The following is a 564290-nucleotide window of genomic DNA, read 5'->3' on the forward strand; positions in this document are numbered from 1 at the left end:
ATGTCTAGTCTCCTTTATGGCTCTAATCTGATAGTGGTAGTGGGGTGGTAGATGTCTAGTCTCCCTTATGGCTCTAATCTGATAGTGGGGTGGTATATGTCTAGTCTCCTTTATGGCTCTAATCTGATAGTGGGGTGGTAGATGTCTAGTCTCCTTTATGGCTCTAATCTGATAGTGGGGTGGAGGATGTCTAGTCTCCTTTATGACTCTAATATGATAGTGGTAGTGGGGTGGTAGATGTCTAGTCTCCCTTATGGCTCTAATCTGATAGTGGTATTGTGGTGGTAGATGTCTAGTCTCCCTTATGGCTCTAATTTGATAGTGGTAGTGGGGTGGTAGATGTCTAGTCTCCCTTGTGGCTCTAATCTGGTAGTGGTAGTGGGGTGGGTGATGTCTATTCTCCCTTATGGCTCTAATCTGATAGTGGTAGTGGGGTGGTAGATGTCTAGTCTCCCTTATGGCTCTAATCTGATAGTGGGGTGGTAGATGTCTAGTCTCCTTTATGGCTCTAATCTGATAGTGGGGTGGAGGATGTCTAGTCTCCTTTATGACTCTAATATGATAGTGGTAGTGGGGTGGTAGATGTCTAGTCTCCTTTATGACTCTAATCTGATAGTGGTAGTGGGGTGGAGGATGTCTAGTCTCCTTTATGGCTCTAATCTGATAGTGGTAGTGGGGTGGTAGATGTCTAGTCTCCCTTATGGCTCTAATCTGATAGTAGTAGTGGGGTGGTAGATGTCTAGTCTCCCTTATGGTTCTAATCTGATAGTGGTGGTGGGGTTGTAGATGTCTAGTCTGATTTATGGATCTAATCTGATAGTGGTAGTGGGGTGGTAGATGTCTAGTCTCCCTTATGGCTCTAATCTGATAGTGGTAGTGGGGTGGTAGATGTCTAGTCTCCCTTATGGCTCTAATTTGATAGTGGTAGTGGGGTGGTAGATGTCTAGTCTCCCTTATGGCTCTAATCTGATAGTGGTAGTGGTAGATGTCTAGTCTCCCTTATGGCTCTAATCTGATAGTGGTAGTGGGGTGGAAGATGTCTAGTCTCCCTTATGGCTCTAATCTGGTAGTTGTAGATGTCTAGTCTCCCTTATGGCTCTTATTTTTATAGTGGTAGTAGGGTGGTAGATGTCTAGTCTCCCTTATGGCTCTAATCTGATAGTGGTAGTGGGGTGGAAGATGTCTAGTCTCCCTTATGGCTCTAATCTGGTAGTTGTAGATGTCTAGGCTCCTTATGGCTCTAATCTGATAGTGGTAGTGTGGTGGTAGATGTCTAGTCTCCCTTATGGCTCTAATCTGATAGTGGTAGTGTGGTGGTAGATGTCTAGTCTCATTTATGGCTCTAATCTGATAGTGGTAGTGGAGTGGTAGATGTCTATTCTCCCTTATGGCACTAATCTGATAGTGGTAGTGGGGTGGTAGATGTCTAGTCTCCCTTATGGCTCTAATCTGATAGTGGTAGTGGGGTGGTAGATGTCTAGTCTCCCTTATGGCTCTAATCTGATAGTGGTAGTGGGGTGGTAGATATCTAGGCTCCCTTATGGTTCTAATCTGATAGTGGTAGTGGGGTTGTAGATGTCTAGTCTGATTTATGGCTCTAATCTGATAGTGGTAGTGGGGTGGTAGATGTCTAGTCTCCCTTATGGCTTTAATCTGGTAGTGGTAGTGCGGTGGTAGATGTCTAGTCTCCCCTTTGGCTCTAATTTGATAGTGGTAGTGGGGTGGTAGATGTCTAGTCTCCCTTATGGCTCTAATTTGATAGTGGTAGTGGGGTGGTAGATGTCTAATCTCCCTTATGGCTCTAATCTGATAGTGGTAGTTGTAGATGTCTAGTCTCCCTTATGGCTCTAATCTGATAGTGGTAGTGGGGTGGTAGATGTCTAGTCTCCCTTATGGCTCTTATTTTTATAGTGGTAGTGGGGTGGTAGATGTCTAGTCTCCCTTATGGCTCTAATCTGATAGTGGTAGTGGGGTGGAAGATGTCTAGTCTCCCTTATGGCTCTAATCTCATAGTGGTAGTGGGGTGGTAGATGTCTAGTCTCCCTTATGGCTCTAATCTGATAGTGGTAGTGTGGTGGTAGATGTCTAGTCTCCCTTATGGCTCTAATCTGATAGAGGTAGTGGGGTGGTAGATGTCTAGTCTCCCTTATGGCTCTAATCTGGTAGTGGTAGTGGGGTGGTAGATGTCTAGTCTCCCTTATGGCTCTAATCTGATAGTGGTAGTGGTAGATGTCTAGTCTCCCTTATGGCTCTAATCTGATAGTGGTAGTGGGGTGGTAGATGTCTAGTCCCCCTTATGGCTCTAATCTGGTAGTGGTAGATGTCTAGGCTCCCTTATGGCTCTAATCTGACAGTGGTAGTGGGGTGGTAGATGTCTAGTCTCCCTTATGGCTCTAATCTGATAGTGGTAGTGGGGTGGTAGATGTCTAGTCTCCCTTATGGCTCTAATTTGATAGTGGTAGTGGGGTGGTAGATGTCTAGTCTCTCTTATGGCTCTAATCTGATAGTGGTAGTGGGGTAGTAGATGTCTAGTCTCCCTTGTGGCTCTAATCTGATAGTGGTAGTGGGGTGGTAGATGTCTAGTCTCCCTTATGGCTCTAATCTGGTATTGGTAGATGTCTAGGCTCCTTATGGCTCTCATCTGATAGTGGTAGTGGGGTGGTAGATGTCTAGTCTCCCTTATGGCTCTAATCTGGTAGTGGTAGATGTCTAGGCTCCTTATGGCTCTCATCTGATAGTGGTAGTGGGGTGGTAGATGTCTAGTCTCCCTTATGGCTCTAATCTGATAGGGGTAGTGGGGTAGTAGATGTCTAGGCTCCCTTGTGGCTCTAATCTGATAGTGGTAGTGGGGTGGTAGATGTCTAGTCTCCCTTATGGCTCTAATCTGGTAGTGGTAGATGTCTAGTCTCCTTATGGCTCTCATCTGATAGTGGTAGTGGGGTGGTAGATGTCTAGTCTCCCTTATGGCTCTAATCTGATAGTGGTAGTGTGGTGGTAGATGTCTAGTCTCCCTTGTGGCTCTAATCTGATAGTGGTAGTGGGGTAGTAGATTTCTAGTCTCCCTTGTGCCTCTAATCTGATAGTGGTAGTGGGGTGGTAGATGTCTAGTCTCCCTTATGGCTCTAATCTGATAGTGGTAGTGGGGTGGTAGATGTCTAGTCTCCCTTATGGCTCTAATCGGGTAGTGGTAGATGTCTAGGCTCCTTATGGCTCTCATCTGATAGTGGTAGTGGGGTGGTAGATGTCTAGTCTCCCTTATGGCTCTAATCTGATAGTGGTAGTGGGGTGGTAGATGTCTAGTCTCCCTTGTGGCTCTAATCTGATAGTGGGGTGGTAGATGTCTAGTCTCCTTTATGACTCTAATCTGATAGTGGTAGTGGGGTGGAGGATGTCTAGTCTCCTTTATGGCTCTAATCTGATAGTGGTAGTGGGGTGGTAGATGTCTAGTCTCCCTTATGGCTCTAATCTGATAGTGGGGTGGTATATGTCTAGTCTCCTTTATGGCTCTAATCTGATAGTGGGGTGGTAGATGTCTAGTCTCCTTTATGGCTCTAATCTGATAGTGGGGTGGAGGATGTCTAGTCTCCTTTATGACTCTAATATGATAGTGGTAGTGGGGTGGTAGATGTCTAGTCTCCCTTATGGCTCTAATCTGATAGTGGTATTGTGGTGGTAGATGTCTAGTCTCCCTTATGGCTCTAATTTGATAGTGGTAGTGGGGTGGTAGATGTCTAGTCTCCCTTGTGGCTCTAATCTGGTAGTGGTAGTGGGGTGGGTGATGTCTATTCTCCCTTATGGCTCTAATCTGATAGTGGTAGTGGGGTGGTAGATGTCTAGTCTCCCTTATGGCTCTAATCTGATAGTGGGGTGGTAGATGTCTAGTCTCCTTTATGGCTCTAATCTGATAGTGGGGTGGAGGATGTCTAGTCTCCTTTATGACTCTAATATGATAGTGGTAGTGGGGTGGTAGATGTCTAGTCTCCTTTATGACTCTAATCTGATAGTGGTAGTGGGGTGGAGGATGTCTAGTCTCCTTTATGGCTCTAATCTGATAGTGGTAGTGGGGTGGTAGATGTCTAGTCTCCCTTATGGCTCTAATTTGATAGTGGTAGTGGGGTGGTAGATGTCTAGTCTCACTTATGGCTCTAATCTGATAGTGGGGTGGTAGATGTCTAGTCTCCCTTATGGCTCTAATCTGGTAGTTGTAGATGTCTAGGCTCCTTATGGCTCTAATATGATAGTGGTAGTGGGGTGGTAGATGTCTAGTCTCCCTTATGGCTCTAATCTGATAGTGGTAGTGTGGTGGTAGATGTCTAGTCTCATTTATGGCTCTAATCTGATAGTGGTAGTGGAGTGGTAGATGTCTAGTCTCCCTTATGGCTCTAATCTGATAGTGGTAGTGGTAGATGTCTAGTCTCCCTTATGGCTCTAATCTGATAGTGGTAGTGGGGTGGAAGATGTCTAGTCTCCCTTATGGCTCTAATCTGGTAGTTGTAGATGTCTAGTCTCCCTTATGGCTCTTATTTTTATAGTGGTAGTAGGGTGGTAGATGTCTAGTCTCCCTTATGGCTCTAATCTGATAGTGGTAGTGGGGTGGAAGATGTCTAGTCTCCCTTATGGCTCTAATCTGGTAGTTGTAGATGTCTAGGCTCCTTATGGCTCTAATCTGATAGTGGTAGTGTGGTGGTAGATGTCTAGTCTCCCTTATGGCTCTAATCTGATAGTGGTAGTGTGGTGGTAGATGTCTAGTCTCATTTATGGCTCTAATCTGATAGTGGTAGTGGAGTGGTAGATGTCTAGTCTCCCTTATGGCACTAATCTGATAGTGGTAGTGGGGTGGTAGATGTCTAGTCTCCCTTATGGCTCTAATCTGATAGTGGTAGTGGGGTGGTAGATGTCTAGTCTCCCTTATGGCTCTAATCTGATAGTGGTAGTGGGGTGGTAGATATCTAGGCTCCCTTATGGTTCTAATCTGATAGTGGTAGTGGGGTTGTAGATGTCTAGTCTGATTTATGGCTCTAATCTGATAGTGGTAGTGGGGTGGTAGATGTCTAGTCTCCCTTATGGCTTTAATCTGGTAGTGGTAGTGCGGTGGTAGATGTCTAGTCTCCCCTTTGGCTCTAATTTGATAGTGGTAGTGGGGTGGTAGATGTCTAGTCTCCCTTATGGCTCTAATTTGATAGTGGTAGTGGGGTGGTAGATGTCTAGTCTCCCTTATGGCTCTAATCTGATAGTGGTAGTTGTAGATGTCTAGTCTCCCTTATGGCTCTAATCTGATAGTGGTAGTGGGGTGGTAGATGTCTAGTCTCCCTTATGGCTCTTATTTTTATAGTGGTAGTGGGGTGGTAGATGTCTAGTCTCCCTTATGGCTCTAATCTGATAGTGGTAGTGGGGTGGAAGATGTCTAGTCTCCCTTATGGCTCTAATCTCATAGTGGTAGTGGGGTGGTAGATGTCTAGTCTCCCTTATGGCTCTAATCTGATAGTGGTAGTGTGGTGGTAGATGTCTAGTCTCCCTTATGGCTCTAATCTGATAGAGGTAGTGGGGTGGTAGATGTCTAGTCTCCCTTATGGCTCTAATCTGGTAATGGTAGTGGGGTGGTAGATGTCTAGACTCCCTTATGGCTCTAATCTGATAGTGGTAGTGGTAGATGTCTAGTACCCTTATGGCTCTAATCTGATAGTGGTAGTGGGGTGGTAGATGTCTAGTCCCCCTTATGGCTCTAATCTGGTAGTGGTAGATGTCTAGGCTCCCTTATGGCTCTAATCTGACAGTGGTAGTGGGGTGGTAGATGTCTAGTCTCCCTTATGGCTCTAATCTGATAGTGGTAGTGGGGTGGTAGATGTCTAGTCTCCCTTATGGCTCTAATTTGATAGTGGTAGTGGGGTGGTAGATGTCTAGTCTCTCTTATGGCTCTAATCTGATAGTGGTAGTGGGGTAGTAGATGTCTAGTCTCCCTTGTGGCTCTAATCTGATAGTGGTAGTGGGGTGGTAGATGTCTAGTCTCCCTTATGGCTCTAATCTGGTATTGGTAGATGTCTAGGCTCCTTATGGCTCTCATCTGATAGTGGTAGTGGGGTGGTAGATGTCTAGTCTCCCTTATGGCTCTAATCTGGTAGTGGTAGATGTCTAGGCTCCTTATGGCTCTCATCTGATAGTGGTAGTGGGGTGGTAGATGTCTAGTCTCCCTTATGGCTCTAATCTGATAGGGGTAGTGGGGTAGTAGATGTCTAGGCTCCCTTGTGGCTCTAATCTGATAGTGGTAGTGGGGTGGTAGATGTCTAGTCTCCCTTATGGCTCTAATCTGGTAGTGGTAGATGTCTAGGCTCCTTATGGCTCTCATCTGATAGTGGTAGTGGGGTGGTAGATGTCTAGTCTCCCTTATGGCTCTAATCTGATAGTGGTAGTGTGGTGGTAGATGTCTAGTCTCCCTTGTGGCTCTAATCTGATAGTGGTAGTGGGGTAGTAGATTTCTAGTCTCCCTTGTGCCTCTAATCTGATAGTGGTAGTGGGGTGGTAGATGTCTAGTCTCCCTTATGGCTCTAATCTGATAGTGGTAGTGGGGTGGTAGATGTCTAGTCTCCCTTATGGCTCTAATCGGGTAGTGGTAGATGTCTAGGCTCCTTATGGCTCTCATCTGATAGTGGTAGTGGGGTGGTAGATGTCTAGTCTCCCTTATGGCTCTAATCTGATAGTGGTAGTGGGGTGGTAGATGTCTAGTCTCCCTTGTGGCTCTAATCTGAAAGTGGGGTGGTAGATGTCTAGTCTCCTTTATGACTCTAATCTGATAGTGGTAGTGGGGTGGAGGATGTCTAGTCTCCTTTATGGCTCTAATCTGATAGTGGTAGTGGGGTGGTAGATGTCTAGTCTCCCTTATGGCTCTAATCTGATAGTGGGGTGGTATATGTCTAGTCTCCTTTATGGCTCTAATCTGATAGTGGGGTGGTAGATGTCTAGTCTCCTTTATGGCTCTAATCTGATAGTGGGGTGGAGGATGTCTAGTCTCCTTTATGACTCTAATATGATAGTGGTAGTGGGGTGGTAGATGTCTAGTCTCCCTTATGGCTCTAATCTGGTAATGGTAGTGGGGTGGTAGATGTCTAGTCTCCCTTATGGCTCTAATCTGATAGTGGTAGTGGTAGATGTCTAGTACCCTTATGGCTCTAATCTGATAGTGGTAGTGGGGTGGTAGATGTCTAGTCCCCCTTATGGCTCTAATCTGGTAGTGGTAGATGTCTAGGCTCCCTTATGGCTCTAATCTGACAGTGGTAGTGGGGTGGTAGATGTCTAGTCTCCCTTATGGCTCTAATCTGATAGTGGTAGTGGGGTGGTAGATGTCTAGTCTCCCTTATGGCTCTAATTTGATAGTGGTAGTGGGGTGGTAGATGTCTAGTCTCTCTTATGGCTCTAATCTGATAGTGGTAGTGGGGTAGTAGATGTCTAGTCTCCCTTGTGGCTCTAATCTGATAGTGGTAGTGGGGTGGTAGATGTCTAGTCTCCCTTATGGCTCTAATCTGGTATTGGTAGATGTCTAGGCTCCTTATGGCTCTCATCTGATAGTGGTAGTGGGGTGGTAGATGTCTAGTCTCCCTTATGGCTCTAATCTGGTAGTGGTAGATGTCTAGGCTCCTTATGGCTCTCATCTGATAGTGGTAGTGGGGTGGTAGATGTCTAGTCTCCCTTATGGCTCTAATCTGATAGGGGTAGTGGGGTAGTAGATGTCTAGGCTCCCTTGTGGCTCTAATCTGATAGTGGTAGTGGGGTGGTAGATGTCTAGTCTCCCTTATGGCTCTAATCTGGTAGTGGTAGATGTCTAGGCTCCTTATGGCTCTCATCTGATAGTGGTAGTGGGGTGGTAGATGTCTAGTCTCCCTTATGGCTCTAATCTGATAGTGGTAGTGTGGTGGTAGATGTCTAGTCTCCCTTGTGGCTCTAATCTGATAGTGGTAGTGGGGTAGTAGATTTCTAGTCTCCCTTGTGCCTCTAATCTGATAGTGGTAGTGGGGTGGTAGATGTCTAGTCTCCCTTATGGCTCTAATCTGATAGTGGTAGTGGGGTGGTAGATGTCTAGTCTCCCTTATGGCTCTAATCGGGTAGTGGTAGATGTCTAGGCTCCTTATGGCTCTCATCTGATAGTGGTAGTGGGGTGGTAGATGTCTAGTCTCCCTTATGGCTCTAATCTGATAGTGGTAGTGGGGTGGTAGATGTCTAGTCTCCCTTGTGGCTCTAATCTGATAGTGGGGTGGTAGATGTCTAGTCTCCTTTATGACTCTAATCTGATAGTGGTAGTGGGGTGGAGGATGTCTAGTCTCCTTTATGGCTCTAATCTGATAGTGGTAGTGGGGTGGTAGATGTCTAGTCTCCCTTATGGCTCTAATCTGATAGTGGGGTGGTATATGTCTAGTCTCCTTTATGGCTCTAATCTGATAGTGGGGTGGTAGATGTCTAGTCTCCTTTATGGCTCTAATCTGATAGTGGGGTGGAGGATGTCTAGTCTCCTTTATGACTCTAATATGATAGTGGTAGTGGGGTGGTAGATGTCTAGTCTCCCTTATGGCTCTAATCTGATAGTGGTATTGTGGTGGTAGATGTCTAGTCTCCCTTATGGCTCTAATTTGATAGTGGTAGTGGGGTGGTAGATGTCTAGTCTCCCTTGTGGCTCTAATCTGGTAGTGGTAGTGGGGTGGGTGATGTCTATTCTCCCTTATGGCTCTAATCTGATAGTGGTAGTGGGGTGGTAGTTGTCTAGTCTCCCTTATGGCTCGAATCTGATAGTGGGGTGGTAGATGTCTAGTCTCCTTTATGGCTCTAATCTGATAGTGGGGTGGAGGATGTCTAGTCTCCTTTATGACTCTAATATGATAGTGGTAGTGGGGTGGTAGATGTCTAGTCTCCTTTATGACTCTAATCTGATAGTGGTAGTGGGGTGGAGGATGTCTAGTCTCCTTTATGGCTCTAATCTGATAGTGGTAGTGGGGTGGTAGATGTCTAGTCTCCCTTATGGCTCTAATTTGATAGTGGTAGTGGGGTGGTAGATGTCTAGTCTCACTTATGGCTCTAATCTGATAGTGGGGTGGTAGATGTCTAGTCTCCCTTATGGCTCTAATCTGGTAGTTGTAGATGTCTAGGCTCCTTATGGCTCTAATATGATAGTGGTAGTGGGGTGGTAGATGTCTAGTCTCCCTTATGGCTCTAATCTGATAGTGGTAGTGTGGTGGTAGATGTCTAGTCTCATTTATGGCTCTAATCTGATAGTGGTAGTGGAGTGGTAGATGTCTAGTCTCCCTTATGGCTCTAATATGATAGTGGTAGTGGGGTGGTAGATGTCTAGTCTCCCTTATGGCTCTAATCTGATAGTGGTAGTGGGGTGGTAGATGTCTAGTCTCCCTTATGGCTCTAATCTGATAGTAGTAGTGGGGTGGTAGATGTCTAGTCTCCCTTATGGTTCTAATCTGATAGTGGTGGTGGGGTTGTAGATGTCTAGTCTGATTTATGGCTCTAATCTGATAGTGGTAGTGGGGTGGTAGATGTCTAGTCTCCCTTATGGCTCTAATCTGATAGTGGTAGTGGGGTGGTAGATGTCTAGTCTCCCTTATGGCTTTAATCTGGTAGTGGTAGTGTGGTGGTAGATGTCTAGTCTCCCCTTTGGCTCTAATTTGATAGTGGTAGTGGGGTGGTAGATGTCTAGTCTCCCTTATGGCTCTAATTTGATAGTGGTAGTGGGGTGGTAGATGTCTAGTCTCCCTTATGGCTCTAATCTGATAGTGGTAGTGGTAGATGTCTAGTCTCCCTTATGGCTCTAATCTGATAGTGGTAGTGGGGTGGAAGATGTCTAGTCTCCCTTATGGCTCTAATCTGGTAGTTGTAGATGTCTAGTCTCCCTTATGGCTCTTATTTTTATAGTGGTAGTAGGGTGGTAGATGTCTAGTCTCCCTTATGGCTCTAATCTGATAGTGGTAGTGGGGTGGAAGATGTCTAGTCTCCCTTATGGCTCTAATCTGGTAGTTGTAGATGTCTAGGCTCCTTATGGCTCTAATCTGATAGTGGTAGTGTGGTGGTAGATGTCTAGTCTCCCTTATGGCTCTAATCTGATAGTGGTAGTGTGGTGGTAGATGTCTAGTCTCATTTATGGCTCTAATCTGATAGTGGTAGTGGAGTGGTAGATGTCTAGTCTCCCTTATGGCACTAATCTGATAGTGGTAGTGGGGTGGTAGATGTCTAGTCTCCCTTATGGCTCTAATCTGATAGTGGTAGTGGGGTGGTAGATGTCTAGTCTCCCTTATGGCTCTAATCTGATAGTGGTAGTGGGGTGGTAGATATCTAGTCTCCTTTATGACTCTAATATGATAGTGGTAGTGGGGTGGTAGATGTCTAGTCTCCTTTATGACTCTAATCTGATAGTGGTAGTGGGGTGGAGGATGTCTAGTCTCCTTTATGGCTCTAATCTGATAGTGGTAGTGGGGTGGTAGATGTCTAGTCTCCCTTATGGCTCTAATTTGATAGTGGTAGTGGGGTGGTAGATGTCTAGTCTCACTTATGGCTCTAATCTGATAGTGGGGTGGTAGATGTCTAGTCTCCCTTATGGCTCTAATCTGGTAGTTGTAGATGTCTAGGCTCCTTATGGCTCTAATATGATAGTGGTAGTGGGGTGGTAGATGTCTAGTCTCCCTTATGGCTCTAATCTGATAGTGGTAGTGTGGTGGTAGATGTCTAGTCTCATTTATGGCTCTAATCTGATAGTGGTAGTGGAGTGGTAGATGTCTAGTCTCCCTTATAGCTCTAATATGATAGTGGTAGTGGGGTGGTAGATGTCTAGTCTCCCTTATGGCTCTAATCTGATAGTGGTAGTGGGGTGGTAGATGTCTAGTCTCCCTTATGGCTCTAATCTGATAGTAGTAGTGGGGTGGTAGATGTCTAGTCTCCCTTATGGTTCTAATCTGATAGTGGTGGTGGGGTTGTAGATGTCTAGTCTGATTTATGGCTCTAATCTGATAGTGGTAGTGGGGTGGTAGATGTCTAGTCTCCCTTATGGCTCTAATCTGATAGTGGTAGTGGGGTGGTAGATGTCTAGTCTCCCTTATGGCTTTAATCTGGTAGTGGTAGTGTGGTGGTAGATGTCTAGTCTCCCCTTTGGCTCTAATTTGATAGTGGTAGTGGGGTGGTAGATGTCTAGTCTCCCTTATGGCTCTAATTTGATAGTGGTAGTGGGGTGGTAGATGTCTAGTCTCCCTTATGGCTCTAATCTGATAGTGGTAGTGGTAGATGTCTAGTCTCCCTTATGGCTCTAATCTGATAGTGGTAGTGGGGTGGAAGATGTCTAGTCTCCCTTATGGCTCTAATCTGGTAGTTGTAGATGTCTAGTCTCCCTTATGGCTCTTATTTTTATAGTGGTAGTAGGGTGGTAGATGTCTAGTCTCCCTTATGGCTCTAATCTGATAGTGGTAGTGGGGTGGAAGATGTCTAGTCTCCCTTATGGCTCTAATCTGGTAGTTGTAGATGTCTAGGCTCCTTATGGCTCTAATCTGATAGTGGTAGTGTGGTGGTAGATGTCTAGTCTCCCTTATGGCTCTAATCTGATAGTGGTAGTGTGGTGGTAGATGTCTAGTCTCATTTATGGCTCTAATCTGATAGTGGTAGTGGAGTGGTAGATGTCTAGTCTCCCTTATGGCACTAATCTGATAGTGGTAGTGGGGTGGTAGATGTCTAGTCTCCCTTATGGCTCTAATCTGATAGTGGTAGTGGGGTGGTAGATGTCTAGTCTCCCTTATGGCTCTAATCTGATAGTGGTAGTGGGGTGGTAGATATCTAGGCTCCCTTATGGTTCTAATCTGATAGTGGTAGTGGGGTTGTAGATGTCTAGTCTGATTTATGGCTCTAATCTGATAGTGGTAGTGGGGTGGTAGATGTCTAGTCTCCCTTATGGCTCTAATCTGATAGTGGTAGTGGGGTGGTAGATGTCTAGTCTCCCTTATGGCTTTAATCTGGTAGTGGTAGTGCGGTGGTAGATGTCTAGTCTCCCCTTTGGCTCTAATTTGATAGTGGTAGTGGGGTGGTAGATGTCTAGTCTCCCTTATGGCTCTAATTTGATAGTGGTAGTGGGGTGGTAGATGTCTAGTCTCCCTTATGGCTCTAATCTGATAGTGGTAGTTGTAGATGTCTAGTCTCCCTTATGGCTCTAATCTGATAGTGGTAGTGGGGTGGTAGATGTCTAGTCTCCCTTATGGCTCTTATTTTTATAGTGGTAGTGGGGTGGTAGATGTCTAGTCTCCCTTATGGCTCTAATCTGATAGTGGTAGTGGGGTGGAAGATGTCTAGTCTCCCTTATGGCTCTAATCTCATAGTGGTAGTGGGGTGGTAGATGTCTAGTCTCCCTTATGGCTCTAATCTGATAGTGGTAGTGTGGTGGTAGATGTCTAGTCTCCCTTATGGCTCTAATCTGATAGAGGTAGTGGGGTGGTAGATGTCTAGTCTCCCTTATGGCTCTAATCTGGTAGTGGTAGTGGGGTGGTAGATGTCTAGTCTCCCTTATGGCTCTAATCTGATAGTGGTAGTGGTAGATGTCTAGTCTCCCTTATGGCTCTAAGCTGATAGTGGTAGTGGGGTGGTAGATGTCTAGTCCCCCTTATGGCTCTAATCTGGTAGTGGTAGATGTCTAGGCTCCCTTATGGCTCTAATCTGACAGTGGTAGTGGGGTGGTAGATGTCTAGTCTCCCTTATGGCTCTAATCTGATAGTGGTAGCGGGGTGGTAGATGTCTAGTCTCCCTTATGGCTCTAATCTGATAGTGGTAGACGTCTAGGCTCCTTATGGCTCTCATCTGATAGTGGTAGTGGGGTGGTAGATGTCTAGTCTCCCTTATGGCTCTAATCTGGTAGTGGTAGATGTCTAGGCTCCTTATGGCTCTCATCTGATAGTGGTAGTGGGGTGGTAGATGTCTAGTCTCCCTTATGGCTCTAATCTGATAGGGGTAGTGGGGTAGTAGATGTCTAGGCTCCCTTGTGGCTCTAATCTGATAGTGGTAGTGGGGTGGTAGATGTCTAGTCTCCCTTATGGCTCTAATCTGGTAGTGGTAGATGTCTAGGCTCCTTATGGCTCTCATCTGATAGTGGTAGTGGGGTGGTAGATGTCTAGTCTCCCTTATGGCTCTAATCTGATAGTGGTAGTGTGGTGGTAGATGTCTAGTCTCCCTTATGGCTCTAATCTGATAGTGGTAGTGGGGTAATAGATTTCTAGTCTCCCTTGTGCCTCTAATCTGATAGTGGTAGTGGGGTGGTAGATGTCTAGTCTCCCTTATGGCTCTAATCTGATAGTGGTAGTGGGGTGGTAGATGTCTAGTCTCCCTTATGGCTCTAATCGGGTAGTGGTAGATGTCTAGGCTCCTTATGGCTCTCATCTGATAGTGGTAGTGGGGTGGTAGATGTCTAGTCTCCCTTATGGCTCTAATCTGATAGTGGTAGTGTGGTGGTAGATGTCTAGTCTCCCTTATGGCTCTAATCTGATAGTGGTAGTGGAGTGGTAGATGTCTAGTCTCCCTTATGGCTCTAATCTCATAGTGGTAGTGGGGTAGTAGATGTCTAGTCTCCCTTGTGGCTCTAATCTGATAGTGGTAGTGGGGTGGTAGATGTCTAGTCTCCCTTATGGCTCTAATTTGATAGTGGTAGTGGGGTGGTAGATGTCTAGGCTCCCTTATGGCTCTTATCTGGTAGTGGTAGTGGGGTGGGTGATGTCTATTCTCCCTTATGGCTCTAATCTGATAGTGGTAGTGGGGTGGTAGATGTCTAGTCTCCCTTATGGCTCTAATCTGATAGTGGTAGTGGGGTGGTAGATGTCTAGTCTCCCTTATGGCTCTAATTTGATAGTGGTAGTGGGGTGGTAGATGTCTAGTCTCACTAATGGCTCTAATCTGATAGTGGGGTGGTAGATGTCTAGTTTCCCTTATGGCTCTAATCTGGTAGTGGTAGATGTCTAGGCTCCTTATGGCTCTAATCTGATAGTGGTAGTGTGGTGGTAGATGTCTAGTTTCCCTGATGGCTCTAATCTGATAGTGGTAGTGTGGTGGTAGATGTCTAGTCTCCCCTATGGCTCTAATCTGATAGTGGTAGTGGGTTGGTAGATGTCTAGTCTCCCTTATGGCTCTAATCTGATAGTGGTAGTGGGGTGGGAGATGTCTAGTCTCCCTTATGGCTCTAATCTGATAGTGGTAGTGGGGTGGTAGATGTCTAGTCTGATTTATGGCTCTAATCTGATAGTGGTAGTGGGGTGGTAGATGTCTAGTCTCCCTTATTGCTCTAATTTGATAGTGGTAGTGGGGTGGTAGATGTCTAGGCTCCCTTATGGCTCTTATCTGGTAGTGGTAGTGGGGTGGTAGATGTCTAGTCTCCCTTATGGCTCTAATCTGATAGTGGTAGATGTCTAGGCTCCTTATGGCTCTAATCTGATAGTGGTAGTGTGGTGGTAGATGTCTAGTCTCCCCTATGGCTCTAATCTGATAGTGGTAGTGGGTTGGTAGATGTCTAGTCTCCCTTATGGCTCTAATCTGATAGTAGTAGTGGGGTGGGAGATGTCTAGTCTCCCTTATGGCTCTAATCTGATAGTGGTAGTGGGGTGGTAGATGTCTAGTCTGATTTATGGCTCTAATCTGATAGTGGTAGTGGGGTGGTAGATGTCTAGTCTCCCTTATGGCTCTAATCTGATAGTGGTAGTGGGGTGGTAGATGTCTAGTCTCCCTTATGGCTCTAATCTGGTAGTGGTAGTGCGGTGGTAGATGTCTAGTCTCCCTTTTGGCTCTAATTTGATAGTGGTAGTGGGGTGGTAGATGTCTAGTCTCCCTTATGGCTCTAATTTGATAGTGGTAGTGGGGTGGTAGATGTCTAGTCTCCCTTATGGCTCTAATCTGATAGTGGTAGTGGTAGATGTCTAGTGTCCCTTATGGCTCTAATCTGATAGTGGTAGTGGGGTGGTAGATGTCTAATCTCCCTTATGGCTCTTATTTTTAAAGTGGTAGTGGGGTGGTAGATGTCTAGTCTCCCTTATGGCTCTAATCTGATAGTGGTAGTGGGGTGGTAGATGTCTAGTCTCCCTTATGGCTCTAATCTCGTAGTGGTAGTGGGGTGGTAGATGTCTAGTCTCCCTTATGGCTCTAATCTGATAGTGGTAGTGTGGTGGTATATGTCTAGCCTCCCTTATGGCTCTAATCTGATAGAGGTAGTGGGGTGGTAGATGTCTAGTCTCCCTTATGGCTCTAATCTGGTAGTGGTAGTGGGGTGGTAGATGTCTAGTCTCCCTTATGGCTCTAATCTGATAGTGCTAGTGGTAGATGTCTAGTCTCCCTTATGGCTCTAATCTGATAGTGGTAGTGGGGTGGTAGATGTCTAGACTCCCTTTTGGCTCTTTTTTCTATAGTGGTAGTGGGGTGGTAGATGTCTAGTCTCCCTTATGGCTCTAATCTGATAGTGGTAGTGGGGTGGTAGATGTCTAGACTCCCTTATGGCTCAAATCTCGTAGTGGTAGTGGGGTGGTAGATGTCTAGTCTCCCTTATGGCTCTAATCTGATAGTGGTAGTGGGGTGGTTGATGTCTAGTCTCCCTTATGGCTCTAATCTGATAGTGGTAGTGGTAGATGTCTAGTGTCCCTTATGGCTCTAATCTGATAGTGGTAGTGGGGTGGTAGATGTCTAGTCTCCCTTATGGCTCTTATTTTTAAAGTGGTAGTGGGGTGGTAGATGTCTAGTCTCCCTTGTGGCTCTAATCTGATAGTGGTAGTGGGGTGGTAGATGTCTAGTCTCCCTTATGGCACTAATCTCGTAGTGGTAGTGGGGTGGTAGATGTCTAGTCTCCCTTATGGCTCTAATGTGATAGTGGTAGTGTGGTGGTATATGTCTAGCCTCCCTTTTGGCTCTAATCTGATAGAGGTAGTGGGGTGGTAGATGTCTAGTCTCCCTTATGGCTCTAATCTGGTAGTGGTAGTGGGGTGGTAGATGTCTAGTCTCCCTTATGGCTCTAATCTGATAGTGCTAGTGGTAGATGTCTAGTCTCCCTTATGGCTCTAATCTGATAGTGGTAGTGGGGTGGTAGATGTCTAGACTCCCTTTTGGCTCTTTTTTCTATAGTGGTAGTGGGGTGGTAGATGTCTAGTCTCCCTTATGGCTCTAATCTGATAGTGGTAGTGGGGTGGTAGATGTCTAGTCTCCCTTATGGCTCTAATCTGATAGTGGTAGTGGGGTGGTAGATGTCTAGACTCCCTTATGGCTCAAATCTCGTAGTGGTAGTGGGGTGGTAGATGTCTAGTCTCCCTTATGGCTCTAATCTGATAGTGGTAGTGGGGTGGTTGATGTCTAGTCTCCCTTATGGCTCTAATCTGATAGTGGTAGTGGTAGATGTCTAGTGTCCCTTATGGCTCTAATCTGATAGTGGTAGTGGGGTGGTAGATGTCTAGTCTCCCTTATGGCTCTTATTTTTAAAGTGGTAGTGGGGTGGTAGATGTCTAGTCTCCCTTGTGGCTCTAATCTGATAGTGGTAGTGGGGTGGTAGATGTCTAGTCTCCCTTATGGCACTAATCTCGTAGTGGTAGTGGGGTGGTAGATGTCTAGTCTCCCTTATGGCTCTAATGTGATAGTGGTAGTGTGGTGGTATATGTCTAGCCTCCCTTTTGGCTCTAATCTGATAGAGGTAGTGGGGTGGTAGATGTCTAGTCTCCCTTATGGCTCTAATCTGGTAGTGGTAGTGGGGTGGTAGATGTCTAGTCTCCCTTATGGCTCTAATCTGATAGTGCTAGTGGTAGATGTCTAGTCTCCCTTATGGCTCTAATCTGATAGTGGTAGTGGGGTGGTAGATGTCTAGACTCCCTTTTGGCTCTTTTTTCTATAGTGGTAGTGGGGTGGTAGATGTCTAGTCTCCCTTATGGCTCTAATCTGATAGTGGTAGTGGGGTGGTAGATGTCTAGACTCCCTTATGGCTCAAATCTCGTAGTGGTAGTGGGGTGGTAGATGTCTAGTCTCCCTTATGGCTCTAATCTGATAGTGGTAGTGGGGTGGTTGATGTCTAGTCTCCCTTATGGCTCTAATCTGATAGTGGTAGTGGTAGATGTCTATTGTCCCTTATGGCTCTAATCTGATAGTGGTAGTGGGGTGGTAGATGTCTAGTCTCCCTTATGGCTCTTATTTTTAAAGTGGTAGTGGGGTGGTAGATGTCTAGTCTCCCTTATGGCTCTAATCTGATAGTGGTAGTGGGGTGGTAGATGTCTAGTCTCCCTTATGGCACTAATCTCGTAGTGGTAGTGGGGTGGTAGATGTCTAGTCTCCCTTATGGCTCTAATGTGATAGTGGTAGTGTGGTGGTATATGTCTAGCCTCCCTTATGGCTCTAATCTGATAGAGGTAGTGGGGTGGTAGATGTCTAGTCTCCCTTATGGCTCTAATCTGGTAGTGGTAGTGGGGTGGTAGATGTCTAGTCTCCCTTATGGCTCTAATCTGATAGTGGTAGTGGTAGATGTCTAGTCTCCCTTATGGCTCTAATCTGATAGTGGTAGTGGGGTGGTAGATGTCTAGACTCCCTTTTGGCTCTTTTTTTCTATAGTGGTAGTGGGGTGGTAGATGTCTAGTCTCCCTTATGGCTCTAATCTGATAGTGGTAGTGGGGTGGTAGATGTCTAGTCTCCCTTATGGCTAAAATCTCGTAGTGGTAGTGGGGTGGTAGATGTCTAGTCTCCCTTATGGCTCTAATCTGATAGTGGAAGTGGGGTGGTAGATGTCTAGTATCCCTTATGGCTCTAATCTGATAGTGGTAGTGGGTTGGTAGATGTCTAGTCTCCCTTATGGCTCTAATCTGATAGTGGTAGTGGGGTGGTAGATGTCTAGTCTGATTTATGGCTCTAATCTGATAGTGGTAGTGGGGTGATAGATGTCTATTCTCCCTTATGGCTCTAATCTGATAGTGGTAGTGGGGTGGTAGATGTCTAGTCTCCCTTATGGCTTTAATCTGGTAGTAGTAGTGCGGTGGTAGATGTCTAGTCTCCCTTTTGGCTCTAATTTGATAGTGGTAGTGGGGTGGTAGATGTCTAGTCTCCCTTTTGGCTCTAATTTGATAGTGGTAGTGGGGTGGTAGATGTCTAGTCTCCCTTATGGCTCTAATCTCATAGTGGTAGTGGGGTGGTAGATGTCTAGTCTCCCTTATGGTTCTAATCTGATGGTGGTAGTGGGGTGGTAGATGTCTAGTCTCCCTTATGGCTCTATTTTGATAGTGGTAGTGGAGTGGTTGATGTCTAGTCTCACTTATGGCTCTAATCTGATAGTGGGGTGGTAGATGTCTAGTCTCACTTATGACTCTAATCCGATAGTGGTAGTGGGGTGGTAGATGTCTAGTCTCCCTTATGGCTCTAATCTGATAGAGGTAGTGGGGTGGTAGATGTCTAGTCTCCCTTATGGCTCTAATCTGGTAGTGGTAGTGGGGTGGTAGATGTCTAGTCTCCCTTATGGCTCTAATCTGATAGTGGTAGTGGTAGATGTCTAGTCTCCCTTATGGCTCTAATCTGATAGTGGTAGTGGGGTGGTAGATGTCTAGTCCCCCTTATGGCTCTAATCTGGTAGTGGTAGATGTCTAGGCTCCCTTATGGCTCTAATCTGACAGTGGTAGTGGGGTGGTAGATGTCTAGTCTCCCTTATGGCTCTAATCTGATAGTGGTAGCGGGGTGGTAGATGTCTAGTCTCCCTTATGGCTCTAATCTGATAGTGGTAGATGTCTAGGCTCCTTATGGCTCTCATCTGATAGTGGTAGTGGGGTGGTAGATGTCTAGTCTCCCTTATGGCTCTAATCTGGTAGTGGTAGATGTCTAGGCTTCTTATGGCTCTCATCTGATAGTGGTAGTGGGGTGGTAGATGTCTAGTCTCCCTTATGGCTCTAATCTGATAGGGGTAGTGGGGTAGTAGATGTCTAGGCTCCCTTGTGGCTCTAATCTGATAGTGGTAGTGGGGTGGTAGATGTCTAGTCTCCCTTATGGCTCTAATCTGGTAGTGGTAGATGTCTAGGCTCCTTATGGCTCTCATCTGATAGTGGTAGTGGGGTGGTAGATGTCTAGTCTCCCTTATGGCTCTAATCTGATAGTGGTAGTGTGGTGGTAGATGTCTAGTCTCCCTTATGGCTCTAATCTGATAGTGGTAGTGGGGTAGTAGATTTCTAGTCTCCCTTGTGCCTCTAATCTGATAGTGGTAGTGGGGTGGTAGATGTCTAGTCTCCCTTATGGCTCTAATCTGATAGTGGTAGTGGGGTGGTAGATGTCTAGTCTCCCTTATGGCTCTAATCGGGTAGTGGTAGATGTCTAGGCTCCTTATGGCTCTCATCTGATAGTGGTAGTGGGGTGGTAGATGTCTAGTCTCCCTTATGGCTCTAATCTGATAGTGGTAGTGTGGTGGTAGATGTCTAGTCTCCCTTATGGCTCTAATCTGATAGTGGTAGTGGAGTGGTAGATGTCTAGTCTCCCTTATGGCTCTAATCTCATAGTGGTAGTGGGGTAGTAGATGTCTAGTCTCCCTTGTGGCTCTAATCTGATAGTGGTAGTGGGGTGGTAGATGTCTAGTCTCCCTTATGGCTCTAATTTGATAGTGGTAGTGGGGTGGTAGATGTCTAGGCTCCCTTATGGCTCTTATCTGGTAGTGGTAGTGGGGTGGGTGATGTCTATTCTCCCTTATGGCTCTAATCTGATAGTGGTAGTGGGGTGGTAGATGTCTAGTCTCCCTTATGGCTCTAATCTGATAGTGGTAGTGGGGTGGTAGATGTCTAGTCTCCCTTATGGCTCTAATTTGATAGTGGTAGTGGGGTGGTAGATGTCTAGTCTCACTTATGGCTCTAATCTGATAGTGGGGTGGTAGATGTCTAGTTTCCCTTATGGCTCTAATCTGGTAGTGGTAGATGTCTAGGCTCCTTATGGCTCTAATCTGATAGTGGTAGTGTGGTGGTAGATGTCTAGTTTCCCTGATGGCTCTAATCTGATAGTGGTAGTGTGGTGGTAGATATCTAGTCTCCCCTATGGCTCTAATCTGATAGTGGTAGTGGGTTGGTAGATGTCTAGTCTCCCTTATGGCTCTAATCTGATAGTGGTAGTGGGGTGGGAGATGTCTAGTCTCCCTTATGGCTCTAATCTGATAGTGGTAGTGGGGTGGTAGATGTCTAGTCTGATTTATGGCTCTAATCTGATAGTGGTAGTGGGGTGGTAGATGTCTAGTCTCCCTTATTGCTCTAATTTGATAGTGGTAGTGGGGTGGTAGATGTCTAGGCTCCCTTATGGCTCTTATCTGGTAGTGGTAGTGGGGTGGTAGATGTCTAGTCTCCCTTATGGCTCTAATCTGATAGTGGTAGATGTCTAGGCTCCTTATGGCTCTAATCTGATAGTGGTAGTGTGGTGGTAGATGTCTAGTCTCCCCTATGGCTCTAATCTGATAGTGGTAGTGGGTTGGTAGATGTCTAGTCTCCCTTATGGCTCTAATCTGATAGTAGTAGTGGGGTGGGAGATGTCTAGTCTCCCTTATGGCTCTAATCTGATAGTGGTAGTGGGGTGGTAGATGTCTAGTCTGATTTATGGCGGTAATCTGATAGTGGTAGTGGGGTGGTAGATGTCTAGTCTCCCTTATGGCTCTAATCTGATAGTGGTAGTGGGGTGGTAGATGTCTAGTCTCCCTTATGGCTCTAATCTGGTAGTGGTAGTGCGGTGGTAGATGTCTAGTCTCCCTTTTGGCTCTAATTTGATAGTGGTAGTGGGGTGGTAGATGTCTAGTCTCCCTTATGGCTCTAATTTGATAGTGGTAGTGGGGTGGTAGATGTCTAGTCTCCCTTATGGCACTAATCTGATAGTGGTAGTGGGGTGGTAGATGTCTAGTCTCCCTTATGGCTCTAATCTGATAGTGGTAGTGGGGTGGTAGATGTCTAGTCTCCCTTATGGCTCTAATCTGATAGTGGTAGTGGGGTGGTAGATATCTAGGCTCCCTTATGGTTCTAATCTGATAGTGGTAGTGGGGTTGTAGATGTCTAGTCTGATTTATGGCTCTAATCTGATAGTGGTAGTGGGGTGGTAGATGTCTAGTCTCCCTTATGGCTCTAATCTGATATTGGTAGTGGGGTGGTAGATGTCTAGTCTCCCTTATGGCTTTAATCTGGTAGTGGTAGTGCGGTGGTAGATGTCTAGTCTCCCCTTTGGCTCTAATTTGATAGTGGTAGTGGGGTGGTAGATGTCTAGTCTCCCTTATGGCTCTAATTTGATAGTGGTAGTGGGGTGGTAGATGTCTAGTCTCCCTTATGGCTCTAATCTGATAGTGGTAGTTGTAGATGTCCAGTCTCCCTTATGGCTCTAATCTGATAGTGGTAGTGGGGTGGTAGATGTCTAGTCTCCCTTATGGCTCTTATTTTTATAGTGGTAGTGGGGTGGTAGATGTCTAGTCTCCCTTATGGCTCTAATCTGATAGTGGTAGTGGGGTGGAAGATGTCTAGTCTCCCTTATGGCTCTAATCTCATAGTGGTAGTGGGGTGGTAGATGTCTAGTCTCCCTTATGGCTCTAATCTGATAGTGGTAGTGTGGTGGTAGATGTCTAGTCTCCCTTATGGCTCTAATCTGATAGAGGTAGTGGGGTGGTAGATGTCTAGTCTCCCTTATGGCTCTAATCTGGTAGTGGTAGTGGGGTGGTAGATGTCTAGTCTCCCTTATGGCTCTAATCTGATAGTGGTAGTGGTAGATGTCTAGTCTCCCTTATGGCTCTAAGCTGATAGTGGTAGTGGGGTGGTAGATGTCTAGTCCCCCTTATGGCTCTAATCTGGTAGTGGTAGATGTCTAGGCTCCCTTATGGCTCTAATCTGACAGTGGTAGTGGGGTGGTAGATGTCTAGTCTCCCTTATGGCTCTAATCTGATAGTGGTAGCGGGGTGATAGATGTCTAGTCTCCCTTATGGCTCTAATCTGTAAGTGGTAGATGTCTAGGCTCCTTATGGCTCTCATCTGATAGTGGTAGTGGGGTGGTAGATGTCTAGTCTCCCTTATGGCTCTAATCTGGTAGTGGTAGATGTCTAGGCTCCTTATGGCTCTCATCTGATAGTGGTAGTGGGGTGGTAGATGTCTAGTCTCCCTTATGGCTCTAATCTGATAGGGGTAGTGGGGTAGTAGATGTCTAGGCTCCCTTGTGGCTCTAATCTGATAGTGGTAGTGGGGTGGTAGATGTCTAGTCTCCCTTATGGCTCTAATCTGGTAGTGGTAGATGTCTAGGCTCCTTATGGCTCTCATCTGATAGTGGTAGTGGGGTGGTAGATGTCTAGTCTCCCTTATGGCTCTAATCTGATAGTGGTAGTGTGGTGGTAGATGTCTAGTCTCCCTTATGGCTCTAATCTGATAGTGGTAGTGGGGTAATAGATTTCTAGTCTCCCTTGTGCCTCTAATCTGATAGTGGTAGTGGGGTGGTAGATGTCTAGTCTCCCTTATGGCTCTAATCTGATAGTGGTAGTGGGGTGGTAGATGTCTAGTCTCCCTTATGGCTCTAATCGGGTAGTGGTAGATGTCTAGGCTCCTTATGGCTCTCATCTGATAGTGGTAGTGGGGTGGTAGATGTCTAGTCTCCCTTATGGCTCTAATCTGATAGTGGTAGTGTGGTGGTAGATGTCTAGTCTCCCTTATGGCTCTAATCTGATAGTGGTAGTGGAGTGGTAGATGTCTAGTCTCCCTTATGGCTCTAATCTCATAGTGGTAGTGGGGTAGTAGATGTCTAGTCTCCCTTGTGGCTCTAATCTGATAGTGGTAGTGGGGTGGTAGATGTCTAGTCTCCCTTATGGCTCTAATTTGATAGTGGTAGTGGGGTGGTAGATGTCTAGGCTCCCTTATGGCTCTTATCTGGTAGTGGTAGTGGGGTGGGTGATGTCTATTCTCCCTTATGGCTCTAATCTGATAGTGGTAGTGGGGTGGTAGATGTCTAGTCTCCCTTATGGCTCTAATCTGATAGTGGTAGTGGGGTGGTAGATGTCTAGTCTCCCTTATGGCTCTAATTTGATAGTGGTAGTGGGGTGGTAGATGTCTAGTCTCACTAATGGCTCTAATCTGATAGTGGGGTGGTAGATGTCTAGTTTCCCTTATGGCTCTAATCTGGTAGTGGTAGATGTCTAGGCTCCTTATGGCTCTAATCTGATAGTGGTAGTGTGGTGGTAGATGTCTAGTTTCCCTGATGGCTCTAATCTGATAGTGGTAGTGTGGTGGTAGATGTCTAGTCTCCCCTATGGCTCTAATCTGATAGTGGTAGTGGGTTGGTAGATGTCTAGTCTCCCTTATGGCTCTAATCTGATAGTGGTAGTGGGGTGGGAGATGTCTAGTCTCCCTTATGGCTCTAATCTGATAGTGGTAGTGGGGTGGTAGATGTCTAGTCTGATTTATGGCTCTAATCTGATAGTGGTAGTGGGGTGGTAGATGTCTAGTCTCCCTTATTGCTCTAATTTGATAGTGGTAGTGGGGTGGTAGATGTCTAGGCTCCCTTATGGCTCTTATCTGGTAGTGGTAGTGGGGTGGTAGATGTCTAGTCTCCCTTATGGCTCTAATCTGATAGTGGTAGATGTCTAGGCTCCTTATGGCTCTAATCTGATAGTGGTAGTGTGGTGGTAGATGTCTAGTCTCCCCTATGGCTCTAATCTGATAGTGGTAGTGGGTTGGTAGATGTCTAGTCTCCCTTATGGCTCTAATCTGATAGTAGTAGTGGGGTGGGAGATGTCTAGTCTCCCTTATGGCTCTAATCTGATAGTGGTAGTGGTAGATGTCTAGTGTCCCTTATGGCTCTAATCTGATAGTGGTAGTGGGGTGGTAGATGTCTAATCTCCCTTATGGCTCTTATTTTTAAAGTGGTAGTGGGGTGGTAGATGTCTAGTCTCCCTTATGGCTCTAATCTGATAGTGGTAGTGGGGTGGTAGATGTCTAGTCTCCCTTATGGCTCTAATCTCGTAGTGGTAGTGGGGTGGTAGATGTATAGTCTCCCTTATGGCTCTAATCTGATAGTGGTAGTGTGGTGGTATATGTCTAGCCTCCCTTATGGCTCTAATCTGATAGAGGTAGTGGGGTGGTAGATGTCTAGTCTCCCTTATGGCTCTAATCTGGTAGTGGTAGTGGGGTGGTAGATGTCTAGTCTCCCTTATGGCTCTAATCTGATAGTGCTAGTGGTAGATGTCTAGTCTCCCTTATGGCTCTAATCTGATAGTGGTAGTGGGGTGGTAGATGTCTAGACTCCCTTTTGGCTCTTTTTTCTATAGTGGTAGTGGGGTGGTAGATGTCTAGTCTCCCTTATGGCTCTAATCTGATAGTGGTAGTGGGGTGGTAGATGTCTAGACTCCCTTATGGCTCAAATCTCGTAGTGGTAGTGGGGTGGTAGATGTCTAGTCTCCCTTATGGCTCTAATCTGATAGTGGTAGTGGGGTGGTTGATGTCTAGTCTCCCTTATGGCTCTAATCTGATAGTGGTAGTGGTAGATGTCTAGTGTCCCTTATGGCTCTAATCTGATAGTGGTAGTGGGGTGGTAGATGTCTAGTCTCCCTTATGGCTCTTATTTTTAAAGTGGTAGTGGGGTGGTAGATGTCTAGTCTCCCTTATGGCTCTAATCTGATAGTGGTAGTGGGGTGGTAGATGTCTAGTCTCCCTTATGGCACTAATCTCGTAGTGGTAGTGGGGTGGTAGATGTCTAGTCTCCCTTATGGCTCTAATGTGATAGTGGTAGTGTGGTGGTATATGTCTAGCCTCCCTTATGGCTCTAATCTGATAGAGGTAGTGGGGTGGTAGATGTCTAGTCTCCCTTATGGCTCTAATCTGGTAGTGGTAGTGGGGTGGTAGATGTCTAGTCTCCCTTATGGCTCTAATCTGATAGTGGTAGTGGTAGATGTCTAGTCTCCCTTATGGCTCTAATCTGATAGTGGTAGTGGGGTGGTAGATGTCTAGACTCCCTTTTGGCTCTTTTTTTCTATAGTGGTAGTGGGGTGGTAGATATCTAGTCTCCCTTAAGACTAAAATCTCGTAGTGGTAGTGGGGTGGTAGATGTCTAGTCTCCCTTATGGCTCTAATCTGATAGTGGTAGTGGGGTGGTAGATGTCTAGTATCCCTTATGGCTCTAATCTGATAGTGGTAGTGGGTTGGTAGATGTCTAGTCTCCCTTATGGCTCTAATCTGATAGTGGTAGTGGGGTGGTAGATGTCTAGTCTGATTTATGGCTCTAATCTGATAGTGGTAGTGGGGTGATAGATGTCTATTCTCCCTTATGGCTCTAATCTGATAGTGGTAGTGGGGTGGTAGATGTCTAGTCTCCCTTATGGCTTTAATCTGGTAGTAGTAGTGCGGTGGTAGATGTCTAGTCTCCCTTTTGGCTCTAATTTGATAGTGGTAGTGGGGTGGTAGATGTCTAGTCTCCCTTTTGGCTCTAATTTGATAGTGGTAGTGGGGTGGTAGATGTCTAGTCTCCCTTATGGCTCTAATCTCATAGTGGTAGTGGGGTGGTAGATGTCTAGTCTCCCTTATGGTTCTAATCTGATGGTGGTAGTGGGGTGGTAGATGTCTAGTCTCCTTTATGGCTCTATTTTGATAGTGGTAGTGGAGTGGTTGATGTCTAGTCTCACTTATGGCTCTAATCTGATAGTGGGGTGGTAGATGTCTAGTCTCACTTATGACTCTAATCCGATAGTGGTAGTGGGGTGGTAGATGTCTAGTCTCCCTTATGGCTCTAATCTGATAGAGGTAGTGGGGTGGTAGATGTCTAGTCTCCCTTATGGCTCTAATCTGGTAGTGGTAGTGGGGTGGTAGATGTCTAGTCTCCCTTATGGCTCTAATCTGATAGTGGTAGTGGTAGATGTCTAGTCTCCCTTATGGCTCTAATCTGATAGTGGTAGTGGGGTGGTAGATGTCTAGTCCCCCTTATGGCTCTAATCTGGTAGTGGTAGATGTCTAGGCTCCCTTATGGCTCTAATCTGACAGTGGTAGTGGGGTGGTAGATGTCTAGTCTCCCTTATGGCTCTAATCTGATAGTGGTAGCGGGGTGGTAGATGTCTAGTCTCCCTTATGGCTCTAATCTGATAGTGGTAGATGTCTAGGCTCCTTATGGCTCTCATCTGATAGTGGTAGTGGGGTGGTAGATGTCTAGTCTCCCTTATGGCTCTAATCTGGTAGTGGTAGATGTCTAGGCTCCTTATGGCTCTCATCTGATAGTGGTAGTGGGGTGGTAGATGTCTAGTCTCCCTTATGGCTCTAATCTGATAGGGGTAGTGGGGTAGTAGAGATCTAGGCTCCCTTGTGGCTCTAATCTGATAGTGGTAGTGGGGTGGTAGATGTCTAGTCTCCCTTATGGCTCTAATCTGGTAGTGGTAGATGTCTAGGCTCCTTATGGCTCTCATCTGATAGTGGTAGTGGGGTGGTAGATGTCTAGTCTCCCTTATGGCTCTAATCTGATAGTGGTAGTGTGGTGGTAGATGTCTAGTCTCCCTTATGGCTCTAATCTGATAGTGGTAGTGGGGTAGTAGATTTCTAGTCTCCCTTGTGCCTCTAATCTGATAGTGGTAGTGGGGTGGTAGATGTCTAGTCTCCCTTATGGCTCTAATCTGATAGTGGTAGTGGGGTGGTAGATGTCTAGTCTCCCTTATGGCTCTAATCGGGTAGTGGTAGATGTCTAGGCTCCTTATGGCTCTCATCTGATAGTGGTAGTGGGGTGGTAGATGTCTAGTCTCCCTTGTGGCTATAATCTGATAGTGGTAGTGTTGTGGTAGATGTCTAGTCTCCCTTATGGCTCTAATCTGATAGTGGTAGTGGAGTGGTAGATGTCTAGTCTCCCTTATGGCTCTAATCTCATAGTGGTAGTGGGGTAGTAGATGTCTAGTCTCCCTTGTGGCTCTAATCTGATAGTGGTAGTGGGGTGGTAGATGTCTAGTCTCCCTTATGGCTCTAATTTAATAGTGGTAGTGGGGTGGTAGATGTCTAGGCTCCCTTATGGCTCTTATCTGGTAGTGGTAGTGGGGTGGGTGATGTCTATTCTCCCTTATGGCTCTAATCTGATAGTGGTAGTGGGGTGGTAGATGTCTAGTCTCCCTTATGGCTCCAATCTGATAGTGGTAGTGGGGTGGTAGATGTCTAGTCTCCCTTATGGCTCTAATTTGATAGTGGTAGTGGGGTGGTAGATGTCTAGTCTCACTTATGGCTCTAATCTGATAGTGGGGTGGTAGATGTCTAGTTTCCCTTATGGCTCTAATCTGGTAGTGGTAGATGTCTAGGCTCCTTATGGCTCTAATCTGATAGTGGTAGTGTGGTGGTAGATGTCTAGTTTCCCTGATGGCTCTAATCTGATAGTGGTAGTGTGGTGGTAGATGTCTAGTCTCCCCTATGGCTCTAATCTGATAGTGGTAGTGGGTTGGTAGATGTCTAGTCTCCCTTATGGCTCTAATCTGATAGTGGTAGTGGGGTGGGAGATGTCTAGTCTCCCTTATGGCTCTAATCTGATAGTGGTAGTGGGGTGGTAGATGTCTAGTCTGATTTATGGCTCTAATCTGATAGTGGTAGTGGGGTGGTAGATGTCTAGTCTCCCTTATTGCTCTAATTTGATAGTGGTAGTGGGGTGGTAGATGTCTAGGCTCCCTTATGGCTCTTATCTGGTAGTGGTAGTGGGGTGGTAGATGTCTAGTCTCCCTTATGGCTCTAATCTGATAGTGGTAGATGTCTAGGCTCCTGATGGCTCTAATCTGATAGTGGTAGTGTGGTGGTAGATGTCTAGTCTCCCCTATGGCTCTAATCTGATAGTGGTAGTGGGTTGGTAGATGTCTAGTCTCCCTTATGGCTCTAATCTGATAGTAGTAGTGGGGTGGGAGATGTCTAGTCTCCCTTATGGCTCTAATCTGATAGTGGTAGTGGGGTGGTAGATGTCTAGTCTGATTTATGGCTGTAATCTGATAGTGGTAGTGGGGTGGTAGATGTCTAGTCTCCCTTATGGCTCTAATCTGATAGTGGTAGTGGGGTGGTAGATGTCTAGTCTCCCTTATGGCTCTAATCTCGTAGTGGTAGTGGGGTGGTAGATGTATAGTCTCCCTTATGGCTCTAATCTGATAGTGGTAGTGTGGTGGTATATGTCTAGCCTCCCTTATGGCTCTAATCTGATAGAGGTAGTGGGGTGGTAGATGTCTAGTCTCCCTTATGGCTCTAATCTGGTAGTGGTAGTGGGGTGGTAGATGTCTAGTCTCCCTTATGGCTCTAATCTGATAGTGCTAGTGGTAGATGTCTAGTCTCCCTTATTGCTCTAATCTGATAGTGGTAGTGGGGTGGTAGATGTCTAGACTCCCTTTTGGCTCTTTTTTCTATAGTGGTAGTGGGGTGGTAGATGTCTAGTCTCCCTTATGGCTCTAATCTGATAGTGGTAGTGGGGTGGTAGATGTCTAGACTCCCTTATGGCTCAAATCTCGTAGTGGTAGTGGGGTGGTAGATGTCTAGTCTCCCTTATGGCTCTAATCTGATAGTGGTAGTGGGGTGGTTGATGTCTAGTCTCCCTTATGGCTCTAATCTGATAGTGGTAGTGGTAGATGTCTAGTGTCCCTTATGGCTCTAATCTGATAGTGGTAGTGGGGTGGTAGATGTCTAGTCTCCCTTATGGCTCTTATTTTTAAAGTGGTAGTGGGGTGGTAGATGTCTAGTCTCCCTTATGGCTCTAATCTGATAGTGGTAGTGGGGTGGTAGATGTCTAGTCTCCCTTATGGCACTAATCTCGTAGTGGTAGTGGGGTGGTAGATGTCTAGTCTCCCTTATGGCTCTAATGTGATAGTGGTAGTGTGGTGGTATATGTCTAGCCTCCCTTTTGGCTCTAATTTGATAGTGGTAGTGGGGTGGTAGATGTCTAGTCTCCCTTATGGCTCTAATTTGATAGTGGTAGTGGGGTGGTAGATGTCTAGTCTCCCTTATGGCTCTAATCTGATAGTGGTAGTGGTAGATGTCTAGTGTCCCTTATGGCTCTAATCTGATAGTGGTAGTGGGGTGGTAGATGTCTAATCTCCCTTATGGCTCTTATTTTTAAAGTGGTAGTGCGGTGGTAGATGTCTAGTCTCCCTTATGGCTCTAATCTGATAGTGGTAGTGGGGTGGTAGATGTCTAGTCTCCCTTATGGCTCTAATCTCGTAGTGGTAGTGGGGTGGTAGATGTATAGTCTCCCTTATGGCTCTAATCTGATAGTGGTAGTGTGGTGGTATATGTCTAGCCTCCCTTATGGCTCTAATCTGATAGAGGTAGTGGGGTGGTAGATGTCTAGTCTCCCTTATGGCTCTAATCTGGTAGTGGTAGTGGGGTGGTAGATGTCTAGTCTCCCTTATGGCTCTAATCTGATAGTGCTAGTGGTAGATGTCTAGTCTCCCTTATGGCTCTAATCTGATAGTGGTAGTGGGGTGGTAGATGTCTAGACTCCCTTTTGGCTCTTTTTTCTATAGTGGTAGTGGGGTGGTAGATGTCTAGTCTCCCTTATGGCTCTAATCTGATAGTGGTAGTGGGGTGGTAGATGTCTAGACTCCCTTATGGCTCAAATCTCGTAGTGGTAGTGGGGTGGTAGATGTCTAGTCTCCCTTATGGCTCTAATCTGATAGTGGTAGTGGGGTGGTTGATGTCTAGTCTCCCTTATGGCTCTAATCTGATAGTGGTAGTGGTAGATGTCTAGTGTCCCTTATGGCTCTAATCTGATAGTGGTAGTGGGGTGGTAGATGTCTAGTCTCCCTTATGGCTCTTATTTTTAAAGTGGTAGTGGGGTGGTAGATGTCTAGTCTCCCTTATGGCTCTAATCTGATAGTGGTAGTGGGGTGGTAGATGTCTAGTCTCACTTATGGCTCTAATGTGATAGTGGTAGTGTGGTGGTATATGTCTAGCCTCCCTTATGGCTCTAATCTGATAGAGGTAGTGGGGTGGTAGATGTCTAGTCTCCCTTATGGCTCTAATCTGGTAGTGGTAGTGGGGTGGTAGATGTCTAGTCTCCCTTATGGCTCTAATCTGATAGTGGTAGTGGTAGATGTCTAGTCTCCCTTATGGCTCTAATCTGATAGTGGTAGTGGGGTGGTAGATGTCTAGACTCCCTTTTGGCTCTTTTTTTCTATAGTGGTAGTGGGGTGGTAGATGTCTAGTCTCCCTTATGGCTCTAATCTGATAGTGGTAGTGGGGTGGTAGATGTCTAGTCTCCCTTATGGCTAAAATCTCGTAGTGGTAGTGGGGTGGTAGATGTCTAGTCTCCCTTATGGCTCTAATCTGATAGTGGTAGTGGGGTGGTAGATGTCTAGTATCCCTTATGGCTCTAATCTGATAGTGGTAGTGGGTTGGTAGATGTCTAGTCTCCCTTATGGCTCTAATCTGATAGTGGTAGTGGGGTGGTAGATGTCTAGTCTGATTTATGGCTCTAATCTGATAGTGGTAGTGGGGTGATAGATGTCTATTCTCCCTTATGGCTCTAATCTGATAGTGGTAGTGGGGTGGTAGATGTCTAGTCTCCCTTATGGCTTTAATCTGGTAGTAGTAGTGCGGTGGTAGATGTATAGTCTCCCTTTTGGCTCTAATTTGATAGTGGTAGTGGGGTGGTAGATGTCTAGTCTCCCTTTTGGCTCTAATTTGATAGTGGTAGTGGGGTGGTAGATGTCTAGTCTCCCTTATGGCTCTAATCTCATAGTGGTAGTGGGGTGGTAGATGTCTAGTCTCCCTTATGGTTCTAATCTGATGGTGGTAGTGGGGTGGTAGATGTCTAGTCTCCCTTATGGCTCTATTTTGATAGTGGTAGTGGAGTGGTTGATGTCTAGTCTCACTTATGGCTCTAATCTGATAGTGGGGTGGTAGATGTCTAGTCTCACTTATGACTCTAATCCGATAGTGGTAGTGGGGTGGTAGATGTCTAGTCTCCCTTATGGCTATAATCTGATAGAGGTAGTGGGGTGGTAGATGTCTAGTCTCCCTTATGGCTCTAACCCGGTAGTGGTAGTGGGGTGGTAGATGTCTAGTCTCCCTTATGGCTCTAATCTGATAGTGGTAGTGGGGTGGTAGATGTCTAGTCTCCCTTATGGTTCTAATCTGATAGTGGTAGTGGGGTGGTAGATGTCTAGTCTCCCTTATGGCTCTAATTTGATAGTGGTATTGGAGTGGTTGATGTCTAGTCTCACTTATGGCTCTAATCTGATAGTTGGGTGGTAGATGTCTAGTCTCACTTATGGCTCTAATCTAATAGTGGTAGTGGGGTGGTAGATGTCTAGTCTCCTCTATGGCTCTAATCTGATTGTGGTAGTGGGGTGGTAGATGTCTAGTCTCCCTTATGGCTCTACTCTGGTAGTGGTAGTGGGGTGGTAGATGTCTAGTCTCCCTTATGGCTCTAATCTGATAGTGGTAGTGGGGTGGTAGATGTCTAGTCTCCCTTATGGCTCTACTCAGATAGTGGTAGTGGAGTGGTAGATGTCAAGTCTCCGTTATGGCTCTAATCTGATAGTGGTAGTGGGGTGGTAGATGTCTAGTCTCTCTTATGGCTCTAATCTGATAGTGGTAGTAGGGTGGTAGATGTCTAGTCTCCCTTATGGCTCTAATTTAATAGTGGTAGTGCGGTGGTAGATGTCTAGTCTCACTTATGGCTCTAATCTGATAGTGGGGTGGTAGATGTCTAGGCTCCCTTATGGCTCTAATCTGATAGTGGTAGTGGGGTGGTAGATGTCTAGTCTCACTTATGGCTCTAATCTGATAGTGGGGTGGTAGATGTCTAGTCTCCCTTATGGCTCTAATCTGACAGTAGTAGTGGGGTGGTAGATGTCTAATCTCCCTTATGGCTCTAATCTGGTAGTGGTAGATGTCTATGCTCCCTTATGGCTCTAATCTGATAGTAGTAGTGGGGTGGTAGGTGTCTAGTCTCCCTTATGGCTCTAATCTGATAGTGGTAGTGTAGTGGTAGATGTCTAGTCTCCCTTATGGCTCTAATCTGATAGTGGTAGTGGGGTGGTAGATGTCTAGTTTCCCTTATGGCTCTAATTTGATAGTGGTAGTGGGGTGGTAGATGTCTAGTCTCCCTTATGGCTCTAATCTGATAGTGGTGGTGGGGTGGTAGATGTCTAGTCTCCCTTATGGCTTTTATTTTTATAGTGGTAGTGGGGTGGTAGATGTCTAGTCTCCCTTAAGCTCTAATCTGATAGTGGTAGTGGGGTGGTAGATGTCTATTCTCCCTTATGGCTCAAATCTCGTAGTGGTAGTGGGGTGGTAGATGTCTAGTCTCCCTTATGGCTCTAATCTGATAGAGGTAGTGGGGTGGTAGATGTCTAGTCTCCCTTATGGCTCTAATCTGGTAGTGGTAGTGGGGTGGTAGATGTCTAGTCTCCATTATGGCTCTAATCTGATAGTGGTAGATGTCTAGTCTCCCTTATGGCTCTAATTTGATAGTGGTAGTGGGGTGGTAGATGTCTAGTCTGATTTATGGCTCTAATCTGATAGTGGTAGAGGGGTGGTAGATGTCTAGTTCCCCTTATGACTCTAATCTGGTAGTGGTAGATGTCTAGGCTCCCTTATGGCTCTAATCTGATAGAGGTAGTGGGGTGGTAGATGTCTAGTCTCCCGTATGGCTCTAATCTGATAGTGGTAGCGGGGTGGTAGATGTCTAGTCTCCCTTATGGCTCTAATCTGATAGTGGTAGTGGGGTGGTAGATGTCTAGTCTCCCTTATGGCTCTAATTTGATAGTGGTAGATGGGTGGTAGATGTCTAGTCTGCTTTATGGCTCTAATCTGATAGTGGTAGTGGGGTGGTAGATGTCTAGTCTCCCTTATGGCTCTAATCTGATAGTGGTAGTGGGGTGGTAGATGTCTAGTCTCCCTTATGGCTCTACTCAGATAGTGGTAGTGGAGTGGTAGATGTCAAGTCTCCGTTATGGCTCTAATCTGATAGTGGTAGTGGGGTGGTAGATGTCTAGTCTCCCTTTTGGCTGTAATCTGATAGTGGTAGTGGGGTGGTAGATGTTTAGTCTCCCTTATGGCTCTAATTTGATAGTGGTAGTGGGGTGGTAGATGTCTAGTCTCACTTATGGCTCTAATCTGATAGTGGGGTGGTAGATGTCTAGTCTCCCATATGGCTCTAATCTGATAGTGGTAGTGGGGTGGTAGATGTCTAGTCTCCCTTATGGCTCTAATTTGATAGTGGTAGTGGGGTGGTAAGTGTCTAGTCTCACTTATGGCTCTAATCTGATAGTGGGGTGGTAGATGTCTATTCTCCCTTATGGCTCTATTCTGATAGTGGTAGTGGGGTGGTAGATGTCTAGTCTCCCTTATGGCTCTAATCTGGTAGTGGTAGATGTCTAGGCTCCATTATGGCTCCAATCTGATAGTGGTAGTGGGGTGGTAGATGTCTGGTCTCCCTTATGGCTCTAATCTGATAGTGGTAGTGTAGTGGTAGATGTCTAGTCTCCCTTATGGCTCTAATCTGATAGTGGTAGTGGGGTGGTAGATGTCTAGTCTCCCTTATGGCTCTAATCTGATAGTGGTAGTGGGTTGGTAGATGTCTAGTCTCCCTTATGGCTCTAATTTGATAGTGGTAGTGGGGTGGTAGATGTCTAGTCTCACTTATGGCTCTAATCTGATAGTGGGGTGGTAGATGTCTAGTCTCCCTTATGGCTCTATTCTGATAGTGGTAGTGGGGTGGTAGATGTCTAGTCTCCCTTATGGCTCTAATCTGGTAGTGGTAGATGTCTAGGCTCCATTATGGCTCTAATCTGATAGTGGTAGTGGGGTGGTAGATGTCTAGTCTCCCTTATGGCTCTAATCTGATAGTGGTAGTGTAGTGGTAGATGTCTAGTCTCCCTTATGGCTCTAAGCTGATAGTGGTAGTGGGGTGGTAGATGTCTAGTCTCCCTTATGGCTCTAATCTGATAGTGGTATTGGGTTGGTAGATGTCTAGTCTCCCTTATGGCTCTAATTTGATAGTGGTAGTGGGGTGGTAGATGTCTAGTCTCCCGTATGGCTCTAATCTGATAGTGGTAGTGGGGTGGTAGATGTCTAGTCTCCCTTATGGCTCTTATTTTTATAGTGGTAGTGGGGTGGTAGATGTCTAGTCTCCCTTATGGCTCTAATCTGATAGTGGTAGTGGGGTGGTAGATGTCTATTCTCCTTTATGGCTCTAAACTCGTAGTGGTAGTGGGGTGGTAGATGTCTAGTCTCCCTTATGGCTCTAATCTGATAGTGGTAGTGGGGTGGTAGATGTCTAGTCTCCCTTATGGCTCTACTCAGATAGTGGTAGTGGAGTGGTAGATGTCAAGTCTCCGTTATGGCTCTAATCTGATAGTGGTAGTGGGGTGGTAGATGTCTAGTCTCCCTTTTGGCTCTAATCTGATAGTGGTAGTGGGGTGGTAGATGTCTAGTCTCCCTTATGGCTCTAATTTGATAGTGGTAGTGGGGTGGTAGATGTCTAGTCTCACTTATGGCTCTAATCTGATAGTGGGGTGGTAGATGTCTAGTCTCCCATATGGCTCTAATCTGATAGTGGTAGTGGGGTGGTAGATGTCTAGTCTCCCTTATGGCTCTAATTTGATAGTGGTAGTGGGGTGGTAGATGTCTAGTCTCATTTATGGCTCTAATCTGATAGTGGGGTGGTAGATGTCTATTCTCCCTTATGGCTCTATTCTGATAGTGGTAGTGGGGTGGTAGATGTCTAGTCTCCCTTATGGCTCTAATCTGGTAGTGGTGTTGGGGTGGTAGATGTCTAGTCTCCCTTATGCCTCTAATCTGATAGTGGTGGTGGGGTGGTAGATGTCTAGTCTCCCTTATGGCTTTTATTTTTATAGTGGTAGTGGGGTGGTAGATGTCTAGTCTCCCTTATGGCTCTAATCTGATAGTGGTAGTGGGGTGGTAGATGTCTATTCTCCCTTATGGCTCTAATCTCGTAGTGGTAGTGGGGTGGTAGATGTCTAGTCTCCCTTATGGCTCTAATCTGATAGTGGTAGTGGGGTGGTAGATGTCTAGTCTGATTTATGGCTCTAATCTGATAGTGGTAGTGGGGTGGTAGATGTCTAGTCCCCCTTATGGCTCTAATCTGGTAGTGGTAGATGTCTAGGCTCCCTTATGGCTCTAATCTGATAGAGGTAGTGGGGTGGTAGATGTCTAGTCTCCCGTATGGCTCTAATCTGATAGTGGTAGCGGGGTGGTAGATGTCTAGTCTCCCTTATGGCTCTAATCTGATAGTGGTAGTGGGGTGGTAGATGTCTAGTCTCCCTTATGGCTCTAATTTGATAGTGGTAGTTGGGTGGTAGATGTCTAGTCTGCCTTATGGCTCTAATCTGATAGTGGTAGTGGGGTGGTAGATGTCTAGTCTCCCTTATGGCTCTAATCTGATAGTGGTAGTGGGGTGGTAGATGTCTAGTCTCCCTTATGGCTCTACTCAGATAGTGGTAGTGGAGTGGTAGATGTCAAGTCTCCGTTATGGCTCTAATCTGATAGTGGTAGTGGGGTGGTAGATGTCTAGTCTCCCTTTTGGCTCTAATCTGATAGTGGTAGTGGGGTGGTAGATGTCTAGTCTCCCATATGGCTCTAATCTGATAGTGGTAGTGGGGTGGTAGATGTCTAGTCTCCCTTATGGCTCTAATTTGATAGTGGTAGTGGGGTGGTAGATGTCTACTCTCACTTATGGCTCTAATCTGATAGTGGGGTGGTAGATGTCTATTCTCCCTTATGGCTCTATTCTGATAGTGGTAGTGGGGTGGTAGATGTCTAGTCTCCCTTATGGCTCTAATCTGGTAGTGGTAGATGTCTAGGCTCCATTATGGCTCTAATCTGATAGTGGTAGTGGGGTGGTAGATGTCTAGTCTCCCTTATGGCTCTAATCTGATAGTGGTAGTGTAGTGGTAGATGTCTAGTCTCCCTTATGGCTCTAATCTGATAGTGGTAGTGGGGTGGTAGATGTCTAGTCTCCCTTATGGCTCTAATCTGATAGTGGTAGTGGGTTGGTAGATGTCTAGTCTCCCTTATGGCTCTAATTTGATAGTGGTAGTGGGGTGGTAGATGTCTAGTCTCACTTATGGCTCTAATCTGGTAGTGGTAGATGTCTAGGCTCCATTATGGCTCTAATCTGATAGTGGTAGTGGGGTGGTAGATGTCTAGTCTCCCTTATGGCTCTAATCTGATAGTGGTAGTGTAGTGGTAGATGTCTAGTCTCCCTTATGGCTCTAATCTGATAGTGGTAGTGGGGTGGTAGATGTCTAGTCTCCCTTATGGCTCTAATCTGATGGTGGTAGTGGGTTGGTAGATGGCTAGTCTCCCTTATGGCTCTAATTTGATAGTGGTAGTGGGGTGGTAGATGTCTAGTCTCCCGTATGGCTCTAATCTGATAGTGGTAGTGGGGTGGTAGATGTCTAGTCTCCCTTATGGCTCTTATTTTTATAGTGGTAGTGGGGTGGTAGATGTCTAGTCTCCCTTATGGCTCTAATCTGATAGTGGTAGTGGGGTGGTAGATGTCTATTCTCCCTTATGGCTCTTAACTCGTAGTGGTAGTGGGGTGCTAGATGTCTAGTCTCCCTTATGGCTCTAATCTGATAGTGGTAGTGGGGTGGTAGATGTCTAGTCTCCCTTTTGGCTCTAATCTGATAGTGGTAGTGGGGTGGTAGATGTCTAGTCTCCCTTATGGCTCTAATTTGATAGTGGTAGTGGGGTGGTAGATGTCTAGTCTCACTTATGGCTCTAATCTGATAGTGGGGTGGTAGATGTCTAGTCTCCCATATGGCTCTAATCTGATAGTGGTAGTGGGGTGGTAGATGTCTAGTCTCCCTTATGGCTCTAATTTGATAGTGGTAGTGGGGTGGTAGATGTCTAGTCTCATTTATGGCTCTAATCTGATAGTGGGGTGGTAGATGTCTATTCTCCCTTATGGCTCTATTCTGATAGTGGTAGTGGGGTGGTAGATGTCTAGTCTCCCTTATGGCTCTAATCTGGTAGTGGTAGATGTCTAGGCTCCATTATGGCTCTAATCTGATAGTGGTAGTGGGGTGGTATATGTCTAGTCTCCCTTATGGCTCTAATCTGATAGTGGTAGTGTAGTGGTAGATGTCTAGCCTCCCTTATGGCTCTAATCTGATAGTGGTAGTGGGGTGGTAGATGTCTAGTCTCCCTTATGGCTCTAATCTGATAGTGGTAGTGGGTTGGTAGATGTCTAGTCTCCCTTATGGCTCTAATTTGATAGTGGTAGTAGGGTGGTAGATGTCTAGTCTCCCGTATGGCTCTAATCTGATAGTGGTAGTGGGGTGGTAGATGTCTAGTCTCCCTTATGGCTCTTATTTTTATAGTGGTAGTGGGGTGGTAGATGTCTAGTCTCCCTTATGGCTCTAATCTGATAGTGGTAGCGGGGTGGTAGATGTCTAGTCTCCCTTATGGCTCTAATCTGATAGTGGTAGATGTCTAGTCTCCCTTATGGCTCTAATTTGACAGTGGTAGTGGGGTGGTAGATGTCTAGTCTGCCTTATGGCTCTAATCTGATAGTGGTAGTGGGGTGGTAGATGTCTAAGTCCCCCTTATGGCTCTAATCTGGTAGTGGTAGATGTCTAGGCTCCCTTATGGCTCTAATCTGATAGACGTAGTGGGGTGGTAGATGTCTAGTCTCCCTTATGGCTCTAATCTGATAGTGGTAGCGGGGTGGTAGATGTCTAGTCTCCCTTATGGCTCTAATCTGATAGTGGTAGTGGGGTGGTAGATGTCTAGTCTCCCTTATGGCTCTAATCTGATAGTGGTAGTAGGGTGGTAGATGTCTAGTCTCCCTTATGGCTCTAATCTGATAGTGGTAGTGGGTTGGTAGATGTCTAGTCTCCCTTATGGCTCTAATTTGATAGTGGTAGTGGGGTGGTAGATGTCTAGTCTCCCGTATGGCTCTAATCTGATAGTGGTAGTGGGGTGGTAGATGTCTAGTCTCCCTTATGGCTCTTATTTTTATAGTGGTAGTGGGGTGGTAGATGTCTAGTCTCCCTTATGGCTCTAATCTGATAGTGGTAGTGGGGTGGTAGATGTCTATTCTCCCTTATGTCTCTAATCTGATAGAGGTAGTGGGGTGGTAGATGTCTAGTCTCCCTTATGGCTCTAATCTGATAGTGGTAGCGGGGTGGTAGATGTCTAGTCTCCCTTATGGCTCTAATCTGATAGTGGTAGATGTCTAGGCTCCCTTATGGCTCTAATCTGATAGAGGTAGTGGGGTGGTAGATGTCTAGTCTCCCTTATGGCTCTAATCTGATAGTGGTAGCGGGGTGGTAGATGTCTAGTCTCCCTTATGGCTCTAATCTGATAGTGGTAGTGGGGTGGTAGATGTCTAGTCTCCCTTATGGCTCTAATTTGATAGTGGTAGTTGGGTGGTAGATGTCTAGTCTGCCTTATGGCTCTAATTTGATAGTGGTAGTGGGGTGGTAGATGTCTAGTCCCCCTTATGGCTCTAATCTGGTAGTGGTAGATGTCTAGGCTCCCTTATGGCTCTAATCTGATAGTGGTAGTGGGGTGGTAGATGTCTAGTCTCCCTTATGGCTCTAATCTGATAGTGGTAGTGTGGTGGTAGATGTCTAGTCTCCCTTGTGGCTCTAATCTGATAGTGGTAGTGGGGTGGTAGATGTCTAGTCTCCCTTATGGCTCTAATCTGACAGTGGTAGTGGGGTGGTAGATGTCTAGGTTCCCTTATGGCTCTAATCTGGTAGTGATAGTGGGGTGGGTGATGTCTAGTCTCCCTTATGGCTCTATTTTGATAGTGGTAGTGGGGTGGTAGATGTCTAGTCTCACTTATGGCTCTAATCTGATAGTGGGGTGGTAGATGTCTAGGTTCCCTTATGGCTCTAATCTGATAGTGGTAGTGGGGTGGTAGATGTCTAGTCTCCCTTACGGCTCTAATCTCATAGTGGTAGTGGGGTGGTAGATGTCTAGTCTCCCTTATGGTTCTAATCTGATAGTGGTAGTGGGGTGGTAGATGTCTAGTCTCCCTTATGGCTCTATTTTGATAGTGGTAGTGGAGTGGTTGATGTCTAGTCTCACTTATGGCTCTAATCTGATAGTGGGGTGGTAGATGTCTAGTCTCACTTATGGCTCTAATCCGATAGTGGTAGTGGGGTGGTAGATGTCTAGTCTCCCTTATGGCTATAATCTGATAGAGGTAGTGGGGTGGTAGATGTCTAGTCTCCCTTATGGCTCTAATCTGGTAGTGGTAGTGGGGTGGTAGATGTCTAGTCTCCCTTATGGCTCTAATCTGATAGTGGTAGTGGGGTGGTAGATGTCTAGTCTCCCTTATGGCTCTAATCTGATAGTGGCAGTGTAGTGGTAGATGTCTAGTCTCCCTTATGGCTCTAATCTGATAGTGGTAGTGGGGTGGTAGATGTCTAGTCTCATTTATGGCTCTAATCTGATAGTGGTAGTGGGGTGGTAGATGTCTAGTTTCGTTTATGGCTCTAATTTGATAGTGGTAGTGGGGTGGTAGATGTCTAGTCTCCCTTATGGATCTAATCTGATAGTGGTGGTGGGGTGGTAGATGTCTAGTCTCCCTTATGGCTCTTATTTTTATAGTGGTAGTGGGGTGGTAGATGTCTAGTCTCCCTTATGGCTCTAATCTGATAGTAGTAGTGGGGTGGTAGATGTCTATTCTCCCTTATGGCTCTAATCTCGTAGTGGTAGTGGGGTGGTAGATGTCTAGTCTCCCTTATGGCTCTAATCTGATAGTGGGGTGGTAGATGTCTAGTCTCCCTTATGGTTCTAATCTGATAGTGGTGGTGGGGTGGTAGATGTCTAGTCTCCCTTATGGCTCTTATTTTTATAGTGGTAGTGGGGTGGTAGATGTCTAGTCTCCATTATGGCTCTAATCTGATAGTGGTAGTGGGGTGGTAGATGTCTAGTCTCCCTTATGGCTCTAATTTGATAGTGGTAGTGGGGTGGTAGATGTCTAGTCTCATTTATGGCTCTAATCTGATAGTGGGGTGGTAGATGTCTAGTCTCCCTTATGGCTCTAATCTGGTAGTGGTAGATGTCTAGGCTCCTTATGGCTCTAATCTGATAGTGGTAGTGGGGTGGTAGATGTCTAGTCTCCTTTATGGCTCTAATCTGATAGTGGTAGTGTGGTGGTAGATGTCTAGTCTCCCTTATGGCTCTAATCTTATAGTGGTAGTGGGGTGGTAGATGTCTAGTCTCCCTTATGGCTCTAATTTGATAGTGGTAGTGGGGTGGTAGATGTCTAGTCTCCCTTATGGCTCTAATTTGATAGTGGTAGTGGGGTGGTAGATGTCTAGTCTCCCTTATGGCTCTAATCTGATAGTGGTAGTGGTAGATGTCTAGTCTCCCTTATGGCTCTAATCTGATAGTGGTAGTGGTAGATGTCTAGTCTCCCTTATGGCTCTAATCTGATAGTGGTAGTGGGGTGGTAGATGTCTAGTCTGCTTTATGGCTCTAATCTTATAGTGGTAGTGGGGTGGTAGATGTCTAGTCCCCCTTATGGCTCTGATATGGTAGTGGTAGATGTCTAGGCTCCCTTATGGCTCTAATCTGATAGTGGTAGTGGGGTGGTAGATGTCTAGGCTCCCTTATGGCTCTAATCTGGTAGTGGTAGTGGGGTGGGTGATGTCTAGTCTCCCTTATGGCTCTAATCTGATAGTGGTAGTGGGGTGGTAGATGTCTAGTCCCCCTTATGGCTCTAATCTGGTAGTGGTAGATGTCTAGGCTCCCTTATGGCTCTTATCTGATAGAGGTAGCGGGGTGGTAGATGTCTAGTCTCCCTTATGGCTCTAATCTGGTAGTGGTAGTGGGGTGGTAGATGTCTAGTCTCCCTTATGGCTCTAATCTGATAGTGGTAGCGGGGTGGTAGATGTCTAGTCTCCCTTATGGCTCTAATATGATAGTGGTAGCGGGGTGGTAGATGTCTAGTCTCCCTTATGGCTCTAATCTGATAGTGGTAGATGTCTAGTCTCCCTTATGCCTCTAATCTGATAGTGGTGGTGGGGTGGTAGATGTCTAGTCTCCCTTATGGCTTTTATTTTTATAGTGGTAGTGGGGTGGTAGATGTCTAGTCTCCCTTATGGCTCTAATCTGATAGTGGTAGTGGGGTGGTAGATGTCTATTCTCCCTTATGGCTCTAATCTCGTAGTGGTAGTGGGGTGGTAGATGTCTAGTCTCCCTTATGGCTCTAATCTGATAGTGGTAGTGGGGTGGTAGATGTCTAGTCTGATTTATGGCTCTAATCTGATAGTGGTAGTGGGGTGGTAGATGTCTAGTCCCCCTTATGGCTCTAATCTGGTAGTGGTAGATGTCTAGGCTCCCTTATGGCTCTAATCTGATAGTGGTAGTGGGGTGGTAGATGTCTAGTCTCCCTTATGGCTCTAATTTGATAGTGGTAGTTGGGTGGTAGATGTCTAGTCTGCCTTATGGCTCTAATCTGATAGTGGTAGTGGGGTGGTAGATGTCTAGTCTCCCTTATGGCTCTAATCTGATAGTGGTAGTGGGGTGGTAGATGTCTAGTCTCCCTTATGGCTCTACTCAGATAGTGGTAGTGGAGTGGTAGATGTCAAGTCTCCGTTATGGCTCTAATCTGATAGTGGTAGTGGGGTGGTAGATGTCTAGTCTCCCTTTTGGCTCTAATCTGATAGTGGTAGTGGGGTGGTAGATGTCTAGTCTCCCATATGGCTCTAATCTGATAGTGGTAGTGGGGTGGTAGATGTCTAGTCTCCCTTATGGCTCTAATTTGATAGTGGTAGTGGGGTGGTAGATGTCTACTCTCACTTATGGCTCTAATCTGATAGTGGGGTGGTAGATGTCTATTCTCCCTTATGGCTCTATTCTGATAGTGGTAGTGGGGTGGTAGATGTCTAGTCTCCCTTATGGCTCTAATCTGGTAGTGGTAGATGTCTAGGCTCCATTATGGCTCTAATCTGATAGTGGTAGTGGGGTGGTAGATGTCTAGTCTCCCTTATGGCTCTAATCTGATAGTGGTAGTGTAGTGGTAGATGTCTAGTCTCCCTTATGGCTCTAATCTGATAGTGGTAGTGGGGTGGTAGATGTCTAGTCTCCCTTATGGCTCTAATCTGATAGTGGTAGTGGGTTGGTAGATGTCTAGTCTCCCTTATGGCTCTAATTTGATAGTGGTAGTGGGGTGGTAGATGTCTAGTCTCACTTATGGCTCTAATCTGGTAGTGGTAGATGTCTAGGCTCCATTATGGCTCTAATCTGATAGTGGTAGTGGGGTGGTAGATGTCTAGTCTCCCTTATGGCTCTAATCTGATAGTGGTAGTGTAGTGGTAGATGTCTAGTCTCCCTTATGGCTCTAATCTGATAGTGGTAGTGGGGTGGTAGATGTCTAGTCTCCCTTATGGCTCTAATCTGATGGTGGTAGTGGGTTGGTAGATGGCTAGTCTCCCTTATGGCTCTAATTTGATAGTGGTAGTGGGGTGGTAGATGTCTAGTCTCCCGTATGGCTCTAATCTGATAGTGGTAGTGGGGTGGTAGATGTCTAGTCTCCCTTATGGCTCTTATTTTTATAGTGGTAGTGGGGTGGTAGATGTCTAGTCTCCCTTATGGCTCTAATCTGATAGTGGTAGTGGGGTGGTAGATGTCTATTCTCCCTTATGGCTCTTAACTCGTAGTGGTAGTGGGGTGGTAGATGTCTAGTCTCCCTTATGGCTCTAATCTGATAGTGGTAGTGGGGTGGTAGATGTCTAGTCTCCCTTATGGCTCTACTCAGATAGTGGTAGTGGAGTGGTAGATGTCAAGTCTCCGTTATGGCTCTAATCTGATAGTGGTAGTGGGGTGGTAGATGTCTAGTCTCCCTTTTGGCTCTAATCTGATAGTGGTAGTGGGGTGGTAGATGTCTAGTCTCCCTTATGGCTCTAATTTGATAGTGGTAGTGGGGTGGTAGATGTCTAGTCTCACTTATGGCTCTAATCTGATAGTGGGGTGGTAGATGTCTAGTCTCCCATATGGCTCTAATCTGATAGTGGTAGTGGGGTGGTAGATGTCTAGTCTCCCTTATGGCTCTAATTTGATAGTGGTAGTGGGGTGGTAGATGTCTAGTCTCATTTATGGCTCTAATCTGATAGTGGGGTGGTAGATGTCTATTCTCCCTTATGGCTCTATTCTGATAGTGGTAGTGGGGTGGTAGTTGTCTAGTCTCCCTTATGGCTCTAATCTGGTAGTGGTAGATGTCTAGGCTCCATTATGGCTCTAATCTGATAGTGGTAGTGGGGTGGTAGATGTCTAGTCTCCATTATGGCTCTAATCTGATAGTGGTAGTGTAGTGGTAGATGTCTAGCCTCCCTTATGGCTCTAATCTGATAGTGGTAGTGGGGTGGTAGATGTCTAGTCTCCCTTATGGCTCTAATCTGATAGTGGTAGTGGGTTGGTAGATGTCTAGTCTCCCTTATGGCTCTAATTTGATAGTGGTAGTAGGGTGGTAGATGTCTAGTCTCCCGTATGGCTCTAATCTGATAGTGGTAGTGGGGTGGTAGATGTCTAGTCTCCCTTATGGCTCTTATTTTTATAGTGGTAGTGGGGTGGTAGATGTCTAGTCTCCCTTATGGCTCTAATCTGATAGTGGTAGCGGGGTGGTAGATGTCTAGTCTCCCTTATGGCTCTAATCTGATAGTGGTAGATGTCTAGTCTCCCTTATGGCTCTAATTTGACAGTGGTAGTGGGGTGGTAGATGTCTAGTCTGCCTTATGGCTCTAATCTGATAGTGGTAGTGGGGTGGTAGATGTCTAAGTCCCCCTTATGGCTCTAATCTGGTAGTGGTAGATGTCTAGGCTCCCTTATGGCTCTAATCTGATAGACGTAGTGGGGTGGTAGATGTCTAGTCTCCCTTATGGCTCTAATCTGATAGTGGTAGCGGGGTGGTAGATGTCTAGTCTCCCTTATGGCTCTAATCTGATAGTGGTAGTGGGGTGGTAGATGTCTAGTCTCCCTTATGGCTCTAATCTGATAGTGGTAGTAGGGTGGTAGATGTCTAGTCTCCCTTATGGCTCTAATCTGATAGTGGTAGTGGGTTGGTAGATGTCTAGTCTCCCTTATGGCTCTAATTTGATAGTGGTAGTGGGGTGGTAGATGTCTAGTCTCCCGTATGGCTCTAATCTGATAGTGGTAGTGGGGTGGTAGATGTCTAGTCTCCCTTATGGCTCTTATTTTTATAGTGGTAGTGGGGTGGTAGATGTCTAGTCTCCCTTATGGCTCTAATCTGATAGTGGTAGTGGGGTGGTAGATGTCTATTCTCCCTTATGTCTCTAATCTGATAGAGGTAGTGGGGTGGTAGATGTCTAGTCTCCCTTATGGCTCTAATCTGATAGTGGTAGCGGGGTGGTAGATGTCTAGTCTCCCTTATGGCTCTAATCTGATAGTGGTAGATGTCTAGGCTCCCTTATGGCTCTAATCTGATAGAGGTAGTGGGGTGGTAGATGTCTAGTCTCCCTTATGGCTCTAATCTGATAGTGGTAGCGGGGTGGTAGATGTCTAGTCTCCCTTATGGCTCTAATCTGATAGTGGTAGTGGGGTGGTAGATGTCTAGTCTCCCTTATGGCTCTAATTTGATAGTGGTAGTTGGGTGGTAGATGTCTAGTCTGCCTTATGGCTCTAATTTGATAGTGGTAGTGGGGTGGTAGATGTCTAGTCCCCCTTATGGCTCTAATCTGGTAGTGGTAGATGTCTAGGCTCCCTTATGGCTCTAATCTGATAGTGGTAGTGGGGTGGTAGATGTCTAGTCTCCCTTATGGCTCTAATCTGATAGTGGTAGTGTGGTGGTAGATGTCTAGTCTCCCTTGTGGCTCTAATCTGATAGAGGTAGTGGGGTGGTAGATGTCTAGTCTCCCTTATGGCTCTAATCTGACAGTGGTAGTGGGGTGGTAGATGTCTAGGTTCCCTTATGGCTCTAATCTGGTAGTGATAGTGGGGTGGGTGATGTCTAGTCTCCCTTATGGCTCTATTTTGATAGTGGTAGTGGGGTGGTAGATGTCTAGTCTCACTTATGGCTCTAATCTGATAGTGGGGTGGTAGATGTCTAGGTTCCCTTATGGCTCTAATCTGATAGTGGTAGTGGGGTGGTAGATGTCTAGTCTCCCTTACGGCTCTAATCTCATAGTGGTAGTGGGGTGGTAGGTGTCTAGTCTCCCTTATGGTTCTAATCTGATAGTGGTAGTGGGGTGGTAGATGTCTAGTCTCCCTTATGGCTCTATTTTGATAGTGGTAGTGGAGTGGTTGATGTCTAGTCTCACTTATGGCTCTAATCTGATAGTGGGGTGGTAGATGTCTAGTCTCACTTATGGCTCTAATCCGATAGTGGTAGTGGGGTGGTAGATGTCTAGTCTCCCTTATGGCTATAATCTGATAGAGGTAGTGGGGTGGTAGATGTCTAGTCTCCCTTATGGCTCTAATCTGGTAGTGGTAGTGGGGTGGTAGATGTCTAGTCTCCCTTATGGCTCTAATCTGATAGTGGTAGTGGGGTGGTAGATGTCTAGTCTCCCTTATGGCTCTAATCTGATAGTGGCAGTGTAGTGGTAGATGTCTAGTCTCCCTTATGGCTCTAATCTGATAGTGGTAGTGGGGTGGTAGATGTCTAGTCTCATTTATGGCTCTAATCTGATAGTGGTAGTGGGGTGGTAGATGTCTAGTTTCGTTTATGGCTCTAATCTGATAGTGGTAGTGTAGTGGTAGATGTCTAGCCTCCCTTATGGCTCTAATCTGATAGTGGTAGTGGGGTGGTAGATGTCTAGTCTCCCTTATGGCTCTAATCTGATAGTGGTAGTGGGTTGGTAGATGTCTAGTCTCCCTTATGGCTCTAATTTGATAGTGGTAGTAGGGTGGTAGATGTCTAGTCTCCCGTATGGCTCTAATCTGATAGTGGTAGTGGGGTGGTAGATGTCTAGTCTCCCTTATGGCTCTTATTTTTATAGTGGTAGTGGGGTGGTAGATGTCTAGTCTCCCTTATGGCTCTAATCTGATAGTGGTAGCGGGGTGGTAGATGTCTAGTCTCCCTTATGGCTCTAATCTGATAGTGGTAGATGTCTAGTCTCCCTTATGGCTCTAATTTGACAGTGGTAGTGGGGTGGTAGATGTCTAGTCTGCCTTATGGCTCTAATCTGATAGTGGTAGTGGGGTGGTAGATGTCTAAGTCCCCCTTATGGCTCTAATCTGGTAGTGGTAGATGTCTAGGCTCCCTTATGGCTCTAATCTGATAGACGTAGTGGGGTGGTAGATGTCTAGTCTCCCTTATGGCTCTAATCTGATAGTGGTAGCGGGGTGGTAGATGTCTAGTCTCCCTTATGGCTCTAATCTGATAGTGGTAGTGGGGTGGTAGATGTCTAGTCTCCCTTATGGCTCTAATCTGATAGTGGTAGTAGGGTGGTAGATGTCTAGTCTCCCTTATGGCTCTAATCTGATAGTGGTAGTGGGTTGGTAGATGTCTAGTCTCCCTTATGGCTCTAATTTGATAGTGGTAGTGGGGTGGTAGATGTCTAGTCTCCCGTATGGCTCTAATCTGATAGTGGTAGTGGGGTGGTAGATGTCTAGTCTCCCTTATGGCTCTTATTTTTATAGTGGTAGTGGGGTGGTAGATGTCTAGTCTCCCTTATGGCTCTAATCTGATAGTGGTAGTGGGGTGGTAGATGTCTATTCTCCCTTATGTCTCTAATCTGATAGAGGTAGTGGGGTGGTAGATGTCTAGTCTCCCTTATGGCTCTAATCTGATAGTGGTAGCGGGGTGGTAGATGTCTAGTCTCCCTTATGGCTCTAATCTGATAGTGGTAGATGTCTAGGCTCCCTTATGGCTCTAATCTGATAGAGGTAGTGGGGTGGTAGATGTCTAGTCTCCCTTATGGCTCTAATCTGATAGTGGTAGCGGGGTGGTAGATGTCTAGTCTCCCTTATGGCTCTAATCTGATAGTGGTAGTGGGGTGGTAGATGTCTAGTCTCCCTTATGGCTCTAATTTGATAGTGGTAGTTGGGTGGTAGATGTCTAGTCTGCCTTATGGCTCTAATTTGATAGTGGTAGTGGGGTGGTAGATGTCTAGTCCCCCTTATGGCTCTAATCTGGTAGTGGTAGATGTCTAGGCTCCCTTATGGCTCTAATCTGATAGTGGTAGTGGGGTGGTAGATGTCTAGTCTCCCTTATGGCTCTAATCTGATAGTGGTAGTGTGGTGGTAGATGTCTAGTCTCCCTTGTGGCTCTAATCTGATAGTGGTAGTGGGGTGGTAGATGTCTAGTCTCCCTTATGGCTCTAATCTGACAGTGGTAGTGGGGTGGTAGATGTCTAGGTTCCCTTATGGCTCTAATCTGGTAGTGATAGTGGGGTGGGTGATGTCTAGTCTCCCTTATGGCTCTATTTTGATAGTGGTAGTGGGGTGGTAGATGTCTAGTCTCACTTATGGCTCTAATCTGATAGTGGGGTGGTAGATGTCTAGGTTCCCTTATGGCTCTAATCTGATAGTGGTAGTGGGGTGGTAGATGTCTAGTCTCCCTTACGGCTCTAATCTCATAGTGGTAGTGGGGTGGTAGATGTCTAGTCTCCCTTATGGTTCTAATCTGATAGTGGTAGTGGGGTGGTAGATGTCTAGTCTCCCTTATGGCTCTATTTTGATAGTGGTAGTGGAGTGGTTGATGTCTAGTCTCACTTATGGCTCTAATCTGATAGTGGGGTGGTAGATGTCTAGTCTCACTTATGGCTCTAATCCGATAGTGGTAGTGGGGTGGTAGATGTCTAGTCTCCCTTATGGCTATAATCTGATAGAGGTAGTGGGGTGGTAGATGTCTAGTCTCCCTTATGGCTCTAATCTGGTAGTGGTAGTGGGGTGGTAGATGTCTAGTCTCCCTTATGGCTCTAATCTGATAGTGGTAGTGGGGTGGTAGATGTCTAGTCTCCCTTATGGCTCTAATCTGATAGTGGCAGTGTAGTGGTAGATGTCTAGTCTCCCTTATGGCTCTAATCTGATAGTGGTAGTGGGGTGGTAGATGTCTAGTCTCATTTATGGCTCTAATCTGATAGTGGTAGTGGGGTGGTAGATGTCTAGTTTCGTTTATGGCTCTAATTTGATAGTGGTAGTGGGGTGGTAGATGTCTAGTCTCCCTTATGGATCTAATCTGATAGTGGTGGTGGGGTGGTAGATGTCTAGTCTCCCTTATGGCTCTTATTTTTATAGTGGTAGTGGGGTGGTAGATGTCTAGTCTCCCTTATGGCTCTAATCTGATAGTAGTAGTGGGGTGGTAGATGTCTATTCTCCCTTATGGCTCTAATCTCGTAGTGGTAGTGGGGTGGTAGATGTCTAGTCTCCCTTATGGCTCTAATCTGATAGTGGGGTGGTAGATGTCTAGTCTCCCTTATGGATCTAATCTGATAGTGGTGGTGGGGTGGTAGATGTCTAGTCTCCCTTATGGCTCTTATTTTTATAGTGGTAGTGGGGTGGTAGATGTCTAGTCTCCATTATGGCTCTAATCTGATAGTGGTAGTGGGGTGGTAGATGTCTAGTCTCCCTTATGGCTCTAATTTGATAGTGGTAGTGGGGTGGTAGATGTCTAGTCTCATTTATGGCTCTAATCTGATAGTGGGGTGGTAGATGTCTAGGCTCCCTTATGGCTCTAATCTGATAGTGGTAGTGGGGTGGTATATGTCTAGTCTCCCTTATGGCTCTAATCTGGTAGTGGTAGATGTCTAGGCTCCTTATGGCTCTAATCTGATAGTGGTAGTGGGGTGGTAGATGTCTAGTCTCCCTTATGGCTCTAATCTGGTAGTGGTAGATGTCTAGGCTCCTTATGGCTCTAATCTGATAGTGGTAGTGGGGTGGTAGATGTCTAGTCTCCTTTATGGCTCTAATCTGATAGTGGTAGTGTGGTGGTAGATGTCTAGTCTCCCTTATGGCTCTAATCTTATAGTGGTAGTGGGGTGGTAGATGTCTAGTCTCCCTTATGGCTCTAATTTGATAGTGGTAGTGGGGTGGTAGATGTCTAGTCTCCCTTATGGCTCTAATTTGATAGTGGTAGTGGGGTGGTAGATGTCTAGTCTCCCTTATGGCTCTAATCTGATAGTGGTAGTGGTAGATGTCTAGTCTCCCTTATGGCTCTAATCTGATAGTGGTAGTGGTAGATGTCTAGTCTCCCTTATGGCTCTAATCTGATAGTGGTAGTGGGGTGGTAGATGTCTAGTCTGCTTTATGGCTCTAATCTTATAGTGGTAGTGGGGTGGTAGATGTCTAGTCCCCCTTATGGCTCTGATATGGTAGTGGTAGATGTCTAGGCTCCCTTATGGCTCTAATCTGATAGTGGTAGTGGGGTGGTAGATGTCTAGGCTCCCTTATGGCTCTAATCTGGTAGTGGTAGTGGGGTGGGTGATGTCTAGTCTCCCTTATGGCTCTAATCTGATAGTGGTAGTGGGGTGGTAGATGTCTAGTCCCCCTTATGGCTCTAATCTGGTAGTGGTAGATGTCTAGGCTCCCTTATGGCTCTTATCTGATAGAGGTAGCGGGGTGGTAGATGTCTAGTCTCCCTTATGGCTCTAATCTGATAGTGGTAGTGGGGTGGTAGATGTCTAGTCTCCCTTATGGCTCTAATTTGATAGTGGTAGTGGGGTGGTAGATGTCTAGTCTGCTTTATGGCTCTAATATGATAGTGGTAGTGGGGTGGTAGATGTCTAGTCTCCCTTATGGCTCTAATCTGATAGTGGTAGTGGGGTGGTAGATGTCTAGTCTCCCTTATGGCTCTACTCAGATAGTTGTAGTGGAGTGGTAGATGTCAAGTCTCCGTTATGGCTCTAATCTGATAGTGGTAGTGGGGTGGTAGATGTCTAGTCTCCCTTTTGGCTCTAATCTGATAGTGGTAGTGGGGTGGTAGATATCTAGTCTCCCTTATGGCTCTAATCTTATTGTGGTAGTGGGGTGGTAGATGTCTAGTCTCCCTTATGGCTCTACTCTGGTAGTGGTAGTGGGGTGGTAGATGTCTAGTCTCCCTTATGGCTCTAATCTGATAGTGGTGGTGGGGTGGTAGATGTCTAGTCTCCCTTATGGCTCTACTCAGATAGTGGTAGTGGAGTGGTAGATGTCAAGTCTCCGTTATGGCTCTAATCTGATAGTGGTAGTGGGGTGGTAGATGTCTAGTCTCCCTTATGGCTCTAATCTGATAGTGGTATTGGGGTGGTAGATGTCTAGGCTCCCTTATGGCTCTAATTTGACAGTGGTAGTGGGGTGGTAGATGTCTAGTCTCACTTATGGCTCTAATCTGATAGTGGTATTGGGGTGGTAGATGTCTAGGCTCCCTTATGGCTCTAATTTGATAGTGGTAGTGGGGTGGTAGATGTCTAGTCTCACTTATGGCTCTAATCTGATAGTGGAGTGGTAGATGTCTAGTCTCTCTTATGGCTCTAATCTGATAGTGGTAGTGGGGTGGTAGATGTCTAGTCTCCCTTATGGCTCTAATTTGACGGTGGTAGTGGGGTGGTAGATGTCTAGTCTCAGTTATGGCTCTAATCTGATAGTGGGGTGGTAGATGTCTAGTCTCCCTTATGGCTCTAATCTGATAGTGGTAGAGGGGTGGTAGATGTCTAATCTCCCTTATGGCTCTAATCTGGTAGTGGTAGATGTCTAGGCTCCCTTATGGCTCTAATCTGATAGTGGTAGTGGGGTGGTAGATGTCTAGTCTCCCTTATGGCTCTAATCTGATAGTGGCAGTGTAGTGGTAGATGTCTAGTCTCCCTTATGGCTCTAATCTGATAGTGGTAGTGGGGTGGTAGATGTCTAGTCTCATTTATGGCTCTAATCTGATAGTGGTAGTGGGGTGGTAGATGTCTAGTTTCCATTATGGCTCTAATTTGATAGTGGTAGTGGGGTGGTAGATGTCTAGTCTCCCTTATGGATCTAATCTGATAGTGGTGGTGGGGTGGTAGATGTCTAGTCTCCCTTATGGCTCTTATTTTTATAGTGGTAGTGGGGTGGTAGATGTCTAGTCTCCCTTATGGCTCTAATCTGATAGTGGTAGTGGGGTGGTAGATGTCTATTCTCCCTTATGGCTCTAATCTCGTAGTGGTAGTGGGGTGGTAGATGTCTAGTCTCCCTTATGGCTCTAATCTGATAGTGGGGTGGTAGATGTCTAGTCTCCCTTATGGATCTAATCTGATAGTGGTGGTGGGGTGGTAGATGTCTAGTCTCCCTTATGGCTCTTATTTTTATAGTGGTAGTGGGGTGGTAGATGTCTAGTCTCCCTTATGGCTCTAATCTGATAGTGGTAGTGGGGTGGTAGATGTCTAGTCTCCCTTATGGCTCTAATTTGATAGTGGTAGTGGGGTGGTAGATGTCTAGTCTCATTTATGGCTCTAATCTGATAGTGGGGTGGTAGATGTCTAGTCTCCCTTATGGCTCTAATCTGATAGTGGTAGTGGGGTGGTAGATGTCTAGTCTCCCTTATGGCTCTAATCTGGTAGTGGTAGATGTCTAGGCTCCTTATGGCTCTAATTTGACGGTGGTAGTGGGGTGGTAGATGTCTAGTCTCAGTTATGGCTCTAATCTGATAGTGGGGTGGTAGATGTCTAGTCTCCCTTATGGCTCTAATCTGATAGTGGTAGAGGGGTGGTAGATGTCTAATCTCCCTTATGGCTCTAATCTGGTAGTGGTAGATGTCTAGGCTCCCTTATGGCTCTAATCTGATAGTGGTAGTGGGGTGGTAGATGTCTAGTCTCCCTTATGGCTCTAATCTGATAGTGGCAGTGTAGTGGTAGATGTCTAGTCTCCCTTATGGCTCTAATCTGATAGTGGTAGTGGGGTGGTAGATGTCTAGTCTCATTTATGGCTCTAATCTGATAGTGGTAGTGGGGTGGTAGATGTCTAGTTTCCCTTATGGCTCTAATTTGATAGTGGTAGTGGGGTGGTAGATGTCTAGTCTCCCTTATGGATCTAATCTGATAGTGGTGGTGGGGTGGTAGATGTCTAGTCTCCCTTATGGCTCTTATTTTTATAGTGGTAGTGGGGTGGTAGATGTCTAGTCTCCCTTATGGCTCTAATCTGATAGTGGTAGTGGGGTGGTAGATGTCTATTCTCCCTTATGGCTCTAATCTCGTAGTGGTAGTGGGGTGGTAGATGTCTAGTCTCCCTTATGGCTCTAATCTGATAGTGGGGTGGTAGATGTCTAGTCTCCCTTATGGATCTAATCTGATAGTGGTGGTGGGGTGGTAGATGTCTAGTCTCCCTTATGGCTCTTATTTTTATAGTGGTAGTGGGGTGGTAGATGTCTAGTCTCCCTTATGGCTCTAATCTGATAGTGGTAGTGGGGTGGTAGATGTCTAGTCTCCCTTATGGCTCTAATTTGATAGTGGTAGTGGGGTGGTAGATGTCTAGTCTCATTTATGGCTCTAATCTGATAGTGGGGTGGTAGATGTCTAGTCTCCCTTATGGCTCTAATCTGATAGTGGTAGTGGGGTGGTAGATGTCTAGTCTCCCTTATGGCTCTAATCTGGTAGTGGTAGATGTCTAGGCTCCTTATGGCTCTAATCTGATAGTGGTAGTGGGGTGGTAGATGTCTATTCTCCCTTATGGCTCTAATCTGGTAGTGGTAGATGTCTAGGCTCCTTATGGCTCTAATCTGATAGTGGTAGTGGGGTGGTAGATGTCTAGTCTCCTTTATGGCTCTAATCTGATAGTGGTAGTGTGGTGGTAGATGTCTAGTCTCCCTTATGGCTCTAATCTGATAGTGGTAGTGGGGTGGTAGATGTCTAGTCTCCCTTATGGCTCTAATTTGATAGTGGTAGTGGGGTGGTAGATGTCTAGTCTCCCTTATGGCTCTAATTTGATAGTGGTAGTGGGGTGGTAGATGTCTAGTCTCCCTTATGGCTCTAATCTGATAGTGGTAGTCGTAGATGTCTAGTCTCCCTTATGGCTCTAATCTGATAGTGGTAGTGGTAGATGTCTAGTCTCCCTTATGGCTCTAATTTGATAGTGGTAGTGGGGTGGTAGATGTCTAGTCTGCTTTATGGCTCTAAACTTATAGTGGTAGTGGGGTTGTAGATGTCTAGTCCCCCTTATGGCTCTAATATGGTAGTGGTAGATGTCTAGGCTCCCTTATGGCTCTAATCTGATAGTGGTAGTGGGGTGGTAGATGTCTAGGCTCCCTTATGGCTCTAATCTGGTAGTGGTAGTGGGGTGGGTGATGTCTAGTCTCCCTTATGGCTCTAATCTGATAGTGGTAGTGGGGTGGTAGATGTCTAGTCCCCCTTATGGCTCTAATCTGGTAGTGGTAGATGTCTAGGCTCCCTTATGGCTCTTATCTGATAGAGGTAGCGGGGTGGTAGATGTCTAGTCTCCCTTATGGCTCTAATCTGATAGTGGTAGTGGGGTGGTAGATGTCTAGCCTCCCTTATGGCTCTAATTTGATAGTGGTAGTTGGGTGGTAGATGTCTAGTCTGCTTTATGGCTCTAATCTGATAGTGGTAGTGGGGTGGTAGATGTCTAGTCTCCCTTATGGCTCTAATCTGATAGTGGTAGTGGGGTGGTAGATGTCTAGTCTCCCTTATGGCTCTACTCAGATAGTGGTAGTGGAGTGGTAGATGTCAAGTCTCCGTTATGGCTCTAATCTGATAGTGGTAGTGGGGTGGTAGATGTCTAGTCTCCCTTTTGGCTCTAATCTGATAGTGGTAGTGGGGTGGTAGATGTCTAGTCTCCCTTGTGGCTCTAATTTGATAGTGGTAGTGGGGTGGTAGATGTCTAGTCTCCCTTATGGCTCTAATCTGATAGTGGTAGTGTAGTGGTAGATGTCTAGTCTCCCTTATGGCTCTAATCTGATAGTGGTAGTGGAGTGGTAGATGTCTAGTCTCCCTTATGGCTCTAATCTGATATTGGTAGTGGGGTGGTAGATGTCTAGTCTCCCTTATGGCTCTAATCTGATAGTGGTAGTGGGTTGGTAGATGTCTAGTCTCCCTTATGGCTCTAATTTGATAGTGGTAGTGGGGTGGTAGATGTCTAGTCTCCCGTATGGCTCTAATCTGATAGTGGTAGTGGGGTGGTAGATGTCTAGTCTCCCTTATGGATCTTATTTTTATAGTGGTAGTGGGGTGGTAGATGTCTAGTCTCCCTTATGGCTCTAATCTGATAGTGGTAGTGGGGTGGTAGATGTCTATTCTCCCTTATGGCTCTAATCTCGTAGTGGTAGTGGGGTGGTAGATGTCTAGTCTCCCTTATGGCTCTAATCTGGTAGTGGTAGTGGGGTGGTAGATGTCTAGTCTCCCTTATGGCTCTAATCTGATAGTGGTAGCGGGGTGGTAGATGTCTAGTCTCCCTTTATGGCTCTAATCTGATAGTGGTAGATGTCTAGTCTCCCTTATGGCTCTAATCTGATAGTGGTAGCGGGGTGGTAGATGTCTAGTCTCCCTTATGGCCCTAATCTGATAGTGGTAGTGGGGTGGTAGATGTCTAGTCTCCCTTATGGCTCTAATTTGATAGTGGTAGTTGGGTGGTAGATGTCTAGTCTGCTTTATGGCTCTAATCTGATAGTGGTAGTGGGGTGGTAGATGTCTAGTCCCCTTTATGGCTCTAATCTGGTAGTGGTAGATGTCTAGGCTCCCTTATGGCTCTAATCTGATAGTGGTAGTGGGGTGGTAGATGTCTAGTCTCCCTTATGGCTCTAATCTGATAGTGGTAGTGTGGTGGTAGATGTCTAGTCTCCCTTGTGGCTCTAATCTGATTGTGGTAGTGGGGTGGTAGATGTCTAGTTTCCCTTATGGCTCTAATCTGATAGTGGTAGTGGGGTGGTAGATGTCAAAGTTCCCTTATGGCTCTAATCTGGTAGTGATAGTGGGGTGGGTGATGTCTAGTCTCCCTTATGGCTCTAATCTGATAGTGGTAGTGGGGTGGTAGATGTCTAGTCTCCCTTATGGCTCTAATCTGATAGTGGTAGTGGGGTGGTAGATGTCTAGTCTCCCTTATGGCTCTAATCTGATAGTGGTAGTGGGGTGGTAGATGTCTAGTCCCCTTTATGGCTCTAATCTGGTAGTGGTAGATGTCTAGGCTCCCTTATGGCTCTAATCTGATAGTGGTAGTGGGGTGGTAGATGTCTAGTCCCCTTTATGGCTCTAATCTGGTAGTGGTAGATGTCTAGGCTCCCTTATGGCTCTAATCTGATAGTGGTAGTGGGGTGGTAGATGTCTAGTCTCCCTTATGGCTCTAATCTGATAGTGGTAGTGTGGTGGTAGATGTCTAGTCTCCCTTGTGGCTCTAATCTGATTGTGGTAGTGGGGTGGTAGATGTCTAGTCTCCCTTATGGCTCTAATCTGATAGTGGTCGTGGGGTGGTAGATGTCAAAGTTCCCTTATGGCTCTAATCTGGTAGTGATAGTGGGGTGGGTGATGTCTAGTCTCCCTTATGGCTCTAATCTGATAGTGGTAGTGGGGTGGTAGATGTCTAGTCTCCCTTATGGCTCTAATCTGGTAGTGGTAGATGTCTAGGCTCCTTATGGCTCTAATCTGATAGTGGTAGTGGGGTGGTAGATGTCTAGTCTCCCTTATGGCTCTAATCTGGTAGTGGTAGATGTCTAGGCTCCTTATAGCTCTATTCTGATAGTGTTAGTGGGGTGGTAGATGTCTAGTATCCTTTATGGCTCTAATCTGATAGTGGTAGTGTGGTGGTAGATGTCTAGTCTCCCTTATGGCTCTAATCTGATAGTGGTAGTGGTAGATGTCTAGTCTCCCTTATGGCTCTAATTTGATAGTGGTAGTGGGGTGGTAGATGTCTAGTCTGCTTTATGGCTCTAATCTTATAGTGGTAGTGGGGTTGTAGATGTCTAGTCCCCCTTATGGCTCTAATATGGTAGTGGTAGATGTCTAGGCTCCCTTATGGCTCTAATCTGATAGTGGTAGTGGGGTGGTAGATGTCTAGGCTCCCTTATGGCTCTAATCTGGTAGTGGTAGTGGGGTGGGTGATGTCTAGTCTCCCTTATGGCTCTAATCTGATAGTGGTAGTGGGGTGGTAGATGTCTAGTCCCCCTTATGGCTCTAATCTGGTAGTGGTAGATGTCTAGGCTCCGTTATGGCTCTTATCTGATAGAGGTAGCGGGGTGGTAGATGTCTAGTCCCCTTTATGGCTCTAATCTGGTAGTGGTAGATGTCTAGGCTCCCTTATGGCTCTAATCTGATAGTGGTAGTGGGGTGGTAGATGTCTAGTCTCCCTTATGGCTCTAATCTGATAGTGGTAGTGTGGTGGTAGATGTCTAGTCTCCCTTGTGGCTCTAATCTGATTGTGGTAGTGGGGTGGTAGATGTCTAGTCTCCCTTATGGCTCTAATCTGATAGTGGTAGTGGGGTGGTAGATGTCTAGTCCCCTTTATGGCTCTAATCTGGTAGTGGTAGATGTCTAGGCTCCCTTATGGCTCTAATCTGATAGTGGTAGTGGGGTGGTAGATGTCTAGTCTCCCTTATGGCTCTAATCTGATAGTGGTAGTGTGGTGGTAGATGTCTAGTCTCCCTTGTGGCTCTAATCTGATTGTGGTAGTGGGGTGGTAGATGTCTAGTCTCCCTTATGGCTCTAATCTGATAGTGGTAGTGGGGTGGTAGATGTCAAAGTTCCCTTATGGCTCTAATCTGGTAGTGATAGTGTGGTGGGTGATGTCTAGTCTCCCTTATGGCTCTAATCTGATAGTGGTAGTGGGGTGGTAGATGTCTAGTCTCCCTTATGGCTCTAATCTGATAGTGGTAGTGGGGTGGTAGATGTCTAGTCTCCCTTATGGCTCTAATCTGATAGTGGTAGTGGGGTGGTAGATGTCTAGTCCCCTTTATGGCTCTAATCTGGTAGTGGTAGATGTCTAGGCTCCCTTATGGCTCTAATCTGATAGTGGTAGTGGGGTGGTAGATGTCTAGTCTCCCTTATGGCTCTAATCTGATAGTGGTAGTGTGGTGGTAGATGTCTAGTCTCCCTTGTGGCTCTAATCTGATTGTGGTAGTGGGGTGGTAGATGTCTAGTCTCCCTTATGGCTCTAATCTGATAGTGGTAGTGGGGTGGTAGATGTCAAAGTTCCCTTATGGCTCTAATCTGGTAGTGATAGTGGGGTGGGTGATGTCTAGTCTCCCTTATGGCTCTAATCTGATAGTGGTAGTGGGGTGGTAGATGTCTAGTCTCCCTTATGGCTCTAATCTGGTAGTGGTAGATGTCTAGGCTCCTTATGGCTCTAATCTGATAGTGGTAGTGGGGTGGTAGATGTCTAGTCTCCCTTATGGCTCTAATCTGGTAGTGGTAGATGTCTAGGCTCCTTATAGCTCTATTCTGATAGTGTTAGTGGGGTGGTAGATGTCTAGTATCCTTTATGGCTCTAATCTGATAGTGGTAGTGTGGTGGTAGATGTCTAGTCTCCCTTATGGCTCTAATCTGATAGTGGTAGTGGTAGATGTCTAGTCTCCCTTATGGCTCTAATTTGATAGTGGTAGTGGGGTGGTAGATGTCTAGTCTGCTTTATGGCTCTAATCTTATAGTGGTAGTGGGGTTGTAGATGTCTAGTCCCCCTTATGGCTCTAATATGGTAGTGGTAGATGTCTAGGCTCCCTTATGGCTCTAATCTGATAGTGGTAGTGGGGTGGTAGATGTCTAGGCTCCCTTATGGCTCTAATCTGGTAGTGGTAGTGGGGTGGGTGATGTCTAGTCTCCCTTATGGCTCTAATCTGATAGTGGTAGTGGGGTGGTAGATGTCTAGTCCCCCTTATGGCTCTAATCTGGTAGTGGTAGATGTCTAGGCTCCGTTATGGCTCTTATCTGATAGAGGTAGCGGGGTGGTAGATGTCTAGTCTCCCTTATGGCTCTAATCTGATAGTGGTAGTGGGGTGGTAGATGTCTAGTCTCCCTTATGGCTCTAATTTGATAGTGGTAGTTGGGTGGTAGATGTCTAGTCTGCTTTATGGCTCTAATCTGATAGTGGTAGTGGGGTGGTAGATGTCTAGTATCCCTTATGGCTCTAATCTGATAGTGGTAGTGTAGTGGTAGACGTCTAGTCTCCCTTATGGCTCTAATCTGATAGTGGTAGTGGAGTGGTAGATGTCTAGTCTCCCTTATGGCTCTAATCTGATATTGGTAGTGGGGTGGTAGATGTCTAGTCTCCCTTATGGCTCTAATCTGATAGTGGTAGTGGGTTGGGAGATGTCTAGTCTCCCTTATGGCTCTAATTTGATAGTGGTAGTGGGGTGGTAGATGTCTAGTCTCCCGTATGGCTCTAATCTGATAGTGGTAGTGGGGTGGTAGATGTCTAGTCTCCCTTATGGCTCTTATTTTTATAGTGGTAGTGGGGTGGTAGATGTCTAGTCTCCCTTATGGCTCTAATCTGATAGTGGTAGTGGGGTGGTAGATGTCTATTCTCCCTTATGGCTCTAATCTCGTAGTGGTAGTGGGGTGGTAGATGTCTAGTCTCCCTTATGGCTCTAATCTGCTAGTGGTAGTGGGGTGGTAGATGTCTAGTCTCCCTTATGGCTCTAATCTGATAGAGGTAGTGGGGTGGTAGATGTCTAGTCTCCCTTATGGCTCTAATCTGGTAGTGGTAGTGGGGTGGTAGATGTCTAGGCTCCCTTATGGCTCTAATCTGATAGTGGTAGCGGGGTGGTAGATGTCTAGTCTCCCTTATGGCTCTAATCTGATAGTGGTAGCGGGGTGGTAGATGTCTAGTCTCCCTTATGGCTCTAATCTGATAGTGGTAGATGTCTAGTCTCCCTTATGGCTCTAATTTGATAGTGGTAGTGGGGTGGTAGATGTCTAGTCTGCCTTATGGCTCTAATCTGATAGTGGTAGTGGGGTGGTAGATGTCTAGTCCCCCTTATGGCTCTAATCTGGTAGTGGTAGATGTCTAGGCTCCCTTATGGCTCTAATCTGATAGAGGTAGTGGGGTGGTAGATGTCTAGTCTCCCTTATGGCTCTAATCTGATAGTGGTAGCGGGGTGGTAGATGTCTAGTCTCCCTTATGGCCCTAATCTGATAGTGGTAGTGGGGTGGTAGATGTCTAGTCTCCCTTATGGCTCTAATTTGATAGTGGTAGTTGGGCGGTAGATGTCTAGTCTGCTTTATGGCTCTAATCTGATAGTGGTAGTGGGGTGGTAGATGTCTAGTTCCCTTTATGGCTCTAATCTGGTAGTGGTAGATGTCTAGGCTCCCTTATGGCTCTAATCTGATAGTGGTAGTGGGGTGGTAGATGTCTAGTCTCCCTTATGGCTCTAATCTGATAGTGGTAGTGTGGTGGTAGATGTCTAGTCTCCCTTGTGGCTCTAATCTGATAGTGGTAGTGGGGTGGTAGATGTCTAGTCTCCCTTATGGCTCTAATCTGATAGTGGTAGTGGGGTGGTAGATGTCAAAGTTCCCTTATGGCTCTAACCTGGTAGTGATAGTGGGGTGGGTGATGTCTAGTCTCCCTTATGGCTCTAATCTGATAGTGGTAGTGGGGTGGTAGATGTCTAGTCTCCCTTATGGCTCTAATCTGATAGTGGTAGTGGGGTGGTAGATGTCTAGTCTCCCTTATGGCTCTAATTTGATAGTGGTAGTGGGGTGGTAGATGTCTAGTCTCATTTATGGCTCTAATCTGATAATGGGGTGGTAGATGTCTAGTCTCCCTTATGGCTCTAATCTGATAGTGGTAGTGGGGTGGTAGATGTCTAGTCTCCATTATGGCTCTAATTTGATAGTGGTAGTGGGGTGGTAGATGTCTAGTCTCATTTATGGCTCTAATCTGATAGTGGGGTGGTAGATGTCTAGTCTCCCTTATGGCTCTAATCTGATAGTGGTAGTGGGGTGGTAGATGTCTAGTCTCCCTTATGGCTCTAATCTGGTAGTGGTAGATGTCTAGGCTCCTTATGGCTATAATCTGATAGTGGTAGTGGGGTGGTAGATGTCTAGTCTCCCTTAATCTTTCTAATCTGGTAGTGGTAGATGTCTAGGCTCCTTATAGCTCTAATCTGATAGTGTTAGTGGGGTGGTAGATGTCTAGTCTCCTTTATGGCTCTAATCTGATAGTGGTAGTGTGGTGGTAGATGTCTAGTCTCCCTTATGGCTCTAATCTGATAGTGGTAGTGGGGTGGTAGATGTCTAGTCTCCCTTATGGCTCTAATTTGATAGTGGTAGTGGGGTGGTAGATGTCTAGTCTCCCTTATGGCTCTAATTTGATAGTGGTAGTGGGGTGGTAGATGTCTAGTCTCCCTTATGGCTCTAATCTGATAGTGGTAGTGGTAGATGTCTAGTCTCCCTTATGGATCTAATCTGATAGTGGTAGTGGTAGATGTCTAGTCTCCCTTATGGCTCTAATTTGATAGTGGTAGTGGGGTGGTAGATGTCTAGTCTGCTTTATGGCTCTAATCTTATAGTGGTAGTGGGGTGGTAGATGTCTAGGCCCCTTATGGCTCTAATATGGTAGTGGTAGATGTCTAGTCTCCCTTATGGCTCTAATCTGATAGTGGTAGTGGGGTGGTAGATGTCTAGGCTCCCTTATGGCTCTAATCTGGTAGTGGTAGTGGGGTGGGTGATGTCTAGTCTCCCTTATGGCTCTAATCTGATAGTGGTAGTGGGGTGGTAGATGTCTAGTCCCCCTTATGGCTCTAATCTGGTAGTGGTAGATGTCTAGGCTCCCTTATGGCTCTAATCTGATAGTGGTAGCGGGGTGGTAGATGTCTAGACTCCCTTATGGCTCTAATCTGATAGTGGTAGTGTGGTGGTAGATGTCTAGTCTCCCTTATGGCTCTAATTTGATAGTGGTAGTTGGGTGGTAGATGTCTAGTCTGCTTTATGGCTCTAATCTGATAGTGGTAGTGGGGTGGTAGATGTCTAGTCTCCCTTATGGCTCTACTCAGATAGTGGTAGTGGAGTGGTAGATGTCAAGTCTCCGTTATGGCTCTAATCTGATAGTGGTAGTGGGGTGGTAGATGTCTAGTCTCCCTTTTGGCTCTAATCTGATAGTGGTTGTGGGGTGGTAGATGTCTAGTCTCCCTTATGGCTCTAATTTGATAGTGGTAATGGGGTGGTAGATGTCTAGTCTCACTTATGGCTCTAATCTGATAGTGGGGTGGTAGATGTCTAGTCTCCCTTATGGCTCTAATCTGATAGTGGTAGTGGGGTGGTAGATGTCTAGTCTCCCTTATGGCTCTAATTTGATAGTGGTAGTGGGGTGGTAGATGTCTAGTCTCACTTATGGCTCTAATCTGATAGTGGGGTGGTAGATGTCTAGTCTCCCTTATGGCTCTAATCTGATAGTGGTAGTGGGGTGGTAGATGTCTAGTCTCCCTTATGGCTCTAATCTGGTAGTGGTAGATGTCTAGGCTCCATTAGGGCTCTAATCTGATAGTGGTAGTGGGGTGGTAGATGTCTAGTCTCCCTTATGGCTCTAATCTGATAGTGGTAGTGTAGTGGTAGATGTCTAGTCTCCCTTATGGCTCTAATCTGATAGTGGTAGTGGAGTGGTAGATGTCTAGTCTCCCTTATGGCTCTAATCTGATATTGGTAGTGGGGTGGTAGATGTCTAGTCTCCCTTATGGCTCTAATCTGATAGTGGTAGTGGGTTGGTAGATGTCTTGTCTCCCTTATGGCTCTAATTTGATAGTGGTAGTGGGGTGGTAGATGTCTAGTCTCCCGTATGGCTCTAATCTGATAGTGGTAGTGGGGTGGTAGATGTCTAGTCTCCCTTATGGCTCTTATTTTTATAGTGGTAGTGGGGTGGTAGATGTCTAGTCTCCCTTATGGCTCTAATCTGATAGTGGTAGTGGGGTGGTTGATGTCTATTCTCCCTTATGGCTCTAATCTCGTAGTGGTAGTGGGGTGGTAGATGTCTAGTCTCCCTTATGGCTCTAATCTGCTAGTGGTAGTGGGGTGGTAGATGTCTAGTCTCCCTTATGGCTCTAATCTGATAGAGGTAGTGGGGTGGTAGATGTCTAGTCTCCCTTATGGCTCTAATCTGGTAGTGGTAGTGGGGTGGTAGATGTCTAGTCTCCCTTATGAATCTAATCTGATAGTGGTAGCGGGGTGGTAGATGTCTAGTCTCCCTTATGGCTCTAATCTGATAGTGGTAGATGTCTAGTCTCCCTTATGGCTCTAATTTGATAGTGGTAGTGGGGTGGTAGATGTCTAGTCTGCCTTATGGCTCTAATCTGATAGTGGTAGTGGGGTGGTAGATGTCTAGTCCCCCTTATGGCTCTAATCTGGTAGTGGTAGATGTCTAGGCTCCCTTAAGGCTCCAATCTGATAGAGGTAGTGGGGTGGTAGATGTCTAGTCTCCCTTATGGCTCTAATCTGATAGTTGTAGCGGGGTGGTAGATGTCTAGTCTCCCTTATGGCTCTAATCTGATAGTGGTAGTGGGGTGGTAGATGTCTAGTCTCCCTTATGGCTCTAATTTGATAGTGGTAGTTGGGTGGTAGATGTCTAGTCTGCCTTATGGCTCTAATCTGATAGTGGTAGTGGGGTGGTAGATGTCTAGTCCCCCTTATGGCTCTAATCTGGTAGTGGTAGATGTCTAGGCTCCCTTATGGCTCTAATCTGATAGTGGTAGTGGGGTGGTAGATGTCTAGTCTGCCTTATGGCTCTAATCTGATAGTGGTAGTGGGGTGGTAGATTTCTAGTCTCCCTTATGGCTCTAATTTGATAGTGGTAGTTGGGTGGTAGATGTCTAGTCTGCTTTATGGCTCTAATCTGATAGTGGTAGTGGGGTGGTAGATGTCTAGTCTCCCTTATGGCTCTAATCTGATAGTGGTAGTGGGGTGGTAGATGTCTAGTCTCCCTTATGGCTCTACTCAGATAGTGGTAGTGGAGTGGTAGATGTCAAGTCTCCGTTATGGCTCTAATCTGATAGTGGTAGTGGGGTGGTAGATGTCTAGTCTCCCTTTTGGCTCTAATCTGATAGTGGTAGTGGGGTGGTAGATGTCTAGTCTCCCTTATGGCTCTAATTTGATAGTGGTAGTGGGGTGGTAGATGTCTAGTCTCACTTATGGCTCTAATCTGATAGTGGGGTGGTAGATGTCTAGTCTCCCTTATGGCTCTAATCTGATAGTGGTAGTGGGGTGGTAGATGTCTAGTCTCCCTTATGGCTCTAATTTGATAGTGGTAGTGGGGTGGTAGATGTCTAGTCTCACTTATGGCTCTAATCTGATAGTGGGGTGGTAGATGTCTAGTCTCCCTTATGGCTCTAATCTGATAGTGGTAGTGGGGTGGTAGATGTCTAGTCTCCCTTATGGCTCTAATCTGGTAGTGGTAGATGTCTAGGCTCCATTACGGCTCTAATCTGATAGTGGTAGTGGGGTGGTAGATGTCTAGTCTCCCTTATGGCTCTAATCTGATAGTGGTAGTGTGGTGGTAGATGTCTAGTCTCCCTTATGGCTCTAATCTGATAGTGGTAGTGGAGTGGTAGATGTCTAGTGTCCCTTATGGCTCTAATCTGATATTGGTAGTGGGGTGGTAGATGTCTAGTCTCCCTTATGGCTCTAATCTGATAGTGGTAGTGGGTTGGTAGATGTCTAGTCTCCCTTATGGCTCTAATTTGATAGTGGTAGTGGGGTGGTAGATGTCTAGTCTCCCGTATGGCTCTAATCTGATAGTGGTAGTGGGGTGGTAGATGTCTAGTCTCCCTTATGGCTCTTATTTTTATAGTGGTAGTGGGGTGGTAGATGTCTAGTCTCCCTTATGGCTCTAATCTGATAGTGGTAGTGGGGTGGTAGATGTCTATTCTCCCTTATGGCTCTAATCTCGTAGTGGTAGTGGGGTGGTAGATGTCTAGTCTCCCTTATGGCTCTAATCTGCTAGTGGTAGTGGGGTGGTAGATGTCTAGTCTCCCTTATGGCTCTAATCTGATAGAGGTAGTGGGGTGGTAGATGTCTAGTCTCCCTTATGGCTCTAATCTGGTAGTGGTAGTGGGGTGGTAGATGTCTAGTCTCCATTATGAATCTAATCTGATAGTGGTAGCGGGGTGGTAGATGTCTAGTCTCCCTTATGGCTCTAATCTGATAGTGGTAGATGTCTAGTCTCCCCTATGGCTCTAATTTGATAGTGGTAGTGGGGTGGTAGATGTCTAGTCTGCCTTATGGCTCTAATCTGATAGTGGTAGTGGGGTGATAGATGTCTAGTCCCCCTTATGGCTCTAATCTGGTAGTGGTAGATGTCTAGGCTCCCTTAAGGCTCCAATCTGATAGAGGTAGTGGGGTGGTAGATGTCTAGTCTCCCTTATGGCTCTAATCTGATAGTGGTAGCGGGGTGGTAGATGTCTAGTCTCCCTTATGGCTCTAATCTGATAGTGGTAGTGGGGTGGTAGATGTCTAGTCTCCCTTATGGCTCTAATTTGATAGTGGTAGTTGGGTGGTAGATGTCTAGTCTGCCTTATGGCTCGAATCTGATAGTGGTAGTGGGGTGGTAGATGTCTAGTCCCCCTTATGGCTCTAATCTGGTAGTGGTAGATGTCTAGGCTCCCTTATGGCTCTAATCTGATAGTGGTAGTGGGGTGGTAGATGTCTAGTCTCCCTAATGGCTCTAATCTGATAGTGGTAGTGTGGTGGTAGATGTCTAGTCTCCCTCGTGGCTCTAATCTGATAGTGGTAGTGGGGTGGTAGATGTCTAGTCTCCCTTATGGCTCTAATCTGATAGTGGTAGTGGGGTGGTAGATGTCTAGGTTCCCTTATGGCTCTAATCTGATAGTGGTAGTGGGGTGGTAGATGTCTAGTCTCCCTTATGGCTCTAATTTGATAGTGGTAGTGGGGTGGTAGATGTCTAGTCTCATTTATGGCTCGAATCTGATAGTGGGGTGGTAGATGTCTAGTCTCCCTTATGGCTCTAATCTGATAGTGGTAGTGGGTTGGTAGATGTCTAGTCTCCCTTATGGCTCTAATTTGATAGTGGTAGTTGGGTTGTAGATGTCTAGTCTCCCGTATGGCTCTAATCTGATAGTGGTAGTGGGGTGGTAGATGTCTAGTCTCCCTTATGGCTCTTATTTTTATAGTGGTAGTGGGGTGGTAGATGTCTAGTCTCCCTTATGGCTCTAATCTGATAGTGGTAGTGGGGTGGTAGATGTCTATTCTCCCTTATGGCTCTAATCTCGTAGTGGTAGTGGGGTGGTAGATGTCTAGTCTCCCTTATGGCTCTAATCTGCTAGTGGTAGTGGGGTGGGAGATGTCTAGTCTCCCTTATGGCTCTAATCTGATAGAGGTAGTGGGGTGGTAGATGTCTAGTCTCCCTTATGGCTCTAATCTGATAGTGGTAGCGGGGTGGTAGATGTCTAGTCTCCCTTATGGCTCTAATCTGATAGTGGTAGATGTCTAGTCTCCCTTATGGCTCTAATTTGATAGTGGTAGTGGGGTGGTAGATGTCTAGTCTGCCTTATGGCTCTAATCTGATAGTGGTAGTGGGGTGGTAGATGTCTAGTCCCCCTTATGGCTCTAATCTGGTAGTGGTAGATGTCTAGGCTCCCTTATGGCTCTAATCTGATAGAGGTAGTGGGGTGGTAGATGTCTAGTCTCCCTTATGGCTCTAATCTGATAGTGGTAGCGGGGTGGTAGATGTCTAGTCTCCCTTATGGCCCTAATCTGATAGTGGTAGTGGGGTGGTAGATGTCTAGTCTCCCTTATGGCTCTAATTTGATAGTGGTAGTTGGGTGGTAGATGTCTAGTCTGCTTTATGGCTCTAATCTGATAGTGGTAGTGGGGTGGTAGATGTCTAGTCCCCTTTATGGCTCTAATCTGGTAGTATTAGATGTCTAGGCTCCCTTATGGCTCTAATCTGATAGTGGTAGTGGGGTGGTAGATGTCTAGTCTCCCTTATGGCTCTAATCTGATAGTGGTAGTGTGGTGGTAGATGTCTAGTCTCCCTTGTGGCTCTAATCTAATAGTGGTAGTGGGGTGGTAGATGTCTTGTCTCCCTTATGGCTCTAATCTGATAGTGGTAGTGGGGTGGTAGATGTCAAAGTTCCCTTATGGCTCTAATCTGGTAGTGATAGTGGGGTGGGTGATGTCTAGTCTCCCTTATGGCTCTAATCTGATAGTGGTAGTGGGGTGGTAGATGTCTAGTCTCCCTTATGGCTCTAATCTGATAGTGGTAGTGGGGTGGTAGATGTCTAGTCTCCCTTATGGCTCTAATTTGATAGTGGTAGTGGGGTGGTAGATGTCTAGTCTCATTTATGGCTCTAATCTGATAGTGGGGTGGTAGATGTCTAGTCTCCCTTATGGCTCTAATCTGATAGTGGTAGTGGGGTGGTAGATGTCTAGTCTCCCTTATGGCTCTAATCTGGTAGTGGTAGATGTCTAGGCTCCTTATGGCTCTAATCTGATAGTGGTAGTGGGGTGGTAGATGTCTAGTCTCCCTTATGGCTCTAATCTGGTAGTGGTAGATGTCTAGGCTCCTTATAGCTCTAATCTGATAGTGTTAGTGGGGTGGTAGATGTCTAGTCTCCTTTATGGCTCTAATCTGATAGTGGTAATGTGGTGGTAGATGTCTAGTCTCCCTTATGGCTCTAATCTGATAGTGGTAGTGGGGTGGTAGATGTCTAGTCTCCCTTATGGCTCTAATTTGATAGTGGTAGTGGGGTGGTAGATGTCTAGTCTCCCTTATGGCTCTAATCTGATAGTGGTAGTGGTAGATGTCTAGTCTCCCTTATGGCTCTAATCTGATAGTGGTAGTGGTAGATGTCTAGTCTCCCTTATGGTTCTAATTTGATAGTGGTAGTGGGGTGGTAGATGTCTAGTCTGCTTTATGGCTCTAATCTTATAGTGGTAGTGGGGTGGTAGATGTCTAGTCCCCCTTATGGCTCTAATATGGTAGTGGTAGATGTCTAGTCTCCCTTATGGCTCTAATCTGATAGTGGTAGTGGGGTGGTAGATGTCTAGGCTCCCTTATGGCTCTAATCTGGTAGTGGTAGTGGGGTGGATGATGTCTAGTCTCCCTTATGGCTCTAATCTGATAGTGGTAGTGGGGTGGTAGATGTCTAGTCCCCCTTATGGCTCTAATCTGGTAGTGGTAGATGTCTAGGCTCCCTTATGGCTCTAATCTGATAGAGGTAGTGGGGTGGTAGATGTCTAGTCTCCCTTATGGCTCTAATCTGATAGTGGTAGCGGGGTGGTAGATGTCTAGTCTCCCTTATGGCTCTAATCTGATAGTGGTAGTGGGGTGGTAGATGTCTAGTCTCCCTTATGGCTCTAATTTGATAGTGGTAGTTGGGTGGTAGATGTCTCGTCTGCTTTATGGCTCTAATCTGATAGTGGTAGTGGGGTGGTAGATGTCTAGTCTCCCTTATGGCTCTAATCTGATAGTGGTAGTGGGGTGGTAGATGTCTAGTCTCCCTTATGGCTCTACTCAGATAGTGGTAGTGGAGTGGTAGATGTCAAGTCTCCGTTATGGCTCTAATCTGATAGTGGTAGTGGGGTGGTAGATGTCTAGTCTCCCTTTTGGCTCTAATCTGATAGTGGTAGTGGGGTGGTAGATGTCTAGTCTCCCTTATGGCTCTAATTTGATAGTGGTAGTGGGGTGGTAGATGTCTAGACTCACTTATGGCTCTAATCTGATAGTGGGGTGGTAGATGTCTAGTCTCCCTTATGGCTCTAATCTGATAGTGGTAGTGGGGTGGTAGATGTCTAGTCTCCCTTATGGCTCTAATTTGATAGTGGTAGTGGGGTGGTAGATGTCTAGTCTCACTTATGGCTCTAATCTGATAGTGGGGTGGTAGATGTCTAGTCTCCCTTATGGCTCTAATCTGATAGTGGTAGTGGGGTGGTAGATGTCTAGTCTCCCTTATGGCTCTAATCTGGTAGTGGTAGATGTCTAGGCTCCATTATGGCTCTAATCTGATAGTGGTAGTGGGGTGGTAGATGTCTAGTCTCCCTTATGGCTCTAATCTGATAGTGGTAGTGTAGTGGTAGATGTCTAGTCTCCCTTATGGCTCTAATCTGATAGTGGTAGTGGAGTGGTAGATGTCTAGTCTCCCTTATGGCTCTAATCTGGTAGTGGTAGATGTCTAGTCTCCCTTATGGCTCTAATCTGGTAGTGGGGTGGTAGATGTCTAGTCTCCCTTATGGCTCTAATCTGATAGTGGTAGTGGAGTGGTAGATGTCTAGTCTCCCTTATGGCTCTAATCTGGTAGTGGTAGGGGGATGGTAGATGTCTAGTCTCCCTTATGAATCTAATCTGATAGTGGTAGCGGGGTGGTAGATGTCTAGTCTCCCTTATGGCTCTAATCTGATAGTGGTAGATGTCTAGTCTCCCTTATGGCTCTAATTTGATAGTGGTAGTGGGGTGGTAGATGTCTAGTCTGCCTTATGGCTCTAATCTGATAGTGGTAGTGGGGTGATAGATGTCTAGTCCCCCTTATGGCTCTAATCTGGTAGTGGTAGATGTCTAGGCTCCCTTAAGGCTCCAATCTGATAGAGGTAGTGGGGTGGTAGATGTCTAGTCTCCCTTATGGCTCTAATCTGATAGTGGTAGCGGGGTGGTAGATGTCTAGTCTCCCTTATGGCTCTAATCTGATAGTGGTAGTGGGGTGGTAGATGTCTAGTCTCCCTTATGGCTCTAATTTGATAGTGGTAGTTGGGTGGTAGATGTCTAGTCTGCCTTATGGCTCTAATCTGATAGTGGTAGTGGGGTGGTAGATGTCTAGTCCCCCTTATGGCTCTAATCTGGTAGTTGGGTGGTAGATGTCTAGGCTCCCTTATGGCTCTAATCTGATAGTGGTAGTGGGGTGGTAGAAGTCTAGTCTCCCTTATGGCTCTAATCTGATAGTGGTAGTGTGGTGGTAGATGTCTAGTCTCCCTTGTGGCTCTAATCTGATAGTGGTAGTGGGGTGGTAGATGTCTAGTCTCCCTTATGGCTCTAATCTGATAGTGGTAGTGGGGTGGTAGATGTCTAGGTTCCCTTATGGCTCTAATCTGATAGTTGTAGTGGGGTGGTAGATGTCTAGTCTCCCTTATGGCTCTAATTTGATAGTGGTAGTGGGGTGGTAGATGTCTAGTCTCATTTATGGCTCTAATCTGATAGTGGGGTGGTAGATGTCTAGTCTCCCTTATGGCTCTAATCTGATAGTGGTAGTGGGTTGGTAGATATCTAGTCTCCCTTATGGCTCTAATTTGATAGTGGTAGTGGGGTGGTAGATGTCTAGTCTCCCGTATGGCTCTAATCTGATAGTGGTAGTGGGGTGGTAGATGTCTAGTCTCCCTTATGGCTCTTATTTTTATAGTGGTAGTGGGGTGGTAGATGTCTAGTCTCCCTTATGGCTCTAATCTGATAGTGGTAGTGGGGTGGTAGATGTCTATTCTCCCTTATGGCTCTAATCTCGTAGTGGTAGTGGGGTGGTAGATGTCTAGGCTCCCTTATGGCTCTAATCTGCTAGTGGTAGTGGGGTGGTAGATGTCTAGTCTCCCTTATGGCTCTAATCTGATAGAGGTAGTGGGGTGGTAGATGTCTAGTCTCCCTTATGGCTCTAATCTGGTAGTAGTAGTGGGGTGGTAGATGTCTAGTCTCCCTTATGGCTCTAATCTGATAGTGGTAGCGGGGTGGTAGATGTCTAGTCTCCCTTATGGCTCTAATCTGATAGTGGTAGTGGGGTGGTAGATGTCAAGTCCCCCTTATGGCTCTAATCTGGTAGTGGTAGATGTCTAGGCTCCCTTATGGCTCTAATCTGATAGAGGTAGTGGGGTGGTAGATGTCTAGTCTCCCTTATGGCTCTAATCTGATAGTGGTAGCGGGGTGGTAGATGTCTAGTCTCCCTTATGGCCCTAATCTGATAGTGGTAGTGGGGTGGTAGATGTCTAGTCTCCCTTATGGCTCTAATCTGATAGTGGTAGCGGGGTGGTAGATGTCTAGTCTCCCTTATGGCTCTAATCTGATAGTGGTAGTGGGGTGGTAGAAGTCTAGTCCCCCTTATGGCTCTAATCTGGTAGTGGTAGATGTCTAGGCTCCCTTATGGCTCTAATCTGATAGAGGTAGTGGGGTGGTAGATGTCTAGTCTCCCTTATGGCTCTAATCTGATAGTGGTAGCGGGGTGGTAGATGTCTAGTCTCCCTTATGGCCCTAATCTGGTAGTGGTAGATGTCTAGGCTCCCTTATGGCTCTAATCTGATAGTGGTAGTGGGGTGGTAGATGTCTAGTCTCCCTTATGGCTCTAATCTGATAGTGGTAGTGGGGTGGTAGATGTCTAGTCTCCCTTATGGCTCTAATTTGATAGTGGTAGTTGGGTGGTAGATGTCTAGTCTGCTTTATGGCTCTAATCTGATAGTGATAGTGGGGTGGTAGATGTCTAGTCCCCTTTATGGCTCTAATCTGGTAGTGGTAGATGTCTAGGCTCCCTTATGGCTCTAATCTGATAGTGGTAGTGGGGTGGTAGATGTCTAGTCTCCCTTATGGCTCTAATCTGATAGTGGTAGTGTGGTGGTAGATGTCTAGTCTCCCTTGTGGCTCTAATCTGATAGTGGTAGTGGGGTGGTAGATGTCTAGTCTCCCTTATGGCTCTAATCTGATAGTGGTAGTGGGGTGGTAGATGTCAAAGTTCCCTTATGGCTCTAATCTGGTAGTGATAGTGGGGTGGGTGATGTCTAGTCTCCCTTATGGCTCTAATCTGATAGTGGTAGTGGGGTGGTAGATGTCTAGTCTCCCTTATGGCTCTAATCTGATAGTGGTAGTGGGGTGGTAGATGTCTAGTCTCCCTTATGGCTCTAATTTGATAGTGGTAGTGGGGTGGTAGATGTCTAGTCTCATTTATGGCTCTAATCTGATAGTGGGGTGGTAGATGTCTAGTCTCCCTTATGGCTCTAATCTGATAGTGGTAGTGGGGTGGTAGATGTCTAGTCTCCCTTACGGCTCTAATATGGAAGTGGTAGATGTCTAGGCTCCTTATGGCTCTAATCTGATAGTGGTAGTGGGGTGGTATATGTCTAGTCTCCCTTATGGCTCTAATCTGGTAGTGGTAGATGTCTAGGCTCCTTATAGCTCTAATCTGATAGTGTTAGTGGGGTGGTAGATGTCTAGTCTCCTTTATGGCTCTAATCTGATAGTGGTAGTGTGGTGGTAGATGTCTAGTCTCCCTTATGGCTCTAATCTGATAGTGGTAGTGGGGTGGTAGATGTCTAGTCTCCCTTATGGCTCTAATTTGATAGTGGTAGTGGGGTGGTAGATGTCTAGTCTCCCTTATGGCTCTAATTTGATAGTGGTAGTGGGGTGGTAGATGTCTAGTCTCCCTTATGGCTCTAATCTTATAGTGGTAGTGGTAGATGTCTAGTCTCCCTTATGGCTCTAATCTGATAGTGGTAGTGGTAGATGTCTAGTCTCCCTTATGGCTCTAATTTGATAGTGGTAGTGGGGTGGTAGATGTCTAGTCCCCCTTATGGCTCTAATCTGGTAGTGGTAGATGTCTAGGCTCCCTTATGGCTCTAATCTGATAGAGGTAGTGGGGTGGTAGATGTCTAGTCTCCCTTATGGCTCTAATCTGATAGTGGTAGCGGGGTGGTAGATGTCTAGTCTCCCTTATGGCTCTAATCTGATAGTGGTAGTGGGGTGGTAGATGTCTAGTCTCCCTTATGGCTCTAATTTGATAGTGGTAGTTGGGTGGTAGATGTCTAGTCTGCTTTATGGCTCTAATCTGATAGTGGTAGTGGGGTGGTAGATGTCTAGTCTCCCTTATGGCTCTAATCTGATAGTGGTAGTGGGGTGGTAGATGTCTAGTCTCCCTTATGGCTCTACTCAGATAGTGGTAGTGGAGTGGTAGATGTCAAGTCTCCGTTATGGCTCTAATCTGATAGTGGTAGTGGGGTGGTAGATGTCTAGTCTCCCTTTTGGCTCTAATCTGATAGTGGTAGTGGGGTGGTAGATGTCTAGTCTCCCTTATGGCTCTAATTTGATAGTGGTAGTGGGGTGGTAGATGTCTAGTCTCACTTATGGCTCTAATCTGATAGTGGGGTGGTAGATGTCTAGTCTCCCTTATGGCTCTATTCTTATAGTGGTAGTGGGGTGGTAGATGTCTAGTCTCCCTTATGGCTCTAATTTGATAGTGGTAGTGGGGTGGTAGATGTCTAGTCTCACTTATGGCTCTAATCTGATAGTGGGGTGGTAGATGTCTAGTCTCCCTTATGGCTCTAATCTGATAGTGGTAGTGGGGGTGGTAGATGTCTAGTCTCCCTTATGGCTCTAATCTGGTAGTGGTAGATGTCTAGGCTCCATTATGGCTCTAATCTGATAGTGGTAGTGGGGTGGTAGATGTCTAGTCTCCCTTATGGCTCTAATCTGATAGTGGTAGTGTAGTGGTAGATGTCTAGTCTCCCTTATGGCTCTAATCTGATAGTGGTAGTGGAGTGGTAGATGTCTAGTCTCCCTTATGGCTCTAATCTGGTAGTGGTAGATGTCTAGTCTCCCTTATGGCTCTAATCTGGTAGTGGGGTGGTAGATGTCTAGTCTCCCTTATGGCTCTAATCTGATAGTGGTAGTGGAGTGGTAGATGTCTAGTCTCCCTTATGGCTCTAATCTGGTAGTGGTAGTGGGGTGGTAGATGTCTAGTCTCCCTTATGAATCTAATCTGATAGTGGTAGCGGGGTGGTAGATGTCTAGTCTCCCTTATGGCTCTAATCTGATAGTGGTAGATGTCTAGTCTCCCTTATGGCTCTAATTTGATAGTGGTAGTGGGGTGGTAGATGTCTAGTCTGCTTTATGGCTCTAATCCGATAGTGGTAGTGGGGTGATAGATGTCTAGTCCCCCTTATGGCTCTAATCTGGTAGTGGTAGATGTCTAGGCTCCCTTAAGGCTCCAATCTGATAGTGGTAGCGGGGTGGTAGATGTCTAGTCTCCCTTATGGCTCTAATCTGATAGTGGTAGTGGGGTGGTAGATGTCTAGTCTCCCTTATGGCTCTAATTTGATAGTGGTAGTTGGGTGGTAGATGTCTAGTCTGCCTTATGGCTCTAATCTGATAGTGGTAGTGGGGTGGTAGATGTCTAGTCCCCCTTATGGCTCTAATCTGGTAGTGGTAGATGTCTAGGCTCCCTTATGGCTCTAATCTAATAGTGGTAGTGGGGTGGTAGAAGTCTAGTCTCCCTTATGGCTCTAATCTGATAGTGGTAGATGTCTAGGCTCCCTTATGGCTCTAATCTGATAGTGGTAGTGGGGTGGTAGAAGTCTAGTCTCCCTTATGGCTCTAATCTGATAGTGGGGTGGTAGATGTCTAGTCTCCCTTATGGCTCTAATCTGATAGTGGTAGTGGGTTGGTAGATGTCTATTCTCCCTTATGGCTCTAATTTGATAGTGGTAGTGGGGTGGTAGATATCTAGTCTCCAGTATGGCTCTAATCTGATAGTGATAGTGGGGTGGTAGATGTCTAGTCTCCCTTATGGCTCTTATTTTTATAGTGGTAGTGGGGTGGTAGATGTCTAGTCTCCCTTATGGCTCTAATCTGATAGTGGTAGTGGGGTGGTAGATGTCTATTCTCCCTTATGGCTCTAATCTCGTAGTGGTAGTGGGGTGGTAGATGTCTAGTCTCCCTTATGGCTCTAATCTGCTAGTGGTAGTGGGGTGGTAGATGTCTAGTCTCCCTTATGGCTCTAATCTGATAGAGGTAGTGGGGTGGTAGATGTCTAGTCTCCCTTATGGCTCTAATCTGGTAGTGGTAGTGGGGTGGTAGATGTCTAGTCTCCCTTATGGCTCTAATCTGATAGTGGTAGCGGGGTGGTAGATGTCTAGTCTCCCTTATGGCTCTAATCTGATAGTGGTAGTGGGGTGGTAGATGTCAAGTCCCCCTTATGGCTCTAATCTGGTAGTGGTAGATGTCTAGGCTCCCTTATGGCTCTAATCTGATAGAGGTAGTGGGGTGGTAGATGTCTAGTCTCCCTTATGGCTCTAATCTGATAGTGGTAGTGGGGTGGTAGATGTCTAGTCTCCCTTATGGCTCTAATTTGATAGTGGTATTGGGGTGCTAGATGTCTAGTCTCATTTAGTCATCTAGTCTCCCGGGTGGTGCAGTGGTCTAGGGCACTGCATCGCAGTGCTAGCTGCGCCACCAGAGTCTCTGGGTTCGCGCCCAGGCTCTGTCGCAGCCGGCCGCAACCGTGAGGTCCGTGGGGCGACGCACAATTGGCATAGCGTCGTCCGGGTTAGGGAGGGTTTGGCCGGTAGGGATATCCTTGTCTCAGTATGTAAAATGTAATAAAAATGTATGCACTTTACTGTAAGTCGCTCTCGATAAGAGCGTCTGCTAAATGACTAAAATGTAAAATGTAAAAAATGTTATGGCTCTAATCTGATAGTGGTAGCGGGGTGGTAGATGTCTAGTCTCCCTTATGGCCCTAATCTGATAGTGGTAGTGGGGTGGTAGATGTCTAGTCTCCCTTATGGCTCTAATCTGATAGTGGTAGCGGGGTGGTAGATGTCTAGTCTCCCTTATGGCTCTAATCTGATAGTGGTAGTGGGGTGGTAGATGTCTAGTCCCCCTTATGGCTCTAATCTGGTAGTGGTAGATGTCTAGGCTCCCTTATGGCTCTAATCTGATAGAGGTAGTGGGGTGGTAGATGTCTAGTCTCCCTTATGGCTCTAATCTGATAGTGGTAGCGGGGTGGTAGATGTCTAGTCTCCCTTATGGCCCTAATCTGATAGTGGTAGTGGGGTGGTAGATGTCTAGTCTCCCTTATGGCTCTAATTTGATAGTGGTAGTTGGGTGGTAGATGTCTAGTCTGCTTTATGGCTCTAATCTGATAGTGGTAGTGGGGTGGTAGATGTCTAGTCCCCTTTATGGCTCTAATCTGGTAGTGGTAGATGTCTAGGCTCCCTTATGGCTCTAATCTGATAGTGGTAGTGGGGTGGTAGATGTCTAGTCTCCCTTATGGCTCTAATCTGATAGTGGTAGTGTGGTGGTAGATGTCTAGTCTCCCTTGTGGCTCTAATCTGATAGTGGTAGTGGGGTGGTAGATGTCTAGTCTCCCTTATGGCTCTAATCTGATAGTGGTAGTGGGGTGGTAGATGTCAAAGTTCCCTTATGGCTCTAATCTTGTAGTGATAGTGGGGTGGGTGATGTCTGGTCTCCCTTATGGCTCTAATCTGATAGTGGTAGTGGGGTGGTAGATGTCTAGTCTCCCTTATGGCTCTAATCTGATAGTGGTAGTGGGGTGGTAGATGTCTAGTCTCCCTTATGGCTCTAATTTGATAGTGGTAGTGGGGTGGTAGATGTCTAGTCTCATTTATGGCTCTAATCTGATAGTGGGGTGGTAGATGTCTAGTCTCCATTATGGCTCTAATCTGATAGTGGTAGTGGGGTGGTAGATGTCTAGTCTCCCTTATGGCTCTAATATGGTAGTGGTAGATGTCTAGGCTCCTTATGGCTCTAATCTGATAGTGGTAGTGGGGTGGTAGATGTCTAGTCTCCCTTATGGCTCTAATCTGGTAGTGGTAGATGTCTAGGCTCCTTATAGCTCTAATCTGATAGTGTTAGTGGGGTGGTAGATGTCTAGTCTCCTTTATGGCTCTAATCTGATAGTGGTAGTGTGGTGGTAGATTTCTAGTCTCCCTTATGGCTCTAATCTGATAGTGGTAGTGGGGTGGTAGATGTCTAGTCTCCCTTATGGCTCTAATTTGATAGTGGTAGTGGGGTGGTAGATGTCTAGTCTCCCTTATGGCTCTAATTTGATAGTGGTAGTGGGGTGGTAGATGTCTAGTCTCCCTTATGGCTCTAATCTTATAGTGGTAGTGGTAGATGTCTAGTCTCCCTTATGGCTCTAATCTGATAGTGGTAGTGGTAGATGTCTAGTCTCCCTTATGGCTCTAATTTGATAGTGGTAGTGGGGTGGTAGATGTCTAGTCTGCTTTATGGCTCTAATCTTATAGTGGTAGTGGGGTGGTAGATGTCTAGTCCCCCTTATGGCTCTAATATGGTAGTGGTAGATGTCTAGGCTCCCTTATGGCTCTAATTTGATAGTGGTAGTGGGGTGGTGATGTCTAGTCTCCCTTATGGCTCTAATCTGATAGTGGTAGTGGGGTGGTAGATGTCTAGACCCCCTTATGGCTCTAATCTGGTAGTGGTAGATGTCTAGGCTCCCTTATGGCTCTAATCTGATAGAGGTAGTGGGGTGGTAGATGTCTAGTCTCCCTTATGGCTCTAATCTGATAGTGGTAGCGGGGTGGTAGATGTCTAGTCTCCCTTATGGCTCTAATCTGATAGTGGTAGTGGGGTGGTAGATGTCTAGTCTCCCTTATGGCTCTAATCTGATAGTGGTAGCGGGGTGGTAGATGTCTAGTCTCCCTTATGGCCCTAATCTGATAGTGGTAGTGGGGTGGTAGATGTCTAGTCTCCCTTATGGCTCTAATTTGATAGTGGTAGTTGGGTGGTAGATGTCTAGTCTGCTTTATGGCTCTAATCTGATATTGGTAGTGGGGTGGTAGATGTCTAGTCCCCTTTATGGCTCTAATCTGGTAGTGGTAGATGTCTAGGCTCCCTTATGGCTCTAATCTGAGAGTGGTAGTGGGGTGGTAGATGTCTAGTCTCCCTTATGGCTCTAATCTGATAGTGGTAGTGTGGTGGTAGATGTCTAGTCTCCCTTGTGGCTCTAATCTGATAGTGGTAGTGGGGTGGTAGATGTCTAGTCTCCCTTATGGCTCTAATCTGATAGTGGTAGTGGGGTGGTAGATGTCAAAGTTCCCTTATGGCTCTAATCTTGTAGTGATAGTGGGGTGGGTGATGTCTGGTCTCCCTTATGGCTCCAATCTGATAGTGGTAGTGGGGTGGTAGATGTCTAGTCTCCCTTATGGCTCTAATCTGATAGTGGTAGTGGGGTGGTAGATGTCTAGTCTCCCTTATGGCTCTAATTTGATAGTGGTAGTGGGGTGGTAGATGTCTAGTCTCATTTATGGCTCTAATCTGATAGTGGGGTGGTAGATGTCTAGTCTCCATTATGGCTCTAATCTGATAGTGGTAGTGGGGTGGTAGATGTCTAGTCTCCCTTATGGCTCTAATATGGTAGTGGTAGATGTCTAGGCTCCTTATGGCTCTAATCTGATAGTGGTAGTGGGGTGGTAGATGTCTAGTCTCCCTTATGGCTCTAATCTGGTAGTGGTAGATGTCTAGGCTCCTTATAGCTCTAATCTGATAGTGTTAGTGGGGTGGTAGATGTCTAGTCTCCTTTATGGCTCTAATCTGATAGTGGTAGTGTGGTGGTAGATTTCTAGTCTCCCTTATGGCTCTAATCTGATAGTGGTAGTGGGGTGGTAGATGTCTAGTCTCCCTTATGGCTCTAATTTGATAGTGGTAGTGGGGTGGTAGATGTCTAGTCTCCCTTATGGCTCTAATTTGATAGTGGTAGTGGGGTGGTAGATGTCTAGTCTCCCTTATGGCTCTAATCTTGTAGTGGTAGTGGTAGATGTCTAGTCTCCCTTATGGCTCTAATCTGATAGTGGTAGTGGTAGATGTCTAGTCTCCCTTATGGCTCTAATTTGATAGTGGTAGTGGGGTGGTAGATGTCTAGTCTGCTTTATGGCTCTAATCTTATAGTGGTAGTGGGGTGGTAGATGTCTAGTCCCCCTTATGGCTCTAATATGGTAGTGGTAGATGTCTAGGCTCCCTTATGGCTCTAATTTGATAGTGGTAGTGGGGTGGTGATGTCTAGTCTCCCTTATGGCTCTAATCTGATAGTGGTAGTGGGGTGGTAGATGTCTAGACCCCCTTATGGCTCTAATCTGGTAGTGGTAGATGTCTAGGCTCCCTTATGGCTCTAATCTGATAGAGGTAGTGGGGTGGTAGATGTCTAGTCTCCCTTATGGCTCTAATCTGATAGTGGTAGCGGGGTGGTAGATGTCTAGTCTCCCTTATGGCTCTAATCTGATAGTGGTAGTGGGGTGGTAGATGTCTAGTCTCCCTTATGGCTCTAAATTGATAGTGGTAGTTGGGTGGTAGATGTCTAGTCTGCTTTATGGCTCTAATCTGATAGTGGTAGTGGGGTGGTAGATGTCTAGTCTCCCTTATGGCACTAATCTGATAGTGGTAGTGGGGTGGTAGATGTCTAGTCTCCCTTATGGCTCTACTCAGATAGTGGTAGTGGAGTGGTAGATGTCAAGTCTCCGTTATGGCTCTAATCTGATAGTGGTAGTGGGGTGGTAGATGTCTAGTCTCCCTTTTGGCTCTAATCTGATAGTGGTAGTGGGGTGGTAGATGTCTAGTCTCCCTTATGGCTCTAATTTGATAGTGGTAGTGGGGTGGTAGATGTCTAGTCTCACTTATGGCTCTAATCTGATAGTGGGGTGGTAGATGTCTAGTCTCCCTTATGGCTCTAATCTGATAGTGGCAGTGGGGTGGTAGATGTCTAGTCTCCCTTATGGCTCTAATCTGATAGTGGTAGTGTAGTGGTAGATGTCTAGTATCCCTTATGGCTCTAATCTGATAGTGGTAGTGGAGTGGTAGATGTCTAGTCTCCCTTATGGCTCTAATCTGATAGTGGTAGTGTAGTGGTAGATGTCTAGTCTCCGTTATGGCTCTAAATTGATAGTGGTAGTTGGGTGGTAGATGTCTAGTCTGCTTTATGGCTCTAATCTGATAGTGGTAGTGGGTTGGTAGATGTCTAGTCTCCCTTATGGCTCTAATTTGATAGTGGTAGTGGGGTGGTAGATGTCTAGTCTCCCGTATGGCTCTAATCTGATAGTGGTAGTGGGGTGGTAGATGTCTAGTCTCCCTTATGGCTCTTATTTTTATAGTGGTAGTGGGGTGGTAGATGTCTATTCTCCCTTATGGCTCTAATCTGATAGTGGTAGTGGGGTGGTAGATGTCTATTCTCCCTTATGGCTCTAATCTCGTAGTGGTAGTGGGGTGGTAGATGTCTAGTCTCCCTTATGGTTCTAATCTGCTAGTGGTAGTGGGGTGGTAGATGTCTAGTCTCCCTTATGGCTCTAATCTGATAGAGGTAGTGGGGTGGTAGATGTCTAGTCTCCCTTATGGCTCTAATCTGGTAGTGGTAGTGGGGTGGTAGATATCTAGTCTCCCTTATGAATCTAATCTGATAGTGGTAGCGGGGTGGTAGATGTCTAGTCTCCCTTATGGCTCTAATCTGATAGTGGTAGATGTCTAGTCTCCCTTATGGCTCTAATTTGATAGTGGTAGTGGGGTGGCAGATGTCTAGTCTGCCTTATGGCTCTAATCTGATAGTGGTAGTGGGGTGGTAGATGTCTAGTCCCCCTTATGGCTCTAATCTGGTAGTGGTAGATGTCTAGGCTCCTTATGGCTCTAATCTGATAGTGGTAGTGGGGTGGTAGATGTCTAGTCTCCCTTATGGCTCTAATCTGGTAGTGGTAGATGTCTAGGCTCCTTATAGCTCTAATCTGATAGTGTTAGTGGGGTGGTAGATGTCTAGTCTCCTTTATGGCTCTAATCTGATAGTGGTAGTGTGGTGGTAGATGTCTAGTCTCCCTTATGGCTCTAATCTGATAGTGGTAGTGGGGTGGTAGATGTCTAGTCTCCCTTATGGCTCTAATTTGATAGTGGTAGTGGGGTGGTAGATGTCTAGTCTCCCTTATGGCACTAATTTGATAGTGGTAGTGGGGTGGTAGATGTCTAGTCTCCCTTATGGCTCTAATCTTATAGTGGTAGTGGTAGATGTCTAGTCTCCCTTATGGCTCTAATCTGATAGTGGTAGTGGTAGATGTCTAGTCTCCCTTATGGCTCTAATTTGATAGTGGTAGTGGGGTGGTAGATGTCTAGTCCCCCTTTATGGCTCTAATCTTATAGTGGCAGTGGGGTGGTAGATGTCTAGTCCCCCTTATGGCTCTAATATGGTAGTGGTAGATGTCTAGGCTCCCTTATGGCTCTAATTTGATAGTGGTAGTGGGGTGGTGATGTCTAGTCTCCCTTATGGCTCTAATCTGATAGTGGTAGTGGGGTGGTAGATGTCTAGACCCCCTTATGGCTCTAATCTGGTAGTGGTAGATGTCTAGGCTCCCTTATGGCTCTAATCTGATAGAGGTAGTGGGGTGGTAGATGTCTAGTCTCCCTTATGGCTCTAATCTGATAGTGGTAGCGGGGTGGTAGATGTCTAGTCTCCCTTATGGCTCTAATCTGATAGTGGTAGTGGGGTGGTAGATGTCTAGTCTCCCTTATGGCTCTAAATTGATAGTGGTAGTTGGGTGGTAGATGTCTAGTCTGCTTTATGGCTCTAATCTGATAGTGGTAGTGGGGTGGTAGATGTCTAGTCTCCCTTATGGCTCTAATCTGATAGTGGTAGTGGGGTGGTAGATGTTTAGTCTCCCTTATGGCTCTACTCAGATAGTGGTAGTGGAGTGTTAGATGTCATGTCTCCGTTATGGCTCTAATCTGATAGTGGTAGTGGGGTGGTAGATGTCTAGTCTCCCTTTTGGCTCTAATCTGATAGTGGTAGTGGGGTGGTAGATGTCTAGTCTCCCTTATGGCTCTAATTTGATAGTGGTAGTGGGGTGGTAGATGTCTAGTCTCACTTATGGCTCTAATCTGATAGTGGGGTGGTAGATGTCTAGTCTCCCTTATGGCTCTAATCAGATAGTGGTAGTGGGGTGGTAGATGTCTAGTCTCCCTTATGGCTCTAATCTGATAGTGGTAGTGTAGTGGTAGATGTCTAGTCTCCCTTATGGCTCTAATCTGATAGTGGTAGTGGAGTGGTAGATGTCTAGTCTCCCTTATGGCTCTAATCTGATAGTGGTAGTGTAGTGGTAGATGTCTAGTCTCCCTTATGGCTCTAAATTGATAGTGGTAGTTGGGTGGTAGATGTCTAGTCTGCTTTATGGCTCTAATCTGATAGTGGTAGTGGGTTGGTAGATGTCTAGTCTCCCTTATGGCTCTAATTTGATAGTGGTAGTGGGGTGGTAGATGTCTAGTCTCCCGTATGGCTCTAATCTGATAGTGGTAGTGGGGTGGTAGATGTCTAGTCTCCCTTATGGCTCTTATTTTTATAGTGGTAGTGGGGTGGTAGATGTCTAGTCTCCCTTATGGCTCTAATCTGATAGTGGTAGTGGGGTGGTAGATGTCTATTCTCCCTTATGGCTCTAATCTCGTAGTGGTAGTGGGGTGGTAGATGTCTAGACTCCCTTATGGCTCTAATCTGCTAGTGGTAGTGGGGTGGTAGATGTCTAGTCTCCCTTATGGCTCTAATCTGATAGAGGTAGTGGGGTGGTAGATGTCTAGTCTCCCTTATGGCTCTAATCTGGTAGTGGTAGTGGGGTGGTAGATGTCTAGTCTCCCTTATGAATCTAATCTGATAGTGGTAGCGGGGTGGTAGATGTCTAGTCTCCCTTATGGCTCTAATCTGATAGTGGTAGATGTCTAGTCTCCCTTATGGCTCTAATCTGATAGTGGTAGTGGGGTGGTAGATGTCTAGTCCCCCTTATGGCTCTAATCTGGTAGTGGTAGATGTCTAGGCTCCCTTAAGGCTCCAATCTGATAGAGGTAGTGGGGTGGTAGATGTCTAGTCTCCCTTATGGCTCTAATCTGATAGTGGTAGCGGGGTGGTAGATGTCTAGTCTCCCTTATGGCTCTAATCTGATAGTGGTAGTGGGGTGGTAGATGTCTAGTCTCCCTTATGGCTCTAATTTGATAGTGGTAGTTGGGTGGTAGATGTCTAGTCTGCCTTATGGCTCTAATCTGATAGTGGTAGTGGGGTGGTAGATGTCTAGTCCCCCTTATGGCTCTAATCAGGTAGTGGTAGATGTCTAGGCTCCCTTATGGCTCTAATCTGATAGTGGTAGTGGGGTGGTAGATGTCTAGTCTCCCTTATGGCTCTAATCTGATAGTGGTAGTGGGGTGGTAGATGTCTAGTCTCCCTTATGGCTCTAATATGGTAGTGGTAGATGTCTAGGCTCCTTATGGCTCTAATCTGATAGTGGTAGTGGGGTGGTAGATGTCTAGTCTCCCTTATGGCTCTAATCTGATAGTGGTAGATGTCTAGGCTCCTTATAGCTCTAATCTGATAGTGTTAGTGGGGTGGTAGATGTCTAGTCTCCTTTATGGCTCTAATCTGATAGTGGTAGTGTGGTGGTAGATGTCTAGTCTCCCTTATGGCTCTAATCTGATAGTGGTAGTGGGGTGGTAGATGTCTAGTCTCCCTTATGGCTCTAATTTGATAGTGGTAGTGGGGTGGTAGATGTCTAGTCTCCCTTATGGCTCTAATTTGATAGTGGTATTGGGGTGGTAGATGTCTAGTCTCCCTTATGGCTCTAATCTTATAGTGGTAGTGGTAGATGTCTAGTCTCCCTTATGGCTCTAATCTGATAGTGGTAGTGGTAGATGTCTAGTCTCCCTCATGGCTCTAATTTGATAGTGGTAGTGGGGTGGTAGATGTCTAGTCTGCTTTATGGCTCTAATCTTATAGTGGTAGTGGGGTGGTAGATGTCTAGTCCCCCTTATGGCTCTAATATGGTAGTGGTACATGTCTAGGCTCCCTTATGGCTCTAATCTGATAGAGGTAGTGGGGTGGGTGATGTCTAGTCTCCCTTATGGCTCTAATCTGATAGTGGTAGTGGGGTGGTAGATGTCTAGTCCCCCTTATGGCTCTAATCTGGTAGTGGTAGATGTCTAGGCTCCCTTATGGCTCTAATCTGATAGAGGTAGTGGGGTGGTAGATGTCTAGTCTCCCTTATGGCTCTAATCTGATAGTGGTAGCGGGGTGGTAGATGTCTAGTCTCCCTTATGGCTCTAATCTGATAGTGGTAGTGGGGTGGTAGATGTCTAGTCTCCCTTATGGCTCTAAATTGATAGTGGTAGTTGGGTGGTAGATGTCTAGTCTGCTTTATGGCTCTAATCTGATAGTGGTAGTGGGGTGGTAGATGTCTAGTCTCCCTTATGGCTCTAATCTGATAGTGGTAGTGGGGTGGTAGATGTCTAGTCTCCCTTATGGCTCTACTCAGATAGTGGTAGTGGAGTGGTAGATGTCAAGTCTCCGTTATGGCTCTAATCTGATAGTGGTAGTGGGGTGGTAGATGTCTAGTCTCCCTTTTGGCTCTAATCTGATAGTGGTAGTGGGGTGGTAGATGTCTAGTCTCCCTTATGGCTCTAATTTGATAGTGGTAGTGGGGTGGTAGATGTCTAGTCTCACTTATGGCTCTAATCTGATAGTGGGGTGGTAGATGTCTAGTATCCCTTATGGCTCTAATCTGATAGTGGTAGTGGGGTGGTAGATGTCTAGTCTCCCTTATGGCTCTAATCTGATAGTGGTAGTGTAGTGGTAGATGTCTAGTCTCCCTTATGGCTCTAATCTGATAGTGGTAGTGTAGTGGTAGATGTCTAGTATCCCTTATGGCTCTAATCTGATATTGGTAGTTGGGTGGTAGATGTCTAGTCTGCTTTATGGCTCTAATCTGATAGTGGTAGTGGGTTGGTAGATGTCTAGTCTCCCTTATGGCTCTAATTTGATAGTGGTAGTGGGGTGGTAGATGTCTAGTCTCCCGTATGGCTCTAATCTGATAGTGGTAGTGGGGTGGTAGATGTCTAGTCTCCCTTATGGCTCTTATTTTTATAGTGGTAGTGGGGTGGTAGATGTCTAGTCTCCCTTATGGCTCTAATCTGATAGTGGTAGTGGGGTGGTAGATGTCTATTCTCCCTTATGGCTCTAATCTCGTAGTGGTAGTGGGGTGGTAGATGTCTAGTCTCCCTTATGGCTCTAATCTGCTAGTGGTAGTGGGGTGGTAGATGTCTAGTCTCCCTTATGGCTCTAATCTGATAGAGGTAGTGGGGTGGTAGATGTCTAGTCTCCCTTATGGCTCTAATCTGGTAGTGGTAGTGGGGTGGTAGATGTCTAGTCTCCCTTATGAATTTAATCTGATAGTGGTAGCGGGGTGGTAGATGTCTAGGCTCCCTTATGGCTCTAATCTGATAGTGGTAGATGTCTAGTCTCCCTTATGGCTCTAATTTGATAGTGGTAGTGGGGTGGTAGATGTCTAGTCTGCCTTATGGCTCTAATCTGATAGTGGTAGTGGGGTGGTAGATGTCTAGTCCCCCTTATGGCTCTAATCTGGTAGTGGTAGATGTCTAGGCTCCCTTAAGGCTCCAATCTGATAGAGGTAGTGGGGTGGTAGATGTCTAGTCTCCCTTATGGCTCTAATCTGATAGTGGTAGCGGGGTGGTAGATGTCTAGTCTCCCTTATGGCTCTAATCTGATAGTGGTAGTGGGGTGGTAGATGTCTAGCCTCCCTTATGGCTCTAATTTGATAGTGGTAGTTGGGTGGTAGATGTCTAGTCTGCCTTATGGCTCTAATCTGATAGTGGTAGTGGGGTGGTAGATGTCTAGTCCCCCTTATGGCTCTAATCAGGTAGTGGAAGATGTCTAGGCTCCCTTATGGCTCTAATCTGATAGTGGTAGTGGGGTGGTAGATGTCTAGTCTCCCTTATGGCTCTAATCTGATAGTGGTAGTGTGGTGGTAGATGTCTAGTCTCCCTTATGGCTCTAATCTGATAGTGGTAGTGGGGTGGTAGATGTCTAGGTTCCCTTATGGCTCTAATCTGATAGTGGTAGTGGGGTGGTAGATGTCTAGTCTCCCTTATGGCTCTAATTTGATAGTGGTAGTGGGGTGGTAGATGTCTAGTCTCCCTTATGGCTCTAATCTGGTAGTGGTAGATGTCTAGGCTCCTTATGGCTCTAATCTGATAGTGGTAGTGGGGTGGTAGATGTCTAGTCTCCCTTATGGCTCTAATCTGATAGTGGTAGTGGGGTGGTAGATGTCTAGTCTCCCTTATGGCTCTAATCTGGTAGTGGTAGATGTCTAGGCTCCTTATGGCTCTAATCTGATAGTGGTAGTGGGGTGGTAGATGTCTAGTCTCCCTTATGGCTCTAATCTGGTAGTGGTAGATGTCTAGGCTCCTTATGGCTCTAATCTGATAGTGGTAGTGGGGTGGAAGATGTCTGGTCTCCTTTATGGCTCTAATCTGATAGTGGTAGTGTGGTGGTAGATGTCTCGTCTCCCTTATGGCTCTAATCTGATAGTGGTAGTGGGGTGGTAGATGTCTAGTCTCCCTTATGGCTCTAATTTGATAGTGGTAGTGGGGTGGTAGATGTCTAGTCTCCCTTATGGCTCTAATTTGATAGTGGTAGTGGGGTGGTAGATGTCTAGTCTCCCTTATGGCTCTAATCTGATAGTGGTAGTGGTAGATGTCTAGGCTCCCTTATGGCTCTAATCTGACAGTGGTAGTGGTAGATGTCTAGTCTCCCTTATGGCTCTAATTTGATTGTGCTAGTGGGGTGGTAGATGTCTAGTCTGCTTTATGGCTCTAATCTGATAGTGGTACTGGGGTGGTAGATGTCTAGACCCCCTTATGGCTCTAATATTGTAGTGGTAGATGTCTAGGCTCCCTTATGACTCTAATCTGATAGTGGTAGTGGGGTGGTAGATGTCTAGGCTCCCTTATGGCTCTAATCTGGTAGTGGTAGTGGGGTGGGTGATGTCTAGTCTCCCTTATGGCTCTAATCTGATAGTGGTAGTGGGGTGGTAGATGTCTAGTCTCCCTTATGGCTCTAATCTGATAGTGGTAGTGGGGTGGTAGATGTCTAGTCTCCCTCATGGCTCTAATCTGATAGTTGCAGTGGGGTGGAAGATGTCTAGTCTTACTTATGGCTCTAATCTGATAGTGGGGTGGTAGATGTCTAGTCTCCCTTATGGCTCTAATCTGATAGTGGTAGTGGGGTGGTAGATGTCTAGTCTCCCTTATGGCTCTAATCTTGTAGTGGTAGATGTTTAGTCTCCCTTATGGCTCTAATCTGATAGTGGTAGTGGGTTGGTAGATGTCTAATCTGCTTTATGGCTCTAATCTGATAGTGGTAGTGGGGTGGTAGATGTCTAGTCTCCCTTATGGCTCTAATTTGATAGTGGTAGTGGGGTGGTAGATGTCTAATCTGCTTTATGGCTCTAATCTGATAGTGGTAGTGGGGTGGTAGATGTCTAGTCTCCCTTTTGGCTCTAATCTGATAGTGGTAGTGGGGTGGTAGATGTCTAGTCTCCCTTATGGCTTTAATCTGGTAGTGGTAGTGGGGTGGTAGATGTCTAGTCTCCCTTATGGCTCTAATTTGATAGTGGTAGTGGGGTGGTAGATGTCTAGTCTCCCTTATGGCTCTAATCTGATAGTGGTAGTGGAGTGGTAGATGTCTAGTCTCCCTTATGGCTCTAATCTGATAGTGGTAGTGGGGTGGTAGATGTCTAGCCTCCCTTATGGCTCTAATCTGATAGTGGTAGTGGGGTGGTAGATGTCTAGTCTCGCTTATGGCTCTAATTTGATAGTGGTAGTGGGGTGGTAGATGTCTAGTCTCCCTTATTGCTCTAATTTGATAGTGGTAGTGGGGTGGTAGATGTCTAGTCTCCCTTATGGCTCTAATCTGATAGTGGTAGTGGTAGATGTCTAGTCTCCTTAATGGCTCTAATCTGATAGTGGTAGTGGTAGATGTCTAGTCTCCCTTATGGCTCTAATTTGATAGTGGTAGTGGGGTGGTAGATGTCTAGTCTGCTTTATGGCTCTAATCTGATAGTGGTAGTGGGGTGGTAGATGTCTAGTCCCCCTTATGGCTCTAATATGGTAGTGGTAGATGTCTAGGCTCCCTTATGGCTCTAATCTGATAGTGGTAGTGGGGTGGTAGATGTCTAGGCCCCCTTATGGCTCTAATCTGGTAGTGGTAGTGGGGTGGGTGGTGTCTAGTCTCCCTTATGGCTCTAATCTGATAGTGGTAGTGGGGTGGTAGATGTCTAGTCTCCCTTATGGCTCTAATCTGATAGTGGTAGTGGGGTGGTAGATGTCTAGTCTCCCTTATGGCTCTAATCTGATAGTGGTAGTGGGGTGGAAGATGTCTAGTCTCACTTATGGCTCTAATCTGATAGTGGGGTGGTAGATGTCTAGTCTCCCTTATGGCTCTAATCTGATAGTGGTAGTGGGGTGGTAGATGTCTAGTCTCCCTTATGGCTCTAATCTGGTAGTGGTAGATGTCTAGTCTCCCTTATGGCTCTAATCTGATAGTGGTAGTGGGGTGGTAGATGTTTAGTCTCCCTTGTGGCTCTAATCTGATAGTGGTAGTGGGGTGGTAGATGTCTAGGCTCCCTTATGGCTCTAATCTGATAGTGGTAGTGGAGTGGTAGATGTCTAGTCTCCCTTATGGCTCTAATCTGATAGTGGTAGTGGGGTGGTAGATGTCTAATCTGCCTTATGGCTCTAATCTGATAGTGGTAGTGGGGTGGTAGATGTCTAGTCTCCCTTATGGCTCTAATCTGATAGTGGTAGTGGGGTGGTAGATGTCTAGTCTCCCTTATGGCTTTAATCTGGTAGTGGTAGTGGGGTGGTAGATGTCTAGTCTCCCTTATGGCTCTAATTTGATAGTGGTAGTGGGGTGGTAGATGTCTAGTCTCCCTTATGGCTCTAATCTGATAGTGGTAGTGGTGGTAGATGTCTAGTCTCCCTTATGGCTCTAATCTGATAGTGGTAGTGGGGTGGTAGATGTCTAGTCTCCCTTATGGCTCTAATCTGATAGTGGTAGTGGGGTGGTAGATGTCTAGTCTCCCTTATGGCTCTAATTTGATAGTGGTAGTGGGGTGGTAGATGTCTAATCTGCTTTATGGCTCTAATCTGATAGTGGTAGTGGGGTGGTAGATGTCTAGTCTCCCTTATGGCTCTAATCTGATAGTGGTAGTGGGTTGGTAGATGTTTAGTATGCTTTATGGCTCTAATCTGATAGTGGTAGTGGGGTGGTAGATGTCTAGTCCCCCTTATGGCTCTAACATGTTAGTGGTAGATGTCTAGGCTCCCTTATGGCTCTAATCTGATAGTGGTAGTGGGGTGGTAGATGTCTAGGCTCCCTTATGGCTCTAATCTGGTAGTGGTAGTGGGGTGGGTGATGTCTAGTCTCCCTTATGGCTCTAATATGATAGTGGTAGTGGGGTGGTAGATGTCTAGTCTCCCTTATGGCTCTAATCTGATAGTGGTAGTGGGGTGGTAGATGTCTAGTCTCCCTTATGGCTCTAATCTGATAGTGGTAGTGGGGTGGAAGATGTCTAGTCTCACTTATGGCACTAATCTGATAGTGGGGTGGTAGATGTCTAGTCTCCCTTATGGCTCTAATCTGATAGTGGTAGTGGGGTGGTAGATGTCTAGTCTCCCTTATGGCTCTAATCTGGTAGTGGTAGATGTCTAGTCACCCTTATGGCTCTAATCTGATAGTGGTAGTGGGGTGGTAGATGTTTAGTCTCCCTTGTGGCTCTAATCTGATAGTGGTAGTGGGGTGGTAGATGTCTAGTCCCCTTTATGGCTCTAATCTGATAGTGGTAGTGGAGTGGTAGATGTCTAGTCTCCCTTATGGCTCTAATCTGATAGTGGTAGTGGGGTGGTAGATGTCTAATCTGCCTTATGGCTCTAATCTGATAGTGGTAGTGGGGTGGTAGATGTCTAGTCTCCCTTATGGCTCTAATCTGATAGTGGTAGTGGGGTGGTAGATGTCTAGTCTCCCTTATGGCTTTAATCTGGTAGTGGTAGTGGGGTGGTAGATGTCTAGTCTCCCTTATGGCTCTAATTTGATAGTGGTAGTGGGGTTTTAGATGTCTAGTCTCCCTTATGGCTCTAATCTGATAGTGGTAGTGGTGGTAGATGTCTAGTCTCCCTTATGGCTCTAATCTGATAGTGGTAGTGGGGTGGTAGATGTCTAGTTTCCCCTATGGCTCTAATCTGATAGTGGTAGTGGGGTGGTAGATTTCTAGTCTCCCTTATGGCTCTAATTTGATAGTGGTAGTGGGGTGGTAGATGTCTAATCTGCTTTATGGCTCTAACCTGATAGTGGTAGTGGGGTGGTAGATGTCTAGTCTCCCTTATGGCTCTAATCTGATAGTGGTAGTGGGGTGGTAGATGTGTAGTCTCCCTTATGGCTTTAATCTGGTAGTGGTAGTGGGGTGGTAGATGTCTAGTCTCCGTTATGGCTCTAATTTGATAGTGGTAGTGGGGTGGTAGATGTCTAGTCTCCCTTATGGCTCTAATCTGATAGTGGTAGTGGGGTGGTAGATGTCTAGGCCCCCTTATGGCTCTAATCTGGTAGTGGTAGTGGGGTGGGTGATGTCTAGTCTCCCTTATGGCTCTAATCTGATAGTGGTAGTGGGGTGGTAGATGTCTAGTCTCCCTTATGGCTCAAATCTGATAGTGGTAGTGGGGTGGTAGATGTCTTGTCTCCCTTATGGCTCTAATTTGATAGTGGTAGTGGGGTGGTAGATGTCTAGTCTCCCTTATGGCTCTAATCTGATAGTGGTAGTGGTAGATGTCTAGTCTCCCTTATGGCTCTAATCTGACAGTGGTAGTGGTAGATGTCTAGTCTCCCTTATGGCTCTAATTTGATAGTGGTAGTGGGGTGGTAGATGTCTAGTCTGCCTTATGGCTCTAATCTGATAGTGGTAGTGGGGTGGTAGATGTCTAGTCTCCCTTATGGCTTTAATCTGGTAGTGGTAGTGGGGTGGTAGATGTCTAGTCTCCCTTATCAATCAATCAATCAATTTTATTTTATATAGCCCTTCGTACATCAGATAATATCTCGAAGTGCTGTACAGAAACCCAGCCTAAAACCCCAAACAGCTAGAATGCAGGTGTAGAAGCACGGTGGCTAGGAAAAACTCCCTAGAAAGGCCAAAACCTAGGAAGAAACCTAGAGAGGAACCAGGCTATGAGGGGTGGCCAGTCCTGTTCTGGCTGTGCCGGGTGGAGATTATAACAGAACTATGCCAAGATGTTCAAAAATGTTCATAAGTGACAAGCATGGTCAAATAATAATCATGAATAATTTTCAGTTGGCTTTTCATAGCTGATCATTAAGAGTTGAAAAACAACAGGTCTGGGACAGGTGGCGGTTCCATAACCGCAGGCAGAACAGCTGAAACTGGAATAGCAGCAAGGCCAGGCGGACTGGGGACAGCAAGGAGTCACCACGGGCGGCAGTCCCGACGCATGGTCCTAGGGCCCAGGTCCTCCGAGAGAAAGAAAGAGAGAAGGAGAAAATTAGAGAGAGCCAAGATTTTCAAAATGTTCATAAATGACAAGCATGGTCAAATAATAATCAGGAATAAATCTCAGTTGGCTTTTCATAGCCGATCATTAAGAGTTGAAAACAGCAGGTCTGGGACAGGTAGGGGTTCCATAACCGCAGGCAGAAGAGTTGAAACTGGAATAGCAGCAAGGCCAGGCGGACTGAGGGCAGCAAGGAGTCACCACGGCCGGTAGTCCCGACGTATGGTCCTAGGGCTCAGGTCCTCCGAGAGAAAGAAAGAGAGAAGGAGAAAATTAGAGAGAGCCAAGATTTTCAAAATGTTCATAAATGACAAGCATGGTCAAATAATAATCAGGAATAAATCTCAGTTGGCTTTTCATAGCCGATCATTAAGAGTTGAAAACAGCAGGTCTGGGACAGGTAGGGGTTTCGTAACCGCAGGCAGAAACAGTTGAAACTGGAATAGCAGCAAGGCCGGGCGGACTGGGGACAGCAAGGTGTCAGCATGCCCGGTAGTCCTGACGTATGGTCCTAGGGCTCAGGTTCTCAGAGAGAAAGAGAGAACGAGAGAATTAGAGAGAGCATACTTAAATTCACACAGGACACTGGATAAGACAGGAGAAGTACTCCAGGTATAACCAACTGACCCTAGCCCCCCGACACATAAACTACTGCAGCATAAATACTGGAGGCTGAGACAGGAGCGGTCAGGAGACACTGTGGCCCCATCCGAAGAAACCCCCGGACAGGGCCAAACAGGAAGAATATAACCCCACCCACTCTGCCAAAGCACAGCCCCCACACCACTAGAGGGATATCCTCAACCACCAACTTACAATCCTGAGACAAGGCCGAGTATAGCCCACAAAGGTCTCCACCACAGCACAACCAAGGGGGGGCGCCAACCCAGACAGGAAGTTCACGTCAGTAACTCAGCCAACTCAAGTGACGCACCCCTCCTAGGGACGGCATGAAAGAGCACCAGCAAGCCAGTGACTCAGCCCCAGTAACAGGGTTAGAGGCAGAGAATCCCAGTGGAGGGATTCCACTGGGAATTAGAGCCATCCCTTATGGCTCTAATTTGATAGTGGTAGTGGGGTGGTAGATGTCTAGTCTCCCTTATGGCTCTAATCTGATAGTGGTAGTGGTGGTAGATGTCAATTCTCCCTTATGGCTCTAATCTGATAGTGGTAGTGGGGTGGTAGATGTCTAGTTTCCCTTATGGCTCTAATCTGATAGTGGTAGTGGGGTGGTAGATTTCTAGTCTCCCTTATGGCTCTAATTTGATAGTGGTAGTGGGGTGGTAGATGTCTAATCTGCTTTATGGCTCTAATCTGATAGTGGTAGTGGGGTGGTAGGTGTCTAGTCTCCCTTATGGCTCTAATCTGATAGTGGTAGTGGGGTGGTAGATGTCTAGTCTCCCTTATGGCTTTAATCTGGTAGTGGTAGTGGGGTGGTAGATGTCTAGTCTCCCTTATGGCTCTAATTTGATAGTGGTAGTGGGGTGGTAGATGTCTAGGCTCCCTTATGGCTCTAATCTGATAGTGGTAGTGGGGTGGTAGATGTCTAGTCTCCCTTATGGCTCTAATCTGATAGTGGTAGTGGGGTGGTAGATGTCTAGTCTCCCTAATGGCTCTAATCTGATAGTGGTAGTGGGGTGGTAGATGTCTAGTCTCCCTTATGGCTCTAATTTGATAGTGGTAGTGGGGTGGTAGATGTCTTGTCTCCCTTATGGCTCTAATTTGATAGTGGTAGTGGGGTGGTAGATGTCTAGTCTCCCTTATGGCTCTAATCTGATAGTGGTAGTGGTAGATGTCTACTCTCCCTTATGGCTCTAATCTGACAGTGGTAGTGGTAGATGTCTAGTCTCCCTTATGGCTCTAATTTGATAGTGGTAGTGGGGTGGTAGATGTCTAGTCTGCCTTATGGCTCTAATATGGTAGTGGTAGATGTCTAGGCTCCCTTATGGCTCTAATCTGATAGTGGTAGTGGGGTGGTAGATGTCTAGGCACCCTTATGGCTCTAATCTGGTAGTGGTAGTGGGGTGGGTGATGTCTAGTCTCCCTTATGGCTCTAATCTGATAGTGGTAGTGGGGTGGTAGATGTCTAGTCTCCCTTATGGCTCAAATCTGATAGTGGTAGTGGGGTGGTAGATGTCTAGTCTCCCTTATGGCTCTAATTTGATAGTGGTAGTGGGGTGGTAGATGTCTAGTCTCACTTATGGCTCTAATCTGATAGTGGGGTGGTAGATGTCTAGTCTCCTTTATGGCTCTAATCTGATAGTGGTAGTGGGGTGGTAGATGTCTAGTCTCCCTTATGGCTCTCATCTAGTAGTGGTAGATGTCTAGGCTCCCTTATGGCTCTAATCTGATAGTGGTAGTGGGGTGGTAGATGTCTAGTCTCCCTTATGGCTCTAATCTGATAGTGGTAGTGGAGTGGTAGATGTCTAGTCTCCCTTATGGCTCTAATCTGATATCGGTAGTGGGGTGGTAGATGTCTAGTCTCCCTTATGGCTCTAATCTGATAGTGGTAGTGGGGTGGAAGATGTCTAGTCTCATTTATGGCTCTAATCTGATAGTGGGGTGGTAGATGTCTAGTCTCCCTTATGGCTCTAATCTGATAGTGGTAGTGGGGTGGTAGATGTCTAGTCTCCCTTATGGCTCTAATCTGGTAGTGGTAGATGTCTAGGCTCCTTATGGCTCTAATCTGATAGTGGTAGTGGGGTGGTAGATGTCTAGTCTCCCTTATGGCTTTAATCTGGTAGTGGTAGTGGGGTGGTAGATGTCTAGTCTCCCTTATCAATCAATCAATCAATTTTATTTTATATAGCCCTTCGTACATCAGATAATATCTCGAAGTGCTGTACAGAAACCCAGCCTAAAACCCCAAACAGCTAGAATGCAGGTGTAGAAGCACGGTGGCTAGGAAAAACTCCCTAGAAAGGCCAAAACCTAGGAAGAAACCTAGAGAGGAACCAGGCTATGAGGGGTGGCCAGTCCTCTTCTGGCTGTGCCGGGTGGAGATTATAACAGAACTATGCCAAGATGTTCAAAAATGTTCAGAAGTGACAAGCATGGTCAAATAATAATCATGAATAATTTTCAGTTGGCTTTTCATAGCTGATCATTAAGAGTTGAAAAACAACAGGTCTGGGACAGGTGGCGGTTCCATAACCGCAGGCAGAACAGCTGAAACTGGAATAGCAGCAAGGCCAGGCGGACTGGGGACAGCAAGGAGTCACCACGGGCGGCAGTCCCGACGCATGGTCCTAGGGCCCAGGTCCTCCGAGAGAAAGAAAGAGAGAAGGAGAAAATTAGAGAGAGCCAAGATTTTCAAAATGTTCATAAATGACAAGCATGGTCAAATAATAATCAGGAATAAATCTCAGTTGGCTTTTCATAGCCGATCATTAAGAGTTGAAAACAGCAGGTCTGGGACAGGTAGGGGTTCCATAACCGCAGGCAGAAGAGTTGAAACTGGAATAGCAGCAAGGCCAGGCGGACTGGGGACAGCAAGGAGTCACCACGGGCGGCAGTCCCGACGCATGGTCCTAGGGCCCAGGTCCTCCGAGAGAAAGAAAGAGAGAAGGAGAAAATTAGAGAGAGCCAAGATTTTCAAAATGTTCATAAATGACAAGCATGGTCAAATAATAATCAGGAATAAATCTCAGTTGGCTTTTCATAGCCGATCATTAAGAGTTGAAAACAGCAGGTCTGGGACAGGTAGGGGTTCCATAACCGCAGGCAGAAGAGTTGAAACTGGAATAGCAGCAAGGCCAGGCGGACTGAGGGCAGCAAGGAGTCACCACGGCCGGTAGTCCCGACGTATGGTCCTAGGGCTCAGGTCCTCCGAGAGAAAGAAAGAGAGAAGGAGAAAATTAGAGAGAGCCAAGATTTTCAAAATGTTCATAAATGACAAGCATGGTCAAATAATAATCAGGAATAAATCTCAGTTGGCTTTTCATAGCCGATCATTAAGAGTTGAAAACAGCAGGTCTGGGACAGGTAGGGGTTCCATAACCGCAGGCAGAAGAGTTGAAACTGGAATAGCAGCAAGGCCAGGCGGACTGAGGGCAGCAAGGAGTCACCACGGCCGGTAGTCCCGACGTATGGTCCTAGGGCTCAGGTCCTCCGAGAGAAAGAAAGAGAGAAGGAGAAAATTAGAGAGAGCCAAGATTTTCAAAATGTTCATAAATGACAAGCATGGTCAAATAATAATCAGGAATAAATCTCAGTTGGCTTTTCATAGCCGATCATTAAGAGTTGAAAACAGCAGGTCTGGGACAGGTAGGGGTTTCGTAACCGCAGGCAGAAACAGTTGAAACTGGAATAGCAGCAAGGCCGGGCGGACTGGGGACAGCAAGGTGTCAGCATGCCCGGTAGTCCTGACGTATGGTCCTAGGGCTCAGGTTCTCAGAGAGAAAGAGAGAACGAGAGAATTAGAGAGAGCATACTTAAATTCACACAGGACACTGGATAAGACAGGAGAAGTACTCCAGGTATAACCAACTGACCCTAGCCCCCCGACACATAAACTACTGCAGCATAAATACTGGAGGCTGAGACAGGAGCGGTCAGGAGACACTGTGGCCCCATCCGAAGAAACCCCCGGACAGGGCCAAACAGGAAGAATATAACCCCACCCACTCTGCCAAAGCACAGCCCCCACACCACTAGAGGGATATCCTCAACCACCAACTTACAATCCTGAGACAAGGCCGAGTATAGCCCACAAAGGTCTCCACCACAGCACAACCAAGGGGGGGCGCCAACCCAGACAGGAAGTTCACGTCAGTAACTCAACCCACTCAAGTGACGCACCCCTCCTAGGGACGGCATGAAAGAGCACCAGCAAGCCAGTGACTCAGCCCCAGTAACAGGGTTAGAGGCAGAGAATCCCAGTGGAGGGATTCCACTGGGAATTAGAGCCATCCCTTATGGCTCTAATTTGATAGTGGTAGTGGGGTGGTAGATGTCTAGTCTCCCTTATGGCTCTAATCTGATAGTGGTAGTGGTGGTAGATGTCAATTCTCCCTTATGGCTCTAATCTGATAGTGGTAGTGGGGTGGTAGATGTCTAGTTTCCCTTATGGCTCTAATCTGATAGTGGTAGTGGGGTGGTAGATTTCTAGTCTCCCTTATGGCTCTAATTTGATAGTGGTAGTGGGGTGGTAGATGTCTAATCTGCTTTATGGCTCTAATCTGATAGTGGTAGTGGGGTGGTAGGTGTCTAGTCTCCCTTATGGCTCTAATCTGAAAGTGGTAGTGGGGTGGTAGATGTCTAGTCTCCCTTATGGCTTTAATCTGGTAGTGGTAGTGGGGTGGTAGATGTCTAGTCTCCCTTATGGCTCTAATTTGATAGTGGTAGTGGGGTGGTAGATGTCTAGGCTCCCTTATGGCTCTAATCTGATAGTGGTAGTGGGGTGGTAGATGTCTAGTCTCCCTTATGGCTCTAATCTGATAGTGGTAGTGGGGTGGTAGATGTCTAGTCTCCCTAATGGCTCTAATCTGATAGTGGTAGTGGGGTGGTAGATGTCTAGTCTCCCTTATGGCTCTAATTTGATAGTGGTAGTGGGGTGGTAGATGTCTTGTCTCCCTTATGGCTCTAATTTGATAGTGGTAGTGGGGTGGTAGATGTCTAGTCTCCCTTATGGCTCTAATCTGATAGTGGTAGTGGTAGATGTCTACTCTCCCTTATGGCTCTAATCTGACAGTGGTAGTGGTAGATGTCTAGTCTCCCTTATGGCTCTAATTTGATAGTGGTAGTGGGGTGGTAGATGTCTAGTCTGCCTTATGGCTCTAATATGGTAGTGGTAGATGTCTAGGCTCCCTTATGGCTCTAATCTGATAGTGGTAGTGGGGTGGTAGATGTCTAGGCACCCTTATGGCTCTAATCTGGTAGTGGTAGTGGGGTGGGTGATGTCTAGTCTCCCTTATGGCTCTAATCTGATAGTGGTAGTGGGGTGGTAGATGTCTAGTCTCCCTTATGGCTCAAATCTGATAGTGGTAGTGGGGTGGTAGATGTCTAGTCTCCCTTATGGCTCTAATTTGATGGTGGTAGTGGGGTGGTAGATGTCTAGTCTCACTTATGGCTCTAATCTGATAGTGGGGTGGTAGATGTCTAGTCTAATTTATGGCTCTAATCTGATAGTGGTAGTGGGGTGGTAGATGTCTAGTCTCCCTTATGGCTCTCATCTAGTAGTTGTAGATGTCTAGGCTCCCTTATGGCTCTAATCTGATAGTGGTAGTGGGGTGGTAGATGTCTAGTCTCCCTTATGGCTCTAATCTGATAGTGGTAGTGGAGTGGTAGATGTCTAGTCTCCCTTATGGCTCTAATCTGATATCGGTAGTGGGGTGGTAGATGTCTAGTCTCCCTTATGGCTCTAATCTGATAGTGGTAGTGGGGTGGAAGATGTCTAGTCTCATTTATGGCTCTAATCTGATAGTGGGGTGGTAGATGTCTAGTCTCCCTTATGGCTCTAATCTGATAGTGGTAGTGGGGTGGTAGATGTCTAGTCTCCCTTATGGCTCTAATCTGGTAGTGGTAGATGTCTAGGCTCCTTATGGCTCTAATCTGATAGTGGTAGTGGGGTGGTAGATGTCTAGTCTCCCTTATGGCTTTAATCTGGTAGTGGTAGTGGGGTGGTAGATGTCTAGTCTCCCTTATCAATCAATCAATCAATTTTATTTTATATAGCCCTTCGTACATCAGATAATATCTCGAAGTGCTGTACAGAAACCCAGCCTAAAACCCCAAACAGCTAGAATGCAGGTGTAGAAGCACGGTGGCTAGGAAAAACTCCCTAGAAAGGCCAAAACCTAGGAAGAAACCTAGAGAGGAACCAGGCTATGAGGGGTGGCCAGTCCTCTTCTGGCTGTGCCGGGTGGAGATTATAACAGAACTATGCCAAGATGTTCAAAAATGTTCATAAGTGACAAGCATGGTCAAATAATAATCATGAATAATTTTCAGTTGGCTTTTCATAGCTGATCATTAAGAGTTGAAAAACAACAGGTCTGGGACAGGTGGCGGTTCCATAACCGCAGGCAGAACAGCTGAAACTGGAATAGCAGCAAGGCCAGGCGGACTGGGGACAGCAAGGAGTCACCACGGGCGGCAGTCCCGACGCATGGTCCTAGGGCCCAGGTCCTCCGAGAGAAAGAAAGAGAGAAGGAGAAAATTAGAGAGAGCCAAGATTTTCAAAATGTTCATAAATGACAAGCATGGTCAAATAATAATCAGGAATAAATCTCAGTTGGCTTTTCATAGCCGATCATTAAGAGTTGAAAACAGCAGGTCTGGGACAGGTAGGGGTTCCATAACCGCAGGCAGAAGAGTTGAAACTGGAATAGCAGCAAGGCCAGGCGGACTGAGGGCAGCAAGGAGTCACCACGGCCGGTAGTCCCGACGTATGGTCCTAGGGCTCAGGTCCTCCGAGAGAAAGAAAGAGAGAAGGAGAAAATTAGAGAGAGCCAAGATTTTCAAAATGTTCATAAATGACAAGCATGGTCAAATAATAATCAGGAATAAATCTCAGTTGGCTTTTCATAGCCGATCATTAAGAGTTGAAAACAGCAGGTCTGGGACAGGTAGGGGTTTCGTAACCGCAGGCAGAAACAGTTGAAACTGGAATAGCAGCAAGGCCGGGCGGACTGGGGACAGCAAGGTGTCAGCATGCCCGGTAGTCCTGACGTATGGTCCTAGGGCTCAGGTTCTCAGAGAGAAAGAGAGAACGAGAGAATTAGAGAGAGCATACTTAAATTCACACAGGACACTGGATAAGACAGGAGAAGTACTCCAGGTATAACCAACTGACCCTAGCCCCCCGACACATAAACTACTGCAGCATAAATACTGGAGGCTGAGACAGGAGCGGTCAGGAGACACTGTGGCCCCATCCGAAGAAACCCCCGGACAGGGCCAAACAGGAAGAATATAACCCCACCCACTCTGCCAAAGCACAGCCCCCACACCACTAGAGGGATATCCTCAACCACCAACTTACAATCCTGAGACAAGGCCGAGTATAGCCCACAAAGGTCTCCACCACAGCACAACCAAGGGGGGGCGCCAACCCAGACAGGAAGTTCACGTCAGTAACTCAGCCCACTCAAGTGACGCACCCCTCCTAGGGACGGCATGAAAGAGCACCAGCAAGCCAGTGACTCAGCCCCAGTAACAGGGTTAGAGGCAGAGAATCCCAGTGGAGGGATTCCACTGGGAATTAGAGCCATCCCTTATGGCTCTAATTTGATAGTGGTAGTGGGGTGGTAGATGTCTAGTCTCCCTTATGGCTCTAATCTGATAGTGGTAGTGGTGGTAGATGTCAATTCTCCCTTATGGCTCTAATCTGATAGTGGTAGTGGGGTGGTAGATGTCTAGTTTCCCTTATGGCTCTAATCTGATAGTGGTAGTGGGGTGGTAGATTTCTAGTCTCCCTTATGGCTCTAATTTGATAGTGGTAGTGGGGTGGTAGATGTCTAATCTGCTTTATGGCTCTAATCTGATAGTGGTAGTGGGGTGGTAGGTGTCTAGTCTCCCTTATGGCTCTAATCTGATAGTGGTAGTGGGGTGGTAGATGTCTAGTCTCCCTTATGGCTTTAATCTGGTAGTGGTAGTGGGGTGGTAGATGTCTAGTCTCCCTTATGGCTCTAATTTGATAGTGGTAGTGGGGTGGTAGATGTCTAGGCTCCCTTATGGCTCTAATCTGATAGTGGTAGTGGGGTGGTAGATGTCTAGTCTCCCTTATGGCTCTAATCTGATAGTGGTAGTGGGGTGGTAGATGTCTAGTCTCCCTAATGGCTCTAATCTGATAGTGGTAGTGGGGTGGTAGATGTCTAGTCTCCCTTATGGCTCTAATTTGATAGTGGTAGTGGGGTGGTAGATGTCTTGTCTCCCATATGGCTCTAATTTGATAGTGGTAGTGGGGTGGTAGATGTCTAGTCTCCCTTATGGCTCTAATCTGATAGTGGTAGTGGTAGATGTCTACTCTCCCTTATGGCTCTAATCTGACAGTGGTAGTGGTAGATGTCTAGTCTCCCTTATGGCTCTAATTTGATAGTGGTAGTGGGGTGGTAGATGTCTAGTCTGCCTTATGGCTCTAATATGGTAGTGGTAGATGTCTAGGCTCCCTTATGGCTCTAATCTGATAGTGGTAGTGGGGTGGTAGATGTCTAGGCACCCTTATGGCTCTAATCTGGTAGTGGTAGTGGGGTGGGTGATGTCTAGTCTCCCTTATGGCTCTAATCTGATAGTGGTAGTGGGGTGGTAGATGTCTAGTCTCCCTTATGGCTCAAATCTGATAGTGGTAGTGGGGTGGTAGATGTCTAGTCTCCCTTATGGCTCTAATTTGATAGTGGTAGTGGGGTGGTAGATGTCTAGTCTCACTTATGGCTCTAATCTGATAGTGGGGTGGTAGATGTCTAGTCTCCTTTATGGCTCTAATCTGATGGTGGTAGTGGGGTGGTAGATGTCTAGTCTCCCTTATGGCTCTAATCTGATAGTGGTAGTGGAGTGGTAGATGTCTAGTCTCCCTTATGGCTCTAATCTGATAGTGGTAGTGGTAGATGTCTACTCTCCCTTATGGCTCTAATCTGACAGTGGTAGTGGTAGATGTCTAGTCTCCCTTATGGCTCTAATTTGATAGTGGTAGTGGGGTGGTAGATGTCTAGTCTGCTTTATGGCTCTAATCTGATAGTGGTAGTGGGATGGTAGATGTCTAGTCCCCCTTATGGCTCTAATATGGTAGTGGTAGATGTCTAGGCTCCCTTATGGCTCTAATCTGATAGTGGTAGTGGGGTGGTAGATGTCTAGGCCCCCTTATGGCTCTAATCTGGTAGTGGTAGTGGGGTGGGTGATGTCTAGTCTCCCTTATGGCTCTAATCTGATAGTGGTAGTGGGGTGGTAGATGTCTAGTCTCCCTTATGGCTCAAATCTGATAGTGGTAGTGGGGTGGTAGATGTCTAGTCTACCTTATGGCTCTAATTTGATAGTGGTAGTGGGGTGGTAGATGTCTAGTCTCACTTATGGCTCTAATCTGACAGTGGGGTGGTAGATGTCTAGTCTCCTTTATGGCTCTAATCTGATAGTGGTAGTGGGGTGGTAGATGTCTAGTCTCCCTTATGGCTCTCATCTAGTAGTGGTAGATGTCTAGGCTCCCTTATGGCTCTAATCTGATAGTGGTAGTGGGGTGGTAGATGTCTAGTCTCCCTTATGGCTCTAATCTGATAGTGGTAGTGGAGTGGTAGATGTCTAGTCTCCCTTATGGCTCTAATCTGATATCGGTAGTGGGGTGGTAGAGGTCTAGTCTCCCTTATGGCTCTAATCTGATAGTGGTAGTGGGGTGGAAGATGTCTAGTCTCATTTATGGCTCTAATCTGATAGTGGGGTGGTAGATGTCTAGTCTCCCTTATGGCTCTAATCTGGTAGTGGTAGATGTCTAGGCTCCTTATGGCTCTAATCTGATAGTGGTAGTGGGGTGGTAGATGTCTAGTCTCCTTTATGGCTCTAATCTGATAGTGGTAGTGTGGTGGTAGATGTCTAGTCTCCCTTATGGCTCTAATCTGATAGTGGTAGTGGAGTGGTAGATGTCTAGTCTCCCTTATGGCTCTAATCTGATAGTGGTAGTGGGGTGGTAGATGTCTAGTCTCCCTTGTGGCTTTAATCTGGTAGTGGTAGTGGGGTGGTAGATGTCTAGTCTCCCTTATGGCTCTAATTTGATAGTGGTAGTGGGGTGGTAGATGTCTAGGCTCCCTTATGGCTCTAATCTGATAGTGGTAGTGGGGTGGTAGATGTCTAGTCTCCCTTATGGCTCTAATCTGATAGTGGTAGTGGGGTGGTAGATGTCTAGTCTCCCTTATGGCTCTAATTTGATAGTGGTAGTGGGGTGGTAGATGTCTTGTCTCCCTTATGGCTCTAATTTGATAGTGGTAGTGGGGTGGTAGATGTCTAGTCTCCCTTATGGCTCTAATCTGATAGTGGTAGTGGTAGATGTCTACTCTCCCTTATGGCTCTAATCTGAAAGTGGTAGTGGTAGATGTCTAGTCTCCCTTATGGCTCTAATTTGATAGTGGTAGTGGGGTGGTAGATGTCTAGTCTGCCTTATGGCTCTAATCTGATAGTGGTAGTGGGGTGGTAGATGTCTAGTCCCCCTTATGGCTCTAATATGGTAGTGGTAGATGTCTAGGCTCCCTTATGGCTCTAATCTGATAGTGGTAGTGGGGTGGTAGATGTCTAGGCACCCTTATGGCTCTAATCTGGTAGTGGTAGTGGGGTGGGTGATGTCTAGTCTCCCTTATGGCTCTAATCTGATAGTGGTAGTGGGGTGGTAGATGTCTAGTCTCCCTTATGGCTCAAATCTGATAGTGGTAGTGGGGTGGTAGATGTCTAGTCTCCCTTATGGCTCTAATTTGATAGTGGTAGTGGGGTGGTAGATGTCTAGTCTCACTTATGGCTCTAATCTGATAGTGGGGTGGTAGATGTCTAGTCTCCTTTATGGCTCTAATCTGATAGTGGTAGTGGGGTGGTAGATGTCTAGTCTCCCTTATGGCTCTCATCTAGTAGTGGTAGATGTCTAGGCTCCCTTATGGCTCTAATCTGATAGTGGTAGTGGGGTGGTAGATGTCTAGTCTCCCTTATGGCTCTAATCTGATAGTGGTAGTGGAGTGGTAGATGTCTAGTCTCCCTTATGGCTCTAATCTGATATCGGTAGTGGGGTGGTAGATGTCTAGTCTCCCTTATGGCTCTAATCTGATAGTGGTAGTGGGGTGGAAGATGTCTAGTCTCATTTATGGCTCTAATCTGATAGTGGGGTGGTAGATGTCTAGTCTCCCTTATGGCTCTAATCTGATAGTGGTAGTGGGGTGGTAGATGTCTAGTCTCCCTTATGGCTCTAATCTGGTAGTGGTAGATGTCTAGGCTCCTTATGGCTCTAATCTGATAGTGGTAGTGGGGTGGTAGATGTCTAGTCTCCTTTATGGCTCTAATCTGATAGTGGTAGTGTGGTGGTAGATGTCTAGTCTCCCTTATGGCTCTAATCTGATAGTGGTAGGGGAGTGGTAGATGTCTAGTCTCCCTTATGGCTCTAATCTGATAGTGGTAGTGGGGTGGTATATGTCTAGTCTCCTTTATGGCTCTAATCTGATAGTGGTAGTGGGGTGGTAGATGTCTAGTCTCCCTTATGGCTCTAATCTGGTAGTGGTAGTGGGGTGGGTGATGTCTAGTCTCCCTTATGGCTCTAATCTGATAGTGGTAGTGGGGTGGTAGATGTCTAGTCTCCCTTATGGCTCAAATCTGATAGTGGTAGTGGGGTGGTAGATGTCTAGTCTCCCTTATGGCTCTAATTTGATAGTGGTAGTGGGGTGGTAGATGTCTAGTCTCACTTATGGCTCTAATCTGATAGTGGGGTGGTAGATGTCTAGTCTCCTTTATGGCTCTAATCTGATAGTGGTAGTGGGGTGGTAGATGTCTAGTCTCCCTTATGGCTCTCATCTAGTAGTGGTAGATGTCTAGGCTCCCTTATGGCTCTAATCTGATAGTGGTAGTGGGGTGGTAGATGTCTAGTCTCCCTTATGGCTCTAATCTGATAGTGGTAGTGGAGTGGTAGATGTCTAGTCTCCCTTATGGCTCTAATCTGATATCGGTAGTGGGGTGGTAGATGTCTAGTCTCCCTTATGGCTCTAATCTGATAGTGGTAGTGGGGTGGAAGATGTCTAGTCTCATTTATGGCTCTAATCTGATAGTGGGGTGGTAGATGTCTAGTCTCCCTTATGGCTCTAATCTGATAGTGGTAGTGGGGTGGTAGATGTCTAGTCTCCCTTATGGCTCTAATCTGGTAGTGGTAGATGTCTAGGCTCCTTATGGCTCTAATCTGATAGTGGTAGTGGGGTGGTAGATGTCTAGTCTCCTTTATGGCTCTAATCTGATAGTGGTAGTGTGGTGGTAGATGTCTAGTCTCCCTTATGGCTCTAATCTGATAGTGGTAGGGGAGTGGTAGATGTCTAGTCTCCCTTATGGCTCTAATCTGATAGTGGTAGTGGGGTGGTATATGTCTAGTCTCCTTTATGGCTCTAATCTGATAGTGGTAGTGGGGTGGTAGATGTCTAGTCTCCCTTATGGCTCTAATTTGATAGTGGTAGTGGTAGTGGGGTGGTAGATGTCTAGTCTCCCTTATGGCTCTAATCTGGTAGTGGTAGATGTCTAGGCTCCTTATGGCTCTAATCTGATAGTGGTAGTGGGGTGGTAGATGTCTAGTCTCCTTTATGGCTCTAATCTGATAGTGGTAGTGTGGTGGTAGATGTCTAGTCTCCCTTATGGCTCTAATCTGATAGTGGTAGGGGAGTGGTAGATGTCTAGTCTCCCTTATGGCTCTAATCTGATAGTGGTAGTGGGGTGGTATATGTCTAGTCTCCTTTATGGCTCTAATCTGATAGTGGTAGTGGGGTGGTAGATGTCTAGTCTCCCTTATGGCTCTAATTTGATAGTGGTAGTGGTAGTGGGGTGGTAGATGTCTAATATCCCTTATGGCTCTAATTTGATAGTGTTAGTGGGGTGGTAGATGTCTAGTCTCCCTTATGGCTCTAATTTGATAGTGGTAGTGGGGTGGTAGATGTTTAGTCTCCCTTATGGCTCTAATCTGATAGTGGTAGTGGTAGATGTCTAGTCTCCCTTATGGCTCTAATCTGATAGGGGTAGTGGTAGATGTCTACTCTCCCTTATGGCTCTAATTTGATAGTGGTAGTGGGGTGGTAGATGTCTAGTCTGCTTTATGGCTCTAATCTGATAGTGGTAGTGGGGTGGTAGATGTCTAGTCCCCCTTATGGCTCTAATATGGTAGTGGTAGATGTCTAGGCTCCCTTATGGCTCTAATCTGGTAGTGGTAGTGGGGTGGGTGAAGTCTAGTCTCCCTTATGGCTCTAATCTGATAGTGGTAGTGGGGTGGTAGATGTCTAGTCTCCCTTATGGCTCTAATCTGATAGTGGTAGTGGGGTGGTAGATGTCTAGTCTCCCTCATGGCTCTAATCTGATAGTGGTAGTGGGGTGGAAGATGTCTAGTCTCACTTATGGCTCTAATCTGATAGTGGGGTGGTAGATGTCTAGTCTCCCTTATGGCTCTAATCTGATAGTGGTAGTGGGGTGGTAGATGTCTAGTCTCCCTTATGGCTCTAATCTGGTATTGGTAGATGTTTAGTCTCCCTTATGGCTCTAATCTGATAGTGGTAGTGGGGTGGTAGATGTCTAATCTGCTTTATGGCTCTAATCTGATAGTGGTAGTGGGGTGGTAGATGTCTAGTCTCACTTATGGCTCTAATCTGATAGTGGGGTGGTAGATGTCTAGTCTCCCTTATGGCTCTAATCTGATAGTGGTAGTGGGGTGGTAGATGTCTAGGCTCCCTTATGGCTCTAATCTGGTAGTGGTAGATGTCTAGGCTCCTTATGGCTCTAATCTGATAGTGGTAGTGGAGTGGTAGATGTCTAGTCTCCTTTATGGCTCTAATCTGATAGTGGTAGTGTGGTGGTAGATGTCTAGTCTCCCTTATGGCTCTAATCTGATAGTGGTAGTGGGGTGGTAGATGTCTAGTCTCCCTTATGGCTCTAATTTGATAGTGGTAGTGGGGTGGTAGATGTCTAATCTCCCTTATGGCTCCAATTTGATAGTGGTAGTGGGGTGGTAGATGTCTAGTCTCCCTTATGGCTCTAATTTGATAGTGGTAGTGGGGTGGTAGATGTTTAGTCTCCCTTATGGCTCTAATCTGATAGTGGTAGTGGTAGATGTCTAGTCTCCCTTATGGCTCTAATCTGATAGGGGTTGTGGTAGATGTCTAGTCTCCCTTATGGCTCTAATTTGATAGTGGTAGTGGGGTGGTAGATGTCTAGTCTCCCTTATGGCTCTCATCTAGTAGTGGTAGATGTCTAGGCTCCCTTATGGCTCTAATCTGATAGTGGTAGTGGGGTGGTAGATGTCTAGTCTCACTTATGGCTCTAATCTGATAGTGGGGTGGTAGATGTCTAGTCTCCTTTATGGCTCTAATCTGATAGTGGTAGTGGGGTGGTAGATGTCTAGTCTCCCTTATGGCTCTCATCTAGTAGTGGTAGATGTCTAGGCTCCCTTATGGCTCTAATCTGATAGTGGTAGTGGGGTGGTAGATGTCTAGTCTCCCTTATGGCTCTAATCTGATAGTGGTAGTGGAGTGGTAGATGTCTAGTCTCCCTTATGGCTCTAATCTGATATCGGTAGTGGGGTGGTAGATGTCTAGTCTCCCTTGTGGCTCTAATCTGATAGTGGTAGTGGGGTGGAAGATGTCTAGTCTCATTTATGGCTCTAATCTGATAGTGGGGTGGTAGATGTCTAGTCTCCCTTATGGCTCTAATCTGATAGTGGTAGTGGGGTGGTAGATGTCTAGTCTCCCTTATGGCTCTAATCTGGTAGTGGTAGATGTCTAGGCTCCTTATGGCTCTAATCTGATAGTGGTAGTGGGGTGGTAGATGTCTAGTCTCCTTTATGGCTCTAATCTGATAGTGGTAGTGTGGTGGTAGATGTCTAGTCTCCCTTATGGCTCTAATCTGATAGTGGTAGTGGAGTGGTAGATGTCTAGTCTCCCTTATGGCTCTAATTTGATAGTGGTAGTGGGGTGGTAGATGTCTAATCTCCCTTATGGCTCTAATTTGATAGTGGTAGTGGGGTGGTAGATGTCTAGTCTCCCTTATGGCTCTAATTTGATAGTGGTAGTGGGGTGGTAGATGTTTAGTCTCCCTTATGGCTCTAATCTGATAGTGGTAGTGGTAGATGTCTAGTCTCCCTTATGGCTCTAATCTGATAGGGGTAGTGGTAGATGTCTACTCTCTCTTATGGCTCTAATTTGATAGTGGTAGTGGGGTGGTAGATGTCTAGTCTGCTTTATGGCTCTAATCTGATAGTGGTAGTGGGGTGGTAGATGTCTAGTCCCCCTTATGGCTCTAATATGGTAGTGGTAGATGTCTAGGCTCCCTTATGGCTCTAATCTGGTAGTGGTAGTGGGGTGGGTGATGTCTAGTCTCCCTTATGGCTCTAATCTGATAGTGGTAGTGGGGTGGTAGATGTCTAGTCTCCCTTATGGCTCTAATCTGATAGTGGTAGTGGGGTGGTAGATGTATAGTCTCCCTCATGGCTCTAATCTGATAGTGGTAGTGGGGTGGAAGATGTCTAGTCTCACTTATGGCTCTAATCTGATAGTGGGGTGGTAGATGTCTAGTCTCCCTTATGGCTCTAATCTGATAGTGGTAGTGGGGTGGTAGATGTCTAGTCTCCCTTATGGCTCTAATCTGGTATTGGTAGATGTTTAGTCTCCCTTATGGCTCTAATCTGATAGTGGTAGTGGGGTGGTAGATGTATAATCTGCTTTATGGCTCTAATCTGATAGTGGTAGTGGGGTGGTAGATGTCTAGTCTCACTTATGGCTCTAATCTGATAGTGGGGTGGTAGATGTCTAGTCTCCCTTATGGCTCTAATCTGATAGTGGTAGTGGGGTGGTAGATGTCTAGGCTCCCTTATGGCTCTAATCTGGTAGTGGTAGATGTCTAGGCTCCTTATGGCTCTAATCTGATAGTGGTAGTGGAGTGGTAGATGTCTAGTCTCCTTTATGGCTCTAATCTGATAGTGGTAGTATGGTGGTAGATGTCTAGTCTCCCTTATGGCTCTAATCTGATAGTGGTAGTGGGGTGGTAGATGTCTAGTCTCCCTTATGGCTCTAATTTGATAGTGGTAGTGGGGTGGTAGATGTCTAATCTCCCTTATGGCTCTAATTTGATAGTGGTAGTGGGGTGGTAGATGTCTAGTCTCCCTTATGGCTCTAATCTGATAGTGGTAGTGGGGTGGTAGATGTCTAGGCTCCCTTATGGCTCTAATCTGGTAGTGGTAGATGTCTAGGCTCCTTATGGCTCTAATCTGATAGTGGTAGTGGAGTGGTAGATGTCTAGTCTCCTTTATGGCTCTAATCTGATAGTGGTAGTATGGTGGTAGATGTCTAGTCTCCCTTATGGCTCTAATCTGATAGTGGTAGTGGGGTGGTAGATGTCTAGTCTCCCTTATGGCTCTAATTTGATAGTGGTAGTGGGGTGGTAGATGTCTAATCTCCCTTATGGCTCTAATTTGATAGTGGTAGTGGGGTGGTAGATGTTTAGTCTCCCTTATGGCTCTAATCTGATAGTGGTAGTGGTAGATGTCTAGTCTCCCTTATGGCTCTAATCTGATAGGGGTTGTGGTAGATGTCTAGTCTCCCTTATGGCTCTAATTTGATAGTGGTAGTGGGGTGGTAGATGTCTAGTCTGCTTTATGGCTCTAATCTGATAGTGGTAGTGGGGTGGTAGATGTCTAGTCTCACTTATGGCTCTAATCTGATAGTGGGGTGGTAGATGTCTAGTCTCCTTTATGGCTCTAATCTGATAGTGGTAGTGGGGTGGTAGATGTCTAGTCTCCCTTATGGCTCTCATCTAGTAGTGGTAGATGTCTAGGCTCCCTTATGGCTCTAATCTGATAGTGGTAGTGGGGTGGTAGATGTCTAGTCTCCCTTATGGCTCTAATCTGATAGTGGTAGTGGAGTGGTAGATGTCTAGTCTCCCTTATGGCTCTAATCTGATATCGGTAGTGGGGTGGTAGATGTCTAGTCTCCCTTATGGCTCTAATCTGATAGTGGTAGTGGGGTGGAAGATGTCTAGTCTCATTTATGGCTCTAATCTGATAGTGGGGTGGTAGATGTCTAGTCTCCCTTATGGCTCTAATCTGATAGTGGTAGTGGGGTGGTAGATGTCTAGTCTCCCTTATGGCTCTAATCTGGTAGTGGTAGATGTCTAGGCTCCTTATGGCTCTAATCTGATAGTGGTAGTGGGGTGGTAGATGTCTAGTCTCCTTTATGGCTCTAATCTGATAGTGGTAGTGTGGTGGTAGATGTCTAGTCTCCCTTATGGCTCTAATCTGATAGTGGTAGTGGAGTGGTAGATGTCTAGTCTCCCTTATGGCTCTAATCTGATAGTGGTAGTGGGGTGGTATATGTCTAGTCTCCTTTATGGCTCTAATCTGATAGTGGTAGTGGGGTGGTAGATGTTTAGTCTCCCTTATGGCTCTAATTTGATAGTGGTAGTGGGGTGGTAGATGTCTAATCTCCCTTATGGCTCTAATTTGATAGTGGTAGTGGGTTGGTAGATGTCTAGTCTCCCTTATGGCTCTAATCTGATAGTGGTAGTGGGGTGGTAGATGTTTAGTCTCCCTTATGGCTCTAATCTGATAGGTGTAGTGGTAGATGTCTAGTCTCCCTTATGGCTCTAATCTGATAGGGGTAGTGGTAGATGTCTACTCTCCCTTATGGCTCTAATTTGATAGTGGTAGTGGGGTGGTAGATGTCTAGTCTGCTTTATGGCTCTAATCTGATAGTGGTAGTGGGGTGGTAGATGTCTAGTCCCCCTTATGGCTCTAATATGGTAGTGGTAGATGTCTAGGCTCCCTTATGGCTCTAATCTGGTAGTGGTAGTGGGGTGGGTGATGTCTAGTCTCCTTTATGGCTCTAATCTGATAGTGGTAGTGGGGTGGTAGATGTCTAGTCTCCCTTATGGCTCTAATTTGATAGTGGTAGTGGGGTGGTAGATGTCTAGTCTCCCTCATGGCTCTAATCTGATAGTGGTAGTGGGGTGGAAGATGTCTAGTCTCACTTATGGCTCTAATCTGATAGTGGGGTGGTAGATGTCTAGTCTCCCTTATGGCTCTAATCTGATAGTGGTAGTGGGGTGGTAGATGTCTAGACTCCCTTATGGCTCTAATCTGGTATTGGTAGATGTTTAGTCTCCCTTATGGCTCTAATCTGATAGTGGTAGTGGGGTGGTAGATGTCTAATCTGCTTTATGGCTCTAATCTGATAGTGGTAGTGGGGTGGTAGATGTCTAGTCTCATTTATGGCTCTAATCTGATAGTGGGGTGGTAGATGTCTAGTCTCCCTTATGGCTCTAATCTGATAGTGGTAGTGGGGTGGTAGATGTCTAGGCTCCCCTATGGCTCTAATCTGGTAGTGGTAGATGTCTAGGCACCTTATGGCTCTAATTTGATAGTGGTAGTGGAGTGGTAGATGTCTAGTCTCCTTTATGGCTCTAATCTGATAGTGGTTGTGTGGTGGTAGATTTCTAGTCTCCCTTATGGCTCTAATCTGATAGTGGTAGTGGGGTGGTAGATGTCTAGTCTCCCTTATGGCTCTAATTTGATAGTGGTAGTGGGGTGGTAGATGTCTAGTCTCCCTTATGGCTCTAATTTGATAGTGGTAGTGGGGTGGTAGATGTCTAGTCTCCCTTATGGCTCTAATTTGATAGTGGTAGTGGGGTGGTAGATGTTTAGTCTCCCTTATGGCTCTAATCTGATAGTGGTAGTGGTAGATGTCTAGTCTCCCTTATGGCTCTAATCTGATAGGGGTAGTGGTAGATGTCTAGTCTCCCTTATGGCTCTAATTTGATAGTGGTAGTGGGGTGGTAGATGTCTAGTCTGCTTTATGGCTCTAATCTGATAGTGGTAGTGGGGTGGTAGATGTCTAGTCCCCCTTATGGCTCTAATCTGGTAGTGGTAGTGGGGTGGTAGATGTCTAGTCTCCCTCATGGCTCTAATCTGATAGTGGTAGTGGGGTGGAAGATGTCTAGTCTCACTTATGGCTCTAATCTGATAGTGGGGTGGTAGATGTCTAGTCTCCCTCATGGCTCTAATCTGATAGTGGTAGTGGGGTGGAAGATGTCTAGTCTCACTTATGGCTCTAATCTGATAGTGGGGTGGTAGATGTCTAGTCTCCCTTATGGCTCTAATCTGATAGTGGTAGTGGGGTGGTAGATGTCTAGTCTCCCTTATGGCTCTAATCTGGTATTGGTAGATGTTTAGTCTCCCTTATGGCTCTAATCTGATAGTGGTAGTGGGGTGGTAGATGTCTAATCTGCTTTATGGCTCTAATCTGATAGTGGTAGTGGGGTGGTAGATGTCTAGTCTCACTTATGGCTCTAATCTAATAGTGGGGTGGTAGATGTCTAGTCTCCCTTATGGCTCTAATCTGATAGTGGTAGTGGGGTGGTAGAAGTCTAGGCTCCCTTATGGCTCTAATCTGGTAGTGGTAGATGTCTAGGCTCCTTATGGCTCTAATCTGATAGTGGTAGTGGAGTGGTAGATGTCTAGTCTCCTTTATGGCTCTAATCTGATAGTGGTAGTGTGGTGGTAGATGTCTAGTCTCCCTTATGGCTCTAATCTGATAGTGGTAGTGGAGTGGTAGATGTCTAGTCTCCCTTATTGCTCTAATTTGATAGTGGTAGTGGGGTGGTAGATGTTTAGTCTCCCTTATGGCTCTAATCTGATAGTGGTAGTGGTAGATGTCTAGTCTCCCTTATGGCTCTAATCTGATAGGGGTTGTGGTAGATGTCTAGTCTCCCTTATGGCTCTAATTTGATAGTGGTAGTGGGGTGGTAGATGTCTAGTCTGCTTTATGGCTCTAATCTGATAGTGGTAGTGGGGTGGTAGATGTCTAGTCTCACTTATGGCTCTAATCTGATAGTGGGGTGGTAGATGTCTAGTCTCCTTTATGGCTCTAATCTGATAGTGGTAGTGGGGTGGTAGATGTCTAGTCTCCCTTATGGCTCTCATCTAGTAGTGGTAGATGTCTAGGCTCCCTTATGGCTCTAATCTGATAGTGGTAGTGGTAGATGTCTAGTCTCCCTTATGGCTCTAATCTGATAGGGGTAGTGGTAGATGTCTACTCTCCCTTATGGCTCTAATTTGATAGTGGTAGTGGGGTGGTAGATGTCTAGTCTGCTTTATGGCTCTAATCTGATAGTGGTAGTGGGGTGGTAGATGTCTAGTCCCCCTTATGGCTCTAATATGGTAGTGGTAGATGTCTAGGCTCCCTTATGGCTCTAATCTGGTAGTGGTAGTGGGGTGGGTGATGTCTAGTCTCCCTTATGGCTCTAATCTGATAGTGGTAGTGGGGTGGTAGATGTCTAGTCTCCCTTATGGCTCTAATCTGATAGTGGTAGTGGGGTGGTAGATGTATAGTCTCCCTCATGGCTCTAATCTGATAGTGGTAGTGGGGTGGAAGATGTCTAGTCTCACTTATGGCTCTAATCTGATAGTGGGGTGGTAGATGTCTAGTCTCCCTTATGGCTCTAATCTGATAGTGGTAGTGGGGTGGTAGATGTCTAGTCTCCCTTATGGCTCTAATCTGGTATTGGTAGATGTTTAGTCTCCCTTATGGCTCTAATCTGATAGTGGTAGTGGGGTGGTAGATGTATAATCTGCTTTATGGCTCTAATCTGATAGTGGTAGTGGGGTGGTAGATGTCTAGTCTCACTTATGGCTCTAATCTGATAGTGGGGTGGTAGATGTCTAGTCTCCCTTATGGCTCTAATCTGATAGTGGTAGTGGGGTGGTAGATGTCTAGGCTCCCTTATGGCTCTAATCTGGTAGTGGTAGATGTCTAGGCTCCTTATGGCTCTAATCTGATAGTGGTAGTGGAGTGGTAGATGTCTAGTCTCCTTTATGGCTCTAATCTGATAGTGGTAGTATGGTGGTAGATGTCTAGTCTCCCTTATGGCTCTAATCTGATAGTGGTAGTGGGGTGGTAGATGTCTAGTCTCCCTTATGGCTCTAATTTGATAGTGGTAGTGGGGTGGTAGATGTCTAATCTCCCTTATGGCTCTAATTTGATAGTGGTAGTGGGGTGGTAGATGTCTAGTCTCCCTTATGGCTCTAATCTGATAGTGGTAGTGGGGTGGTAGATGTCTAGGCTCCCTTATGGCTCTAATCTGGTAGTGGTAGATGTCTAGGCTCCTTATGGCTCTAATCTGATAGTGGTAGTGGAGTGGTAGATGTCTAGTCTCCTTTATGGCTCTAATCTGATAGTGGTAGTATGGTGGTAGATGTCTAGTCTCCCTTATGGCTCTAATCTGATAGTGGTAGTGGGGTGGTAGATGTCTAGTCTCCCTTATGGCTCTAATTTGATAGTGGTAGTGGGGTGGTAGATGTCTAATCTCCCTTATGGCTCTAATTTGATAGTGGTAGTGGGGTGGTAGATGTTTAGTCTCCCTTATGGCTCTAATCTGATAGTGGTAGTGGTAGATGTCTAGTCTCCCTTATGGCTCTAATCTGATAGGGGTTGTGGTAGATGTCTAGTCTCCCTTATGGCTCTAATTTGATAGTGGTAGTGGGGTGGTAGATGTCTAGTCTGCTTTATGGCTCTAATCTGATAGTGGTAGTGGGGTGGTAGATGTCTAGTCTCACTTATGGCTCTAATCTGATAGTGGGGTGGTAGATGTCTAGTCTCCTTTATGGCTCTAATCTGATAGTGGTAGTGGGGTGGTAGATGTCTAGTCTCCCTTATGGCTCTCATCTAGTAGTGGTAGATGTCTAGGCTCCCTTATGGCTCTAATCTGATAGTGGTAGTGGGGTGGTAGATGTCTAGTCTCCCTTATGGCTCTAATCTGATAGTGGTAGTGGAGTGGTAGATGTCTAGTCTCCCTTATGGCTCTAATCTGATATCGGTAGTGGGGTGGTAGATGTCTAGTCTCCCTTATGGCTCTAATCTGATAGTGGTAGTGGGGTGGAAGATGTCTAGTCTCATTTATGGCTCTAATCTGATAGTGGGGTGGTAGATGTCTAGTCTCCCTTATGGCTCTAATCTGATAGTGGTAGTGGGGTGGTAGATGTCTAGTCTCCCTTATGGCTCTAATCTGGTAGTGGTAGATGTCTAGGCTCCTTATGGCTCTAATCTGATAGTGGTAGTGGGGTGGTAGATGTCTAGTCTCCTTTATGGCTCTAATCTGATAGTGGTAGTGTGGTGGTAGATGTCTAGTCTCCCTTATGGCTCTAATCTGATAGTGGTAGTGGAGTGGTAGATGTCTAGTCTCCCTTATGGCTCTAATCTGATAGTGGTAGTGGGGTGGTATATGTCTAGTCTCCTTTATGGCTCTAATCTGATAGTGGTAGTGGGGTGGTAGATGTTTAGTCTCCCTTATGGCTCTAATTTGATAGTGGTAGTGGGGTGGTAGATGTCTAATCTCCCTTATGGCTCTAATTTGATAGTGGTAGTGGGGTGGTAGATGTCTAGTCTCCCTTATGGCTCTAATCTGATAGTGGTAGTGGGGTGGTAGATGTTTAGTCTCCCTTATGGCTCTAATCTGATAGGTGTAGTGGTAGATGTCTAGTCTCCCTTATGGCTCTAATCTGATAGGGGTAGTGGTAGATGTCTACTCTCCCTTATGGCTCTAATTTGATAGTGGTAGTGGGGTGGTAGATGTCTAGTCTGCTTTATGGCTCTAATCTGATAGTGGTAGTGGGGTGGTAGATGTCTAGTCCCCCTTATGGCTCTAATATGGTAGTGGTAGATGTCTAGGCTCCCTTATGGCTCTAATCTGGTAGTGGTAGTGGGGTGGGTGATGTCTAGTCTCCTTTATGGCTCTAATCTGATAGTGGTAGTGGGGTGGTAGATGTCTAGTCTCCCTTATGGCTCTAATCTGATAGTGGTAGTGGGGTGGTAGATGTCTAGTCTCCCTCATGGCTCTAATCTGATAGTGGTAGTGGGGTGGAAGATGTCTAGTCTCACTTATGGCTCTAATCTGATAGTGGGGTGGTAGATGTCTAGTCTCCCTTATGGCTCTAATCTGATAGTGGTAGTGGGGTGGTAGATGTCTAGTCTCCCTTATGGCTCTAATCTGGTATTGGTAGATGTTTAGTCTCCCTTATGGCTCTAATCTGATAGTGGTAGTGGGGTGGTAGATGTCTAATCTGCTTTATGGCTCTAATCTGATAGTGGTAGTGGGGTGGTAGATGTCTAGTCTCATTTATGGCTCTAATCTGATAGTGGGGTGGTAGATGTCTAGTCTCCCTTATGGCTCTAATCTGATAGTGGTAGTGGGGTGGTAGATGTCTAGGCTCCCCTATGGCTCTAATCTGGTAGTGGTAGATGTCTAGGCACCTTATGGCTCTACTTTGATAGTGGTAGTGGAGTGGTAGATGTCTAGTCTCCTTTATGGCTCTAATCTGATAGTGGTTGTGTGGTGGTAGATTTCTAGTCTCCCTTATGGCTCTAATCTGATAGTGGTAGTGGGGTGGTAGATGTCTAGTCTCCCTTATGGCTCTAATTTGATAGTGGTAGTGGGGTGGTAGATGTTTAGTCTCCCTTATGGCTCTAATCTGATAGTGGTAGTGGTAGATGTCTAGTCTCCCTTATGGCTCTAATCTGATAGGGGTTGTGGTAGATGTCTAGTCTCCCTTATGGCTCTAATTTGATAGTGGTAGTGGGGTGGTAGATGTCTAGTCTGCTTTATGGCTCTAATCTGATAGTGGTAGTGGGGTGGTAGATGTCTAGTCTCACTTATGGCTCTAATCTGATAGTGGGGTGGTAGATGTCTAGTCTCCTTTATGGCTCTAATCTGATAGTGGTAGTGGGGTGGTAGATGTCTAGTCTCCCTTATGGCTCTCATCTAGTAGTGGTAGATGTCTAGGCTCCCTTATGGCTCTAATCTGATAGTGGTAGTGGGGTGGTAGATGTTTAGTCTCCCTTATGGCTCTAATCTGATAGTGGTAGTGGAGTGGTAGATGTCTAGTCTCCCTTATGGCTCTAATCTGATATCGGTAGTGGGGTGGTAGATGTCTAGTCTCCCTTATGGCTCTAATCTGATAGTGGTAGTGGGGTGGAAGATGTCTAGTCTCATTTATGGCTCTAATCTGATAGTGGGGTGGTAGATGTCTAGTCTCCCTTATGGCTCTAATCTGATAGTGGTAGTGGGGTGGTAGATGTCTAGTCTCCCTTATGGCTCTAATCTGGTAGTGGTAGATGTCTAGGCTCCTTATGGCTCTAATCTGATAGTGGTAGTGGGGTGGTAGATGTCTAGTCTCCTTTATGGCTCTAATCTGATAGTGGTAGTGTGGTGGTAGATGTCTAGTCTCCCTTATGGCTCTAATCTGATAGTGGTAGTGGAGTGGTAGATGTCTAGTCTCCCTTATGGCTCTAATCTGATAGTGGTAGTGGGGTGGTATATGTCTAGTCTCCTTTATGGCTCTAATCTGATAGTGGTAGTGGGGTGGTAGATGTTTAGTCTCCCTTATGGCTCTAATTTGATAGTGGTAGTGGGGTGGTAGATGTCTAATCTCCCTTATGGCTCTAATTTGATAGTGGTAGTGGGGTGGTAGATGTCTAGTCTCCCTTATGGCTCTAATCTGATAGTGGTAGTGGGGTGGTAGATGTTTAGTCTCCCTTATGGCTCTAATCTGATAGGTGTAGTGGTAGATGTCTAGTCTCCCTTATGGCTCTAATCTGATAGGGGTAGTGGTAGATGTCTACTCTCCCTTATGGCTCTAATTTGATAGTGGTAGTGGGGTGGTAGATGTCTAGTCTGCTTTATGGCTCTAATCTGATAGTGGTAGTGGGGTGGTAGATGTCTAGTCCCCCTTATGGCTCTAATATGGTAGTGGTAGATGTCTAGGCTCCCTTATGGCTCTAATCTGGTAGTGGTAGTGGGGTGGGTGATGTCTAGTCTCCTTTATGGCTCTAATCTGATAGTGGTAGTGGGGTGGTAGATGTCTAGTCTCCCTTATGGCTCTAATCTGATAGTGGTAGTGGGGTGGTAGATGTCTAGTCTCCCTCATGGCTCTAATCTGATAGTGGTAGTGGGGTGGAAGATGTCTAGTCTCACTTATGGCTCTAATCTGATAGTGGGGTGTTAGATGTCTAGTCTCCCTTATGGCTCTAATCTGATAGTGGTAGTGGGGTGGTAGATGTCTAGACTCCCTTATGGCTCTAATCTGGTATTGGTAGATGTTTAGTCTCCCTTATGGCTCTAATCTGATAGTGGTAGTGGGGTGGTAGATGTCTAATCTGCTTTATGGCTCTAATCTGATAGTGGTAGTGGGGTGGTAGATGTCTAGGCTCCCCTATGGCTCTAATCTGGTAGTGGTAGATGTCTAGGCACCTTATGGCTCTAATTTGATAGTGGTAGTGGAGTGGTAGATGTCTAGTCTCCTTTATGGCTCTAATCTGATAGTGGTTGTGTGGTGGTAGATTTCTAGTCTCCCTTATGGCTCTAATCTGATAGTGGTAGTGGGGTGGTAGATGTCTAGTCTCCCTTATGGCTCTAATTTGATAGTGGTAGTGGGGTGGTAGATGTCTAGTCTCCCTTATGGCTCTAATTTGATAGTGGTAGTGGGGTGGTAGATGTCTAGTCTCCCTTATGGCTCTAATTTGATAGTGGTAGTGGGGTGGTAGATGTTTAGTCTCCCTTATGGCTCTAATCTGATAGTGGTAGTGGTAGATGTCTAGTCTCCCTTATGGCTCTAATCTGATAGGGGTAGTGGTAGATGTCTAGTCTCCCTTATGGCTCTAATTTGATAGTGGTAGTGGGGTGGTAGATGTCTAGTCTGCTTTATGGCTCTAATCTGATAGTGGTAGTGGGGTGGTAGATGTCTAGTCCCCCTTATGGCTCTAATCTGGTAGTGGTAGTGGGGTGGTAGATGTCTAGTCTCCCTCATGGCTCTAATCTGATAGTGGTAGTGGGGTGGAAGATGTCTAGTCTCACTTATGGCTCTAATCTGATAGTGGGGTGGTAGATGTCTAGTCTCCCTCATGGCTCTAATCTGATAGTGGTAGTGTGGTGGTAGATGTCTAGTCTCCCTTATGGCTCTAATCTGATAGTGGTAGTGGAGTGGTAGATGTCTAGTCTCCCTTATTGCTCTAATTTGATAGTGGTAGTGGGGTGGTAGATGTTTAGTCTCCCTTATGGCTCTAATCTGATAGTGGTAGTGGTAGATGTCTAGTCTCCCTTATGGCTCTAATCTGATAGGGGTTGTGGTAGATGTCTAGTCTCCCTTATGGCTCTAATTTGATAGTGGTAGTGGGGTGGTAGATGTCTAGTCTGCTTTATGGCTCTAATCTGATAGTGGTAGTGGGGTGGTAGATGTCTAGTCTCACTTATGGCTCTAATCTGATAGTGGGGTGGTAGATGTCTAGTCTCCTTTATGGCTCTAATCTGATAGTGGTAGTGGGGTGGTAGATGTCTAGTCTCCCTTATGGCTCTCATCTAGTAGTGGTAGATGTCTAGGCTCCCTTATGGCTCTAATCTGATAGTGGTAGTGGGGTGGTAGATGTCTAGTCTCCCTTATGGCTCTAATCTGATAGTGGTAGTGGAGTGGTAGATGTCTAGTCTCCCTTATGGCTCTAATCTGATATCGGTAGTGGGGTGGTAGATGTCTAGTCTCCCTTATGGCTCTAATCTGATTGTGGTAGTGGGGTGGAAGATGTCTAGTCTCATTTATGGCTCTAATCTGATAGTGGGGTGGTAGATGTCTAGTCTCCCTTATGGCTCTAATCTGATAGTGGTAGTGGGGTGGTAGATGTCTAGTCTCCCTTATGGCTCTAATCTGGTAGTGGTAGATGTCTAGGCTCCTTATGGCTCTAATCTGATAGTGGTAGTGGGGTGGTAGATGTCTAGTCTCCTTTATGGCTCTAATCTGATAGTGGTAGTGTGGTGGTAGATGTCTAGTCTCCCTTATGGCTCTAATCTGATAGTGGTAGTGGAGTGGTAGATGTCTAGTCTCCCTTATGGCTCTAATCTGATAGTGGTAGTGGGGTGGTATATGTCTAGTCTCCTTTATGGCTCTAATCTGATAGTGGTAGTGGGGTGGTAGATGTTTAGTCTCCCTTATGGCTCTAATTTGATAGTGGTAGTGGGGTGGTAGATGTCTAATCTCCCTTATGGCTCTAATTTGATAGTGGTAGTGGGGTGGTAGATGTCTAGTCTCCCTTATGGCTCTAATTTGATAGTGGTAGTGGGGTGGTAGATGTTTAGTCTCCCTTATGGCTCTAATCTGATAGGTGTAGTGGTAGATGTCTAGTCTCCCTTATGGCTCTAATCTGATAGGGATAGTGGTAGATGTCTACTCTCCCTTATGGCTCTAATTCGATAGTGGTAGTGGGGTGGTAGATGTCTAGTCTGCTTTATGGCTCTAATCTGATAGTGGTAGTGGGGTGGTAGATGTCTAGTCCCCCTTATGGCTCTAATATGGTAGTGGTAGATGTCTAGGCTCCCTTATGGCTCTAATCTGGTAGTGGTAGTGGGGTGGGTGATGTCTAGTCTCCCTTATGGCTCTAATCTGATAGTGGTAGTGGGGTGGTAGATGTCTAGTCTCCCTTATGGCTCTAATCTGATAGTGGTAGTGGGGTGGTAGATGTCTAGTCTCCCTCATGGCTCTAATCTGATAGTGGTAGTGGGGTGGAAGATGTCTAGTCTCACTTATGGCTCTAATCTGATAGTGGGGTGGTAGATGTCTAGTCTCCCTTATGGCTCTAATCTGATAGTGGTAGTGGGGTGGTAGATGTCTAGTCTCCCTTATGGCTCTAATCTGGTATTGGTAGATGTTTAGTCTCCCTTATGGCTCTAATCTGATAGTGGTAGTGGGGTGGTAGATGTCTAATCTGCTTTATGGCTCTAATCTGATAGTGGTAGTGGGGTGGTAGATGTCTAGTCTCACTTATGGCTCTAATCTGATAGTGGGGTGGTAGATGTCTAGTCTCCCTTATGGCTCTAATCTGATAGTGGTAGTGGGGTGGTAGATGTCTAGGCTCCCTTATGGCTCTAATCTGGTAGTGGTAGATGTCTAGGCTCCTTATGGCTCTAATTTGATAGTGGTAGTGGAGTGGTAGATGTCTATTCTCCTTTATGGCTCTAATCTGATAGTGGTAGTGTGGTGGTAGATTTCTAGTCTCCCTTATGGCTCTAATCTGATAGTGGTAGTGGGGTGGTAGATGTCTAGTCTCCCTTATGGCTCTAATTTGATAGTGGTAGTGGGGTGGTAGATGTCTAGTCTCCCTTATGGCTCTAATTTGATAGTGGTAGTGGGGTGGTAGATGTCTAGTCTCCCTTATGGCTCTAATTTGATAGTGGTAGTGGGGTGGTAGATGTTTAGTCTCCCTTATGGCTCTAATCTGATAGTGGTAGTGGTAGATGTCTAGTCTCCCTTATGGCTCTAATCTGATAGGGGTAGTGGTAGATGTCTAGTCTCCCTTATGGCTCTAATTTGATAGTGGTAGTGGGGTGGTAGATGTCTAGTCTGCTTTATGGCTCTAATCTGATAGTGGTAGTGGGGTGGTAGATGTCTAGTCCCCCTTATGGCTCTAATCTGGTAGTGGTAGTGGGGTGGTAGATGTCTAGTATCCCTCATGGCTCTAATCTGATAGTGGTAGTGGGGTGGAAGATGTCTAGTCTCACTTATGGCTCTAATCTGATAGTGGGGTGGTAGATGTCTAGTCTCCCTCATGGCTCTAATCTGATAGTGGTAGTGGGGTGGAAGATGTCTAGTCTCACTTATGGCTCTAATCTGATAGTGGGGTGGTAGATGTCTAGTCTCCCTTATGGCTCTAATCTGATAGTGGTAGTGGGGTGGTAGATGTCTAGTCTCCCTTATGGCTCTAATCTGGTATTGGTAGATGTTTAGTCTCCCTTATGGCTCTAATCTGATAGTGGTAGTGGGGTGGTAGATGTCTAATCTGCTTTATGGCTCTAATCTGATAGTGGTAGTGGGGTGGTAGATGTCTAGTCTCACTTATGGCTCTAATCTGATAGTGGGGTGGTAGATGTCTAGTCTCCCTTATGGCTCTAATCTGATAGTGGTAGTGGGGTGGTAGATGTCTAGGCTCCCTTATGGCTCTAATCTGGTAGTGGTAGATGTCTAGGCTCCTTATGGCTCTAATCTGATAGTGGTAGTGTGGTGGTAGATGTCTAGTCTCCCTTATGGCTCTAATCTGATAGTGGTAGTGGAGTGGTAGATGTCTAGTCTCCCTTATGGCTCTAATTTGATAGTGGTAGTGGGGTGGTAGATGTTTAGTCTCCCTTATGGCTCTAATCTGATAGTGGTAGTGGTAGATGTCTAGTCTCCCTTATGGCTCTAATCTGATAGGGGTTGTGGTAGATGTCTAGTCTCCCTTATGGCTCTAATTTGATAGTGGTAGTGGGGTGGTAGATGTCTAGTCTGCTTTATGGCTCTAATCTGATAGTGGTAGTGGGGTGGTAGATGTCTAGTCTCACTTATGGCTCTAATCTGATAGTGGGGTGGTAGATGTCTAGTCTCCTTTATGGCTCTAATCTGATAGTGGTAGTGGGGTGGTAGATGTCTAGTCTCCCTTATGGCTCTCATCTAGTAGTGGTAGATGTCTAGGCTCCCTTATGGCTCTAATCTGATAGTGGTAGTGGGGTGGTAGATGTCTAGTCTCCCTTATGGCTCTAATCTGATAGTGGTAGTGGAGTGGTAGATGTCTAGTCTCCCTTATGGCTCTAATCTGATATCGGTAGTGGGGTGGTAGATGTCTAGTCTCCCTTATGGCTCTAATCTGATAGTGGTAGTGGGGTGGAAGATGTCTAGTCTCCTTTATGGCTCTAATCTGATAGTGGTAGTGGGGTGGTAGATGTTTAGTCTCCCTTATGGCTCTAATTTGATAGTGGTAGTGGGGTGGTAGATGTCTAATCTCCCTTATGGCTCTAATTTGATAGTGGTAGTGGGGTGGTAGATGTCTAGTATCCCTTATGGCTCTAATTTGATAGTGGTAGTGGGGTGGTAGATGTTTAGTCTCCCTTATGGCTCTAATCTGATAGTGGTAGTGGTAGATGTCTAGTCTCCCTTATGGCTCTAATCTGATAGGGGTAGTGGTAGATGTCTACTCTCCCTTATGGCTCTAATTTGATAGTGGTAGTGGGGTGGTAGATGTCTAGTCTGCTTTATGGCTCTAATCTGATAGTGGTAGTGGGGTGGTAGAAGTCTAGTCCCCCTTATGGCTATAATATGGTAGTGGTAGATGTCTAGGCTCCCTTATGGCTCTAATCTGGTAGTGGTAGTGGGGTGGGTGATGTCTAGTCTCCCTTATGGCTCTAATCTGATAGTGGTAGTGGGGTGGTAGATGTCTAGTCTCCCTTATGGCTCTAATCTGATAGTGGTAGTGGGGTGGTAGATGTCTAGTCTCCCTCATGGCTCTAATCTGATAGTGGTAGTGGGGTGGAAGATGTCTAGTCTCACTTATGGCTCTAATCTGATAGTGGGGTGGTAGATGTCTAGTCTCCCTTATGGCTCTAATCTGATAGTGGTAGTGGGGTGGTAGATGTCTAGTCTCCCTTATGGCTCTAATCTGGTATTGGTAGATGTTTAGTCTCCCTTATGGCTCTAATCTGATAGTGGTAGTGGGGTGGTAGATGTCTAATCTGCTTTATGGCTCTAATCTGATAGTGGTAGTGGGGTGGTAGATGTCTAGTCTCACTTATGGCTCTAATCTGATAGTGGGGTGGTAGATGTCTAGTCTCCCTTATGGCTCTAATCTGATAGTGGTAGTGGGGTGGTAGATGTCTAGGCTCCCTTATGGCTCTAATCTGGTAGTGGTAGATGTCTAGGCTCCTTATGGCTCTAATTTGATAGTGGTAGTGGAGTGGTAGATGTCTAGTCTCCTTTATGGCTCTAATCTGATAGTGGTAGTGTGGTGGTAGATTTCTAGTCTCCCTTATGGCTCTAATCTGATAGTGGTAGTGGGGTGGTAGATGTCTAGTCTCCCTTATGGCTCTAATTTGATAGTGGTAGTGGGGTGGTAGATGTCTAATCTCCCTTATGGCTCTAATTTGATAGTGGTAGTGGGGTGGTAGATGTCTAGTCTCCCTTATGGCTCTAATTTGATAGTGGTAGTGGGGTGGTAGATGTTTAGTCTCCCTTATGGCTCTAATCTGATAGTGGTAGTGGTAGATGTCTAGTCTCCCTTATGGCTCTAATCTGATAGGGGTAGTGGTAGATGTCTAGTGTCCCTTATGGCTCTAATTTTATAGTGGTAGTGGGGTGGTAGATGTCTAGTCTGCTTTATGGCTCTAATCTGATAGTGGTAGTGGGGTGGTAGATGTCTAGTCTCCCTCATGGCTCTAATCTGATAGTGGTAGTGGGGTGGAAGATGTCTAGGCTCCCTTATGGCTCTAATCTGGTAGTGGTAGATGTCTAGGCTCCTTATGGCTCTAATTTGATAGTGGTAGTGGAGTGGTAGATGTCTAGTCTCCTTTATGGCTCTAATCTGATAGTGGTAGTGTGGTGGTAGATTTCTAGTCTCCCTTATGGCTCTAATCTGATAGTGGTAGTGGTAGATGTCTAGTCTCCCTTATGGCTCTAATCTGATAGGGGTAGTGGTAGATGTCTACTCTCCCTTATGGCTCTAATTTGATAGTGGTAGTGGGGTGGTAGATGTCTAGTCTGCTTTATGGCTCTAATCTGATAGTGGTAGTGGGGTGGTAGATGTCTAGTCCCCCTTATGGCTCTAATATGGTAGTGGTAGATGTCTAGGCTCCCTTATGGCTCTAATCTGGTAGTGGTAGTGGGGTGGGTGATGTCTAGTCTCCCTTATGGCTCTAATCTGATAGTGGTAGTGGGGTGGTAGATGTCTAGTCTCCCTTATGGCTCTAATCTGATAGTGGTAGTGGGGTGGTAGATGTCTAGTCTCCCTCATGGCTCTAATCTGATAGTGGTAGTGGGGTGGAAGATGTCTAGTCTCACTTATGGCTCTAATCTGATAGTGGGGTGGTAGATGTCTAGTCTCCCTTATGGCTCTAATCTGATAGTGGTAGTGGGGTGGTAGATGTCTAGTCTCCCTTATGGCTCTAATCTGGTATTGGTAGATGTTTAGTCTCCCTTATGGCTCTAATCTGATAGTGGTAGTGGGGTGGTAGATGTCTAGTCTCACTTATGGCTCTAATCTGATAGTGGGGTGGTAGATGTCTAGTCTCCCTTATGGCTCTAATCTGATAGTGGTAGTGGGGTGGTAGATGTCTAGGCTCCCTTATGGCTCTAATCTGGTAGTGGTAGATGTCTAGGCTCCTTATGGCTCTAATTTGATAGTGGTAGTGGAGTGGTAGATGTCTAGTCTCCTTTATGGCTCTAATCTGATAGTGGTAGTGTGGTGGTAGATTTCTAGTCTCCCTTATGGCTCTAATCTGATAGTGGTAGTGGGGTGGTAGATGTCTAGTCTCCCTTATGGCTCTAATTTGATAGTGGTAGTGGGGTGGTAGATGTCTAATCTCCCTTATGGCTCTAATTTGATAGTGGTAGTGGTGTGGTAGATGTCTAGTCTCCCTTATGGCTCTAATTTGATAGTGGTAGTGGGGTGGTAGATGTTTAGTCTCCCTTATGGCTCTAATCTGATAGGGGTAGTGGTAGATGTCTAGTGTCCCTTATGGCTCTAATTTTATAGTGGTAGTGGGGTGGTAGATGTCTAGTCTGCTTTATGGCTCTAATCTGATAGTGGTAGTGGGGTGGTAGATGTCTAGTCCCCCTTATGGCTCTAATCTGGTAGTGGTAGTGGGGTGGTAGATGTCTAGTCTCCCTCATGGCTCTAATCTGATAGTGGTAGTGGGGTGGAAGATGTCTAGGTTCCCTTATGGCTCTAATCTGGTAGTGGTAGATGTCTAGGCTCCTTATGGCTCTAATTTGATAGTGGTAGTGGAGTGGTAGATGTCTAGTCTCCCTTATGGCTCTAATCTGATAGTGGTAGTGGGGTGGTAGATGTCTAGTCTCCCTTATGGCTCTAATTTGATAGTGGTAGTGGGGTGGTAGATGTCTAATCTCCCTTATGGCTCTAATTTGATAGTGGTAGTGGGGTGGTAGATGTCTAGTCTCCCTTATGGCTCTAATTTGATAGTGGTAGTGGGGTGGTAGATGTTTAGTCTCCCTTATGGCTCTAATCTGATAGTGGTAGTGGTAGATGTCTAGTCTCCCTTATGGCTCTAATCTGATAGGGGTAGTGGTAGATGTCTAGTCTCCCTTATGGCTCTAATTTGATAGTGGTAGTGGGGTGGTAGATGTCTAGTCTGCTTTATGGCTCTAATCTGATAGTGGTAGTGGGGTGGTAGATGTCTAGTCCCCCTTATGGCTCTAATCTGGTAGTGGTAGTGGGGTGGTAGATGTCTAGTCTCCCTCATGGCTCTAATCTGATAGTGGTAGTGGGGTGGAAGATGTCTAGTCTCACTTATGGCTCTAATCTGATAGTGGGGTGGTAGATGTCTAGTCTCCCTCATGGCTCTAATCTGATAGTGGCAGTGGGGTGGAAGATGTCTAGTCTCACTTATGGCTCTAATCTGATAGTGGGGTGTTAGATGTCTAGTCTCCCTTATGGCTCTAATCTGGTAGTGGTAGATGTCTAGGCTCCTTATGGCTCTAATCTGATAGTGGTAGTGGAGTGGTAGATGTCTAGTCTCCTTTATGGCTCTAATCTGATAGTGGTAGTGTGGTGGTAGATATCTAGTCTCCCTTATGGCTCTAATCTGATAGTGGTAGTGGTAGATGTCTAGTCTCCCTTATGGCTCTAATTTGATAGTGGTAGTGGGGTGGTAGATGTCTAATCTGCTTTATGGCTCTAATCTGATAGTGGTAGTGGGGTGGTAGATGTCTAGTCTCCCTTATGGCTCTACTCTGATAGTGGTAGTGGGGTGGTAGATGTTTAGTCTCCCTTATGGCTTTAATCTGGTAGTGGTAGTGGGGTGGTAGATGTCTAGTCTCCCTTATGGCTCTAATTTGATAGTGGTAGTGGGGTGGTAGATGTCTATTCTCCCTTATGGCTCTAATCTGATAGTGGTAGTGGAGTGGTAGCTGTCTAGTGTCCCTTATGGCTCTAATCTGATAGTGGTAGTGGGGTGGTAGATGTCTAGTCCCCCTTATGGCTCTGATATGGTAGTGGTAGATGCCTAGGCTCCCTTATGGCTCTAATCTGATAGTGGTAGTGAGGTGGTAGATGTCTAGGCTCCCTTATGGCTCTAATCTGGTAGTGGTAGTGGGGTGGGTGATGTCTAGTCTCCCTTATGGCTCTAATCTGATAGTGGTTGTGGGGTGGTAGATGTCTAGTCTCCCTTATGGCTCTAATCTGATAGTGGTAGTGGGGTGGTAGATGTCTAGTCTCCCTCATGGCTCTAATCTGATAGTGGTGGTGGGGTGGAAGATTTCTAGTCTCACTTATGGCTCTAATCTGATAGTGGGGTGGTAGATGTCTAGTCTCCCTTATGGCTTTAATCTGATAGTGATACTGGGGTGGTAGATGTCTAGTCTCCCTTATGGCTCTAATCTGGTAGTGGTAGATGTTTAGTCTCCCTTATGGCTCTAATCTGATAGTGGTAGTGGGGTGGTAGATGTCTAATCTGCTTTATGGCTCTAATCTGATAGTGGTAGTGGGGTGGTAGATGTCTAGTCTCCTTTATGGCTCTTATCTGGTAGGGGTAGTGGGGTGGTAGATGTCTAGTCTCCCTTATGGCTCTAATTTGATAGTGGTAGTGGGGTGGTAGATGTCTAATCTGCTTTATGGCTCTAATCTGATAGTGGTAGTGGGGTGGTAGATGTCTAGTCTCCCTTATGGCTCTACTCTGATAGTGGTAGTGGGGTGGTAGATGCCTAGGCTCCCTTATGGCTCTAATCTGGTAGTGGTAGTGGGGTGGGTGATGTCTAGTCTCCCTTATGGCTCTAATCTGATAGTGGTTGTGGGGTGGTAGATGTCTAGTCTCCCTTATGGCTCTAATCTGATAGTGGTAGTGGGGTGGTAGATGTCTAGTCTCCCTCATGGCTCTAATCTGATAGTGGTGGTGGGGTGGAAGATTTCTAGTCTCCCTTATGGCTCTAATCTGATAGTGGTAGTGGGGTGGTAGATGTCTAGTCTCCCTTATGGCTCTAATCTGATAGTGGTAGTGGAGTGGTAGATGTCTAGTCTCCCTTATGGCTCTAATCTGATAGTGGTAGTGGGGTGGTAGATGTCTAGTCCCCCTTATGGCTCTGATATGGTAGTGGTAGATGCCTAGGCTCCCTTATGGCTCTAATCTGATAGTGGTAGTGAGGTGGTAGATGTCTAGGCTCCCTTATGGCTCTAATCTGGTAGTGGTAGTGGGGTGGGTGATGTCTAGTCTCCCTTATGGCTCTAATCTGGGAGGGGTAGTGGGGTGGTAGATGTCTAGTCTCCCTTATGGCTCTAATTTGATAGTGGTAGTGGGGTGGTAGATGTCTAATCTGCTTTATGGCTCTAATCTGATAGTGGTAGTGGGGTGGTAGATGTCTAGTCTCCCTTATGGCTCTACTCTGATAGTGGTAGTGGGGTGGTAGATGTCTAGTCTCCCTTATGGCTTTAATCTTGTAGTGGTAGTGGGATGGTAGATGTCTAGTCTCCCTTATGGCTCTAATTTGATAGTGGTAGTGGGGTGGTAGATGTCTAGTCTCCCTTATGGCTCTAATCTGATAGTGGTAGTGGAGTGGTAGATGTCTAGTCTCCCTTATGGCTCTAATCTGATAGTGGTAGTGGGTGGTAGATGTCTAGTCTCCCTTATGGCTCTAATTTGATAGTGGTAGTGGGGTGGTAGATGTCTAGTCTCCCCTATGGCTCTAATTTGATAGTGGTAGTGGGGTGGTAGATGTCTAGTCTCCCTTATGGCTCTAATCTGATAGTGGTAGTGGTAGATGTCTAGTCTCCCTTATGGCTCTAATCTGATAGTGGTAGTGGGGTGGTAGATGTCTAGTCTCCCTTATGGCTCTAATCTGGTATTGGTAGATGTTTAGTCTCCCTTATGGCTCTAATCTGATAGTGGTAGTGGGGTGGTAGATGTCTAATCTGCTTTATGGCTCTAATCTGATAGTGGTAGTGGGGTGGTAGATGTCTAGCCTCACTTATGGCTCTAATCTGATAGTGGGGTGGTAGATGTCTAGTCTCCCTTATGGCTCTAATCTGATAGTGGTAGTGGGGTGGTAGATGTCTAGGCTCCCTTATGGCTCTAATCTGGTAGTGGTAGATGTCTAGGCTCCTTATGGCTCTAATCTGATAGTGGTGGTGGGGTGGAAGATTTCTAGTCTCCCTTATGGCTCTAATCTGATAGTGGTAGTGGGGTGGTAGATGTCTAGTCTCCCTTATGGCTCTAATCTGATAGTGGTAGTGGAGTGGTAGATGTCTAGTCTCCCTTATGGCTCTAATCCGATAGTGGTAGTGGGGTGGTAGATGTCTAGTCCCCCTTATGGCTCTGATATGGTAGTGGTAGATGCCTAGGCTCCCTTATGGCTCTAATCTGATAGTGGTAGTGAGGTGGTAGATGTCTAGGCTCCCTTATGGCTCTAATCTGGTAGTGGTAGTGGGGTGGGTGATGTCTAGTCTCCCTTATGGCTCTAATCTGATAGTGGTTGTGGGGTGGTAGATGTCTAGTCTCCCTTATGGCTCTAATCTGATAGTGGTAGTGGGGTGGTAGATGTCTAGTCTCCCTCATGGCTCTAATCTGATAGTGGTGGTGGGGTGGAAGATTTCTAGTCTCACTTATGGCTCTAATCTGATAGTGGGGTGGTAGATGTCTAGTCTCCCTTATGGCTTTAATCTGATAGTGGTAGTGGGGTGGTAGATGTCTAGTCTCCCTTATGGCTGTAATCTGGTAGTGGTATATGTTTAGTCTCCTTTATGGCTCTAATCTGATAGTGGTAGTGGGGTGGTAGATGTCTAATCTGCTTTATGGCTCTAATCTGATAGTGGTAGTGGGGTGGTAGATGTCTAGTCTCCTTTATGGCTCTTATCTGGTAGGGGTAGTGGGGTGGTAGATGTCTAGTCTCCCTTATGGCTCTAATTTGATAGTGGTAGTGGGGTGGTAGATGTCTAATCTGCTTTATGGCTCTAATCTGATAGTGGTAGTGGGGTGGTAGATGTCTAGTCTCCCTTATGGCTCTACTCTGATAGTGGTAGTGGGGTGGTAGATGTCTAGTCTCCCTTATGGCTTTAATCTTGTAGTGGTAGTGGGGTGGTAGATGTCTAGTCTCCCTTATGGCTCTAATTTGATAGTGGTAGTGGGGTGGTAGATGTCTAGTCTCCCTTATGGCTCTAATCTGATAGTTGTAGTGGAGTGGTAGATGTCTAGTCTCCCTTATGGCTCTAATCTGATAGTGGTAGTGGGTGGTAGATGTCTAGTCTCCCTTATGGCTCTAATTTGATAGTGGTAGTGGGGTGGTAGATGTCTAGTCTCCCCTATGGCTCTAATTTGATAGTGGTAGTGGGGTGGTAGATGTCTAGTCTCCCTTATGGCTCTAATCTGATAGTGGTAGTGGTAGATGTCTAGTCTCCCTTATGGCTCTAATCTGATAGTGGTAGTGGGGTGGTAGATGTCTAGTCTCCCTTATGGCTCTAATCTGGTATTGGTAGATGTTTAGTCTCCCTTATGGCTCTAATCTGATAGTGGTAGTGGGGTGGTAGATGTCTAATCTGCTTTATGGCTCTAATCTGATAGTGGTAGTGGGGTGGTAGATGTCTAGTCTCCCTTATGGCTCTAATCTGATAGTGGTAGTGGAGTGGTAGATGTCTAGTCTCCCTTATGGCTCTAATCTGATAGTGGTAGTGGGTGGTAGATGTCTAGTCTCCCTTATGGCTCTAATTTGATAGTGGTAGTGGGGTGGTAGATGTCTAGTCTCCCCTATGGCTCTAATTTGATAGTGGTAGTGGGGTGGTAGATGTCTAGTCTCCCTTATGGCTCTAATCTGATAGTGGTAGTGGTAGATGTCTAGTCTCCCTTATGGCTCTAATCTGATAGTGGTAGTGGGGTGGTAGATGTCTAGTCTCCCTTATGGCTCTAATCTGGTATTGGTAGATGTTTAGTCTCCCTTATGGCTCTAATCTGATAGTGGTAGTGGGGTGGTAGATGTCTAATCTGCTTTATGGCTCTAATCTGATAGTGGTAGTGGGGTGGTAGATGTCTAGTCTCACTTATGGCTCTAATCTGATAGTGGGGTGGTAGATGTCTAGTCTCCCTTATGGCTCTAATCTGATAGTGGTAGTGGGGTGGTAGATGTCTAGGCTCCCTTATGGCTCTAATCTGGTAGTGGTAGATGTCTAGGCTCCTTATGGCTCTAATCTGATAGTGGTGGTGGGGTGGAAGATTTCTAGTCTCCCTTATGGCTCTAATCTGATAGTGGTAGTGGGGTGGTAGATGTCTAGTCTCCCTTATGGCTCTAATCTGATAGTGGTAGTGGAGTGGTAGATGTCTAGTCTCCCTTATGGCTCTAATCTGATAGTGGTAGTGGGGTGGTAGATGTCTAGTCCCCCTTATGGCTCTGATATGGTAGTGGTAGATGCCTAGGCTCCCTTATGGCTCTAATCTGATAGTGGTAGTGAGGTGGTAGATGTCTAGGCTCCCTTATGGCTCTAATCTGGTAGTGGTAGTGGGGTGGGTGATGTCTAGTCTCCCTTATGGCTCTAATCTGATAGTGGTTGTGGGGTGGTAGATGTCTAGTCTCCCTTATGGCTCTAATCTGATAGTGGTAGTGGGGTGGTAGATGTCTAGTCTCCCTCATGGCTCTAATCTGATAGTGGTGGTGGGGTGGAAGATTTCTAGTCTCACTTATGGCTCTAATCTGATAGTGGGGTGGTAGATGTCTAGTCTCCCTTATGGCTTTAATCTGATAGTGGTAGTGGGGTGGTAGAGGTCTAGTCTCCCTTATGGCTCTAATCTGGTAGTGGTATATGTTTAGTCTCCTTTATGGCTCTAATCTGATAGTGGTAGTGGGGTGGTAGATGTCTAATCTGCTTTATGGCTCTAATCTGATAGTGGTAGTGGGGTGGTAGATGTCTAGTCTCCCTTATGGCTCTAATCTGATAGTGGTAGTGGAGTGGTAGATGTCTAGTCTCCCTTATGGCTCTAATCTGATAGTGGTAGTGGGTGGTAGATGTCTAGTCTCCCTTATGGCTCTAATTTGATAGTGGTAGTGGGGTGGTAGATGTCTAGTCTCCCCTATGGCTCTAATTTGATAGTGGTAGTGGGGTGGTAGATGTCTAGTCTCCCTTATGGCTCTAATCTGATAGTGGTAGTGGTAGATGTCTAGTCTCCCTTATGGCTCTAATCTGATAGTGGTAGTGGGGTGGTAGATGTCTAGTCTCCCTTATGGCTCTAATCTGGTATTGGTAGATGTTTAGTCTCCCTTATGGCTCTAATCTGATAGTGGTAGTGGGGTGGTAGATGTCTAATCTGCTTTATGGCTCTAATCTGATAGTGGTAGTGGGGTGGTAGATGTCTAGTCTCACTTATGGCTCTAATCTGATAGTGGGGTGGTAGATGTCTAGTCTCCCTTATGGCGCTAATCTGATAGTGGTAGTGGGGTGGTAGATGTCTAGGCTCCCTTATGGCTCTAATCTGGTAGTGGTAGATGTCTAGGATCCTTATTGCTCTAATCTGATAGTGGTGGTGGGGTGGAAGATTTCTAGTCTCCCTTATGGCTCTAATCTGATAGTGGTAGTGGGGTGGTAGATGTCTAGTCTCCCTTATGGCTCTAATCTGATAGTGGTAGTGGAGTGGTAGATGTCTAGTCTCCCTTATGGCTCTAATCTGATAGTGGTAGTGGGGTGGTAGATGTCTAGTCCCCCTTATGGCTCTGATATGGTAGTGGTAGATGCCTAGGCTCCCTTATGGCTCTAATCTGATAGTGGTAGTGAGGTGGTAGATGTCTAGGCTCCCTTATGGCTCTAATCTGGTAGTGGTAGTGGGGTGGGTGATGTCTAGTCTCCCTTATGGCTCTAATCTGATAGTGGTTGTGGGGTGGTAGATGTCTAGTCTCCCTTATGGCTCTAATCTGATAGTGGTAGTGGGGTGGTAGATGTCTAGTCTCCCTCATGGCTCTAATCTGATAGTGGTGGTGGGGTGGAAGATTTCTAGTCTCCCTTATGGCTCTAATCTGATAGTGGTAGTGGAGTGGTAGATGTCTAGTCTCCCTTATGGCTCTAATCTGATAGTGGTAGTGGGTGGTAGATGTCTAGTCTCCCTTATGGCTCTAATTTGATAGTGGTAGTGGGGTGGTAGATGTCTAGTCTCCCCTATGGCTCTAATTTGATAGTGGTAGTGGGGTGGTAGATGTCTAGTCTCCCTTATGGCTCTAATCTGATAGTGGTAGTGGTAGATGTCTAGTCTCCCTTATGGCTCTAATCTGATAGTGGTAGTGGGGTGGTAGATGTCTAGTCTCCCTTATGGCTCTAATCTGGTATTGGTAGATGTTTAGTCTCCCTTATGGCTCTAATCTGATAGTGGTAGTGGGGTGGTAGATGTCTAATCTGCTTTATGGCTCTAATCTGATAGTGGTAGTGGGGTGGTAGATGTCTAGTCTCACTTATGGCTCTAATCTGATAGTGGGGTGGTAGATGTCTAGTCTCCCTTATGGCTCTAATCTGATAGTGGTAGTGGGGTGGTAGATGTCTAGGCTCCCTTATGGCTCTAATCTGGTAGTGGTAGATGTCTAGGCTCCTTATGGCTCTAATCTGATAGTGGTGGTGGGGTGGAAGATTTCTAGTCTCCCTTATGGCTCTAATCTGATAGTGGTAGTGGGGTGGTAGATGTCTAGTCTCCCTTATGGCTCTAATCTGATAGTGGTAGTGGAGTGGTAGATGTCTAGTCTCCCTTATGGCTCTAATCTGATAGTGGTAGTGGGGTGGTAGATGTCTAGTCCCCCTTATGGCTCTGATATGGTAGTGGTAGATGCCTAGGCTACCTTATGGCTCTAATCTGATAGTGGTAGTGAGGTGGTAGATGTCTAGGCTCCCTTATGGCTCTAATCTGGTAGTGGTAGTGGGGTGGGTGATGTCTAGTCTCCCTTATGGCTCTAATCTGATAGTGGTTGTGGGGTGGTAGATGTCTAGTCTCCCTTATGGCTCTAATCTGATAGTGGTAGTGGGGTGGTAGATGTCTAGTCTCCCTCATGGCTCTAATCTGATAGTGGTGGTGGGGTGGAAGATTTCTAGTCTCACTTATGGCTCTAATCTGATAGTGGGGTGGTAGATGTCTAGTCTCCCTTATGGCTTTAATCTGATAGTGGTAGTGGGGTGGTAGATGTCTAGTCTCCCTTATGGCTCTAATCTGGTAGTGGTATATGTTTAGTCTCCTTTATGGCTCTAATCTGATAGTGGTAGTGGGGTGGTAGATGTCTAATCTGCTTTATGGCTCTAATCTGATAGTGGTAGTGGGGTGGTAGATGTCTAGTCTCCTTTATGGCTCTAATCTTGTAGTGGTAGTGGGGTGGTAGATGTCTAGTCTCCCTTATGGCTCTAATTTGATAGTGGTAGTGGGGTGGTAGATGTCTAGTCTCCCTTATGGCTCTAATCTGATAGTTGTAGTGGAGTGGTAGATGTCTAGTCTCCCTTATGGCTCTAATCTGATAGTGGTAGTGGGTGGTAGATGTCTAGTCTCCCTTATGGCTCTAATTTGATAGTGGTAGTGGGGTGGTAGATGTCTAGTCTCCCCTATGGCTCTAATTTGATAGTGGTAGTGGGGTGGTAGATGTCTAGTCTCCCTTATGGCTCTAATCTGATAGTGGTAGTGGTAGATGTCTAGTCTCCCTTATGGCTCTATTCTGATAGTGGTAGTGGGGTGGTAGATGTCTAGTCTCCCTTATGGCTCTAATCTGGTATTGGTAGATGTTTAGTCTCCCTTATGGCTCTAATCTGATAGTGGTAGTGGGGTGGTAGATGTCTAATCTGCTTTATGGCTCTAATCTGATAGTGGTAGTGGGGTGGTAGATGTCTAGTCTCACTTATGGCTCTAATCTGATAGTGGGGTGGTAGATGTCTAGTCTCCCTTATGGCTCTAATCTGATAGTGGTAGTGGGGTGGTAGATGTCTAGGCTCCCTTATGGCTCTAATCTGGTAGTGGTAGATGTCTAGGCTCCTTATGGCTCTAATCTGATAGTGGTAGTGGAGTGGTAGATGTCTAGTCTCCTTTATGGCTCTAATCTGATAGTGGTAGTGTGGTGGTAGATGTCTAGTCTCCCTTATGGCTCTAATCTGATAGTGGTAGTGGAGTGGTAGATGTCTAGTCTCCCTTATGGCTCTAATTTGATAGTGGTAGTGGGGTGGTAGATGTCTAATCTGCTTTATGGCTCTAATCTGATAGTGGTAGTGGGGTGGTAGATGTCTAGTCTCCCTTATGGCTCTACTCTGATAGTGGTAGTGGGGTGGTAGATGTCTAGTCTCCCTTATGGCTTTAATCTGGTAGTGGTAGTGGGGTGGTAGATGTCTAGTCTCCCTTATGGCTCTAATTTGATAGTGGTAGTGGGGTGGTAGATGTCTAGTCTCCCTTATGGCTCTAATCTGATAGTGGTAGTGGAGTGGTAGATGTCTAGTCTCCCTTATGGCTCTAATCTGATAGTGGTAGTGGGGTGGTAGATGTCTAGTCCCCCTTATGGCTCTGATATGGTAGTGGTAGATGCCTAGGCTCCCTTATGGCTCTAATCTGATAGTGGTAGTGGGGTGGTAGATGTCTAGGCTCCCTTATGGCTCTAATCTGGTAGTGGTAGTGGGGTGGGTGATGTCTAGTCTCCCTTATGGCTCTAATCTGATAGTGGTTGTGGGGTGGTAGATGTCTAGTCTCCCTTATGGCTCTAATCTGATAGTGGTAGTGGGGTGGTAGATGTCTAGTCTCCCTCATGGCTCTAATCTGATAGTGGTGGTGGGGTGGAAGATTTCTAGTCTCACTTATGGCTCTAATCTGATAGTGGGGTGGTAGATGTCTAGTCTCCCTTATGGCTCTAATCTGATAGTGGTTGTGGGGTGGTAGATGTCTAGTCTCCCTTATGGCTCTAATCTGATAATGGTAGTGGGGTGGTAGATGTCTAGTCTCCCTCATGGCTCTAATCTGATAGTGGTGGTGGGGTGGAAGATGTCTAGTCTCACTTATGGCTCTAATCTGATAGTGGGGTGGTAGATGTCTAGTCTCCCTTATGGCTCTAATCTGATAGTGGTAGTGGGGTGGTAGATGTCTAATCTGCTTTATGGCTCTAATCTGATAGTGGTAGTGGGGTGGTAGATGTCTAGTCTCCTTTATGGCTCTTATCTGATAGTGGTAGTGGGGTGGTAGATGTCTAGTCTCCCTTATGGCTCTAATTTGATAGTGGTAGTGGGGTGGTAGATGTCTAATCTGCTTTATGGCTCTAATCTGATAGTGGTAGTGGGGTGGTAGATGTCTAGTCTCCCTTATGGCTCTAATCTGATAGTGGTAGTGGGGTGGTAGATGTCTAGTCTCCCTTATGGCTTTAATCTGGTAGTGGTAGTGGGGTGGTAGATGTCTAGTCTCCCTTATGGCTCTATTTTGATAGTGGTAGTGGGGTGGTAGATGTCTAGTCTCCCTTATGGCTCTAATCTGATAGTGGTAGTGGAGTGGTAGATGTCTAGTCTCCCTTATGGCTCTAATCTGATAGTGGTAGTGGGGTGGTAGATGTCTAGTCTCCCTTATGGCTCTAATCTGATAGTGGTAGTGGGGTGGTAGATGTCTAGTCTCGCTTATGGCTCTAATTTGATAGTGGTAGTGGGGTGGTAGATGTCTAGTCTCCCTTATGGCTCTAATTTGATAGTGGTAGTGGGGTGGTAGATGTCTAGTCTCCCTTATGGCTCTAATCTGATAGTGGTAGTGGTAGATGTCTAGTCTCCCTTATGGCTCTAATCTGATAGTGGTAGTGGTAGATGTCTAGTCTCCCTTATGGCTCTAATTTGATAGTGGTAGTGGGGTGGTAGATGTTTAGTCTGCTTTATGGCTCTAATCTGATAGTGGTAGTGGGGTGGTAGATGTCTAGTCCCGCTTATGGCTCTAATATGGTAGTGGTAGATGTCTAGGCTCCCTTATGGCTCCAATCTGATAGTGGTAGTGGGGTGGTAGATGTCTAGTCTCCCTTATGGCTCCAATCTGATAGTGGTAGTGGGGTGGTAGATGTCTAGTCTCCCTTATGGCTCTAATCTGATAGTGGTAGTGGGGTGGAAGATGTCTAGTCTCACTTATGGCTCTAATCTGATAGTGGGGTGGTAGATGTCTAGTCTCCCTTATGGCTCTAATCTGATAGTGGTAGTGGGGTGGTAGATGTCTAGTCTCCCTTATGGCTCTAATCTGGTAGTGGTAGATGTCTAGTCTCCCTTATGGCTCTAATCTGATAGTGGTAGTGGGGTGGTAGATGTTTAGTCTCCCTTGTGGCTCTAATCTGATAGTGGTAGTGGGGTGGTAGATGTCTAGTCTCCCTTATGGCTCTAATCTGATAGTGGTAGTGGAGTGGTAGATGTCTAGTCTCCCTTATGGCTCTAATCTGATAGTGGTAGTGGGGTGGTAGATGTCTAGTCCCCCTTATGGCTCTGATATGGTAGTGGTAGATGCCTAGGCTCCCTTATGGCTCTAATCTGATAGTGGTAGTGGGGTGGTAGATGTCTAGGCTCCCTTATGGCTCTAATCTGGTAGTGGTAGTGGGGTGGGTGATGTCTAGTCTCCCTTATGGCTCTAATCTGATAGTGGTTGTGGGGTGGTAGATGTCTAGTCTCCCTTATGGCTCTAATCTGATAGTGGTAGTGGGGTGGTAGATGTCTAGTCTCCCTCATGGCTCTAATCTGATAGTGGTGGTGGGGTGGAAGATTTCTAGTCTCACTTATGGCTCTAATCTGATAGTGGGGTGGTAGATGTCTAGTCTCCCTTATGGCTCTAATCTGATAGTGGTAGTGGGGTGGTAGATGTCTAGTCTCCCTTATGGCTCTAATCTGGTAGTGGTGGATGTTTAGTCTCCCTTATGGCTCTAATCTGATAGTGGTAGTGTGGTGGTAGATGTCTAATCTGCTTTATGGCTCTAATCTGATAGTGGTAGTGGGGTGGTAGATGTCTAGTCTCCTTTATGGCTCTTATCTGGTAGGGGTAGTGGGGTGGTAGATGTCTAGTCTCCCTTATGGCTCTAATTTGATAGTGGCAGTGGGGTTGTAGATGTCTAATCTGCTTTATGGCTCTAATCTGATAGTGGTAGTGGGGTGGTAGATGTCTAGTCTCCCTTATGGCTCTACTCTGATAGTGGTAATGGGGTGGTAGATGTCTAGTCTCCCTTATGGCTTTAATCTGGTAGTGGTAGTGGGGTGGTAGATGTCTAGTGGTCCCTTATGGCTCTAATTTGATAGTGGTAGTGGGGTGGTAGATGTCTAGTCTCCCTTATGGCTCTAATCTGATAGTTGTAGTGGAGTGGTAGATGTCTAGTCTCCCTTATGGCTCTAATCTGATAGTGGTAGTGGGGTGGTAGATGTCTAGTCTCCCTTATGGCTCTAATTTGATAGTGGTAGTGGGGTGGTAGATGTCTAGTCTCCCTTATGGCTCTAATTTGATAGTGGTAGTGGGGTGGTAGATGTCTAGTCTCCCTTATGGCTCTAATCTGATAGTGGTAGTGGTAGATGTCTAGTCTCCCTTATGGCTCTATTCTGATAGTGGTAGTGGGGTGGTAGATGTCTAGTCTCCCTTATGGCTCTAATCTGGTATTGGTAGATGTTTAGTCTCCCTTATGGCTCTAATCTGATAGTGGTAGTGGGGTGGTAGATGTCTAATCTGCTTTATGGCTCTAATCTGATAGTGGTAGTGGGGTGGTAGATGTCTAGTCTCACTTATGGCTCTAATCTGATAGTGGGGTGGTAGATGTCTAGTCTCCCTTATGGCTCTAATCTGATAGTGGTAGTGGGGTGGTAGATGTCTAGTCTCCCTTATGGCTCTAATCTGGTATTGGTAGATGTTTAGTCTCCCTTATGGCTCTAATCTGATAGTGGTAGTGGGGTGGTAGATGTCTAATCTGCTTTATGGCTCTAATCTGATAGTGGTAGTGGGGTGGTAGATGTCTAGTCTCACTTATGGCTCTAATCTGATAGTGGGGTGGTAGATGTCTAGTCTCCCTTATGGCTCTAATCTGATAGTGGTAGTGGGGTGGTAGATGTCTAGGCTCCCTTATGGCTCTAATCTGGTAGTGGTAGATGTCTAGGCTCCTTATGGCTCTAATCTGATAGTGGTGGTGGGGTGGAAGATTTCTAGTCTCCCTTATGGCTCTAATCTGATAGTGGTAGTGGGGTGGTAGATGTCTAGTCTCCCTTATGGCTCTAATCTGATAGTGGTAGTGGAGTGGTAGATGTCTAGTCTCCCTTATGGCTCTAATCTGATAGTGGTAGTGGGGTGGTAGATGTCTAGTCCCCCTTATGGCTCTGATATGGTAGTGGTAGATGCCTAGGCTACCTTATGGCTCTAATCTGATAGTGGTAGTGAGGTGGTAGATGTCTAGGCTCCCTTATGGCTCTAATCTGGTAGTGGTAGTGGGGTGGGTGATGTCTAGTCTCCCTTATGGCTCTAATCTGATAGTGGTTGTGGGGTGGTAGATGTCTAGTCTCCCTTATGGCTCTAATCTGATAGTGGTAGTGGGGTGGTAGATGTCTAGTCTCCCTCATGGCTCTAATCTGATAGTGGTGGTGGGGTGGAAGATTTCTAGTCTCACTTATGGCTCTAATCTGATAGTGGGGTGGTAGATGTCTAGTCTCCCTTATGGCTTTAATCTGATAGTGGTAGTGGGGTGGTAGATGTCTAGTCTCCCTTATGGCTCTAATCTGGTAGTGGTATATGTTTAGTCTCCTTTATGGCTCTAATCTGATAGTGGTAGTGGGGTGGTAGATGTCTAATCTGCTTTATGGCTCTAATCTGATAGTGGTAGTGGGGTGGTAGATGTCTAGTCTCCTTTATGGCTCTAATCTTGTAGTGGTAGTGGGGTGGTAGATGTCTAGTCTCCCTTATGGCTCTAATTTGATAGTGGTAGTGGGGTGGTAGATGTCTAGTCTCCCTTATGGCTCTAATCTGATAGTTGTAGTGGAGTGGTAGATGTCTAGTCTCCCTTATGGCTCTAATCTGATAGTGGTAGTGGGTGGTAGATGTCTAGTCTCCCTTATGGCTCTAATTTGATAGTGGTAGTGGGGTGGTAGATGTCTAGTCTCCCCTATGGCTCTAATTTGATAGTGGTAGTGGGGTGGTAGATGTCTAGTCTCCCTTATGGCTCTAATCTGATAGTGGTAGTGGTAGATGTCTAGTCTCCCTTATGGCTCTATTCTGATAGTGGTAGTGGGGTGGTAGATGTCTAGTCTCCCTTATGGCTCTAATCTGGTATTGGTAGATGTTTAGTCTCCCTTATGGCTCTAATCTGATAGTGGTAGTGGGGTGGTAGATGTCTAATCTGCTTTATGGCTCTAATCTGATAGTGGTAGTGGGGTGGTAGATGTCTAGTCTCACTTATGGCTCTAATCTGATAGTGGGGTGGTAGATGTCTAGTCTCCCTTATGGCTCTAATCTGATAGTGGTAGTGGGGTGGTAGATGTCTAGGCTCCCTTATGGCTCTAATCTGGTAGTGGTAGATGTCTAGGCTCCTTATGGCTCTAATCTGATAGTGGTAGTGGAGTGGTAGATGTCTAGTCTCCTTTATGGCTCTAATCTGATAGTGGTAGTGTGGTGGTAGATGTCTAGTCTCCCTTATGGCTCTAATCTGATAGTGGTAGTGGAGTGGTAGATGTCTAGTCTCCCTTATGGCTCTAATTTGATAGTGGTAGTGGGGTGGTAGATGTCTAATCTGCTTTATGGCTCTAATCTGATAGTGGTAGTGGGGTGGTAGATGTCTAGTCTCCCTTATGGCTCTACTCTGATAGTGGTAGTGGGGTGGTAGATGTCTAGTCTCCCTTATGGCTTTAATCTGGTAGTGGTAGTGGGGTGGTAGATGTCTAGTCTCCCTTATGGCTCTAATTTGATAGTGGTAGTGGGGTGGTAGATGTCTAGTCTCCCTTATGGCTCTAATCTGATAGTGGTAGTGGAGTGGTAGATGTCTAGTCTCCCTTATGGCTCTAATCTGATAGTGGTAGTGGGGTGGTAGATGTCTAGTCCCCCTTATGGCTCTGATATGGTAGTGGTAGATGCCTAGGCTCCCTTATGGCTCTAATCTGATAGTGGTAGTGGGGTGGTAGATGTCTAGGCTCCCTTATGGCTCTAATCTGGTAGTGGTAGTGGGGTGGGTGATGTCTAGTCTCCCTTATGGCTCTAATCTGATAGTGGTTGTGGGGTGGTAGATGTCTAGTCTCCCTTATGGCTCTAATCTGATAGTGGTAGTGGGGTGGTAGATGTCTAGTCTCCCTCATGGCTCTAATCTGATAGTGGTGGTGGGGTGGAAGATTTCTAGTCTCACTTATGGCTCTAATCTGATAGTGGGGTGGTAGATGTCTAGTCTCCCTTATGGCTCTAATCTGATAGTGGTTGTGGGGTGGTAGATGTCTAGTCTCCCTTATGGCTCTAATCTGATAATGGTAGTGGGGTGGTAGATGTCTAGTCTCCCTCATGGCTCTAATCTGATAGTGGTGGTGGGGTGGAAGATGTCTAGTCTCACTTATGGCTCTAATCTGATAGTGGGGTGGTAGATGTCTAGTCTCCCTTATGGCTCTAATCTGATAGTGGTAGTGGGGTGGTAGATGTCTAATCTGCTTTATGGCTCTAATCTGATAGTGGTAGTGGGGTGGTAGATGTCTAGTCTCCTTTATGGCTCTTATCTGATAGTGGTAGTGGGGTGGTAGATGTCTAGTCTCCCTTATGGCTCTAATTTGATAGTGGTAGTGGGGTGGTAGATGTCTAATCTGCTTTATGGCTCTAATCTGATAGTGGTAGTGGGGTGGTAGATGTCTAGTCTCCCTTATGGCTCTAATCTGATAGTGGTAGTGGGGTGGTAGATGTCTAGTCTCCCTTATGGCTTTAATCTGGTAGTGGTAGTGGGGTGGTAGATGTCTAGTCTCCCTTATGGCTCTATTTTGATAGTGGTAGTGGGGTGGTAGATGTCTAGTCTCCCTTATGGCTCTAATCTGATAGTGGTAGTGGAGTGGTAGATGTCTAGTCTCCCTTATGGCTCTAATCTGATAGTGGTAGTGGGGTGGTAGATGTCTAGTCTCCCTTATGGCTCTAATCTGATAGTGGTAGTGGGGTGGTAGATGTCTAGTCTCGCTTATGGCTCTAATTTGATAGTGGTAGTGGGGTGGTAGATGTCTAGTCTCCCTTATGGCTCTAATTTGATAGTGGTAGTGGGGTGGTAGATGTCTAGTCTCCCTTATGGCTCTAATCTGATAGTGGTAGTGGTAGATGTCTAGTCTCCCTTATGGCTCTAATCTGATAGTGGTAGTGGTAGATGTCTAGTCTCCCTTATGGCTCTAATTTGATAGTGGTAGTGGGGTGGTAGATGTTTAGTCTGCTTTATGGCTCTAATCTGATAGTGGTAGTGGGGTGGTAGATGTCTAGTCCCGCTTATGGCTCTAATATGGTAGTGGTAGATGTCTAGGCTCCCTTATGGCTCCAATCTGATAGTGGTAGTGGGGTGGTAGATGTCTAGTCTCCCTTATGGCTCCAATCTGATAGTGGTAGTGGGGTGGTAGATGTCTAGTCTCCCTTATGGCTCTAATCTGATAGTGGTAGTGGGGTGGAAGATGTCTAGTCTCACTTATGGCTCTAATCTGATAGTGGGGTGGTAGATGTCTAGTCTCCCTTATGGCTCTAATCTGATAGTGGTAGTGGGGTGGTAGATGTCTAGTCTCCCTTATGGCTCTAATCTGGTAGTGGTAGATGTCTAGTCTCCCTTATGGCTCTAATCTGATAGTGGTAGTGGGGTGGTAGATGTTTAGTCTCCCTTGTGGCTCTAATCTGATAGTGGTAGTGGGGTGGTAGATGTCTAGTCTCCCTTATGGCTCTAATCTGATAGTGGTAGTGGAGTGGTAGATGTCTAGTCTCCCTTATGGCTCTAATCTGATAGTGGTAGTGGGGTGGTAGATGTCTAGTCCCCCTTATGGCTCTGATATGGTAGTGGTAGATGCCTAGGCTCCCTTATGGCTCTAATCTGATAGTGGTAGTGGGGTGGTAGATGTCTAGGCTCCCTTATGGCTCTAATCTGGTAGTGGTAGTGGGGTGGGTGATGTCTAGTCTCCCTTATGGCTCTAATCTGATAGTGGTTGTGGGGTGGTAGATGTCTAGTCTCCCTTATGGCTCTAATCTGATAGTGGTAGTGGGGTGGTAGATGTCTAGTCTCCCTCATGGCTCTAATCTGATAGTGGTGGTGGGGTGGAAGATTTCTAGTCTCACTTATGGCTCTAATCTGATAGTGGGGTGGTAGATGTCTAGTCTCCCTTATGGCTCTAATCTGATAGTGGTAGTGGGGTGGTAGATGTCTAGTCTCCCTTATGGCTCTAATCTGGTAGTGGTGGATGTTTAGTCTCCCTTATGGCTCTAATCTGATAGTGGTAGTGTGGTGGTAGATGTCTAATCTGCTTTATGGCTCTAATCTGATAGTGGTAGTGGGGTGGTAGATGTCTAGTCTCCTTTATGGCTCTTATCTGGTAGGGGTAGTGGGGTGGTAGATGTCTAGTCTCCCTTATGGCTCTAATTTGATAGTGGCAGTGGGGTTGTAGATGTCTAATCTGCTTTATGGCTCTAATCTGATAGTGGTAGTGGGGTGGTAGATGTCTAGTCTCCCTTATGGCTCTACTCTGATAGTGGTAATGGGGTGGTAGATGTCTAGTCTCCCTTATGGCTTTAATCTGGTAGTGGTAGTGGGGTGGTAGATGTCTAGTGGTCCCTTATGGCTCTAATTTGATAGTGGTAGTGGGGTGGTAGATGTCTAGTCTCCCTTATGGCTCTAATCTGATAGTTGTAGTGGAGTGGTAGATGTCTAGTCTCCCTTATGGCTCTAATCTGATAGTGGTAGTGGGGTGGTAGATGTCTAGTCTCCCTTATGGCTCTAATTTGATAGTGGTAGTGGGGTGGTAGATGTCTAGTCTCCCTTATGGCTCTAATTTGATAGTGGTAGTGGGGTGGTAGATGTCTAGTCTCCCTTATGGCTCTAATCTGATAGTGGTAGTGGTAGATGTCTAGTCTCCCTTATGGCTCTAATCTGATAGTGGTAGTGGTAGATGTCTAGTCTCCCTTATGGCTCTAATTTGATAGTGGTAGTGGGGTGGTAGATGTCTAGTCTGCTTTATGGCTCTAATCTGATAGTGGTAGTGGGGTGGTAGATGTCTAGTCCCCCTTATGGCTCTGATATGGTAGTGGTAGATGCCTTGGCTCCCTTATGGCTCTAATCTGATAGTGGTAGTGGGGTGGTAGATGTCTAGGCTCCCTTATGGCTCTAATCTGGTAGTGGTAGTGGGGTGGGTGATGTCTAGTCTCCCTTATGACTCTAATCTGATAGTGGTGGTGGGGTGGAAGATGTCTAGTCTCACTTATGGCTCTAATCTGATAGTGGGGTGGTAGATGTCTAGTCTCCCTTATGGCTCTAATCTGATAGTGGTAGTGGGGTGGTAGATGTCTAATCTGCTTTATGGCTCTAATCTGATAGTGGTAGTGGGGTGGTAGATGTCTAGTCTCCTTTATGGCTCTTATCTGATAGTGGTAGTGGGGTGGTAGATGTCTAGTCTCCCTTATGGCTCTAATTTGATAGTGGTAGTGGGGTGGTAGATGTCTAATCTGCTTTATGGCTCTAATCTGATAGTGGTAGTGGGGTGTTAGATGTCTAGTCTCCCTTATGGCTCTAATCTGATAGTGGTAGTGGGGTGGTAGATGTCTAGTCTCCCTTATGGCTTTAATCTGGTAGTGGTAGTGGGGTGGTAGATGTCTAGTCTCCCTTATGGCTCTATTTTGATAGTGGTAGTGGGGTGGTAGATGTCTAGTCTCCCTTATGGCTCTAATCTGATAGTGGTAGTGGAATGGTAGATGTCTAGTCTCCCTTATGGCTCTAATCTGATAGTGGTAGTGGGGTGGTAGATGTCTAGTCTCCCTTATGGCTCTAATCTGATAGTGGTAGTAGGGTGGTAGATGTCTAGTCTCGCTTATGGCTCTAATTTGATAGTGGTAGTGGGGTGGTAGATGTCTAGTCTCCCTTATGGCTCTAATTTGATAGTGGTAGTTGGGTGGTAGATGTCTAGTCTCCCTTATGGCTCTAATCTGATAGTGGTAGTGGTAGATGTCTAGTCTCCCTTATGGCTCTAATCTGATAGTGGTAGTGGTAGATGTCTAGTCTCCCTTATGGCTCTAATTTGATAGTGGTAGTGGGGTGGTAGATGTTTAGTCTGCTTTATGGCTCTAATCTGATAGTGGTAGTGGGGTGGTAGATGTCTAGTCCCGCTTATGGCTCTAATATGGTAGTGGTAGTGGGGTGGTAGATGTCTAGTCTCCCTTATGGCTCTAATCTGATAGTGGTAGTGGGGTGGAAGATGTCTAGTCTCACTTATGGCTCTAATCTGATAGTGGGGTGGTAGATGTCTAGTCTCCCTTATGGCTCTAATCTGATAGTGGTAGTGGGGTGGTAGATGTCTAGTCTCCCTTATGGCTCTAATCTGGTAGTGGTAGATGTCTAGTCTCCCTTATGGCTCTAATCTGATAGTGGTAGTGGGGTGGTAGATGTTTAGTCTCCCTTGTGGCTCTAATCTGATAGTGGTAGTGGGGTGGTAGATGTCTAGTCTCCCTTATGGCTCTAATCTGATAGTGGTAGTGGAGTGGTAGATGTCTAGTCTCCCTTATGGCTCAAATCTGATAGTGGTAGTGGGGTGGTAGATGTCTAATCTGCCTTATGGCTCTAATCTGATAGTGGTAGTGGGGTGGAAGATGTCTAGTCTCGCTTATGGCTCTAATTTGATAGTGGTAGTGGGGTGGTAGATGTCTAGTCTAACTTATGGCTCCAATTTGATAGTGGTAGTGGGGTGGTAGATGTCTAGTCTCCCTTATGGCTTTAATCTGGTAGTGGTAGTGGGGTGGTAGATGTCTAGTCTCCCTTATGGCTCTAATTTGATAGTGGTAGTGGGGTGGTAGATGTCTAGTCTCCCTTATGGCTCTAATCTGATAGTGGTAGTGGTGGTAGATGTCTAGTCTCCCTTATGGCTCTAATCTGATAGTGGTAGTGCGATGGTAGATGTCTAGTCTCCCTTATGGCTCTAATCTGATAGTGGTAGTGGGGTGGTAGATGTTTAGTCTCCCTTATGGCTCTAATTTGATAGTGGTAGTGGGGTGGTAGATGTCTAATCTGCTTTATGGCTCTAATCTGATAGTGTTAGTGGGGTGGTAGATGTCTAGTCTCCCTTATGGCTCTAATCTGATAGTGGTAGTGGAGTGGTAGATGTCTAGTCTCCCTTATGGCTCTAATCTGATAGTGGTAGTGGGGTGGTAGATGTCTAGTCCCCCTTATGGCTCTGATATGGTAGTGGTAGATGCCTAGGCTCCCTTATGGCTCTAATCTGATAGTGGTAGTGGGGTGGTAGATGTCTAGGCTCCCTTATGGCTCTAATCTGGTAGTGGTAGTGGGGTGGGTGATGTCTAGTCTCCCTTATGGCTCTAATCTGATAGTGGTTGTGGGGTGGTAGATGTCTAGTCTCCCTTATGGCTCTAATCTGATAGTGGTAGTGGGGTGGTAGATGTCTAGTCTCCCTCATGGCTCTAATCTGATAGTGGTGGTGGGGTGGAAGATTTCTAGTCTCACTTATGGCTCTAATCTGATAGTGGGGTGGTAGATGTCTAGTCTCCCTTATGGCTCTAATCTGATAGTGGTAGTGGGGTGGTAGATGTCTAGTCTCCCTTATGGCTCTAATCTGGTAGTGGTAGATGTTTAGTCTCCCTTATGGCTCTAATCTGATAGTGGTAGTGTGGTGGTAGATGTCTAATCTGCTTTATGGCTCTAATCTGATAGTGGTAGTGGGGTGGTAGATGTCTAGTCTCCTTTATGGCTCTTATCTGGTAGGGGTAGTGGGGTGGTAGATGTCTAGTCTCCCTTATGGCTCTAATTTGATAGTGGCAGTGGGGTGGTAGATGTCTAGTCTGCTTTATGGCTCTAATCTGATAGTGGTAGTGGGGTGGTAGATGTCTAGTCTCCCTTATGGCTCTACTCTGATAGTGGTAATGGGGTGGTAGATGTCTAGTCTCCCTTATGGCTTTAATCTGGTAGTGGTAGTGGGGTGGTAGATGTCTAGTGGTCCCTTATGGCTCTAATTTGATAGTGGTAGTGGGGTGGTAGATGTCTAGTCTCCCTTATGGCTCTAATCTGATAGTTGTAGTGGAGTGGTAGATGTCTAGTCTCCCTTATGGCTCTAATCTGATAGTGGTAGTGGGGTGGTAGATGTCTAGTCTAACTTATGGCTCCAATTTGATAGTGGTAGTGGGGTGGTAGATGTCTAGTCTCCCTTATGGCTCTAATTTGATAGTGGTAGTGGGGTGGTAGATGTCTAGTCTCCCTTATGGCTCTAATCTGATAGTGGTAGTGGTAGATGTCTAGTCTCCCTTATGCCTCTAATCTGATAGTGGTAGTGGTAGATGTCTAGTCTCCCTTATGGCTCTAATTTGATAGTGGTAGTGGGGTGGTAGATGTCTAGTCTGCTTTATGGCTCTAATCTGATAGTGGTAGTGGGGTGGTAGATGTCTAGTCTCCTTTATGGCTCTTATCTGATAGTGGTAGTGGGGTGGTAGATGTCTAGTCTCCCTTATGGCTCTAATTTGATAGTGGTAGTGGGGTGGTAGATGTCTAATCTGCTTTATGGCTCTAATCTGATAGTGGTAGTGGGGTGTTAGATGTCTAGTCTCCCTTATGGCTCTAATCTGATAGTGGTAGTGGGGTGGTAGATGTCTAGTCTCCCTTATGGCTTTAATCTGGTAGTGGTAGTGGGGTGGTAGATGTCTAGTCTCCCTTATGGCTCTATTTTGATAGTGGTAGTGGGGTGGTAGATGTCTAGTCTCCCTTATGGCTCTAATCTGATAGTGGTAGTGGAATGGTAGATGTCTAGTCTCCCTTATGGCTCTAATCTGATAGTGGTAGTGGGGTGGTAGATGTCTAGTCTCCCTTATGGCTCTAATCTGATAGTGGTAGTGGGGTGGTAGATGTCTAGTCTCGCTTATGGCTCTAATTTGATAGTGGTAGTGGGGTGGTAGATGTCTAGTCTCCCTTATGGCTCTAATTTGATAGTGGTAGTGGGGTGGTAGATGTCTAGTCTCCCTTATGGCTCTAATCTGATAGTGGTAGTGGTAGATGTCTAGTCTCCCTTATGGCTCTAATCTGATAGTGGTAGTGGTAGATGTCTAGTCTCCCTTATGGCTCTAATTTGATAGTGGTAGTGGGGTGGTAGATGTTTAGTCTGCTTTATGGCTCTAATCTGATAGTGGTAGTGGGGTGGTAGATGTCTAGTCCCGCTTATGGCTCTAATATGGTAGTGGTAGTGGGGTGGTAGATGTCTAGTCTCCCTTATGGCTCTAATCTGATAGTGGTAGTGGGGTGGAAGATGTCTAGTCTCACTTATGGCTCTAATCTGATAGTGGGGTGGTAGATGTCTAGTCTCCCTTATGGCTCTAATCTGATAGTGGTAGTGGGGTGGTAGATGTCTAGTCTCCCTTATGGCTCTAATCTGGTAGTGGTAGATGTCTAGTCTCCCTTATGGCTCTAATCTGATAGTGGTAGTGGGGTGGTAGATGTTTAGTCTCCCTTGTGGCTCTAATCTGATAGTGGTAGTGGGGTGGTAGATGTCTAGTCTCCCTTATGGCTCTAATCTGATAGTGGTAGTGGAGTGGTAGATGTCTAGTCTCCCTTATGGCTCAAATCTGATAGTGGTAGTGGGGTGGTAGATGTCTAATCTGCCTTATGGCTCTAATCTGATAGTGGTAGTGGGGTGGAAGATGTCTAGTCTCCCTTATGGCTCTAATCTGATAGTGGTAGTGGGGTGGTAGATGTCTAGTCTCCCTTATGGCTTTAATCTGGTAGTGGTAGTGGGGTGGTAGATGTCTAGTCTCCCTTATGGCTCTAATTTGATAGTGGTAGTGGGGTGGTAGATGTCTAGTCTCCCTTATGGCTCTAATCTGATAGTGGTAGTGGTGGTAGATGTCTAGTCTCCCTTATGGCTCTAATCTGATAGTGGTAGTGCGATGGTAGATGTCTAGTCTCCCTTATGGCTCTAATCTGATAGTGGTAGTGGGGTGGTAGATGTTTAGTCTCCCTTATGGCTCTAATTTGATAGTGGTAGTGGGGTGGTAGATGTCTAATCTGCTTTATGGCTCTAATCTGATAGTGTTAGTGGGGTGGTAGATGTCTAGTCTCCCTTATGGCTCTAATCTGATAGTGGTAGTGGAGTGGTAGATGTCTAGTCTCCCTTATGGCTCTAATCTGATAGTGGTAGTGGGGTGGTAGATGTCTAGTCCCCCTTATGGCTCTGATATGGTAGTGGTAGATGCCTAGGCTCCCTTATGGCTCTAATCTGATAGTGGTAGTGGGGTGGTAGATGTCTAGGCTCCCTTATGGCTCTAATCTGGTAGTGGTAGTGGGGTGGGTGATGTCTAGTCTCCCTTATGGCTCTAATCTGATAGTGGTTGTGGGGTGGTAGATGTCTAGTCTCCCTTATGGCTCTAATCTGATAGTGGTAGTGGGGTGGTAGATGTCTAGTCTCCCTCATGGCTCTAATCTGATAGTGGTGGTGGGGTGGAAGATTTCTAGTCTCACTTATGGCTCTAATCTGATAGTGGGGTGGTAGATGTCTAGTCTCCCTTATGGCTCTAATCTGATAGTGGTAGTGGGGTGGTAGATGTCTAGTCTCCCTTATGGCTCTAATCTGGTAGTGGTAGATGTTTAGTCTCCCTTATGGCTCTAATCTGATAGTGGTAGTGTGGTGGTAGATGTCTAATCTGCTTTATGGCTCTAATCTGATAGTGGTAGTGGGGTGGTAGATGTCTAGTCTCCTTTATGGCTCTTATCTGGTAGGGGTAGTGGGGTGGTAGATGTCTGGTCTCCCTTATGGCTCTAATTTGATAGTGGCAGTGGGGTGGTAGATGTCTAGTCTGCTTTATGGCTCTAATCTGATAGTGGTAGTGGGGTGGTAGATGTCTAGTCTCCCTTATGGCTCTACTCTGATAGTGGTAATGGGGTGGTAGATGTCTAGTCTCCCTTATGGCTTTAATCTGGTAGTGGTAGTGGGGTGGTAGATGTCTAGTGGTCCCTTATGGCTCTAATTTGATAGTGGTAGTGGGGTGGTAGATGTCTAGTCTCCCTTATGGCTCTAATCTGATAGTTGTAGTGGAGTGGTAGATGTCTAGTCTCCCTTATGGCTCTAATCTGATAGTGGTAGTGGGGTGGTAGATGTCTAGTCTAACTTATGGCTCCAATTTGATAGTGGTAGTGGGGTGGTAGATGTCTAGTCTCCCTTATGGCTCTAATTTGATAGTGGTAGTGGGGTGGTAGATGTCTAGTCTCCCTTATGGCTCTAATCTGATAGTGGTAGTGGTAGATGTCTAGTCTCCCTTATGCCTCTAATCTGATAGTGGTAGTGGTAGATGTCTAGTCTCCCTTATGGCTCTAATTTGATAGTGGTAGTGGGGTGGTAGATGTCTAGTCTGCTTTATGGCTCTAATCTGATAGTGGTAGTGGGGTGGTAGATGTCTAGTCCCCCTTATGGCTCTGATATGGTAGTGGTAGATGCCTAGGCTCCCTTATGGCTCTAATTTGATAGTGGTAGTGGGGTGGTAGATGTCTAGGCTCCCTTATGGCTCTAATCTGGTAGTGGTAGTGGGGTGGGTGATGTCTAGTCTCCCTTATGACTCTAATCTGATAGTGGTTGTGGGGTGGTAGATGTCTAGTCTCCCTTATGGCTCTAATCTGATAATGGTAGTGGGGTGGTAGATGTCTAGTCTCCCTCATGGCTCTAATCTGATAGTGGTGGTGGGGTGGAAGATGTCTAGTCTCACTTATGGCTCTAATCTGATAGTGGGGTGGTAGATGTCTAGTCTCCCTTATGGCTCTAATCTGATAGTGGTAGTGGGGTGGTAGATGTCTAATCTGCTTTATGGCTCTAATCTGATAGTGGTAGTGGGGTGGTAGATGTCTAGTCTCCTTTATGGCTCTTATCTGATAGTGGTAGTGGGGTGGTAGATGTATAGTCTCCCTTATGGCTCTAATTTGATAGTGGTAGTGGGGTGGTAGATGTCTAATCTGCTTTATGGCTCTAATCTGATAGTGGTAGTGGGGTGGTAGATGTCTAGTCTCCCTTATGGCTCTAATCTGATAGTGGTAGTGGGGTGGTAGATGTCTAGTCTCCCTTATGGCTTTAATCTGGTAGTGGTAGTGGGGTGGTAGATGTCTAGTCTCCCTTATGGCTCTATTTTGATAGTGGTAGTGGGGTGGTAGATGTCTAGTCTCCCTTATGGCTCTAATCTGATAGTGGTAGTGGAATGGTAGATGTCTAGTCTCCCTTATGGCTCTAATCTGATAGTGGTAGTGGGGTGGTAGATGTCTAGTCTCCCTTATGGCTCTAATCTGATAGTGGTAGTGGGGTGGTAGATGTCTAGTCTCGCTTATGGCTCTAATTTGATAGTGGTAGTGGGGTGGTAGATGTCTAGTCTCCCTTATGGCTCTAATTTGATAGTGGTAGTGGGGTGGTAGATGTCTAGTCTCCCTTATGGCTCTAATCTGATAGTGGTAGTGGTAGATGTCTAGTCTCCCTTATGGCTCTAATCTGATAGTGGTAGTGGTAGATGTCTAGTCTCCCTTATGGCTCTAATTTGATAGTGGTAGTGGGGTGGTAGATGTCTAGTCCCGCTTATGGCTCTAATATGGTAGTGGTAGATGTCTAGGCTCCCTTATGGCTCTAATCTGATAGTGGTAGTGGGGTGGTAGATGTCTAGGCTCCCTTATGGCTCTAATCTGGTAGCTGTAGTGGGGTGGGTGATGTCTAGTCTCCCTTATGGCTCTAATCTGATAGTGGTAGTGGGGTGGTAGATGTCTAGTCTCCCTTATGGCTCCAATCTGATAGTGGTAGTGGGGTGGTAGATGTCTAGTCTCCCTTATGGCTCTAATCTGATAGTGGTAGTGGGGTGGAAGATGTCTAGTCTCACTTATGGCTCTAATCTGATAGTGGGGTGGTAGATGTCTAGTCTCCCTTATGGCTCTAATCTGATAGTGGTAGTGGGGTGGTAGATGTCTAGTCTCCCTTATGGCTCTAATCTGGTAGTGGTAGATGTCTAGTCTCCCTTATGGCTCTAATCTGATAGTGGTAGTGGGGTGGTAGATGTTTAGTCTCCCTTGTGGCTCTAATCTGATAGTGGTAGTGGGGTGGTAGATGTCTAGTCTCCCTTATGGCTCTAATCTGATAGTGGTAGTGGAGTGGTAGATGTCTAGTCTCCCTTATGGCTCTAATCTGATAGTGGTAGTGGGGTGGTAGATGTCTAGTCCCCCTTATGGCTCTGATATGGTAGTGGTAGATGCCTAGGCTCCCTTATGGCTCTAATCTGATAGTGGTAGTGGGGTGGTAGATGTCTAGGCTCCCTTATGGCTCTAATCTGGTAGTGGTAGTGGGGTGGGTGATGTCTAGTCTCCCTTATGGCTCTAATCTGATAGTGGTTGTGGGGTGGTAGATGTCTAGTCTCCCCTATGGCTCTAATCTGATAGTGGTAGTGGGGTGGTAGATGTCTAGTCTCCCTCATGGCTCTAATCTGATAGTGGTGGTGGGGTGGAAGATTTCTAGTCTCACTTATGGCTCTAATCTGATAGTGGGGTGGTAGATGTCTAGTCTCCCTTATGGCTCTAATCTGATAGTGGTAGTGGGGTGGTAGATGTCTAGTCTCCCTTATGGCTCTAATCTGGTAGTGGTAGATGTTTAGTCTCCCTTATGGCTCTAATCTGATAGTGGTAGTGTGGTGGTAGATGTCTAATCTGCTTTATGGCTCTAATCTGATAGTGGTAGTGGGGTGGTAGATGTCTAGTCTCCCTTATGGCTCTTATCTGGTAGGGGTAGTAGGGTGGTAGATGTATAGTCTCCCTTATGGCTCTAATTTGATAGTGGTAGTGGGGTGGTAGATGTCTAATCTGCTTTATGGCTCTAATCTGATAGTGGTAGTGGGGTGGTAGATGTCTAGTCTCCCTTATGGCTCTAATCTGATAGTGGTAGTGGGGTGGTAGATGTCTAGTCTCCCTTATGGCTTTAATCTGGTAGTGGTAGTGGGGTGGTAGATGTCTAGTCTCCCTTATGGCTCTATTTTGATAGTGGTAGTGGGGTGGTAGATGTCTAGTCTCCCTTATGGCTCTAATCTGATAGTGGTAGTGGAATGGTAGATGTCTAGTCTCCCTTATGGCTCTAATCTGATAGTGGTAGTGGGGTGGTAGATGTCTAGTCTCCCTTATGGCTCTAATCTGATAGTGGTAGTGGGGTGGTAGATGTCTAGTCTCGCTTATGGCTCTAATTTGATAGTGGTAGTGGGGTGGTAGATGTCTAGTCTCCCTTATAGCTCTAATTTGATAGTGGTAGTGGGGTGGTAGATGTCTAGTCTCCCTTATGGCTCTAATCTGATAGTGGTAGTGGTAGATGTCTAGTCTCCCTTATGGCTCTAATCTGATAGTGGTAGTGGTAGATGTCTAGTCTCCCTTATGGCTCTAATTTGATAGTGGTAGTGGGGTGGTAGATGTCTAGTCCCGCTTATGGCTCTAATATGGTAGTGGTAGATGTCTAGGCTCCCTTATGGCTCTAATCTGATAGTGGTAGTGGGGTGGTAGATGTCTAGGCTCCCTTATGGCTCTAATCTGGTAGCTGTAGTGGGGTGGGTGATGTCTAGTCTCCCTTATGGCTCTAATCTGATAGTGGTAGTGGGGTGGTAGATGTCTAGTCTCCCTTATGGCTCCAATCTGATAGTGGTAGTGGGGTGGTAGATGTCTAGTCTCCCTTATGGCTCTAATCTGATAGTGGTAGTGGGGTGGAAGATGTCTAGTCTCACTTATGGCTCTAATCTGATAGTGGGGTGGTAGATGTCTAGTCTCCCTTATGGCTCTAATCTGATAGTGGTAGTGGGGTGGTAGATGTCTAGTCTCCCTTATGGCTCTAATCTGGTAGTGGTAGATGTCTAGTCTCCCTTATGGCTCTAATCTGATAGTGGTAGTGGGGTGGTAGATGTTTAGTCTCCCTTGTGGCTCTAATCTGATAGTGGTAGTGGGGTGGTAGATGTCTAGTCTCCCTTATGGCTCTAATCTGATAGTGGTAGTGGAGTGGTAGATGTCTAGTCTCCCTTATGGCTCTAATCTGATAGTGGTAGTGGGGTGGTAGATGTCTAGTCCCCCTTATGGCTCTGATATGGTAGTGGTAGATGCCTAGGCTCCCTTATGGCTCTAATCTGATAGTGGTAGTGGGGTGGTAGATGTCTAGGCTCCCTTATGGCTCTAATCTGGTAGTGGTAGTGGGGTGGGTGATGTCTAGTCTCCCTCATGGCTCTAATCTGATAGTGGTTGTGGGGTGGTAGATGTCTAGTCTCCCTTATGGATCTAATCTGATAGTGGTAGTGGGGTGGCAGATGTCTAGTCTCCCTCATGGCTCTAATCTGATAGTGGTGGTGGGGTGGAAGATTTCTAGTCTCACTTATGGCTCTAATCTGATAGTGGGGTGGTAGATGTCTAGTCTCCCTTATGGCTCTAATCTGATAGTGGTAGTGGGGTGGTAGATGTCTAGTCTCCCTTATGGCTCTAATCTGGTAGTGGTAGATGTTTAGTCTCCCTTATGGCTCTAATCTGATAGTGGTAGTGTGGTGGTAGATGTCTAATCTGCTTTATGGCTCTAATCTGATAGTGGTAGTGGGGTGGTAGATGTCTAGTCTCCTTTATGGCTCTTATCTGGTAGGGGTAGTGGGGTGGTAGATGTCTAGTCTCCCTTATGGCTCTAATTTGATAGTGGCAGTGGGGTGGTAGATGTCTAATCTGCTTTATGGCTCTAATCTGATAGTGGTAGTGGGGTGGTAGATGTCTAGTCTCCCTTATGGCTCTACTCTGATAGTGGTAATGGGGTGGTAGATGTCTAGTCTCCCTTATGGCTCCAATCTGATAGTGGTAGTGGGGTGGTAGATGTCTAGTCTCCCTTATGGCTCTAATCTGATAGTGGTAGTGGGGTGGAAGATGTCTAGTCTCACTTATGGCTCTAATCTGATAGTGGGGTGGTAGATGTCTAGTCTCCCTTATGGCTCTAATCTGATAGTGGTAGTGGGGTGGTAGATGTCTAGTCTCCCTTATGGCTCTAATCTGGTAGTGGTAGATGTCTAGTCTCCCTTATGGCTCTAATCTGATAGTGGTAGTGGGGTGGTAGATGTTTAGTCTCCCTTGTGGCTCTAATCTGATAGTGGTAGTGGGGTGGTAGATGTCTAGTCTCCCTTATGGCTCTAATCTGATAGTGGTAGTGGAGTGGTAGATGTCTAGTCTCCCTTATGGCTCTAATCTGATAGTGGTAGTGGGGTGGTAGATGTCTAGTCCCCCTTACGGCTCTGATATGGTAGTGGTAGATGCCTAGGCTCCCTTATGGCTCTAATCTGATAGTGGTAGTGGGGTGGTAGATGTCTAGGCTCCCTTATGGCTCTAATCTGGTAGTGGTAGTGGGGTGGGTGATGTCTAGTCTCCGTTATGGCTCTAATCTGATAGTGGTTGTGGGGTGGTAGATGTCTAGTCTCCCTTATGGCTCTAATCTGATAGTGGTAGTGGGGTGGTAGATGTCTAGTCTCCCTCATGGCTCTAATCTGATAGTGGTGGTGGGGTGGAAGATTTCTAGTCTCCCTTATGGCTCTAATTTGATAGTGGCAGTGGGGTGGTAGATGTCTAATCTGCTTTATGGCTCTAATCTGATAGTGGTAGTGGGGTGGTAGATGTCTAGTCTCCCTTATGGCTCTACTCTGATAGTGGTAATGGGGTGGTAGATGTCTAGTCTCCCTTATGGCTTTAATCTGGTAGTGGTAGTGGGGTGGTAGATGTCTAGTGGTCCCTTATGGCTCTAATTTGATAGTGGTAGTGGGGTGGTAGATGTCTAGTCTCCCTTATGGCTCTAATCTGATAGTTGTAGTGGAGTGGTAGATGTCTAGTCTCCCTTATGGCTCTAATCTGATAGTGGTAGTGGGGTGGTAGATGTCTAGTCTCCCTTATGGCTCTAATTTGATAGTGGTAGTGGGGTGGTAGATGTCTAGTCTCCCTTATGGCTCTAATTTGATAGTGGTAGTGGGGTGGTAGATGTCTAGTCTCCCTTATGGCTCTAATCTGATAGTGGTAGTGGTAGATGTCTAGTCTCCCTTATGGCTCTAATCTGATAGTGGTAGTGGTAGATGTCTAGTCTCCCTTATGGCTCTAATTTGATAGTGGTAGTGGGGTGGTAGATGTCTAGTCTGCTTTATGGCTCTAATCTGATAGTGGTAGTGGGGTGGTAGATGTCTAGTCCCCCTTATGGCTCTGATATGGTAGTGGTAGATGCCTAGGCTCCCTTATGGCTCTAATCTGATAGTGGTAGTGGGGTGGTAGATGTCTAGGCTCCCTTATGGCTCTAATCTGGTAGTGGTAGTGGGGTGGGTGATGTCTAGTCTCCCTTATGACTCTAATCTGATAGTGGTTGTGGGGTGGTAGATGTCTAGTCTCCCTTATGGCTCTAATCTGATAATGGTAGTGGGGTGGTAGATGTCTAGTCTCCCTCATGGCTCTAATCTGATAGTGGTGGTGGGGTGGAAGATGTCTAGTCTCACTTATGGCTCTAATCTGATAGTGGGGTGGTAGATGTCTAGTCTCCCTTATGGCTCTAATCTGATAGTGGTAGTGGGGTGGTAGATGTCTAATCTGCTTTATGGCTCTAATCTGATAGTGGTAGTGGGGTGGTAGATGTCTAGTCTCCTTTATGGCTCTTATCTGATAGTGGTAGTGGGGTGGTAGATGTCTAGTCTCCCTTATGGCTCTAATTTGATAGTGGTAGTGGGGTGGTAGATGTCTAATCTGCTTTATGGCTCTAATCTGATAGTGGTAGTGGGGTGGTAGATGTCTAGTCTCCCTTATGGCTCTAATCTGATAGTGGTAGTGGGGTGGTAGATGTCTAGTCTCCCTTATGGCTTTAATCTGGTAGTGGTAGTGGGGTGGTAGATGTCTAGTCTCCCTTATGGCTCTATTTTGATAGTGGTAGTGGGGTGGTAGATGTCTAGTCTCCCTTATGGCTCTAATCTGATAGTGGTAGTGGGGTGGTAGATGTCTAGTCTCGCTTATGGCTCTAATTTGATAGTGGTAGTGGGGTGGTAGATGTCTAGTCTCCCTTATGGCTCTAAATTGATAGTGGTAGTGGGGTGGTAGATGTCTAGTCTCCCTTATGGCTCTAATCTGATAGTGGTAGTGGTAGATGTCTAGTCTCCCTTATGGCTCTAATCTGATAGTGGTAGTGGTAGATGTCTAGTCTCCCTTATGGCTCTAATTTGATAGTGGTAGTGGGGTGGTAGATGTTTAGTCTGCTTTATGGCTCTAATCTGATAGTGGTAGTGGGGTGGTAGATGTCTAGTCCCGCTTATGGCTCTAATATGGTAGTGGTAGATGTCTAGGCTCCCTTATGGCTCTAATCTGATAGTGGTAGTGGGGTGGTAGATGTCTAGGCTCCCTTATGGCTCTAATCTGGTAGCTGTAGTGGGGTGGGTGATGTCTAGTCTCCCTTATGGCTCTAATCTGATAGTGGTAGTGGGGTGGTAGATGTCTAGTCTCCCTTATGGCTCCAATCTGATAGTGGTAGTGGGGTGGTAGATGTCTAGTCTCCCTTATGGCTCTAATCTGATAGTGGTAGTGGGGTGGAAGATGTCTAGTCTCACTTATGGCTCTAATCTGATAGTGGGGTGGTAGATGTCTAGTCTCCCTTATGGCTCTAATCTGATAGTGGTAGTGGGGTGGTAGATGTCTAGTCTCCCTTATGGCTCTAATCTGGTAGTGGTAGATGTCTAGTCTCCCTTATGGCTCTAATCTGATAGTGGTAGTGGGGTGGTAGATGTTTAGTCTCCCTTGTGGCTCTAATCTGATAGTGGTAGTGGGGTGGTAGATGTCTAGTCTCCCTTATGGCTCTAATCTGATAGTGGTAGTGGAGTGGTAGATGTCTAGTCTCCCTTATGGCTCAAATCTGATAGTGGTAGTGGGGTGGTAGATGTCTAATCTGCCTTATGGCTCTAATCTGATAGTGGTAGTGGGGTGGAAGATGTCTAGTCTCCCTTATGGCTCTAATCTGATAGTGGTAGTGGGGTGGTAGATGTCTAGTCTCCCTTATGGCTTTAATCTGGTAGTGGTAGTGGGGTGGTAGATGTCTAGTCTCCCTTATGGCTCTAATTTGATAGTGGTAGTGGGGTGGTAGATGTCTAGTCTCCCTTATGGCTCTAATCTGATAGTGGTAGTGGTGGTAGATGTCTAGTCTCCCTTATGGCTCTAATCTGATAGTGGTAGTGCGATGGTAGATGTCTAGTCTCCCTTATGGCTCTAATCTGATAGTGGTAGTGGGGTGGTAGATGTTTAGTCTCCCTTATGGCTCTAATTTGATAGTGGTAGTGGGGTGGTAGATGTCTAATCTGCTTTATGGCTCTAATCTGATAGTGTTAGTGGGGTGGTAGATGTCTAGTCTCCCTTATGGCTCTAATCTGATAGTGGTAGTGGGGTGGTAGATGTCTAGTCTCCCTTATGGCTCTAATCTGATAGTGGTAGTGGGGTGGTAGATGTCTAGTCTCCCTTATGGCTCTAATCTGATAGTGGTAGTGGGGTGGTAGATGTCTAGTCTCCCTTATGGCTTTAATTTGATAGTGGTAGTGGGGTGGTAGATGTCTAGTCTCACTTATGGCTCTAATCTGATAGTGGGGTGGTAGATGTCTAGTCTCCCTAATGGCTCTAATCTGATAGTGGTAGTGGAGTGGTAGATGTCTAGTCTCCCTTATGGCTCTAATCTGATAGTGGTAGTGGGGTGGTAGATGTTTAGTCTCCCTTATGGCTCTAATTTGATAGTGGTAGTGGGGTGGTAGATGTCTAATCTGCTTTATGGCTCTAATCTGATAGTGTTAGTGGGGTGGGAGATGTCTAGTCTCCCTTATGGTTCTAATCTGATAGTGGTAGTGGGGTGGTAGATGTCTAGTCTCCCTTATGGCTTTAATCTGGTAGTGGTAGTGGGGTGGTAGATGTCTAGTCTCCCTTATGGCTCTAATTTGATAGTGGTAGTGGGGTGGTAGATGTCTAGTCTCCCTTATGGCTCTAATCTGATAGTGGTAGTGGAGTGGTAGATGTCTACTCTCAAAAATGGCTCTAATCTGATAGTGGTAGTGGGGTGGTAGATGTCTAGTCTCCCTTATGGCTCTAATCTGATAGTGGTAGTGGGGTGGTAGATGTCTAGTCTCCCTTATGGCTCTAATTTGATAGTGGTAGTGGGGTGGTAGATGTCTAGTCTCCCTTATGGCTCTAATTTGATAGTGGTAGTGGGGTGGTAGATGTCTAGTCTCCCTTATGGCTCTAATCTGATAGTGGTAGTGGTAGATGTCTAGTCTCCCTTATGGCTCTAATCTGATAGTGGTAGTGGTAGATGTCTAGTCTCCCTTATGGCTCTAATTTGATAGTGGTAGTGGGGTGGTAGATGTCTAGTCTGCCTTATGGCTCTAATCTGATAGTGGTAGTGGGGTGGTAGATGTCTAGGCTCCCTTATGGCTCTAATCTGGTAGTGGTAGTGGGGTGGGTGATGTCTAGTCTCCCTTATGGCTCTAATCTGATAGTGGTAGTGGGGTGGTAGATGTCTAGTCTCCCTTATGGCTCAAATCTGATATTGGTAGTGGGGTGGTAGATGTCTAGTCTCCCTTATGGCTCTAATTTGATAGTGGTAGTGGGGTGGTAGATGTCTAGTCTCCCTTATGGCTCTAATCTGATAGTGGTAGTGGTAGATGTCTAGTCTCCCTTATGGCTCTAATCTGATAGTGGTAGTGGTAGATGTCTAGTCTCCCTTATGGCTCTAATTTGATAGTGGTAGTGGGGTGGTAGATGTCTAGTCTGCTTTATGGCTCTAATCTGATAGTGGTAGTGGGGTGGTAGATGTCTAGTCCCCCTTATGGCTCTGATATGGTAGTGGTAGATGCCTAGGCTCCCTTATGGCTCTAATCTGATAGTGGTAGTGGGGTGGTAGATGTCTAGGCTCCCTTATGGCTCTAATCTGGTAGTGGTAGTGGGGTGGGTGATGTCTAGTCTCCCTTATGACTCTAATCTGATAGTGGTTGTGGGGTGGTAGATGTCTAGTCTCCCTTATGGCTCTAATCTGATAATGGTAGTGGGGTGGTAGATGTCTAGTCTCCCTCATGGCTCTAATCTGATAGTGGTGGTGGGGTGGAAGATGTCTAGTCTCACTTATGGCTCTAATCTGATAGTGGGGTGGTAGATGTCTAGTCTCCCTTATGGCTCTAATCTGATAGTGGTAGTGGGGTGGTAGATGTCTAATCTGCTTTATGGCTCTAATCTGATAGTGGTAGTGGGGTGGTAGATGTCTAGTCTCCTTTATGGCTCTTATCTGATAGTGGTAGTGGGGTGGTAGATGTCTAGTCTCCCTTATGGCTCTAATTTGATAGTGGTAGTGGGGTGGTAGATGTCTAATCTGCTTTATGGCTCTAATCTGATAGTGGTAGTGGGGTGGTAGATGTCTAGTCTCCCTTATGGCTCTAATCTGATAGTGGTAGTGGGGTGGTAGATGTCTAGTCTCCCTTATGGCTTTAATCTGGTAGTGGTAGTGGGGTGGTAGATGTCTAGTCTCCCTTATGGCTCTATTTTGATAGTGGTAGTGGGGTGGTAGATGTCTAGTCTCCCTTATGGCTCTAATCTGATAGTGGTAGTGGAATGGTAGATGTCTAGTCTCCCTTATGGCTCTAATCTGATAGTGGTAGTGGGGTGGTAGATGTCTAGTCTCCCTTATGGCTCTAATCTGATAGTGGTAGTGGGGTGGTAGATGTCTAGTCTCGCTTATGGCTCTAATTTGATAGTGGTAGTGGGGTGGTAGATGTCTAGTCTCCCTTATGGCTCTAAATTGATAGTGGTAGTGGGGTGGTAGATGTCTAGTCTCCCTTATGGCTCTAATCTGATAGTGGTAGTGGTAGATGTCTAGTCTCCCTTATGGCTCTAATCTGATAGTGGTAGTGGTAGATGTCTAGTCTCCCTTATGGCTCTAATTTGATAGTGGTAGTGGGGTGGTAGATGTTTAGTCTGCTTTATGGCTCTAATCTGATAGTGGTAGTGGGGTGGTAGATGTCTAGTCCCGCTTATGGCTCTAATATGGTAGTGGTAGATGTCTAGGCTCCCTTATGGCTCTAATCTGATAGTGGTAGTGGGGTGGTAGATGTCTAGGCTCCCTTATGGCTCTAATCTGGTAGCTGTAGTGGGGTGGGTGATGTCTAGTCTCCCTTATGGCTCTAATCTGATAGTGGTAGTGGGGTGGTAGATGTCTAGTCTCCCTTATGGCTCCAATCTGATAGTGGTAGTGGGGTGGTAGATGTCTAGTCTCCCTTATGGCTCTAATCTGATAGTGGTAGTGGGGTGGAAGATGTCTAGTCTCACTTATGGCTCTAATCTGATAGTGGGGTGGTAGATGTCTAGTCTCCCTTATGGCTCTAATCTGATAGTGGTAGTGGGGTGGTAGATGTCTAGTCTCCCTTATGGCTCTAATCTGGTAGTGGTAGATGTCTAGTCTCCCTTATGGCTCTAATCTGATAGTGGTAGTGGGGTGGTAGATGTTTAGTCTCCCTTGTGGCTCTAATCTGATAGTGGTAGTGGGGTGGTAGATGTCTAGTCTCCCTTATGGCTCTAATCTGATAGTGGTAGTGGAGTGGTAGATGTCTAGTCTCCCTTATGGCTCAAATCTGATAGTGGTAGTGGGGTGGTAGATGTCTAATCTGCCTTATGGCTCTAATCTGATAGTGGTAGTGGGGTGGAAGATGTCTAGTCTCCCTTATGGCTCTAATCTGATAGTGGTAGTGGGGTGGTAGATGTCTAGTCTCCCTTATGGCTTTAATCTGGTAGTGGTAGTGGAGTGGTAGATGTCTAGTCTCCCTTATGGCTCTAATTTGATAGTGGTAGTGGGGTGGTAGATGTCTAGTCTCCCTTATGGCTCTAATCTGATAGTGGTAGTGGTGGTAGATGTCTAGTCTCCCTTATGGCTCTAATCTGATAGTGGTAGTGCGATGGTAGATGTCTAGTCTCCCTTATGGCTCTAATCTGATAGTGGTAGTGGGGTGGTAGATGTTTAGTCTCCCTTATGGCTCTAATTTGATAGTGGTAGTGGGGTGGTAGATGTCTAATCTGCTTTATGGCTCTAATCTGATAGTGTTAGTGGGGTGGTAGATGTCTAGTCTCCGTTATGGTTCTAATCTGATAGTGGTAGTGGGGTGGTAGATGTCTAGTCTCCCTTATGGCTTTAATCTGGTAGTGGTAGTGGGGTGGTAGATGTCTAGTCTCCCTTATGGCTCTAATTTGATAGTGGTAGTGGGGTGGTAGATGTCTAGTCTCCCTTATGGCTCTAATCTGATAGTGGTAGTGGGTTGGTAGATGTCTACTCTCAAAAATGGCTCTAATCTGATAGTGGTAGTGGGGTGGTAGATGTCTAGTCTCCCTTATGGCTCTAATCTGATAGTGGTAGTGGGGTGGTAGATGTCTAGTCTCCCTTATGGCTCTAATTTGATAGTGGTAGTGGGGTTGTAGATGTCTAGTCTCCCTTATGGCTCTAATTTGATAGTGGTAGTGGGGTGGTAGATGTCTAGTCTCCCTTATGGCTCTAATCTGATAGTGGTAGTGGTAGATGTCTAGTCTCCCTTATGGCTCTAATCTGATAGTGGTAGTGGTAGATGTCTAGTCTCCCTTATGGCTCTAATTTGATAGTGGTAGTGGGGTGGTAGATGTCTAGTCTGCTTTATGGCTCTAATCTGATAGTGGTAGTGGGGTGGTAGATGTCTAGTCCCCCTTATGGCTCTAATATGGTAGTGGTAGATGTCTAGGCTCCCTTATGGCTCTAATCTGATAGTGGTAGTGGGGTGGTAGATGTCTAGGCTCCCTTATGGCTCTAATCTGGTAGTGGTAGTGGGGTGGGTGATGTCTAGTCTCCCTTATGGCTCTAATCTGATAGTGGTAGTGGGGTGGGTGATGTCTAGTCTCCCTTATGGCTCAAATCTGATATTGGTAGTGGGGTGGTAGATGTCTAGTCTCCCTTATGGCTCTAATTTGATAGTGGTAGTGGGGTGGTAGATGTCTAGTCTCACTTATGGCTCTAATCTAGTAGTGGTAGATGTATAGGCTCCCTTATGGCTCTAATCTGATAGTGGTAGTGGGGTGGTAGATGTCTAGTCTCCCTTATGGCTCTAATCTGATAGTGGTAGTGGAGTGGTAGATGTCTAGTCTCCCTTATGGCTCTAATCTGATAGTGGTAGTGGGGTGGTAGATGTCTAGTCTCCCTTATGGCTCTAATCTGATAGTGGTAGTGGGGTGGTAGATGTCTAGTCTCCCTTATGGCTTTAATTTGATAGTGGTAGTGGGGTGGTAGATGTCTAGTCTCACTTATGGCTCTAATCTGATAGTGGGGTGGTAGATGTCTAGTCTCCCTAATGGCTCTAATCTGATAGTGGTAGTGGAGTGGTAGATGTCTAGTCTCCCTTATGGCTCTAATCTGATAGTGGTAGTGGGGTGGTAGATGTTTAGTCTCCCTTATGGCTCTAATTTGATAGTGGTAGTGGGGTGGTAGATGTCTAATCTGCTTTATGGCTCTAATCTGATAGTGTTAGTGGGGTGGTAGATGTCTAGTCTCCCTTATGGTTCTAATCTGATAGTGGTAGTGGGGTGGTAGATGTCTAGTCTCCCTTATGGCTTTAATCTGGTAGTGGTAGTGGGGTGGTAGATGTCTAGTCTCCCTTATGGCTCTAATTTGATAGTGGTAGTGGGGTGGTAGATGTCTAGTCTCCCTTATGGCTCTAATCTGATAGTGGTAGTGGAGTGGTAGATGTCTACTCTCAAAAATGGCTCTAATCTGATAGTGGTAGTGGGGTGGTAGATGTCTAGTCTCCCTTATGGCTCTAATCTGATAGTGGTAGTGGGGTGGTAGATGTCTAGTCTCCCTTATGGCTCTAATTTGATAGTGGTAGTGGGGTGGTAGATGTCTAGTCTCCCTTATGGCTCTAATTTTATAGTGGTAGTGGGGTGGTAGATGTCTAGTCTCCCTTATGGCTCTAATCTGATAGTGGTAGTGGTAGATGTCTAGTCTCCCTTATGGCTCTAATCTGATAGTGGTAGTGGTAGATGTCTAGTCTCCCTTATGGCTCTAATTTGATAGTGGTAGTGGGGTGGTAGATGTCTAGTCTGCCTTATGGCTCTAATCTGATAGTGGTAGTGGGGTGGTAGATGTCTAGGCTCCCTTATGGCTCTAATCTGGTAGTGGTAGTGGGGTGGGTGATGTCTAGTCTCCCTTATGGCTCTAATCTGATAGTGGTAGTGGGGTGGTAGATGTCTAGTCTCCCTTATGGCTCAAATCTGATATTGGTAGTGGGGTGGTAGATGTCTAGTCTCCCTTATGGCTCTAATTTGATAGTGGTAGTGGGGTGGTAGATGTCTAGTCTCACTTATGGCTCTAATCTAGTAGTGGTAGATGTATAGGCTCCCTTATGGCTCTAATCTGATAGTGGTAGTGGGGTGGTAGATGTCTAGTCTCCCTTATGGCTCTAATCTGATAGTGGTAGTGGAGTGGTAGATGTCTAGTCTCCCTTATGGCTCTAATCTGATAGTGGTAGTGGGGTGGTAGATGTCTAGTCTCCCTTATGGCTCTAATCTGATAGTGGTAGTGGGGTGGTAGATGTCTAGTCTCCCTTATGGCTTTAATTTGATAGTGGTAGTGGGGTGGTAGATGTCTAGTCTCACTTATGGCTCTAATCTGATAGTGGGGTGGTAGATGTCTAGTCTCCCTAATGGCTCTAATCTGATAGTGGTAGTGGGGTGGTAGATGTCTAGTCTCCCTTATGGCTCTAATCTGATAGTGGTAGTGGGGTGGTAGATGTCTAGTCTCCCTTATGGCTCTTATTTTTATAGTGGTAGTGGGGTGGTAGATGTCTAGTCTCCCTTATGGCTCTAATCTGATAGTGGTAGTGGGGTGGTAGATGTCTAGTCTCCCTTATGGCTCTAATCTCGTAGTGGTAGTGGGGTGGTAGATGTCTAGTCTCCCTTATGGCTCTAATCTGATAGTGGTAGTGTGGTGGTAGATGTCTAGTCTCCCTTATGGCTCTAATCTGATAGTGGGGTGGTAGATGTCTAGTCTCCCTTATGGCTCTAATCTGGTAGTGGTAGTGGTTAGGTAGATGTCTAGTCTCCCTTATGGCTCTAATCTGATAGTGGTAGTGGTAGATGTCTAGTCTCCCTTATGGCTCTAATCTGATAGTGGTAGTGGGGTGGTAGATGTCTAGTCCCCCTTATGGCTCTAATCTGGTAGTGGTAGATGTCTAGGCTCCCTTATGGCTCTAATCTAATAGTGGTAGTGGGGTGGTAGATGTCTAGTCTCCCTTATGGCTCTAATCTGATAGTGGTAGTGGGGTGGTAGATGTCTAATCTGCCTTATGGCTCTAATCTGATAGTGGTAGTGGGGTGGTAGATGTCTAGTCTCCCTTATGGCTCTAATCTGATAGTGGTAGTGGGGTGTTAGATGTCTAGTCTCCCTTATGGCTTTAATCTGGTAGTGGTAGTGGGGTGGTAGATGTCTAGTCTCCCTTATGGCTCTAATTTGATAGTGGTAGTGGGGTGGTAGATGTCTAGTCTCCCTTATGGCTCTAATCTGATAGTGGTAGTGGAGTGGTAGATGTCTAGTCTCCCTTATGGCTCTATCTGATAGTGGTAGTGGGGTGGTAGATGTCTAGTCTCCCTTATGGCTCTAATCTGATAGTGGTAGTGGGGTGGTAGATGTCTTGTCTCCCTTATGGCTCTAATCTGATAGTGGTAGTGGAGTGGTAGATGTCTAGTCTCCCTTATGGCTCTAATCTGATAGTGGTAGTGGGGTGGTAGATGTCTAGTCTCCTTTATGGCTCTAATCTGATAGTGGTAGTGTGGTGGTATATGTCTAGTCTCCCTTATGGCTCTAATCTGGTAGTGGGGTGGTAGATGTCTAGTCTCCCTTATGGCTCTAATCTGGTAGTGGTAGTGGGGTGGTAGATGTCTAGTCTCCCTTATGGCTCTAATCTGAGAGTGGTAGTGGTAGATGTCTAGTCTCCCTTATGGCTCTAATCTGATAGTGGTAGTGGGGTGGTAGATGTCTAGTCCCCCTTATGGCTCTAATCTGGTAGTGGTAGATGTCTAGGCTCCCTTATGGCTATAATCTGATAGTGGTAGTGGGGTGGTAGATGTCTAGTCTCCCTTATGGCTCTAATCTGATAGTGGTAGTGGGGTGGTAGATGTCTAATCTGCTTTATGGCTCTAATCTGATAGTGGTAGTGGGGTGGTAGATGTCTAGTCTCCCTTATGGCTCTAATCTGATAGTGGTAGTGGGGTGGTAGATGTCTTGTCTCCCTTATGGCTCTAATCTGATAGTGGTAGTGGGGTGGTAGATGTCTAGTCTCCCTTATGGCTCTAATCTGATAGTGGTAGTGGGGTGGTAGATGTCTTGTCTCCCTTATGGCTCTATTCTGATAGTGGTAGTGGAGTGTTAGATGTCTAGTCTCCCTTATGGCTCTAATCTGATAGTGGTAGTGGGGTGGTAGATGTCTAGTCTCCTTTATGGCTCTAATCTGATAGTGGTAGTGGGGTGGTAGATTTCTAGTCTCCCTTATGGCTCTAATCTGATAGTGGTAGTGGGGTGGTAGATGTCTAATCTGCCTTATGGCTCTAATCTGATAGTGGTAGTGGGGTGGTAGATGTCTAGTCTCCCTTATGGCTCTAATCTGATAGTGGTAGTGGGGTGGTAGATGTCTAGTCTCCCTTATGGCTCTAAATTGATGGTGGTGGTGGGGTGGTAGATGTCTAGTCTCCCTTATGGCTCTAATTTGATAGTGGTAGTGGGGTGGTAGATGTCTAGTCTCCCTTATGGCTCTAATCTGATAGTGGTAGTGGTAGATGTCTAGTCTCCCGTATGGGTCTAATCTGATAGTGGTAGTGGTAGATGTCTAGTCTCCCTTATGGCTCTAATTTGATAGTGGTAGTGGGGTGGTAGATGTCTAGTCTGCTTTATGGCTCTAATCTGATAGTGGTAGTGGGGTGGTAGATGTCTAGTCCCCCTTATGGCTCTAATCTGGTAGTGGTAGATGTCTAGGCTCCCGTATGGCTCTAATCTGATAGTGGTAGTGGGGTGGTAGATGTCTAGGCTCCCTTATGGCTCTAATCTGGTAGTGGAAGTGGGGTGGGTGATGTCTAGTCTCCCTTATGGTTCTAATCTGATAGTGGTAGTGGGGTGGTAGATGTCTAGTCTCCCTTATGGCTTTAATCTGATAGTGGTAGTGGAGTGGTAGATGTCTACTCTCAAAAATGGCTCTAATCTGATAGTGGTAGTGGGGTGGTAGATGTCTAGTCTCCCTTATGGCTCTAATCTGATAGTGGTAGTGGGGTGGTAGATGTCTAGTCTCCCTTATGGCTCTAATTTGATAGTGGTAGTGGGGTGGTAGATGTCTAGTCTCCCTTATGGCTCTAATTTGATAGTGGTAGTGGGGTGGTAGATGTCTAGTCTCCCTTATGGCTCTAATCTGATAGTGGTAGTGGTAGATGTCTAGTCTCCCTTATGGCTCTAATCTGATAGTGGTAGTGGTAGATGTCTAGTCTCCCTTATGGCTCTAATTTGATAGTGGTAGTGGGGTGGTAGATGTCTAGTCTGCCTTATGGCTCTAATCTGATAGTGGTAGTGGGGTGGTAGATGTCTAGGCTCCCTTATGGCTCTAATCTGGTAGTGGTAGTGGGGTGGGTGATGTCTAGTCTCCCTTATGGCTCTAATCTGATAGTGGTAGTGGGGTGGTAGATGTCTAGTCTCCCTTATGGCTCAAATCTGATATTGGTAGTGGGGTGGTAGTTGTCTAGTCTCCCTTATGGCTCTAATTTGATAGTGGTAGTGGGGTGGTAGATGTCTAGTCTCACTTATGGCTCTAATCTAGTAGTGGTAGATGTATAGGCTCCCTTATGGCTCTAATCTGATAGTGGTAGTGGGGTGGTAGATGTCTAGTCTCCCTTATGGCTCTAATCTGATAGTGGTAGTGGAGTGGTAGATGTCTAGTCTCCCTTATGGCTCTAATCTGATAGTGGTAGTGGGGTGGTAGATGTCTAGTCTCCCTTATGGCTCTAATCTGATAGTGGTAGTGGGGTGGTAGATGTCTAGTCTCCCTTATGGCTTTAATTTGATAGTGGTAGTGGGGTGGTAGATGTCTAGTCTCACTTATGGCTCTAATCTGATAGTGGGGTGGTAGATGTCTAGTCTCCCTTATGGCTCTAATCTGATAGTGGTAGTGGGGTGGTAGATGTCTAGTCTCCCTTATGGCTCTTATTTTTATAGTGGTAGTGGGGTGGTAGATGTCTAGTCTCCCTTATGGCTCTAATCTGATAGTGGTAGTGGGGTGGTAGATGTCTAGTCTCCCTTATGGCTCTAATCTCGTAGTGGTAGTGGGGTGGTAGATGTCTAGTCTCCCTTATGGCTCTAATCTGATAGTGGTAGTGTGGTGGTAGATGTCTAGTCTCCCTTATGGCTCTAATCTGATAGTGGGGTGGTAGATGTCTAGTCTCCCTTATGGCTCTAATCTGGTAGTGGTAGTGGTTAGGTAGATGTCTAGTCTCCCTTATGGCTCTAATCTGATAGTGGTAGTGGTAGATGTCTAGTCTCCCTTATGGCTCTAATCTGATAGTGGTAGTGGGGTGGTAGATGTCTAGTCCCCCTTATGGCTCTAATCTGGTAGTGGTAGATGTCTAGGCTCCCTTATGGCTCTAATCTAATAGTGGTAGTGGGGTGGTAGATGTCTAGTCTCCCTTATGGCTCTAATCTGATAGTGGTAGTGGGGTGGTAGATGTCTAATCTGCCTTATGGCTCTAATCTGATAGTGGTAGTGGGGTGGTAGATGTCTAGTCTCCCTTATGGCTCTAATCTGATAGTGGTAGTGGGGTGTTAGATGTCTAGTCTCCCTTATGGCTTTAATCTGGTAGTGGTAGTGGGGTGGTAGATGTCTAGTCTCCCTTATGGCTCTAATTTGATAGTGGTAGTGGGGTGGTAGATGTCTAGTCTCCCTTATGGCTCTAATCTGATAGTGGTAGTGGAGTGGTAGATGTCTAGTCTCCCTTATGGCTCTATCTGATAGTGGTAGTGGGGTGGTAGATGTCTAGTCTCCCTTATGGCTCTAATCTGATAGTGGTAGTGGGGTGGTAGATGTCTTGTCTCCCTTATGGCTCTAATCTGATAGTGGTAGTGGAGTGGTAGATGTCTAGTCTCCCTTATGGCTCTAATCTGATAGTGGTAGTGGGGTGGTAGATGTCTAGTCTCCCTTATGGCTCTAATCTGATAGTGGTAGTGTGGTGGTATATGTCTAGTCTCCCTTATGGCTCTAATCTGGTAGTGGGGTGGTAGATGTCTAGTCTCCCTTATGGCTCTAATCTGGTAGTGGTAGTGGGGTGGTAGATGTCTAGTCTCCCTTATGGCTCTAATCTGAGAGTGGTAGTGGTAGATGTCTAGTCTCCCTTATGGCTCTAATCTGATAGTGGTAGTGGGGTGGTAGATGTCTAGTCCCCCTTATGGCTCTAATCTGGTAGTGGTAGATGTCTACGCTCCCTTATGGCTATAATCTGATAGTGGTAGTGGGGTGGTAGATGTCTAGTCTCCCTTATGGCTCTAATCTGATAGTGGTAGTGGGGTGGTAGATGTCTAATCTGCTTTATGGCTCTAATCTGATAGTGGTAGTGGGGTGGTAGATGTCTAGTCTCCCTTATGGCTCTAATCTGATAGTGGTAGTGGGGTGGTAGATGTCTAGTCTCCCTTATGGCTCTAATCTGATAGTGGTAGTGGGGTGGTAGATGTCTAGTCTCCCTTATGGCTCTAATCTGATAGTGGTAGTGGGGTGGTAGATGTCTTGTCTCCCTTATGGCTCTATTCTGATAGTGGTAGTGGAGTGTTAGATGTCTAGTCTCCCTTATGGCTCTAATCTGATAGTGGTAGTGGGGTGGTAGATGTCTAGTCTCCTTTATGGCTCTAATCTGATAGTGGTAGTGGGGTGGTAGATTTCTAGTCTCCCTTATGGCTCTAATCTGATAGTGGTAGTGGGGTGGTAGATGTCTAATCTGCCTTATGGCTCTAATCTGATAGTGGTAGTGGGGTGGTAGATGTCTAGTCTCCCTTATGGCTCTAATCTGATAGTGGTAGTGGGGTGGTAGATGTCTAGTCTCCCTTATGGCTCTAAATTGATGGTGGTGGTGGGGTGGTAGATGTCTAGTCTCCCTTATGGCTCTAATTTGATAGTGGTAGTGGGGTGGTAGATGTCTAGTCTCCCTTATGGCTCTAATCTGATAGTGGTAGTGGTAGATGTCTAGTCTCCCGTATGGGTCTAATCTGATAGTGGTAGTGGTAGATGTCTAGTCTCCCTTATGGCTCTAATTTGATAGTGGTAGTGGGGTGGTAGATGTCTAGTCTGCTTTATGGCTCTAATCTGATAGTGGTAGTGGGGTGGTAGATGTCTAGTCCCCCTTATGGCTCTAATCTGGTAGTGGTAGATGTCTAGGCTCCCGTATGGCTCTAATCTGATAGTGGTAGTGGGGTGGTAGATGTCTAGGCTCCCTTATGGCTCTAATCTGGTAGTGGAAGTGGGGTGGGTGATGTCTAGTTTCCCTTATGGCTCTAATGTGATAGTGGTAGTGGGGTGGTAGATGTCTAGTCTCCCTTATGGCTCTAATTTGATAGTGGTAGTGGGGTGGTAGATGTCTAGTCTCACTTATGGCTCTAATCTGATAGTGGGGTGGTAGATGTCTAGTCTCCTTTATGGCTCTAATCTGATAGTGGTAGTGGGGTGGTAGATGTCTAGTCTCCCTTATGGCTCTCATCTTGTAGTGGGAGATGTCTAGGCTCCCTTATGGCTCTAATCTGATAGTGGTAGTGGGGTGGTAGATGTCTAGTCTCCCTTATGGCTCTAATCTGATAGTGGTAGTGGAGTGGTAGATGTCTAGTCTCCCTTATGGCTCTAATCTGATAGTGGTTGTGGGGTGGTAGATGTCTAGTCTCCCTTATGGCTCTAATCTGATAGTGGTAGTGGGGTGGTAGATGTCTAGTCTCCCTTATGGCTCTAATTTGATAGTGGTAGTGGGGTGGTAGATGTCTAGTCTCACTTATGGCTCTAATCTGATAGTGGGGTGGTAGATGTCTAGTCCCCCTTATGGCTCTAATGTGATAGTGGTAGTGGGGTGGTAGATGTCTAGGCTCCCTTATGGCTCCAATTTGATAGTGGTAGTGGGGTGGTAGATGTCTAGTCGTTGGATGTCATTAGGTGAATGCACCAATTTGTAAGTCGCTCTGGATAAGAGCGTCTGCTAAATGACTTAAATGTAATGTAAATGTAGTCTAATTTATGGCTCTAATCTGATAGTGGGGTGGTAGATGTCTAGTCTCCCTTATGGCTCTAATCTGATAGTGGTAGTGGGGTGGTAGATGTCTAGTCTCCCTTATGGCTCTTATTTTTATAGTGGTAGTGGGGTGGTAGATGCCTAGTCTCCCTTATGGCTCTAATCTGATAGTGGTAGTGGGGTGGTAGATGTCTAGTCTCCCTTATGGCTCTAATCTCGTAGTGGTAGTGGGGTGGTAGATGTCTAGTCTCCCTTGTGGCTCTAATCTGATAGTGGTAGTGTGGTGGTAGATGTCTAGCCTCCCTTATGGCTCTAATCTGATAGTGGTAGTGGGGTGGTAGATGTCTAGTCTCCCTTAAGGCTCTAATTTGATATTGGTAGTGGGGTGGTAGATGTCTAGTCTCACTTATGGCTCTAATCTGATAGTGGGGTGGTAGATGTCTAGTCTCCCTTATGGCTCTAATGTGATAGTGGTAGTGGGGTGGTAGATGTCTAGTCTCCCTTATGGCTCTAATTTGATAGTGGTAGTGGGGTGGTAGATGTCTAGTCTCCCTTATGGCTCTAATCTGATAGTGGTAGTGGGGTGGTAGATGTCTAGTCTCCCTTATGGCTCTTATTTTTATAGTGGTAGTGGGGTGGTAGATGTCTAGTCTCCCTTATGGCTCTGATCTGATAGTGGTAGTGGGGTGGTAGATGTCTAGTCTCCCTTATGGCTCTAATCTCGTAGTGGTAGTGGGGTGGTAGATGTCTAGTCTCCCTTGTGGCTCTAATCTGATAGTGGTAGTGTGGTGGTAGATGTCTAGTCTCCCTTATGGCTCTAATCTGATGGAGGTAGTGGGGTGGTAGATGTCTAGTCTCCCTTATGGCTCTAATCTGGTAGTGGTAGTGGGGTGGTAGATGTCTAGTCTCCCTTATGGCTCTAATCAGATAGTGGTAGTGTGGTGGAAGATGTCTAGTCTCCCTTATGGCTCTAATCTGATAGTGGTAGTGGGGTGGTAGATGTCTAGTCCCCTTTATGGCTCTAATCTGATAGTGGTTGATATCTAGGCTCCCTTATGGCTCTAATCTGATAGTGGTAGTGGGGTGGTAGATGTCTAGTCTCCCTTATGGCTCTAATCTGATAGTGGTAGTGTGGTGGTAGATGTCTAGTCTCCCTTTTGGCGCTAATCTGATAGTGGTAGTGGGATGGTAGATGTCTAGGCTCCCTTATGGCTCTAATCTGATAGTGGTAGTGGGGTGGTAGATGTCTAGGCTCCCTTATGGCTCTAATCTGGTAGTGGTAGTGGGGTGGGTGACGTCTAGTCTCGATAATTGCTCTAATCTGATAGTGGTAGTGGGGTGGTAGACGTCTAGTCTCCCTTATGGCTCTAATTTGATAGTGGTAGTGGGGTGGTAGATGTCTAGTCTCACTTATGGCTCTAATCTGATAGTGGGGTGGTAGATGTCTAGACTCCCTTATGGCTCTAATCTGATAGTGGTAGTGGGGTGGTAGATGTCTAGTCTCCCTTATGGCTCTAATCTGGTAGTGGTAGATGTCTAGGCTCCTTATGGCTCTAATCTGATAGTGGTAGTGGGTTGGTAGATGTCTAGTCTCCCTTAAGGCTCTAATCTGGTAGTGGTAGATGTCTAGGCTCCTTATGGCTCTAATCTGATAGTGGTAGTGTGGTGGTAGATGTCTAGTCTCCCTTATGGCTCTAATCTGATAGTGGTAGTGGGTTGGTAGATGTCTAGTCTCCCTTATGGCTCTAATCTGGTAGTGGTAGATGTCTAGACTCCCCTATGGCTCTAATCTGATAGTGGTAGTGGGGTGGTAGATGTCTAGTCTCCCTTATGGCTCTAATCTGGTAGTGGTAGATGTCTAGGCTCCTTATGGCTCTAATCTGATAGTGGTAGTGTGGTGGTAGATGTCTAGTCTCCCTAATGGCTCTAATCTGATAGTGGTAGTGGAGTGGTAGATGTCTAGTCTCCCTTATGGCTCTAATCTGATAGTGGTAGTGGGGTGGTAGATGTCTAGTCTCCCTTGTGGCTCTAATCTGATAGTGGTAGTGGGGTGGTAGATGTCTAGGCTCCCTTATGGCTCTAATCTGGTAGTGGTAGTGGGGTGGTAGATGTCTAGTCTCCCTTATGGCTCTCATCTTATAGTGGTAGTGGAGTGGTAGTTGTCTAGTCTCCCTTATGGCTCTAATCTGGTAGTGGTTGATGTCTAGGCTCCCTTATGGCTCTAATCTGATAGTGGTAGTGGGGTGGTAGATGTCTAGTCTCCCTTATGGCTCTAATCTGATAGTGGTAGTGGGGTGGTAGATGTCTAGTCTCCCTTGTGGCGCTAATCTGATAGTGGTAGTGGGATGGTAGATGTCTAGACTCCCTTATGGCTCTAATCTGATAGTGGTAGTGGGGTGGTAGATGTCTAGGCTCCCTTATGGCTCTAATCTGGTAGTGGTAGTGGGGTGGGATATGTCTAGTCTCCCTAATGGCTCTAATCGGATAGTGGTAGTGGGGTGGTAGATGTCTAGTCTCCCTTATGGCTCTAATTTGATAGTGGTAGTGGGGTGGTAGATGTCTAGTCTCACTTATGGCTCTAATCTGATAGTGGGGTGGTAGATGTCTAGTCTCCTTTATGGCTATAATCTGATAGTGGTAGTGGGGTGGTAGATGTCTAGTCTCCCTTATGGCTCTAATCTGGTAGTGGTAGATGTCTAGGCTCCTTATGGCTCTAATCTGATAGTGGTAGTGGGTTAGTAGATGTCTAGTCTCCCTTATGGCTCTAATCTGATAGTGGTAGTGTGGTGGTAGATGTCTAGTCTCCCTTATGGCTCTCATCTGATAGTGGTAGTGGAGTGGTAGTTGTCTAGTCTCCCTTATGGCTCTAATCTGATAGTGGTAGTGGGGTGGTAGATGTCTAGTCTCCCTTATGTCTCTAATCTGATAGTGGTAGTGGGGTGCGTGATGTCTAGTCTCCCTTATGGCTCTAATTTGATAGTGGTAGTGGGTGGTAGATGTCTAGGCTCCCTTATGGCTCTAATCTGGTAGTGGTAGTGGGGTGGGTGATGTCTAGTCTCCCTTATGGCTCTAATCTGATAGTGGTAGTGGGGTGGTAGATGTCTAGTCTCCCTTATGTCTCTAATCTGATAGTGGTAGTGGGGTGGTAGATGTCTAGTCTCCCTTATGGCTCTAATCTGACAGTGGTAGTGGGGTGGGTGATGTCTAGTCTCCCTTATGGCTCTAATCTGATAGTGGTAGTGGGGTGGTAGATGTCTAGTCTCCCTTATGTCTCTAATCTGATAGTGGTAGTGGGGTGGTAGATGTCTAGTCTCCCTTATGGCTCTAATCTGACAGTGGTAGTGGGGTGGTAGATGTCTAGTCTCCCATATGGCTCTAATCCGGTAGTGGTAGATGTCTAGGCTCCTTATGGCTCTAATTTGATAGTGGTAGTGGGGTGGTAGATGTCTAATCTGCCGTAATGCTCTAATCTGATAGTGGTAGTGGAGTGGTAGATGTCTAGTCTCCCTTATGGCTCTAATCTGATAGTGGTAGTGGGGTGGTAGATGTCTAGTCTCCCTTATGGCTTTAATCTGGTAGTGGTAGTGGGGTGGTAGATGTCTAGTCTCCCTTATGGCTCTAATTTGATAGTGGTAGTGGGGTGGTAGATGTCTAGTCTCCCTTATGGCTCTAATCTGATAGTGGTAGTGGGGTGGTAGATGTCTAGTCTCCCTTATGGCTCTAATTTGATAGTGGTAGTGGGGTGGTAGATGTCTAGTCTACCTTATGGCTCTAATTTGATAGTGATAGTGGGGTGGTAGATGTCTAGTCTCCCTTATGGCTCTAATTTGATAGTGGTAGTGGGCTGGTAGATGTCTAGTCTCCCTTATGGCTCTAATTTGATAGTGGTAGTGGGGTGGTAGATGTCTAGTCTCCCTTATGGCTCTAATCTCGTAGTGGTAGTGGGGTGGTAGATGTCTAGTCTCCCTTATGGCTCTAATCTGATGGAGGTAGTGGGGTGGTAGATGTCTAGTCTCCCTTATGGCTCTAATCTGGTAGTGGTAGTGGGGTGGTAGATGTCTAGTCTCCCTTATGGCTCTAATCAGATAGTGGTAGTGTGGTGGTAGATGTCTAGTCTCCCTTATGGCTCTAATCTGATAGTGGTAGTGGAGTGGTAGATGTCTAGTCTCCCTTATGGCTCTAATCTGATAGTGGTAGTGGGGTGGTAGATGTCTAGTCTCCCTTGTGGCTCTAATATGATAGTGGTAGTGTGGTGGTAGATGTCTAGTCTCCCTTATGGCTCTAATCTGATAGTGGTAGTGGGGTGGTAGATGTCTAGTCTCCCTTATGAATCTAATTTGATAGTGGTAGTGGGGTGGTAGATGTCTAGTCTGCTTTATGGCTCTAATCTGATAGTGGTAGTGGGGTGGTAGATGTCTAGTCCCCTTTATGGCTCTAATCTGATAGTGGTTGATATCTAGGCTCCCTTATGGCTCTAATCTGATAGTGGTAGTGGGGTGGTAGATGTCTAGTCTCCCTTATGGCTCTAATCTGATAGTGTTAGTGTGGTGGTAGATGTCTAGTCTCCCTTTTGGCGCTAATCTGATAGTGGTAGTGGGATGGTAGATGTCTAGGCTCCCTTATGGCTCTAATCTGATAGTGGTAGTGGGGTGGTAGATGTCTAGGCTCCCTTATGGCTCTAATCTGGTAGTGGTAGTGGGGTGGGTGACGTCTAATATTGATAATTGCTCTAATCTGATAGTGGTAGTGGGGTGGTAGATGTCTAGTCTCCCTTATGGCTCTAATTTGATAGTGGTAGTGGGGTGGTAGATGTCTAGTCTCACTTATGGCTCTAATCTGATAGTGGGGTTGTAGATGTCTAGACTCCCTTATGGCTCTAATCTGATAGTGGTAGTGGGGTGGTAGATGTCTAGTCTCCCTTATGGCTCTAATCTGGTAGTGGTAGATGTCTAGGCTCCTTATGGCTCTAATCTGATAGTGGTAGTGGGTTGGTAGATGTCTAGTCTCCCTTATGGCTCTAATCTGATAGTGGTAGTGTGGTGGTAGATGTCTAGTCTCCCTTATGGCTCTAATCTGATAGTGGTAGTGGAGTGGTAGATGTCTAGTCTCCCTTATGGCTCTAATCTGAGAGTGGTAGTGGGGTGGTAGATGTCTAGTCTCCCTTATGGCTCTAATCTGATAGTGGTAGTGGGGTGGTAGATGTCTAGGCTCCCTTATGGCTCTAATCTGGTAGTGGTAGTGGGGTGGTAGATGTCTAGTCTCCCTTATGGCTCTCATCTTATAGTGGTAGTGGAGTGGTAGTTGTCTAGTCTCCCTTATGGCTCTAATCTGGTAGTGGTTGATGTCTAGGCTCCCTTATGGCTCTAATCTGATAGTGGTAGTGGGGTGGTAGATGTCTAGTCTCCCTTATGGCTCTAATCTGATAGTGGTAGTGTGGTGGTAGATGTCTAGTCTCCCTTGTGGCGCTAATCTGATAGTGGTAGTGGGATGGTAGATCTCTAGTCTCCCTTATGGCTCTAATCTGATAGTGGTAGTGGGGTGGTAGATGTCTAGGCTCCCTTATGGCTCTAATCTGGTAGTGGTAGTGGGGTGGGATATGTCTAGTCTCCCTAATGGCTCTAATCGGATAGTGGTAGTGGGGTGGTAGATGTCTAGTCTCCCTTATGGCTCTAATTTGATAGTGGTAGTGGGGTGGTAGATGTCTAGTCTCACTTATGGCTCTAATCTGATAGTGGGGTGGTAGATGTCTAGTCTCCTTTATGGCTATAATCTGATAGTGGTAGTGGGGTGGTAGATGTCTAGTCTCCCTTATGGCTCTAATCTGGTAGTGGTAGATGTCTAGGCTCCTTATGGCTCTAATCTGATAGTGGTAGTGGGTTGGTAGATGTCTAGTCTCCCTTATGGCTCTAATCTGATAGTGGTAGTGTGGTGGTAGATGTCTAGTCTCCCTTATGGCTCTCATCTGATAGTGGTAGTGGAGTGGTAGTTGTCTAGTCTCCCTTATGGCTCTAATCTGATAGTGGTAGTGGGGTGGTAGATGTCTAGTCTCCCTTATGGCTCTAATCTGAGAGTGGTAGTGGGGTGGTAGATGTCTAGTCTCCCTTGTGGCTCTAATCTGATAGTGGTAGTGGGGTGGTAGATGTCTAGGCTCCCTTATGGCTCTAATCTGGTAGTGGTAGTGGGGTGGTAGATGTCTAGTCTCCCTTATGGCTCTCATTTTATAGTGGTAGTGGAGTGGTAGTTGTCTAGTCTCCCTTATGGCTCTAATCTGGTAGTGGTTGATGTCTAGGCTCCCTTATGACTCTAATCTGATAGTGGTAGTGGGGTGGTAGATGTCTAGTCTCCCTTATGGCTCTAATCTGATAGTGGTAGTGTGGTGGTAGATGTCTAGTCTCCCTTGTGGCGCTAATCTGATAGTGGTAGTGGGATGGTAGATGTCTAGTATCCCTTATGGCTCTAATCTGATAGTGGTAGTGGGGTGGTAGATGTCTAGGCTCCCTTATGGCTCTAATCTGGTAGTGGTAGTGGGGTGGTAGATGTCTAGTCTCCCTAATGGCTCTAATCGGATAGTGGTAGTGGGGTGGTAGATGTCTAGTCTCCCTTATGGCTCTAATTTGATAGTGGTAGTGGGGTGGTAGATGTCTTGTCTCACTTATGGCTCTAATCTGATAGTGGGGTGGTAGATATCTTGTCTCCTTTATGGCTATAATCTGATAGTGGTAGTGGGGTGGTAGATGTCTAGTCTCCCTTATGGCTCTAATCTGGTAGTGGTAGATGTCTAGGCTCCTTATGGCTCTAATCTGATAGTGGTAGTGGGTTGGTAGATGTCTAGTCTCCCTTATGGCTCTAATCTGATAGTGGTAGTGTGGTGGTAGATGTCTAGTCTCCCTTATGGCTCTCATCTGATAGTGGTAGTGGAGTGGTAGTTGTCTAGTCTCCCTTATGGCTCTAATCTGATAGTGGTGGTGGGGTGGTAGATGTCTAGTCTCCCTTATGTCTCTAATCTGATAGTGGTAGTGGGGTGCGTGATGTCTAGTCTCCCTTATGGCTCTAATTTGATAGTGGTAGTGGTTGGTAGATGTCTAGGCTCCCTTATGGCTCTAATCTGGTAGTGGTAGTGGGGTGGGTGATGTCTAGTCTCCCTTATGGCTCTAATCTGATAGTGGTAGTGGGGTGGTAGATGTCTAGTCTCCCTTATGTCTCTAATCTGATAGTGGTAGTGGGGTGGTAGATGTCTAGTCTCCCTTATGGCTCTAATCTGACAGTGGTGTTGGGGTGGAAGATGTCTAGTCTCACTTATGGCTCTAATCTGATAGCCGGGTGGTAGATGTCTAGTCTCCCTTATGGCTCTAATCTGATAGTGGTAGTGGGGTGGTAGATGTCTAGTCTCCCATATGGCTCTAATCTGGTAGTGGTAGATGTCTAGGCTCCTTATGGCTCTAATTTGATAGTGGTAGTGGGGTGGTAGATGTCTAATCTGCCGTATGGCTCTAATCTGATAGTGGTAGTGGAGTGGTAGATGTCTAGTCTCCCTTATGGCTCTAATCTGATAGTGGTAGTGGGGTGGTAGATGTCTAGTCTCCCTTATGGCTTTAATCTGGTAGTGGTAGTGGGGTGGTAGATGTCTAGTCTCCCTTATGGCTCTAAGTTGATAGTGGTAGTGGGGTGGTAGATGTCTAGTCTCCCTTATGGCTCTAATCTGATAGTGGTAGTGGAGTGGTAGATGTCTTGTCTCCCTTATGGCTCTAATCTGATAGTGGTAGTGTGGTGGTAGATGTCTAGTCTCCCTTATGGCTCTAATCTGATAGTGGTAGTGGAGTGGTAGATGTCTAGTCTCCCTTATGGCTCTAATCTGAGAGTGGTAGTGGGGTGGTAGATGTCTAGTCTCCCTTATGGCTCTAATCTGATAGTGGTAGTGGGGTGGTAGATGTCTAGGCTCCCTTATGGCTCTAATCTGGTAGTGGTAGTGGGGTGGTAGATGTCTAGTCTCCCTTATGGCTCTCATCTTATAGTGGTAGTGGAGTGGTAGTTGTCTAGTCTCCCTTATGGCTCTAATCTGGTAGTGGTTGATGTCTAGGCTCCCTTATGGCTCTAATCTGATAGTGGTAGTGGGGTGGTAGATGTCTAGTCTCCCTTATGGCTCTAATCTGATAGTGGTAGTGTGGTGGTAGATGTCTAGTCTCCCTTGTGGCGCTAATCTGATAGTGGTAGTGGGATGGTAGATCTCTAGTCTCCCTTATGGCTCTAATCTGATAGTGGTAGTGGGGTGGTAGATGTCTAGGCTCCCTTATGGCTCTAATCTGGTAGTGGTAGTGGGGTGGGATATGTCTAGTCTCCCTAATGGCTCTAATCGGATAGTGGTAGTGGGGTGGTAGATGTCTAGTCTCCCTTATGGCTCTAATTTGATAGTGGTAGTGGGGTGGTAGATGTCTAGTCTCACTTATGGCTCTAATCTGATAGTGGGGTGGTAGATGTCTAGTCTCCTTTATGGCTATAATCTGATAGTGGTAGTGGGGTGGTAGATGTCTAGTCTCCCTTATGGCTCTAATCTGGTAGTGGTAGATGTCTAGGCTCCTTATGGCTCTAATCTGATAGTGGTAGTGGGTTGGTAGATGTCTAGTCTCCCTTATGGCTCTAATCTGATAGTGGTAGTGTGGTGGTAGATGTCTAGTCTCCCTTATGGCTCTCATCTGATAGTGGTAGTGGAGTGGTAGTTGTCTAGTCTCCCTTATGGCTCTAATCTGATAGTGGTAGTGGGGTGGTAGATGTCTAGTCTCCCTTATGGCTCTAATCTGAGAGTGGTAGTGGGGTGGTAGATGTCTAGTCTCCCTTGTGGCTCTAATCTGATAGTGGTAGTGGGGTGGTAGATGTCTAGGCTCCCTTATGGCTCTAATCTGGTAGTGGTAGTGGGGTGGTAGATGTCTAGTCTCCCTTATGGCTCTCATTTTATAGTGGTAGTGGAGTGGTAGTTGTCTAGTCTCCCTTATGGCTCTAATCTGGTAGTGGTTGATGTCTAGGCTCCCTTATGACTCTAATCTGATAGTGGTAGTGGGGTGGTAGATGTCTAGTCTCCCTTATGGCTCTAATCTGATAGTGGTAGTGTGGTGGTAGATGTCTAGTCTCCCTTGTGGCGCTAATCTGATAGTGGTAGTGGGATGGTAGATGTCTAGTCTCCCTTATGGCTCTAATCTGATAGTGGTAGTGGGGTGGTAGATGTCTAGGCTCCCTTATGGCTCTAATCTGGTAGTGGTAGTGGGGTGGTAGATGTCTAGTCTCCCTAATGGCTCTAATCGGATAGTGGTAGTGGGGTGGTAGATGTCTAGTCTCCCTTATGGCTCTAATTTGATAGTGGTAGTGGGGTGGTAGATGTCTAGTCTCACTTATGGCTCTAATCTGATAGTGGGGTGGTAGATATCTTGTCTCCTTTATGGCTATAATCTGATAGTGGTAGTGGGGTGGTAGATGTCTAGTCTCCCTTATGGCTCTAATCTGGTAGTGGTAGATGTCTAGGCTCCTTATGGCTCTAATCTGATAGTGGTAGTGGGTTGGTAGATGTCTAGTCTCCCTTATGGCTCTAATCTGATAGTGGTAGTGTGGTGGTAGATGTCTAGTCTCCCTTATGGCTCTCATCTGATAGTGGTAGTGGAGTGGTAGTTGTCTAGTCTCCCTTATGGCTCTAATCTGATAGTGGTGGTGGGGTGGTAGATGTCTAGTCTCCCTTATGTCTCTAATCTGATAGTGGTAGTGGGGTGCGTGATGTCTAGTCTCCCTTATGGCTCTAATTTGATGGTGGTAGTGGGTGGTAGATGTCTAGGCTCCCTTATGGCTCTAATCTGGTAGTGGTAGTGGGGTGGGTGATGTCTAGTCTCCCTTATGGCTCTAATCTGATAGTGGTAGTGGGGTGGTAGATGTCTAGTCTCCCTTATGTCTCTAATCTGATAGTGGTAGTGGGGTGGTAGATGTCTAGTCTCCCTTATGGCTCTAATCTGACAGTGGTGGTGGGGTGGAAGATGTCTAGTCTCACTTATGGCTCTAATCTGATAGCCGGGTGGTAGATGTCTAGTCTCCCTTATGGCTCTAATCTGATAGTGGTAGTGGGGTGGTAGATGTCTAGTCTCCCATATGGCTCTAATCTGGTAGTGGTAGATGTCTAGGCTCCTTATGGCTCTAATTTGATAGTGGTAGTGGGGTGGTAGATGTCTAATCTGCCGTATGGCTCTAATCTGATAGTGGTAGTGGAGTGGTAGATGTCTAGTCTCCCTTATGGCTCTAATCTGATAGTGGTAGTGGGGTGGTAGATGTCTAGTCTCCCTTATGGCTCTAATCTGGTAGTGGTAGATGTCTAGGCTCCTTATGGCTCTAATCTGATAGTGGTAGTGGGTTGGTAGATGTCTAGTCTCCCTTATGGCTCTAATCTGATAGTGGTAGTGTGGTGGTAGATGTCTAGTCTCCCTTATGGCTCTAATCTGATAGTGGTAGTGGAGTGGTAGATGTCTTGTCTCCCTTATGGCTCTAATCTGATAGTGGTAGTGGGGTGGTAGATGTCTAGTCTCCCTTATGGCTCTAATTTGATAGTGGTAGTGGGGTGATAGATGTCTAGTCTCACTTATGGCTATAATCTGATAGTGGTAGTGGGGTGATAGATGTCTAGTTTCCCTTATGGCTCTAATCTGATAGTGGTAGTGGGGTGGTAGATTCTAGTCTCCCTTATGGCTCTAATTTTATAGTGGTAGTGGGGTGGTAGATGTCTAGTCTCCCTTATGGCTCTAATCTGATAGTGGTAGTGGGGTGGTAGATGTCTAGTCTCCCTTATGGCTCTAATTTGATAGTGGTAGTGGGCTGGTAGATGTCTAGTCTCCCTTATGGCTCTAATTTGATAGTGGTAGTGGGGTGGTAGATGTCTAGTCTCCCTTATGGCTCTAATTTGATAGTGGTAGTGGGGTGGTAGATGTCTAGTCTCCCTTATGGCTCTAATCTGATAGTGGTAGTGGTAGATGTCTAGTCTCCCTTATGGCTCCAATCTGATAGTGGAAGTGGTAGATGTCTTGTCTCCCTTATGGCTCTAATTTGATAGTGGTAGTGGGGTGGTAGATGTCTAGTCTCACTTATGGCTCTAATCTGATAGTGGGGTGGTAGATGTCTAGTCTCCCTTATGGCTCTAATCTGATAGTGGTAGTGGGGTGGTAGATGTCTAGTCTCCCTTATGGCTCTAATCTGGTAGTGGTAGATGTCTAGGCTCCTTATGGCTCTAATCTGATAGTGGTAGTGGGTTGGTAGATGTCTAGTCTCCCTTATGGCTCTAATATGATAGTGGTAGTGTGTTGGTAGATGTCTAGTCTCCCTTATGGCTCTAATCTGATAGTGGTAGTGGGGTGGTAGATGTCTAGTCTCCCTTGTGGCTCTAATCTGATAGTGGTAGTGGGGTGGGTGATGTCTAGTCTCCCTTATGGCTCTAATTTGATAGTGGTAGTGGGTGGTAGATGTCTAGGCTCCCTTATGGCTCTAATCTGGTAGTGGTAGTGGGGTGGTAGATGTCTAGTCTCCCTTATGGCTCTAATCTGGTAGTGGTAGATGTCTAGGCTCCTTATGGCTCTAATCTGATAGTGGTAGTGGGTTGGTAGATGTCTAGTCTCCCTTATGGCTCTAATATGATAGTGGTAGTGTGTTGGTAGATGTCTAGTCTCCCTTATGGCTCTAATCTGATAGTGGTAGTGGGGTGGTAGATGTCTAGTCTCCCTTGTGGCTCTAATCTGATAGTGGTAGTGGGGTGGGTGATGTCTAGTCTCCCTTATGGCTCTAATTTGATAGTGGTAGTGGGTGGTAGATGTCTAGGCTCCCTTATGGCTCTAATCTGGTAGTGGTAGTGGGGTGGGTGATGTCTAGTCTCCCTTATGGCTCTAATCTGATAGTGGTAGTGGGGTGGTAGATGTCTAGTCTCCCTTATGTCTCTAATCTGATATTGGTAGTGGGGTGGTAGATGTCTAGTCTCCCTTATGGCTCTAATCTGACAGTGGTAGTGGGGTGGAAGATGTCTAGTCTCACTTATGGCTCTAATCTGATAGTGGGGTGGTAGATGTCTAGTCTCCCTTATGGCTCTAATCTGATAGTGGTAGTGGGGTGGTAGATGTCTAGTCTCCCTTATGGCTCTAATCTGGTAGTGGTAGATGTCTAGGCTCCTTATGGCTCTAATCTGATAGTGGTAGTGTGTTGGTAGATGTCTAGTCTCCCTTATGGCTCTCATCTGATAGTGGTAGTGGAGTGGTAGTTGTCTAGTCTCCCTTATGGCTCTAATCTGATAGTGGTAGTGGGGTGGTAGATGTCTAGTCTCCCTTGTGGCTCTAATCTGATAGTGGTAGTGGGGTGGGTGATGTCTAGTCTCCCTTATGGCTCTAATTTGATAGTGGTAGTGGGTGGTAGATGTCTAGGCTCCCTTATGGCTCTAATCTGGTAGTGGTAGTGGGGTGGGTGATGTCTAGTCTCCCTTATGGCTCTAATCTGATAGTGGTAGTGGGGTGGTAGATGTCTAGTCTCCCTTATGTCTCTAATCTGATATTGGTAGTGGGGTGGTAGATGTCTAGTCTCCCTTATGGCTCTAATCTGACAGTGGTAGTGGGGTGGAAGATGTCTAGTCTCACTTATGGCTCTAATCTGATAGTGGGGTGGTAGATGTCTAGTCTCCCTTATGGCTCTAATCTGATAGTGGTAGTGGGGTGGTAGATGTCTAGTCTCCCTTATGGCTCTAATCTGGTAGTGGTAGATGTCTAGGCTCCTTATGGCTCTAATCTGATAGTGGTAGTGTGGTGGTAGATGTCTAGTCTCCCTTATGGCTCTAATCTGATAGTGGTAGTGGAGTGGTAGATGTCTAGTCTCCCTTATGGCTCTAATCTGATAGTGGTAGTGTGGTGGTAGATGTCTAGTCTCCTTTATGGCTCTAATCTGATAGTGGTAGTGGGGTGGTAGATGTCTAGTCTCCCTTATGGCTCTAATTTGATAGTGGTAGTGGGGTGGTAGATGTCTAATCTGCCGTATGGCTCTAATCTGATAGTGGTAGTGGAGTGGTAGATGTCTAGTCTCCCTTATGGCTCTAATCTGATAGTGGTAGTGGGGTGGTAGATGTCTAGTCTCCCTTGTGGCTCTAATCTGATAGTGGTAGTGGGGTGGTAGATGTCTAGGCTCCCTTATGGCTCTAATCTGGTAGTGGTAGTGGGGTGGTAGATGTCTAGTCTCCCTTATGGCTCTCATTTTATAGTGGTAGTGGAGTGGTAGTTGTCTAGTCTCCCTTATGGCTCTAATCTGGTAGTGGTTGATGTCTAGGCTCCCTTATGGCTCTAATCTGATAGTGGTAGTGGGGTGGTAGATGTCTAGTCTCCCTTATGGCTCTAATTTGATAGTGGTAGTGGGGTGGTAGATGTCTAGTCTACCTTATGGCTCTAATTTGATAGTGATAGTGGGGTGGTAGATGTCTAGTCTCCCTTATGGCTCTAATTTGATAGTGGTAGTGGGCTGGTAGATGTCTAGTCTCCCTTATGGCTCTAATTTGATAGTGGTAGTGGGGTGGTAGATGTCTAGTCTCCCTTATGGCTCTAATTTGATAGTGGTAGTGGGGTGGTAGATGTCTAGTCTCCCTTATGGCTCTAATCTGATAGTGGTAGTGGTAGATGTCTAGTCTCCCTTATGGCTCCAATCTGATAGTGGAAGTGGTAGATGTCTTGTCTCCCTTATGGCTCTAATTTGATAGTGGTAGTGGGGTGGTAGATGTCTAGTCTCACTTATGGCTCTAATCTGATAGTGGGGTGGTAGATGTCTAGTCTCCTTTATGGCTCTAATCTGATAGTGGTAGTGGGGTGGTAGATGTCTAGTCTCCCTTATGGCTCTAATCTGGTAGTGGTAGATGTCTAGGCTCCTTATGGCTCTAATCTGATAGTGGTAGTGGGTTGGTAGATGTCTAGTCTCCCTTATGGCTCTAATATGATAGTGGTAGTGTGTTGGTAGATGTCTAGTCTCCCTTGTGGCTCTAATCTGATAGTGGTAGTGGGTTGGTAGATGTCTAGTCTCCCTTATGGCTCTAATATGATAGTGGTAGTGTGTTGGTAGATGTCTAGTCTCACTTATGGCTCTAATCTGATAGTGGGGTGGTAGATGTCTAGTCTCCCTTATGGCTCTAATCTGATAGTGGTAGTGGGGTGGTAGATGTCTAGTCTCCCTTATGGCTCTAATCTGGTAGTGGTAGATGTCTAGGCTCCCTTATGGCTCTAATCTGATAGTGGTAGTGTGTTGGTAGATGTCTAGTCTCCCTTATGGCTCTCATCTGATAGTGGTAGTGGAGTGGTAGTTGTCTAGTCTCCCTTATGGCTCTAATCTGATAGTGGTAGTGGGGTGGTAGATGTCTAGTCTCCCTTGTGGCTCTAATCTGATAGTGGTAGTGGGGTGGGTGATGTCTAGTCTCCCTTATGGCTCTAATTTGATAGTGGTAGTGGGTGGTAGATGTCTAGGCTCCCTTATGGCTCTAATCTGGTAGTGGTAGTGGGGTGGGTGATGTCTAGTCTCCCTTATGGCTCTAATCTGATAGTGGTAGTGGGGTGGTAGATGTCTAGTCTCCCTTATGTCTCTAATCTGATATTGGTAGTGGGGTGGTAGATGTCTAGTCTCCCTTATGGCTCTAATCTGACAGTGGTAGTGGGGTGGAAGATGTCTAGTCTCACTTATGGCTCTAATCTGATAGTGGGGTGGTAGATGTCTAGTCTCCCTTATGGCTCTAATCTGATAGTGGTAGTGGGGTGGTAGATGTCTAGTCTCCCTTATGGCTCTAATCTGGTAGTGGTAGATGTCTAGGCTCCTTATGGCTCTAATCTGATAGTGGTAGTGTGGTGGTAGATGTCTAGTCTCCCTTATGGCTCTAATCTGATAGTGGTAGTGGAGTGGTAGATGTCTAGTCTCCCTTATGGCTCTAATCTGATAGTGGTAGTGTGGTGGTAGATGTCTAGTCTCCTTTATGGCTCTAATCTGATAGTGGTAGTGGGGTGGTAGATGTCTAGTCTCCCTTATGGCTCTAATTTGATAGTGGTAGTGGGGTGGTAGATGTCTAATCTGCCGTATGGCTCTAATCTGATAGTGGTAGTGGAGTGGTAGATGTCTAGTCTCCCTTATGGCTCTAATCTGATAGTGGTAGTGGGGTGGTAGATGTCTAGTCTCCCTTGTGGCTCTAATCTGATAGTGGTAGTGGGGTGGTAGATGTCTAGGCTCCCTTATGGCTCTAATCTGGTAGTGGTAGTGGGGTGGTAGATGTCTAGTCTCCCTTATGGCTCTCATTTTATAGTGGTAGTGGAGTGGTAGTTGTCTAGTCTCCCTTATGGCTCTAATCTGGTAGTGGTTGATGTCTAGGCTCCCTTATGGCTCTAATCTGATAGTGGTAGTGGGGTGGTAGATGTCTAGTCTCCCTTATGGCTCTAATTTGATAGTGGTAGTGGGGTGGTAGATGTCTAGTCTACCTTATGGCTCTAATTTGATAGTGATAGTGGGGTGGTAGATGTCTAGTCTCCCTTATGGCTCTAATTTGATAGTGGTAGTGGGCTGGTAGATGTCTAGTCTCCCTTATGGCTCTAATTTGATAGTGGTAGTGGGGTGGTAGATGTCTAGTCTCCCTTATGGCTCTAATTTGATAGTGGTAGTGGGGTGGTAGATGTCTAGTCTCCCTTATGGCTCTAATCTGATAGTGGTAGTGGTAGATGTCTAGTCTCCCTTATGGCTCCAATCTGATAGTGGAAGTGGTAGATGTCTTGTCTCCCTTATGGCTCTAATTTGATAGTGGTAGTGGGGTGGTAGATGTCTAGTCTCACTTATGGCTCTAATCTGATAGTGGGGTGGTAGATGTCTAGTCTCCTTTATGGCTCTAATCTGATAGTGGTAGTGGGGTGGTAGATGTCTAGTCTCCCTTATGGCTCTAATCTGGTAGTGGTAGATGTCTAGGCTCCTTATGGCTCTAATCTGATAGTGGTAGTGGGTTGGTAGATGTCTAGTCTCCCTTATGGCTCTAATATGATAGTGGTAGTGTGTTGGTAGATGTCTAGTCTCCCTTATGGCTCTCATCTGATAGTGGTAGTGGAGTGGTAGTTGTCTAGTCTCCCTTATGGCTCTAATCTGATAGTGGTAGTGGGGTGGTAGATGTCTAGTCTCCCTTGTGGCTCTAATCTGATAGTGGTAGTGGGGTGGGTGATGTCTAGTCTCCCTTATGGCTCTAATTTGATAGTGGTAGTGGGTGGTAGATGTCTAGGCTCCCTTATGGCTCTAATCTGGTAGTGGTAGTGGGGTGGGTGATGTCTAGTCTACCTTATGGCTCTAATCTGATAGTGGTAGTGGGGTGGTAGATGTCTAGTCTCCCTTATGGCTCTAATCTGACAGTGGTAGTGGGGTGGAAGATGTCTAGTCTCACTTATGGCTCTAATCTGATAGTGGGGTGGTAGATGTCTAGTCTCCCTTATGGCTCTAATCTGATAGTGGTAGTGGGGTGGTAGATGTCTAGTCTCCCTTATGGCTCTAATCTGGTAGTGGTAGATGTCTAGGCTCCTTATGGCTCTAATCTGATAGTGGTAGTGTGGTGGTAGATGTCTAGTCTCCCTTATGGCTCTAATCTGATAGTGGTAGTGGAGTGGTAGATGTCTAGTCTCCCTTATGGCTCTAATCTGATAGTGGTAGTCTGGTGGTAGATGTCTAGTCTCCTTTATGGCTCTAATCTGATAGTGGTAGTGGGGTGGTAGATGTCTAGTCTCCCTTATGGCTCTAATTTGATAGTGGTAGTGGGGTGGTAGATGTCTAATCTGCCGTATGGCTCTAATCTGATATTGGTAGTGGAGTGGTAGATGTCTAGTCTCCCTTATGGCTCTAATCTGATAGTGGTAGTGGGGTGGTAGATGTCTAGTCTCCCTTGTGGCTCTAATCTGATAGTGGTAGTGGGGTGGTAGATGTCTAGGCTCCCTTATGGCTCTAATCTGGTAGTGGTAGTGGGGTGGTAGATGTCTAGTCTCCCTTATGGCTCTCATTTTATAGTGGTAGTGGAGTGGTAGTTGTCTAGTCTCCCTTATGGCTCTAATCTGGTAGTGGTTGATGTCTAGGCTCCCTTATGGCTCTAATCTGATAGTGGTAGTGGGATGGTAGATGTCTAGTCTCCCTTATGGCTCTAATCTGATAGTGGTAGTGTGGTGGTAGATGTCTAGTCTCCCTTGTGGCGCTAATCTGATAGTGGTAGTGGGATGGTAGATGTCTAGTCTCCCTTATGGCTCTAATCTGATAGTGGTAGTGGGGTGGTAGATGTCTAGGCTCCCTTATGGCTCTAATCTGGTAGTGGTAGTGGGGTGGGATATGTCTAGTCTCCCTAATGGCTCTAATCGGATAGTGGTAGTGGGGTGGTAGATGTCTAGTCTCCCTTATGGCTCTAATTTGATAGTGGTAGTGGGGTGGTAGATGTCTAGTATCACTTATGGCTCTAATCTGATAGTGGGGTGGTAGATGTCTAGTCTCCTTTATGGCTATAATCTGATAGTGGTAGTGGGGTGGTAGATGTCTAGTCTCCCTTATGGCTCTAATCTGGTAGTGGTAGATGTCTAGGCTCCTTATGGCTCTAATCTGATAGTGGTAGTGGGTTGGTAGATGTCTAGGCTCCCTTATGGCTCTAATCTGATAGTGGTAGTGTGGTGGTAGATGTCTAGTCTCCCTTATGTCTCTAATCTGATAGTGGTAGTGGGGGTGCGTGATGTCTAGTCTCCCTTATGGCTCTAATTTGATAGTGGTAGTGGGTGGTAGATGTCTAGGCTCCCTTATGGCTCTAATCTGGTAGTGGTAGTGGGGTGGGTGATGTCTAGTCTCCCTTATGGCTCTAATCTGATAGTGGAAGTGGGGTGGTAGATGTCTAGTCTCCCTTATGGCTCTAATCTGACAGTGGTAGTGGGGTGGTAGATGTCTAGTCTCACTTATGGCTCTAATCTGATAGCCGGGTGGTAGATGTCTAGTCTCCCTTATGGCTCTAATCTGATAGTGGTAGTGGGGTGGTAGATGTCTAGTCTCCCATATGGCTCTAATCTGGTAGTGGTAGATGTCTAGGCTCCTTATGGCTCTAATTTGATAGTGGTATTGGGGTGGTAGATGTCTAATCTGCCGTATGGCTCTAATCTGATAATGGTAGTGGAGTGGTAGATGTCTAGTCTCCCTTATGGCTCTAATCTGATAGTGGTAGTGGGGTGGTAGATGTCTAGTCTCCCTTATTGCCTTAATCTGGTAGTGGTAGTGGGGTGGTAGATGTCTAGTCTCCCTTATGGCTCTAATTTGATAGTGGTAGTGGGGTGGTAGATGTCTAGTCTCCCTTATGGCTCTAATCTGATAGTGGTAGTGGAGTGGTAGATGTCTTGTCTCCCTTATGGCTCTAATCTGATAGTGGTAGTGGGGTGGTAGATGTCTAGTCTCCCTTATGGCTCTAATTTGATAGTGGTAGTGGGGTGATAGATGTCTAGTCTCACTTATGGCTATACTCTGATAGTGGTAGTGGGGTGATAGATGTCTAGTCTCCCTTATGGCTCTAATTTGATAGTGGTAGTGGGGTGATAGATGTCTAGTCTCCCTTATGGCTCTAATCTGATAGTGGTAGTGGAGTGGTAGATGTCTAGTCTCCCTTATGGCTCTAATTTGATAGTGGTAGTGGGGTGGTAGATGTCTAGTCTACCTTATGGCTCTAATTTGATAGTGATAGTGGGGTGGTAGATGTCTAGTCTCCCTTATGGCTCTAATTTGATAGTGGTAGTGGGCTGGTAGATGTCTAGTCTCCCTTATGGCTCTAATTTGATAGTGGTAGTGGGGTGGTAGATGTCTAGTCTCCCTTATGGCTCTAATTTGATAGTGGTAGTGGGGTGGTAGATGTCTAGTCTCCCTTATGGCTCTAATCTGATAGTGGTAGTGGTAGATGTCTAGTCTCCCTTATGGCTCCAATCTGATAGTGGTAGTGGTAGATGTCTTGTCTCCCTTATGGCTCTAATTTGATAGTGGTAGTGGGGTGGTAGATGTCTAGTCTCACTTATGGCTCTAATCTGATAGTGGGGTGGTAGATGTCTAGTCTACTTTATGGCTCTAATCTGATAGTGGTAGTGGGGTGGTAGATGTCTAGTCTCCCTTATGGCTCTAATCTGGTAGTGGTAGATGTCTAGGCTCCTTATGGCTCTAATCTGATAGTGGTTGTGGGTTGGTAGATGTCTAGTCTCCCTTATGGCTCTAATATGATAGTGGTAGTGTGTTGGTAGATGTCTAGTCTCCCTTATGGCTCTCATCTGATAGTGGAGTGGTAGTTGTCTAGTCTCCCTTATGGCTCTAATCTGATAGTGGTAGTGGGGTGGTAGATGTCTAGTCTCCCTTGTGGCTCTAATCTGATAGTGGTAGTGGGGTGGGTGATGTCTAGTCTCCCTTATGGCTCTAATTTGATATTGGTAGTGGGTGGTAGATGTCTAGGCTCCCTTATGGCTCTAATCTGGTAGTGGTAGTGGGGTGGGTGATGTCTAGTCTCCATTATGGCTCTAATCTGATAGTGGTAGTGGGGTGGAAGATGTCTAGTCTCACTTATGGCTCTAATCTGATAGTGGGGTGGTAGATGTCTAGTCTCCCTTATGGCTCTAATCTGATAGTGGTAGTGGGGTGGTAGATGTCTAGTCTCCCTTATGGCTCTAATCTGGTAGTGGTAGATGTCTAGGCTCCTTATGGCTCTAATCTGATAGTGGTAGTGTGGTGGTAGATGTCTAGTCTCCCTTATGGCTCTAATCTGATAGTGGTAGTGGAGTGGTAGATGTCTAGTCTCCCTTATGGCTCTAATCTAATAGTGGTAGTGTGGTGGTAGATGTCTAGTCTCCTTTATGGCTCTAATCTGATAGTGGTAGTGGGGTGGTAGATGTCTAGTCTCCCTTATGGCTCTAATTTGATAGTGGTAGTGGGGTGGTAGATGTCTAATCTGCCGTATGGCTCTAATCTGATAGTGGTAGTGGAGTGGTAGATGTCTAGTCTCCCTTATGGCTCTAATCTGATAGTGGTAGTGGGGTGGTAGATGTCTAGTCTCCCTTATGGCTTTAATCTGGTAGTGGTAGTGGGGTGGTAGATGTCTAGTCTCCCTTATTGCTCTAATTTGATAGTGGTAGTGGGGTGGTAGATGTCTAGTCTCCCTTATGGCTCTAATCTGATAGTGGTAGTGGAGTGGTAGATGTCTAGTCTCCCTTATGGCTCTAATCTGATAGTGGTAGTGGGGTGGTAGATGTCTAGTCTCCCTTATGGCTCTAATTTGATAGTGGTAGTGGGGTGGTAGATTCTAGTCTCCCTTATGGCTCTAATTTGATAGTGGTAGTGGGGTGGTAGATGTCTAGTCTCCCTTATGGCTCTAATCTGATAGTGGTAGTGGTAGATGTCTAGTCTCCCTTATGGCTCCAATCTGATAGTGGTAGTGGTAGATGTCTTGTCTCCCTTATGGCTCTAATTTGATAGTGGTAGTGGGGTGGTAGATGTCTAGTCTCACTTATGGCTCTAATCTGATAGTGGGGTGGTAGATGTCTAGTCTCCTTTATGGCTCTAATCTGATAGTGGTAGTGGGGTGGTAGATGTCTAGTCTCCCTTATGGCTCTCATTTTATAGTGGTAGTGGAGTGGTAGTTGTCTAGTCTCCCTTATGGCTCTAATCTGGTAGTGGTTGATGTCTAGGCTCCCTTATGGCTCTAATCTGATAGTGTTAGTGGGGTGGTAGATGTCTAGTCTCCCTTATGGCTCTAATCTGATAGTGGTAGTGGGGTGGTAGATGTCTAGTCTCCCTTGTGGCTCTAATCTGATAGTGGTAGTGGGGTGGGTGATGTCTAGTCTCCCTTATGGCTCTAATTTGATAGTGGTAGTGGGTGGTAGATGTCTAGGCTCCCTTATGGCTCTAATCTGGTAGTGGTAGTGGGGTGGGTGATGTCTAGTCTCGCTTATGGCTCTAATCTGATAATGGTAGTGGGGTGGTAGATGTCTAGTCTCCCTTATGTCTCTAATCTGATAGTGGTAGTGGGGTGGTAGATGTCTAGTCTCCCTTATGGCTCTAATCTGACAGTGGTAGTGGGGTGGAAGATGTCTAGTCTCACTTATGGCTCTAATCTGGTAGTGGGGTGGGTGATGTCTAGTCTCCCTTATGGCTCTAATTTGATAGTGGTAGTGGGTGGTAGATGTCTAGGTTCCCTTATGGCTCTAATCTGGTAGTGGTAGTGGGGTGGGTGATGTCTAGTCTCCCTTATGGCTCTAATCTGATAGTGGTAGTGGGGTGGAAGATGTCTAGTCTCACTTATGGCTCTAATCTGATAGTGGGGTGGTAGATGTCTAGTCTCCCTTATGGCTCTAATCTGATAGTGGTAGTGGGGTGGTAGATGTCTAGTCTCCCTTATGGCTCTAATCTGGTAGTGGTAGATGTCTAGGCTCCTTATGGCTCTAATCTGATAGTGGTAGTGTGGTGGTAGATGTCTAGTCTCCCTTATGGCTCTAATCTGATAGTGGTAGTGGAGTGGTAGATGTCTAGTCTCCCTTATGGCTCTAATCTAATAGTGGTAGTGTGGTGGTAGATGTCTAGTCTCCTTTATGGCTCTAATCTGATAGTGGTAGTGGGGTGGTAGATGTCTAGTCTCCCTTATGGCTCTAATTTGATAGTGGTAGTGGGGTGGTAGATGTCTAATCTGCCGTATGGCTCTAATCTGATAGTGGTAGTGGAGTGGTAGATGTCTAGTCTCCCTTATGGCTCTAATCTGATAGTGGTAGTGGGGTGGTAGATGTCTAGTCTCCCTTATGGCTTTAATCTGGTAGTGGTAGTGGGGTGGTAGATGTCTAGTCTCCCTTATGGCTCTAATTTGATAGTGGTAGTGGGGTGGTAGATGTCTAGTCTCCCTTATGGCTCTAATCTGATAGTGGTAGTGGAGTGGTAGATGTCTAGTCTCCCTTATGGCTCTAATCTGATAGTGGTAGTGGGGTGGTAGATGTCTAGTCTCCCTTATGGCTCTAATTTGATAGTGGTAGTGGGGTGGTAGATTCTAGTCTCCCTTATGGCTCTAATTTGATAGTGGTAGTGGGGTGGTAGATGTCTAGTCTCCCTTATGGCTCTAATCTGATAGTGGTAGTGGTAGATGTCTAGTCTCCCTTATGGCTCCAATCTGATAGTGGTAGTGGTAGATGTCTTGTCTCCCTTATGGCTCTAATTTGATAGTGGTAGTGGGGTGGTAGATGTCTAGTCTCACTTATGGCTCTAATCTGATAGTGGGGTGGTAGATGTCTAGTCTCCTTTATGGCTCTAATCTGATAGTGGTAGTGGGGTGGTAGATGTCTAGTCTCCCTTATGGCTCTCATTTTATAGTGGTAGTGGAGTGGTAGTTGTCTAGTCTCCCTTATGGCTCTAATCTGGTAGTGGTTGATGTCTAGGCTCCCTTATGGCTCTAATCTGATAGTGTTAGTGGGGTGGTAGATGTCTAGTCTCCCTTATGGCTCTAATCTGATAGTGGTAGTGGGGTGGTAGATGTCTAGTCTCCCTTGTGGCTCTAATCTGATAGTGGTAGTGGGGTGGGTGATGTCTAGTCTCCCTTATGGCTCTAATTTGATAGTGGTAGTGGGGTGGAAGATGTCTAGTCTCACTTATGGCTCTAATCTGATAGTGGTAGTGGGGTGGTAGATGTCTAGTCTCCCTTATGTCTCTAATCTGATAGTGGTAGTGGGGTGGTAGATGTCTAGTCTCCCTTATGGCTCTAATCTGACAGTGGTAGTGGGGTGGAAGATGTCTAGTCTCACTTATGGCTCTAATCTGATAGTGGGGTGGTAGATGTCTAGTCTCCCTTATGGCTCTAATCTGATAGTGGTAGTGGGGTGGTAGATGTCTAGTCTCCCTTATGGCTCTAATCTGGTAGTGGTAGATGTCTAGGCTCCTTATGGCTCTAAATTGATAGTGGTAGTGTGGTGGTAGATGTCTAGTCTCCCTTATGGCTCTAATCTGATAGTGGTAGTGGAGTGGTAGATGTCTAGTCTCCCTTATGGCTCTAATCTGATAGTGGTAGTGTGGTGGTAGATGTCTAGTCTCCTTTATGGCTCTAATCTGATAGTGGTAGTGGGGTGGTAGATGTCTAGTCTCCCTTATGGCTCTAATTTGATAGTGGTAGTGGGGTGGTAGATGTCTAATCTGCCGTATGGCTCTAATCTGATAGTGGTAGTGGAGTGGTAGATGTCTAGTCTCCCTTATGGCTCTAATCTGATAGTGGTAGTGGGGTGGTAGATGTCTAGTCTCCCTTATGGCTTTAATCTGGTAGTGGTAGTGGGGTGGTAGATGTCTAGTCTCCCTTATGGCTCTAATTTGATAGTGGTAGTGGGGTGGTAGATGTCTAGTCTCCCTTATGGCTCTAATCTGATAGTGGTAGTGCAGTGGTAGATGTCTAGTCTCCCTTATGGCTCTAATCTGATAGTGGTAGTGGGGTGGTAGATGTCTAGTCTCCTTTATGGCTCTAATTTGATAGTGGTAGTGGGGTGGTAGATGTCTAGTCTCACTTATGGCTCTAATCTGATAGTGGTAGTGGGGTGGTAGATGTCTAGTCTCCCTTATGGCTCTAATTTGATAGTGGTAGTAGGGTGGTAGATGTCTAGTCTCCCTTATGGGTCTAATTTGATAGTGGTAGTGGGGTGGTAGATGTCTAGTCTCCCTTATGGCTCTAATTTGATAGTGGTAGATGGGTGGTAGATGTCTAGTCTCCCTTATGTCTCTAATCTGATAGTGGTAGTGGGGTGGTAGATGTCTAGTCTCCCTTATGGCTCTAATCTGACAGTGGTAATGTGTTGGTAGATGTCTAGTCTCCCTTATGGCTCTAATTTGATAGTGGTAGTGGGGTGGTAGATGTCTAATCTGCCGTATGGCTCTAATCTGATAGTGGTAGTGGAGTGGTAGATGTCTAGTCTCCCTTATGGCTCTAATCTGATAGTGGTAGTGGGGTGGTAGATGTCTAGTCTCCCTTATGGCTTTAATCTGGTAGTGGTAGTGGGGTGGTAGATGTCTAGTCTCCCTTATGGCTCTAATTTGATAGTGGTAGTGGGGTGGTATATGTCTAGTCTCACTTATGGCTCTAATCTGATAGTGGTAGTGGGGTGGTAGATGTCTAGTCTCCCTTATGGCTCTAATCTGATAGTGGTAGTGGGGTGGTAGATGTCTAGTCTACCTTATGGCTCTAATTTGATAGTGATAGTGGGGTGGTAGATGTCTAGACTCCCTTATGGCTCTAATTTGATAGTGGTAGTGGGCTGGTAGATGTCTAGTCTCCCTTATGGCTCTAATTTGATAGTGGTAGTGGGGTGGTAGATGTCTAGTCTCCCTTATGGCTCTAATTTGATAGTGGTAGTGGGGTGGTAGATGTCTAGTCTCCCTTATGGCTCTAATCTGATAGTGGTAGTGGTAGATGTCTAGTCTCACTTATGGCTCTAATCTGATAGTGGGGTGGTAGATGTCTAGTCTCCTTTATGGCTCTAATCTGATAGTGGTAGTGGGGTGGTAGATGTCTAGTCTCCCTTATGGCTCTCATCTTATAGTGGTAGTGGAGTGGTAGTTGTCTAGTCTCCCTTATGGCTCTAATCTGGTAGTGGTTGATGTCTAGGCTCCCTTATGGCTCTAATCTGATAGTGGTAGTGGGGTGGTAGATGTCTAGTCTCCCTTATGGCTCTAATCTGATAGTGGTAGTGTGGTGGTAGATGTCTAGTCTCCCTTGTGGCGCTAATCTGATAGTGGTAGTGGGATGGTAGATGTCTAGTCTCCCTTATGGCTCTAATCTGATAGTGGTAGTGGGGTGGTAGATGTCTAGGCTCCCTTATGGCTCTAATCTGGTAGTGGTAGTGGGGTGGGATATGTCTAGTCTCCCTAATGGCTCTAATCGGATAGTGGTAGTGGGGTGGTAGATGTCTAGTCTCCCTTATGGCTCTAATTTGATAGTGGTAGTGGGGTGGTAGATGTCTAGTCTCACTTATGGCTCTAATCTGATAGTGGGGTGGTAGATGTCTAGTCTCCTTTATGGCTCTAATCTGATAGTGGTAGTGGGGTGGTAGATGTCTAGTCTCCCTTATGGCTCTAATCTGGTAGTGGTAGATGTCTAGGCTCCTTATGGCTCTAATCTGATAGTGGTATTGGGTTGGTAGATGTCTAGTCTCCCTTATGGCTCTAATCTGATAGTGGTAGTGTGGTGGTAGATGTCTAGTCTCCCTTATGGCTCTCATCTGATAGTGGTAGTGGAGTGGTAGTTGTCTAGTCTCCCTTATGGCTCTAATCTGATAGTGGTAGTGGGGTGGTAGATGTCTAGTCTCCCTTATGTCTCTAATCTGATAGTGGTAGTGGGGTGCGTGATGTCTAGTCTCCCTTATGGCTCTAATTTGATAGTGGTAGTGGGTGGTAGATGTCTAGGCTCCCTTATGGCTCTAATCTGGTAGTGGTAGTGGGTTGGGTGATGTCTAGTCTCCCTTATGGCTCTAATCTGATAGTGGTAGTGGGGTGGTAGATGTCTAGTCTCCCTTATGTCTCTAATCTGATAGTGGTAGTGGGGTGGTAGATGTCTAGTCTCCCTTATGGCTCTAATCTGACAGTGGTAGTGGGGTGGAAGATGTCTAGTCTCACTTATGGCTCTAATCTGATAGCCGGGTGGTAGATGTCTAGTCTCCCTTATGGCTCTAATCTGATATAGGTAGTGGGGTGGTAGATGTCTAGTCTCCCATATGGCTCTAATCTGGTAGTGGTAGATGTCTAGGCTCCTTATGGCTCTAATTTGATAGTGGTAGTGGGATGGTAGATGTCTAATCTGCTGTATGGCTCTAATCTGATAGTGGTAGTGGAGTGGTAGATGTCTAGTCTCCCTTATGGCTCTAATCTGATAGTGGTAGTGGGGTGGTAGATGTCTAGTCTCCCTTATGGCTCTAATCTGATAGTGGTAGTGGGGTGGTAGATGTCTAGTCTCCCTTGTGGCTCTAATCTGATAGTGGTAGTGGGGTGGGTGATGTCTAGTCTCCCTTATGGCTCTATTTTGATAGTGGTAGTGGGTGGTAGATGTCTAGGCTCCCTTATGGCTCTAATCTGGTAGTGGTAGTGGGGTGGGTGATGTCTAGTCTCCCTTATGGCTCTAATCTGATAGTGGTAGTGGGGTGGTAGATGTCTAGTCTCCCTTATGTCTCTAATCTGATAGTGGTAGTGGGGTGGTAGATGTCTAGTCTCCCTTATGGCTCTAATCTGACAGTGGTAGTGGGGTGGAAGATGTCTAGTCTCACTTATGGCTCTAATCTGATAGTGGGGTGGTAGATGTCTAGTCTCCCTTATGGCTCTAATCTGATAGTGGTAGTGGGGTGGTAGATGTCTAGTCTCCCTTATGGCTCTAATCTGGTAGTGGTAGATGTCTAGGCTCCTTATGGCTCTAATCTGATAGTGGTAGTGTGGTGGTAGATGTCTAGTCTCCCTTATGGCTCTAATCTGATAGTGGTAGTGGAGTGGTAGATGTCTAGTCTCCCTTATGGCTCTAATCTGATAGTGGTAGTGTGGTGGTAGATGTCTAGTCTCCTTTATGGCTCTAATCTGATAGTGGTAGTGGGGTGGTAGATGTCTAGTCTCCCTTATGGCTCTAATTTGATAGTGGTAGTGGGGTGGTAGATGTCTAATCTGCCGTATGGCTCTAATCTGATAGTGGTAGTGGAGTGGTAGATGTCTAGTCTCCCTTATGGCTCTAATCTGATAGTGGTAGTGGGGTGGTAGATGTCTAGTCTCCCTTATGGCTTTAATCTGGTAGTGGTAGTGGGGTGGTAGATGTCTAGTCTCCCTTATGGCTCTAATTTGATAGTGGTAGTGGGGTGGTAGATGTCTAGTCTCCCTTATGGCTCTAATCTGATAGTGGTAGTGGTAGATGTCTAGTCTCCCTTATGGCTCTACTCTGATAGTGGTAGTGGTAGATGTCTTGTCTCCCTTATGGCTCTAATTTGATAGTGGTAGTGGGGTGGTAGATGTCTAGTCTCACTTATGGCTCTAATCTGATAGTGGGGTGGTAGATGTCTAGTCTCCTTTATGGCTCTAATCTGATAGTGGTAGTGGGGTGGTAGATGTCTAGTCTCCCTTATGGCTCTCATCTTATAGTGGTAGTGGAGTGGTAGTTGTCTAGTCTCCCTTATGGCTCTAATCTGGTAGTGGTTGATGTCTAGGCTCCCTTATGGCTTTAATCTGATAGTGGTAGTGGGGTGGTAGATGTCTAGTCTCCCTTATGGCTCTAATCTGATAGTGGTAGTGTGGTGGTAGATGTCTAGTCTCCCTTGTGGCGCTAATCTGATAGTGGTAGTGGGATGGTAGATGTCTAGTCTCCCTTATGGCTCTAATCTGATAGTGGTAGTGGGGTGGTAGATGTCTAGGCTCCCTTATGGCTCTAATCTGGTAGTGGTAGTGGGGTGGGATATGTCTAGTCTCCCTAATGGCTCTAATCGGATAGTGGTAGTGGGGTGGTAGATGTCTAGTCTCCCTTATGGCTCTAATTTGATAGTGGTAGTGGGGTGGTAGATGTCTAGTCTCACTTATGGCTCTAATCTGATAGTGGGGTGGTAGATGTCTAGTCTCCTTTATGGCTCTAATCTGATAGTGGTAGTGGGGTGGTAGATGTCTAGTCTCCCTTATGGCTCTAATCTGGTAGTGGTAGATGTCTAGGCTCCTTATGGCTCTAATCTGATAGTGGTATTGGGTTGGTAGATGTCTAGTCTCCCTTATGGCTCTAATCTGATAGTGGTAGTGTGGTGGTAGATGTCTAGTCTCCCTTATGGCTCTCATCTGATAGTGGTAGTGGAGTGGTAGTTGTCTAGTCTCCCTTATGGCTCTAATCTGATAGTGGTAGTGGGGTGGTAGATGTCTAGTCTCCCTTATGTCTCTAATCTGATAGTGGTAGTGGGGTGCGTGATGTCTAGTCTCCCTTATGGCTCTAATTTGATAGTGGTAGTGGGTGGTAGATGTCTAGGCTCCCTTATGGCTCTAATCTGGTAGTGGTAGTGGGTTGGGTGATGTCTAGTCTCCCTTATGGCTCTAATCTGATAGTGGTAGTGGGGTGGTAGATGTCTAGTCTCCCTTATGTCTCTAATCTGATAGTGGTAGTGGGGTGGTAGATGTCTAGTCTCCCTTATGGCTCTAATCTGACAGTGGTAGTGGGGTGGAAGATGTCTAGTCTCACTTATGGCTCTAATCTGATAGCCGGGTGGTAGATGTCTAGTCTCCCTTATGGCTCTAATCTGATAGTGGTAGTGGGGTGGTAGATGTCTAGTCTCCCATATGGCTCTAATCTGGTAGTGGTAGATGTCTAGGCTCCTTATGGCTCTAATTTGATAGTGGTAGTGGGATGGTAGATGTCTAATCTGCTGTATGGCTCTAATCTGATAGTGGTAGTGGAGTGGTAGATGTCTAGTCTCCCTTATGGCTCTAATCTGATAGTGGTAGTGGGGTGGTAGATGTCTAGTCTCCCTTATGGCTTTAATCTGGTAGTGGTAGTGGGGTGGTAGATGTCTAGTCTCCCTTATGGCTCTAATTTGATAGTGGTAGTGGGGTGGTAGATGTCTAGTCTACCTTATGGCTCTAATTTGATAGTGGTAGTGGGGTGGTAGATGTCCAGTCTCCCTTATGGCTCTAATTTGATAGTGGTAGTGGGCTGGTAGATGTCTAGTCTCCCTTATGGCTCTAATTTGATAGTGGTAGTGGGGTGGTAGATGTCTAGTCTCCCTTATGGCTCTAATTTGATAGTGGTAATGGGGTGGTAGATGTCTAGTCTCCCTTATGGCTCTAATCTGATAGTGGTAGTGGTAGATGTCTAGTCTCCCTTATGGCTCCAATCTGATAGTGGTAGTGGTAGATGTCTTGTCTCCCTTATGGCTCTAATTTGATAGTGGTAGTGGGGTGGTAGATGTCTAGTCTCACTTATGGCTCTAATCTGATAGTGGGGTGGTAGATGTCTAGTCTCCTTTATGGCTCTAATCTGATAGTGGTAGTGGGGTGGTAGATGTCTAGTCTCCCTTATGGCTCTAATCTGGTAGTGGTAGATGTCTAGGCTCCTTATGGCTCTAATCTGATAGTGGTAGTGGGTTGGTAGATGTCTAGTCTCCCTTATGGCTCTAATCTGATAGTGGTAGTGTGGTGGTAGATGTCTAGTCTCCCTTATGGCTCTCATCTGATAGTGGTAGTGGAGTGGTAGTTGTCTAGTCTCCCTTATGGCTCTAATTTGATAGTGGTAGTGGGGTGGTAGATGTCTAGTCTCCCTTATGGCTCTAATCTGATAGTGGTAGTGGGGTGGTAGATGTCTAGTCTCCCTTATGGCTCTAATTTGATAGTGGTAGTGGGGTGGTAGATGTCTAGTCTACCTTATAGCTCTAATTTGATAGTGATAGTGGGGTGGTAGATGTCTAGACTCCCTTATGGCTCTAATTTGATAGTGGTAGTGGGCTGGTAGATGTCTAGTCTCCCTTATGGCTCTAATTTGATAGTGGTAGTGGGGTGGTAGATGTCTAGTCTCCCTTGTGGCTCTAATTTGATAGTGGTAGTGGGGTGGTAGATGTCTAGTCTCCCTTATGGCTCTAATCTGATAGTGGTAGTGGTAGATGTCTAGTCTTCCTTATGGCTCTACTCTGATAGTGGTAGTGGTAGATGTCTCGTCTCCCTTATGGCTCTAATTTGATAGTGGTAGTGGGGTGGTAGATGTCTAGTCTCACTTATGGCTCTAATCTGATAGTGGGGTGGTAGATGTCTAGTCTCCTTTATGGCTCTAATCTGATAGTGGTAGTGGGGTGGTAGATGTCTAGTCTCCCTTATGGCTCTCATCTTATAGTGGTAGTGGAGTGGTAGTTGTCTAGTCTCCCTTATGGCTCTAATCTGGTAGTGGTTGATGTCTAGGCTCCCTTATGGCTCTAATCTGATAGTGGTAGTGGGGTGGTAGATGTCTAGTCTCCCTTATGGCTCTAATCTGATAGTGGTAGTGTGGTGGTAGATGTCTAGTCTCCCTTGTGGCGCTAATCTGATAGTGGTAGTGGGATGGTAGATGTCTAGTCTCCCTTATGGCTCTAATCTGATAGTGGTAGTGGGGTGGTAGATGTCTAGGCTCCCTTATGGCTCTAATCTGGTAGTGGTAGTGGGGTGGGATATGTCTAGTCTCCCTAATGGCTCTAATCGGATAGTGGTAGTGGGGTGGTAGATGTCTAGTCTCCCTTATGGCTCTAATTTGATAGTGGTAGTGGGGTGGTAGATGTCTAGTCTCACTTATGGCTCTAATCTGATAGTGGGGTGGTAGATGTCTAGTCTCCTTTATGGCTCTAATCTGATAGTGGTAGTGGGGTGGTAGATGTCTAGTCTCCCTTATGGCTTTACTCTGGTAGTGGTAGATGTCTAGGCTCCTTATGGCTCTAATCTGATAGTGGTATTGGGTTGGTAGATGTCTAGTCTCCCTTATGGCTCTAATCTGATAGTGGTAGTGTGGTGGTAGATGTCTAGTCTCCCTTATGGCTCTCATCTGATAGTGGTAGTGGAGTGGTAGTTGTCTAGTCTCCCTTATGGCTCTAATCTGATAGTGGTAGTGGGGTGGTAGATGTCTAGTCTCCCTTATGTCTCTAATCTGATAGTGGTAGTGGGGTGCGTGATGTCTAGTCTCCCTTATGGCTCTAATTTGATAGTGGTAGTGGGTGGTAGATGTCTAGGCTCCCTTATGGCTCTAATCTGGTAGTGGTAGTGGGTTGGGTGATGTCTAGTCTCCCTTATGGCTCTAATCTGATAGTGGTAGTGGGGTGGTAGATGTCTAGTCTCCCTTATGTCTCTAATCTGATAGTGGTAGTGGGGTGGTAGATGTCTAGTCTCCCTTATGGCTCTAATCTGACAGTGGTAGTGGGGTGGAAGATGTCTAGTCTCACTTATGGCTCTAATCTGATAGCCGGGTGGTAGATGTCTAGTCTCCCTTATGGCTCTAATCTGATAGTGGTAGTGGGGTGGTAGATGTCTAGTCTCCCATATGGCTCTAATCTGGTAGTGGTAGATGTCTAGGCTCCTTATGGCTCTAATTTGATAGTGGTAGTGGGATGGTAGATGTCTAATCTGCTGTATGGCTCTAATCTGATAGTGGTAGTGGAGTGGTAGATGTCTAGTCTCCCTTATGGCTCTAATCTGATAGTGGTAGTGGGGTGGTAGATGTCTAGTCTCCCTTATGGCTTTAATCTGGTAGTGGTAGTGGGGTGGTAGATGTCTAGTCTCCCTTATGGCTCTAATTTGATAGTGGTAGTGGGGTGGTAGATGTCTAGTCTACCTTATGGCTCTAATTTGATAGTGGTAGTGGGGTGGTAGATGTCCAGTCTCCCTTATGGCTCTAATTTGATAGTGGTAGTGGGCTGGTAGATGTCTAGTCTCCCTTATGGCTCTAATTTGATAGTGGTAGTGGGGTGGTAGATGTCTAGTCTCCCTTATGGCTCTAATTTGATAGTGGTAATGGGGTGGTAGATGTCTAGTCTCCCTTATGGCTCTAATCTGATAGTGGTAGTGGTAGATGTCTAGTCTCCCTTATGGCTCCAATCTGATAGTGGTAGTGGTAGATGTCTTGTCTCCCTTATGGCTCTAATTTGATAGTGGTAGTGGGGTGGTAGATGTCTAGTCTCACTTATGGCTCTAATCTGATAGTGGGGTGGTAGATGTCTAGTCTCCTTTATGGCTCTAATCTGATAGTGGTAATGGGGTGGTAGATGTCTAGTCTCCCTTATGGCTCTAATCTGGTAGTGGTAGATGTCTAGGCTCCTTATGGCTCTAATCTGATAGTGGTAGTGGGTTGGTAGATGTCTAGTCTCCCTTATGGCTCTAATCTGATAGTGGTAGTGTGGTGGTAGATGTCTAGTCTCCCTTATGGCTCTCATCTGATAGTGGTAGTGGAGTGGTAGTTGTCTAGTCTCCCTTATGGCTCTAATTTGATAGTGGTAGTGGGGTGGTAGATGTCTAGTCTCCCTTATGGCTCTAATCTGATAGTGGTAGTGGGGTGGTAGATGTCTAGTCTCCCTTATGGCTCTAATTTGATAGTGGTAGTGGGGTGGTAGATGTCTAGTCTACCTTATAGCTCTAATTTGATAGTGATAGTGGGGTGGTAGATGTCTAGACTCCCTTATGGCTCTAATTTGATAGTGGTAGTGGGCTGGTAGATGTCTAGTCTCCCTTATGGCTCTAATTTGATAGTGGTAGTGGGGTGGTAGATGTCTAGTCTCCCTTATGGCTCTAATTTGATAGTGGTAGTGGGGTGGTAGATGTCTAGTCTCCCTTATGGCTCTAATCTGATAGTGGTAGTGGTAGATGTCTAGTCTTCCTTATGGCTCTACTCTGATAGTGGTAGTGGTAGATGTCTTGTCTCCCTTATGGCTCTAATTTGATAGTGGTAGTGGGGTGGTAGATGTCTAGTCTCACTTATGGCTCTAATCTGATAGTGGGGTGGTAGATGTCTAGTCTCCTTTATGGCTCTAATCTGATAGTGGTAGTGGGGTGGTAGATGTCTAGTCTCCCTTATGGCTCTCATCTTATAGTGGTAGTGGAGTGGTAGTTGTCTAGTCTCCCTTATGGCTCTAATCTGGTAGTGGTTGATGTCTAGGCTCCCTTATGGCTCTAATCTGATAGTGGTAGTGGGGTGGTAGATGTCTAGTCTCCCTTATGGCTCTAATCTGATAGTGGTAGTGTGGTGGTAGATGTCTAGTCTCCCTTGTGGCGCTAATCTGATAGTGGTAGTGGGATGGTAGATGTCTAGTCTCCCTTATGGCTCTAATCTGATAGTGGTAGTGGGGTGGTAGATGTCTAGGCTCCCTTATGGCTCTAATCTGGTAGTGGTAGTGGGGTGGGATATGTCTAGTCTCCCTAATGGCTCTAATCGGATAGTGGTAGTGGGGTGGTAGATGTCTAGTCTCCCTTATGGCTCTAATTTGATAGTGGTAGTGGGGTGGTAGATGTCTAGTCTCACTTATGGCTCTAATCTGATAGTGGGGTGGTAGATGTCTAGTCTCCTTTATGGCTCTAATCTGATAGTGGTAGTGGGGTGGTAGATGTCTAGTCTCCCTTATGGCTCTAATCTGGTAGTGGTAGATGTCTAGGCTCCTTATGGCTCTAATCTGATAGTGGTATTGGGTTGGTAGATGTCTAGTCTCCCTTATTGCTCTAATCTGATAGTGGTAGTGTGGTGGTAGATGTCTAGTCTCCCTTATGGCTCTCATCTGATAGTGGTAGTGGAGTGGTAGTTGTCTAGTCTCCCTTATGGCTCTAATCTGATAGTGGTAGTGGGGTGGTAGATGTCTAGTCTCCCTTATGTCTCTAATCTGATAGTGGTAGTGGGGTGCGTGATGTCTAGTCTCCCTTATGGCTCTAATTTGATAGTGGTAGTGGGTGGTAGATGTCTAGGCTCCCTTATGGCTCTAATCTGGTAGTGGTAGTGGGTTGGGTGATGTCTAGTCTCCCTTATGGCTCTAATCTGATAGTGGTAGTGGGGTGGTAGATGTCTAGTCTCCCTTATGTCTCTAATCTGATAGTGGTAGTGGGGTGGTAGATGTCTAGTCTCCCTTATGGCTCTAATCTGACAGTGGTAGTGGGGTGGAAGATGTCTAGTCTCACTTATGGCTCTAATCTGATAGCCGGGTGGTAGATGTCTAGTCTCCCTTATGGCTCTAATCTGATAGTGGTAGTGGGGTGGTAGATGTCTAGTCTCCCATATGGCTCTAATCTGGTAGTGGTAGATGTCTAGGCTCCTTATGGCTCTAATTTGATAGTGGTAGTGGGATGGTAGATGTCTAATCTGCTGTATGGCTCTAATCTGATAGTGGTAGTGGAGTGGTAGATGTCTAGTCTCCCTTATGGCTCTAATCTGATAGTGGTAGTGGGGTGGTAGATGTCTAGTCTCCCTTATGGCTTTAATCTGGTAGTGGTAGTGGGGTGGTAGATGTCTAGTCTCCCTTATGGCTCTAATTTGATAGTGGTAGTGGGGTGGTAGATGTCTAGTCTACCTTATGGCTCTAATTTGATAGTGGTAGTGGGGTGGTAGATGTCCAGTCTCCCTTATGGCTCTAATTTGATAGTGGTAGTGGGCTGGTAGATGTCTAGTCTCCCTTATGGCTCTAATTTGATAGTGGTAGTGGGGTGGTAGATGTCTAGTCTCCCTTATGGCTCTAATTTGATAGTGGTAATGGGGTGGTAGATGTCTAGTCTCCCTTATGGCTCTAATCTGATAGTGGTAGATGTCTAGTCTCCCTTATGGCTCCAATCTGATAGTGGTAGTGGTAGATGTCTTGTCTCCCTTATGGCTCTAATTTGATAGTGGTAGTGGGGTGGTAGATGTCTAGTCTCACTTATGGCTCTAATCTGATAGTGGGGTGGTAGATGTCTAGTCTCCTTTATGGCTCTAATCTGATAGTGGTAGTGGGGTGGTAGATGTCTAGTCTCCCTTATGGCTCTAATCTGGTAGTGGTAGATGTCTAGGCTCCTTATGGCTCTAATCTGATAGTGGTAGTGGGTTGGTAGATGTCTAGTCTCCCTTATGGCTCTAATCTGATAGTGGTAGTGTGGTGGTAGATGTCTAGTCTCCCTTATGGCTCTCATCTGATAGTGGTAGTGGAGTGGTAGTTGTCTAGTCTCCCTTATGGCTCTAATCTGATAGTGGTAGTGGGGTGGGTGATGTCTTATCTCCCTTATGGCTCTAATTTGATAGTGGTAGTGGGGTGGTAGATGTCTAGTCTCACTTATGGCTCTAATCTGATAGTGGGGTGGTAGATGTCTAGTCTCCCTTATGGCTCTAATCTGATAGTGGTAGTGGGGTGGTAGATGTCTAGTCTCCCTTATGGCTCTAATCTGATAGTGGTAGTGGGGTGGTAGATGTCTAGTCTCCCTTATGGCTCTAATCTGGTAGTGGTAGATGTCTAGGATCCTTATGGCTCTAATCTGATAGTGGTAGTGTGGTGGTAGATGTCTAGTCTCCCTTATGGCTCTAATTTGATAGTGGTAGTGGAGTGGTAGATGTCTAGTCTCCCTTATGGCTCTAATCTGATAGTGGTAGTGGGGTGGTAGATGTCTAGTCTCCCTTATGGCTCTAATTTGATAGTGGTAGTGGGTTGGTAGATGTCTAGTCTCACTTATGGCTCTAATCTGATAGTGGTAGTGGGGTGGTAGATGTCTAGTCTCCCTTATGGCTCTAATCTGATAGTGGTAGTGGGGTGGTAGATTCTAGTCTCCCTTATGGCTCTAATTTGATAGTGGTAGTGGGGTGGTAGATGTCTAGTCTCCCTTATGGCTCAAATTTGATAGTGTTAGTGGGGTGGTAGATGTCTAGTCTCCCTTATGGCTCTAATCTGATAGTGGTAGTGGGGTGGTAGATGTCTAGTCTCCCTTATGGCTCTAATCTGACAGTGGTAGTGGGGTGGAAGATGTCTAGTCTCCCTTATGGCTCTAATTTGATAGTGGTAGTGGGGTGATAGATATCTAGTCTCACTTATGGCTCTAATCTGATAGTGGTAGTGGGGTGGTAGATGTCTAGTCTCACTTATGGCTCTAATTTGATAGTGGTAGTGGGGTGGTAGATGTCTAGTCTCCCTTATGGCTCTAATTTGATAGTGGTAGTGGGGTGGTAGATGTCTAGTCTACCTTATGGCTCTAATTTGATAGTGATAGTGGGGTGGTAGATGTCTAGTCTCCCTTATGGCTCTAATTTGATAGTGGTAGTGGGCTGGTAGATGTCTAGTCTCCCTTATGGCTCTAATTTGATAGTGGTAGTGGGGTGGTAGATGTCTAGTCTCCCTTATGGCTCTAATTTGATAGTGGTAGTGGGGTGGTAGATGTCTAGTCTCCCTTATGGCTCTAATCTGATAGTGGTAGTGGTAGATGTCTAGTCTCCCTTATGGCTCCAATCTGATAGTGGTAGTGGTAGATGTCTTGTCTCCCTTATGGCTCTAATTTGATAGTGGTAGTGGGGTGGTAGATGTCTAGTCTCACTTATGGCTCTAATCTGATAGTGGGGTGGTAGATGTCTAGTCTCCTTTATGGCTCTAATCTGATAGTGGTAGTGGGGTGGTAGATGTCTAGTCTCCCTTATGGCTCTAATCTGGTAGTGGTAGATGTCTAGGCTCCTTATGGCTCTAATCTGATAGTGGTAGTGGGTTGGTAGATGTCTAGTCTCCCTTATGGCTCTAATCTGATAGTGGTAGTGTGGTGGTAGATGTCTAGTCTCCCTTATGGCTCTCATCTGATAGTGGTAGTGGAGTGGTAGTTGTCTAGTCTCCCTTTTGGCTCTAATCTGATAGTGGTAGTGGGGTGGTAGATGTCTACTCTCCCTTGTGGCTCTAATCTGATAGTGGTAGTGTGGTGGTAGATGTCTAGTCTACCTTATGGCTCTAATTTGATAGTGGTAGTGGGGTGGTAGATGTCCAGTCTCCCTTATGGCTCTAATTTGATAGTGGTAGTGGGCTGGTAGATGTCTAGTCTCCCTTATGGCTCTAATTTGATAGTGGTAGTGGGGTGGTAGATGTCTAGTCTCCCTTATGGCTCTAATTTGATAGTGGTAATGGGGTGGTAGATGTCTAGTCTCCCTTATGGCTCTAATCTGATAGTGGTAGTGGTAGATGTCTAGTCTCCCTTATGGCTCCAATCTGATAGTGGTAGTGGTAGATGTCTTGTCTCCCTTATGGCTCTAATTTGATAGTGGTAGTGGGGTGGTAGATGTCTAGTCTCACTTATGGCTCTAATCTGATAGTGGGGTGGCAGATGTCTAGTCTCCTTTATGGCTCTAATCTGATAGTGGTAGTGGGGTGGTAGATGTCTAGTCTCCCTTATGGCTCTAATCTGGTAGTGGTAGATGTCTAGGCTCCTTATGGCTCTAATCTGATAGTGGTAGTGGGTTGGTAGATGTCTAGTCTCCCTTATGGCTCTAATCTGATAGTGGTAGTGTGGTGGTAGATGTCTAGTCTCCCTTATGGCTCTCATCTGATAGTGGTAGTGGAGTGGTAGTTGTCTAGTCTCCCTTATGGCTCTAATTTGATAGTGGTAGTGGGGTGGTAGATGTCTAGTCTCCCTTATGGCTCTAATCTGATAGTGGTAGTGGGGTGGTAGATGTCTAGTCTCCCTTATGGCTCTAATTTGATAGTGGTAGTGGGGTGGTAGATGTCTAGTCTACCTTATAGCTCTAATTTGATAGTGATAGTGGGGTGGTAGATGTCTAGACTCCCTTATGGCTCTAATTTGATAGTGGTAGTGGGCTGGTAGATGTCTAGTCTCCCTTATGGCTCTAATTTGATAGTGGTAGTGGGGTGGTAGATGTCTAGTCTCCCTTATGGCTCTAATTTGATAGTGGTAGTGGGGTGGTAGATGTCTAGTCTCCCTTATGGCTCTAATCTGATAGTGGTAGTGGTAGATGTCTAGTCTTCCTTATGGCTCTACTCTGATAGTGGTAGTGGTAGATGTCTTGTCTCCCTTATGGCTCTAATTTGATAGTGGTAGTGGGGTGGTAGATGTCTAGTCTCACTTATGGCTCTAATCTGATAGTGGGGTGGTAGATGTCTAGTCTCCTTTATGGCTCTAATCTGATAGTGGTAGTGGGGTGGTAGATGTCTAGTCTCCCTTATGGCTCTCATCTTATAGTGGTAGTGGAGTGGTAGTTGTCTAGTCTCCCTTATGGCTCTAATCTGGTAGTGGTTGATGTCTAGGCTCCCTTATGGCTCTAATCTGATAGTGGTAGTGGGGTGGTAGATGTCTAGTCTCCCTTATGGCTCTAATCTGATAGTGGTAGTGTGGTGGTAGATGTCTAGTCTCCCTTGTGGCGCTAATCTGATAGTGGTAGTGGGATGGTAGATGTCTAGTCTCCCTTATGGCTCTAATCTGATAGTGGTAGTGGGGTGGTAGATGTCTAGGCTCCCTTATGGCTCTAATCTGGTAGTGGTAGTGGGGTGGGATATGTCTAGTCTCCCTAATGGCTCTAATCGGATAGTGGTAGTGGGGTGGTAGATGTCTAGACTCCCTTATGGCTCTAATTTGATAGTGGTAGTGGGGTGGTAGATGTCTAGTCTCACTTATGGCTCTAATCTGATAGTGGGGTGGTAGATGTCTAGTCTCCTTTATGGCTCTAATCTGATAGTGGTAGTGGGGTGGTAGATGTCTAGTCTCCCTTATGGCTCTAATCTGGTAGTGATAGATGTCTAGGCTCCTTATGGCTCTAATCTGATAGTGGTATTGGGTTGGTAGATGTCTAGTCTCCCTTATGGCTCTAATCTGATAGTGGTAGTGTGGTGGTAGATGTCTAGTCTCCCTTATGGCTCTCATCTGATAGTGGTAGTGGAGTGGTAGTTGTCTAGTCTCCCTTATGGCTCTAATCTGATAGTGGTAGTGGGGTGGTAGATGTCTAGTCTCCCTTATGTCTCTAATCTGATAGTGGTAGTGGGGTGCGTGATGTCTAGACTCCCTTATGGCTCTAATTTGATAGTGGTAGTGGGTGGTAGATGTCTAGGCTCCCTTATGGCTCTAATCTGGTAGTGGTAGTGGGTTGGGTGATGTCTAGTCTCCCTTATGGCTCTAATCTGATAGTGGTAGTGGGGTGGTAGATGTCTAGTCTCCCTTATGTCTCTAATCTGATAGTGGTAGTGGGGTGGTAGATGTCTAGTCTCCCTTATGGCTCTAATCTGACAGTGGTAGTGGGGTGGAAGATGTCTAGTCTCACTTATGGCTCTAATCTGATAGCCGGGTGGTAGATGTCTAGTCTCCCTTATGGCTCTAATCTGATAGTGGTAGTGGGGTGGTAGATGTCTAGTCTCCCATATGGCTCTAATCTGGTAGTGGTAGATGTCTAGGCTCCTTATGGCTCTAATTTGATAGTGGTAGTGGGATGGTAGATGTCTAATCTGCTGTATGGCTCTAATCTGATAGTGGTAGTGGAGTGGTAGATATCTAGTCTCCCTTATGGCTCTAATCTGATAGTGGTAGTGGGGTGGTAGATGTCTAGTCTCCCTTATGGCTTTAATCTGGTAGTGGTAGTGGGGTGGTAGATGTCTAGTCTCCCTTATGGCTCTAATTTGATAGTGGTAGTGGGGTGGTAGATGTCTAGTCTACCTTATGGCTCTAATTTGATAGTGGTAGTGGGGTGGTAGATGTCCAGTCTCCCTTATGGCTCTAATTTGATAGTGGTAGTGGGCTGGTAGATGTCTAGTCTCCCTTATGGCTCTAATTTGATAGTGGTAGTGGGGTGGTAGATGTCTAGTCTCCCTTATGGCTCTAATTTGATAGTGGTAATGGGGTGGTAGATGTCTAGTCTCCCTTATGGCTCTAATCTGATAGTGGTAGTGGTAGATGTCTAGTCTCCCTTATGGCTCCAATCTGATAGTGGTAGTGGTAGATGTCTTGTCTCCCTTATGGCTCTAATTTGATAGTGGTAGTGGGGTGGTAGATGTCTAGTCTCACTTATGGCTCTAATCTGATAGTGGGGTGGTAGATGTCTAGTCTCCTTTATGGCTCTAATCTGATAGTGGTAGTGGGGTGGTAGATGTCTAATCTCCCTTATGGCTCTAATCTGGTAGTGGTAGATGTCTAGGATCCTTATGGCTCTAATCTGATAGTGGTAGTGTGGTGGTAGATGTCTAGTCTCCCTTATGGCTCTAATCTGATAGTGGTAGTGGAGTGGTAGATGTCTAGTCTCCCTTATGGCTCTAATCTGATAGTGGTAGTGGGGTGGTAGATGTCTAGTCTCCCTTATGGCTCTAATTTGATAGTGGTAGTGGGTTGGTAGATGTCTAGTCTCACTTATGGCTCTAATCTGATAGTGGTAGTGGGGTGGTAGATGTCTAGTCTCCCTTATGGCTCTAATCTGATAGTGGTAGTGGGGTGGTAGATTCTAGTCTCCCTTATGGCTCTAATTTGATAGTGGTAGTGGGGTGGTAGATGTCTAGTCTCCCTTATGGCTCAAATTTGATAGTGTTAGTGGGGTGGTAGATGTCTAGTCTCCCTTATGGCTCTAATCTGATAGTGGTAGTGGGGTGGTAGATGTCTAGTCTCCCTTATGGCTCTAATCTGACAGTGGTAGTGGGGTGGAAGATGTCTAGTCTCCCTTATGGCTCTAATTTGATAGTGGTAGTGGGGTGATAGATGTCTAGTCTCACTTATGGCTCTAATCTGATAGTGGTAGTGGGGTGGTAGATGTCTAGTCTCACTTATGGCTCTAATTTGATAGTGGTAGTGGGGTGGTAGATGTCTAGTCTCCCTTATGGCTCTAATTTGATAGTGGTAGTGGGGTGGTAGATGTCTAGTCTACCTTATGGCTCTAATTTGATAGTGATAGTGGGGTGGTAGATGTCTAGTCTCCCTTATGGCTCTAATTTGATAGTGGTAGTGGGCTGGTAGATGTCTAGTCTCCCTTATGGCTCTAATTTGATAGTGGTAGTGGGGTGGTAGATGTCTAGTCTCCCTTATGGCTCTAATTTGATAGTGGTAGTGGGGTGGTAGATGTCTAGTCTCCCTTATGGCGCTAATCTGATAGTGGTAGTGGGATGGTAGATGTCTAGGCTCCCTTATGGCTCTAATCTGATAGTGGTAGTGGGGTGGTAGATGTCTAGGCTCCCTTATGGCTCTAATCTGGTAGTGGTAGTGGGGTGGGTGACGTCTAATATTGATAATTGCTCTAATCTGATAGTGGTAGTGGGGTGGTAGATGTCTAGTCTCCCTTATGGCTCTAATTTGATAGTGGTAGTGGGGTGGTAGATGTCTAGTCTCACTTATGGCTCTAATCTGATAGTGGGGTTGTAGATGTCTAGACTCCCTTATGGCTCTAATCTGATAGTGGTAGTGGGGTGGTAGATGTCTAGTCTCCCTTATGGCTCTAATCTGGTAGTGGTAGATGTCTAGGCTCCTTATGGCTCTAATCTGATAGTGGTAGTGGGTTGGTAGATGTCTAGTCTCCCTTATGGCTCTAATCTGATAGTGGTAGTGTGGTGGTAGATGTCTAGTCTCCCTTATGGCTCTAATCTGATAGTGGTAGTGGAGTGGTAGATGTCTAGTCTACCTTATGGCTCTAATTTGATAGTGGTAGTGGGGTGGTAGATGTCTAGTCTCACTTATGGCTCTAATCTGATAGTGGGGTTGTAGATGTCTAGACTCCCTTATGGCTCTAATCTGATAGTGGTAGTGGGGTGGTAGATGTCTAGTCTCCCTTATGGCTCTAATCTGGTAGTGGTAGATGTCTAGGCTCCTTATGGCTCTAATCTGATAGTGGTAGTGGGTTGGTAGATGTCTAGTCTCCCTTATGGCTCTAATCTGATAGTGGTAGTGTGGTGGTAGATGTCTAGTCTCCCTTATGGCTCTAATCTGATAGTGGTAGTGGAGTGGTAGATGTCTAGTCTCCCTTATGGCTCTAATCTGATAGTGGTAGTGTGGTGGTAGATGTCTAGTCTCCCTTATGGCTCTCATCTGATAGTGGTAGTGGAGTGGTAGTTGTCTAGTCTCCCTTATGGCTCTAATCTGATAGTGGTGGTGGGGTGGTAGATGTCTAGTCTCCCTTATGTCTCTAATCTGATAGTGGTAGTGGGGTGCGTGATGTCTAGTCTCCCTTATGGCTCTAATTTGATAGTGGTAGTGGTTGGTAGATGTCTAGGCTCCCTTATGGCTCTAATCTGGTAGTGGTAGTGGGGTGGGTGATGTCTAGTCTCCCTTATGGCTCTAATCTGATAGTGGTAGTGGGGTGGTAGATTCTAGTCTCCCTTATGGCTCTAATCTGATAGTGGTAGTGGGGTGGTAGATGTCTAGGCTCCCTTATGGCTCTAATCTGGTAGTGGTAGTGGGGTGGTAGATGTCTAGTCTCCCTTATGGCTCTCATCTTATAGTGGTAGTGGAGTGGTAGTTGTCTAGTCTCCCTTATGGCTCTAATCTGGTAGTGGTTGATGTCTAGGCTCCCTTATGGCTCTAATCTGATAGTGGTAGTGGGGTGGTAGATGTCTAGTCTCCCTTATGGCTCTAATCTGATAGTGGTAGTGTGGTGGTAGATGTCTAGTCTCCCTTGTGGCGCTAATCTGATAGTGGTAGTGGGATGGTAGATCTCTAGTCTCCCTTATGGCTCTAATCTGATAGTGGTAGTGGGGTGGTAGATGTCTAGGCTCCCTTATGGCTCTAATCTGGTAGTGGTAGTGGGGTGGGATATGTCTAGTCTCCCTAATGGCTCTAATCGGATAGTGGTAGTGGGGTGGTAGATGTCTAGTCTCCCTTATGGCTCTAATTTGATAGTGGTAGTGGGGTGGTAGATGTCTAGTCTCACTTATGGCTCTAATCTGATAGTGGGGTGGTAGATGTCTAGTCTCCTTTATGGCTATAATCTGATAGTGGTAGTGGGGTGGTAGATGTCTAGTCTCCCTTATGGCTCTAATCTGGTAGTGGTAGATGTCTAGGCTCCTTATGGCTCTAATCTGATAGTGGTAGTGGGTTGGTAGATGTCTAGTCTCCCTTATGGCTCTAATCTGATAGTGGTAGTGTGGTGGTAGATGTCTAGTCTCCCTTATGGCTCTCATCTGATAGTGGTAGTGGAGTGGTAGTTGTCTAGTCTCCCTTATGGCTCTAATCTGATAGTGGTAGTGGGGTGGTAGATGTCTAGTCTCCCTTATGGCTCTAATCTGAGAGTGGTAGTGGGGTGGTAGATGTCTAGTCTCCCTTGTGGCTCTAATCTGGTAGTGGTAGTGGGGTGGTAGATGTCTAGTCTCCCTTATGGCTCTCATTTTATAGTGGTAGTGGAGTGGTAGTTGTCTAGTCTCCCTTATGGCTCTAATCTGGTAGTGGTTGATGTCTAGGCTCCCTTATGACTCTAATCTGATAGTGGTAGTGGGGTGGTAGATGTCTAGTCTCCCTTATGGCTCTAATCTGATAGTGGTAGTGTGGTGGTAGATGTCTAGTCTCCCTTGTGGCGCTAATCTGATAGTGGTAGTGGGATGGTAGATGTCTAGTCTCCCTTATGGCTCTAATCTGATAGTGGTAGTGGGGTGGTAGATGTCTAGGCTCCCTTATGGCTCTAATCTGGTAGTGGTAGTGGGGTGGTAGATGTCTAGTCTCCCTAATGGCTCTAATCGGATAGTGGTAGTGGGGTGGTAGATGTCTAGTCTCCCTTATGGCTCTAATTTGATAGTGGTAGTGGGGTGGTAGATGTCTTGTCTCACTTATGGCTCTAATCTGATAGTGGGGTGGTAGATATCTTGTCTCCTTTATGGCTATAATCTGATAGTGGTAGTGGGGTGGTAGATGTCTAGTCTCCCTTATGGCTCTAATCTGGTAGTGGTAGATGTCTAGGCTCCTTATGGCTCTAATCTGATAGTGGTAGTGGGTTGGTAGATGTCTAGTCTCCCTTATGGCTCTAATCTGATAGTGGTAGTGTGGTGGTAGATGTCTAGTCTCCCTTATGGCTCTCATCTGATAGTGGTAGTGGAGTGGTAGTTGTCTAGTCTCCCTTATGGCTCTAATCTGATAGTGGTGGTGGGGTGGTAGATGTCTAGTCTCCCTTATGTCTCTAATCTGATAGTGGTAGTGGGGTGCGTGATGTCTAGTCTCCCTTATGGCTCTAATTTGATAGTGGTAGTGGTTGGTAGATGTCTAGGCTCCCTTATGGCTCTAATCTGGTAGGTGTAGTGGGGTGGGTGATGTCTAGTCTCCCTTATGGCTCTAATCTGATAGTGGTAGTGGGGTGGTAGATTCTAGTCTCCCTTATGGCTCTAATTTGATAGTGGTAGTGGGGTGGTAGATGTCTAGTCTCCCTTATGGCTCAAATTTGATAGTGTTAGTGGGGTGGTAGATGTCTAGTCTCCCTTATGGCTCTAATCTGATAGTGGTAGTGGGGTGGTAGATGTCTAGTCTCCCTTATGGCTCTAATCTGACAGTGGTAGTGGGGTGGAAGATGTCTAGTCTCCCTTATGGCTCTAATTTGATAGTGGTAGTGGGGTGATAGATGTCTAGTCTCACTTATGGCTCTAATCTGATAGTGGTAGTGGGGTGGTAGATGTCTAGTCTCACTTATGGCTCTAATTTGATAGTGGTAGTGGGGTGGTAGATGTCTAGTCTCCCTTATGGCTCTAATTTGATAGTGGTAGTGGGGTGGTAGATGTCTAGTCTACCTTATGGCTCTAATTTGATAGTGATAGTGGGGTGGTAGATGTCTAGTCTCCCTTATGGCTCTAATTTGATAGTGGTAGTGGGCTGGTAGATGTCTAGTCTCCCTTGTGGCTCTAATCTGGTAGTGGTAGTGGGGTGGTAGATGTCTAGTCTCCCTTATGGCTCTCATTTTATAGTGGTAGTGGAGTGGTAGTTGTCTAGTCTCCCTTATGGCTCTAATCTGGTAGTGGTTGATGTCTAGGCTCCCTTATGACTCTAATCTGATAGTGGTAGTGGGGTGGTAGATGTCTAGTCTCCCTTATGGCTCTAATCTGATAGTGGTAGTGTGGTGGTAGATGTCTAGTCTCCCTTGTGGCGCTAATCTGATAGTGGTAGTGGGATGGTAGATGTCTAGTCTCCCTTATGGCTCTAATCTGATAGTGGTAGTGGGGTGGTAGATGTCTAGGCTCCCTTATGGCTCTAATCTGGTAGTGGTAGTGGGGTGGTAGATGTCTAGTCTCCCTAATGGCTCTAATCGGATAGTGGTAGTGGGGTGGTAGATGTCTAGTCTCCCTTATGGCTCTAATTTGATAGTGGTAGTGGGGTGGTAGATGTCTTGTCTCACTTATGGCTCTAATCTGATAGTGGGGTGGTAGATATCTTGTCTCCTTTATGGCTATAATCTGATAGTGGTAGTGGGGTGGTAGATGTCTAGTCTCCCTTATGGCTCTAATCTGGTAGTGGTAGATGTCTAGGCTCCTTATGGCTCTAATCTGATAGTGGTAGTGGGTTGGTAGATGTCTAGTCTCCCTTATGGCTCTAATCTGATAGTGGTAGTGTGGTGGTAGATGTCTAGTCTCCCTTATGGCTCTCATCTGATAGTGGTAGTGGAGTGGTAGTTGTCTAGTCTCCCTTATGGCTCTAATCTGATAGTGGTGGTGGGGTGGTAGATGTCTAGTCTCCCTTATGTCTCTAATCTGATAGTGGTAGTGGGGTGCGTGATGTCTAGTCTCCCTTATGGCTCTAATTTGATAGTGGTAGTGGTTGGTAGATGTCTAGGCTCCCTTATGGCTCTAATCTGGTAGTGGTAGTGGGGTGGGTGATGTCTAGTCTCCCTTATGGCTCTAATCTGATAGTGGTAGTGGGGTGGTAGATGTCTAGTCTCCCTTATGTCTCTAATCTGATAGTGGTAGTGGGGTGGTAGATGTCTAGTCTCCCTTATGGCTCTAATCTGACAGTGGTGTTGGGGTGGAAGATGTCTAGTCTCACTTATGGCTCTAATCTGATAGCCGGGTGGTAGATGTCTAGTCTCCCTTATGGCTCTAATCTGATAGTGGTAGTGGGGTGGTAGATGTCTAGTCTCCCATATGGCTCTAATCTGGTAGTGGTAGATGTCTAGGCTCCTTATGGCTCTAATTTGATAGTGGTAGTGGGGTGGTAGATGTCTAATCTGCCGTATGGCTCTAATCTGATAGTGGTAGTGGAGTGGTAGATGTCTAGTCTCCCTTATGGCTCTAATCTGATAGTGGTAGTGGGGTGGTAGATGTCTAGTCTCCCTTATGGCTTTAATCTGGTAGTGGTAGTGGGGTGGTAGATGTCTAGTCTCCCTTATGGCTCTAAGTTGATAGTGGTAGTGGGGTGGTAGATGTCTAGTCTCCCTTATGGCTCTAATCTGATAGTGGTAGTGGAGTGGTAGATGTCTTGTCTCCCTTATGGCTCTAATCTGATAGTGGTAGTGTGGTGGTAGATGTCTAGTCTCCCTTATGGCTCTAATCTGATAGTGGTAGTGGAGTGGTAGATGTCTAGTCTCCCTTATGGCTCTAATCTGAGAGTGGTAGTGGGGTGGTAGATGTCTAGTCTCCCTTATGGCTCTAATCTGATAGTGGTAGTGGGGTGGTAGATGTCTAGGCTCCCTTATGGCTCTAATCTGGTAGTGGTAGTGGGGTGGTAGATGTCTAGTCTCCCTTATGGCTCTCATCTTATAGTGGTAGTGGAGTGGTAGTTGTCTAGTCTCCCTTATGGCTCTAATCTGGTAGTGGTTGATGTCTAGGCTCCCTTATGGCTCTAATCTGATAGTGGTAGTGGGGTGGTAGATGTCTAGTCTCCCTTATGGCTCTAATCTGATAGTGGTAGTGTGGTGGTAGATGTCTAGTCTCCCTTGTGGCGCTAATCTGATAGTGGTAGTGGGATGGTAGATCTCTAGTCTCCCTTATGGCTCTAATCTGATAGTGGTAGTGGGGTGGTAGATGTCTAGGCTCCCTTATGGCTCTAATCTGGTAGTGGTAGTGGGGTGGGATATGTCTAGTCTCCCTAATGGCTCTAATCGGATAGTGGTAGTGGGGTGGTAGATGTCTAGTCTCCCTTATGGCTCTAATTTGATAGTGGTAGTGGGGTGGTAGATGTCTAGTCTCACTTATGGCTCTAATCTGATAGTGGGGTGGTAGATGTCTAGTCTCCTTTATGGCTATAATCTGATAGTGGTAGTGGGGTGGTAGATGTCTAGTCTCCCTTATGGCTCTAATCTGGTAGTGGTAGATGTCTAGGCTCCTTATGGCTCTAATCTGATAGTGGTAGTGGGTTGGTAGATGTCTAGTCTCCCTTATGGCTCTAATCTGATAGTGGTAGTGTGGTGGTAGATGTCTAGTCTCCCTTATGGCTCTCATCTGATAGTGGTAGTGGAGTGGTAGTTGTCTAGTCTCCCTTATGGCTCTAATCTGATAGTGGTAGTGGGGTGGTAGATGTCTAGTCTCCCTTATGGCTCTAATCTGAGAGTGGTAGTGGGGTGGTAGATGTCTAGTCTCCCTTGTGGCTCTAATCTGATAGTGGTAGTGGGGTGGTAGATGTCTAGGCTCCCTTATGGCTCTAATCTGGTAGTGGTAGTGGGGTGGTAGATGTCTAGTCTCCCTTATGGCTCTCATTTTATAGTGGTAGTGGAGTGGTAGTTGTCTAGTCTCCCTTATGGCTCTAATCTGGTAGTGGTTGATGTCTAGGCTCCCTTATGACTCTAATCTGATAGTGGTAGTGGGGTGGTAGATGTCTAGTCTCCCTTATGGCTCTAATCTGATAGTGGTAGTGTGGTGGTAGATGTCTAGTCTCCCTTGTGGCGCTAATCTGATAGTGGTAGTGGGATGGTAGATGTCTAGTCTCCCTTATGGCTCTAATCTGGTAGTGGTAGTGGGGTGGTAGATGTCTAGTCTCCCTAATGGCTCTAATCGGATAGTGGTAGTGGGGTGGTAGATGTCTAGTCTCCCTTATGGCTCTAATTTGATAGTGGTAGTGGGGTGGTAGATGTCTAGTCTCACTTATGGCTCTAATCTGATAGTGGGGTGGTAGATATCTTGTCTCCTTTATGGCTATAATCTGATAGTGGTAGTGGGGTGGTAGATGTCTAGTCTCCCTTATGGCTCTAATCTGGTAGTGGTAGATGTCTAGGCTCCTTATGGCTCTAATCTGATAGTGGTAGTGGGTTGGTAGATGTCTAGTCTCCCTTATGGCTCTAATCTGATAGTGGTAGTGTGGTGGTAGATGTCTAGTCTCCCTTATGGCTCTCATCTGATAGTGGTAGTGGAGTGGTAGTTGTCTAGTCTCCCTTATGGCTCTAATCTGATAGTGGTGGTGGGGTGGTAGATGTCTAGTCTCCCTTATGTCTCTAATCTGATAGTGGTAGTGGGGTGCGTGATGTCTAGTCTCCCTTATGGCTCTAATTTGATAGTGGTAGTGGGTGGTAGATGTCTAGGCTCCCTTATGGCTCTAATCTGGTAGTGGTAGTGGGGTGGGTGATGTCTAGTCTCCCTTATGGCTCTAATCTGATAGTGGTAGTGGGGTGGTAGATGTCTAGTCTCCCTTATGTCTCTAATCTGATAGTGGTAGTGGGGTGGTAGATGTCTAGTCTCCCTTATGGCTCTAATCTGACAGTGGTGGTGGGGTGGAAGATGTCTAGTCTCACTTATGGCTCTAATCTGATAGCCGGGTGGTAGATGTCTAGTCTCCCTTATGGCTCTAATCTGATAGTGGTAGTGGGGTGGTAGATGTCTAGTCTCCCATATGGCTCTAATCTGGTAGTGGTAGATGTCTAGGCTCCTTATGGCTCTAATTTGATAGTGGTAGTGGGGTGGTAGATGTCTAATCTGCCGTATGGCTCTAATCTGATAGTGGTAGTGGAGTGGTAGATGTCTAGTCTCCCTTATGGCTCTAATCTGATAGTGGTAGTGGGGTGGTAGATGTCTAGTCTCCCTTATGGCTCTAATCTGGTAGTGGTAGATGTCTAGGCTCCTTATGGCTCTAATCTGATAGTGGTAGTGGGTTGGTAGATGTCTAGTCTCCCTTATGGCTCTAATCTGATAGTGGTAGTGTGGTGGTAGATGTCTAGTCTCCCTTATGGCTCTAATCTGATAGTGGTAGTGGAGTGGTAGATGTCTTGTCTCCCTTATGGCTCTAATCTGATAGTGGTAGTGGGGTGGTAGATGTCTAGTCTCCCTTATGGCTCTAATTTGATAGTGGTAGTGGGGTGATAGATGTCTAGTCTCACTTATGGCTATAATCTGATAGTGGTAGTGGGGTGATAGATGTCTAGTTTCCCTTATGGCTCTAATCTGATAGTGGTAGTGGGGTGGTAGATTCTAGTCTCCCTTATGGCTCTAATTTTATAGTGGTAGTGGGGTGGTAGATGTCTAGTCTCCCTTATGGCTCTAATCTGATAGTGGTAGTGGGGTGGTAGATGTCTAGTCTCCCTTATGGCTCTAATTTGATAGTGGTAGTGGGCTGGTAGATGTCTAGTCTCCCTTATGGCTCTAATTTGATAGTGGTAGTGGGGTGGTAGATGTCTAGTCTCCCTTATGGCTCTAATTTGATAGTGGTAGTGGGGTGGTAGATGTCTAGTCTCCCTTATGGCTCTAATCTGATAGTGGTAGTGGTAGATGTCTAGTCTCCCTTATGGCTCCAATCTGATAGTGGAAGTGGTAGATGTCTTGTCTCCCTTATGGCTCTAATTTGATAGTGGTAGTGGGGTGGTAGATGTCTAGTCTCACTTATGGCTCTAATCTGATAGTGGGGTGGTAGATGTCTAGTCTCCTTTATGGCTCTAATCTGATAGTGGTAGTGGGGTGGTAGATGTCTAGTCTCCCTTATGGCTCTAATCTGGTAGTGGTAGATGTCTAGGCTCCTTATGGCTCTAATCTGATAGTGGTAGTGGGTTGGTAGATGTCTAGTCTCCCTTATGGCTCTAATATGATAGTGGTAGTGTGTTGGTAGATGTCTAGTCTCCCTTATGGCTCTAATCTGATAGTGGTAGTGGGGTGGTAGATGTCTAGTCTCCCTTGTGGCTCTAATCTGATAGTGGTAGTGGGGTGGGTGATGTCTAGTCTCCCTTATGGCTCTAATTTGATAGTGGTAGTGGGTGGTAGATGTCTAGGCTCCCTTATGGCTCTAATCTGGTAGTGGTAGTGGGGTGGGTGATGTCTAGTCTCCCTTATGGCTCTAATCTGATAGTGGTAGTGGGGTGGTAGATGTCTAGTCTCCCTTATGTCTCTAATCTGATATTGGTAGTGGGGTGGTAGATGTCTAGTCTCCCTTATGGCTCTAATCTGACAGTGGTAGTGGGGTGGAAGATGTCTAGTCTCACTTATGGCTCTAATCTGATAGTGGGGTGGTAGATGTCTAGTCTCCCTTATGGCTCTAATCTGATAGTGGTAGTGGGGTGGTAGATGTCTAGTCTCCCTTATGGCTCTAATCTGGTAGTGGTAGATGTCTAGGCTCCTTATGGCTCTAATCTGATAGTGGTAGTGTGTTGGTAGATGTCTAGTCTCCCTTATGGCTCTCATCTGATAGTGGTAGTGGAGTGGTAGTTGTCTAGTCTCCCTTATGGCTCTAATCTGATAGTGGTAGTGGGGTGGTAGATGTCTAGTCTCCCTTGTGGCTCTAATCTGATAGTGGTAGTGGGGTGGGTGATGTCTAGTCTCCCTTATGGCTCTAATTTGATAGTGGTAGTGGGTGGTAGATGTCTAGGCTCCCTTATGGCTCTAATCTGGTAGTGGTAGTGGGGTGGGTGATGTCTAGTCTCCCTTATGGCTCTAATCTGATAGTGGTAGTGGGGTGGTAGATGTCTAGTCTCCCTTATGTCTCTAATCTGATATTGGTAGTGGGGTGGTAGATGTCTAGTCTCCCTTATGGCTCTAATCTGACAGTGGTAGTGGGGTGGAAGATGTCTAGTCTCACTTATGGCTCTAATCTGATAGTGGGGTGGTAGATGTCTAGTCTCCCTTATGGCTCTAATCTGATAGTGGTAGTGGGGTGGTAGATGTCTAGTCTCCCTTATGGCTCTAATCTGGTAGTGGTAGATGTCTAGGCTCCTTATGGCTCTAATCTGATAGTGGTAGTGTGGTGGTAGATGTCTAGTCTCCCTTATGGCTCTAATCTGATAGTGGTAGTGGAGTGGTAGATGTCTAGTCTCCCTTATGGCTCTAATCTGATAGTGGTAGTGTGGTGGTAGATGTCTAGTCTCCTTTATGGCTCTAATCTGATAGTGGTAGTGGGGTGGTAGATGTCTAGTCTCCCTTATGGCTCTAATTTGATAGTGGTAGTGGGGTGGTAGATGTCTAATCTGCCGTATGGCTCTAATCTGATAGTGGTAGTGGGGTGGTAGATGTCTAGTCTCCCTTATGGCTCTCATTTTATAGTGGTAGTGGAGTGGTAGTTGTCTAGTCTCCCTTATGGCTCTAATCTGGTAGTGGTTGATGTCTAGGCTCCCTTATGGCTCTAATCTGATAGTGGTAGTGGGGTGGTAGATGTCTAGTCTCCCTTATGGCTCTAATTTGATAGTGGTAGTGGGGTGGTAGATGTCTAGTCTACCTTATGGCTCTAATTTGATAGTGATAGTGGGGTGGTAGATGTCTAGTCTCCCTTATGGCTCTAATTTGATAGTGGTAGTGGGCTGGTAGATGTCTAGTCTCCCTTATGGCTCTAATTTGATAGTGGTAGTGGGGTGGTAGATGTCTAGTCTCCCTTATGGCTCTAATTTGATAGTGGTAGTGGGGTGGTAGATGTCTAGTCTCCCTTATGGCTCTAATCTGATAGTGGTAGTGGTAGATGTCTAGTCTCCCTTATGGCTCCAATCTGATAGTGGAAGTGGTAGATGTCTTGTCTCCCTTATGGCTCTAATTTGATAGTGGTAGTGGGGTGGTAGATGTCTAGTCTCACTTATGGCTCTAATCTGATAGTGGGGTGGTAGATGTCTAGTCTCCTTTATGGCTCTAATCTGATAGTGGTAGTGGGGTGGTAGATGTCTAGTCTCCCTTATGGCTCTAATCTGGTAGTGGTAGATGTCTAGGCTCCTTATGGCTCTAATCTGATAGTGGTAGTGGGTTGGTAGATGTCTAGTCTCCCTTGTGGCTCTAATCTGATAGTGGTAGTGGGTTGGTAGTTGTCTAGTCTCCCTTATGGCTCTAATATGATAGTGGTAGTGTGTTGGTAGATGTCTAGTCTCACTTATGGCTCTAATCTGATAGTGGGGTGGTAGATGTCTAGTCTCCCTTATGGCTCTAATCTGATAGTGGTAGTGGGGTGGTAGATGTCTAGTCTCCCTTATGGCTCTAATCTGGTAGTGGTAGATGTCTAGGCTCCCTTATGGCTCTAATCTGATAGTGGTAGTGTGTTGGTAGATGTCTAGTCTCCCTTATGGCTCTCATCTGATAGTGGTAGTGGAGTGGTAGTTGTCTAGTCTCCCTTATGGCTCTAATCTGATAGTGGTAGTGGGGTGGTAGATGTCTAGTCTCCCTTGTGGCTCTAATCTGATAGTGGTAGTGGGGTGGGTGATGTCTAGTCTCCCTTATGGCTCTAATTTGATAGTGGTAGTGGGTGGTAGATGTCTAGGCTCCCTTATGGCTCTAATCTGGTAGTGGTAGTGGGGTGGGTGATGTCTAGTCTCCCTTATGGCTCTAATCTGATAGTGGTAGTGGGGTGGTAGATGTCTAGTCTCCCTTATGTCTCTAATCTGATATTGGTAGTGGGGTGGTAGATGTCTAGTCTCCCTTATGGCTCTAATCTGACAGTGGTAGTGGGGTGGAAGATGTCTAGTCTCACTTATGGCTCTAATCTGATAGTGGGGTGGTAGATGTCTAGTCTCCCTTATGGCTCTAATCTGATAGTGGTAGTGGGGTGGTAGATGTCTAGTCTCCCTTATGGCTCTAATCTGGTAGTGGTAGATGTCTAGGCTCCTTATGGCTCTAATCTGATAGTGGTAGTGTGGTGGTAGATGTCTAGTCTCCCTTATGGCTCTAATCTGATAGTGGTAGTGGAGTGGTAGATGTCTAGTCTCCCTTATGGCTCTAATCTGATAGTGGTAGTGTGGTGGTAGATGTCTAGTCTCCTTTATGGCTCTAATCTGATAGTGGTAGTGGGGTGGTAGATGTCTAGTCTCCCTTATGGCTCTAATTTGATAGTGGTAGTGGGGTGGTAGATGTCTAATCTGCCGTATGGCTCTAATCTGATAGTGGTAGTGGAGTGGTAGATGTCTAGTCTCCCTTATGGCTCTAATCTGATAGTGGTAGTGGGGTGGTAGATGTCTAGTCTCCCTTGTGGCTCTAATCTGATAGTGGTAGTGGGGTGGTAGATGTCTAGGCTCCCTTATGGCTCTAATCTGGTAGTGGTAGTGGGGTGGTAGATGTCTAGTCTCCCTTATGGCTCTCATTTTATAGTGGTAGTGGAGTGGTAGTTGTCTAGTCTCCCTTATGGCTCTAATCTGGTAGTGGTTGATGTCTAGGCTCCCTTATGGCTCTAATCTGATAGTGGTAGTGGGGTGGTAGATGTCTAGTCTCCCTTATGGCTCTAATTTGATAGTGGTAGTGGGGTGGTAGATGTCTAGTCTACCTTATGGCTCTAATTTGATAGTGATAGTGGGGTGGTAGATGTCTAGTCTCCCTTATGGCTCTAATTTGATAGTGGTAGTGGGCTGGTAGATGTCTAGTCTCCCTTATGGCTCTAATTTGATAGTGGTAGTGGGGTGGTAGATGTCTAGTCTCCCTTATGGCTCTAATTTGATAGTGGTAGTGGGGTGGTAGATGTCTAGTCTCCCTTATGGCTCTAATCTGATAGTGGTAGTGGTAGATGTCTAGTCTCCCTTATGGCTCCAATCTGATAGTGGAAGTGGTAGATGTCTTGTCTCCCTTATGGCTCTAATTTGATAGTGGTAGTGGGGTGGTAGATGTCTAGTCTCACTTATGGCTCTAATCTGATAGTGGGGTGGTAGATGTCTAGTCTCCTTTATGGCTCTAATCTGATAGTGGTAGTGGGGTGGTAGATGTCTAGTCTCCCTTATGGCTCTAATCTGGTAGTGGTAGATGTCTAGGCTCCTTATGGCTCTAATCTGATAGTGGTAGTGGGTTGGTAGATGTCTAGTCTCCCTTATGGCTCTAATATGATAGTGGTAGTGTGTTGGTAGATGTCTAGTCTCCCTTATGGCTCTCATCTGATAGTGGTAGTGGAGTGGTAGTTGTCTAGTCTCCCTTATGGCTCTAATCTGATAGTGGTAGTGGGGTGGTAGATGTCTAGTCTCCCTTGTGGCTCTAATCTGATAGTGGTAGTGGGGTGGGTGATGTCTAGTCTCCCTTATGGCTCTAATTTGATAGTGGTAGTGGGTGGTAGATGTCTAGGCTCCCTTATGGCTCTAATCTGGTAGTGGTAGTGGGGTGGGTGATGTCTAGTCTACCTTATGGCTCTAATCTGATAGTGGTAGTGGGGTGGTAGATGTCTAGTCTCCCTTATGGCTCTAATCTGACAGTGGTAGTGGGGTGGAAGATGTCTAGTCTCACTTATGGCTCTAATCTGATAGTGGGGTGGTAGATGTCTAGTCTCCCTTATGGCTCTAATCTGATAGTGGTAGTGGGGTGGTAGATGTCTAGTCTCCCTTATGGCTCTAATCTGGTAGTGGTAGATGTCTAGGCTCCTTATGGCTCTAATCTGATAGTGGTAGTGTGGTGGTAGATGTCTAGTCTCCCTTATGGCTCTAATCTGATAGTGGTAGTGGAGTGGTAGATGTCTAGTCTCCCTTATGGCTCTAATCTGATAGTGGTAGTCTGGTGGTAGATGTCTAGTCTCCTTTATGGCTCTAATCTGATAGTGGTAGTGGGGTGGTAGATGTCTAGTCTCCCTTATGGCTCTAATTTGATAGTGGTAGTGGGGTGGTAGATGTCTAATCTGCCGTATGGCTCTAATCTGATATTGGTAGTGGAGTGGTAGATGTCTAGTCTCCCTTATGGCTCTAATCTGATAGTGGTAGTGGGGTGGTAGATGTCTAGTCTCCCTTGTGGCTCTAATCTGATAGTGGTAGTGGGGTGGTAGATGTCTAGGCTCCCTTATGGCTCTAATCTGGTAGTGGTAGTGGGGTGGTAGATGTCTAGTCTCCCTTATGGCTCTCATTTTATAGTGGTAGTGGAGTGGTAGTTGTCTAGTCTCCCTTATGGCTCTAATCTGGTAGTGGTTGATGTCTAGGCTCCCTTATGGCTCTAATCTGATAGTGGTAGTGGGATGGTAGATGTCTAGTCTCCCTTATGGCTCTAATCTGATAGTGGTAGTGTGGTGGTAGATGTCTAGTCTCCCTTGTGGCGCTAATCTGATAGTGGTAGTGGGATGGTAGATGTCTAGTCTCCCTTATGGCTCTAATCTGATAGTGGTAGTGGGGTGGTAGATGTCTAGGCTCCCTTATGGCTCTAATCTGGTAGTGGTAGTGGGGTGGGATATGTCTAGTCTCCCTAATGGCTCTAATCGGATAGTGGTAGTGGGGTGGTAGATGTCTAGTCTCCCTTATGGCTCTAATTTGATAGTGGTAGTGGGGTGGTAGATGTCTAGTATCACTTATGGCTCTAATCTGATAGTGGGGTGGTAGATGTCTAGTCTCCTTTATGGCTATAATCTGATAGTGGTAGTGGGGTGGTAGATGTCTAGTCTCCCTTATGGCTCTAATCTGGTAGTGGTAGATGTCTAGGCTCCTTATGGCTCTAATCTGATAGTGGTAGTGGGTTGGTAGATGTCTAGGCTCCCTTATGGCTCTAATCTGATAGTGGTAGTGTGGTGGTAGATGTCTAGTCTCCCTTATGTCTCTAATCTGATAGTGGTAGTGGGGGTGCGTGATGTCTAGTCTCCCTTATGGCTCTAATTTGATAGTGGTAGTGGGTGGTAGATGTCTAGGCTCCCTTATGGCTCTAATCTGGTAGTGGTAGTGGGGTGGGTGATGTCTAGTCTCCCTTATGGCTCTAATCTGATAGTGGAAGTGGGGTGGTAGATGTCTAGTCTCCCTTATGGCTCTAATCTGACAGTGGTAGTGGGGTGGTAGATGTCTAGTCTCACTTATGGCTCTAATCTGATAGCCGGGTGGTAGATGTCTAGTCTCCCTTATGGCTCTAATCTGATAGTGGTAGTGGGGTGGTAGATGTCTAGTCTCCCATATGGCTCTAATCTGGTAGTGGTAGATGTCTAGGCTCCTTATGGCTCTAATTTGATAGTGGTATTGGGGTGGTAGATGTCTAATCTGCCGTATGGCTCTAATCTGATAATGGTAGTGGAGTGGTAGATGTCTAGTCTCCCTTATGGCTCTAATCTGATAGTGGTAGTGGGGTGGTAGATGTCTAGTCTCCCTTATTGCCTTAATCTGGTAGTGGTAGTGGGGTGGTAGATGTCTAGTCTCCCTTATGGCTCTAATTTGATAGTGGTAGTGGGGTGGTAGATGTCTAGTCTCCCTTATGGCTCTAATCTGATAGTGGTAGTGGAGTGGTAGATGTCTTGTCTCCCTTATGGCTCTAATCTGATAGTGGTAGTGGGGTGGTAGATGTCTAGTCTCCCTTATGGCTCTAATTTGATAGTGGTAGTGGGGTGATAGATGTCTAGTCTCACTTATGGCTATACTCTGATAGTGGTAGTGGGGTGATAGATGTCTAGTCTCCCTTATGGCTCTAATTTGATAGTGGTAGTGGGGTGATAGATGTCTAGTCTCCCTTATGGCTCTAATCTGATAGTGGTAGTGGAGTGGTAGATGTCTAGTCTCCCTTATGGCTCTAATTTGATAGTGGTAGTGGGGTGGTAGATGTCTAGTCTACCTTATGGCTCTAATTTGATAGTGATAGTGGGGTGGTAGATGTCTAGTCTCCCTTATGGCTCTAATTTGATAGTGGTAGTGGGCTGGTAGATGTCTAGTCTCCCTTATGGCTCTAATTTGATAGTGGTAGTGGGGTGGTAGATGTCTAGTCTCCCTTATGGCTCTAATTTGATAGTGGTAGTGGGGTGGTAGATGTCTAGTCTCCCTTATGGCTCTAATCTGATAGTGGTAGTGGTAGATGTCTAGTCTCCCTTATGGCTCCAATCTGATAGTGGTAGTGGTAGATGTCTTGTCTCCCTTATGGCTCTAATTTGATAGTGGTAGTGGGGTGGTAGATGTCTAGTCTCACTTATGGCTCTAATCTGATAGTGGGGTGGTAGATGTCTAGTCTACTTTATGGCTCTAATCTGATAGTGGTAGTGGGGTGGTAGATGTCTAGTCTCCCTTATGGCTCTAATCTGGTAGTGGTAGATGTCTAGGCTCCTTATGGCTCTAATCTGATAGTGGTTGTGGGTTGGTAGATGTCTAGTCTCCCTTATGGCTCTAATATGATAGTGGTAGTGTGTTGGTAGATGTCTAGTCTCCCTTATGGCTCTCATCTGATAGTGGAGTGGTAGTTGTCTAGTCTCCCTTATGGCTCTAATCTGATAGTGGTAGTGGGGTGGTAGATGTCTAGTCTCCCTTGTGGCTCTAATCTGATAGTGGTAGTGGGGTGGGTGATGTCTAGTCTCCCTTATGGCTCTAATTTGATATTGGTAGTGGGTGGTAGATGTCTAGGCTCCCTTATGGCTCTAATCTGGTAGTGGTAGTGGGGTGGGTGATGTCTAGTCTCCATTATGGCTCTAATCTGATAGTGGTAGTGGGGTGGAAGATGTCTAGTCTCACTTATGGCTCTAATCTGATAGTGGGGTGGTAGATGTCTAGTCTCCCTTATGGCTCTAATCTGATAGTGGTAGTGGGGTGGTAGATGTCTAGTCTCCCTTATGGCTCTAATCTGGTAGTGGTAGATGTCTAGGCTCCTTATGGCTCTAATCTGATAGTGGTAGTGTGGTGGTAGATGTCTAGTCTCCCTTATGGCTCTAATCTGATAGTGGTAGTGGAGTGGTAGATGTCTAGTCTCCCTTATGGCTCTAATCTAATAGTGGTAGTGTGGTGGTAGATGTCTAGTCTCCTTTATGGCTCTAATCTGATAGTGGTAGTGGGGTGGTAGATGTCTAGTCTCCCTTATGGCTCTAATTTGATAGTGGTAGTGGGGTGGTAGATGTCTAATCTGCCGTATGGCTCTAATCTGATAGTGGTAGTGGAGTGGTAGATGTCTAGTCTCCCTTATGGCTCTAATCTGATAGTGGTAGTGGGGTGGTAGATGTCTAGTCTCCCTTATGGCTTTAATCTGGTAGTGGTAGTGGGGTGGTAGATGTCTAGTCTCCCTTATTGCTCTAATTTGATAGTGGTAGTGGGGTGGTAGATGTCTAGTCTCCCTTATGGCTCTAATCTGATAGTGGTAGTGGAGTGGTAGATGTCTAGTCTCCCTTATGGCTCTAATCTGATAGTGGTAGTGGGGTGGTAGATGTCTAGTCTCCCTTATGGCTCTAATTTGATAGTGGTAGTGGGGTGGTAGATTCTAGTCTCCCTTATGGCTCTAATTTGATAGTGGTAGTGGGGTGGTAGATGTCTAGTCTCCCTTATGGCTCTAATCTGATAGTGGTAGTGGTAGATGTCTAGTCTCCCTTATGGCTCCAATCTGATAGTGGTAGTGGTAGATGTCTTGTCTCCCTTATGGCTCTAATTTGATAGTGGTAGTGGGGTGGTAGATGTCTAGTCTCACTTATGGCTCTAATCTGATAGTGGGGTGGTAGATGTCTAGTCTCCTTTATGGCTCTAATCTGATAGTGGTAGTGGGGTGGTAGATGTCTAGTCTCCCTTATGGCTCTCATTTTATAGTGGTAGTGGAGTGGTAGTTGTCTAGTCTCCCTTATGGCTCTAATCTGGTAGTGGTTGATGTCTAGGCTCCCTTATGGCTCTAATCTGATAGTGTTAGTGGGGTGGTAGATGTCTAGTCTCCCTTATGGCTCTAATCTGATAGTGGTAGTGGGGTGGTAGATGTCTAGTCTCCCTTGTGGCTCTAATCTGATAGTGGTAGTGGGGTGGGTGATGTCTAGTCTCCCTTATGGCTCTAATTTGATAGTGGTAGTGGGTGGTAGATGTCTAGGCTCCCTTATGGCTCTAATCTGGTAGTGGTAGTGGGGTGGGTGATGTCTAGTCTCGCTTATGGCTCTAATCTGATAATGGTAGTGGGGTGGTAGATGTCTAGTCTCCCTTATGTCTCTAATCTGATAGTGGTAGTGGGGTGGTAGATGTCTAGTCTCCCTTATGGCTCTAATCTGACAGTGGTAGTGGGGTGGAAGATGTCTAGTCTCACTTATGGCTCTAATCTGGTAGTGGGGTGGGTGATGTCTAGTCTCCCTTATGGCTCTAATTTGATAGTGGTAGTGGGTGGTAGATGTCTAGGTTCCCTTATGGCTCTAATCTGGTAGTGGTAGTGGGGTGGGTGATGTCTAGTCTCCCTTATGGCTCTAATCTGATAGTGGTAGTGGGGTGGAAGATGTCTAGTCTCACTTATGGCTCTAATCTGATAGTGGGGTGGTAGATGTCTAGTCTCCCTTATGGCTCTAATCTGATAGTGGTAGTGGGGTGGTAGATGTCTAGTCTCCCTTATGGCTCTAATCTGGTAGTGGTAGATGTCTAGGCTCCTTATGGCTCTAATCTGATAGTGGTAGTGTGGTGGTAGATGTCTAGTCTCCCTTATGGCTCTAATCTGATAGTGGTAGTGGAGTGGTAGATGTCTAGTCTCCCTTATGGCTCTAATCTAATAGTGGTAGTGTGGTGGTAGATGTCTAGTCTCCTTTATGGCTCTAATCTGATAGTGGTAGTGGGGTGGTAGATGTCTAGTCTCCCTTATGGCTCTAATTTGATAGTGGTAGTGGGGTGGTAGATGTCTAATCTGCCGTATGGCTCTAATCTGATAGTGGTAGTGGAGTGGTAGATGTCTAGTCTCCCTTATGGCTCTAATCTGATAGTGGTAGTGGGGTGGTAGATGTCTAGTCTCCCTTATGGCTTTAATCTGGTAGTGGTAGTGGGGTGGTAGATGTCTAGTCTCCCTTATGGCTCTAATTTGATAGTGGTAGTGGGGTGGTAGATGTCTAGTCTCCCTTATGGCTCTAATCTGATAGTGGTAGTGGAGTGGTAGATGTCTAGTCTCCCTTATGGCTCTAATCTGATAGTGGTAGTGGGGTGGTAGATGTCTAGTCTCCCTTATGGCTCTAATTTGATAGTGGTAGTGGGGTGGTAGATTCTAGTCTCCCTTATGGCTCTAATTTGATAGTGGTAGTGGGGTGGTAGATGTCTAGTCTCCCTTATGGCTCTAATCTGATAGTGGTAGTGGTAGATGTCTAGTCTCCCTTATGGCTCCAATCTGATAGTGGTAGTGGTAGATGTCTTGTCTCCCTTATGGCTCTAATTTGATAGTGGTAGTGGGGTGGTAGATGTCTAGTCTCACTTATGGCTCTAATCTGATAGTGGGGTGGTAGATGTCTAGTCTCCTTTATGGCTCTAATCTGATAGTGGTAGTGGGGTGGTAGATGTCTAGTCTCCCTTATGGCTCTCATTTTATAGTGGTAGTGGAGTGGTAGTTGTCTAGTCTCCCTTATGGCTCTAATCTGGTAGTGGTTGATGTCTAGGCTCCCTTATGGCTCTAATCTGATAGTGTTAGTGGGGTGGTAGATGTCTAGTCTCCCTTATGGCTCTAATCTGATAGTGGTAGTGGGGTGGTAGATGTCTAGTCTCCCTTGTGGCTCTAATCTGATAGTGGTAGTGGGGTGGGTGATGTCTAGTCTCCCTTATGGCTCTAATTTGATAGTGGTAGTGGGGTGGAAGATGTCTAGTCTCACTTATGGCTCTAATCTGATAGTGGTAGTGGGGTGGTAGATGTCTAGTCTCCCTTATGTCTCTAATCTGATAGTGGTAGTGGGGTGGTAGATGTCTAGTCTCCCTTATGGCTCTAATCTGACAGTGGTAGTGGGGTGGAAGATGTCTAGTCTCACTTATGGCTCTAATCTGATAGTGGGGTGGTAGATGTCTAGTCTCCCTTATGGCTCTAATCTGATAGTGGTAGTGGGGTGGTAGATGTCTAGTCTCCCTTATGGCTCTAATCTGGTAGTGGTAGATGTCTAGGCTCCTTATGGCTCTAAATTGATAGTGGTAGTGTGGTGGTAGATGTCTAGTCTCCCTTATGGCTCTAATCTGATAGTGGTAGTGGAGTGGTAGATGTCTAGTCTCCCTTATGGCTCTAATCTGATAGTGGTAGTGTGGTGGTAGATGTCTAGTCTCCTTTATGGCTCTAATCTGATAGTGGTAGTGGGGTGGTAGATGTCTAGTCTCCCTTATGGCTCTAATTTGATAGTGGTAGTGGGGTGGTAGATGTCTAATCTGCCGTATGGCTCTAATCTGATAGTGGTAGTGGAGTGGTAGATGTCTAGTCTCCCTTATGGCTCTAATCTGATAGTGGTAGTGGGGTGGTAGATGTCTAGTCTCCCTTATGGCTTTAATCTGGTAGTGGTAGTGGGGTGGTAGATGTCTAGTCTCCCTTATGGCTCTAATTTGATAGTGGTAGTGGGGTGGTAGATGTCTAGTCTCCCTTATGGCTCTAATCTGATAGTGGTAGTGCAGTGGTAGATGTCTAGTCTCCCTTATGGCTCTAATCTGATAGTGGTAGTGGGGTGGTAGATGTCTAGTCTCCTTTATGGCTCTAATTTGATAGTGGTAGTGGGGTGGTAGATGTCTAGTCTCACTTATGGCTCTAATCTGATAGTGGTAGTGGGGTGGTAGATGTCTAGTCTCCCTTATGGCTCTAATTTGATAGTGGTAGTGGGGTGGTAGATGTCTAGTCTCCCTTATGGGTCTAATTTGATAGTGGTAGTGGGGTGGTAGATGTCTAGTCTCCCTTATGGCTCTAATTTGATAGTGGTAGATGGGTGGTAGATGTCTAGTCTCCCTTATGTCTCTAATCTGATAGTGGTAGTGGGGTGGTAGATGTCTAGTCTCCCTTATGGCTCTAATCTGACAGTGGTAATGTGTTGGTAGATGTCTAGTCTCCCTTATGGCTCTAATTTGATAGTGGTAGTGGGGTGGTAGATGTCTAATCTGCCGTATGGCTCTAATCTGATAGTGGTAGTGGAGTGGTAGATGTCTAGTCTCCCTTATGGCTCTAATCTGATAGTGGTAGTGGGGTGGTAGATGTCTAGTCTCCCTTATGGCTTTAATCTGGTAGTGGTAGTGGGGTGGTAGATGTCTAGTCTCCCTTATGGCTCTAATTTGATAGTGGTAGTGGGGTGGTATATGTCTAGTCTCACTTATGGCTCTAATCTGATAGTGGTAGTGGGGTGGTAGATGTCTAGTCTCCCTTATGGCTCTAATCTGATAGTGGTAGTGGGGTGGTAGATGTCTAGTCTCCCTTATGGCTCTAATCTGATAGTGGTAGTGGGGTGGTAGATGTCTAGTCTCCCTTATGGCTCTAATTTGATAGTGGTAGTGGGCTGGTAGATGTCTAGTCTCCCTTATGGCTCTAATTTGATAGTGGTAGTGGGGTGGTAGATGTCTAGTCTCCCTTATGGCTCTAATTTGATAGTGGTAGTGGGGTGGTAGATGTCTAGTCTCCCTTATGGCTCTAATCTGATAGTGGTAGTGGGGTGGTAGATGTCTAGTCTCCCTTATGGCTCTAATCTGATAGTGGTAGTGGGGTGGTAGATGTCTAGTCTCCCTTATGGCTCTAATCTGATAGTGGTAGTGGGGTGGTAGATGTCTAGTCTCCCTTATGGCTCTCATCTTGATAGTGGTAGTGGGGTGGTAGTTGTCTAGTCTCCCTTATGGCTCTAATTTGCTAGTGTAGTGGGGTGGTAGATGTCTAGGCTCCCTTATGGCTCTAATCTGATAGTGGTAGTGGGCTGGTAGATGTCTAGTCTCCCTTATGGCTCTAATCTGATAGTGGTAGTGGGGTGGTAGATGTCTAGTCTCCCTTATGGCTCTAATTTGATAGTGGTAGTGGGGTGGTAGATGTCTAGTCTCCCTTATGGCTCTAATCTGATAGTGGTAGTGGGGTGGTAGATGTCTAGTCTCCCTTATGGCTCTACTCTGATAGTGGTAGTGGTAGATGTCTTGTCTCCCTTATGGCTCTAATTTGATAGTGGTAGTGGGGTGGTAGATGTCTAGTCTCACTTATGGCTCTAATCTGATAGTGGGGTGGTAGATGTCTAGTCTCCTTTATGGCTCTAATCTGATAGTGGTAGTGGGGTGGTAGATGTCTAGTCTCCCTTATGGCTCTCATCTTATAGTGGTAGTGGAGTGGTAGTTGTCTAGTCTCCCTTATGGCTCTAATCTGGTAGTGGTTGATGTCTAGGCTCCCTTATGGCTCTAATCTGATAGTGGTAGTGGGGTGGTAGATGTCTAGTCTCCCTTATGGCTCTAATCTGATAGTGGTAGTGTGGTGGTAGATGTCTAGTCTCCCTTGTGGCGCTAATCTGATAGTGGTAGTGGGATGGTAGATGTCTAGTCTCCCTTATGGCTCTAATCTGATAGTGGTAGTGGGGTGGTAGATGTCTAGGCTCCCTTATGGCTCTAATCTGGTAGTGGTAGTGGGGTGGGATATGTCTAGTCTCCCTAATGGCTCTAATCGGATAGTGGTAGTGGGGTGGTAGATGTCTAGTCTCCCTTATGGCTCTAATTTGATAGTGGTAGTGGGGTGGTAGATGTCTAGTCTCACTTATGGCTCTAATCTGATAGTGGGGTGGTAGATGTCTAGTCTCCTTTATGGCTCTAATCTGATAGTGGTAGTGGGGTGGTAGATGTCTAGTCTCCCTTATGGCTCTAATCTGGTAGTGGTAGATGTCTAGGCTCCTTATGGCTCTAATCTGATAGTGGTATTGGGTTGGTAGATGTCTAGTCTCCCTTATGGCTCTAATCTGATAGTGGTAGTGTGGTGGTAGATGTCTAGTCTCCCTTATGGCTCTCATCTGATAGTGGTAGTGGAGTGGTAGTTGTCTAGTCTCCCTTATGGCTCTAATCTGATAGTGGTAGTGGGGTGGTAGATGTCTAGTCTCCCTTATGTCTCTAATCTGATAGTGGTAGTGGGGTGCGTGATGTCTAGTCTCCCTTATGGCTCTAATTTGATAGTGGTAGTGGGTGGTAGATGTCTAGTCTCCCTTATGGCTCTAATCTGATAGTGGTAGTGTGGTGGTAGATGTCTAGTCTCCCTTGTGGCGCTAATCTGATAGTGGTAGTGGGATGGTAGATGTCTAGTCTCCCTTATGGCTCTAATCTGATAGTGGTAGTGGGGTGGTAGATGTCTAGGCTCCCTTATGGCTCTAATCTGGTAGTGGTAGTGGGGTGGGATATGTCTAGTCTCCCTAATGGCTCTAATCGGATAGTGGTAGTGGGGTGGTAGATGTCTAGTCTCCCTTATGGCTCTAATTTGATAGTGGTAGTGGGGTGGTAGATGTCTAGTCTCACTTATGGCTCTAATCTGATAGTGGGGTGGTAGATGTCTAGTCTCCTTTATGGCTCTAATCTGATAGTGGTAGTGGGGTGGTAGATGTCTAGTCTCCCTTATGGCTCTAATCTGGTAGTGGTAGATGTCTAGGCTCCTTATGGCTCTAATCTGATAGTGGTATTGGGTTGGTAGATGTCTAGTCTCCCTTATGGCTCTAATCTGATAGTGGTAGTGTGGTGGTAGATGTCTAGTCTCCCTTATGGCTCTCATCTGATAGTGGTAGTGGAGTGGTAGTTGTCTAGTCTCCCTTATGGCTCTAATCTGATAGTGGTAGTGGGGTGGTAGATGTCTAGTCTCCCTTATGTCTCTAATCTGATAGTGGTAGTGGGGTGCGTGATGTCTAGTCTCCCTTATGGCTCTAATTTGATAGTGGTAGTGGGTGGTAGATGTCTAGGCTCCCTTATGGCTCTAATCTGGTAGTGGTAGTGGGTTGGGTGATGTCTAGTCTCCCTTATGGCTCTAATCTGATAGTGGTAGTGGGGTGGTAGATGTCTAGTCTCCCTTATGTCTCTAATCTGATAGTGGTAGTGGGGTGGTAGATGTCTAGTCTCCCTTATGGCTCTAATCTGACAGTGGTAGTGGGGTGGAAGATGTCTAGTCTCACTTATGGCTCTAATCTGATAGCCGGGTGGTAGATGTCTAGTCTCCCTTATGGCTCTAATCTGATATAGGTAGTGGGGTGGTAGATGTCTAGTCTCCCATATGGCTCTAATCTGGTAGTGGTAGATGTCTAGGCTCCTTATGGCTCTAATTTGATAGTGGTAGTGGGATGGTAGATGTCTAATCTGCTGTATGGCTCTAATCTGATAGTGGTAGTGGAGTGGTAGATGTCTAGTCTCCCTTATGGCTCTAATCTGATAGTGGTAGTGGGGTGGTAGATGTCTAGTCTCCCTTATGGCTCTAATCTGATAGTGGTAGTGGGGTGGTAGATGTCTAGTCTCCCTTGTGGCTCTAATCTGATAGTGGTAGTGGGGTGGGTGATGTCTAGTCTCCCTTATGGCTCTAATTTGATAGTGGTAGTGGGTGGTAGATGTCTAGGCTCCCTTATGGCTCTAATCTGGTAGTGGTAGTGGGGTGGGTGATGTCTAGTCTCCCTTATGGCTCTAATCTGATAGTGGTAGTGGGGTGGTAGATGTCTAGTCTCCCTTATGTCTCTAATCTGATAGTGGTAGTGGGGTGGTAGATGTCTAGTCTCCCTTATGGCTCTAATCTGACAGTGGTAGTGGGGTGGAAGATGTCTAGTCTCACTTATGGCTCTAATCTGATAGTGGGGTGGTAGATGTCTAGTCTCCCTTATGGCTCTAATCTGATAGTGGTAGTGGGGTGGTAGATGTCTAGTCTCCCTTATGGCTCTAATCTGGTAGTGGTAGATGTCTAGGCTCCTTATGGCTCTAATCTGATAGTGGTAGTGTGGTGGTAGATGTCTAGTCTCCCTTATGGCTCTAATCTGATAGTGGTAGTGGAGTGGTAGATGTCTAGTCTCCTTTATGGCTCTAATCTGATAGTGGTAGTGGGGTGGTAGATGTCTAGTCTCCCTTATGGCTCTAATTTGATAGTGGTAGTGGGGTGGTAGATGTCTAATCTGCCGTATGGCTCTAATCTGGTAGTGGTAGTGGGGTGGTAGATGTCTAGTCTCCCTTATGGCTCTAATTTGATAGTGGTAGTGGGGTGGTAGATGTCTAGTCTCCCTTATGGCTCTAATCTGATAGTGGTAGTGCAGTGGTAGATGTCTAGTCTCCCTTATGGCTCTAATCTGATAGTGGTAGTGGGGTGGTAGATGTCTAGTCTCCTTTATGGCTCTAATTTGATAGTGGTAGTGGGGTGGTAGATGTCTAGTCTCACTTATGGCTCTAATCTGATAGTGGTAGTGGGGTGGTAGATGTCTAGTCTCCCTTATGGCTCTAATTTGATAGTGGTAGTGGGGTGGTAGATGTCTAGTCTCCCTTATGGCTCTAATCTGATAGTGGTAGTGGGGTGGTAGATGTCTAGTCTCCCTTATGGCTCTAATTTGATAGTGGTAGATGGGTGGTAGATGTCTAGTCTCCCTTATGTCTCTAATCTGATAGTGGTAGTGGGGTGGTAGATGTCTAGTCTCCCTTATGGCTCTAATCTGACAGTGGTAATGTGTTGGTAGATGTCTAGTCTCCCTTATGGCTCTAATTTGATAGTGGTAGTGGGGTGGTAGATGTCTAATCTGCCGTATGGCTCTAATCTGATAGTGGTAGTGGAGTGGTAGATGTCTAGTCTCCCTTATGGCTCTAATCTGATAGTGGTAGTGGGGTGGTAGATGTCTAGTCTCCCTAATGGCTTTAATCTGGTAGTGGTAGTGGGGTGGTAGATGTCTAGTCTCCCTTATGGCTCTAATTTGATAGTGGTAGTGGGGTGGTATATGTCTAGTCTCACTTATGGCTCTAATCTGATAGTGGTAGTGGGGTGGTAGATGTCTAGTCTCCCTTATGGCTCTAATCTGATAGTGGTAGTGGGGTGGTAGATTCTAGTCTCCCTTATGGCTCTAATTTGATAGTGGTAGTGGGGTGGTAGATGTCTAGTCTCCCTTATGGCTCTAATTTGATAGTGGTAGTGGGGTGGTAGATGTCTAGTCTCCCTTATGTCTCTAATCTGATAGTGGTAGTGGGGTGGTAGATGTCTAGTCTCCCTTATGGCTCTAATTTGATAGTGGTAGTGGGGTGGTAGATGTCTAGTCTCCCTTATGTCTCTAATCTGATAGTGGTAGTGGGGTGGTAGATGTCTAGTCTCCCTTATGGCTCTAATTTGATAGTGGTAGTGGGGTGGTAGATGTCTAGTCTCCCTTATGGCTCTAATTTGATAGTGGTAGTGGGGTGGTAGATGTCTAGTCTCACTTATGGCTCTAATCTGATAGTGGTAGTGGGGTGGTAGATGTCTAGTCTCCCTTATGGCTCTAATTTGATAGTGGTAGTGGGGTGGTAGATGTCTAGTCTACCTTATAGCTCTAATTTGATAGTGATAGTGGGGTGGTAGATGTCTAGACTCCCTTATGGCTCTAATTTGATAGTGGTAGTGGGCTGGTAGATGTCTAGTCTCCCTTATGGCTCTAATTTGATAGTGGTAGTGGGGTGGTAGATGTCTAGTCTCCCTTATGGCTCTAATTTGATAGTGGTAGTGGGGTGGTAGATGTCTAGTCTCCCTTATGGCTCTAATCTGATAGTGGTAGTGGTAGATGTCTAGTCTCCCTTATGGCTCTACTCTGATAGTGGTAGTGGTAGATGTCTTGTCTCCCTTATGGCTCTAATTTGATAGTGGTAGTGGGGTGGTAGATGTCTAGTCTCACTTATGGCTCTAATCTGATAGTGGGGTGGTAGATGTCTAGTCTCCTTTATGGCTCTAATCTGATAGTGGTAGTGGGGTGGTAGATGTCTAGTCTCCCTTATGGCTCTCATCTTATAGTGGTAGTGGAGTGGTAGTTGTCTAGTCTCCCTTATGGCTCTAATCTGGTAGTGGTTGATGTCTAGGCTCCCTTATGGCTTTAATCTGATAGTGGTAGTGGGGTGGTAGATGTCTAGTCTCCCTTATGGCTCTAATCTGATAGTGGTAGTGTGGTGGTAGATGTCTAGTCTCCCTTGTGGCGCTAATCTGATAGTGGTAGTGGGATGGTAGATGTCTAGTCTCCCTTATGGCTCTAATCTGATAGTGGTAGTGGGGTGGTAGATGTCTAGGCTCCCTTATGGCTCTAATCTGGTAGTGGTAGTGGGGTGGGATATGTCTAGTCTCCCTAATGGCTCTAATCGGATAGTGGTAGTGGGGTGGTAGATGTCTAGTCTCCCTTATGGCTCTAATTTGATAGTGGTAGTGGGGTGGTAGATGTCTAGTCTCACTTATGGCTCTAATCTGATAGTGGGGTGGTAGATGTCTAGTCTCCTTTATGGCTCTAATCTGATAGTGGTAGTGGGGTGGTAGATGTCTAGTCTCCCTTATGGCTCTAATCTGGTAGTGGTAGATGTCTAGGCTCCTTATGGCTCTAATCTGATAGTGGTATTGGGTTGGTAGATGTCTAGTCTCCCTTATGGCTCTAATCTGATAGTGGTAGTGTGGTGGTAGATGTCTAGTCTCCCTTATGGCTCTCATCTGATAGTGGTAGTGGAGTGGTAGTTGTCTAGTCTCCCTTATGGCTCTAATCTGATAGTGGTAGTGGGGTGGTAGATGTCTAGTCTCCCTTATGTCTCTAATCTGATAGTGGTAGTGGGGTGCGTGATGTCTAGTCTCCCTTATGGCTCTAATTTGATAGTGGTAGTGGGTGGTAGATGTCTAGGCTCCCTTATGGCTCTAATCTGGTAGTGGTAGTGGGTTGGGTGATGTCTAGTCTCCCTTATGGCTCTAATCTGATAGTGGTAGTGGGGTGGTAGATGTCTAGTCTCCCTTATGTCTCTAATCTGATAGTGGTAGTGGGGTGCTAGATGTCTAGTCTCCCTTATGGCTCTAATCTGACAGTGGTAGTGGGGTGGAAGATGTCTAGTCTCACTTATGGCTCTAATCTGATAGCCGGGTGGTAGATGTCTAGTCTCCCTTATGGCTCTAATCTGATAGTGGTAGTGGGGTGGTAGATGTCTAGTCTCCCATATGGCTCTAATCTGGTAGTGGTAGATGTCTAGGCTCCTTATGGCTCAAATTTGATAGTGGTAGTGGGATGGTAGATGTCTAATCTGCTGTATGGCTCTAATCTGATAGTGGTAGTGGAGTGGTAGATGTCTAGTCTCCCTTATGGCTCTAATCTGATAGTGGTAGTGGGGTGGTAGATGTCTAGTCTCCCTTATGGCTTTAATCTGGTAGTGGTAGTGGGGTGGTAGATGTCTAGTCTCCCTTATGGCTCTAATTTGATAGTGGTAGTGGGGTGGTAGATGTCTAGTCTACCTTATGGCTCTAATTTGATAGTGGTAGTGGGGTGGTAGATGTCCAGTCTCCCTTATGGCTCTAATTTGATAGTGGTAGTGGGCTGGTAGATGTCTAGTCTCCCTTATGGCTCTAATTTGATAGTGGTAGTGGGGTGGTAGATGTCTAGTCTCCCTTATGGCTCTAATTTGATAGTGGTAATGGGGTGGTAGATGTCTAGTCTCCCTTATGGCTCTAATCTGATAGTGGTAGTGGTAGATGTCTAGTCTCCCTTATGGCTCCAATCTGATAGTGGTAGTGGTAGATGTCTTGTCTCCCTTATGGCTCTAATTTGATAGTGGTAGTGGGGTGGTAGATGTCTAGTCTCACTTATGGCTCTAATCTGATAGTGGGGTGGTAGATGTCTAGTCTCCTTTATGGCTCTAATCTGATAGTGGTAGTGGGGTGGTAGATGTCTAGTCTCCCTTATGGCTCTAATCTGGTAGTGGTAGATGTCTAGGCTCCTTATGGCTCTAATCTGATAGTGGTAGTGGGTTGGTAGATGTCTAGTCTCCCTTATGGCTCTAATCTGATAGTGGTAGTGTGGTGGTAGATGTCTAGTCTCCCTTATGGCTCTCATCTGATAGTGGTAGTGGAGTGGTAGTTGTCTAGTCTCCCTTATGGCTCTAATTTGATAGTGGTAGTGGGGTGGTAGATGTCTAGTCTCCCTTATGGCTCTAATCTGATAGTGGTAGTGGGGTGGTAGATGTCTAGTCTCCCTTATGGCTCTAATTTGATAGTGGTAGTGGGGTGGTAGATGTCTAGTCTACCTTATAGCTCTAATTTGATAGTGATAGTGGGGTGGTAGATGTCTAGACTCCCTTATGGCTCTAATTTGATAGTGGTAGTGGGCTGGTAGATGTCTAGTCTCCCTTATGGCTCTAATTTGATAGTGGTAGTGGGGTGGTAGATGTCTAGTCTCCCTTATGGCTCTAATTTGATAGTGGTAGTGGGGTGGTAGATGTCTAGTCTCCCTTATGGCTCTAATCTGATAGTGGTAGTGGTAGATGTCTAGTCTTCCTTATGGCTCTACTCTGATAGTGGTAGTGGTAGATGTCTCGTCTCCCTTATGGCTCTAATTTGATAGTGGTAGTGGGGTGGTAGATGTCTAGTCTCACTTATGGCTCTAATCTGATAGTGGGGTGGTAGATGTCTAGTCTCCTTTATGGCTCTAATCTGATAGTGGTAGTGGGGTGGTAGATGTCTAGTCTCCCTTATGGCTCTCATCTTATAGTGGTAGTGGAGTGGTAGTTGTCTAGTCTCCCTTATGGCTCTAATCTGGTAGTGGTTGATGTCTAGGCTCCCTTATGGCTCTAATCTGATAGTGGTAGTGGGGTGGTAGATGTCTAGTCTCCCTTATGGCTCTAATCTGATAGTGGTAGTGTGGTGGTAGATGTCTAGTCTCCCTTGTGGCGCTAATCTGATAGTGGTAGTGGGATGGTAGATGTCTAGTCTCCCTTATGGCTCTAATCTGATAGTGGTAGTGGGGTGGTAGATGTCTAGGCTCCCTTATGGCTCTAATCTGGTAGTGGTAGTGGGGTGGGATATGTCTAGTCTCCCTAATGGCTCTAATCGGATAGTGGTAGTGGGGTGGTAGATGTCTAGTCTCCCTTATGGCTCTAATTTGATAGTGGTAGTGGGGTGGTAGATGTCTAGTCTCACTTATGGCTCTAATCTGATAGTGGGGTGGTAGATGTCTAGTCTCCTTTATGGCTCTAATCTGATAGTGGTAGTGGGGTGGTAGATGTCTAGTCTCCCTTATGGCTTTACTCTGGTAGTGGTAGATGTCTAGGCTCCTTATGGCTCTAATCTGATAGTGGTATTGGGTTGGTAGATGTCTAGTCTCCCTTATGGCTCTAATCTGATAGTGGTAGTGTGGTGGTAGATGTCTAGTCTCCCTTATGGCTCTCATCTGATAGTGGTAGTGGAGTGGTAGTTGTCTAGTCTCCCTTATGGCTCTAATCTGATAGTGGTAGTGGGGTGGTAGATGTCTAGTCTCCCTTATGTCTCTAATCTGATAGTGGTAGTGGGGTGCGTGATGTCTAGTCTCCCTTATGGCTCTAATTTGATAGTGGTAGTGGGTGGTAGATGTCTAGGCTCCCTTATGGCTCTAATCTGGTAGTGGTAGTGGGTTGGGTGATGTCTAGTCTCCCTTATGGCTCTAATCTGATAGTGGTAGTGGGGTGGTAGATGTCTAGTCTCCCTTATGTCTCTAATCTGATAGTGGTAGTGGGGTGGTAGATGTCTAGTCTCCCTTATGGCTCTAATCTGACAGTGGTAGTGGGGTGGAAGATGTCTAGTCTCACTTATGGCTCTAATCTGATAGCCGGGTGGTAGATGTCTAGTCTCCCTTATGGCTCTAATCTGATAGTGGTAGTGGGGTGGTAGATGTCTAGTCTCCCATATGGCTCTAATCTGGTAGTGGTAGATGTCTAGGCTCCTTATGGCTCTAATTTGATAGTGGTAGTGGGATGGTAGATGTCTAATCTGCTGTATGGCTCTAATCTGATAGTGGTAGTGGAGTGGTAGATGTCTAGTCTCCCTTATGGCTCTAATCTGATAGTGGTAGTGGGGTGGTAGATGTCTAGTCTCCCTTATGGCTTTAATCTGGTAGTGGTAGTGGGGTGGTAGATGTCTAGTCTCCCTTATGGCTCTAATTTGATAGTGGTAGTGGGGTGGTAGATGTCTAGTCTACCTTATGGCTCTAATTTGATAGTGGTAGTGGGGTGGTAGATGTCCAGTCTCCCTTATGGCTCTAATTTGATAGTGGTAGTGGGCTGGTAGATGTCTAGTCTCCCTTATGGCTCTAATTTGATAGTGGTAGTGGGGTGGTAGATGTCTAGTCTCCCTTATGGCTCTAATTTGATAGTTGTAATGGGGTGGTAGATGTCTAGTCTCCCTTATGGCTCTAATCTGATAGTGGTAGTGGTAGATGTCTAGTCTCCCTTATGGCTCCAATCTGATAGTGGTAGTGGTAGATGTCTTGTCTCCCTTATGGCTCTAATTTGATAGTGGTAGTGGGGTGGTAGATGTCTAGTCTCACTTATGGCTCTAATCTGATAGTGGGGTGGTAGATGTCTAGTCTCCTTTATGGCTCTAATCTGATAGTGGTAGTGGGGTGGTAGATGTCTAGTCTCCCTTATGGCTCTAATCTGGTAGTGGTAGATGTCTAGGCTCCTTATGGCTCTAATCTGATAGTGGTAGTGGGTTGGTAGATGTCTAGTCTCCCTTATGGCTCTAATCTGATAGTGGTAGTGTGGTGGTAGATGTCTAGTCTCCCTTATGGCTCTCATCTGATAGTGGTAGTGGAGTGGTAGTTGTCTAGTCTCCCTTATGGCTCTAATTTGATAGTGGTAGTGGGGTGGTAGATGTCTAGTCTCCCTTATGGCTCTAATCTGATAGTGGTAGTGGGGTGGTAGATGTCTAGTCTCCCTTATGGCTCTAATTTGATAGTGGTAGTGGGGTGGTAGATGTCTAGTCTACCTTATAGCTCTAATTTGATAGTGATAGTGGGGTGGTAGATGTCTAGACTCCCTTATGGCTCTAATTTGATAGTGGTAGTGGGCTGGTAGATGTCTAGTCTCCCTTATGGCTCTAATTTGATAGTGGTAGTGGGGTGGTAGATGTCTAGTCTCCCTTATGGCTCTAATTTGATAGTGGTAGTGGGGTGGTAGATGTCTAGTCTCCCTTATGGCTCTAATCTGATAGTGGTAGTGGTAGATGTCTAGTCTTCCTTATGGCTCTACTCTGATAGTGGTAGTGGTAGATGTCTTGTCTCCCTTATGGCTCTAATTTGATAGTGGTAGTGGGGTGGTAGATGTCTAGTCTCACTTATGGCTCTAATCTGATAGTGGGGTGGTAGATGTCTAGTCTCCTTTATGGCTCTAATCTGATAGTGGTAGTGGGGTGGTAGATGTCTAGTCTCCCTTATGGCTCTCATCTTATAGTGGTAGTGGAGTGGTAGTTGTCTAGTCTCCCTTATGGCTCTAATCTGGTAGTGGTTGATGTCTAGGCTCCCTTATGGCTCTAATCTGATAGTGGTAGTGGGGTGGTAGATGTCTAGTCTCCCTTATGGCTCTAATCTGATAGTGGTAGTGTGGTGGTAGATGTCTAGTCTCCCTTGTGGCGCTAATCTGATAGTGGTAGTGGGATGGTAGATGTCTAGTCTCCCTTATGGCTCTAATCTGATAGTGGTAGTGGGGTGGTAGATGTCTAGGCTCCCTTATGGCTCTAATCTGGTAGTGGTAGTGGGGTGGGATATGTCTAGTCTCCCTAATGGCTCTAATCGGATAGTGGTAGTGGGGTGGTAGATGTCTAGTCTCCCTTATGGCTCTAATTTGATAGTGGTAGTGGGGTGGTAGATGTCTAGTCTCACTTATGGCTCTAATCTGATAGTGGGGTGGTAGATGTCTAGTCTCCTTTATGGCTCTAATCTGATAGTGGTAGTGGGGTGGTAGATGTCTAGTCTCCCTTATGGCTCTAATCTGGTAGTGGTAGATGTCTAGGCTCCTTATGGCTCTAATCTGATAGTGGTATTGGGTTGGTAGATGTCTAGTCTCCCTTATGGCTCTAATCTGATAGTGGTAGTGTGGTGGTAGATGTCTAGTCTCCCTTATGGCTCTCATCTGATAGTGGTAGTGGAGTGGTAGTTGTCTAGTCTCCCTTATGGCTCTAATCTGATAGTGGTAGTGGGGTGGTAGATGTCTAGTCTCCCTTATGTCTCTAATCTGATAGTGGTAGTGGGGTGCGTGATGTCTAGTCTCCCTTATGGCTCTAATTTGATAGTGGTAGTGGGGTGGTAGATGTCTAGGCTCCCTTATGGCTCTAATCTGGTAGTGGTAGTGGGTTGGGTGATGTCTAGTCTCCCTTATGGCTCTAATCTGATAGTGGTAGTGGGGTGGTAGATGTCTAGTCTCCCTTATGTCTCTAATCTGATAGTGGTAGTGGGGTGGTAGATGTCTAGTCTCCCTTATGGCTCTAATCTGACAGTGGTAGTGGGGTGGAAGATGTCTAGTCTCACTTATGGCTCTAATCTGATAGCCGGGTGGTAGATGTCTAGTCTCCCTTATGGCTCTAATCTGATAGTGGTAGTGGGGTGGTAGATGTCTAGTCTCCCATATGGCTCTAATCTGGTAGTGGTAGATGTCTAGGCTCCTTATGGCTCTAATTTGATAGTGGTAGTGGGATGGTAGATGTCTAATCTGCTGTATGGCTCTAATCTGATAGTGGTAGTGGAGTGGTAGATGTCTAGTCTCCCTTGTGGCGCTAATCTGATAGTGGTAGTGGGATGGTAGATGTCTAGTCTCCCTTATGGCTCTAATCTGATAGTGGTAGTGGGGTGGTAGATGTCTAGGCTCCCTTATGGCTCTAATCTGGTAGTGGTAGTGGGGTGGGATATGTCTAGTCTCCCTAATGGCTCTAATCGGATAGTGGTAGTGGGGTGGTAGATGTCTAGTCTCCCTTATGGCTCTAATTTGATAGTGGTAGTGGGGTGGTAGATGTCTAGTCTCACTTATGGCTCTAATCTGATAGTGGGGTGGTAGATGTCTAGTCTCCTTTATGGCTCTAATCTGATAGTGGTAGTGGGGTGGTAGATGTCTAGTCTCCCTTATGGCTTTACTCTGGTAGTGGTAGATGTCTAGGCTCCTTATGGCTCTAATCTGATAGTGGTATTGGGTTGGTAGATGTCTAGTCTCCCTTATGGCTCTAATCTGATAGTGGTAGTGTGGTGGTAGATGTCTAGTCTCCCTTATGGCTCTCATCTGATAGTGGTAGTGGAGTGGTAGTTGTCTAGTCTCCCTTATGGCTCTAATCTGATAGTGGTAGTGGGGTGGTAGATGTCTAGTCTCCCTTATGTCTCTAATCTGATAGTGGTAGTGGGGTGCGTGATGTCTAGTCTCCCTTATGGCTCTAATTTGATAGTGGTAGTGGGTGGTAGATGTCTAGGCTCCCTTATGGCTCTAATCTGGTAGTGGTAGTGGGTTGGGTGATGTCTAGTCTCCCTTATGGCTCTAATCTGATAGTGGTAGTGGGGTGGTAGATGTCTAGTCTCCCTTATGTCTCTAATCTGATAGTGGTAGTGGGGTGGTAGATGTCTAGTCTCCCTTATGGCTCTAATCTGACAGTGGTAGTGGGGTGGAAGATGTCTAGTCTCACTTATGGCTCTAATCTGATAGCCGGGTGGTAGATGTCTAGTCTCCCTTATGGCTCTAATCTGATAGTGGTAGTGGGGTGGTAGATGTCTAGTCTCCCATATGGCTCTAATCTGGTAGTGGTAGATGTCTAGGCTCCTTATGGCTCTAATTTGATAGTGGTAGTGGGATGGTAGATGTCTAATCTGCTGTATGGCTCTAATCTGATAGTGGTAGTGGAGTGGTAGATGTCTAGTCTCCCTTATGGCTCTAATCTGATAGTGGTAGTGGGGTGGTAGATGTCTAGTCTCCCTTATGGCTTTAATCTGGTAGTGGTAGTGGGGTGGTAGATGTCTAGTCTCCCTTATGGCTCTAATTTGATAGTGGTAGTGGGGTGGTAGATGTCTAGTCTACCTTATGGCTCTAATTTGATAGTGGTAGTGGGGTGGTAGATGTCCAGTCTCCCTTATGGCTCTAATTTGATAGTGGTAGTGGGCTGGTAGATGTCTAGTCTCCCTTATGGCTCTAATTTGATAGTGGTAGTGGGGTGGTAGATGTCTAGTCTCCCTTATGGCTCTAATTTGATAGTTGTAATGGGGTGGTAGATGTCTAGTCTCCCTTATGGCTCTAATCTGATAGTGGTAGTGGTAGATGTCTAGTCTCCCTTATGGCTCCAATCTGATAGTGGTAGTGGTAGATGTCTTGTCTCCCTTATGGCTCTAATTTGATAGTGGTAGTGGGGTGGTAGATGTCTAGTCTCACTTATGGCTCTAATCTGATAGTGGGGTGGTAGATGTCTAGTCTCCTTTATGGCTCTAATCTGATAGTGGTAGTGGGGTGGTAGATGTCTAGTCTCCCTTATGGCTCTAATCTGGTAGTGGTAGATGTCTAGGCTCCTTATGGCTCTAATCTGATAGTGGTAGTGGGTTGGTAGATGTCTAGTCTCCCTTATGGCTCTAATCTGATAGTGGTAGTGTGGTGGTAGATGTCTAGTCTCCCTTATGGCTCTCATCTGATAGTGGTAGTGGAGTGGTAGTTGTCTAGTCTCCCTTATGGCTCTAATTTGATAGTGGTAGTGGGGTGGTAGATGTCTAGTCTCCCTTATGGCTCTAATCTGATAGTGGTAGTGGGGTGGTAGATGTCTAGTCTCCCTTATGGCTCTAATTTGATAGTGGTAGTGGGGTGGTAGATGTCTAGTCTACCTTATAGCTCTAATTTGATAGTGATAGTGGGGTGGTAGATGTCTAGACTCCCTTATGGCTCTAATTTGATAGTGGTAGTGGGCTGGTAGATGTCTAGTCTCCCTTATGGCTCTAATTTGATAGTGGTAGTGGGGTGGTAGATGTCTAGTCTCCCTTATGGCTCTAATTTGATAGTGGTAGTGGGGTGGTAGATGTCTAGTCTCCCTTATGGCTCTAATCTGATAGTGGTAGTGGTAGATGTCTAGTCTTCCTTATGGCTCTACTCTGATAGTGGTAGTGGTAGATGTCTTGTCTCCCTTATGGCTCTAATTTGATAGTGGTAGTGGGGTGGTAGATGTCTAGTCTCACTTATGGCTCTAATCTGATAGTGGGGTGGTAGATGTCTAGTCTCCTTTATGGCTCTAATCTGATAGTGGTAGTGGGGTGGTAGATGTCTAGTCTCCCTTATGGCTCTCATCTTATAGTGGTAGTGGAGTGGTAGTTGTCTAGTCTCCCTTATGGCTCTAATCTGGTAGTGGTTGATGTCTAGGCTCCCTTATGGCTCTAATCTGATAGTGGTAGTGGGGTGGTAGATGTCTAGTCTCCCTTATGGCTCTAATCTGATAGTGGTAGTGTGGTGGTAGATGTCTAGTCTCCCTTGTGGCGCTAATCTGATAGTGGTAGTGGGATGGTAGATGTCTAGTCTCCCTTATGGCTCTAATCTGATAGTGGTAGTGGGGTGGTAGATGTCTAGGCTCCCTTATGGCTCTAATCTGGTAGTGGTAGTGGGGTGGGATATGTCTAGTCTCCCTAATGGCTCTAATCGGATAGTGGTAGTGGGGTGGTAGATGTCTAGTCTCCCTTATGGCTCTAATTTGATAGTGGTAGTGGGGTGGTAGATGTCTAGTCTCACTTATGGCTCTAATCTGATAGTGGGGTGGTAGATGTCTAGTCTCCTTTATGGCTCTAATCTGATAGTGGTAGTGGGGTGGTAGATGTCTAGTCTCCCTTATGGCTCTAATCTGGTAGTGGTAGATGTCTAGGCTCCTTATGGCTCTAATCTGATAGTGGTATTGGGTTGGTAGATGTCTAGTCTCCCTTATGGCTCTAATCTGATAGTGGTAGTGTGGTGGTAGATGTCTAGTCTCCCTTATGGCTCTCATCTGATAGTGGTAGTGGAGTGGTAGTTGTCTAGTCTCCCTTATGGCTCTAATCTGATAGTGGTAGTGGGGTGGTAGATGTCTAGTCTCCCTTATGTCTCTAATCTGATAGTGGTAGTGGGGTGCGTGATGTCTAGTCTCCCTTATGGCTCTAATTTGATAGTGGTAGTGGGGTGGTAGATGTCTAGGCTCCCTTATGGCTCTAATCTGGTAGTGGTAGTGGGTTGGGTGATGTCTAGTCTCCCTTATGGCTCTAATCTGATAGTGGTAGTGGGGTGGTAGATGTCTAGTCTCCCTTATGTCTCTAATCTGATAGTGGTAGTGGGGTGGTAGATGTCTAGTCTCCCTTATGGCTCTAATCTGACAGTGGTAGTGGGGTGGAAGATGTCTAGTCTCACTTATGGCTCTAATCTGATAGCCGGGTGGTAGATGTCTAGTCTCCCTTATGGCTCTAATCTGATAGTGGTAGTGGGGTGGTAGATGTCTAGTCTCCCATATGGCTCTAATCTGGTAGTGGTAGATGTCTAGGCTCCTTATGGCTCTAATTTGATAGTGGTAGTGGGATGGTAGATGTCTAATCTGCTGTATGGCTCTAATCTGATAGTGGTAGTGGAGTGGTAGATGTCTAGTCTCCCTTATGGCTCTAATCTGATAGTGGTAGTGGGGTGGTAGATGTCTAGTCTCCCTTATGGCTTTAATCTGGTAGTGGTAGTGGGGTGGTAGATGTCTAGTCTCCCTTATGGCTCTAATTTGATAGTGGTAGTGGGGTGGTAGATGTCTAGTCTACCTTATGGCTCTAATTTGATAGTGGTAGTGGGGTGGTAGATGTCCAGTCTCCCTTATGGCTCTAATTTGATAGTGGTAGTGGGCTGGTAGATGTCTAGTCTCCCTTATGGCTCTAATTTGATAGTGGTAGTGGGGTGGTAGATGTCTAGTCTCCCTTATGGCTCTAATTTGATAGTGGTAATGGGGTGGTAGATGTCTAGTCTCCCTTATGGCTCTAATCTGATAGTGGTAGATGTCTAGTCTCCCTTATGGCTCCAATCTGATAGTGGTAGTGGTAGATGTCTTGTCTCCCTTATGGCTCTAATTTGATAGTGGTAGTGGGGTGGTAGATGTCTAGTCTCACTTATGGCTCTAATCTGATAGTGGGGTGGTAGATGTCTAGTCTCCTTTATGGCTCTAATCTGATAGTGGTAGTGGGGTGGTAGATGTCTAGTCTCCCTTATGGCTCTAATCTGGTAGTGGTAGATGTCTAGGCTCCTTATGGCTCTAATCTGATAGTGGTAGTGGGTTGGTAGATGTCTAGTCTCCCTTATGGCTCTAATCTGATAGTGGTAGTGTGGTGGTAGATGTCTAGTCTCCCTTATGGCTCTCATCTGATAGTGGTAGTGGAGTGGTAGTTGTCTAGTCTCCCTTATGGCTCTAATCTGATAGTGGTAGTGGGGTGGGTGATGTCTTATCTCCCTTATGGCTCTAATTTGATAGTGGTAGTGGGGTGGTAGATGTCTAGTCTCACTTATGGCTCTAATCTGATAGTGGGGTGGTAGATGTCTAGTCTCCCTTATGGCTCTAATCTGATAGTGGTAGTGGGGTGGTAGATGTCTAGTCTCCCTTATGGCTCTAATCTGATAGTGGTAGTGGGGTGGTAGATGTCTAGTCTCCCTTATGGCTCTAATCTGGTAGTGGTAGATGTCTAGGATCCTTATGGCTCTAATCTGATAGTGGTAGTGTGGTGGTAGATGTCTAGTCTCCCTTATGGCTCTAATCTGATAGTGGTAGTGGAGTGGTAGATGTCTAGTCTCCCTTATGGCTCTAATCTGATAGTGGTAGTGGGGTGGTAGATGTCTAGTCTCCCTTATGGCTCTAATTTGATAGTGGTAGTGGGTTGGTAGATGTCTAGTCTCACTTATGGCTCTAATCTGATAGTGGTAGTGGGGTGGTAGATGTCTAGTCTCCCTTATGGCTCTAATCTGATAGTGGTAGTGGGGTGGTAGATTCTAGTCTCCCTTATGGCTCTAATTTGATAGTGGTAGTGGGGTGGTAGATGTCTAGTCTCCCTTATGGCTCAAATTTGATAGTGTTAGTGGGGTGGTAGATGTCTAGTCTCCCTTATGGCTCTAATCTGATAGTGGTAGTGGGGTGGTAGATGTCTAGTCTCCCTTATGGCTCTAATCTGACAGTGGTAGTGGGGTGGAAGATGTCTAGTCTCCCTTATGGCTCTAATTTGATAGTGGTAGTGGGGTGATAGATGTCTAGTCTCACTTATGGCTCTAATCTGATAGTGGTAGTGGGGTGGTAGATGTCTAGTCTCACTTATGGCTCTAATTTGATAGTGGTAGTGGGGTGGTAGATGTCTAGTCTCCCTTATGGCTCTAATTTGATAGTGGTAGTGGGGTGGTAGATGTCTAGTCTACCTTATGGCTCTAATTTGATAGTGATAGTGGGGTGGTAGATGTCTAGTCTCCCTTATGGCTCTAATTTGATAGTGGTAGTGGGCTGGTAGATGTCTAGTCTCCCTTATGGCTCTAATTTGATAGTGGTAGTGGGGTGGTAGATGTCTAGTCTCCCTTATGGCTCTAATTTGATAGTGGTAGTGGGGTGGTAGATGTCTAGTCTCCCTTATGGCTCTAATCTGATAGTGGTAGATGTCTAGTCTCCCTTATGGCTCCAATCTGATAGTGGTAGTGGTAGATGTCTTGTCTCCCTTATGGCTCTAATTTGATAGTGGTAGTGGGGTGGTAGATGTCTAGTCTCACTTATGGCTCTAATCTGATAGTGGGGTGGTAGATGTCTAGTCTCCTTTATGGCTCTAATCTGATAGTGGTAGTGGGGTGGTAGATGTCTAGTCTCCCTTATGGCTCTAATCTGGTAGTGGTAGATGTCTAGGCTCCTTATGGCTCTAATCTGATAGTGGTAGTGGGTTGGTAGATGTCTAGTCTCCCTTATGGCTCTAATCTGATAGTGGTAGTGTGGTGGTAGATGTCTAGTCTCCCTTATGGCTCTCATCTGATAGTGGTAGTGGAGTGGTAGTTGTCTAGTCTCCCTTTTGGCTCTAATCTGATAGTGGTAGTGGGGTGGTAGATGTCTACTCTCCCTTGTGGCTCTAATCTGATAGTGGTAGTGTGGTGGTAGATGTCTAGTCTCCCTTATGGCTCTCATCTGATAGTGGTAGTGGGGTGGTAGATGTCTAGTCTCCCTTATGGCTCTAATTTGATAGTGGTAGTGGGGTGGTAGATGTCTAGTCTACCTTATGGCTCTAATTTGATAGTGGTAGTGGGGTGGTAGATGTCCAGTCTCCCTTATGGCTCTAATTTGATAGTGGTAGTGGGCTGGTAGATGTCTAGTCTCCCTTATGGCTCTAATTTGATAGTGGTAGTGGGGTGGTAGATGTCTAGTCTCCCTTATGGCTCTAATTTGATAGTGGTAATGGGGTGGTAGATGTCTAGTCTCCCTTATGGCTCTAATCTGATAGTGGTAGTGGTAGATGTCTAGTCTCCCTTATGGCTCCAATCTGATAGTGGTAGTGGTAGATGTCTTGTCTCCCTTATGGCTCTAATTTGATAGTGGTAGTGGGGTGGTAGATGTCTAGTCTCACTTATGGCTCTAATCTGATAGTGGGGTGGCAGATGTCTAGTCTCCTTTATGGCTCTAATCTGATAGTGGTAGTGGGGTGGTAGATGTCTAGTCTCCCTTATGGCTCTAATCTGGTAGTGGTAGATGTCTAGGCTCCTTATGGCTCTAATCTGATAGTGGTAGTGGGTTGGTAGATGTCTAGTCTCCCTTATGGCTCTAATCTGATAGTGGTAGTGTGGTGGTAGATGTCTAGTCTCCCTTATGGCTCTCATCTGATAGTGGTAGTGGAGTGGTAGTTGTCTAGTCTCCCTTATGGCTCTAATTTGATAGTGGTAGTGGGGTGGTAGATGTCTAGTCTCCCTTATGGCTCTAATCTGATAGTGGTAGTGGGGTGGTAGATGTCTAGTCTCCCTTATGGCTCTAATTTGATAGTGGTAGTGGGGTGGTAGATGTCTAGTCTACCTTATAGCTCTAATTTGATAGTGATAGTGGGGTGGTAGATGTCTAGACTCCCTTATGGCTCTAATTTGATAGTGGTAGTGGGCTGGTAGATGTCTAGTCTCCCTTATGGCTCTAATTTGATAGTGGTAGTGGGGTGGTAGATGTCTAGTCTCCCTTATGGCTCTAATTTGATAGTGGTAGTGGGGTGGTAGATGTCTAGTCTCCCTTATGGCTCTAATCTGATAGTGGTAGTGGTAGATGTCTAGTCTTCCTTATGGCTCTACTCTGATAGTGGTAGTGGTAGATGTCTTGTCTCCCTTATGGCTCTAATTTGATAGTGGTAGTGGGGTGGTAGATGTCTAGTCTCACTTATGGCTCTAATCTGATAGTGGGGTGGTAGATGTCTAGTCTCCTTTATGGCTCTAATCTGATAGTGGTAGTGGGGTGGTAGATGTCTAGTCTCCCTTATGGCTCTCATCTTATAGTGGTAGTGGAGTGGTAGTTGTCTAGTCTCCCTTATGGCTCTAATCTGGTAGTGGTTGATGTCTAGGCTCCCTTATGGCTCTAATCTGATAGTGGTAGTGGGGTGGTAGATGTCTAGTCTCCCTTATGGCTCTAATCTGATAGTGGTAGTGTGGTGGTAGATGTCTAGTCTCCCTTGTGGCGCTAATCTGATAGTGGTAGTGGGATGGTAGATGTCTAGTCTCCCTTATGGCTCTAATCTGATAGTGGTAGTGGGGTGGTAGATGTCTAGGCTCCCTTATGGCTCTAATCTGGTAGTGGTAGTGGGGTGGGATATGTCTAGTCTCCCTAATGGCTCTAATCGGATAGTGGTAGTGGGGTGGTAGATGTCTAGACTCCCTTATGGCTCTAATTTGATAGTGGTAGTGGGGTGGTAGATGTCTAGTCTCACTTATGGCTCTAATCTGATAGTGGGGTGGTAGATGTCTAGTCTCCTTTATGGCTCTAATCTGATAGTGGTAGTGGGGTGGTAGATGTCTAGTCTCCCTTATGGCTCTAATCTGGTAGTGATAGATGTCTAGGCTCCTTATGGCTCTAATCTGATAGTGGTATTGGGTTGGTAGATGTCTAGTCTCCCTTATGGCTCTAATCTGATAGTGGTAGTGTGGTGGTAGATGTCTAGTCTCCCTTATGGCTCTCATCTGATAGTGGTAGTGGAGTGGTAGTTGTCTAGTCTCCCTTATGGCTCTAATCTGATAGTGGTAGTGGGGTGGTAGATGTCTAGTCTCCCTTATGTCTCTAATCTGATAGTGGTAGTGGGGTGCGTGATGTCTAGACTCCCTTATGGCTCTAATTTGATAGTGGTAGTGGGTGGTAGATGTCTAGGCTCCCTTATGGCTCTAATCTGGTAGTGGTAGTGGGTTGGGTGATGTCTAGTCTCCCTTATGGCTCTAATCTGATAGTGGTAGTGGGGTGGTAGATGTCTAGTCTCCCTTATGTCTCTAATCTGATAGTGGTAGTGGGGTGGTAGATGTCTAGTCTCCCTTATGGCTCTAATCTGACAGTGGTAGTGGGTTGGAAGATGTCTAGTCTCACTTATGGCTCTAATCTGATAGCCGGGTGGTAGATGTCTAGTCTCCCTTATGGCTCTAATCTGATAGTGGTAGTGGGGTGGTAGATGTCTAGTCTCCCATATGGCTCTAATCTGGTAGTGGTAGATGTCTAGGCTCCTTATGGCTCTAATTTGATAGTGGTAGTGGGATGGTAGATGTCTAATCTGCTGTATGGCTCTAATCTGATAGTGGTAGTGGAGTGGTAGATGTCTAGTCTCCCTTATGGCTCTAATCTGATAGTGGTAGTGGGGTGGTAGATGTCTAGTCTCCCTTATGGCTTTAATCTGGTAGTGGTAGTGGGGTGGTAGATGTCTAGTCTCCCTTATGGCTCTAATTTGATAGTGGTAGTGGGGTGGTAGATGTCTAGTCTCCCTTATGGCTCTAATCTGATAGTGGTAGTGGTAGATGTCTAGTCTCCCTTATGGCTCCAATCTGATAGTGGTAGTGGTAGATGTCTTGTCTCCCTTATGGCTCTAATTTGATAGTGGTAGTGGGGTGGTAGATGTCTAGTCTCACTTATGGCTCTAATCTGATAGTGGGGTGGCAGATGTCTAGTCTCCTTTATGGCTCTAATCTGATAGTGGTAGTGGGGTGGTAGATGTCTAGTCTCCCTTATGGCTCTAATCTGGTAGTGGTAGATGTCTAGGCTCCTTATGGCTCTAATCTGATAGTGGTAGTGGGTTGGTAGATGTCTAGTCTCCCTTATGGCTCTAATCTGATAGTGGTAGTGTGGTGGTAGATGTCTAGTCTCCCTTATGGCTCTCATCTGATAGTGGTAGTGGAGTGGTAGTTGTCTAGTCTCCCTTATGGCTCTAATTTGATAGTGGTAGTGGGGTGGTAGATGTCTAGTCTCCCTTATGGCTCTAATCTGATAGTGGTAGTGGGGTGGTAGATGTCTAGTCTCCCTTATGGCTCTAATTTGATAGTGGTAGTGGGGTGGTAGATGTCTAGTCTACCTTATAGCTCTAATTTGATAGTGATAGTGGGGTGGTAGATGTCTAGACTCCCTTATGGCTCTAATTTGATAGTGGTAGTGGGCTGGTAGATGTCTAGTCTCCCTTATGGCTCTAATTTGATAGTGGTAGTGGGGTGGTAGATGTCTAGTCTCCCTTATGGCTCTAATTTGATAGTGGTAGTGGGGTGGTAGATGTCTAGTCTCCCTTATGGCTCTAATCTGATAGTGGTAGTGGTAGATGTCTAGTCTTCCTTATGGCTCTACTCTGATAGTGGTAGTGGTAGATGTCTTGTCTCCCTTATGGCTCTAATTTGATAGTGGTAGTGGGGTGGTAGATGTCTAGTCTCACTTATGGCTCTAATCTGATAGTGGGGTGGTAGATGTCTAGTCTCCTTTATGGCTCTAATCTGATAGTGGTAGTGGGGTGGTAGATGTCTAGTCTCCCTTATGGCTCTCATCTTATAGTGGTAGTGGAGTGGTAGTTGTCTAGTCTCCCTTATGGCTCTAATCTGGTAGTGGTTGATGTCTAGGCTCCCTTATGGCTCTAATCTGATAGTGGTAGTGGGGTGGTAGATGTCTAGTCTCCCTTATGGCTCTAATCTGATAGTGGTAGTGTGGTGGTAGATGTCTAGTCTCCCTTGTGGCGCTAATCTGATAGTGGTAGTGGGATGGTAGATGTCTAGTCTCCCTTATGGCTCTAATCTGATAGTGGTAGTGGGGTGGTAGATGTCTAGGCTCCCTTATGGCTCTAATCTGGTAGTGGTAGTGGGGTGGGATATGTCTAGTCTCCCTAATGGCTCTAATCGGATAGTGGTAGTGGGGTGGTAGATGTCTAGACTCCCTTATGGCTCTAATTTGATAGTGGTAGTGGGGTGGTAGATGTCTAGTCTCACTTATGGCTCTAATCTGATAGTGGGGTGGTAGATGTCTAGTCTCCTTTATGGCTCTAATCTGATAGTGGTAGTGGGGTGGTAGATGTCTAGTCTCCCTTATGGCTCTAATCTGGTAGTGATAGATGTCTAGGCTCCTTATGGCTCTAATCTGATAGTGGTATTGGGTTGGTAGATGTCTAGTCTCCCTTATGGCTCTAATCTGATAGTGGTAGTGTGGTGGTAGATGTCTAGTCTCCCTTATGGCTCTCATCTGATAGTGGTAGTGGAGTGGTAGTTGTCTAGTCTCCCTTATGGCTCTAATCTGATAGTGGTAGTGGGGTGGTAGATGTCTAGTCTCCCTTATGTCTCTAATCTGATAGTGGTAGTGGGGTGCGTGATGTCTAGACTCCCTTATGGCTCTAATTTGATAGTGGTAGTGGGTGGTAGATGTCTAGGCTCCCTTATGGCTCTAATCTGGTAGTGGTAGTGGGTTGGGTGATGTCTAGTCTCCCTTATGGCTCTAATCTGATAGTGGTAGTGGGGTGGTAGATGTCTAGTCTCCCTTATGTCTCTAATCTGATAGTGGTAGTGGGGTGGTAGATGTCTAGTCTCCCTTATGGCTCTAATCTGACAGTGGTAGTGGGTTGGAAGATGTCTAGTCTCACTTATGGCTCTAATCTGATAGCCGGGTGGTAGATGTCTAGTCTCCCTTATGGCTCTAATCTGATAGTGGTAGTGGGGTGGTAGATGTCTAGTCTCCCATATGGCTCTAATCTGGTAGTGGTAGATGTCTAGGCTCCTTATGGCTCTAATTTGATAGTGGTAGTGGGATGGTAGATGTCTAATCTGCTGTATGGCTCTAATCTGATAGTGGTAGTGGAGTGGTAGATGTCTAGTCTCCCTTATGGCTCTAATCTGATAGTGGTAGTGGGGTGGTAGATGTCTAGTCTCCCTTATGGCTTTAATCTGGTAGTGGTAGTGGGGTGGTAGATGTCTAGTCTCCCTTATGGCTCTAATTTGATAGTGGTAGTGGGGTGGTAGATGTCTAGTCTACCTTATGGCTCTAATTTGATAGTGGTAGTGGGGTGGTAGATGTCCAGTCTCCCTTATGGCTCTAATTTGATAGTGGTAGTGGGCTGGTAGATGTCTAGTCTCCCTTATGGCTCTAATTTGATAGTGGTAGTGGGGTGGTAGATGTCTAGTCTCCCTTATGGCTCTAATTTGATAGTGGTAATGGGGTGGTAGATGTCTAGTCTCCCTTATGGCTCTAATCTGATAGTGGTAGTGGTAGATGTCTAGTCTCCCTTATGGCTCCAATCTGATAGTGGTAGTGGTAGATGTCTTGTCTCCCTTATGGCTCTAATTTGATAGTGGTAGTGGGGTGGTAGATGTCTAGTCTCACTTATGGCTCTAATCTGATAGTGGGGTGGTAGATGTCTAGTCTCCTTTATGGCTCTAATCTGATAGTGGTAGTGGGGTGGTAGATGTCTAGTCTCCCTTATGGCTCTAATCTGGTAGTGGTAGATGTCTAGGCTCCTTATGGCTCTAATCTGATAGTGGTAGTGGGTTGGTAGATGTCTAGTCTCCCTTATGGCTCTAATCTGATAGTGGTAGTGTGGTGGTAGATGTCTAGTCTCCCTTATGGCTCTCATCTGATAGTGGTAGTGGAGTGGTAGTTGTCTAGTCTCCCTTATGGCTCTAATCTGATAGTGGTAGTGGGGTGGGTGATGTCTTATCTCCCTTATGGCTCTAATTTGATAGTGGTAGTGGGGTGGTAGATGTCTAGTCTCACTTATGGCTCTAATCTGATAGTGGGGTGGTAGATGTCTAGTCTCCCTTATGGCTCTAATCTGATAGTGGTAGTGGGGTGGTAGATGTCTAATCTCCCTTATGGCTCTAATCTGGTAGTGGTAGATGTCTAGGATCCTTATGGCTCTAATCTGATAGTGGTAGTGTGGTGGTAGATGTCTAGTCTCCCTTATGGCTCTAATCTGATAGTGGTAGTGGAGTGGTAGATGTCTAGTCTCCCTTATGGCTCTAATCTGATAGTGGTAGTGGGGTGGTAGATGTCTAGTCTCCCTTATGGCTCTAATTTGATAGTGGTAGTGGGTTGGTAGATGTCTAGTCTCACTTATGGCTCTAATCTGATAGTGGTAGTGGGGTGGTAGATGTCTAGTCTCCCTTATGGCTCTAATCTGATAGTGGTAGTGGGGTGGTAGATTCTAGTCTCCCTTATGGCTCTAATTTGATAGTGGTAGTGGGGTGGTAGATGTCTAGTCTCCCTTATGGCTCAAATTTGATAGTGTTAGTGGGGTGGTAGATGTCTAGTCTCCCTTATGGCTCTAATCTGATAGTGGTAGTGGGGTGGTAGATGTCTAGTCTCCCTTATGGCTCTAATCTGACAGTGGTAGTGGGGTGGAAGATGTCTAGTCTCCCTTATGGCTCTAATTTGATAGTGGTAGTGGGGTGATAGATGTCTAGTCTCACTTATGGCTCTAATCTGATAGTGGTAGTGGGGTGGTAGATGTCTAGTCTCACTTATGGCTCTAATTTGATAGTGGTAGTGGGGTGGTAGATGTCTAGTCTCCCTTATGGCTCTAATTTGATAGTGGTAGTGGGGTGGTAGATGTCTAGTCTACCTTATGGCTCTAATTTGATAGTGATAGTGGGGTGGTAGATGTCTAGTCTCCCTTATGGCTCTAATTTGATAGTGGTAGTGGGCTGGTAGATGTCTAGTCTCCCTTATGGCTCTAATTTGATAGTGGTAGTGGGGTGGTAGATGTCTAGTCTCCCTTATGGCTCTAATTTGATAGTGGTAGTGGGGTGGTAGATGTCTAGTCTCCCTTATGGCTCTAATCTGATAGTGGTAGTGGTAGATGTCTAGTCTCCCTTATGGCTCCAATCTGATAGTGGTAGTGGTAGATGTCTTGTCTCCCTTATGGCTCTAATTTGATAGTGGTAGTGGGGTGGTAGATGTCTAGTCTCACTTATGGCTCTAATCTGATAGTGGGGTGGTAGATGTCTAGTCTCCTTTATGGCTCTAATCTGATAGTGGTAGTGGGGTGGTAGATGTCTAGTCTCCCTTATGGCTCTAATCTGGTAGTGGTAGATGTCTAGGCTCCTTATGGCTCTAATCTGATAGTGGTAGTGGGTTGGTAGATGTCTAGTCTCCCTTATGGCTCTAATCTGATAGTGGTAGTGTGGTGGTAGATGCCTAGGCTCCCTTATGGCTCTCATCTGATAGTGGTAGTGGAGTGGTAGTTGTCTAGTCTCCCTTTTGGCTCTAATCTGATAGTGGTAGTGGGGTGGTAGATGTCTACTCTCCCTTGTGGCTCTAATCTGATAGTTGTAGTGGGGTGGGTGATGTCTAGTCTCCCTTATGGCTCTAATTTGATAGTGGTAGTGGGTGGTAGATGTCTAGGCTCCCTTATGGCTCTAATCTGGTAGTGGTAGTGGGGTGGGTGATGTCTAGTCTCCCTTATGGCTCTAATCTGATAGTGGTAGTGGGGTGGTAGATGTCTAGTCTCCCTTATGTCTCTAATCTGATAGTGGTAGTGGGGTGGTAGATGTCTAGTCTCCCTTATGGCTCTAATCTGACAGTGGTAGTGGGGTGGAAGATGTCTAGTCTCACTTATGGCTCTAATCTGATAGTGGGGTGGTAGATGCCTAGTCTCCCTTATGGCTCTAATCTGATAGTGGTAGTGGGGTGGTAGATGTCTAGTCTCCCTTATGGCTCTAATCTGGTAGTGGTAGATGTCTAGGCTCCTTATGGCTCTAATCTGATAGTGGTAGTGTGGTGGTAGATGTCTAGTCTCCCTTATGGCTCTAATCTGATAGTGGAATTGGAGTGGTAGATGTCTAGTCTCCCTTATGGCTCTAATCTGATAGTGGTAGTGTGGTGGTAGATGTCTAGTCTCCTTTATGGCTCTAATCTGATAGTGGTAGTGGGGTGGTAGATGTCTAGTCTCCCTTATGGCTCTAATTTGATAGTGGTAGTGGGGTGGTAGATGTCTAATCTGCCGTATGGCTCTAATCTGATAGTGGTAGTGGAGTGGTAGATGTCTAGTCTCCCTTATGGCTCTAATCTGATAGTGGTAGTGGGGTGGTAGATGTCTAGTCTCCCTTATGGCTTTAATCTGGTAGTGGTAGTGGGGTGGTAGATGTCTAGTCTCCCTTATGGCTCTAATTTGATAGTGGTAGTGGGGTGGTAGATGTCTAGTCTCCCTTATGGCTCTAATCTGATAGTGGTAGTGGAGTGGTAGATGTCTAGTCTCCCTTATGGCTCTAATTTGATAGTGGTAGTGGGGTGGTAGATGTCTAGTCTCCCTTATGGCTCTAATCTGATAGTGATAGTGGGGTGGTAGATGTCTAGTCTCCCTTATGGCTCTAATCTGATAGTGGTAGTGGGGTGGTAGATGTCTAGTCTCCCTTATGCCTCTAATCTGATAGTGGTAGATGTCTAGGCTCCTTATGGCTCTAATTTGATAGTGGTAGTGGGGTGGTAGATGTCTAATCTGCCGTATGGCTCTAATCTGATAGTGGAATTGGAGTGGTAGATGTCTAGTCTCCCTTATGGCTCTAATCTGATAGTGGTAGTGTGGTGGTAGATGTCTAGTCTCCTTTATGGCTCTAATCTGATAGTGGTAGTGGGGTGGTAGATGTCTAGTCTCCCTTATGGCTCTAATTTGATAGTGGTAGTGGGGTGGTAGATGTCTAATCTGCCGTATGGCTCTAATCTGATAGTGGTAGTGGAGTGGTAGATGTCTAGTCTCCCTTATGGCTCTAATCTGATAGTGGTAGTGGGGTGGTAGATGTCTAGTCTCCCTTATGGCTTTACTCTGGTAGTGGTAGTGGGGTGGTAGATGTCTAGTCTCCCTTATGGCTCTAATTTGATAGTGGTAGTGGGGTGGTAGATGTCTAGTCTCCCTTATGGCTCTAATCTGATAGTGGTAGTGGAGTGGTAGATGTCTAGTCTCCCTTATGGCTCTAATCTGACAGTGGTAGTGGGGTGGAAGATGTCTAGTCTCACGTATGGCTCTAATCTGATAGCCGGGTGGTAGATGTCTAGTCTCCCTTATGGCTCTAATCTGATAGTGGTAGTGGGGTGGTAGATGTCTAGTCTCCCTTATGGCTCTAATCTGGTAGTGGTAGATGTCTAGGCTCCTTATGGCTCTAATTTGATAGTGGTAGTGGGGTGGTAGATGTCTAATCTGCCGTATGGCTCTAATCTGATAGTGGTAGTGGAGTGGTAGATGTCTAGTCTCCCTTATGGCTCAAATTTGATAGTGTTAGTGGGGTGGTAGATGTCTAGTCTCCCTTATGGCTCTAATCTGGTAGTGGTAGTGGGGTGGTAGATGTCTAGTCTCCCTTATGGCTCTAATTTGATAGTGGTAGTGGGGTGGTAGATGTCTAGTCTCCCTTATGGCTCTAATCTGATAGTGGTAGTGGAGTGGTAGATGTCTAGTCTCCCTTATGGCTCTAATCTGATAGTGGTAGTGGGGTGGTAGATGTCTAGTCTCCCTTATGGCTCTAATTTGATAGTGGTAGTGGGGTGGTAGATGTCTAGTCTCACTTATGGCTCTAATCTGATAGTGGTAGTGGGGTGGTAGATGTCTAGTTTCCCTTATGGCTCTAATCTGACAGTGGTAGTGGGGTGGAAGATGTCTAGTCTCACTTATGGCTCTAATCTGATAGTGGTAGTGGGTTGGTAGATGTCTAGTCTCCCTTATGGCTCTAATCTGATAGTGGTAGTGTGGTGGTAGATGCCTAGGCTCCCTTATGGCTCTCATCTGATAGTGGTAGTGGAGTGGTAGTTGTCTAGTCTCCCTTTTGGCTCTAATCTGATAGTGGTAGTGGGGTGGTAGATGTCTACTCTCCCTTGTGGCTCTAATCTGATAGTTGTAGTGGGGTGGGTGATGTCTAGTCTCCCTTATGGCTCTAATTTGATAGTGGTAGTGGGTGGTAGATGTCTAGGCTCCCTTATGGCTCTAATCTGGTAGTGGTAGTGGGGTGGGTGATGTCTAGTCTCCCTTATGGCTCTAATCTGATAGTGGTAGTGGGGTGGTAGATGTCTAGTCTCCCTTATGTCTCTAATCTGATAGTGGTAGTGGGGTGGTAGATGTCTAGTCTCCCTTATGGCTCTAATCTGACAGTGGTAGTGGGGTGGAAGATGTCTAGTCTCACTTATGGCTCTAATCTGATAGTGGGGTGGTAGATGCCTAGTCTCCCTTATGGCTCTAATCTGATAGTGGTAGTGGGGTGGTAGATGTCTAGTCTCCCTTATGGCTCTAATCTGGTAGTGGTAGATGTCTAGGCTCCTTATGGCTCTAATCTGATAGTGGTAGTGTGGTGGTAGATGTCTAGTCTCCCTTATGGCTCTAATCTGATAGTGGAATTGGAGTGGTAGATGTCTAGTCTCCCTTATGGCTCTAATCTGATAGTGGTAGTGTGGTGGTAGATGTCTAGTCTCCTTTATGGCTCTAATCTGATAGTGGTAGTGGGGTGGTAGATGTCTAGTCTCCCTTATGGCTCTAATTTGATAGTGGTAGTGGGGTGGTAGATGTCTAATCTGCCGTATGGCTCTAATCTGATAGTGGTAGTGGAGTGGTAGATGTCTAGTCTCCCTTATGGCTCTAATCTGATAGTGGTAGTGGGGTGGTAGATGTCTAGTCTCCCTTATGGCTTTAATCTGGTAGTGGTAGTGGGGTGGTAGATGTCTAGTCTCCCTTATGGCTCTAATTTGATAGTGGTAGTGGGGTGGTAGATGTCTAGTCTCCCTTATGGCTCTAATCTGATAGTGGTAGTGGAGTGGTAGATGTCTAGTCTCCCTTATGGCTCTAATTTGATAGTGGTAGTGGGGTGGTAGATGTCTAGTCTCCCTTATGGCTCTAATCTGATAGTGATAGTGGGGTGGTAGATGTCTAGTCTCCCTTATGGCTCTAATCTGATAGTGGTAGTGGGGTGGTAGATGTCTAGTCTCCCTTATGCCTCTAATCTGATAGTGGTAGATGTCTAGGCTCCTTATGGCTCTAATTTGATAGTGGTAGTGGGGTGGTAGATGTCTAATCTGCCGTATGGCTCTAATCTGATAGTGGAATTGGAGTGGTAGATGTCTAGTCTCCCTTATGGCTCTAATCTGATAGTGGTAGTGTGGTGGTAGATGTCTAGTCTCCTTTATGGCTCTAATCTGATAGTGGTAGTGGGGTGGTAGATGTCTAGTCTCCCTTATGGCTCTAATTTGATAGTGGTAGTGGGGTGGTAGATGTCTAATCTGCCGTATGGCTCTAATCTGATAGTGGTAGTGGAGTGGTAGATGTCTAGTCTCCCTTATGGCTCTAATCTGATAGTGGTAGTGGGGTGGTAGATGTCTAGTCTCCCTTATGGCTTTAATCTGGTAGTGGTAGTGGGGTGGTAGATGTCTAGTCTCCCTTATGGCTCTAATTTGATAGTGGTAGTGGGGTGGTAGATGTCTAGTCTCCCTTATGGCTCTAATCTGATAGTGGTAGTGGAGTGGTAGATGTCTAGTCTCCCTTATGGCTCTAATCTGACAGTGGTAGTGGGGTGGAAGATGTCTAGTCTCACGTATGGCTCTAATCTGATAGCCGGGTGGTAGATGTCTAGTCTCCCTTATGGCTCTAATCTGATAGTGGTAGTGGGGTGGTAGATGTCTAGTCTCCCTTATGGCTCTAATCTGGTAGTGGTAGATGTCTAGGCTCCTTATGGCTCTAATTTGATAGTGGTAGTGGGGTGGTAGATGTCTAATCTGCCGTATGGCTCTAATCTGATAGTGGTAGTGGAGTGGTAGATGTCTAGTCTCCCTTATGGCTCTAATCTGATAGTGGTAGTGGGGTGGTAGATGTTTAGTCTCCCTTATGGCTTTAATCTGGTAGTGGTAGTGGGGTGGTAGATGTCTAGTCTCCCTTATGGCTCTAATTTGATAGTGGTAGTGGGGTGGTAGATGTCTAGTCTCCCTTATGGCTCTAATCTGATAGTGGTAGTGGAGTGGTAGATGTCTAGTCTCCCTTATGGCTCTAATCTGATAGTGGTAGTGGGGTGGTAGATGTCTAGTCTCCCTTATGGCTCTAATTTGATAGTGGTAGTGGGGTGGTAGATGTCTAGTCTCACTTATGGCTCTAATCTGATAGTGGTAGTGGGGTGGTAGATGTCTAGTTTCCCTTATGGCTCTAATCTGACAGTGGTAGTGGGGTGGAAGATGTCTAGTCTCCCTTATGGCTCTAATCTGATAGTGGTAGTGGGGTGGTAGATGTCTAGTCTCCCTTATGGCTCTAATCTGGTAGTGGTAGATGTCTAGGCTCCTTATGGCTCTAATCTGATAGTGGTAGTGTGGTGGTAGATGTCTAGTCTCCCTTATGGCTCTAATCTGATAGTGGAATTGGAGTGGTAGATGTCTAGTCTCCCTTATGGCTCTAATCTGATAGTGGTAGTGTGGTGGTAGATGTCTAGTCTCCTTTATGGCTCTAATCTGATAGTGGTAGTGGGGTGGTAGATGTCTAGTCTCCCTTATGGCTCTAATTTGATAGTGGTAGTGGGGTGGTAGATGTCTAATCTGCCGTATGGCTCTAATCTGATAGTGGTAGTGGAGTGGTAGATGTCTAGTCTCCCTTATGGCTCTAATCTGATAGTGGTAGTGGGGTGGTAGATGTCTAGTCTCCCTTATGGCTTTAATCTGGTAGTGGTAGTGGGGTGGTAGATGTCTAGTCTCCCTTATGGCTCTAATTTGATAGTGGTAGTGGGGTGGTAGATGTTGTCACAAGAAGAAAATAACACTGAGCACTATTCCTCACCACTGAATCAGGAACCACTTTATCAAACAGATCAGCCAAAGTAGTATCGGCTTTTTGCTCAGCCATCAATGAATCTCTAGAACTAGTCAACTGTTCTGTCTGGAGTTTGACTGGCAACTCAAGACTTTCTGGCTTACTCTCAATCTCCTTACCAGAGGCTGCGCGGGTAACCGCACAAACTGGAAATACCTCAGGAGACACACAGTTCTGATCCGGAGATTCCCTTGCAGGGGTCACTGAAGGTTGCTTCTTACAGATGTTTAATTTGCCATCTGCCCACACCTTACTACCTGCCAAGTCATTCCCCAAAATCATGTGCACTCCCTCTACTGGCAACTGAGGTCTAACCCCAACATCTACATCACCCTCTACCAGACCACATTTTAGGGTAACTTCATGTAAAGGACAAGAGAATGGAACTAAACCCATACCACATACCATTACACAACGGCCAGTATCAGACTCTTTAGAGAACGGCAAAACAGATTCCAGAATAAAAGAATCTAAAGCTCCAGTGTCTCTTAGGATCTTGATTTTAACATTCTGGTTGCCATCTACCAGGGACACTACACCATCTGAAATAAAGGCTGAAAAATCACAGCGGGAAAACTGAGAATCAAACTCAACTAGTGGCTGAAACAGCTCACCCTGGTGGTCAGAGGCTGTAACAGGACTTGCCATCACAGCAGGTTTAACTTGAACTGACTGTTTTGATTTAAGCAGAGGACAATTTTTCTTCCAATGTCCTTCAACTAAGCAGTAGCGACAGGTATTAGCATTAACCGGTCCTTTAAGTCCTCCAGACTTAAACTTCTGCCGAGGCCTTTGGAAAGAAGCCCCCAAAAAAGGTGACCTACTATTCCTAGGAGTAAAGTTATTTTCATGGTACATGTCACTGTTTAACTCAAAATGTCTTTTATGTGTTAGCCTGTACTCATCTGCAAGGATGGCTGCATCACTTGGAGACTTAACTTTACTTTCATTCAGGTATGTAGCAACCTGGTAAGAAACAGAATTTTTGAACTTTTCTAACACAATCAAATTAGACAGACCCTCAAAAGTACTAACTTCAGAAGCTGTACACCAACGATTAAATGCAGAAGTCAAATCACAAACAAACTCAGAATAGGTTTGTGAATCTAACTTTTTCCTGTAACGAAAACGTTGACGATATGCCTCTGGCACAAGCTCGTAGACCTTCAGAACTGCTGATTTAACTTTAGCATAAACTTTACTGTCAGCTACACTCAGTGCTGCAAAAGCCTCACGTGCTTTATCTGTAAGTACACATTGCAACAACGTAGTCATGTCCAAATCTGACCAAGCTCTAGCTTCCGCAATACGCTCAAATAAAGTAAAGTATGTGTCTGGATCTGACTCATCAAATTTAGGCAACAAATTAAGATTCTGTGAAACATCAAACTGTGGTAGTCTTTCCGGTCTATTAGCATTTCTCAATCGCTCTATCTCTAATTGCATTTGCATTTGCTCTAATTGCATTTGCCTTTGCATTTGCAACAGTTCCCTCTGCTGCTCAAAAGTTAATGAAGGGCTAGCCTGAAAACTTGCACCCTCACTACTAGCAGACTGACCGCCAAAAACACCCATTTCCCTAAGACCCTGCTTTAAGCTAGTTTTAACAGTCTCTTTAATTTTTTTATCAACAATCTCAATCTGATAATGTTCAGCAATTTCAATTAACTGCTCCTTAGTACACAACTCTAAGGCTACCTCTGAAGGAGCTTGAACAAAACTACTCAAAATGGAAGACATTTTCCTTAACCAATACAACTATTACAAATGCTCAAAAAAACACAACTCACCTGCTGTCAATCTGGGTTCAAGGACAGGAGCCACACCCCACTATCCTCCAAAAACTACTAACTAACTGGCCCTGGTCTTCGTGCAGTCACATGTGGTGGGGTTTTATGCACACAAAACCAGTGGAGTGGAAAAGACAACCAGAAACTGGCGGCCCTCCCATAACCACGGAGGTGCTCCCGAGCCGATGTAGGGGAAAAGGGAAAGGGATGCTCTACCCACGTTCACTGCCACCTAAAACAAAAACACCACAAGCCTCCTATGGACACTTGCTGATATGCCTGAACAGGAGAGGACTCCCACCTGAACAAAACCCAGAAAAACACAGAGTGAATTGCTTAGCTACCAAGCTAACTGAACCAAAAGAACACATGGCTCTCAACTCTCTCTTAAACAAAAATTGGCCCAACCAAAACATCCACTCAAACAAAAAAAATTGTCAAACTAAACTAACCCAAGTTAACTACTATCCCGGACGAGTCCCCACTTGTCACAAGCCGGCTCATAGCCTGTGACAAATGAGAGGACACGAACAACAGGTATAGGCCAATTCAAAAGTGTTCTTTATTATTAAACAAACTATTAACTTAAACTAAGAAACAGGAATGAGGTGTGGATGTATCAGAATGTAAGGTGTATGTAAAGTGCATGGGTGCATGAATATGTGTGTGTGAACATGACTGAGTGAAAACTATGCAAAACTAAAAAGGAACAAACAAATCATGAGCATACCTGGAGGAGCAGAGAGAGAGAGCAAGAGAGGGAGAGGTGATTAGTAAGCAGTTTTATACCCTGAGCCCAGGTGGCTCCAATCACTTAACGACCCTCCTCTGCCTGCAGGAGGAACCGCCCCCTGCACTGCAGAGGAGGAGCCGTGACAATGTCTAGTCTCCCTTATGGCTCTAATCTGATAGTGGTAGTGGAGTGGTAGATGTCTAGTCTCCCTTATGGCTCTAATCTGATAGTGGTAGTGGGGTGGTAGATGTCTAGTCTCCCTTATGGCTCTAATTTGATAGTGGTAGTGGGGTGGTAGATGTCTAGTCTCACTTATGGCTCTAATCTGATAGTGGTAGTGGGGTGGTAGATGTCTAGTCTCCCTTATGGCTCTAATCTGATAGTGGTAGTGGGGTGGTAGATTCTAGTCTCCCTTATGGCTCTAATTTGATAGTGGTAGTGGGGTGGTAGATGTCTAGTCTCCCTTATGGCTCTAATCTGATAGTGATAGTGGGGTGGTAGATGTCTAGTCTCCCTTATGGCTCTAATTTGATAGTGGTAGTGGGGTGGTAGATGTCTAGTCTCCCTTATGCCTCTAATCTGATAGTGGTAGTGGGGTGGTAGATGTCTAGTCTCCCTTATGGCTCTAATCTGACAGTGGTAGTGGGGTGGTAGATGTCTAGTCTCCCTTATGGCTCTAATCTGACAGTGGTAGTGGGGTGGAAGATGTCTAGTCTCACGTATGGCTCTAATCTGATAGCCGGGTGGTAGATGTCTAGTCTCCCTTATGGCTCTAATCTGATAGTGGTAGTGGGGTGGTAGATGTCTTGTCTCCCTTATGGCTCTAATCTGGTAGTGGTAGATGTCTAGGCTCCTTATGGCTCTAATTTGATAGTGGTAGTGGGGTGGTAGATGTCTAATCTGCCGTATGGCTCTAATCTGATAGTGGTAGTGGAGTGGTAGATGTCTAGTCTCCCTTATGGCTCTAATCTGATAGTGGTAGTGGGGTGGTAGATGTTTAGTCTCCCTTATGGCTTTAATCTGGTAGTGGTAGTGGGGTGGTAGATGTCTAGTCTCCCTTATGGCTCTAATTTGATAGTGGTAGTGGGGTGGTAGATGTCTAGTCTCCCTTATGGCTCTAATCTGATAGTGGTAGTGGAGTGGTAGATGTCTAGTCTCCCTTATGGCTCTAATCTGATAGTGGTAGTGGGGTGGTAGATGTCTAGTCTCCCTTATGGCTCTAATTTGATAGTGGCAGTGGGGTGGTAGATGTCTAGTCTCACTTATGGCTCTAATCTGATAGTGGTAGTGGGGTGGTAGATGTCTAGTTTCCCTTATGGCTCTAATCTGATAGTGGTAGTGGGGTGGTAGATTCTAGTCTCCCTTATGGCTCTAATTTGATAGTGGTAGTGGGGTGATAGATGTCTAGTCTCCCTTATGGCTCTAATTTGATAGTGGTAGTGGGGTGGTAGATGTCTAGTCTCCCTTATGGCTCTAATCTGATAGTGGTAGTGGTAGATGTCTAGTCTCCCTTATGGCTCCAATCTGATAGTGGTAGTGGTAGATGTCTTTTCTCCCTTATGGCTCTAATTTGATAGTGGTAGTGGGGTGGTAGATGTCTAGTCTCACTTATGGCTCTAATCTGATAGTGGGGTGGTAGATGTCTAGTCTCCTTTATGGCTCTAATCTGATAGTGGTAGTGGGGTGGTAGATGTCTAGTCTCCCTTATGGCTCTAATCTGGTAGTGGTAGATGTCTAGGCTCCTTATGGCTCTAATCTGATAGTGGTAGTGGGTTGGTAGATGTCTAGTCTCCCTTATGGCTCTAATCTGATAGTGGTAGTGTGGTGGTAGATGTCTAGTCTCCCTTATGGCTCTCATCTGATAGTGGTAGTGGAGTGGTAGTTGTCTAGTCTCCCTTATGGCTCTAATCTGACAGTGGTAGTGGGGTGGTAGATGTCTAGTCTCCCTTGTGGCTCTAATCTGATAGTGGTAGTGGGGTGGGTGATGTCTAGTTTTCCTTTATGGCTCTAATTTGATAGTGGTAGTGGGTGGTAGATGTCTAGGCTCCCTTATGGCTCTAATCTGGTAGTGGTAGTGGGGTGGGTGATGTCTAGTCTCCCTTATGGCTCTAATTTGATAGTGGTAGTGGGGTGGTAGATGTCTAGTCTCCTTTATGTCTCTAATCTGATAGTGGTAGTGGGGTGGTAGATGTCTAGTCTCCCTTATGGCTCTAATCTGACAGTGGTAGTGGGGTGGAAGATGTCTAGTCTCACTTATGGCTCTAATCTGATAGTGGGGTGGTAGATGTCTAGTCTCCCTTATGGCTCTAATCTGATAGTGGTAGTGGGGTGGTAGATGTCTAGTCTCCCTTATGGCTCTAATCTGGTAGTGGAAGATGTCTAGGCTCCTTATGGCTCTAATCTGATAGTGGTAGTGTGGTGGTAGATGTCTAGTCTCCCTTATGGCTCTAATCTGATAGTGGTAGTGGAGTGGTATATGTCTAGTCTCCCTTATGGCTCTAATTTGATAGTGGTAGTGGGGTAGTAGATGTCTAGTCTCACTTATGGCTCTAATCTGATAGTGGTAGTGGGGTGGTAGATTCTAGTCTCCCTTATGGCTCTAATTTGATAGTGGTAGTGGGGTGGTAGATGTCTAGTCTACCTTATGGCTCTAATCTGATAGTGATAGTGGGGTGGTAGATGTCTAGTGTCCCTTATGGCTCTAATTTGATAGTGGTAGTGGGCTGGTAGATGTCTAGTCTCCCTTATGGCTCTAATTTGATTGTGGTAGTGGGGTGGTAGATGTCTAGTCTCCCTTATGGCTCTAATTTGATAGTGGTAGTGGGGTGGTAGATGTCTAGTCTCCCTTATGGCTCTAATCTGATAGTGGTAGTGGTAGATGTCTAGTCTCCCTTATGGCTCCAATCTGATCGTGGTAGTGGTAGATGTCTTGTCTCCCTTATGGCTCTAATTTGATAGTGGTAGTGGGGTGGTAGATGTCTAGTCCCCCTTAGGGCTCTAATCTGGTAGTGGTAGATGTCTAGGCTCCCTTATGGCTCTAATCTGATAGTGGTAGTGGGGTGGTAGATGTCTAGGCTCCCTTATGGCTCTAATCTGGTAGTGGTAGTGGGGTGGGTGATGTCTAGTCTCCCTTATGGCTCTAATCTGATAGTGGTAGTGGGGTGGTAGATGTCTAGTCTCCCTTATGGCTCAAATATGATAGTGGTAGTGGGGTGGTAGATGTCTAGTCTCCCTTATGGCTCTAATTTGATAGTGGTAGTGGGGTGGTAGATGTCTAGTCTCACTTATGGCTCTAATCTGATAGTGGGGTGGTAGATGTCTAGTCTCCTTTATGGCTCTAATCTGAAAGTGGTAGTGGGGTGGTAGATGTCTAGTCTCCCTTATGGCTCTAATCTAGTAGTGGTAGATCTCTAGGCTCCCTTATGGCTCTAATCTGATAGTGGTAGTGGGGTGGTAGATGTCTAGTCTCCCTTATGGCTCTAATCTGATAGTGGTATTGTGGTGGTAGATGTCTAGGCTCCCTTATGGCTCTAATCTGATAGTGGTAGTTGAGTGGTAGATGTCTAGTCTCCCTTATGGCTCTAATCTGATAGTGGTAGTGGGGTGGTAGATGTCTAGTCTCCCTTATGGCTCTAATCTGATAGTGGTAGTGGGGTGGTAGATGTCTAGTCTCCCTTTTGGCTCTAATCTGATAGTGGTAGTGGGGTGGTAGATGTCTAGTCTCCCTTATGGCTCTAATCTGATAGTGGTAGTGGGGTGGTAGATGTCTACTCTCCCTTATGGCTCTAATTTGATAGTGGTAGTGGGGTGGTAGATGTCTAGTCTCCTTTATGGCTCTAATCTGATAGTGGTAGTGGGGTGGTAGATGTCTAGTCTCCCTTATGGCTCTAATCTGAGATTGGTAGTGTGGTGGTAGATGTCTAGTCTCCCTTATGGCTCTCATCTGATAGTGGTAGTCTAGTGGTAGTTGTCTAGTCTCCCTTATGGCTCTAATCTGATAGTGGTAGTGGGGTGGTAGATGTCTAGTCTCCCTTGTGGCTCTAATCTGATAGTGGTAGTGGGGTGGGTGATGTCTAGTCTCCCTTATGGTTCTAATTTGATAGTGGTAGTGGGGTGGTAGATGTCTAGGATCCCTTATGGCTCTAATCTGGTAGTGGTAGTGGGGTGGGTGATGTCTAGTCTCCCTTATGGCTCTAATCTGATAGTGGTAGTGGGGTGGTAGATATCTAGTCTCCTTTATGGCTCTAATCTGATAGAGGTAGTGGGGTGGTAGATGTCTAGCCTCCCTTATGGCTCTAATCTGACAGTGGTAGTGGGGTGGAAGATGTCTAGTCTCACTTATGGCTCTAATCTGATAGTGGGGTGGTAGATGTCTAGTCTCCCTTATGGCTCTAATCTGATAGTGGTAGTGGGGTGGTAGATGTCTAGTCTCCGTTATGGCTCTAATCTGGTAGTGGTAGATGTCTAGTCTCCCTTATGGCTCTAATCTGATAGTGGTAGTGGGGTGGTAGATGTCTAGTCTCCCTTATGGCTCTAATTTGATAGTGGTAGTGGGGTGGTAGATGTCTAGTCTCACTTATGGCTCTAATCTGATAGTGGTAGTGGGGTGGTAGATGTCTAGTTTCCCTTATGGCTCTAATCTGATAGTGGTAGTGGGGTGGTAGATTCTAGTCTCCCTTATGGCTCTAATTTGATAGTGGTAGTGGGGTGATAGATGTCTAGTCTCCCTTATGGCTCTAATTTGATAGTGGTAGTGGGGTGGTAGATGTCTAGTCTCCCTTATGGCTCTAATCTGATAGTGGTAGTGGTAGATGTCTAGTCTCCCTTATGGCTCCAATCTGATAGTGGTAGTGGTAGATGTCTTTTCTCCCTTATGGCTCTAATTTGATAGTGGTAGTGGGGTGGTAGATGTCTAGTCTCACTTATGGCTCTAATCTGATAGTGGGGTGGTAGATGTCTAGTCTCCTTTATGGCTCTAATCTGATAGTGGTAGTGGGGTGGTAGATGTCTAGTCTCCCTTATGGCTCTAATCTGGTAGTGGTAGATGTCTAGGCTCCTTATGGCTCTAATCTGATAGTGGTAGTGGGTTGGTAGATGTCTAGTCTCCCTTATGGCTCTAATCTGATAGTGGTAGTGTGGTGGTAGATGTCTAGTCTCCCTTATGGCTCTCATCTGATAGTGGTAGTGGAGTGGTAGTTGTCTAGTCTCCCTTATGGCTCTAATCTGACAGTGGTAGTGGGGTGGTAGATGTCTAGTCTCCCTTGTGGCTCTAATCTGATAGTGGTAGTGGGGTGGGTGATGTCTAGTTTTCCTTTATGGCTCTAATTTGATAGTGGTAGTGGGTGGTAGATGTCTAGGCTCCCTTATGGCTCTAATCTGGTAGTGGTAGTGGGGTGGGTGATGTCTAGTCTCCCTTATGGCTCTAATCTGATAGTGGTAGTGGGGTGGTAGATGTCTAGTCTCCTTTATGTCTCTAATCTGATAGTGGTAGTGGGGTGGTAGATGTCTAGGATCCCTTATGGCTCTAATCTGGTAGTGGTAGTGGGGTGGGTGATGTCTAGTCTCCCTTATGGCTCTAATCTGATAGTGGTAGTGGGGTGGTAGATGTCTAGTCTCCTTTATGTCTCTAATTTGATAGTGGTAGTGGGGTGGTAGATGTCTAGGATCCCTTATGGCTCTAATCTGGTAGTGGTAGTGGGGTGGGTGATGTCTAGTCTCCCTTATGGCTCTAATCTGATAGTGGTAGTGGGGTGGTAGATATCTAGTCTCCTTTATGGCTCTAATCTGATAGAGGTAGTGGGGTGGTAGATGTCTAGCCTCCCTTATGGCTCTAATCTGACAGTGGTAGTGGGGTGGAATATGTCTAGTCTCACTTATGGCTCTAATCTGATAGTGGGGTGGTAGATGTCTAGTCTCCCTTATGGCTCTAATCTGATAGTGGTAGTGGGGTGGTAGATGTCTAGTGTCCGTTATGGCTCTAATCTGGTAGTGGTAGATGTCTAGTCTCCCTTATGGCTCTAATCTGATAGTGGTAGTGGGGTGGTAGATGTCTAGTCTCCCTTATGGCTCTAATTTGATAGTGGTAGTGGGGTGGTAGATGTCTAGTCTCACTTATGGCTCTAATCTGATAGTGGTAGTGGGGTGGTAGATGTCTAGTTTCCCTTATGGCTCTAATCTGATAGTGGTAGTGGGGTGGTAGATTCTAGTCTCCCTTATGGCTCTAATTTGATAGTGGTAGTGGGGTGATAGATGTCTAGTCTCCCTTATGGCTCTAATTTGATAGTGGTAGTGGGGTGGTAGATGTCTAGTCTCCCTTATGGCTCTAATCTGATAGTGGTAGTGGTAGATGTCTAGTCTCCCTTATGGCTCCAATCTGATAGTGGTAGTGGTAGATGTCTTTTCTCCCTTATGGCTCTAATTTGATAGTGGTAGTGGGGTGGTAGATGTCTAGTCTCACTTATGGCTCTAATCTGATAGTGGGGTGGTAGATGTCTAGTCTCCTTTATGGCTCTAATCTGATAGTGGTAGTGGGGTGGTAGATGTCTAGTCTCCCTTATGGCTCTAATCTGGTAGTGGTAGATGTCTAGGCTCCTTATGGCTCTAATCTGATAGTGGTAGTGGGTTGGTAGATGTCTAGTCTCCCTTATGGCTCTAATCTGATAGTGGTAGTGTGGTGGTAGATGTCTAGTCTCCCTTATGGCTCTCATCTGATAGTGGTAGTGGAGTGGTAGTTGTCTAGTCTCCCTTATGGCTCTAATCTGACAGTGGTAGTGGGGTGGTAGATGTCTAGTCTCCCTTGTGGCTCTAATCTGATAGTGGTAGTGGGGTGGGTGATGTCTAGTTTTCCTTTATGGCTCTAATTTGATAGTGGTAGTGGGTGGTAGATGTCTAGGCTCCCTTATGGCTCTAATCTGGTAGTGGTAGTGGGGTGGGTGATGTCTAGTCTCCCTTATGGCTCTAATCTGATAGTGGTAGTGGGGTGGTAGATGTCTAGTCTCCTTTATGTCTCTAATCTGATAGTGGTAGTGGGGTGGTAGATGTCTAGTCTCCCTTATGGCTCTAATCTGACAGTGGTAGTGGGGTGGAAGATGTCTAGTCTCACTTATGGCTCTAATCTGATAGTGGGGTGGTAGATGTCTAGTCTCCCTTATGGCTCTAATCTGATAGTGGTAGTGGGGTGGTAGATGTCTAGTCTCCCTTATGGCTCTAATCTGGTAGTGGAAGATGTCTAGGCTCCTTATGGCTCTAATCTGATAGTGGTAGTGTGGTGGTAGATGTCTAGTCTCCCTTATGGCTCTAATCTGATAGTGGTAGTGGAGTGGTATATGTCTAGTCTCCCTTATGGCTCTAATTTGATAGTGGTAGTGGGGTAGTAGATGTCTAGTCTCACTTATGGCTCTAATCTGATAGTGGTAGTGGGGTGGTAGATGTCTAGTTTCCCTTATGGCTCTAATCTGATAGTGGTAGTGGGGTGGTAGATTCTAGTCTCCCTTATGGCTCTAATTTGATAGTGGTAGTGGGGTGGTAGATGTCTAGTCTACCTTATGGCTCTAATCTGATAGTGATAGTGGGGTGGTAGATGTCTAGTGTCCCTTATGGCTCTAATTTGATAGTGGTAGTGGGCTGGTAGATGTCTAGTCTCCCTTATGGCTCTAATTTGATTGTGGTAGTGGGGTGGTAGATGTCTAGTCTCCCTTATGGCTCTAATTTGATAGTGGTAGTGGGGTGGTAGATGTCTAGTCTCCCTTATGGCTCTAATCTGATAGTGGTAGTGGTAGATGTCTAGTCTCCCTTATGGCTCCAATCTGATCGTGGTAGTGGTAGATGTCTTGTCTCCCTTATGGCTCTAATTTGATAGTGGTAGTGGGGTGGTAGATGTCTAGTCCCCCTTAGGGCTCTAATCTGGTAGTGGTAGATGTCTAGGCTCCCTTATGGCTCTAATCTGATAGTGGTAGTGGGGTGGTAGATGTCTAGGCTCCCTTATGGCTCTAATCTGGTAGTGGTAGTGGGGTGGGTGATGTCTAGTCTCCCTTATGGCTCTAATCTGATAGTGGTAGTGGGGTGGTAGATGTCTAGTCTCCCTTATGGCTCAAATATGATAGTGGTAGTGGGGTGGTAGATGTCTAGTCTCCCTTATGGCTCTAATTTGATAGTGGTAGTGGGGTGGTAGATGTCTAGTCTCACTTATGGCTCTAATCTGATAGTGGGGTGGTAGATGTCTAGTCTCCTTTATGGCTCTAATCTGAAAGTGGTAGTGGGGTGGTAGATGTCTAGTCTCCCTTATGGCTCTAATCTAGTAGTGGTAGATCTCTAGGCTCCCTTATGGCTCTAATCTGATAGTGGTAGTGGGGTGGTAGATGTCTAGTCTCCCTTATGGCTCTAATCTGATAGTGGTATTGTGGTGGTAGATGTCTAGGCTCCCTTATGGCTCTAATCTGATAGTGGTAGTTGAGTGGTAGATGTCTAGTCTCCCTTATGGCTCTAATCTGATAGTGGTAGTGGGGTGGTAGATGTCTAGTCTCCCTTATGGCTCTAATCTGATAGTGGTAGTGGGGTGGTAGATGTCTAGTCTCCCTTTTGGCTCTAATCTGATAGTGGTAGTGGGGTGGTAGATGTCTAGTCTCCCTTATGGCTCTAATCTGATAGTGGTAGTGGGGTGGTAGATGTCTACTCTCCCTTATGGCTCTAATTTGATAGTGGTAGTGGGGTGGTAGATGTCTAGTCTCCTTTATGGCTCTAATCTGATAGTGGTAGTGGGGTGGTAGATGTTTAGTCTCCCTTATGGCTCTAATCTGAGATTGGTAGTGTGGTGGTAGATGTCTAGTCTCCCTTATGGCTCTCATCTGATAGTGGTAGTCTAGTGGTAGTTGTCTAGTCTCCCTTATGGCTCTAATCTGATAGTGGTAGTGGGGTGGTAGATGTCTAGTCTCCCTTGTGGCTCTAATCTGATAGTGGTAGTGGGGTGGGTGATGTCTAGTCTCCCTTATGGTTCTAATTTGATAGTGGTAGTGGGGTGGTAGATGTCTAGGATCCCTTATGGCTCTAATCTGGTAGTGGTAGTGGGGTGGGTGATGTCTAGTCTCCCTTATGGCTCTAATCTGATAGTGGTAGTGGGGTGGTAGATATCTAGTCTCCTTTATGGCTCTAATCTGATAGAGGTAGTGGGGTGGTAGATGTCTAGTCTCCCTTATGGCTCTAATCTGACAGTGGTAGTGGGGTGGAAGATGTCTAGTCTCACTTATGGCTCTAATCTGATAGTGGGGTGGTAGATGTCTAGTCTCCCTTATGGCTCTAATCTGATAGTGGTAGTGGGGTGGTAGATGTCTAGTCTCCGTTATGGCTCTAATCTGGTAGTGGTAGATGTCTAGGCTCCTTATGGCTCTAATCTGATAGTGGTAGTGTGGTGGTAGATGTCTAGTCTCCCTAATGGCTCTAATCTGATAGTGGTAGTGGAGTGGTAGATGTCTAGTCTAATTTATGGCTCTAATCTGATAGTGGTAGTGGGGTGGTAGATGTCTAGTCTCCTTTATGGCTCAAATATGATAGTGGTAGTGGGGTGGTAGATGTCTAGTCTCCCTTATGGCTCTAATTTGATAGTGGTAGTGGGGTGGTATAAATCTAATCTGCCGTATGGCTCTAATCTTATAGTGGTAATGGGGTGGTAGATGTCTAGTCTCCCTTATGGTTCTAATCTGATAGTGGTAGTGGGGTGGTAGATGTCTAGTCTCCCTTATGGCTTTAATCTGGTAGTGGTAGTGGGGTGGTAGATGTCTAGTCTCCCTTATGGCTCTAATTTGATAGTGGTAGTGGGGTGGTAGATGTCTAGTCTCCCTTATGGCTCTAATCTGATAGTGGTAGTGGAGTGGTAGATGTCTAGTCTCCCTTATGGCACTAATTTGATAGTGGTAGTGGGGTAGTGGGGTGGTAGATAGTGGTAGTGGGGTGGTAGATGTCTAGTCTCCCTTATGGCTCTAATTTGATAGTGGTAGTGGGGTGGTAGATGTCTAGTCTCACTTATGGCTCTAATCTGATAGTGGTAGTGGGGTTGTAGATGTCTAGTCTCCCTTATGGCTCTAATTTGATAGTGGTAGTGGGGTGGTAGATGTCCAGTCTCCCTTATGGCTCTAATTTGATAGTGGTAGTGGGGTGGTAGATGTCTAGTCTCCCTTATGGCTCTAATTTGATAGTGATAGTGGGGTGGTAGATGTCTAGTCTCACTTATGGCTCTAATCTGATAGTGGGGTGGTAGATGTCTAGTCTCCTTTATGGCTCTAATCTGACAGTGGTAGTGGGGTGGTAGATGGCTAGTCTCCCTTATGGCTCTAATCTGGTAGTGGTAGATGTCTAGGCTCCTTATGGCTCTAATCTGATAGTGGTAGTGTGGTGGTAGATGTCTAGTCTCCCTTATGGCTCTAATCTGATAGTGGTAGTGGAGTGGTAGATGTCTAGTCTCCCTTATGGCTCTAATCTGATAGTGGTAGTGTGGTGGTAGATGTCTAGTCTCCTTTATGGCTCTAATCTGATAGTGGTAGTGGGGTGGTAGATGTCTAGTCTCCCTTATGGCTCTAATTTGATAGTGGTAGTGGGGTGGTAGATGTCTAATCTGCCGTATGGCTCTAATCTGATAGTGGTAGTGGAGTGGTAGATGTCTAGTCTCCCTTATGGCTCTAATCTGATAGTGGTAGTGGGGTGGTAGATGTCTAGTCTCCCTTATGGCTTTAATCTGGGAGTGGTAGTGGGGTGGTAGATGTCTAGTCTCCCTTATGGCTCTATTCTGATAGTGGTAGTGGGGTAGTAGATGTCTAGTCTCCCTTATGGCTCTAATTTGATAGTGGTAGTGGGGTGGTAGATGTCTAGTCTCCCTTATGGCTCTAATTTGATAGTGGTAGTGGGGTGGTAGATGTCTAGTCTCCCTTATGGCTCTAATCTGATAGTGGTAGTGGTAGATGTCTAGTCTCCCTTATGGCTCCAATCTGATAGTGGTAGTGGTAGATGTCTTGTCTCCCTTATGGCTCTAATTTGATAGTGGTAGATGTCTAGTCTGCTTTATGGCTCTAATCTGATAGTGGTAGTGGGGTGGTAGATGTCTAGTCTGCTTTATGGCTCTAATCTGATAGTGGTAGTGGGGTGGTAGATGTCTAGTCCCCCTTATGGCTCTAATCTGGTAGTGGTAGATGTCTAGTCTCACTTATGGCTCTAATCTGATAGTGGGGTGGTAGATGTCTAGTCTCCCTTATGGCTCTAATCTGATGGTGGTAGTGGGGTGGTAGATGTCTAGTCTCCCTTATGGCTCTAATCTGGTAGTGGTAGATGTCTAGGCTCCTTAATGCTCTAATCTGATAGTGGTAGTGTGGTGGTAGATGTCTAGTCTCCCTTATGGCTCTAATCTGATAGTGGTAGTGGAGTGGTATATGTCTAGTCTCCCTTATGGCTCTAATCGGATAGTGGTAGTGTGGTGGTAGATGTCTAGTCTCCTTTATGGCTCAAATATGATAGTGGTAGTGGGGTGGTAGATGTCTAGTCTCCCTTATGGCTCTAATTTGATAGTGGTAGTGGGGTGGTATAAATCTAATCTGCCGTATGGCTCTAATCTTATAGTGGTAATGGGGTGGTAGATGTCTAGTCTCCCTTATGGTTCTAATCTGATAGTGGTAGTCGGGTGGTAGATGTCTAGTCTCCCTTATGGCTTTAATCTGGTAGTGGTAGTGGGGTGGTAGATGTCTAGTCTCCCTTATGGCTCTAATTTGATAGTGGTAGTGGGGTGGTAGATGTCTAGTCTCCCTTATGGCTCTAATCTGATAGTGGTAGTGGAGTGGTAGATGTCTAGTCTCCCTTATGGCACTAATTTGATAGTGGTAGTGGGGTAGTGGGGTGGTAGATAGTGGTAGTGGGGTGGTAGATGTCTAGTCTCCCTTATGGCTCTAATTTGATAGTGGTAGTGGGGTGGTAGATGTCTAGTCTCACTTATGGCTCTAATCTGATAGTGGTAGTGGGGTTGTAGATGTCTAGTCTCCCTTATGGCTCTAATTTGATAGTGGTAGTGGGGTGGTAGATGTCCAGTCTCCCTTATGGCTCTAATTTGATAGTGGTAGTGGGGTGGTAGATGTCTAGTCTCCCTTATGGCTCTAATTTGATAGTGATAGTGGGGTGGTAGATGTCTAGTCTCACTTATGGCTCTAATCTGATAGTGGGGTGGTAGATGTCTAGTCTCCTTTATGGCTCTAATCTGACAGTGGTAGTGGGGTGGTAGATGGCTAGTCTCCCTTATGGCTCTAATCTGGTAGTGGTAGATGTCTAGGCTCCTTATGGCTCTAATCTGATAGTGGTAGTGTGGTGGTAGATGTCTAGTCTCCCTTATGGCTCTAATCTGATAGTGGTAGTGGAGTGGTAGATGTCTAGTCTCCCTTATGGCTCTAATCTGATAGTGGTAGTGTGGTGGTAGATGTCTAGTCTCCTTTATGGCTCTAATCTGATAGTGGTAGTGGGGTGGTAGATGTCTAGTCTCCCTTATGGCTCTAATTTGATAGTGGTAGTGGGGTGGTAGATGTCTAATCTGCCGTATGGCTCTAATCTGATAGTGGTAGTGGAGTGGTAGATGTCTAGTCTCCCTTATGGCTCTAATCTGATAGTGGTAGTGGGGTGGTAGATGTCTAGTCTCCCTTATGGCTTTAATCTGGTAGTGGTAGTGGGGTGGTAGATGTCTAGTCTCCCTTATGGCTCTATTCTGATAGTGGTAGTGGGGTAGTAGATGTCTAGTCTCCCTTATGGCTCTAATTTGATAGTGGTAGTGGGGTGGTAGATGTCTAGTCTCCCTTATGGCTCTAATTTGATAGTGGTAGTGGGGTGGTAGATGTCTAGTCTCCCTTATGGCTCTAATCTGATAGTGGTAGTGGTAGATGTCTAGTCTCCCTTATGGCTCCAATCTGATAGTGGTAGTGGTAGATGTCTTGTCTCCCTTATGGCTCTAATTTGATAGTGGTAGATGTCTAGTCTGCTTTATGGCTCTAATCTGATAGTGGTAGTGGGGTGGTAGATGTCTAGTCTGCTTTATGGCTCTAATCTGATAGTGGTAGTGGGGTGGTAGATGTCTAGTCCCCCTTATGGCTCTAATCTGGTAGTGGTAGATGTCTAGTCTCACTTATGGCTCTAATCTGATAGTGGGGTGGTAGATGTCTAGTCTCCCTTATGGCTCTAATCTGATAGTGGTAGTGGGGTGGTAGATGTCTAGTCTCCCTTATGGCTCTAATCTGGTAGTGGTAGATGTCTAGGCTCCTTATGGCTCTAATCTGATAGTGGTAGTGTGGTGGTAGATGTCTAGTCTCCCTTATGGCTCTAATCTGATAGTGGTAGTGGAGTGGTATATGTCTAGTCTCCCTTATGGCTCTAATCGGATAGTGGTAGTGTGGTGGTAGATGTCTAGTCTCCTTTATGGCTCTAATCTGATAGTGGTAGTGGGGTGGTAGATGTCTAGTCTCCCTTATGGCTCTAATTTGATAGTGGTAGTGGGGTGGTAGATGTCTAATCTGCCGTATGGCTCTAATCTGATAGTGGTAGTGGAGTGGTAGATGTCTAGTCTCCCTTATGGCTCTAATCTGTTAGTGGTAGTGGGGTGGTAGATGTCTAGTCTCCCTTATGGCTTTAATCTGGTAGTGGTAGTGGGGTGGTAGATGTCTAGTCTCCCTTATGGTTCTAATTTGATAGTGGTAGTTGGGTGGGTGATGTCTAGTCTCCCTTATGGCTCTAATCTGATAGTGGTAGTGGGGTGGTAGATGTCTAGTCTCCTTTATGTCTCTAATCTGATAGTGGTAGTGGGGTGGTAGATGTCTAGTCTCCCTTATGGCTCTAATCTGACAGTGGTAGTGGGGTGGAAGATGTCTAGTCTCACTTATGGCTCTAATCTGATAGTGGGGTGGTAGATGTCTAGTCTCCCTTATGGCTCTAATCTGATAGTGGTAGTGGGGTGGTAGATGTCTAGTCTCCCTTATGGCTCTAATCTGGTAGTGGTAGATGTCTACGCTCCTTATGGCTCTAATCTGATAGTGGTAGTGTGGTGGTAGATGTCTAGTCTCCCTTATGGCTCTAATCTGATAGTGGTAGTGGAGTGGTATATGTCTAGTCTCCCTTATGGCTCTAATTTGATAGTGGTAGTGGGGTGGTAGATGTCTAGTCTCCCTTATGGCTCTAATCTGATAGTGGTAGTGGAGTGGTAGATGTCTAGTCTCCCTTATGGCACTAATTTGATAGTGGTAGTGGGGTAGTGGGGTGGTAGATAGTGGTAGTGGGGTGGTAGATGTCTAGTCTCCCTTATGGCTCTAATTTGATAGTGGTAGTGGGGTGGTAGATGTCCAGTCTCCCTTATGGCTCTAATTTGATAGTGGTAGTGGGGTGGTAGATGTCTAGTCTCCCTTATGGCTCTAATTTGATAGTGATAGTGGGGTGGTAGATGTCTAGTCTCACTTATGGCTCTAATCTGATAGTGGGGTGGTAGATGTCTAGTCTCCTTTATGGCTCTAATCTGACAGTGGTAGTGGGGTGGTAGATGGCTAGTCTCCCTTATGGCTCTAATCTGGTAGTGGTAGATGTCTAGGCTCCTTATGGCTCTAATCTGATAGTGGTAGTGTGGTGGTAGATGTCTAGTCTCCCTTATGGCTCTAATCTGATAGTGGTAGTGGAGTGGTAGATGTCTAGTCTCCCTTATGGCTCTAATCTGATAGTGGTAGTGTGGTGGTAGATGTCTAGTCTCCTTTATGGCTCTAATCTGATAGTGGTAGTGGGGTGGTAGATGTCTAGTCTCCCTTATGGCTCTAATTTGATAGTGGTAGTGGGGTGGTAGATGTCTAATCTGCCGTATGGCTCTAATCTGATAGTGGTAGTGGAGTGGTAGATGTCTAGTCTCCCTTATGGCTCTAATCTGATAGTGGTAGTGGGGTGGTAGATGTCTAGTCTCCCTTATGGCTTTAATCTGGTAGTGGTAGTGGGGTGGTAGATGTCTAGTCTCCCTTATGGCTCTATTCTGATAGTGGTAGTGGGGTAGTAGATGTCTAGTCTCCCTTATGGCTCTAATTTGATAGTGGTAGTGGGGTGGTAGATGTCTAGTCTCCCTTATGGCTCTAATTTGATAGTGGTAGTGGGGTGGTAGATGTCTAGTCTCCCTTATGGCTCTAATCTGATAGTGGTAGTGGTAGATGTCTAGTCTCCCTTATGGCTCCAATCTGATAGTGGTAGTGGTAGATGTCTTGTCTCCCTTATGGCTCTAATTTGATAGTGGTAGATGTCTAGTCTCCCTTATGGCTCTAATCTGATAGTGGTAGTGGGGTGGTAGATGTCTAGTCTGCTTTATGGCTCTAATCTGATAGTGGTAGTGGGGTGGTAGATGTCTAGTCCCCCTTATGGCTCTAATCTGGTAGTGGTAGATGTCTAGTCTCACTTATGGCTCTAATCTGATAGTGGGGTGGTAGATGTCTAGTCTCCCTTATGGCTCTAATCTGATAGTGGTAGTGGGGTGGTAGATGTCTAGTCTCCCTTATGGCTCTAATCTGGTAGTGGTAGATGTCTAGGCTCCTTATGGCTCTAATCTGATAGTGGTAGTGTGGTGGTAGATGTCTAGTCTCCCTTATGGCTCTAATCTGATAGTGGTAGTGGAGTGGTATATGTCTAGTCTCCCTTATGGCTCTAATCGGATAGTGGTAGTGTGGTGGTAGATGTCTAGTCTCCTTTATGGCTCTAATCTGATAGTGGTAGTGGGGTGGTAGATGTCTAGTCTCCCTTATGGCTCTAATTTGATAGTGGTAGTGGGGTGGTAGATGTCTAATCTGCCGTATGGCTCTAATCTGATAGTGGTAGTGGAGTGGTAGATGTCTAGTCTCCCTTATGGCTCTAATCTGTTAGTGGTAGTGGGGTGGTAGATGTCTAGTCTCCCTTATGGCTTTAATCTGGTAGTGGTAGTGGGATGGTAGATGTCTAGTCTCCCTTATGGTTCTAATTTGATAGTGGTAGTGGGGTGGGTGATGTCTAGTCTCCCTTATGGCTCTAATCTGATAGTGGTAGTGGGGTGGTAGATGTCTAGTCTCCTTTATGTCTCTAATCTGATAGTGGTAGTGGGGTGGTAGATGTCTAGTCTCCCTTATGGCTCTAATCTGACAGTGGTAGTGGGGTGGAAGATGTCTAGTCTCACTTATGGCTCTAATCTGATAGTGGGGTGGTAGATGTCTAGTCTCCCTTATGGCTCTAATCTGATAGTGGTAGTGGGGTGGTAGATGTCTAGTCTCCCTTATGGCTCTAATCTGGTAGTGGTAGATGTCTAGGCTCCTTATGGCTCTAATCTGATAGTGGTAGTGTGGTGGTAGATGTCTAGTCTCCCTTATGGCTCTAATCTGATAGTGGTAGTGGAGTGGTATATGTCTAGTCTCCCTTATGGCTCTAATCTGATAGTGGTAGTGTGGTGGTAGATGTCTAGTCTCCTTTATGGCTCTAATCTGATAGTGGTAGTGGGGTGGTAGATGTCTAGTCTCCCTTATGGGTCTAATTTGATAGTGGTAGTGGGGTGGTAGATGTCTAATCTGCCGTATGGCTCTAATCTGATAGTGGTAGTGGAGTGGTAGATGTCTAGTCTCCCTTATGGCTCTAATCTGTTAGTGGTAGTGGGGTGGTAGATGTCTAGACTCCCTTATGGCTTTAATCTGGTAGTGGTAGTGGGGTGGTAGATGTCTAGTCTCCCTTATGGCTCTAATTTGATAGTGGTAGTGGGGTGGGTGATGTCTAGTCTCCCTTATGGCTCTAATCTGATAGTGGTAGTGGGGTGGTAGATGTCTAGTCTCCTTTATGTCTCTAATCTGATAGTGGTAGTGGGGTGGTAGATGTCTAGTCTCCCTTATGGCTCTAATCTGACAGTGGTAGTGGGGTGGAAGATGTCTAGTCTCACTTATGGCTCTAATCTGATAGTGGGGTGGTAGATGTCTAGTCTCCCTTATGGCTCTAATCTGATAGTGGTAGTGGGGTGGTAGATGTCTAGTCTCCCTTATGGCTCTAATCTGGTAGTGGTAGATGTCTAGGCTCCTTATGGCTCTAATCTGATAGTGGTAGTGTGGTGGTAGATGTCTAGTCTCCCTTATGGCTCTAATCTGATAGTGGTAGTGGAGTGGTAGATGACTAGTCTCCCTTATGGCTCTAATCTGATAGTGGTAGTGTGGTGGTAGATGTCTAGTCTCCTTTATGGCTCTAATCTGATAGTGGTAGTGGGGTGGTAGATGTCTAGTCTCCCTTATGGCTCTAATTTGATAGTGGTAGTGGGGTGGTAGATGTCTAATCTGCCGTATGGCTCTAATCTGATAGTGGTAGTGGAGTGGTAGATGTCTAGTCTCCCTTATGGCTCTAATCTGATAGTGGTAGTGGGGTGGTAGATGTCTAGTCTCCCTTATGGCTTTAATCTGGTAGTGGTAGTGGGGTGGTAGATGTCTAGTCTCCCTTATGGCTCTATTCTGATAGTGGTAGTGGGGTAGTAGATGTCTAGTCTCCCTTATGGCTCTAATTTGATAGTGGTAGTGGGGTGGTAGATGTCTAGTCTCCCTTATGGCTCTAATTTGATAGTGGTAGTGGGGTGGTAGATGTCTAGTCTCCCTTATGGCTCTAATCTGATAGTGGTAGTGGTAGATGTCTAGTCTCCCTTATGGCTCCAATCTGATAGTGGTAGTGGTAGATGTCTTGTCTCCCTTATGGCTCTAATTTGATAGTGGTAGATGTCTAGTCTCCCTTATGGCTCTAATCTGATAGTGGTAGTGGGGTGGTAGATGTCTAGTCTGCTTTATGGCTCTAATCTGATAGTGGTAGTGGGGTGGTAGATGTCTAGTCCCCCTTATGGCTCTAATCTGGTAGTGGTAGATGTCTAGTCTCACTTATGGCTCTAATCTGATAGTGGGGTGGTAGATGTCTAGTCTCCCTTATGGCTCTAATCTGATAGTGGTAGTGGGGTGGTAGATGTCTAGTCTCCCTTATGGCTCTAATCTGGTAGTGGTAGATGTCTAGGCTCCTTATGGCTCTAATCTGATAGTGGTAGTGTGGTGGTAGATGTCTAGTCTCCCTTATGGCTCTAATCTGATAGTGGTAGTGGAGTGGTATATGTCTAGTCTCCCTTATGGCTCTAATCGGATAGTGGTAGTGTGGTGGTAGATGTCTAGTCTCCTTTATGGCTCTAATCTGATAGTGGTAGTGGGGTGGTAGATGTCTAGTCTCCCTTATGGCTCTAATTTGATAGTGGTAGTGGGGTGGTAGATGTCTAATCTGCCGTATGGCTCTAATCTGATAGTGGTAGTGGAGTGGTAGATGTCTAGTCTCCCTTATGGCTCTAATCTGTTAGTGGTAGTGGGGTGGTAGATGTCTAGTCTCCCTTATGGCTTTAATCTGGTAGTGGTAGTGGGATGGTAGATGTCTAGTCTCCCTTATGGTTCTAATTTGATAGTGGTAGTGGGGTGGGTGATGTCTAGTCTCCCTTATGGCTCTAATCTGATAGTGGTAGTGGGGTGGTAGATGTCTAGTCTCCTTTATGTCTCTAATCTGATAGTGGTAGTGGGGTGGTAGATGTCTAGTCTCCCTTATGGCTCTAATCTGACAGTGGTAGTGGGGTGGAAGATGTCTAGTCTCACTTATGGCTCTAATCTGATAGTGGGGTGGTAGATGTCTAGTCTCCCTTATGGCTCTAATCTGATAGTGGTAGTGGGGTGGTAGATGTCTAGTCTCCCTTATGGCTCTAATCTGGTAGTGGTAGATGTCTAGGCTCCTTATGGCTCTAATCTGATAGTGGTAGTGTGGTGGTAGATGTCTAGTCTCCCTTATGGCTCTAATCTGATAGTGGTAGTGGAGTGGTATATGTCTAGTCTCCCTTATGGCTCTAATCTGATAGTGGTAGTGTGGTGGTAGATGTCTAGTCTCCTTTATGGCTCTAATCTGATAGTGGTAGTGGGGTGGTAGATGTCTAGTCTCCCTTATGGGTCTAATTTGATAGTGGTAGTGGGGTGGTAGATGTCTAATCTGCCGTATGGCTCTAATCTGATAGTGGTAGTGGAGTGGTAGATGTCTAGTCTCCCTTATGGCTCTAATCTGTTAGTGGTAGTGGGGTGGTAGATGTCTAGTCTCCCTTATGGCTTTAATCTGGTAGTGGTAGTGGGGTGGTAGATGTCTAGTCTCCCTTATGGCTCTAATTTGATAGTGGTAGTGGGGTGGGTGATGTCTAGTCTCCCTTATGGCTCTAATCTGATAGTGGTAGTGGGGTGGTAGATGTCTAGTCTCCTTTATGTCTCTAATCTGATAGTGGTAGTGGGGTGGTAGATGTCTAGTCTCCCTTATGGCTCTAATCTGACAGTGGTAGTGGGGTGGAAGATGTCTAGTCTCACTTATGGCTCTAATCTGATAGTGGGGTGGTAGATGTCTAGTCTCCCTTATGGCTCTAATCTGATAGTGGTAGTGGGGTGGTAGATGTCTAGTCTCCCTTATGGCTCTAATCTGGTAGTGGTAGATGTCTAGGCTCCTTATGGCTCTAATCTGATAGTGGTAGTGTGGTGGTAGATGTCTAGTCTCCCTTATGGCTCTAATCTGATAGTGGTAGTGGAGTGGTATATGTCTAGTCTCCCTTATGGCTCTAATTTGATAGTGGTAGTGGGGTAGTAGATGTCTAGTCTCACTTATGGCTCTAATCTGATAGTGGTAGTGGGGTGGTAGATGTCTAGTTTCCCTTATGGCTCTAATCTGATAGTGGTAGTGGGGTGGTAGATTCTAGTCTCCCTTATGGCTCTAATTTGATAGTGGTAGTGGGGTGGTAGATGTCTAGTCTACCTTATGGCTCTAATTTGATAGTGGTAGTGGGGTGGTAGATGTCTAGTCTCCCTTATGGCTCTAATTTGATAGTGGTAGTGGGGTGGTAGATGTCTAGTCTCCCTTATGGCTCCAATCTGATAGTGGTAGTGGTAGATGTCTTGTCTCCCTTATGGCTCTAATTTGATAGTGGTAGATGTCTAGTCTGCTTTATGGCTCTAATCTGATAGTGGTAGTGGGGTGGTAGATGTCTAGTCTGCTTTATGGCTCTAATCTGATAGTGGTAGTGGGGTGGTAGATGTCTAGTCCCCCTTATGGCTCTAATCTGGTAGTGGTAGATGTCTAGTCTCACTTATGGCTCTAATCTGATAGTGGGGTGGTAGATGTCTAGTCTCCCTTATGGCTCTAATCTGATAGTGGTAGTGGGGTGGTAGATGTCTAGTCTCCCTTATGGCTCTAATCTGGTAGTGGTAGATGTCTAGGCTCCTTATGGCTCTAATCTGATAGTGGTAGTGTGGTGGTAGATGTCTAGTCTCCCTTATGGCTCTAATCTGATAGTGGTAGTGGAGTGGTATATGTCTAGTCTCCCTTATGGCTCTAATCGGATAGTGGTAGTGTGGTGGTAGATGTCTAGTCTCCTTTATGGCTCTAATCTGATAGTGGTAGTGGGGTGGTAGATGTCTAGTCTCCCTTATGGCTCTAATTTGATAGTGGTAGTGGGGTGGTAGATGTCTAATCTGCCGTATGGCTCTAATCTGATAGTGGTAGTGGAGTGGTAGATGTCTAGTCTCCCTTATGGCTCTAATCTGTTAGTGGTAGTGGGGTGGTAGATGTCAAGTCTCCCTTATGGCTTTAATCTGGTAGTGGTAGTGGGATGGTAGATGTCTAGTCTCCCTTATGGTTCTAATTTGATAGTGGTAGTGGGGTGGGTGATGTCTAGTCTCCCTTATGGCTCTAATCTGATAGTGGTAGTGGGGTGGTAGATGTCTAGTCTCCTTTATGTCTCTAATCTGATAGTGGTAGTGGGGTGGTAGATGTCTAGTCTCCCTTATGGCTCTAATCTGACAGTGGTAGTGGGGTGGAAGATGTCTAGTCTCACTTATGGCTCTAATCTGATAGTGGGGTGGTAGATGTCTAGTCTCCCTTATGGCTCTAATCTGATAGTGGTAGTGGGGTGGTAGATGTCTAGTCTCCCTTATGGCTCTAATCTGGTAGTGGTAGATGTCTAGGCTCCTTATGGCTCTAATCTGATAGTGGTAGTGTGGTGGTAGATGTCTAGTCTCCCTTATGGCTCTAATCTGATAGTGGTAGTGGAGTGGTATATGTCTAGTCTCCCTTATGGCTCTAATCTGATAGTGGTAGTGTGGTGGTAGATGTCTAGTCTCCTTTATGGCTCTAATCTGATAGTGGTAGTGGGGTGGTAGATGTCTAGTCTCCCTTATGGGTCTAATTTGATAGTGGTAGTGGGGTGGTAGATGTCTAATCTGCCGTATGGCTCTAATCTGATAGTGGTAGTGGAGTGGTAGATGTCTAGTCTCCCTTATGGCTCTAATCTGTTAGTGGTAGTGGGGTGGTAGATGTCTAGTCTCCCTTATGGCTTTAATCTGGTAGTGGTAGTGGGGTGGTAGATGTCTAGTCTCCCTTATGGCTCTAATTTGATAGTGGTAGTGGGGTGGGTGATGTCTAGTCTCCCTTATGGCTCTAATCTGATAGTGGTAGTGGGGTGGTAGATGTCTAGTCTCCTTTATGTCTCTAATCTGATAGTGGTAGTGGGGTGGTAGATGTCTAGTCTCCCTTATGGCTCTAATCTGACAGTGGTAGTGGGGTGGAAGATGTCTAGTCTCACTTATGGCTCTAATCTGATAGTGGGGTGGTAGATGTCTAGTCTCCCTTATGGCTCTAATCTGATAGTGGTAGTGGGGTGGTAGATGTCTAGTCTCCCTTATGGCTCTAATCTGGTAGTGGTAGATGTCTAGGCTCCTTATGGCTCTAATCTGATAGTGGTAGTGTGGTGGTAGATGTCTAGTCTCCCTTATGGCTCTAATCTGATAGTGGTAGTGGAGTGGTATATGTCTAGTCTCCCTTATGGCTCTAATTTGATAGTGGTAGTGGGGTAGTAGATGTCTAGTCTCACTTATGGCTCTAATCTGATAGTGGTAGTGGGGTGGTAGATGTCTAGTTTCCCTTATGGCTCTAATCTGATAGTGGTAGTGGGGTGGTAGATTCTAGTCTCCCTTATGGCTCTAATTTGATAGTGGTAGTGGGGTGGTAGATGTCTAGTCTACCTTATGGCTCTAATTTGATAGTGGTAGTGGGGTGGTAGATGTCTAGTCTCCCTTATGGCTCTAATTTGATAGTGGTAGTGGGGTGGTAGATGTCTAGTCTCCCTTATGGCTCTAATCTGATAGTGGTAGTGGTAGATGTCTAGTCTCCCTTATGGCTCCAATCTGATAGTGGTAGTGGTAGATGTCTTGTCTCCCTTATGGCTCTAATTTGATAGTGGTAGATGTCTAGTCTGCTTTATGGCTCTAATCTGATAGTGGTAGTGGGGTGGTAGATGTCTAGTCTGCTTTATGGCTCTAATCTGATAGTGGTAGTGGGGTGGTAGATGTCTAGTCCCCCTTATGGCTCTAATCTGGTAGTGGTAGATGTCTAGTCTCACTTATGGCTCTAATCTGATAGTGGGGTGGTAGATGTCTAGTCTCCCTTATGGCTCTAATCTGATAGTGGTAGTGGGGTGGTAGATGTCTAGCCTCCCTTATGGCTCTAATCTGGTAGTGGTAGATGTCTAGGCTCCTTATGGCTCTAATCTGATAGTGGTAGTGTGGTGGTAGATGTCTAGTCTCCCTTATGGCTCTAATCTGATAGTGGTAGTGGAGTGGTATATGTCTAGTCTCCCTTATGGCTCTAATCTGATAGTGGTAGTGTGGTGGTAGATGTCTAGTCTCCTTTATGGCTCTAATCTGATAGTGGTAGTGGGGTGGTAGATGTCTAGTCTCCCTTATGGCTCTAATTTGATAGTGGTAGTGGGGTGGTAGATGTCTAATCTGCCGTATGGCTCTAATCTGATAGTGGTAGTGGAGTGGTAGATGTCTAGTCTCCCTTATGGCTCTAATCTGTTAGTGGTAGTGGGGTGGTGGATGTCTAGTCTCCCTTATGGCTTTAATCTGGTAGTGGTAGTGGGGTGGTAGATGTCTAGTCTCCCTTATGGCTCTAATTTGATAGTGGTAGTGGGGTGGGTGATGTCTAGTCTCCCTTATGGCTCTAATCTGATAGTGGTAGTGGGGTGGTAGATGTCTAGTCTCCTTTATGTCTCTAATCTGATAGTGGTAGTGGGGTGGTAGATGTCTAGTCTCCCTTATGGCTCTAATCTGACAGTGGTAGTGGGGTGGAAGATGTCTAGTCTCACTTATGGCTCTAATCTGATAGTGGGGTGGTAGATGTCTAGTCTCCCTTATGGCTCTAATCTGATAGTGGTAGTGGGGTGGTAGATGTCTAGTCTCCCTTATGGCTCTAATCTGGTAGTGGTAGATGTCTAGGCTCCTTATGGCTCTAATCTGATAGTGGTAGTGTGGTGGTAGATGTCTAGTCTCCCTTATGGCTCTAATCTGATAGTGGTAGTGGAGTGGTATATGTCTAGTCTCCCTTATGGCTCTAATCTGATAGTGGTAGTGTGGTGGTAGATGTCTAGTCTCCTTTATGGCTCTAATCTGATAGTGGTAGTGGGGTGGTAGATGTCTAGTCTCCCTTATGGCTCTAATTTGATAGTGGTAGTGGGGTGGTAGATGTCTAATCTGCCGTATGGCTCTAATCTGATAGTGGTAGTGGAGTGGTAGATGTCTAGTCTCCCTTATGGCTCTAATCTGTTAGTGGTAGTGGGGTGGTAGATGTCTAGTCTCCCTTATGGCTTTAATCTGGTAGTGGTAGTGGGGTGGTAGATGTCTAGTCTCCCTTATGGCTCTAATTTGATAGTGGTAGTGGGGTGGGTGATGTCTAGTCTCCCTTATGGCTCTAATCTGATAGTGGTAGTGGGGTGGTAGATGTCTAGTCTCCTTTATGTCTCTAATCTGATAGTGGTAGTGGGGTGGTAGATGTCTAGTCTCCCTTATGGCTCTAATCTGACAGTGGTAGTGGGGTGGAAGATGTCTAGTCTCACTTATGGCTCTGATCTGATAGTGGGGTGGTAGATGTCTAGTCTCCCTTATGGCTCTAATTTGATAGTGGTAGTGGGGTGGTAGATGTCTAATCTGCCGTATGGCTCTAATCTGATAGTGGTAGTGGAGTGGTAGATGTCTAGTCTCCCTTATGGCTCTAATCTGTTAGTGGTAGTGGGGTGGTAGATGTCTAGTCTCCCTTATGGCTTTAATCTGGTAGTGGTAGTGGGGTGGTAGATGTCTAGTCTCCCTTATGGCTCTAATGGATAGTGGTAGTGGGGTGGGTGATGTCTAGTCTCCCTTATGGCTCTAATCTGATAGTGGTAGTGGGGTGGTAGATGTCTAGTCTCCTTTATGTCTCTAATCTGATAGTGGTAGTGGGGTGGTAGATGTCTAGTCTCCCTTATGGCTCTAATCTGACAGTGGTAGTGGGGTGGAAGATGTCTAGTCTCACTTATGGCTCTAATCTGATAGTGGGGTGGTAGATGTCTAGTCTCCCTTATGGCTCTAATCTGATAGTGGTAGTGGGGTGGTAGATGTCTAGTCTCCCTTATGGCTCTAATCTGGTAGTGGTAGATGTCTAGGCTCCTTATGGCTCTAATCTGATAGTGGTAGTGTGGTGGTAGATGTCTAGTCTCCCTTATGGCTCTAATCTGATAGTGGTAGTGGAGTGGTATATGTCTAGTCTCCCTTATGGCTCTAATCTGATAGTGGTAGTGTGGTGGTAGATGTCTAGTCTCCTTTATGGCTCTAATCTGATAGTGGTAGTGGGGTGGTAGATGTCTAGTCTCCCTTATGGCTCTAATTTGATAGTGGTAGTGGGGTGGTAGATGTCTAATCTGCCGTATGGCTCTAATCTGATAGTGGTAGTGGAGTGGTAGATGTCTAGTCTCCCTTATGGCTCTAATCTGTTAGTGGTAGTGGGGTGGTAGATGTCTAGTCTCCCTTATGGCTTTAATCTGGTAGTGGTAGTGGGGTGGTAGATGTCTAGTCTCCCTTATGGCTCTAATTTGATAGTGGTAGTGGGGTGGGTGATGTCTAGTCTCCCTTATGGCTCTAATCTGATAGTGGTAGTGGGGTGGTAGATGTCTAGTCTCCTTTATGTCTCTAATCTGATAGTGGTAGTGGGGTGGTAGATGTCTAGTCTCCCTTATGGCTCTAATCTGACAGTGGTAGTGGGGTGGAAGATGTCTAGTCTCACTTATGGCTCTAATCTGATAGTGGGGTGGTAGATGTCTAGTCTCCCTTATGGCTCTAATTTGATAGTGGTAGTGGGGTGGTAGATGTCTAATCTGCCGTATGGCTCTAATCTGATAGTGGTAGTGGAGTGGTAGATGTCTAGTCTCCCTTATGGCTCTAATCTGTTAGGGGTAGTGGGGTGGTAGATGTCTAGTCTCCCTTATGGCTCTAATCTGATAGTGGTAGTGGAGTGGTATATGTCTAGTCTCCCTTATGGCTCTAATCTGATAGTGGTAGTGTGGTGGTAGATGTCTAGTCTCCTTTATGGCTCTAATCTGATAGTGGTAGTGGGGTGGTAGATGTCTAGTCTCCCTTATGGCTCTAATTTGATAGTGGTAGTGGGGTGGTAGATGTCTAATCTGCCGTATGGCTCTAATCTGATAGTGGTAGTGGAGTGGTAGATGTCTAGTCTCCCTTATGGCTCTAATCTGTTAGTGGTAGTGGGGTGGTAGATGTCTAGTCTCCCTTATGGCTTTAATCTGGTAGTGGTAGTGGGGTGGTAGATGTCTAGTCTCCCTTATGGCTCTAATTTGATAGTGGTAGTGGGGTGGGTGATGTCTAGTCTCCCTTATGGCTCTAATCTGATAGTGGTAGTGGGGTGGTAGATGTCTAGTCTCCTTTATGTCTCTAATCTGATAGTGGTAGTGGGGTGGTAGATGTCTAGTCTCCCTTATGGCTCTAATCTGACAGTGGTAGTGGGGTGGAAGATGTCTAGTCTCACTTATGGCTCTAATCTGATAGTGGGGTGGTAGATGTCTAGTCTCCCTTATGGCTCTAATTTGATAGTGGTAGTGGGGTGGTAGATGTCTAATCTGCCGTATGGCTCTAATCTGATAGTGGTAGTGGAGTGGTAGATGTCTAGTCTCCCTTATGGCTCTAATCTGTTAGTGGTAGTGGGGTGGTAGATGTCTAGTCTCCCTTATGGCTTTAATCTGGTAGTGGTAGTGGGGTGGTAGATGTCTAGTCTCCCTTATGGCTCTAATTTGATAGTGGTAGTGGGGTGGGTGATGTCTAGTCTCCCTTATGGCTCTAATCTGATAGTGGTAGTGGGGTGGTAGATGTCTAGTCTCCTTTATGTCTCTAATCTGATAGTGGTAGTGGGGTGGTAGATGTCTAGTCTCCCTTATGGCTCTAATCTGACAGTGGTAGTGGGGTGGAAGATGTCTAGTCTCACTTATGGCTCTAATCTGATAGTGGGGTGGTAGATGTCTAGTCTCCCTTATGGCTCTAATCTGATAGTGGTAGTGGGGTGGTAGATGTCTAGTCTCCCTTATGGCTCTAATCTGGTAGTGGTAGATGTCTAGGCTCCTTATGGCTCTAATCTGATAGTGGTAGTGTGGTGGTAGATGTCTAGTCTCCCTTATGGCTCTAATCTAATAGTGGTAGTGGAGTGGTATATGTCTAGTCTCCCTTATGGCTCTAATTTGATAGTGGTAGTGGGGTAGTAGATGTCTAGTCTCACTTATGGCTCTAATCTGATAGTGGTAGTGGGGTGGTAGATGTCTAGTTTCCCTTATGGCTCTAATCTGATAGTGGTAGTGGGGTGGTAGATTCTAGTCTCCCTTATGGCTCTAATCTGATAGTGGTAGTGGGGTGGTAGATGTCTAGTCCCCCTTATGGCTCTAATCTGGTAGTGGTAGATGTCTAGTCTCACTTATGGCTCTAATCTGATAGTGGGGTGGTAGATGTCTAGTCTCCCTTATGGCTCTAATCTGATAGTGGTAGTGGGGTGGTAGATGTCTAGTCTCCCTTATGGCTCTAATCTGGTAGTGGTAGATGTCTAGGCTCCTTATGGCTCTAATCTGATAGTGGTAGTGTGGTGGTAGATGTCTAGTCTCCCTTATGGCTCTAATCTGATAGTGGTAGTGGAGTGGTATATGTCTAGTCTCCCTTATGGCTCTAATCTGATAGTGGTAGTGTGGTGGTAGATGTCTAGTCTCCTTTATGGCTCTAATCTGATAGTGGTAGTGGGGTGGTAGATGTCTAGTCTCCCTTATGGCTCTAATTTGATAGTGGTAGTGGGGTGGTAGATGTCTAATCTGCCGTATGGCTCTAATCTGATAGTGGTAGTGGAGTGGTAGATGTCTAGTCTCCCTTATGGCTCTAATCTGTTAGTGGTAGTGGGGTGGTAGATGTCTAGTCTCCCTTATGGCTTTAATCTGGTAGTGGTAGTGGGGTGGTAGATGTCTAGTCTCCCTTATGGCTCTAATTTGATAGTGGTAGTGGGGTGGGTGATGTCTAGTCTCCCTTATGGCTCTAATCTGATAGTGGTAGTGGGGTGGTAGATGTCTAGTCTCCTTTATGTCTCTAATCTGATAGTGGTAGTGGGGTGGTAGATGTCTAGTCTCCCTTATGGCTCTAATCTGACAGTGGTAGTGGGGTGGAAGATGTCTAGTCTCACTTATGGCTCTAATCTGATAGTGGGGTGGTAGATGTCTAGTCTCCCTTATGGCTCTAATCTGATAGTGGTAGTGGGGTGGTAGATGTCTAGTCTCCCTTATGGCTCTAATCTGGTAGTGGTAGATGTCTAGGCTCCTTATGGCTCTAATCTGATAGTGGTAGTGTGGTGGTAGATGTCTAGTCTCCCTTATGGCTCTAATCTGTTAGTGGTAGTGGAGTGGTATATGTCTAGTCTCCCTTATGGCTCTAATTTGATAGTGGTAGTGGGGTAGTAGATGTCTTGTCTCACTTATGGCTCTAATCTGATAGTGGTAGTGGGGTGGTAGATGTCTAGTTTCCCTTATGGCTCTAATCTGATAGTGGTAGTGGGGTGATAGATTCTAGTCTCCCTTATGGCTCTAATTTGATAGTGGTAGTGGGGTGGTAGATGTCTAGTCTACCTTATGGCTCTAATCTGATAGTGATAGTGGGGTGGTAGATGTCTAGTGTCCCTTATGGCTCTAATTTGATAGTGGTAGTGGGCTGGTAGATGTCTAGTCTCCCTTATGGCTCTAATTTGATAGTGGTAGTGGGGTGGTAGATGTCTAGTCTCCCTTATGGCTCTAATCTGATAGTGGTAGTGGTAGATGTCTAGTCTCCCTTATCGCTCCAATCTGATCGTGGTAGTGGTAGATGTCTTGTCTCCCTTATGGCTCTAATTTGATAGTGGTAGTGGGGTGGTAGATGTCTAGTCCCCCTTAGGGCTCTAATCTGGTAGTGGTAGATGTCCAGGCTCCCTTATGGCTCTAATCTGATAGTGGTAGTGGGGTGGTAGATGTCTAGGCTCCCTTATGGCTCTAATCTGGTAGTGGTAGTGGGGTGGGTGATGTCTAGTCTCCCTTATGGCTCTAATCTGATAGTGGTAGTGGGGTGGTAGATGTCTAGTCTCCCTTATGGCTCAAATATGATAGTGGTAGTGGGGTGGTAGATGTCTAGTCTCCCTTATGGCTCTAATTTGATAGTGGTAGTGGGGTGGTAGATGTCTAGTCTCACTTATGGCTCTAATCTGATAGTGGGGTGGTAGATGTCTAGTCTCCTTTATGGCTCTAATCTGAAAGTGGTAGTGGGGTGGTAGATGTCTAGTCTCCCTTATGGCTCTAATCTAGTAGTGGTAGATCTCTAGGCTCCCTTATGGCTCTAATCTGATAGTGGTAGTGGGGTGGTAGATGTCTAGTCTCCCTTATGGCTCTAATCTGATAGTGGTATTGTGGTGGTAGATGTCTAGTCTCCCTTATGGCTCTAATCTGATAGTGGTAGTTGAGTGGTAGATGTCTAGTCTCCCTTATGGCTCTAATCTGATAGTGGTAGTGGGGTTGTAGATGTCTAGTCTCCCTTATGGCTCTAATTTGATAGTGGTAGTGGGGTGGTAGATGTCCAGTCTCCCTTATGGCTCTAATTTGATAGTGGTAGTGGGGTGGTAGATGTCTAGTCTCCCTTATGGCTCTAATTTGATAGTGGTAGTGGGGTGGTAGATGTCTAGTCTCCCTTATGGCTCTAATTTGATAGTGGTAGTGGGGTGGTAGATGTCTAGTCTCCCTTATGGCTCTAATCTGATAGTGGTAGTGGTAGATGTCTAGTCTCCCTTATGGCTCCAATCTGATAGTGGTAGTGGTAGATGTCTTGTCTCCCTTATGGCTCTAATTTGATAGTGGTAGATGTCTAGTCTGCTTTATGGCTCTAATCTGATAGTGGTAGTGGGGTGGTAGATGTCTAGTCTGCTTTATGGCTCTAATCTGATAGTGGTAGTGGGGTGGTAGATGTCTAGTCTCCTTTATGTCTCTAATCTGATAGTGGTAGTGGGGTGGTAGATGTCTAGTCTCCCTTATGGCTCTAATCTGACAGTGGTAGTGGGGTGGAAGATGTCTAGTCTCACTTATGGCTCTAATCTGATAGTGGGGTGGTAGATGTCTAGTCTCCCTTATGGCTCTAATCTGATAGTGGTAGTGGGGTGGTAGATGTCTAGTCTCCCTTATGGCTCTAATCTGGTAGTGGTAGATGTCTAGGCTCCTTATGGCTCTAATCTGATAGTGGTAGTGTGGTGGTAGATGTCTAGTCTCCCTTATGGCTCTAATCTGATAGTGGTAGTGGAGTGGTATATGTCTAGTCTCCCTTATGGCTCTAATCTGATAGTGGTAGTGTGGTGGTAGATGTCTAGTCTCCTTTATGGCTCTAATCTGATAGTGGTAGTGGGGTGGTAGATGTCTAGTCTCCCTTATGGCTCTAATTTGATAGTGGTAGTGGGGTGGTAGATGTCTAATCTGCCGTATGGCTCTAATCTGATAGTGGTAGTGGAGTGGTAGATGTCTAGTCTCCCTTATGGCTCTAATCTGTTAGTGGTAGTGGGGTGGTAGATGTCTAGTCTCCCTTATGGCTTTAATCTGGTAGTGGTAGTGGGGTGGTAGATGTCTAGTCTCCCTTATGGCTCTAATTTGATAGTGGTAGTGGGGTGGGTGATGTCTAGTCTCCCTTATGGCTCTAATCTGATAGTGGTAGTGGGGTGGTAGATGTCTAGTCTCCTTTATGTCTCTAATCTGATAGTGGTAGTGGGGTGGTAGATGTCTAGTCTCCCTTATGGCTCTAATCTGACAGTGGTAGTGGGGTGGAAGATGTCTAGTCTCACTTATGGCTCTAATCTGATAGTGGGGTGGTAGATGTCTAGTCTCCCTTATGGCTCTAATTTGATAGTGGTAGTGGGGTGGTAGATGTCTAATCTGCCGTATGGCTCTAATCTGATAGTGGTAGTGGAGTGGTAGATGTCTAGTCTCCCTTATGGCTCTAATCTGTTAGTGGTAGTGGGGTGGTAGATGTCTAGTCTCCCTTATGGCTCTAATCTGATAGTGGTAGTGGAGTGGTATATGTCTAGTCTCCCTTATGGCTCTAATCTGATAGTGGTAGTGTGGTGGTAGATGTCTAGTCTCCTTTATGGCTCTAATCTGATAGTGGTAGTGGGGTGGTAGATGTCTAGTCTCCCTTATGGCTCTAATTTGATAGTGGTAGTGGGGTGGTAGATGTCTAATCTGCCGTATGGCTCTAATCTGATAGTGGTAGTGGAGTGGTAGATGTCTAGTCTCCCTTATGGCTCTAATCTGTTAGTGGTAGTGGGGTGGTAGATGTCTAGTCTACCTTATGGCTCTAATCTGATAGTGATAGTGGGGTGGTAGATGTCTAGTCTCCCTTATGGCTCTAATCTGGTAGTGGTAGATGTCTAGGCTCCTTATGGCTCTAATCTGATAGTGGTAGTGTGGTGGTAGATGTCTAGTCTCCCTTATGGCTCTAATCTGATAGTGGTAGTGGAGTGGTATATGTCTAGTCTCCCTTATGGCTCTAATTTGATAGTGGTAGTGGGGTAGTAGATGTCTTGTCTCACTTATGGCTCTAATCTGATAGTGGTAGTGGGGTGGTAGATGTCTAGTTTCCCTTATGGCTCTAATCTGATAGTGGTAGTGGGGTGATAGATTCTAGTCTCCCTTATGGCTCTAATTTGATAGTGGTAGTGGGGTGGTAGATGTCTAGTCTACCTTATGGCTCTAATCTGATAGTGATAGTGGGGTGGTAGATGTCTAGTGTCCCTTATGGCTCTAATTTGATAGTGGTAGTGGGCTGGTAGATGTCTAGTCTCCCTTATGGCTCTAATTTGATAGTGGTAGTGGGGTGGTAGATGTCTAGTCTCCCTTATGGCTCTAATCTGATAGTGGTAGTGGTAGATGTCTAGTCTCCCTTATCGCTCCAATCTGATCGTGGTAGTGGTAGATGTCTTGTCTCCCTTATGGCTCTAATTTGATAGTGGTAGTGGGGTGGTAGATGTCTAGTCCCCCTTAGGGCTCTAATCTGGTAGTGGTAGATGTCCAGGCTCCCTTATGGCTCTAATCTGATAGTGGTAGTGGGGTGGTAGATGTCTAGGCTCCCTTATGGCTCTAATCTGGTAGTGGTAGTGGGGTGGGTGATGTCTAGTCTCCCTTATGGCTCTAATCTGATAGTGGTAGTGGGGTGGTAGATGTCTAGTCTCCCTTATGGCTCAAATATGATAGTGGTAGTGGGGTGGTAGATGTCTAGTCTCCCTTATGGCTCTAATTTGATAGTGGTAGTGGGGTGGTAGATGTCTAGTCTCACTTATGGCTCTAATCTGATAGTGGGGTGGTAGATGTCTAGTCTCCTTTATGGCTCTAATCTGAAAGTGGTAGTGGGGTGGTAGATGTCTAGTCTCCCTTATGGCTCTAATCTAGTAGTGGTAGATCTCTAGGCTCCCTTATGGCTCTAATCTGATAGTGGTAGTGGGGTGGTAGATGTCTAGTCTCCCTTATGGCTCTAATCTGATAGTGGTATTGTGGTGGTAGATGTCTAGTCTCCCTTATGGCTCTAATCTGATAGTGGTAGTTGAGTGGTAGATGTCTAGTCTCCCTTATGGCTCTAATCTGATAGTGGTAGTGGGGTTGTAGATGTCTAGTCTCCCTTATGGCTCTAATTTGATAGTGGTAGTGGGGTGGTAGATGTCCAGTCTCCCTTATGGCTCTAATTTGATAGTGGTAGTGGGGTGGTAGATGTCTAGTCTCCCTTATGGCTCTAATTTGATAGTGGTAGTGGGGTGGTAGATGTCTAGTCTCCCTTATGGCTCTAATTTGATAGTGGTAGTGGGGTGGTAGATGTCTAGTCTCCCTTATGGCTCTAATCTGATAGTGGTAGTGTGGTGGTAGATGTCTAGTCTCCTTTATGGCTCTAATCTGATAGTGGTAGTGGGGTGGTAGATGTCTAGTCTCCCTTATGGCTCTAATTTGATAGTGGTAGTGGGGTGGTAGATGTCTAATCTGCCGTATGGCTCTAATCTGATAGTGGTAGTGGAGTGGTAGATGTCTAGTCTCCCTTATGGCTCTAATCTGTTAGTGGTAGTGGGGTGGTAGATGTCTAGTCTACCTTATGGCTCTAATCTGATAGTGATAGTGGGGTGGTAGATGTCTAGTCTCCCTTATGGCTCTAATCTGGTAGTGGTAGATGTCTAGGCTCCTTATGGCTCTAATCTGATAGTGGTAGTGTGGTGGTAGATGTCTAGTCTCCCTTATGGCTCTAATCTGATAGTGGTAGTGGAGTGGTATATGTCTAGTCTCCCTTATGGCTCTAATTTGATAGTGGTAGTGGGGTAGTAGATGTCTTGTCTCACTTATGGCTCTAATCTGATAGTGGTAGTGGGGTGGTAGATGTCTAGTTTCCCTTATGGCTCTAATCTGATAGTGGTAGTGGGGTGATAGATTCTAGTCTCCCTTATGGCTCTAATTTGATAGTGGTAGTGGGGTGGTAGATGTCTAGTCTACCTTATGGCTCTAATCTGATAGTGATAGTGGGGTGGTAGATATCTAGTGTCCCTTATGGCTCTAATTTGATAGTGGTAGTGGGCTGGTAGATGTCTAGTCTCCCTTATGGCTCTAATTTGATAGTGGTAGTGGGGTGGTAGATGTCTAGTCTCCCTTATGGCTCTAATCTGATAGTGGTAGTGGTAGATGTCTAGTCTCCCTTATCGCTCCAATCTGATCGTGGTAGTGGTAGATGTCTTGTCTCCCTTATGGCTCTAATTTGATAGTGGTAGTGGGGTGGTAGATGTCTAGTCCCCCTTAGGGCTCTAATCTGGTAGTGGTAGATGTCCAGGCTCCCTTATGGCTCTAATCTGATAGTGGTAGTGGGGTGGTAGATGTCTAGGCTCCCTTATGGCTCTAATCTGGTAGTGGTAGTGGGGTGGGTGATGTCTAGTCTCCCTTATGGCTCTAATCTGATAGTGGTAGTGGGGTGGTAGATGTCTAGTCTCCCTTATGGCTCAAATATGATAGTGGTAGTGGGGTGGTAGATGTCTAGTCTCCCTTATGGCTCTAATTTGATAGTGGTAGTGGGGTGGTAGATGTCTAGTCTCACTTATGGCTCTAATCTGATAGTGGGGTGGTAGATGTCTAGTCTCCTTTATGGCTCTAATCTGAAAGTGGTAGTGGGGTGGTAGATGTCTAGTCTCCCTTATGGCTCTAATCTAGTAGTGGTAGATCTCTAGGCTCCCTTATGGCTCTAATCTGATAGTGGTAGTGGGGTGGTAGATGTCTAGTCTCCCTTATGGCTCTAATCTGATAGTGGTATTGTGGTGGTAGATGTCTAGTCTCCCTTATGGCTCTAATCTGATAGTGGTAGTTGAGTGGTAGATGTCTAGTCTCCCTTATGGCTCTAATCTGATAGTGGTAGTGGGGTTGTAGATGTCTAGTCTCCCTTATGGCTCTAATTTGATAGTGGTAGTGGGGTGGTAGATGTCCAGTCTCCCTTATGGCTCTAATTTGATAGTGGTAGTGGGGTGGTAGATGTCTAGTCTCCCTTATGGCTCTAATTTGATAGTGGTAGTGGGGTGGTAGATGTCTAGTCTCCCTTATGGCTCTAATTTGATAGTGGTAGTGGGGTGGTAGATGTCTAGTCTCCCTTATGGCTCTAATCTGATAGTGGTAGTGGTAGATGTCTAGTCTCCCTTATGGCTCCAATCTGATAGTGGTAGTGGTAGATGTCTTGTCTCCCTTATGGCTCTAATTTGATAGTGGTAGATGTCTAGTCTGCTTTATGGCTCTAATCTGATAGTGGTAGTGGGGTGGTAGATGTCTAGTCTGCTTTATGGCTCTAATCTGATAGTGGTAGTGGGGTGGTAGATGTCTAGTCTCCTTTATGTCTCTAATCTGATAGTGGTAGTGGGGTGGTAGATGTCTAGTCTCCCTTATGGCTCTAATCTGACAGTGGTAGTGGGGTGGAAGATGTGTAGTCTCACTTATGGCTCTAATCTGATAGTGGGGTGGTAGATGTCTAGTCTCCCTTATGGCTCTAATCTGATAGTGGTAGTGGGGTGGTAGATGTCTAGTCTCCCTTATGGCTCTAATCTGGTAGTGGTAGATGTCTAGGCTCCTTATGGCTCTAATCTGATAGTGGTAGTGTGGTGGTAGATGTCTAGTCTCCCTTATGGCTCTAATCTGATAGTGGTAGTGGAGTGGTATATGTCTAGTCTCCCTTATGGCTCTAATCTGATAGTGGTAGTGTGGTGGTAGATGTCTAGTCTCCTTTATGGCTCTAATCTGATAGTGGTAGTGGGGTGGTAGATGTCTAGTCTCCCTTATGGCTCTAATTTGATAGTGGTAGTGGGGTGGTAGATGTCTAATCTGCCGTATGGCTCTAATCTGATAGTGGTAGTGGAGTGGTAGATGTCTAGTCTCCCTTATGGCTCTAATCTGTTAGTGGTAGTGGGGTGGTAGATGTCTAGTCTCCCTTATGGCTTTAATCTGGTAGTGGTAGTGGGGTGGTAGATGTCTAGTCTCCCTTATGGCTCTAATTTGATAGTGGTAGTGGGGTGGGTGATGTCTAGTCTCCCTTATGGCTCTAATCTGATAGTGGTAGTGGGGTGGTAGATGTCTAGTCTCCTTTATGTCTCTAATCTGATAGTGGTAGTGGGGTGGTAGATGTCTAGTCTCCCTTATGGCTCTAATCTGACAGTGGTAGTGGGGTGGAAGATGTCTAGTCTCACTTATGGCTCTAATCTGATAGTGGGGTGGTAGATGTCTAGTCTCCCTTATGGCTCTAATTTGATAGTGGTAGTGGGGTGGTAGATGTCTAATCTGCCGTATGGCTCTAATCTGATAGTGGTAGTGGAGTGGTAGATGTCTAGTCTCCCTTATGGCTCTAATCTGTTAGTGGTAGTGGGGTGGTAGATGTCTAGTCTCCCTTATGGCTCTAATCTGATAGTGGTAGTGGAGTGGTATATGTCTAGTCTCCCTTATGGCTCTAATCTGATAGTGGTAGTGTGGTGGTAGATGTCTAGTCTCCTTTATGGCTCTAATCTGATAGTGGTAGTGGGGTGGTAGATGTCTAGTCTCCCTTATGGCTCTAATTTGATAGTGGTAGTGGGGTGGTAGATGTCTAATCTGCCGTATGGCTCTAATCTGATAGTGGTAGTGGAGTGGTAGATGTCTAGTCTCCCTTATGGCTCTAATCTGTTAGTGGTAGTGGGGTGGTAGATGTCTAGTCTCCCTTATGGCTTTAATCTGGTAGTGGTAGTGGGGTGGTAGATGTCTAGTCTCCCTTATGGCTCTAATTTGATAGTGGTAGTGGGGTGGGTGATGTCTAGTCTCCCTTATGGCTCTAATCTGATAGTGGTAGTGGGGTGGTAGATGTCTAGTCTCCTTTATGTCTCTAATCTGATAGTGGTAGTGGGGTGGTAGATGTCTAGTCTCCCTTATGGCTCTAATCTGACAGTGGTAGTGGGGTGGAAGATGTCTAGTCTCACTTATGGCTCTAATCTGATAGTGGGGTGGTAGATGTCTAGTCTCCCTTATGGCTCTAATCTGATAGTGGTAGTGGGGTGGTAGATGTCTAGTCTCCCTTATGGCTCTAATCTGGTAGTGGTAGATGTCTAGGCTCCTTATGGCTCTAATCTGATAGTGGTAGTGTGGTGGTAGATGTCTAGTCTCCCTTATGGCTCTAATCTAATAGTGGTAGTGGAGTGGTATATGTCTAGTCTCCCTTATGGCTCTAATTTGATAGTGGTAGTGGGGTAGTAGATGTCTAGTCTCACTTATGGCTCTAATCTGATAGTGGTAGTGGGGTGGTAGATGTCTAGTTTCCCTTATGGCTCTAATCTGATAGTGGTAGTGGGGTGGTAGATTCTAGTCTCCCTTATGGCTCTAATCTGATAGTGGTAGTGGGGTGGTAGATGTCTAGTCCCCCTTATGGCTCTAATCTGGTAGTGGTAGATGTCTAGTCTCACTTATGGCTCTAATCTGATAGTGGGGTGGTAGATGTCTAGTCTCCCTTATGGCTCTAATCTGATAGTGGTAGTGGGGTGGTAGATGTCTAGTCTCCCTTATGGCTCTAATCTGGTAGTGGTAGATGTCTAGGCTCCTTATGGCTCTAATCTGATAGTGGTAGTGTGGTGGTAGATGTCTAGTCTCCCTTATGGCTCTAATCTGATAGTGGTAGTGGAGTGGTATATGTCTAGTCTCCCTTATGGCTCTAATCTGATAGTGGTAGTGGGGTGGTAGATGTCTAGTCTCCCTTATGGCTCTAATTTGATAGTGGTAGTGGGGTGGTAGATGTCTAATCTGCCGTATGGCTCTAATCTGATAGTGGTAGTGGAGTGGTAGATGTCTAGTCTCCCTTATGGCTCTAATCTGTTAGTGGTAGTGGGGTGGTAGATGTCTAGTCTCCCTTATGGCTTTAATCTGGTAGTGGTAGTGGGGTGGTAGATGTCTAGTCTCCCTTATGGCTCTAATTTGATAGTGGTAGTGGGGTGGGTGATGTCTAGTCTCCCTTATGGCTCTAATCTGATAGTGGTAGTGGGGTGGTAGATGTCTAGTCTCCTTTATGTCTCTAATCTGATAGTGGTAGTGGGGTGGTAGATGTCTAGTCTCCCTTATGGCTCTAATCTGACAGTGGTAGTGGGGTGGAAGATGTCTAGTCTCACTTATGGCTCTAATCTGATAGTGGGGTGGTAGATGTCTAGTCTCCCTTATGGCTCTAATCTGATAGTGGTAGTGGGGTGGTAGATGTCTAGTCTCCCTTATGGCTCTAATCTGGTAGTGGTAGATGTCTAGGCTCCTTATGGCTCTAATCTGATAGTGGTAGTGTGGTGGTAGATGTCTAGTCTCCCTTATGGCTCTAATCTGATAGTGGTAGTGGAGTGGTATATGTCTAGTCTCCCTTATGGCTCTAATTTGATAGTGGTAGTGGGGTAGTAGATGTCTTGTCTCACTTATGGCTCTAATCTGATAGTGGTAGTGGGGTGGTAGATGTCTAGTTTCCCTTATGGCTCTAATCTGATAGTGGTAGTGGGGTGATAGATTCTAGTCTCCCTTATGGCTCTAATTTGATAGTGGTAGTGGGGTGGTAGATGTCTAGTCTACCTTATGGCTCTAATCTGATAGTGATAGTGGGGTGGTAGATGTCTAGTGTCCCTTATGGCTCTAATTTGATAGTGGTAGTGGGCTGGTAGATGTCTAGTCTCCCTTATGGCTCTAATTTGATAGTGGTAGTGGGGTGGTAGATGTCTAGTCTCCCTTATGGCTCTAATCTGATAGTGGTAGTGGTAGATGTCTAGTCTCCCTTATCGCTCCAATCTGATCGTGGTAGTGGTAGATGTCTTGTCTCCCTTATGGCTCTAATTTGATAGTGGTAGTGGGGTGGTAGATGTCTAGTCCCCCTTAGGGCTCTAATCTGGTAGTGGTAGATGTCCAGGCTCCCTTATGGCTCTAATCTGATAGTGGTAGTGGGGTGGTAGATGTCTAGGCTCCCTTATGGCTCTAATCTGGTAGTGGTAGTGGGGTGGGTGATGTCTAGTCTCCCTTATGGCTCTAATCTGATAGTGGTAGTGGGGTGGTAGATGTCTAGTCTCCCTTATGGCTCAAATATGATAGTGGTAGTGGGGTGGTAGATGTCTAGTCTCCCTTATGGCTCTAATTTGATAGTGGTAGTGGGGTGGTAGATGTCTAGTCTCACTTATGGCTCTAATCTGATAGTGGGGTGGTAGATGTCTAGTCTCCTTTATGGCTCTAATCTGAAAGTGGTAGTGGGGTGGTAGATGTCTAGTCTCCCTTATGGCTCTAATCTAGTAGTGGTAGATCTCTAGGCTCCCTTATGGCTCTAATCTGATAGTGGTAGTGGGGTGGTAGATGTCTAGTCTCCCTTATGGCTCTAATCTGATAGTGGTATTGTGGTGGTAGATGTCTAGTCTCCCTTATGGCTCTAATCTGATAGTGGTAGTTGAGTGGTAGATGTCTAGTCTCCCTTATGGCTCTAATCTGATAGTGGTAGTGGGGTTGTAGATGTCTAGTCTCCCTTATGGCTCTAATTTGATAGTGGTAGTGGGGTGGTAGATGTCCAGTCTCCCTTATGGCTCTAATTTGATAGTGGTAGTGGGGTGGTAGATGTCTAGTCTCCCTTATGGCTCTAATTTGATAGTGGTAGTGGGGTGGTAATTGTCTAGTCTCCCTTATGGCTCTAATTTGATAGTGGTAGTGGGGTGGTAGATGTCTAGTCTCCCTTATGGCTCTAATCTGATAGTGGTAGTGGTAGATGTCTAGTCTCCCTTATGGCTCCAATCTGATAGTGGTAGTGGTAGATGTCTTGTCTCCATTATGGCTCTAATTTGATAGTGGTAGATGTCTAGTCTGCTTTATGGCTCTAATCTGATAGTGGTAGTGGGGTGGTAGATGTCTAGTCTGCTTTATGGCTCTAATCTGATAGTGGTAGTGGGGTGGTAGATGTCTAGTCCCCCTTATGGCTCTAATCTGGTAGTGGTAGATGTCTAGTCTCACTTATGGCTCTAATCTGATAGTGGGGTGGTAGATGTCTAGTCTCCCTTATGGCTCTAATCTGATAGTGGTAGTGGGGTGGTAGATGTCTAGTCTCCCTTATGGCTCTAATCTGGTAGTGGTAGATGTCTAGGCTCCTTATGGCTCTAATCTGATAGTGGTAGTGTGGTGGTAGATGTCTAGTCTCCCTTATGGCTCTAATCTGATAGTGGTAGTGGAGTGGTATATGTCTAGTCTCCCTTATGGCTCTAATCTGATAGTGGTAGTGTGGTGGTAGATGTCTAGTCTCCTTTATGGCTCTAATCTGATAGTGGTAGTGGGGTGGTAGATGTCTAGTCTCCCTTATGGCTCTAATTTGATAGTGGTAGTGGGGTGGTAGATGTCTAATCTGCCGTATGGCTCTAATCTGATAGTGGTAGTGGAGTGGTAGATGTCTAGTCTCCCTTATGGCTCTAATCTGTTAGTGGTAGTGGGGTGGTAGATGTCTAGTCTCCCTTATGGCTTTAATCTGGTAGTGGTAGTGGGGTGGTAGATGTCTAGTCTCCCTTATGGCTCTAATTTGATAGTGGTAGTGGGGTGGGTGATGTCTAGTCTCCCTTATGGCTCTAATCTGATAGTGGTAGTGGGGTGGTAGATGTCTAGTCTCCTTTATGTCTCTAATCTGATAGTGGTAGTGGGGTGGTAGATGTCTAGTCTCCCTTATGGCTCTAATCTGACAGTGGTAGTGGGGTGGAAGATGTCTAGTCTCACTTATGGCTCTAATCTGATAGTGGGGTGGTAGATGTCTAGTCTCCCTTATGGCTCTAATCTGATAGTGGTAGTGGGGTGGTAGATGTCTAGTCTCCCTTATGGCTCTAATCTGGTAGTGGTAGATGTCTAGGCTCCTTATGGCTCTAATCTGATAGTGGTAGTGTGGTGGTAGATGTCTAGTCTCCCTTATGGCTCTAATCTGATAGTGGTAGTGGAGTGGTATATGTCTAGTCTCCCTTATGGCTCTAATTTGATAGTGGTAGTGGGGTAGTAGATGTCTAGTCTCACTTATGGCTCTAATCTGATAGTGGTAGTGGGGTGGTAGATGTCTAGTTTCCCTTATGGCTCTAATCTGATAGTGGTAGTGGGGTGGTAGATTCTAGTCTCCCTTATGGCTCTAATTTGATAGTGGTAGTGGGGTGGTAGATGTCTAGTCTACCTTATGGCTCTAATCTGATAGTGATAGTGGGGTGGTAGATGTCTAGTGTCCCTTCTGGCTCTAATTTGATAGTGGTAGTGGGGTGGTAGATGTCTAGTCTCCCTTATGGCTCTAATTTGATGGTGGTAGTGGGGTGGTAGATGTCTAGTCTCCCTTATGGCTCTAATTTGATAGTGGTAGTGGGGTGGTAGATGTCTAGTCTCCCTTATGGCTCTAATCTGATAGTGGTAGTGGTAGATGTCTAGTCTCCCTTATGGCTCCAATCTGATCGTGGTAGTGGTAGATGTCTTGTCTCCCTTATGGCTCTAATTTGATAGTGGTAGTGGGGTGGTAGATGTCTAGTCCCCCTTAGGGCTCTAATCTGGTAGTGGTAGATGTCTAGGCTCCCTTATGGCTCTAATCTGATAGTGGTAGTGGGGTGGTAGATGTCTAGGCTCCCTTATGGCTCTAATCTGGTAGTGGTAGTGGGGTGGGTAATGTCTAGTCTCCCTTATGGCTCTAATCTGATAGTGGTAGTGGGGTGGTAGATGTCTAGTCTCCCTTATGGCTCAAATATGATAGTGGTAGTGGGGTGGTAGATGTCTAGTCTCCCTTATGGCTCTAATTTGATAGTGGTAGTGGGGTGGTAGATGTCTAGTCTCACTTATGGCTCTAATCTGATAGTGGGGTGGTAGATGTCTAGTCTCCTTTATGGCTCTAATCTGAAAGTGGTAGTGGGGTGGTAGATGTCTAGTCTCCCTTATGGCTCTAATCTAGTAGTGGTAGATCTCTAGGCTCCCTTATGGCTCTAATCTGATAGTGGTAGTGGGGTGGTAGATGTCTAGTCTCCCTTATGGCTCTAATCTGATAGTGGTATTGTGGTGGTAGATGTCTAGTCTCCCTTATGGCTCTAATCTGATAGTGGTAGTTGAGTGGTAGATGTCTAGTCTCCCTTATGGCTCTAATCTGATAGTGGTAGTGGGGTGGTAGATGTCTAGTCTCCCTTATGGCTCTAATCTGATAGTGGTAGTGGGGTGGTAGATGTCTACTCTCCCTTATGGCTCTAATTTGATAGTGGTAGTGGGGTGGTAGATGTCTAGTCTCACTTATGGCTCTAATCTGATAGTTGGGTGGTAGATGTCTAGTCTCCTTTATGGCTCTAATCTGATAGTGGTAGTGGGGTGGTAGATGTCTAGTCTCCCTTATGGCTCTAATCTGAGATTGGTAGTGTGGTGGTAGATGTCTAGTCTCCCTTATGGCTCTCATCTGATAGTGGTAGTCTAGTGGTAGTTGTCTAGTCTCCCTTATGGCTCTAATCTGATAGTGGTAGTGGGGTGGTAGATGTCTAGTCTCCCTTGTGGCTCTAATCTGATAGTGGTAGTGGGGTGGGTGATGTCTAGTTTCCCTTATGGTTCTAATTTGATAGTGGTAGTGGGGTGGTAGATGTCTAGGCTCCCTTATGGCTCTAATCTGGTAGTGGTAGTGGGGTGGGTGATGTCTAGTCTCCCTTATGGCTCTAATCTGATAGTGGTAGTGGGGTGGTAGATGTCTAGTCTCCTTTATGGCTCTAATCTGATAGAGGTAGTGGGGTGGAAGATGTCTAGTCTCACTTATGGCTCTAATCTGATAGTGGGGTGGTAGATGTCTAGTCTCCCTTATGGCTCTAATCTGATAGTGGTAGTGGGGTGGTAGATGTCTAGTCTCCGTTATGGCTCTAATCTGGAACGGCATCCGGTTTGGAGCGAGCGGTCGCATTTGCATTCGCTCTGCAGGTAGTATAACTTTTCATTTCATTTTCATTACATTTCATTACATTTCATTATAGTACAACGGTTTAATTTGTCTAACCTTAGCAATTTCTTCTTAGCTAGCTACTTAGCCGTCTGTGTATAAAAGATAATTGCGTAATTATCGTATTCCGTCGTCTATCGTAGTCCACACTTATCTGCCCAGCAGCTAGCAAACGTCCACCGAATAGTAGTATAAACTTTTCATTACATTTCATTATAGTACAACGGTCTGATTTTCATTTTCACTACAGTACAACGGTTTGATTTGTTTGATCTTAGCTAGCTACATAGCCGTCTTTGCATCAAACATAATTGTGTAGTTATTGAGGTTCGCCAGCCAGCTATTTTCGCCCTAACGTAACGCAACGTAGCAAACACTGCTAGCTAGCCAGCTTGCCACCGAATAGCAGCATTGTAGAAACGAGTGCATTACAACGGAACGACTTGATCAGTGTAGTGTTGGCTGACTACACAGTTGTCTTTGCTATCTTTGATTTGTATTTGTTCGATCTTAGCTAGCTACTTAGCTGGCTCCATAGCCGTCTTTGTATCGGTGATACTTGTGTAGTTATCAAGGTTCGCTGAGGTTCGCTAGCCAGGTATTCTCGCCCTAACGTAACGTAACGTAGTCAACCCTGCTAACTAGCCAGCTAGCCACCGATTAGCAGCACGGTAGAAACGATTACATTACAACGGAACGACTTGACTTGTGTAGTGTTAGCTAGCTACATAGTTTTCTTTGCTATCTTTTTATCTAAGATAATTGTGTAGCTTTGAGTAATTATCGGTTAGCTAGCCAGCTATTTTTCGCCTGCCGCGCTGCCGTCCTCCTACCTAGCCAACACTGCTAGCTAGCCAACTTCTACCGAATAGCAGCACTGTAGAAACTTACACTACAACGGGACGACTTGATTAGCGTAGTGTTAGCTAGTTGTCTTTGCTGTCCTTGTATCCATGATAATTGTGTAGTTTAGAGAAATTTAGTGAAATTGTCGAGGTTACCTAGCCAGCTTCACTTTCAACAACGTAGCCACTGCTAGCCAGGCTACTTCACCAGCCAGCAGTACTATATCATTTTAGTCAATAAGATCTTGTATTTTATTTTTATCTTTTTGCAACGTAAGCTTAACTTTCTGAACATTCGAGACGTGTAGCCCACTTGTCATTCTAATCTCCATTGCATTAGCGTAGCCTCTTCTGTAGCCTGTCAACCATGTGTCTGTCTATCCCTGTTCTCTCCTCTCTGCACAGACCATACAAACGCTTCACACCGCGTGGCCGCGCCCACCCTAACCTGGTGGTCCCAGCCCGCACGACCCACGTGGAGTTCCAGGTCTCCGGTGGCCTCTGGAACTGCCGATCTGCGGCCAACAAGGCAGAGCTCATCTCAGCCTATGCGTCCCTCCAGTCCCTCGACTTCCTGGCACTGACGGAAACATGGCTCACCACAGATAACACTGCTACTCCTACTGCTCTCTCTTCGTCTGCCCATGTGTTCTCGCACACCCCGAGACCTTCTGGTCAGCGGGGTGGTGGCACCGGGATCCTCATCTCTCCCAAGTGGTCATTCTCTCTTTCTCCCCTTACCCATCTGTCTATCGCCTCCTTTGAATTCCATGCTGTCACAGTTACCAGCCCTTTCAAGCTTAACATCCTTATCATTTATCGCCCTCCAGGTTCCCTTGGAGAGTTCATCAATGAGCTTGATGCCTTGATAAGCTCCTTTCCTGAGGACGGCTCACCTCTCACAGTTCTGGGTGACTTTAACCTCCCCATGTCTACCTTTGACTCATTCCTCTCTGCCTCCTTCTTCCCACTCCTCTCCTCTTTTGACCTCACCCTCTCACCTTCCCCCCCTACTCACAAGGCTGGCAATACGCTTGACCTCATCTTTACTAGATGCTGTTCTTCCACTAACCTCATTGCAACTCCCCTCCAAGTCTCCGACCACTACCTTGTATCCTTTTCCCTCTCGCTCTCATCCAACACTTCCCACACTGCCCCTACTCGGATGGTATCGCGCCGTCCCAACCTCCGCTCTCTCTCCCCCGCTACTCTCTCCTCTTCCATCCTATCATCTCTTCCCTCTGCCCAAACCTTCTCCAACCTATCTCCTGATTCTGCCTCCTCAACCCTCCTCTCCTCCCTTTCTGCATCCTTTGACTCTCTATGTCCCCTATCCTCCAGGCCGGCTCGGTCCTCCCCTCCCGCTCCGTGGCTCGACGACTCATTGCGAGCTCACAGAACAGGGCTCCGGGCAGCCGAGCGGAAATGGAGGAAAACTCGCCTCCCTGCGGACCTGGCATCCTTTCACTCCCTCCTCTCTACATTTTCCTCTTCTGTCTCTGCTGCTAAAGCCACTTTCTACCACTCTAAATTCCAAGCATCTGCCTCTAACCCTAGGAAGCTCTTTGCCACCTTCTCCTCCCTCCTGAATCCTCCTCCCCCTCCCCCCCCCTCCTCCCTCTCTGCAGACGACTTCGTCAACCATTTTGAAAAGAAGGTCGACGACATCCGATCCTCGTTTGCTAAGTCAAACGACACCGCTGGTTCTGCTCACACTGCCCAACCCTGTGCTTTGACCTCTTTCTCCCCTCTCTCTCCAGATGAAATCTCGCGTCTTGTGACGGCCGGCCGCCCAACAACCTGCCCGCTTGACCCTATCCCCTCCTCTCTCCTCCAGACCATTTCCGGAGACCTTCTACCTTACCTCACCTCGCTCATCAACTCATCCTTGACCGCTGGCTACGTCCCTTCCGTCTTCAAGAGAGCGAGAGTTGCACCCCTTCTGAAAAAACCTACACTCGATCCCTCCGATGTCAACAACTACAGACCAGTATCCCTTCTTTCTTTTCTCTCCAAAACTCTTGAACGTGCCGTCCTTGGCCAGCTCTCCTGCTATCTCTCTCAGAATGACCTTCTTGATCCAAATCAGTCAGGTTTCAAGACTAGTCACTCAACTGAGACTGCTCTTCTCTGTATCACGGAGGCGCTCCGCACTGCTAAAGCTAACTCTCTCTCCTCTGCTCTCATCCTTCTAGACCTATCGGCTGCCTTCGATACTGTGAACCATCAGATCCTCCTCTCCACCCTCTCCGAGTTGGGCATCTCCGGCGCGGCCCACGCTTGGATTGCGTCCTACCTGACAGGTCGCTCCTACCAGGTGGCGTGGCGAGAATCTGTCTCCTCACCACGCGCTCTCACCACTGGTGTCCCCCAGGGCTCTGTTCTAGGCCCTCTCCTATTCTCGCTATACACCAAGTCACTTGGCTCTGTCATAACCTCACATGGTCTCTCCTATCATTGCTATGCAGACGACACACAATTAATCTTCTCCTTTCCCCCTTCTGATGACCAGGTGGCGAATCGCATCTCTGCATGTCTGGCAGACATATCAGTGTGGATGACGGATCACCACCTCAAGCTGAACCTCGGCAAGACGGAGCTGCTCTTCCTCCCGGGGAAGGACTGTCCGTTCCATGATCTCGCCATCACGGTTGACAACTCCATTGTGTCCTCCTCCCAGAGCGCTAAGAACCTTGGCGTGATCCTGGACAACACCCTGTCGTTCTCCACCAACATCAAGGCGGTGGCCCGTTCCTGTAGGTTCATGCTCTACAACATCCGCAGAGTACGACCCTGCCTCACACAGGAAGCGGCGCAGGTCCTAATCCAGGCACTTGTCATCTCCCGTCTGGATTACTGCAACTCGCTGTTGGCTGGGCTCCCTGCCTGTGCCATTAAACCCCTACAACTCATCCAGAACGCCGCAGCCCGGCTGGTGTTCAACCTTCCCAAGTTCTCTCACGTCACCCCGCTCCTCCGCTCTCTCCACTGGCTTCCAGTTGAAGCTCGCATCCGCTACAAGACCATGGTGCTTGCCTACGGAGCTGTGAGGGGAACGGCACCTCAGTACCTTCAGGCTCTGATCAGGCCCTACACCCAAACAAGGGCACTGCGTTCATCCACCTCTGGCCTGCTCGCCTCCCTACCACTGAGGAAGTACAGTTCCCGCTCAGCCCAGTCAAAACTGTTCGCTGCTCTGGCACCCCAATGGTGGAACAAACTCCCTCACGACGCCAGGACAGCGGAGTCAATCACCACCTTCCGGAGACACCTGAAACCCCACCTCTTCAAGGAATACCTAGGATAAAGCAATCCTTCTGCCCCCCCCCCCCCCCCCCCCCCCCCCTTAAAAGATCTAGATGCACTATTGTAAAGTGGCTGCTCCACTGGATGTCATAAGGTGAATGCACCAATTTGTAAGTCGCTCTGGATAAGAGCGTCTGCTAAATGACTTAAATGTAAATGTAAATGTAATCTGGTAGTGGTAGATGTCTAGGCTCCTTATGGCTCTAATCTGATAGTGGTAGTGTGGTGGTAGATGTCTAGTCTCCCTAATGGCTCTAATCTGATAGTGGTAGTGGAGTGGTAGATGTCTAGTCTAATTTATGGCTCTAATCTGATAGTGGTAGTGGGGTGGTAGATGTCTAGTCTCCTTTATGGCTCAAATATGATAGTGGTAGTGGGGTGGTAGATGTCTAGTCTCCCTTATGGCTCTAATTTGATAGTGGTAGTGGGGTGGTATATGTCTAATCTGCCGTATGGCTCTAATCTTATAGTGGTAATGGGGTGGTAGATGTCTAGTCTCCCTTATGGTTCTAATCTGATAGTGGTAGTGGGGTGGTAGATGTCTAGTCTCCCTTATGGCTTTAATCTGGTAGTGGTAGTGGGGTGGTAGATGTCTAGTCTCCCTTATGGCTCTAATTTGATAGTGGTAGTGGGGTGGTAGATGTCTAGTCTCCCTTATGGCTCTAATCTGATAGTGGTAGTGGAGTGGTAGATGTCTAGTCTCCCTTATGGCACTAATTTGATAGTGGTAGTGGGGTAGTGGGGTGGTAGATAGTGGTAGTGGGGTGGTAGATGTCTAGTCTCCCTTATGGCTCTAATTTGATAGTGGTAGTGGGGTGGTAGATGTCTAATCTCACTTATGGCTCTAATCTGATAGTGGTAGTGGGGTTGTAGATGTCTAGTCTCCCTTATGGCTCTAATTTGATAGTGGTAGTGGGGTGGTAGATGTCCAGTCTCCCTTATGGCTCTAATTTGATAGTGGTAGTGGGGTGGTAGATGTCTAGTCTCCCTTATGGCTCTAATTTGATAGTGATAGTGGGGTGGTAGATGTCTAGTCTCACTTATGGCTCTAATCTGATAGTGGGGTGGTAGATGTCTAGTCTCCTTTATGGCTCTAATCTGACAGTGGTAGTGGGGTGGTAGATGGCTAGTCTCCCTTATGGCTCTAATCTGGTAGGGGTAGATGTCTAGGCTCCTTATGGCTCTAATCTGATAGTGGTAGTGTGGTGGTAGATGTCTAGTCTCCCTTATGGCTCTAATCTGATAGTGGTAGTGGAGTGGTAGATGTCTAGTCTCCCTTATGGCTCTAATCTGATAGTGGTAGTGTGGTGGTAGATGTCTAGTCTCCTTTATGGCTCTAATCTGATAGTGGTAGTGGGGTGGTAGATGTCTAGTCTCCCTTATGGCTCTAATTTGATAGTGGTAGTGGGGTGGTAGATGTCTAATCTGCCGTATGGCTCTAATCTGATAGTGGTAGTGGAGTGGTAGATGTCTAGTCTCCCTTATGGCTCTAATCTGATAGTGGTAGTGGGGTGGTAGATGTCTAGTCTCCCTTATGGCTTTAATCTGGTAGTGGTAGTGGGGTGGTAGATGTCTAGTCTCCCTTATGGCTCTAATTTGATAGTGGTAGTGGGGTGGTAGATGTCTAGTCTCCCTTATGGCTCTAATCTGATAGTGGTAGTGGAGTGGTAGATGTCTAGTCTCCCTTATGGCTCTAATCTGATAGTGGTAGTGGGGTGGTAGATGTCTAGTCTCCCTTATGGCTCTAATTTGATAGTGGTAGTGGGGTGGTAGATGTCTAGTCTCACTTATGGCTCTAATCTGATAGTGGTAGTGGGGTGGTAGATGTCTAGTTTCCCTTATGGCTAGTATCTGATAGTGGTAGTGGGGTGGTAGATGTCTAGTGTCCCTTATGGCTCTAATTTGATAGTGGTAGTGGGCTGGTAGATGTCTAGTCTCCCTTATGGCTCTAATTTGATGGTGGTAGTGGGGTGGTAGATGTCTAGTCTCCCTTATGGCTCTAATTTGATAGTGGTAGTGGGGTGGTAGATGTCTAGTCTCCCTTATGGCTCTAATCTGATAGTGGTAGTGGTAGATGTCTAGTCTCCCTTATGGCTCCAATCTGATCGTGGTAGTGGTAGATGTCTTGTCTCCCTTATGGCTCTAATTTGATAGTGGTAGTGGGGTGGTAGATGTCTAGACCCCCTTATGGCTCTAATCTGGTAGTGGTAGATGTCTAGGCTCCCTTATGGCTCTAATCTGATAGTGGTAGTGGGGTGGTAGATGTCTAGGTTCCCTTATGGCTCTAATCTGGTAGTGGTAGTGGGGTGGGTGATGTCTAGTCTCCCTTATGGCTCTAATCTGATAGTGGTAGTGGGGTGGTAGATGTCTAGTCTCCCTTATGGCTCAAATATGATAGTGGCAGTTGGGTGGTAGATGTCTAGTCTCCCCTATGGCTCTAATTTGATAGTGGTAGTGGGGTGGTAGATGTCTAGTCTCACTTATGGCTCTAATCTGATAGTGGGGTGGTAGATGTCTAGTCTCCTTTATGGCTCTAATCTGAAAGTGGTAGTGGGGTGGTAGATGTCTAGTCTCCCTTATGGCTCTAATCTAGTAGTGGTAGATGTCTAGGCTCCCTTATGGCTCTAATCTGATAGTGGTAGTGGGGTGGTAGATGTCTAGTCTCCCTTATGGCTCTAATCTGATAGTCGTATTGTGGTGGTAGATGTCTAGTCTCCCTTATGGCTCTAATCTGATAGTGGTAGTGGAGTGGTAGATGTCTAGTCTCCCTTATGGCTCTAATCTGATAGTGGTAGTGGGGTGGTAGATGTCTAGTCTCCCTTATGGCTCTAATCTGATAGTGGTAGTGGGGTGGTAGATGTCTACTCTCCCTTATGGCTCTAATTTGATAGTGGTAGTGGGGTGGTAGATGTCTAGTCTCAATTATGGCTCTAATCTGATAGTTGGGTGGTAGATGTCTAGTCTCCTTTATGGCTCTAATCTGATAGTGGTAGTGGGGTGGTAGATGTCTAGTCTCCCTTATGGCTCCAATCTGATAGTGGTAGTGTGGTGGTAGATGTCTAGTCTCCCTTATGGCTCTCATCTGATAGTGGTAGTCTAGTGGTAGTTGTCTAGTCTCCCTTATGGCTCTAATCTGATAGTGGTAGTGGGGTGGTAGATGTCTAGTCTCCCTTGTGGCTCTAATCTGATAGTGGTAGTGGGGTGGGTGATGTCTAGTCTCAATTATGGTTCTAATTTGATAGTGGTAGTGGGGTGGTAGATGTCTAGGCTCCCTTATGGCTCTAATCTGGTAGTGGTAGTGGGGTGGGTGATGTCTAGTCTCCCTTATGGCTCTAATCTGATAGTGGTAGTGGGGTGGTAGATGTCTAGTGTCCCTTATGGCTCTAATTTGATAGTGGTAGTGGGCTGGTAGATGTCTAGTCTCCCTTATGGCTCTAATTTGATGGTGGTAGTGGGGTGGTAGATGTCTAGTCTCCCTTATGGCTCTAATTTGATAGTGGTAGTGGGGTGGTAGATGTCTAGTCTCCCTTATGGCTCTAATCTGATAGTGGTAGTGGTAGATGTCTAGTCTCCCTTATGGCTCCAATCTGATCGTGGTAGTGGTAGATGTCTTGTCTCCCTTATGGCTCTAATTTGATAGTGGTAGTGGGGTGGTAGATGTCTAGACCCCCTTATGGCTCTAATCTGGTAGTGGTAGATGTCTAGGCTCCCTTATGGCTCTAATCTGATAGTGGTAGTGGGGTGGTAGATGTCTAGGTTCCCTTATGGCTCTAATCTGGTAGTGGTAGTGGGGTGGGTGATGTCTAGTCTCCCTTATGGCTCTAATCTGATAGTGGTAGTGGGGTGGTAGATGTCTAGTCTCCCTTATGGCTCAAATATGATAGTGGCAGTTGGGTGGTAGATGTCTAGTCTCCCCTATGGCTCTAATTTGATAGTGGTAGTGGGGTGGTAGATGTCTAGTCTCACTTATGGCTCTAATCTGATAGTGGGGTGGTAGATGTCTAGTCTCCTTTATGGCTCTAATCTGAAAGTGGTAGTGGGGTGGTAGATGTCTAGTCTCCCTTATGGCTCTAATCTAGTAGTGGTAGATGTCTAGGCTCCCTTATGGCTCTAATCTGATAGTGGTAGTGGGGTGGTAGATGTCTAGTCTCCCTTATGGCTCTAATCTGATAGTCGTATTGTGGTGGTAGATGTCTAGTCTCCCTTATGGCTCTAATCTGATAGTGGTAGTGGAGTGGTAGATGTCTAGTCTCCCTTATGGCTCTAATCTGATAGTGGTAGTGGGGTGGTAGATGTCTAGTCTCCCTTATGGCTCTAATCTGATAGTGGTAGTGGGGTGGTAGATGTCTACTCTCCCTTATGGCTCTAATTTGATAGTGGTAGTGGGGTGGTAGATGTCTAGTCTCAATTATGGCTCTAATCTGATAGTTGGGTGGTAGATGTCTAGTCTCCTTTATGGCTCTAATCTGATAGTGGTAGTGGGGTGGTAGATGTCTAGTCTCCCTTATGGCTCCAATCTGATAGTGGTAGTGTGGTGGTAGATGTCTAGTCTCCCTTATGGCTCTCATCTGATAGTGGTAGTCTAGTGGTAGTTGTCTAGTCTCCCTTATGGCTCTAATCTGATAGTGGTAGTGGGGTGGTAGATGTCTAGTCTCCCTTGTGGCTCTAATCTGATAGTGGTAGTGGGGTGGGTGATGTCTAGTCTCAATTATGGTTCTAATTTGATAGTGGTAGTGGGGTGGTAGATGTCTAGGCTCCCTTATGGCTCTAATCTGGTAGTGGTAGTGGGGTGGGTGATGTCTAGTCTCCCTTATGGCTCTAATCTGATAGTGGTAGTGGGGTGGTAGATGTCTAGTCTCCTTTATGGCTCTAATCTGATAGTGGTAGTGGGGTGGTAGATGTCTAGTCTCCCTTATGGTTCTAATCTGATAGTGGTAGTGGGGTGGTAGATGTCTAGTCTCCCTTATGGCTTTAATCTGGTAGTGGTAGTGGGGTGGTAGATGTCTAGTCTCCCTTATGGCTCTAATTTGATAGTGGTAGTGGGGTGGTAGATGTCTAGTCTCCCTTATGGCTCTAATCTGATAGTGGTAGTGGAGTGGTAGATGTCTAGTCTCCCTTATGGCACTAATTTGATAGTGGTAGTGGGGTAGTGGGGTGGTAGATAGTGGTAGTGGGGTGGTAGATGTCTAGTCTCCCTTATGGCTCTAATTTGATAGTGGTAGTGGGGTGGTAGATGTCTAATCTCACTTATGGCTCTAATCTGATAGTGGTAGTGGGGTTGTAGATGTCTAGTCTCCCTTATGGCTCTAATTTGATAGTGGTAGTGGGGTGGTAGATGTCCAGTCTCCCTTATGGCTCTAATTTGATAGTGGTAGTGGGGTGGTAGATGTCTAGTCTCCCTTATGGCTCTAATTTGATAGTGATAGTGGGGTGGTAGATGTCTAGTCTCACTTATGGCTCTAATCTGATAGTGGGGTGGTAGATGTCTAGTCTCCTTTATGGCTCTAATCTGACAGTGGTAGTGGGGTGGTAGATGGCTAGTCTCCCTTATGGCTCTAATCTGGTAGGGGTAGATGTCTAGGCTCCTTATGGCTCTAATCTGATAGTGGTAGTGTGGTGGTAGATGTCTAGTCTCCCTTATGGCTCTAATCTGATAGTGGTAGTGGAGTGGTAGATGTCTAGTCTCCCTTATGGCTCTAATCTGATAGTGGTAGTGTGGTGGTAGATGTCTAGTCTCCTTTATGGCTCTAATCTGATAGTGGTAGTGGGGTGGTAGATGTCTAGTCTCCCTTATGGCTCTAATTTGATAGTGGTAGTGGGGTGGTAGATGTCTAATCTGCCGTATGGCTCTAATCTGATAGTGGTAGTGGAGTGGTAGATGTCTAGTCTCCCTTATGGCTCTAATCTGATAGTGGTAGTGGGGTGGTAGATGTCTAGTCTCCCTTATGGCTTTAATCTGGTAGTGGTAGTGGGGTGGTAGATGTCTAGTCTCCCTTATGGCTCTAATTTGATAGTGGTAGTGGGGTGGTAGATGTCTAGTCTCCCTTATGGCTCTAATCTGATAGTGGTAGTGGAGTGGTAGATGTCTAGTCTCCCTTATGGCTCTAATCTGATAGTGGTAGTGGGGTGGTAGATGTCTAGTCTCCCTTATGGCTCTAATTTGATAGTGGTAGTGGGGTGGTAGATGTCCAGTCTCCCTTATGGCTCTAATTTGATAGTGGTAGTGGGGTGGTAGATGTCTAGTCTCCTTTATGACTCTAATTTGATAGTGATAGTGGGGTGGTAGATGTCTAGTCTCACTTATGGCTCTAATCTGATAGTGGGGTGGTAGATGTCTAGTCTCCTTTATGGCTCTAATCTGACAGTGGTAGTGGGGTGGTAGATGGCTAGTCTCCCTTATGGCTCTAATCTGGTAGGGGTAGATGTCTAGGCTCCTTATGGCTCTAATCTGATAGTGGTAGTGTGGTGGTAGATGTCTAGTCTCCCCTATGGCTCTAATCTGATAGTGGTAGTGGAGTGGTAGATGTCTAGTCTCCCTTATGGCTCTAATCTGATAGTGGTAGTGTGGTGGTAGATGTCTAGTCTCCTTTATGGCTCTAATCTGATAGTGGTAGTGGGGTGGTAGATGTCTAGTCTCCCTTATGGCTCTAATTTGATAGTGGTAGTGGGGTGGTAGATGTCTAATCTGCCGTATGGCTCTAATCTGATAGTGGTAGTGGAGTGGTAGATGTCTAGTCTCCCTTATGGCTCTAATCTGATAGTGGTAGTGGGGTGGTAGATGTCTAGTCTCCCTTATGGCTTTAATCTGGTAGTGGTAGTGGGGTGGTAGATGTCTAGTCTCCCTTATGGCTCTAATTTGATAGTGGTAGTGGGGTGGTAGATGTCTAGTCTCCCTTATGGCTCTAATCTGATAGTGGTAGTGGAGTGGTAGATGTCTAGTCTCCCTTATGGCTCTAATCTGATAGTGGTAGTGGGGTGGTAGATGTCTAGTCTCCCTTATGGCTCTAATTTGATAGTGGTAGTGGGGTGGTAGATGTCTAGTCTCACTTATGGCTCTAATCTGATAGTGGTAGTGGGGTGGTAGATGTCTAGTTTCCCTTATGGCTCTAATCTGATAGTGGTAGTGGGGTGGTAGATGTCTAGTGTCCCTTATGGCTCTAATTTGATAGTGGTAGTGGGCTGGTAGATGTCTAGTCTCCCTTATGGCTCTAATTTGATGGTGGTAGTGGGGTGGTAGATGTCTAGTCTCCCTTATGGCTCTAATTTGATAGTGGTAGTGGGGTGGTAGATGTCTAGTCTCCCTTATGGCTCTAATCTGATAGTGGTAGTGGTAGATGTCTAGTCTCCCTTATGGCTCCAATCTGATCGTGGTAGTGGTAGATGTCTTGTCTCCCTTATGGCTCTAATTTGATAGTGGTAGTGGGGTGGTAGATGTCTAGACCCCCTTATGGCTCTAATCTGGTAGTGGTAGATGTCTAGGCTCCCTTATGGCTCTAATCTGATAGTGGTAGTGGGGTGGTAGATGTCTAGGCTCCCTTATGGCTCTAATCTGGTAGTGGTAGTGGGGTGGGTGATGTCTAGTCTCCCTTATGGCTCTAATCTGATAGTGGTAGTGGGGTGGTAGATGTCTAGTCTCCCTTATGGCTCAAATATGATAGTGGCAGTTGGGTGGTAGATGTCTAGTCTCCCCTATGGCTCTAATTTGATAGTGGTAGTGGGGTGGTAGATGTCTAGTCTCACTTATGGCTCTAATCTGATAGTGGGGTGGTAGATGTCTAGTCTCCTTTATGGCTCTAATCTGAAAGTGGTAGTGGGGTGGTAGATGTCTAGTCTCCCTTATGGCTCTAATCTAGTAGTGGTAGATGTCTAGGCTCCCTTATGGCTCTAATCTGATAGTGGTAGTGGGGTGGTAGATGGCTAGTCTCCCTTATGGCTCTAATCTGGTAGGGGTAGATGTCTAGGCTCCTTATGGCTCTAATCTGATAGTGGTAGTGTGGTGGTAGATGTCTAGTCTCCCTTATGGCTCTAATCTGATAGTGGTAGTGGAGTGGTAGATGTCTAGTCTCCCTTATGGCTCTAATCTGATAGTGGTAGTGTGGTGGTAGATGTCTAGTCTCCTTTATGGCTCTAATCTGATAGTGGTAGTGGGGTGGTAGATGTCTAGTCTCCCTTATGGCTCTAATTTGATAGTGGTAGTGGGGTGGTAGATGTCTAATCTGCCGTATGGCTCTAATCTGATAGTGGTAGTGGAGTGGTAGATGTCTAGTCTCCCTTATGGCTCTAATCTGATAGTGGTAGTGGGGTGGTAGATGTCTAGTCTCCCTTATGGCTTTAATCTGGTAGTGGTAGTGGGGTGGTAGATGTCTAGTCTCCCTTATGGCTCTAATTTGATAGTGGTAGTGGGGTGGTAGATGTCTAGTCTCCCTTATGGCTCTAATCTGATAGTGGTAGTGGAGTGGTAGATGTCTAGTCTCCCTTATGGCTCTAATCTGATAGTGGTAGTGGGGTGGTAGATGTCTAGTCTCCCTTATGGCTCTAATTTGATAGTGGTAGTGGGGTGGTAGATGTCCAGTCTCCCTTATGGCTCTAATTTGATAGTGGTAGTGGGGTGGTAGATGTCTAGTCTCCTTTATGACTCTAATTTGATAGTGATAGTGGGGTGGTAGATGTCTAGTCTCACTTATGGCTCTAATCTGATAGTGGGGTGGTAGATGTCTAGTCTCCTTTATGGCTCTAATCTGACAGTGGTAGTGGGGTGGTAGATGGCTAGTCTCCCTTATGGCTCTAATCTGGTAGGGGTAGATGTCTAGGCTCCTTATGGCTCTAATCTGATAGTGGTAGTGTGGTGGTAGATGTCTAGTCTCCCCTATGGCTCTAATCTGATAGTGGTAGTGGAGTGGTAGATGTCTAGTCTCCCTTATGGCTCTAATCTGATAGTGGTAGTGTGGTGGTAGATGTCTAGTCTCCTTTATGGCTCTAATCTGATAGTGGTAGTGGGGTGGTAGATGTCTAGTCTCCCTTATGGCTCTAATTTGATAGTGGTAGTGGGGTGGTAGATGTCTAATCTGCCGTATGGCTCTAATCTGATAGTGGTAGTGGAGTGGTAGATGTCTAGTCTCCCTTATGGCTCTAATCTGATAGTGGTAGTGGGGTGGTAGATGTCTAGTCTCCCTTATGGCTTTAATCTGGTAGTGGTAGTGGGGTGGTAGATGTCTAGTCTCCCTTATGGCTCTAATTTGATAGTGGTAGTGGGGTGGTAGATGTCTAGTCTCCCTTATGGCTCTAATCTGATAGTGGTAGTGGAGTGGTAGATGTCTAGTCTCCCTTATGGCTCTAATCTGATAGTGGTAGTGGGGTGGTAGATGTCTAGTCTCCCTTATGGCTCTAATTTGATAGTGGTAGTGGGGTGGTAGATGTCTAGTCTCACTTATGGCTCTAATCTGATAGTGGTAGTGGGGTGGTAGATGTCTAGTTTCCCTTATGGCTCTAATCTGATAGTGGTAGTGGGGTGGTAGATGTCTAGTGTCCCTTATGGCTCTAATTTGATAGTGGTAGTGGGCTGGTAGATGTCTAGTCTCCCTTATGGCTCTAATTTGATGGTGGTAGTGGGGTGGTAGATGTCTAGTCTCCCTTATGGCTCTAATTTGATAGTGGTAGTGGGGTGGTAGATGTCTAGTCTCCCTTATGGCTCTAATCTGATAGTGGTAGTGGTAGATGTCTAGTCTCCCTTATGGCTCCAATCTGATCGTGGTAGTGGTAGATGTCTTGTCTCCCTTATGGCTCTAATTTGATAGTGGTAGTGGGGTGGTAGATGTCTAGACCCCCTTATGGCTCTAATCTGGTAGTGGTAGATGTCTAGGCTCCCTTATGGCTCTAATCTGATAGTGGTAGTGGGGTGGTAGATGTCTAGGCTCCCTTATGGCTCTAATCTGGTAGTGGTAGTGGGGTGGGTGATGTCTAGTCTCCCTTATGGCTCTAATCTGATAGTGGTAGTGGGGTGGTAGATGTCTAGTCTCCCTTATGGCTCAAATATGATAGTGGCAGTTGGGTGGTAGATGTCTAGTCTCCCCTATGGCTCTAATTTGATAGTGGTAGTGGGGTGGTAGATGTCTAGTCTCACTTATGGCTCTAATCTGATAGTGGGGTGGTAGATGTCTAGTCTCCTTTATGGCTCTAATCTGAAAGTGGTAGTGGGGTGGTAGATGTCTAGTCTCCCTTATGGCTCTAATCTAGTAGTGGTAGATGTCTAGGCTCCCTTATGGCTCTAATCTGATAGTGGTAGTGGGGTGGTAGATGTCTAGTCTCCCTTATGGCTCTAATCTGATAGTGGTATTGTGGTGGTAGATGTCTAGTCTCCCTTATGGCTCTAATCTGATAGTGGTAGTGGAGTGGTAGATGTCTAGTCTCCCTTATGGCTCTAATCTGATAGTGGTAGTGGGGTGGTAGATGTCTAGTCTCCCTTATGGCTCTAATCTGATAGTGGTAGTGGGGTGGTAGATGTCTACTCTCCCTTATGGCTCTAATTTGATAGTGGTAGTGGGGTGGTAGATGTCTAGTCTCAATTATGGCTCTAATCTGATAGTTGGGTGGTAGATGTCTAGTCTCCTTTATGGCTCTAATCTGATAGTGGTAGTGGGGTGGTAGATGTCTAGTCTCCCTTATGGCTCCAATCTGATAGTGGTAGTGTGGTGGTAGATGTCTAGTCTCCCTTATGGCTCTCATCTGATAGTGGTAGTCTAGTGGTAGTTGTCTAGTCTCCCTTATGGCTCTAATCTGATAGTGGTAGTGGGGTGGTAGATGTCTAGTCTCCCTTGTGGCTCTAATCTGATAGTGGTAGTGGGGTGGGTGATGTCTAGTCTCAATTATGGTTCTAATTTGATAGTGGTAGTGGGGTGGTAGATGTCTAGGCTCCCTTATGGCTCTAATCTGGTAGTGGTAGTGGGGTGGGTGATGTCTAGTCTCCCTTATGGCTCTAATCTGATAGTGGTAGTGGGGTGGTAGATGTCTAGTCTCCTTTATGGCTCTAATCTGATAGTGGTAGTGGGGTGGTAGATGTCTAGTCTCCCTTATGGTTCTAATCTGATAGTGGTAGTGGGGTGGTAGATGTCTAGTCTCCCTTATGGCTTTAATCTGGTAGTGGTAGTGGGGTGGTAGATGTCTAGTCTCCCTTATGGCTCTAATTTGATAGTGGTAGTGGGGTGGTAGATGTCTAGTCTCCCTTATGGCTCTAATCTGATAGTGGTAGTGGAGTGGTAGATGTCTAGTCTCCCTTATGGCACTAATTTGATAGTGGTAGTGGGGTAGTGGGGTGGTAGATAGTGGTAGTGGGGTGGTAGATGTCTAGTCTCCCTTATGGCTCTAATTTGATAGTGGTAGTGGGGTGGTAGATGTCTAATCTCACTTATGGCTCTAATCTGATAGTGGTAGTGGGGTTGTAGATGTCTAGTCTCCCTTATGGCTCTAATTTGATAGTGGTAGTGGGGTGGTAGATGTCCAGTCTCCCTTATGGCTCTAATTTGATAGTGGTAGTGGGGTGGTAGATGTCTAGTCTCCCTTATGGCTCTAATTTGATAGTGATAGTGGGGTGGTAGATGTCTAGTCTCACTTATGGCTCTAATCTGATAGTGGGGTGGTAGATGTCTAGTCTCCTTTATGGCTCTAATCTGACAGTGGTAGTGGGGTGGTAGATGGCTAGTCTCCCTTATGGCTCTAATCTGGTAGGGGTAGATGTCTAGGCTCCTTATGGCTCTAATCTGATAGTGGTAGTGTGGTGGTAGATGTCTAGTCTCCCTTATGGCTCTAATCTGATAGTGGTAGTGGAGTGCTAGATGTCTAGTCTCCCTTATGGCTCTAATCTGATAGTGGTAGTGTGGTGGTAGATGTCTAGTCTCCTTTATGGCTCTAATCTGATAGTGGTAGTGGGGTGGTAGATGTCTAGTCTCCCTTATGGCTCTAATTTGATAGTGGTAGTGGGGTGGTAGATGTCTAATCTGCCGTATGGCTCTAATCTGATAGTGGTAGTGGAGTGGTAGATGTCTAGTCTCCCTTATGGCTCTAATCTGATAGTGGTAGTGGGGTGGTAGATGTCTAGTCTCCCTTATGGCTTTAATCTGGTAGTGGTAGTGGGGTGGTAGATGTCTAGTCTCCCTTATGGCTCTAATTTGATAGTGGTAGTGGGGTGGTAGATGTCTAGTCTCCCTTATGGCTCTAATCTGATAGTGGTAGTGGAGTGGTAGATGTCTAGTCTCCCTTATGGCTCTAATCTGATAGTGGTAGTGGGGTGGTAGATGTCTAGTCTCCCTTATGGCTCTAATTTGATAGTGGTAGTGGGGTGGTAGATGTCTAGTCTCACTTATGGCTCTAATCTGATAGTGGTAGTGGGGTGGTAGATGTCTAGTTTCCCTTATGGCTCTAATCTGATAGTGGTAGTGGGGTGGTAGATGTCTAGTGTCCCTTATGGCTCTAATTTGATAGTGGTAGTGGGCTGGTAGATGTCTAGTCTCCCTTATGGCTCTAATTTGATGGTGGTAGTGGGGTGGTAGATGTCTAGTCTCCCTTATGGCTCTAATTTGATAGTGGTAGTGGGGTGGTAGATGTCTAGTCTCCCTTATGGCTCTAATCTGATAGTGGTAGTGGTAGATGTCTAGTCTCCCTTATGGCTCCAATCTGATCGTGGTAGTGGTAGATGTCTTGTCTCCCTTATGGCTCTAATTTGATAGTGGTAGTGGGGTGGTAGATGTCTAGACCCCCTTATGGCTCTAATCTGGTAGTGGTAGATGTCTAGGCTCCCTTATGGCTCTAATCTGATAGTGGTAGTGGGGTGGTAGATGTCTAGGCTCCCTTATGGCTCTAATCTGGTAGTGGTAGTGGGGTGGGTGATGTCTAGTCTCCCTTATGGCTCTAATCTGATAGTGGTAGTGGGGTGGTAGATGTCTAGTCTCCCTTATGGCTCAAATATGATAGTGGCAGTTGGGTGGTAGATGTCTAGTCTCCCCTATGGCTCTAATTTGATAGTGGTAGTGGGGTGGTAGATGTCTAGTCTCACTTATGGCTCTAATCTGATAGTGGGGTGGTAGATGTCTAGTCTCCTTTATGGCTCTAATCTGAAAGTGGTAGTGGGGTGGTAGATGTCTAGTCTCCCTTATGGCTCTAATCTAGTAGTGGTAGATGTCTAGGCTCCCTTATGGCTCTAATCTGATAGTGGTAGTGGGGTGGTAGATGTCTAGTCTCCCTTATGGCTCTAATCTGATAGTGGTATTGTGGTGGTAGATGTCTAGTCTCCCTTATGGCTCTAATCTGATAGTGGTAGTGGAGTGGTAGATGTCTAGTCTCCCTTATGGCTCTAATCTGATAGTGGTAGTGGGGTGGTAGATGTCTAGTCTCCCTTATGGCTCTAATCTGATAGTGGTAGTGGGGTGGTAGATGTCTACTCTCCCTTATGGCTCTAATTTGATAGTGGTAGTGGGGTGGTAGATGTCTAGTCTCAATTATGGCTCTAATCTGATAGTTGGGTGGTAGATGTCTAGTCTCCTTTATGGCTCTAATCTGATAGTGGTAGTGGGGTGGTAGATGTCTAGTCTCCCTTATGGCTCTAATCTGATAGTGGTAGTGTGGTGGTAGATGTCTAGTCTCCCTTATGGCTCTCATCTGATAGTGGTAGTCTAGTGGTAGTTGTCTAGTCTCCCTTATGGCTCTAATCTGATAGTGGTAGTGGGGTGGTAGATGTCTAGTCTCCCTTGTGGCTCTAATCTGATAGTGGTAGTGGGGTGGGTGATGTCTAGTCTCAATTATGGTTCTAATTTGATAGTGGTAGTGGGGTGGTAGATGTCTAGGCTCCCTTATGGCTCTAATCTGGTAGTGGTAGTGGGGTGGGTGATGTCTAGTCTCCCTTATGGCTCTAATCTGATAGTGGTAGTGGGGTGGTAGATGTCTAGTCTCCTTTATGGCTCTAATCTGATAGTGGTAGTGGGGTGGTAGATGTCTAGTCTCCCTTATGGCTCTAATCTGACAGTGTTAGTGGTGTGGAAGATGTCTAGTCTCCCTTATGGCTCTAATCTGATAGTGGTAGTGGGGTGGTAGATGTCTAGTCTCCGTTATGGCTCTAATCTGGTAGTGGTAGATGTCTAGGCTCCTTATGGCTCTAATCTGATAGTGGTAGTGTGGTGGTAGATGTCTAGTCTCCCTAATGGCTCTAATCTGATAGTGGTAGTGGAGTGGTAGATGTCTAGTCTAATTTATGGCTCTAATCTGATAGTGGTAGTGTGGTGGTAGATGTCTAGTCTCCTTTATGGCTCAAATATGATAGTGGTAGTGGGGTGGTAGATGTCTAGTCTCCCTTATGGCTCTAATTTGATAGTGGTAGTGGGGTGGTAGATGTCTAATCTGCCGTATGGCTCTAATCTGATAGTGGTAATGGGTTGGTAGATGTCTAGTCTCCCTTATGGCTCTAATCTGATAGTGGTAGTGGGGTGGTAGATGTCTAGTCTCCCTTATGGCTTTAATCTGGTAGTGGTAGTGGGGTGGTAGATGTCTAGTCTCCCTTATGGCTCTAATTTGATAGTGGTAGTGGGGTGGTAGATGTCTAGTCTCCCTTATGGCTCTAATCTGATAGTGGTAGTGGAGTGGTAGATGTCTAGTCTCCCTTACGGCACAAATTTGATAGTGGTAGTGGGGTAGTGGGGTGGTAGATAGTGGTAGTGGGGTGGTAGATGTCTAGTCTCCCTTATGGCTCTAATTTGATAGTGGTAGTGGGGTGGTAGATGTCTAGTCTCACTTATGGCTCTAATCTGATAGTGGTAGTGGGGTTGTAGATGTCTAGTCTCCCTTATGGCTCTAATTTGATAGTGGTAGTGGGGTGGTAGATGTCCAGTCTCCCTTATGGCTCTAATTTGATAGTGGTAGTGGGGTGGTAGATGTCTAGTCTCCCTTATGGCTCTAATTTGATAGTGGTAGTGGGGTGGTAGATGTCTAGTCTCCCTTATGGCTCTAATTTGATAGTGGTAGTGGGGTGGTAGATGTCTAGTCTCCCTTATGGCTCTAATCTGATAGTGGTAGTGGTAGATGTCTAGTCTCCCTTATGGCTCCAATCTGATAGTGGTAGTGGTAGATGTCTTGTCTCCCTTATGGCTCTAATTTGATAGTGGTAGATGTCTAGTCTGCTTTATGGCTCTAATCTGATAGTGGTAGTGGGGTGGTAGATGTCTAGTCTGCTTTATGGCTCTAATCTGATAGTGGTAGTGGGGTGGTAGATGTCTAGTCCCCCTTATGGCTCTAATCTGGTAGTGGTAGATGTCTAGTCTCACTTATGGCTCTAATCTGATAGTGGGGTGGTAGATGTCTAGTCTCCCTTATGGCTCTAATCTGATAGTGGTAGTGGGGTGGTAGATGTCTAGTCTCCCTTATGGCTCTAATCTGGTAGTGGTAGATGTCTAGGCTCCTTATGGCTCTAATCTGATAGTGGTAGTGTGGTGGTAGATGTCTAGTCTCCCTTATGGCTCTAATCTGATAGTGGTAGTGGAGTGGTATATGTCTAGTCTCCCTTATGGCTCTAATCTGATAGTGGTAGTGTGGTGGTAGATGTCTAGTCTCCTTTATGGCTCTAATCTGATAGTGGTAGTGGGGTGGTAGATGTCTAGTCTCCCTTATGGCTCTAATTTGATAGTGGTAGTGGGGTGGTAGATGTCTAATCTGCCGTATGGCTCTAATCTGATAGTGGTAGTGGAGTGGTAGATGTCTAGTCTCCCTTATGGCTCTAATCTGTTAGTGGTAGTGGGGTGGTAGATGTCTAGTCTCCCTTATGGCTTTAATCTGGTAGTGGTAGTGGGGTGGTAGATGTCTAGTCTCCCTTATGGCTCTAATTTGATAGTGGTAGTGGGGTGGTAGATGTCTAGTCTCCCTTATGGCTCTAATCTGATAGTGGTAGTGGAGTGGTAGATGTCTAGTCTCCCTTATGGCTCTAATCTGATAGTGGTAGTGGGGTGGTAGATGTCTAGTCTCCCTTATGGCTCTAATTTGATAGTGGTAGTGGGGTGGTAGATGTCTAGTCTCACTTATGGCTCTAATCTGATAGTGGTAGTGGGGTGGTAGATGTCTAGTTTCCCTTATGGCTCTAATCTGATAGTGGTAGTGGGGTGGTAGATTCTAGTCTCCCTTATGGCTCTAATTTGATAGTGGTAGTGGGGTGGTAGATGTCTAGTCTACCTTTTGGCTCTAATCTGATAGTGATAGTGGGGTGGTAGATGTCTAGTGTCCCTTATGGCTCTAATTTGATAGTGGTAGTGGGCTGGTAGATGTCTAGTCTCCCTTATGGCTCTAATTTGATGGTGGTAGTGGGGTGGTAGATGTCTAGTCTCCCTTATGGCTCTAATTTGATAGTGGTAGTGGGGTGGTAGATGTCTAGTCTCCCTTATGGCTCTAATCTGATAGTGGTAGTGGTAGATGTCTAGTCTCCCTTATGGCTCCAATCTGATCGTGGTAGTGGTAGATGTCTTGTCTCCCTTATGGCTCTAATTTGATAGTGGTAGTGGGGTGGTAGATGTCTAGTCTGCTTTATGGCTCTAATCTGATAGTGGTAGTGGGGTGGTAGATGTCTAGTCCCCCTTATGGCTCTAATCTGGTAGTGGTAGATGTCTAGTCTCACTTATGGCTCTAATCTGATAGTGGGGTGGTAGATGTCTAGTCTCCCTTATGGCTCTAATCTGATAGTGGTAGTGGGGTGGTAGATGTCTAGTCTCCCTTATGGCTCTAATCTGGTAGTGGTAGATGTCTAGGCTCCTTATGGCTCTAATCTGATAGTGGTAGTGTGGTGGTAGATGTCTAGTCTCCCTTATGGCTCTAATCTGATAGTGGTAGTGGAGTGGTATATGTCTAGTCTCCCTTATGGCTCTAATCTGATAGTGGTAGTGTGGTGGTAGATGTCTAGTCTCCTTTATGGCTCTAATCTGATAGTGGTAGTGGGGTGGTAGATGTCTAGTCTCCCTTATGGCTCTAATTTGATAGTGGTAGTGGGGTGGTAGATGTCTAATCTGCCGTATGGCTCTAATCTGATAGTGGTAGTGGAGTGGTAGATGTCTAGTCTCCCTTATGGCTCTAATCTGTTAGTGGTAGTGGGGTGGTAGATGTCTAGTCTCCCTTATGGCTTTAATCTGGTAGTGGTAGTGGGGTGGTAGATGTCTAGTCTCCCTTATGGCTCTAATTTGATAGTGGTAGTGGGGTGGTAGATGTCTAGTCTCCCTTATGGCTCTAATCTGATAGTGGTAGTGGAGTGGTAGATGTCTAGTCTCCCTTATGGCTCTAATCTGATAGTGGTAGTGGGGTGGTAGATGTCTAGTCTCCCTTATGGCTCTAATTTGATAGTGGTAGTGGGGTGGTAGATGTCTAGTCTCACTTATGGCTCTAATCTGATAGTGGTAGTGGGGTGGTAGATGTCTAGTTTCCCTTATGGCTCTAATCTGATAGTGGTAGTGGGGTGGTAGATTCTAGTCTCCCTTATGGCTCTAATTTGATAGTGGTAGTGGGGTGGTAGATGTCTAGTCTACCTTTTGGCTCTAATCTGATAGTGATAGTGGGGTGGTAGATGTCTAGTGTCCCTTATGGCTCTAATTTGATAGTGGTAGTGGGCTGGTAGATGTCTAGTCTCCCTTATGGCTCTAATTTGATGGTGGTAGTGGGGTGGTAGATGTCTAGTCTCCCTTATGGCTCTAATTTGATAGTGGTAGTGGGGTGGTAGATGTCTAGTCTCCCTTATGGCTCTAATCTGATAGTGGTAGTGGTAGATGTCTAGTCTCCCTTATGGCTCCAATCTGATCGTGGTAGTGGTAGATGTCTTGTCTCCCTTATGGCTCTAATTTGATAGTGGTAGTGGGGTGGTAGATGTCTAGTCCCCCTTAGGGCTCTAATCTGGTAGTGGTAGATGTCTAGGCTCCCTTATGGCTCTAATCTGATAGTGGTAGTGGGGTGGTAGATGTCTAGGCTCCCTTATGGCTCTAATCTGGTAGTGGTAGTGGGGTGGGTGATGTCTAGTCTCCCTTATGGCTCTAATCTGATAGTGGTAGTGGGGTGGTAGATGTCTAGTCTCCCTTATGGCTCAAATATGATAGTGGTAGTGGGGTGGTAGATGTCTAGTCTCCCTTATGGCTCTAATTTGATAGTGGTATTGGGGTGGTAGATGTCTAGTCTCACTTATGGCTCTAATCTGATAGTGGGGTGGTAGATGTCTAGTCTCCTTTATGGCTCTAATCTGAAAGTGGTAGTGGGGTGGTAGATGTCTAGTCTCCCTTATGGCTCTAATCTAGTAGTGGTAGATGTCTAGGCTCCCTTATGGCTCTAATCTGATAGTGGTAGTGGGGTGGTAGATGTCTAGTCTCCCTTATGGCTCTAATCTGATAGTGGTATTGTGGTGGTAGATGTCTAGTCTCCCTTATGGCTCTAATCTGATAGTGGTAGTGGAGTGGTAGATGTCTAGTCTCCCTTATGGCTCTAATCTGATAGTGGTAGTGGGGTGGTAGATGTCTAGTCTCCCTTATGGCTCTAATCTGATAGTGGTAGTGGGGTGGTAGATGTCTACTCTCCCTTATGGCTCTAATTTGATAGTGGTAGTGGGGTGGTAGATGTCTAGTCTCACTTATGGCTCTAATCTGATAGTTGGGTGGTAGATGTCTAGTCTCCTTTATGGCTCTAATCTGATAGTTGGGTGGGAGATGTCTAGTCTCCTTTATGGCTCTAATCTGAGATTGGTAGTGTGGTGGTAGATGTCTAACTCCCTTATGGCTCTCATCTGATAGTGGTAGTCTAGTGGTAGTTGTCTAGTCTCCCTTATGGCTCTAATCTGATAGTGGTAGTGGGGTGGTAGATGTCTAGTCTCCCTTGTGGCTCTAATCTGATAGTGGTAGTGGGGTGGTAGATGTCTAGTCTCCCTTATGGTTCTAATTTGATAGTGGTAGTGGGGTGGTAGATGTCTAGGCTCCCTTATGGCTCTAATCTGGTAGTGGTAGTGGGGTGGGTGATGTCTAGTCTCCCTTATGGCTCTAATCTGATAGTGGTAGTGGGGTGGTAGATGTCTAGTCTCCTTTATGGCTCTAATCTGATAGAGGTAGTGGGGTGGTAGATGTCTAGTCTCCCTTATGGCTCTAATCTGACAGTGGTAGTGGGGTGGAAGATGTCTAGTTTCCCTTATGGCTCTAATCTGATAGTGGTAGTGGGGTGGTAGATGTCTAGTCTCCGTTATGGCTCTAATCTGGTAGTGGTAGATGTCTAGGCTCCTTATGGCTCTAATCTGATAGTGGTAGTGTGGTGGTAGATGTCTAGTCTCCCTAATGGCTCTAATCTGATAGTGGTAGTGGAGTGGTAGATGTCTAGTCTAATTTATGGCTCTAATCTGATAGTGGTAGTGGGGTGGTAGATGTCTAGTCTCCTTTATGGCTCAAATATGATAGTGGTAGTGGGGTGGTAGATGTCTAGTCTCCCTTATGGCTCTAATTTGATAGTGGTAGTGGGGTGGTATATGTCTAATCTGCCGTATGGCTCTAATCTGATAGTGTTAATGGGGTGGTAGATGTCTAGACTCCCTTATGGTTCTAATCTGATAGTGGTAGTGGAGTGGTAGATGTCTAGTCTCCCTTATGGCTTTAATCTGGTAGTGGTAGTGGGGTGGTAGATGTCTAGTCTCCCTTATGGCTCTAATTTGATAGTGGTAGTGGGGTGGTAGATGTCTAGTCTCCCTTATGGCTCTAATCTGATAGTGGTAGTGGAGTGGTAGATGTCTAGTCTCCCTTATGGCACTAATTTGATAGTGGTAGTGGGGTAGTGGGGTGGTAGATAGTGGTAGTGGGGTGGTAGATGTCTAGTCTCCCTTATGGCTCTAATTTGATAGTGGTAGTGGGGTGGTAGATGTCTAGTCTCACTTATGGCTCTAATCTGATAGTGGTAGTGGGGTTGTAGATGTCTAGTCTCCCTTATGGCTCTAATTTGATAGTGGTAGTGGGGTGGTAGATGTCCAGTCTCCCTTATGGCTCTAATTTGATAGTGGTAGTGGGGTGGTAGATGTCTAGTCTCCCTTATGGCTCTAATTTGATAGTGATAGTGGGGTGGTAGATGTCTAGTCTCCCTTATGGCTCTAATTTGATAGTGGTAGTGGGGTGGAAGATGTCTAGTCTCCCTTATGGCTATAATTTGATAGTGGTAGTGGGGTGGTAGATGTCTAGTCTCCCTTATGGCTCTAATTTGATAGTGGTAGTGGGGTGGTAGATGTCTAGTCTCACTTATGGCTCTAATCTGATAGTGGGGTGGTAGATGTCTAGTCTCCTTTATGGCTCTAATCTGACAGTAGTAGTGGGGTGGTAGATGGCTAGTCTCCCTTATGGCTCTAATCTGGTAGTGGTAGATGTCTAGGCTCCTTATGGCTCTAATCTGATAGTGGTAGTGTGGTGGTAGATGTCTAGTCTCCCTTATGGCTCTAATCTGATAGTGGTAGTAGAGTGGTAGATGTCTAGTCTCCCTTATGGCTCTAATCTGATAGTGGTAGTGGGGTGGTAGATGTCTAGTCTCCCTTATGGCTCTAATTTGATAGTGGTAGTGGGGTGGTAGATGTCTAATCTGCCGTATGGCTCTAATCTGATAGTGGTAGTGGAGTGGTAGATGTCTAGTCTCCCTTATGGCTCTAATCTGATAGTGGTAGTGGGGTGGTAGATGTCTAGTCTCCCTTATGGCTTTAATCTGGTAGTGGTAGTGGGGTGGTAGATGTCTGGTCTCCCTTATGGCTCTAATTTGATAGTGGTAGTGGGGTGGTAGATGTCTAGGCTCCCTTATGGCTCTAATCTGATAGTGGTAGTGGAGTGGTAGATGTCTAGTCTCCCTTATGGCTCTAATCTGATAGTGGTAGTGGGGTGGTAGATGTCTAGTCTCCCTTATGGCTCTAATTTGATAGTGGTAGTGGGGTGGTAGATGTCTAGTCTCACTTATGGCTCTAATCTGATAGTGGTAGTGGGGTGGTAGATGTCTAGTTTCCCTTATGGCTCTAATCTGATAGTGATAGTGGGGTGGTAGATGTCTAGTGTCCCTTATGGCTCTAATTTGATAGTGGTAGTGGGCTGGTAGATGTCTAGTCTCCCTTATGGCTCTAATTTGATGGTGGTAGTGGGGTGGTAGATGTCTAGTCTCCCTTATGGCTCTAATTCGATAGTGGTAGTGGGGTGGTAGATGTCTAGTCTCCCTTATGGCTCTAATCTGATAGTGGTAGTGGTAGATGTCTAGTCTCCCTTATGGCTCCAATCTGATCGTGGTAGTGGTAGATGTCTTGTCTCCCTTATGGCTCTAATTTGATAGTGGTAGTGGGGTGGTAGATGTCTAGACCCCCTTATGGCTCTAATCTGGTAGTGGTAGATGTCTAGGCTCCCTTATGGCTCTAATCTGATAGTGGTAGTGGGGTGGTAGATGTCTAGGCTCCCTTATGGCTCTAATCTGGTAGTGGTAGTGGGGTGGGTGATGTCTAGTCTCCCTTATGGCTCTAATCTGATAGTGGTAGTGGGGTGGTAGATGTCTAGTCTCCCTTATGGCTCAAATATGATAGTGGTAGTTTGGTGGTAGATGTCTAGTCTCCCTTATGGCTCTAATTTGATAGTGGTAGTGGGGTGGTAGATGTCTAGTCTCACTTATGGCTCTAATCTGATAGTGGGGTGGTAGATGTCTAGTCTCCTTTATGGTTCTAATCTGAAAGTGGTAGTGGGGTGGTAGATGTCTAGTCTCCCTTATGGCTCTAATCTAGTAGTGGTAGATGTCTAGGCTCCCTTATGGCTCTAATCTGATAGTGGTAGTGGGGTGGTAGATGTCTAGTCTCCCTTATGGCTCTAATCTGATAGTGGTATTGTGGTGGTAGATGTCTAGTCTCCCTTATGGCTCTAATCTGATAGTGGTAGTGGAGTGGTAGATGTCTAGTCTCCCTTATGGCTCTAATCTGGTAGTGGTAGTGGGGTGGGTGATGTCTAGTCTCCCTTATGGCTCTAATCTGATAGTGGTAGTGGGGTGGTAGATGTCTAGTCTCCTTTATGGCTCTAATCTGATAGAGGTAGTGGGGTGGTAGATGTCTAGTCTCCCTTATGGCTCTAATCTGACAGTGGTAGTGGGGTGGAAGATGTCTAGTCTCACTTATGGCTCTAATCTGATAGTGGGGTGGTAGATGTCTAGTCTCCCTTATGGCTCTAATCTGATAGTGGTAGTGGGGTGGTAGATGTCTAGTCTCCGTTATGGCTCTAATCTGGTAGTGGTAGATGTCTAGGCTCCTTATGGCTCTAATCTGATAGTGGTAGTGTGGTGGTAGATGTCTAGTCTCCCTAATGGCTCTAATCTGATAGTGGTAGTGGAGTGGTAGATGTCTAGTCTAATTTATGGCTCTAATCTGATAGTGGTAGTGGGGTGGTAGATGTCTAGTCTCCTTTATGGCTCAAATATGATAGTGGTAGTGGGGTGGTAGATGTCTAGTCTCCCTTATGGCTCTAATTTGATAGTGGTAGTGGGGTGGTATATGTCTAATCTGCCGTATGGCTCTAATCTGATAGTGGTAATGGGGTGGTAGATGTCTAGTCTCCCTTATGGTTCTAATCTGATAGTGGTAGTGGGGTGGTAGATGTCTAGTCTCCCTTATGGCTTTAATCTGGTAGTGGTAGTGGGGTGGTAGATGTCTAGTCTCCCTTATGGCTCTAATTTGATAGTGGTAGTGGGGTGGTAGATGTCTAGTCTCCCTTATGGCTCTAATCTGATAGTGGTAGTGGAGTGGTAGATGTCTAGTCTCCCTTATGGCACTAATTTGATAGTGGTAGTGGGGTAGTGGGGTGGTAGATAGTGGTAGTGGGGTGGTAGATGTCTAGTCTCCCTTATGGCTCTAATTTGATAGTGGTAGTGGGGTGGTAGATGTCTAGTCTCACTTATGGCTCTAATCTGATAGTGGTAGTGGGGTTGTAGATGTCTAGTCTCCCTTATGGCTCTAATTTGATAGTGGTAGTGGGGTGGTAGATGTCCAGTCTCCCTTATGGCTCTAATTTGATAGTGGTAGTGGGGTGGTAGATGTCTAGTCTCCCTTATGGCTCTAATTTGATAGTGATAGTGGGGTGGTAGATGTCTAGTCTCCCTTATGGCTCTAATTTGATAGTGGTAGTGGGGTGGAAGATGTCTAGTCTCCCTTATGGCTATAATTTGATAGTGGTAGTGGGGTGGTAGATGTCTAGTCTCCCTTATGGCTCTAATTTGATAGTGGTAGTGGGGTGGTAGATGTCTAGTCTCACTTATGGCTCTAATCTGATAGTGGGGTGGTAGATGTCTAGTCTCCTTTATGGCTCTAATCTGACAGTGGTAGTGGGGTGGTAGATGGCTAGTCTCCCTTATGGCTCTAATCTGGTAGTGGTAGATGTCTAGGCTCCTTATGGCTCTAATCTGATAGTGGTAGTGTTGTGGTAGATGTCTAGTCTCCCTTATGGCTCTAATCTGATAGTGGTAGTGGAGTGGTAGATGTCTAGTCTCCCTTATGGCTCTAATCTGATAGTGGTAGTGTGGTGGTAGATGTCTAGTCTCCTTTATGGCTCTAATCTGATAGTGGTAGTGGGGTGGTAGATGTCTAGTCTCCCTTATGGCTCTAATTTGATAGTGGTAGTGGGGTGGTAGATGTCTAATCTGCCGTATGGCTCTAATCTGATAGTGGTAGTGGAGTGGTAGATGTCTAGTCTCCCTTATGGCTCTAATCTGATAGTGGTAGTGGGGTGGTAGATGTCTAGTCTCCCTTATGGCTTTAATCTGGTAGTGGTAGTGGGGTGGTAGATGTCTAGTCTCCCTTATGGCTCTAATTTGATAGTGGTAGTGGGGTGGTAGATGTCTAGTCTCCCTTATGGCTCTAATCTGATAGTGGTAGTGGAGTGGTAGATGTCTAGTCTCCCTTATGGCTCTAATCTGATAGTGGTAGTGGGGTGGTAGATGTCTAGTCTCCCTTATGGCTCTAATTTGATAGTGGTAGTGGGGTGGTAGATGTCTAGTCTCACTTATGGCTCTAATCTGATAGTGGTAGTGGGGTGGTAGATGTCTAGTTTCCCTTATGGCTCTAATCTGATAGTGGTAGTGGGGTGGTAGATGTCTAGTGTCCCTTATGGCTCTAATTTGATAGTGGTAGTGGGCTGGTAGATGTCTAGTCTCCCTTATGGCTCTAATTTGATGGTGGTAGTGGGGTGGTAGATGTCTAGTCTCCCTTATGGCTCTAATTTGATAGTGGTAGTGGGGTGGTAGATGTCTAGTCTCCCTTATGGCTCTAATCTGATAGTGGTAGTGGTAGATGTCTAGTCTCCCTTATGGCTCCAATCTGATCGTGGTAGTGGTAGATGTCTTGTCTCCCTTATGGCTCTAATTTGATAGTGGTAGTGGGGTGGTAGATGTCTAGACCCCCTTATGGCTCTAATCTGGTAGTGGTAGATGTCTAGGCTCCCTTATGGCTCTAATCTGATAGTGGTAGTGGGGTGGTAGATGTCTAGGCTCCCTTATGGCTCTAATCTGGTAGTGGTAGTGGGGTGGGTGATGTCTAGTCTCCCTTATGGCTCTAATCTGATAGTGGTAGTGGGGTGGTAGATGTCTAGTCTCCCTTATGGCTCAAATATGATAGTGGTAGTTGGGTGGTAGATGTCTAGTCTCCCTTATGGCTCTAATTTGATAGTGGTAGTGGGGTGGTAGATGTCTAGTCTCACTTATGGCTCTAATCTGATAGTGGGGTGGTAGATGTCTAGTCTCCTTTATGGCTCTAATCTGAAAGTGGTAGTGGGGTGGTAGATGTCTAGTCTCCCTTATGGCTCTAATCTAGTAGTGGTAGATGTCTATGCTCCCTTATGGCTCTAATCTGATAGTGGTAGTGGGGTGGTAGATGTCTAGTCTCCCTTATGGCTCTAATCTGATAGTGGTATTGTGGTGGTAGATGTCTAGTCTCCCTTATGGCTCTGATCTGATAGTGGTAGTGGAGTGGTAGATGTCTAGTCTCCCTTATGGCTCTAATCTGATAGTGGTAGTGGGGTGGTAGATGTCTAGTCTCCCTTATGGCTCTAATCTGATAGTGGTAGTGGGGTGGTAGATGTCTACTCTCCCTTATGGCTCTAATTTGATAGTGGTAGTGGGGTGGTAGATGTCTAGTCTCAATTATGGCTCTAATCTGATAGTTGGGTGGTAGATGTCTAGTCTCCTTTATGGCTCTAATCTGATAGTGGTAGTGGGGTGGTAGATGTCTAGTCTCCCTTATGGCTCTAATCTGATAGTGGTAGTGTGGTGGTAGATGTCTAGTCTCCCTTATGGCTCTCATCTGATAGTGGTAGTCTAGTGGTAGTTGTCTAGTCTCCCTTATGGCTCTAATCTGATAGTGGTAGTGGGGTGGTAGATGTCTAGTCTCCCTTGTGGCTCTAATCTGATAGTGGTAGTGGGGTGGGTGATGTCTAGTCTCAATTATGGTTCTAATTTGATAGTGGTAGTGGGGTGGTAGATGTCTAGGCTCCCTTATGGCTCTAATCTGGTAGTGGTAGTGGGGTGGGTGATGTCTAGTCTCCCTTATGGCTCTAATCTGATAGTGGTAGTGGGGTGGTAGATGTCTAGTCTCCTTTATGGCTCTAATCTGATAGTGGTAGTGGGGTGGTAGATGTCTAGTCTCCCTTATGGCTCTAATCTGACAGTGTTAGTGGTGTGGAAGATGTCTAGTCTCACTTATGGCTCTAATCTGATAGTGGGGTGGTAGATGTCTAGTCTCCCTTATGGCTCTAATCTGATAGTGGTAGTGGGGTGGTAGATGTCTAGTCTCCGTTATGGCTCTAATCTGGTAGTGGTAGATGTCTAGGCTCCTTATGGCTCTAATCTGATAGTGGTAGTGTGGTGGTAGATGTCTAGTCTCCCTAATGGCTCTAATCTGATAGTGGTAGTGGAGTGGTAGATGTCTAGTCTAATTTATGGCTCTAATCTGATAGTGGTAGTGTGGTGGTAGATGTCTAGTCTCCTTTATGGCTCAAATATGATAGTGGTAGTGGGGTGCTAGATGTCTAGTCTCCCTTATGGCTCTAATTTGATAGTGGTAGTGGGGTGGTAGATGTCTAATCTGCCGTATGGCTCTAATCTGATAGTGGTAATGGGTTGGTAGATGTCTAGTCTCCCTTATGGCTCTAATCTGATAGTGGTAGTGGGGTGGTAGATGTCTAGTCTCCCTTATGGCTTTAATCTGGTAGTGGTAGTGGGGTGGTAGATGTCTAGTCTCCCTTATGGCTCTAATTTGATAGTGGTAGTGGGGTGGTAGATGTCTAGTCTCAATTATGGCTCTAATCTGATAGTTGGGTGGTAGATGTCTAGTCTCCTTTATGGCTCTAATCTGATAGTGGTAGTGGGGTGGTAGATGTCTAGTCTCCCTTATGGCTCTAATCTGATAGTGGTAGTGTGGTGGTAGATGTCTAGTCTCCCTTATGGCTCTCATCTGATAGTGGTAGTCTAGTGGTAGTTGTCTAGTCTCCCTTATGGCTCTAATCTGATAGTGGTAGTGGGGTGGTAGATGTCTAGTCTCCCTTGTGGCTCTAATCTGATAGTGGTAGTGGGGTGGGTGATGTCTAGTCTCAATTATGGTTCTAATTTGATAGTGGTAGTGGGATGGTAGATGTCTAGGCTCCCTTATGGCTCTAATCTGGTAGTGGTAGTGGGGTGGGTGATGTCTAGTCTCCCTTATGGCTCTAATCTGATAGTGGTAGTGGGGTGGTAGATGTCTAGTCTCCTTTATGGCTCTAATCTGATAGTGGTAGTGGGGTGGTAGATGTCTAGTCTCCCTTATGGCTCTAATCTGACAGTGTTAGTGGTGTGGAAGATGTCTAGTCTCACTTATGGCTCTAATCTGATAGTGGGGTGGTAGATGTCTAGTCTCCCTTATGGCTCTAATCTGATAGTGGTAGTGGGGTGGTAGATGTCTAGTCTCCGTTATGGCTCTAATCTGGTAGTGGTAGATGTCTAGGCTCCTTATGGCTCTAATCTGATAGTGGTAGTGTGGTGGTAGATGTCTAGACTCCCTAATGGCTCTAATCTGATAGTGGTAGTGGAGTGGTAGATGTCTAGTCTAATTTATGGCTCTAATCTGATAGTGGTAGTGGAGTGGTAGATGTCTAGTCTAATTTATGGCTCTAATTTGATAGTGGTAGTGGGGTGGTAGATGTCTAATCTGCCGTATGGCTCTAATCTGATAGTGGTAATGGGTTGGTAGATGTCTAGTCTCCCTTATGGCTCTAATCTGATAGTGGTAGTGGGGTGGTAGATGTCTAGTCTCCCTTATGGCTTTAATCTGGTAGTGGTAGTGGGGTGGTAGATGTCTAGTCTCCCTTATGGCTCTAATTTGATAGTGGTAGTGGGGTGGTAGATGTCTAGTCTCCCTTATGGCTCTAATCTGATAGTGGTAGTGGAGTGGTAGATGTCTAGTCTCCCTTACGGCACTAATTTGATAGTGGTAGTGGGGTAGTGGGGTGGTAGATAGTGGTAGTGGGGTGGTAGATGTCTAGTCTCCCTTATGGCTCTAATTTGATAGTGGTAGTGGGGTGGTAGATGTCTAGTCTCACTTATGGCTCTAATCTGATAGTGGTAGTGGGGTTGTAGATGTCTAGTCTCCCTTATGGCTCTAATTTGATAGTGGTAGTGGGGTGGTAGATGTCCAGTCTCCCTTATGGCTCTAATTTGATAGTGGTAGTGGGGTGGTAGATGTCTAGTCTCCCTTATGGCTCTAATTTGATAGTGGTAGTGGGGTGGTAGATGTCTAGTCTCCCTTATGGCTCTAATTTGATAGTGGTAGTGGGGTGGTAGATGTCTAGTCTCCCTTATGGCTCTAATCTGATAGTGGTAGTGGTAGATGTCTAGTCTCCCTTATGGCTCCAATCTGATAGTGGTAGTGGTAGATGTCTTGTCTCCCTTATGGCTCTAATTTGATAGTGGTAGATGTCTAGTCTGCTTTATGGCTCTAATCTGATAGTGGTAGTGGGGTGGTAGATGTCTAGTCCCCCTTATGGCTCTAATCTGGTAGTGGTAGATGTCTAGGCTCCCTTATGGCTCTAATCTGATAGTGGTAGTGGTGTGGTAGATGTCTAGGCTCCCTTATGGCTCTAATCTTGTAGTGGTAGTGGGGTGGGTGATGTCTAGTCTCCCTCATGGCTCTAATCTGATAGTGGTAGTGGGGTGGTAGATGTCTAGTCTCCTTTATGGCTCAAATATGATAGTGGTAGTGGGTGGTAGATGTCTAGTCTCCCTTATGGCTCTAATTTGATAGTGGTAGTGGGGTGGTAGATGTCTAGTCTCACTTATGGCTCTAATCTGATAGTGGGGTGGTAGATGTCTAGTCTCCTTTGTGGCTCTAATCTGACAGTGGTAGTGGGGTGGTAGATGTCTAGTCTCCTTTATGGCTCTAATCTAGTAGTGGTAGATGTCTAGGCTCCCTTATGGCTCTAATCTGATAGTGGTAGTGGGGTGGTAGATGTCTAGTCTCCCTTATGGCTCTAATCTGATAGTGGTATTGTGGTGGTAGATGTATAGTCTCCCTTATGGCTCTAATCTGATAGTGGTAGTGGAGTGGTAGATGTCTAGTCTCCCTTATGGCTCTAATCTGATAGTGGTATTGTGGTGGTAGATGTCTAGTCTCCCTTATGGCTCTAATCTGATAGTGGTAGTGGAGTGGTAGATGTCTAGTCTAATTTATGGCTCTAATCTGATAGTGGTAGTGTGGTGGTAGATGTCTAGTCTCCTTTATGGCTCAAATATGATAGTGGTAGTGGGGTGGTAGATGTCTAGTCTCCCTTATGGCTCTAATTTGATAGTGGTAGTGGGGTGGTAGATGTCTAATCTGCCGTATGGCTCTAATCTGATAGTGGTAATGGGGTGGTAGATGTCTAGTCTCCCTTATGGCTCTAATCTGATAGTGGTAGTGGGGTGGTAGATGTCTACTCTCCCTTATGGCTCTAATTTGATAGTGGTAGTGGGGTGGTAGATGTCTAGTCTCACTTATGGCTCTAATCTGATAGTTGGGTGGTAGATGTCTAGTCTCCTTTATGGCTCTAATCTGATAGTGGTAGTGGGGTGGTAGATGTCTAGTCTCCCTTATGGCTCTAATCTGATAGTGGTAGTGTGGTGGTAGATGTCTAGTCTCCCTTATGGCTCTCATCTGATAGTGGTAGTCTAGTGGTAGTTGTCTAGTCTCCCCTATGGCTCTAATCTGATAGTGGTAGTGGGGTGGTAGATGTCTAGTCTCCCTTGTGGCTCTAATCTGATAGTGGTAGTGGGGTGGGTGATGTCTAGTCTCCCTTATGGTTCTAATTTGATAGTGGTAGTGGGGTGGTAGATGTCTAGGCTCCCTTATGGCTCTAATCTGGTAGTGGTAGTGGGGTGGTAGATGTCTAGTCTCCCTTATGGCTCTAATCTGACAGTGGTAGTGGGGTGGAAGATGTCTAGTCTCACTTATGGCTCTAATCTGATAGTGGGGTGGTAGATGTCTAGTCTCCCTTATGGCTCTAATCTGATAGTGGTAGTGTGGTGGTAGATGTCTAGTCTCCGTTATGGCTCTAATCAGGTAGTGGTAGATGTCTAGGCTCCTTATGGCTCTAATCTGATAGTGGTAGTGTGGTGGTAGATGTCTAGTCTCCCTAATGGCTCTAATCTGATAGTGGTAGTGGAGTGGTAGATGTCTAGTCTAATTTATGGCTCTAATCTGATAGTGGTAGTGTGGTGGTAGATGTCTAGTCTCCTTTATGGCTCAAATATGATAGTGGTAGTGGGGTGGTAGATGTCTAGTCTCCCTTATGGCTCTAATTTGATAGTGGTAGTGGGGTGGTAGATGTCTAATCTGCCGTATGGCTCTAATCTGATAGTGGTAATGGGGTGGTAGATGTCTAGTCTCCCTTATGGCTCTAATTTGATAGTGGTAGTGGGGTGGTAGATGTCTAGTCTCCCTTATGGCTTTAATCTGGTAGTGGTAGTGGGGTGGTAGATGTCTAGTCTCCCTTATGGCTCTAATTTGATAGTGGTAGTGGGGTGGTAGATGTCTAGTCTCCCTTATGGCTCTAATCTGATAGTGGTAGTGGAGTGGTAGATGTCTAGTCTCCCTTATGGCACTCATTTGATAGTGGTAGTGGGGTAGTGGGGTGGTAGGTAGTGGTAGTGGGGTGGTAGATGTCTAGTCTCCCTTATGGCTCTAATTTGATAGTGGTAGTGGGGTGGTAGATGTCTAGTCTCACTTATGGCTCTAATCTGATAGTGGTAGTGGGGTTGTAGATATCTAGTCTCCCTTATGGCTCTAATTTGATAGTGGTAGTGGGGTGGTAGATGTCCAGTCTCCCTCATGGCTCTAATTTGATAGTGGTAGTGGGGTGGTAGATGTCTAGTCTCCCTTATGGCTCTAATTTGATAGTGATAGTGGGGTGGTAGATGTCTAGTATCCCTTATGGCTCTAATTTGATAGTGGTAGTGGGGTGGTAGATGTCTAGTCTCCCTTATGGCTCTAATTTGATAGTGGTAGTGGGGTGGTAGATGTCTAGTCTCCCTTATGGCTCTAATTTGATAGTGGTAGTGGGGTGGTAGATGTCTAGTCTCCCTTATGGCTCTAATTTGATAGTGGTAGTGGGCTGGTAGATGTCTAGTCTCCCTTATGGCTCTAATTTGATAGTGGTAGTGGGGTGGTAGATGTCTAGTCTCCCTTATGGCTTTAATCTGATAGTGGTAGTGGTAGATGTCTAGTCTCCCTTATGGCTCCAATCTGATAGTGGTAGTGGTAGATGTCTTGTCTCCCTTATGGCTCTAATTTGATAGTGGTAGATGTCTAGTCTGCTTTATGGCTCTAATCTGATAGTGGTAGTGGGGTGGTAGATGTCTAGTCCCCCTTATGGCTCTAATCTGGTAGTGGTAGATGTCTAGGCTCCCTTATGGCTCTAATCTGATAGTGGTAGTGGTGTGGTAGATGTCTAGGCTCCCTTATGGCTCTAATCTTGTAGTGGTAGTGGGATGGGTGATGTCTAGTCTCCCTCATGGCTCTAATCTGATAGTGGTAGTGGGGTGGTAGATGTCTAGTGTCCTTTATGGCTCAAATATGATAGTGGTAGTGGGTGGTAGATGTCTAGTCTCCCTTATGGCTCTAATTTGATAGTGGTAGTGGGGTGGTAGATGTCTAGTCTCACTTATGGCTCTAATCTGATAGTGGGGTGGTAGATGTCTAGTCTCCTTTATGGCTCTAATCTGACAGTGGTAGTGGGGTTGGTAGATGTCTAGTCTCCCTTATGGCTCTAATCTAGTAGTGGTAGATGTCTAGGCTCCCTTATGGCTCTAATCTGATAGTGGTAGTGGGGTGGTAGATGTCTAGTCTCCCTTATGGCTCTAATCTGATAGTGGTAGTTGAGTGGTAGATGTCTAGTCTCCCTTATGGCTCTAATCTGATAGTGGTATTGTGGTGGTAGATGTCTAGTCTCCCTTATGGCTCTAATCTGATAGTGGTAGTGGAGTGGTAGATGTCTAGTCTCCCTTATGGCTCTAATCTGATAGTGGTAGTGGGGTGGTAGATGTCTAGTCTCCCTGATGGCTCTAATCTGATAGTGGTAGTGGGGTGGTAGATGTCTACTCTCCCTTATGGCTCTAATTTGATAGTGGTAGTGGGGTGGTAGATGTCTAGTCTCACTTATGGCTCTAATCTGATAGTTGGGTGGTAGATGTCTAGTCTCCTTTATGGCTCTAATCTGATAGTGGTAGTGGGGTGGTAGATGTCTAGTCTCCCTTATGGCTCTAATCTGATAGTGGTAGTGTGGTGGTAGATGTCTAGTCTCCCTTATGGCTCTCATCTGATAGTGGTAGTCTAGTGGTAGTTGTCTAGTCTCCCTTATGGCTCTAATCTGATAGTGGTAGTGGGGTGGTAGATGTCTAGTCTCCCTTGTGGCTCTAATCTGATAGTGGTAGTGGGGTGGGTGATGTCTAGTCTCCCTTATGGTTCTAATTTGATAGTGGTAGTGGGGTGGTAGATGTCTAGGCTCCCTTATGGCTCTAATCTGGTAGTGGTAGTGGGGTGGGTGATGTCAGGTCTCCCTTATGGCTCTAATCTGACAGTGGTAGTGGGGTGGAAGATGTCTAGTCTCACTTATGGCTCTAATCTGATAGTGAGGTGGTAGATGTCTAGTCTCCCTTATGGCTCTAATCTGATAGTGGTAGTGGGGTGGTAGATGTCTAGTCTCCGTTATGGCTCTAATCTGGTAGTGGTAGATGTCTAGGCTCCTTATGGCTCTAATCTGATAGTGGTAGTGTGGTGGTAGATGTCTAGTCTCCCTAATGGCTCTAATCTGATAGTGGTAGTGGAGTGGTAGATGTCTAGTCTAATTTATGGCTCTAATCTGATAGTGGTAGTGTGGTGGTAGATGTCTAGTCTCCTTTATGGCTCAAATATGATAGTGGTAGTGGGGTGGTAGATGTCTAGTCTCCCTTATGGCTCTAATTTGATAGTGGTAGTGGGGTGGTAGATGTCTAATCTGCCGTATGGCTCTAATCTGATAGTGGTAATGGGGTGGTAGATGTCTAGTCTCCCTTATGGCTCTAATCTGATAGTGGTAGTGGGGTGGTAGATGTCTAGTCTCCCTTATGGCTTTAATCTGGTAGTGGTAGTGGGGTGGTAGATGTCTAGTCTCCCTTATGGCTCTAATTTGATAGTGGTAGTGGGGTGGTAGATGTCTAGTCTCCCTTATGGCTCTAATCTGATAGTGGTAGTGGAGTGGTAGATGTCTAGTCTCCCTTATGGCACTAATTTGATAGTGGTAGTGGGGTAGTGGGGTGGTAGATAGTGGTAGTGGGCTGGTAGATGTCTAGTCTCCCTTATGGCTCTAATTTGATAGTGGTAGTGGGGTGGTAGATGTCTAGTCTCCTTTATGGCTCTAATCTGATAGTGGTAGTGGGGTTGTAGATATCTAGTCTCCCTTATGGCTCTAATTTGATAGTGGTAGTGGGGTGGTAGATGTCCAGTCTCCCTTATGGCTCTAATTTGATAGTGGTAGTGGGGTGGTAGATGTCTAGTCTCCCGTATGGCTCTAATTTGATAGTGGTAGTGGGGTGGTAGATGTCTAGTCTCCCTTATGGCTCTAATTTGATAGTGGTAGTGGGGTGGTAGATGTCTAGTCTCCCTTATGGCTCTAATCTGATAGTGGTAGTGGTAGATGTCTAGTCTCCCTTATGGCTCCAATCTGATAGTGGTAGTGGTAGATGTCTTGTCTCCCTTATGGCTCTAATTTGATAGTGGTAGATGTCTAGTCTGCTTTATGGCTCTAATCTGATAGTGGTAGTGGGGTGGGTGATGTCTAGTCTCCCTTATGGCTCTAATCTGATAGTGGTAGTGGGGTGGTAGATGTCTAGTCTCCTTTATGGCTCAAATATGATAGTGGTAGTGGGTGGTAGATGTCTAGTCTCCCTTATGGCTCTAATTTGATAGTGGTAGTGGGGTGGTAGATGTCTAGTCTCACTTATGGCTCTAATCTGATAGTGGGGTGGTAGATGTCTAGTCTCCTTTATGGCTCTAATCTGACAGTGGTAGTGGGGTGGTAGATGTCTAGTCTCCCTTATGGCTCTAATCTAGTAGTGGTAGATGTCTAGGCTCCCTTATGGCTCTAATCTGATAGTGGTAGTGGGGTGGTAGATGTCTAGTCTCCCTTATGGCTCTAATCTGATAGTGGTATTGTGGTGGTAGATGTCTAGTCTCCCTTATGGCTCTAATCTGATAGTGGTAGTGGAGTGATAGATGTCTAGTCTCCCTTATGGCTCTAATCTGATAGTGGTAGTGGGGTGGTAGATGTCTATTCTCCCTTATGGCTCTAATCTGATAGTGGTAGTGGGGTGGTAGATGTCTAGTCTCCCTTATGGCTCTAATTTGATAGTGGTAGTGGGGTGGTAGATGTCTAGTCTCACTTATGGCTCTAATCTGATAGTGGGGTGGTAGATGTCTAGTCTCCCTTATGTCTCTAATCTGATAGTGGTAGTGGGGTGGTAGATGTCTAGTCTCCCTTATGGCTCTTATTTTTATAGTGGTAGTTGGGTGGTAGATGTCTAGTCTCCCTTATGCCTCTAATCTGATAGTGGTAGTGGGGTGGTAGATGTCTAGTCTCCCTTATGGCTCTAATCTGGTAGTGGTAGATGTCTAGGCTCCTTATGGCTCTAATCTGATAATGGTAGTGTGGTGGTAGATGTCTACGCTCCCTTATGGCTCTAATCTGATAGTGGTAGTGGAGTGGTAGATGTCTAGTCTCCCTTATGGCTCTAATCTGATAGTGGTAGTGTGGTGGTAGATGTCTAGTCTCCTTTATGGCTCTAATCTGATAGTGGTAGTGGGGTGGTAGATATCTAGTCTCCCTTATGGCTCTAATTTGATAGTGGTAGTGGGGTGGTAGATGTCTAATCTGCCGTATGGCTCTAATCTGATAGTGGTAGTGGAGTGGTAGATGTCTAGTCTCCCTTATGGCTCTAATCTGATAGTGGTAGTGGGGTGGTAGATGTCTAGTCTCCCTTATGGCTTTAATCTGGTAGTGGTAGTGGGGTGGTAGATGTCTAGTCTCCCTTATGGCTCTAATTTGATAGTGGTAGTGGGGTGGTAGATGTCTAGTCTCCCTTATGGCTCTAATCTGGTAGTGGTAGTGGAGTGGTAGATGTCTAGTCTCCCTTATGGCTCTAATCTGATAGTGGTAGTGGGGTGGTAGATGTCTAGTCTCAATTATGGCTCTAATTTGATAGTGGTAGTGGGGTGGTAGATGTCTAGTCTCACTTGTGGCTCTAATCTGATAGTGGTAGTGGGGTGGTAGATTCTAGTCTCCCTTATGGCTCTAATTTGATAGTGGTAGTGGGGTGGTAGATGTCTAGTCTCCCTTATCGCTCTAATTTGATAGTGGTAGTGGGGTGGTAGATGTCTAGTCTACCTTATGGCTCTAATCTGATAGTGATAGTGGGGTGGTAGATGTCTAGTGTCCCTTATGGCTCTAATTTGATAGTGGTAGTGGGCTGGTAGATGTCTAGGCTCCCTTATGGCTCTAATTTGATAGTGGTAGTGGGGTGGTAGATGTCTAGTCTCCCTTATGGCTCTAATTTGATAGTGGTAGTGGGGTGGTAGATGTCTAGTCTCCCTTATGGCTCTAATCTGATAGTGGTAGTGGTAGATGTCTAGTCTCCCTTATGGCTCCAATCTGATCGTGGTAGTGGTAGATGTCTTGTCTCCCTTATGGCTCTAATTTGATAGTGGTAGTGGGGTGGTAGATGTCTAGTCCCCCTTATGGCTCTAATCTGGTAGTGGTAGATGTCTAGGCTCCCTTATGGCTCTAATCTGATAGTGGTAGTGGTGTGGTAGATGTCTAGGCTCCCTTATTGCTCTAATCTTGTAGTGGTAGTGGGGTGGGTGATGTCTAGTCTCCCTTATGGCTCTAATCTGATAGTGGAAGTGGGGTGGTAGATGTCTAGTCTCCTTTATGGCTCAAATATGATAGTGGTAGTGGGTGGTAGATGTCTAGTCTCCCTTAAAGCTCTAATTTGATAGTGGTAGTGGGGTGGTAGATGTCTAGTCTCACTTATGGCTCTAATCTGATAGTGGGGTGGTAGATGTCTAGTCTCCTTTATGGATCTAATCTGATAGTGGTAGTGGGGTGGTAGATGTCTAGTCTCCCTTATGGCTCTAATCTAGTAGTGGTAGATGTCTAGGCTCCCTTATGGCTCTAATCTGATAGTGGTAGTTGGGTGGTAGATGTCTAGTCTCCCTTATGGCTCTAATCTGATCGTGGTATTGTGGTGGTAGATGTCTAGTCTCCCTTATGGCTCTAATCTGATAGTGGTAGTGGAGTGGTAGATGTCTAGTCTCCCTTATGGCTCTAATCTGATAGTGGTAGTGGGGTGGTAGATGTCTATTCTCCCTTATGGCTCTATTCTGATAGTGGTAGTGGGGTGGTAGATGTCTAGTCTCCCTTATGGCTCTAATTTGATAGTGGTAGTGGGGTGGTAGATGTCTAGTCTCACTTATGGCTCTAATCTGATAGTGGGGTGGTAGATGTCTAGTCTCCCTTATGTCTCTAATCTGATAGTGGTAGTGGGGTGGTAGATGTCTAGTCTCCCTTATGGCTCTTATTTTTATAGTGGTAGTTGGGTGGTAGATGTCTAGTCTCCCTTATGCCTCTAATCTGATAGTGGTAGTGGGGTGGTAGATGTCTAGTCTCCCTTATGGCTCTAATCTGGTAGTGGTAGATGTCTAGTCTCACTTATGGCTCTAATCTGATAGTGGTAGTGTGGTGGTAGATGTCTAGTCTCCCTTATGGCTCTAATCTGATAGTGGTAGTGGAGTGGTAGATGTCTAGTCTCCCTTATGGCTCTAATCTGATAGTGGTAGTGTGGTGGTAGATGTCTAGTCTCCTTTATGGCTCTAATCTGATAGTGGTAGTGGGGTGGTAGATTCTAGTCTCCCTTATGGCTCTAATTTGATAGTGGTAGTGGGGTGGTAGATGTCTAGTCTCCCTTATGGCTCTAATTTGATAGTGGTAGTGGGGTGGTAGATGTCTAGTCTACCTTATGGCTCTAATCTGATAGTGATAGTGGGGTGGTAGATGTCTAGTGTCCCTTATGGCTCTAATTTGATAGTGGTAGTGGGCTGGTAGATGTCTAGGCTCCCTTATGGCTCTAATTTGATAGTGGTAGTGGGGTGGTAGATGTCTAGTCTCCCTTATGGCTCTAATTTGATAGTGGTAGTGGGGTGGTAGATGTCTAGTCTCCCTTATGGCTCTAATCTGATCGTGGTAGTGGTAGATGTCTAGTCTCCCTTATGGCTCCAATCTGATCGTGGTAGTGGTAGATGTCTTGTCTCCCTTATGGCTCTAATTTGATAGTGGTAGTGGGGTGGTAGATGTCTAGTCCCCCTTATGGCTCTAATCTGGTAGTGGTAGATGTCTAGGCTCCCTTATGGCTCTAATCTGATAGTGGTAGTGGTGTGGTAGATGTCTAGGCTCCCTTATGGCTCTAATCTTGTAGTGGTAGTGGGGTGGGTGATGTCTAGTCTCCCTTATGGCTCTAATCTGATAGTGGTAGTGGGGTGGTAGATGTCTAGTCTCCTTTATGTCTCAAATATGATAGTGGTAGTGGGTGGTAGATGTCTAGTCTCCCTTATGGCTCTAATTTGATAGTGGTAGTGGGGTGGTAGATGTCTAGTCTCACTTATGGCTCTAATCTGATAGTGGGGTGGTAGATGTCTAGTCTCCTTTATGGATCTAATCTGATAGTGGTAGTGGGGTGGTAGATGTCTAGTCTCCCTTATGGCTCTAATCTAGTAGTGGTAGATGTCTAGGCTCCCTTATGGCTCTAATCTTATAGTGGTAGTGGGGTGGTAGATGTCTAGTCTCCCTTATGGCTCTAATCTGATAGTGGTATTGTGGTGGTAGATGTCTAGTCTCCCTTATGGCTCTAATCTGATAGTGGTAGTGGAGTGGTAGATGTCTAGTCTCCCTCATGGCTCTAATCTGATAGTGGTAGTGGGGTGGTAGATGTCTATTCTCCCTTATGGCTCTATTCTGATAGTGGTAGTGGGGTGGTAGATGTCTAGTCTCCCTTATGGCTCTAATTTGATAGTGGTAGTGGGGTGGTAGATGTCTAGTCTCACTTATGGCTCTAATCTGATAGTGGGGTGGTAGATGTCTAGTCTCCCTTATGTCTCTAATCTGATAGTGGTAGTCGGGTGGTAGATGTCTAGTCTCCCTTATGGCTCTTATTTTTATAGTGGTAGTTGGGTGGTAGATGTCTAGTCTCCCTTATGCCTCTAATCTGATAGTGGTAGTGGGGTGGTAGATGTCTAGTCTCCCTTATGGCTCTAATCTGGTAGTGGTAGATGTCTATTCTCCTTATGGCTCTAATCTGATAGTGGTAGTGTGGTGGTAGATGTCTAGTCTCCCTTATGGCTCTAATCTGATAGTGGTAGTGGAGTGGTAGATGTCTAGTCTCCCTTATGGCTCTAATCTGATAGTGGTAGTGTGGTGGTAGATGTCTAGTCTCCTTTATGGCTCTAATCTGATAGTGGTAGTGGGGTGGTAGATGTCTAGTCTCCCTTATGGCTCTAATTTGATAGTGGTAGTGGGGTGGTAGATGTCTAATCTGCCGTATGGCTCTAATCTGATAGTGGTAGTGGAGTGGTAGATGTCTAGTCTCCCTTATGGCTCTAATCTGATAGTGGTAGTGGGGTGGTAGATGTCTAGTCTCCCTTATGGCTTTAATCTGGTAGTAGTAGTGGGGTGGTAGATGTCTAGTCTCACTTTATGGCTCTAATTTGATAGTGGTAGTGGGGTGGTAGATGTCTAGTCTCCCTTATGGCTCTAATCTGATAGTGGTAGTGGAGTGGTAGATGTCTAGTCTCCATTATGGCTCTAATCTGATAGTGGTAGTGGGGTGGTAGATGTCTAGTCTCCCTTATGGCTCTAATTTGATAGTGGTAGTGGGGTGGTAGATGTCTAGTCTCACTTGTGGCTCTAATCTGATAGTGGTAGTGGGGTGGTAGATGTCTAGTCTCCCTTATGGCTCTAATCTGATAGTGGTAGTGGGTTGGTAGATGTCTAATCTGCCGTATGGCTCTAATCTGATAGTGGTAGTGGAGTGGTAGATGTCTAGTCTCCCTTATGGCTCTAATCTGATAGTGGTAGTGGGGTGGTAGATGTCTAGTCTCCCTTATGGCTTTAATCTGGTAGTGGTAGTGGGGTGGTAGATGTCTAGTCTCCCTTATGGCTCTAATTTGATAGTGGTAGTGGGGTGGTAGATGTCTAGTCTCCCTTATGGCTCTAATCTGGTAGTGGTAGTGGAGTGGTAGATGTCTAGTCTCCCTTATGGCTCTAATCTGATAGTGGTAGTGGGGTGGTAGATGTCTAGTCTCAATTATGGCTCTAATTTGATAGTGGTAGTGGGGTGGTAGATGTCTAGTCTCACTTGTGGCTCTAATCTGATAGTGGTAGTGGGGTGGTAGATTCTAGTCTCCCTTATGGCTCTAATTTGATAGTGGTTGTGGGGTGGTAGATGTCTAGTCTCCCTTATCGCTCTAATTTGATAGTGGTAGTGGGGTGGTAGATGTCTAGTCTACCTTATGGCTCTAATCTGATAGTGATAGTGGGGTGGTAGATGTCTAGTGTCCCTTATGGCTCTAATTTGATAGTGGTAGTGGGCTGGTAGATGTCTAGGCTCCCTTATGGCTCTAATTTGATAGTGGTAGTGGGGTGGTAGATGTCTAGTCTCCCTTATGGCTCTAATTTGATAGTGGTAGTGGGGTGGTAGATGTCTAGTCTCCCTTATGGCTCTAATCTGATAGTGGTAGTGGTAGATGTCTAGTCTCCCTTATGGCTCCAATCTGATCGTGGTAGTGGTAGATGTCTTGTCTCCCTTATGGCTCTAATTTGATAGTGGTAGTGGGGTGGTAGATGTCTAGTCCCCCTTATGGCTCTAATCTGGTAGTGGTAGATGTCTAGGCTCCCTTATGGCTCTAATCTGATAGTGGTAGTGGTGTGGTAGATGTCTAGGCTCCCTTATGGCTCTAATCTTGTAGTGGTAGTGGGGTGGGTGATGTCTAGTCTCCCTTATGGCTCTAATCTGATAGTGGAAGTGGGGTGGTAGATGTCTAGTCTCCTTTATGGCTCAAATATGATAGTGGTAGTGGGTGGTAGATGTCTAGTCTCCCTTAAAGCTCTAATTTGATAGTGGTAGTGGGGTGGTAGATGTCTAGTCTCACTTATGGCTCTAATCTGATAGTGGGGTGGTAGATGTCTAGTCTCCTTTATGGATCTAATCTGATAGTGGTAGTGGGGTGGTAGATGTCTAGTCTCCCTTATGGCTCTAATCTAGTAGTGGTAGATGTCTAGGCTCCCTTATGGCTCTAATCTGATAGTGGTAGTGGGGTGGTAGATGTCTAGTCTCCCTTATGGCTCTAATCTGATAGTGGTATTGTGGTGGTAGATGTCTAGTCTCCCTTATGGCTCTAATCTGATAGTGGTAGTGGAGTGGTAGATGTCTAGTCTCCCTTATGGCTCTAATCTGATAGTGGTAGTGGGGTGGTAGATGTCTATTCTCCCTTATGGCTCTATTCTGATAGTGGTAGTGGGGTGGTAGATGTCTAGTCTCCCTTATGGCTCTAATTTGATAGTGGTAGTGGGGTGGTAGATGTCTAGTCTCACTTATGGCTCTAATCTGATAGTGGGGTGGTAGATGTCTAGTCTCCCTTATGTCTCTAATCTGATAGTGGTAGTGGGGTGGTAGATGTCTAGTCTCCCTTATGGCTCTTATTTTTATAGTGGTAGTTGGGTGGTAGATGTCTAGTCTCCCTTATGCCTCTAATCTGATAGTGGTAGTGGGGTGGTAGATGTCTAGTCTCCCTTATGGCTCTAATCTGGTAGTGGTAGATGTCTAGGCTCCTTATGGCTCTAATCTGATAGTGGTAGTGTGGTGGTAGATGTCTAGTCTCCCTTATGGCTCTAATCTGATAGTGGTAGTGGAGTGGTAGATGTCTAGTCTCCCTTATGGCTCTAATCTGATAGTGGTAGTGTGGTGGTAGATGTCTAGTCTCCTTTATGGCTCTAATCTGATAGTGGTAGTGGGGTGGTAGATTCTAGTCTCCCTTATGGCTCTAATTTGATAGTGGTAGTGGGGTGGTAGATGTCTAGTCTCCCTTATGGCTCTAATTTGATAGTGGTAGTGGGGTGGTAGATGTCTAGTCTACCTTATGGCTCTAATCTGATAGTGATAGTGGGGTGGTAGATGTCTAGTGTCCCTTATGGCTCTAATTTGATAGTGGTAGTGGGCTGGTAGATGTCTAGGCTCCCTTATGGCTCTAATTTGATAGTGGTAGTGGGGTGGTAGATGTCTAGTCTCCCTTATGGCTCTAATTTGATAGTGGTAGTGGGGTGGTAGATGTCTAGTCTCCCTTATGGCTCTAATCTGATCGTGGTAGTGGTAGATGTCTAGTCTCCCTTATGGCTCCAATCTGATCGTGGTAGTGGTAGATGTCTTGTCTCCCTTATGGCTCTAATTTGATAGTGGTAGTGGGGTGGTAGATGTCTAGTCCCCCTTATGGCTCTAATCTGGTAGTGGTAGATGTCTAGGCTCCCTTATGGCTCTAATCTGATAGTGGTAGTGGTGTGGTAGATGTCTAGGCTCCCTTATGGCTCTAATCTTGTAGTGGTAGTGGGGTGGGTCATGTCTAGTCTCCCTTATGGCTCTAATCTGATAGTGGTAGTGGGGTGGTAGATGTCTAGTCTCCTTTATGTCTCAAATATGATAGTGGTAGTGGGTGGTAGATGTCTAGTCTCCCTTATGGCTCTAATTTGATAGTGGTAGTGGGGTGGTAGATGTCTAGTCTCACTTATGGCTCTAATCTGATAGTGGGGTGGTAGATGTCTAGTCTCCTTTATGGATCTAATCTGATAGTGGTAGTGGGGTGGTAGATGTCTAGTCTCCCTTATGGCTCTAATCTAGTAGTGGTAGATGTCTAGGCTCCCTTATGGCTCTAATCTTATAGTGGTAGTGGGGTGGTAGATGTCTAGTCTCCCTTATGGCTCTAATCTGATAGTGGTATTGTGGTGGTAGATGTCTAGTCTCCCTTATGGCTCTAATCTGATAGTGGTAGTGGAGTGGTAGATGTCTAGTCTCCCTCATGGCTCTAATCTGATAGTGGTAGTGGGGTGGTAGATGTCTATTCTCCCTTATGGCTCTATTCTGATAGTGGTAGTGGGGTGGTAGATGTCTAGTCTCCCTTATGGCTCTAATTTGATAGTGGTAGTGGGGTGGTAGATGTCTAGTCTCACTTATGGCTCTAATCTGATAGTGGGGTGGTAGATGTCTAGTCTCCCTTATGTCTCTAATCTGATAGTGGTAGTCGGGTGGTAGATGTCTAGTCTCCCTTATGGCTCTTATTTTTATAGTGGTAGTTGGGTGGTAGATGTCTAGTCTCCCTTATGCCTCTAATCTGATAGTGGTAGTGGGGTGGTAGATGTCTAGTCTCCCTTATGGCTCTAATCTGGTAGTGGTAGATGTCTAGGCTCCTTATGGCTCTAATCTGATAGTGGTAGTGTGGTGGTAGATGTCTAGTCTCCCTTATGGCTCTAATCTGATAGTGGTAGTGGAGTGGTAGATGTCTAGTCTCCCTTATGGCTCTAATCTGATAGTGGTAGTGTGGTGGTAGATGTCTAGTCTCCTTTATGGCTCTAATCTGATAGTGGTAGTGGGGTGGTAGATGTCTAGTCTCCCTTATGGCTCTAATTTGATAGTGGTAGTGGGGTGGTAGATGTCTAATCTGCCGTATGGCTCTAATCTGATAGTGGTAGTGGAGTGGTAGATGTCTAGTCTCCCTTATGGCTCTAATCTGATAGTGGTAGTGGGGTGGTAGATGTCTAGTCTCCCTTATGGCTTTAATCTGGTAGTAGTAGTGGGGTGGTAGATGTCTAGTCTCCCTTATGGCTCTAATTTGATAGTGGTAGTGGGGTGGTAGATGTCTAGTCTCCCTTATGGCTCTAATCTGATAGTGGTAGTGGAGTGGTAGATGTCTAGTCTCCATTATGGCTCTAATCTGATAGTGGTAGTGGGGTGGTAGATGTCTAGTCTCCCTTATGGCTCTAATTTGATAGTGGTAGTGGGGTGGTAGATGTCTAGTCTCACTTGTGGCTCTAATCTGATAGTGGTAGTGGGGTGGTAGATGTCTAGTCTCCCTTATGGCTCTAATCTGATAGTGGTAGTGGGGTGGTAGATGTCTAGTCTACCTTATGGCTTTAATCTGGTAGTAGTAGTGGGGTGGTAGATGTCTAGTCTCCCTTATGGCTCTAATTTGATAGTGGTAGTGGGGATGTAGATGTCTAGTCTCCCTTATGGCTCTAATCTGATAGTGGTAGTGGAGTGGTAGATGTCTAGTCTCCATTATGGCTCTAATCTGATAGTGGTAGTGGGGTGGTAGATGTCTAGTCTCCCTTATGGCTCTAATTTGATAGTGGTAGTGGGGTGGTAGATGTCTAGTCTCACTTGTGGCTCTAATCTGATAGTGGTAGTGGGGTGGTAGATGTCTAGTCTACTTTATGGCTCTAATCTGATAGTGGTAGTGGGGTGGTAGATGTCTAGTCTCCCTTATGGCTTTAATCTGGTAGTGGTAGTGGGGTGGTAGATGTCTAGTCTCCCTTATGGCTCTAATTTGATAGTGGTAGTGGGGTGGTAGATGTCTAGTCTCCCTTATGGCTCTAATCTGATAGTGGTTGTGGAGTGGTAGATGTCTAGTCTCCCTTATGGCTCTAATCTGATAGTGGTAGTGGGGTGGTAGATGTCTAGTCTCCCTTATGGCTCTAATTTGATAGTGGTAGTGGGGTGGTAGATGTCTAGTCTCACTTGTGGCTCTAATCTGATAGTGGTAGTGGGGTGGTAGATGTCTAGTCTCCCTTATGGCTCTAATCTGATAGTGGTAGTGGGGTGGTAGATTCTAGTCTCCCTTATGGCTCTAATTTGATAGTGGTAGTGGGGTGGTAGATGTCTAGTCTCCCTTATGGCTCTAATTTGATAGTGGTAGTGGGGTGGTAGATGTCTAGTCTACCTTATGGCTCTAATCTGATAGTGATAGTGGGGTGGTAGATGTCTAGTGTCCCTTATGGCTCTAATTTGATAGTGGTAGTGGGCTGGTAGATGTCTAGGCTCCCTTATGGCTCTAATTTGATAGTGGTAGTGGGGTGGTAGATGTCTAGTCTCCCTTATGGCTCTAATTTGATAGTGGTAGTGGGGTGGTAGATGTCTAGTCTCCCTTATTGCTCTAATCTGATAGTGGTAGTGGTAGATGTCTAGTCTCCCTTATGGCTCCAATCTGATCGTGGTAGTGGTAGATGTCTTGTCTCCCTTATGGCTCTAATTTGATAGTGGTAGTGGGGTGGTAGATGTCTAGTCCCCCTTATGGCTCTAATCTGGTAGTGGTAGATGTCTAGGCTCCCTTATGGCTCTAATCTGATAGTGGTAGTGGGGTGGTAGATGTCTAGTCTCCCTTATGGCTCAAATATGATAGTGGTAGTGGGGTGGTAGATGTCTAGTCTCCCTTATGGCTCTAATTTGATAGTGGTAGTGGGGTGGTAGATGTCTAGTATCACTTATGGCTCTAATCTGATAGTGGGGTGGTAGATGTCTAGTCTCCTTTATGGCTCTAATCTGATAGTGGTAGTGGGGTGGTAGATGTCTAGTCTCCCTTATGGCTCTAATCTAGTAGTGGTAGATGTCTAGGCTCCCTTATGGCTCTAATCTGATAGTGGTAGTGGGGTGGCAGATGTCTAGTCTCCCTTATGGCTCTAATCTGATAGTGGTATTGTGGTGGTAGATGTCTAGTCTCCCTTATGGCTCTAATCTGATAGTGGTAGTGGAGTGGTAGATGTCTAGTCTCCCTTATGGCTCTAATCTGATAGTGGTAGTGGGGTGGTAGATGTCTAGACTCCCTTATGGCTCTAATCTGATAGTGGTAGTGGGGTGGTAGATGTCTAGTCTCACTTATGGCTCTAATCTGATAGTGGGGTGGTAGATGTCTAGTCTCCTTTATGGCTCTAATCTGATAGTGGTAGTGGGGTGGTAGATGTCTAGTCTCCCTTATGGCTCTAATCTAGTAGTGGAAGATGTCTAGGCTCCCTTATGGCTCTAATCTGATAGTGGTAGTGGGGTGGTAGATGTCTAGTCTAACTTATGGCTCTAATCTGATAGTCGGGTGGTAGATGTCTAGTCTCCTTTATGGCTCTAATCTGATAGTGGTAGTGGGGTGGTAGATGTCTAGTCCCCCTTATGGCTCTAATTTGATAGTGGTAGTGGGGTGGTAGATGTCTAGTCTCACTTATCGCTCTAATCTGATAGTGGGGTGGTAGATGTCTAGTCTCCCTTATGTCTCTAATCTGATAGTGGTTAGGGGTGGTAGATGTCTAGTCTCCCTTATGGCTCTTATTTTTATAGTGGTAGTTGGGTGGTAGATGTCTAGTCTCCCTTATGCCTCTAATCTGGTAGTGGTAGATGTCTAGGCTCCTTATGGCTCTAATCTGATAGTGGTAGTGTGGTGGTAGATGTCTAGTCTCCCTTATGGCTCTAATCTGATAGTGGTAGTGTGGTGGTAGATGTCTAGTCTCCTTTATGGCTCTAATCTGATAGTGATAGTGGGGTGGTAGATGTCTAGTCTCCCTTATGGCTCTAATTTGAAAGTGGTAGTGGGGTGGTAGATGTCTAATCTGCCGTATGGCTCTAATCTGATGGTGGTAGTGGAGTGGTAGATGTCTAGTCTCCCTTATGGCTCTAATCTGATAGTGGTAGTGGGGTGGTAGATGTCTAGTCTCCCTTATGGCTCTAATCTGATAGTGGTAGTGGAGTGGTAGATGTCTAGTCTCCCTTATGGCTCTAATCTGATAGTGGTAGTGGGGTGGTAGATGTCTAGTCTCCCTTATGGCTCTAATTTGTTAGTGGTAGTGGGGTGGTAGATGTCTAGTCTCACTTATGGCTCTAATCTGATAGTGGTAGTGGGGTGGTAGATGTCTAGTCTACTTTATGGCTCTAATCTGATAGTGATAGTGGGGTGGTAGATGTCTAGTGTCCCTTATGGCTCTAATTTGATAGTGGTAGTGGGCTGGTAGATGTCTAGTCTCCCTTATGGCTCTAATTTGATAGTGGTAGTGGGGTGGTAGATGTCTAGTCTCCCTTATGGCTCTAATTTGATAGTGGTAGTGGGGTGGTAGATGTCTAGTCTCCCTTATGGCTCTAATATGATAGTGGTAGTGGTAGATGTCTAGTCTCCCTTATGTCTCCAATCTGATCGTGGTAGTGGTAGATGTCTTGTCTCCCTTATGGCTCTAATTTGATAGTGGTAGTGGGGTGGTATATGTCTATTCCCCCTTATGGCTCTAATCTGATAGTGGTAGATGTCTAGGCTCCCTTATGGCTCTAATCTGATAGTGGTAGTGGGGTGGTAGATGTCTAGGCTCCCTTATGGCTCTAATCTGGTAGTGGTAGTGGGGTGGGTGATGTCTAGTCTCCCTTATGGCTCTAATCTGATAGTGGTAGTGGGGTGGTAGATGTCTAGTCTCCCTTATGGCTCAAATATGATAGTGGTAGTGGGGTGGTAGATGTCTAGTCTCCCTTATGGCTCTAATTTGATAGTGGTAGTGGGGTGGTAGATGTCTAGTCTCCCTTATGGCTCTAATCTGATAGTGGTAGTGGGGTGGTAGATGTCTAGTCTCCCTTATGGCTCTAATTTGATAGTGGTAGTGGGGTGGTAGATGTCTAGTCTCACTTGTGGCTCTAATCTGATAGTGGTAGTGGGATGGTAGATGTCTAGTCTCCCTTATGGCTCTAATTTGATAGTGGTAGTGGGGTGGTAGATGTCTAGTCTCCCTTATGGCTCTAATTTGATAGTGGTAGTGGGGTGGTAGATGTCTAGTCTCCCTTATGGCTCTAATCTGATAGTGGTAGTGGGGTGGTAGATTCTAGTCTCCTTTATGGCTCTAATCTGATAGTGGTAGTGGGGTGGTAGATGTCTAGTCTCCCTTATGGCTCTAATCTAGTAGTGGTAGATGTCTAGGCTCCCTTATGGCTCTAATCTGATAGTGGTAGTGGGGTGGTAGATGTCTAGTCTCCCTTATGGCTCAAATATGATAGTGGTAGTGGGGTGGTAGATGTCTAGTCTCCCTTATGGCTCTAATCTGATAGTGGTAGTGGGGTGGTAGATGTCTAGTCTCCCTTATGGCTCAAATATGATAGTGGTAGTGGGGTGGTAGATGTCTAGTCTCCCTTATGGCTCTAATTTGATAGTGGTAGTGGGGTGGTAGATGTCTAGTCTCCCTTATGGCTCTAATCTGATAGTGGTAGTGGGGTGGTAGATGTCTAGTCTCCCTTATGGCTCTAATTTGATAGTGGTAGTGGGGTGGTAGATGTCTAGTCTCACTTGTGGCTCTAATCTGATAGTGGTAGTGGGATGGTAGATGTCTAGTCTCCCTTATGGCTCTAATTTGATAGTGGTAGTGGGGTGGTAGATGTCTAGTCTCCCTTATGGCTCTAATTTGATAGTGGTAGTGGGGTGGTAGATGTCTAGTCTCCCTTATGGCTCTAATCTGATAGTGGTAGTGGGGTGGTAGATTCTAGTCTCCTTTATGGCTCTAATCTGATAGTGGTAGTGGGGTGGTAGATGTCTAGTCTCCCTTATGGCTCTAATCTAGTAGTGGTAGATGTCTAGGCTCCCTTATGGCTCTAATCTGATAGTGGTAGTGGGGTGGTAGATGTCTAGTCTCCCTTATGGCTCTAATCTGATAGTGGTATTGAGGTGGTAGATGTCTAGTCTCCCTTATGGCTCTAATCTGATAGTGGTAGTAGAGTGGTAGATGTCTAGTCTCCCTTATGGCTCTAATCTGATAGTGGTAGTGGGGTGGTAGATGTCTAGACTCCCTTATGGCTCTAATCTGATAGTGGTAGTGGGGTGGTAGATGTCTAGTCTCCCTTATGGCTCTAATTTGATAGTGGTAGTGGGGTGGTAGATGTCTAGTCTCACTTATGAATCTAATCTGATAGTGGGGTGGTAGATGTCTAGTCTCCTTTATGGCTCTAATCTGATAGTGGTAGTGGGGTGGTAGATGTCTAGTCTCCCTTATGGCTCTAATTTGATAGTGGTAGTGGGGTTGTAGATGTCTAGTCTAATTTATGGCTCTAATCTGATAGTCGGGTGGTAGATGTCTAGTCTCCTTTATGGCTCTAATCTGATAGTGGTAGTGGGGTGGTAGATGTCTAGTCTCCCTTATGGCTCTAATTTGATAGTGGTAGTGGGGTGGTAGATGTCTAGTCTCACTTATGGCTCTAATCTGATAGTGGGGTGGTAGATGTCTAGTCTCCCTTATGTCTCTAATCTGATAGTGGTAGTGGGGTGGTAGATGTCTAGTCTCCCTTATGGCTCTTATTTTTATAGTGGTAGTTGGGTGGTAGATGTCTAGTCTCCCTTATGCCTCTAATCTGATAGTGGTAGTGGGGTGGTAGATGTCTAGTCTCCCTTATGGCTCTAATCTGGTAGTGGTAGATGTCTAGGCTCCTTATGGATCTAATCTGATAGTGGTAGTGTGGTGGTAGATGTCTAGTCTCCCTTATGGCTCTAATCTGATAGTGGTAGTGGAGTGATAGATGTCTAGTCTCCCTTATGGCTCTAATCTGATAGTGGTAGTGTGGTGGTAGATGTCTAGTCTCCTTTATGGCTCTAATCTGATAGTGGTAGTGGGGTGGTAGATGTCTAGTCTCCCTTATGGCTCTAATTTGATAGTGGTAGTGGGGTGGTAGATGTCTAGTCTCCCTTATGGCTCTAATCTGATAGTGGTAGTGGGGTGGTAGATGTCTAGTCTCCCTTATGGCTCTAATCTGATAGTGGTAGTGGAGTGGTAGATGTCTAGTCTGCCTTATGGCTCTAATCTGATAGTGGTAGTGGGGTGGTAGATGTCTAGTCTCCCTTATGGCTCTAATCTGATAGTGGTAGTGGGGTGGTCGATGTCTAGTCTCCCTTATGGCTCTAATCTGATAGTGGTAGTGGGGTGGTAGATGTCTAGTCTCCCTTATGGCTCTAATCTGATAGTGGTAGTGGGGTGGTAGATGTCTAGTCTCACTTATGGCTCTAATCTGATAGTGGTAGTGGGGTGGTAGATTCTAGTCTCCCTTATGGCTCTAATTTGATAGTGGTAGTGGGGTGGTAGATGTCTAGTCTCCCTTATGGCTCTAATTTGATAGTGGTAGTGGGGTGGTAGATGTCTAGTCTCACTTATGGCTCTAATCTGATAGTGGTAGTGGGGTGGTAGATTCTAGTCTCCCTTATGGCTCTAATTTGATAGTGGTAGTGGGGTGGTAGATGTCTAGTGTCCCTTATGGCTCTAATTTGATAGTGGTAGTGGGCTGGTAGATGTCTAGTCTCCCTTATGGCTCTAATTTGATAGTGGTAGTGGGGTGGTAGATGTCTAGTGTCCCTTATGGCTCTAATTTGATAGTGGTAGTGGGCTGGTAGATGTCTAGTCTCCCTTATGGCTCTAATTTGATAGTGGTAGTGGGGTGGTAGATGTCTAGTGTCCCTTATGGCTCTAATTTGATAGTGGTAGTGGGCTGGTAGATGTCTAGTCTCCCTTATGGCTCTAATTTGATAGTGGTAGTGGGGTGGTAGATGTCTATTCTCCCTTATGGCTCTAATTTGATAGTGGTAGTGGGGTGGTAGAAGTCTAGTCTCCCTTATGGCTCTAATCTGATAGTGGTAGTGGTAGATGTCTAGTCTCCCTTATGGCTCTAATCTGGTAGTGGTAGATGTCTAGGCTCCCTTATGGCTCTAATCTGATAGTGGTAGTGGGGTGGTAGATGTCTAGGCTCCCTTATGGCTCTCATCTGGTAGTGGTAGTGGGGTGGGTGATGTCTAGTCTCCCTTATGGCCCTAATCTGATAGTGGTAGTGGGGTGGTAGATGTCTAGTCTCCCTTATGGCTCAAATATGATAGTGGTAGTGGGGTGGTAGATGTCTAGTCTCCCTTATGGCTCTAATTTGATAGTGGTAGTGGGGTGGTAGATGTCTAGTCTCCCTTATGGCTCTAATCTGATAGTGGTAGTGGGGTGGTAGATGTCTAGTCTCCCTTATGGCTCTAATCTGATAGTGGTAGTGGGGTGGTAGATGTCTAGTCTCCATTATGGCTCTAATTTGATAGTGGTAGTGGGGTGGTAGATGTCTAGTCTCACTTATGGCTCTAATCTGATAGTGGGGTGGTAGATGTCTAGTCTCCTTTATGGCTCTAATCTGATAGTGGTAGTGGGGTGGTAGATGTCTAGTCTCCCTTATGGCTCTAATCTGATAGTGGTAGTGTGGTGGTAGATGTCTAGTCTCCCTTATGGCTCTCATCTGATAGTGGTAGTCTAGTGGTAGTTGTCTAGTCTCCCTTATGGCTCTAATCTGATAGTGGTAGTGGGGTGGTCGATGTCTAGTCTCCCTTGTGGCTCTAATCTGATAGTGGTAGTGGGGTGGGTGATGTCTAGTCTCCCTTATGGTTCTAATTTGATAGTGGTAGTGGGGTGGTAGATGTCTAGGCTCCCTTATGGCTCTAATCTGGTAGTGGTAGTGGGGTGGGTGATGTCTAGTCTCCCTTATGGCTCTAATCTGATAGTGGTAGTGGGGTGGTAGATGTCTAGTCTCCCTTATGGCTCTAATCTGATAGTGGTAGTGGGGTGGTAGATGTCTAGTCTCCCTTATGGCTCTAATCTGACAGTGGTAGTGGGGTGGAAGATGTCTAGTCTCATTTATGGCTCTAATCTGATAGTGGGGTGGTAGATGTCTAGTCTCCCTTATGGCTCTAATCTGATAGTGGTAGTGGGGTGGTAGATGTCTAGTCTCCCTTATGGCTCTAATCTGGTAGTGGTAGATGTCTAGGCTCCTTATGGCTCTAATCTGGTAGTGGTAGTGTGGTGGTAGATGTCTAGTCTCCCTAATGGCTCTAATCTGATAGTGTTAGTGGAGTGGTAGATGTCTAGTCTCCCTTATGGCTCTAATCTGATAGTGGTAGTGTGGTGGTAGATGTCTAGTCTCCTTTATGGCTCTAATCTGATAGTGGTAGTGGGGTGGTAGATGTCTAGTCTCCCTTATGGCTCTAATTTGATAGTGGTAGTGGGGTGGTAGATGTCTAATCTGCCGTATGGCTCTAATCTGATAGTGGTAGTGGGGTGGTAGATGTCTAGTCTCCCTTATGGCTCTAATCTGATAGTGGTAGTGGGGTGGTAGATGTCTAGTCTCCCTTATGGCTTTAATCTGGTAGTGGTAGTGGGGTGGTAGATGTCTAGTCTCCCTTATGGCTCTAATTTGATATTGGTAGTGGGGTGGTAGATGTCTAGTCTCCCTTATGGCTCTAATCTGATAGTGGTAGTGGAGTGGTAGATGTCTAGTCTCCCTTATGGCTCTAATCTGATAGTGGTAGTGGGGTGGTAGATGTCTAGTCTCCCTTATGGCTCTAATTTGATAGTGGTAGTGGGGTGGTAGATGTCTAGTCTCACTTATGGCTCTAATCTGATAGTGGTAGTGGGGTGGTAGATGTCTAGTCTCCCTTATGGCCCTAATTTGATAGTGGTAGTGGGGTGGTAGATGTCCAGGCTCCCTTATGGCTCTAATTTGATAGTGGTAGTGGGGTGGTAGATGTCTAGTCTCCCTTATGGCTCTAATTTGATAGTGATAGTGGGGTGGTAGATGTCTAGTCTCCCTTATGGCTCTAATTTGATAGTGGTAGTGGGGTAGTGGGGTGGTAGATAGTGGTAGTGGGGTGGTAGATGTCTAGTCTCCCTTATGACTCTAATTTGATAGTGGTAGTGGGGTGGTAGATGTCTAGTCTCACTTATGGCTCTAATCTGATAGTGGTAGTGGGGTTGTAGATGTCTAGTCTCCCTTATGGCTCTAATTTGATAGTGGTAGTGGGGTGGTAGATGTCCAGTCTCCCTTATGGCTCTAATTTGATAGTGGTAGTGGGGTGGTAGATGTCTAGTCTCCCTTATGGCTCTAATCTGATAGTGGTAGTGGTAGATGTCTAGTCTCCCTTATGGCTCTAATCTGATAGTGGTAGTGGTAGATGTCTAGTCTCCCTTATGGCTCTAATTTGATAGTGGTAGTGGGGTGGTAGATGTTTAGTCTGCTTTATGGCTCTAATCTGATAGTGGTAGTGGGGTGGTAGATGTCTAGTCCCCCTTATGGCTCTAATATGGTAGTCGTAGATGTCTAGGCTCCCTTATGGCTCTAATCTGATAGTGGTAGTGGGGTGGTAGATGTCTAGGCTCCCTTATGGCTCTAATCTGGTAGTGGTAGTGGGGTGGTAAATGTCTAGTCCCCTTTATGGCTCTAATATGGTAGTGGTAGATGTCTAGTCTCCCTTATGTCTCTAATCTGATAGTGGTAGTGGGGTGGTAGATTTCTAGTCTCCCTTATGGCTCTTATTTTTTATAGTGGTAGTTGGGTGGTAGATGTCTAGTCTCCCTTATGCCTCTAATCTGATAGTGGTAGTGGGGTGGTAGATGTCTAGTCTCCCTTATGGCTCTAATCTGGTAGTGGTAGATGTCTAGGCTCCTTATGGCTCTAATCTGATAGTGGTAGTGTGATGGTAGATGTCTAGTCTCCCTTATGGCTTTAATCTGATAGTGGTAGTGGAGTGGTAGATGTCTAGTCTCCCTTATGGCTCTAATCTGATAGTGGTAGTGTGGTGGTAGATGTCTAGTCTCCTTTATGGCTCTAATCTGATAGTGATAGTGGGGTGGTAGATGTCTAGTCTCCCTTATGGCTCTAACTTGATAGTGGTAGTGGGGTGGTAGATGTCTAATCTGCCGTATGGCTCTAATCTGATAGTGGTAGTGGAGTGGTAGATGTCTAGTCTCCCTTATGGCTCTAATCTGATAGTGGTAGTGGGGTGGTAGATGTCTAGTCTCACTTATGGCTATAATCTGATAGTGGTAGTGGGGTGGTAGATGTCTAGTCTCCCTTATGGCTCTAATTTGATAGTGGTAGTGGGGTGGTAGATGTCTAGTCTCCCTTATGGCTCTAATCTGATAGTGGTAGTGGGGTGGTAGATGTCTAGTCTCCCTTATGGCTCTAATTTGATAGTGGTAGTGGGGTGGTAGATGTCTAGTCTACCTTATGGCTCTAATCTGATAGTGATAGTGGGGTGGTAGATGTCTAGTGTCCCTTATGGCTCTAATTTGATAGTGGTAGTGGGCTGGTAGATGTCTAGTCTCCCTTATGGCTCTAATTTGATAGTGGTAGTGGGGTGGTAGATGTCTAGTCTCCCTTATGGCTCTAATTTGATAGTGGTAGTGGGGTGGTAGATGTCTAGTCTCCCTTATGGCTCTAATCTGATAGTGGTAGTGGTAGATGTCTAGTCTCCCTTATGGCTCCAATCTGATCGTGGTAGTAATAGATGTCTAGTCTCCCTTATGGCTCTAATTTGATAGTGGTAGTGGGGTGGTAGATGTCTAGTCCCCCTTATGGCTCTAATCTGGTAGTGGTAGATGTCTAGGCTCCCTTATGGCTCTAATCTGATAGTGGTAGTGGGGTGGTAGATGTCTAGGCTCCCTTATGGCTCTCATCTGGTAGTGGTAGTGGGGTGGGTGATGTCTAGTCTCCCTTATGGCTCTAATCTGATAGTGGTAGTGGGGTGGTAGATGTCTAGTCTCCCTTGTGGCTCTAATTTGATAGTGGTAGTGGGGTGGTAGATGTCTAGTCTCCCTTATGGCTCTAATTTGATAGTGGTAGTGGGGTGGTAGATGTCTAGTCTCCCTTATGGCTCTAATCTGATAGTGGTAGTGGAGTGGTAGATGTCTAGTCTCCCTTATGGCTCTAATCTGGTAGTGGTAGTGGGGTGGTAGATGTCTAGTCTCCCTTATGGCTCTAATCTGATAGTGGTAGTGGGGTGGTAGATTCTAGTCTCCTTTATGGCTCTAATCTGATAGTGGTAGTGGGGTGGTAGATGTCTAGTCTCCCTTATGGCTCTAATCTAGTAGTGGTGGATGTCTAGGTTCCCTTATGGCTCTAATCTGATAGTGGTAGTGGGGTGGTAGATGTCTAGTCTCCCTTATGGCTCTAATCTGATAGTTGTATTGTGGTGGTAGATGTCTAGTCTCCCTTATGGCTCTAATCTGATAGTGGTAGTGGAGTGGTAGATGTCTAGTCTCCCTTATGGCTCTAATCTGATAGTGGTAGTGGGGTGGTAGATGTCTAGTCTCACTTATGGCTCTAATCTGATAGTGGGGTGGTAGATGTCTAGTCTCCTTTATGGCTCTAATCTGACAGTGGTAGTGGGGTGGTAGATGTCTAGTCTCCCTTATGGCTCTAATCTGATAGTGGTAGTGTGGTGGTAGATGTCTAGTCTCCCTTATGGCTCTCATCTGATAGTGGTAGTCTAGTGGTAGTTGTCTAGTCTCCCTTATGGCTCTAATCTGATAGTGGTAGTGGGGTGGTAGATGTCTAGTCTCCCTTGTGGCTCTAATCTGATAGTGGTAGTGGGGTGGGTGATGTCTAGTCTCCCTTATGGTTCTAATTTGATAGTGGTAGTGGGGTGGTAGATGTCTAGGCTCCCTTATGGCTCTAATCTGGTAGTGGTAGTGGGGTGGGTGATGTCTAGTCTCCCTTATGGCTCTAATCTGATAGTGGTAGTGGGGTGGTAGATGTCTAGTCTCCCTTATGGCTCTAATCTGATAGTGGTAGTGGGGTGGTAGATGTCTAGTCTCCCTTATGGCTCTAATCTGACAGTGGTAGTGGGGTGGAAGATGTCTAGTCTCACTTATGGCTCTAATCTGATAGTGGGGTGGTAGATGTCTAGTCTCCCTTATGGCTCTAATCTGATAGTGGTAGTGGGGTGGTAGATGTCTAGTCTCCCTTATGGCTCTAATCTGGTAGTGGTAGATGTCTAGGCTCCTTATGGCTCTAATCTGATAGTGGTAGTGTGGTGGTAGATGTCTAGTCTCCCTAATGGCTCTAATCTGATAGTGGTAGTGGAGTGGTAGATGTCTAGTCTCCCTTATGGCTCTAATCTGATAGTGGTAGTGTGGTGGTAGATGTCTAGTCTCCTTTATGGCTCTAATCTGATCGTGGTAGTGGGGTGGTAGATGTCTAGTCTCCCTTATGGCTCTAATTTGATAGTGGTAGTGGGGTGGTAGATGTCTAATCTGCCGTATGGCTCTAATCTGATAGTGGTAGTGGGGTGGTAGATGTCTAGTCTCCCTTATGGCTCTAATTTGATAGTGGTAGTGGGGTGGTAGATGTCTAGTCTCCCTTATGGCTCTAATCTGATAGTGGTAGTGGGGTGGTAGATGTCTAGTCTCCCTTATGGCTCTAATTTGATAGTGGTAGTGGGGTGGTAGATGTCTAGTCTCACTTGTGGCTCTAATCTGATAGTGGTAGTGGGGTGGTAGATGTCTAGTCTCCCTTGTGGCTCTAATTTGATAGTGGTAGTGGGGTGGTAGATGTCTAGTCTCCCTTATGGCTCTAATTTGATAGTGGTAGTGGGGTGGTAGATGTCTAGTCTCCCTTATGGCTCTAATCTGATAGTGGTAGTGGAGTGGTAGATGTCTAGTCTCCCTTATGGCTCTAATCTGGTAGTGGTAGTGGGGTGGTAGATGTCTAGTCTCCCTTATGGCTCTAATCTGATAGTGGTAGTGGGGTGGTAGATTCTAGTCTCCTTTATGGCTCTAATCTGATAGTGGTAGTGGGGTGGTAGATGTCTAGTCTCCCTTATGGCTCTAATCTAGTAGTGGTAGATGTCTAGGCTCCCTTATGGCTCTAATCTGATAGTGGTAGTGGGGTGGTAGATGTCTAGTCTCCCTTATGGCTCTAATCTGATAGTGGTATTGTGGTGGTAGATGTCTAGTCTCCCTTATGGCTCTAATCTGATAGTGGTAGTGGAGTGGTAGATGTCTAGTCTCCCTTATGGCTCTAATCTGATAGTGGTAGTGGGGTGGTAGATGTCTAGTCTCACTTATGGCTCTAATCTGATAGTGGGGTGGTAGATGTCTAGTCTCCTTTATGGCTCTAATCTGACAGTGGTAGTGGGGTGGTAGATGTCTAGTCTCCCTTATGGCTCTAATCTGATAGTGGTAGTGTGGTGGTAGATGTCTAGTCTCCCTTATGGCTCTCATCTGATAGTGGTAGTCTAGTGGTAGTTGTCTAGTCTCCCTTATGGCTCTAATCTGATAGTGGTAGTGGGGTGGTAGATGTCTAGTCTCCCTTGTGGCTCTAATCTGATAGTGGTAGTGGGGTGGGTGATGTCTAGTCTCCCTTATGGTTCTAATTTGATAGTGGTAGTGGGGTGGTAGATGTCTAGGCTCCCTTATGGCTCTAATCTGGTAGTGGTAGTGGGGTGGGTGATGTCTAGTCTCCCTTATGGCTCTAATCTGATAGTGGTAGTGGGGTGGTAGATGTCTAGTCTCCCTTATGGCTCTAATCTGACAGTGGTAGTGGGGTGGAAGATGTCTAGTCTCACTTATGGCTCTAATCTGATAGTGGGGTGGTAGATGTCTAGTCTCCCTTATGGCTCTAATCTGATAGTGGTAGTGGGGTGGTAGATGTCTAGTCTCCCTTATGGCTCTAATCTGGTAGTGGTAGATGTCTAGGCTCCTTATGGCTCTAATCTGATAGTGGTAGTGTGGTGGTAGATGTCTAGTCTCCCTAATGGCTCTAATCTGATAGTGGTAGTGGAGTGGTAGATGTCTAGTCTCCCTTATGGCTCTAATCTGATAGTGGTAGTGTGGTGGTAGATGTCTAGTCTCCTTTATGGCTCTAATCTGATCGTGGTAGTGGGGTGGTAGATGTCTAGTCTCCCTTATGGCTCTAATTTGATAGTGGTAGTGGGGTGGTAGATGTCTAATCTGCCGTATGGCTCTAATCTGATAGTGGTAGTGGGGTGGTAGATGTCTAGTCTCCCTTATGGCTCTAATCTGATAGTGGTAGTGGGGTGGTAGATGTCTAGTCTCCCTTATGGCTTTAATCTGGTAGTGGTAGTGGGGTGGTAGATGTATAGTCTCCCTTATGGCTCTAATTTGATAGTGGTAGTGGGGTGGTAGATGTCTAGTCTCCCTTATGGCTCTAATCTGATAGTGGTAGTGGAGTGGTAGATGTCTAGTCTCCCTTATGGCTCTAATCTGATAGTGGTAGTGGGGTGGTAGATGTCTAGTCTCCCTTATGGCTCTAATTTGATAGTGGTAGTGGGGTGGTAGATGTCTAGTCTCACTTATGGCTCTAATCTGATAGTGGTAATGGGGTGGTAGATGTCTAGTCTCCCTTATGGCTCTAATTTGATAGTGGTAGTGGGGTGGTAGATGTCCAGTCTCCCTTATGGCTCTAATTTGATAGTGGTAGTGGGGTGGTAGATGTCTAGTCTCCCTTATGGCTCTAATTTGATAGTGGTAGTGGGGTGGTAGATGTCCAGTCTCCCTTATGGCTCTAATTTGATAGTGGTAGTGGGGTGGTAGATGTCTAGTCTCCCTTATGGCTCTAATTTGATAGTGGTAGTGGGGTAGTGGGGTGGTAGATAGTGGTAGTGGGGTGGTAGATGTCTAGTCTCCCTTATGGCTCTAATTTGATAGTGGTAGTGGGGTGGTAGATGTCTAGTCTCACTTATGGCTCTAATCTGATAGTGGTAGTGGGGTTGTAGATGTCCAGTCTCCCTTATGGCTCTAATTTGATAGTGGTAGTGGGGTGGTAGATGTCCAGTCTCCCTTATGGCTCTAATTTGATAGTGGTAGTGGGGTGGTAGATGTCTAGTCTCCCTTATGGCTCTAATTTGATAGTGATAGTGGGGTGGTAGATGTCTAGTCTCCCTTATGGCTCTAATTTGATAGTGGTAGTGGGGTGGTAGATGTCTAGCCTCCCTTATGGCTCTAATTTGATAGTGGTAGTGGGGTGGTAGATGTCTAGTCTCCCTTATTGCTCTAATTTGATAGTGGTAGTGGGGTGGTAGATGTCTAGGCTCCCTTATGGCTCTAATCTGGTAGTGGTAGTGGGGTGGGTGTTGTCCAGTCTCCCTTATGGCTCTAATCTGATAGTGGTAGTGGAGTGGTAGATGTCTAGTCTCCCTTATGGCTCTATCTGATAGTGGTAGTGGGGTGGTAGATGTCTAGTCTCCCTTATGGCTCTAATTTGATAGTGGTAGTGGGGTGGTAGATGTCTAGTCTCACTTATGGCTCTAATCTGATAGTGGTAATGGGGTGGTAGATGTCTAGTCTCCCTTATGGCTCTAATTTGATAGTGGTAGTGGGGTGGTAGATGTCCAGTCTCCCTTATGGCTCTAATTTGATAGTGGTAGTGGGGTGGTAGATGTCTAGTCTCCCTTATGGCTCTAATTTGATAGTGGTAGTGGGGTGGTAGATGTCCAGTCTCCCTTATGGCTCTAATTTGATAGTGGTAGTGGGGTGGTAGATGTCTAGTCTCCCTTATGGCTCTAATTTGATAGTGGTAGTGGGGTAGTGGGGTGGTAGATAGTGGTAGTGGGGTGGTAGATGTCTAGACTCCCTTATGGCTCTAATTTGATAGTGGTAGTGGGGTGGTAGATGTCTAGTCTCACTTATGGCTCTAATCTGATAGTGGTAGTGGGGTTGTAGATGTCCAGTCTCCCTTATGGCTCTAATTTGATAGTGGTAGTGGGGTGGTAGATGTCCAGTCTCCCTTATGGCTCTAATTTGATAGTGGTAGTGGGGTGGTAGATGTCTAGTCTCCCTTATGGCTCTAATTTGATAGTGATAGTGGGGTGGTAGATGTCTAGTCTCCCTTATGGCTCTAATTTGATAGTGGTAGTGGGGTGGTAGATGTCTAGTCTCCCTTATGGCTCTAATTTGTTAGTGGTAGTGGGGTGGTAGATGTCTAGTCTCCCTTATTGCTCTAATTTGATAGTGGTAGTGGGGTGGTAGATGTCTAGGCTCCCTTATGGCTCTAATCTGGTAGTGGTAGTGGGGTGGGTGATGTCTAGTCTCCCTTATGGCTCTAATCTGATAGTGGTAGTGTGGTGGTAGATGTCTAGTCTCCTTTATGGCTCAAATATGATAGTGGTAGTGGGTGGTAGATGTCTAGTCTCCCTTATGGCTCTAATTTGATAGTGGTAGTGGGGTGGTAGATGTCTAGTCTCCCTTATGGCTCTAATTTGATAGTGGTAGTGGGGTGGTAGATGTCTAGTCTCCTTTATGGCTCTAATCTGATAGTGGTAGTGGGGTGGTAGATGTCTAGTCTCCCTTATGGCTCTAATCTAGTAGTGGTAGATGTCTAGAATCCCTTATGGCTCTAATCTGATAGTGGTAGTGGGGTGGTAGATGTCTAGTCTCCCTTATGGCTCTAATCTGATAGTGGTATTGTGGTGGTAGATGTCTAGTCTCCCTTATGGCTCTAATTTGATAGTGGTAGTGGAGTGGTAGATGTCTAGTCTCCCTTATGGCTCTAATCTGATAGTGGTAGTGGGGTGGTAGATGTCTAGTCTCCCTTATGGCTCTAATCTGATAGTGGTAGTGGGGTGGTAGATGTCTAGTCTCCCTTATGGCTCTAATTTGATAGTGGGGTGGTAGATGTCTAGTCTCCCTTATGTCTCTAATCTGATAGTGGTAGTGGGGTGGTAGATGTCTAGTCTCCCTTATGGCTCTAATTTGATAGTGGTAGTGGGGTGGTAGATGTCTAGTCTCACTTATGGCTCTAATCTGATAGTGGGGTGGTAGATGTCTAGTCTCCCTTATGTCTCTAATCTGATAGTGGTAGTGGGGTGGTAGATGTCTAGTCTCCCTTATGGCTCTTATTTTTATAGTGGTAGTTGGGTGGTAGATGTCTAGTCTCCCCTATGCCTCTAATCTGATAGTGGTAGTGGGGTGGTAGATGTCTAGTCTCCCTTATGGCTCTAATCTCGTAGTGGTAGTGGGGTGGTAGATGTCTAGTCTCCCTTATGGCTCTAATCTGATAGTGGTAGTGGGGTGGTAGATGTCTAGTCTCCCTTATGGCTCTAATCTGATAGAGGTAGTGGGGTGGTAGATGTCTAGTCTCCCTTATTGCTCTAATCTGGTAGTGGTAGTGGGGTGGTAGATGTCTAGTCTCCCTTATGGCTCTAATTTGATAGTGGTAGTGGGGTGGTAGATGTGTAGTCTCACTTATGGCTCTAATCTGATAGAGAGGTGGTAGATGTCTAGTCTCCCTTATGGCTCTAATCTGATAGTGGTAGTGGGGTGGTAGATGTCTAGTCTCCCTTATGGCTCTAATTTGATAGTGGTAGTGGGGTGGTAGATGTCTAGGCTCCCTTATGGCTCTAATCTGATAGTGGTAGTGGGGTGGTAGATGTCTAGTCTCCCTTATGGCTCTAATTTGATAGTGGTAGTGGGGTGGTAGATGTCTAGTCTCACTTGTGGCTCTAATCTGATAGTGGTAGTGGGGTGGTAGATGTCTAGTCTCCCTTATGGCTCTAATTTGATAGTGGTAGTGGGGTGGTAGATGTCTAGTCTCCCTTATGGCTCTAATCTGATAGTGGTAGTGGGGTGGTAGATTCTAGTCTCCTTTATGGCTCTAATCTGATAGTGGTAGTGGGGTGGTAGATGTCTAGTCTCCCTTATGGCTCTAATCTAGTAGTGGTAGATGTGTAGGCTCCCTTATGGCTCTAATCTGATAGTGGTAGTGGGGTGGTAGATGTCTAGTCTCCCTTATGGCTCTAATCTGATAGTGGTATTGTGGTGGTAGATGTCTAGTCTCCCTTATGGCTCTAATCTGATAGTGGTAGTGGAGTGGTAGATGTCTAGTCTCCCTTATGGCTCTAATCTGATAGTGGGGTGGTAGATGTCTAGTCTCCCTTATGGCTCTCATCTGATAGTGGTAGTCTAGTGGTAGTTGTCTAGTCTCCCTTATGGCTCTAATCTGATAGTGGTAGTGGGGTGGTAGATGTCTAGTCTCCCTTGTGGCTCTAATCTGATAGTGGTAGTGGGGTGGGTGATGTCTAGTCTCCCTTATGGTTCTAATTTGATAGTGGTAGTGGGGTGGTAGATGTCTAGGCTCCCTTATGGCTCTAATCTGGTAGTGGTAGTGGGGTGGGTGATGTCTAGTCTCCCTTATGGCTCTAATCTGATAGTGGTAGTGGGGTGGTAGATGTTTAGTCTCCCTTATGGCTCTAATCTGATAGTGGTAGTGGGGTGGTAGATGTCTAGTCTCCCTTATGGCTCTAATCTGACAGTGGTAGTGGGGTGGAAGATGTCTAGTCTCACTTATGGCTCTAATCTGATGGTGGGGTGGTAGATGTCTAGTCTCCCTTATGGCTCTAATCTGATAGTGGTAGTGGGGTGGTAGATGTCTAGTCTCCCTTATGGCTCTAATCTGATAGTGGTATTGTGGTGGTAGATGTCTAGTCTCCCTTATGGCTCTAATCTGATAGTGGTAGTGGGGTGGTAGATGTCTAGTCTCACTTATGGCTCTAATCTGATAGTGGGGTGGTAGATGTCTAGTCTCCTTTATGGCTCTAATCTGATAGTGGTAGTGGGGTGGTAGATGTCTAGTCTCCCTTATGGCTCTAATCTGATAGTGGTAGTGTGGTGGTAGATGTCTAGTCTCCCTTATGGCTCTCATCTGATAGTGGTAGTCTAGTGGTAGTTGTCTAGTCTCCCTTATGGCTCTAATCTGATAGTGGTAGTGGGGTGGTAGATGTCTAGTCTCCCTTGTGGCTCTAATCTGATAGTGGTAGTGGGGTGGGTGATGTCTAGTCTCCCTTATGGTTCTAATTTGATAGTGGTAGTGGGGTGGTAGATGTCTAGGCTCCCTTATGGCTCTAATCTGGTAGTGGTAGTGGGGTGGGTGATGTCTAGTCTCCCTTATGGCTCTAATCTGATAGTGGTAGTGGGGTGGTAGATGTCTAGTCTCCCTTATGGCTCTAATCTGATAGTGGTAGTGGGGTGGTAGATGTCTAGTCTCCCTTATGATTCTAATCTGACAGTGGTAGTGGGGTGGAAGATGTCTAGTCTCACTTATGGCTCTAATCTGATAGTGGGGTGGGGTGGTAGATGTCTAGTCTCCCTTATGGCTCTAATCTGGTAGTGGTAGATGTCTAGGCTCCTTATGGCTCTAATCTGATAGTGGAAGTGTGGTGGTAGATGTCTAGTCTCCCTAATGGCTCTAATCTGATAGTGGTAGTGGAGTGGTAGATGTCTAGTCTCCCTTATGGCTCTAATCTGATAGTGGTAGTGTGGTGGTAGATGTCTAGTCTCCTTTATGGCTCTAATCTGATCGTGGTAGTGGGGTGGTAGATGTCTAGTCTCCCTTATGGCTCTAATTTGATAGTGGTAGTGGGGTGGTAGATGTCTAATCTGCCGTATGGCTCTAATCTGATAGTGGTAGTGGGGTGGTAGATGTCTAGTCTCCCTTATGGCTCTAATCTGATAGTGGTAGTGGGGTGGTAGATGTCTAGTCTCCCTTATGGCTCTAATCTGATAGTGGTAGTGGGGTGGTAGATGTCTAGTCTCCTTTATGGCTCTAATCTGACAGTGGTAGTGGGGTGGAAGATGTCTAGTCTCACTTATGGCTCTAATCTGATAGTGGGGTGGTAGATGTCTAGTCTCCCTTATGGCTCTAATCTGATAGTGGTAGTGGGGTGGTAGATGTCTAGTCTCCCTTATGGCTCTAATCTGGTAGTGGTAGATGTCTAGGCTCCTTATGGCTCTAATCTGATAGTGGTAGTGTGGTGGTAGATGTCTAGTCTCCCTAATGGCTCTAATCTGATAGTGGTAGTGGAGTGGTAGATGTCTAGTCTCCCTTATGGCTCTAATCTGATAGTGGTAGTGTGGTGGTAGATGTCTAGTCTCCTTTATGGCTCTAATCTGATCGTGGTAGTGGGGTGGTAGATGTCTAGTCTCCCTTATGGCTCTAATTTGATAGTGGTAGTGGGGTGGTAGATGTCTAATCTGCCGTATGGCTCTAATCTGATAGTGGTAGTGGGGTGGTAGATGTCTAGTCTCCCTTATGGCTCTAATCTGATAGTGGTAGTGGGGTGGTAGATGTCTAGTCTCCCTTATGGCTTTAATCTGGTAGTGGTAGTGGGGTGGTAGATGTATAGTCTCCCTTATGGCTCTAATTTGATAGTGGTAGTGGGGTGGTAGATGTCTAGTCTCACTTATGGCTCTAATCTGATAGTGGTAGTGGGGTGGTAGATGTCTAGTCTCCCTTATGGCTCTAATTTGATAGTGGTAGTGGGGTGGTAGATGTCTAGTCTCCCTTATGGCTCTAATTTGATAGTGGTAGTGGGGTGGTAGATGTCCAGTCTCCCTTATGGCTCTAATTTGATAGTGGTAGTGGGGTGGTAGATGTCTAGTCTCCCTTATGGCTCTAATTTGATAGTGGTAGTGGGGTAGTGGGGTGGTAGATAGTGGTAGTGGGGTGGTAGATGTCTAGTCTCCCTTATGGCTCTAATTTGATAGTGGTAGTGGGGTGGTAGATGTCTAGTCTCACTTATGGCTCTAATCTGATAGTGGTAGTGGGGTTGTAGATGTCCAGTCTCCCTTATGGCTCTAATTTGATAGTGGTAGTGGGGTGGTAGATGTCCAGTCTCCCTTATGGCTCTAATTTGATAGTGGTAGTGGGGTGGTAGATGTCTAGTCTCCCTTATGGCTCTAATTTGATAGTGATAGTGGGGTGGTAGATGTCTAGTCTCCCTTATGGCTCTAATTTGATAGTGGTAGTGGGGTGGTAGATGTCTAGTCTCCCTTATGGCTCTAATTTGATAGTGGTAGTGGGGTGGTAGATGTCTAGTCTCCCTTATGGCTCTAATTTGATAGTGGTAGTGGGGTGGTAGATGTCTAGTCTCCCTTATGGCTCTAATCTGATAGTGGTAGTGGTAGATGTCTAGTCTCCCTTATGGCTCCAATCTGATAGTGGTAGTGGTAGATGTCTTGTCTCCCTTATGGCTCTAATTTGATAGTGGTAGTGGGGTGGTAGATGTCTAGTCTGCTTTATGGCTCTAATCTGATAGTGGTAGTGGGGTGGTAGATGTCTAGTCCCCCTTATGGCTCTAATCTGGTAGTGGTAGATGTCTAGGCTTCCTTATGGCTCTAATCTGATAGTGGTAGTGGGGTGGTAGATGTCTAGGCTCCCTTATGGCTCTAATCTGGTAGTGGTAGTGGGGTGGGTGATGTCTAGTCTCCCTTATGGCTCTAATCTGATAGTGGTAGTGTGGTGGTAGATGTCTAGTCTCCTTTATGGCTCAAATATGATAGTGGTAGTGGGTGGTAGATGTCTAGTCTCCCTTATGGCTCTAATCTAGTAGTGGTAGATGTCTAGGCTCCCTTATGGCTCTAATCTGATAGTGGTAGTGGGGTGGTAGATGTCTAGTCTCCCTTATGGCTCTAATCTGACAGTGGTAGTGGGGTGGAAGATGTCTAGTCTCACTTATGGCTCTAATCTGATAGTGGGGTGGTAGATGTCTAGTCTCCCTTATGGCTCTAATCTGATAGTGGTAGTGGGGTGGTAGATGTCTAGTCTCCCTTATGGCTCTAATCTGGTAGTGGTAGATGTCTAGGCTCCTTATGGCTCTAATCTGATAGTGGTAGTGTGGTGGTAGATGTCTAGTCTCCCTAATGGCTCTAATCTGATAGTGGTAGTGGAGTGGTAGATGTCTAGTCTCCCTTATGGCTCTAATCTGATAGTGGTAGTGGGGTGGTAGATGTCCAGTCTCCTTTATGGCTCTAATCTGATCGTGGTAGTGGGGTGGTAGATGTCTAGTCTCCCTTATGGCTCTAATTTGATAGTGGTAGTGGGGTGGTAGATGTCTAATCTGCCGTATGGCTCTAATCTGATAGTGGTAGTGGGGTGGTAGATGTCTAGTCTCCCTTATGGCTCTAATCTGATAGTGGTAGTGGGGTGGTAGATGTCTAGTCTCCCTTATGGCTCTAATCTGATAGTGGTAGTGGGGTGGTAGATGTCTAGTCTCCCTTATGGCTCTAATCTGACAGTGGTAGTGGGGTGGAAGATGTCTAGTCTCACTTATGGCTCTAATCTGATAGTGGGGTGGTAGATGTCTAGTCTCCCTTATGGCTCTAATCTGATAGTGGTAGTGGGGTGGTAGATGTCTAGTCTCCCTTATGGCTCTAATCTGGTAGTGGTAGATGTCTAGGCTCCTTATGGCTCTAATCTGATAGTGGTAGTGTGGTGGTAGATGTCTAGTCTCCCTAATGGCTCTAATCTGATAGTGGTAGTGGAGTGGTAGATGTCTAGTCTCCCTTATGGCTCTAATCTGATAGTGGTAGTGGAGTGGTAGATGTCTAGTCTCCTTTATGGCTCTAATCTGATCGTGGTAGTGGGGTGGTAGATGTCTAGTCTCCCTTATGGCTCTAATTTGATAGTGGTAGTGGGGTGGTAGATGTCTAATCTGCCGTATGGCTCTAATCTGATAGTGGTAGTGGGGTGGTAGATGTCTAGTCTCCCTTATGGCTCTAATCTGATAGTGGTAGTGGGGTGGTAGATGTCTAGTCTCCCTTATGGCTTTAATCTGGTAGTGGTAGTGGGGTGGTAGATGTATAGTCTCCCTTATGGCTCTAATTTGATAGTGGTAGTGGGGTGGTAGATGTCTAGTCTCCCTTATGGCTCTAATCTGATAGTGGTAGTGGAGTGGTAGATGTCTAGTCTCCCTTATGGCTCTAATCTGATAGTGGTAGTTGGGTGGTAGATGTCTAGTCTCCCTTATGGCTCTAATTTGATAGTGGTAGTGGGGTGGTAGATGTCTAGTCTCACTTATGGCTCTAATCTGATAGTGGTAGTGGGGTGGTAGATGTCTAGCCTCCCTTATGGCTCTAATTTGATAGTGGTAGTGGGGTGGTAGATGTCTAGTCTCCCTTATGGCTCTAATTTGATAGTGGTAGTGGGGTGGTAGATGTCCAGTCTCCCTTATGGCTCTAATTTGATAGTGGTAGTGGGGTGGTAGATGTCTAGTCTCCCTTATGGCTCTAATTTGATAGTGGTAGTGGGGTGGTAGATGTCTAGTCTCCCTTATGGCTCTAATTTGATAGTGGTAGTGGGGTGGTAGATGTCTAGTCTCCCTTATGGCTCTAATCTGATAGTGGTAGTGGTAGATGTCTAGTCTCCCTTATGGCTCCAATCTGATAGTGGTAGTGGTAGATGTCTTGTCTCCCTTATGGCTCTAATTTGATAGTGGTAGTGGGGTGGTAGATGTCTAGTCTGCCTTATGGCTCTAATCTGATAGTGGTAGTGGGGTGGTAGATGTCTAGTCCCCCTTATGGCTCTAATCTGGTAGTGGTAGATGTCTAGGCTTCCTTATGGCTCTAATCTGATAGTGGTAGTGGGGTGGTAGATGTCTAGGCTCCCTTATGGCTCTAATCTGGTAGTGGTAGTGGGGTGGGTGATGTCTAGTCTCCCTTATGGCTCTAATCTGATAGTGGTAGTGTGGTGGTAGATGTCTAGTCTCCTTTATGGCTCAAATATGATAGTGGTAGTGGGTGGTAGATGTCTAGTCTCCCTTATGGCTCTAATCTAGTAGTGGTAGATGTCTAGGCTCCCTTATGGCTCTAATCTGATAGTGGTAGTGGGGTGGTAGATGTCTAGTCTCCCTTATGGCTCCAATCTAGTAGTGGTAGATGTCTAGGCTCCCTTATGGCTCTAATCTGATAGTGGTATTGGGGTGGTAGATGTCTAGTCTCCCTTATGGCTCTAATCTGATAGTGGTATTGTGGTGGTAGATGTCTAGTCTCCCTTATGGCTCTAATTTGATAGTGGTAGTGGAGTGGTAGATGTCTAGTCTCCCTTATGGCTCTAATCTGATAGTGGTAGTGGGGTGGTAGATGTCTAGTCTCCCTTATGGCTCTAATCTGATAGTGGTAGTGGGGTGGTAGATGTCTAGTCTCCCTTATGGCTCTAATTTGATAGTGGTAGTGGGGTGGTAGATGTCTAGTATCACTTATGGCTCTAATCTTATAGTGGGGTGGTAGATGTCTGGTCTCCTTTATGGCTCTAATCTGATAGTGGTAGTGGGCTGGTAGATGTCTAGTCTCCCTTATGGCTCTAATTTGATAGTGGTAGTGGGGTGGTAGATGTCTAGTCTCACTTATGGCTCTAATCTGATAGTGGGGTGGTAGATGTTTAGTCTCCCTTATGTCTCTAATCTGATAGTGGTAGTGGGGTGGTAGATGTCTAGTCTCCCTTATGGCTCTTACTTTTATAGTGGTAGTTGGGTGGTAGATGTCTAGTCTCCCCTATGCCTCTAATCTGATAGTGGTAGTGGGGTGGTAGATGTCTAGTCTCCCTTATGGCTCTAATCTCGTAGTGGTAGTGGGGTGGTAGATGTCTAGTCTCCCTTATGGCTCTAATCTGATAGTGGTAGTGGGGTGGTAGATGTCTAGTCTCCCTTATGGCTCTAATCTGTTAGAGGTAGTGGGGTGGTAGATGTCTAGTCTCCCTTATTGCTCTAATCTGGTAGTGGTAGTGGGGTGGTAGATGTCTAGTCTCCCTTATGGCTCTAATTTGATAGTGGTAGTGGGGTGGTAGATGTGTAGTCTCACTTATGGCTCTAATCTGATAGAGGGGTGGTAGATGTCCAGTCTCCCTTATTGCTCTAATCTGATAGTGGTAGTGGGGTGGTAGATGTCTAGTCTCCCTTATGGCTCTAATTTGATAGTGGTAGTGGGGTGGTAGATGTCTAGTCTCCCTTATGGCTCTAATCTGATAGTGGTAGTGGGGTGGTAGATGTCTAGTCTCCCTTATGGCTCTAATTTGATAGTGGTAGTGGGGTGGTAGATGTCTAGTCTCACTTGTGGCTCTAATCTGATAGTGGTAGTGGGGTGGTAGATGTCTAGTCTCCCTTATGGCTCTAATTTGATAGTGGTAGTGGGGTGGTAGATGTCTAGTCTCCCTTATGGCTCTAATTTGATAGTGGTAGTGGGGTGGTAGATGTCTAGTCTCCCTTATGGCTCTAATCTGATAGTGGTAGTGGGGTGGTAGATTCTAGTCTCCTTTATGGCTCTAATCTGATAGTGGTAGTGGGGTGGTAGATGTCTAGTCTCCCTTATGGCTCTAATTCTAGTAGTGGTAGATGTGTAGGCTCCCTTATGGCTCTAATCTGATAGTGGTAGTGGGGTGGTAGATGTCTAGTCTCCCTTATGGCTCTAATCTGATAGTGGTATTGTGGTGGTAGATGTCTAGTCTCCCTTATGGCTCTAATCTGATAGTGGTAGTGGAGTGGTAGATGTCTAGTCTCCCTTATGGCTCTAATCTGATAGTGGTAGTGGGGTGGTAGATGTCTAGTCTCCCTTATGGCTCTAATCTGATAGTGGTAGTGGGGTGGTAGATGTCTAGTCTCCCTTATGGCTCTAATTTGATAGTGGTAGTGGGGTGGTAGATGTCTAGTCTCACTTATGGCTCTAATCTGATAGTGGGGTGGTAGATGTCTAGTCTCCCTTATGGCTCTCATCTGATAGTGGTAGTCTAGTGGTAGTTGTCTAGTCTCCCTTATGGCTCTAATCTGATAGTGGTAGTGGGGTGGTAGATGTCTAGTCTCCCTTGTGGCTCTAATCTGATAGTGGTAGTGGGGTGGGTGATGTCTAGTCTCCCTTATGGTTCTAATTTGATAGTGGTAGTGGGGTGGTAGATGTCTAGGCTCCCTTATGGCTCTAATCTGGTAGTGGTAGTGGGGTGGGTGATGTCTAGTCTCCCTTATGGCTCTAATCTGATAATGGTAGTGGGGTGGTAGATGTTTAGTCTCCCTTATGGCTCTAATCTGATAGTGGTAGTGGGGTGGTAGATGTCTAGGATCCCTTATGGCTCTAATCTGGTAGTGGTAGTGGGGTGGGTGATGTCTAGTCTCCCTTATGGCTCTAATCTGATAGTGGTAGTGGGGTGATAGATGTCTAGTCTCCCTTATGGCTCTAATCTGATAGTGGTAGTGGGGTGGTAGATGTCTAGTCTCCCTTATGGCTCTAATCTGGTAGTGGTAGATGTCTAGGCTCCTTATGGCTCTAATCTGATAGTGGTAGTGTGGTGGTAGATGTCTAGTCTCCCTAATGGCTCTAATCTGATAGGGTTAGTGGAGTGGTAGATGTCTAGTCTCCCTTATGGCTCTAATCTGATAGTGGTAGTGTGGTGGTAGATGTCTAGTCTCCTTTATGGCTCTAATCTGATAGTGGTAGTGGGGTGGTAGATGTCTAGTCTCCCTTATGGCTTTAATTTGATAGTGGTAGTGGGGTGGTAGATGTCTAATCTGCCGTATGGCTCTAATCTGATAGTGGTAGTGGGGTGGTAGATGTCTAGTCTCCCTTATGGCTCTAATCTGATAGTGGTAGTGGGGTGGTAGATGTCTAGTCTCCCTTATGGCTTTAATCTGGTAGTGGTAGTGGGGTGGTAGATGTCTAGTCTCCCTTATGGCTCTAATTTGATAGTGGTAGTGGGGTGGTAGATGTCTAGTCTCCCTTATGGCTCTAATCTGATAGTGGTAGTGGAGTGGTAGATGTCTAGTCTCCCTTATGGCTCTAATCTGATAGTGGTAGTGGGGTGGTAGATGTCTAGTCTCCCTTATGGCTCTAATTTGATAGTGGTAGTGGGGTGGTAGATGTCTAGTCTCCCTTATGGCTCTAATTTGATAGTGGTAGTGGGGTGGTAGATGTCCAGTCTCCCTTATGGCTCTAATTTGATAGTGGTAGTGGGGTGGTAGATGTCTAGTCTCCCTTATGGCTCTAATTTGATAGTGATAGTGGGGTGGTAGATGTCTAGTCTCCCTTATGGCTCTAATTTGATAGTGGTAGTGGGGTAGTGGGGTGGTAGATAGTGGTAGTGGGGTGGTAGATGTCTAGTCTCCCTTATGGCTCTAATTTGATAGTGGTAGTGGGGTGGTAGATGTCTAGTCTCACTTATGGCTCTAATCTGATAGTGGTAGTGAGGTTGTAGATGTCCAGTCTCCCTTATGGCTCTAATTTGATAGTGGTAGTGGGGTGGTAGATGTCCAGTCTCCCTTATGGCTCTAATTTGATAGTGGTAGTGGGGTGGTAGATGTCTAGTCTCCCTTATGGCTCTAATTTGATAGTGATAGTGGGGTGGTAGATGTCTAGTCTCCCTTATGGCTCTAATTTGATAGTGGTAGTGGGGTGGTAGATGTCTAGTCTCCCTTATGGCTCTAATTTGATAGTGGTAGTGGGGTATTAGATGTCTAGTCTCCCTTATGGCTCTAATTTGATAGTGGTAGTGGGGTGGTAGATGTCTAGTCTCCCTTATGGCTCTAATCTGATAGTGGTAGTGGTAGATGTCTAGACTCCCTTATGGCTCCAATCTGATAGTGGTAGTGGTAGATGTCTTGTCTCCCTTATGGCTCTAATTTGATAGTGGTAGTGGGGTGGTAGATGTCTAGTCTGCCTTATGGCTCTAATCAGATAGTGGTAGTGGGGTGGTAGATGTCTAGTCCCCCTTATGGCTCTAATCTGGTAGTGGTAGATGTCTAGGCTTCCTTATGGCTCTAATCTGATAGTGGTAGTGGGGTGGTAGATGTCTAGGCTCCCTTATGGCTCTAATCTGGTAGTGGTAGTGGGGTGGGTGATGTCTAGTCTCCCTTATGGCTCTAATCTGATAGTGGTAGTGGGGTGGTAGATGTCTAGTCTCCTTTATGGCTCAAATATGATAGTGGTAGTGGGTGGTAGATGTCTAGTCTCCCTTATGGCTCTAATTTGATAGTGGTAGTGGGGTGGTAGATGTCTAGTCTCCCTTATGGCTCTAATTTGATAGTGGTAGTGGGGTGGTAGATGTCTAGTCTCCTTTATGGCTCTAATCTGATAGTGGTAGTGGGGTGGTAGATGTCTAGTCTCCCTTATGGCTCTAATCTAGTAGTGGTAGATGTCTAGGCTCCCTTATGGCTCTAATCTGATAGTGGTAGTGGGGTGGTAGATGTCTAGTCTCCCTTATGGCTCTAATCTGATAGTGGTATTGTGGTGGTAGATGTCTAGTCTCCCTTATGGCTCTAATCTGATAGTGGTAGTGGAGTGGTAGATTTCTAGTCTCCCTTATGGCTCTAATCTGATAGTGGTAGTGGGGTGGTAGATGTCTAGACTCCCTTATGGCTCTAATCTGATAGTGGTAGTGGGGTGGTAGATGTCTAGTCTCCCTTATGGCTCTAATTTGATAGTGGTAGTGGGGTGGTAGATGTCTAGTATCACTTATGGCTCTAATCTGATAGTGGGGTGGTAGATGTCTGGTCTCCTTTATGGCTCTAATCTGATAGTGGTAGTGGGGTGGTAGATGTCTAGTCTCCCTTATGGCTCTAATTTGATAGTGGTAGTGGGGTGGTAGATGTTTAGTCTCCCTTATGGCTCTAATCTGATAGTGGTAGTGGGGTGGTAGATGTCTAGGATCCCTTATGGCTCTAATCTGGTAGTGGTAGTGGGGTGGGTGATGTCTAGTCTCCCTTATGGCTCTCATCTGATAGTGGTAGTCTAGTGGTAGTTGTCTAGTCTCCCTTATGGCTCTAATCTGATAGTGGTAGTGGGGTGGTAGATGTCTAGTCTCCCTTATGGCTCTCATCTGATAGTGGTAGTCTAGTGGTAGTTGTCTAGTCTCCCTTATGGCTCTAATCTGATAGTGGTAGTGGGGTGGTAGATGTCTAGTCTGCCTTATGGCTCTAATCAGATAGTGGTAGTGGGGTGGTAGATGTCTAGTCCCCCTTATGGCTCTAATCTGGTAGTGGTAGATGTCTAGGCTTCCTTATGGCTCTAATCTGATAGTGGTAGTGGGGTGGTAGATGTCTAGGCTCCCTTATGGCTCTAATCTGGTAGTGGTAGTGGGGTGGGTGATGTCTAGTCTCCCTTATGGCTCTAATCTGATAGTGGTAGTGGGGTGGTAGATGTCTAGTCTCCTTTATGGCTCAAATATGATAGTGGTAGTGGGTGGTAGATGTCTAGTCTCCCTTATGGCTCTAATTTGATAGTGGTAGTGGGGTGGTAGATGTCTAGTCTCCCTTATGGCTCTAATTTGATAGTGGTAGTGGGGTGGTAGATGTCTAGTCTCCTTTATGGCTCTAATCTGATAGTGGTAGTGGGGTGGTAGATGTCTAGTCTCCCTTATGGCTCTAATCTAGTAGTGGTAGATGTCTAGGCTCCCTTATGGCTCTAATCTGATAGTGGTAGTGGGGTGGTAGATGTCTAGTCTCCCTTATGGCTCTAATCTGATAGTGGTATTGTGGTGGTAGATGTCTAGTCTCCCTTATGGCTCTAATCTGATAGTGGTAGTGGAGTGGTAGATTTCTAGTCTCCCTTATGGCTCTAATCTGATAGTGGTAGTGGGGTGGTAGATGTCTAGACTCCCTTATGGCTCTAATCTGATAGTGGTAGTGGGGTGGTAGATGTCTAGTCTCCCTTATGGCTCTAATTTGATAGTGGTAGTGGGGTGGTAGATGTCTAGTATCACTTATGGCTCTAATCTGATAGTGGGGTGGTAGATGTCTGGTCTCCTTTATGGCTCTAATCTGATAGTGGTAGTGGGGTGGTAGATGTCTAGTCTCCCTTATGGCTCTAATTTGATAGTGGTAGTGGGGTGGTAGATGTTTAGTCTCCCTTATGGCTCTAATCTGATAGTGGTAGTGGGGTGGTAGATGTCTAGGATCCCTTATGGCTCTAATCTGGTAGTGGTAGTGGGGTGGGTGATGTCTAGTCTCCCTTATGGCTCTCATCTGATAGTGGTAGTCTAGTGGTAGTTGTCTAGTCTCCCTTATGGCTCTAATCTGATAGTGGTAGTGGGGTGGTAGATGTCTAGTCTCCCTTATGGCTCTCATCTGATAGTGGTAGTCTAGTGGTAGTTGTCTAGTCTCCCTTATGGCTCTAATCTGATAGTGGTAGTGGGGTGGTAGATGTCTAGTCTCCCTTGTGGCTCTAATCTGATAGTGGTAGTGGGGTGGGTGATGTCTAGTCTCCCTTATGGTTCTAATTTGATAGTGGTAGTGGGGTGGTAGATGTCTAGGCTCCCTTATGGCTCTAATCTGGTAGTGGTAGTGGGGTGGGTGATGTCTAGTCTCCCTTATGGCTCTAATCTGATAGTGGTAGTGGGGTGGTAGATGTTTAGTCTCCCTTATGGCTCTAATCTGATAGTGGTAGTGGGGTGGTAGATGTCTAGGATCCCTTATGGCTCTAATCTGGTAGTGGTAGTGGGGTGGGTGATGTCTAGTCTCCCTTATGGCTCTAATCTGATAGTGGTAGTGGGGTGATAGATGTCTAGTCTCCCTTATGGCTCTAATCTGATAGTGGTAGTGGGGTGGTAGATGTCTAGTCTCCCTTATGGCTCTAATCTGGTAGTGGTAGATGTCTAGGCTCCTTATGGCTCTAATCTGATAGTGGTAGTGTGGTGGTAGATGTCTAGTCTCCCTAATGGCTCTAATCTGATAGTGGTAGTGGAGTGGTAGATGTCTAGTCTCCCTTATGGCTCTAATCTGATAGTGGTAGTGTGGTGGTAGATGTCTAGTCTCCTTTATGGCTCTAATCTGATAGTGGTAGTGGGGTGGTAGATGTCTAGTCTCCCTTATGGCTTTAATTTGATAGTGGTAGTGGGGTGGTAGATGTCTAATCTGCCGTATGGCTCTAATCTGATAGTGGTAGTGGGGTGGTAGATGTCTAGTCTCCCTTATGGCTCTAATCTGATAGTGGTAGTGGGGTGGTAGATGTCTAGTCTCCCTTATGGCTTTAATCTGGTAGTGGTAGTGGGGTGGTAGATGTCTAGTCTCCCTTATGGCTCTAATTTGATAGTGGTAGTGGGGTGGTAGATGTCTAGTCTCCCTTATGGCTCTAATCTGATAGTGGTAGTGGAGTGGTAGATGTCTAGTCTCCCTTATGGCTCTAATCTGATAGTGGTAGTGGGGTGGTAGATGTCTAGTCTCCCTTATGGCTCTAATTTGATAGTGGTAGTGGGGTGGTAGATGTCTAGTCTCCCTTATGGCTCTAATTTGATAGTGGTAGTGGGGTGGTAGATGTCCAGTCTCCCTTATGGCTCTAATTTGATAGTGGTAGTGGGGTGGTAGATGTCTAGTCTCCCTTATGGCTCTAATTTGATAGTGATAGTGGGGTGGTAGATGTCTAGTCTCCCTTATGGCTCTAATTTGATAGTGGTAGTGGGGTAGTGGGGTGGTAGATAGTGGTAGTGGGGTGGTAGATGTCTAGTCTCCCTTATGGCTCTAATTTGATAGTGGTAGTGGGGTGGTAGATGTCTAGTCTCACTTATGGCTCTAATCTGATAGTGGTAGTGAGGTTGTAGATGTCCAGTCTCCCTTATGGCTCTAATTTGATAGTGGTAGTGGGGTGGTAGATGTCCAGTCTCCCTTATGGCTCTAATTTGATAGTGGTAGTGGGGTGGTAGATGTCTAGTCTCCCTTATGGCTCTAATTTGATAGTGATAGTGGGGTGGTAGATGTCTAGTCTCCCTTATGGCTCTAATTTGATAGTGGTAGTGGGGTGGTAGATGTCTAGTCTCCCTTATGGCTCTAATTTGATAGTGGTAGTGGGGTGGTAGATGTCTAGTCTCCCTTATGGCTCTAATTTGATAGTGGTAGTGGGGTGGTAGATGTCTAGTCTCCCTTATGGCTCTAATCTGATAGTGGTAGTGGTAGATGTCTAGTCTCCCTTATGGCTCCAATCTGATAGTGGTAGTGGTAGATGTCTTGTCTCCCTTATGGCTCTAATTTGATAGTGGTAGTGGGGTGGTAGATGTCTAGTCTGCCTTATGGCTCTAATCGGATAGTGGTAGTGGGGTGGTAGATGTCTAGTCCCCCTTATGGCTCTAATCTGGTAGTGGTAGATGTCTAGGCTTCCTTATGGCTCTAATCTGATAGTGGTAGTGGGGTGGTAGATGTCTAGGCTCCCTTATGGCTCTAATCTGGTAGTGGTAGTGGGGTGGATGATGTCTAGTCTCCCTTATGGCTCTAATCTGATAGTGGTAGTGGGGTGGTAGATGTCTAGTCTCCTTTATGGCTCAAATATGATAGTGGTAGTGGGTGTTAGATGTCTAGTCTCCCTTATGGCTCTAATTTGATAGTGGTAGTGGGGTGGTAGATGTCTAGTCTCCCTTATGGCTCTAATTTGATAGTGGTAGTGGGGTGGTAGATGTCTAGTCTCCTTTATGGCTCTAATCTGATAGTGGTAGTGGGGTGGTAGATGTCTAGTCTCCCTTATGGCTCTAATCTAGTAGTGGTAGATGTCTAGGCTCCCTTATGGCTCTAATCTGATAGTGGTAGTGGGGTGGTAGATGTCTAGTCTCCCTTATGGCTCTAATCTGATAGTGGTATTGTGGTGGTAGATGTCTAGTCTCCCTTATGGCTCTAATCTGATAGTGGTAGTGGAGTGGTAGATGTCTAGTCTCCCTTATGGCTCTAATCTGATAGTGGTAGTGGGGTGGTAGATGTCTATACTCCCTTATGGCTCTAATCTGATAGTGGTAGTGGGGTGGTAGATGTCTAGTCTCCCTTATGGCTCTAATTTGATAGTGGTAGTGGGGTGGTAGATGTCTAGTATCACTTATGGCTCTAATCTGATAGTGGGGTGGTAGATGTCTGGTCTCCTTTATGGCTCTAATCTGATAGTGGTAGTGGGGTGGTAGATGTCTAGTCTCCCTTATGGCTCTAATTTGATAGTGGTAGTGGGGTGGTAGATGTCTAGTCTCACTTATGGCTCTAATCTGATAGTGGGGTGGTAGATGTCTAGTCTCCCTTATGTCTCTAATCTGATAGTGGTAGTGGGGTGGTAGATGTCTAGTCTCCCTTATGGCTCTTATTTTTATAGTGGTAGTTGGGTGGTAGATGTCTAGTCTCCCCTATGCCTCTAATCTGATAGTGGTAGTGGGGTGGTAGAGGTCTAGTCTCCTTTATGGCTCTAATCTCGTAGTGGTAGTGGGGTGGTAGATGTCTAGTCTCCCTTATGGCTCTAATCTGATAGTGGTAGTGGGGTGGTAGATGTTTAGTCTGCCTTATGGCTCTAATCTGATAGTGGTAGTGGGGTGGTAGATGTCTAGTCTCCCTTATGGCTCTAATCTGATAGTGGTAGTGGGGTGGTAGATGTCTAGTCTCCCTTATGGCTCTAATTTGATAGTGGTAGTGGGGTAGTAGATGTCTAGTCTCCCTTATGGCTTTAATCTGATAGTGGTAGTGGGGTGGTAGATGTCTAGTCTCCTTTATGGCTCTAATCTGATAGTGGTAGTGGGGTGGTAGATGTCTAGTCTCCCTTATGGCTCTAATCTAGTAGTGGTAGATGTCTAGGCTCCCTTATGGCTCTAATCTGATAGTGGTAGTGGGGTGGTAGATGTCTAGTCTCCCTTATGGCTCTAATCTGATAGTGGTATTGTGGTGGTAGATGTCTAGTCTCCCTTATGGCTCTAATCTGATAGTGGTAGTGGAGTGGTAGATTTCTAGTCTCCCTTATGGCTCTAATCTGATAGTGGTAGTGGGGTGGTAGATGTCTAGACTCCCTTATGGCTCTAATCTGATAGTGGTAGTGGGGTGGTAGATGTCTAGTCTCCCTTATGGCTCTAATTTGATAGTGGTAGTGGGGTGGTAGATGTCTAGTATCACTTATGGCTCTAATCTGATAGTGGGGTGGTAGATGTCTGGTCTCCTTTATGGCTCTAATCTGATAGTGGTAGTGGGGTGGTAGATGTCTAGTCTCCCTTATGGCTCTAATTTGATAGTGGTAGTGGGGTGGTAGATGTTTAGTCTCCCTTATGGCTCTAATCTGATAGTGGTAGTGGGGTGGTAGATGTCTAGGATCCCTTATGGCTCTAATCTGGTAGTGGTAGTGGGGTGGGTGATGTCTAGTCTCCCTTATGGCTCTCATCTGATAGTGGTAGTCTAGTGGTAGTTGTCTAGTCTCCCTTATGGCTCTAATCTGATAGTGGTAGTGGGGTGGTAGATGTCTAGTCTCCCTTATGGCTCTCATCTGATAGTGGTAGTCTAGTGGTAGTTGTCTAGTCTCCCTTATGGCTCTAATCTGATAGTGGTAGTGGGGTGGTAGATGTCTAGTCTCCCTTGTGGCTCTAATCTGATAGTGGTAGTGGGGTGGGTGATGTCTAGTCTCCCTTATGGTTCTAATTTGATAGTGGTAGTGGGGTGGTAGATGTCTAGGCTCCCTTATGGCTCTAATCTGGTAGTGGTAGTGGGGTGGGTGATGTCTAGTCTCCCTTATGGCTCTAATCTGATAGTGGTAGTGGGGTGGTAGATGTTTAGTCTCCCTTATGGCTCTAATCTGATAGTGGTAGTGGGGTGGTAGATGTCTAGGATCCCTTATGGCTCTAATCTGGTAGTGGTAGTGGGGTGGGTGATGTCTAGTCTCCCTTATGGCTCTAATCTGATAGTGGTAGTGGGGTGATAGATGTCTAGTCTCCCTTATGGCTCTAATCTGATAGTGGTAGTGGGGTGGTAGATGTCTAGTCTCCCTTATGGCTCTAATCTGGTAGTGGTAGATGTCTAGGCTCCTTATGGCTCTAATCTGATAGTAGTAGTGTGGTGGTAGATGTCTAGTCTCCCTAATGGCTCTAATCTGATAGTGGTAGTGGAGTGGTAGATGTCTAGTCTCCCTTATGGCTCTAATCTGATAGTGGTAGTGTGGTGGTAGATGTCTAGTCTCCTTTATGGCTCTAATCTGATAGTGGTAGTGGGGTGGTAGATGTCTAGTCTCCCTTATGGCTTTAATTTGATAGTGGTAGTGGGGTGGTAGATGTCTAATCTGCCGTATGGCTCTAATCTGATAGTGGTAGTGGGGTGGTAGATGTCTAGTCTCCCTTATGGCTCTAATCTGATAGTGGTAGTGGGGTGGTAGATGTCTAGTCTCCCTTATGGCTTTAATCTGGTAGTGGTAGTGGGGTGGTAGATGTCTAGTCTCCCTTATGGCTCTAATTTGATAGTGGTAGTGGGGTGGTAGATGTCTAGTCTCCCTTATGGCTCTAATCTGATAGTGGTAGTGGAGTGGTAGATGTCTAGTCTCCCTTATGGCTCTAATCTGATAGTGGTAGTGGGGTGGTAGATGTCTAGTCTCCCTTATGGCTCTAATTTGATAGTGGTAGTGGGGTGGTAGATGTCTAGTCTCCCTTATGGCTCTAATTTGATAGTGGTAGTGGGGTGGTAGATGTCCAGTCTCCCTTATGGCTCTAATTTGATAGTGGTAGTGGGGTGGTAGATGTCTAGTCTCCCTTATGGCTCTAATTTGATAGTGATAGTGGGGTGGTAGATGTCTAGTCTCCCTTATGGCTCTAATTTGATAGTGGTAGTGGGGTAGTGGGGTGGTAGATAGTGGTAGTGGGGTGGTAGATGTCTAGTCTCCCTTATGGCTCTAATTTGATAGTGGTAGTGGGGTGGTAGATGTCTAGTCTCACTTATGGCTCTAATCTGATAGTGGTAGTGAGGTTGTAGATGTCCAGTCTCCCTTATGGCTCTAATTTGATAGTGGTAGTGGGGTGGTAGATGTCCAGTCTCCCTTATGGCTCTAATTTGATAGTGGTAGTGGGGTGGTAGATGTCTAGTCTCCCTTATGGCTCTAATTTGATAGTGATAGTGGGGTGGTAGATGTCTAGTCTCCCTTATGGCTCTAATTTGATAGTGGTAGTGGGGTGGTAGATGTCTAGTCTCCCTTATGGCTCTAATTTGATAGTGGTAGTGGGGTGGTAGATGTCTAGTCTCCCTTATGGCTCTAATTTGATAGTGGTAGTGGGGTGGTAGATGTCTAGTCTCCCTTATGGCTCTAATCTGATAGTGGTAGTGGTAGATGTCTAGTCTCCCTTATGGCTCCAATCTGATAGTGGTAGTGGTAGATGTCTTGTCTCCCTTATGGCTCTAATTTGATAGTGGTAGTGGGGTGGTAGATGTCTAGTCTGCCTTATGGCTCTAATCGGATAGTGGTAGTGGGGTGGTAGATGTCTAGTCCCCCTTATGGCTCTAATCTGGTAGTGGTAGATGTCTAGGCTTCCTTATGGCTCTAATCTGATAGTGGTAGTGGGGTGGTAGATGTCTAGGCTCCCTTATGGCTCTAATCTGGTAGTGGTAGTGGGGTGGATGATGTCTAGTCTCCCTTATGGCTCTAATCTGATAGTGGTAGTGGGGTGGTAGATGTCTAGTCTCCTTTATGGCTCAAATATGATAGTGGTAGTGGGTGTTAGATGTCTAGTCTCCCTTATGGCTCTAATTTGATAGTGGTAGTGGGGTGGTAGATGTCTAGTCTCCCTTATGGCTCTAATTTGATAGTGGTAGTGGGGTGGTAGATGTCTAGTCTCCTTTATGGCTCTAATCTGATAGTGGTAGTGGGGTGGTAGATGTCTAGTCTCCCTTATGGCTCTAATCTAGTAGTGGTAGATGTCTAGGCTCCCTTATGGCTCTAATCTGATAGTGGTAGTGGGGTGGTAGATGTCTAGTCTCCCTTATGGCTCTAATCTGATAGTGGTATTGTGGTGGTAGATGTCTAGTCTCCCTTATGGCTCTAATCTGATAGTGGTAGTGGAGTGGTAGATGTCTAGTCTCCCTTATGGCTCTAATCTGATAGTGGTAGTGGGGTGGTAGATGTCTATACTCCCTTATGGCTCTAATCTGATAGTGGTAGTGGGGTGGTAGATGTCTAGTCTCCCTTATGGCTCTAATTTGATAGTGGTAGTGGGGTGGTAGATGTCTAGTATCACTTATGGCTCTAATCTGATAGTGGGGTGGTAGATGTCTGGTCTCCTTTATGGCTCTAATCTGATAGTGGTAGTGGGGTGGTAGATGTCTAGTCTCCCTTATGGCTCTAATTTGATAGTGGTAGTGGGGTGGTAGATGTCTAGTCTCACTTATGGCTCTAATCTGATAGTGGGGTGGTAGATGTCTAGTCTCCCTTATGTCTCTAATCTGATAGTGGTAGTGGGGTGGTAGATGTCTAGTCTCCCTTATGGCTCTTATTTTTATAGTGGTAGTTGGGTGGTAGATGTCTAGTCTCCCCTATGCCTCTAATCTGATAGTGGTAGTGGGGTGGTAGAGGTCTAGTCTCCTTTATGGCTCTAATCTCGTAGTGGTAGTGGGGTGGTAGATGTCTAGTCTCCCTTATGGCTCTAATCTGATAGTGGTAGTGGGGTGGTAGATGTTTAGTCTGCCTTATGGCTCTAATCTGATAGTGGTAGTGGGGTGGTAGATGTCTAGTCTCCCTTATGGCTCTAATCTGATAGTGGTAGTGGGGTGGTAGATGTCTAGTCTCCCTTATGGCTCTAATTTGATAGTGGTAGTGGGGTAGTAGATGTCTAGTCTCCCTTATGGCTTTAATCTGATAGTGGTAGTGGGGTGGTAGATTCTAGTCTCCTTTATGGCTCTAATCTGATAGTGGTAGTGGGGTGGTAGATGTCTAGTCTCCCTTATGGCTCTAATCTAGTAGTGGTAGATGTGTAGGCTCCCTTATGGCTCTAATCTGATAGTGGTAGTGGGGTGGTAGATGTCTAGTCTCCCTTATGGCTCTAATCTGATAGTGGTAGTGGGGTGGTAGATGTCTAGTCTCCCTTATGGCTCTTATTTTTATAGTGGTAGTTGGGTGGTAGATGTCTAGTCTCCCCTATGCCTCTAATCTGATAGTGGTAGTGGGGTGGTAGATGTCTAGTCTCCTTTATGGCTCTAATCTCGTAGTTGTAGTGGGGTGGTAGATGTCTAGTCTCCCTTATGGCTCTAATCTGATAGTGGTAGTGGGGTGGTAGATGTTTAGTCTGCCTTATGGCTCTAATCTGATAGTGGTAGTGGGGTGGTAGATGTCTAGTCCCCTTTATGGCTCTAATCTGGTAGTGGTAGATGTCTAGGCTCCCTTATGGCTCTAATCTGATAGTGGTAGTGGGGTGGTAGATGTCTAGTCTCCCTTATGGCTCTAATCTGATAGTGGTAGTGGGGTGGTAGATGTCTAGTCTCCCTTATGGCTCTAATTTGATAGTGGTAGTGGGGTGGTAGATGTCTAGTCTCCCTTATGGCTCTAATCTGATAGTGGTAGTGGGGTGGTAGATTCTAGTCTCCTTTATGGCTCTAATCTGATAGTGGTAGTGGGGTGGTAGATGTCTAGTCTCCCTTATGGCTCTAATCTAGTAGTGGTAGATGTGTAGGCTCCCTTATGGCTCTAATCTGATAGTGGTAGTGGGGTGGTAGATGTCTAGTCTCCCTTATGGCTCTAATCTGATAGTGGTATTGTGGTGGTAGATGTCTAGTCTCCCTTATGGCTCTAATCTGATAGTGGTAGTGGGGTGGTAGATGTCTAGTGTCCCTTATGGCTCTAATTTGATAGTGGTAGTGGGGTGGTAGATGTCTAGTCTCCCTCATGGCTCTAATCTGATAGTGGTAGTGGGGTGGTAGATGTCTAGGCTCCCTTATGGCTCTAATTTGATAGTGGTAGTGGGGTGGTAGATGTCTAGGCTCCCTTATGGCTCCAATTTTATAGTGGTAGTGGGGTTGTAGATGTCTAGTCTCCCTTATGGCTCCAATCTGATAGTGGTAGTGGGGTGGTAGATGTCTAGTCTCCCTTATGGCTCTAATCTGATAGTGGTAGTGGTAGATGTCTAGTCTCCCTTATGGCTCCAATCTGATAGTGGTAGTGGTAGATGTCTTGTCTCCCTTATGGCTCTAATTTGATAGTGGTAGTGGGGTGGTAGATGTCTAGTCTGCCTTATGGCTCTAATCGGATAGTGGTAGTGGGGTGGTAGATGTCTAGTCCGCCTTATGGCTCTAATCTGGTAGTGGTAGATGTCTAGGCTTCCTTATGGCTCTAATCTGATAGTTGTAGTGGGGTGGTAGATGTCTAGGCTCCCTTATGGCTCTAATCTGGTAGTGGTAGTGGGGTGGGTGATGTCTAGTCTCCCTTATGGCTCTAATCTGATAGTGGTAGTGGGGTGGTAGATGTCTAGTCTCCTTTATGGCTCAAATATGATAGTGGTAGTGGGTGGTAGATGTCTAGTCTCCCTTATGGCTCTAATTTGATAGTGGTAGTGGGGTGGTAGATGTCTAGTCTCCATTATGGCTCTAATTTGATAGTGGTAGTGGGGTGGTAGATGTCTAGTCTCCTTTATGGCTCTAATCTGATAGTGGTAGTGGGGTGGTAGATGTCTAGTCTCCCTTATGGCTCTAATCTAGTAGTGGTAGATGTCTAGGCTCCCTTATGGCTCTAATCTGATAGTGGTAGTGGGGTGGTAGATGTCTAGTCTCCCTTATGGCTCTAATCTGATAGTGGTATTGTGGTGGTAGATGTCTAGTCTCCCTTATGGCTCTAATCTGATAGTGGTATTGGAGTGGTAGATGTCTAGTCTCCCTTATGGCTCTAATCTGATAGTGGTAGTGGGGTGGTAGATGTCTAGACTCCCTTATGGCTCTAATCTGATAGTGGTAGTGGGGTGGTAGATGTCTAGTCTCCCTTATGGCTCTAATTTGATAGTGGTAGTGGGGTGGTAGATGTCTAGTATCACTTATGGCTCTAATCTGATAGTGGGGTGGTAGATGTCTGGTCTCCTTTATGGCTCTAATCTGATAGTGGTAGTGGGGTGGTAGATGTCTAGTCTCCCTTATGGCTCTAATTTGATAGTGGTAGTGGGGTGGTAGATGTCTAGTCTCACTTATGGCTCTAATCTGATAGTGGGGTGGTAGATGTCTAGTCTCCCTTATGTCTCTAATCTGATAGTGGTAGTGGGGTGGTAGATGTCTAGTCTCCCTTATGGCTCTTATTTTTATAGTGGTTGTTGGGTGGTAGATGTCTAGTCTCCCCTATGCCTCTAATCTGATAGTGGTAGTGGGGTGGTAGATGTCTAGTCTCCTTTATGGCTCTAATCTCGTAGTGGTAGTGGGGTGGTAGATGTCTAGTCTCCCTTATGGCTCTAATCTGATAGTGGTAGTGGGGTGGTAGATGTCTAGTCTCCCTTATGGCTCTAATCTGATAGAGGTAGAGGGGTGGTAGATGTCTAGTCTCCCTTATTGCTCTAATCTGGTAGTGGTAGTGGGGTGGTAGATGTCTAGTCTCCCTTATGGCTCTAATTTGATAGTGGTAGTGGGGTGGTAGATGTGTAGTCTCACTTATGGCTCTAATCTGATAGAGGGGTGGTAGATGTCTAGTCTCCCTTATGGCTCTAATCTGATAGTGGTAGTGGGGTGGTAGATGTCTAGTATCACTTATGGCTCTAATCTGATAGTGGGGTGGTAGATGTCTGGTCTCCTTTATGGCTCTAATCTGATAGTGGTAGTGGGGTGGTAGATGTCTAGTCTCCCTTATGAATCTAATTTGATAGTGGTAGTGGGGTGGTAGATGTCTAGTCTCACTTATGGCTCTAATCTGATAGTGGGGTGGTAGATGTCTAGTCTCCCTTATGTCTCTAATCTGATAGTGGTAGTGGGGTGGTAGATGTCTAGTCTCCCTTATGGCTCTTATTTTTATAGTGGTAGTTGGGTGGTAGATGTCTAGTCTCCCCTATGCCTCTAATCTGATAGTGGTAGTGGGGTGGTAGATGTCTAGTCTCCTTTATGGCTCTAATCTCGTAGTGGTAGTGGGGTGGTAGATGTCTAGTCTCCCTTATGGCTCTAATCTGATAGTGGTAGTGGGGTGGTAGATGTCTAGTCTCCCTTATGGCTCTAATCTGATAGAGGTAGAGGGGTGGTAGATGTCTAGTCTCCCTTATTGCTCTAATCTGGTAGTGGTAGTGGGGTGGTAGATGTCTAGTCTCCCTTATGGCTCTAATTTGATAGTGGTAGTGGGGTGGTAGATGTGTAGTCTCACTTATGGCTCTAATCTGATAGAGGGGTGGTAGATGTCTAGTCTCCCTTATGGCTCTAATCTGATAATGGTAGTGGGGTGGTAGATGTCTAGTCTCCCTTATGGCTCTAATTTGATAGTGGTAGTGGGGTGGTAGATGTCTAGTCTCACTTATGGCTCTAATCTGATAGTGGGGTGTTAGATGTCTAGACTCCCTTATGGCTCTAATCTGATAGTGGTAGTGGGGTGGTAGATGTCTAGTCTCCCTTATGGCTCTTATTTTTATAGTGGTAGTGGGGTGGTAGATGTCTAGTCTCCCTTATGGCTCTAATCTGATAGTGGTAGTGGGGTGGTAGATGTCTAGTCTCCCTTATGGCTCTAATATCGTAGTGGTAGTGGGGTGGTAGATGTCTAGTCTCCCTTATGGCTCTAATCTGATAGTGGTAGTGGGGTGGTAGATGTCTAGTCTCCCTTATGGCTCTAATCTGGTAGTGGTAGTGGTAGATGTCTAGTCTCCCTTATGGCTCCAATCTGATAGTGGTAGTGGTAGATGTCTTGGCTCCCTTATGGCTCTAATTTGATAGTGGTAGTGGGGTGGTAGATGTCTAGTCTGCCTTATGGCTCTAATCTGATAGTGGTAGTGGGGTGGTAGATGTCTAGTCCCCCTTATGGCTCTAATCTGGTAGTGGTAGATGTCTAGGCTCCCTTATGGCTCTAATCTGATAGTGGTAGTGTGGTGGTAGATGTCTAGGCTTCCTTATGGCTCTAATCTGGTAGTGGTAGTGGGGTGGGTGATGTCTAGTCTCCCTTATGGCTCTAATCTGATAGTGGTAGTGGGGTGGTAGATGTCTAGTCTCCCTTATGGCTCTAATCTGATAGTGGGGTGGTAGATGTCTAGTCTCCTTTATGGCTCTAATCTGATAGTGGTAGTGGGGTGGTAGATGTCTAGTCTCCCTTATGGCTCTAATCTAGCAGTGGTAGATGTCTAGGGTCCCTTATGGCTCTAATCTGATAGTGGTAGTGGGGTGGTAGATGTCTAGTCTCCCTTATGGCTCTAATCTGATAGTGGTATTGTGGTGGTAGATGTCTAGTCTCCCTTATGGCTCTAATCTGATAGTGGTAGTGGAGTGGTAGATGTCTAGTCTCCCTTATGGCTCTAATCTGATAGTGGTAGTGGGGTGGTAGATGTCTAGTCTCCCTTATGGCTCTAATCTGATAGTGGTATTGTGGTGGTAGATGTCTAGTCTCCCTTATGGCTCTAATCTGATAGTGGTAGTGGAGTGGTAGATGTCTAGTCTCCCTTATGGCTCTAATCTGGTAGTGGTAGATGTCTAGGCTCCCTTATGGCTCTAATCTGATAGTGGTAGTGTGGTGGTAGATGTCTAGGCTTCCTTATGGCTCTAATCTGGTAGTGGTAGTGGGGTGGGTGATGTCAAGCCTCCCTTATGGCTCTAATTTGATAGTGGTAGTGGGGTGGTAGATGTCTAGTCTCACTTATGGCTCTAATCTGATAGTGGGGTGGTAGATGTCTAGTCTCCTTTATGGCTCTAATCTGATAGTGGTAGTGGGGTGGTAGATGTCTAGTCTCCCTTATGGCTCTAATCTAGCAGTGGTAGATGTCTAGGGTCCCTTATGGCTCTAATCTGATAGTGGTAGTGGGGTGGTAGATGTCTAGTCTCCCTTATGGCTCTAATCTGATAGTGGTATTGTGGTGGTAGATGTCTAGTCTCCCTTATGGCTCTAATCTGATAGTGGTAGTGGAGTGGTAGATGTCTAGTCTCCCTTATGGCTCTAATCTGATAGTGGTAGTGGGGTGGTAGATGTCTAGTCTACCTTATGGCTCTAATCTGATAGTGATAGTGGGGTGGTAGATGTCTAGTGTCCCTTATGGCTCTAATTTGATAGTGGTAGTGGGCTGGTAGATGTCTAGTCTCCCTTATGGCTCTAATCTGATAGTGGTAGTGGGGTGGTAGATGTCTAGTCTCCCTTATGGCTCTAATTTGATAGTGGTAGTGGGGTGGTAGATGTCTAGTCTCACTTATGGCTCTAATCTGATAGTGGGGTGTTAGATGTCTAGACTCCCTTATGGCTCTAATCTGATAGTGGTAGTGGGGTGGTATATGTCTAGTCTCCCTTATGGCTCTTATTTTTATAGTGGTAGTGGGGTGGTAGATGTCTAGTCTCCCTTATGGCTCTAATCTGATAGTGGTAGTGGGTTGGTAGATGTCTAGTCTCCCTTATGGCTCTAATCTGATAGTGGTAGTGGGGTGGTAGATGTCTAGTCTCCCTTATGGCTCTAATCTGGTAGTGGTAGTGGTAGATGCCTAGTCTCCCTTATGGCTCCAATCTGATAGTGGTAGTGGTAGATGTCTTGGCTCCCTTATGGCTCTAATTTGATAGTGGTAGTGGGGTGGTAGATGTTTAGTCTGCCTTATGGCTCTAATCTGATAGTGGTAGTGGGGTGGTAGATGTCTAGTCCCCTTTATGGCTCTAATCTGGTAGTGGTAGATGTCTAGGCTCCCTTATGGCTCTAATCTGATAGTGGTAGTGTGGTGGTAGATGTCTAGGCTTCCTTATGGCTCTAATCTGGTAGTGGTAGTGGGGTGGGTGATGTCTAGTCTCCCTTATGGCTCTAATCTGATAGTGGTAGTGGGGTGGTAGATGTCTAGTCTCCCTTATGGCTCAAATATGATAGTGGTAGTGGGGTGGTAGATGTCAAGTCTCCCTTATGGCTCTAATTTGATAGTGGTAGTGGGGTGGTAGATGTCTAGTCTCACTTATGGCTCTAATCTGATAGTGGGGTGGTAGATGTCTAGTCTCCTTTATGGCTCTAATCTGATAGTGCTAGTGGGGTGGTAGATGTCTAGTCTCCCTTATGGCTCTAATCTAGTAGTGGTAGATGTCTAGGGTCCCTTATGGCTCTAATCTGATAGTGGTTGTGGGGTGGTAGATGTCTAGTCTCCCTTATGGCTCTAATCTGATAGTGGTATTGTGGTGGTAGATGTCTAGTCTCCCTTATGGCTCTAATCTGATAGTGGTAGTGGAGTGGTAGATGTCTAGTCTCCCTTATGGCTCTAATCTGATAGTGGTAGTGGGGTGGTAGATGTCTAGTCTCCCTTATGGCTCTAATCTGATAGTGGTAGTGGGGTGGTAGATGTCTAGTCTCCCTTATGGCTCTAATTTGATAGTGGTAGTGGGGTGGTAGATGTCTAGTCTCCCTTATGGCTCTAATCTGATAGTGGTAGTGGGGTTGTATATGTCTAGTCTCCTTTATGGCTCTAATCTGATAGTGGTAGTGGGGTGGTAGATGTCTAGTCTCCCTTATGGCTCTAATTTGATAGTGGTAGTGGGGTGGTAGATGTCTAGTCTCACTTATGGCTCTAATCTGATAGTGGGGTGGTAGATGTCTAGTCTCCCTTATGTCTCTAATCTGATAGTGGTAGTGGGGTGGTAGATGTCTAGTCTCCCTTATGGCTCTTATTTTTATAGTGGTAGTTGGGTGGTAGATGTCTAGTCTCCCTTATGCCTCTAATCTGATAGTGGTAGTGGGGTGGTAGATGTCTAGTCTCCCTTATGGCTCTAATCTCGTAGTGGTAGTGGGGTGGTAGATGTCTAGTCTCCCTTATGGCTCTAATCTGATAGTGGTAGTGGGGTGGTAGATGTCTAGTCTCCCTTATGGCTCTAATTTGATAGTGGTAGTGGGGCAGTAGATAACTAGTCTCACTTATGGCTCTAATCTGATAGTGGGGTGTTAGATGTCTAGACCCCCTTATGGCTCTAATCTGATAGTGGTAGTGGGGTGGTAGATGTCTAGTCTCCCTTATGGCTCTTATTTCTATAGTGGTAGTGGGGTGGTAGATGTCTAGTCTCCCTTATGGCTCTAATCTGATAGTGGTAGTGGGGTGGTAGATGTCTAGTCTCCCTTATGGCTCTAATCTCGTAGTGGTATTGGGGTGTTAGATGTCTAGTCTCCCTTATGGCTCTAATCTGATAGTGGTAGTGTGGTGGTAGATGTCTAGTCTCCCTTATGGCTCTAATCTGATAGTGGTAGTGGTAGATGTCTAGTCTCCCTTATGGCTCTAATCTGATAGTGGTAGTGGGGTGGTAGATGTCTAGTCCCCCTTTTGGCTCTAATCTGATAGTGGTAGATGTCTAGGCTCCCTTATGGCTCTAATCTGATAGTGGTAGTGGGTTGGTAGATGTCTAGTCTCCCTTATGGCTCTAATCTGGTAGTGGTTGTGTGGTGGTAGATGTCTAGTCTCCCTTATGGCTCTAATCTGGTAGTGGTAGTGGGGTGGGTGATGTCTAGTCTCCCTAATGGCTCTAATCTGATAGTGGTAGTGGGGTGGTAGATGTCTAGTCTCCCTTATGGCTCTAATCTGATAGTGGTAGTGGGGTGGTAGATGTCTAGTCTCCCTTATGGCTCTAATTTGATAGTGGTAGTGGGGTGGTAGATGTCTAGTCTCACTTATGGCTCTAATCTGATAGTGGGGTGGTAGATGTCTAGTCTCCCGTATGGCTCTAATCTGATAGTGGTAGTGGGGTGGTAGATGTCTAGGCTCCCTTATGGCTCTAATCTGGTAGTGGTAGATGTCTAGGCTCCTTATGGCTCTCATCTGATAGTGGTAGTGGGGTGGTAGATGTCTAGTCTCCCTTATGGCTCTAATCTGATAGTGGTAGTGTGGTGGTAGATGTCTAGTCTCCCTTATGGCTCTAATCTGATAGTGGTAGTGGAGTGGTAGATGTCTAGTCTCCCTTATGGCTCTAATCTGATAGTGGTAGTGGGGTGGTAGATGTCTAGTCTCCCTTGTGGCTCTAATCTGATAGTGGTAGTGGGGTGGTAGATGTCTAGTCTCCCTTATGGCTCTAATCTGATAGTGGTAGTGGGGTGGTAGATGTCTAGTCTCCCTTATGGCTCTAATTTGATAGTGGTAGTGGGGTGGTAGATGTCTAGTCTGCCTTATGGCTCTAATCTGATAGTGGTAGTGGGGTGGTAGATGTCTAGTCCCCCTTATGGCTCTAATCTGGTAGTGGTAGATGTCTAGTCTCCCTTATGGCTCTAATCTGATAGTGGTAGTGGGGTGGTAGATGTCTAGTCTCCCTTATGGCTTTAATCTGGTAGTGGTAGTGCGGTGGTAGATGTCTAGTCTCCCCTTTGGCTCTAATTTGATAGTGGTAGTGGGGTGGTAGATGTCTAGACTCCCTTATGGCTCTAATTTGATAGTGGTAGTGGGGTGGTAGATGTCTAGTCTCCCTTATGGCTCTAATCTGATAGTGGTAGAGGTAGATGTCTAGTCTCCCTTATGGCTCTAATCTGATAGTGGTAATGGGGTGGTAGATGTCTAGTCTCCCTTATGGCTCTTATTTTTATAGTGGTAGTGGGGTGGTAGATGTCTAGTCTCCCTTATGGCTCTAATCTGATAGTGGTAGTGGGGTGGAAGATGTCTAGTCTCCCTTATGGCTCTAATCTCATAGTGGTAGTGGGGTGGTAGATGTCTAGTCTCCCTTATGGCTCTAATCTGATAGTGGTAGTGTGGTGGTAGATGTCTAGTCTCCCTTATGGCTCTAATCTGATAGAGGTAGTGGGGTGGTAGATGTCTAGTCTCCCTTGTGGCTCTAATCTGGTAGTGGTAGTGGGGTGGTAGATGTCTAGGCTCCCTTATGGCTCTAATCTGGTAGTGGTAGATGTCTAGGCTCCTAATGGCTCTCATCTGATAGTGGAAGTGGGGTGGTAGATGTCTAGTCTCCCTTATGGCTCTAATCTGATAGTGGTAGTGTGGTGGTAGATGTCTAGTCTCCCTTATGGCTCTAATCTGATAGTGGTAGTGGAGTGGTAGATGTCTAGTCTCCCTTATGGCTCTAATCTGATAGTGGTAGTGGGGTGGTAGATGTCTAGTCTCCCTTGTGGCTCTAATCTGATAGTGGTAGTGGGGTGGTAGATGTCTAGTCTCCCTTATGGCTCTAATCTGATAGTGGTAGTGGGGTGGTAGATGTCTAGTCTCCCTTATGGCTCTAATTTGATAGTGGTAGTGGGGTGGTAGATTTCTAGTCTGCCTTATGGCTCTAATCTGATAGCGGTAGTGGGGTGGTAGATGTCTAGACCCCCTTATGGCTCTAATCTGGTAGTGGTAGTGGGGTAGTAGATAACTAGTCTCACTTATGGCTCTAATCTGATAGTGGGGTGTTAGATGTCTAGACCCCCTTATGGCTCTAATCTGATAGTGGTAGTGGGGTGGTAGATGTCTAGTCTCCCTTATGGCTCTTATTTTTATAGTGGTAGTGGGGTGGTAGATGTCTAGTCTCCCTTATGGCTCTAATCTGATAGTGGTAGTGGGGTGGTAGATGTCTAGTCTCCCTTATGGCTCTAATCTCGTAGTGGTAGTGGGGTGTTAGATGTCTAGTCTCCCTTATGGCTCTAATCTGATAGTGGTAGTGTGGTGGTAGATGTCTAGTCTCCCTTATGGCTCTAATCTGATAGTGGTAGTGGTAGATGTCTAGTCTCCCTTATGGCTCTAATCTGATAGTGGTAGTGGGGTGGTAGATGTCTAGTCCCCCTTTTGGCTCTAATCTGATAGTGGTAGATGTCTAGGCTCCCTTATGGCTCTAATCTGATAGTGGTAGTGGGTTGGTAGATGTCTAGTCTCCCTTATGGCTCTAATCTGGTAGTGGTTGTGTGGTGGTAGATGTCTAGTCTCCCTTATGGCTCTAATCTGGTAGTGGTAGTGGGGTGGGTGATGTCTAGTCTCCCTAATGGCTCTAATCTGATAGTGGTAGTGGGGTGGTAGATGTCTAGTCTCCCTTATGGCTCTAATCTGATAGTGGTAGTGGGGTGGTAGATGTCTAGACTCCCTTATGGCTCTAATTTGATAGTGGTAGTGGGGTGGTAGATGTCTAGTCTCACTTATGGCTCTAATCTGATAGTGGGGTGGTAGATGTCTAGTCTCCCGTATGGCTCTAATCTGATAGTGGTAGTGGGGTGGTAGATGTCTAGGCTCCCTTATGGCTCTAATCTGGTAGTGGTAGATGTCTAGGCTCCTTATGGCTCTCATCTGATAGTGGTAGTGGGGTGGTAGATGTCTAGTCTCCCTTATGGCTCTAATCTGATAGTGGTAGTGTGGTGGTAGATGTCTAGTCTCCCTTATGGCTCTAATCTGATAGTGGTAGTGGAGTGGTAGATGTCTAGTCTCCCTTATGGCTCTAATCTGATAGTGGTAGTGGGGTGGTAGATGTCTAGTCTCCCTTGTGGCTCTAATCTGATAGTGGTAGTGGGGTGGTAGATGTCTAGTCTCCCTTATGGCTCTAATCTGATAGTGGTAGTGGGGTGGTAGATGTCTAGTCTCCCTTATGGCTCTAATTTGATAGTGGTAGTGGGGTGGTAGATGTCTAGTCTGCCTTATGGCTCTAATCTGATAGTGGTAGTGGGGTGGTAGATGTCTAGTCCCCCTTATGGCTCTAATCTGGTAGTGGTAGATGTCTAGTCTCCCTTATGGCTCTAATCTGATAGTGGTAGTGGGGTGGTAGATGTCTAGTCTCCCTTATGGCTTTAATCTGGTAGTGGTAGTGCGGTGGTAGATGTCTAGTCTCCCCTTTGGCTCTAATTTGATAGTGGTAGTGGGGTGGTAGATGTCTAGACTCCCTTATGGCTCTAATTTGATAGTGGTAGTGGGGTGGTAGATGTCTAGTCTCCCTTATGGCTCTAATCTGATAGTGGTAGAGGTAGATGTCTAGTCTCCCTTATGGCTCTAATCTGATAGTGGTAGTGGGGTGGTAGATGTCTAGTCTCCCTTATGGCTCTTATTTTTATAGTGGTAGTGGGGTGGTAGATGTCTAGTCTCCCTTATGGCTCTAATCTGATAGTGGTAGTGGGGTGGAAGATGTCTAGTCTCCCTTATGGCTCTAATCTCATAGTGGTAGTGGGGTGGTAGATGTCTAGTCTCCCTTATGGCTCTAATCTGATAGTGGTAGTGTGGTGGTAGATGTCTAGTCTCCCTTATGGCTCTAATCTGATAGAGGCAGTGGGGTGGTAGATGTCTAGTCTCCCTTGTGGCTCTAATCTGGTAGTGGTAGTGGGGTGGTAGATGTCTAGGCTCCCTTATGGCTCTAATCTGGTAGTGGTAGATGTCTAGGCTCCTAATGGCTCTCATCTGATAGTGGAAGTGGGGTGGTAGATGTCTAGTCTCCCTTATGGCTCTAATCTGATAGTGGTAGTGTGGTGGTAGATGTCTAGTCTCCCTTATGGCTCTAATCTGATAGTGGTAGTGGAGTGGTAGATGTCTAGTCTCCCTTATGGCTCTAATCTGATAGTGGTAGTGGGGTGGTAGATGTCTAGTCTCCCTTGTGGCTCTAATCTGATAGTGGTAGTGGGGTGGTAGATGTCTAGTCTCCCTTATGGCTCTAATCTGATAGTGGTAGTGGGGTGGTAGATGTCTAGTCTCCCTTATGGCTCTAATTTGATAGTGGTAGTGGGGTGGTAGATTTCTAGTCTGCCTTATGGCTCTAATCTGATAGCGGTAGTGGGGTGGTAGATGTCTAGACCCCCTTATGGCTCTAATCTGGTAGTGGTAGATGTCTAGTCTCCCTTATGGCTCTAATCTGATAGTGGTAGTGGGGTGGTAGATGTCTAGTCTCCCTTATGGCTTTAATCTGGTAGTGGTAGTGCGGTGGTAGATGTCTAGTCTCCCCTTTGGCTCTAATTTGATAGTGGTAGTGGGGTGGTAGATGTCTAGACTCCCTTATGGCTCTAATTTGATAGTGGTAGTGTGGTGGTAGATGTCTAGTCTCCCTTATGGCTCTAATCTGATAGTGGTAGAGGTAGATGTCTAGTCTCCCTTATGGCTCTAATCTGATAGTGGTAGTGGGGTGGTAGATGTCTAGTCTCCCTTATGACTCTTATTTTTATAGTGGTAGTGGGGTGGTAGATGTCTAGTCTCCCTTATGGCTCTAATCTGATAGTGGTAGTGGGGTGGAAGATGTCTAGTCTCCCTTATGGCTCTAATCTCATAGTGGTAGTGGGTTGGTAGATGTCTAGTCTCCCTTATGGCTCTAATCTGATAGTGGTAGTGTGGTGGTAGATGTCTAGTCTCCCTTATGGCTCTAATCTGATAGTGGTAGTGGTAGATGTCTAGTCTCCCTTATGGCTCTAATCTGATAGTGGTAGTGGGGTGGTAGATGTCTAGTCCCCCTTATGGCTCTAATCTGGTAGTGGTAGATGTCTAGGCTCCCTTATGGCTCTAATCTGATAGTGGTAGTGGGGTGGTAGATGTCTAGTCTCCCTTATGGCTCTAATCTGATAGTGGTAGTGTGGTGGTAGATATCTAGTCTCCCTTGTGGCTCTAATCTGATAGTGGTAGTGGGGTGGTAGATGTCTAGGATCCCTTATGGCTCTAATCTGGTAGTGGCAGTGGGGTGGGTGATGTCTAGTGTCCCTTATGGCTCTAATCTGATAGTGGTAGTGGGGTGATAGATGTCTAGTCTCCCTTATGGCTCTAATCTGATAGTGGTAGTGGGGTGGTAGATGTCTAGTCTCCCTTATGGCTCTAATCTGGTAGTGGTAGATGTCTAGGCTCCTTATGGCTCTCATCTGATAGTGGTAGTGGGGTGGTAGATGTCTAGTCTCCCTTATGGCTCTAATCTGATAGTGGTAGTGTGGTGGTAGATGTCTAGTCTCCCTTATGGCTCTAATCTGATAGTGGTAGTGGAGTGGTAGATGTCTAGTCTCCCTTATGGCTCTAATCTGATAGTGGTAGTGGGGTAGTAGATGTCTAGTCTCCCTTGTGGCTCTAATCTGATAGTGGTAGTGGGGTGGTAGATGTCTAGTCTCCCTTATGGCTCTGAATTGATAGTGGTAGTGGGGTGGTAGATGTCTAGGCTCCCTTATGGCTCTTATCTGTTAGTGGTAGTGGGGTGGGTGATGTCTATTCTCCCTTATGGCTCTAATCTGATAGTGGTAGTGGGGTGGTAGATGTCTAGTCTCCCTTATGGCTCTAATCTGATAGTGGTAGTGGGGTGGTAGATGTCTAGTCTCCCTTATGGCTCTAATTTGATAGTGGTAGTGGGGTGGTAGATGTCTAGTCTCACTTATGGCTCTAATCTGATAGTGGGGTGGTAGATGTCTAGTTTCCCTTATGGCTCTAATCTGCTAGTGGTAGATGTCTAGGCTCCTTATGGCTCTAATCTGATAGTGGTAGTGTGGTGGTAGATGTGTAGTCTCCCTGATGGCTCTAATCTGATAGTGGTAGTGTGGTGGTAGATGTCTAGTCTCCCTTATGGCTCTAATCTGATAGTGGTAGTGGAGTGGTAGATGTCTAGTCTCCCTATGGCTCTAATCTGATAGTGGTAGTGGGGTGGTAGATGTCTAGTCTCCCTTATGGCTCTAATCTGATAGTGGTAGTGGGTTGGTAGATGTCTAGTCTCCCTTATGGCTCTAATCTGATAGTGGTAGTGGGGTGGTAGATGTCTAGTCTCCCTTATGGCTCTAATCTGATAGTGGTAGTGGGGTGGTAGATGTCTAGACTCCCTTATGGCTCTAATTTGATAGTGGTAGTGGGGTGGTAGATGTCTAGTCTCCCTTTTGGCTCTAATCTGATAGTGGTAGAGGTAGATGTCTAGTCTCCCTTATGGCTCTAATCTGATAGTGGTAGTGGGGTGGTAGATGTCTAGTCTCCCTTATGGCTCTTATTTTTATAGTGGTAGTGGGGTGGTAGATGTCTAGTCTCCCTTATGGCTCTAATCTGATAGTGGTAGTGGGGTGGAAGATGTCTAGTCTCCCTTATGGCTCTAATGTCATAGTGGTAGTGGGGTGGTAGATGTCTAGTCTCCCTTATGGCTCTAATCTGATAGTGGTAGTGTGGTGGTAGATGTCTAGTCTCCCTTATGGCTCTAATCTGATAGAGGTAGTGGGGTGGTAGATGTCTAGTCTCCCTTATGGCTCTAATCTGGTAGTGGTAGTGGGGTGGTAGATGTCTAGTCTCCCTTATGGCTCTAATCTGATAGTGGTAGTGGTAGATGTCTAGTCTCCCTTATGGCTCTAATCTGATAGTGGTAGTGGGGTGGTAGATGTCTAGTCCCCCTAATGGCTCTAATCTGGTAGTGGTAGATGTCTAGGCTCCCTTATGGCTCTAATCTGATAGTGGTAGTGGGGTGGTAGATGTCTAGTCTCCCTTATGGCTCTAATCTAATAGTGGTAGTGTGGTGGTAGATATCTAGTCTCCCTTGTGGCTCTAATCTGATAGTGGTAGTGGGGTGGGTGATGTCTAGTCTCCCTTATGGCTCTAATCTGATAGTGGTAGTGTGGTGGTAGATGTCTAGTCTCCCTTATGGCTCTAATCTGATAGTGGTAGTGGAGTGGTAGATGTCTAGTCTCCCTATGGCTCTAATCTGATAGTGGTAGTGGGGTGGTAGATGTCTAGTCTCCCTTATGGCTCTAATCTGATAGTGGTAGTGGGTTGGTAGATGTCTTGTCTCCCTTATGGCTCTAATCTGATAGTGGTAGTGGGGTGGTAGATGTCTAGTCTCCCTTATGGCTCTAATCTGATAGTGGTAGTGGGGTGGTAGATGTCTAGACTCCCGTATGGCTCTAATTTGATAGTGGTAGTGGGGTGGTAGATGTCTAGTCTCCCTTATGGCTCTAATCTGATAGTTGTAGCGGGGTGGTAGATGTCTAGTCTCCCTTATGGCTCTAATCTGGTAGTGGTAGATGTCTAGGCTCCTTATGGCTCTCATCTGATAGTGGTAGTGGGGTGGTAGATGTCTAGTCTCCCTTATGGCTCTAATCTGATAGTGGTAGTGTGGTGGTAGATGTCTAGTCTCCCTTATGGCTCTAATCGGATAGTGGTAGTGGAGTGGTAGATGTCTAGTCTCCCTTATGGCTCTAATCTGATAGTGGTAGTGGGGTAGTAGATGTCTAGTCTCCCTTGTGGCTCTAATCTGATAGTGGTAGTGGGGTGGTAGATGTCTAGTCTCCCTTATGGCTCTGAATTGATAGTGGTAGTGGGGTGGTAGATGTCTAGGCTCCCTTATGGCTCTTATCTGGTAGTGGTAGTGGGGTGGGTGATGTCTATTCTCCCTTATGGCTCCAATCTGATAGTGGTAGTGGGGTGGTAGATGTCTAGTTTCCCTTATGGCTCTAATCTGCTAGTGGTAGATGTCTAGGCTCCTTATGGCTCTAATCTGATAGTGGTAGTGTGGTGGTAGATGTGTAGTCTCCCTGATGGCTCTAATCTGATAGTGGTAGTGTGGTGGTAGATGTCTAGTCTCCCTTATGGCTCTAATCTGATAGTGGTAGTGGAGTGGTAGATGTCTAGTCTCCCTATGGCTCTAATCTGATAGTGGTAGTGGGGTGGTAGATGTCTAGTCTCCCTAATGGCTCTAATCTGATAGTGGTAGTGGGTTGGTAGATGTCTTGTCTCCCTTATGGCTCTAATCTGATAGTGGTAGTGGGGTGGTAGATGTCTAGTCTCCCTTATGGCTCTAATCTGATAGTGGTAGTGGGGTGGTAGATGTCTAGACTCCCGTATGGCTCTAATTTGATAGTGGTAGTGGGGTGGTAGATGTCTAGTCTCCCTTATGGCTCTAATCTGATAGTGGTAGAGGTAGATGTCTAGTCTCCCTTATGGCTCTAATCTGATAGTGGTAGTGGGGTGGTAGATGTCTAGTCTCCCTTATGGCTCTTATTTTTATAGTGGTAGTGGGGTGGTAGATGTCTAGTCTCCCTTATGGCTCTAATCTGATAGTGGTAGTGGGGTGGAAGATGTCTAGTCTCCCTTATGGCTCTAATCTGATAGAGGTAGTGGGGTGGTAGATGTCTAGTCTCCCTTATGGCTCTAATCTGGTAGTGGTAGTGGGGTGGTAGATGTCTAGTCTCCCTTATGGCTCTAATCTGATAGTGGTAGTGGTAGACATCTAGTCTCCCTTATGGCTCTAATCTGATAGTGGTAGTGGGGTGGTAGATGTCTAGTCCCCTAATGGCTCTAATCTGGTAGTGGTAGATGTCTAGGCTCCCTTATGGCTCTAATCTGATAGTGGTAGTGGGGTGGTAGATGTCTAGTCTCCCTTATGGCTCTAATCTAATAGTGGTAGTGTGGTGGTAGATATCTAGTCTCCCTTGTGGCTCTAATCTGATAGTGGTAGTGGGTTGGTAGATGTCTAGTCTCCCTTATGGCTCTAATCTGATAGTGGTAGTGGGGTGGTAGATGTCTAGGATCCCTTATGGCTCTAATCTGGTAGTGGTAGTGGGGTGGGTGATGTCTAGTCTCCCTTATGGCTCTAATCTGATAGTGGTAGTGGGGTGATAGATGTCTAGTCTCCCTTATGGCTCTAATCTGATAGTGGTAGTGGGGTAGTAGATGTCTAGTCTCCCTTGTGGCTCTAATCTGATAGTGGTAGTGGGGTGGTAGATGTCTAGTCTCCTTTATGGCTCTGAATTGATAGTGGTAGTGGGGTGGTAGATGTCTAGGCTCCCTTATGGCTCTTATCTGGTAGTGGTAGTGGGGTGGGTGATGTCTATTCTCCCTTATGGCTCTAATCTGATAGTGGTAGTGGGGTGGTAGATGTCTAGTTTCCCTTATGGCTCTAATCTGCTAGTGGTAGATGTCTAGGCTCCTTATGGCTCTAATCTGATAGTGGTAGTGTGGTGGTAGATGTGTAGTCTCCCTGATGGCTCTTATCTGATAGTGGTAGTGTGGTGGTAGATGTCTAGTCTCCCTTATGGCTCTAATCTGATAGTGGTAGTGGAGTGGTAGATGTCTAGTCTCCCTTATGGCTCTAATCTGATAGTGGTAGTGGGGTGGTAGATGTCTAGTCTGATTTATGGCTCTAATCTGATAGTGGTAGTGGGGTGGTAGATGTCTAGTCTCCCTTATGGCTCTAATCTGATAGTGGTAGTGGGGTGGTAGATGTCTAGTCTCCCTTATGGCTTTAATCTGGTAGTGGTAGTGCGGTGGTAGATGTCTAGTCTCCCTTTTGGCTCTAATTTGATAGTGGTAGTGGGGTGGTAGATGTCTAGTCTCCCTTATGGCTCTAATCTGATAGTGGTAGTGGGGTGGTAGACGTCTAGTCTCCCTTATGGCTCTAATCTCGTAGTGGTAGTGGGGTGGTAGATGTCTAGTCTCCCTTATGGCTCTAATCTGATAGTGGTAGTGTGGTGGTATATGTCTAGCCTCCCTTATGGCTCTAATCTGATAGAGGTAGTGGGGTAGTAGATGTCTAGTCTCCCTTATGGCTCTACTCAGGTAGTGGTAGTGGGGTGGTAGATGTCTAGTCTCCCTTATGGCTCTAATCTGATAGTGGTAGTTGTAGATGTCTAGTCTCCCTTATGGCTCTAATCTGATAGTGGTAGTGGGGTGGTAGATGTCTAGACTCCCTTTTGGCTCTTTTTTCTAAAGTGGTAGTGGGGTGGTAGATGTCTAGTCTCCCTTATGGCTCTAATCTGATAGTGGTAGTGGGGTTGTAGATGTCTAGTCTCCCTTATGGCTCAAATCTCGTAGTGGTAGTGGGGTGGTAGATGTCTAGTCTCCCTTATGGCTCTAATCTGATAGTGGTAGTGGGGTGGTGTATGTCTAGTCTCCCTTATGGCTCTAATCTGATAGTGGTAGAGGGTTGGTAGATGTCTAGTCTCCCTTATGGCTCTAATCTGATGGTGGTAGTGGGGTGGTAGATGTCTAGTCTCCCTTATGGCTCTAATCTGATAGTGGTAGTGGGGTGGTAGATGTCTAGTCTGATTTATGGCTCTAATCTGATAGTGGTAGTGGGGTGGTAGATGTCTAGTCTCCCTTATGGCTCTAATCTGATAGTGGTAGTGGGGTGGTAGATGTCTAGTCTCCCTTTTGGCTCTAATTTGATAGTGGTAGTGGGGTGGTAGATGTCTAATCTGCCGTATGGCTCTAATCTGATAGTGGTAGTGGGGTGGTAGATGTCTAGTCTCCCTTATGGCTCTAATCTGATAGTGGTAGTGGGGTGGTAGATGTCTAGTCTCCCTTATGGCTTTAATCTGGTAGTGTTAGTGGGGTGGTAGATGTCTAGTCTCCCTTATGGCTCTAATTTGATAGTGGTAGTGGGGTGGTAGATGTCTAGTCTCCCTTATGGCTCTAATCTGATAGTGGTAGTGGAGTGGTAGATGTCTAGTCTCCCTTATGGCTCTAATCTGATAGTGGTAGTGGGGTGGTAGATGTCTAGTCTCCCTTATGGCTCTAATTTGATAGTGGTAGTGGGGTGGTAGATGTCTAGTCTCACTTATGGCTCTAATCTGATAGTGGTAGTGGGGTGGTAGATGTCTAGTCTCCCTTATGGCTCTAATCTGATAGTGGTAGTGGGGTGGTAGATGTCTAGTCTCCCTTATGGCTCTAATTTGATAGTGGTAGTGGGGTGGTAGATGTCTAGTCTCCCTTATGGCTCTAATTTGATAGTGGTAGTGGGGTGGTAGATGTCTAGTCTCCCTTATGGCTCTAATTTGATAGTGATAGTGGGGTGGTAGATGTCTAGTCTCCCTTATGGCTCTAATTTGATAGTGGTAGTGGGGTGGTAGATGTCTAGTCTCCCTTATGGCTCTAATTTGATAGTGGCAGTGGGGTGGTAGATGTCTAGTCTCCCTTATGGCTCTAATTTGATAGTGGTAGTGGGGTGGTAGATGTCTAGTCTCCCTTATGGCTCTAATCTGATAGTGGTAGTGGTAGATGTCTAGTCTCCCTTATGGCTCCAATCTGATAGTGGTAGTGGTAGATGTCTTGTCTCCCTTATGGCTCTAATTTGATAGTGGTAGTGGGGTGGTAGATGTCTAGTCTGCCTTATGGCTCTAATCTGATAGTGGTAGTGGGGTGGTAGATGTCTAGTCCCCCTCATGGCTCTAATCTGGTAGTGGTAGATGTCTAGGCTCCCTTATGGCTCTAATCTGATAGTGGTAGTGGGGTGGTAGATGTCTAGTCTCCCTTATGGCTCTAGTCTGATAGTGGTAATGGGGTGGTAGATGTCTAGTCTCCCTTATGGCTCTAATCTGATAGTGGTAGTGGGGTGGTAGATGTCTAGTCTCACTTATGGCTCTAATCTGATAGTGGTAGTGGGGTGGTAGATGTCTAGTCTCCCTTATGGCTCTAATCTGATAGTGGTAGTGGGGTGGTAGATGTCTAGTCTCGCTTATGGCTCAAATTTGATAGTGGTAGTGGGGTGGTAGATGTCTAGTCTCCCTTATGGCTCTAATTTGATAGTGGTAGTGGGGTGGTAGATGTCTAGTCTCCCTTATGGCTCTAATTTGATAGTGATAGTGGGGTGGTAGATGTCTAGTCTCCCTTATGGCTCTAATTTGATAGTGGTAGTGGGGTGGTAGATGTCTAGTCTCCCTTATGGCTCTAATTTGATAGTGGTAGTGGGGTGGTAGATGTCTAGTCTCCCTTATGGCTCTAATTTGATAGTGGTAGTGGGGTGGTAGATGTCTAGTCTCCCTTATGGCTCTAATCTGATAGTGGTAGTGGTAGATGTCTAGTCTCCCTTATGGCTCCAATCTGATAGTGGTAGTGGTAGATGTCTTGTCTCCCTTATGGCTCTAATTTGATAGTGGCAGTGGGGTGGTAGATGTCTAGTCTGCCTTATGGCTCTAATCTGATAGTGGTAGTGGGGTGGTAGATGTCTAGTCCCCCTCATGGCTCTAATCTGGTAGTGGTAGATGTCTAGGCTCCCTTATGGCTCTAATCTGATAGTGGTAGTGGGGTGGTAGATGTCTAGGCTCCCTTATGGCTCTAATCTGGTAGTGGTAGTGGGGTGGGTGATGTCTAGTCTCCCTTATGGCTCTAATCTGATAGTGGTAGTGGGGTGGTAGATGTCTAGTGTCCCTTATGGCTCTAATCTGATAGTGGTAGTGGGGTGGTAGATGTCTAGTCTCGCTTATGGCTCAAATTTGATAGTGGTAGTGGGGTGGTAGATGTCTAGTCTCCCTTATGGCTCTAATTTGATAGTGGTAGTGGGGTGGTAGATGTCTAGTCTCCCTTATGGCTCTAATTTGATAGTGATAGTGGGGTGGTAGATGTCTAGTCTCCCTTATGGCTCTAATTTGATAGTGGTAGTGGGGTGGTAGATGTCTAGTCTCCCTTATGGCTCTAATTTGATAGTGGTAGTGGGGTGGTAGATGTCTAGTCTCCCTTATGGCTCTAATTTGATAGTGGTAGTGGGGTGGTAGATGTCTAGTCTCCCTTATGGCTCTAATCTGATAGTGGTAGTGGTAGATGTCTAGTCTCGCTTATGGCTCAAATTTGATAGTGGTAGTGGGGTGGTAGATGTCTAGTCTCCCTTATGGCTCTAATTTGATAGTGGTAGTGGGGTGGTAGATGTCTAGTCTCCCTTATGGCTCTAATTTGATAGTGATAGTGGGGTGGTAGATGTCTAGTCTCCCTTATGGCTCTAATTTGATAGTGGTAGTGGGGTGGTAGATGTCTAGTCTCCCTTATGGCTCTAATTTGATAGTGGTAGTGGGGTGGTAGATGTCTAGTCTCCCTTATGGCTCTAATTTGATAGTGGTAGTGGGGTGGTAGATGTCTAGTCTCCCTTATGGCTCTAATCTGATAGTGGTAGTGGTAGATGTCTAGTCTCCCTTATGGCTCCAATCTGATAGTGGTAGTGGTAGATGTCTTGTCTCCCTTATGGCTCTAATTTGATAGTGGCAGTGGGGTGGTAGATGTCTAGTCTGCCTTATGGCTCTAATCTGATAGTGGTAGTGGGGTTGTAGATGTCTAGTCCCCCTCATGGCTCTAATCTGGTAGTGGTAGATGTCTAGGCTCCCTAATGGCTCTAATCTGATAGTGGTAGTGGGGTGGTAGATGTCTAGGCTCCCTTATGGCTCTAATCTGGTAGTGGTAGTGGGGTGGGTGATGTCTAGTCTCCCTTATGGCTCTAATCTGATAGTGGTAATGGGGTGGTAGATGTCTAGTCTCCCTTATGGCTCTAATTTGATGGTGCTAGTGGGGTTGTAGATGTCTAGTCTCCCTTATGGCTCTAATTTGATAGTGGTAGTGGGGTGGTAGATGTCTAGTCTCCCTTATGGCTCTAATTTGATAGTGATAGTGGGGTGGTAGATGTCTAGTCTCCCTTATGGCTCTAATTTGATAGTGGTAGTGGGGTGGTAGATGTCTAGTCTCCCTTATGGCTCTAATTTGATAGTGGTAGTGGGGTGGTAGATGTCTAGTCTCCCTTATGGCTATAATTTGATGGTGGTAGTGGGGTTGTAGATGTCTAGTCTCCCTTATGGCTCTAATTTGATAGTGGTAGTGGGGTGGTAGATGTCTAGTCTCCCTTATGGCTCTAATTTGATAGTGGTAGTGGGGTGGTAGATGTCTAGTCTCCCTTATGGCTCTAATTTGATAGTGGTAGTGGGGTGGTAGATGTCTAGTCTCCCTTTTGGCTCTAATCTGATAGTGGTAGTGGTAGATGTCTAGTCTCCCTTATGGCTCCAATCTGATAGTGGTAGTGGTAGATGTCTTGTCTCCCTTATGGCTCTAATTTGATAGTGGTAGTGGGGTGGTAGATGTCTAGTCTGCTTTATGGCTCTAATCTGATAGTGGTAGTGGGGTGGTAGATGTCTAGTCCCCCTCATGGCTCTAATCTGGTAGTGGTAGATGTCTAGGCTCCCTTATGGCTCTAATCTGATAGTGGTAGTGGGGTGGTAGATGTCTAGGCTCCCTTATGGCTCTAATCTGGTAGTGGTAGTGGGGTGGGTGATTTCTAGTCTCCCTTATGGCTCTAATCTGATAGTGGTAGTGGGGTGGAAGATGTCTAGTCTCCCTTATGGCTCTAATTTGATAGTGGTAGTGGGGTGGTAGATGTCTAGTCTCCCTTATGGCTCTAATTTGATAGTGGTAGTGGGGTGGTAGATGTCTAGTCTCCCTTATGGCTATAATTTGATGGTGGTAGTGGGGTTGTAGATGTCTAGTCTCCCTTATGGCTCTAATTTGATAGTGGTAGTGGGGTGGTAGATGTCTAGTCTCCCTTATGGCTCTAATTTGATAGTGGTAGTGGGGTGGTAGATGTCTAGTCTCCCTTATGGCTCTAATTTGATAGTGGTAGTGGGGTGGTAGATGTCTAGTCTCCCTTTTGGCTCTAATCTGATAGTGGTAGTGGTAGATGTCTAGTCTCCCTTATGGCTCCAATCTGATAGTGGTAGTGGTAGATGTCTTGTCTCCCTTATGGCTCTAATTTGATAGTGGTAGTGGGGTGGTAGATGTCTAGTCTGCCTTATGGCTCTAATCTGATAGTGGTAGTGGGGTGGTAGATGTCTAGTCCCCCTCATGGCTCTAATCTGGTAGTGGTAGATGTCTAGGCTCCCTTATGGCTCTAATCTGATAGTGGTAGTGGGGTGGTAGATGTCTAGGCTCCCTTATGGCTCTAATCTGGTAGTGGTAGTGGGGTGGGTGATTTCTAGTCTCCCTTATGGCTCTAATCTGATAGTGGTAGTGGGGTGGAAGATGTCTAGTCTCCCTTATGGCTCTAATCTGATAGTGGTAGTGGTAGACATCTAGTCTCCCTTATGGCTCTAATCTGATAGTGGTAGTGGGGTGGTAGATGTCTAGTCCCCCTAATGGCTCTAATCTGGTAGTGGTAGATGTCTAGGCTCCCTTATGGCTCTAATCTGATAGTGGTAGTGGGGTGGTAGATGTCTAGTCTCCCTTATGGCTCTAATTTGATAGTGGTAGTGGGGTGGTAGATGTCTAGTCTCCCTTTTGGCTCTAATCTGATAGTGGTAGTGGTAGATGTCTAGTCTCCCTTATGGCTCCAATCTGATAGTGGTAGTGGTAGATGTCTTGTCTCCCTTATGGCTCTAATTTGATAGTGGTAGTGGGGTGGTAGATGTCTAGTCTGCCTTATGGCTCTAATCTGATAGTGGTAGTGGGGTGGTAGATGTCTAGTCCCCCTCATGGCTCTAATCTGGTAGTGGTAGATGTCTAGGCTCCCTTATGGCTCTAATCTGATAGTGGTAGTGGGGTGGTAGATGTCTAGGCTCCCTTATGGCTCTAATCTGGTAGTGGTGGTGGGGTGGGTGATTTCTAGTCTCCCTTATGGCTCTAATCTGATAGTGGTAGTGGGGTGGAAGATGTCTAGTCTCCCTTATGGCTCTAATTTGATAGTGGTAGTGGGGTGGTAGATGTCTAGTCTCCCTTATGGCTCTAATTTGATAGTGGTAGTGGGGTGGTAGATGTCTAGTCTCCCTTATGGCTATAATTTGATGGTGGTAGTGGGGTTGTAGATGTCTAGTCTCCCTTATGGCTCTAATTTGATAGTGGTAGTGGGGTGGTAGATGTCTAGTCTCCCTTATGGCTCTAATTTGATAGTGGTAGTGGGGTGGTAGATGTCTAGTCTCCCTTATGGCTCTAATTTGATAGTGGTAGTGGGGTGGTAGATGTCTAGTCTCCCTTTTGGCTCTAATTTGATAGTGGTAGTGGTAGATGTCTAGTCTCCCTTATGGCTCCAATCTGATAGTGGTAGTGGTAGATGTCTTGTCTCCCTTATGGCTCTAATTTGATAGTGGTAGTGGGGTGGTAGATGTCTAGTCTGCCTTATGGCTCTAATCTGATAGTGTTAGTGGGGTGGTAGATGTCTAGTCCCCCTCATGGCTCTAATCTGGTAGTGGTAGATGTCTAGGCTCCCTTATGGCTCTAATCTGATAGTGATAGTGGGGTGGTAGATGTCTAGGCTCCCTTATGGCTCTAATCTGGTAGTGGTAGTGGGGTGGGTGATTTCTAGTCTCCCTTATGGCTCTAATCTGATAGTGGTAGTGGGGTGGAAGATGTCTAGTCTCCCTTATGGCTCTAATCTGATAGTGGTAGTGGTAGACATCTAGTCTCCCTTATGGCTCTAATCTGATAGTGGTAGTGGGGTGGTAGATGTCTAGTCCCCCTAATGGCTCTAATCTGGTAGTGGTAGATGTCTAGGCTCCCTTATGGCTCTAATCTGATAGTGGTAGTGGGGTGGTAGATGTCTAGTCTCCCTTATGGCTCTAATTTGATGGTGGTAGTGGGGTTGTAGATGTCTAGTCTCCCTTATGGCTCTAATTTGATAGTGGTAGTGGGGTGGTAGATGTCTAGTCTCCCTTATGGCTCTAATTTGATAGTGATAGTGGGGTGGTAGATGTCTAGTCTCCCTTATGGCTCTAATTTGATAGTGGTAGTGGGGTGGTAGATGTCTAGTCTCCCTTATGGCTCTAATTTGATAGTGGTAGTGGGGTGGTAGATGTCTAGTCTCCCTTATGGCTATAATTTGATGGTGGTAGTGGGGTTGTAGATGTCTAGTCTCCCTTATGGCTCTAATTTGATAGTGGTAGTGGGGTGGTAGATGTCTAGTCTCCCTTATGGCTCTAATTTGATAGTGGTAGTGGGGTGGTAGATGTCTAGTCTCCCTTATGGCTCTAATTTGATAGTGGCAGTGGGGTGGTAGATGTCTAGTCTCCCTTTTGGCTCTAATCTGATAGTGGTAGTGGTAGATGTCTAGTCTCCCTTATGGCTCCAATCTGATAGTGGTAGTGGTAGATGTCTTGTCTCCCTTATGGCTCTAATTTGATAGTGGTAGTGGGGTGGTAGATGTCTAGTCTGCCTTATGGCTCTAATCTGATAGTGGTAGTGGGGTGGTAGATGTCTAGTCCCCCTCATGGCTCTAATCTGGTAGTGGTAGATGTCTAGGCTCCCTTATGGCTCTAATCTGATAGTGGTAGTGGGGTGGTAGATGTCTAGGCTCCCTTATGGCTCTAATCTGGTAGTGGTAGTGGGGTGGGTGATTTCTAGTCTCCCTTATGGCTCTAATCTGATAGTGGTAGTGGGGTGGAAGATGTCTAGTCTCCCTTATGGCTCTAATCTGATAGTGGTAGTGGTAGACATCTAGTCTCCCTTATGGCTCTAATCTGATAGTGGTAGTGGGGTGGTAGATGTCTAGTCCCCCTAATGGCTCTAATCTGGTAGTGGTAGATGTCTAGGCTCCCTTATGGCTCTAATCTGATAGTGGTAGTGGGGTGGTAGATGTCTATTCTCCCTTATGGCTCTAATCTAATAGTGGTAGTGTGGTGGTATATATCTAGTCTCCCTTGTGGCTCTAATCTGATAGTGGTAGTGGGTTGGTAGATGTCTAGTCTCCCTTATGGCTCTAATCTGATAGTGGTAGTGGGGTGGTAGATGTCTAGGATCCCTTATGGCTCTAATCTGGTAGTGGTAGTGGGGTGGGTGATGTCTAGTCTCCCTTATGGCTCTAATCTGATAGTGGTAGTGGGGTGATAGATGTCTAGTCTCCCTTATGGCTCTAATCTGATAGTGGTAGTGGGGTGGTAGATGTCTAGTCTCCCTTATGGCTCTAATCTGGTAGTGGTAGATGTCTAGGCTCCTTATGGCTCTCATCTGATAGTGGTAGTGGGGTGGTAGATGTCTAGTCTCCCTTATGGCTCTAATCTGATAGTGGTAGTGGTAGATGTCTAGTCTCCCTTATGGCTCCAATCTGATAGTGGTAGTGGTAGATGTCTTGTCTCCCTTATGGCTCTAATTTGATAGTGGTAGTGGGGTGGTAGATGTCTAGTCTGCCTTATGGCTCTAATCTGATAGTGGTAGTGGGGTGGTAGATGTCTAGTCCCCCTCATGGCTCTAATCTGGTAGTGGTAGATGTCTAGGCTCCCTTATGGCTCTAATCTGATAGTGGTAGTGGGGTGGTAGATGTCTAGGCTCCCTTATGGCTCTAATCTGGTAGTGGTAGTGGGGTGGGTGATTTCTAGTCTCCCTTATGGCTCTAATCTGATAGTGGTAGTGGGGTGGAAGATGTCTAGTCTCCCTTATGGCTCTAATCTGATAGTGGTAGTGGTAGACATCTAGTCTCCCTTATGACTCTAATCTGATAGTGGTAGTGGGGTGGTAGATGTCTAGTCCCCCTAATGGCTCTAATCTGGTAGTGGTAGATGTCTAGGCTCCCTTATGGCTCTAATCTGATAGTGGTAGTGGGGTGGTAGATGTCTATTCTCCCTTATGGCTCTAATCTAATAGTGGTAGTGTGGTGGTATATATCTAGTCTCCCTTGTGGCTCTAATCTGATAGTGGTAGTGGGTTGGTAGATGTCTAGTCTCCCTTATGGCTCTAATCTGATAGTGGTAGTGGGGTGGTAGATGTCTAGGATCCCTTATGGCTCTAATCTGGTAGTGGTAGTGGGGTGGGTGATGTCTAGTCTCCCTTATGGCTCTAATCTGATAGTGGTAGTGGGGTGATAGATGTCTAGTCTCCCTTATGGCTCTAATCTGATAGTGGTAGTGGGGTGGTAGATGTCTAGTCTCCCTTATGGCTCTAATCTGGTAGTGGTAGATGTCTAGGCTCCTTATGGCTCTCATCTGATAGTGGTAGTGGGGTGGTAGATGTCTAGTCTCCCTTATGGCTCTAATCTGATAGTGGTAGTGGTAGATGTCTAGTCTCCCTTATGGCTCCAATCTGATAGTGGTAGTGGTAGATGTCTTGTCTCCCTTATGGCTCTAATTTGATAGTGGTAGTGGGGTGGTAGATGTCTAGTCTGCCTTATGGCTCTAATCTGATAGTGGTAGTGGGGTGGTAGATGTCTAGTCCCCCTCATGGCTCTAATCTGGTAGTGGTAGATGTCTAGGCTCCCTTATGGCTCTAATCTGATAGTGGTAGTGGGGTGGTAGATGTCTAGGCTCCCTTATGGCTCTAATCTGGTAGTGGTAGTGGGGTGGGTGATTTCTAGTCTCCCTTATGGCTCTAATCTGATAGTGGTAGTGGGGTGGAAGATGTCTAGTCTCCCTTATGGCTCTAATCTGATAGTGGTAGTGGTAGACATCTAGTCTCCCTTATGGCTCTAATCTGATAGTGGTAGTGGGGTGGTAGATGTCTAGTCCCCCTAATGGCTCTAATCTGGTAGTGGTAGATGTCTAGGCTCCCTTATGGCTCTAATCTGATAGTGGTAGTGGGGTGGTAGATGTCTAGTCTCCCTTATGGCTCTAATTTGATGGTGGTAGTGGGGTTGTAGATGTCTAGTCTCCCTTATGGCTCTAATTTGATAGTGGTAGTGGGGTGGTAGATGTCTAGTCTCCCTTATGGCTCTAATTTGATAGTGATAGTGGGGTGGTAGATGTCTAGTCTCCCTTATGGCTCTAATTTGATAGTGGTAGTGGGGTGGTAGATGTCTAGTCTCCCTTATGGCTCTAATTTGATAGTGGTAGTGGGGTGGTAGATGTCTAGTCTCCCTTATGGCTATAATTTGATGGTGGTAGTGGGGTTGTAGATGTCTAGTCTCCCTTATGGCTCTAATTTGATAGTGGTAGTGGGGTGGTAGATGTCTAGTCTCCCTTATGGCTCTAATTTGATAGTGGTAGTGGGGTGGTAGATGTCTAGTCTCCCTTATGGCTCTAATTTGATAGTGGTAGTGGGGTGGTAGATGTCTAGTCTCCCTTTTGGCTCTAATCTGATAGTGGTAGTGGTAGATGTCTAGTCTCCCTTATGGCTCCAATCTGATAGTGGTAGTGGTAGATGTCTTGTCTCCCTTATGGCTCTAATTTGATAGTGGTAGATGTGGTAGATGTCTAGTCTGCCTTATGGCTCTAATCTGATAGTGGTAGTGGGGTGGTAGATGTCTAGTCCCCCTCATGGCTCTAATCTGGTAGTGGTAGATGTCTAGGCTCCCTTATGGCTCTAATCTGATAGTGGTAGTGGGGTGGTAGATGTCTAGGCTCCCTTATGGCTCTAATCTGGTAGTGGTAGTGGGGTGGGTGATTTCTAGTCTCCCTTATGGCTCTAATCTGATAGTGGTAGTGGGGTGGAAGATGTCTAGTCTCCCTTATGGCTCTAATCTGATAGTGGTAGTGGTAGACATCTAGTCTCCCTTATGGCTCTAATCTGATAGTGGTAGTGGGGTGGTAGATGTCTAGTCCCCCTAATGGCTCTAATCTGGTAGTGGTAGATGTCTAGGCTCCCTTATGGCTCTAATCTGATAGTGGTAGTGGGGTGGTAGATGTCTATTCTCCCTTATGGCTCTAATCTAATAGTGGTAGTGTGGTGGTAGATATCTAGTCTCCCTTGTGGCTCTAATCTGATAGTGGTAGTGGGTTGGTAGATGTCTAGTCTCCCTTATGGCTCTAATCTGATAGTGGTAGTGGGGTGGTAGATGTCTAGGATCCCATATGGCTCTAATCTGGTAGTGGTAGTGGGGTGGGTGATGTCTAGTCTCCCTTATGGCTCTAATCTGATAGTGGTAGTGGGGTGATAGATGTCTAGTCTCCCTTATGGCTCTAATCTGATAGTGGTAGTGGGGTGGTAGATGTCTAGTCTCCCTTATGGCTCTAATCTGGTAGTGGTAGATGTCTAGGCTCCTTATGGCTCTCATCTGATAGTGGTAGTGGGGTGGTAGATGTCTAGTCTCCCTTATGGCTCTAATCTGATAGTGGTAGTGTGGTGGTAGATGTCTATTTATTATTTATTTAACCTTTATTTAACCAGGTAGGCAAATTGAGAACACGTTCTCATTTACAATTGCGACCTGGCCAAGATAAAGCAAAGCAGTTCGACACATACAACAACACATAGTTACACATGGAGTAAAAACAAACATATAGTCAATAATACAGTGAAAAAGATAAAAAAAATAAGTCTATATACAATGTGAGCAAGTGAGGTGAGATAAGGGAGGTGAAGGCAAACAGATATATGTATAAATAAATAAAAATATAAAAAGGCCATGGAGGCGAAGTGAGTACAACACAGCAAGTAAAATAAAAACTAAAAAAAACACTGGAATGGTTGGTTTGCATTGGAAGAAAGTGCAAAGTAGAGACAGAAATAATGGGGTGCAAAGGAGCAAAATAAATTAATAAATAAATACAGTAGGTAAAGAGGTAGTTGTTTGGGCTAAATTGTAGATGGGTTATGTACAGGTGCAGTAATCTATGAGCTGCTCTGACAGCTGGTGCTTAAAGCTAGTGAGGGAGATAGGTGTTTCCAGTTTCAGAGGTTTTTGTAGTTCGTTCCAGTCATTGGCAGCAGAGAACTGGAAGGAGAGGCGTCCAAAGGAAGAATTGGTTTTGGGGGTGACTAGAGAGATATACCTGCTGGAGCGCGTGCTACGGGTAGGTGCTGCTATGGTGACCAGCGAGCTGAGATAAGGGGGGACTTTACCTAGCAGGGTCTTGTAGATGACCTGGAACCAATGGGTTTGGCGACGAGTATGAAGCGAGGGCCAGCCAACGAGAGTGTACAGGTCGCAGTGGTGGGTAGTATATGGGGCTTTGGTGACAAAACGGATGGCACTGTGATAGACTGCATCCAATTTATTGAGTAGGGTTTTGGAGGCTATTTTGTAAATGACATCACCGAAGTCGAGGATTGGTAGGATGGTCAGTTTTACAAGGGTATGTTTGGCAGCATGAGTAAAGGATGCTTTGTTGCGGAATAGGAAGCCAATTCTAGATTTGACTTTGGATTGGAGATGTTTGATGTGGGTCTGGAAGGAGAGTTTACAGTCTAACCAGACACCTAGGTATTTGTAGTTGTCCACATATTCTAAGTCAGAGCCGTCCAAAGTAGTGATGTTGGACAGGCGGGCAGGAGCAGGCAGCGATCGGTTGAAGAGCATGCATTTGGTTTTACTTGTATTTAAGAGCAGTTGGAGGCCACGGAAGGAGAGTTGTATGGCATTGAAGCTCGCCTGGAGGGTTGTTAACACAGTGTCAAAAGAAGGGCCAGAAGTATACAGAATAGTGTCGTCTGCGTAGAGGTGGATCAGAGAATCACCAGCAGCAAGAGCGACATCATTGATGTAAACAGAGAAGAGAGTCGGTCCAAGAATTGAACCCTGTGGCACCCCCATAGAGACTGCCAGAGGCCCGGACAACAGACCCTCCGATTTGACACACTGAACTCTATCAGAGAAGTAGCTGGTGAACCAGGCGAGGCAATCATTAGAGAAACCAAGGCTGTCGAGTCTGCCAATGAGGATGTGGTGATTGACAGAGTCAAAAGCCTTGGCCAGGTCAATGAATACGGCTGCACAGTATTGTTTCCTATCGATGGCGGTTACGATATCGTTTATGACCTTGAGCGTGGCTGAGGTGCACCCATGACCAGCTCTGAAACCAGATTGCATAGCGGAGAAGGTGTGGTGTGATTCGAAATGGTCGGTAATCTGTTTGTTGACTTGGCTTTCGAAGACCTTAGAAAGGCAGGGTAGGATAGATATAGGTCTGTAGCAGTTAGGGTCAAGGGTGTCCCCCCCTTTGAAGAGGGGGATAACCGCAGCTGCTTTCCAATCTTTGGGGATCTCAGACGACACGAAAGAGAGGTTGAAGAGGCTAGTAATAGGGGTGGCAACAATTTCAGCAGATAGTTTTAGAAAGAAAGGGTCCAGATTATCTAGCCCGGCTGATTTGTAAGGGTCCAGATTTTGCAGCTCATTAAGAACATCAGCTGACTGTATTTGGGAGAAAGAGAAATGGGGAAGGCTTGGGCGAGTAGCAGAGGGGAGGGCAGTGCTGTTGTCCCGGGTAGGGGTAGCCAGGTGGAAAGCATGGCCAGCCGTAGAAAAATGCTTATTGAAATTCTCAATTATAGTGGATTTGTCGGTGGTGACAGTGTTTCCTATCTTCAGGGCGGTTGGAAGCTGGGAGGAGGTGTTCTTATTCTCCATGGACTTTACGGTGTCCCAGAACTTTTTTGAATTTGTGTTGCAGGAAGCAAATTTCTGCTTGAAAAAGCTAGCCTTGGCTGTTCTAACTGCCTGTGTATATTGGTTTCTGGCTTCCCTGAAAAGTTGCATATCACGGGGGCTGTTCGATGCTAATGCAGAACGCCATAGGATGTTTTTCTGTTGGTTAAGGGCAGTCAGGTCAGGAGAGAACCAAGGGCTATATCTGTTCCTGGTTCTAAATTTCTTGAATGGGGCATGCTTATTCAAGATGGTGAGGAAGGCATTTTAAAAAAATGACCAGGCATCCTCTACTGACGGGATGAGATCAATATCCTTCCAGGATACCCCGGCCAGGTCAATTAGGAAGGCCTGCTCGCTGAAGTGTTTCAGGGAGCGTTTGACAGTGATGAGTGGAGGTCGTTTGACCGCTGACCCATTACGGATGCAGGCAATGAGGCAGTGATCGCTGAGATCTTGGTTAAAAACAGCAGAGGTGTATTTGGAGGGCAAGTTTGTTAGGATGATATCTATGAGGGTACCCGTGTTTACGGAATTGGGGTGGTACCTGGTAGGTTCATTAATAATTTGTGTGAGATTGAGGGCATCAAGCTTAGATTGTAGGGTGGCTGGGGTGTTGAGCATGTTCAAATTTAGGTCGCCTAGCAGCACGAGCTCTGAAGATAGATGGGGGGCAATCAGTTCACATATAGTGTCCAGAGCACAGCTGGGGGCAGAGGGTGGTCTATAGCAGGCGGCAACGGTGAGAGACTTGTTTTTAGAGAGGTGGATTTTTAAAAGTAGAAGTTCAAATTGTTTGGGAACAGACCTGGATAGTATAACAGAACTCTGCAGGCAGTCTTTGCAGTAGATTGCAACACCGCCCCCTTTGGCCGTTCTATCTTGTCTGAAAATATTGTAATTGGGGATAAAAATGTCTGAATTTTTGGTGGTCTTTCTAAGCCAGGATTCAGACACGGCTAATACATCCGGGTTGGTAGAGTGTGCTAAAGCAGTGAACAAAACAAACTTAGGGAGGAGGCTCCTAATGTTAACATGCATGAAGCCAAGGCTATTACGGTTACAGAAGTCATCAAAAGAGAGCGCCTGGGGAATAGGAGTGGAGCCAGGTACTGCAGGGCCTGGATTCACCTCTACATCACCAGAGGAACAGAGGAGAAGTAGTATAATAGTACGGCTAAAAGCTATGAGAATTGGTCGCCTAGAGCTACCAGAGCAGAGAGTAAAAGGAAGTTTCTGGGGGCGATAAAATAGTTTAAAGGAATAATGTACAGACAAAGGTATGGTAGGATGTGAATACAGTGGAGGTAAACCTAGGTATTGAGTGATGATGAGAGAGATCTTGTCTCTAGAAACATCATTGAAACCAGGTGATGTCATCGCATATGTGGGTGGTGGAACTGCAGGGTTGGATATGGTATAGAGAGCAGGGCTAGAATCTCTACAGTGAAATAAGCCAATAAACACTAACCAGAACAGCAATGGACAAGGCATATTTACATTAAGGAGAGGCAAGCTTAATCGAGTGATAAATAAGGGTCCAGTGAGTAGAGGTTGGTTGGGGTCGTGGCGATCCAGACAGCTGGCCGGGTATATGGCTATCGGTAGCAGCATAGGATGGAGGTCTGTTTGTAGATACCTCGTGCGTTTCCGTCGGTAGGTTCCGTGTAGTGGGGTTTTGTTCAGATAGCAGCCGATAAGACAGCTAACGATTAGCGGGCCTCAGATGAGCGTTCAGGTAACGCCGGGACGGAGGTGCCGGTTGGATAAATCCCTCGGGCAGATAACGTCGGCAGTCAGTCGTGAAGGCCCGGTGGGGTTCCGTATCTGCAGCAGCAACAAAGAAGCGGGTCCGGATGGTGATGGAACTCCTCAGCTGGCTAGCTCCAGCATGATTTGAGTTAGCTCCGGGGTCGACGTAAGCCAATAGTCACACGGTATGCAGCTAGCTAGCGGGGAAACTATCCGGGGAAACTGAGAGAAAAAAAGTCCCGGAATGCTCCGGTCCGAGTCGCGTTGCACTTAAGTGCCGGTAGATTATCGAGCTAGAGGAATAGCTGATGACCGCAAAACGTGGGCAGCTGAAACACCAACGCTAGCCAGCAAACCGGCTAATTTCGGGGCAGCTACAGATTAGCTTCTGGCTAGCTATCGGAGTAGCTTCTGGATTAGCTTTCAGGCTAGCTTCTGAATTAGCCCCTGGCTATCTTCCACGATGGATTTTCAGATTGAGGTGAATAGTACTTATTGTAATTGGTGAAGCGGGTTGCAGGAAAGCTTTTGCAGGAAAGCTTTTGTAGTTGAGTTCTTGGATAATAAAATAAATAAAAGATATGTGAAGAAAAGGTGTAAATATATATATATACAGGACACGACACGACAACACGGAAAAATACGTCTGAACTGCTAAGCTACCTTGGTATATCTAGTCTCCCTTATGGCTCTAATCTGATAGTGGTAGTGGAGTGGTAGATGTCTAGTCTCCCTTATGGCTCTAATCTGATAGTGGTAGTGGGGTAGTAGATGTCTAGTCTCCCTTGTGGCTCTAATCTGATAGTGGTAGTGGGGTGGTAGATGTCTAGTCTCCTTTATGGCTCTGAATTGATAGTGGTAGTGGGGTGGTAGATGTCTAGGCTCCCTTATGGCTCTTATCTGGTAGTGGTAGTGGGGTGGGTGATGTCTATTCTCCCTTATGGCTCTAATCTGATAGTGGTAGTGGGGTGGTAGATGTCTAGTTTCCCTTATGGCTCTAATCTGCTAGTGGTAGATGTCTAGGCTCCTTATGGCTCTAATCTGATAGTGGTAGTGTGGTGGTAGATGTGTAGTCTCCCTGATGGCTCTAATCTGATAGTGGTAGTGTGGTGGTAGATGTCTAGTCTCCCTTATGGCTCTAATCTGATAGTGGTAGTGGAGTGGTAGATGTCTAGTCTCCCTTATGGCTCTAATCTGATAGTGGTAGTGGGGTGGTAGATGTCTAGTCTCCCTTATGGCTTTAATCTGGTAGTGGTAGTGCGGTGGTAGATGTCTAGTCTCCCTTTTGGCTCTAATTTGATAGTGGTAGTGGGGTGGTAGATGTCTAGTCTCCCTTATGGCTCTAATCTGATAGTGGTAGTGGGGTGGTAGACGTCTAGTCTCCCTTATGGCTCTAATCTCGTAGTGGTAGTGGGGTGGTAGATGTCTAGTCTCCCTTATGGCTCTAATCTGATAGTGGTAGTGTGGTGGTATATGTCTAGCCTCCCTTATGGCTCTAATCTGATAGAGGTAGTGGGGTAGTAGATGTCTAGTCTCCCTTATGGCTCTACTCTGGTAGTGGTAGTGGGGTGGTAGATGTCTAGTCTCCCTTATGGCTCTAATCTGATAGTGGTAGTTGTAGATGTCTAGTCTCCCTTATGGCTCTAATCTGATAGTGGTAGTGGGGCGGTAGATGTCTAGACTCCCTTTTGGCTCTTTTTTCTAAAGTGGTAGTGGGGTGGTAGATGTCTAGTCTCCCTTATGGCTCTAATCTGATAGTGGTAGTGGGGTTGTAGATGTCTAGTCTCCCTTATGGCTCAAATCTCGTAGTGGTAGTGGGGTGGTAGATGTCTAGTCTCCCTTATGGCTCTAATCTGATAGTGGTAGTGGGGTGGTGTATGTCTAGTCTCCCTTATGGCTCTAATCTGATAGTGGTAGTGGGTTGGTAGATGTCTAGTCTCCCTTATGGCTCTAATCTGATAGTGGTAGTGGGGTGGTAGATGTCTAGTCTCCCTTATGGCTCTAATCTGATAGTGGTAGTGGGGTGGTAGATGTCTAGTCTGATTTATGGCTCTAATCTGATAGTGGTAGTGGGGTGGTAGATGTCTAGTCTCCCTTATGGCTCTAATCTGATAGTGGTAGTGCGGTGGTAGATGTCTATTCTCCCTTTTGGCTCTAATTTGATAGTGGTAGTGGGTTGGTAGATGTCTAATCTGCCGTATGGCTCTAATCTGATAGTGGTAGTGGGGTGGTAGATGTCTAGTCTCCCTTATGGCTCTAATCTGATAGTGGTAGTGGGGTGGTAGATGTCTAGTCTCCCTTATGGCTTTAATCTGGTAGTGGTAGTGGGGTGGTAGATGTCTAGTCTCCCTTATGGCTCTAATTTGATAGTGGTAGTGGGGTGGTAGATGTCTAGTCTCCCTTATGGCTCTAATCTGATAGTGGTAGTGGAGTGGTAGATGTCTAGTCTCCCTTATGGCTCTAATCTGATAGTGGTAGTGGGGTGGTAGATGTCTAGTCTCCCTTATGGCTCTAATTTGATAGTGGTAGTGGGGTGGTAGATGACTAGTCTCACTTATGGCTCTAATCTGATAGTGGTAGTGGGGTGGTAGATGTCTAGTCTCCCTTATGGCTCTAATCTGATAGTGGTAGTGGGGTGGTAGATGTCTAGTCTCCCTTATGGCTCTAATTTGATAGTGGTAGTGGGGTGGTAGATGTCTAGTCTCCCTTATGGCTCTAATTTGATAGTGGTAGTGGGGTGGTAGATGTCTAGTCTCCCTTATGGCTCTAATTTGATAGTGATAGTGGGGTGGTAGATGTCTAGTCTACCTTATGGCTCTAATTTGATAGTGGTAGTGGGGTGGTAGATGTCTAGTCTCCCTTATGGCTCTAATTTGATAGTGATAGTGGGGTGGTAGATGTCTAGTCGCCCTTATGGCTCTAATTTGATAGTGGTAGTGGGGTGGTAGATGTCTAGTCTCCCTTATGGCTCTAATTTGATAGTGGTAGTGGGGTGGTAGATGTCTAGTCTCCCTTATGGCTCTAATCTGATAGTGGTAGTGGTAGATGTCTAGTCTCCCTTATGGCTCCAATCTGATAGTGGTAGTGGTAGATGTCTTGTCTCCCTTATGGCTCTAATTTGATAGTGGTAGTGGGGTGGTAGATGTCTAGTCTGCCTTATGGCTCTAATCTGATAGTGGTAGTGGGGTGGTAGATGTCTAGTCCCCCTCATGGCTCTAATCTGGTAGTGGTAGATGTCTAGGCTCCCTTATGGCTCTAATCTGATAGTGGTAGTGGGGTGGTAGATGTCTAGGCTCCCTTATGGCTCTAATCTGGTAGTGGTAGTGGGGTGGGTGATTTCTAGTCTCCCTTATGGCTCTAATCTGATAGTGGTAGTGGGGTGGAAGATGTCTAGTCTCCCTTATGGCTCTAATCTGATAGTGGTAGTGGTAGACATCTAGTCTCCCTTATGGCTCTAATCTGATAGTGGTAGTGGGGTGGTAGATGTCTAGTCCCCCTAATGGCTCTAATCTGGTAGTGGTAGATGTCTAGGCTCCCTTATGGCTCTAATCTGATAGTGGTAGTGGGGTGGTAGATGTCTATTCTCCCTTATGGCTCTAATCTAATAGTGGTAGTGTGGTGGTAGATATCTAGTCTCCCTTGTGGCTCTAATCTGATAGTGGTAGTGGGTTGGTAGATGTCTAGTCTCCCTTATGGCTCTAATCTGATAGTGGTAGTGGGGTGGTAGATGTCTAGGATCCCTTATGGCTCTAATCTGGTAGTGGTAGTGGGGTGGGTGATGTCTAGTCTCCCTTATGGCTCTAATCTGATAGTGGTAGTGGGGTGATAGATGTCTAGTCTCCCTTATGGCTCTAATCTGATAGTGGTAGTGGGGTGGTAGATGTCTAGTCTCCCTTATGGCTCTAATCTGGTAGTGGTAGATGTCTAGGCTCCTTATGGCTCTCATCTGATAGTGGTAGTGGGGTGGTAGATGTCTAGTCTCCCTTACGGCTCTAATCTGATAGTGGTAGTGTGGTGGTAGATGTCTAGTCTCCCTTATGGCTCTAATCTGATAGTGGTAGTGGAGTGGTAGATGTCTAGTCTCCCTTATGGCTCTAATCTGATAGTGGTAGTGGGGTAGTAGATGTCTAGTCTCCCTTGTGGCTCTAATCTGATAGTGGTAGTGGGGTGGTAGATGTCTAGTCTCCTTTATGGCTCTGAATTGATAGTGGTAGTGGGGTGGTAGATGTCTAGGCTCCCTTATGGCTCTTATCTGGTAGTGGTAGTGGGGTGGGTGATGTCTATTCTCCCTTATGGCTCTAATCTGATAGTGGTAGTGGGGTGGTAGATGTCTAGGTTCCCTTATGGCTCTAATCTGCTAGTGGTAGATGTCTAGGCTCCTTATGGCTCTAATCTGATAGTGGTAGTGTGGTGGTAGATGTGTAGTCTCCCTGATGGCTCTAATCTGATAGTGGTAGTGTGGTGGTAGATGTCTAGTCTCCCTTATGGCTCTAATCTGATAGTGGTAGTGGAGTGGTAGATGTCTAGTCTCCCTTATGGCTCTAATCTGATAGTGGTAGTGGGGTGGTAGATGTCTAGTCTGATTTATGGCTCTAATCTGATAGTGGTAGTGGGGTGGTAGATGTCTAGACTCCCTTATGGCTCTAATCTGATAGTGGTAGTGGGGTGGTAGATGTCTAGTCTCCCTTATGGCTTTAATCTGGTAGTGGTAGTGCGGTGGTAGATGTCTAGTCTCCCTTTTGGCTCTAATTTGATAGTGGTAGTGGGGTGGTAGATGTCTAGTCTCCCTTATGGCTCTAATCTGATAGTGGTAGTGGGGTGGTAGACGTCTAGTCTCCCTTATGGCTCTAATCTCGTAGTGGTAGTGGGGTGGTAGATGTCTAGTCTCCCTTATGGCTCTAATCTGATAGTGGTAGTGTGGTGGTATATATGTCTAGCCTCCCTTATGGCTCTAATCTGATAGAGGTAGTGGGGTAGTAGATGTCTAGTCTCCCTTATGGCTCTACTCTGGTAGTGGTAGTGGGGTGGTAGATGTCTAGTCTCCCTTATGGCTCTAATCTGATAGTGGTAGTTGTAGATGTCTAGTCTCCCTTATGGCTCTAATCTGATAGTGGTAGTGGGGTGGTAGATGTCTAGACTCCATTTTGGCTCTTTTTTCTAAAGTGGTAGTGGGGTGGTAGATGTCTAGTCTCCCTTATGGCTCTAATCTGATAGTGGTAGTGGGGTTGTAGATGTCTAGTCTCCCTTATGGCTCAAATCTCGTAGTGGTAGTGGGGTGGTAGATGTCTAGTCTCCCTTATGGCTCTAATCTGATAGTGGTAGTGGGGTGGTGTATGTCTAGTCTCCCTTATGTCTCTAATCTGATAGTGGTAGTGGGTTGGTAGATGTCTAGTCTCCCTTATGGCTCTAATCTGATAGTGGTAGTGGGGTGGTAGATGTCTAGTCTCCCTTATGGCTCTAATCTGATAGTGGTAGTGGGGTGGTAGATGTCTAGTCTGATTTATGGCTCTAATCTGATAGTGGTAGTGGGGTGGTAGATGTCTAGTCTCCCTTATGGCTCTAATCTGATAGTGGTAGTGGGGTGGTAGATGTCTAGTCTCCCTTATGGATTTAATCTGATAGTGGTAGTGCGGTGGTAGATGTCTATTCTCCCTTTTGGCTCTAATTTGATAGTGGTAGTGGGGTGGTAGATGTCTAATCTGCCGTATGGCTCTAATCTGATAGTGGTAGTGGGGTGGTAGATGTCTAGTCTCCCTTATGGCTCTAATCTGATAGTGGTAGTGGGGTGGTAGATGTCTAGTCTCCCTTATGGCTTTAATCTGGTAGTGGTAGTGGGGTGGTAGATGTCTAGTCTCCCTTATGGCTCTAATTTGATAGTGGTAGTGGGGTGGTAGATGTCTAGTCTCCCTTATGGCTCTAATCTGATAGTGGTAGTGGAGTGGTAGATGTCTATTCTCCCTTATGGCTCTAATCTGATAGTGGTAGTGGGGTGGTAGATGTCTAGTCTCCCTTATGGCTCTAATTTGATAGTGGTAGTGGGGTGGTAGATGTCTAGTCTCACTTATGGCTCTAATCTGATAGTGGTAGTGGGGTGGTAGATGTCTAGTCTCCCTTATGGCTCTAATTTGATAGTGGTAGTGGGGTGGTAGATGTCTAGTCTCCCTTATGGCTCTAATTTGATAGTGGTAGTGGGGTGGTAGATGTCTAGTCTCCCTTATGGCTCTAATTTGATAGTGATAGTGGGGTGGTAGATGTCTAGTCTCCCTTATGGCTCTAATTTGATAGTGGTAGTGGGGTGGTAGATGTCTAGTCTCCCTTATGGCTCTAATTTGATAGTGGTAGTGGGGTGGTAGATGTCTAGTCTCCCTTATGGCTCTAATTTGATAGTGGTAGTGGGGTGGTAGATGTCTAGTCTCCCTTATGGCTCTAATCTGATAGTGGTAGTGGTAGATGTCTAGTCTCCCTTATGGCTCCAATCTGATAGTGGTAGTGGTAGATGTCTTGTCTCCCTTATGGCTCTAATTTGATAGTGGTAGTGGGGTGGTAGATGTCTAGTCTGCCTTATGGCTCTAATCTGATAGTGGTAGTGGGGTGGTAGATGTCTAGTCCCCCTCATGGCTCTAATCTGGTAGTGGTAGATGTCTAGGCTCCCTTATGGCTCTAATCTGATAGTGGTAGTGGGGTGGTAGATGTCTAGTCTCCCTTATGGCTCTAATCTGATAGTGGTAATGGGGTGGTAGATGTCTAGTCTCCCTTATGGCTCTAATCTGATAGTGGTAGTGGGGTGGTAGATGTCTAGTCTCACTTATGGCTCTAATCTGATAGTGGTAGTGGGGTGGTAGATGTCTAGTCTCCCTTATGGCTCTAATCTGATAGTGGTAGTGGGGTGGTAGATGTCTAGTCTCGCTTATGGCTCAAATTTGATAGTGGTAGTGGGGTGGTAGATGTCTAGTCTCCCTTATGGCTCTAATTTGATAGTGGTAGTGGGGTGGTAGATGTCTAGTCTCCCTTATGGCTCTAATTTGATAGTGATAGTGGGGTGGTAGATGTCTAGTCTCCCTTATGGCTCTAATTTGATAGTGGTAGTGGGGTGGTAGATGTCTAGTCTCCCTTATGGCTCTAATTTGATAGTGGTAGTGGGGTGGTAGATGTCTAGTCTCCCTTATGGCTCTAATTTGATAGTGGTAGTGGGGTGGTAGATGTCTAGTCTCCCTTATGGCTCTAATCTGATAGTGGTAGTGGTAGATGTCTAGTCTCCCTTATGGCTCCAATCTGATAGTGGTAGTGGTAGATGTCTTGTCTCCCTTATGGCTCTAATTTGATAGTGGCAGTGGGGTGGTAGATGTCTAGTCTGCCTTATGGCTCTAATCTGATAGTGGTAGTGGGGTGGTAGATGTCTAGTCCCCCTCATGGCTCTAATCTGGTAGTGGTAGATGTCTAGGCTCCCTTATGGCTCTAATCTGATAGTGGTAGTGGGGTGGTAGATGTCTAGGCTCCCTTATGGCTCTAATCTGGTAGTGGTAGTGGGGTGGGTGATGTCTAGTCTCCCTTATGGCTCTAATCTGATAGTGGTAGTGGGGTGGTAGATGTCTAGTGTCCCTTATGGCTCTAATCTGATAGTGGTAGTGGGGTGGTAGATGTCTAGTCTCGCTTATGGCTCAAATTTGATAGTGGTAGTGGGGTGGTAGATGTCTAGTCTCCCTTATGGCTCTAATTTGATAGTGGTAGTGGGGTGGTAGATGTCTAGTCTCCCTTATGGCTCTAATTTGATAGTGAAAGTGGGGTGGTAGATGTCTAGTCTCCCTTATGGCTCTAATTTGATAGTGGTAGTGGGGTGGTAGATGTCTAGTCTCCCTTATGGCTCTAATTTGATAGTGGTAGTGGGGTGGTAGATGTCTAGTCTCCCTTATGGCTCTAATTTGATAGAGGTAGTGGGGTGGTAGATGTCTAGTCTCCCTTATGGCTCTAATCTGATAGTGGTAGTGGTAGATGTCTAGTCTCGCTTATGGCTCAAATTTGATAGTGGTAGTGGGGTGGTAGATGTCTAGTCTCCCTTATGGCTCTAATTTGATAGTGATAGTGGGGTGGTAGATGTCTAGTCTCCCTTATGGCTCTAATTTGATAGTGGTAGTGGGGTGGTAGATGTCTAGTCTCCCTTATGGCTCTAATTTGATAGTGGTAGTGGGGTGGTAGATGTCTAGTCTCCCTTATGGCTCTAATTTGATAGTGGTAGTGGGGTGGTAGATGTCTAGCCTCCCTTATGGCTCTAATCTGATAGTGGTAGTGGTGGATGTCTAGTCTCCCTTATGGCTCCAATCTGATAGTGGTAGTGGTAGATGTCTTGTCTCCCTTATGGCTCTAATTTGATAGTGGCAGTGGGGTGGTAGATGTCTAGTCTGCCTTATGGCTCTAATCTGATAGTGGTAGTGGGGTGGTAGATGTCTAGTCCCCCTCATGGCTCTAATCTGGTAGTGGTAGATGTCTAGGCTCCCTTATGGCTCTAATCTGATAGTGGTAGTGGGGTGGTAGATGTCTAGGCTCCCTTATGGCTCTAATCTGGTAGTGGTAGTGGGGTGGGTGATGTCTAGTCTCCCTTATGGCTCTAATCTGATAGTGGTAATGGGGTGGTAGATGTCTAGTCTCCCTTATGGCTCTAATTTGATGGTGGTAGTGGGGTTGTAGATGTCTAGTCTCCCTTATGGCTCTAATTTGATAGTGGTAGTGGGGTGGTAGATGTCTAGTCTCCCTTATGGCTCTAATTTGATAGTGATAGTGGGGTGGTAGATGTCTAGTCTCCCTTATGGCTCTAATTTGATAGTGGTAGTGGGGTGGTAGATGTCTAGTCTCCCTTATGGCTCTAATTTGATAGTGGTAGTGGGGTGGTAGATGTCTAGTCTCCCTTATGGCTATAATTTGATAGTGGTAGTGGGGTGGTAGATGTCTAGTCTCCCTTTTGGCTCTAATCTGATAGTGGTAGTGGTAGATGTCTAGTCTCCCTTATGGCTCCAATCTGATAGTGGTAGTGGTAGATGTCTTGTCTCCCTTATGGCTCTAATTTGATAGTGGTAGTGGGGTGGTAGATGTCTAGTCTGCCTTATGGCTCTAATCTGATAGTGGTAGTGGGGTGGTAGATGTCTAGTCCCCCTCATGGCTCTAATCTGGTAGTGGTAGATGTCTAGGCTCCCTTATGGCTCTAATCTGGTAGTGGTAGATGTCTAGGCTCCCTTATGGCTCTAATCTGGTAGTGGTAGTGGGGTGGGTGATTTCTAGTCTCCCTTATGGCTCTAATCTGATAGTGGTAGTGGGGTGGTAGATGTCTAGTCTCACTTATGGCTCTAATCTGATAGTGGGGTGGTAGATGTCTAGTCTCCTTTATGGCTCTAATCTGATAGTGGTAGTGGGGTGGTAGATGTCTAGTCTCCCTTATGGCTCTAATCTAGTAGTGGTAGATGTCTAGCTCCGTTATGGCTCTAATCTGATAGTGGTAGTGGGGTGGAAGATGTCTAGTCTCCCTTATGGCTCTAATCTGATAGTGGTATTGTGGTGGTAGATGTCTAGTCTCCCTTATGGCTCTAATCTGATAGTGGTAGTGGAGTGGTAGATGTCTAGTCTCCCTTATGGCTCGAATCTGATAGTGGTAGTGGGGTGGTGTATGTCTAGTCTCCCTTATGGATTTAATCTGATAGTGGTAGTGGGTTGGTAGATGTCTAGTCTCCCTTTTGGCTCTAATTTGATAGTGGTAGTGGGGTGGTAGATGTCTAATCTGCCGTATGGCTCTAATCTGATAGTGGTAGTGGGGTGGTAGATGTCTAGTCTCCCTTATGGCTCTAATCTGATAGTGGTAGTGGGGTGGTAGATGTCTAGTCTCCCTTATGGCTTTAATCTGGTAGTGGTAGTGGGGTGGTAGATGTCTAGTCTCCCTTATGGCTCTAATTTTATAGTGGTAGTGGGGTGGTAGATGTCTAGTCTCCCTTATGGCTCTAATCTGATAGTGGTAGTGGAGTGGTAGATGTCTAGTCTCCCTTATGGCTCTAATCTGATAGTGGTAGTGGGGTGGTAGATGTCTAGTCTCCCTTATGGCTCTAATTTGATAGTGGTAGTGGGGTGGTAGATGTCTAGTCTCACTTATGGCTCTAATCTGATAGTGGTAGTGGGGTGGTTAGATGTCTAGTCTCCCTTATGGCTCTAATCTGATAGTGGTAGTGGGGTGGTAGATGTCTAGTCTCCCTTATGGCTCTAATTTGATAGTGGTAGTGGGGTGGTAGATGTCTAGTCTCCCTTATGGCTCTAATTTGATAGTGGTAGTGGGGTGGTAGATGTCTAGTCTCCCTTATGGCTCTAATTTGATAGTGATAGTGGGGTGGTAGATGTCTAGTCTCCCTTATGGCTCTAATTTGATAGTGGTAGTGGGGTGGTAGATGTCTAGTCTCCCTTATGGCTCTAATTTGATAGTGGTAGTGAGGTGGTAGATGTCTAGTCTCCCTTATGGCTCTAATTTGATAGTGGTAGTGGGGTGGTAGATGTCTAGTCTCCCTTATGGCTCCAATCTGATAGTGGTAGTGGTAGATGTCTTGTCTCCCTTATGGCTCTAATTTGATAGTGGTAGTGGGCTGGTAGATGTCTAGTCTGCCTTATGGCTCTAATCTGATAGTGGTAGTGGGGTGGTAGATGTCTAGTCCCCCTCATGGCTCTAATCTGGTAGTGGTAGATGTCTAGGCTCCCTTATGGCTCTAATCTGATAGTGGTAGTGGGGTGGTAGATGTCTAGTCTCCCTTATGGCTCTAATCTGATAGTGGTAATGGGGTGGTAGATGTCTAGTCTCCCTTATGGCTCTAATCTGATAGTGGTAGTGGGGTGGTAGATGTCTAGTCTCACTTATGGCTCTAATCTGATAGTGGTAGTGGGGTGGTAGATGTCTAGTCTCCCTTATGGCTCTAATCTGATAGTGGTAGTGGGGTGGTAGATGTCTAGTCTCGCTTATGGCTCAAATTTGATAGTGGTAGTGGGGTGGTAGATGTCTAGTCTCCCTTATGGCTCTAATTTGATAGTGGTAGTGGGGTGGTAGATGTCTAGTCTCCCTTATGGCTCTAATTTGATAGTGATAGTGGGGTGGTAGATGTCTAGTCTCCCTTATGGCTCTAATTTGATAGTGGTAGTGGGGTGGTAGATGTCTAGTCTCCCTTATGGCTCTAATTTGATAGTGGTAGTGGGGTGGTAGATGTCTAGTCTCCCTTATGGCTCTAATTTGATAGTGGTAGTGGGGTGGTAGATGTCTAGTCTCCCTTATGGCTCTAATCTGATAGTGGTAGTGGTAGATGTCTAGTCTCCCTTATGGCTCCAATCTGATAGTGGTAGTGGTAGATGTCTTGTCTCCCTTATGGCTCTAATTTGATAGTGGCAGTGGGGTGGTAGATGTCTAGTCTGCTTTATGGCTCTAATCTGATAGTGGTAGTGGGGTGGTAGATGTCTAGTCCCCCTCATGGCTCTAATCTGGTAGTGGTAGATGTCTAGGCTCCCTTATGGCTCTAATCTGATAGTGGTAGTGGGGTGGTAGTTGTCTAGGCTCCCTTATGGCTCTAATCTGGTAGTGGTAGTGGGGTGGGTGATGTCTAGTCTCCCTTATGGCTCTAATCTGATAGTGGTAATGGGGTGGTAGATGTCTAGTCTCCCTTATGGCTCTAATTTGATGGTGGTAGTGGGGTTGTAGATGTCTAGTCTCCCTTATGGCTCTAATTTGATAGTGGTAGTGGGGTGGTAGATGTCTAGTCTCCCTTATGGCTCTAATTTGATAGTGATAGTGGGGTGGTAGATGTCTAGTCTCCCTTATGGCTCTAATTTGATAGTGGTAGTGGGGTGGTAGATGTCTAGTCTCCCTTATGGCTCTAATTTGATAGTGGTAGTGGGGTGGTAGATGTCTAGTCTCCCTTATGGCTCTAATTTGATAGTGGTAGTGGGGTGGTAGATGTCTAGTCTCCCTTATGGCTCTAATTTGATAGTGGTAGTGGGGTGGTAGATGTCTAGTCTCACTTATGGCTCTAATCTGATAGTGGTAGTGGGGTGGTAGATGTCTAGTCTCCCTTATGGCTCTAATCTGATAGTGGTAGTGGGGTGGTAGATGTCTAGTCTCCCTTATGGCTCTAATTTGATAGTGGTAGTGGGGTGGTAGATGTCTAGTCTCCCTTATGGCTCTAATTTGATAGTGGTAGTGGGGTGGTAGATGTCTAGTCTCCCTTATGGCTCTAATTTGATAGTGATAGTGGGGTGGTAGATGTCTAGTCTCCCTTATGGCTCTAATTTGATAGTGGTAGTGGGGTGGTAGATGTCTAGTCTCCCTTATGGCTCTAATTTGATAGTGGTAGTGGGGTGGTAGATGTCTAGTCTCCCTTATGGCTCTAATTTGATAGTGGTAGTGGGGTGGTAGATGTCTAGTCTCCCTTATGGCTCCAATCTGATAGTGGTAGTGGTAGATGTCTTGTCTCCCTTATGGCTCTAATTTGATAGTGGTAGTGGGCTGGTAGATGTCTAGTCTGCCTTATGGCTCTAATCTGATAGTGGTAGTGGGGTGGTAGATGTCTAGTCCCCCTCATGGCTCTAATCTGGTAGTGGTAGATGTCTAGGCTCCCTTATGGCTCTAATCTGATAGTGGTAGTGGGGTGGTAGATGTCTAGTCTCCCTTATGGCTCTAATCTGATAGTGGTAATGGGGTGGTAGATGTCTAGTCTCCCTTATGGCTCTAATCTGATAGTGGTAGTGGGGTGGTAGATGTCTAGTCTCACTTATGGCTCTAATCTGATAGTGGTAGTGGGGTGGTAGATGTCTAGTCTCCCTTATGGCTCTAATCTGATAGTGGTAGTGGGGTGGTAGATGTCTAGTCTCGCTTATGGCTCAAATTTGATAGTGGTAGTGGGGTGGTAGATGTCTAGTCTCCCTTATGGCTCTAATTTGATAGTGGTAGTGGGGTGGTAGATGTCTAGTCTCCCTTATGGCTCTAATTTGATAGTGATAGTGGGGTGGTAGATGTCTAGTCTCCCTTATGGCTCTAATTTGATAGTGGTAGTGGGGTGGTAGATGTCTAGTCTCCCTTATGGCTCTAATTTGATAGTGGTAGTGGGGTGGTAGATGTCTAGTCTCCCTTATGGCTCTAATTTGATAGTGGTAGTGGGGTGGTAGATGTCTAGTCTCCCTTATGACTCTAATCTGATAGTGGTAGTGGTAGATGTCTAGTCTCCCTTATGGCTCCAATCTGATAGTGGTAGTGGTAGATGTCTTGTCTCCCTTATGGCTCTAATTTGATAGTGGCAGTGGGGTGGTAGATGTCTAGTCTGCTTTATGGCTCTAATCTGATAGTGGTAGTGGGGTGGTAGATGTCTAGTCCCCCTCATGGCTCTAATCTGGTAGTGGTAGATGTCTAGGCTCCCTTATGGCTCTAATCTGATAGTGGTAGTGGGGTGGTAGTTGTCTAGGCTCCCTTATGGCTCTAATCTGGTAGTGGTAGTGGGGTGGGTGATGTCTAGTCTCCCTTATGGCTCTAATCTGATAGTGGTAATGGGGTGGTAGATGTCTAGTCTCCCTTATGGCTCTAATTTGATGGTGGTAGTGGGGTTGTAGATGTCTAGTCTCCCTTATGGCTCTAATTTGATAGTGGTAGTGGGGTGGTAGATGTCTAGTCTCCCTTATGGCTCTAATTTGATAGTGATAGTGGGGTGGTAGATGTCTAGTCTCCCTTATGGCTCTAATTTGATAGTGGTAGTGGGGTGGTAGATGTCTAGTCTCCCTTATGGCTCTAATTTGATAGTGGTAGTGGGGTGGTAGATGTCTAGTCTCCCTTATGGCTCTAATTTGATAGTGGTAGTGGGGTGGTAGATGTCTAGTCTCCCTTTTCGCTCTAATCTGATAGTGGTAGTGGTAGATGTCTAGTCTCCCTTATGGCTCTAATCTGATAGTGGTATTGGTAGATGTCTTGTCTCCCTTATGGCTCTAATTTGATAGTGGTAGTGGGGTGGTAGATGTCTAGTCTGCCTTATGGCTCTAATCTGATAGTGGTAGTGGGGTGGTAGATGTCCAGTCCCCCTCATGGCTCTAATCTGGTAGTGGTAGATGTCTAGGCTCCCTTATGGCTCTAATCTGATAGTGGTAGTGGGGTGGTAGATGTCTAGGCTCCCTTATGGCTCTAATCTGGTAGTGGTAGTGGGGTGGGTGATTTCTAGTCTCCCTTATGGCTCTAATCTGATAGTGGTAGTGGGGTGGTAGATGTCTAGTCTCACTTATGGCTCTAATCTGATAGTGGGGTGGTAGATGTCTAGTCTCCTTTATGGCTCTAATCTGATAGTGGTAGTGGGGTGGTAGATGTCTAGTCTCCCTTATGGCTCTAATCTAGTAGTGGTAGATGTCTAGCTCCCTTATGGCTCTAATCTGATAGTGGTAGTGGGGTGGAAGATGTCTAGTCTCCCTTATGGCTCTAATCTGATAGTGGTATTGTGGTGGTAGATGTCTAGTCTCCCTTATGGCTCTAATCTGATAGTGGTAGTGGAGTGGTAGATGTCTAGTCTCCCTTATGGCTCTAATCTGATAGTGGTAGCGGGGTGGTAGATGTCTAGTCTCCTTTATGGCTCTAATCTGATAGTGGTAGTGGGGTGGTAGATGTCTAGTCTCCCTTATGGCTCTAATTTGATAGTGGTAGTGGGGTGGTAGATGTCTAGTCTCACTTATGGCTCTAATCTGATAGTGGGGTGGTAGATGTCTAGTCTCCCTTATGGCTCTAATCTGATAGTGGTAGTGGGGTGGTAGATGTCTAATCTCCCTTATGGCTCTTATTTTTATAGTGGTAGTTGGGTGGTAGATGTCTAGTCTCCCTTATGGCTCTAATCTGATAGTGGTAGTGGGGTGGTAGATGTCTAGTCTCCCTTATGGCTCTAATTTGATAGTGGTAGTGGGGTGGTAGATGTCTAGTCTCACTTGTGGCTCTAATCTGATAGTGGTAGTGGGTAGGTAGATGTCTAGTCTCCCTTATGGCTCTAATTTGATAGTGGTAGTGGGGTGGTAGATGTCTAGTCTCCCTTATGGCTCTAATTTGATAGTGATAGTGGGGTGGTAGATGTCTAGTCTCCCTTAGGGCTCTAATTTGATAGTGGTAGTGGGGTGGTAGATGTCTAGTCTCCCTTATGGCTCTAATTTGATAGTGGTAGTGGGGTGGTAGATGTCTAGGCTCCCTTATGGCTCTAATTTGATAGTGGTAGTGGGGTGGTAGATGTCTAGTCTCCCTTATGGCTCTAATCTGATAGTGGTAGTGGTAGATGTTAGTCTCCCTTATGGCTCCAATCTGATAGTGGTAGTGGTAGATGTCTTGTCTCCCTTATGGCTCTAATTTGATAGTGGCAGTGGGGTGGTAGATGTCTAATCTCCCTTATGGCTCTTATTTTTATAGTGGTAGTTGGGTGGTAGATGTCTAGTCTCCCTTATGGCTCTAATCTGATAGTGGTAGTGGGGTGGTAGATGTCTAGTCTCCCTTATGGCTCAAATTTATAGTGGTAGTGGGGTGGTAGATGTCTAGTCTCACTTGTGGCTCTAATCTGATAGTGGTAGTGGGGTGGTAGATGTCTAGTCTCCCTTATGGCTCTAATTTGATAGTGGTAGTGGGGTGGTAGATGTCTAGTCTCCCTTATGGCTCTAATTTGATAGTGATAGTGGGGTGGTAGATGTCTAGTCTCCCTTAGGGCTCTAATTTGATAGTGGTAGTGGGGTGGTAGATGTCTAGTCTCCCTTATGGCTCTAATTTGATAGTGGTAGTGGGGTGGTAGATGTCTAGGCTCCCTTATGGCTCTAATTTGATAGTGGTAGTGGGGTGGTAGATGTCTAGTCTCCCTTATGGCTCTAATCTGATAGTGGTAGTGGTAGATGTTAGTCTCCCTTATGGCTCCAATCTGATAGTGGTAGTGGTAGATGTCTTGTCTCCCTTATGGCTCTAATTTGATAGTGGCAGTGGGGTGGTAGATGTCTAGTCTGCTTTATGGCTCTAATCTGATAGTGGTAGTGGGGTGGTAGATGTCTAGTCCCCCTCATGGCTCTAATCTGGTAGTGGTAGATGTCTAGGCTCCCTTATGGCTCTAATCTGATAGTGGTAGTGGGGTGGTAGATGTCTAGGCTCCCTTATGGCTCTAATCTGGTAGTGGTAGTGGGGTGGGTGATGTCTAGTCTCCCTTATGGCTCTAATCTGATAGTGGTAATGGGGTGGTAGATGTCTAGTCTCCCTTATGGCTCTAATTTGATGGTGGTAGTGGGGTTGTAGATGTCTAGTCTCCCTTATGGCTCTAATTTGATAGTGGTAGTGGGGTGGTAGATGTCTAGTCTCCCTTATGGCTCTAATTTGATAGTGATAGTGGGGTGGTAGATGTCTAGTCTCCCTTATGGCTCTAATTTGATATTGGTAGTGGGGTGGTAGATGTCTAGTCTCCCTTATGGCTCTAATTTGATAGTGGTAGTGGGGTGGTAGATGTCTAGTCTCCCTTATGGCTCTAATTTGATAGTGGTAGTGGGGTGGTAGATGTCTAGTCTCCCTTTTGGCTCTAATCTGATAGTGGTAGTGGTAGATGTCTAGTCTCCCTTATGGCTCCAATCTGATAGTGGTAGTGGTAGATGTCTTGTCTCCCTTATGGCTCTAATTTGATAGTGGTAGTGGGGTGGTAGATGTCTAGTCTGCCTTATGGCTCTAATCTGATAGTGGTAGTGGGGTGGTAGATGTCTAGTCCCCCTCATGGCTCTAATCTGGTAGTGGTAGATGTCTAGGCTCCCTTATGGCTCTAATCTGATAGTGGTAGTGGGGTGGTAGATGTCTAGGCTCCCTTATGGCTCTAATCTGGTAGTGGTAGTGGGATGGGTGATGTCTAGTCTCCCTTATGGCTCTAATCTGATAGTGGTAGTGGGGTGGTAGATGTCTAGTCTCACTTATGGCTCTAATCTGATAGTGGGGTGGTAGATGTCTAGTCTCCTTTATGGCTCTAATCTGATAGTGGTAGTGGGGTGGTAGATGTCTAGTCTCCCTTATGGCTCTAATCTAGTAGTGGTAGATGTCTAGGCTCCCTTATGGCTCTAATCTGATAGTGGTAGTGGGGTGGAAGATGTCTAGTCTCCCTTATGGCTCTAATCTGATTGTGGTATTGTGGTGGTAGATGTCTAGTCGCCCTTATGGCTCTAATCTGATAGTGGTAGTGGAGTGGTAGATGTCTAGTCTCCCTTATGGCTCTAATCTGATAGTGGTAGCGGGGTGGTAGATGTCTAGTCTCCTTTATGGCTCTAATCTGATAGTGGTAGTGGGGTGGTAGATGTCTAGTCTCCCTTATGGCTCTAATTTGATAGTGGTATTGTGGTGGTAGATGTCTAGTCCCCCTCATGGCTCTAATCTGGTAGTGGTAGATGTCTAGGCTCCCTTATGGCTCTAATCTGATAGTGGTAGTGGGGTGGTAGATGTCTAGGCTCCCTTATGGCTCTAATCTGGTAGTGGTAGTGGGGTGGGTGATGTCTAGTCTCCCTTATGGCTCTAATCTGATAGTGGTAGTGGGGTGGTAGATGTCTAGTCTCCCTTATGGCTCAAATATGATAGTGGTAGTGGGGTGGTAGATGTCTAGTCTCCCTTATGGCTCTAATTTGATATTGGTACTGGGGTGGTAGATGTCTAGTCTTACTTATGGCTCTAATCTGATAGTGGGGTGGTAGATGTCTAGTCTCCTTTATGGCTCTAATCTGATAGTGGTAGTGGGGTGGTAGATGTCTAGTCTCCCTTATGGCTCTAATCTAGTAGTGGTAGATGTCTAGGCTCCCTTATGGCTCTAATCTGATAGTGGTAGTGGGGTGGAAGATGTGTAGTCTCCCTTATGGCTCTAATCTGATAGTGGTATTGTGGTGGTAGATGTCTAGTCTCCCTTATGGCTCTAATCTGATAGTGGTAGTGGAGTGGTAGATGTCTAGTCTCCCTTATGGCTCTAATCTGATAGTGGTAGCGGGGTGGTAGATGTCTAGTCTCCCTTATGGCTCTAATTTGATAGTGGTAGTGGGGTGGTAGATGTCTAGTCTCACTTATGGCTCTAATCTGATAGTGGGGTGGTAGATGTCTAGTCTCCCTTATGTCTCTAATCTGATAGTGGTAGTGGGGTGGTAGATGTCTAGTCTCCCTTATGGCTCTTATTTTTATAGTGGTAATTGGGTGGTAGATGTCTAGTCTCCCTTATGTCTCTAATCTGATAGTGGTAGTGGGGTGGTAGATGTCTAGTCTCCCTTATGGCTCTAATCTGATAGAGGTAGTGGGGTGGTAGATGTCTAGTCTCCCTTATTGCTCTAATCTGGTAGTGGTAGTGGGGTGGTAGATGTCTAGTCTCCCTTATGGCTCAAATATGATAGTGGTAGTGGGGTGGTAGATGTCTAGTCTCCCTTATGGCTCTAATTTGATAGTGGTAGTGGGGTGGTAGATGTCTAGTCTCACTTATGGCTCTAATCTGATAGTGGGGTGGTAGATGTCTAGTCTCCTTTATGGCTCTAATCTGATAGTGGTAGTGGGGTGGTAGATGTCTAGTCTCCCTTATGGCTCTAATCTAGTAGTGGTAGATGTCTAGGCTCCCTTATGGCTCTAATCTGATAGTGGTAGTGGGGTGGAAGATGTCTAGTCTCCCTTATGGCTCTAATCTGATAGTGGTAGTGGGGTGGTAGATGTCTAGTCTCACTTATGGCTCTAATCTGATAGTGGGGTGGTAGATGTCTAGTCTCCTTTATGGCTCTAATCTGATAGTGGTATTGTGGTGGTAGATGTCTAGTCCCCCTCATGGCTCTAATCTGGTAGTGGTAGATGTCTAGGCTCCCTTATGGCTCTAATCTGATAGTGGTAGTGGGGTGGTAGATGTCTAGGCTCCCTTATGGCTCTAATCTGGTAGTGGTAGTGGGGTGGGTGATGTCTAGTCTCCCTTATGGCTCTAATCTGATAGTGGTAATGGGGTGGTAGATGTCTAGTCTCCCTTATGGCTCAAATATGATAGTGGTAGTGGGGTGGTAGATGTCTAGTCTCCCTTATGGCTCTAATTTGATAGTGGTAGTGGGGTGGTAGATGTCTAGTCTCACTAATGGCTTTAATCTGATAGTGGGGTGGTAGATGTCTAGTCTCCTTTATGGCTCTAATCTGATAGTGGTATTGTGGTGGTAGATGTCTAGTCCCCCTCATGGCTCTAATCTGGTAGTGGTAGATGTCTAGGCTCCCTTATGGCTCTAATCTGATAGTGGTAGTGGGGTGGTAGATGTCTAGGCTCCCTTATGGCTCTAATCTGGTAGTGGTAGTGGGGTGGGTGATGTCTAGTCTCCCTTATGGCTCTAATCTGATAGTGGTAATGGGGTGGTAGATGTCTAGTCTCCCTTATGGCTCTAATTTGATAGTGGTAGTGGGGTTGTAGATGTCTAGTCTCCCTTATGGCTCTAATTTGATAGTGGTAGTGGGGTGGTAGATGTCTAGTCTCCCTTATGGCTCTAATTTGATAGTGATAGTGGGGTGGTAGATGTCTAGTCTCCCTTATGGCTCTAATTTGATAGTGGTAGTGGGGTGGTAGATGTCTAGTCTCCCTTATGGCTCTAATTTGATAGTGGTAGTGGGGTGGTAGATGTCTAGTCTCCCTTATGGCTCCAATTTGATAGTGGTAGTGGGGTGGTAGATGTCTAGTCTCCCTTTTGGCTCTAATCTGATAGTGGTAGTGGTAGATGTCTAGTCTCCCTTATGGCTCCAATCTGATAGTGGTAGTGGTAGATGTCTTGTCTCCCTTATGGCTCTAATTTGATAGTGGTAGTGGGGTGGTAGATGTGTAGTCTGCCTTATGGCTCTAATCTGATAGTGGTAGTGGGGTGGTAGATGTCTAGTCCCCCTCATGGCTCTAATCTGGTAGTGGTAGATGTCTAGGCTCCCTTATGGCTCTAATCTGATAGTGGTAGTGGGGTGGTAGATGTCTAGGCTCCCTTATGGCTCTAATCTGGTAGTGGTAGTGGGGTGGGTGATGTCTAGTCTCCTTTATGGCTCTAATCTGATAGTGGTAGTGGGGTGGTAGATGTCTAGTCTCACTTATGGCTCTAATCTGATAGTGGGGTGGTAGATGTCTAGTCTTCTTTATGGCTCTAATCTGATAGTGGTAGTGGGGTGGTAGATGCATAGTCTCCCTTATGGCTCTAATCTGATAGTGGTAGATGTCTGGGCTCCCTTATGGCTCTAATCTGATAGTGGTAGAGGGGTGGAAGATGTCTAGTCTCCCTTATGGCTCTAATCTGATAGTGGTATTGTGGTGGTAGATGTCTAGTCTCCCTTATGGCTCTAATCTGATAGTGGTAGTGGAGTGGTAGATGTATAGTCTCCCTTATGGCTCTAATCTGATAGTGGTAGCGGGGTGGTAGATGTCTAGTCTCCCTTATGGCTCCAATTTGATAGTGGTAGTGGGGTGGTAGATGTCTAGTCTCCCTTTTGGCTCTAATCTGATAGTGGTAGTGGTAGATGTCTAGTCTCCCTTATGGCTCCAATCTGATAGTGGTAGTGGTAGATGTCTTGTCTCCCTTATGGCTCTAATTTGATAGTGGTAGTGGGGTGGTAGATGTGTAGTCTGCCTTATGGCTCTAATCTGATAGTGGTAGTGGGGTGGTAGATGTCTAGTCCCCCTCATGGCTCTAATCTGGTAGTGGTAGATGTCTAGGCTCCCTTATGGCTCTAATCTGATAGTGGTAGTGGGGTGGTAGATGTCTAGGCTCCCTTATGGCTCTAATCTGGTAGTGGTAGTGGGGTGGGTGATGTCTAGTCTCCTTTATGGCTCTAATCTGATAGTGGTAGTGGGGTGGTAGATGTCTAGTCTCACTTATGGCTCTAATCTGATAGTGGGGTGGTAGATGTCTAGTCTTCTTTATGGCTCTAATCTGATAGTGGTAGTGGGGTGGTAGATGCATAGTCTCCCTTATGGCTCTAATCTGATAGTGGTAGATGTCTGGGCTCCCTTATGGCTCTAATCTGATAGTGGTAGAGGGGTGGAAGATGTCTAGTCTCCCTTATGGCTCTAATCTGATAGTGGTATTGTGGTGGTAGATGTCTAGTCTCCCTTATGGCTCTAATCTGATAGTGGTAGTGGAGTGGTAGATGTATAGTCTCCCTTATGGCTCTAATCTGATAGTGGTAGCGGGGTGGTAGATGTCTAGTCTCCTTTATGGCTCTAATCTGATAGTGGTAGTGGGGTGGTAGATGTCTAGTCTCCCTTATGGCTCTAATTTGATAGTGGTAGTGGGGTGGTAGATGTCTAGTCTCACTTATGGCTCTAATCTGATAGTGGGGTGGTAGATGTCTAGTCTCCCTTATGTCTCTAATCTGATAGTGGTAGTGGGGTGGTAGATGTCTAGTCTCCCTTATGGCTCTTATTTTTATAGTGGTAGTTGGGTGGTAGATGTCTAGTCTCCCTTATGGCTCTAATCTGATAGTGGTAGTGGGGTGGTAGATGTCTAGTCTCCCTTATGGCTCTAATCTCGTAGTGGTAGTGGGGTGGTAGATGTCTAGTCTCCCTTATGGCTCTAATCTGATAGTGGTAGTGTGGTGGTAGATGTCTAGTCTCCCTTATGGCTCTAATCTGATAGAGGTAGTGGGGTGGTAGATGTCTAGTCTCCCTTATTGCTCTAATCTGGTAGTGGTAGTGGGGTGGTAGATGTCTAGTCTCCCTTATGGCTCAAATATGATAGTGGTAGTGGGGTGGTAGATGTCTAGTCTCCCTTATGGCTCTAATTTGATAGTGGTAGTGGGGTGGTAGATGTCTAGTCTCACTTATGGCTCTAATCTGATAGTGGGGTGGTAGATGTCTAGTCTCCTTTATGGCTCTAATCTGATAGTGGTAGTGGGGTGGTAGATGTCTAGTCTCCCTTATGGCTCTAATTTGATAGTGGTAGTGGGGTGGTAGATGTCTAGTCTCACTTATGGCTCTAATCTGATAGTGGGGTGGTAGATGTCTAGTCTCCCTTATGTCTCTAATCTGATAGTGGTAGTGGGGTGGTAGATGTCTAGTCTCCCTTATGGCTCTTATTTTTATAGTGGTAGTTGGGTGGTAGATGTCTAGACTCCCTTATGGCTCTGATCTGATAGTGGTAGTGGGGTGGTAGATGTCTAGTCTCCCTTATGGCTCTAATCTCGTAGTGGTAGTGGGGTGGTAGATGTCTAGTCTCCCTTATGGCTCTAATCTGATAGTGGTAGTGTGGTGGTAGATGTCTAGTCTCCCTTATGGCTCTAATCTGATAGAGGTAGTGGGGTGGTAGATGTCTAGTCTCCCTTATTGCTCTAATCTGGTAGTGGTAGTGGGGTGGTAGATGTCTAGTCTCCCTTATGGCTCAAATATGATAGTGGTAGTGGGGTGGTAGATGTCTAGTCTCCCTTATGGCTCTAATCTGATAGTGGTAGTGGGGTGGAAGATGTCTAGTCTCCCTTATGGCTCTAATCTAGTAGTGGTAGATGTCTAGGCTCCCTTATGGCTCTAATCTGATAGTGGTAGTGGGGTGGAAGATGTCTAGTCTCCCTTATGGCTCTAATCTGATAGTGGTAGTGGGGTGGTAGATGTCTAGTCTCACTTATGGCTCTAATCTGATAGTGGGTTGGTAGATGTCTAGTCTCCTTTATGGCTCTAATCTGATAGTGGTATTGTGGTGGTAGATGTCTAGTCCCCCTCATGGCTCTAATCTGGTAGTGGTAGATGTCTAGGCTCCCTTATGGCTCTAATCTGATAGTGGTAGTGGGGTGGTAGATGTCTAGGCTCCCTTATGGCTCTAATCTGGTAGTGGTAGTGGGGTGGGTGATGTCTAGTCTCCCTTATGGCTCTAATCTGATAGTGGTAATGGGGTGGTAGATGTCTAGTCTCCCTTATGGCTCTAATTTGATAGTGGTAGTGGGGTTGTAGATGTCTAGTCTCCCTTATGGCTCTAATTTGATAGTGGTAGTGGGGTGGTAGATGTCTAGTCTCCCTTATGGCTCTAATTTGATAGTGATAGTGGGGTGGTAGATGTCTAGTCTCCCTTATGGCTCTAATTTGATAGTGGTAGTGGGGTGGTAGATGTCTAGTCTCCCTTATGGCTCTAATTTGATAGTGGTAGTGGGGTGGTAGATGTCTAGTCTCCCTTATGGCTCCAATTTGATAGTGGTAGTGGGGTGGTAGATGTCTAGTCTCCCTTTTGGCTCTAATCTGATAGTGGTAGTGGTAGATGTCTAGTCTCCCTTATGGCTCCAATCTGATAGTGGTAGTGGTAGATGTCTTGTCTCCCTTATGGCTCTAATTTGATAGTGGTAGTGGGGTGGTAGATGTGTAGTCTGCCTTATGGCTCTAATCTGATAGTGGTAGTGGGGTGGTAGATGTCTAGTCCCCCTCATGGCTCTAATCTGGTAGTGGTAGATGTCTAGGCTCCCTTATGGCTCTAATCTGATAGTGGTAGTGGGGTGGTAGATGTCTAGGCTCCCTTATGGCTCTAATCTGGTAGTGGTAGTGGGGTGGGTGATGTCTAGTCTCCTTTATGGCTCTAATCTGATAGTGGTAGTGGGGTGGTAGATGTCTAGTCTCACTTATGGCTCTAATCTGATAGTGGGGTGGTAGATGTCTAGTCTTCTTTATGGCTCTAATCTGATAGTGGTAGTGGGGTGGTAGATGTATAGTCTCCCTTATGGCTCTAATCTGATAGTGGTAGATGTCTAGGCTCCCTTATGGCTCTAATCTGATAGTGGTAGAGGGGTTGAAGATGTCTAGTCTCCCTTATGGCTCTAATCTGATAGTGGTATTGTGGTGGTAGATGTCTAGTCTCCCTTATGGCTCTAATCTGATAGTGGTAGTGGAGTGGTAGATGTATAGTCTCCCTTATGGCTCTAATCTGATAGTGGTAGCGGGGTGGTAGATGTCTAGTCTCCTTTATGGCTCTAATCTGATAGTGGTAGTGGGGTGGTAGATGTCTAGTCTCCCTTATGGCTCTAATTTGATAGTGGTAGTGGGGTGGTAGATGTCTAGTCTCACTTATGGCTCTAATCTGATAGTGGGGTGGTAGATGTCTAGTCTCCCTTATGTCTCTAATCTGATAGTGGTAGTGGGGTGGTAGATGTCTAGTCTCCCTTATGGCTCTAATCTCGTAGTGGTAGTGGGGTGGTAGATGTCTAGTCTCCCTTATGGCTCTAATCTGATAGTGGTAGTGTGGTGGTAGATGTCTAGTCTCCCTTATGGCTCTAATCTGATAGAGGTAGTGGGGTGGTAGATGTCTAGTCTCCCTTATTGCTCTAATCTGGTAGTGGTAGTGGGGTGGTAGATGTCTAGTCTCCCTTATGGCTTAAATATGATAGTGGTAGTGGGGTGGTAGATGTCTAGTCTCCCTTATGGCTCTAATCTGATAGTGGTAGTGGGGTGGAAGATGTCTAGTCTCCCTTATGGCTCTAATCTAGTAGTGGTAGATGTCTAGGCTCCCTTATGGCTCTAATCTGATAGTGGTAGTGGGATGGAAGATGTCTAGTCTCCCTTATGGCTCTAATCTGATAGTGGTAGTGGGGTGGTAGATGTCTAGTCTCACTTATGGCTCTAATCTGATAGTGGGGTGGTAGATGTCTAGTCTCCTTTATGGCTCTAATCTGATAGTGGTATTGTGGTGGTAGATGTCTAGTCCCCCTCATGGCTCTAATCTGGTAGTGGTAGATGTCTAGGCTCCCTTATGGCTCTAATCTGATAGTGGTAGTGGGGTGGTAGATGTCTAGGCTCCCTTATGGCTCTAATCTGGTAGTGGTAGTGGGGTGGGTGATGTCTAGTCTCCCTTATGGCTCTAATCTGATAGTGGTAATGGGGTGGTAGATGTCTAGTCTCCCTTATGGCTCTAATTTGATAGTGGTAGTGGGGTTGTAGATGTCTAGTCTCCCTTATGGCTCTAATTTGATAGTGGTAGTGGGGTGGTAGATGTCTAGTCTCCCTTATGGCTCTAATTTGATAGTGATAGTGGGGTGGTAGATGTCTAGTCTCCCTTATGGCTCTAATTTGATAGTGGTAGTGGGGTGGTAGATGTCTAGTCTCCCTTATGGCTCTAATTTGATAGTGGTAGTGGGGTGGTAGATGTCTAGTCTCCCTTATGGCTCCAATTTGATAGTGGTAGTGGGGTGGTAGATGTCTAGTCTCCCTTTTGGCTCTAATCTGATAGTGGTAGTGGTAGATGTCTAGTCTCCCTTATGGCTCCAATCTGATAGTGGTAGTGGTAGATGTCTTGTCTCCCTTATGGCTCTAATTTGATAGTGGTAGTGGGGTGGTAGATGTGTAGTCTGCCTTATGGCTCTAATCTGATAGTGGTAGATGTCTAGGCTCCCTTATGGCTCTAATCTGATAGTGGTAGTGGGGTGGAAGATGTGTAGTCTCCCTTATGGCTCTAATCTGATAGTGGTATTGTGGTGGTAGATGTCTAGTCTCCCTTATGGCTCTAATCTGATAGTGGTAGTGGAGTGGTAGATGTCTAGTCTCCCTTATGGCTCTAATCTGATAGTGGTAGCGGGGTGGTAGATGTCTAGTCTCCCTTATGGCTCTAATTTGATAGTGGTAGTGGGGTGGTAGATGTCTAGTCTCACTTATGGCTCTAATCTGATAGTGGGGTGGTAGATGTCTAGTCTCCCTTATGTCTCTAATCTGATAGTGGTAGTGGGGTGGTAGATGTCTAGTCTCCCTTATGGCTCTTATTTTTATAGTGGTAATTGGGTGGTAGATGTCTAGTCTCCCTTATGTCTCTAATCTGATAGTGGTAGTGGGGTGGTAGATGTCTAGTCTCCCTTATGGCTCTAATCTGATAGAGGTAGTGGGGTGGTAGATGTCTAGTCTCCCTTATTGCTCTAATCTGGTAGTGGTAGTGGGGTGGTAGATGTCTAGTCTCCCTTATGGCTCTAATTTGATAGTGGTAGTGGGGTGGTAGATGTCTAGTCTCACTTATGGCTCTAATCTGATAGTGGGGTGGTAGATGTCTAGTCTCCTTTATGGCTCTAATCTGATAGTGGTAGTGGGGTGGTAGATGTCTAGTCTCCCTTATGGCTCTAATCTAGTAGTGGTAGATGTCTAGGCTCCCTTATGGCTCTAATCTGATAGTGGTAGTGGGGTGGAAGATGTCTAGTCTCCCTTATGGCTCTAATCTGATAGTGGTAGTGGGGTGGTAGATGTCTAGTCTCACTTATGGCTCTAATCTGATAGTGGGGTGGTAGATGTCTAGTCTCCTTTATGGCTCTAATCTGATAGTGGTATTGTGGTGGTAGATGTCTAGTCCCCCTCATGGCTCTAATCTGGTAGTGGTAGATGTCTAGGCTCCCTTATGGCTCTAATCTGATAGTGGTAGTGGGGTGGTAGATGTCTAGGCTCCCTTATGGCTCTAATCTGGTAGTGGTAGTGGGGTGGGTGATGTCTAGTCTCCCTTATGGCTCTAATCTGATAGTGGTAATGGGGTGGTAGATGTCTAGTCTCCCTTATGGCTCAAATATGATAGTGGTAGTGGGGTGGTAGATGTCTAGTCTCCCTTATGGCTCTAATTTGATAGTGGTAGTGGGGTGGTAGATGTCTAGTCTCACTAATGGCTTTAATCTGATAGTGGGGTGGTAGATGTCTAGTCTCCTTTATGGCTCTAATCTGATAGTGGTATTGTGGTGGTAGATGTCTAGTCCCCCTCATGGCTCTAATCTGGTAGTGGTAGATGTCTAGGCTCCCTTATGGCTCTAATCTGATAGTGGTAGTGGGGTGGTAGATGTCTAGGCTCCCTTATGGCTCTAATCTGGTAGTGGTAGTGGGGTGGGTGATGTCTAGTCTCCCTTATGGCTCTAATCTGATAGTGGTAATGGGGTGGTAGATGTCTAGTCTCCCTTATGGCTCTAATTTGATAGTGGTAGTGGGGTTGTAGATGTCTAGTCTCCCTTATGGCTCTAATTTGATAGTGGTAGTGGGGTGGTAGATGTCTAGTCTCCCTTATGGCTCTAATTTGATAGTGATAGTGGGGTGGTAGATGTCTAGTCTCCCTTATGGCTCTAATTTGATAGTGGTAGTGGGGTGGTAGATGTCTAGTCTCCCTTATGGCTCTAATTTGATAGTGGTAGTGGGGTGGTAGATGTCTAGTCTCCCTTATGGCTCCAATTTGATAGTGGTAGTGGGGTGGTAGATGTCTAGTCTCCCTTTTGGCTCTAATCTGATAGTGGTAATGGTAGATGTCTAGTCTCCCTTATGGCTCCAATCTGATAGTGGTAGTGGTAGATGTCTTGTCTCCCTTATGGCTCTAATTTGATAGTGGTAGTGGGGTGGTAGATGTGTAGTCTGCCTTATGGCTCTAATCTGATAGTGGTAGTGGGGTGGTAGATGTCTAGTCCCCCTCATGGCTCTAATCTGGTAGTGGTAGATGTCTAGGCTCCCTTATGGCTCTAATCTGATAGTGGTAGTGGGGTGGTAGATGTCTAGGCTCCCTTATGGCTCTAATCTGGTAGTGGTAGTGGGGTGGGTGATGTCTAGTCTCCTTTATGGCTCTAATCTGATAGTGGTAGTGGGGTGGTAGATGTCTAGTCTCACTTATGGCTCTAATCTGATAGTGGGGTGGTAGATGTCTAGTCTTCTTTATGGCTCTAATCTGATAGTGGTAGTGGGGTGGTAGATGCATAGTCTCCCTTATGGCTCTAATCTGATAGTGGTAGATGTCTAGGCTCCCTTATGGCTCTAATCTGATAGTGGTAGAGGGGTGGAAGATGTCTAGTCTCCCTTATGGCTCTAATCTGATAGTGGTATTGTGGTGGTAGATGTCTAGTCTCCCTTATGGCTCTAATCTGATAGTGGTAGTGGAGTGGTAGATGTATAGTCTCCCTTATGGCTCTAATCTGATAGTGGTAGCGGGGTGGTAGATGTCTAGTCTCCTTTATGGCTCTAATCTGATAGTGGTAGTGGGGTGGTAGATGTCTAGTCTCCCTTATGGCTCTAATTTGATAGTGGTAGTGGGGTGGTAGATGTCTAGTCTCACTTATGGCTCTAATCTGATAGTGGGGTGGTAGATGTCTAGTCTCCCTTATGTCTCTAATCTGATAGTGGTAGTGGGGTGGTAGATGTCTAGTCTCCCTTATGGCTCTTATTTTTATAGTGGTAGTTGGGTGGTAGATGTCTAGTCTCCCTTATGGCTCTAATCTGATAGTGGTAGTGGGGTGGTAGATGTCTAGTCTCCCTTATGGCTCTAATCTCGTAGTGGTAGTGGGGTGGTAGATGTCTAGTCTCCCTTATGGCTCTAATCTGATAGTGGTAGTGTGGTGGTAGATGTCTAGTCTCCCTTATGGCTCTAATCTGATAGAGGTAGTGGGGTGGTAGATGTCTAGTCTCCCTTATTGCTCTAATCTGGTAGTGGTAGTGGGGTGGTAGATGTCTAGTCTCCCTTATGGCTCAAATATGATAGTGGTAGTGGGGTGGTAGATGTCTAGTCTCCCTTATGGCTCTAATTTGATAGTGGTAGTGGGGTGGTAGATGTCTAGTCTCACTTATGGCTCTAATCTGATAGTGGGGTGGTAGATGTCTAGTCTCCTTTATGGCTCTAATCTGATAGTGGTAGTGGGGTGGTAGATGTCTAGTCTCCCTTATGGCTCTAATTTGATAGTGGTAGTGGGGTGGTAGATGTCTAGTCTCACTTATGGCTCTAATCTGATAGTGGGGTGGTAGATGTCTAGTCTCCCTTATGTCTCTAATCTGATAGTGGTAGTGGGGTGGTAGATGTCTAGTCTCCCTTATGGCTCTTATTTTTATAGTGGTAGTTGGGTGGTAGATGTCTAGACTCCCTTATGGCTCTGATCTGATAGTGGTAGTGGGGTGGTAGATGTCTAGTCTCCCTTATGGCTCTAATCTCGTAGTGGTAGTGGGGTGGTAGATGTCTAGTCTCCCTTATGGCTCTAATCTGATAGTGGTAGTGTGGTGGTAGATGTCTAGTCTCCCTTATGGCTCTAATCTGATAGAGGTAGTGGGGTGGTAGATGTCTAGTCTCCCTTATTGCTCTAATCTGGTAGTGGTAGTGGGGTGGTAGATGTCTAGTCTCCCTTATGGCTCAAATATGATAGTGGTAGTGGGGTGGTAGATGTCTAGTCTCCCTTATGGCTCTAATCTGATAGTGGTAGTGGGGTGGAAGATGTCTAGTCTCCCTTATGGCTCTAATCTAGTAGTGGTAGATGTCTAGGCTCCCTTATGGCTCTAATCTGATAGTGGTAGTGGGGTGGAAGATGTCTAGTCTCCCTTATGGCTCTAATCTGATAGTGGTAGTGGGGTGGTAGATGTCTAGTCTCACTTATGGCTCAAATCTGATAGTGGGTTGGTAGATGTCTAGTCTCCTTTATGGCTCTAATCTGATAGTGGTATTGTGGTGGTAGATGTCTAGTCCCCCTCATGGCTCTAATCTGGTAGTGGTAGATGTCTAGGCTCCCTTATGGCTCTAATCTGATAGTGGTAGTGGGGTGGTAGATGTCTAGGCTCCCTTATGGCTCTAATCTGGTAGTGGTAGTGGGGTGGGTGATGTCTAGTCTCCCTTATGGCTCTAATCTGATAGTGGTAATGGGGTGGTAGATGTCTAGTCTCCCTTATGGCTCTAATTTGATAGTGGTAGTGGGGTTGTAGATGTCTAGTCTCCCTTATGGCTCTAATTTGATAGTGGTAGTGGGGTGGTAGATGTCTAGTCTCCCTTATGGCTCTAATTTGATAGTGATAGTGGGGTGGTAGATGTCTAGTCTCCCTTATGGCTCTAATTTGATAGTGGTAGTGGGGTGGTAGATGTCTAGTCTCCCTTATGGCTCTAATTTGATAGTGGTAGTGGGGTGGTAGATGTCTAGTCTCCCTTATGGCTCCAATTTGATAGTGGTAGTGGGGTGGTAGATGTCTAGTCTCCCTTTTGGCTCTAATCTGATAGTGGTAGTGGTAGATGTCTAGTCTCCCTTATGGCTCCAATCTGATAGTGGTAGTGGTAGATGTCTTGTCTCCCTTATGGCTCTAATTTGATAGTGGTAGTGGGGTGGTAGATGTGTAGTCTGCCTTATGGCTCTAATCTGATAGTGGTAGTGGGGTGGTAGATGTCTAGTCCCCCTCATGGCTCTAATCTGGTAGTGGTAGATGTCTAGGCTCCCTTATGGCTCTAATCTGATAGTGGTAGTGGGGTGGTAGATGTCTAGGCTCCCTTATGGCTCTAATCTGGTAGTGGTAGTGGGGTGGGTGATGTCTAGTCTCCTTTATGGCTCTAATCTGATAGTGGTAGTGGGGTGGTAGATGTCTAGTCTCACTTATGGCTCTAATCTGATAGTGGGGTGGTAGATGTCTAGTCTTCTTTATGGCTCTAATCTGATAGTGGTAGTGGGGTGGTAGATGTATAGTCTCCCTTATGGCTCTAATCTGATAGTGGTAGATGTCTAGGCTCCCTTATGGCTCTAATCTGATAGTGGTAGAGGGGTTGAAGATGTCTAGTCTCCCTTATGGCTCTAATCTGATAGTGGTATTGTGGTGGTAGATGTCTAGTCTCCCTTATGGCTCTAATCTGATAGTGGTAGTGGAGTGGTAGATGTATAGTCTCCCTTATGGCTCTAATCTGATAGTGGTAGCGGGGTGGTAGATGTCTAGTCTCCTTTATGGCTCTAATCTGATAGTGGTAGTGGGGTGGTAGATGTCTAGTCTCCCTTATGGCTCTAATTTGATAGTGGTAGTGGGGTGGTAGATGTCTAGTCTCACTTATGGCTCTAATCTGATAGTGGGGTGGTAGATGTCTAGTCTCCCTTATGTCTCTAATCTGATAGTGGTAGTGGGGTGGTAGATGTCTAGTCTCCCTTATGGCTCTAATCTCGTAGTGGTAGTGGGGTGGTAGATGTCTAGTCTCCCTTATGGCTCTAATCTGATAGTGGTAGTGTGGTGGTAGATGTCTAGTCTCCCTTATGGCTCTAATCTGATAGAGGTAGTGGGGTGGTAGATGTCTAGTCTCCCTTATTGCTCTAATCTGGTAGTGGTAGTGGGGTGGTAGATGTCTAGTCTCCCTTATGGCTCAAATATGATAGTGGTAGTGGGGTGGTAGATGTCTAGTCTCCCTTATGGCTCTAATCTGATAGTGGTAGTGGGGTGGAAGATGTCTAGTCTCCCTTATGGCTCTAATCTAGTAGTGGTAGATGTCTAGGCTCCCTTATGGCTCTAATCTGATAGTGGTAGTGGGATGGAAGATGTCTAGTCTCCCTTATGGCTCTAATCTGATAGTGGTAGTGGGGTGGTAGATGTCTAGTCTCACTTATGGCTCTAATCTGATAGTGGGGTGGTAGATGTCTAGTCTCCTTTATGGCTCTAATCTGATAGTGGTATTGTGGTGGTAGATGTCTAGTCCCCCTCATGGCTCTAATCTGGTAGTGGTAGATGTCTAGGCTCCCTTATGGCTCTAATCTGATAGTGGTAGTGGGGTGGTAGATGTCTAGGCTCCCTTATGGCTCTAATCTGGTAGTGGTAGTGGGGTGGGTGATGTCTAGTCTCCCTTATGGCTCTAATCTGATAGTGGTAATGGGGTGGTAGATGTCTAGTCTCCCTTATGGCTCTAATTTGATAGTGGTAGTGGGGTTGTAGATGTCTAGTCTCCCTTATGGCTCTAATTTGATAGTGGTAGTGGGGTGGTAGATGTCTAGTCTCCCTTATGGCTCTAATTTGATAGTGATAGTGGGGTGGTAGATGTCTAGTCTCCCTTATGGCTCTAATTTGATAGTGGTAGTGGGGTGGTAGATGTCTAGTCTCACCTTATGGCTCTAATTTGATAGTGGTAGTGGGGTGGTAGATGTCTAGTCTCCCTTATGGCTCCAATTTGATAGTGGTAGTGGGGTGGTAGATGTCTAGTCTCCCTTTTGGCTCTAATCTGATAGTGGTAGTGGTAGATGTCTAGTCTCCCTTATGGCTCCAATCTGATAGTGGTAGTGGTAGATGTCTTGTCTCCCTTATGGCTCTAATTTGATAGTGGTAGTGGGGTGGTAGATGTGTAGTCTGCCTTATGGCTCTAATCTGATAGTGGTAGTGGGGTGGTAGATGTCTAGTCCCCCTCATGGCTCTAATCTGGTAGTGGTAGATGTCTAGGCTCCCTTATGGCTCTAATCTGATAGTGGTAGTGGGGTGGTAGATGTCTAGGCTCCCTTATGGCTCTAATCTGGTAGTGGTAGTGGGGTGGGTGATGTCTAGTCTCCTTTATGGCTCTAATCTGATATAGGTAGTGGGGTGGTAGATGTCTAGTCTCACTTATGGCTCTAATCTGATAGTGGGGTGGTAGATGTCTAGTCTTCTTTATGGCTCTAATCTGATAGTGGTAGTGGGGTGGTAGATGTATAGTCTCCCTTATGGCTCTAATCTGATAGTGGTAGATGTCTAGGCTCCCTTATGGCTCTAATCTGATAGTGGTAGAGGGGTTGAAGATGTCTAGTCTCCCTTATGGCTCTAATCTGATAGTGGTATTGTGGTGGTAGATGTCTAGTCTCCCTTATGGCTCTAATCTGATAGTGGTAGTGGAGTGGTAGATGTATAGTCTCCCTTATGGCTCTAATCTGATAGTGGTAGCGGGGTGGTAGATGTCTAGTCTCCTTTATGGCTCTAATCTGATAGTGGTAGTGGGGTGGTAGATGTCTAGTCTCCCTTATGGCTCTAATTTGATAGTGGTAGTGGGGTGGTAGATGTCTAGTCTCACTTATGGCTCTAATCTGATAGTGGGGTGGTAGATGTCTAGTCTCCCTTATGTCTCTAATCTGATAGTGGTAGTGGGGTGGTAGATGTCTAGTCTCCCTTATGGCTCTTATTTTTATAGTGGTAGTTGGGTGGTAGATGTCTAGTCTCCCTTATGGCTCTAATCTGATAGTGGTAGTGGGGTGGTAGATGTCTAGTCTCCCTTATGGCTCTAATCTCGTAGTGGTAGTGGGGTGGTAGATGTCTAGTCTCCCTTATGGCTCTAATCTGATAGTGGTAGTGTGGTGGTAGATGTCTAGTCTCCCTTATGGCTCTAATCTGATAGAGGTAGTGGGGTGGTAGATGTCTAGTCTCCCTTATTGCTCTAATCTGGTAGTGGTAGTGGGGTGGTAGATGTCTAGTCTCCCTTATGGCTCAAATATGATAGTGGTAGTGGGGTGGTAGATGTCTAGTCTCCCTTATGGCTCTAATTTGATAGTGGTAGTGGGGTGGTAGATGTCTAGTCTCACTTATGGCTCTAATCTGATAGTGGGGTGGTAGATGTCTAGTCTCCTTTATGGCTCTAATCTGATAGTGGTAGTGGGGTGGTAGATGTCTAGTCTCCCTTATGGCTCTAATTTGATAGTGGTAGTGGGGTGGTAGATGTCTAGTCTCACTTATGTCTCTAATCTGATAGTGGTAGTGGGGTGGTAGATGTCTAGTCTCCCTTATGGCTCTTATTTTTATAGTGGTAGTTGGGTGGTAGATGTCTAGACTCCCTTATGGCTCTAATCTGATAGTGGTAGTGGGGTGGTAGATGTCTAGTCTCCCTTATGGCTCTAATCTCGTAGTGGTAGTGGGGTGGTAGATGTCTAGTCTCCCTTATGGCTCTAATCTGATAGTGGTAGTGTGGTGGTAGATGTCTAGTCTCCCTTATGGCTCTAATCTGATAGAGGTAGTGGGGTGGTAGATGTCTAGTCTCCCTTATTGCTCTAATCTGGTAGTGGTAGTGGGGTGGTAGATGTCTAGTCTCCCTTATGGCTCAAATATGATAGTGGTAGTGGGGTGGTAGATGTCTAGTCTCCCTTATGGCTCTAATCTGATAGTGGTAGTGGGGTGGAAGATGTCTAGTCTCCCTTATGGCTCTAATCTAGTAGTGGTAGATGTCTAGGCTCCCTTATGGCTCTAATCTGATAGTGGTAGTGGGGTGGAAGATGTCTAGTCTCCCTTATGGCTCTAATCTGATAGTGGTAGTGGAGTGGTAGATGTATAGTCTCCCTTATGGCTCTAATCTGATAGTGGTAGCGGGGTGGTAGATGTCTAGTCTCCTTTATGGCTCTAATCTGATAGTGGTAGTGGGGTGGTAGATGTCTAGTCTCCCTTATGGCTCTAATTTGATAGTGGTAGTGGGGTGGTAGATGTCTAGTCTCACTTATGGCTCTAATCTGATAGTGGGGTGGTAGATGTCTAGTCTCCCTTATGTCTCTAATCTGATAGTGGTAGTGGGGTGGTAGATGTCTAGTCTCCCTTATGGCTCTTATTTTTATAGTGGTAGTTGGGTGGTAGATGTCTAGTCTCCCTTATGGCTCTAATCTGATAGTGGTAGTGGGGTGGTAGATGTCTAGTCTCCCTTATGGCTCTAATCTCGTAGTGGTAGTGGGGTGGTAGATGTCTAGTCTCCCTTATGGCTCTAATCTGATAGTGGTAGTGTGGTGGTAGATGTCTAGTCTCCCTTATGGCTCTAATCTGATAGAGGTAGTGGGGTGGTAGATGTCTAGTCTCCCTTATTGCTCTAATCTGGTAGTGGTAGTGGGGTGGTAGATGTCTAGTCTCCCTTATGGCTCAAATATGATAGTGGTAGTGGGGTGGTAGATGTCTAGTCTCCCTTATGGCTCTAATTTGATAGTGGTAGTGGGGTGGTAGATGTCTAGTCTCACTTATGGCTCTAATCTGATAGTGGGGTGGTAGATGTCTAGTCTCCTTTATGGCTCTAATCTGATAGTGGTAGTGGGGTGGTAGATGTCTAGTCTCCCTTATGGCTCTAATTTGATAGTGGTAGTGGGGTGGTAGATGTCTAGTCTCACTTATGGCTCTAATCTGATAGTGGGGTGGTAGATGTCTAGTCTCCCTTATGTCTCTAATCTGATAGTGGTAGTGGGGTGGTAGATGTCTAGTCTCCCTTATGGCTCTTATTTTTATAGTGGTAGTTGGGTGGTAGATGTCTAGACTCCCTTATGGCTCTAATCTGATAGTGGTAGTGGGGTGGTAGATGTCTAGTCTCCCTTATGGCTCTAATCTCGTAGTGGTAGTGGGGTGGTAGATGTCTAGTCTCCCTTATGGCTCTAATCTGATAGTGGTAGTGTGGTGGTAGATGTCTAGTCTCCCTTATGGCTCTAATCTGATAGAGGTAGTGGGGTGGTAGATGTCTAGTCTCCCTTATTGCTCTAATCTGGTAGTGGTAGTGGGGTGGTAGATGTCTAGTCTCCCTTATGGCTCAAATATGATAGTGGTAGTGGGGTGGTAGATGTCTAGTCTCACTTATGGCTCTAATCTGATAGTGGGGTGGTAGATGTCTAGTCTCCTTTATGGCTCTAATCTGATAGTGGTATTGTGGTGGTAGATGTCTAGTCCCCCTCATGGCTCTAATCTGGTAGTGGTAGATGTCTAGGCTCCCTTATGGCTCTAATCTGATAGTGGTAGTGGGGTAGTAGATGTCTAGGCTCCCTTATGGCTCTAATCTGGTAGTGGTAGTGGGGTGGGTGATGTTTAGTCTCCCTTAGGGCTCTAATCTGATAGTGGTAATGGGGTGGTAGATGTCTAGTCTCCCTTATGGCTCAAATATGATAGTGGTAGTGGGGTGGTAGATGTCTAGTCTCCCTTATGGCTCTAATTTGATAGTGGTAGTGGGGTGGTAGATGTCTAGTCTCACTTATGGCTCTAATCTGATAGTGGGGTGGTAGATGTCTAGTCTCCTTTATGGCTCTAATCTGATATGTGGTATTGTGGTGGTAGATGTCTAGTCCCCCTCATGGCTCTAATCTGGTAGTGGTAGATGTCTAGGCTCCCTTATGGCTCTAATCTGATAGTGGTAGTGGGGTGGTAGATGTCTAGGCTCCCTTATGGCTCTAATCTGGTAGTGGTAGTGGGGTGGGTGATGTCTAGTCTCCCTTATTGCTCTAATCTGATAGTGGTAATGGGGTGGTAGATGTCTAGTCTCCCTTATGGCTCTAATTTGATAGTGGTAGTGGGGTGGTAGATGTCTAGTCTCCCTTATGGCTCTAATTTGATAGTGGTAGTGGGGTGGTAGATGTCTAGTCTCACTTATGGCTCTAATCTGATAGTGGGGTGGTAGATGTCTAGTCTCCTTTATGGCTCTAATCTGATATGTGGTATTGTGGTGGTAGATGTCTAGTCCCCCTCATGGCTCTAATCTGGTAGTGGTAGATGTCTAGGCTCCCTTATGGCTCTAATCTGATAGTGGTAGTGGGGTGGTAGATGTCTAGGCTCCCTTATGGCTCTAATCTGGTAGTGGTAGTGGGGTGGGTGATGTCTAGTCTCCCTTATTGCTCTAATCTGATAGTGGTAATGGGGTGGTAGATGTCTAGTCTCCCTTATGGCTCTAATTTGATAGTGGTAGTGGGGTTGTAGATGTCTAGTCTCCCTTATGGCTCTAATTTGATAGTGGTAGTGGGGTGGTAGATAATTAGTCTCCCTTATGGCTCTAATTTGATAGTGATAGTGGGGTGGTAGATGTCTAGTCTCCCTTATGGCTCTAATTTGATAGTGGTAGTGGGGTGGTAGATGTCTAGTCTCCCTTATGGCTCTAATTTGATAGTGGTAGTGGGGTGGTAGATGTCTAGTCTCCCTTATGGCTCTAATTTGATAGTGGTAGTGGGGTGGTAGATGTCTAGTCTCCCTTTTGGCTCTAATCTGATAGTGGTAGTGGTAGATGTCTAGTCTCCCTTATGGCTCCAATCTGATAGTGGTAGTGGTAGATGTCTTGTCTCCCTTATGGCTCTAATTTGATAGTGGTAGTGGGGTGGTAGATGTCTAGTCTGCCTTCTGGCTCTAATCTGATAGTGGTAGTGGGGTGGTAGATGTCTAGTCCCCTTCATGGCTCTAATCTGGTAGTGGTAGATGTCTAGGCTCCCTTATGGCTCTAATCTGATAGTGGTAGTGGGGTGGTAGATGTCTAGGCTCCCTTATGGCTCTAATCTGGTAGTGGTAGTGGGGTGGGTGATGTCTAGTCTCCCTTATGGCTCTAATCTGATAGTGGTAGTGGGGTGGTAGATGTCTAGTCTCACTTATGGCTCTAATCTGATAGTGGGGTGGTAGATGTCTAGTCTCCTTTATGGCTCTAATCTGATAGTGGTAGTGGGGTGGTAGATGTCTAGTCTCCCTTATGGCTCTAATCTAGTAGTGGTAGATGTATAGTCTCCCTTATGGCTCTAATCTGATAGTGGTATTGTGGTGGTAGATGTCTAGTCTCCCTTATGGCTCTAATCTGATAGTGGTAGTGGAGTGGTAGATGTCTAGTCTCCCTTATGGCTCTAATCTGATAGTGGTAGCGGGGTGGTAGATGTCTAGTCTCCTTTATGGCTCTAATCTGATAGTGGTAGTGGGGTGGTAGATGTCTAGTCTCCCTTATGGCTCTAATTTGATAGTGGTAGTGGGGTGGTAGATGTCTAGTCTCACTTATGGCTGTAATCTGATAGTGGGGTGGTAGATGTCTAGTCTCCCTTATGTCTCTAATCTGATAGTGGTAGTGGGGTGGTAGATGTCTAGTCTCCCTTATGGCTCTTATTTTTATAATGGTAGTTGGGTGGTAGATATCTAGTCTCCCTTATGGCTCTAATCTGATAGTGGTAGTGGGGTGGTAGATGTCTAGTCTCCCTTATGGCTCTAATCTCGTAGTGGTAGTGGGGTGGTAGATGTCTAGTCTCCCTTATGGCTCTAATCTGATAGTGGTAGTGTGGTGGTAGATGTCTAGTCTCCCTTATGGCTCTAATCTGATAGAGGTAGTGGGGTGGTAGATGTCTAGTCTCCCTAATTGCTCTAATCTGGTAGTGGTAGTGGGGTGGTAGATGTCTAGTCTCCCTTATGGCTCAAATATGATAGTGGTAGTGGGGTGGTAGATGTCTAGTCTCCCTTATGGCTCTAATTTGATAGTGGTAGTGGGGTGGTAGATGTCTAGTCTCACTTATGGCTCTAATCTGATAGTGGGGTGGTAGATGTCTAGTCTCCTTTATGGCTCTAATCTGATAGTGGTAGTGGGGTGGTAGATGTCTAGTCTCCCTTATGGCTCTAATCTAGTAGTGGTAGATGTCTAGTCTCCCTTATGGCTCTAATCTGATAGTGGTATTGTGGTGGTAGATGTCTAGTCTCCCCTATGGCTCTAATCTGGTAGTGGTAGTGGGGTGGTTGATGTCTAGTCTCCCTTATGGCTCTAATCTGATAGCGGTAGTGGGGTGGTAGATGTCTAGTCTGATTTATGGCTCTAATCTGATAGTGGTAGTGGGGTGGTAGATGTCTAGTCTCCCTTATGGCTCTAATCTGATAGTGGTAGTGGGGTGGTAGATGTCTAGTCTCCCTTATGGCTCTAATTTGATAGTGGTAGTGGGGTGGTAGATGTCTAGTCTCCCTTATGGCTCCAATTTGATAGTGGTAGTGGGGTGGTAGATGTCTAGTCTCCCTTATGGCTCTAATTTGATAGTGGTAGTGGGGTGGTAGATGTCTAGTCTCCCTTTTGGCTCTAATCTGATAGTGGTAGTGGTAGATGTCTAGTCTCCCTTATGGCTCCAATCTGATAGTGGTAGTGGTAGATGTCTTGTCTCCCTTATGGCTCTAATTTGATAGTGGTAGTGGGGTGGTAGATGTCTAGTCTGCCTTATGGCTCTAATCTGATAGTGGTAGTGGGGTGGTAGATGTCTAGTCCCCCTCATGGCTCTAATCTGGTAGTGGTAGATGTCTAGGCTCCCTTATGGCTCTAATCTGATAGTGGTAGTGGGGTGGTAGATGTCTAGGCTCCCTTATGGCTCTAATCTGGTAGTGGTAGTTGGGTGGGTGATGTCTAGTCTCCCTTATGGCTCTAATCTGATAGTGGTAGTGGGGTGGTAGATGTCTAGTCTCCCTTATGGCTCTAATTTGATAGTGATAGTGGGGTGGTAGATGTCTAGTCTCCCTTATGGCTCTAAATTGATAGTGGTAGTGGGGTGGTAGATGTCTAGTCTCCCTTATGGCTCTAATTTGATAGTGGTAGTGGGGTGGTAGATGTCTAGTCTCCCTTATGGCTCTAATTTGATAGGGGTAGTGGGGTGGTAGATGTCTAGTCTCCCTTATGGCTCTAATCTGATAGTGGTAGTGGTAGATGTCTAGTCTCCCTTATGGCTCCAATCTGATAGTGGTAGTGGTAGATGTCTTGTCTCCCTTATGGCTCTAATTTGATAGTGGTAGTGGGGTGGTAGATGTCTAGTCTGCCTTATGGCTCTAATCTGATAGTGGTAGTGGGGTGGTAGATGTCTAGTCCCCCTCATGGCTCTAATCTGGTAGTGGTAGATGTCTAGGCTCCCTTATGGCTCTAATCTGATAGTGGTAGTGGGGTGGTAGATGTCTAGGCTCCCTTATGGCTCTAATCTGGTAGTGGTAGTGGGGTGGGTGATGTCTAGTCTCCCTTATGGCTCTAATCTGATAGTGGTAGTGGGGTGGTAGATGTCTAGTCTCCCTTATGGCTCAAATATGATAGTGGTAGTGGGGTGGAAGATGTCTAGTCTCCCTTATGGCTCTAATCTGATAGTGGTAGTGGGGTGGTAGATGTCTAGTCTCACTTATGGCTCTAATCTGATAGTGGGGTGGTAGATGTCTAGTCTCCTTTATGGCTCTAATCTGATAGTGGTATTGTGGTGGTAGATGTCTAGTCCCCCTCATGGCTCTAATCTGGTAGTGGTAGATGTCTAGGCTCCCTTATGGCTCTAATCTGATAGTGGTAGTGGGGTGGTAGATGTCTAGGCTCCCTTATGGCTCTAATCTGGTAGTGGTAGTGGGGTGGGTGATGTCTAGTCTCCCTTAGGGCTCTAATCTGATAGTGGTAATGGGGTGGTAGATGTCTAGTCTCCCTTATGGCTCAAATATGATAGTGGTAGTGGGGTGGTAGATGTCTAGTCTCCCTTATGGCTCTAATTTGATAGTGGTAGTAGGGTGGTAGACGTCTAGTCTCAATTATGGCTCTAATCTGATAGTGGGGTGGTAGATGTCTAGTCTCCTTTATGGCTCTAATCTGATAGTGGTATTGTGGTGGTAGATGTCTAGTCCCCCTCATGGCTCTAATCTGGTAGTGGTAGATGTCTAGGCTCCCTTATGGCTCTAATCTGATAGTGGTAGTGTGGTGGTAGATGTCTAGGCTCCCTTATGGCTCTAATCTGGTAGTGGTAGTGGGGTGGGTGATGTCTAGTCTCCCTTATTGCTCTAATCTGATAGTGGTAATGGGGTGGTAGATGTCTAGTCTCCCTTATGGCTCTAATTTGATAGTGGTAGTGGGGTTGTAGATGTCTAGTCTCCCTTATGGCTCTAATTTGATAGTGGTAGTGGGGTGGTAGATAATTAGTCTCCCTTATGGCTCTAATTTGATAGTGATAGTGGGGTGGTAGATGTCTAGTCTCCCTTATGGCTCTAATTTGATAGTGGTAGTGGGGTGGTAGATGTCTAGTCTCCCTTATGGCTCTAATTTGATAGTGGTAGTGGGGTGGTAGATGTCTAGTCTCCCTTATGGCTCTAATTTGATAGTGGTAGTGGGGTGGTAGATGTCTAGTCTCCCTTTTGGCTCTAATCTGATAGTGGTAGTGGTAGATGTCTAGTCTCCCTTATGGCTCCAATCTGATAGTGGTAGTGGTAGATGTCTTGTCTCCCTTATGGCTCTAATTTGATAGTGGTAGTGGGGTGGTAGATGTCTAGTCTGCCTTATGGCTCTAATCTGATAGTGGTAGTGGGGTGGTAGATGTCTAGTCCCCTTCATGGCTCTAATCTGGTAGTGGTAGATGTCTAGGCTCCCTTATGGCTCTAATCTGATAGTGGTAGTGGGGTGGTAGATGTCTAGGCTCCCTTATGGCTCTAATCTGGTAGTGGTAGTGGGGTGGGTGATGTCTAGTCTCCCTTATGGCTCTAATCTGATAGTGGTAGTGGGGTGGTAGATGTCTAGTCTCACTTATGGCTCTAATCTGATAGTGGGGTGGTAGATGTCTAGTCTCCTTTATGGCTCTAATCTGATAGTGGTAGTGGGGTGGTAGATGTCTAGTCTCCCTTATGGCTCTAATCTAGTAGTGGTAGATGTATAGTCTCCCTTATGGCTCTAATCTGATAGTGGTATTGTGGTGGTAGATGTCTAGTCTCACTTATGGCTCTAATCTGATAGTGGTAGTGGAGTGGTAGATGTCTAGTCTCCCTTATGGCTCTAATTTGATAGTGGTAGTGGGGTGGTAGATGTCTAGTCTCCCTTATGGCTCTAATTTGATAGGGGTAGTGGGGTGGTAGATGTCTAGTCTCCCTTATGGCTCTAATCTGATAGTGGTAGTGGTAGATGTCTAGTCTCCCTTATGGCTCCAATCTGATAGTGGTAGTGGTAGATGTCTTGCCTCCCTTATGGCTCTAATTTGATAGTGGTAGTGGGGTGGTAGATGTCTAGTCTGCCTTATGGCTCTAATCTGATAGTGGTAGTGGGGTGGTAGATGTCTAGTCCCCCTCATGGCTCTAATCTCGTAGTGGTAGATGTCTAGGCTCCCTTATGGCTCTAATCTGATAGTGGTAGTGGGGTGGTAGATGTCTAGGCTCCCTTATGGCTCTAATCTGGTAGTGGTAGTGGGGTGGGTGATGTCTAGTCTCCCTTATGGCTCTAATCTGATAGTGGTAGTGGGGTGGTAGATGTCTAGTCTCCCTTATGGCTCAAATATGATAGTGGTAGTGGGGTGGAAGATGTCTAGTCTCCCTTATGGCTCTAATCTGATAGTGGTAGTGGGGTGGTAGATGTCTAGTCTCACTTATGGCTCTAATCTGATAGTGGGGTGGTAGATGTCTAGTCTCCTTTATGGCTCTAATCTGATAGTGGTATTGTGGTGGTAGATGTCTAGTCCCCCTCATGGCTCTAATCTGGTAGTGGTAGATGTCTAGGCTCCCTTATGGCTCTAATCTGATAGTGGTAGTGGGGTGGTAGATGTCTAGGCTCCCTTATGGCTCTAATCTGGTAGTGGTAGTGGGGTGGGTGATGTCTAGTCTCCCTTAGGGCTCTAATCTGATAGTGGTAATGGGGTGGTAGATGTCTAGTCTCCCTTATGGCTCAAATATGATAGTGGTAGTGGGGTGGTAGATGTCTAGTCTCCCTTATGGCTCTAATTTGATAGTGGTAGTAGGGTGGTAGATGTCTAGTCTCACTTATGGCTCTAATCTGATAGTGGGGTGGTAGATGTCTAGTCTCCTTTATGGCTCTAATCTGATAGTGGTATTGTGGTGGTAGATGTCTAGTCCCCCTCATGGCTCTAATCTGGTAGTGGTAGATGTCTAGGCTCCCTTATGGCTCTAATCTGATAGTGGTAGTGGGGTGGTAGATGTCTAGGCTCCCTTATGGCTCTAATCTGGTAGTGGTAGTGGGGTGGGTGATGTCTAGTCTCCCTTATTGCTCTAATCTGATAGTGGTAATGGGGTGGTAGATGTCTAGTCTCCCTTATGGCTCTAATTTGATAGTGGTAGTGGGGTTGTAGATGTCTAGTCTCCCTTATGGCTCTAATTTGATAGTGGTAGTGGGGTGGTAGATAATTAGTCTCCCTTATGGCTCTAATTTGATAGTGATAGTGGGGTGGTAGATGTCTAGTCTCCCTTATGGCTCTAATTTGATAGTGGTAGTGGGGTGGTAGATGTCTAGTCTCCCTTATGGCTCTAATTTGATAGTGGTAGTGGGGTGGTAGATGTCTAGTCTCCCTTATGGCTCTAATTTGATAGTGGTAGTGGGGTGGTAGATGTCTAGTCTCCCTTTTGGCTCTAATCTGATAGTGGTAGTGGTAGATGTCTAGTCTCCCTTATGGCTCCAATCTGATAGTGGTAGTGGTAGATGTCTTGTCTCCCTTATGGCTCTAATTTGATAGTGGTAGTGGGGTGGTAGATGTCTAGTCTGCCTTATGGCTCTAATCTGATAGTGGTAGTGGGGTGGTAGATGTCTAGTCCCCTTCATGGCTCTAATCTGGTAGTGGTAGATGTCTAGGCTCCCTTATGGCTCTAATCTGATAGTGGTAGTGGGGTGGTAGATGTCTAGGCTCACTTATGGCTCTAATCTGGTAGTGGTAGTGGAGTGGGTGATGTCTAGTCTCACTTATGGCTCTAATCTGATAGTGGTAGTGGGGTGGTAGATGTCTAGTCTCACTTATGGCCCTAATCTGATAGTGGGGTGGTAGATGTCTAGTCTCCTTTATGGCTCTAATCTGATAGTGGTAGTGGGGTGGTAGATGTCTAGTCTCCCTTATGGCTCTAATCTAGTAGTGGTAGATGTATAGTCTCCCTTATGGCTCTAATCTGATAGTGGTATTGTGGTGGTAGATGTCTAGTCTCCCTTATGGCTCTAATCTGATAGTGGTAGTGGAGTGGTAGATGTCTAGGCTCCCTTATGGCTCTAATCTGATAGTGGTAGCGGGGTGGTAGATGTCTAGTCTCCTTTATGGCTCTAATCTGATAGTGGTAGTGGGGTGGTAGATGTCTAGTCTCACTTATGGCTGTAATCTGATAGTGGGGTGGTAGATGTCTAGTCTCCCTTATGTCTCTAATCTGATAGTGGTAGTGGGGTGGTAGATGTCTAGTCTCCCTTATGGCTCTTATTTTTATAGTGGTAGTTGGGTGGTAGATATCTAGTCTCCCTTATGGCTCTAATCTGATAGTGGTAGTGGGGTGGTAGATGTCTAGTCTCCCTTATGGCTCTAATCTGATAGAGGTAGTGGGGTGGTAGATGTCTAGTCTCCCTAATTGCTCAAATATGATAGTGGTAGTGGGGTGGTAGATGTCTAGTCTGATTTATGGCTCTAATCTGATAGTGGTAGTGGGGTGGTAGATGTCTAGTCTCCCTTATGGCTCTAATCTGATAGTGGTAGTGGGGTGGTAGATGTCTAGTCTCCCTTATGGCTCTAATTTGATAGTGGTAGTGGGGTGGTAGATGTCTAGTCTCCCTTATGGCTCCAATTTGATAGTGGTAGTGGGGTGGTAGATGTCTAGTCTCCCTTATGGCTCTAATTTGATAGTGGTAGTGGGGTGGTAGATGTCTAGTCTCCCCTTTGGCTCTAATCTGATAGTGGTAGTGGTAGATGTCTAGTCTCCCTTATGGCTCCAATCTGATAGTGGTAGTGGTAGATGTCTTGTCTCCCTTATGGCTCTAATTTGATAGTGGTAGTGGGGTGGTAGATGTCTAGTCTGCCTTATGGCTCTAATCTGATAGTGGTAGTGGGGTGGTAGATGTCTAGTCCCCCTCATGGCTCTAATCTGGTAGTGGTAGATGTCTAGGCTCCCTTATGGCTCTAATCTGATAGTGGTAGTGGGGTGGTAGATGTCTAGGCTCCCTTATGGCTCTAATCTGGTAGTGGTAGTTGGGTGGGTGATGTCTAGTCTCCCTTATGGCTCTAATCTGATAGTGGTAGTGGGGTGGTAGATGTCTAGTCTCCCTTATGGCTCTAATTTGATAGTGATAGTGGGGTGGTAGATGTCTAGTCTCCCTTATGGCTCTAATTTGATAGTGGTAGTGGGGTGGTAGATGTCTAGTCTCCCTTATGGCTCTAATTTGATAGTGGTAGTGGGGTGGTAGATGTCTAGTCTCCCTTATGGCTCTAATTTGATAGGGGTAGTTGGGTGGTAGATGTCTAGTCTCCCTTATGGCTCTAATCTGATAGTGGTAGGGGTAGATGTCTAGTCTCCCTTATGGCTCCAATCTGATAGTGGTAGTGGTAGATGTCTTGTCTCCCTTATGGCTCTAATTTGATAGTGGTAGTGGGGTGGTAGATGTCTAGTCTGCCTTATGGCTCTAATCTGATAGTGGTAGTGGGGTGGTAGATGTCTAGTCCCCCTCATGGCTCTAATCTGGTAGTGGTAGATGTCTAGGCTCCTTTATGGCTCTAATCTGATAGTGGTAGTGGGGTGGTAGATGTCTAGGCTCCCTTATGGCTCTAATCTGGTAGTGGTAGTGGGGTGGGTGATGTCTAGTCTCCCTTATGGCTCTAATCTGATAGTGGTAGTGGGGTGGTAGATGTCTAGTCTCCCTTATGGCTCAAATATGATAGTGGTCGTGGGGTGGTAGATGTCTAGTCTCCCTTATGGCTCTAATTTGATAGTGGTACTGGGGTGGTTGATGTCTAGTCTCACTTATGGCTCTAATCTGATAGTGGGGTGGTAGATGTCTAGTCTCCTTTCTGGCTCTAATCTGATAGTGGTAGTGGGGTGGTTTATGTCTAGTCTCCCTTATTGCTCTAATCTAGTAGTGGTAGATGTCTAGGCTCCCTTATGACTCTAATCTGGTAGTGGTAGTGGGGTGGAAGATGTCTAGTCTCCCTTATGGCTCTAATCTGATAATGGTATTGTGGTGGTAGATGTCTAGTCTCCCTTAAGAATCTAATCTGATAGTGGTAGTGGAGTGGTAGATGTCTAGTCTCCCTTATGGCTCTAATCTGATAGTGGTAGTGGGGTGGTAGATGTCTAGTCTCCTTTATGGCTCTAATCTGATAGTGGTAGTGGGGTGGTAGATGTCTAGTCTCCCTTATGGCTCTAATTTGATAGTGGTAGTGGGGTGGTAGATGTCTAGTCTCACTTATGGCTCTCATCTGATAGTGGGGTGGTAGATGTCTAGTCTCCTTTATGGCTCTAATCTGATAGTGGTAGTGGGGTGGTAGATGTCTGGTCTCCCTTATGGCTCTAATCTAGTAGTGGTAGATGGCTAGGCTCCCTTATGGCTCTAATCTGATAGTGGTAGTGGGGTGGAAGATGTCTAGTCTCCCTTATGGCTCTAATCTGATAGTGGTATTGTGGTGGTAGATGTCTAGTCTCCCCTATGGCTCTAATCTGGTAGTGGTAGTGGGGTGGTTGATGTCTAGTCTCCCTTATGGCTCTAATCTGATCGTGGTAGTGGGTTGGTAGATGTCTAGTCTCCCTTATGGCTCTAATCTGATAGTGGTAGTGGGGTGGTAGATGTCTAGTCTCCCTTATGGCTCTAATCTGATAGTGGTAGTGGGGTGGTAGATGTCTAGTCTGATTTATGGCTCTAATCTGATAGTCGTAGTGGGGTGGTAGATGTCTAGTCTCCCTTATGGCTCTAATCTGATAGTGGTAGTGGGGTGGTAGATGTCTAGTCTCCCTTATGGCTTTAATCTGATAGTGGTAGTGTGGTGGTAGATGTCTAGTCTCCCTTTTGGCTCTAATTTGATAGTGGTAGTGGGGTGGTAGATGTCTAGTCTCCCTTATGGCTCTAATCTGATAGTGGTAGTGGGGTGGTAGATGTCTAGTCTCCCTTATGGCTTTAATCTGGTAGTGGTAGTGGGGTGGTAGATGTCTAGTCTCCCTTATGGCTCTAATTTGATAGTGGTAGTGGGGTGGTAAATGTCTAGTCTCCCTTATGGCTCTAATCTGATCGTGGTAGTGGAGTGGTAGATGTCCAGTCTCCCTTATGGCTCTAATCTGATAGTGGTAGTGGGGTGGTAGATGTCTAGTCTCCCTTATGGCTCTAATTTGATAGTGCTAGTGGGGTGGTAGATGTCTAGTCTGATTTATGGCTCTAATCTGATAGTGGTAGTGGGGTGGTAGATGTCTAGTCTCCCTTATGGCTCTAATCTGATAGCGGTAGTGGGGTGGTAGATGTCTAGTCTCCCTTATGGCTCTAATTTGATAGTGGTAGTGGGGTGGTAGATGTCTAGTCTCCCTTATGGCTCTAATTTAATAGTGGTAGTGGGGTGGTAGATGTCTAGTCTCCCTTATCGCTCTAATTTGATAGTGATAGTGGGGTGGTAGATGTCTAGTCTCCCTTATGGCTCTAATTTGATAGTGGTAGTGGGGTGGTAGATGTCTAGTCTCCCTTATGGCTCTAATTTGATAGTGGTAGTGGGGTGGTAGATGTCTAGTCTCTCTTATGGCTCTAATTTGATAGAGGTAGTGGGGTGGTAGATGTCTAGGCTCCCTTATGGCTCTAATCTGATAGTGGTAGTGGTAGATGTCTAGTCTCCCTTATGGCTCCAATCTGATAGTGGTAGTGGTAGATGTCTTGTCTCCCTTATGGCTCTAATTTGATAGTGGTAGTGGGGTGGTAGATGTCTATTCTGCCTTATGGCTCTAATCTGATAGTGGTAGTGGGGTGGTAGATGTCTAGTCCCCCTCATGGCTCTAATCTGGTTTTGGTAGATGTCTAGGCTCCCTTATGGCTCTAATCTGATAGTGGTAGTGGGGTGGTAGATGTCTAGTCTCCCTTATGGCTCTAATCTGGTAGTGGTAGTGGGGTGGTAGATGTCTAGTCTCCCTTATGGCTCTAATTTGATAGTGGTAGTGGGGTGGTAGATGTCTAGTCTCCCTTATGGCTCTAATTTGATAGTGATAGTGGGGTGGTAGATGTCTAGTCTCCCTTATGGCTCTAATTTGATAGTGGTAGTGGGGTGGTAGATGTCTAGTCTCCCTTATGGCTCTAATTTAATAGTGGTAGTGGGGTGGTAGATGTCTAGTCTCCCTTATGGCTCTAATTTGATAGTGATAGTGGGGTGGTAGATGTCTAGTCTCCCTTATGGCTCTAATTTGATAGTGGTAGTGGGGTGGTAGATGTCTAGTCTCCCTTATGGCTCTAATTTGATAGTGGTAGTGGGGTGGTAGATGTCTAGTCTCTCTTATGGCTCTAATTTGATAGTGGTAGTGGGGTGGTAGATGTCTAGGCTCCCTTATGGCTCTAATCTGATAGTGGTAGTGGTAGATGTCTAGTCTCCCTTATGGCTCCAATCTGATAGTGGTAGTGGTAGATGTCTTGTCTCCCTTATGGCTCTAATTTGATAGTGGTAGTGGGGTGGTAGATGTCTAGTCCCCCTCATGGCTCTAATCTGGTTTTGGTAGATGTCTAGGCTCCCTTATGGCTCTAATCTGATAGTGGTAGTGGGGTGGTAGATGTCTAGGCTCCCTTATGGCTCTAATCTGGTAGTGGTAGTGGGGTGGTAGATGTCTAGTCTCCCTTATGGCTCTAATTTGATAGTGGTAGTGGGGTGGTAGATGTCTAGTCTCCCTTATGGCTCTAATTTGATAGTGATAGTGGGGTGGTAGATGTCTAGTCTCCCTTATGGCTCTAATTTGATAGTGGTAGTGGGGTGGTAGATGTCTAACCTCCCTTATGGCTCTAATTTGATAGTGGTAGTGGGGTGGTAGATGTCTAGTCTCCCTTATGGCTCTAATTTGATAGGGGTAGTGGGGTGGTAGATGTCTAGTCTCCCTTATGGCTCTAATCTGATAGTGGTAGTGGTAGATGTCTAGTCTCCCTTATGGCTCCAATCTGATAGTGGTAGTGGTAGATGTCTTGTCTCCCTTATGGCTCTAATTTGATAGTGGTAGTGGGGTGGTAGATGTCTAGTCTGCCTTATGGCTCTAATCTGATAGTGGTAGTGGGGTGGTAGATGTCTAGTCCCCCTCATGGCTCTAATCTGGTAGTGGTAGATGTCTAGGCTCCCTTATGGCTCTAATCTGATAGTGGTAGTGGGGTGGTAGATGTCTAGGCTCCCTTATGGCTCTAATCTGGTAGTGGTAGTGGGGTGGGTGATGTCTAGTCTCCCTTATGGCTCTAATCTGATAGTGGTAGTGGGGTGGTAGATGTCTAGTCTCCCTTATGGCTCAAATATGATAGTGGTACTGGGGTGGTAGATGTCTAGTCTCACTTATGGCTCTAATCTGATAGTGGGGTGGTAGATGTCTAGTCTCCTTTATGGCTCTAATCTGATAGTGGTAGTGGGGTGGTAGATGTCTAGTCTCCCTTATGGCTCTAATCTAGTAGTGGTAGATGTCTAGGCTCCCTTATGACTCTAATCTGATAGTGGTAGTGGGGTGGAAGATGTCTAGTCTCCCTTATGGCTCTAATCTGATAGTGGTATTGTGGTGGTAGATGTCTAGTCTCCCTTATGGCTCTAATCTGATAGTGGTAGTGGAGTGGTAGATGTCTAGTCTCCCTTATGGCTCTAATCTGATAGTGGTAGTGGGGTGGTAGATGTCTAGTCTCCTTTATGGCTTTAATCTGATAGTGGTAGTGGGGTGGTAGATGTCTAGACTCCCTTATGGCTCTAATTTGATAGTGGTAGTGGGGTGGTAGATGTCTAGTCTCACTTATGGCTCTAATCTGATAGTGGGGTGGTAGATGTCTAGTCTCCCTTATGTCTCTAATCTGATAGTGGTAGTGGGGTGGTAGATGTCTTGTCTCCCTTATGGCTCTAATTTGATAGTGGTAGTGGGGTGGTAGATGTCTAGTCTGCCTTATGGCTCTAATCTGATAGTGGTAGTGGGGTGGTAGATGTCTAGTCCCCCTCATGGCTCTAATCTAGTAGTGGTAGATGTCTAGGCTCCCTTATGGCTCTAATCTGATAGTGGTAGTGGGGTGGAAGATGTCTAGCATCCCTTATGGCTCTAATCTGATAGTGGTATTATGGTGGTAGATGTCTAGTCCCCCTTATGGCTCTAATCTAGTAGTGGTAGATGTCTAGGCTCCCTTATGGCTCTAATCTGATAGTGGTAGTGGGGTGGAAGATGTCTAGTCTCCCTTATGGCTCTAATCTGATAGTGGTATTGTGGTGGTAGATGTCTAGTCTCCCCTATGGCTCTAATCTGGTAGTGGTAGTGGGGTGGTTGATGTCTAGTCTCCCTTATGGCTCTAATCTGATCGTGGTAGTGGGTTGGTAGATGTCTAGTCTCCCTTATGGCTCTAATCTGATAGTGGTAGTGGGGTGGTAGATGTCTAGTCTCCCTTATGGCTCTAATCTGATAGTGGTAGTGGGGTGGTAGATGTCTAGTCTGATTTATGGCTCTAATCTGATAGTGGTAGTGGGGTGGTAGATGTCTAGTGTCCCTTATGGCTCTAATCTGATAGTGGTAGTGGGGTGGTAGATGTCTAGTCTCCCCTATGGCTTTAATCTGATAGTGGTAGTGCGGTGGTAGATGTCTAGTCTCCCTTTTGGCTCTAATTTGATAGTGGTAGTGGGGTGGTAGATGTCTAGTCTCCCTTATGGCTCTAATCTGATAGTGGTAGTGGGGTGGTAGATGTCTAGTCTCCCTTATGGCTTTAATCTGGTAGTGGTATTGGGGTGGTAGATGTCTAGTCTCCCTTATGGCTCTAATTTGATAGTGGTAGTGGGGTGGTAGATGTCTAGTCTCCCTTATGGCTCTAATCTGATAGTGGTAGTGGAGTGGTAGATGTCTAGTCTCCCTTATGGCTCTAATCTGATAGTGGTAGTGGGGTGGTAGATGTCTAGTCTCCCTTATGGCTCTAATCTGATAGTGGTAGTGGGGTGGTAGATGTCTAGTCTGATTTATGGCTCTAATCTGATAGTGGTAGTGGGGTGGTAGATGTCTAGTCTCCCTTATGGCTCTAATCTGATAGTGGTAGTGGGGTGGTAGATGTCTAGTCTCCCTTATGGCTCTAATTTGATAGTGGTAGTGGGGTGGTAGATGTCTAGTCTCCCTTATGGCTCTAATTTGATAGTGGTAGTGGGGTGGTAGATGTCTAGTCTCCCTTATGGCTCTAATTTGATAGTGATAGTGGGGTGGTAGATGTCTAGTCTCCCTTGTGGCTCTAATTTGATAGTGGTAGTGGGGTGGTAGATGTCTAGTCTCCCTTATGGCTCTAATTTGATAGTGGTAGTGGGGTGGTAGATGTCTAGTCTCTCTTATGGCTCTAATTTGATAGTGGTAGTGGGGTGGTAGATGTCTAGGCTCCCTTATGGCTCTAATCTGATAGTGGTAGTGGTAGATGTCTAGTCTCCCTTATGGCTCCAATCTGATAGTGGTAGTGGGGTGGTAGATGTCTAGTCTGCTTTATGGCTCTAATCTGATAGTGGTAGTGGGGTGGTAGATGTCTAGTCCCCCTCATTGCTCTAATCTGGTAGTGGTAGATGTCTAGGCTCCCTTATGGCTCTAATCTGATGGTGGTAGTGGGGTGGTAGATGTCTAGGCTCCCTTATGGCTCTAATCTGGTAGTGGTAGTGGGGTGGTAGATGTCTAGTCTCCCTTATGGCTCTAATTTGATAGTGGTAGTGGGGTGGTAGATGTCTAGTCTCCCTTATGGCTCTAATTTGATAGTGATAGTGGGGTGGTAGATGTCTAGTCTCCCTTATGGCTCTAATTTGATATTGGTACTGGGGTGGTAGATATCTAGTCTCCCTTATGGCTCTAATTTGATAGTGGTAGTGGGGTGGTAAATGTCTAGTCTCCCTTATGGCTCTAATTTGATAGGGGTAGTGGGGTGGTAGATGTCTAGTCTCCCTTATGGCTCTAATCTGATAGTGGTAGTGGTAGATGTCTAGTCTCCCTTATGGCTCCAATCTGATAGTGGTAGTGGTAGATGTCTTGTCTCCCTTATGGCTCTAATTTGATAGTGGTAGTGGGGTGGTAGATGTCTAGTCTGCTTTATGGCTCTAATCTGATAGTGGTAGTGGGGTGGTAGATGTCTAGTCCCCCTCATGGCTCTAATCTGGTAGTGGTAGATGTCTAGTCTGATTTATGGCTCTAATCTGATAGTGGTAGTGGGGTGGTAGATGTCTAGTCTCCCTTATGGCTCTAATCTGATAGTGGTAGTGGGGTGGTAGATGTCTAGTCTCCCTTATGGCTCTAATTTGATAGTGGTAGTGGGGTGGTAGATGTCTAGTCTCCCTTATGGCTCTAATTTGATAGTGGTAGTGGGGTGGTAGATGTCTAGTCTCCCTTATGGCTCTAATTTGATAGTGATAGTGGGGTGGTAGATGTCTAGTCTCCCTTATGGCTCTAATTTGATAGTGGTAGTGGGGTGGTAGATGTCTAGTCTCCCTTATGGCTCTAATTTGATAGTGGTAGTGGGGTGGTAGATGTCTAGTCTCTCTTATGGCTCTAATTTGATAGTGGTAGTGGGGTGGTAGATGTCTAGGCTCCCTTATGGCTCTAATCTGATAGTGGTAGTGGTAGATGTCTAGTCTCCCTTATGGCTCCAATCTGATAGTGGTAGTGGTAGATGTCTTGTCTCCCTTATGGCTCTAATTTGATAGTGGTAGTGGGGTGGTAGATGTCTAGTCTGCCTTATGGCTCTAATCTGATAGTGGTAGTGGGGTGGTAGATGTCTAGTCCCCCTCATTGCTCTAATCTGGTAGTGGTAGATGTCTAGGCTCCCTTATGGCTCTAATCTGATAGTGGTAGTGGGGTGGTAGATGTCTAGGCTCCCTTATGGCTCTAATCTGGTAGTGGTAGTGGGGTGGTAGATGTCTAGTCTCCCTTATGGCTCTAATTTGATAGTGGTAGTGGGGTGGTAGATGTCTATTCTCCCTTATGGCTCTAATTTGATAGTGATAGTGGGGTGTTAGATGTCTAGTCTCCCTTATGGCTCTAATTTGATATTGGTACTGGGGTGGTAGATATCTAGTCTCCCTTATGGCTCTAATTTGATAGTGGTAGTGGGGTGGTAGATGTCTAGTCTCCCCTATGGCTCTAATCTGGTAGTGGTAGTGGGGTGGTTGATGTCTAGTCTCCCTTATGGCTCTAATCTGATCGTGGTAGTGGGTTGGTAGATGTCTAGTCTCCCTTATGGCTCTAATCTGATAGTGGTAGTGGGGTGGTAGATGTCTAGTCTCCCTTATGGCTCTAATCTGATAGTGGTAGTGGGGTGGTAGATGTCTAGTCTGATTTATGGCTCTAATCTGATAGTCGTAGTGGGGTGGTAGATGTCTAGTCTCCCTTATGGCTCTAATCTGATAGTGGTAGTGGGGTGGTAGATGTCTAGTCTCCCTTATGGCTTTAATCTGATAGTGGTAGTGCGGTGGTAGATGTCTAGTCTCCCTTTTGGCTCTAATTTGATAGTGGTAGTGGGGTGGTAGATGTCTAGTCTCCCTTATGGCTCTAATCTGATAGTGGTAGTGGGGTGGTAGATGTCTAGTCTCCCTTATGGCTTTAATCTGGTAGTGGTAGTGGGGTGGTAGATGTCTAGTCTCCCTTATGGCTCTAATTTGATAGTGGTAGTGGGGTGGTAGATGTCTAGTCTCCCTTATGGCTCTAATCTGATAGTGGTAGTGGAGTGATAGATGTCTAGTCTCCCTTATGGCTCTAATCTGATAGTGGTAGTGGGGTGGTAGATGTCTAGTCTCCCTTATGGCTCTAAATTGATAGTGGTAGTGGGGTGGTAGATGTCTAGTCTGATTTATGGCTCTAATCTGATAGTGGTATTGTGGTGGTAGATGTCTAGTCTCCCCTATGGCTCTAATCTGGTAGTGGTAGTGGGGTGGTTGATGTCTAGTCTCCCTTATGGCTCTAATCTGATCGTGGTAGTGGGTTGGTAGATGTCTAGTCTCCCTTATGGCTCTAATCTGATAGTGGTAGTGGGGTGGTAGATGTCTAGTCTCCCTTATGGCTCTAATCTGATAGTGGTAGTGGGGTGGTAGATGTCTAGTCTGATTTATGGCTCTAATCTGATAGTGGTAGTGGGGTGGTAGATGTCTAGTCTCCCTTATGGCTCTAATCTGATAGTGGTAGTGGGGTGGTAGATGTCTAGTCTCCCTTATGGCTTTAATCTGATAGTGGTAGTGCGGTGGTAGATGTCTAGTCTCCCTTTTGGCTCTAATTTGATAGTGGTAGTGGGGTGGTAGATGTCTAGTCTCCCTTATGGCTCTAATCTGATAGTGGTAGTGGGGTGGTAGATGTCTAGTCTCCCTTATGGCTTTAATCTGGTAGTGGTAGTGGGGTGGTAGATGTCTAGTCTCCCTTATGGCTCTAATTTGATAGTGGTAGTGGGGTGGTAGATGTCTAGTCTCCCTTATGGCTCTAATCTGATAGTGGTAGTGGAGTGGTAGATGTCTAGTCTCCCTTATGGCTCTAATCTGATAGTGGTAGTGGGGTGGTAGATGTCTAGTCTCCCTTATGGCTCTAATCTGATAGTGGTAGTGGGGTGGTAGATGTCTAGTCTGATTTATGGCTCTAATCTGATAGTGGTAGTGGGGTGGTAGATGTCTAGTCTCCCTTATGGCTCTAATCTGATAGTGGTAGTGGGGTGGTAGATGTCTAGTCTCCCTTATGGCTCTAATTTGATAGTGGTAGTGGGGTGGTAGATGTCTAGTCTCCCTTATGGCTCTAATTTGATAGTGGTAGTGGGGTGGTAGATGTCTAGTCTCCCTTATGGCTCTAATTTGATAGTGATAGTGGGGTGGTAGATGTCTAGTCTCCCTTATGGCTCTAATTTGATAGTGGTAGTGGGGTGGTAGATGTCTAGTCTCCCTTATGGCTCTAATTTGATAGTGGTAGTGGGGTGGTAGATGTCTAGTCTCTCTTATGGCTCTAATTTGATAGTGGTAGTGGGGTGGTAGATGTCTAGGCTCCCTTATGGCTCTAATCTGATAGTGGTAGTGGTAGATGTCTAGTCTCCCTTATGGCTCCAATCTGATAGTGGTAGTGGTAGATGTCTTGTCTCCCTTATGGCTCTAATTTGATAGTGGTAGTGGGGTGGTAGATGTCTAGTCTGCCTTATGGCTCTAATCTGATAGTGGTAGTGGGGTGGTAGATGTCTAGTCCCCCTCATTGCTCTAATCTGGTAGTGTTAGATGTCTAGGCTCCCTTATGGCTCTAATCTGATAGTGGTAGTGGGGTGGTAGATGTCTAGGCTCCCTTATGGCTCTAATCTGGTAGTGGTAGTGGGGTGGTAGATGTCTAGTCTCCCTTATGGCTCTAATTTGATAGTGGTAGTAGGGGGGTAGATGTCTATTCTCCCTTATGGCTCTAATTTGATAGTGATAGTGGGGTGTTAGATGTCTAGTCTCCCTTATGGCTCTAATTTGATATTGGTACTGGGGTGGTAGATATCTAGTCTCCCTTATGGCTCTAATTTGATAGTGGTAGTGGGGTGGTAGATGTCTAGTCTCCCTTATGGCTCTAATTTGATAGGGGTAGTGGGGTGGTAGATGTCTAGTCTCCCTTATGGCTCTAATCTGATAGTGGTAGTGGTAGATGTCTAGTCTCCCTTATGGCTCCAATCTGATAGTGGTAGTGGTAGATGTCTTGTCTCCCTTATGGCTCTAATTTGATAGTGGTAGTGGGGTGGTAGATGTCTAGTCTGCCTTATGGCTCTAATCTGATAGTGGTAGTGGGGTGGTAGATGTCTAGTCCCCCTCATGGCTCTAATCTGGTAGTGGTAGATGTCTAGTCTGCCTTATGGCTCTAATCTGATAGTGGTAGTGGGGTGGTAGATGTCTAGGCTCCCTTATGGCTCTAATCTGGTAGTGGTAGTGGGGTGGGTGATGTCTAGTCTCCCTTATGGCTCTAATCTGATAGTGGTAGTGGGGTGGTAGATGTCTAGTCTCCCTTATGGCTCAAATATGATAGTGGTCGTGGGGTGGTAGATGTCTAGTCTCCCTTATGGCTCTAATTTGATAGTGGTACTGGGGTGGTAGATGTCTAGTCTCATTTATGGCTCTAATCTGATAGTGGGGTGGTAGATGTCTAGTCTCCTTTATGGCTCTAATCTGATAGTGGTAGTGGGGTGGTAGATGTCTAGTCTCCCTTATGGCTCTAATCTAGTAGTGGTAGATGTCTAGGCTCCCTTATGACTCTAATCTGATAGTGGTAGTGGGGTGGAAGATGTCTAGTCTCCCTTATGGCTCTAATCTGATAGTGGTATTGTGGTGGTAGATGTCTAGTCTCCCTTATGGCTCTAATCTGATAGTGGTAGTGGAGTGGTAGATGTCTAGTGTCCCTTATGGCTCTAATCTGATAGTGGTAGTGGGGTGGTAGATGTCTAGTCTCCTTTATGGCTCTAATCTGATAGTGGTAGTGGGGTGGTAGATGTCTAGTCTCCCTTATGGCTCTAATTTGATAGTGGTAGTGGGGTGGTAGATGTCTAGTCTCACTTATGGCTCTCATCTGATAGTGGGGTGGTAGATGTCTAGTCTCCTTTATGGCTCTAATCTGATAGTGGTAGTGGGGTCGTAGATGTCTAGTCTCCCTTATGGCTCTAATCTAGTAGTGGTAGATGTCTAGGCTCCCTTATGGCTCTAATCTGATAGTGGTAGTGGGGTGGAAGATGTCTAGTCTCCCTTATGGCTCTAATCTGATAGTGGTATTGTGGTGGTAGATGTCTAGTCTCCCCTATGGCTCTAATCTGGTAGTGGTAGTGGGGTGGTTGATGTCTAGTCTCCCTTATGGCTCTAATCTGATCGTGGTAGTGGGTTGGTAGATGTCTAGTCTCCCTTATGGCTCTAATCTGATAGTGGTAGTGGGGTGGTAGATGTCTAGTCTCCCTTATGGCTCTAATCTGATAGTGGTAGTGGGGTGGTAGATGTCTAGTCTGATTTATGGCTCTAATCTGATAGTCGTAGTGGGGTGGTAGATGTCTAGTCTCCCTTATGGCTCTAATCTGATAGTGGTAGTGGGGTGGTAGATGTCTAGTCTCCCTTATGGCTTTAATCTGATAGTGGTAGTGCGGTGGTAGATGTCTAGTCTCCCTTTTGGCTCTAATTTGACAGTGGTAGTGGGGTGGTAGATGTCTAGTCTCCCTTATGGCTCTAATCTGATAGTGGTAGTGGGGTGGTAGATGTCTAGTCTCCCTTATGGCTTTAATCTGGTAGTGGTAGTGGGGTGGTAGATGTCTAGTCTCCCTTATGGCTCTAATTTGATAGTGGTAGTGGGGTGGTAGATGTCTAGTCTCCCTTATGGCTCTAATCTGATAGTGGTAGTGGAGTGATAGATGTCTAGTCTCCCTTATGGCTCTAATCTGATAGTGGTAGTGGGGTGGTAGATGTCTAGTCTCCCTTATGGCTCTAATTTGATAGTGGTAGTGGGGTGGTAGATGTCTAGTCTGATTTATGGCTCTAATCTGATAGTGGTAGTGGGGTGGTAGATGTCTAGTCTCCCTTATGGCTCTAATCTGATAGTGGTAGTGGGGTGGTAGATGTCTAGTCTCCCTTATGGCTCTAATATGATAGTGGTAGTTGTTGTGGTAGATGTCTAGTCTCCCTTATGGCTCTAATTTGATAGTGGTAGTGGGGTGGTAGATGTCTAGTCTCCCTTATGGCTCTAATTTGATAGTGATAGTGGGGTGGTAGATGTCTAGTCTCCCTTATGGCTCTAATTTGATAGTGGTAGTGGGGTGGTAGATGTCTAGTCTCCCTTATGGCTCTAATTTGATAGTGGTAGTGGGGTGGTAGATGTCTAGTCTCTCTTATGGCTCTAATTTGATAGTGGTAGTGGGGTGGTAGATGTCTAGGCTCCCTTATGGCTCTAATCTGATAGTGGTAGTGGTAGATGTCTAGTCTCCCTTATGGCTCCAATCTGATAGTGGTAGTGGTAGATGTCTTGTCTCCCTTATTGCTCTAATTTGATAGTGGTAGTGGGGTGGTAGATGTCTAGTCTGCCTTATGGCTCTAATCTGATAGTGGTAGTGGGGTGGTAGATGTCTAGTCCCCCTCATGGCTCTAATCTGGTAGTGGTAGATGTCTAGGCTCCCTTATGGCTCTAATCTGATAGTGGTAGTGGGGTGGTAGATGTCTAGGCTCCCTTATGGCTCTAATCTGGTAGTGGTAGTGGGGTGGTAGATGTCTAGTCTCCCTTATGGCTCTAATTTGATAGTGGTAGTGGGGTGGTAGATGTCTAGTCTCCCTTATGGCTCTAATTTGATAGTGATAGTGGGGTGGTAGATGTCTAGTCTCCCTTATGGCTCTAATTTGATAGTGGTAGTGGGGTGGTAGATGTCTAGTCTCCCTTATGGCTCTAATTTGATAGTGGTAGTGGGGTGGTAGATGTCTAGTCTCCCTTATGGCTCTAATTTGATAGGGGTAGTGGGATGGTAGATGTCTAGTCTCCCTTATGGCTCTAATCTGATAGTGGTAGTGGTAGATGTCTAGTCTCCCTTATGGCTCCAATCTGATAGTGGTAGTGGTAGATGTCTTGTCTCCCTTAGGGTTCTAATTTGATAGTGGTAGTGGGGTGGTAGATGTCTAGTCTGCTTTATGGCTCTAATCTGATAGTGGTAGTGGGGTGGTAGATGTCTAGTCCCCCTCATGGCTCTAATCTGGTAGTGGTAGATGTCTAGGCTCCCTTATGGCTCTAATCTGATAGTGGTAGTGGGGTGGTAGATGTCTAGTCTCCCTTATGGCTCTAATCTGATAGTGGTAGTGGGGTGGTAGATGTCTAGTCTCCCTTATGGCTCTAATTTGATAGTGGTACTGGGGTGGTAGATGTCTAGTCTCACTTATGGCTCTAATCTGATAGTGGGGTGGTAGATGTCTAGTCTCCTTTATGGCTCTAATCTGATAGTGGTAGTGGGATGGTAGATGTCTAGTCTCCCTTATGGCTCTAATCTAGTAGTGGTAGATGTCTAGGCTCCCTTATGACTCTAATCTGATAGTGGTAGTGGGGTGGAAGATGTCTAGTCTCCCTTATGGCTCTAATCTGATAGTGGTATTGTGGTGGTAGATGTCTAGTCTCCCTTATGGCTCTAATCTGATAGTGGTAGTGGAGTGGTAGATGTCTAGTCTCCCTTATGGCTCTAATCTGATAGTGGTAGTGGGGTGGTAGATGTCTAGTCTCCTTTATGGCTCAAATCTGATAGTGGTAGTGGGGTGGTAGATGTCTAGCCTCCCTTATGGCTCTAATTTGATAGTGGTAGTGGGGTGGTAGATGTCTAGTCTCACTTATGGCTCTAATCTGATAGTGGTAGTGGGTTGGTAGATGTCTAGTCTCCCTTATGGCTCTAATTTGATAGTGATAGTGGGGTGGTAGATGTCTAGTCTCCCTTATGGCTCTAATTTGATAGTGGTAGTGGGGTGGTAGATGTCTAGTCTCCCTTATGGCTCTAATTTGATAGTGGTAGTGGGGTGGTAGATGTCTAGTCTCCCTTATGGCTCTAATTTGATAGGGGTAGTGGGGTGGTAGATGTCTAGTCTCCCTTATGGCTCTAATCTGATAGTGGTAGTGGTAGATGTCTAGTCTCCCTTATGGCTCCAATCTGATAGTGGTAGTGGTAGATGTCTTGTCTCCCTTAGGGTTCTAATTTGATAGTGGTAGTGGGGTGGTAGATGTCTAGTCTGCTTTATGGCTCTAATCTGATAGTGGTAGTGGGGTGGTAGATGTCTAGTCCCCCTCATGGCTCTAATCTGGTAGTGGTAGATGTCTAGGCTCCCTTATGGCTCTAATCTGATAGTGGTAGTGGGGTGGTAGATGTCTAGTCTCCCTTATGGCTCTAATCTGATAGTGGTAGTGGGGTGGTAGATGTCTAGTCTCCCTTATGGCTCTAATTTGATAGTGGTACTGGGGTGGTAGATGTCTAGTCTCACTTATGGCTCTAATCTGATAGTGGGGTGGTAGATGTCTAGTCTCCTTTATGGCTCTAATCTGATAGTGGTAGTGGGATGGTAGATGTCTAGTCTCCCTTATGGCTCTAATCTAGTAGTGGTAGATGTCTAGGCTCCCTTATGACTCTAATCTGATAGTGGTAGTGGGGTGGAAGATGTCTAGTCTCCCTTATGGCTCTAATCTGATAGTGGTATTGTGGTGGTAGATGTCTAGTCTCCCTTATGGCTCTAATCTGATAGTGGTAGTGGAGTGGTAGATGTCTAGTCTCCCTTATGGCTCTAATCTGATAGTGGTAGTGGGGTGGTAGATGTCTAGTCTCCTTTATGGCTCAAATCTGATAGTGGTAGTGGGGTGGTAGATGTCTAGCCTCCCTTATGGCTCTAATTTGATAGTGGTAGTGGGGTGGTAGATGTCTAGTCTCACTTATGGCTCTAATCTGATAGTGGGGTGGTAGATGTCTAGTCTCCCTTATGTCTCTAATCTGATAGTGGTAGTGGGGTGGTAGATGTCTTGTCTCCCTTATGGCTCTAATTTGATAGTGGTAGTGGGGTGGTAGATGTCTAGTCTGCCTTATGGCTCTAATCTGATAGTGGTAGTGGGGTGGTAGATGTCTAGTCCCCCTCATGGCTCTAATCTAGTAGTGGTAGATGTCTAGGCTCCCTTATGGCTCTAATCTGATAGTGGTAGTGGGGTGGAAGATGTCTAGTCTCCCTTATGGCTCTAATCTGATAGTGGTATTGTGGTGGTAGATGTCTAGTCCCCCTTATGGCTCTAATCTAGTAGTGGTAGATGTCTAGGCTCCCTTATGGCTCTAATCTGATAGTGGTAGTGGGGTGGAAGATGTCTAGTCTCCCTTATGGCTCTAATCTGATAGTGGTATTGTGGTGGTAGATGTCTAGTCTCCCCTATGGCTCTAATCTGGTAGTGGTAGTGGGGTGGTTGATGTCTAGTCTCCCTTATGGCTCTAATCTGATCGTGGTAGTGGGTTGGTAGATGTCTAGTCTCCCTTATGGCTTTAATCTGATAGTGGTAGTGGGGTGGTAGATGTCTAGTCTCCCTTATGGCTCTAATCTGATAGTGGTAGTGGGGTGGTAGATGTCTAGTCTGATTTATGGCTCTAATCTGATAGTGGTAGTGGGGTGGTAGATGTCTAGTCTCCCTTATGGCTCTAATCTGATAGTGGTAGTGGGGTGGTAGATGTCTAGTCTCCCTTGTGGCTCTAATTTGATAGTGGTAGTGGGGTGGTAGATGTCTAGTCTCCCTTATGGCTCTAATTTGATAGTGGTAGTGGGGTGGTAGATGTCTAGTCTCCCTTATGGCTCTAATTTGATAGTGATAGTGGGGTGGTAGATGTCTAGTCTCCCTTATGGCTCTAATTTGATAGTGGTAGTGGGGTGGTAGATGTCTAGTCTCCATTATGGCTCTAATTTGATAGTGGTAGTGGGGTGGTAGATGTCTAGTCTCTCTTATGGCTCTAATTTGATAGTGGTAGTGGGGTGGTAGATGTCTAGGCTCCCTTATGGCTCTAATCTGATAGTGGTAGTGGTAGATGTCTAGTCTCCCTTATGGCTCCAATCTGATAGTGGTAGTGGTAGATGTCTTGTCTCCCTTATGGCTCTAATTTGATAGTGGTAGTGGGGTGGTAGATGTCTAGTCTGCCTTATGGCTCTAATCTGATAGTGGTAGTGGGGTGGTAGATGTCTAGGCTCCCTTATGGCTCTAATCTGGTAGTGGTAGTGGGGTGGTAGATGTCTAGTCTCCCTTATGGCTCTAATTTGATAGTGGTAGTGGGGTGGTAGATGTCTAGTCTCTCTTATGGCTCTAATTTGATAGTGGTAGTGGGGTATTAGATGTCTAGTCTCCCTTATGGCTCTAATTTGATAGGGGTAGTGGGGTGGTAGATGTCTAGTCTCCCTTATGGCTCTAATCTGATAGTGGTAGTGGTAGATGTCTGGTCTCCCTTATGGCTCCAATCTGATAGTGGTAGTGGTAGATGTCTTGTCTCCCTTATGGCTCTAATTTGATAGTGGTAGTGGGGTGGTAGATGTCTAGTCTGCCTTATGGCTCTAATCTGATAGTGGTAGTGGGGTGGTAGATGTCTAGTCCCCCTCATGGCTCTAATCTGGTAGTGGTAGATGTCTAGGCTCCCTTATGGCTCTAATCTGATAGTGGTAGTGGGGTGGTAGATGTCTAGGCTCCCTTATGGCTCTAATCTGGTAGTGGTAGTGGGTCGGGTGATGTCTAGTCTCCCTTATGGCTCTAATCTGATAGTGGTAGTGGGGTGGTAGATGTCTAGTCTCCCTTATGGCTCAAATATGATAGTGGTTGTGGGGTGGTAGATGTCTAGTCTCCCTTATGGCTCTAATTTGATAGTGGTACTGGGGTGGTAGATGTCTAGTCTCACTTATGGCTCTAATCTGATAGTGGGGTGGTAGATGTCTAGTCTCCTTTATGGCTCTAATCTGATAGTGGTAGTGGGGTGGTAGATGTCTAGTCTCCCTTATGGCTCTAATCTAGTAGTGGTAGATGTCTAGGCTCCCTTATGACTCTAATCTGATAGTGGTAGTGGGGTGGAAGATGTCTAGTCTCCCTTATGGCTCTAATCTGATAGTGGTATTGTGGTGGTAGATGTCTAGTCTCCCTTATGGCTCTAATCTGATAGTGGTAGTGGGGTGGTAGATGTCTAGTCTCCCTTATGGCTTTAATCTGGTAGTGGTAGTGGGGTGGTAGATGTCTAGTCTCCCTTATGGCTCTAATTTGATAGTGGTAGTGGGGTGGTAGATGTCTAGTCTCCCTTATGGCTCTAATCTGATAGTGGTAGTGGAGTGATAGATGTCTAGTCTCCCTTATGGCTCTAATCTGATAGTGGTAGTGGGGTGGTAGATGTCTAGTCTCCCTTAAGGCTCTAATTTGATAGTGATAGTGGGGTGGTAGATGTCTAGTCTGATTTATGGCTCTAATTTGATAGTGGTAGTGGGGTGGTAGATGTCTAGTCTCCCTTATGGCTCTAATTTGATAGTGGTAGTGGGGTGGAAGATGTCTAGTCTCCCTTATGGCTCTAATTTGATAGTGATAGTGGGGTGGTAGATGTCTAGTCTCCCTTATGGCTCTAATTTGATAGTGGTAGTGGGGTGGTAGATGTCTAGTCTCCCTTATGGCTCTAATTTGATAGTGGTAGTGGGGTGGTAGATGTCTAGTCTCCCTTATGGCTCTAATTTGATAGGGGTAGTGGGGTGGTAGATGTCTAGTCTCCCTTATGGCTCTAATCTGATAGTGGTAGTGGTAGATGTCTAGTCTCCCTTATGGCTCCAATCTGATAGTGGTAGTGGTAGATGTCTTGTCTCCCTTAGGGTTCTAATTTGATAGTGGTAGTGGGGTGGTAGATGTCTAGTCTGCTTTATGGCTCTAATCTGATAGTGGTAGTGGGGTGGTAGATGTCTAGTCCCCCTCATGGCTCTAATCTGGTAGTGGTAGATGTCTAGGCTCCCTTATGGCTCTAATCTGATAGTGGTAGTGGGGTGGTAGATGTCTAGTCTCCCTTATGGCTCTAATCTGATAGTGGTAGTGGGGTGGTAGATGTCTAGTCTCCCTTATGGCTCTAATTTGATAGTGGTACTGGGGTGGTAGATGTCTAGTCTCACTTATGGCTCTAATCTGATAGTGGGGTGGTAGATGTCTAGTCTCCTTTATGGCTCTAATCTGATAGTGGTAGTGGGATGGTAGATGTCTAGTCTCCCTTATGGCTCTAATCTAGTAGTGGTAGATGTCTAGGCTCCCTTATGACTCTAATCTGATAGTGGTAGTGGGGTGGAAGATGTCTAGTCTCCCTTATGGCTCTAATCTGATAGTGGTATTGTGGTGGTAGATGTCTAGTCTCCCTTATGGCTCTAATCTGATAGTGGTAGTGGAGTGGTAGATGTCTAGTCTCCCTTATGGCTCTAATCTGATAGTGGTAGTGGGGTGGTAGATGTCTAGTCTCCTTTATGGCTCAAATCTGATAGTGGTAGTGGGGTGGTAGATGTCTAGCCTCCCTTATGGCTCTAATTTGATAGTGGTAGTGGGGTGGTAGATGTCTAGTCTCACTTATGGCTCTAATCTGATAGTGGTAGTGGGTTGGTAGATGTCTAGTCTCCCTTATGGCTCTAATTTGATAGTGATAGTGGGGTGGTAGATGTCTAGTCTCCCTTATGGCTCTAATTTGATAGTGGTAGTGGGGTGGTAGATGTCTAGTCTCCCTTATGGCTCTAATTTGATAGTGGTAGTGGGGTGGTAGATGTCTAGTCTCCCTTATGGCTCTAATTTGATAGGGGTAGTGGGGTGGTAGATGTCTAGTCTCCCTTATGGCTCTAATCTGATAGTGGTAGTGGTAGATGTCTAGTCTCCCTTATGGCTCCAATCTGATAGTGGTATTGGTAGATGTCTTGTCTCCCTTAGGGTTCTAATTTGATAGTGGTAGTGGGGTGGTAGATGTCTAGTCTGCTTTATGGCTCTAATCTGATAGTGGTAGTGGGGTGGTAGATGTCTAGTCCCCCTCATGGCTCTAATCTGGTAGTGGTAGATGTCTAGGCTCCCTTATGGCTCTAATCTGATAGTGGTAGTGGGGTGGTAGATGTCTAGTCTCCCTTATGGCTCTAATCTGATAGTGGTAGTGGGGTGGTAGATGTCTAGTCTCCCTTATGGCTCTAATTTGATAGTGGTACTGGGGTGGTAGATGTCTAGTCTCACTTATGGCTCTAATCTGATAGTGGGGTGGTAGATGTCTAGTCTCCTTTATGGCTCTAATCTGATAGTGGTAGTGGGATGGTAGATGTCTAGTCTCCCTTATGGCTCTAATCTAGTAGTGGTAGATGTCTAGGCTCCCTTATGACTCTAATCTGATAGTGGTAGTGGGGTGGAAGATGTCTAGTCTCCCTTATGGCTCTAATCTGATAGTGGTATTGTGGTGGTAGATGTCTAGTCTCCCTTATGGCTCTAATCTGATAGTGGTAGTGGAGTGGTAGATGTCTAGTCTCCCTTATGGCTCTAATCTGATAGTGGTAGTGGGGTGGTAGATGTCTAGTCTCCTTTATGGCTCAAATCTGATAGTGGTAGTGGGGTGGTAGATGTCTAGCCTCCCTTATGGCTCTAATTTGATAGTGGTAGTGGGGTGGTAGATGTCTAGTCTCACTTATGGCTCTAATCTGATAGTGGGGTGGTAGATGTCTAGTCTCCCTTATGTCTCTAATCTGATAGTGGTAGTGGGGTGGTAGATGTCTTGTCTCCCTTATGGCTCTAATTTGATAGTGGTAGTGGGGTGGTAGATGTCTAGTCTGCCTTATGGCTCTAATCTGATAGTGGTAGTGGGGTGGTAGATGTCTAGTCCCCCTCATGGCTCTAATCTAGTAGTGGTAGATGTCTAGGCTCCCTTATGGCTCTAATCTGATAGTGGTAGTGGGGTGGAAGATGTCTAGTCTCCCTTATGGCTCTAATCTGATAGTGGTATTGTGGTGGTAGATGTCTAGTCTCCCCTATGGCTCTAATCTGGTAGTGGTAGTGGGGTGGTTGATGTCTAGTCTCCCTTATGGCTCTAATCTGATCGTGGTAGTGGGTTGGTAGATGTCTAGTCTCCCTTATGGCTCTAATCTGATAGTGGTAGTGGGGTGGTAGATGTCTAGTCTCCCTTATGGCTCTAATCTGATAGTGGTAGTGGGGTGGTAGATGTCTAGTCTGATTTATGGCTCTAATCTGATAGTGGTAGTGGGGTGGTAGATGTCTAGTCTCCCTTATGGCTCTAATCTGATAGTGGTAGTGGGGTGGTAGATGTCTAGTCTCCCTTGTGGCTCTAATTTGATAGTGGTAGTGGGGTGGTAGATGTCTAGTCTCCCTTATGGCTCTAATTTGATAGTGGTAGTGGGGTGGTAGATGTCTAGTCTCCCTTATGGCTCTAATTTGATAGTGATAGTGGGGTGGTAGATGTCTAGTCTCCCTTATGGCTCTAATTTGATAGTGGTAGTGGGGTGGTAGATGTCTAGTCTCCCTTATGGCTCTAATTTGATAGTGGTAGTGGGGTGGTAGATGTCTAGTCTCTCTTATGGCTCTAATTTGATAGTGGTAGTGGGGTGGTAGATGTCTAGGCTCCCTTATGGCTCTAATCTGATAGTGGTAGTGGTAGATGTCTAGTCTCCCTTATGGCTCCAATCTGATAGTGGTAGTGGTAGATGTCTTGTCTCCCTTATGGCTCTAATTTGATAGTGGTAGTGGGGTGGTAGATGTCTAGTCTGCCTTATGGCTCTAATCTGATAGTGGTAGTGGGGTGGTAGATGTCTAGGCTCCCTTATGGCTCTAATCTGGTAGTGGTAGTGGGGTGGTAGATGTCTAGTCTCCCTTATGGCTCTAATTTGATAGTGGTAGTGGGGTGGTAGATGTCTAGTCTCTCTTATGGCTCTAATTTGATAGTGGTAGTGGGGTATTAGATGTCTAGTCTCCCTTATGGCTCTAATTTGATAGGGGTAGTGGGGTGGTAGATGTCTAGTCTCCCTTATGGCTCTAATCTGATAGTGGTAGTGGTAGATGTCTGGTCTCCCTTATGGCTCCAATCTGATAGTGGTAGTGGTAGATGTCTTGTCTCCCTTATGGCTCTAATCTGATAGTGGTAGTGGGGTGGTAGATGTCTAGTCCCCCTCATGGCTCTAATCTGGTAGTGGTAGATGTCTAGGCTCCCTTATGGCTCTAATCTGATAGTGGTAGTGGGGTGGTAGATGTCTAGGCTCCCTTATGGCTCTAATCTGGTAGTGGTAGTGGGTCGGGTGATGTCTAGTCTCCCTTATGGCTCTAATCTGATAGTGGTAGTGGGGTGGTAGATGTCTAGTCTCCCTTATGGCTCAAATATGATAGTGGTACTGGGGTGGTAGATGTCTAGTCTCACTTATGGCTCTAATCTGATAGTGGGGTGGTAGATGTCTAGTCTCCTTTATGGCTCTAATCTGATAGTGGTAGTGGGGTGGTAGATGTCTAGTCTCCCTTATGGCTCTAATCTAGTAGTGGTAGATGTCTAGGCTCCCTTATGACTCTAATCTGATAGTGGTAGTGGGGTGGAAGATGTCTAGTCTCCCTTATGGCTCTAATCTGATAGTGGTATTGTGGTGGTAGATGTCTAGTCTCCCTTATGGCTCTAATCTGATAGTGGTAGTGGGGTGGTAGATGTCTAGTATCCCTTATGGCTTTAATCTGGTAGTGGTAGTGGGGTGGTAGATGTCTAGTCTCCCTTATGGCTCTAATTTGATAGTGGTAGTGGGGTGGTAGATGTCTAGTCTCCCTTATGGCTCTAATCTGATAGTGGTAGTGGAGTGATAGATGTCTAGTCTCCCTTATGGCTCTAATCTGATAGTGGTAGTGGGGTGGTAGATGTCTAGTCTCCCTTAAGGCTCTAATTTGATAGTGATAGTGGGGTGGTAGATGTCTAGTCTGATTTATGGCTCTAATCTGATAGTGGTAGTGGGGTGGTAGATGTCTAGTCTCCCTTATGGCTCTAATCTGATAGTGGTAGTGGGGTGGTAGATGTCTAGTCTCCCTTATGGCTCTAATTTGATAGTGGTAGTGGGGTGGTAGATGTCTAGTCTCCCTTATGGCTCTAATTTGATAGTGGTAGTGGGGTGGAAGATGTCTAGTCTCCCTTATGGCTCTAATTTGATAGTGATAGTGGGGTGGTAGATGTCTAGTCTCCCTTATGGCTCTAATTTGATAGTGGTAGTGGGGTGGTAGATGTCTAGTCTCCCTTATGGCTCTAATTTGATAGTGGTAGTGGGGTGGTAGATGTCTAGTCTCCCTTATGGCTCTAATTTGATAGGGGTAGTGGGGTGGTAGATGTCTAGTCTCCCTTATGGCTCTAATCTGATAGTGGTAGTGGTAGATGTCTAGTCTCCCTTATGGCTCCAATCTGATAGTGGTAGTGGTAGATGTCTTGTCTCCCTTAGGGTTCTAATTTGATAGTGGTAGTGGGGTGGTAGATGTCTAGTCTGCTTTATGGCTCTAATCTGATAGTGGTAGTGGGGTGGTAGATGTCTAGTCCCCCTCATGGCTCTAATCTGGTAGTGGTAGATGTCTAGGCTCCCTTATGGCTCTAATCTGATAGTGGTAGTGGGGTGGTAGATGTCTAGTCTCCCTTATGGCTCTAATCTGATAGTGGTAGTGGGGTGGTAGATGTCTAGTCTCCCTTATGGCTCTAATTTGATAGTGGTACTGGGGTGGTAGATGTCTAGTCTCACTTATGGCTCTAATCTGATAGTGGGGTGGTAGATGTCTAGTCTCCTTTATGGCTCTAATCTGATAGTGGTAGTGGGATGGTAGATGTCTAGTCTCCCTTATGGCTCTAATCTAGTAGTGGTAGATGTCTAGGCTCCCTTATGACTCTAATCTGATAGTGGTAGTGGGGTGGAAGATGTCTAGTCTCCCTTATGGCTCTAATCTGATAGTGGTATTGTGGTGGTAGATGTCTAGTCTCCCTTATGGCTCTAATCTGATAGTGGTAGTGGAGTGGTAGATGTCTAGTCTCCCTTATGGCTCTAATCTGATAGTGGTAGTGGGGTGGTAGATGTCTAGTCTCCTTTATGGCTCTAATCTGATAGTGGTAGTGGGGTGGTAGATGTCTAGCCTCCCTTATGGCTCTAATTTGATAGTGGTAGTGGGGTGGTAGATGTCTAGTCTCACTTATGGCTCTAATCTGATAGTGGGGTGGTAGATGTCTAGTCTCCCTTATGTCTCTAATCTGATAGTGGTAGTGGGGTGGTAGATGTCTTGTCTCCCTTATGGCTCTAATTTGATAGTGGTAGTGGGGTGGTAGATGTCTAGTCTGCCTTATGGCTCTAATCTGATAGTGGTAGTGGGGTGGTAGATGTCTAGTCCCCCTCATGGCTCTAATCTAGTAGTGGTAGATGTCTAGGCTCCCTTATGGCTCTAATCTGATAGTGGTAGTGGGGTGGAAGATGTCTAGTCTCCCTTATGGCTCTAATTTGATAGTGGTAGTGGGGTGGTAGATGTCTAGTCTCCCTTATGGCTCTAATTTGATAGTGGTAGTGGGGTGGTAGATGTCTAGTCTCCCTTATGGCTCTAATTTGATAGGGGTAGTGGGGTGGTAGATGTCTAGTCTCCCTTATGGCTCTAATCTGATAGTGGTAGTGGTAGATGTCTAGTCTCCCTTATGGCTCCAATCTGATAGTGGTAGTGGTAGATGTCTTGTCTCCCTTAGGGTTCTAATTTGATAGTGGTAGTGGGGTGGTAGATGTCTAGTCTGCTTTATGGCTCTAATCTGATAGTGGTAGTGGGGTGGTAGATGTCTAGTCCCCCTCATGGCTCTAATCTGGTAGTGGTAGATGTCTAGGCTCCCTTATGGCTCTAATCTGATAGTGGTAGTGGGGTGGTAGATGTCTAGTCTCCCTTATGGCTCTAATCTGATAGTGGTAGTGGGGTGGTAGATGTCTAGTCTCCCTTATGGCTCTAATTTGATAGTGGTACTGGGGTGGTAGATGTCTAGTCTCACTTATGGCTCTAATCTGATAGTGGGGTGGTAGATGTCTAGTCTCCTTTATGGCTCTAATCTGATAGTGGTAGTGGGATGGTAGATGTCTAGTCTCCCTTATGGCTCTAATCTAGTAGTGGTAGATGTCTAGGCTCCCTTATGACTCTAATCTGATAGTGGTAGTGGGGTGGAAGATGTCTAGTCTCCCTTATGGCTCTAATCTGATAGTGGTATTGTGGTGGTAGATGTCTAGTCTCCCTTATGGCTCTAATCTGATAGTGGTAGTGGAGTGGTAGATGTCTAGTCTCCCTTATGGCTCTAATCTGATAGTGGTAGTGGGGTGGTAGATGTCTAGTCTCCTTTATGGCTCAAATCTGATAGTGGTAGTGGGGTGGTAGATGTCTAGCCTCCCTTATGGCTCTAATTTGATAGTGGTAGTGGGGTGGTAGATGTCTAGTCTCACTTATGGCTCTAATCTGATAGTGGTAGTGGGTTGGTAGATGTCTAGTCTCCCTTATGGCTCTAATTTGATAGTGATAGTGGGGTGGTAGATGTCTAGTCTCCCTTATGGCTCTAATTTGATAGTGGTAGTGGGGTGGTAGATGTCTAGTCTCCCTTATGGCTCTAATTTGATAGTGGTAGTGGGGTGGTAGATGTCTAGTCTCCCTTATGGCTCTAATTTGATAGGGGTAGTGGGGTGGTAGATGTCTAGTCTCCCTTATGGCTCTAATCTGATAGTGGTAGTGGTAGATGTCTAGTCTCCCTTATGGCTCCAATCTGATAGTGGTAGTGGTAGATGTCTTGTCTCCCTTAGGGTTCTAATTTGATAGTGGTAGTGGGGTGGTAGATGTCTAGTCTGCTTTATGGCTCTAATCTGATAGTGGTAGTGGGGTGGTAGATGTCTAGTCCCCCTCATGGCTCTAATCTGGTAGTGGTAGATGTCTAGGCTCCCTTATGGCTCTAATCTGATAGTGGTAGTGGGGTGGTAGATGTCTAGTCTCCCTTATGGCTCTAATCTGATAGTGGTAGTGGGGTGGTAGATGTCTAGTCTCCCTTATGGCTCTAATTTGATAGTGGTACTGGGGTGGTAGATGTCTAGTCTCACTTATGGCTCTAATCTGATAGTGGGGTGGTAGATGTCTAGTCTCCTTTATGGCTCTAATCTGATAGTGGTAGTGGGATGGTAGATGTCTAGTCTCCCTTATGGCTCTAATCTAGTAGTGGTAGATGTCTAGGCTCCCTTATGACTCTAATCTGATAGTGGTAGTGGGGTGGAAGATGTCTAGTCTCCCTTATGGCTCTAATCTGATAGTGGTATTGTGGTGGTAGATGTCTAGTCTCCCTTATGGCTCTAATCTGATAGTGGTAGTGGAGTGGTAGATGTCTAGTCTCCCTTATGGCTCTAATCTGATAGTGGTAGTGGGGTGGTAGATGTCTAGTCTCCTTTATGGCTCAAATCTGATAGTGGTAGTGGGGTGGTAGATGTCTAGCCTCCCTTATGGCTCTAATTTGATAGTGGTAGTGGGGTGGTAGATGTCTAGTCTCACTTATGGCTCTAATCTGATAGTGGGGTGGTAGATGTCTAGTCTCCCTTATGTCTCTAATCTGATAGTGGTAGTGGGGTGGTAGATGTCTTGTCTCCCTTATGGCTCTAATTTGATAGTGGTAGTGGGGTGGTAGATGTCTAGTCTGCCTTATGGCTCTAATCTGATAGTGGTAGTGGGGTGGTAGATGTCTAGTCCCCCTCATGGCTCTAATCTAGTAGTGGTAGATGTCTAGGCTCCCTTATGGCTCTAATCTGATAGTGGTAGTGGGGTGGAAGATGTCTAGTCTCCCTTATGGCTCTAATCTGATAGTGGTATTGTGGTGGTAGATGTCTAGTCCCCCTTATGGCTCTAATCTAGTAGTGGTAGATGTCTAGGCTCCCTTATGGCTCTAATCTGATAGTGGTAGTGGGGTGGAAGATGTCTAGTCTCCCTTATGGCTCTAATCTGATAGTGGTATTGTGGTGGTAGATGTCTAGTCTCCCCTATGGCTCTAATCTGGTAGTGGTAGTGGGGTGGTTGATGTCTAGTCTCCCTTATGGCTCTAATCTGATCGTGGTAGTGGGTTGGTAGATGTCTAGTCTCCCTTATGGCTCTAATCTGATAGTGGTAGTGGGGTGGTAGATGTCTAGTCTCCCTTATGGCTCTAATCTGATAGTGGTAGTGGGGTGGTAGATGTCTAGTCTGATTTATGGCTCTAATCTGATAGTGGTAGTGGGGTGGTAGATGTCTAGTCTCCCTTATGGCTCTAATCTGATAGTGGTAGTGGGGTGGTAGATGTCTAGTCTCCCTTGTGGCTCTAATTTGATAGTGGTAGTGGGGTGGTAGATGTCTAGTCTCCCTTATGGCTCTAATTTGATAGTGGTAGTGGGGTGGTAGATGTCTAGTCTCCCTTATGGCTCTAATTTGATAGTGATAGTGGGGTGGTAGATGTCTAGTCTCCCTTATGGCTCTAATTTGATAGTGGTAGTGGGGTGGTAGATGTCTAGTCTCCCTTATGGCTCTAATTTGATAGTGGTAGTGGGGTGGTAGATGTCTAGTCTCTCTCATGGCTCTAATTTGATAGTGGTAGTGGGGTGGTAGATGTCTAGGCTCCCTTATGGCTCTAATCTGATAGTGGTAGTGGTAGATGTCTAGTCTCCCTTATGGCTCCAATCTGATAGTGGTAGTGGTAGATGTCTTGTCTCCCTTATGGCTCTAATTTGATAGTGGTAGTGGGGTGGTAGATGTCTAGTCTGCCTTATGGCTCTAATCTGATAGTGGTAGTGGGGTGGTAGATGTCTAGGCTCCCTTATGGCTCTAATCTGGTAGTGGTAGTGGGGTGGTAGATGTCTAGTCTCCCTTATGGCTCTAATTTGATAGTGGTAGTGGGGTGGTAGATGTCTAGTCTCTCTTATGGCTCTAATTTGATAGTGGTAGTGGGGTATTAGATGTCTAGTCTCCCTTATGGCTCTAATTTGATAGGGGTAGTGGGGTGGTAGATGTCTAGTCTCCCTTATGGCTCTAATCTGATAGTGGTAGTGGTAGATGTCTGGTCTCCCTTATGGCTCCAATCTGATAGTGGTAGTGGTAGATGTCTTGTCTCCCTTATGGCTCTAATTTGATAGTGGTAGTGGGGTGGTAGATGTCTAGTCTGCCTTATGGCTCTAATCTGATAGTGGTAGTGGGGTGGTAGATGTCTAGTCCCCCTCATGGCTCTAATCTGGTAGTGGTAGATGTCTAGGCTCCCTTATGGCTCTAATCTGATAGTGGTAGTGGGGTGGTAGATGTCTAGGCTCCCTTATGGCTCTAATCTGGTAGTGGTTGTGGGGTGGTAGATGTCTAGTCTCCCTTATGGCTCTAATTTGATAGTGGTACTGGGGTGGTAGATGTCTAGTCTCACTTATGGCTCTAATCTGATAGTGGGGTGGTAGATGTCTAGTCTCCTTTATGGCTCTAATCTGATAGTGGTAGTGGGGTGGTAGATGTCTAGTCTCCCTTATGGCTCTAATCTAGTAGTGGTAGATGTCTAGGCTCCCTTATGACTCTAATCTGATAGTGGTAGTGGGGTGGAAGATGTCTAGTCTCCCTTATGGCTCTAATCTGATAGTGGTATTGTGGTGGTAGATGTCTAGTCTCCCTTATGGCTCTAATCTGATAGTGGTAGTGGGGTGGTAGATGTCTAGTCTCCCTTATGGCTTTAATCTGGTAGTGGTAGTGGGGTGGTAGATGTCTAGTCTCCCTTATGGCTCTAATTTGATAGTGGTAGTGGGGTGGTAGATGTCTAGTCTCCCTTATGGCTCTAATCTGATAGTGGTAGTGGAGTGATAGATGTCTAGTCTCCCTTATGGCTCTAATCTGATAGTGGTAGTGGGGTGGTAGATGTCTAGTCTCCCTTAAGGCTCTAATTTGATAGTGATAGTGGGGTGGTAGATGTCTAGTCTGATTTATGGCTCTAATCTGATAGTGGTAGTGGGGTGGTAGATGTCTAGTCTCCCTTATGGCTCTAATCTGATAGTGGTAGTGGGGTGGTAGATGTCTAGTCTCCCTTATGGCTCTAATTTGATAGTGGTAGTGGGGTGGTAGATGTCTAGTCTCCCTTATGGCTCTAATTTGATAGTGGTAGTGGGGTGGAAGATGTCTAGTCTCCCTTATGGCTCTAATTTGATAGTGATAGTGGGGTGGTAGATGTCTAGTCTCCCTTATGGCTCTAATTTGATAGTGGTAGTGGGGTGGTAGATGTCTAGTCTCCCTTATGGCTCTAATTTGATAGTGGTAGTGGGGTGGTAGATGTCTAGTCTCCCTTATGGCTCTAATTTGATAGGGGTAGTGGGGTGGTAGATGTCTAGTCTCCCTTATGGCTCTAATCTGATAGTGGTAGTGGTAGATGTCTAGTCTCCCTTATGGCTCCAATCTGATAGTGGTAGTGGTAGATGTCTTGTCTCCCTTAGGGTTCTAATTTGATAGTGGTAGTGGGGTGGTAGATGTCTAGTCTGCTTTATGGCTCTAATCTGATAGTGGTAGTGGGGTGGTAGATGTCTAGTCCCCCTCATGGCTCTAATCTGGTAGTGGTAGATGTCTAGGCTCCCTTATGGCTCTAATCTGATAGTGGTAGTGGGGTGGTAGATGTCTAGTCTCCCTTATGGCTCTAATCTGATAGTGGTAGTGGGGTGGTAGATGTCTAGTCTCCCTTATGGCTCTAATTTGATAGTGGTACTGGGGTGGTAGATGTCTAGTCTCACTTATGGCTCTAATCTGATAGTGGGGTGGTAGATGTCTAGTCTCCTTTATGGCTCTAATCTGATAGTGGTAGTGGGATGGTAGATGTCTAGTCTCCCTTATGGCTCTAATCTAGTAGTGGTAGATGTCTAGGCTCCCTTATGACTCTAATCTGATAGTGGTAGTGGGGTGGAAGATGTCTAGTCTCCCTTATGGCTCTAATCTGATAGTGGTATTGTGGTGGTAGATGTCTAGTCTCCCTTATGGCTCTAATCTGATAGTGGTAGTGGAGTGGTAGATGTCTAGTCTCCCTTATGGCTCTAATCTGATAGTGGTAGTGGGGTGGTAGATGTCTAGTCTCCTTTATGGCTCTAATCTGATAGTGGTAGTGGGGTGGTAGATGTCTAGCCTCCCTTATGGCTCTAATTTGATAGTGGTAGTGGGGTGGTAGATGTCTAGTCTCACTTATGGCTCTAATCTGATAGTGGGGTGGTAGATGTCTAGTCTCCCTTATGTCTCTAATCTGATAGTGGTAGTGGGGTGGTAGATGTCTTGTCTCCCTTATGGCTCTAATTTGATAGTGGTAGTGGGGTGGTAGATGTCTAGTCTGCCTTATGGCTCTAATCTGATAGTGGTAGTGGGGTGGTAGATGTCTAGTCCCCCTCATGGCTCTAATCTAGTAGTGGTAGATGTCTAGGCTCCCTTATGGCTCTAATCTGATAGTGGTAGTGGGGTGGAAGATGTCTAGTCTCCCTTATGGCTCTAATTTGATAGTGGTAGTGGGGTGGTAGATGTCTAGTCTCCCTTATGGCTCTAATTTGATAGTGGTAGTGGGGTGGTAGATGTCTAGTCTCCCTTATGGCTCTAATTTGATAGGGGTAGTGGGGTGGTAGATGTCTAGTCTCCCTTATGGCTCTAATCTGATAGTGGTAGTGGTAGATGTCTAGTCTCCCTTATGGCTCCAATCTGATAGTGGTAGTGGTAGATGTCTTGTCTCCCTTAGGGTTCTAATTTGATAGTGGTAGTGGGGTGGTAGATGTCTAGTCTGCTTTATGGCTCTAATCTGATAGTGGTAGTGGGGTGGTAGATGTCTAGTCCCCCTCATGGCTCTAATCTGGTAGTGGTAGATGTCTAGGCTCCCTTATGGCTCTAATCTGATAGTGGTAGTGGGGTGGTAGATGTCTAGTCTCCCTTATGGCTCTAATCTGATAGTGGTAGTGGGGTGGTAGATGTCTAGTCTCCCTTATGGCTCTAATTTGATAGTGGTACTGGGGTGGTAGATGTCTAGTCTCACTTATGGCTCTAATCTGATAGTGGGGTGGTAGATGTCTAGTCTCCTTTATGGCTCTAGTCTGATAGTGGTAGTGGGATGGTAGATGTCTAGTCTCCCTTATGGCTCTAATCTAGTAGTGGTAGATGTCTAGGCTCCCTTATGACTCTAATCTGATAGTGGTAGTGGGGTGGAAGATGTCTAGTCTCCCTTATGGCTCTAATCTGATAGTGGTATTGTGGTGGTAGATGTCTAGTCTCCCTTATTGCTCTAATCTGATAGTGGTAGTGGAGTGGTAGATGTCTAGTCTCCCTTATGGCTCTAATCTGATAGTGGTAGTGGGGTGGTAGATGTCTAGTCTCCTTTATGGCTCTAATCTGATAGTGGTAGTGGGGTGGTAGATGTCTAGCCTCCCTTATGGCTCTAATTTGATAGTGGTAGTGGGGTGGTAGATGTCTAGTCTCACTTATGGCTCTAATCTGATAGTGGGGTGGTAGATGTCTAGTCTCCCTTATGTCTCTAATCTGATAGTGGTAGTGGGGTGGTAGATGTCTTGTCTCCCTTATGGCTCTAATTTGATAGTGGTAGTGGGGTGGTAGATGTCTAGTCTGCCTTATGGCTCTAATCTGATAGTGGTAGTGGGGTGGTAGATGTCTAGTCCCCCTCATGGCTCTAATCTAGTAGTGGTAGATGTCTAGGCTCCCTTATGGCTCTAATTTGATAGTGGTAGTGGGGTGGAAGATGTCTAGTCTCCCTTATGGCTCTAATCTGATAGTGGTATTGTGGTGGTAGATGTCTAGTCCCCCTTATGGCTCTAATCTAGTAGTGGTAGATATCTAGGCTCCCTTATGGCTCTAATCTGATAGTGGTAGTGGGGTGGAAGATGTCTAGTCTCCCTTATGGCTCTAATCTGATAGTGGTATTGTGGTGGTAGATGTCTAGTCTCCCCTATGGCTCTAATCTGGTAGTGGTAGTGGGGTGGTTGATGTCTAGTCTCCCTTATGGCTCTAATCTGATCGTGGTAGTGGGCTGGTAGATGTCTAGTCTCCCTTATGGCTCTAATCTGATAGTGGTAGTGGGGTGGTAGATGTCTAGTCTCCCTTATGGCTCTAATCTGATAGTGGTAGTGGGGTGGTAGATGTCTAGTCTGATTTATGGCTCTAATCTGATATTGGTAGTGGGGTGGTAGATGTCTAGTCTCCCTTATGGCTCTAATCTGATAGTGGTAGTGGGGTGGTAGATGTCTAGTCTCCCTTATGGCTTTAATCTGATAGTGGTAGTGCGGTGGTAGATGTCTAGTCTCCCTTTTGGCTCTAATTTGATAGTGGTAGTGGGGTGGTAGATGTCTAGTCTCCCTTATGGCTCTAATCTGATAGTGGTAGTGGGGTGGTAGATGTCTAGTCTCCCTTATGGCTTTAATCTGGTAGTGGTAGTGGGGTGGTAGATGTCTAGTCTCCCTTATGGCTCTAATTTGATAGTGGTAGTGGGGTGGTAGATGTCTAGTCTCCCTTATGGCTCTAATCTGATAGTGGTAGTGGAGTGGTAGATGTCTAGTCTCCCTTATGGCTCTAATCTGATAGTGGTAGTGGGGTGGTAGATGTCTAGTCTCCCTTATGGCTCTAATTTGATAGTGGTAGTGGGGTGGTAGATGTCTAGTCTGATTTATGGCTCTAATCTGATAGTGGTAGTGGGGTGGTAGATGTCTAGTCTCCCTTATGGCTCTAATCTGATAGTGGTAGTGGGGTGGTAGATGTCTAGTCTCCCTTATGGCTCTAATTTGATAGTGGTAGTGGGGTGGTAGATGTCTAGTCTCCCTTATGGCTCTAATTTGATAGTGGTAGTGGGGTGGTAGATGTCTAGTCTCCCTTATGGCTCTAATTTGATAGTGATAGTGGGGTGGTAGATGTCTAGTCTCCCTTATGGCTCTAATTTGATAGTGGTAGTGGGGTGGTAGATGTCTAGTCTCCCTTATGGCTCTAATTTGATAGTGGTAGTGGGGTGGTAGATGTCTAGTCTCTCTTATGGCTCTAATTTGATAGTGGTAGTGGGGTGGTAGATGTCTAGGCTCCCTTATGGCTCTAATCTGATAGTGGTAGTGGTAGATGTCTAGTCTCCCTTATGGCTCCAATCTGATAGTGGTAGTGGTAGATGTCTTGTCTCCCTTATGGCTCTAATTTGATAGTGGTAGTGGGGTGGTAGATGTCTAGTCTGCCTTATGGCTCTAATCTGATAGTGGTAGTGGGGTGGTAGATGTCTAGGCTCCCTTTTGGCTCTAATCCGGTAGTGGTAGTGGGGTGGTAGATGTCTAGTCTCCCTTATGGCTCTAATTTGATAGTGGTAGTGGGGTGGTAGATGTCTAGTCTCTCTTATGGCTCTAATTTGATAGTGATAGTGGGGTGGTAGATGTCTAGTCTCCCTTATGGCTCTAATTTGATAGTGGTAGTGGGGTGGTAGATATCTAGACTCCCTTATGGCTCTAATTTGATAGTGGTAGTGGGGTGGTAGATGTCTAGTCTCCCTTATGGCTCTAATTTGATAGGGGTAGTGGGGTGGTAGATGTCTAGTCTCCCTTATGGCTCTAATCTGATAGTGGTAGTGGTAGATGTCTAGTCTCCCTTATGGCTCCAATCTGATAGTGGTAGTGGTAGATGTCTTGTCTCCCTTATGGCTCTAATTTGATAGTGGTAGTGGGGTGGTAGATGTCTAGTCTGCCTTATGGCTCTAATCTGATAGTAGTAGTGGGGTGGTAGATGTCTAGTCCCCCTAATGGCTCTAATCTGGTAGTGGTAGATGTCTAGGCTCCCTTATGGCTCTAATCTGATAGTGGTAGTGGGGTGGTAGATGTCTAGGCTCCCTTATGGCTCTAATCTGGTAGTGGTAGTGGGGTGGGTGATGTCTAGTCTCCCTTATGGCTCTAATCTGATAGTGGTAGTGGGGTGGTAGATGTCTAGTCTCCCTTATGGCTCAAATATGATAGTGGTCGTGGGGTGGTAGATGTCTAGTCTCCCTTATGGCTCTAATTTGATAGTGGTACTGGGGTGGTAGATGTCTAGTCTCACTTATGGCTCTAATCTGATAGTGGGGTGGTAGATGTCTAGTCTCCTTTATGGCTCTAATCTGATAGTGGTAGTGGGGTGGTAGATGTCTAGTCTCCCTTATGGCTCTAATCTAGTAGTGGTAGATGTCTAGGCTCCCTTATGACTCTAATCTGATAGTGGTAGTGGGGTGGAAGATGTCTAGTCTCCCTTATGGCTCTAATCTGATAGTGGTATTGTGGTGGTAGATGTCTAGTCTCCCTTATGGCTCTAATCTGATAGTGGTAGTGGAGTGGTAGATGTCTAGTCTCCCTTATGGCTCTAATTTGATAGTGGTAGTGGGGTGGTAGATGTCTAGTCTCCCTTATGGCTCTAATCTGATAGTGGTAGTGGAGTGGTAGATGTCTAGTCTCCCTTATGGCTCTAATCTGATAGTGGTAGTGGGGTGGTAGATGTCTAGTCTCCCTTATGGCTCTAATTTGATAGTGGTAGTGGGGTGGTAGATGTCTAGTCTGATTTATGGCTCTAATCTGATAGTGGTAGTGGGGTGGTAGATGTCTAGTCTCCCTTATGGCTCTAATCTGATAGTGGTAGTGGGGTGGTAGATGTCTAGTCTCCCTTATGGCTCTAATTTGATAGTGATAGTGGGGTGGTAGATGTCTAGTCTCCCTTATGGCTCTAATTTGATAGTGGTAGTGGGGTGGTAGATGTCTAGTCTCCCTTATGGCTCTAATTTGATAGTGGTAGTGGGGTGGTAGATGTCTAGTCTCTCTTATGGCTCTAATTTGATAGTGGTAGTGGGGTGGTAGATGTCTAGGCTCCCTTATGGCTCTAATCTGATAGTGGTAGTGGTAGATGTCTAGTCTCCCTTATGGCTCCAATCTGATAGTGGTAGTGGTAGATGTCTTGTCTCCCTTATGGCTCTAATTTGATAGTGGTAGTGGGGTGGTAGATGTCTAGTCTGCCTTATGGCTCTAATCTGATAGTGGTAGTGGGGTGGTAGATGTCTAGGCTCCCTTATGGCTCTAATCTGGTAGTGGTAGTGGGGTGGTAGATGTCTAGTCTCCCTTATGGCTCTAATTTGATAGTGGTAGTGGGGTGGTAGATGTCAAGTCTCTCTTATGGCTCTAATTTGATAGTGATAGTGGGGTGGTAGATGTCTAGTCTCCCTTATGGCTCTAATTTGATAGTGGTAGTGGGGTGGTAGATATCTAGACTCCCTTATGGCTCTAATTTGATAGTGGTAGTGGGGTGGTAGATGTCTAGTCTCCCTTATGGCTCTAATTTGATAGGGGTAGTGGGGTGGTAGATGTCTAGTCTCCCTTATGGCTCTAATCTGATAGTGGTAGTGGTAGATGTCTAGTCTCCCTTATGGCTCCAATCTGATAGTGGTAGTGGTAGATGTCTTGTCTCCCTTATGGCTCTAATTTGATAGTGGTAGTGGGGTGGTAGATGTCTAGTCTGCCTTATGGCTCTAATCTGATAATGGTAGTGGGGTGGTAGATGTCTAGTCCCCTTCATGGCTCTAATCTGGTAGTGGTAGATGTCTAGGCTCCCTTATGGCTCTAATCTGATAGTGGTAGTGGGGTGGTAGATGTCTAGGCTCCCTTATGGCTCTAATCTGGTAGTGGTAGTGGGGTGGGTGATGTCTAGTCTCCCTTATGGCTCTAATCTGATAGTGGTAGTGGGGTGGTAGATGTCTAGTCTCCCTTATGGCTCAAATATGATAGTGGTCGTGGGGTGGTAGATGTCTAGTCTCCCTTATGGCTCTAATTTGATAGTGGTACTGGGGTGGTAGATGTCTAGTCTCACTTATGGCTCTAATCTGATAGTGGGGTGGTAGATGTCTAGTCTCCTTTATGGCTCTAATCTGATAGTGGTAGTGGGGTGGTAGATGTCTAGTCTCCCTTATGGCTCTAATCTAGTAGTGGTAGATGTCTAGGCTCCCTTATGACTCTAATCTGATAGTGGTAGTGGGGTGGAAGATGTCTAGTCTCCCTTATGGCTCTAATCTGATAGTGGTATTGTGGTGGTAGATGTCTAGTCTCCCTTATGGCTCTAATCTGATAGTGGTAGTGGAGTGGTAGATGTCTAGTCTCCCTTATGGCTCTAATCTGATAGTGGTAGTGGGGTGGTAGATGTCTAGTCTCCTTTATGGCTCTAATCTGATAGTGGTAGTGGGGTGGTAGATGTCTAGTCTCCCTTATGGCTCTAATCTAGTAGTGGTAGATGTCTAGGCTCCCTTATGGCTCTAATCTGATCGTGGTAGTGGGTTGGTAGATGTCTAGTCTCCTTTATGGCTCTAATCTGATAGTGGTATTGTGGTGGTAGATGTCTAGTCTCCCCTATGGCTCTAATCTGGTAGTGGTAGTGGGGTGGTTGATGTCTAGTCTCCCTTATGGCTCTAATCTGATCGTGGTAGTGGGTTGGTAGATGTCTAGTCTCCCTTATGGCTCTAATCTGATAGTGGTAGTTGGGTGGTAGATGTCTAGTCTGATTTATGGCTCTAATCTGATAGTCGTGGTGGGGTGGTAGATGTCTAGTCTCCCTTATGGCTCTAATCTGATAGTGGTAGTGGGGTGGTAGATGTCTAGTCTCCCTTATGGCTTTAATCTGATAGTGGTAGTGCGGTGGTAGATGTCTAGTCTCCCTTTTGGCTCTAATTTGATAGTGGTAGTGGGGTGGGAGATGTCTAGTCTCCCTTATGGCTCTAATCTGATAGTGGTAGTGTGGTGGTAGATGTCTAGTCTCCCTTATGGCTTTAATCTGGTAGTGGTAGTGGGGTGGTAGATGTCTAGTCTCCCTTATGGCTCTAATTTGATAGTGGTAGTGGGGTGGTAGATGTCTAGTCTCCCTTATGGCTCTAATCTGATAGTGGTAGTGGAGTGGTAGATGTCTAGTCTCCCTTATGGCTCTAATTTGATAGTGGTAGTGGGGTGGTAGATGTCTAGTCTGATTTATGGCTCTAATCTGATAGTGGTAGTGGGGTGGTAGATGTCTAGTCTCCCTTATGGCTCTAATCTGATAGTGGTAGTGGGGTGGTAGATGTCTAGTCTCCCTTATGGCTCTAATTTGATAGTGGTAGTGGGGTGGTAGATGTCTAGTCTCCCTTATGGCTCTTATTTGATAGTGGTAGTGGGATGGTAGATGTCTAGGCTCCCTTATGGCTCTAATTTGATAGTGATAGTGGGGTGGTAGATGTCTAGTCTCCCTTATGGCTCTAATTTGATAGTGGTAGTGGGGTGGTAGATGTCTAGTCTCCCTTATGGCTCTAATTTGATAGTGGTAGTGGGGTGGTAGATGTCTAGTCTCTCTTATGGCTCTAATTTGATAGTGGTAGTGGGGTGGTAGATGTCTAGGCTCCCTTATGGCTCTAATCTGATAGTGGTAGTGGTAGATGTCTAGTCTCCCTTATGGCTCCAATCTGATAGTGGTAGTGGTAGATGTCTTGTCTCCCTTATGGCTCTAATTTGATAGTGGTAGTGGGGTGGTAGATGTCTAGTCTGCCTTATGGCTCTAATCTGATAGTGGTAGTGGGGTGGTACATGTCTAGTCCCCCTCATGGCTCTAATCTGGTAGTGGTAGATGTCTAGGCTCCCTTATGGCTCTAATCTGATAGTGGTAGTGGGGTGGTAGATGTCTAGGCTCCCTTATGGCTCTAATCTGGTAGTGGTAGTGGGGTGGTAGATGTCTAGTCTCCCTTATGGCTCTAATTTGATAGTGGTAGTGGGGTGGTAGATGTCTAGTCTCCCTTATGGCTCTAATTTGATAGTGATAGTGGGGTGGTAGATGTCTAGTCTCCCTTATGGCTCTAATTTGATAGTGGTAGTGGGGTGGTAGATGTCTAGTCTCCCTTATGGCTCTAATTTGATAGTGGTAGTGGGGTGGTAGACGTCTAGTCTCCCTTATGGCTCTAATCTGATAGTGGTAGTGGTAGATGTCTAGTGTCCCTTATGGCTCCAATCTGATAGTGGTAGTGGTAGATGTCTTGTCTCCCTTATGGTTCTAATTTGATAGTGGTAGTGGGGTGGTAGATGTCTAGTCTGCCTTATGGCTCTAATCTGATAGTGGTAGTGGGGTGGTAGATGTCTAGTCCCCCTCATGGCTCTAATCTGGTAGTGGTAGATGTCTAGGCTCCCTTATGGCTCTAATCTGATAGTGGTAGTGGGGTGGTAGATTTCTAGTCTCCCTTATGGCTCTAATTTGATATTGGTAGTGGGGTGGGTGATGTCTAGTCTCCCTTATGGCTCTAATCTGATAGTGGTAGTGGGGTGGTAGATGTCTAGTCTCCCTTATGGCTCAAATATGATAGTGGTCGTGGGGTGGTAGATGTCTAGTCTCCCTTATGGCTCTAATTTGATAGTGGTACTGGGGTGGTAGATGTCTAGTCTCATTTATGGCTCTAATCTGATAGTGGGGTGGTAGATGTCTAGTCTCCTTTATGGCTCTAATCTGATAGTGGTAGTGGGGTGGTAGATGTCTAGTCTCCCTTATGGCTCTAATCTAGTAGTGGTAGATGTCTAGGCTCCCTTATGACTCTAATCTGATAGTGGTAGTGGGGTGGAAGATGTCTAGTCTCCCTTATGGCTCTAATCTGATAGTGGTATTGTGGTGGTAGATGTCTAGTCTCCCTTATGGCTCTAATCTGATAGTGGTAGTGGAGTGGTAGATGTCTAGTCTCCCTTATGGCTCTAATCTGATAGTGGTAGTGGGGTGGTAGATGTCTAGTCTCCTTTATGGCTCTAATCTGATAGTGGTAGTGGGGTGGTAGATGTCTAGTCTCCCTTATGGCTCTAATTTGATAGTGGTAGTGGGGTGGTAGATGTCTAGTCTCACTTATGGCTCTAATCTGATAGTGGGGTGGTAGATGTCTAGTCTCCCTTATGTCTCTAATCTGATAGTGGTAGTGGGGTGGTAGATGTCTTGTCTCCCTTATGGCTCTAATTTGATAGTGGTAGTGGGGTGGTAGATGTCTAGTCTGCCTTATGGCTCTAATCTGATAGTGGTAGTGGGGTGGTAGATGCCTAGTCCCCCTCATGGCTCTAATCTGGTAGTGGTAGATGTCTAGTCTCCCTTATGGCTCTAATCTGATAGTGGTAGTGGGGTGGTAGATGTCTAGGCTCCCTTATGGCTCTAATCTGGTAGTGGTAGTGGGGTGGGTGATGTCTAGTCTCCCTTATGGCTCTAATCTGATAGTGGTAGTGGGGTGGTAGATGTCTAGTCTCCCTTATGGCTCAAATATGATAGTGGTAGTGGGGTGGTAGATGTCTAGTCTCCCTTATGGCTCTAATTTGATAGTGGTACTGGGGTGGTAGATGTCTAGTCTCACTTATGGCTCTAATCTGATAGTGGGGTGGTAGATGTCTAGTCTCCTTTATGGCTCTAATCTGATAGTGGTAGTGGGGTGGTAGATGTCTAGACTCCCTTATGGCTCTAATCTAGTAGTGGTAGATGTCTAGGCTCCCTTATGGTTCTAATCTGATAGTGGTAGTGGGGTGGAAGATGTCTAGTCTCCCTTATGGCTCTAATCTGATAGTGGTATTGTGGTGGTAGATGTCTAGTCTCCCTTATGGCTCTAATCTGATAGTGGTAGTGGAGTGGTAGATGTCTAGTCTCCCTTTAGGCTCTAATCTGATAGTGGTAGTGGGGTGGTAGATGTCTAGTCTCCTTTATGGCTCTAATCTGATAGTGGTAGTGGGGTGGTAGATGTCTAGTCTCCCTTATGGCTCTAATTTGATAGTGGGGTGGTAGATGTCAAGTCTCCCTTATGTCTCTAATCTGATAGTGGTAGTGGGGTGGTAGATGTCTAGTCTCCCTTATGGCTCTTATTTTTATAGTGGTAGTTGGGTGGTAGATGTCTAGTCTCCCTTATGGCTCTAATCTGATAGTGGTAGTGGGGTGGTAGATGTCTAGTCTCCCTTATGGCTCTAATCTCGTAGTGGTAGTGGGGTGGTAGATGTCTAGTCTCCCTTATGGCTCTAATCTGATAGTGGTAGTGTGGTGGTAGATGTCTAGTCTCCCTTATGGCTCTAATCTGATAGAGGTAGTGGGGTGGTAGATGTCTAGTCTCCCTTATGGCTCTAATTTGATAGTGGTAGTGGGGTGGTAGATGTCTAGTCTCCCTTATGGCTCTAATTTGATAGTGGTAGTGGGGTGGTAGATGTCTAGTCTCCCTTATGGCTCTAATTTGATAGTGATAGTGGGGTGGTAGATGTCTAGTCTCCCTTATGGCTCTAATTTGATAGTGGTAGTGGGGTGGTAGATGTCTAGTCTCCCTTATGGCTCTAATTTGATAGTGGTAGTGGGGTGGTAGATGTCTAGTCTCTCTTATGGCTCTAATTTGATAGTGGTAGTGGGGTGGTAGATGTCTAGGCTCCCTTATGGCTCTAATCTGATAGTGGTAGTGGTAGATGTCTAGTCTCCCTTATGGCTCCAATCTGATAGTGGTAGTGGTAGATGTCTTGTCTCCCTTATGGCTCTAATTTGATAGTGGTAGTGGGGTGGTAGATGTCTAGTCTGCCTTATGGCTCTAATCTGATAGTGGTAGTGGGGTGGTAGATGTCTAGGCTCCCTTATGGCTCTAATCTGGTAGTGGTAGTGGGGTGGTAGATGTCTAGTCTCCCTTATGGCTCTAATTTGATAGTGGTAGTGGGGTGGTAGATGTCAAGTCTCTCTTATGGCTCTAATTTGATAGTGATAGTGGGGTGGTAGATGTCTAGTCTCACTTATGGCTCTCATCTGATAGTGGGGTGGTAGATGTCTAGTCTCCTTTATGGCTCTAATCTGATAGTGGTAGTGGGGTGGTAGATGTCTAGTCTCCCTTATGGCTCTAATCTAGTAGTGGTAGATGTCTAGGCTCCCTTATGGCTCTAATCTGATCGTGGTAGTGGGTTGGTAGATGTCTAGTCTCCTTTATGGCTCTAATCTGATAGTGGTATTGTGGTGGTAGATGTCTAGTCTCCCCTATGGCTCTAATCTGGTAGTGGTAGTGGGGTGGTTGATGTCTAGTCTCCCTTATGGCTCTAATCTGATCGTGGTAGTGGGTTGGTAGATGTCTAGTCTCCCTTATGGCTCTAATCTGATAGTGGTAGTGGGGTGGTAGATGTCTAGTCTCCCTTATGGCTCTAATCTGATAGTGGTAGTTGGGTGGTAGATGTCTAGTCTGATTTATGGCTCTAATCTGATAGTCGTAGTGGGGTGGTAGATGTCTATTCTCCCTTATGGCTCTAATCTGATAGTGGTAGTGGGGTGGTAGATGTCTAGTCTCCCTTATGGCTCTAATTTGATAGTGGTAGTGGGGTGGTAGATGTCTAGTCTCCCTTATGGCTCTTATTTGATAGTGGTAGTGGGATGGTAGATGTCTAGTCTCCCTTATGGCTCTAATTTGATAGTGATAGTGGGGTGGTAGATGTCTAGTCTCCCTTATGGCTCTAATTTGATAGTGGTAGTGGGGTGGTAGATGTCTAGTCTCCCTTATGGCTCTAATTTGATAGTGGTAGTGGGGTGGTAGATGTCTAGTCTCTCTTATGGCTCAAATTTGATAGTGGTAGTGGGGTGGTAGATGTCTAGGCTCCCTTATGGCTCTAATCTGATAGTGGTAGTGGTAGATGTCTAGTCTCCCTTATGGCTCCAATCTGATAGTGGTAGTGGTAGATGTCTTGTCTCCCTTATGGCTCTAATTTGATAGTGGTAGTGGGGTGGTAGATGTCTAGTCTGCCTTATGGCTCTAATCTGATAGTGGTAGTGGGGTGGTAGATGTCTAGTCCCCCTCATGGCTCTAATCTGGTAGTGGTAGATGTCTAGGCTCCCTTATGGCTCTAATCTGATAGTGGTAGTGGGGTGGTAGATGTCTAGGCTCCCTTATGGCTCTAATCTCGTAGTGGTAGTGGGGTGGTAGATGTCTAGTCTCCCTTATGGCTCTAATTTGATAGTGGTAGTGGGGTGGTAGATGTCTAGTCTCCCTTATGGCTCTAATTTGATAGTGATAGTGGGGTGGTAGATGTCTTGTCTCCCTTATGGCTCTAATTTGATAGTGGTAGTGGGGTGGTAGATGTCTAGTCTGCCTTATGGCTCTAATCTGATAGTGGTAGTGGGGTGGTAGATGTCTAGTCCCCCTCATGGCTCTAATCTGGTAGTGGTAGATGTCTAGGCTCCCCTATGGCTCTAATCTGATAGTGGTAGTGGGGTGGTAGATGTCTAAGCTCCCTTATGGCTCTAATCTGGTAGTGGTAGTGGGGTGGGTGATGTCTAGTCTCCCTTATGGCTCTAATCTGATAGTGGTAGTGGGGTGGTAGATGTCTAGTCTCCCTTATGGCTCAAATATGATAGTGGCCGTGGGGTGGTAGATGTCTAGTCTCCCTTATGGCTCTAATTTGATAGTGGTACTGGGGTGGTAGATGTCTAGTCTCACTTATGGCTCTAATCTGATAGTGGGGTGGTAGATGTCTAGTCTCCTTTATGGCTCTAATCTGATAGTGGTAGTGGGGTGGTAGATGTCTAGTCTCTCTTATGGCTCTAATCTAGTAGTGGTAGATGTCTAGGCTCCCTTATGACTCTAATCTGATAGTGGTAGTGGGGTGGAAGATGTCTAGTCTCCCTTATGGCTCTAATCTGATAGTGGTAGTGGAGTGGTAGATGTCTAGTCTCCCTTATGGCTCTAATCTGATAGTGGTAGTGGGGTGGTAGATGTCTAGTCTCCTTTATGGCTCTAATCTGATAGTGGTAGTGGGGTGGTATATGTCTAGTCTCCCTTATGGCTCTAATTTGATAGTGGTAGTGGGGTAGTAGATGTCTAGTCTCACTTATGGCTCTCATCTGATAGTGGGGTGGTAGATGTCTAGTCTCCTTTATGGCTCTAATCTGATAGTGGTAGTGGGGTGGTAGATGTCTAGTCTCCCTTATGGCTCTAATCTAGTAGTGGTAGATGTCTAGGCTCCCTTATGGCTCTAATCTGATCGTGGTAGTGGGTTGGTAGATGTCTAGTCTCCTTTATGGCTCTAATCTGATAGTGGTATTGTGGTGGTAGATGTCTAGTCTCCCCTATGGCTCTAATCTGGTAGTGGTAGTGGGGTGGTTGATGTCTAGTCTCCCTTATGGCTCTAATCTGATCGTGGTAGTGGGTTGGTAGATGTCTAGTCTCCCTTATGGCTCTAATCTGATAGTGGTAGTGGGGTGGTAGATGTCTAGTCTCCCTTATGGCTCTAATCTGATAGTGGTAGTTGGGTGGTAGATGTCTAGTCTGATTTATGGCTCTAATCTGATAGTCGTAGTGGGGTGGTAGATGTCTATTCTCCCTTATGGCTCTAATCTGATAGTGGTAGTGGGGTGGTAGATGTCTAGTCTCCCTTATGGCTCTAATTTGATAGTGGTAGTGGGGTGGTAGATGTCTAGTCTCCCTTATGGCTCTTATTTGATAGTGGTAGTGGGATGGTAGATGTCTAGTCTCCCTTATGGCTCTAATTTGATAGTGATAGTGGGGTGGTAGATGTCTAGTCTCCCTTATGGCTCTAATTTGATAGTGGTAGTGGGGTGGTAGATGTCTAGTCTCCCTTATGGCTCTAATTTGATAGTGGTAGTGGGGTGGTAGATGTCTAGTCTCTCTTATGGCTCAAATTTGATAGTGGTAGTGGGGTGGTAGATGTCTAGGCTCCCTTATGGCTCTAATCTGATAGTGGTAGTGGTAGATGTCTAGTCTCCCTTATGGCTCCAATCTGATAGTGGTAGTGGTAGATGTCTTGTCTCCCTTATGGCTCTAATTTGATAGTGGTAGTGGGGTGGTAGATGTCTAGTCTGCCTTATGGCTCTAATCTGATAGTGGTAGTGGGGTGGTAGATGTCTAGTCCCCCTCATGGCTCTAATCTGGTAGTGGTAGATGTCTAGGCTCCCTTATGGCTCTAATCTGATAGTGGTAGTGGGGTGGTAGATGTCTAGGCTCCCTTATGGCTCTAATCTCGTAGTGGTAGTGGGGTGGTAGATGTCTAGTCTCCCTTATGGCTCTAATTTGATAGTGGTAGTGGGGTGGTAGATGTCTAGTCTCCCTTATGGCTCTAATTTGATAGTGATAGTGGGGTGGTAGATGTCTAGTCTCCCTTATGGCTCTAATTTGATAGTGGTAGTGGGGTGGTAGATGTCTAGTCTCCCTTATGGCTCTAATTTGATAGTGGTAGTGGGGTGGTAGATGTCTAGTCTTCCTTATGGCTCTAATTTGATAGGGGTAGTGGGGTGGTAGATGTCTAGTCTCCCTTATGGCTCTAATCTGATAGTGGTAGTGGTAGATGTCTAGTGTCCCTTATGGCTCCAATCTGATAGTGGTAGTGGTAGATGTCTTGTCTCCCTTATGGTTCTAATTTGATAGTGGTAGTGGGGTGGTAGATGTCTAGTCTGCCTTATGGCTCTAATCTGATAGTGGTAGTGGGGTGGTAGATGTCTAGTCCCCCTCATGGCTCTAATCTGGTAGTGGTAGATGTCTAGGCTCCCTTATGGCTCTAATCTGATAGTGGTAGTGGGGTGGTAGATGTCTAGTCTCCCTTATGGCTCTAATTTGATAGTGGTAGTGGGGTGGGTGATGTCTAGTCTCCCTTATGGCTCTAATCTGATAGTGGTAGTGGGGTGGTAGATGTCTAGTCTCCCTTATGGCTCAAATATGATAGTGGTCGTGGGGAGGTAGATGTCTAGTCTCCCTTATGGCTCTAATTTGATAGTGGTACTGGGGTGGTAGATGTCTAGTCTCATTTATGGCTCTAATCTGATAGTGGGGTGGTAGATGTCTAGTCTCCTTTATGGCTCTAATCTGATAGTGGTATTGTGGTGGTAGATGTCTAGTCTCCCCTATGGCTCTAATCTGGTAGTGGTAGTGGGGTGGTTGATGTCTAGTCTCCCTTATGGCTCTAATCTGATCGTGGTAGTGGGTTGGTAGATGTCTAGTCTCCCTTATGGCTCTAATCTGATAGTGGTAGTGGGGTGGTAGATGTCTAGTCTCCCTTATGGCTCTAATCTGATAGTGGTAGTTGGGTGGTAGATGTCTAGTCTGATTTATGGCTCTAATCTGATAGTCGTAGTGGGGTGGTAGATGTCTATTCTCCCTTATGGCTCTAATCTGATAGTGGTAGTGGGGTGGTAGATGTCTAGTCTCCCTTATGGCTCTAATTTGATAGTGGTAGTGGGGTGGTAGATGTCTAGTCTCCCTTATGGCTCTTATTTGATAGTGGTAGTGGGATGGTAGATGTCTAGTCTCCCTTATGGCTCTAATTTGATAGTGATAGTGGGGTGGTAGATGTCTAGTCTCCCTTATGGCTCTAATTTGATAGTGGTAGTGGGGTGGTAGATGTCTAGTCTCCCTTATGGCTCTAATTTGATAGTGGTAGTGGGGTGGTAGATGTCTAGTCTCTCTTATGGCTCAAATTTGATAGTGGTAGTGGGGTGGTAGATGTCTAGGCTCCCTTATGGCTCTAATCTGATAGTGGTAGTGGTAGATGTCTAGTCTCCCTTATGGCTCCAATCTGATAGTGGTAGTGGTAGATGTCTTGTCTCCCTTATGGCTCTAATTTGATAGTGGTAGTGGGGTGGTAGATGTCTAGTCTGCCTTATGGCTCTAATCTGATAGTGGTAGTGGGGTGGTAGATGTCTAGTCCCCCTCATGGCTCTAATCTGGTAGTGGTAGATGTCTAGGCTCCCTTATGGCTCTAATCTGATAGTGGTAGTGGGGTGGTAGATGTCTAGGCTCCCTTATGGCTCTAATCTCGTAGTGGTAGTGGGGTGGTAGATGTCTAGTCTCCCTTATGGCTCTAATTTGATAGTGGTAGTGGGGTGGTAGATGTCTAGTCTCCCTTATGGCTCTAATTTGATAGTGATAGTGGGGTGGTAGATGTCTTGTCTCCCTTATGGCTCTAATTTGATAGTGGTAGTGGGGTGGTAGATGTCTAGTCTGCCTTATGGCTCTAATCTGATAGTGGTAGTGGGGTGGTAGATGTCTAGTCCCCCTCATGGCTCTAATCTGGTAGTGGTAGATGTCTAGGCTCCCCTATGGCTCTAATCTGATAGTGGTAGTGGGGTGGTAGATGTCTAAGCTCCCTTATGGCTCTAATCTGGTAGTGGTAGTGGGGTGGGTGATGTCTAGTCTCCCTTATGGCTCTAATCTGATAGTGGTAGTGGGGTGGTAGATGTCTAGTCTCCCTTATGGCTCAAATATGATAGTGGCCGTGGGGTGGTAGATGTCTAGTCTCCCTTATGGCTCTAATTTGATAGTGGTACTGGGGTGGTAGATGTCTAGTCTCACTTATGGCTCTAATCTGATAGTGGGGTGGTAGATGTCTAGTCTCCTTTATGGCTCTAATCTGATAGTGGTAGTGGGGTGGTAGATGTCTAGTCTCTCTTATGGCTCTAATCTAGTAGTGGTAGATGTCTAGGCTCCCTTATGACTCTAATCTGATAGTGGTAGTGGGGTGGAAGATGTCTAGTCTCCCTTATGGCTCTAATCTGATAGTGGTAGTGGAGTGGTAGATGTCTAGTCTCCCTTATGGCTCTAATCTGATAGTGGTAGTGGGGTGGTAGATGTCTAGTCTCCTTTATGGCTCTAATCTGATAGTGGTAGTGGGGTGGTATATGTCTAGTCTCCCTTATGGCTCTAATTTGATAGTGGTAGTGGGGTAGTAGATGTCTAGTCTCACTTATGGCTCTCATCTGATAGTGGGGTGGTAGATGTCTAGTCTCCTTTATGGCTCTAATCTGATAGTGGTAGTGGGGTGGTAGATGTCTAGTCTCCCTTATGGCTCTAATCTAGTAGTGGTAGATGTCTAGGCTCCCTTATGGCTCTAATCTGATCGTGGTAGTGGGTTGGTAGATGTCTAGTCTCCTTTATGGCTCTAATCTGATAGTGGTATTGTGGTGGTAGATGTCTAGTCTCCCCTATGGCTCTAATCTGGTAGTGGTAGTGGGGTGGTTGATGTCTAGTCTCCCTTATGGCTCTAATCTGATAGTGGTAGTGGGGTGGTAGATGTCTAGTCTCCCTTATGGCTCTAATCTGATAGTGGTAGTTGGGTGGTAGATGTCTAGTCTGATTTATGGCTCTAATCTGATAGTCGTAGTGGGGTGGTAGATGTCTATTCTCCCTTATGGCTCTAATCTGATAGTGGTAGTGGGGTGGTAGATGTCTAGTCTCCCTTATGGCTCTAATTTGATAGTGGTAGTGGGGTGGTAGATGTCTAGTCTCCCTTATGGCTCTTATTTGATAGTGGTAGTGGGATGGTAGATGTCTAGTCTCCCTTATGGCTCTAATTTGATAGTGATAGTGGGGTGGTAGATGTCTAGTCTCCCTTATGGCTCTAATTTGATAGTGGTAGTGGGGTGGTAGATGTCTAGTCTCCCTTATGGCTCTAATTTGATAGTGGTAGTGGGGTGGTAGATGTCTAGTCTCTCTTATGGCTCAAATTTGATAGTGGTAGTGGGGTGGTAGATGTCTAGGCTCCCTTATGGCTCTAATCTGATAGTGGTAGTGGTAGATGTCTAGTCTCCCTTATGGCTCCAATCTGATAGTGGTAGTGGTAGATGTCTTGTCTCCCTTATGGCTCTAATTTGATAGTGGTAGTGGGGTGGTAGATGTCTAGTCTGCCTTATGGCTCTAATCTGATAGTGGTAGTGGGGTGGTAGATGTCTAGTCCCCCTCATGGCTCTAATCTGGTAGTGGTAGATGTCTAGGCTCCCTTATGGCTCTAATCTGATAGTGGTAGTGGGGTGGTAGATGTCTAGGCTCCCTTATGGCTCTAATCTCGTAGTGGTAGTGGGGTGGTAGATGTCTAGTCTCCCTTATGGCTCTAATTTGATAGTGGTAGTGGGGTGGTAGATGTCTAGTCTCCCTTATGGCTCTAATTTGATAGTGATAGTGGGGTGGTAGATGTCTAGTCTCCCTTATGGCTCTAATTTGATAGTGGTAGTGGGGTGGTAGATGTCTAGTCTCCCTTATGGCTCTAATTTGATAGTGGTAGTGGGGTGGTAGATGTCTAGTCTCCCTTATGGCTCTAATTTGATAGGGGTAGTGGGGTGGTAGATGTCTAGTCTCCCTTATGGCTCTAATCTGATAGTGGTAGTGGTAGATGTCTAGTGTCCCTTATGGCTCCAATCTGATAGTGGTAGTGGTAGATGTCTTGTCTCCCTTATGGTTCTAATTTGATAGTGGTAGTGGGGTGGTAGATGTCTAGTCTGCCTTATGGCTCTAATCTGATAGTGGTAGTGGGGTGGTAGATGTCTAGTCCCCCTCATGGCTCTAATCTGGTAGTGGTAGATGTCTAGGCTCCCTTATGGCTCTAATCTGATAGTGGTAGTGGGGTGGTAGATGTCTAGTCTCCCTTATGGCTCTAATTTGATAGTGGTAGTGGGGTGGGTGATGTCTAGTCTCCCTTATGGCTCTAATCTGATAGTGGTAGTGGGGTGGTAGATGTCTAGTCTCCCTTATGGCTCAAATATGATAGTGGTCGTGGGGAGGTAGATGTCTAGTCTCCCTTATGGCTCTAATTTGATAGTGGTACTGGGGTGGTAGATGTCTAGTCTCATTTATGGCTCTAATCTGATAGTGGGGTGGTAGATGTCTAGTCTCCTTTATGGCTCTAATCTGATAGTGGTAGTGGGGTGGTAGATGTCTAGTCTCCCTTATGGCTCTAATCTAGTAGTGGTAGATGCCTAGTCTCCCTTATGACTCTAATCTGATAGTGGTAGTGGGGTGGAAGATGTCTAGTCTCCCTTATGGCTCTAATCTGATAGTGGTATTGTGGTGGTAGATGTCTAGTCTCCCTTATGGCTCTAATCTGATAGTGGTAGTGGAGTGGTAGATGTCTAGTCTCCCTTATGGCTCTAATCTGATAGTGGTAGTGGGGTGGTAGATGTCTAGTCTCCTTTATGGCTCTAATCTGATAGTGGTAGTGGGGTGGTAGATGTCTAGTCTCCCTTATGGCTCTAATTTGATAGTGGTAGTGGGGTGGTAGATGTCTAGTCTCACTTATGGCTCTAATCTGATAGTGGGGTGGTAGATGTCTAGTCTCCCTTATGTCTCTAATCTGATAGTGGTAGTGGGGTGGTAGATGTCTTGTCTCCCTTATGGCTCTAATTTGATAGTGGTAGTGGGGTGGTAGATGTCTAGTCTGCCTTATGGCTCTAATCTGATAGTGGTAGTGGGGTGGTAGATGCCTAGTCCCCCTCATGGCTCTAATCTGGTAGTGGTAGATGTCTAGTCTCCCTTATGGCTCTAATCTGATAGTGGTAGTGGGGTGGTAGATGTCTAGGCTCCCTTATGGCTCTAATCTGGTAGTGGTAGTGGGGTGGGTGATGTCTAGTCTCCCTTATGGCTCTAATCTGATGGTGGTAGTGGGGTGGTAGATGTCTAGTCTCACTTATGGCTCTAATCTGATAGTGGGGTGGTAGATGTCTAGTCTCCTTTATGGCTCTAATCTGATAGTGGTAGTGGGGTGGTAGATGTCTAGACTCCCTTATGGCTCTAATCTAGTAGTGGTAGATGTCTAGGCTCCCTTATGGTTCTAATCTGATAGTGGTAGTGGGGTGGAAGATGTCTAGTCTCCCTTATGGCTCTAATCTGATAGTGGTATTGTGGTGGTAGATGTCTAGTCTCCCTTATGGCTCTAATCTGATAGTGGTAGTGGAGTGGTAGATGTCTAGTCTCCCTTTAGGCTCTAATCTGATAGTGGTAGTGGGGTGGTAGATGTCTAGTCTCCTTTATGGCTCTAATCTGATAGTGGTAGTGGGGTGGTAGATGTCTAGTCTCCCTTATGGCTCTAATTTGATAGTGGTAGTGGGGTGGTAGATGTCTAGTCTCCCTTATGGCTCTAATCTCGTAGTGGTAGTGGGGTGGTAGATGTCTAGTCTCCCTTATGGCTCTAATCTGATAGTGGTAGTGTGGTGGTAGATGTCTAGTCTCCCTTATGGCTCTAATCTGATAGAGGTAGTGGGGTGGTAGATGTCTAGTCTCCCTTATTGCTCTAATCTGGTAGTGGTAGTGGGGTGGTAGATGTCTAGTCTCCCTTATGGCTGAAATATGATAGTGGTAGTGGGGTGGTAGATGTCTAGTCTCCCTTATGGCTCTAATTTGATAGTGGTAGTGGGGTGGTAGATGTCTAGTCTCCCTTATGGCTCTAATCTAGTAGTGGTAGATGTCTAGGCTCCCTTATGGCTCTAATCTGATAGTGGTAGTGGGGTGGAAGATGTCTAGTCTCCCTTATGGCTCTAATCTGATAGTGGTATTGTGGTGGTAGATGTCTAGTCTCCCTTATGGCTCTAATCTGAGAGTGGTAGTGGGGTGGTAGATGTCTAGTCTCCTTTATGGCTCTAATCTGATAGTGGTAGTGGGGTGGTAGATGTCTAGTCTCCCTTATGGCTCTAATTTGATAGTGGTAGTGGGGTGGTAGATGTCTAGTCTCACTTATGGCTCTAATCTGATAGTGGGGTGGTAGATGTCTAGTCTCCCTTATGTCTCTAATCTGATAGTGGTAGTGGGGTGGTAGATGTCTTGTCTCCCTTATGGCTCTAATTTGATAGTGGTAGTGGGGTGGTAGATGTCTAGTCTGCCTTATGGCTCTAATCTGATAGTGGTAGTGGGGTGGTAGATGTCTAGTCCCCCTCATGGCTCTAATCTGGTAGTGGTAGATGTCTAGGCTCCCTTATGGCTCTAATCTGATAGTGGTAGTGGGGTGGTAGATGTCTAGGCTCCCTTATGGCTATAATCTGGTAGTGGTAGTGGGGTGGGTGATGTCTAGTCTCCCTTATGGCTCTAATCTGATAGTGGTAGTGGGGTGGTAGATGTCTAGTCTCCCTTATGGCTCAAATATGATAGTGGTAGTGGGGTGGTAGATGTCTAGTCTCCCTTATGTCTCTAATCTGATAGTGGTAGTGGGGTGGTAGATGTCTAGTCTCCCTTATGGCTCTTATTTTTATAGTGGTAGTTGGGTGGTAGATGTCTAGTCTCCCTTATGGCTCTAATCTGATAGTGGTAGTGGGGTGGTAGATGTCTAGTCTCCCTTATGGCTCTAATCTCGTAGTGGTAGTGGGGTGGTAGATGTCTAGTCTCCCTTATGGCTCTAATCTGATAGTGGTAGTGTGGTGGTAGATGTCTAGTCTCCCTTATGGCTCTAATCTGATAGAGGTAGTGGGGTGGTAGATGTCTAGTCTCCCTTATTGCTCTAATCTGGTAGTGGTAGTGGGGTGGTAGATGTCTAGTCTCCCTTATGGCTCTAATCTAGTAGTGGTAGATGTCTAGGCTCCCTTATGGCTCTAATCTGATAGTGGTAGTGGGGTGGAAGATGTCTAGTCTCCCTTATGGCTCTAATCTGATAGTGGTATTGTGGTGGTAGATGTCTAGTCTCCCTTATGGCTCTAATCTGAGAGTGGTAGTGGGGTGGTAGATGTCTAGTCTCCTTTATGGCTCTAATCTGATAGTGGTAGTGGGGTGGTAGATGTCTAGTCTCCCTTATGGCTCTAATTTGATAGTGGTAGTGGGGTGGTAGATGTCTAGTCTCACTTATGGCTCTAATCTGATAGTGGGGTGGTAGATGTCTAGTCTCCCTTATGTCTCTAATCTGATAGTGGTAGTGGGGTGGTAGATGTCTTGTCTCCCTTATGGCTCTAATTTGATAGTGGTAGTGGGGTGGTTGATGTCTAGTCTGCCTTATGGCTCTAATCTGATAGTGGTAGTGGGGTGGTAGATGTCTAGTCCCCCTCATGGCTCTAATCTGGTAGTGGTAGATGTCTAGGCTCCCTTATGGCTCTAATCTGATAGTGGTAGTGGGGTGGTAGATGTCTAGGCTCCCTTATGGCTATAATCTGGTAGTGGTAGTGGGGTGGGTGATGTCTAGTCTCCCTTATGGCTCTAATCTGATAGTGGTAGTGGGGTGGTAGATGTCTAGTCTCCCTTATGGCTCAAATATGATAGTGGTAGTGGGGTGGTAGATGTCTAGTCTCCCTTATGTCTCTAATCTGATAGTGGTAGTGGGGTGGTAGATGTCTAGTCTCCCTTATGGCTCTTATTTTTATAGTGGTAGTTGGGTGGTAGATGTCTAGTCTCCCTTATGGCTCTAATCTGATAGTGGTAGTGTGGTGGTAGATGTCTAGTCTCCCTTATGGCTCTAATCTGATAGAGGTAGTGGGGTGGTAGATGTCTAGTCTCCCTTATTGCTCTAATCTGGTAGTGGTAGTGGGGTGGTAGATGTCTAGTCTCCCTTATGGCTCAAATATGATAGTGGTAGTGGGGTGGTAGATGTCTAGTCTCCCTTATGGCTCTAATTTGATAGTGGTAGTGGGGTGGTAGATGTCTAGTCTCCCTTATGGCTCTAATCTAGTAGTGGTAGATGTAAAGGCTCCCTTATGGCTCTAATCTGATAGTGGTAGTGGGGTGGAAGATGTCTAGTCTCCCTTATGGCTCTAATCTGATAGTGGTATTGTGGTGGTAGATGTCTTGTCTCCCTTATGGTTCTAATTTGATAGTGGTAGTGGGGTGGTAGATGTCTAGTCTGCCTTATGGCTCCAATCTGATAGTGGTAGTGGGGTGGTAGATGTCTAGTCCCCCTCATGGCTCTAATCTGCTAGTGGTAGATGTCTAGGCTCCCTTATGGCTCTAATCTGATAGTGGTAGTGGGGTGGTAGATGTCTAGTCTCCCTTATGGCTCTAATTTGATAGTGGTAGTGGGGTGGGTGATGTCTAGTCTCCCTTATGGCTCTAATCTGATAGTGGTAGTGGGGTGGTAGATGTCTAGTCTCCCTTATGGCTCAAATATGATGGTGGTCGTGGGGTGGTAGATGTCTAGTCTCCCTTATGGCTCTAATTTGATAGTGGTACTGGGGTGGTAGATGTCTAGTCTCACTTATGGCTCTAATCTGATAGTGGGGTGGTAGATGTCTAGTCTCCTTTATGGCTCTAATCTGATAGTGGTAGTGGGGTGGTAGATGTCTAGTCTCCCTTATGGCTCTAATCTAGTAGTGGTAGATGTCTAGGCTCCCTTATGACACTAATCTGATAGTGGTAGTGGGGTGGAAGATGTCTAGTCTCCCTTATGGCTCTAATCTGATTGTGGTATTGTGGTGGTAGATGTCTAGTCTCCCTTATGGCTCTAATCTGATAGTGGTAGTGGAGTGGTAGATGTCTTGTCTCCCTTATGGCTCTAATCTGATAGTGGTAGTGGGGTGGTAGATGTCTAGTCTCCTTTATGGCTCTAATCTGATAGTGGTAGTGGGGTGGTAGATGTCTAGTCTCCCTTATGGCTCTAATTTGATAGTGGTAGTGGGGTGGTAGATGTCTAGTCTCCCTTATGGCTCTAATCTAGTAGTGGTAGATGTAAAGGCTCCCTTATGGCTCTAATCTGATAGTGGTAGTGGGGTGGAAGATGTCTAGTCTCCCTTATGGCTCTAATCTGATAGTGGTATTGTGGTGGTAGATGTCTTGTCTCCCTTATGGTTCTAATTTGATAGTGGTAGTGGGGTGGTAGATGTCTAGTCTGCCTTATGGCTCCAATCTGATAGTGGTAGTGGGGTGGTAGATGTCTAGTCCCCCTCATGGCTCTAATCTGCTAGTGGTAGATGTCTAGGCTCCCTTATGGCTCTAATTTGATAGTGGTAGTGGGGTGGGTGATGTCTAGTCTCCCTTATGGCTCTAATCTGATAGTGGTAGTGGGGTGGTAGATGTCTAGTCTCCCTTATGGCTCAAATATGATGGTGGTCGTGGGGTGGTAGATGTCTAGTCTCCCTTATGGCTCTAATTTGATAGTGGTACTGGGGTGGTAGATGTCTAGTCTCACTTATGGCTCTAATCTGATAGTGGGGTGGTAGATGTCTAGTCTCCTTTATGGCTCTAATCTGATAGTGGTAGTGGGGTGGTAGATGTCTAGTCTCCCTTATGGCTCTAATCTAGTAGTGGTAGATGTCTAGGCTCCCTTATGACACTAATCTGATAGTGGTAGTGGGGTGGAAGATGTCTAGTCTCCCTTATGGCTCTAATCTGATTGTGGTATTGTGGTGGTAGATGTCTAGTCTCCCTTATGGCTCTAATCTGATAGTGGTAGTGGAGTGGTAGATGTCTTGTCTCCCTTATGGCTCTAATCTGATAGTGGTAGTGGGGTGGTAGATGTCTAGTCTCCTTTATGGCTCTAATCTGATAGTGGTAGTGGGGTGGTAGATGTCTAGTCTCCCTTATGGCTCTAATTTGATAGTGGTAGTGGGGTGGTAGATGTCTAGTCTCCCTTATGGCTCTAATCTAGTAGTGGTAGATGTAAAGGCTCCCTTATGGCTCTAATCTGATAGTGGTAGTGGGGTGGAAGATGTCTAGTCTCCCTTATGGCTCTAATCTGATAGTGGTATTGTGGTGGTAGATGTCTTGTCTCCCTTATGGTTCTAATTTGATAGTGGTAGTGGGGTGGTAGATGTCTAGTCTGCCTTATGGCTCCAATCTGATAGTGGTAGTGGGGTGGTAGATGTCTAGTCCCCCTCATGGCTCTAATCTGCTAGTGGTAGATGTCTAGGCTCCCTTATGGCTCTAATCTGATAGTGGTAGTGGGGTGGTAGATGTCTAGTCTCCCTTATGGCTCTAATTTGATAGTGGTAGTGGGGTGGGTGATGTCTAGTCTCCCTTATGGCTCTAATCTGATAGTGGTAGTGGGGTGGTAGATGTCTAGTCTCCCTTATGGCTCAAATATGATAGTGGTCGTGGGGTGGTAGATGTCTAGTCTCCCTTATGGCTCTAATTTGATAGTGGTACTGGGGTGGTAGATGTCTAGTCTCACTTATGGCTCTAATCTGATAGTGGGGTGGTAGATGTCTAGTCTCCTTTATGGCTCTAATCTGATAGTGGTAGTGGGGTGGTAGATGTCTAGTCTCCCTTATGGCTCTAATCTAGTAGTGGTAGATGTCTAGGCTCCCTTATGACACTAATCTGATAGTGGTAGTGGGGTGGAAGATGTCTAGTCTCCCTTATGGCTCTAATCTGATAGTGGTATTGTGGTGGTAGATGTCTAGTCTCCCTTATGGCTCTAATCTGATAGTGGTAGTGGAGTGGTAGATGTCTTGTCTCCCTTATGGCTCTAATCTGATAGTGGTAGTGGGGTGGTAGATGTCTAGTCTCCTTTATGGCTCTAATCTGATAGTGGTAGTGGGGTGGTAGATGTCTAGTCTCCCTTATGGCTCTAATTTGATAGTGGTAGTGGGGTGGTAGATGTCTAGTCTCACTTATGGCTCTAATCTGATAGTGGGGTGGTAGATGTCTAGTCTCCCTTATGTCTCTAATCTGATAGTGGTAGTGGGGTGGTAGATGTCTTGTCTCCCTTATGGCTCTAATTTGATAGTGGTAGTGGGGTGGTAGATGTCTAGTCTGCCTTATGGCTCTAATCTGATAGTGGTAGTGGGGTGGTAGATGCCTAGTCCGCCTCATGGCTCTAATCTGGTAGTGGTAGATGTCTAGTCTCCCTTATGGCTCTAATCTGATAGTGGTAGTGGGGTGGTAGATGTCTAGGCTCCCTTATGGCTCTAATCTGGTAGTGGTAGTGGGGTGGGTGATGTCTAGTCTCCCTTATGGCTCTAATCTGATAGTGGTAGTGGGGTGGTAGATGTCTAGTCTCCCTTATGGCTCAAATATGATAGTGGTAGTGGGGTGGTAGATGTCTAGTCTCCCTTATGGCTCTAATTTGATAGTGGTACTGGGGTGGTAGATGTCTAGTCTCACTTATGGCTCTAATCTGATAGTGGGGTGGTAGATGTCTAGTCTCCTTTATGGCTCTAATCTGATAGTGGTAGTGGGGTGGTAGATGTCTAGACTCCCTTATGGCTCTAATCTAGTAGTGGTAGATGTCTAGGCTCCCTTATGGTTCTAATCTGATAGTGGTAGTGGGGTGGAAGATGTCTAGTCTCCCTTATGGCTCTAATCTGATAGTGGTATTGTGGTGGTAGATGTCTAGTCTCCCTTATGGCTCTAATCTGATAGTGGTAGTGGAGTGGTAGATGTCTAGTCTCCCTTTAGGCTCTAATCTGATAGTGGTAGTGGGGTGGTAGATGTCTAGTCTCCTTTATGGCTCTAATCTGATAGTGGTAGTGGGGTGGTAGATGTCTAGTCTCCCTTATGGCTCTAATTTGATAGTGGTAGTGGGGTGGTAGATGTCTAGTCTCACTTATGGCTCTAATCTGATAGTGGGGTGGTAGATGTCAAGTCTCCCTTATGTCTCTAATCTGATAGTGGTAGTGGGGTGGTAGATGTCTAGTCTCCCTTATGGCTCTTATTTTTATAGTGGTAGTTGGGTGGTAGATGTCTAGTCTCCCTTATGGCTCTAATCTGATAGTGGTAGTGGGGTGGTAGATGTCTAGTCTCCCTTATGGCTCTAATCTGATAGAGGTAGTGGGGTGGTAGATGTCTAGTCTCCCTTATGGCTCTAATCTGATAGTGGTAGTGTGGTGGTAGATGTCTAGTCTCCCTTATGGCTCTAATCTGATAGAGGTAGTGGGGTGGTAGATGTCTAGTCTCCCTTATTGCTCTAATCTGGTAGTGGTAGTGGGGTGGTAGATGTCTAGTCTCCCTTATGGCTCAAATATGATAGTGGTAGTGGGGTGGTAGATGTCTAGTCTCCCTTATGGCTCTAATTTGATAGTGGTAGTGGGGTGGTAGATGTCTAGTCTCCCTTATGGCTCTAATCTAGTAGTGGTAGATGTCTAGGCTCCCTTATGGCTCTAATCTGATAGTGGTAGTGGGGTGGAAGATGTCTAGTCTCCCTTATGGCTCTAATCTGATAGTGGTATTGTGGTGGTAGATGTCTAGTCTCCCTTATGGCTCTAATCTGAGAGTGGTAGTGGGGTGGTATATGTCTAGTCTCCTTTATGGCTCTAATCTGATAGTGGTAGTGGGGTGGTAGATGTCTAGTCTCCCTTATGGCTCTAATTTGATAGTGGTAGTGGGGTGGTAGATGTCTAGTCTCACTTATGGCTCTAATCTGATAGTGGGGTGGTAGATGTGTAGTCTCCCTTATGTCTCTAATCTGATAGTGGTAGTGGGGTGGTAGATGTCTTGTCTCCCTTATGGCTCTAATTTGATAGTGGTAGTGGGGTGGTAGATGTCTAGTCTGCCTTATGGCTCTAATCTGATAGTGGTAGTGGGGTGGTAGATGTCTAGTCCCCCTCATGGCTCTAATCTGGTAGTGGTAGATGTCTAGGCTCCCTTATGGCTCTAATCTGATAGTGGTAGTGGGGTGGTAGATGTCTAGGCTCCCTTATGGCTCTAATCTGGTAGTGGTAGTGGGGTGGGTGATGTCTAGTCTCCCTTATGGCTCTAATCTGATAGTGGTAGTGGGGTGGTAGATGTCTAGTCTCCCTTATGGCTCAAATATGATAGTGGTAGTGGGGTGGTAGATGTCTAGTCTCCCTTATGGCTCTAATTTGATAGTGGTACTGGGGTGGTAGATGTCTAGTCTCACTTATGGCTCTAATCTGATAGTGGGGTGGTAGATGTCTAGTCTCCTTTATGGCTCTAATCTGATAGTGGTAGTGGGGTGGTAGATGTCTAGTCTCCCTTATGGCTCTAATCTAGTAGTGGTAGATGTCTAGGCTCCCTTATGGTTCTAATCTGATAGTGGTAGTGGGGTGGAAGATGTCTAGTCTCCCTTATGGCTCTAATCTGATAGTGGTATTGTGGTGGTAGATGTCTAGTCTCCCTTATGGCTCTAATCTGATAGTGGTAGTGGAGTGGTAGATGTCTAGTCTCCCTTTAGGCTCTAATCTGATAGTGGTAGTGGGGTGGTAGATGTCTAGTCTCCTTTATGGCTCTAATCTGATAGTGGTAGTGGGGTGGTAGATGTCTAGTCTCCTTTATGGCTCTAATTTGATAGTGGTAGTGGGGTGGTAGATGTCTAGTCTCACTTATGGCTCTAATCTGATAGTGGGGTGGTAGATGTCTAGTCTCCCTTATGTCTCTAATCTGATAGTGGTAGTGGGGTGGTAGATGTCTAGTCTCCCTTATGGCTCTTATTTTTATAGTGGTAGTTGGGTGGTAGATGTCTAGTCTCCCTTATGGCTCTAATCTGATAGTGGTAGTGGGGTGGTAGATGTCTAGTCTCCCTTATGGCTCTAATCTCGTAGTGGTAGTGGGGTGGTAGATGTTTAGTCTCCCTTATGGCTCTAATCTGATAGTGGTAGTGTGGTGGTAGATGTCTAGTCTCCCTTATGGCTCTAATCTGATAGAGGTAGTGGGGTGGTAGATGTCTAGTCTCCCTTATTGCTCTAATCTGGTAGTGGTAGTGGGGTGGTAGATGTCTAGTCTCCCTTATGGCTCAAATATGATAGTGGTAGTGGGGTGGTAGATGTCTAGTCTCCCTTATGGCTCTAATTTGATAGTGGTAGTGGGGTGGTAGATGTCTAGTCTCCCTTATGGCTCTAATCTAGTAGTGGTAGATGTCTAGGCTCCCTTATGGCTCTAATCTGATAGTGGTAGTGGGGTGGAAGATGTCTAGTCTCCCTTATGGCTCTAATCTGATAGTGGTATTGTGGTGGTAGATGTCTAGTCTCCCTTATGGCTCTAATCTGATAGTGGTAGTGGAGTGGTAGATGTCTAGTCTCCCTTATGGCTCTAATCTGATAGTGGTAGTGGGGTGGTAGATGTCTAGTCTCCCTTATGGCTCTTATTTTTATAGTGGTAGTTGGGTGGTAGATGTCTAGTCTCCCTTATGGCTCTAATCTGAGTGTGGTAGTGGGGTGGTAGATGTCTAGTCTCCCTTATGGCTCTAATCTCGTAGTGGTAGTGGGGTGGTAGATGTCTAGTCTCCCTTATGGCTCTAATCTGATAGTGGTAGTGTGGTGGTAGATGTCTAGTCTCCCTTATGGCTCTAATCTGATAGAGGTAGTGGGGTGGTAGATGTCTAGTCTCCCTTATTGCTCTAATCTGGTAGTGGTAGTGGGGTGGTAGATGTCTAGTCTCCCTTATGGCTCAAATATGATAGTGGTAGTGGGGTGGTAGATGTCTAGTCTCCCTTATGGCTCTAATTTGATAGTGGTAGTGGGGTGGTAGATGTCTAGTCTCCCTTATGGCTCTAATCTAGTAGTGGTAGATGTCTAGGCTCCCTTATGGCTCTAATCTGATAGTGGTAGTGGGGTGGAAGATGTCTAGTCTCCCTTATGGCTCTAATCTGATAGTGGTAGTGGAGTGGTAGATGTCTAGTCTCCCTTATGGCTCTAATCTGATAGTGGTAGTGGGGTGGTAGATGTCTAGTCTCCCTTATGGCTCTAATCTGATAGTGGTAGTGGGGTGGTAGATGTCTAGTCTCCCTTATGGCTCTAATTTGATAGTGGTAGTGGGGTGGTAGATGTCTAGTCTCACTTATGGCTCTAATCTGATAGTGGGGTGGTAGATGTCTAGTCTCCTTTATGGCTCTAATCTGATAGTGGTAGTGGGGTGGTAGATGTCTAGTCTCCCTTATGGCTCTAATTTGATAGTGGTAGTGGGGTGGTAGATGTCTAGTCTCACTTACGGCTCTAATCTGATAGTGGGGTGGTAGATGTCTAGTCTCCCTTATGTCTCTAATCTGATAGTGGTAGTGGGGTGGTAGATGTCTAGTCTCCCTTATGGCTCTTATTTTTATAGTGGTAGTGGGGTGGTAGATGTCTAGTCTCCCTTATGGCTCTAATCTGATAGTGGTAGTGGGGTGGTAGATGTCTAGTCTCCCTTATGGCTCTAATTTGATAGTGGTAGTGGGGTGGTAGATGTCTAGTCTCACTTATGGCTCTAATCTGATAGTGGGGTGGTAGATGTCTAGTCTCCTTTATGGCTCTAATCTGATAGTGGTAGTGGGGTGGTAGATGTCTAGTCTCCCTTATGGCTCTAATTTGATAGTGGTAGTGGGGTGGTAGATGTCTAGTCTCACTTATGGCTCTAATCTGATAGTGGGGTGGTAGATGTCTAGTCTCCCTTATGTCTCTAATCTGATAGTGGTAGTGGGGTGGTAGATGTCTAGTCTCCCTTATGGCTCTTATTTTTATAGTGGTAGTTGGGTGGTAGATGTCTAGTCTCCCTTATGGCTCTAATCTGATAGTGGTAGTGGGGTGGTAGATGTCTAGTCTCCCTTATGGCTCTAATCTGATAGTGGTAGTGTGGTGGTAGATGTCTAGTCTCCCTTATGGCTCTAATCTGATAGAGGTAGTGGGGTGGTAGATGTCTAGTCTCCCTTATTGCTCTAATTTTATAGTGGTAGTGGGGTGGTAGATGTCTAGTCTCCCTTATGGCTCAAATATGATAGTGGTAGTGGGGTGGTAGATGTCTAGTCTCCCTTATGGCTCTAATTTGATAGTGGTAGTGGGGTGGTAGATGTCTAGTCTCCCTTATGGCTCTAATCTAGTAGTGGTAGATGTCTAGGCTCCCTTATGGCTCTAATCTGATAGTGGTAGTGGGGTGGAAGATGTCTAGTCTCCCTTATGGCTCTAATCTGATAGTGGTATTGTGGTGGTAGATGTCTAGTCTCCCTTATGGCTCTAATCTGATAGTGGTAGTGGGGTGGTAGATGTCTAGTCTCCCTTATGGCTCTAATCTGATAGTGGTAGTGGGGTGGTAGATGTCTAGTCTCCCTTATGGCTCTTATTTTTATAGTGGTAGTTGGGTGGTAGATGTCTAGTCTCCCTTATGGCTCTAATCTGAGTGTGGTAGTGGGGTGGTAGATGTCTAGTCTCCCTTATGGCTCTAATCTCGTAGTGGTAGTGGGGTGGTAGATGTCTAGTCTCCCTTATGGCTCTAATCTGATAGTGGTAGTGTGGTGGTAGATGTCTAGTCTCCCTTATGGCTCTAATCTGATAGAGGTAGTGGGGTGGTAGATGTCTAGTCTCCCTTATTGCTCTAATCTGGTAGTGGTAGTGGGGTGGTAGATGTCTAGTCTCCCTTATGGCTCAAATATGATAGTGGTAGTGGGGTGGTAGATGTCTAGTCTCCCTTATGGCTCTAATTTGATAGGGGTAGTGGGGTGGTAGATGTCTAGTCTCCCTTATGGCTCTAATCTAGTAGTGGTAGATGTCTAGGCTCCCTTATGGCTCTAATCTGATAGTGGTAGTGGGGTGGAAGATGTCTAGTCTCCCTTATGGCTCTAATCTGATAGTGGTAGTGGAGTAATAGATGTCTAGTCTCCCTTATGGCTCTAATCTGATAGTGGTAGTGGGGTGGTAGATGTCTAGTCTCCCTTATGGCTCTAATCTGATAGTGGTAGTGGGGTGGTAGATGTCTAGTCTCCCTTATGGCTCTAATTTGATAGTGGTAGTGGGGTGGTAGATGTCTAGTCTCACTTATGGCTCTAATCTGATAGTGGGGTGGTAGATGTCTAGTCTCCTTTATGGCTCTAATCTGATAGTGGTAGTGGGGTGGTAGATGTCTAGTCTCCCTTATGGCTCTAATTTGATAGTGGTAGTGGGGTGGTAGATGTCTAGTCTCACTTATGGCTCTAATCTGATAGTGGGGTGGTAGATGTCTAGTCTCCCTTATGTCTCTAATCTGATAGTGGTAGCGGGGTGGTAGATGTCTAGTCTCCCTTATGGCTCTTATTTTTATAGTGGTAGTTGGGTGGTAGATGTCTAGTCTCCCTTATGGCTCTAATCTGATAGTGGTAGTGGGGTGGTAGATGTCTAGTCTCCCTTATGGCTCTAATCTCGTAGTGGTAGTGGGGTGGTAGATGTCTAGTCTCCCTTATGGCTCTAATCTGATAGTGGTAGTGTGGTGGTAGATGTCTAGTCTCCCTTATGGCTCTAATCTGATAGAGGTAGTGGGGTGGTAGATGTCTAGTCTCCCTTATTGCTCTAATCTGGTAGTGGTAGTGGGGTGGTAGATGTCTAGTCTCCCTTATGGCTCTAATTTGATAGTGGTAGTGGGGTGGTAGATGTTTAGTCTCACTTATGGCTCTAATCTGATAGTGGGGTGGTAGATGTCTAGTCTCCCTTATGGCTCTAATCTGATAGTGGTAGTGGGGTGGTAGATGTCTAGTCCCCCTTTTGGCTCTAATCTGGTAGTGGTAGATGTCTAGGCTCCCTTATGGCTCTAATCTGATAGTGGTAGTGGGGTGGTAGATGTCTAGTCTCCCTTATGGCTCTAATCTGGCAGTGGTAGTTTGGTGGTAGATGTCTAGTCTCCCCTATGGTTCTAATCTGGTAGTGGTAGTGGGGTGGGTGATGTCTAGTCTCCCTAATGGCTCTAATCTGATAGTGGTAGTGGGGTGGTAGATGTCTAGTCTCCCTTATGGCTCTAATCTGATAGTGGTAGTGGGGTGGTAGATGTCTAGTCTCCCTTATGTCTCTAATTTGATAGTGGTAGTGGGGTGGTAGATGTCTTGTCTCACTTATGGCTCTAATCTGATAGTGGGGTGGTAGATGTCTAGTCTCCCGTATGGCTCTAATCTGATAGTGGTAGTGGGGTGGTAGATGTCTAGGCTCCCTTATGGCTCTAATCTGGTAGTGGTAGATGTATAGGCTCCTTATGGCTCTCATCTGATAGTGGTGGTGGGGTGGTAGATGTCTAGTCTCCCTTATGGCTCTAATCTGATAGTGGTAGTGTGGTGGTAGATGTCTAGTCTCCCTTATGGCTCTAATCTGATAGTGGTAGTGGAGTGGTAGATGTCTAGTCTCCCTTATGGCTCTAATCTGATAGTGGTAGTGGGGTGGTAGATGTCTAGTCTCCCTTGTGGCTCTAATCTGATAGTGGTAGTGGGGTGGTAGATGTCTAGTCTCCCTTATGGCTCTAATCTGATAGTGGTAGTGGGGTGGTAGATGTCTAGTCCCCCTTATGGCTCTAATCTGGTAGTGGTAGATGTCTAGTCTTCCTTATGGCTCTAATCTGATAGTGGTAGTGGGGTGGAAGATGTCTAGTCTCCCTTATGTCTCTAATCTCATAGTGGTAGTGGGGTTGTAGATGTCTAGTCTCCCTTATGGCTCTAATCTGATAGTGGTAGTGTGGTGGTAGATGTCTAGTCTCCCTTATGGCTCTAATCTGATAGAGGTAGTGGGGTGGTAGATGTCTAGTCTCCCTTATTGCTCTAATCTGGTAGTGGTAGTGGGGTGGTAGATGTCTAGTGTCCCTTATGGCTCTAATTTGATAGTGGTAGTGGGGTGGTAGATGTCTAGTCTCACTTATGGCTCTAATCTGATAGTGGGGTGGTAGATGTCTAGTCTCCCTTATGGCTCTAATCTGATAGTGGTAATGGGGTGGTAGATGTCTAGTCTCCCTTATGGCTCTAATTTGATAGTGGTAGTGGGGTGGTAGATGTCTAGTCTCACTTATGGCTCTAATCTGATAGTGGGGTGGTAGATGTCTAGTCTCCCTTATGGCTCTAATCTGATAGTGGTAGTGGGGTGGTAGATGTCTAGTCTCCCTTATGGCTCTTATTTTTATAGTGGTAGTGGGGTGGTAGATGTCTAGTCTCCCTTATGGCTCTAATCTGATAGTGGTAGTGGGGTGGTAGATGTCTAGTCTCCCTTATGGCTCTAATCTCGTAGTGGTAGTGGGGTGGTAGATGTCTAGTCTCCCTTATGGCTCTAATCTGATAGTGGTAGTGTGGTGGTAGATGTCTAGTCTCCCTTATGGCTCTAATCTGATAGAGGTAGTGGGGTGGTAGATGTCTAGTCTCCCTTATGGCTCTAATCTGGTAGTGGTAGTGGTGTGGTAGATGTCTAGTCTCCCTTATGGCTCTAATCTGATAGAGGTAGTGGGGTGGTAGATGTCTAGTCTCCCTTATTGCTCTAATCTGGTAGTGGTAGTGGGGTGGTAGATGTCTAGGCTCCCTTATGGCTCTAATCTGGTAGTGGTAGATGTATAGGCTCCTTATGGCTCTCATCTGATAGTGGTGGTGGGGTGGTAGATGTCTAGTCTCCCTTATGGCTCTAATCTGATCGTGGTAGTGTGGTGGTAGATGTCTAGTCTCCCTTATGGCTCTAATCTGATAGTGGTAGTGGAGTGGTAGATGTCTAGTCTCCCTTATGGCTCTAATCTGATAGTGGTAGTGGGGTGGTAGATGTCTAGTCTCCCTTGTGGCTCTACTCTGATAGTGGTAGTGGGGTGGTAGATGTCTAGTCTCCCTTATGGCTCTAATCTGGCAGTGGTAGTGTGGTGGTAGATGTCTAGTCTCCCCTATGGCTCTAATCTGGTAGTGGTAGTGGGGTGGGTGATGTCTAGTCTCCCTAATGGCTCTAATCTGATAGTGGTAGTGGGGTGGTAGATGTCTAGTCTCCCTTATGGCTCTAATCTGATAGTGGTAGTGGGGTGGTAGATGTCTAGTCTCCCTTATGTCTCTAATTTGATAGTGGTAGTGGGGTGGTAGATGTCTTGTCTCACTTATGGCTCTAATCTGATAGTGGGGTGGTAGATGTCTAGTCTCCCGTATGGCTCTAATCTGATAGTGGTAGTGGGGTGGTAGATGTCTAGGCTCCCTTATGGCTCTAATCTGGTAGTGGTAGATGTATAGGCTCCTTATGGCTCTCATCTGATAGTGGTGGTGGGGTGGTAGATGTCTAGTCTCCCTTATGGCTCTAATCTGATAGTGGTAGTGTGGTGGTAGATGTCTAGTCTCCCTTATGGCTCTAATCTGATAGTGGTAGTGGAGTGGTAGATGTCTAGTCTCCCTTATGGCTCTAATCTGATAGTGGTAGTGTGGTGGTAGATGTCTAGTCTCCCTTGTGGCTCTACTCTGATAGTGGTAGTGGGGTGGTAGATGTCTAGTCTCCCTTATGGCTCTAATCTGATAGTGGTAGTGGGGTGGTAGATGTCTAGTCCCCCTTATGGCTCTAATCTGGTAGTGGTAGATGTCTAGTCTCCCTTATGGCTCTAATCTGATAGTGGTAGTGGGGTGGAAGATGTCTAGTCTCCCTTATGTCTCTAATCTCATAGTGGTAGTGGGGTGGTAGATGTCTAGTCTCCCTTATGGCTCTAATCTGATAGTGGTAGTGTGGTGGTAGATGTCTAGTCTCCCTTATGGCTCTAATCTGATAGAGGTAGTGGGGTGGTAGATGTATAGTCTCCCTTATGGCTCTAATTTGATAGTGGTAGTGGGGTGGTAGATGTCTAGTCTCCCTTATGGCTCTAATCTGATAGTGGTAGTGTGGTGGTAGATGTCTAGTCTCCCTTATGGCTCTAATCTGAATACCTAGGATAAAGCAATCCTTCTGCCCCCCCCCCCCCTTAAAAGATCTGATGCACTATTGTAAAGTGGCTGTTCCACTGGATGTCATAAGGTGAATGCACCAATTTGTAAGTCGCTCTGGATAAGAGCGTCTGCTAAATGACTTAAATGTAAATGTAAATCTGATAGTGGTAGTGGAGTGGTAGATGTCTAGTCTCCCTTATGGCTCTATTCTGATAGTGGTAGTGGGGTAGTAGATGTCTAGTCTCCCTTGTGGCTCTAATCTGATAGTGGTAGTGGGGTGGTAGATGTCTAGTCTCCCTTATGGCTCTAATTTGATAGTGGTAGTGGGGTGGTAGATGTCTAGGCTCCCTTATGGCTCTTATCTGGTAGTGGTAGTGGGGTGGGTGATGTCTAATCTCCCTTATGGCTCTAATCTGATAGTGGTAGTGGGGTGGTAGATGTCTAGTCTCCCTTATGGCTCTAATCTGATAGTGGTAGTGGGGTGGTAATGTCTAGTCTCCCTTATGGCTCTAATTTGATAGTGGTAGTGGGGTGGCAGATGTCTAGTCTCACTTATGGCTCTAATCTGATAGTGGGGTGGTAGATGTCTAGTTTCCCTTATGGCTCTAATCTGGTAGTGGTAGATGTCTAGGCTCCTTATGGCTCTAATCTGATAGTGGTAGTGTGGTGGTAGATGTCTAGTCTCCCTGATGGCTCTAATCTGATAGTGGTAGTGTGGTGGTAGATGTCTAGTCTCCCTTATGGCTCTAATCTGATAGTGGTAGTGGAGTGGTAGATGTCTAGTCTCCTTTATGGCTCTAATCTGATAGTGGTAGTGGGGTGGTAGATGTCTAGTCTCCCTTATGGCTCTAATTTGATATTGGTAGTGGGGTGGTAGATGTCTAGTCTCACTTATGGCTCTAATCTGATAGTGGGGTGGTAGATGTCTAGTCTCCCTTATGTCTCTAATCTGATCGTGGTAGTGGGGTGGTAGATGTCTTGTCTCCCTTATGGCTCTAATTTGATAGTGGTAGTGGGGTGGTAGATGTCTAGTCTGCCTTATGGCTCTAATCTGATAGTGGTAGTGGGGTGGTAGATGTCTAGTCCCCCTCATGGCTCTAATCTGGTAGTGGTAGATGTCTAGGCTCCCTTATGGCTCTAATCTGATAGTGGTAGTGGGGTGGTAGATGTCTAGGCTCCCTTATGGCTCTAATCTGGTAGTGGTAGTGGGGTGGGTGATGTCTAGTCACCCTTATGGCTCTAATCTGATAGTGGTAGTGGTAGATGTCTAGTCTCCCTTATGGCTCTAATCTGATAGTGGTAGTGGGGTGGTAGATGTCTAGTCCCCCTTATTGCTCTAATCTGGTAGTGGTAGATGTCTAGGCTCCCTTATGGCTCTAATCTGATAGTGGTAGTGGGGTGGTAGATGTCTAGTCTCCCTTATGGCTCTAATCTGATAGTGGTAGTGTGGTGGTAGATGTCTAGTCTCCCATGTGGCTCTAATCTGATAGTGGTAGTGGAGTGGTAGATGTCTAGTCTCCCTTATGGCTCTAATCTGAAAGTGGTAGTGGGGTAGTAGATGTCTAGTTTCCCTTGTGGCTCTAATCTGATAGTGGTAGTGGGGTGGTAGATGTCTATTCTCCCTTATGGCTCTAATTTGATAGTGGTAGTGGGGTGGTAGATGTCTAGGCTCCCTTATGGCTCTTATCTGGTAGTGGTAGTGGGGTGGGTGATGTCTATTCTCCCTTATGGCTCTAATCTGATAGTGGTAGTGGGGTGGTAGATGTCTAGTCTCCCTTATGGCTCTAATCTGATAGTGGTAGTGGGGTGGTAGATGTCTAGTCTCCCTTATGGCTCTAATCTGGTAGTGGTAGATGTCTATGCTCCTTATGGCTCTCATCTGATAGTGGTAGTGGGGTGGTAGATGTCTAGTCTCCCTTATGGCTCTAATCTGATAGTGGTAGTGTGGTGGTAGATGTCTAGTCTCCCTTATGGCTCTAATCTGATAGTGGTAGTGGAGTGGTAGATGTCTAGTCTCCCTTATGGCTCTATTCTGATAGTGGTAGTGGGGTAGTAGATGTCTAGTCTCCCTTGTGGCTCTAATCTGATAGTGGTAGTGGGGTGGTAGATGTCTAGTCTCCCTTATGGCTCTAATTTGATAGTGGTAGTGGGGTGGTAGATGTCTAGTCTCCCTTATGGCTCTTATCTGGTAGTGGTAGTGGGGTGGGTGATGTCTAATCTCCCTTGTGGCTCTAATCTGATAGTGGTAGTGGGGTGGTAGATGTCTAGTCTCCCTTATGGCTCTAATCTGATAGTGGTAGTGGGGTGGTAATGTCTAGTCTCCCTTATGGCTCTAATTTGATAGTGGTAGTGGGGTGGTAGATGTCTAGTCTCACTTATGGCTCTAATCTGATAGTGGGGTGGTAGATGTCTAGTTTCCCTTATGGCTCTAATCTGGTAGTGGTAGATGTCTAGGCTCCTTATGGCTCTAATCTGATAGTGGTAGTGTGGTGGTAGATGTCTAGTCTCCCTGATGGCTCTAATCTGATAGTGGTAGTGTGGTGGTAGATGTCTAGTCTCCCTTATGGCTCTAATCTGATAGTGGTAGTGGAGTGGTAGATGTCTAGTCTCCTTTATGGCTCTAATCTGATAGTGGTAGTGGGGTGGTAGATGTCTAGTCTCACTTATGGCTCTAATCTGATAGTGGGGTGGTAGATGTCTAGTCTCCCTTATGTCTCTAATCTGATAGTGGTAGTGGGGTGGTAGATGTCTTGTCTCCCTTATGGCTCTAATTTGATATTGGTAGTGGGGTGGTAGATGTCTAGTCTCACTTATGGCTCTAATCTGATAGTGGGGTGGTAGATGTCTAGTCTCCCTTATGGCTCAAATATGATAGTGGTAGTGGGGTGGTAGATGTCTAGTCTCCCTTATGGCTCTAATTTGATAGTGGTACAGGGGTGGTAGATGTCTAGTCTCACTTATGGCTCTAATCTGATAGTGGGGTGGTAGATGTCTAGTCTCCTTTATGGCTCTAATCTGATAGTGGTAGTGGGGTGGTAGATGTCTAGTCTCCCTTATGGCTCTAATCTAGTAGTGGTAGATGTCTAGGCTCCCTTATGGTTCTAATCTGACAGTGGTAGTGGGGTGGAAGATGTCTAGTCTCCCTTATGGCTCTAATCTGATAGTGGTATTGTGGTGGTAGATGTCTAGTCTCCCTTATGGCTCTAATCTGATAGTGGTAGTGGAGTGGTAGATGTCTAGTCTCCCTTATAGCTCTAATTTGATAGTGGTAGTGGGGTGGTAGATGTCTAGTCTCACTTATGGCTCTAATCTGATAGTGGGGTGGTAGATGTATAGTCTCCCTTATGTCTCTAATCTGATAGTGGTAGTGGGGTGGTAGATGTCTAGTCTCCCTTATGGCTCTTATTTTTATAGTGGTAGTTGGGTGGTAGATGTCTAGTCTCCCTTATGGCTCTAATCTGATAGTGGTAGTGGGGTGGTAGATGTCTAGTCTCCCTTATGGCTCTAATCTCGTAGTGGTAGTGGGGTGGTAGATGTCTAGTCTCCCTTATGGCTCTAATCTGATAGTGGTAGTGTGGTGGTAGATGTCTAGTCTCCCTTATGTCTCTAATCTGATAGAGGTAGTGGGGTGGTAGATGTCTAGTCTCCCTTATTGCTCTAATCTGGTAGTGGTAGTGGGTTGGTAGATGTCTAGTCTCCCTTATGGCTCAAATATGATAGTGGTAGTGGGGTGGTAGATGTCTAGTCTCCCTTATGGCTATAATTTGATAGTGGTAGTGGGGTGGTAGATGTCTAGTCTCACTTATGGCTCTAATCTCATAGTGGGTTGGTAGATGTCTAGTCTCCCTTATTGCTCTAATCTGGTAGTGGTAGTGGGTTGGTAGATGTCTAGTCTCCCTTATGGCTCAAATATGATAGTGGTAGTGGGGTGGTAGATGTCTAGTCTCCTTTATGGCTCTAATCTGATAGTGGTAGTGGGGTGGTAGATGTCTAGTCTCCCTTATGGCTCTAATCTAGTAGTGGTAGATGTCTAGGCTCCCTTATGGCTCTAATCTGATAGTGGTAGTGGGGTGGAAGATGTCTAGTCTCCCTTATGGCTCTAATCTGATAGTGGTATTGTGGTGGTAGATGTCTAGTCTCCCTTATGGCTCTAATCTGATAGTGGTAGTGGAGTGGTAGATGTCTAGTCTCCCTTATGGCTCTAATCTGATAGTGGTAGTGGGGTGGTAGATGTCTAGTCTCCCTTATGGCTCTAATCTGATAGTGGTAGTGGGGTGGTAGATGTCTAGTCTCCCTTATGGCTCTAATTTGATAGTGGTAGTGGGGTGGTAGATGTCTAGTCTCCCTTATGGCTCTAATCTCGTAGTGGTAGTGGGGTGGTAGATGTCAAGTCTCCCTTATGGCTCTAATCTGATAGTGGTAGTGTGGTGGTAGATGTCTAGTCTCCCTTATGGCTCTAATCTGATAGAGGTAGTGGGGTGGTAGATGTCTAGTCTCCCTTATGGCTCTAATCTAGTAGTGGTAGATGTCTAGGCTCCCTTATGGCTCTAATCTGATAGTGGTAGTGGGGTGGAAGATGTCTAGTCTCCCTTATGGCTCTAATCTGATAGTGGTATTGTGGTGGTAGATGTCTAGTCTCCCTTATGGCTCTAATCTGATAGTGGTAGTGGAGTGGTAGATGTCTAGTCTCCCTTATGGCTCTAATCTGATAGTGGTAGTGGGGTGGTAGATGTCTAGTCTCCCTTATGGCTCTAATCTGATAGTGGTAGTGGGGTGGTAGATGTCTAGTCTCCCTTATGGCTCTAATTTGATTGTGGTAGTGGGGTGGTAGATGTCTAGTCTCACTTATGGCTCTAATCTGATAGTGGGGTGGTAGATGTCTAGTCTCCTTTATGGCTCTAATCTGATAGTGGTAGTGGGGTGGTAGATGTCTAGTCTCCCTTATGGCTCTAATTTGATAGTGGTAGTGGGGTGGTAGATGTCTTGTCTCCCTTATGGCTCTAATCTGATAGAGGTAGTGGGGTGGTAGATGTCTAGTCTCCCTTATTGCTCTAATCTGGTAGTGGTAGTGGGGTGGTAGATGTCTAGTCTCCCTTATGGCTCTAATTTGATAGTGGTAGTGGGGTGGTAGATGTCTAGTCTCACTTATGGCTCTAATCTGATAGTGGGGTGGTAGATGTCTAGTCTCCCTTATGGCTCTAATCTGATAGTGGTAGTGGGGTGGTAGATGTCTAGTCTCCCTTATGGCTCTAATCTGATAGTGGTAGTGTGGTGGTAGATGTCTAGTCTCCCTTATGGCTCTAATCTGATAGAGGTAGTGGGGTGGTAGATGTCTAGTCTCACTTATGGCTCTAATCTGATAGTGGGGTGGTAGATGTCTAGTTTCCCTTATGGCTCTAATCTGGTAGTGGTAGTGGGGTGGTAGATGTCTAGTCTCCCTTATGGCTCTAATCTAGTAGTGGTAGATGTCTAGGCTCCCTTATGGCTCTAATCTGATAGTTATAGTGGGGTGGAAGATGTCTAGTCTCCCTTATGGCTCTAATCTGATAGTGGTATTGTGGTGGTAGATGTCTAGTCTCCCTTATGGCTCTAATCTGATAGTGGTAGTGGAGTGGTAGATGTCTAGTCTCCCTTATGGCTCTAATCTGATAGTGGTAGTGGGGTGGTAGATGTCTAGTCTCCCTTATGGCTCTAATCTGATAGTGGTAGTGGGGTGGTAGATGTCTAGTCTCCCTTATGGCTCAATTTGATAGTGGTAGTGGGGTGGTAGATGTCTAGTCTCCCTTATGGCTCTAATCTGATAGTGGTATTGTGGTGGTAGATGTCTAGTCTCCCTTATGGCTCTAATCTGATAGTGGTAGTGGAGTGGTAGATGTCTAGTCTCACTTATGGCTCTAATCTGATAGTGGTAGTGGGGTGGTAGATGTCTAGTCTCCCTTATGGCTCTAATCTGATAGTGGTAGTGGGGTGGTAGATGTCTAGTCTCCCTTATGGCTCTAATTTGATAGTGGTAGTGGGGTGGTAGATGTCTAGTCTCACTTATGGCTCTAATCTGATAGTGGGGTGGTAGATGTCTAGTCTCCTTTATGGCTCTAATCTGATAGTGGTAGTGGGGTGGTAGATGTCTAGTCTCCCTTATGGCTCTAATTTGATAGTGGTAGTGGGGTGGTAGATGTCTAGTCTCCCTTATGGCTCTTATTTTTATAGTGGTAGTTGGGTGGTAGATGTCTAGTCTCCCTTATGGCTCTAATCTGATATTGGTAGTGGGGTGGTAGATGTCTAGTCTCCCTTATGGCTCTAATCTCGTAGTGGTAGTGGGGTGGTAGATGTCTAGTCTCCCTTATGGCTCTAATCTGATAGTGGTAGTGTGGTGGTAGATGTCTAGTCTCCCTTATGGCTCTAATCTGATAGAGGTAGTGGGGTGGTAGATGTCTAGTCTCCCTTATTGCTCTAATCTGGTAGTGGTAGTGGTGTGGTAGATGTCTAGTCTCCCTTATGGCTCTAATTTGATAGTGGTAGTGGGTGGTAGATGTCTAGTCTCACTTATGGCTCTAATCTGATAGTGGGGTGGTAGATTTCTAGTCTCCATTATGGCTCTAATCTGATAGTGGTAGTGGGGTGGTAGATGTCTAGTCTCCCTTATGGCTCTAATTTGATAGTGGTAGTGGGGTGGTAGATGTCTAGTCTCACTTATGGCTCTAATCTGATAGTGGGGTGGTAGATGTCTAGTCTCCCTTATGGCTCTAATCTGATAGTGGTAGTGGGGTGGTAGATGTCTAGTCTCCCTTATGGCTCTTATTTTTATAGTGGCAGTGGGGTGTTAGATGTCTAGTCTCCCTTATGGCTCTAATCTGATAGTGGTAGTGGGGTGGTAGATGTCTAGTCTCCCTTATGGCTCTAATCTCATAGTGGTAGTGGGGTGGTAGATGTCTAGTCTCCCTTATGGCTCTAATCTGATAGTGGTAGTGTGGTGGTAGATGTCTAGTCTCCCTTATGGCTCTAATCTGATAGAGGTAGTGGGGTGGTAGATGTCTAGTCTCCCTTATGGCTCTAATCTGGTAGTGGTAGTGGTGTGGTAGATGTCTAGTCTCCCTTATGGCTCTAATCTGATAGTGGTAGTGGTAGATGTCTAGTCTCCCTTATGGCTCTAATCTGACAGTGGTAGTGGGGTGGTAGATGTCTTGCACCCCTTATGGCTCTAATCTGATAGTGGTAGTGGGGTGGTAGATGTCTAGTCTCCCTTATGGCTCTAATCTGGTAGTGGTAGATGTCTAGGCTCCTTATGGCTCTCATCTGATAGTGGTAGTGGGGTGGTAGATGTCTAGTCTCCCTTATGGCTCTAATCTGATAGTGGTAGTGTGGTGGTAGATGTCTAGTCTCCCTTATGGCTCTAATCTGATAGTGGTAGTGGAGTGGTAGATGTCTAGTCTCCCTTATGGCTCTATTCTGATAGTGGTAGTGGGGTAGTAGATGTCTAGTCTCCCTTATGGCTCTAATCTGGTAGTGGTAGATGTCTAGGCTCCTTATGGCTCTCATCTGATAGTGGTAGTGGGGTGGTAGATGTCTAGTCTCCCTTATGGCTCTAATCTGATAGTGGTAGTGTGGTGGTAGATGTCTAGTCTCCCTTATGGCTCTAATCTGATAGTGGTAGTGGAGTGGTAGATGTCTAGTCTCCCTTATGGCTCTATTCTGATAGTGGTAGTGGGGTAGTAGATGTCTAGTCTCCCTTGTGGCTCTAATCTGATAGTGGTAGTGGGGTGGTAGATGTCTAGTCTCCCTTATGGCTCTAATTTGATAGTGGTAGTGGGGTGGTAGATGTCTAGGCTCCCTTATGGCTCTTATCTGGTAGTGGTAGTGGGGTGGGTGATGTCTAATCTCCCTTATGGCTCTAATCTGATAGTGGTAGTGGGGTGGTAGATGTCTAGTCTCCCTTATGGCTCTAATCTGATAGTGGTAGTGGGGTGGTAATGTCTAGTCTCCCTTATGGCTCTAATTTGATAGTGGTAGTGGGGTGGTAGATGTCTAGTCTCACTTATGGCTCTAATCTGATAGTGGGGTGGTAGATGTCTAGTTTCCCTTATGGCTCTAATCTGGTAGTGGTAGATGTCTAGGCTCCTTATGGCTCTAATCTGATAGTGGTAGTGTGGTGGTAGATGTCTAGTCTCCCTGATGGCTCTAATCTGATAGTGGTAGTGTGGTGGTAGATGTCTAGTTTCCCTTATGGCTCTAATCTGATAGTGGTAGTGGAGTGGTAGATGTCTAGTCTCCTTTATGGCTCTAATCTGATAGTGGTAGTGGGGTGGTAGATGTCTAGTCTCCCTTATGGCTCTAATTTGATATTGGTAGTGGGGTGGTAGATGTCTAGTCTCACTTATGGCTCTAATCTGATAGTGGGGTGGTAGATGTCTAGTCTCCCTTATGTCTCTAATCTGATAGTGGTAGTGGGGTGGTAGATGTCTTGTCTCCCTTATGGCTCTAATTTGATAGTGGTAGTGGGGTGGTAGATGTCTAGTCTGCCTTATGGCTCTAATCTGATAGTGGTAGTGGGGTGGTAGATGTCTAGTCCCCCTCATGGCTCTAATCTGGTAGTGGTAGATGTCTAGGCTCCCTTATGGCTCTAATCTGATAGTGGTAGTGGGGTGGTAGATGTCTAGGCTCCCTTATGGCTCTAATCTGGTAGTGGTAGTGGGGTGGGTGATGTCTAGTCTCCCTTATGGCTCTAATCTGATAGTGGTAGTGGGGTGGTAGATGTCTAGTCTCCCTTATGGCTCAAATATGATAGTGGTAGTGGGGTGGTAGATGTCTAGTCTCCCTTATGGCTCTAATTTGATAGTGGTACTGGGGTGGTAGATGTCTAGTCTCACTTATGGCTCTAATCTGATAGTGGGGTGGTAGATGTCTAGTCTCCTTAATGGCTCTAATCTGATAGTGGTAGTGGGGTGGAAGATGTCTAGTCTCCCTTATGGCTCTAATCTGATAGTGGTATTGTGGTGGTAGATGTCTAGTCTCCCTTATGGCTCTAATCTGATAGTGGTAGTGGAGTGGTAGATGTCTAGTCTCCCTTATGGCTCTAATTTGATAGTGGTAGTGGGGTGGTAGATGTCTAGTCTCACTTATGGCTCTAATCTGATAGTGGGGTGGTAGATGTCTAGCCTCCCTTATGTCTCTAATCTGATAGTGGTAGTGGGGTGGTAGATGTCTAGTCTCCCTTATGGCTCTTATTTTTATAGTGGTAGTTGGGTGGTAGATGTCTAGTCTCCCTTATGGCTCTAATCTGATAGTGGTAGTGGGGTGGTAGATGTCTAGTCTCCCTTATGGCTCTAATCTCGTAGTGGTAGTGGGGTGGTAGATGTCTAGTCTCCCTTATGGCTCTAATTTGATAGTGGTACTGGGGTGGTAGATGTCTAGTCTCACTTATGGCTCTAATCTGATAGTGGGGTGGTAGATGTCTAGTCTCCTTTATGGCTCTAATCTGATAGTGGTAGTGGGGTGGTAGATGTCTAGTCTCCCTTATGGCTCTAATCTAGTAGTGGTAGATGTCTAGGCTCCCTTATGGTTCTAATCTGATAGTGGTAGTGGGGTGGAAGATGTCTAGTCTCCCTTATGGCTCTAATCTGATAGTGGTATTGTGGTGGTAGATGTCTAGTCTCCCTTATGGCTCTAATCTGATAGTGGTAGTGGAGTGGTAGATGTCTAGTCTCCCTTATGGCTCTAATTTGATAGTGGTAGTGGGGTGGTAGATGTCTAGTCTCACTTATGGCTCTAATCTGATAGTGGGGTGGTAGATGTCTAGTCTCCCTTATGTCTCTAATCTGATAGTGGTAGTGGGGTGGTAGATGTCTAGTCTCCCTTATGGCTCTAATCTGATAGTGGTAGTGGGGTGGTAGATGTCTAGTCTCCCTTATGGCTCTAATCTGATAGTGGTAGTGGGGTGGTAATGTCTAGTCTCCCTTATGGCTCTAATTTGATAGTGGTAGTGGGGTGGTAGATGTCTAGTCTCACTTATGGCTCTAATCTGATAGTGGGGTGGTAGATGTCTAGTTTCCCTTATGGCTCTAATCTGGTAGTGGTAGATGTCTAGGCTCCTTATGGCTCTAATCTGATAGTGGTAGTGTGGTGGTAGATGTCTAGTCTCCCTGATGGCTCTAATCTGATAGTGGTAGTGTGGTGGTAGATGTCTAGTTTCCCTTATGGCTCTAATCTGATAGTGGTAGTGGAGTGGTAGATGTCTAGTCTCCTTTATGGCTCTAATCTGATAGTGGTAGTGGGGTGGTAGATGTCTAGTCTCCCTTATGGCTCTAATTTGATATTGGTAGTGGGGTGGTAGATGTCTAGTCTCACTTATGGCTCTAATCTGATAGTGGGGTGGTAGATGTCTAGTCTCCCTTATGGCTCTAATCTGATAGTGGTAGTGGGGTGGTAGATGTCTTGTCTCCCTTATGGCTCTAATTTGATAGTGGTAGTGGGGTGGTAGATGTCTAGTCTGCCTTATGGCTCTAATCTGATAGTGGTAGTGGGGTGGTAGATGTCTAGTCCCCCTCATGGCTCTAATCTGGTAGTGGTAGATGTCTAGGCTCCCTTATGGCTCTAATCTGATAGTGGTAGTGGGGTGGTAGATGTCTAGGCTCCCTTATGGCTCTAATCTGGTAGTGGTAGTGGGGTGGGTGATGTCTAGTCTCCCTTATGGCTCTAATCTGATAGTGGTAGTGGGGTGGTAGATGTCTAGTCTCCCTTATGGCTCAAATATGATAGTGGTAGTGGGGTGGTAGATGTCTAGTCTCCCTTATGGCTCTAATTTGATAGTGGTACTGGGGTGGTAGATGTCTAGTCTCACTTATGGCTCTAATCTGATAGTGGGGTGGTAGATGTCTAGTCTCCTTAATGGCTCTAATCTGATAGTGGTAGTGGGGTGGAAGATGTCTAGTCTCCCTTATGGCTCTAATCTGATAGTGTTATTGTGGTGGTAGATGTCTAGTCTCCCTTATGGCTCTAATCTGATAGTGGTAGTGGAGTGGTAGATGTCTAGTCTCCCTTATGGCTCTAATTTGATAGTGGTAGTGGGGTGGTAGATGTCTAGTCTCACTTATGGCTCTAATCTGATAGTGGGGTGGTAGATGTCTAGTCTCCCTTATGTCTCTAATCTGATAGTGGTAGTGGGGTGGTAGATGTCTAGTCTCACTTATGGCTCTTATTTTTATAGTGGTAGTTGGGTGGTAGATGTCTAGTCTCCCTTATGGCTCTAATCTGATAGTGGTAGTGGGGTGGTAGATGTCTAGTCTCCCTTATGGCTCTAATCTCGTAGTGGTAGTGGGGTGGTAGATGTCTAGTCTCCCTTATGGCTCTAATTTGATAGTGGTACTGGGGTGGTAGATGTCTAGTCTCACTTATGGCTCTAATCTGATAGTGGGGTGGTAGATGTCTAGTCTCCTTTATGGCTCTAATCTGATAGTGGTAGTGGGGTGGTAGATGTCTAGTCTCCCTTATGGCTCTAATCTAGTAGTGGTAGATGTCTAGGCTCCCTTATGGTTCTAATCTGATAGTGGTAGTGGGGTGGAAGATGTCTAGTCTCCCTTATGGCTCTAATCTGATAGTGGTATTGTGGTGGTAGATGTCTAGTCTCCCTTATGGCTCTAATCTGATAGTGGTAGTGGAGTGGTAGATGTCTAGTCTCCCTTATGGCTCTAATTTGATAGTGGTAGTGGGGTGGTAGATGTCTAGTCTCACTTATGGCTCTAATCTGATAGTGGGGTGGTAGATGTCTAGTCTCCCTTATGTCTCTAATCTGATAGTGGTAGTGGGGTGGTAGATGTCTAGTCTCCCTTATGGCTCTTATTTTTATAGTGGTAGTTGGGTGGTAGATGTCTAGTCTCCCTTATGGCTCTAATCTGATAGTGGTAGTGGGGTGGTAGATGTCTAGTCTCCCTTATGGCTCTAATCTCGTAGTGGTAGTGGGGTGGTAGATGTCTAGACTCCCTTATGGCTCTAATTTGATAGTGGTAGTGGGGTGGTAGATGTCTAGTCTCACTTATGGCTCTAATCTGATAGTGGGGTGGTAGATGTCTAGTCTCCCATGTGGCTCTAATCTGATAGTGGTAGTGGAGTGGTAGATGTCTAGTCTCCCTTATGGCTCTAATCTGATAGTGGTAGTGGGGTAGTAGATGTCTAGTTTCCCTTGTGGCTCTAATCTGATAGTGGTAGTGGGGTGGTAGATGTCTAGTCTCCCTTATGGCTCTAATTTGATAGTGGTAGTGGGGTGGTAGATGTCTAGGCTCCCTTATGGCTCTTATCTGGTAGTGGTAGTGGGGTGGGTGATGTCTATTCTCCCTTATGGCTCTAATCTAATAGTGGTAGTGGGGTGGTAGATGTCTAGTCTCCCTTATGGCTCTAATCTGATAGTGGTAGTGGGGTGGTAGATGTCTAGTCTCCCTTATGGCTCTAATCTGGTAGTGGTAGATGTCTAGGCTCCTTATGGCTCTCATCTGATAGTGGTAGTGGGGTGGTAGATGTCTAGTCTCCCTTATGGCTCTAATCTGATAGTGGTAGTGTGGTGGTAGATGTCTAGTCTCCCTTATGGCTCTAATGTGATAGTGGTAGTGGAGTGGTAGATGTCTAGTCTCCCTTATGGCTCTATTCTGATAGTGGTAGTGGGGTAGTAGATGTCTAGTCTCCCTTGTGGCTCTAATCTGATAGTGGTAGTGGGGTGGTAGATGTCTAGTCTCCCTTATGGCTCTAATTTGATAGTGGTAGTGGGGTGGTAGATGTCTAGGCTCCCTTATGGCTCTTATCTGGTAGTGGTAGTGGGGTGGGTGATGTCTAATCTCCCTTATGGCTCTAATCTGATAGTGGTAGTGGGGTGGTAGATGTCTAGTCTCCCTTATGGCTCTAATCTGATAGTGGTAGTGGGGTGGTAATGTCTAGTCTCCCTTATGGCTCTAATTTGATAGTGGTAGTGGGGTGGCAGATGTCTAGTCTCACTTATGGCTCTAATCTGATAGTGGGGTGGTAGATGTCTAGTTTCCCTTATGGCTCTAATCTGGTAGTGGTAGATGTCTAGGCTCCTTATGGCTCTAATCTGATAGTGGTAGTGTGGTGGTAGATGTCTAGTCTCCCTGATGGCTCTAATCTGATAGTGGTAGTGTGGTGGTAGATGTCTAGTCTCCCTTATGGCTCTAATCTGATAGTGGTAGTGGAGTGGTAGATGTCTAGTCTCCTTTATGGCTCTAATCTGATAGTGGTAGTGGGGTGGTAGATGTCTAGTCTCCCTTATGGCTCTAATTTGATATTGGTAGTGGGGTGGTAGATGTCTAGTCTCACTTATGGCTCTAATCTGATAGTGGGGTGGTAGATGTCTAGTCTCCCTTATGTCTCTAATCTGATCGTGGTAGTGGGGTGGTAGATGTCTTGTCTCCCTTATGGCTCTAATTTGATAGTGGTAGTGGGGTGGTAGATGTCTAGTCTGCCTTATGGCTCTAATCTGATAGTGGTAGTGGGGTGGTAGATGTCTAGTCCCCCTCATGGCTCTAATCTGGTAGTGGTAGATGTCTAGGCTCCCTTATGGCTCTAATCTGATAGTGGTAGTGGGGTGGTAGATGTCTAGGCTCCCTTATGGCTCTAATCTGGTAGTGGTAGTGGGGTGGGTGATGTCTAGTCACCCTTATGGCTCTAATCTGATAGTGGTAGTGGTAGATGTCTAGTCTCCCTTATGGCTCTAATCTGATAGTGGTAGTGGGGTGGTAGATGTCTAGTCCCCCTTATGGCTCTAATCTGGTAGTGGTAGATGTCTAGGCTCCCTTATGGCTCTAATCTGATAGTGGTAGTGGGGTGGTAGATGTCTAGTCTCCCTTATGGCTCTAATCTGATAGTGGTAGTGTGGTGGTAGATGTCTAGTCTCCCATGTGGCTCTAATCTGATAGTGGTAGTGGAGTGGTAGATGTCTAGTCTCCCTTATGGCTCTAATCTGATAGTGGTAGTGGGGTAGTAGATGTCTAGTTTCCCTTGTGGCTCTAATCTGATAGTGGTAGTGGGGTGGTAGATGTCTATTCTCCCTTATGGCTCTAATTTGATAGTGGTAGTGGGGTGGTAGATGTCTAGGCTCCCTTATGGCTCTTATCTGGTAGTGGTAGTGGGGTGGGTGATGTCTATTCTCCCTTATGGCTCTAATCTGATAGTGGTAGTGGGGTGGTAGATGTCTAGTCTCCCTTATGGCTCTAATCTGATAGTGGTAGTGGGGTGGTAGATGTCTAGTCTCCCTTATGGCTCTAATCTGGTAGTGGTAGATGTCTATGCTCCTTATGGCTCTCATCTGATAGTGGTAGTGGGGTGGTAGATGTCTAGTCTCCCTTATGGCTCTAATCTGATAGTGGTAGTGTGGTGGTAGATGTCTAGTCTCCCTTATGGCTCTAATCTGATAGTGGTAGTGGAGTGGTAGATGTCTAGTCTCCCTTATGGCTCTATTCTGATAGTGGTAGTGGGGTAGTAGATGTCTAGTCTCCCTTGTGGCTCTAATCTGATAGTGGTAGTGGGGTGGTAGATGTCTAGTCTCCCTTATGGCTCTAATTTGATAGTGGTAGTGGGGTGGTAGATGTCTAGGCTCCCTTATGGCTCTTATCTGGTAGTGGTAGTGGGGTGGGTGATGTCTTATCTCCCTTGTGGCTCTAATCTGATAGTGGTAGTGGGGTGGTAGATGTCTAGTCTCCCTTATGGATCTAATCTGATAGTGGTAGTGGGGTGGTAATGTCTAGTCTCCCTTATGGCTCTAATTTGATAGTGGTAGTGGGGTGGTAGATGTCTAGTCTCACTTATGGCTCTAATCTGATAGTGGGGTGGTAGATGTCTAGTTTCCCTTATGGCTCTAATCTGGTAGTGGTAGATGTCTAGGCTCCTTATGGCTCTAATCTGATAGTGGTAGTATGGTGGTAGATGTCTAGTCTCCCTGATGGCTCTAATCTGATAGTGGTAGTGTGGTGGTAGATGTCTAGTCTCCCTTATGGCTCTAATCTGATAGTGGTAGTGGAGTGGTAGATGTCTAGTCTCCTTTATGGCTCTAATCTGATAGTGGTAGTGGGGTGGTAGATGTCTAGTCTCCCTTATGGCTCTAATTTGATATTGGTAGTGGGGTGGTAGATGTCTAGTCTCACTTATGGCTCTAATCTGATAGTGGGGTGGTAGATGTCTAGTCTCCCTTATGTCTCTAATCTGATAGTGGTAGTGGGGTGGTAGATGTCTTGTCTCCCTTATGGCTCTAATCTAGTAGTGGTAGATGTCTAGGCTCCCTTATGGTTCTAATCTGATAGTGGTAGTGGGGTGGAAGATGTCTAGTCTCCCTTATGGCTCTAATCTGATAGTGGTATTGTGGTGGTAGATGTCTAGTCTCCCTTATGGCTCTAATCTGATAGTGGTAGTGGAGTGGTAGATGTCTAGTCTCCCTTATGGCTCTAATTTGATAGTGGTAGTGGGGTGGTAGATGTCTAGTCTCACTTATGGCTCTAATCTGATAGTGGGGTGGTAGATGTCTAGTCTCCCTTATGTCTCTAATCTGATAGTGGTAGTGGGGTGGTAGATGTCTAGTCTCCCTTATGGCTCTTATTTTTATAGTGGTAGTTGGGTGGTAGATGTCTAGTCTCCCTTATGGCTCTAATCTGATAGTGGTAGTGGGGTGGTAGATGTCTAGTCTCCCTTATGGCTCTAATCTCGTAGTGGTAGTGGGGTGGTAGATGTCTAGTCTCCCTTATGGCTCTAATCTGATAGTGGTAGTGTGGTGGTAGATGTCTAGTCTCCCTTATGTCTCTAATCTGATAGAGGTAGTGGGGTGGTAGATGTCTAGTCTCCCTTATTGCTCTAATCTGGTAGTGGTAGTGGGTTGGTAGATGTCTAGTCTCCCTTATGGCTCAAATATGATAGTGGTAGTGGGGTGGTAGATGTCTAGTCTCCCTTATGGCTATAATTTGATAGTGGTAGTGGGGTGGTAGATGTCTAGTCTCACTTATGGCTCTAATCTCATAGTGGGTTGGTAGATGTCTAGTCTCCCTTATTGCTCTAATCTGGTAGTGGTAGTGGGTTGGTAGATGTCTAGTCTCCCTTATGGCTCAAATATGATAGTGGTAGTGGGGTGGTAGATGTCTAGTCTCCTTTATGGCTCTAATCTGATAGTGGTAGTGGGGTGGTAGATGTCTAGTCTCCCTTATGGCTCTAATCTAGTAGTGGTAGATGTCTAGGCTCCCTTATGGCTCTAATCTGATAGTGGTAGTGGGGTGGAAGATGTCTAGTCTCCCTTATGGCTCTAATCTGATAGTGGTATTGTGGTGGTAGATGTCTAGTCTCCCTTATGGCTCTAATCTGATAGTGGTAGTGGAGTGGTAGATGTCTAGTCTCCCTTATGGCTCTAATCTGATAGTGGTAGTGGGGTGGTAGATGTCTAGTCTCCCTTATGGCTCTAATCTGATAGTGGTAGTGGGGTGGTAGATGTCTAGTCTCCCTTATGGCTCTAATTTGATAGTGGTAGTGGGGTGGTAGATGTCTAGTCTCCCTTATGGCTCTAATCTCGTAGTGGTAGTGGGGTGGTAGATGTCTAGTCTCCCTTATGGCTCTAATCTGATAGTGGTAGTGTGGTGGTAGATGTCTAGTCTCCCTTATGGCTCTAATCTGATAGAGGTAGTGGGGTGGTAGATGTCTAGTCTCCCTTATGGCTCTAATCTAGTAGTGGTAGATGTCTAGGCTCCCTTATGGCTCTAATCTGATAGTGGTAGTGGGGTGAAAGATGTCTAGTCTCCCTTATGGCTCTAATCTGATAGTGGTATTGTGGTGGTAGATGTCTAGTCTCCCTTATGGCTCTAATCTGATAGTGGTAGTGGAGTGGTAGATGTCTAGTCTCCCTTATGGCTCTAATCTGATAGTGGTAGTGGGGTGGTAGATGTCTAGTCTCCCTTATGGCTCTAATCTGATAGTGGTAGTGGGGTGGTAGATGTCTAGTCTCCCTTATGGCTCTAATTTGATTGTGGTAGTGGGGTGGTAGATGTCTAGTCTCACTTATGGCTCTAATCTGATAGTGGGGTGGTAGATGTCTAGTCTCCTTTATGGCTCTAATCTGATAGTGGTAGTGGGGTGGTAGATGTCTAGTCTCCCTTATGGCTCTAATTTGATAGTGGTAGTGGGGTGGTAGATGTCTAGTCTCACTTATGGCTCTAATCTGATAGTGGGGTGGTAGATGTCTAGTCTCCCTTATGTCTCTAATCTGATAGTGGTAGTGGGGTGGTAGATGTCTAGTCTCCCTTATGGCTCTTATTTTTATAGTGGTAGTTGGGTGGTAGATGTCTAGTCTCCCTTATGGCTCTAATCTGATAGTGGTAGTGGGGTGGTAGATGTCTAGTCTCCCTTATGGCTCTAATCTCGTAGTGGTAGTGGGGTGGTAGATGTCTAGTCTCCCTTATGGCTCTAATCTGATAGTGGTAGTGTGGTGGTAGATGTCTAGTCTCCCTTATGGCTCTAATCTGATAGAGGTAGTGGGGTGGTAGATGTCTAGTCTCCCTTATTGCTCTAATCTGGTAGTGGTAGTGGGGTGGTAGATGTCTAGTCTCCCTTATGGCTCTAATTTGATAGTGGTAGTGGGGTGGTAGATGTCTAGTCTCACTTATGGCTCTAATCTGATAGTGGGGTGGTAGATGTCTAGTCTCCCTTATGGCTCTAATCTGATAGTGGTAGTGGGGTGGTAGATGTCTAGTCTCCCTTATGGCTCTAATTTGATAGTGGCAGTGGGGTGGTAGATGTCTAGTCTCACTTATGGCTCTAATCTGATAGTGGGGTGGTAGATGTCTAGTCTCCCTTATGGCTCTAATCTGATAGTGGTAGTGGGGTGGTAGATGTCTAGTCTCCCTTATGGCTCTAATCTGATAGTGGTAGTGTGGTGGTAGATGTCTAGTCTCCCTTATGGCTCTAATCTGATAGAGGTAGTGGGGTGGTAGATGTCTAGTCTCACTTATGGCTCTAATCTGATAGTGGGGTGGTAGATGTCTAGTTTCCCTTATGGCTCTAATCTGGTAGTGGTAGTGGGGTGGTAGATGTCTAGTCTCCCTTATGGCTCTAATCTAGTAGTGGTAGATGTCTAGGCTCCCTTATGGCTCTAATCTGATAGTTATAGTGGGGTGGAAGATGTCTAGTCTCCCTTATGGCTCTAATCTGATAGTGGTATTGTGGTGGTAGATGTCTAGTCTCCCTTATGGCTCTAATCTGATAGTGGTAGTGGAGTGGTAGATGTCTAGTCTCCCTTATGGCTCTAATCTGATAGTGGTAGTGGGGTGGTAGATGTCTAGTCTCCCTTATGGCTCTAATCTGATAGTGGTAGTGGGGTGGTAGATGTCTAGTCTCCCTTATGGCTCTAATTTGATAGTGGTAGTGGGGTGGTAGATGTCTAGTCTCCCTTATGGCTCTAATCTGATAGTGGTATTGTGGTGGTAGATGTCTAGTCTCCCTTATGGCTCTAATCTGATAGTGGTAGTGGAGTGGTAGATGTCTAGTCTCCCTTATGGCTCTAATCTGATAGTGGTAGTGGGGTGGTAGATGTCTAGTCTCCCTTATGGCTCTAATCTGATAGTGGTAGTGGGGTGGTAGATGTCTAGTCTCCCTTATGGCTCTAATTTGATAGTGGTAGTGGGGTGGTAGATGTCTAGTCTCACTTATGGCTCTAATCTGATAGTGGGGTGGTAGATGTCTAGTCTCCTTTATGGCTCTAATCTGATAGTGGTAGTGGGGTGGTAGATGTCTAGTCTCCCTTATGGCTCTAATTTGATAGTGGTAGTGGGGTGGTAGATGTCTAGTCTCCCTTATGGCTCTTATTTTTATAGTGGTAGTTGGGTGGTAGATGTCTAGTCTCCCTTATGGCTCTAATCTGATATTGGTATTGGGGTGGTAGATGTCTAGTCTCCCTTATGGCTCTAATCTCGTAGTGGTAGTGGGGTGGTAGATGTCTAGTCTCCCTTATGGCTCTAATCTGATAGTGGTAGTGTGGTGGTAGATGTCTAGTCTCCCTTATGGCTCTAATCTGATAGAGGTAGTGGGGTGGTAGATGTCTAGTCTCCCTTATTGCTCTAATCTGGTAGTGGTAGTGGGGTGGTAGATGTCTAGTCTCCCTTATGGCTCTAATTTGATAGTGGTAGTGGGTGGTAGATGTCTAGTCTCACTTATGGCTCTAATCTGATAGTGGGGTGGTAGATGTCTAGTCTCCATTATGGCTCTAATCTGATAGTGGTAGTGGGGTGGTAGATGTCTAGTCTCCCTTATGGCTCTAATTTGATAGTGGTAGTGGGGTGGTAGATGTCTAGTCTCACTTATGGCTCTAATCTGATAGTGGGGTGGTAGATGTCTAGTCTCCCTTATGGCTCTAATCTGATAGTGGTAGTGGGGTGGTAGATGTCTAGTCTCCCTTATGGCTCTTATTTTTATAGTGGTAGTGGGGTGTTAGATGTCTAGTCTCCCTTATGGCTCTAATCTGATAGTGGTAGTGGGGTGGTAGATGTCTAGTCTCCCTTATGGCTCTAATCTCATAGTGGTAGTGGGGTGGTAGATGTCTAGTCTCCCTTATGGCTCTAATCTGATAGTGGTAGTGTGGTGGTAGATGTCTAGTCTCCCTTATGGCTCTAATCTGATAGAGGTAGTGGGGTGGTAGATGTCTAGTCTCCCTTATGGCTCTAATCTGGTAGTGGTAGTGGTGTGGTAGATGTCTAGTCTCCCTTATGGCTCTAATCTGATAGTGGTAGTGGTAGATGTCTAGTCTCCCTTATGGCTCTAATCTGATAGTGGTAGTGGGGTGGTAGATGTCTTGCACCCCTTATGGCTCTAATCTGATAGTGGTAGTGGGGTGGTAGATGTCTAGTCTCCCTTATGGCTCTAATCTGGTAGTGGTAGATGTCTAGGCTCCTTATGGCTCTCATCTGATAGTGGTAGTGGGGTGGTAGATGTCTAGTCTCCCTTATGGCTCTAATCTGATAGTGGTAGTGTGGTGGTAGATGTCTAGTCTCCCTTATGGCTCTAATCTGATAGTGGTAGTGGAGTGGTAGATGTCTAGTCTCCCTTATGGCTCTATTCTGATAGTGGTAGTGGGGTAGTAGATGTCTAGTCTCCCTTATGGCTCTAATCTGGTAGTGGTAGATGTCTAGGCTCCTTATGGCTCTCATCTGATAGTGGTAGTGGGGTGGTAGATGTCTAGTCTCCCTTATGGCTCTAATCTGATAGTGGTAGTGTGGTGGTAGATGTCTAGTCTCCCTTATGGCTCTAATCTGATAGTGGTAGTGGAGTGGTAGATGTCTAGTCTCCCTTATGGCTCTATTCTGATAGTGGTAGTGGGGTAGTAGATGTCTAGTCTCCCTTGTGGCTCTAATCTGATAGTGGTAGTGGGGTGGTAGATGTCTAGTCTCCCTTATGGCTCTAATTTGATAGTGGTAGTGGGGTGGTAGATGTCTAGGCTCCCTTATGGCTCTTATCTGGTAGTGGTAGTGGGGTGGGTGATGTCTAATCTCCCTTATGGCTCTAATCTGATAGTGGTAGTGGGGTGGTAGATGTCTAGTCTCCCTTATGGCTCTAATCTGATAGTGGTAGTGGGGTGGTAATGTCTAGTCTCCCTTATGGCTCTAATTTGATAGTGGTAGTGGGGTGGTAGATGTCTAGTCTCACTTATGGCTCTAATCTGATAGTGGGGTGGTAGATGTCTAGTTTCCCTTATGGCTCTAATCTGGTAGTGGTAGATGTCTAGGCTCCTTATGGCTCTAATCTGATAGTGGTAGCGTGGTGGTAGATGTCTAGTCTCCCTGATGGCTCTAATCTGATAGTGGTAGTGTGGTGGTAGATGTCTAGTTTCCCTTATGGCTCTAATCTGATAGTGGTAGTGGAGTGGTAGATGTCTAGTCTCCTTTATGGCTCTAATCTGATAGTGGTAGTGGGGTGGTAGATGTCTAGTCTCCCTTATGGCTCTAATTTGATATTGGTAGTGGGGTGGTAGATGTCTAGTCTCACTTATGGCTCTAATCTGATAGTGGGGTGGTAGATGTCTAGTCTCCCTTATGTCTCTAATCTGATAGTGGTAGTGGGGTGGTAGATGTCTTGTCTCCCTTATGGCTCTAATTTGATAGTGGTAGTGGGGTTGTAGATGTCTAGTCTGCCTTATGGCTCTAATCTGATAGTGGTAGTGGGGTGGTAGATGTCTAGTCCCCCTCATGGCTCTAATCTGGTAGTGGTAGATGTCTAGGCTCCCTTATGGCTCTAATCTGATAGTGGTAGTGGGGTGGTAGATGTCTAGGCTCCCTTATGGCTCTAATCTGGTAGTGGTAGTGGGGTGGGTGATGTCTAGTCTCCCTTATGGCTCTAATCTGATAGTGGTAGTGGGGTGGTAGATGTCTAGTCTCCCTTATGGCTCAAATATGATAGTGGTAGTGGGGTGGTAGATGTCTAGTCTCCCTTATGGCTCTAATTTGATAGTGGTACTGGGGTGGTAGATGTCTAGTCTCACTTATGGCTCTAATCTGATAGTGGGGTGGTAGATGTCTAGTCTCCTTAATGGCTCTAATCTGATAGTGGTAGTGGGGTGGAAGATGTCTAGTCTCCCTTATGGCTCTAATTTGATAGTGGTAGTGGGGTGGTAGATGTCTAGTCTCACTTATGGCTCTAATCTGATAGTGGGGTGGTAGATGTCTAGTCTCCCTTATGTCTCTAATCTGATAGTGGTAGTGGGGTGGTAGATGTCTAGTCTCCCTTATGGCTCTTATTTTTATAGTGGTAGTTGGGTGGTAGATGTCTAGTCTCCCTTATGGCTCTAATCTGATAGTGGTAGTGGGGTGGTAGATGTCTAGTCTCCCTTATGGCTCTAATCTCGTAGTGGTAGTGGGGTGGTAGATGTCTAGACTCCCTTATGGCTCTAATTTGATAGTGGTACTGGGGTGGTAGATGTCTAGTCTCCCTTATGGCTCTAATCTGATAGTGGGGTGGTAGATGTCTAGTCTCCTTTATGGCTCTAATCTGATAGTGGTAGTGGGGTGGTAGATGTCTAGTTTCCCTTATGGCTCTAATCTAGTAGTGGTAGATGTCTAGTCTCCCTTATGGCTCTAATCTGGTAGTGGTAGTGGGTTGGTAGATGTCTAGTCTCCCTTATGGCTCAAATATGATAGTGGTAGTGGGGTGGTAGATGTCTAGTCTCCCTTATGGCTCTAATTTGATAGTGGTAGTGGGGTGGTAGATGTCTAGTCTCACTTATGGCTCTAATCTGATAGTGGGGTGGTAGATGTCTAGTCTCCTTTATGGCTCTAATCTGATAGTGGTAGTGGGGTGGTAGATGTCTAGTCTCCCTTATGGCTCTAATCTAGTAGTGGTAGATGTCTAGGCTCCCTTATGGCTCTAATCTGATAGTGGTAGTGGGGTGGAAGATGTCTAGTCTCCCTTATGGCTCTAATCTGATAGTGGTATTGTGGTGGTAGATGTCTAGTCTCCCTTATGGCTCTAATCTGATAGTGGTAGTGGAGTGGTAGATGTCTAGTCTCCCTTATGGCTCTAATCTGATAGTGGTAGTGGGGTGGTAGATGTCTAGTCTCCCTTATGGCTCTAATCTGATAGTGGTAGTGGGGTGGTAGATGTCTAGTCTCCCTTATGGCTCTAATTTGATAGTGGTAGTGGGGTGGTAGATGTCTAGGCTCCCTTATGGCTCTAATCTCGTAGTGGTAGTGGGGTGGTAGATGTCTAGTCTCCCTTATGGCTCTAATCTAGTAGTGGTAGATGTCTAGGCTCCCTTATGGCTCTAATCTGATAGTGGTAGTGGGGTGGAAGATGTCTAGTCTCCCTTATGGCTCTAATCTGATAGTGGTATTGTGGTGGTAGATGTCTAGTCTCCCTTATGGCTCTAATCTGATAGTGGTAGTGGAGTGGTAGATGTCTAGTCTCCCTTATGGCTCTAATCTGATAGTGGTAGTGGGGTGGTAGATGTCTAGTCTCCCTTATGGCTCTAATCTGATAGTGGTAGTGGGGTGGTAGATGTCTAGTCTCCCTTATGGCTCTAATTTGATAGTGGTAGTGGGGTGGTAGATGTCTAGTCTCACTTATGGCTCTAATCTGATAGTGGGGTGGTAGATGTCTAGTCTCCTTTATGGCTCTAATCTGATAGTGGTAGTGGGGTGGTAGATGTCTAGTCTCCCTTATGTCTCTAATCTGATAGTGGTAGTGGGGTGGTAGATGTCTAGTCTCCCTTATGGCTCTAATTTGATAGTGGTAGTGGGGTGGTAGATGTCTAGTCTCACTTATGGCTCTAATCTGATAGTGGGGTGGTAGATGTCTAGTCTCCCTTATGTCTCTAATCTGATAGTGGTAGTGGGGTGGTAGATGTCTAGTCTCCCTTATGGCTCTTATTTTTATAGTGGTAGTTGGGTGGTAGATGTCTAGTCTCCCTTATGGCTCTAATTTGATAGTGGTACTGGGGTGGTAGATGTCTAGTCTCACTTATGGCTCTAATCTGATAGTGGGGTGGTAGATGTCTAGTCTCCTTTATGGCTCTAATCTGATAGTGGTAGTGGGGTGGTAGATGTCTAGTCTCCCTTATGGCTCTAATCTAGTAGTGGTAGATGTCTAGGCTCCCTTATGGTTCTAATCTGATAGTGGTAGTGGGGTGGAAGATGTCTAGTCTCCCTTATGGCTCTAATCTGATAGTGGTATTGTGGTGGTAGATGTCTAGTCTCCCTTATGGCTCTAATCTGATAGTGGTAGTGGAGTGGTAGATGTCTAGTCTCCCTTATGGCTCTAATTTGATAGTGGTAGTGGGGTGGTAGATGTCTAGTCTCACTTATGGCTCTAATCTGATAGTGGGGTGGTAGATGTCTAGTCTCCCTTATGTCTCTAATCTGATAGTGGTAGTGGGGTGGTAGATGTCTAGTCTCCCTTATGGCTCTTATTTTTATAGTGGTAGTTGGGTGGTAGATGTCTAGTCTCCCTTATGGCTCTAATCTGATAGTGGTAGTGGGGTGGTAGATGTCTAGTCTCCCTTATGGCTCTAATCTCGTAGTGGTAGTTGGGTGGTAGATGTCTAGTCTCCCTTATGGCTCTAATTTGATAGTGGTAGTGGGGTGGTAGATGTCTAGTCTCACTTATGGCTCTAATCTGATAGTGGGGTGGTAGATGTCTAGTCTCCCTTATGTCTCTAATCTGATAGTGGTAGTGGGGTGGTAGATGTCTAGTCTCCCTTATGGCTCTTATTTTTATAGTGGTAGTTGGGTGGTAGATGTCTAGTCTCCCTTAAGGCTCTAATCTGATAGTGGTAGTGGGGTGGTAGATGTCTAGTCTCCCTTATGGCTCTAATCTCGTAGTGGTAGTGGGGTGGTAGATGTCTAGACTCCCTTATGGCTCTAATTTGATAGTGGTACTGGGGTGGTAGATGTCTAGTCTCCCTTATGGCTCTAATCTGATAGTGGGGTGGTAGATGTCTAGTCTCCTTTATGGCTCTAATCTGATAGTGGTAGTGGGGTGGTAGATGTCTAGTTTCCCTTATGGCTCTAATCTAGTAGTGGTAGATGTCTAGTCTCCCTTATGGCTCTAATCTGGTAGTGGTAGTGGGTTGGTAGATGTCTAGTCTCCCTTATGGCTCAAATATGATAGTGGTAGTGGGGTGGTAGATGTCTAGTCTCCCTTATGGCTCTAATTTGATAGTGGTAGTGGGGTGGTAGATGTCTAGTCTCACTTATGGCTCTAATCTGATAGTGGGGTGGTAGATGTCTAGTCTCCTTTATGGCTCTAATCTGATAGTGGTAGTGGGGTGGTAGATGTCTAGTCTCCCTTATGGCTCTAATCTAGTAGTGGTAGATGTCTAGGCTCCCTTATGGCTCTAATCTGATAGTGGTAGTGGGGTGGAAGATGTCTAGTCTCCCTTATGGCTCTAATCTGATAGTGGTATTGTGGTGGTAGATGTCTAGTCTCCCTTATGGCTCTAATCTGATAGTGGTAGTGGAGTGGTAGATGTCTAGTCTCCCTCATGGCTCTAATCTGATAGTGGTAGTGGGGTGGTAGATGTCTAGTCTCCCTTATGGCTCTAATCTGATAGTGGTAGTGGGGTGGTAGATGTCTAGTCTCCCTTATGGCTCTAATTTGATAGTGGTAGTGGGGTGGTAGATGTCTAGGCTCCCTTATGGCTCTAATCTCGTAGTGGTAGTGGGGTGGTAGATGTCTAGTCTCCCTTATGGCTCTAATCTGATAGTGGTAGTGTGGTGGTAGATGTCTAGTCTCCCTTATGGCTCTAATCTGATAGAGGTAGTGGGGTGGTAGATGTCTAGTCTCCCTTATGGCTCTAATCTAGTAGTGGTAGATGTCTAGGCTCACTTATGGCTCTAATCTGATAGTGGGGTGGTAGATGTCTAGTCTCCCTTATGTCTCTAATCTGATAGTGGTAGTGGGGTGGTAGATGTCTAGTCTCCCTTATGGCTCTTATTTTTATAGTGGTAGTTGGGTGGTAGATGTCTAGTCTCCCTTAAGGCTCTAATCTGATAGTGGTAGTGGGGTGGTAGATGTCTAGTCTCCCTTATGGCTCTAATCTCGTAGTGGTAGTGGGGTGGTAGATGTCTAGACTCCCTTATGGCTCTAATTTGATAGTGGTACTGGGGTGGTAGATGTCTAGTCTCCCTTATGGCTCTAATCTGATAGTGGGGTGGTAGATGTCTAGTCTCCTTTATGGCTCTAATCTGATAGTGGTAGTGGGGTGGTAGATGTCTAGTTTCCCTTATGGCTCTAATCTAGTAGTGGTAGATGTCTAGTCTCCCTTATGGCTCTAATCTGGTAGTGGTAGTGGGTTGGTAGATGTCTAGTCTCCCTTATGGCTCAAATATGATAGTGGTAGTGGGGTGGTAGATGTCTAGTCTCCCTTATGGCTCTAATTTGATAGTGGTAGTGGGGTGGTAGATGTCTAGTCTCACTTATGGCTCTAATCTGATAGTGGGGTGGTAGATGTCTAGTCTCCTTTATGGCTCTAATCTGATAGTGGTAGTGGGGTGGTAGATGTCTAGTCTCCCTTATGGCTCTAATCTAGTAGTGGTAGATGTCTAGGCTCCCTTATGGCTCTAATCTGATAGTGGTAGTGGGGTGGAAGATGTCTAGTCTCCCTTATGGCTCTAATCTGATAGTGGTATTGTGGTGGTAGATGTCTAGTCTCCCTTATGGCTCTAATCTGATAGTGGTAGTGGAGTGGTAGATGTCTAGTCTCCCTTATGGCTCTAATCTGATAGTGGTAGTGGGGTGGTAGATGTCTAGTCTCCCTTATGGCTCTAATCTGATAGTGGTAGTGGGGTGGTAGATGTCTAGTCTCCCTTATGGCTCTAATTTGATAGTGGTAGTGGGGTGGTAGATGTCTAGGCTCCCTTATGGCTCTAATCTCGTAGTGGTAGTGGGGTGGTAGATGTCTAGTCTCCCTTATGGCTCTAATCTGATAGTGGTAGTGTGGTGGTAGATGTCTAGTCTCCCTTATGGCTCTAATCTGATAGAGGTAGTGGGGTGGTAGATGTCTAGTCTCCCTTATGGCTCTAATCTAGTAGTGGTAGATGTCTAGGCTCCCTTATGGCTCTAATCTGATAGTGGTAGTGGGGTGGAAGATGTCTAGTCTCCCTTATGGCTCTAATCTGATAGTGGTATTGTGGTGGTAGATGTCTAGTCTCCCTTATGGCTCTAATCTGATAGTGGTAGTGGAGTGGTAGATGTCTAGTCTCCCTTATGGCTCTAATCTGATAGTGGTAGTGGGGTGGTAGATGTCTAGTCTCCCTTATGGCTCTAATCTGATAGTGGTAGTGGGGTGGTAGATGTCTAGTCTCCCTTATGGCTCTAATTTGATAGTGGTAGTGGGGTGGTAGATGTCTAGTCTCACTTATGGCTCTAATCTGATAGTGGGGTGGTAGATGTCTAGTCTCCTTTATGGCTCTAATCTGATAGTGGTAGTGGGGTGGTAGATGTCTAGTCTCCCTTATGGCTCTAATTTGATAGTGGTAGTGGGGTGGTAGATGTCTCGTCTCACTTATGGCTCTAATCTGATAGTGGGGTGGTAGATGTCTAGTCTCCCTTATGTCTCTAATCTGATAGTGGTAGTGGGGTGGTAGATGTCTAGTCTCCCTTATGGCTCTTATTTTTATAGTGGTAGTTGGGTGGTAGATGTCTAGTCTCCCTTATGGCTCTAATCTGATAGTGGTAGTGGGGTGGTAGATGTCTAGTCTCCCTTATGGCTCTAATCTCGTAGTGGTAGTGGGGTGGTAGATGTCTAGTCTCCCTTATGGCTCTAATCTGATAGTGGTAGTGTGGTGGTAGATGTCTAGTCTCCCTTATGGCTCTAATCTGATAGATGTAGTGGGGTGGTAGATGTCTAGTCTCCCTTATTGCTCTAATCTGGTAGTGGTAGTGGGGTCGTAGATGTCTAGTCTCCCTTATGGCTCTAATTTGATAGTGGTAGTGGGGTGGTAGATGTCTAGTCTCACTTATGGCTCTAATTTGATAGTGGGGTGGTAGATGTCTAGTCTCCCTTATGGCTCTAATCTGATAGTGGTAGTGGGGTGGTAGATGTCTAGTCTCCCTTATGGCTCTAATCTGATAGTGGTAGTGGGGTGGTAGATGTCTAGTCTCACTTATGGCTCTAATCTGATAGTGGGGTGGTAGATGTCTAGTCTCCCTTATGGCTCTAATCTGATAGTGGTAGTGGGGTGGTAGATGTCTAGTCTCCCTTATGGCTCTTATTTTTATAGTGGTAGTGGGGTGGTAGATGTCTAGTCTCCCTTATGGCTCTAATCTGATAGTGGTAGTGGGGTGGTAGATGTCTAGTCTCCCTTATGGCTCTAATCTCGTAGTGGTAGTGGGGTGGTAGATGTCTAGTCTCCCTTATGGCTCTAATCTGATAGTGGTAGTGTGGTGGTAGATGTCTAGTCTCCCTTATGGCTCTAATCTGATAGAGGTAGTGGGGTGGTAGATGTCTAGTCTCCCTTATGGCTCTAATCTGGTAGTGGTAGTGGTGTGGTAGATGTCTAGTCTCCCTTATGGCTCTAATCTGATAGTGGTAGTGGTAGATGTCTAGTCTCCCTTATGGCTCTAATCTGATAGTGGTAGTGGGGTGGTAGATGTCTAGTACCCCTTATGGCTCTAATCTGATAGTGGTAGTGGGGTGGTAGATGTCTAGTCTCCCTTATGGCTCTAATCTGGTAGTGGTAGATGTCTAGGCTCCTTATGGCTCTCATCTGATAGTGGTAGTGGGGTGGTAGATGTCTAGTCTCCCTTATGGCTCTAATCTGATAGTGGTAGTGTGGTGGTAGATGTCTAGTCTCCCTTATGGCTCTAATCTGATAGTGGTAGTGGAGTGGTAGATGTCTAGTCTCCCTTATGGCTCTAATCTCGTAGTGGTAGTGGGGTGGTAGATGTCTAGACTCCCTTATGGCTCTAATTTGATAGTGGTACTGGGGTGGTAGATGTCTAGTCTCCCTTATGGCTCTAATCTGATAGTGGGGTGGTAGATGTCTAGTCTCCTTTATGGCTCTAATCTGATAGTGGTAGTGGGGTGGTAGATGTCTAGTTTCCCTTATGGCTCTAATCTAGTAGTGGTAGATGTCTAGTCTCCCTTATGGCTCTAATCTGGTAGTGGTAGTTGGTTGGTAGATGTCTAGTCTCCCTTATGGCTCAAATATGATAGTGGTAGTGGGGTGGTAGATGTCTAGTCTCCCTTATGGCTCTAATTTGATAGTGGTAGTGGGGTGGTAGATGTCTAGTCTCACTTATGGCTCTAATCTGATAGTGGGGTGGTAGATGTCTAGTCTCCTTTATGGCTCTAATCTGATAGTGGTAGTGGGGTGGTAGATGTCTAGTCTCCCTTATGGCTCTAATCTAGTAGTGGTAGATGTCTAGGCTCCCTTATGGCTCTAATCTGATAGTGGTAGTGGGGTGGAAGATGTCTAGTCTCCCTTATGGCTCTAATCTGATAGTGGTATTGTGGTGGTAGATGTCTAGTCTCCCTTATGGCTCTAATCTGATAGTGGTAGTGGAGTGGTAGATGTCTAGTCTCCCTTATGGCTCTAATCTGATAGTGGTAGTGGGGTGGTAGATGTCTAGTCTCCCTTATGGCTCTAATCTGATAGTGGTAGTGGGGTGGTAGATGTCTAGTCTCCCTTATGGCTCTAATTTGATAGTGGTAGTGGGGTGGTAGATGTCTAGGCTCCCTTATGGCTCTAATCTCGTAGTGGTAGTGGGGTGGTAGATGTCTAGTCTCCCTTATGGCTCTAATCTGATAGTGGTAGTGTGGTGGTAGATGTCTAGTCTCCCTTATGGCTCTAATCTGATAGAGGTAGTGGGGTGGTAGATGTCTAGTCTCCCTTATGGCTCTAATCTAGTAGTGGTAGATGTCTAGGCTCCCTTATGGCTCTAATCTGATAGTGGTAGTGGGGTGGAAGATGTCTAGTCTCCCTTATGGCTCTAATCTGATAGTGGTATTGTGGTGGTAGATGTCTAGTCTCCCTTATGGCTCTAATCTGATAGTGGTAGTGGAGTGGTAGATGTCTAGTCTCCCTTATGGCTCTAATCTGATAGTGGTAGTGGGGTGGTAGATGTCTAGTCTCCCTTATGGCTCTAATCTGATAGTGGTAGTGGGGTGGTAGATGTCTAGTCTCCCTTATGGCTCTAATTTGATAGTGGTAGTGGGGTGGTAGATGTCTAGTCTCACTTATGGCTCTAATCTGATAGTGGGGTGGTAGATGTCTAGTCTCCTTTATGGCTCTAATCTGATAGTGGTAGTGGGGTGGTAGATGTCTAGTCTCCCTTATGGCTCTATTTTGATAGTGGTAGTGGGGTGGTAGATGTCTCGTCTCACTTATGGCTCTAATCTGATAGTGGGGTGGTAGATGTCTAGTCTCCCTTATGTCTCTAATCTGATAGTGGTAGTGGGGTGGTAGATGTCTAGTCTCCCTTATGGCTCTTATTTTTATAGTGGTAGTTGGGTGGTAGATGTCTAGTCTCCCTTATGGCTCTAATCTGATAGTGGTAGTGGGGTGGTAGATGTCTAGTCTCCCTTATGGCTCTAATCTCGTAGTGGTAGTGGGGTGGTAGATGTCTAGTCTCCCTTATGGCTCTAATCTGATAGTGGTAGTGTGGTGGTAGATGTCTAGTCTCCCTTATGGCTCTAATCTGATAGATGTAGTGGGGTGGTAGATGTCTAGTCTCCCTTATTGCTCTAATCTGGTAGTGGTAGTGGGGTCGTAGATGTCTAGTCTCCCTTATGGCTCTAATTTGATAGTGGTAGTGGGGTGGTAGATGTCTAGTCTCACTTATGGCTCTAATTTGATAGTGGGGTGGTAGATGTCTAGTCTCCCTTATGGCTCTAATCTGATAGTGGTAGTGGGGTGGTAGATGTCTAGTCTCCCTTATGGCTCTAATCTGATAGTGGTAGTGGGGTGGTAGATGTCTAGTCTCACTTATGGCTCTAATCTGATAGTGGGGTGGTAGATGTCTAGTCTCCCTTATGGCTCTAATCTGATAGTGGTAGTGGGGTGGTAGATGTCTAGTCTCCCTTATGGCTCTTATTTTTATAGTGGTAGTGGGGTGGTAGATGTCTAGTCTCCCTTATGGCTCTAATCTGATAGTGGTAGTGGGGTGGTAGATGTCTAGTCTCCCTTATGGCTCTAATCTCGTAGTGGTAGTGGGGTGGTAGATGTCTAGTCTCCCTTATGGCTCTAATCTGATAGTGGTAGTGTGGTGGTAGATGTCTAGTCTCCCTTATGGCTCTAATCTGATAGAGGTAGTGGGGTGGTAGATGTCTAGTCTCCCTTATGGCTCTAATCTGGTAGTGGTAGTGGTGTGGTAGATGTCTAGTCTCCCTTATGGCTCTAATCTGATAGTGGTAGTGGTAGATGTCTAGTCTCCCTTATGGCTCTAATCTGATAGTGGTAGTGGGGTGGTAGATGTCTAGTACCCCTTATGGCTCTAATCTGATAGTGGTAGTGGGGTGGTAGATGTCTAGTCTCCCTTATGGCTCTAATCTGGTAGTGGTAGATGTCTAGGCTCCTTATGGCTCTCATCTGATAGTGGTAGTGGGGTGGTAGATGTCTAGTCTCCCTTATGGCTCTAATCTGATAGTGGTAGTGTGGTGGTAGATGTCTAGTCTCCCTTATGGCTCTAATCTGATAGTGGTAGTGGAGTGGTAGATGTCTAGTCTCCCTTATGGCTCTATTCTGATAGTGGTAGTGGGGTAGTAGATGTCTAGTCTCCCTTGTGGCTCTAATCTGATAGTGGTAGTGGGGTGGTAGATGTCTAGTCTCCCTTATGGCTCTAATTTGATAGTGGTAGTGGGGTGGTAGATGTCTGGGCTCCCTTATGGCTCTAATCTGATAGAGGTAGTGGGGTGGTAGATGTCTAGTCTCCCTTATTGCTCTAATCTGGTAGTGGTAGTGGGGTGGTAGATGTCTAGTCTCCCTTATGGCTCTAATTTGATAGTGGTAGTGGGGTGGTAGATGTCTAGTCTCACTTATGGCTCTAATCTGATAGTGGGGTGGTAGATGTCTAGTCTCCCTTATGGCTCCAATCTGATAGTGGTAGTGGGGTGGTAGATGTCTAGTCTCCCTTATGGCTCTTATTTTTATAGTGGTAGTGGGGTGGTAGATGTCTAGTCTCCCTTATGGCTCTAATCTGATAGTGGTAGTGGGGTGGTAGATGTCTAGTCTCCCTTATGGCTCTAATCTCGTAGTGGTAGTGGGGTGGTAGATGTCTAGTCTCCCTTATGGCTCTAATCTGATAGTGGTAGTGTGGTGGTAGATGTCTAGTCTCCCTTATGGCTCTAATCTGATAGAGGTAGTGGGGTGGTAGATGTCTAGTCTCCCTTATGGCTCTAATCTGGTAGTGGTAGTGGTGTGGTAGATGTCTAGTCTCCCTTATGGCTCTATTCCGATAGTGGTAGTGGGGTAGTAGATGTCTAGTCTCC

This window comes from Salvelinus fontinalis, chromosome 20 (genome assembly GCF_029448725.1).
Source record: "Salvelinus fontinalis isolate EN_2023a chromosome 20, ASM2944872v1, whole genome shotgun sequence".
Taxonomy (NCBI): Eukaryota; Metazoa; Chordata; class Actinopteri; order Salmoniformes; family Salmonidae; genus Salvelinus; species Salvelinus fontinalis.